General features: G+C 43.0%; 1 protein-coding gene, 3 long non-coding RNA genes, 56 other non-coding genes and 2 pseudogenes across 66 annotated transcripts; 2 read left to right on the plus strand and 60 right to left on the minus strand.

The window, feature by feature from the left end:
- Window positions 1-113,364: 113,364 nt before the first annotated feature.
- Window positions 113,365-132,227, plus strand: LOC104656425. Its single transcript, XR_747122.1, has 3 exons — window positions 113,365-113,514; window positions 117,819-117,986; window positions 130,207-132,227. It is a non-coding gene; the product is annotated as an uncharacterized LOC104656425 (long non-coding RNA).
- A 45,206-nt stretch (window positions 132,228-177,433) lies between these two features.
- Window positions 177,434-280,721, plus strand: UBE3A (ubiquitin protein ligase E3A). Of its 7 annotated transcripts, XM_030930311.1 has the most exons (15): window positions 177,461-177,996; window positions 205,774-205,837; window positions 208,292-208,411; window positions 208,813-208,877; window positions 210,241-210,436; window positions 212,012-212,053; window positions 241,536-241,834; window positions 245,729-246,975; window positions 256,477-256,621; window positions 260,080-260,285; window positions 260,914-261,078; window positions 262,193-262,348; window positions 262,449-262,522; window positions 277,836-277,979; window positions 278,785-280,721. In XM_030930311.1, coding segments are annotated over exons 6-15 (2,559 nt in total). In that variant the 5' UTR covers window positions 177,461-177,996; window positions 205,774-205,837; window positions 208,292-208,411; window positions 208,813-208,877; window positions 210,241-210,436; window positions 212,012-212,051; the 3' UTR covers window positions 278,906-280,721. The 7 variants fall into 7 exon arrangements, with proteins under 7 accessions (XP_010354346.1, XP_030786171.1, XP_030786173.1 ...); XM_010356060.2 differs by having other exon boundaries at window positions 177,495-177,996; window positions 208,813-210,436; XM_010356044.2 differs by lacking the exons at window positions 208,813-208,877; window positions 210,241-210,436 and having other exon boundaries at window positions 177,434-177,996.
- On the minus strand, window positions 279,384-355,820 carry LOC104656432. Its single transcript, XR_747123.2, has 8 exons — window positions 355,641-355,820; window positions 355,212-355,344; window positions 353,777-353,897; window positions 352,507-352,634; window positions 350,527-350,643; window positions 344,951-344,993; window positions 343,467-343,504; window positions 279,384-280,004 (listed from the first exon to the last, which is right to left on the minus strand). It is a non-coding gene; the product is annotated as an uncharacterized LOC104656432 (long non-coding RNA).
- LOC115898079 lies at window positions 332,889-332,952 on the minus strand. Its single transcript, XR_004057832.1, has one exon. It is a non-coding gene; the product is annotated as a small nucleolar RNA SNORD109A (small nucleolar RNA).
- On the minus strand, window positions 343,944-344,010 carry LOC115898077. The gene has a single exon (XR_004057830.1). It is a non-coding gene; the product is annotated as a small nucleolar RNA SNORD109A (small nucleolar RNA).
- On the minus strand, window positions 352,382-352,457 carry LOC115897913 (annotated as a pseudogene).
- LOC115897914 lies at window positions 355,591-355,670 on the minus strand. The gene has a single exon (XR_004057689.1). It is a non-coding gene; the product is annotated as a small nucleolar RNA SNORD115 (small nucleolar RNA).
- A 1,831-nt stretch (window positions 355,821-357,651) lies between the features above and the next one.
- LOC115897912 lies at window positions 357,652-357,732 on the minus strand. The gene has a single exon (XR_004057688.1). It is a non-coding gene; the product is annotated as a small nucleolar RNA SNORD115 (small nucleolar RNA).
- A 12,443-nt stretch (window positions 357,733-370,175) lies between these two features.
- On the minus strand, window positions 370,176-370,257 carry LOC115897903. The gene has a single exon (XR_004057679.1). It is a non-coding gene; the product is annotated as a small nucleolar RNA SNORD115 (small nucleolar RNA).
- Window positions 370,258-371,715: 1,458 nt separating this feature from the next.
- LOC115897857 lies at window positions 371,716-371,797 on the minus strand. The gene has a single exon (XR_004057634.1). It is a non-coding gene; the product is annotated as a small nucleolar RNA SNORD115 (small nucleolar RNA).
- Window positions 371,798-373,559: 1,762 nt separating this feature from the next.
- On the minus strand, window positions 373,560-373,641 carry LOC115897869. The gene has a single exon (XR_004057646.1). It is a non-coding gene; the product is annotated as a small nucleolar RNA SNORD115 (small nucleolar RNA).
- Window positions 373,642-375,415: 1,774 nt separating this feature from the next.
- LOC115897858 lies at window positions 375,416-375,497 on the minus strand. The gene has a single exon (XR_004057635.1). It is a non-coding gene; the product is annotated as a small nucleolar RNA SNORD115 (small nucleolar RNA).
- Window positions 375,498-377,273: 1,776 nt separating this feature from the next.
- LOC115897883 lies at window positions 377,274-377,355 on the minus strand. The gene has a single exon (XR_004057660.1). It is a non-coding gene; the product is annotated as a small nucleolar RNA SNORD115 (small nucleolar RNA).
- Window positions 377,356-379,157: 1,802 nt separating this feature from the next.
- Window positions 379,158-379,239, minus strand: LOC115897859. Its single transcript, XR_004057636.1, has one exon. It is a non-coding gene; the product is annotated as a small nucleolar RNA SNORD115 (small nucleolar RNA).
- Window positions 379,240-381,018: 1,779 nt separating this feature from the next.
- LOC115897874 lies at window positions 381,019-381,100 on the minus strand. The gene has a single exon (XR_004057651.1). It is a non-coding gene; the product is annotated as a small nucleolar RNA SNORD115 (small nucleolar RNA).
- A 1,767-nt stretch (window positions 381,101-382,867) lies between these two features.
- LOC115897882 lies at window positions 382,868-382,949 on the minus strand. The gene has a single exon (XR_004057659.1). It is a non-coding gene; the product is annotated as a small nucleolar RNA SNORD115 (small nucleolar RNA).
- Window positions 382,950-384,730: 1,781 nt separating this feature from the next.
- LOC115897870 lies at window positions 384,731-384,812 on the minus strand. The gene has a single exon (XR_004057647.1). It is a non-coding gene; the product is annotated as a small nucleolar RNA SNORD115 (small nucleolar RNA).
- A 1,795-nt stretch (window positions 384,813-386,607) lies between these two features.
- On the minus strand, window positions 386,608-386,689 carry LOC115897909. The gene has a single exon (XR_004057685.1). It is a non-coding gene; the product is annotated as a small nucleolar RNA SNORD115 (small nucleolar RNA).
- A 1,916-nt stretch (window positions 386,690-388,605) lies between these two features.
- Window positions 388,606-388,685, minus strand: LOC115897901. Its single transcript, XR_004057677.1, has one exon. It is a non-coding gene; the product is annotated as a small nucleolar RNA SNORD115 (small nucleolar RNA).
- Window positions 388,686-389,831: 1,146 nt separating this feature from the next.
- Window positions 389,832-389,913, minus strand: LOC115897905. The gene has a single exon (XR_004057681.1). It is a non-coding gene; the product is annotated as a small nucleolar RNA SNORD115 (small nucleolar RNA).
- Window positions 389,914-391,683: 1,770 nt separating this feature from the next.
- LOC115897880 lies at window positions 391,684-391,765 on the minus strand. The gene has a single exon (XR_004057657.1). It is a non-coding gene; the product is annotated as a small nucleolar RNA SNORD115 (small nucleolar RNA).
- A 1,708-nt stretch (window positions 391,766-393,473) lies between these two features.
- On the minus strand, window positions 393,474-393,555 carry LOC115897891. Its single transcript, XR_004057668.1, has one exon. It is a non-coding gene; the product is annotated as a small nucleolar RNA SNORD115 (small nucleolar RNA).
- A 1,793-nt stretch (window positions 393,556-395,348) lies between these two features.
- On the minus strand, window positions 395,349-395,430 carry LOC115897898. The gene has a single exon (XR_004057674.1). It is a non-coding gene; the product is annotated as a small nucleolar RNA SNORD115 (small nucleolar RNA).
- Window positions 395,431-397,217: 1,787 nt separating this feature from the next.
- Window positions 397,218-397,299, minus strand: LOC115897885. Its single transcript, XR_004057662.1, has one exon. It is a non-coding gene; the product is annotated as a small nucleolar RNA SNORD115 (small nucleolar RNA).
- Window positions 397,300-399,117: 1,818 nt separating this feature from the next.
- LOC115897879 lies at window positions 399,118-399,199 on the minus strand. Its single transcript, XR_004057656.1, has one exon. It is a non-coding gene; the product is annotated as a small nucleolar RNA SNORD115 (small nucleolar RNA).
- A 1,679-nt stretch (window positions 399,200-400,878) lies between these two features.
- Window positions 400,879-400,960, minus strand: LOC115897860. Its single transcript, XR_004057637.1, has one exon. It is a non-coding gene; the product is annotated as a small nucleolar RNA SNORD115 (small nucleolar RNA).
- Window positions 400,961-401,777: 817 nt separating this feature from the next.
- Window positions 401,778-401,859, minus strand: LOC115897904. Its single transcript, XR_004057680.1, has one exon. It is a non-coding gene; the product is annotated as a small nucleolar RNA SNORD115 (small nucleolar RNA).
- A 1,784-nt stretch (window positions 401,860-403,643) lies between these two features.
- On the minus strand, window positions 403,644-403,725 carry LOC115897910. Its single transcript, XR_004057686.1, has one exon. It is a non-coding gene; the product is annotated as a small nucleolar RNA SNORD115 (small nucleolar RNA).
- Window positions 403,726-405,521: 1,796 nt separating this feature from the next.
- On the minus strand, window positions 405,522-405,603 carry LOC115897875. Its single transcript, XR_004057652.1, has one exon. It is a non-coding gene; the product is annotated as a small nucleolar RNA SNORD115 (small nucleolar RNA).
- Window positions 405,604-408,454: 2,851 nt separating this feature from the next.
- On the minus strand, window positions 408,455-408,536 carry LOC115897887. Its single transcript, XR_004057664.1, has one exon. It is a non-coding gene; the product is annotated as a small nucleolar RNA SNORD115 (small nucleolar RNA).
- Window positions 408,537-410,346: 1,810 nt separating this feature from the next.
- On the minus strand, window positions 410,347-410,428 carry LOC115897881. Its single transcript, XR_004057658.1, has one exon. It is a non-coding gene; the product is annotated as a small nucleolar RNA SNORD115 (small nucleolar RNA).
- Window positions 410,429-412,224: 1,796 nt separating this feature from the next.
- Window positions 412,225-412,306, minus strand: LOC115897911. Its single transcript, XR_004057687.1, has one exon. It is a non-coding gene; the product is annotated as a small nucleolar RNA SNORD115 (small nucleolar RNA).
- A 1,787-nt stretch (window positions 412,307-414,093) lies between these two features.
- LOC115897871 lies at window positions 414,094-414,175 on the minus strand. The gene has a single exon (XR_004057648.1). It is a non-coding gene; the product is annotated as a small nucleolar RNA SNORD115 (small nucleolar RNA).
- Window positions 414,176-415,925: 1,750 nt separating this feature from the next.
- Window positions 415,926-416,006, minus strand: LOC115897897. Its single transcript, XR_004057673.1, has one exon. It is a non-coding gene; the product is annotated as a small nucleolar RNA SNORD115 (small nucleolar RNA).
- Window positions 416,007-417,749: 1,743 nt separating this feature from the next.
- LOC115897894 lies at window positions 417,750-417,831 on the minus strand. The gene has a single exon (XR_004057671.1). It is a non-coding gene; the product is annotated as a small nucleolar RNA SNORD115 (small nucleolar RNA).
- A 1,788-nt stretch (window positions 417,832-419,619) lies between these two features.
- Window positions 419,620-419,701, minus strand: LOC115897877. Its single transcript, XR_004057654.1, has one exon. It is a non-coding gene; the product is annotated as a small nucleolar RNA SNORD115 (small nucleolar RNA).
- Window positions 419,702-421,487: 1,786 nt separating this feature from the next.
- On the minus strand, window positions 421,488-421,569 carry LOC115897873. The gene has a single exon (XR_004057650.1). It is a non-coding gene; the product is annotated as a small nucleolar RNA SNORD115 (small nucleolar RNA).
- A 1,046-nt stretch (window positions 421,570-422,615) lies between these two features.
- LOC115897907 lies at window positions 422,616-422,697 on the minus strand. The gene has a single exon (XR_004057683.1). It is a non-coding gene; the product is annotated as a small nucleolar RNA SNORD115 (small nucleolar RNA).
- A 1,799-nt stretch (window positions 422,698-424,496) lies between these two features.
- Window positions 424,497-424,578, minus strand: LOC115897902. Its single transcript, XR_004057678.1, has one exon. It is a non-coding gene; the product is annotated as a small nucleolar RNA SNORD115 (small nucleolar RNA).
- Window positions 424,579-426,349: 1,771 nt separating this feature from the next.
- Window positions 426,350-426,431, minus strand: LOC115897896. Its single transcript, XR_004057672.1, has one exon. It is a non-coding gene; the product is annotated as a small nucleolar RNA SNORD115 (small nucleolar RNA).
- Window positions 426,432-426,550: 119 nt separating this feature from the next.
- Window positions 426,551-440,311, minus strand: LOC115897681. The gene is made up of 6 exons (XR_004057453.1): window positions 440,260-440,311; window positions 439,852-439,897; window positions 438,184-438,459; window positions 437,903-437,947; window positions 436,003-436,046; window positions 426,551-426,623 (listed from the first exon to the last, which is right to left on the minus strand). It is a non-coding gene; the product is annotated as an uncharacterized LOC115897681 (long non-coding RNA).
- On the minus strand, window positions 429,012-429,092 carry LOC115897892. The gene has a single exon (XR_004057669.1). It is a non-coding gene; the product is annotated as a small nucleolar RNA SNORD115 (small nucleolar RNA).
- On the minus strand, window positions 430,929-431,010 carry LOC115897908. The gene has a single exon (XR_004057684.1). It is a non-coding gene; the product is annotated as a small nucleolar RNA SNORD115 (small nucleolar RNA).
- LOC115897863 lies at window positions 432,514-432,595 on the minus strand. Its single transcript, XR_004057640.1, has one exon. It is a non-coding gene; the product is annotated as a small nucleolar RNA SNORD115 (small nucleolar RNA).
- LOC115897861 lies at window positions 434,400-434,481 on the minus strand. The gene has a single exon (XR_004057638.1). It is a non-coding gene; the product is annotated as a small nucleolar RNA SNORD115 (small nucleolar RNA).
- Window positions 436,292-436,372, minus strand: LOC115897889. Its single transcript, XR_004057666.1, has one exon. It is a non-coding gene; the product is annotated as a small nucleolar RNA SNORD115 (small nucleolar RNA).
- Window positions 438,191-438,272, minus strand: LOC115897865. Its single transcript, XR_004057642.1, has one exon. It is a non-coding gene; the product is annotated as a small nucleolar RNA SNORD115 (small nucleolar RNA).
- Window positions 440,113-440,194, minus strand: LOC115897868. Its single transcript, XR_004057645.1, has one exon. It is a non-coding gene; the product is annotated as a small nucleolar RNA SNORD115 (small nucleolar RNA).
- A 1,697-nt stretch (window positions 440,312-442,008) lies between the features above and the next one.
- Window positions 442,009-442,090, minus strand: LOC115897862. Its single transcript, XR_004057639.1, has one exon. It is a non-coding gene; the product is annotated as a small nucleolar RNA SNORD115 (small nucleolar RNA).
- Window positions 442,091-443,886: 1,796 nt separating this feature from the next.
- On the minus strand, window positions 443,887-443,967 carry LOC115897899. The gene has a single exon (XR_004057675.1). It is a non-coding gene; the product is annotated as a small nucleolar RNA SNORD115 (small nucleolar RNA).
- Window positions 443,968-445,783: 1,816 nt separating this feature from the next.
- LOC115897900 lies at window positions 445,784-445,864 on the minus strand. Its single transcript, XR_004057676.1, has one exon. It is a non-coding gene; the product is annotated as a small nucleolar RNA SNORD115 (small nucleolar RNA).
- Window positions 445,865-447,710: 1,846 nt separating this feature from the next.
- On the minus strand, window positions 447,711-447,792 carry LOC115897878. The gene has a single exon (XR_004057655.1). It is a non-coding gene; the product is annotated as a small nucleolar RNA SNORD115 (small nucleolar RNA).
- Window positions 447,793-449,626: 1,834 nt separating this feature from the next.
- LOC115897866 lies at window positions 449,627-449,708 on the minus strand. Its single transcript, XR_004057643.1, has one exon. It is a non-coding gene; the product is annotated as a small nucleolar RNA SNORD115 (small nucleolar RNA).
- A 1,214-nt stretch (window positions 449,709-450,922) lies between these two features.
- Window positions 450,923-451,004, minus strand: LOC115897888. Its single transcript, XR_004057665.1, has one exon. It is a non-coding gene; the product is annotated as a small nucleolar RNA SNORD115 (small nucleolar RNA).
- Window positions 451,005-452,841: 1,837 nt separating this feature from the next.
- LOC115897867 lies at window positions 452,842-452,923 on the minus strand. Its single transcript, XR_004057644.1, has one exon. It is a non-coding gene; the product is annotated as a small nucleolar RNA SNORD115 (small nucleolar RNA).
- Window positions 452,924-454,738: 1,815 nt separating this feature from the next.
- Window positions 454,739-454,820, minus strand: LOC115897876. The gene has a single exon (XR_004057653.1). It is a non-coding gene; the product is annotated as a small nucleolar RNA SNORD115 (small nucleolar RNA).
- Window positions 454,821-456,604: 1,784 nt separating this feature from the next.
- LOC115897890 lies at window positions 456,605-456,686 on the minus strand. Its single transcript, XR_004057667.1, has one exon. It is a non-coding gene; the product is annotated as a small nucleolar RNA SNORD115 (small nucleolar RNA).
- A 1,793-nt stretch (window positions 456,687-458,479) lies between these two features.
- LOC115897886 lies at window positions 458,480-458,561 on the minus strand. The gene has a single exon (XR_004057663.1). It is a non-coding gene; the product is annotated as a small nucleolar RNA SNORD115 (small nucleolar RNA).
- A 1,839-nt stretch (window positions 458,562-460,400) lies between these two features.
- On the minus strand, window positions 460,401-460,482 carry LOC115897872. The gene has a single exon (XR_004057649.1). It is a non-coding gene; the product is annotated as a small nucleolar RNA SNORD115 (small nucleolar RNA).
- A 1,233-nt stretch (window positions 460,483-461,715) lies between these two features.
- LOC115897864 lies at window positions 461,716-461,797 on the minus strand. Its single transcript, XR_004057641.1, has one exon. It is a non-coding gene; the product is annotated as a small nucleolar RNA SNORD115 (small nucleolar RNA).
- Window positions 461,798-463,584: 1,787 nt separating this feature from the next.
- LOC115897893 lies at window positions 463,585-463,666 on the minus strand. The gene has a single exon (XR_004057670.1). It is a non-coding gene; the product is annotated as a small nucleolar RNA SNORD115 (small nucleolar RNA).
- A 9,774-nt stretch (window positions 463,667-473,440) lies between these two features.
- Window positions 473,441-473,499, minus strand: LOC115897915 (annotated as a pseudogene).
- Between the last annotated feature and the right edge of the window lie 28,440 nt (window positions 473,500-501,939).

The following is a 501,939-nucleotide window of genomic DNA, read 5'->3' on the forward strand; positions in this document are numbered from 1 at the left end:
GCTCAGGACAAAGAACCAGAGACCTAGGCCGAACTGCAAACACCACCCCTTAGAGCTACCATTGGCCCTCCCCCTCCTCTGCACACCACACTGTGGGATATTCACACGTATCTATTTTCGTTTCATTTTCCTCCAACAGCTCTACTTTACCAAAGAGGAAACCAAAGCCTGTGAGGTTGAGAACCTGCCACAGTCGCAGAGCCAGGACTTGGAAAAGTGGAGGCTCCATGTCATGTGCCTCTGGTCCCAAAGCCACCCCCACCCCACGCTGTAGTGTCTTCTTGCTCAGCGCTCCATCACTGGGGCCGTGGACACTTGAATAAGAGAGCTTTCCCCAGATGCACCTCCGAGGCTTGGAGCAGAAACACTGGGGGCATGACCAGGTGCGGTGGCTCCCAGCTGTAATCACAGCACTTTGGGAGGCCTACATGGGTGGATCGCCTAAGGTCAGGAGTTTGAGACTAGCCTGGCCAACATGGCGAAACCGTGTCTCTACTACTAAAAAATACAAAAGTTAGCCGGGCATGGTGGCGGGCGCCTATAATCCCAGCTACTCCAGAAGCTGAGGCAAGAGAACTGCTTGAACCCACAAGGCAGAGGTTGCAGTGAGTTGAGACTGCACCACTACACTCCAGCCTGGGTGACAAAACGAGACTCCATAAAAAAAAAAAAAAAAAAAAGCCAGCATTGGGGGCAACTTGAAGAATGAAGTCCTTGGGGCCAGGGCTGGCTCCCAGACACCAGTGGCCACTGGATTCTCAGGACAGGAGAGAACATCAGTCTCCTACAACAGCTGGCTGGAGGGTCGAGGTCTGGGGTGGAGAGAAGCCAGCCAGGAAACAGCAGGAACTCCAGGAACCAAGCATCTTCTGGGTGGTCTCGGGACAGCCTCAAGCCAGCAAAACACTCTCTGGGACCCAGATAGGGAAATGTCTCTCTCACACAGGACATCTGAGTTCAAGGCAGAACCCACAGGGCTAGCATGCCTGTGACTGGGGGTTGCCATGGCTCAGGGTCCCTGGGGAGAGAAGGCAGATGCTGACAGAGTTGGACACGTCTGCTGGCCCTGGCTGGTGCCCACCATGGTGGATCGGCATCCAGGCTTGGGCTGCTTGACCAGGCTTCTAGTGAGGGGAGGAAGCAGGCTGCGGACCAGAGTCAGTGCGATCAATCCAGGCAGGTTCTCACCGGCTTGGGCTATTTCTAAGCGTGAAGTCCAGCAGCATTATGTAGATCCAGTGCTGTGCTACCATCACCAACCTCCATCTCCAGAACACTTCATCTTGCCGATTGAGACTCTGCACCCATTAAACACCAGCTTCCCTTTTCCTCCTCCCCCCAGCCCCTGGCAACCACCATTTTATTTTCTTTCTCTAGGAATTTGAAGACTCTTGGCACCTTATATAAGTGGAATTATACAGTATTTGTGCTTTCGTGACTGGTTCATTTCACTTAGCGTGTCTTTAAGGTTCTTTCATGCTGTGCCGTGTGTCCGATTTCCTTCCATTTTAAGGCTGAATAATATTCCATTATATCCATACACCACATTTTGCTTACCCATTCACTTGTTGATGGATATTTGAGTTGTTACTACCTTTTGGCTGCTAAGAACAATGCTACTATAAACGTGGGAGTGCAGATATCTCTTCAAGATCCTGATTTCAATTCTTTTGGGTATCTACCTAGAAGTGGAATTGCTGAGTCATATAATTATTCTATCTTTCGTTTTTTGAGCAAACTCCACATTGTCTTCATTGTGGCTGCACCATTTTACATTGCCACCAGCAGTGCACGCAAGGGTTTCTATTTTCTTCACATCTTCACCAGCATTTGTTATTTTTGGGGATAGCAGGCATCCAAATAATTATAAATAATATATGTTTTTAAGTCCTTAGATTTCTTAGATTTTTTTTTTTTTTTTTTTTTTTTTTTGCTACAGAATCTTCCTCTGTCACCCAGGCTGTAGTGCAGTGGTGTGATCTCAGCTCACTGCAACCTCCGCCTCCCAGGTTCAAGCGATTCTCCTGCCTTGGCCTCCCCAGTAGCTGGGATTACAGGCACCCGCTGCCATGCCCAGCTAATCTTTTTTATTTTTAGTAGAGACGGGGTTTCTCCATCGTGGCCAGGCTGGTCTTGAACTCCTGACCTCGAGTGATCCACCGGCCTCGGCCTCTCAAAGTGCTGGGATTACAGGCGTGAGCCACCTCAGCCTGCCTAAACCTTTAGATTAAGGGAAGTAGGGAAGTGCTTCCACTTAGGGCCAAAGACCTCAGACAATCAGAGCTTGGGGTGGGCATAGCAGCCTTTTTCCAGGAGCAGCAGGCACAGCTACCTGTGCTCTGAGGCTTACCCATTAGTATCTGCATGTTTGACTCTGTCCCAGGCCAGGAGACCTATGGGGTTAGAGCCCCTGTCACCGTGACCTTTGTGTTCCGAGGGCCTAGCCCAGAGCCTGGCATGCAGCAGCATTCTTAGAAAGGGTGTGTTTCACAGAGTTCTTGATCCCAGGCTTGCGTTCCTAGACACAAGCACTCACCACCCTGAATCAGCGACTTCTGCAAATGCTTTCCCATTCATACGCTGGCTTTCCAGCCAGGGCCGGAAAACTGTTTCTCTTCTCTTGGTATATTGCTTCATGAAATTGACTGTGGATGCCTAACTGAGCCATTTTTCACTCCTGGTGACAAGCTCCATTTCTGCACTAATTCCCACAAGGACACATAAATCCCCTTTTAAGTTGGAATATCTTAAGGCCCCTTAAGCAGGTAGTGAAGGCAGAAATGTGTGCTAAGAAAATTAAACCTACATGGAATGAGCCTTGGAGATCCAGAGAGCATGGCTTAACAGCAAGTGGGGGAAGACGCCTCTCATCAACCCGCATGGCCAGTGGGTATTATTCTGGGCTTTCAGGGACGATTTTCAAATGAAGGCTAAAGAGGCTCAGGGAAATGCCTGGAATAGAGTGTCAGCTCAAACTGGGTCTCATTTCCGCTTGCTATGGTCCTTATGGCCGTGATATCTAAATCCTCTCGTTTCTTTCAGTAAGGAGCTGGTGCTGCTCCCAGCAGGGTCCTGGTCACAAAGCTGGGGTGGAGAGAAGCAGGACAGATGGACCGGCGCTGGGTTGGGGAATCTTCTTCTGATACGAAAGGAAGAACAAGCTTGGTGCAGGGGGGCTGTGAAAAACATGCAGGAAGACTCAGGTCTGCAATCCAAGAGGAGTGCAGGATGATGGGCACGTGTATAACCAGAAGGAGCATCTACAGCAGGTGGGAAGCCAAGAGCTTGGAGCATGGAATGTGCCAACTCAGCAAACTGCAGTGAGAAAGGCTGTGGGATGCACAGAGGGAAAGGGGCAGGGGCCGCTGAGCATTGAGGACAGCGTCAGCCGAGGGTCTCTGGACAGTGCATGGGCAGTGTGTGTGAGCGAGTGTCAGTGTGCGTGCATATATGTGCGAGGGTGTGTGTGAGACCATGTGTGTGTTTGTGAATAGTGTGTCTATGTGTCTATGTGGGTTTATGAGTGTGTATACATGAGTGCATGAATGTGGGTGTGTACATTTGTGCACATGTGACTGTGAATGTACATATGTGTGCATGTGTACGTGACAGTGTCTATATGTGTGAGTGTGCATGTGGGCTTTTGTGAGTGTGTGTAGGGGTGTGTGAATAAGTGTGAGTACATAAATGTGTCTGTGAGTGTGTATGTGCGTGTGAGTGTGCGTATACGTGTGTGAGGATAGCAGGTCCTCAAATAACATCATTTTTAAGATTGTTTTGTTGCAATGTTGATGATTTACAAATCTATTCCTGGCCAGGCCGCCGTGTGGGTTTGCACATTCTCCCCATGTCTGTATGGGTTTCCCCAGGTACTTCGTTCTCTCCCACATCCCAACGCCGTGCAGGTAAAGCAGATCCCCATGTCGCCGTGGTCCCTGTGTGAGTGAGTGTGAGTGTGGGTCTGTGAGTGCTTCCCATGAGGGCATGGAGTCCTAACCAGGGTGAGTTCCCAGTTTGCACCCTGAGCTGCTGGGACAGACTCCTGTCACCCGAGATCCTGACATGGAATAAGTGGGAAAATAATTCATCCTAGTTTTAAGTAATCTTTCTTAAATGCATGTATAGCTCACATGTATTTCAATGTTTAATATTATAAGTGTTTTGGTCTTTATTAAGAAGTTTGGTGATGTTTTTGTGAACAGAAATATGTCATAGAAACTTAAGTCTTGTTTATATCAATTAGCCTACGGTAAAACAGTTTTATTAGACATCATTTCACTGTGAACCTATCGAGGATGTTTAGGGAGGACTTACTGTATGTTTGTGTTAGTGTGAGTGTCTGTTAATAAGTGTGTATGAGTGTGTCTTTGTGTTTGTGTGTGCGTATGCACACACATGTGTACAGGGCACCAGGAGAGTGGTTGAGGCTGGCCTGACTCAAACATCTGGGGCTTGAGGGCTGGTGTCACTTTAGGATAATGTAAGATGCTTCATCTTAGGACAGTTCACACATCTTCATATGCCTCCTTCTCATCATTAGAAAACTGTGTACACAAAAATGACATTTAAATTGTTGGAGCTGGCTGGGCACAGTAGCTCATACGGTAGTAATCCCAGTGCTTTGGGAGGCAGAGGCAGGAGGATCGCTTGAGCTCAGGAGTTTGAGGCTGCAGTGAGTTATGATCTCACCACTGCACTCTAGCCTGAGAGACATAGCAAGCCTCCATTTCTAAATACATAACTGTGGTAGCTCCCTTCAAAGATTCCAAGGACTTCAAAAGGATCCTTGCCTCCCAGTATTCCTGCCCTTAGGTAGTCACTTCTTGTATAGAGTCAGGGCTGGTCTGGGTGGCCCACGCAATATGGCAGAAGTGATGGTGTGTCACGCCCAAGTCTGTTTCATAAAAGGCTCTGTGGCTTCCATCCCTGTTTCTGGAGTCATCGTCTCCAGGGGACCCTGCTGTCATGCTGGGAGCACCCTGGTGAGGCCTGTGGAGAGGCCCACGAGAAAAGGCAGTGAATCTGACCAACACTCAGCAACCCCTGCCAGCACTCCCCGCCCACCATGTGAGTAACCACGTTGGAACTGAATCCTCCAGCCCCAGTCAAGCCTCTGGATGGCTGCAACCCTGATTGACACCTGACTGCAACCTCAAGAGAGACCCCAAGTCATAACCACAGACATTGTGAGACAGCAAATATTTATCACTATTTGAAGCCATTGAGTTTGGGGTCATTTATTATAAAGCAATAGATGACCTATAATAGGACAATGAGTAAAAGAAGGATCTTTGAAAAAATCCTTCTTGCTTAAAAATCCTACTTGTTTTCTCAAGTAGGTTATTAAAAATCATACATGCATATAAAAATGAATGGTTTCAGATACATAACTTTAAAAATGCAATTATATCAGTGTTAATGTTTTCAGGTGATTTATAAAAATCTGCTGACCGAAAAGAAAAATATGAACCATACAAACCATGAAAGGTGACCCTTAGACTGTGGAGCTCACATTCATATTCCCCTTCTAGCTCTTATCCCTCCACAATTCCCAGTGAGGCTCCATCAAAAGGTGGCCGTCCGCGTGGAGGATCAATGGAGCCACCACACAAGGACAAGCAAGAAAGGCACCATGCGACACTTCCGAACGCGAGATTGCCTGGAGATTTCGCAGACGCGCATTTGACTTCAGAGCTGAGGTCTTATTCTAACTCTTGGTTGCTTTCTCCTATCTTTGGCATTGGAGGGTAGGCTGGAGTCCTCTTAAGACCGTGTCTTCCAAAAAATATCCTCATTTGAAACAAAGACCGGGTTGTGACAGACAGATCATTTGTGATGGTAAATTCTTTCCCCACTTTTCTCTCTTTCTGAAAATAATTTTAAAAACAATCCTAGTGATTCTCAGAGGCCATTAGAGTATCTCAGAGAAAGCATGGGCATTTGACTGAGTAGGGTGGACCCTGGGCTGTCCTGAGCCCCAAGGGTGCCTGTGTGGCCGCTATGACAAGGGAGTGACATGTGGGCCCCACTCTGTCAATCATCTCAGGAGGCTATTTCCAGGTAGGGGGTGGGGACTCCCCCGTTACAGAGAGGCCCAAGAATCTCTTCCAAAAAGGAGGCAAAGCAAAGAACTTATCTGAAGGAAGGCTGCATTGAGTCTTTTTCTGGAAAGGTGATCAGCCCTCTATGGTTGGAAGCACCTGAGGGTCAGTGTGACAGTAATGACAAGTTGGACCCAACTGTGAACCAGATCAGGAGAGAGGGCAAAGCTGGCACCCCATGAATCCAGAGGAGGGGTCTTGTGCCATGGGAATGTATCCTGGGGACTTCCAGGAAGTCTTTGAGAGAGGTCGGGTGAGGATAGGGCCAGAAAATTGTGCCTTCACCTTGTGAGTGCTCTGGAACAGCCTGTCCTGGTGTTTGCAGTGCTTGCTCAAAAGAGAGAGCAGAGGGTCAAAACTGTTAGGGCCAGATGGGGCTCTGGTGTCACCAGTGAGAGCGAAACCTTCTCTGATTGAAATGTGCTCCCCCTGCTCCTCGGGGACACAGGAAGGATGGCATCTCTGTCATTTCGTATTTGTTAAGTGGAGCCACCCAGGATACCTGGCCCTCCCTTCAACCAGGATTCGACTGTGCAGGTTCGGTATGGCCTTGGAGCTCACTGCGTCTTCTGATTCTCGACATGAGAGAGGTGTCGCTGTACCTTTGTCCTGACAGTGACCTTTGTCCAAGAATGACCGCACCTCGGTCACTCAATAATTCAGTGCTGATGTGAGAGCTAAGACTGCAACAGAGGAGCTTCCCTGGACAAACGCCCCTGACCGAAGGACAGCAGTCTATCATCTCCCTTGATAACGCCACCTCCTCATTGCCATTTGACTGCAGGGAAGGCCTTGCAATTCAGAAAAGAATTATGACAAGGAACAGAGAGAGGGCGTGGTGTGGCCATGTACATCCTGGCACTACAGGTCCACCCTTTCAACACAGGCTCCAGGCTTCGTGTTGTCTTCCCCCCATGAAGTTCACAGGCCTCATGAAAATCAGGCCCCCAGGTGTCTACAGAACAAATTCGACAAGTTGGTGAAATGACCAGAGGGTATTTATTTGGGGATGGTCTGAGATGAAGAAAAAATATTTTGATCATTGGTTTCAACATTTCTAAAATTAACAACATAACATTTTCCTTCAAAATATCAATAAAACTTCAAAAAGCACTGCAGTTTCCGACCTGTCTGAGAAAGAGTGAGCCCCAGGGAGAGGCACTTGTGAGCCCGCCATTGCCTTGCCGGTGATGAACCCCCCACGGCTAAGCCACAGAAGAAGCGCTCCTGCCAGCAGCCCCTGAACCGCGGTGGCCAATGCAGGCAGGTGTTTTCAGTCGATTCCGTGGAAAAGGAGCTGATTCAAGGATTTGGTGCAAGTCTTGTTTTGGGGAGGTGATCCCAATGAAGACTGCAAGTGGGGGAGGGAAGACAGGCAGCAGGAGGTGTCATCCAGCAAGTAACTGCAGGGACGCCTGGAGCCCAGTTTCCCTGGGGTCCTCTATCCACAATGGAGAACACACCCATAGTTATTCCAACCAAACAGTGAGAAGTAATTTTAAATTATGAGCATACATTCACCATTCATCATTATATTGTGCAATGACGGCAACTATCAACACTTAACTCCTAGGCAGAGTGAAAGAAATCATACCATTTGTATTTTGCACGTCAGAATGTCCGTGTGTTTCTTACCAGAACAATGACTGCGGGAAACTCACTCATCTGATTTTATTTCGCTTCTCCATGGGCACCCATCTCATCATCCCAGTCTCCTGGCGACAACGCCTGGATCCTTCTCCCTGAAAGGAAGGAAGGATGAGAGGGAAAGGCACAGGGGCTGTCCCACTTTGGCTGTCCCACTTTCCCTTTCCCGTCCTGGTGTTGTCAGCTGGAGTGATTGCCTAATTCAGGGGAGTGATATGGGTGGGAAGGGATGTGACAGGGTTGCTTGGCCGGGTCTTCTTTCTGCGTTGGAAGTGAGTTCGGGTGTGATGGAAAGTGTGGGGGCATCCACATCCCCTTTGCTCCGTCACAGCCATGGCACACTGACCTTGGGCTTGCCCTGGCTCTCCGAACTCTCATGCATCACAGGGCCTGCAAACTCCGTGCTCCTGGGGCACCAGGAATGCTCTACAGCAATCAGAGGGCAAGGAAGGGCGTCAGGGACACACGCTGCACCAGTCTCCTCTGCGGACATGCATGCTCCAGTGCCCCGTCGGGCTTCACTTACAAAGCACTAGTCAGAGATAAAACAACAAAGAATTTCAAGACGGTCAATGACAGCAGAGAACACTGAACCAGGCGCAGGGCCCTTCTCAGTGCTGGGCCCGTGTACCTGCACAGGCCTGTACTCCTGCTGCTGGCCCTGGCTGGGGCCACCGAAGCCCCCTCCTCGGTGGGTGGAGAACTGCTTCCCTCATGATGTGCCTGTGATTTTCCCCTCGGGGAAACCAAGGGAAAGCCTCAGGCAGAGAGATGCAGGTGTCCCTGGGGAGTCGCCTTTGCCCATGTGGAGAGGAGGATCCACAAATGTTTCTGCTACAAGGCAGGTTTCATCAGAAGAGGGCTGTACTTGAGGATTTGCTGCACGCTCAGAGCTGCCATTCCCTGCAAAGCAGATCAAAGACAGTAGCATTTTTCCTGTGTGGGTCCCACCAAAGTGAAGATTCCCATGCATTTCCCTCGGCCATCCGCCCCTTGCTGCAGAGCCTTTGCTTTGCCGCCCTTTGTGTACATGCACGATTGCCGCTGGCTGATGCGTGCACTTGCGGAGCCTGCGGCACAAAGCAGAGTTCTGTGTTTGGACCAGGCAGGCTTTCTGGGAGCTCCAGGTTCTGCTGCGTGTCCGGAAAAACACTGGCTACAACTGGAAAAGTATGAATTCCCTGTCATCCTCACAACTGCCCTGGGCCCGGCACTGCCACTCACATAGTCTCAGGAAGTAGGAGAACCTTCAGGCTCTTATAGGCGGGGAGGCAGCCGGCCCCAGCCTGTCAGGCCACAGCCCCATTTCTCCGGGGTCACACTGCTTCAGGGGCTGTGGGTGGTGTTTCTGGGGAGGGATAGCCACACCCACCTGCTGGGAGGAGGCTGCTGCGAGGCCTTGGGAGTCCTGTGGAGGGGAGAAGTGCCGCCAAGGCTCAGCGCTTCTCTGCACACATGAAATGCCTCTTCATCAAGCTTCCAGTGCTTTGTGAAAGGAGCTTGAAAATTACCCAATCATAAGAAAGGAGACAACAGTTCAGATTTACCCAAATCCCTGGGGCTGGTGCATTGATACTTCCGAAGTCAAGTGATGAAAGCATGCTTCAGTTTTCAGTGGGCTTTCTTATTTGATACACTCCTTTTATTAAGACTGTATTAAATGCCTATTATAGGCAAAGAGTTGTCAAACAGCTTCCAAATATTTTGTCAGTCCTAAAGATAAGACCAAAGAGATTTTTGCCCTCATCCTGGTTCTAGCCCTGGCTGGCTTAGTTTCCATCAGAGCAGAGGGTAGGAGGCACAAGGGACTGGTCAAGTCTGGGATTTCAGCACGACTAAGAAAATGTCCAGTGCAGTGGCATCGTGTGTGATCAGATCATTCTTCCTCTGGCTGGGGCTTCAGCGCTGGCTTTCTTGGATGAGTTCATCTGATCCTTGCCCAGAAGCTATGGGACCAAGTGTGCTCTGTGCTGGGCAAGACCAACAATCCTGCCTGTTGTGTTGGCTGCACTGAGACCTCCCACATGCTACAGCAGGCCCTGGCTGCTCATGGAAAATGCAACACGAACCCTGGAAGCAGCCAGCAATGAGTTTTCCACCCAACACAGCCATCCGGGACTCACAGGCGTCATCATTCTGTGTGTGTGTGATGCATTCCTAAGACTGCCTCACACACGTGCTCCAAGCCTTTCAGCAAACATGGTGTTTACTAGGGTGTGGGTCACCTAGGAAAATTAAATTTTATCAATTTATCAAACATTTGTTGAAACTCTGCAGCAAACTGGAAGCACCAGCATATTCTTGAGCAAAAATGTGATGCAGCATTTTTTTTTTCTTTTAAAATGTACAGAATCAAGGCTGGGCCCGGTGGCTCACGCCTGTAATTCCAGGATTTGGGGAGGCCAAGGTGAGCAGGTCACCTGAGGTCAGGAGTTCCAGACCAGCCCAGCCAACATGGTGAAACCCCATCTCTACTAAAAATACAAAAATTAGCCGGGTGTGGTGGCATGTGCCTGTAATCCCAGCTACCCGGGAGGCTGAGGCAGGAGAAGCACTGGAACGTGGGAGACAGAGGCTGCAGTGAGCTGAGATCGCACCACTGCACTCCAGCCTAAATGACACAGCGAGACTCTATCTCAAAAAGTAAAAACAAAAACATACAGAATCGGTAAAAGACAAGACAAGCAAGCCAACCCCTTTTGATTTGCTAACATATGAGGATCCAGAAACAGCCACAAAGACTGACCAAGATACAAAGAATGCAGCTGTCATAGCTGCTTTCCCTAATTCCTCCAATGGAGGGAGTATTTGAATGGATCCTGATGTATCGGTAGGAGTTTTTTCATGTGTGAAAATCTCTCCCAAAGCCTTTTCACTATCTAAATAATTCATTTTCAATAATTCACTGTCTAAAAGTCATAAATATAGATTAAAAACTTTTAAATTATTTTTAGGTCCAGTTTCTTTTGAATTAAATATACAGAAATGAGATTACACCCTAATATTCTGTTTGATGACATATTCTTTTCCAGTGACCATTTTGTGAGCATGATTTCATGTGCACAATTATGTCTACACAATCTTTATTCATAACTGCATATTATTCTGTCATCAGACACCATAATTTATTTGATGAACCCTATATTTGAACATTTCCAGTTGTTTCTAATTTGTCATAAATAAACATACTTGAGTATGTGTCTGTGTGCACTATTATTTATTTATTTATTTTGAGACAGAGTCCCTGTCACCCAGGCTGAAGTACAGTAGCATGATCTTGACTCACTGCAACCTCTGCCCCCCAGGTCCAAATGATTCTCCTGCCTCAGCCTCCTGAGTAGCTGGAATTGCAGGTGCCCACCACCACGTTTGGCTAATTTTTTGTATTTTTAGTAGAGATGGAATTTTGCCATGTTGGCCAGGCTGGTCTCGAACTCCTGACCTCAGGTAATCCACCTGCCTCAGTCTCCCAAAGTGCTGGGATTACAGGAGTGAGCCACCGCACTTGGCAAGTGCACCGTTTTAATCATGACTTTGGGATTCATGCCTAAAACTAGAATGAACAGGATTTACAGGAGAGGAATTGGAGCCACAGCCTCTGTGTGGAGGGAACAGTGGGTGCAAAGGAGCAGATGAGGGCCAGAGAGAACAGAGTTGGTTATGTTCCTAGAATATACTCAGTTTCATTGGAAAGCTGACTCAGCACAGAGAGGAGCTAGAGGTGGTTAGAAAATGTTCTCTGTCCTTATTCCAAGTATTGGAAAGGCTTTGGTGAACTGGGCTGACTACAGAGAGAGTGTAAATGCCTCCAACCTTCTGGGTAAGCAAATTGGCAAAATATATTTAGAGTTGTAATAATGTTTATACCCTCTACCCTAGAAATACACCCTCAGGAATTTATTCTACTACACATTTATTGAAATACCATTTACATTAGGAAAATTTGTAAACAGTTGAAGAATAAAAAACTCCTCTAAATTTCCAAATGAAGGAATGTTATACAGCCAACAGATAATGTTTTGGAATAATAATTTCAAATCTGGCAAAGAGTTCACAATTAGAGTGACCATACATCCGCATTTTCCCGTTAGAGTCCTCCTCTATGCATGTGGCCCTGGTATAATCATGAATGGTGTACTCTTCCAGTTCCTGGTCACTCTGTCCATAATGGGACACTGAACAGGGCAGGCCGTGAGACCAAGTATACTTCGTGTGCTGGATAAACAGGCCGTGGGCCAATATGTCTTTAGCAAGTGGCTTTCTGGGAAACCGGCTCTGATTTGCAGAATTTGCCAATATCCATGGTGTAAATACACCAGCTGTGGCCAATTTCAAGCCACAATGTGAGGTTACTGCCGGCATATTTGAGATGAGATTAGCACAGTCGGCCCTCCCAAGCCAGGCTAAGCTGACTCAGCATATCTCTGAGTAAACTCAACACTGTGTGGGTAAGTAATCCACAAGGACAAGGGTGGTTATCCCGGTTCACACAGATGGAGGTACTTTTATTCTCTTCTCTGTGTTGGAGGAGAGGAAGAGGGAATGCTCCCTTGGGGAGGGAGTCTGACTCCCATTGGGCCGCCATCTCTGAAGAAGGTGATCCCTGTGCACCGGAGGCAGGGCAGATGACCCCGCTGATCCCCAGGGAGGAATGCACTTCTATGCTCCGCCATTCCAGTCGCCAGGTAGGTGCTCCCTAATCCACATGCCATTACCCTCAGGGCAAAAGGATGGCCTTGGATCTCTCTTTGTGCTCCTGTCCCACCAGCCTTTCAAGCTGGACATGGTAAGTAAGAATGTGGAGCGGCGGAACAGGTAAGCTCACTGAAAAACTGCCTAACAGTATCCATAAGAGGAAATGAGGGAGGTCCTAAAAGAAAACAACAGCACGAACATTTAGAGGAGAGGAAAGCTGCTGGAAGCACTGGGCATTCTTGTTCCTGTGCTTGATAGATAAAAATCTCTTTTGTTTTCCAGTTTTCCAAAGTTTTCAAGTAATGCGGACTGTCATTAATGTGTCATTCTTGTCAAGACCATGCTAGGTAGTCTTCCTGCATCGTTGTAATTTTAGTATACATGTTGCTAAAATCGTTAATCTGCATCATTAATGCAGATTAAGAAGAACCCAGTGCCAGTTAGCTATGCCCCGGGGAAGGGACTGATCATGTGTCTGCCTTTGTTGGAAGTCTTCACCGTCCAGAATGCCAGCTCCATCGGCTTTTGCCTCTGAGCCATAATCACAAACTGCATTGCCAGCTGGATCCCCTCCCTAGGCCAAGCTATGAGTGCAAAGATGCCTGGATGGCCACGTGTATTCATGGGGTATCCTTCCGAGTGTGGCCAAAGTCTGGTAGCTCTTATATCTGAAGGTATTTAAACACTTAGTTTACATTTTTATACATTCATTTTCTCAAGAAACATAATTGTCCTTCAGTATCACAGAAGATGGTTTCCAGAACTCCCCATAGATACAAGAATCTGTGGATGCTCAAGTCCCTAAGGTAAAATGGCACTGTTTTTGCATATAATATATGCACATCCTCTCATTTACTTTAAATCATCTCTAGATTACTTATAATACCTAATATAATGTAAATACTATGCAAATAGTTGTTACGCTGTATATCTGAAATTATTTTATTTTATAGTTGTATTGTTATTTTTTCTAATATTTTTGATCTGTAGTTGGTTGAATTCAATGCTGGTTGAGTTTGTAGATGCAGAACCCGTGGATACGAACAGCCAGCTACATTTAAGTAGCTACCAGGCACCAGGCACTGCTCCAGGCATTTGAGTTACGCTGGTGAACAACAACAAAAATAGAGAAAAACCCCTTTCCTCATGAATCTATTTCTCGTGGGGAGAAGACAGATGGTAAATTATACAGTGTGTTGGAGGTGGTCAGTGCTTTGAAAAATGATAGAGCAGAACAAGGGAAATGAGAAGTGTTTTATGGGAAGGAGGAAGTTTGTCTTGGTTTTTAAATCCTTTATCCCCTCATGATTAAAATATCAGCCATGGCTGTAATCATCACTGATAGGGACACCAGGAGCATAAACTAAACATCCTTTTCATACATTTTTCATTAGTCAGTCACATAATTGAGTGAAGTCACGTATTGGTCTAATGAATCTCCAGCACAGAACTTTCCAGGTCCTAAGTCTGTGTTCACACTCCTGTGTGTACAGCAGTGTCTCACTGCTTTGGAAAGCAAATCCTCTCTAATGAACCCAGGAGTGAGGCTGTAACACCCTGGTAGAGCACAGAAACTGAAAAAAACTTCATTAAAAACAATCTAAAACTTCATTAAGAGGAACACAATTTGCCCAGTCAGAGGAGCATTAAAAAAATAAAAATAAGTGGGCTGGGTGTGGTGGTTCACGCCTATAATCCCAGCACTTTGGGAGGCTGAGGCAAGTGGATCACCCAAAGTCAGGAGTTCGAGACTAGCCTGGCTAACATGGTGAAATCTCATCTCTGCTAAAAATACAAAAATTAGCTGGGCGTGGTGGCACACGCCTGTAATTCCATTTACTCAAGAGAAGGAGGCAGGAAAATTGCTTGCACATGAGAGGTGGAGGTTGCAGTGAGCTGAGATCACACCATTGCACTCTAGCCTGGGCGAGAGAGCGAGACTCAGTCTCAAAAAAAAAAAAAAAAAAAAATTAAAAAGAGTGAAGAAAGCCTACAGGACTTAAGAGATACAACTAGGTAAAACAACATGTGCATCATGAGAATCTCCAAAGGAAAAGAGAAAGGGGCAGAAGGTCTATTTAAATAAATAATGGCTGAATACTTCCCAAATCTGGGGAGGAAAATGGACATCCAGATTCATGAAGACTAAAGATTTCCAAAAAGGCTGAATCCATAGAGATCTGCACATAGATATATTATAAGGACAGAAAAAGACTTTCCCTGATAAACAAAAACTAAGGGAATTTGTTACCACTAGAACTACCTTGCAAGAAATGTTAATGGGAACTCTTCAAGTTGAAGAAACAGAGGCTAAGCAATATGAAACTATATTAAACTACAAATCTCACTGGTAAAAGGTAAATAGACAAGCACAGAATATCATGATACAATAATGGTGGCATGTAAATCATCCTAAACCCTAGTATAATAGTCAAAAGACAAAAGTATTAAGAATAACTAAAACCACAAAAATGCATTAATGGATACACAATATAAAAAGAAACTCAGAAAGAAATAATATGAAGTTGGGGAGGAGTAACAGGGTAGGGCTTTCATATAGAATTGAATGTAAGTCTTTATCAGCATAAAATAGACTTTTATAGCTATAAGAAGTTCGATGGAAGCCTCATGGGGTAACTACAAAGAAAAAATTCTATAGAAGATACACAAAAGATAAAGAGAAGAGAGTCAAAGCATATCACGGCAAAAAATTTAAACCACAAAGAAGTAAGGCAAGAGAAGAAGAGAGGCACAAGTAAACTTCAAAACAGAAGACAACACAATGAACAAAATGACAATAGTAAATTATTACCTTTCAATAATCACTGTAAATGTAAACAGATTAAACTCACCAGTCAAAAGATGTAGAGTGACTGAATGGGACAAAAAAACAAACAACAAACAAACAAACAAACAAACAAAAAGAGATCCAGCCATAGATTTAAGGACACATAAACAGAAGTGATGAACGGAAAAATACATTCTACGTGCAAGTGGTTACCCTAAGAGAGCAGAGGTAGCCATACTTAAACAAAATAGTCTTTCAGTCAAATACAGTGATAAGAAATGAAGAAGAACATCACATATTGATAAAAGGATCGATTCGACAGGAATATATAACAATGACAAATATATATGCACCCAGAATTAAAGCACTTAATATCTAAAGCAAATATTGACAGACCTAAAGGGAGAAATAGGCAGTAATATAATCATAGTAGGAGACTGTTTTTGTTTTTTAAGGTCATATTTATTTATTTAAAATTTTTCTTTATTTTTATATTTTTAGATTTTTGTGAATACATAGTTGATGCATATATTTATGGAATATATGAGATGTTTTGGTGAGGGCATGCAATGTAAAATGAGCACATCATAGAATATGGGGTATCCATCCCCTCAAGCATTTATTCTTTGAGTTACAAACAATCCAATTACACTCTTTAAGTTATTTTAACATATACAATTAAGTTATTATCGACTATAGTCACCCTATTGTGCTATCAAATAGAAACTCTTACTCACTTTTTTCATTTTTAGTACCCATTGACCATCCAAACCTCCCCATGCAGACCTCCACTACCCTTTTAAGCCACTGTTAACCATCCTTCATAGTAGGAGACTTTAATACCCACTTTCAATAATAGATATATCATCCAGACAGAAAATCAAGAAGGAAACAGCAGACTTGAACAACACCATAGACCAAGTGGACATAACAGACTTATGCAGAACATTTCACCTGATGGTATCAGAATACACATTCTTTTTAAGTGCACACAGAACATTATCCAGGATGGAATATATGCTAAGTCACTAAGCAAATCTTAACAAATTTGAGAAGATTAAAGTAATTCCAAGTCCCCTTTCTGACCACAGTGGAATAAAACTAGAAATTAGTAACAAAAGGATGTCAGAAAAACTCACAAAAACACAGAAATTCAAAAACATGCTCTTGAACAACCATGGGTTCAGAGAAAACATGAAAAGGGAAATTAAAATGCAAACACACAAGTTAGAACAAAAACACAACGTACCAAAACTTACAGGATACAGCAAAAGCGATACTAAGAGGGAAGTTTAGAGCAATAAATCCCTACATTAAAAAACAAAAAAGTTATCAAGTAAACAACCTCAAGGAGCTAGAAAAAGAAAAACAAACTAAGTGTAAGATTAGAAAATGGAAAGAAATAATACAGATTAGAGGAGAAATAAGTGATATAGACCAAAGAAGCAATAGAAAAAAACTGACAAAACTAAAGTTTGTTTTTCGAAAAGATAAAATTAACAAACTATTAGAATAACTAAGAAGAAAGAGATGAAGCTACATAAAATTAGAAATAAAAGAGGAGACATTACAACCAATGCTACAGAAATGTTAAAAAGTTTATAATGGACTGTTGTGAATAAGTACAAACCAACAAATGGGATAACTTAGAAGAAGTGAATAAATTCCTAGAGACATACAACTACTATGACTGAATCAAGAAGAAATAGAAAACCTGAACAGATCAATAACAAATAAGGAGAATGAGCCAGTAATCAAACACCTCCTAAAGAAAATCCCAGAACCAGATGGTTTCACTGGTAAATTCTACCAAACATTTAAAGAAGAATTAATACCAGTCCTTTTCAAACCCTCCCAAGAAATAATAGGGAACACTTCCAAACTTATTTTATGAGTCCAGCTTTACCCTCATACCAAAGTTAGGCAACACATACCAAAGGAAAAAAATTGAAGTCCAGGATTCCTAATGAATGCAGGTACAAATATCCTCAACAAAATAATAGCAAACCAAATTCAAAAGTACCTTAAAAGAATAAAATGCTAGGGTCAAGTGGGACTTATCCCCGGAATATAAAGGTTGTTCCACATATGCAAATCAATGTGATATACCATATTAACAAAATGAAAGAAAAAACCCACATGATTATCTCAATAGATGCCAAAAGAGCACTTGATATAATCCAACATTGTGTCCACTTATGATTTAAAAACCTCTCAGCAAAATAAGTGTAGAAGAAACTTACTCTGAAACAACAGAGGCGAGATATGAAAAGTTAACAACTAACATCACAATCAAGATCTAATGCAAGTCAAGGATGCCCACTCTCACCACTTGCATTAAACATAGTATTGGAAAACCTAACCAGAGCAATTATGCAAGAAAAATAAATAAAAGGCATGCCATTCTAAAAGAAAGAAGATGTCAATCTTTGCAGATAACATGATCTTATACATAGAAAACCCTAGAGGCATCCACAAAAAATATTAAAATTAATAAACAAATTCAGTAGAGTTTTAGCTTACAAAATCAACATTAAAAAATCAGTTGTATTTCCATATACTAAGAGCAAACTATCCAAAAAGAAAATTAAGAAAACAACCTTATAACAGAGCATATATATGTTATACATAATATATGTTTAACATATATATAACACTTAGGAGTAAACCTAGCCAAGGAAATGAAAGAATTGTATTGAAAACTGTCAATACTGATGAAAGAAATTCATCAGAAGATTGAAATAAGTAGAAAGACATCTCATGTTCATGGATAGAATAATTAATATTGTTAAATTTTTCATACTGCCAAGGCAATCTACAGATTCAATGCAACCCCTAATGAAAGTCTAAAGGTATTTTTACAGAAATAAAAAAAAAAACTAAAATTCTTATGGGACTAGAAAAGATCTCAAATAGCCAAAGCAATATTGAAGAATGAAGCAGGAGGAATCACATTTCCTGATTTCAAAATACATTACAAAGTTACAGTAAACAAAACAGTTTGATACTGCCATAAAAATAGGCATATGGATCAATAGAAAAGAATAAAAAGCCCAGAAATAAACCCAGGTATACATAGCTAATGGATTCTTGATAAGGATGCCAAGAATACACAATGGGGAATGGACAGTCTCTTAAACAAATGGTGTTGGGAAAACTGAATCTCCACTTGCAAAATAATGAAATTGTACCCTTTCTTACATGAAACACAAAAATTAACTCAAAATAGAGTAATGACTTGAACGTAATATCTGAAACCATGCAACTTCTAGAAGAAAACATGATGGAAAAGCCTAAGTGGGCATACAGCAAACTAAAAAATTCCTGTACAGCAAAGGAAACTATCAACAGAGTAAAAAGTCAACTTATAGGATGGAAGAAAATATTTGAGAACCATATATCTGATAAGGGGTTAATTTCCAAAATACATAAAGAGTTCCTAAACTCAATAGCAAAAACAAAAACAAAAAAACAAGCAAACAAAAAACCTGGTTAAAAAATGAACAAAGGATTGGAATAGACATCTCTCCAAAGAGGACATACAAATGATGGACAACAGGTATACAAAAACATACTCAGCTTTACCCATCAGCAGGGAAATGCAAATCAAAACCACAATCAGATATTATCTTGCACCTATTAGGATGGCTACTATAAAAATATTTATAAATATTAGTGAGGTTTGTATACTGCTGATAGTAATGTGAAATGGTATAGCCATTATGAAAAACAGTATGAAAATTTTTCAAAAAATTAACAATTGAACTACCATATGATCCAGCAATCTCACCTCTGGGTATACATCCAAAACAATTGAAGTCAGGATCTTGAAGGGATAGCTGCACTCCCATGTTCACTGCAGCTTTATTCACAATCACCAACATATGGAAGCAATTCAAATGTCTGTTGAAAGATTAACAGATAAAGAAAAATTGGTATATCCATCTGATAGAATATTATCCAGACTTTAAAAAAAGAAGGAAAGCCTACGGTCTGTGACAACATGAATAAACCTGGAAGACATTATGCTAAGTGACAAATCACCAAATTGTATACATTAATTTTTTTTTTTTTTTTTTTTTTTGAGACAGAATCTCGCTCCGTCGCCCAGGCTAGAGTGCAGTGGTGCAATCTCGGCTGACTGCAAGCTCTGCCTCCCAGGTTCATGCCATTCTCCTGCCTCAGCCTCCCGAGTAGCTGGGACGACAGGCACCCGCCCTGTCGGCTAATTTTTTTGCATTTTTAGTAGAGACGGGGTTTCACCGTGTTTGCCAGGATGGTCTCGATCTCCTGACCTCGTGATCCGCCCTCCTCGGCCTCCCAAAGTGCTGGGATTACAGGCGTGAGCCACCGTGCCCAGCCTGTATACATTAATTACGTGTGGTTTCTTGTATGCCAATTATACCTCAATAAAGCTAAAAAAAAAAAAAAAAAGGGGGGGAGAGAGGACACATGGTTGGTATTACACCTGAGGAAGATTGCTTTGAATGTGGTGGGCTGGATAGATTGGGGAGGAGGGGTGCAGGAGATGAGTCTATAGGCCAGGATAGAAAACTGCAGAGAGCAGAAATAGGGTGGGAACCTTGAAAGGATGACTAGGTCAGAGAAGTAGGGGTAGGAAGGGAGAGCAGGGCAGAAAGAATGCACACCATATGGCTTAAAGGTGCAACAGGTTTCTCAAAGAATCGAGATCACGCTTTCATTTAAAAAAATTTTTTTATCCATTCTTATTGACAAGTGACACTCTCCCAGATATATTTTTTTCAGGGTAGAAGTTTATGATAAATTGAAGTAAAATTAACACAAAAGGCCCGACAACAGTCACATGACTGTCTTAGTGTAGGTCCTGTGCAGGTTTGCAGAGACCCAGTCTAGCCCCTACACTAAGGTCTTGCCATGTTGACCAGGTTGGTCTCGAACTCCAGCATTCCTGCCTTGCTTGGCCTCCCAAAGCACTGGGATTATAGGCATGAGGCACTTCACCCAGCCAAAGCTTTTTTTTTTTTTTTTTTCTATTTTTTCAGACAGGGTCTCACTCTGTCACCCAGGCTGGAATGCAATGGCACAATCACAGCTCACTGTAGCCTTGATCTCCTGGGCTCATGCTGTCTTTCCACCTCAGTATCTCCAGTAGCTGGGACTACAAGCGCATATCACCATGCCTGGCTAATTTTTTAAAAAAAACGTTATTTGTAGAGATAGGGATCTCACTTTGTTGCCCAGGCTGGTGTCAAACTCCTGGCCTCAAGCTATCCTCCTGCTTCTGCCTCCCACAGTGCTGGGATTACAGGGATTACAGACATGAGTCACCATGCAGGGCCTTCCTCTCTTGTTTCCAGCAATGGTGGGTGCTGAGTCTTCTGTAGATTTTAATGACATGACTCAGAGTCTCCTTCCACCCAGACTCAAAGGACAAGTTGAGCAAGGCGAGTAGCTCCCCATATTTCCACATTCCAAATTCTCTTTTCCATGCTGAGGTTCAGTACTAAATGTTGGAACTCGCTTATGAGCCTCCCTTCTCTTGCTCAAGTTAGATTTCTTTTCCTGGTGTTCCTTTGTATATCTGCAAAAAAATTCTTCAGGAGGCCAGAGAACAAACCTGGACTTGTCTACCTAGCAAGAAGTTTGTAGCCTAGACTGACTACACAAAAGTAACTTGAATATTAATTTTCTGCCCAAATTTTTAGTATAAAAAATTGAAACACAAAAAAGAGCTGAAAGATTACTACAGTGAAGATCCACATACCCACAATAGTATTCAACATTCCACATTTGTCATATTTACCTCTCGATCTGCCTAATCTATCTGTGTGTGTTTTGTTTTGTTTTGTTTTGAGATGGAGTCTTACTCTGACACCCAGGCTGGAGTGCAGTGGCACAATCTCAGCTCACTGCAACTTTGGCCTCTCAAGTTCATGTAATTCTCCTGCCTCAGCCTCCCAAGTAGCTGAGATTACAGGTGCGTCCCATCACACCCAGCTAATTTTTGTATTTTTAGTAGAGGTAGGTTTCACTATGTTGGCCAGGCTGGCATCCAACTCCTGACCTCAAGTGATCTGCCCACTTTGGCCTCCCTAAGTGCTGGGATTACAAGCGTGAGCCACCGCCCCCAGTCAACTATCCGTGTGTTTGCTGAATCATTAGAAATTGAGTAGCAGATGTTAAGACACTTTACTGCTTCAGCATGTGTTTTCTAGGAAAAAGAGCAGTCTCCTCTGTGACCACAACAGCATAATCACAGTTGTAAAAATTAACCTCCATTTCCTAATATCATCTCATATCCGGTATATATCAACATTTTCCCAGTTGTCTCAGAAATGATTTTGTGGCTCAAATTTTTAAAAACACAGAAAGAACCAAGATTCACAGATTGCATTTGACTGTTGCATGTTCTTAGCCCCTTTTGATGATGATGTTGGAAGAGGCCAGGACAATGTTTCACGAAATGCCCGCATTCTGGATTTGTATGGCAGTGTCATCTGCGGCATCGTTTAATTTGGTGCTCTCTTCCCTGTGTTTTCTGTAAACCAGAAGTCAGACAAAAAGATTCAGTTAGGTTTAGTGTAAACATTTTCATCAAGTGTACTTTAACTTGACTATTTAAAATATTTCCCAAGCTTTGAAAGCATACCAAATCGGACTCGATAGTTCTAGAAATACCGTGAAGTCATGTTGCAACTGTATTGAAGGGCTCTCCTTACTCCTTCATCTTTGTCTGGGTGTCAATACTGAGGTTACTTTACTAAGCCATCCATGAATATCAGCAGTTAACATGTTGCTGATATGCCCTGAAGACGCTTTGGATCAGAATAACCCAGGAGCTTCAGTCCGGCACTTTGGTTCAAGTTCCTTTAGCAATAAATCCTAAGCTGAAAACTTTTTCAGAAACTTCTCTTTCTTTCTACCTTGATGCCTTCTAAGGTTACTTAAAGAAGCACAATCAAAGTCTACTCAAAATTTACCCTTTATTGTGGTGCTGCAATAAGTACTCTAGGCATATAAAAACTAACTTCCTGGTTGGGCTCAATAGCTCACACCTGTACTCCCAGCACTCTGGGAGGCCAAGGCGGGAGGATCATTTGAGCCCAGGAATTCAAAACCAGTCTGGGCAACATAGCAAGACCCCATCTCTACAAAAAACACAAAACAAAAATGAAAACAAACAAAACACAACTAATTATCTGTAAACTATAAAAACCAATGGGGTCCAGAGAGTTTCAGCAGTGGCCTCTTAGGCTGGTTTGTGACAGTGGAAAAAATTATTCAGCAGCTTTTTCAAGGCAATACAGATAAGCTAATGCTTGTACACAAATATAGACCTACTGACAAAAGGAACCCAGTGCCTACAGGAAGGCCCCAAACCCTCCCTTTACAAAGGCTCTGTGCGTTTCCCTTCCAGAGCAAACTCTTGCTCTGTAGGTAGAGCATGGTTTAATGTATATAAGTCCAAATTAGCCACATTTTTATTGTGCTAAGATATATAGAAAACATACAATGTATCATTTTAACCAGTTCAGTGACATTAAGTTCATTCACATCACCACCATCCATCTCTAGAAATCTTCTTGCAAAACTGAAACTCTCATTGATAACTCACCATTCCCCTCTCCCTAGCTCCTGGCAAACACCACTCCACTTTCTGTCTCTGTGAATTTGACTACTCTAGGTACCCCATATACAGCATCTGTCCTTTTGTGACTGGCTTGTTTCACTGAGCATAATAATGTCATCAAAGTTCATCCATGTTGCAGCATGTGACAGAATCTCCTTCATTTTCAAGGCTTAATAATATTCCCTTTTACGGATATACCAGATTTTGCGTATGCATTCATCTATTGATGGACACTTGAGTTGCTTCCCCCCTTTTGGTTTTTGTGAACGCTGCTGCCAAGCAAGGGTGTGCAAATTCCTGTTCAAGTCCCTACTTTGAATTGTTTGGAGTATATACACAGAAGTTGGAATTGCTGGACCATATGGTAATTCTATGTTTAACTTTTTTGGGATAATCATAATTTTTAAGGAAAGTAAATATAAAGTGTGGTGAAATCTCTATAAATAATAAGGAAGAAACCACAAGATCAAGTCGCACATTTCCATGAAGGCCACCTTTTTCTTCAAGTAAATAGACTCTGTGAAGCAGCTCAGTTTCCAAGACTATGATCTCAGTGAAACCCTGTCTAGACCTCGTTGGACCTATGGAAATACTCCCAAAGTGAGCCAGGTCTGCAAGGAATGGTCCAGGCACACAAACAGCAAATTATAAGAACCAATAGAACAGATGATCAAAACATTCATCAAAGCTGCCAAATACAGCAAGGCACAAATTCCAGAAAGAGTTTCTTAATAGAAAAAAAAGTAAATTTTCAACACTGGCCCAGATATGTTATCTCAGGAGGAAATCGCATTGGCCCTGAGGACCCAGAACGCGCCTCTGTGAGTTGTGCCGGCCACCTTCTTAATCAAAGGAACAGGAAACACAGCAAGGCAGGAACTGGGCTGGGCTTTTTGTCCGTTTGTTTGTTTTTAATTCCTTTTTAGGCTTTTATGCCTTTCCAAAGAAGTGCCAGAAGTCTGAGAAGACTTTGATGTTGGCAATAAAATGGAATCTGGAAAAGGAGAATAAACTGAAATTTGAAAGAGGAAGAAGGAGAAGAAGAGATGGAGGAGGGCCTGTGGTGACTGAGGAAGTGAGGACGGTCAGTCGCACGGAGTATATTCCCTTGTCTGGAATCAGTGCAGTCCCACTGCTAGGGGACGCCTCCAAAGTCGCTGCTGGTGGAGCAGGAACCGGGACCAGTGAATAAGCCCACTCAGACCCCTGTCTCTACGAATAGGAGACCAAAGCTGTCCAGAGACGCGGGGCTTTCCCCAGCTCAGAACCTGATCTGAGAATCTGGATTTCAGAAACATTCTCCAGGCTGCGTGCTCTCGGCGGGGCTGGGCAGAGCTGTTTTCTTCATACCATCGTGACAAAGCATGGATTCAAGACTGACAGCAGGAGTCACCCGGCAGGCCCTCGGTGGCTGCAGAGAACGGCCACCACACTAACACCCCCTCAACACCAAGCGGGCTTTCCTCCCAAGGAGAAACCGGGCGGGCACGTCAGCACCGCCTTCCTCTGCTGTTTCCATTTCCATCGCAGGGCCCGGCGGCGACAGCAGCTGGAGCGCTGCGGCGGGAGCAGCGCCTGTTCGCACAGACAGACGGCGCAACTTCAGGGCCGCCTGCGCGCCGCCCGGCCTGACTTACGGAATCCACCGCACAGCTAGATGGGCCCCTGCTTGGATGCAATTAGACAGGCACGATCCTAACGTTCTCACTCTTCCCGACCCCTCGCCGTCCACGCGCGTCAGCCTCGCTAACCGTCACAGTGTGGAAGCTGAGGCCTGGAAGACGCGTTGGAGCATCTGCTGTGCAGCCCGGCGCGCAGGCCTGGTGCAGACAGAAGGGCGGCCCCACCACGGGCTCTTGTCAGTGCTGTTCCCATCGGCCGCCTTCTCCCCTCCGTGCCAGCTTCTGACTGCTGCGCTCAGCCCTCCTGGGAACAGCCCGATCTGCAGAGGTCATCTACCTGATTTTAGGATCTGGAGGTCCAGCATCTCCTGCAATGGGCCTCCGTGTAGAAAATGAGGCGCATCACCGGGCGCGTGATAATTGCATCCACAGTCTGATTTAAACTGTCTTTGGATATTCTAGCACTGAGTGTTATGCCTAGACCGTTTATTCCCCGAAGAAGACCACCAGAGTCCAGAGTCAAAGCCAAGCGGCAAGGATCTTTAATGCAAGTTGGAACTTGGTCCCTCCGTTCTACAACATACAAGAGGGCCTCGAACAATGCGTGCGCTTGCTTTTTATAGCCTAATGTAAACAGGACTTGTAAAGTTGCAGAGGAACGAGGGAATTCTCTAGGTTACAGCATTACAATTGGTTAACATTTTAAGTTTATACATTTAGCAGTTTTCTATTGGTTCCTGCGCTTTCACAAACAGCTGTGTCCTTATCGGGGACTTTCCAGGTGGTGTCTTTCTAAAGTTGAGATATATGGTAGTCTTTGAGTTGAAAGATATATGGTGGGGAGACATATGGTGGGATGTGCTCAGGAAGTTGAGAGATATATAGCAAGCACTGGTAATTAGAACAGAAAAAGAACAAGTCAGGGACTTTCACAACGTCTGGAATCTATAGATAACATAATCGGTTAGGTCCGGGGTCAACTTTTAACTAGGCTCAAGGCGCCGCCTGGGCTGTCTGCCTGTGGATTTCATTTGATCTCTTTCATGAGCTTCTTATCAAACTCAGGCCTGGAAACAGATGGTCTATGGTCCGGTGAGGTGGCTCACGCCTGTAATCCCAACACTTTGGGAGGTCACAGAGGGAGGATTCCTTTAAACTAGAAGTTTAAAACCAGCCTGGGCAACATAGTGAGACTCTGTCTAAAAAAAAAAAAAAAAAAAAAGAAAACAAAAAAAACTTTCCTTTTTTTTTTTTTTCCTCTCATGACGGTTTCGCTTTTATTTCTTACATGGCTGAGTTATAATCCAGCTAGTGTGCAGTGATTTCATACCTTTCAATGTTTGTCACCACAGTGATGCTGCTACAGCCCCACGCTGAGGGCCGACACAATTCTCGGAACAGATTCACCATATTTTGTCTTTATGTAAATAATAAATGCTTTAAAATTGCCTAAAGATACCGTTCTGAGCCATTTCATCCCAATTTCATCCCACCACGAAAATACAGGTTTTTTCCTCTCTAAAAAAAAAAATTAAATACCAAAATAACTACATTTAAATAAATAATGTTACGATGATGACATTAAAAAGCTCAGCATCAGGCTGAGGCCGCGGCCCTCGGCCGGCACACTCGGGAAAGGCGAGCGGTTTCTTCCTGAGGAGCCGGGCGAGGAGGTGCTGGCACCTCCCACTCATTCCCTCACCCCCCTCTCCTCTCCTCTCGTTTTCTGTAGAGGAGTCAGCCTCAGGATTGGGTTCAGTTCTGAAAGATCAGGGAGGTTTCAGGAAACAATGATCTTTGTTTTGTTCCATCATTTGCTCATTCTTTCATCTGTGTATCTGCTAATTCTCTTGCTGCTGTATTGCACTGGAGAAGTGAAGGTCAGGCTCCGGGGACCACACTACTTCTATAACCTTTCCCGTGACTTGGGGTAATGAGATGTGGGTGTGCTGGCTGGAAAGGTGTCTCTGAAAAGATTCATAATCCTTCCCCACAAATCACAGTCCATTCACATTAACTGCTCTGGGGGCATTCTGAGACATACATAATCGTTTTAGCTTCCAAGGTGCTTGGCTTATGCTATGAGAAAGAAAATTATTTTATTCCCAAAGGACAAAAATACTGACATTATATTTTTCTTGGTTCACTATCCGTAAGTCAAAACTGACACTGATCTCCCAAATATGCATGGACGTTTCTTTTTAATTCTTTCCCCAACTGTAAAAGTAACAAATGGTTCTAGTAATGGCAGGCTGGGTAATTCAGACCAATCCTTGCTCTGAGAAGAATGAAAATATCTGGGAGATGTTAAAATATATCATCTTAAAAGCATCAAAGAGCCAATGAGAGGGAAGAATCACAGGACCACACTTTGAAAGAAGACAAGAGCCAGAAAAAATAAGCTGAAGGCTCAAAGCGAATTTTGCCCTGAGGATTTCCTCTATAAACAAAGAAACAGCAGGAAAACTGAAATCAGATTAGAAGAAATGAAAGTCAAATGCTCAGGCCTCCTGAAATGGGGCTACTGGCACACTGTGCTCACATAAAGCTAGGACTCTAAAGGCCAGCGACATGCAGGGAAAGGGTGAAGTGGACATAAACCAACCATGTTGGTACTTGCAACCTGGTTTTGAGTCATCTGTGTGGCACAGGGAGCCTCAGACCTTGAACTTGGATTTGGGCAGTCTTAGCTGACTGGCACACCCAGCTCCTGACCCATAGACTATGGTACATGCACAAGGTATAATGCTATGCTGCTATTAAAAGGAATATTGCCAGGGAGTGAGCTCCGGGATACATTGTAAGGCCATGGTCCTCAACGTTTTTGGTGCCAGGGAGCAGTTTTGTGGAAGACAATTTTTCCATGGACAAGGAGCTGGGCAGGGGATAGTTTCAGGACGCAACTGTCTCACTTCAGGTCAACAGGCATTCATTAGATTCTCATATGAGTGTACAACCTAGATTCCTTGCATGTACAGTTCACAACAGGGTTTGTGCCCCTGTGAGAATCTAATGCGTCTGCTGATCTGACAGGAGGCAGAGCTCAGGCGGCCATGCTCACCCCCTCCCACCTCCTACTCTCAGTTCCTAACAGGCCACGGACCGATACCAGTCTGCAGCCGGGGGTGGCATTGGGGATCCCTGTTGTAAGGTCTAAATCAGACTAGATAGATAGATACATAGACAGATAGATAGATGATAGTTTAGATAGATCTTATTGTTCCTGTTATTCATGATATTTATCTTCTATAAAGCGACCAAGAAAACTGAATTAGTAAATACTGAGCCATTGCTTCTAGGAAAAACGCAGAGATTCTTGTTAGCCTCTGGTCACAACATTATTGTCAACCAACCAATACATAACCTTGTTTTATGTGCATTTCTGTTTAAAAGTGCCTTATTATATATACATTTCTCATAAGTAATTAATCGCATGGTGTTTGAATGATTTCAAGTCAGGGGCTTTGGAGATCACATGTAGTTTATAGATTTGTTTGCCAACATCCTTGTAAAATGAGCCTGTTGTCTCATCAGTCTTCCACATAACCCTTTTCCCATTCAACACATAGCAGATATTTAAAAAATTCTTCTGCAGCTTCCTAATCTGAAGGACCTGCTTCATATACCTCAACAGCAATTTTAACATTTTTCACACCGTATCACCCTCTGAAATGTGCAAGCCAGCCAGCACTAGCTGAGAAGGGGTTACTACTTTCCTGTCCTTGAGTAGCATGAGCCTTTGACTTTTCCGATGCCAATTCCTTTGGCTTCAAATGCACACAATCCTGTCTACTATGCTTTTTTTGAATTCGTTATCATCATCTCATGAAAACATAAATTTAACCACTTTTCTGTCTTTTCCATAGCTTCATCACATCATATAGATGTTACTTTAGCCCATTTCGGGAGTGGTGTCATATATACAAAGCATCAGATTTTCTTCTTCCTTTCCCTTGATGTACTGTATGGTTGATTTATTAGCATTGAACTAATCGTCAACAGCATTATAACTCATACCAGAACAAAGCTTCTCGAACACATGTATTTTCTTTCAGGTATGTCACAGTCTTCTTGCACTATGCTTGGGGGCCATTTTAAACAGTGAAATCACCAACAGGAAAGCACAAAATGCAAAAAATGTGGCACTAATAGACCCACTAAAGGACCCTTTTTGCAATATGAGAGCTAAAATAAGAATGCAGAATGTTGCCTTGTTCCACCTCAGTTGGGATGGGTTGAATGACACATATTTTTTACTGTTTTGTGCCATGAATAACCACCAAAGTGCCACTAGTATTGATTTGGGGGTTGTAAATCAATTTTAATGAGTAAGCAGATTTGCAAATGTGGAATCCACAAGTAATGAGGAGTGATTCTTTCTGATTTGGATGTGGTTTATTCCCACTAAAACTCGTGTAGAAGTTTAACTGCCAGTGTGGCTGTGTTGGGAGGTGAAGCTTTGTGGAAAGTGTTGAGTCATGGGAGCAGATCCCTCATGAACAGTTTGATGCCCCTCTTGAGGTAGTGAGTGAGTTCTCACTCCCATGGGACTGGATTAGTTCTCATGAGAATGAATTACTTCCTGGGAGAGTAGGTTGTTCTAAAGGGAGGTTCCTCCTCATGTTTGAGCCCTCTTTGCACATGTTCACTTCCCCTTTGACCTTCTACCATGTATTGTTCTGGCACAAAAACTCTTACCAGAAGCCCAGCAGATGCCAGCACCATTTCCCCTTGAACTTCCCAGCCTGCAGAGCCATAAAATAAAATGCTTTTCTGTATAAATTATTCAGTCTCAGATATTCTGTTATAGCAACACAAAATAGACTGACATAAAAGTGAAAAAAATAAAGCATAGATTTCTTTCAATTTAGTAGGCTTTATAAATTTAGGTTTGAACCAAACATTTTCTATAATCATAAGACAAAACTAAATAAAAGTAATTTCTAAAAATCAAAATCCAAACGAAGTAAATGAAACACAGACAGGTAGTTGGAAAATTGGGAATTTAGTAGTGCTAACATTCAAGACAGATGCAGTTTTGGGGAAAAGCAAATTAGTGGGGATTTTACATACAGAAAAAGCAGATAGAGAAGTAAGATCAATGAGGTTAAGTAAAACTTCTGTCGTGTTAAATTTGAATTGGAAAAGTCTATATGAATCCATGATGTATATACATCTTTAAGAAAAAACAAAACACATATTTCTACTCCTTTCCACCGAAATGGTACAGAAACAATGACAACCCATTAACCATGAGCACTCCTGCTCCCCAGATTGTGGTCTCTAAATGCCATTTCTCAATAGAAGGACCAGGGCTCATTAGAGAAATGGCTTTTATGGCTCTGGAGCAGGAAATGTATTAGATGAACCCATATCATTAGAAAACAAAGAAGTTATGGGAGACTCTTGAGGTTTTGTCAGAAGGATTCAGGAGTTAACCTAAAGAAACACTTGGTGGACAAGACGGGAAATTGTAGCATTAATAAGGGCAATCATGCTACAGACTAAAACAAAGCAAATGTGTTTATTAATCCATTAATTTATAAAGATAATACAACAACAGCAAAACTCTGGTGTCATTTGGTTGATGCTAGGAAGAGCAATTAATTATTTTGGGATAAAAGGAAAGAATGAAAGTTTTGGTTCTGCCTTTCCTGTACAAACTGTACATAACAGTAACAAAATAATAGCCAGAAAGTTTTTCTTTCTTGAAATATTCCATCCAGGATGTGAAGAAGCAAAATATATACTTAGATTATCATAATTTTGTTAACTACCAGCAAATTGCTGGGTCTAGGCAAGTATCACCAATGGCATCTCTCATCACAATGAGAGAGCTACACAGATGTTTGTGCCTCCTGCTGGAAGTGTACAACTCCACCATGATGTATTTTTGCCAAAATCTAAACCCCTGAGTCTGATCAAGATTATGGATTTAACAACAAATTTATTCTTTAAAAGTAGGGACAGAGGAACATCTAAACTTGAACTGTCCTAATATTAAATAAATTAAATCAGAAATTTAAAAATCATCACATAATGAAAATCTCAGGCACAAATTGAAATTATTCTTTTAATCTTACTTACACAAAGATTGGTGGGAGAGTATATACTTTGAAAATGTTTTAAGTTGATTTTAAGTTGATCACACAACCTTGATTCCAAAGCCTGACAGGAAAATTATATAGGTCAACCTCATTTGAATACACACACACATACTTATACAACATTATAGCAAGGAAAATTCAAAAATATATAAAAAAGACAATACAAGTATATCAATACCAAGTTGAGTTTGTGTCAAGAATGCAAGATTGCTTTAATCAATAGAAAACTAAGAAATATCATTTACCCATTATCATGATCATTTAACAGAAAAATCCCAACAGACATGGGAAAAGCATTTGTTAAAATTCGACATCTATTGATGATTAAAAACCTTTAGAAAATGAGAAACAGAAAAAGCTTAGATAACCTGATAAAAAAGGAATATCCAAAAACCCTACAAAGGTCAGGCATCATGGCTCATGCCTGTAACCCCAGCATCTTGGGAGGCCAAGGGAGGGAGCATTGCTTGAGCCCCGGAGCTCAAGACTAGCCTGGGCAACATGGTGAGACCCTGTCTCTGCCAGAAATTTTAAAAATTAGCTGGGTGTGATGGTGCACACCTGTAGTCTCAGCTACTCAGGAGGCTGACGTGGGAAGATTGCTTGAGCCCAGAAGGTCGAGGCTGCAAGGAGTTGTGATCCTGCCACTGCACTCCAGCCTGGGCAACAGAGTGAGACCCAGTGTCAAACAAAAAAACAAAAGAAAAGAAAAGAGGAAAAAAACACACGCACAGAAAAAACCTGCAACAAATGTTATCTTTATTGGCGATACATTGAAAGTTTTCTATTTGAAATTGTGAATATAATAAGGATGTAAGGGTGCTTTCTATCACCCTCTACTTAACATTTTATTGAAATATATATTAAAAAGTACTAGCCATCTAGAAAAATATACCAAAGGTATAAGAATTAGAAACAAATAAATAAGACATTATAGATATAATATGATTATGTATGGAAAAATAACAGATAAAATATTAGAATTAATCGAGTTCAATAAGATTGTTGTATATTAAGTAAAAATAAAAATCAATTGTATTTCTATTTCCATAAGAAATAATTTTACAATACTTTTTAAAAACTGCCATTAACAGCAAAATCATAAAATAGTAAGTACCTAGTAATAATTTAATAAAATGTGTTTTTAAAATACTATGGGAAAATTTTGAAACTTTATTGAGAGACACTAAAATGATTTAAATAAATAGATACTGTGTTTGTGAGTTTTAAAACAAAATGTTATAAAGATTTCATTTTTTCCTGAACTAATTTATATATTAAATGAAAACGCAATCAAAGTTCCAAAAGGGTGTTTTGTGGACCTTGACAAATTGATTCTAAAATTTATGTCAGTCTGTAAAAAGTCAAAAATTTCCCAGACCCTCTAGAAGAAGAAATACAAGTTGGGCTGATTACAAACTTTTATAAAGTCATTATTGTTAAGATGGTGTGGTGCTGGTACAGACGTGGACAGGCAGGCCAGTGGAATAAACTGCAGAGCCCAGAAACTGATGAGCCTTGTGCAGACTGGCCAGAGAGCTTATCCCTCTCTAGTCTAGAATATTCCATCTTACTCCCAGTATGGGTTCTTGAAAGTGACCATTGGAAGCTATAGAGGCAAAAATGCTCTGTCTCTGTCACTTTACTGATGGTTTAGGTCCTTAAGTGAACCTGAATGATTCTTGGATTACGCCTTTGACACACAGAACTCTCTGTGAAGTGGCCGCACTCTCCCCACCGTCTTCCTCAGCCCCACGCCACCACATGGTCAGCCTGTGATCTTCCAAGTTGGGAGGACAAGATTAATTGCCTACCTCCTATCCATCTTCCCATTTACTTCTTTCCAGCGGTCAGAGCCCACCTCCTACCACAGAGGATAAAAATACCAAATAATTACTTCCACACCCCCGTAGCCAGGGCATGGACATGGATCTAATCCGGGCCCATGGTACCTGAAAGAAGTGTAATGGAAGCATTTCTGCTTTTATACAAAGACACACGCACACGTGCACTCACACACACACACACACACAGCTCCAGTGTCGCCCTTAGACAGCATATTGTTGTGCTTACATTAGGTTGCCTGAAACCTTAACAAGTTGGAGCACTAGAGGATGAAACTAATTGCTGAGACCATATGCCAAAGACAGAGAGAGCCTGAGCCCTTGTTGAAATAAGTTTGCAGGTGAACCAAACCTGGAGCCATCTGCCCCAGAATTCTTGTTATATGAGTTGATGTTCCATTTCAGACTATATTCTTGCAGACCACAGACCACTCTCAAAGGGTTCACTGAAGAGGTTAGTGGTGGGTCTGGTGGCAGAAGTGTGGGTGAGATGAAGGAAACTTGTCAAGGTCGCTGAAACATCCAGGAACTGGCAGCAGCAGCAAGCTATCAATTGCTACACCACATCGGCGAAGATGAGGGAGAGGTGATTCCCGGGGCCTGGTGAGGCTTAACTCACAGGGCATGAGGGATCAGGTCAAGTAACTCTTGAGTTATTTTCAAAACTGCAGCCCAGTGCGGAAAGGGTGGTTGCAACCTCTGCCACCTGGTACCCTCTGAAATCCCGCCAGTGCCTCCCACTGGCTGAATCCAAGAGGGAGCCCAGGTGGTGGTGAGGTCAGCTCCCCAGGACACAGAGAAGTGCAGTGTATGCATGTGGAAGGGCCATCAGAGAACAACCAACACTTGCAACAAACCCCTCTTCATCAAGTCACTTTTACAAAAAACTTGTTACTTTTGACCGAAAGCACCCTGACTGACCTGTTCCCACCTCCATGCTTCTGGAAAGGCTGATCTGATCTCTGCCCGGAAAAAGGCTTCTGCCACTCCTGGAAGGCCCTGCGCCGCTTGTGGGGCTCAGCTCCTCTGTGGGTTCCACGAGTAAACCTGTCCTGCTCCTCTAGGGTCGTCACGCTACTTACTGTGCTTTCAAACTTTTTTTTTTTTTTCTCTGTCATCCAGGCTGGAGTGCAGTGGCGTAATCTCACCTCACTGCAACCTCTGCCTCCCAGGTTTAAGCAGTTCTCCTGCCTCAGTTTCTGGAGTAGCTGGGATTACAGGTGCGCACCACGACACCCAGCTATTTTTTTTGTATTTTTAGTTGAGGTGGGGTTTCACTATGTTGGCCAGGCTGGCCTCGAACTCCTGAACTTGTGATCCACCCACCTCAGCCTCCCAAAGTGCTGGGATTACAGGCATGAGCCACCGTGCCCGGCGCCAAACTTTTTAGTTTGACATGATTATAGACCCACAGGACTTTGCAAGGAGAGTATAGAGGTCTCATGTACCCTTTTACTCAGATTTCCACAATGATTACATCTTTCATAATTATACCATAATACCCAAATCAGAAAACTGACATTGCTACAGTGTGAGTGTATAGCTCTGTCTCTGTCTCTTTTTCCCATGTACAGATTCATGTGATCAACCCAATAACTATTTCATCACCACCAACACTGCAGTGTGCTACACCTAGGTAACTGCACGTATTCTCCTCCCTTCACCATCCTTAACCTTGGAAACTAGTCATCTGTTTTCCAATTCCATAATGTCGTCATTTTGACAAGGTTATATAATGAAATCATATGACATATGACTTTTTGGGATTTTTTTTTTTAATCGTTCAGCAAAATGCTCTTGCGACTCATCAAAGTTCACATATATGCACAGTTCATTCTCTGTATTCCATGGTGTAGACAATGGATGTACCGCAGCTTGTTTCACTTTACCTACTAAGGAACATTCTGGTAGTTTCCAGTTGTTAGCTATTAAAAGCAAAGCTGCCCTGAACGATCATGTACAGTTTTTGTGCAGACACAACCTCTTCTTTCTCTGGGATAAATGCCTCAGAGTGCAATTGCTAAATTGTATGGTAAATGTATGTTTAGTTTTCTTAAAGAAACTCCTAAAATATTTTCTAGAGTGATTGCATCTTCTTACGTTCCTAAGTAGTGATATATGACCGACCCCGTTTCTCCACAACCCCTCCAGCATTTGGTATTGACATTGTTTTTTATTTTAGTTTTCTAATAAACATGTGATGATATCTCATTACTGTCTGCACTTGTGTTTCCCTGCTAGCTAGTGATAGGGAACGTTGTTTCATGTGCTTAACTGCCATGTATATATCCTCTTCAGTGAAATGTCTCTTCATCTCTTTTTCTAATTTTCTAATTGGATTGTTTGTTTTTCTAACAAGAGCTGACTCTTAAGAATTATTTATATATGCTAGATATGATTCTGCTGTTGAATATGCAGCTTGCAAATATTTTCCTCCAGACTATCATTTTCTCTTATCAGAGTCTTCCACAGAGCTCAACTTAAAATTTGATGAAGTCAGATATATTAATTTTTCCTTTTATAAAATGTGCTTTTGGTGTCATGTCTAAAGTTTCAAAGATTTATCTTCTTACAGGTATCTCCTTAAAGTTTTATAGTTTTACGATTTACATTAAATCTGTTCCTTTTTGAGAATTTTTAGATAAGATGTGATAATTCGGTCAAAGTGCCTTTTTTTGCCTATGAAAATCTAATTGTTCTAGGAGCAGGAGAAAAAAATGAAAGAAAGAAAGGATGGGGGAAGAAAGAAAAAAGAAGGAGGGAAGGCAGGAAGGAAGGAAGGAAGGAAGGAAGGAAGGAAGGAAGGAAGGAAGGAAGGAAGGAAGGAAGGAAGGAAGGAAAAACTATCCTTCCATTGAGTTATTTTTGCACCTTTGTTAAAAATGAGTTGGCTCTCCATACATGGGGCTATTTCTGAATTCTCTGTTCTGTTGCAATAATCTGTGTGTCTATCCCATTGCCAATACTACATTGTCTTGATTGATGTTGCTACATAGTAGGTCTTAATATTGGTTAGAGTAATTCCTCTCACTTTACTTACCATTTTCATAATTCTTTAGTCCCTTTGCTTTTAAATATACATTTTAAAATAATTGTGTCTGTATCTACAACCTTGTTAAGATTTGGATAGGAATTGTGTTAAACCTATATATCAATCTGAAAAGAGTCATTTTTACTATGTTGTATTCCCTAATCCATGAACACAAAATATTTCTTCCATTATTTAGATTTTTTATTTCTTTCATCAGTATTTTGTAGTTTTCAACATAGAGGTACTGTACATGTTTTGTTAAATTTACATCAAAGTATTTCATTTTTACCTACTCTGGCTTCTTTCAAGATTTTCTCTTTGTCTTTGGTTTTCTGAGGTTTGAATATGATAGGGTTGGATGTAGGGTTTTTCACATTTATTTTACGTGGTGTTTTCTGAGCTTTTTAGATCTGTGGTTTGGTAGCTATCATTCACTAGGGAAAAATTTGAACATTATTATTTCCAATATTTCTCCTGTTCCATTCCCTTTTCTCCATTACATTTATGCATGTGTTACACCTTTTGCAATTGTCCCGCAGTTCCTGAATATCTTGTTTTCTTTCTTTATATTTCAGTTTTGAATTGGCATATCTTCAAGCTCACTGCTTCTTTCCTCAGTTACGCCCATCCAGGCTATTGATAAGCCCACAGGCATTCTTTATTTTGGTTATAATGTTTTTAATTTCAAGCATTTTCTTTTGATTCTTTCTTAAAATTTCCATCATCCTTCTTTAAATTACCCATCTGAAGTCAAACTCTCTCTGCAGACTGCATGATTCTGTATCTAGAAAACCCAATAGTCTCGGCCTGAAAGCCCCTTAAACTGATAACTTCAGCACAGTTTCAGGATACAAAATCAATGTACAAAAATCACTAGCATTCCTATACACCAAGAACAGCCAAGCCAAGAAGCAAATCAGGAATGCAATCTCATTCACAATTACCACAAAAAGAATAAAATACCAAGGAATACAGCTAACCAGGGAGGTAAAAGATCTCTACAATTTGAGTTAGAAAACACTGCTCAAAGAAACCACAGATGACACAAACAAATGGAAAAACATTCCATGCTCATGAATAGAAAGAATCAGTATCATTAAAATGGCTATACTGCCCAAAGCAATTTACAGATTTACTGCTATACCTATCAAACTACCAATAAAATTCTTCACAGAACTAGAAAAAACTATGTTAAAATTCATATGGAACCAAAAAAGAACCCAAAAAGCCAAGACAATCCTAAGCAAAAGGAGCAAAGCTGAAGGCATCACATTACCTGACTTCAAAATATACTACAGGGCTATAGTAACCAAAACAGCATGGTGCTGGTACAAGAACAAACACATAGACCAATGGAAGAGCATAGAGAGCCCAGAAATAAGACCGCACGTCTACAACCATCTGATCTTCAACAAAGCTGACCAAAAAAGCAACAGGAAAAAGACTCCTTATTTAATAAATGGGGTTAGGATAAGTGACTAGCCATATGCAGAAGATTGAAACTGGACCCCTTTCTTACACCATATATAAAAATTAGCTCCAGATGGATTAAAGACTTAAATGTAAAATCAACAGAGTAAACACACAACCTGAAGAATGGGAGAAAATTTTTGCAAGCTGTGCATCTGACAAAGGTCTAATATACAGCATCTGTAAGGAACTTAACCAAGTTTACAAAAAAAAAAATCAAACAGCCACATTAAAAAGTGGACAAAGGACATGAACAGACACTTTTCAAAAGAAGACATGCAGCCAAGAGGCATGTGAAAAATGCTCAATATCACTAATCATTTGAGAAATACAAATCAAAACCACCATGAGATACCATCTCACACCAGTCAGAAAGGCCATTATTAAAAAGGCAAAAATAACAGATGCTGGCAAGGTTGTGGAGAAAAGAGAGCATTGTTGGTGGGAGTGTAAATTAGTTCAACCATAGTGGAAAGTGGCGATTCCTCAAAGACGTAAAGACAGACATACCATTGAACCCAGCAATCCCACTAGTAAGTATGTACCCAAAGGAATATAAATCATTCTATTATAAAACCACATGGAGGTGTATGTTCATTACAGCACTATTTATAATAGCAAAGACACAGAATCAACCTAAATGCCCATCAATGGTAGACTGGATAAAGAAAATGTGGTACATATATACCATGGAATACTATACAGCCATAAAAAAGAATGAGATCATGTCCTTTTCAGGGACATGGATGGCGCTGGAGGCAATTATCCTTAGCAGACTAACACAGGAACTGCAAACCAAATACCACATGTTCTCACTTACAAATGGGAGCTGAATTATGAGAACTCACGAATACAAAAAGGACAGTAACAGACGCAAAGGTTGGGAAAAGTCTGTGCTTTTAGGGATTAGATGAACAATTCACAAAAGTGTAGCCAGATAGGGGAGAGATGACAGGAGTGGTGCTCATCAACAAACACTGCCCTCGGGGCTTTCAAATTCAAATTTTTAAAGAACCCTAGGTTAGTTAAATATTAATAAAACATGTCTATGGGCTGGATTTGATCTGCAGGTTACCTGTTTGTGGCCTCATGTAAAGACTTTGGATTACAAAATGAGTTATTTGTTCTTTAGGTTGTGGAGAGACCTGAAATGACCTAGCTCAGTGGCTCCCAAGGTATAGTCTGTCAACTCTTGGGAGTCCCCAAGACCCTTTCAAAGTGTCTGTGAAGCCAAAACTATTGCTATAGACATTATTTGCACTTTTCATTGTGTCAACCTTGACAGTGATGGTGTAAACACAATGGTGGATAAAACTGCAGTGACTTAGCACACATCAAAGTGAGGCCAAACTGTGCTAGTAGTCAAGGTACACAGACCTGCCAGAAAACTAAAAAAGTCAGTTTCACTAAAGAAAGGCCTAGTGAATCAGAAAAAAAAAAAGTGTTTAAATTGTTAAATCTCCACTCTTGAGTACACACCCTTATAACTTTCCATGTGATAAGATGGGAAGTACACATTATGCACTGCAGTTACATAATAAAGCAGGATGGTTACTTTGAAGGAAAGGACCTGTGCAATCATTTGAGTTGTGAGCTAAACCACCTGCTTTTTTCATGAAACACAATTTTTACTTGAAAGAGCACCTGACAAATGGTGATTACTTAGGTTTGTGTATTTGGGAGTTGAAGGAGTTTGGGAAATGTCACCCCAAAATATGTCACTTTAGTGTGCTGATTACTTCAAACTGAGGGCACCAGGGGAATGGCAAATGCAGGGAGGGGCTGTCTCTGAACTTCCCTATCTGCCTAGAGACAGATCCTCCAAAAGGAATTCAACTGCCATCTATCTCATCCCCGAGGCATCTCATTGACTGGAGAAGATTGACTCCTATCACAGGAGAGGAGAGGAGAGGTTGATGCCATACACAGGCTTTGTCACAGGCTGTCTTCTCCTCTTCTAACCCCATCTTTTACAAAAGTAATTTACTGTCCCCTAAGTTGCCTACATCTTTCCTTCCCTCTCTCCTAAGAGGAGGGTATGTAAGTTTCTAGATCTCACTGGGTTTGAGGGTATTCACTTTTCTTTGCTATGATGTTCCCATGCACGTAATACATTTGTATACTTTTTCTCATGCGAATCTGCCTGCTATCTGTTGATTTCATAAACTCAATTATCAAATCCTCAGAGGGAGGGTAATGGGAAAATTTTCCCTTCCCTACAGCAGACTTGTCCTGAAAATGAATACAGTAAGCCTGTTACTTTAAGGGAAACAACGAACAGGAATTAGTATTTGTTGCTAATGATTACATTTAAATTTTCAAATGAAAATTAAAATTTTGGAAAACTTGTATCTGCTACCATGAGCTTGATGACTTCCCAATGCTTAATTTTTTTTACAAGATTGGTGGTACCATCAATAAATGCAATTTTTAATATATAATGAAATGTGGAAATATTTGAAAGAGTTGCATTATTCAGTGAACTAATATTTTCCACGTGTCCGGTACATAATTTTACACAATCATGCATGAGGAAAAGATCCATCCAAAATAGAAACTAGATCAATTAATTTTAATGTACAGTTAACAAATTTATTGAAACAGTTTCAGAATCTACATTGCAAAACGTTTAAGAAACTACCACTTGTCTAGTTTGGGAGTAGTATCAAAGTAGCATATTTATAATTACCATAGAAATGTATTAAAACACTCCCTTTCCTCAAATAGTATATGCAACTGGATTTTAGTCAACTTCAACTAAAACAAAATATTTCAGCTGCTTGAATATCTCAAATCAAATAGATATGGTAATCCGTTTGTCTTCTAAGCTAGACATTAGAAAATTTGAAAAATTCAAAATAATGCCACTCTTCACTATTTGTGTTATAGTTATTTTTCATAACCAGGTGTTATTTATTTTAACCTTTAATGGGTTTACTATTGGTATTTGTAAATGACTTAGTAAATATACTTTAAACATTTTTCTGTTTTAATTTGTAGATATGATAAATATCAACAGGTATAACTCACCAGAAAAAGCTCCTGTCATTCTCAATAAGTTTAGAAATATGAAAGGTTCCTAAGACCTACAAGTTAGAACTGCTGGTTTGAAGATGAATGCCATATTTAAAGAGATATTAATCTTAGAATATAGAATGGATTATAGGGGGAAATCTGAAAAGAGCAAGGAGGCTGTTCAAAGTGTCAGAAAAGAGGTACTTGGGTCCAGAGTCTAGTCTGTGTAACTATGGAAATAAAGGAGTGCTGTGGGAGGCAGGGTGGAGGCAAAACTCTCAGCATCAGGAACTGGTGATGGGTGGGGAGAGAGAGAGAAATACAGAATCTAAAAGACCCATATTTTGAGATTGGTTATAACTGCAAGAATGGTAGTATAGGAGCATTAGCTCGGGTATTTTGTGACTGGTAACATTAGCTTAAACATAAAGGAGCAGACAGATTTACTCAATGACAAGCCTGGATGCCGGCAGTCCTAGGGCTGGTTTTGCAGGTCCATAATTTCTCAGGGTCTTTCAGAGTGCCATATACTGACCACATCTCTCTCCTTATTGTCCTGGAGGGAGCCCACTGTTTCAAGCATCTACATCTTTACAGAGAGATAGACATTCAATAAGTGAACAGCACTGGAAAGAGTAAACACATGTATAAACTGTAAAATCTATTCTTTTAAACAAAACAATAAACATATTTCATGAAGTTGACAATTTATGTAGAATAAAATACATGACAACAAAAGCAAAAAAGGAGGGGATGGTAAATGGAGTTAAATTGTTGCATGGTTATCAGACCATTGGGGAAGTGTTAAAATACTAATTTAGAGCAGATCATAATAAGTAAGAGTGCATTCTGTAATTTCTAGTGTAATGATGGAAATATTGATACTAATCTTTTATAACAAAATAACAAAATGATAATAGATGAGATAGAAGTGTATTATGAGATAAAGTGTATTATAACATTTTAAGTATAACAAAATGCTAATGGATAAGATAAAACAGAATATTTTTTAAATACTTGATTAATATAATGGAAGGCAGGAACAGAGGAAAGAGAAAATAAATTTCAGGACAAATAGAAAACAAATAGCAAAATGATAAACAAAAAAACCAGATCAGTTACATAATATTATTAAATATAAATGGACTAAATATACCAATTAAACTACAAAGTGAGTCAGATATTTTAGAAGCCCAAACTATATGTTATTTACAATGAACATATTTCAAATACACACTTATAGATAGAATGAAGTAAAGGGATGAAAAAACATGCAAACACTATCAAAAGAAATCTGGCATGGTGACAGTAATACTAATTAAAATATATTAATTAAAATATGAATAGACTTCAAAGTTAAAGATATTCTGAGAGATCGATGGTAACATTTCATAATGGTAACTAGGTAAATTCAAAAGGAAGTCATAACAACTTTAACTTTGTATGCACTAATATTATAGTTTTAAAATATATGAAACAAAAGTTTACAGAAACTAAAGAGAGAGATGAATCCACATCAGAGTTGATATATTAACTTACCTCTCTCAATACTAATAAACAGACAAAACAAAGGCAGTCAGCCTCTTTCCCCAGCTGTCCCAACCGTTGCCCAGTAGGCTCATGAACAAAGTAGCTATGGTGGCAGGAATGGAGGCTATGCATGGGCTCGGTCACACGGACTTCCATTCACCAAACGTGACCTGGCTACAGCATCTGCTGAGAGCCCAATTTACCAGCCGCAGAAACTAACCCTGAGTCCACAGTATGACATCATTCCCCAGGGAGATCGATCAGTCAACCTGCCTGGTGGTAGGTTGATTACACTTGGGCAGCTTCCATCATGAAAAGGGCAGTGTTTTGTCCTCACTGGAATAGATTTTTACCCTGAAAATGGATTTGCCTTCTCTACACACAATGTTTCTGCCAAAACTATCATCCACGGACTTATAGAATGTCTTATCCACCATCACGGTATTCCACTCAGCATTGCTTCTGGTAATGCCTTGCAGGGCTATGATAAGGTTCTCCAGGAGGCTGTATATGATCTGAATCAGTATTTAATATACGGTGCTGTTTCTATGACAGGTTCACGGGTAGGAATCAAGGGGTAGGTAGAAGTGGGAGTTGTACTATTCCCTATTACTCCTATTGACTCCCCAGGGAAATTTTTGCCTCCTGTTCCTGTGAGCGTATACTCTGTTGGCATAAAGATCTTAGTTCCAAAGGGAAAAAGGCTTCCACTAAGAGACACAAAAATGATTCCAATGAACTAGAAGATGGCTGCCCAGCCACTTTGGAGTCCTCAGGTCTCTGAATGAGTAGGCAAATAAGGGAGTTGCTGTAGTGATTGGGGTGGTTGATTCTCACTACCAAGCAGAAATTGGAGTACTACTCCACAAAGGAGGGAAGGAAGAGTATGTCTAGAATACAGGAAGTTCCTTAGGACATCTCTTAGTGTTACCATGCCCTGTGGTTAAAGTCAATGGAAAACTACACCAACCCAATCCAGGCAGGACTACCAATGGCTCAGACACTTTAGGAATTAAGATTTGGATCACTCTACCCTGTATAAAAACACAACCAGCTGAGGGCAAAGGGAATATAGAATGGTAGTGGAAGAAGGTAGCTATAAGCACCAGCTATGACCACGTGACCAGTTCCAGAAACCAACATTGTAATTGTTATGACTATTTCATCCTTATTTTGTTATGAATATGTTTGTTTGTGTTTGTGTATGTTTAGCAAGTATCTCGTTTCTTCCCTCTCTTATCCTCTTATTTACTTTATATCATAGTAATTAAGTATAGTCAGGTGTTGCTTGATGACTGAGATATGTTCTGAAAAACACATCATTAGGTGATTTAGTGATTTCATTGTTATGCAAATATTGTAGAGTGTACTTACGTAAACTTGGATAGTACATCTACTGCACACCCAGGCTATATGGGACAGTCTACTGCTCCTAGGCTGCAAACCTGTACAGCATATTACTGTACTGAATACTGTAGTCAGCTGTAACACACTTGTCAGTATGAGGATATCTAAATATATCTAAATATAGAAAAGGTAGAGTAAAAATACAGTATTATAATCTTATGGGACCATTGTTGTATATGAGGTTTGTTCTTGACTGTAAGGTCATTATATGGTACATGACTGTATTGGTTTTTTTTTTTTTTTTTGAGACAGAGTCTCGCTCTGTTGCCCAGGCTGGAGTGCAGTGGCGCAATCTCAGCTCACTGCAAGCTCCACCTCCCGGGTTCACACCATTCTCCTGTCTCAGCTGGGACTACAGGCGCCCGCCGCCACGCCCGGCTAATTTTTTTGTATTTTTTTAATAGAGATGAGGTTTCACCATGTTAGCCAGGATGGTCTCGATCTCCTGACCTCGTGATCCACCCACCTCAGCCTCCCAAAGCGCTGGGATTACAGGCGTGAGCCACTGCGCCCGGCCATGACTATATTGTTAACTTTACATTACAGTATTTAAGTTGCAGGCTATCGAGAGGCATAAGCATCACTTAAGGACGTTGCATACTCTTCTGGGGAGGGGGTTAGTGCATTTTTGGTTGTATGCAGTACAATTAGGTGAAAGATGGTTTTGTTATCATCTTTGTTTGGAAATTAAGTATGGTTTAAGGAGATGTGTATAGCTGCCAGGATGACAAGGGCTGGACTTGCACTGGCTAATTTTATAGTCAACTTGGCTGGGCCATAGTGTCCAGATATTTGGTCAAGCATTATTCTGGATGTTTCTCTGAAGGTGTTTTTTGTTGAGATCAACCAAAACTGATACACTAGGGGTAAAGCAGATTACCCCCATAACGTGAGTGGGCCTCATCCTGTCAGCTGAAGGGTCTCCACAGAACAATGAGTGGCCTCTCCTGAGCAAGAAGGAACTCTGCCAGCTGACTGCCTTTGCACTTAGACTGAAATTCTCCCCCAGGTCTCTAGCCTGCCAATCTACCCTGCAGATTTTGGACTTACAAGCTTCCATAATCTTGTAGGCCAATTCCTTAAAAATAAATCTCTCTGTATATACACATCCTGTTGTTTCTGTTTCTCTGGAGAATTCTGATTAATATGCTAGAAAACCTTACTGCAAGAAACGAAAGAAGACCAAAATAAATGAAAAGATGTTCCATGTTTAGAGGTTGAAAAGTTTGTGTTGTTTAGATGTCAACTCCCCCCCATCTTTTGATGAATTCATATATAGCTAAACAGTTTTTTTAAAGAGATGAAATTGAGAAGCTGATTTTAAAATGTATATGAAAAGACAAAAGACCTGAAAGAAACAGAATACTTAATGACGAAGAGCAAAGTTCAAGGATTTCAAGAATTATTTTGAAGCTACAGGAGTTCAGATAGACTGGTATTAGAAGAAGCATGGACAAAGAGAAGAGTGGAACAGAACAGAGGATCCAGAAATAGACCCACATGTGGTTTACCACGAAGGTGCTGCTGCTATTCAGATGGAAACAGATGGCCTTTCTAATAAACAGAGCAACTGGATACCTGTATGGAAAAAAAAAAAAAAAAACACTTTACCCATGTCTTACTCTAAAGGTGAAAATTAGTTTGAGTTGGGTCATATACCTAAATGTGAAAGCTAAAACAATTCTGGAAGGAGATATGAGAGAATGTTTTCATGATCTTGTTTTTCTGAGGTCTTGTTCTGACACCCAGCTTGGAGTGCAGTAGCACAATATTAACTCATTGCAGCTTCAAACTCCTGAACTCAAGACATCTTCCCACCTCAGCCTCCCACCTCAGCCTTCCAAGTAGCAGGGACTACAGGTGCATGCCACCACATTTTTTTATTTTCTGTAGAGATGGGGTCTCACTTTGTTGCTCAGGCTGGCCTCAACCTCCTGGTTGCTCAGGCTGGCTTCAACTTCCTGGCTTCAAGCAATCCTCCCACATTGGCCTCCCAAAGTGTTGGGATTACAGGCATTAAGCCACCATTCTTGGCCTTCATTTTCTTAATGGACTTAGAAGAGCCTTTTTAAAAATTTGTTTTTACAGTTTTTTTTAAAAAAATTCTAAATTGTAATCGACAAGTAATAATTGTATATATTCGTGGAGTATAATGTGAAGTTTGGTGTGGCATGATTAAATCAAGCTAATTAACCTGTCCACCACATCACTTATCATTTTCTGTGGTGAGGCATTGGGAATTTGCTTTTAGCAGTTTTGAAATATACAGTACTTTAACTATATTCACCAATGCTGTGCAATAGATCTCAAAGAGTTTATTCTTCCCATGTAACTGAAACTTTGTACCCTTTAAACAACCTCTACCCATTCCCCTTCCCCCATGCCCCAGCCCCTGCTAACCACCATTTTACTCACCATATCTGTGAGTTCAACATTTTCAGATTACACATATATAAGTCAGATCATGCAGCATTTGTCATCCTGTGCCTGGCTTATTTTGTTGTTTACAGGTTCATTCTTTACTGTGAACTCAGATGTTCGCTGCCCCATTGATCTTGAGAAAAATGAAAGTGTGCCATGCTGCAGGAAAGTTAGGAAGGCCTTGGGGTGAATCTTGACAGGCTCATGTTCACCTGCACATGACTTTGCTTCCCTGCCTCCTAATCTCCAACCCACACCTCATTCTCTTCTCCCTAACCCCTCCCCTCTTCTATGTGCCTCAGGGCACTATAGCCTCATGCCCTTCTACAGGAGCTGGCTTTGATTCATCTAATAGGATTCATGTGATCCCACAGCCTGATCTTGCCCCAGTGGCTGGCCCTTTACCCAAGTCTATGGCATTCCCTGGATGAAAAACTTGCTTCGGAAATGGGCCTATAGCCTGATTTTGGCCAATGTGATGGAAGGGAGGCTGTGGGCGCCTTCTGGGTAGTGCAGCTCCAGACTTTAAGTCTCTGCAAGTACAGAAGCCATTTTGCCATGGTTCAGAGGGCAGAAGGACAGAAAGAGCCAGTCCACGGGGTCATTGTTGAGTCATTGGATGAAACCCACTTTGAAGACTCTACCAGTCAGGATGGGCAAGAAGATGGGGTGATCCTAAACCATGACCTCAGCAAACTCGCAAGTTAGTTTCTCACTCATGGCCAGCCGTGGGCCTGGGTGGGCTCCAGGGCAGTGCTCCCCGAGGGGCGGCCCTGGGTTCCAGGCTGCCCTGTGCACCTTCAAATCAATGTGTGACTCCACGATGACCTGCCATGGGGAGAAAGGTGGAGACTCACACCCTGATGCTTAATGTTCCCCCAAAGTAACACACATCATTTTATTGTTGGTCGTGAAATATGCTTAACTCCAAGGGGTCTCACGTCTGGGAAGGAGATTTTGGAACATGCTAGGAATGCCTATGTAGGAGTGAAGAAGAAACTTCCCTTTGGCCCTGTGAAGACTTGTTGAAAATCAACTGATGAAAGGCAGATTAAGAGAGAAAAAAGACAAACAAATTAATTAATGTGCACAGGGGACAACCACAGAGGGATCACCACTTACTCAGTGCCCTGCGGAAGTTCATTTACCCTTTCCTAGGGGTGGAAGTGATGGGAAATGTAGATGATCTTTTGATGGGCAGGAAATCATTAGGGAGGATGAACGGACCCCAAAGGCAGGAGGCAGATGCTCTGGGACAGTGGAGTCAGAGCTCACGGGAACAAAGGTTGTCTTATTCTGCAAGTAAAGCCCCCCAGATAATCTCTTGGAGCTGCTCTTAGAAGAGGAGATGAAAAGTCCATCTGGGCACAGTGAGGACTCTGAGTCTCTTCTCCAGTGCTTGATGGTCCTGGTTCTTTGATGAGATTCCTAAGGAGGGAGTCTCAAGACAATTGTATTTAAGCTTTCTTAGATAAGGAAATTCCAGAGAAGAGTCCCTCCTGGGCTTCAGGAAGGAATATCAGGGAGAAAAAGAGGTGGGGAAAAGGTCAGAGAGAACCCTTGGTTCTAAGGCCTCATTGTGGAGGCCTTTCGATTGTCAAAGCATTCCGCGTGCCAAAGCGCCATATTTTGGGGAATCATTTCCTGTGCCCCAACACCTATCACTGGATCTTCCTTCCAGACTGTGATTTGGGCCAGCACTCCCCTTCATGGTTGAGGTAGCTAAAATTAGGATTTCTGTGGTTATTTTTAACCAAAAGCATCTGACATTTTAACTGAAGCAATTGTTACCATTTTCATTCAAGGGGTGAGGAGATTATCAATATGCTGGGAGCTCAGCTGGGCATGCATTTCTGGATCCTCACTCAGGGAGAAAAACTCCGACTGTGCGATTGGCAGCAGCTACAAGTCTGCAGGTCACAGTGACAAGTTTCAAATAGAAACCTGGCATCCAAAAATGTACAGCTTTGGCCACGAAAGCATGGGGTTATTCCAAAGTATTCTAAGGCAAGTCTTGCTGGCGCCCACAGGGGCCTATTCTGAGGCATGTTTAAAATAAGAGTCCTGGCAGCAGGCCCCTGAGCTTCAGAAATATAAGCTGGTTCCTCTCATCAGTCACTGACTGTCTCTCTGAATGTTGTCGAATCTGGATGCTCTCAACAGTTCAATTGTTCTTCAAATTATCCTTTGTGCGAGCCAAGGAACTGAACTTTCTAAATAAAGGTTTTAAAGGCATCCTTGCAATGAAGGTAGAATGTCTACTGACTGGGTTGAGCCTCTCTGCTGTCTTCAATGGCATCTGGAACTCAAAAGGCACCTGGAAGCACTGTCCACCTTCCATACGTGCGTGCCAGTGTTCAGGCCCATGCCAGGGTCCCAGGGTCAGGGTCACCAGGCTCTGCCTTCTCCCGGGATAACTGTTGGCTCCACCCAGGACACTATCGGTGCAGTGTTCCTCAGCAAACGTTCAATGGGCAGCATGCAGAAGCCACTTTTGGAATTCCCCCATATGTCTTTTCTTTCCATCTAGCTTCAGAAATATATGTACACAAGTGGAAACCGTGCTTAAAATGAGCTCAATTCTGTGACATGCTCTCTAAAAAGCACAAAATGTAATGAGAATACATTTAGTCCTGGAATTTAGGGCCATAAAAATGACTCTCTCGTCCCTACGAGCTCACCTGCCCCCACACAGGCTGTGCCCCGGCACTCGCCCATGCAGGAGGCGGGTTGGATGCCCTCATCCTCCAGGACACAGATTGGGGATGAGCCTGCAAGCTACTGCTTCCTCCACGGAGCTGACACAGCACTCAGGAACACAAAGGCCACCGCTGGCAGGGCTTCTGTGGGTCGGCCTTGGGCTCACCAATCACATTCATGCCTGATGCCTCGCTGTTCCTTTCCATCGTTACACGTTGGTAGCCCAGCCAGATCAAACCGGGCCATTTCCATGTTAAAACACAGTCCGCCCATCTGTCTTTTGCCTCTGCAGGCTACAGTTCTCGCCCCTGCAGGGACGGCCAGGGCTCCAGCAGGTGATGTCTCTCTCTGGCCTTCCCGACTCCCCTGACCCTACACTTCAATGGACGTCTGTGCAGCCCCTTTCCTAAGCCTCCTCCCCTGATCACAATAGTCTAGTTCATGTCAGAGTTCCTGAGTTAAATGCCACATGAACTGTTCTCTAGCATACCAAGCTTATTTTGTCACTGAATTTTGGTAAGGACTAGCCAGGCTCCTGGAGCCCTTTTCTTAACCAAGCCTTGTCCTTGGCCTGCTGAGCCCAGTTTCAATCCCCACCTTTGACATCTCATCAAATCCCTCTTAGTAATTTTTCATCTATTGATCCCGTCTCCTTGCCTGTTGGCTACAAATACCCAGATGTCATTGCTGTCCTTGGAGTTGAGTTCTGTCTCTCTCCCTTATTGCAACAGTTTTGACCCTTAGTGAAATAAGGAAAATGCAAGCCGTCAAAACAATGAGGCAGAGAACACAAACTGATAAAAGCACCATCCGGGACCTGGCCGTAAGTATACAGAATGGCAAGCGCAGATATTTTCTAACTACAAAATATTCCTAATTCTCTTTTTAAAAATAAAATAAAATAAAGCCGGGAAAATAAAGATTTTTAAAAATTAACCTCCTAATACAGACACACACACACACACACACACACATTAATTTCCAAACCAGGAGTGTAACACTGAAGCGGCATTGTTGTCTGGGGTAAATACCCAAGGTTTGATGCCTCATGCCAAGGAAATCAAAGACATGAACACTCTTGGAGCGGGATTAAGAATGGAAGTTTCATAGGCAAAAGAAAGAGAAAGGAGAATAGCTCTCTCTCTTGTGGGAGAGAGAAAGAGAGAGGAGGCACCTCAGTGGGACTTCCAGCATATGGCAGAATGCACCAGATTTTATAGACAGCCGTAAGAAGTAGTGTCTGATTTACGGAGGGCCCAAAGATTGGTTGGACTGGGTGTGACATGGAGAGGTGAAGCTGGCTGGGCTTCTGGGTCTGGTGGGAACTTGGAGAACTTTTCTGTCTAGCTAAACGATTATAAATGCACCAATCAGCGCTCTGTGTCTAGCTAAAGGTTTGTAAATGCACCAATCAGCACTCTGTAAAATGGACCAATCAGCACTCTGTAAAACGGACCAATCAGCTCTCTGTAAAATGGACCAATCAGCAGGATGTGGTGGGGCCAAACAAGGGAATAAAAGCAGGAACACCTGCCCCGGCAGAGGTAATCCGCTGGGGTCGCCTTCCACGCTGTGGAACGATTGTTCTTTTGCTCTTTGGGATATATCTTGCAGCTGCTGCTGCCTCTTTGGGTCCACACTACCTTTATGAGCTGTAACATCGCTGGGAAGGTCTGCAGCTTCCCTCCTGAAGCTAATGAAACCAGGAATCCACCCGCAGGAGTAATCGACTGCGGACCAGCCGCCTTTGAGAGCTGTAACACTCACCCCGAGGGCCTGAGGCTTCACTCCTGAAGTCAGCGAGACCACGAACCCACCGGAAGGAAGAAACTCTGGACACATCTGAACATCTGAAGGAGCAAGCTGGACTCACCGTCCTTAAGAACTATAACACTCCCCACAGGCGTCCACGGCTTCATTCTTGAAATCAGCAAGACTAAGAACCCACCGGAAGGAACCAATTACGGACACATTTACAGGGCGTGCCAGGAAGCTGGCTGCCCTATCCTAATCTGTTACACAAATGGGGTCTCTGATTGGTCAGCGCCATGTTGCCTGCGCCTTACTGGGCATGTGCTTGACAAGGAGAGGGGAAGATGGAGCTGCCACACTGAATCTGCTTACCCCCCGTGTAGCTTTTTCTATTGGCACAGTTGCCAGCTTTCGCCCACACTAGCTTCCAGCTTGCCTATGTCTGCAACTTGATTTTAGAGGCTGCTCTTTGTTAGAAAAGAAGTTATTTTGGGGCGGCTTTTCATTAAAAGGAAAGCCTTAATCAAGGACTTCCTTACCTCACTATCTGCCTAAATAATTTCTTCTTAACTCCTATATCAACATCAGGGACACTGAGAGCATCACACTCACTTCCGCAACCTCCTTTCCTTTTGAGAATCCCGGGCTACTTGTCCAAGCAGGGATTTCCCAAAGTTCTTGACAAGGGCTTGTTGAGCAGAGGTCAGCACGCCGGTCTCCAAGCTCCTGGAGCCAAGTGGGCTGTCAGCTGCACACACCAGGGCCCAGAGTGTGGAAGGAGAAGCACGGCCAGGAGTGCTGCCTGGCTCTGGGACAACTGGTATCTAAATGTGTGTTTAGACATCACTGAGAACATGATGGAACATCGGCTGAGAAGGTGCCCGCCAATTTGATTTGGGTGATGAATCACTTTTCAGTGTATATTTATTGACACACCTGGGCAGTGCTGGGCACTAATGTAGGCGCTGTAGCATCCACAGTGAGCAAGAAAGTCAATGAATCGTTTAGTAAATAACGAGATGAAACAATGTTAGGTAGTCACGCATTCTCTGCACCGCATGCCACTCTGCACAGAAGACTCTGTTGCTCCGTTTGCAAGGTTCTCACTACTAGGCAACCTTTCGATCTCAGACCCAAAGCCTGTTTTTCAGCAGGTCTTCCCTGGCCGCCTTCTTTAATAAAATGCCATGACTGTCACCACTGGCAGGAAGTATGCAACAGAGCACGGCATAAGCAGACTTACCTTGTTCCAGGAACTCACAGCCAGGCTAAAAAGGGAAAAGCCAGGACCCAGAGGGCTCACATGGCTAAGACGGCCCTTGGCATCGAAAGACACGCAAGCGTTCTTCCTTTTGTTTTGTTGTAAGACTGTTTATTTCTCCATGGAAAACCACCGGAAAGAACTCGCAGGAACTTCTGCAGACACTAGGAGGAGCTTGTGAGCCTTCAGGGCTGCAGGGAAGCCAGTGACTGCTAAGGTGGCCAAGACAAGGTGACGGGCAAGAGAGAAAGTGCCGTGGAGCTGCCAGAGGGGAGCCAGCCCACGCCGCTGCTCCTTAAGCAAAGCCTCTAGTATGTGGGGCTGAAGACAGCCTTGTGGGAGAGGAGGGAGCAGCCCTGACGGTGGAGCGCTGGAGGGGATGGCTTGGCACAGCCACGGCCGTCTTCTGTGTGGGAAGGACTGTGGTGGAGAAAAGGACTCTATCTAGACAGAGGCCATCATCACACCTTCTTGGAGAGAGGCAGGAACGACCACGTAGGAAGTGACCCTCTATGTCTGGAGCACCCAGTGTCTGCAGTGCCCTGGAGAAAAGGTTGTCTATGTCCCAGAGAGATGTCTCAGCCCAAGAGGGCCGGAATACCAGGGATGACCAGGAGGGGCCAGAAGAGCCACTGACAGGGCCTCAGGGAATGAGAGTGTCTCCGCACAGCCCCGGGTGGACGTCTGACCACCTGTGCCCAGAGACCTGGTGCCATGTGAGGCCTCAGAAGCAGGGAGGGGGACTTGAAGTGGAAATGGAGTTTTACAAAAGTAGAGTTGTGAGCTGGATTTGAACTCACGACACCTGTTTATATCTCTTCTCCACTGGATTAAGAGTTCCCGAAGGATAAAACTCCACATATCATATTCCTTGCTGTTTCATCAACACTTATTTCAGAATCTAGTAGGCAGCAGGCAGTCAAAGGATGTTTTTTAATTGAACTGAAACTGAATTCTAAAGTCTTGCCCTTATAGACCATCTAAAAATATTTCAGACCACAGATCCCAGGATTTTTCTTTTCATTCTTGCCATGACCAGTAAATCAACATCCTGGTTGGGACCACGGTTTTTGCAGAGGCTTTGAAGGTTGTTAATGGAGCCACCAGTTGGCCGAAGGACATGAATTTTCCTTGTCCTTCCATAAGGAAGAACTGACCATTGACTTCTGGGATGAACCATCTGTCTCCACTTGCAGAAGAGACAAGGGTTTCCTTGCCTGACACCAGCAGGTACATCGTGCAACAAAACAGTAGTACAATGGCTGCAGAATCCCAAGCAAGGGACAGCAATATCCAAGGGTCTTTTCTTCCCTTTCAACTGCAGAGCAAACCACAAAAATAATATAATGCCTATTGAAGGACAGGGTTACCAAAAAGTCCTCAGATTCAAAGGATTCAAAGAGGTGTCTTTGTTATGTATTTTCCCCTACTTCTTGGCATTTATCACCCAATATTCACATTTTTGTTATACGTCAGCAGTAGCGTAGTGTGTGGGAGCAGCAAGCACAGCACATCAGGGTCCCACATCACACCCCAAATGACAACGAAACGCCATATCAGGTCATCACGCCATGTCCAGAAAAGCCCCAGTGGTTGGGGTGACCGTGGGGCAGGCTGCTGGGGCTGAACACAGATTCCACACTCATGCTGGACCGGGCTCCCTAGTGTCACTAAGTGTCCCTGATGGACTGGTGAGTGCTAGGTGCTCTGACATCTTGTGTCCCACAGCCCCTACTCACACCTTTTCTTCTTCCTTCACCGACCCCTGCTCTCCTTCCCATCCTAAATCCTTACCTCTTGAACCATGCCCTTCCGCTGCTTCACTGCTGTTTTGACCTCAGATACCTACAACTGTTTCCTTTTGTGAAGTTATTTGACCGTTTCTCCACCCTCATTCTTTTCTTCTGCAGTTTTAAACTTGCTTTATTTAATTTTTGATTAGGCTGTATATGCAGAAAGGTCAAAATTGTTAAACAAGTTTCCCTCACAGCTCTGGCCATCACTTCTCCTCCCTCTATGGCCATTACTACTATCAATGCTGTGGGCTAAATTGGGATCTTCCCAAAAAAGACATGTGGAAGTCTCAACTCGTGGAATCTGAAGGTGACCTTATTTGGAGATAGTGTCATTACAGAGGTAATCAAGTTAAAGTGAGGTCTTAGGGAGGCCTTAACTTCTTATCAACTAGTTTGGGTTCTTATACAAAGGGAAAATGTGGACATGGAGACACACAGACACACATACAAGGAAGATTATAGGAAGATGGAGAGAATTGCCTTCTACAGGCCAAGAAGCGAGGCCTCAGAAGGAACCCATCCTGCTGACACCCTGATCTTGGACTTCCAGCCTCCAGACAATGTATTTCTGTTGTTTAAACCACCCAGTTGTGGTACTGTGTTAATGACAGCCCTAGCAACTAATACAACCAGTTTCTTGTGTACTTGTATCACCAGAAGTAGCTATGGATAAACAGGTTTTCCTTTCTTGTGTGTTTGCTCTACTCACATGGTGGTCTACTGTGCACATGTATTTGGCTGTACTTTTTCTCTTCACCAGATCTCAGTGATAATGTCCTATCAGTTCATAGAGACCACTTCATTCTTTTAAATACATGCACAGTCAGCTAGGCGTGGTGGCTCACGCCTGTAATCCCAGCACTTTGCAAAGCTGAGGTGGGCAGATCACCTAAGGTCAGGAGTTTGAGAGCAGCCTGGCCAACATGCCAAAACCCCATCTCTATGAAAAATACAAGAATTAGCTAGGCATGGTAGCAAGTGTAATCCTAGCTACTCGGGAGGCTGAGGCAGGAGAATCGCTTGAATCCAGGAGGCAGAGTTCGCAGTGAGTTGAAATCGTGCCATTGCACTCCAGCCTGAGTGACAGAGAAAGATTCCGCCTCAAAAAATACATACATACATACATATATACATTCATACATGCACAGTCTTCCATTCTATGGGTGTTCCATATCTGCTTAGACCCCAGTGGATGGAAATTTAGATGGTATTCCTAATTTTTTGCTACTGCAGAAATGCTTCAAGGACTAACATTGTACATACATCATTTTACACATGTGCAAATACATCTGCAGGATTAAATCCTCAAAGTGAAATCACCCTATGAAAACGTCGCTAAATTTCTCTCCATACAGTTACAGCAATTTACACTCCTATGAGCACGTAGGTCTCCCACAACACAACATCCTCAACATGGTGCTTAATCAAACTCTGAATGACTGCAGATCTAGCAGTGTAAATTGGTATCTTCTAGTTATTTTGGGTAAAAAAGTATTTCTTTTTCTTTTAACACTCTATTTGTAGGTGTTAATCATTTTTCTATTGATTTATAGTCCTTATTAATCTTAAGAAATATTTGTCTGTGCTATAAATTGTAAATAATTTCCATAGTTGTCATCGATCTTCGAATATTACCTAAAGTAACTTTTTTCCATGCAGATATACTTGAATTTTCCCTTCTCCTTTTGTTCCTTCCTTCTTTCCTTTGTTCCTTCCTTCTCTCCTTCAATAACTGTATAATACAAAACCCAAATACATTACCCAACATGGAATTTTACCCAACAGATTGGTGGTTTCCAGATTTTTTTTTTTTTTTTTTTTTTTAGACAGAGTCTCACTCTCTTGCCCAGGTTGGAGTTCAGTGGCACAATCTCGGCTCACTGCAACCTTTGCCTCCCAGGTTCAAGCAATTCTCCTGCCTCAGCCTCCTGACTAGCTGAGATTACAGGTGTGCACTGCCACGCCCGGCTAAGTTTTGTATTTTTAGTAAAGATGGGGTTTCACCACGTTGGTCAGGCTGGTCTCAAACTCCTGACCTCATGATCTGCTCACCTCGGCTTCCCAAAGTGCTGGAATTACAGCCGTGAGCCATGGTGCTAGGCCGGTTACCAGATTTTTTTAAATTTACAAAGCACTAAATTAAAAGGTGGGGGAGGGTCTTTTTATTTTGCCAGTAATTACCTAATGTTTTAAAATAATTTATTGTCACAATCATTTGATTAAGAAAAAATGTTTTAACTTCAGAAAAAGTAAGAAGGACATAATCTCAGGTTGATTATAGTTTATTTTCTGAAAACAGTACAGTCGTCCCTTGGTATCCTTGGGAGACTAGTTCCAGGAATCCCCCTGGATCCCAAAATCTGTGGATGCTAAAGTCTCTGATATAAAATGGTGTTATATTTGCAGGTAACCTTCACACATCTTCCCATTTCTAGATTACTTATAATACCAAATACAATGAAAATGCAATGTTGATAGTTGTCATACTGTTTTGTTTACGAAATTGAAACCAAAAACCTCTGCACATGTTCAGTACAGATGCATTAAATTTTTGTTTTTTGCTCTGCAGTTAGTTGAATCCAGGAATGCAGAACCCATGGATATGGAGGACTAACTGTACATTGTCCTGCTTTATTTGTTTTGATGGAAGCTGTTGAAAACTTCATTGTTCAGGGACTGGCACGTGGAGACCATTGCTTTGGAGATTTTTTTTTTTAAATAAAAAGATGTAAGCAGCTATTCAGGTCAGATCACTGTTAAAAGGAACAAGGGAGAGGCACGTTTCCTTACTCATGCAAATGCTATCTATTGGAAGTCTGCCGGAATCTCAACACATTACCTGTATACGGTAGGCATGTTGCACACACACCATACAGGATGCTGTACACATGGGTACTAGTCCTGTGTACATCTGTAATACACATCTGGGTGGCAAAACGGTAGCCCTCTCTCTCCCCTGTGTTAGAGTCACATTCTCACCTACACATGGAAAATGCAGTATGCAGCCGCTGGACGGAGCCTTTTCTACAGGCCAAGCAGACTTCCAGCGCTTGAGTGTCTCCTTCTAACACAACAGGATCGGTGTATGCCAGGCGTCATTCTTGGGGTGTGAAGCAGAACCTGCCACTGCTTTTGGAGGCACACACTTCAGGTGGGGCACACACTTCAGGTGAGGCACACACTTCAGGTGAGGCACACACTTCAGGTGAGGCACACACTTCAGGTGGAAGGAGATCTGAAAGGATGTAAGGAAACGGGGTCCAGGGATGACTCGGTGGGAAGGTGCTCTATTCTAAAATCCGCTGCCTTTGAATTGCTTTTCTTTTTTTCTTTCTTTTTTTTTTTTTTTTTTTGTTGTTGTTGAGACGGAGTCTCGCTCTGTCGCCCAGGCTGGAGTGCAGTGGCCGGATCTCAGCTCACTGCAAGCTCCGCCTCCCGGGTTCACGCCATTCTCCTGCCTCAGCCTCCCGAGTGGCTGGGACTACAGACGTTCGCCACCTCGCCCGGCTAGTTTTTTGTATTTTTTAGTAGAGACGGGGTTTCACCGTGTTAGCCAGGATGGTCTCGATCTCCTGACCTCGTGATCCGCCCGTCTCGGCCTCCCAAAGTGCTGGGATTACAGGCTTGAGCCACCGCGCCCGCCGGCTGAATTGCTTTTCAGAGCAGGGCAGTGGTTTTGTTTGTTTGTTTGTTTGTTTGACCGCACTTACCAGCTCATAGGGAGAGGACACAGGAAGAAAGGGAAGAGCAAATTGCTGATAAGGACCAAGGAGATGATCTGAATGGGGTGACTCCTTGGTAGAGGCTGGACACAGCCAGGACAGTAGGGACATGGCCAGTGCCCTTTTGATTCAGGGGTGGGAGCGCGGGCACCAGCAGGGGAGCGGTGGACTTCGTGGGGCAGCCGATGATTTCAGAGCCAGGCAGCTGGAGTCAGGGGCTCAGGCGCTGGAAAGAATCTTGGTGTCACCTTCTCTCGCTGCTCATTTTGCTGAGGAGGCTGAGCACAGGCGGGCACAGGAACAGCCAGAAGGACCCATGCTGGCCAGTCCTCAGTGGAGTCAGACACAGCCCCAGCCTCTAGCTCAGGTCCCACTCCATACTGCTTCCCTTGGGGACCTGCTCGCTCACTCCAGATCCTTCATGATGCTGCTCCTGGCGGAAATGATGTCCTGTGATTAGACCTTCATGCCCAGGCTGTGACTCACACAGCCCTTGCCCAGGTCCCTGAGCCCACACACGTGTGAACAGCCACTGGAGAGAATCCTTGGAAAGATCCTTGTTTTCCAGGAACTTGGAAAGCACTTTCTCAACCTGCTTGTAGTATATCATGGACATGTATCTTGTCCTTACGTTTCCTGACAGGTATTTTATTTTCTTGGCTTTGGCACCTAAATCAGTGGTTCTTAACCCTTTGTCTGCTCTAACCTGTTTGAGGAACTTGATAGAATCCAATAGTCAATAGCAGAAAGTCCCACCTAGTGGGGCAAAGTGGTGGAAAGGCCTTATGTGATTTGCAGACCTATTTCTCGCTCACTGCAATTAAAAATCAGTATTCTGAAGTGTAGTAGAATATGTGTCTTATTCATAAATCACAAATCTGAACAATAATAGGAAATGTGTCTTATTAGTGTGCCCAGGATTTAGCACATAGTACTAGGCACAAAGTAGGTGCTCAGGAAATGTTTGCTGACTCTACTTGAGCGGTAGATGAGCAAAATATTCATTGAGTGAATTGATGGATGAATAGACACGCAATTTTAGACGCAATCCAAGGGCAATCCACCCAGCCTTGTAGTAATCGGGTAGCACCTCTTACCCCAACAGCTGAGGGCTGGGGCAGAGATGTCTGGGGGAAACATGACCCTCTCCCCAAATATCAGTATTTCCAGGTTCTGGCTTCTGGGCCGTCTTTTCCTGCCCATGGCGAGTTGCTTGACTTCTCCAAGACCTGGATGACAGCCCAGGCTAAGAGGTGAGAAGCCTAGAGAAGATGAGAGGCTTCATTATGAAAACAAAATCTTGGGCTGCACCTGTGTGTGCAGCCCCCACACTTGGGCAGCCCAAAACTTCATCAACCAGGAAGGGTTGCAGCTGATCACATCTTGGGTCAGCGTTTGCAGGGTTCTCTGGAGGCTGAGGTCATGGGTGTCTACTGGTCCCTCATCACCACTGTTTCCATGAGTCTCCCTCATTTGAACCCCAGGCCCCACTGCTTCCATAGTTTTCCAGATCTGTCCGTTACCTGCTCTATCCGAAATCTACAGGTGAGGCAAGCCCCAAAGGCCATCACTGGTTTCCTCACCTGCACTGAGCCTCTCCATCCAGGGCAGGATTCCAACATCCTGGAATCCCCAGGCCCACCACTGCCTTTCCATCAGGGACCTCCTGAAGAGGATCTGCCCTGGCAGGGAAAGGTCCTCTCTCCTGGGCTGCCCTGGGCCACAGATCTCCCTCACCTCCGCACACCCATTGTTGGGAATATTTATTTCTAATCCCACTTAAATGCAAGACACTGGCTTTTGAGAAAAACACTGGTTTTATGAATGCCAAGTTTCCTTCCTCACAAGCCTTCTCTTCTTTGCCACCTGGCACATGCCCACACATCTTCTGTGATCTCACACAAACGGCTCTCCCTAGAGAAGTCTTCAATGGCTCCTCCAGACTCACCCACGCCCTCTGTGCATGCTCCTGGGACAACTGGAGGCTGTGATGAGACATTCCAAATGCAGGCCTGCAGCCCCTCGCAGTGTGCATGCCTGACCACGCCATTCATCTCTGTACCCCTGTGTGTGGCCTAGAGCAGGAGGTTCTATGTTAGTGAAGGAGGAACATTTTGTTGCTTTTTACATCCCTGTCAGAATATGTCCCTCCCTCATGAAAAATCAATATGGGAAAGATGTGGCTTCATACAACACATACCTAAAGGTTCTGCAAGTAAAACCAGGAACTATCTGCAGCCTTTCCATGCAATTAGGAGTTAGGAGAAGCTCCTTTTTTGTTGCACACCTGCGGCTGAGGATGAGCGCTGTGGCCACCAACAGACAGGATGGAGATACATGAGGGCTGACCTCGTGGGAGGTGGGCTGGAGCAGCAGGTGATGTCTGTGTCCCAGCCTTTTAGCTACAGACTTTGCAGAAATAAGTGAAGGTCATGCAAATGAAAATATGCTCATAGCTATAGAAATGTTTATAGCTATGATAAGAGGTCTGGCAGGGGCAGTGGGATAAAATCATGAATATGGAAGGAAGACAGCGTAGCCTCCCCTGCAACCTCATGCCTACCTAGTAGCTTCTGGAAGTGACTTTCATCCTAATGCTTACCCCTCCCCCAACAAAGAACAATGTAACTTGTTGTCATTTCTAGTCTTTCATCAGTATGGCAAAAAGAAACTCATGGAAATGCCCTGCTGCATTTTGTTTATCCTGACACAAAAAGCCCTAGGCCTTCACGCATGCTTGCTTTAGACATCTTCTTCCCATTGGTTTTCTTCAATATATACAGAAAGCAATTTTGCTTTAGAAAGTATCTGGACCATTGCCTTGCCTATAATCAAAAATACTAGAATGAGACTTTGGTCTAAGATGAATAATCGTATAATAAGTGTATAAAATAATGATGTAAATGCTTTATTTTTAACACTTTTAAAGGAGCCAAGCAAATGCAGGGAGCCAAAAGCTCCCTGTAGATTACTCATGACACAGCAGCCGGAGGGAATACCTGGACCCTCTGAACACCATTCCTTCCACCTGCACCTGCTGGGAAAGGACGAACTCTCGCTCACTTCCGTAAGACCGGATTTGGCTGAGTGGACAAGAAAGTTGAACAGTATTTTTGAAGATCTATTAGGAAACTATTATTTGAACCCAGACTCACTTACACATAATTGTTTGTATCCAGTTTCTTCATGTAATCCCTTGTTCTCTAAAAACACTCAGGTGGACAAAGGTGGTGACTGGTCATCCACATCCTTCTTCCAGGCTGTTCTTCAGATCTCCTGCACCCCACACAGAGCTGAAGGTCTTTCATCCCATGCCTTTCTGTACCTGATCCTTCCCAGTTCAAAATTCATGTTAATTTAGATAGAAAAGAGTCTGAGTGAGAAAATACGTGAGATTAAAAGAGAGAATTCCATAGGAGGAGGGAATTCATAGGTATAATATTTGCAAAGTCAAGGAATGATGATAATAGCGAGACACAGTATTTACTCTCTGCCAGGCACTTTCTAACACTGTTACTATCCCCTGTCTACAGATGAGCAGACTGAGGCAAAGACAGGCCAAGTCGACTGTTTAAGTGTTTGAGTCAGGAGGTGAAGCCAGGTGGCTGGGTGTCCACATTCAACGCTAACCATTCCCTGCCTCTCTTGGGTAGCAACCTAAAGACCAACAGCCTTAGCAATGCAATGAATGGGACAGGATTTGTGTCTCACCTAGTCGAAATGACAAAGACTGAGAATTTCAGTCCCAGAAGGAATTTTTGAGTCATTTTCAGGTTTTTATGAGAACCCTTCACCCAATAAAATAATACAAAATCATCACTGCATGCTGACTTGTAGCTCCACCAAGATGGAGCGGCCCCGCTCCTTCAGGACCTCCTCTCAAGACTAAAAACCCCCTGATACAAGACAACAAACGCACTTGGGGAGACCGACAGGTGGGAGGAGTAAGGGGCCGCTGCCTAGGAATGTGGGAAACCACATGTGGGGTTGCCTCCCAGTATCCCACAGAGCAGCCATGGAGCCTCCCGCCAGACTGCTGCGGGCACAGACTCAGAAGCCTCGGGCCAGGAGAGCTGGGCTAAGGACAGAAAATCTTTTGGCAATGCCAGCCCTACTCCAGCTGGATGTCAGGGAAAAAAAGTAATAGTAAAAAAATAACCACTCCTATCCATGTGGGTGGGCTGGCAGGGTGCTGATTTTCCACCTGCCCCCTGTGCCACAGAGCAGGTGGTGGCCCGCTGCGGTGGGGTTGAGCAGGTGGTGGCCCACTGCGGTGGGGTTGAGCAGGGAGCTCATGGTGCACCCTCTGCCTGGGGACACAGGTGAGACACACAAGTCTCCCTGCCATGGTAGAGTCAGGGGTCCAGGGTGAGCTGAGCCTCTACTCCCATAACGGAAGTCAGCCCTGCTTCTCACTCCCTGGGGTCAACAGAGCCCAGCAAAGAGCTGAGCTGAGCTCCTGAACCTTGTAGGCAATGAGGTGGAGTGAATTAGTGCCCAGCTTCTACCCAGAAGGGGTCAACAACGAAGGAAGGCTGAACCTTTATCCCTGCAGTGCAAGGAGGCGGTGTGAATTCAGCTTGCTCAGTGTTCACACTGGTACTGGCAGGGCTCAGTGGGAAGATGGACACAGTCACCCACCTGGCCCTTGAGCTACCTCCAGGGGGACTGCCTGCTAAAAAAGGATGATTGGATAGGATGCAGAGGCTCATAGCGTAATACCCACATAGGCTAGGATGGAACCGAAAACCCCACAAAAGCGAAGATCCGGGAGACCGCAGTTTGAATGAGAAAAGGCAACATCAGTGTTTGGAATGTTCTGACAAGAACTTGAAGGCAGACATCATACAAATGTCTCCACACGTGCTTAAAATTCTCTTGAAACAACCTGAAAAAAATAGAAAGATGCAGCAAAGAGATAGAAATTAGTTTTTAAAGACCCAGATGCAGATGACAGAACTGCAAAATAAAATCGCTGAAACGAAAAGCAAACTGGAAACACTTAATAATAGAGTGGAGATACAGAGACTAGAAACAATAACCCGGACAGATCAGGGCATTAACCCAATCTGAATAACAGAAAGAAAATAGACTAAAAAAAAAAAATTAACAGAGGTTCAGGGAACTGTAAGACAATAAAAAGAGCTAAGATTAGGGCTGGGCCTGGTGGCTCACGCCTGTCATCGCAGCACATTGGGAGGCCGAGGCAGGCGGATCACCTGAGGTCAGGAGATCAAGACCAGCCTGATCAACATGGTGAAACCCTGTCTCTACAAAAATACAAAAACATTAGCTGGGCGTGGTGGCGGGCGTCTGTAATCCCAGCTACTTGGGAGACTGGGGCAGGAGGATGGCTTGAGCCCTGGAGGCGGAGGTTGCAGTGAGCTGAGATCACGCTACTGCACTCCAGCCTAGGTGAAAAGGGCATGACTCTATCTCAATAAAAATAAAAATAAGAAATAAAAAGAGCTAAGATTACAATCACTAAAGTTAAAGAAAAAGAGGGAAGAGAGGGTGGAACTGGAAAGCATCGGAAGAAATCATGTCTGAAAATTTCTCAAATTTGGTAAAAAATATAAAGGTGCTGCATGAGTTTCCTGGGCTACCACAAGAAATCACCACAAACCTCTTGTTTGAAAAGAGCAGAAACGTGTTCTCTCACAGTTCTGGAAGCCTGAAGTCAGAAATAAAAAAATCACTGGACCACAATCGAGGTGTCCGCAGGCTCCGAAAGCTCCAGGGAAGACTCCGTGGCTGGCCTCGTCCAGCTGCAGGCTGTTGGTGCTCCAGTTTGTGGCTCCATCACTCCGGTCACTGCCTCCATGGTGACATTGCCTTCTCTTTTCTGTGTTTTCTCTATGTGTCAATTTTTTCTTCTTTTCTTTACAAGGATCCCTGTGATAGTATTTAGGGCCCACCTGAGATAATCTAAGATTACCCCTTTATCTCAAGATTCTTAACTATCGCATCTGGAAGACTCCCCAGCCCCACCCTTTTTTGGCAACAGGGTCTTACTCTGTCACCAGGCTGGAGTGAGTGGTGCTCAATGCAGCCTTGATCTCCCAGGCTCAAATGATCCTCCCGCCTCAGCCCCCCATACACCTGGGACTATCGGTTCACACTACCATGCCTGGCTAATTTTTAAAATTTTTTTATTTTGTAGAAATGGAGTCTCACTATGTTGTCCAGGCTGTTCTCAAATTCCTGGGCTCAAACAATCCTCCCACCTCAGCTTCCCAGTGCTGGGATTACAGGCATGAGCCACCGTGTCTACCCCAAAGACCCCTTTTTTTTCATATAAGGTAATGTCCACAGGCTCCATGGGTATCTTTCTTTGAGGGGAGGACTGCATTTGTCAGCCCACCATGCCTACAGATTCAAGAAGCTTGAATCCCAAATAAAATAAACCCATAGTCCATACCAAGACACAACATAATTAAACTTGTGAAAACTAAAGATAAAAATCTTCAAAGGAGCCAGACAGAAATGACACATTACTTAAAGCAATAAACAATTTGAATTATAATTTATTTCTTGCCCGAAATAAGACCAAATGGAAAAATTTAATATGTAAAAGTCGAAACCATAAAACAGCAGCCCTGCCCTTGTCAGGGGTAGGTTCTGGGGGATATCCAAGCCTCACCTAGTTACCTACCCCTACAAACTCTCACCAAGACTGTTTTATGACTCCTAAGTCCTAGCCAAGGATTTTCACAAAGGTATGCAAAAATGTAAAATTGTAACCGTCTCCTGTTTTTCAAGATCTGGTATTCAAAATTACCTTCATTCATCGTTTAATAGATCAACTATCTCATATTCACAGTCTGATCAAATGACTTAAGCGGTGAATATGGAATTGATAAGAACAGTACATTGGGCAGTGAGCCTCGTGCTTCTCAAACTTTAACGTGGAATCAGCTGAAGCTCTTCTAATTCAGTTCGTCAAGGGGTGTGGGAGGAGCTGAGAGTCAACATTGCTAACAAGCTTCCAGCTGATGTTTGTGTTGTGGGATCTGGGACCGCACATTGAATAGTAAAGACCTGAGCACAAGGCCACTTCTGTACATTTATGATCAGTGTATGCAGGTATTAACGCCAGCAAGAGGACAAGATCTTTGGAATTAGGAAAATCTCGTTTTAAATACATTTTGCCCTTTCCAGATGACGGACCTTAAAAAAGGTATCTACTTCTCTGAGTCTGAGTTTCAACGTACACCCAATGCAGGTATTTTAGTAATTGACTCATGACACTACCTGATTTCAATGCTTATTATAAAATGACCATAAGAATAAACATATCGATCCACGGAACAGAATAAGTCCAAAAATACGAGCACATATATCTTCCACTGATATTTTAACTTTTGAAATAAATATTCACAGAAAGCTGCAAAGGCAGCACACAGGTCTCATGGATCCTTAACCCAGTTTCTCCCCATAGTCACATCTTACATGATTACAGTGCAATAGCAAAACCAGGAATTTAACATTGATACAATGTGAGTGCAGAGCTCTATGTCATTTTAGCACATATGTAGATTTGTGTAGCCACCACCACACTCAGAATACAGAATTATTCCATGACCACAAAGATACCTTTGTGCTAGCCCTCACTACCAATCTGTTTCCCGTCTCTGCAATTTTATAATCTCAAGAATGGTATATAAACAGTATTGTACAGTGTGTGACCTTTTGATATTGGTTGTTTTTCACTTAACATAATGCCCTTGGGACACATCCCAGCCATTGTATCCATAGTTCATTCTGTTTTGTTGCTGAGCAGTATTCCATGGTACGAATTTACTTCGGTTTGTTCAGCCACTCACCTGTAAGGGACGTTCTGGTGTGTCCAGTTTTTGGCTATTTACAAATTATGCTGCCATGAACAATTATGTATATAATTTGTGCAGACATAAGTCTCCATTTCTCTGGGATAAAAGCCCATGGGTGTACACTAAGTGTTGTATACATATTATCATTATTATTATTATTTTTTTGAGATATGGTCTCACTGGAGACTGGAGTGCAGTGGTGCGATATCAGCCCACTGCAAACTCCACTGCACAGATTCAAGCGAGTCTCCTGCTTCAGCCTCCCCAGTAGCTGGAATTGCAGGTGTGTGCCACCACGCCTGGCTAATTTTTGTATTTTTAGTAGAGACGGGGTTTTACCATGTTGGCCACACTGGTCTCGAACTCCTGACCTCAAATGATCCACCCGCCTCAGCCTCCCAAAGTGCTGGGATTATAGGCGTGAGCCACGACGCCCGACAGCTAAGAGTACATTTACCTGTTTAATAAACTGCCAAAATGTTTTCCATCATAGCTGTAGCATTGTGTACATTCCCACCAGTGAGGAATGAGAGATTCGGTTCCTCCTCCACAGCATTTGGTATTGTCATTATTTTTTATTTTAGCTGTTCTAATAGGTGTGTAGTGATATCTTATTGTAGTCTTAATTTGCATTTCCCTAATGGCTAATGACATTGAACATTTTTTAATGTGTTTATTTGCCATCTGCATTTTTTTTTTTTTTTTAGGTGACAGGATCTCTCTGTGTTACCCAGGCTGCAGTGCAGTAGCACCATCATAGCTCACTGCAGCCTGGAGCTCCTGGACTCAAGTATTCCTCCAGCCTCTGCCTTCCAAAGTGCTGGGACTACAGGGACGTGCCGCTATGCCCAGCCATTGACATTGTTACTATGTTATGTCTTCAAATCTCTGAACATGAAATAGCTCTCTATTTCCATCTGGTTTTCATTTCTTCCACTGGCATTTTATAGTTTTCAGCATACAAGTCCTGTAAATGTTTTGCTAGATTTAAAACTATATATTTCTCCATTTTAATTTTGAATTATTGCTAATGGTATTGTATTTTTAAATTTGATTTCCATGTGTCCATTGGTAGTATACAGAAATACATTTGATCACTGCATGTTGATTTTGTAGCCTGTAACTCTATGGAATTCACTTATTAGGTCTAGGAGTTTTTGTGTACTCCAGGAAATGTACTATGTAGATAATATCCACTGCAAATAGGACAGTTTTATTTCTCCCCTTCTAATATGTATGATTTACATTTCCTACCCCTGCCTAATTGGGCGGGCTACATCTTCCAGTTCTGTATGGATCTGCAGTGTTTAGAGTAGAAATCTTTGCCTTGTTCTCAATCTTAGGGATAAAGCATCCAATCTTCAGCATTACATATGATATAGTTGTAAGGTTTTTACAGATGCTTTTTAATAAGTTGAGAAAGTTCCTCTCTATTCAGTATGTTTCTGAGGGTTGTGTCAATAATGGGTTTTAAATTTTGTAAAATGCTTTTTCTGCATCAATTGATATAATCATGTGATTCTTCTTATTAATATGGTTATTTTCAAATATTCACACAGCCTTGCATCACTAAAATAAATTCCTCTTGGTCATGGTATATAGTTGTTTTATATACTATTGCATTGTATTTGCTAACTGTGAAAGGATTTTTGTATGTATATTCATGACAGATATTGGTCTATGGTTTTCTTTTTGCACTGTGTTTGTCTGGTTTTAATAGCAATGTAATACTGGTCTTTTAGTTTGAGTTGATAGATTTCCTGAAAGAGATTGTGTAGAACTGGTATGAAACCATGTGGGCCTACAAATTTCTTTTTGCAGAATTTTAAAATTATGAATTCAATTGCCTTAATAGTGATAAGACTATTCAAATGATCTATTTCATATTGAGTGAGTTGTGGTGCTTTTATACTGTTCATTTTATCTAAATTGTAAAACTTACATATGTAGAGTTGTTTCTAGTATTGCCTTGCAAATCTTTTAATGTCTTCAGAGTTTGAGTTGATATCCCTTGTTTTACTTCTGATATTAGTAATGTGTATCCTCTTTCTGTTTTCCTGTCTTGCTATGTATTTGCAATTTCTTTTTTCTTCTTTCTTCAATCAGCGCCAGAAATGTTTGCAAATTTTCTTGATCTTTTTCGAAGGACCAGTTTTTTGTTTCATTGATTTTTCTCTCATTTTTCTATTTTCAATTTATTATTTTCTGCTGTTATGTTGATCATTTCCTTACTCCTGCTTACTTTGGGCTTAGTTTGCTCTTCTATTTCTGATTTCTTGAGCTGGAAGTTTATTGATTTGAGATTTTCCCTTTGAAAAGGAATGCATTCCGTTCTATAAATTTCCTTCATAATGTTGCTATAGCTGTGTTCTACACATTTGATGCGTTGTGTGTTTATTTTTCATTCAGTTTAATTTGTTTTTTAAATTTCTCTGCTGACTGCCTCTTCAGCCTACAGACTACTAAGGAGTGTGTCATTTGGTTTCTAGGTATTTTAAGATTTTCTTATTATCTCTATTGTTGAATTCTAGTTTCACTCTGTTGTGGTCTGAGAACATACTGTATTTGAAATACATTCTTTTAAATTGTCTGAGGCTTTTTCTCTCATATATCCGTGAAAATGGATGCTTAAAAAGAGTGATTCTGCTGTTGTTGAGTGGAATGTTCTATAAATGTTGGTTAGATTCTATTGGTTTATAGTTTGTTGAGTTCACCTACATCTTTGGTGATTTTCTGTCTAGTTTTTCTATCAGTTGTTGACGAAGTGATGCAGAAGTTTACAAATGTAGGTGGGGATTTGTCCATTTCTCCTCTCAGTTCTATTGCATTTTGCTTCACCTGTTTTTTAGCTCTCTTGTTTGGTACATACACATTTAAGACTTCTGTCTTCCTAGTGGAGTTATCATTTTATCATTATGTAATATTCTTCTCTGTTGTTGGCAATTTTCTTTTTCCTGAAGTCTACTTTATTTGATATTAATATATCTACTCCTAATTTTTTTGATTGATGCTTGCATCAATAAACATTTTTCCATCCTTTTAATTTCAACTTATCTACATTGTTGTATTTGAAGGGAGTTTTTTATAAATGGCATGTATTTGAATTGTTTTTTAGTATAGTCTGCTGATCTGCTTCTTTGAATTGATATGTTTAGACCGTTTACATTTAATGTAATTTTTAATATTTTAAGGCTTAACTCCTGCATTTTTTTGCTTTCAGTATATCCTATTTTCTTTCCTTTCTCTTTTTCATGCCTTTAGTGGCTTTGTTGAACATATTTTAGAACTAAATTTGCTTGTATGCAGTATTTTTGAGTGCATTTCTTTGTATAGTTTTTAAAATGGTTACTCTAAGTATTACATTATATATATGTAACTTATCACCATATACTGGTGGCAACACTTTACCACTTCCCTCCTTTACCACTTTCCCTCCTTTGTCAATTTACCCTTTCCCATTTGTAATATATTTATATGAAATCATTCCCTTATAGATTGAGAACTGCATTAGACATTGTTACAATGTTTTGCTTTAATGATCAAATGTTATTCAGAAAATGTATTTACTCATATTTTTATTTTTTTTTTTATTCTTGGTCGATTTCCTACATTCCTCATTTATCATTTTCCTTCTGTTTTCAAAACTTCTATTAACAACAAATTCTCTTAATTTTTCTTCATATGAGAATGATTTCCCCTTCACTCAGAAGAATATTTCACACAGAAGAATATACAGAATTCTGGACTGACAATTCTTTTGTCTGTGCTAGAAACATGTTGTATCACTTTCCCCTCATCTCCATGGTTTCTGACATGACTTTTGCTGTCATTCTAATTGTTTTTTCCTAAATATAATGCATCATTTCTCTTTGGCTGCTTTCCAATTTTTTTCTTATTTTTTACTTTCTATTGTTTGAAATTATTATGTTTTTTCCCTATACTCATGTCTCTGAAGATTCATTTATTTATATGAAATCTATTTTCTCTCTGTTGTTCAGTTTGGGTATTTCTCTTGTTCTGTTCTCAAGTTCACTGATTCTTTCCCCTCTCCTCTTCATTTTGCTGTTGCAGTATTCCTTGTTCTTTGTATAATATGTACATTTAAAATTGATAGTTAGATATTTTGGTTATTAGGAGACTCTGGATCTTATTTAAACTTTCTGTTTTAACTAGCTTTCTTTGACACTGCTCCAGCAGGGGAAGAAGAAGTTCCAGTGGGTACGTTTTTACTGTCAAGTGGGTAAATGTCCAGGTTTACTGCTTGGCCTCCATTGACACCTGAGGGGGTAGCTCCTCTTTACTGTGGGGTGTTAGTGAGAGTGCCAGCTCCCACCAGGGCTACACTCATATGCCACTGCCTGTGAAGGAGAGTGGCATCTTATCACTGCTCATGTGGCATCCACTAAAGCTATATGTGGTGGCCTTCAATGCCACTGAGCAGTGGTGAAAGTTCTGACTCTCATCCAGGCTTCTTCTGCCACCAGCCCAGCAGGGAGGCAGAGAGTTGCCTTATCAACACGAGCTGAGTGAAGATGGAAGTCCGGGCTCCCTGTGTGGTCTCCACTGACACTGATGAGCGGGGAGGGCTGGCTTCCTGTGGGCCCTGTGTGGTCTCCACTGACATTGATGGGAGGGGAGGGCTGGCTTCCTGTGGGCCCTGTGTGGTCTCCACTGACACTGATGGGAGGGGAGGGCTGGCTTCCTGTGGGCCCCTCTGACAGCACTCTGGTAGGGGAGGAAGGGTTGAGATGCAAGTGTGGAAGCCTGTGCTCTGCATTCTATATTTGCTGGTGGGGGTATGGATGGGGCCTCTACTTTTTTTCTGTCATGTGTGATGAGAGTAGAGTGTCAATTATCCAAAAGTGTTTGGTTTGTCAGGGTTGCCCCTTTCCTAGTCTTGTGGCTAGAGAGAAAACTTTTCTTAGACTTTTGTTGTTGTTGTTCTGTGTCCAGTGGTGTTTCCAGGTTGGCAGCTTTTCCACTTTCCAGTCCGAGGTATCTGAAGTAAAAATAAAACTCATCACCATGTCATTTTCCAAATTTTAAGCTGTACTTATCAGGAGAAATCTAGAAATGTACCCCTACCCCATTATTACAGTCATCAATTGGTTGAGATTGATTGATCAAAGATGCCAAGGTAATGCAATAGGGAAAATATTGATTTTTCTGGTGCTGAAACATAATATCAAAATGAACATAAAAATCAGAATGAACCTTGGCCTTTACTACACTATATACAAAGTTAATTCAAAATGAATCTTAGACCTAAATGTAAGAATTCCAACTATAAAAATTCTTAAAGAAAAACTAAGATATATTTTTTCTATAAATAGAGAGATGGGGTTCCACTGTGTTGCCCAGGCTGGTCTTGAACTCCTGGGTTCAAGTGATTCTCCCACCCTGACCTTCCAAAGTGCTGGGATTATAGGCATGAACCACCACGCCCGTCCTAAGATAATATCTTAGTGACTATGGATTTGGCAAATATTTATTAACTACAATATAAAAGTCCAAGTTATGACAGAAAAAGTTAGTAAATGGAACTTATTCAGAATAACAGTTTTGCTCTTCAAAGATACAGTCACAAAAATGAAAAGGTAAATCAAAAGCTATATCCAACAAAAAATTTGTGTCTAGAATCTATAAAGAACTCTTATAACTTAATTTCAAAAAGACAAGCAACCCAGTTAAAAATGAGGCCAGGTGTGGTGGCTCATGCCTGTAATCACAGCATTCTGGGAGGCCAAGGTGGGCAGATCACACGAGGCCAGGAGTTCAAGACCAGCCTGGGCAACACGATGAAATTCTGTCTCTACTAGAAATATAAAAAGTAGCTGGGATTACAGATGTGCATGGTGGTACACATCTGTAATCCCAGCTACTCAGGAGGATGAGGCATGAGAATCACTTGAACTCGGGAAGCAGAGGTTGCAGTGAGCCAAGATTGCACCACTGCACTCCAGGCTGGGCAACAGAGTGAGACTCTGTCACACATACACAAAAAAGAGCAAAATATTTAAGCAAATACTTCAGTATAAAACATATACAAATGGCTAATGAGCATATGAAAAGATTCTCAACATCATAAGCCATAAGGGAAATGCAAATAAATACCGCAAGGAGGTATCACTATATACCCACTAGAATAGCAAAAACGAAGTTTGCCCATAGCCACGTGTGAGCAAGGATGTGAAGCAACCAGAACTCTCCATATATTGCCAACTGGAATTAAAAATAAAACAATCACTTTGGAAAACATTTTGGCTGCTTCTTAAAAACTTAAATATACACCAACCATAAGACCCGGTAATCCAATTCCTAGGCACTTACCCAAGAGAAACGAAAGACTCACATACAAATATTCATAGCAGCTTATTTGTAATATTCCTCAACTGGAAACAACCCAAATGTCCATCAAGAGCTGAAAGGATAAATACATTTTTATGTATTCATTCAATGGAGTATTACTCAGCAAGAAAAATGATTGAACTGTTGGTGTATGCAACAACATGGGTAAATCTCAAAATAACTATCCCCCCCCCCTTTTTTTTTTTTTTAAGAAAGACCAAGGCTCACGCCTGTAATCCCAGCACATTGGGAGGCTGAGGCAGGCAGCTCGCCTGAGGTCAGGAGTTCAAGACTAGCCTGGCCAACATGGTGAAATCCTGTCTCTACTAAAAATACAAAAATTAGCCTGGTGTGTTGGTGGGTGCCTGTAATCTCAGCTACTCGGGAGGCTGAGGCTAGAACCCAGGAGGTGGAGGTTGCAGTGAGCCGAGATGGCATCATTGCACTCCAGCATGGGTGACAGAGAGAGACTCCATCTAAAAAAAAAGACCAAAGAAGAAGTATGTATTATATGATCCCATTTATGTAAAATTCTTTAAAATACAAACCAATCTATAGTAACCAAAGAAGGTCAGCTTGCCTGGGAACAGGGGGAATTATGAGGGACTGTGAGGAAACTTCTGTGGATGATGGATATAGTTATTATCTTGATTGGGGTGATCATTTCATCAGCCTCATCAAATTGTGTAATTTAAATTTTTGCAGTTGGAATCAGTCAATTATACCTCAATAATACTGGCTGCAAAATAGCTCATGGATTTGTGCTGAGGATTAAATGAGACAACATGCAAAGCAAGTACATAAGTGTGTCATTTGGTTTTTCTTCTCTTCTTCTTCCACCTCCTTCTTCCCCCATCTCTACATTTGAAATTAAGTGACTAAGGTGCAAAGAAGTACGTTTCCTCTCCTTCTGCGTGGAGCTTGACAGAGTGTTCTGAACACCACAGATATTTTCTCAAAGCTGAGCGCAACTGTAGCAGTGAGAGCACATTCATTATGTTGGTTTACAGTCAGAGGCACAGAGTAAGGAAAACATTCCTGCTAGGGCTTTCATTGAAGTTTTTTGTTTGTTTGTTTGTTTGTTTGTTTGTTTGTTTGTTTGTTTGTTTGTTTGTTTTTGAGACACAGTCTTGCTTTGTCGCTCAGGCTGGAGTACAGTGGCGCGATCTCGGCTCACTGTAACTCCAGCCTACCAGGTTCAAGTGTCTCGTGCCTCAGCCTCCCGACTAGCTGGGATTACAGGGATGCACCACCATGCCCAGCTAATTTTGTGTTTCTCGTAGAGGCAGAGTTGCACCATGTTGGCCAGGCTGGTCTCAAACTTCTGACCTCAGGTGATCCACCTTTCTCAGCCTCCCAAAGTGCCAGGATTACAGGCGCGAGCCACCAGCCACTGAGCTCCACCACACTGAAGTATTTTAAAGGACATTCTAGCCCCCATTTTCTCACTGTTGATTCCTTTCTACTGACTTAACTACATTAAGTCCTTGTCTTCATTTTTCTGTTCATTCTACATCTACTCTATTGGGTTCTGTTGGGATTTGTCTTGAAATCCTTTATAATTCCTAATTTCTGGTCTATTTTTCATGTACTCGTCACAAGAGACTTTAAGCAAATTAACACAATTTAAAAATATAGTGTTAATATTTTATTCAAAGACAATAGCGTTTTTGACAATAGCTGTTCATTATTCTCTTTGTCTAACTTCGTCCTTCCCTTCCTCTAGCTCCCCTTTCTTTCCTGGTGAATCATTACATAAACACGTAGACGCACTCTGACAACTGTGGGATATCAGCGTGTGGGTGGAAGGACAGTGACTCACGGCCTATGAATAGTGAGTTCTGAAAAGTCAGATGCATGGTGCACAAGCGGGAGTTTAATCAGCATTACTGGAAAATGATTCAATCTGATTAACTGGACTTACCAGGTAGAGTCAACCATCCACAAACTTTTGTTAATCGCCTGCTTGAGACGAGGCAAGCACTGTCATGCGCTCTTAGGAGATGGAACTCATAAATGCTTGTAGAATCTTAACATGTTCATGTCACCAAGGAGCACGCACATTAAAAAGCCGTTTTCATTCTGTTTTGCACCATCTGACACCTGGACATTATAGCTGAATGGGATTTATTATAGAATTCCTCAGCAGAATCCAGTAGCCCTGTGGATCCTAAACTAAAACGTGTCATCCCATAGAGGCTCTGTGTTGATTTTGCAAGGAATTCCATTAATTTGACAGTGTCCTATATCACAAACCCCTTGGTAAAGCCCGTGTAGGTACGTGACCTGGTTATAATATTTATTGTTTAAATTGTTTACTTAACTAATTAAATTGTTTATGTTACTTTTCTGTAAGAATAACAGGAATATCCAAGATGAGGCTTACTTTAGACCTTAACATTTTTTTTAAAAGACGGATAAAGGCTATTCCATCTGAGCAAATACTTGTGGAGAGTCTTGGGTTTACCTCATTGTAAACAGTCATTCATGAATTCTATATAGATTTCTTTTTCTTTTTTTCTTTTTTCTTTAAGATTTTTTTTTTTTTCTATAGAGACAGGTTCTTGCTTTCTTGCCCAAGCTGCTCTCAAATTCCTCGGCTCAAATAATCCTCCCAGCTTGTCCTCCCAAAGTGCTGTGACTGTAGGCACGAGCCACCTGACCTGGCCTCTATGTATATTTCCGAAGGTGGCCTCAGGTCACCGGTGACAGCATATAATTCAACTGGAATCCCATCCAGATTTTATCTATCCTAATGTAATTGAAAATGTTTTGGCTTAGAGCAGTGTCTTGTTACTTGCAGTAATGATCAAATCCTTTGGCATTTGCTTAAATCATTCAGTGACTGTGTGTGTCAATGTTATGCTCCACACCTGTTGCTCATCTTGATACAAAAGAAATGAGGATTAATTGGACAACTCTGGGAGAGAGACCATAAAAGCAGCCTTTAACCCTTGAAGACAGAGTGGTATCTTCATTTCTGTAGGCACCCGGTCAATATTTGGTGAGGGAATGAATTGGCAAACGTATATGGGCCACAATCACGGCTGTGATTTGCCGCCATGATCCTCCCAGTAACCTGTCTTCATGGTGCTGTCTGGGGTTAGCCATCTTTTGGTCCCATCCCCAGGCACCAAGCAGAGACTGATCTCATTAGCTGTAGCTGCCTATTCTCAGATTCCACATTTCCTTTAAGGCCCATGAATGACAGCAGAAGTTCTAAGGCACAAAAACAGAGAAAGATCAAAGGGAAAATGAAAAGAATAAAAACTCAAAGAAGGACCATGAGGAAGGAGAAAAAGGAAAAGAACAGCAGAGGCAGGGAAAAAGACGGCGACTGAACTAAAGAGACTGGTGGGAAGAAAGGGGAAGACAGGACAGACACTGCTTGGAGGATGAGAAGTTGGCATTTGCCCAGAGGGTGGGAGGATGTGGAAAGTCAGGGAAGAGACTCAGGAGAAACCACAGATGACCAGGGCATTGAGAGCAGCCCACTAGCTCCTGAGCAGACGAGGGTCCCTGGCCAGCTCTGCATTTCAGCCCTCACAATAGAGTAGACAAATGTGTCCTCTTTGCCCTAGATGCCACTTACAGTCTGACCCAAATGAAAGGGAGAAGAGGAATGAGACTCTTTCCTCTTAGGTTCCATTTTACCAAACCTTGGCTCACAGCCCAGATCTTGGAAACAGGCCATCTCTGATCAAGCAATGCAGCCTGCAGATGAAGAACAGATCTGAGCTTGGCTCAACTAAAAGGGCACAAAACAAAGGCAGTAGGAGTCTGCAAAAAACAAAAACAAATCCCATACCCCAAATGCCTATTTCAACTCAGGCATTCAGGAGATGGACTGGCCTGCCTAGAGTTTGCACAATTAGTGGTGAAAGTAGAAAAGGACATTAGGGGTCCTCAATTCTAAGCTGTGTTAAACTTTTTATTTGATCTTTTTGTCTTCATTAAAAAAAAAAAACTAATACACTCTGTCACAAACTCATGAGTGTTTTAAAATCACCATTACCGCTTACCCACTTCATGCAAAAGCTTGGAGCACTTTGAGAGATCATCCTAAGTGTCTATCACCACCAGGCAAAGACCTCATGGAACATGCAATCTAAATTATTCAAGTGCTCAGTAAAGATGATGCAGACACGGTGCTGAAAATCCCATGTGGGCTGATAGTCTCCAACCCTGCATCTTCACACTGCTTCTCCATGGTGGAGAGGAGATTCATTCTTAGAATTAGTTGCCACTGAGTGGGTAAGAGCTATCATGAGACCAAATTCTTGATTAAAGGATGAAAAAGGGGAGAAAAAAATATGCTGAACGTGTGACAAGCATAAGAAATTTTATACCTTATGAAGACTTGAGCCTCCAAGGCAGATTTAGATGCCCAAGTAATTAATCAACATTTGGTTTGTGACTTTATACTGGTGTTTTTGTGCCTTATATTGTCAGTTTTTTATCCAATGTAAGTATGAAATATATGCTTTTCTTGCCATTCTGTTACTCAATTCAAGTCAACTCAGTAAATGTTTATTGACCCTCTTTCCTGTTCAAGACTCTGTTGTGCTGAATTTTTTTTTTTTTTTTTTTTTTTTGAGACTGAGTTTCACTCTTGTCACCCAGGCTGTAGTGTGGTGGCACGATCTCGGCTCACTGCAACCTCTGCCTCCCAGGTTCAACTGATTCTCCTGCCTCAGTCTCCCAAGTAGCTGGGATTACAAGCACCTGCCATCACACCTGGCTGATTTTTGTATTTTTAGGAGAGACAGGGTTTCACCATGTTGGCCAGACTTGTCTCGAACTCCTGACCTCAGGTGATCCACCCTCCTTGGCCTCCCAAAGTTCTGGGATTACAGGTGTGAGCCACCGTGCCCGGCCTGTTGTGCTGATTTTTGTGGGGAATTAGAGATGAATATAAGAGGTTCTCTGCTTTCAGGGTATCGGAATGGCTTATTCTCTTTTCTACTGTAAATTTCTGATGGATCAAAGTAAGAGTTTAATTTAAATGAAGACCAAGAAACAAGATGGTGAAACTTTAAACTTTTCTCTTTTAGTAAGAGACCCTAGAAACTACAGCCCATTCCAACCAACATGATACTTGGTTGTGGTCCCCTGCTGGAGCCCTTCCTCAAGTCTGGGAAGCTGTGACTGGCATTGTGGACCGGTTCACCCAGTAGGAGCTCTCTACTACAGTCTCTCCTGCCCACCACTACTGGGAAAGAGCAGCTTTTCTGGTAGAGGACATGTTCACCTGTTGGAGGGAGCCTAGGGGAAAGCTTTCTTGTTAACAGAGCAGACACTGCTGGTGCCACCCTTTCCCAACTTGGTGCTGCCTGCCACGCAGTTTCAATTCCCAGAGCGTGTCAGTTATCTTGTGGCTATGAGATAAAGACCGATGGAATGACAGAGATACAGACTGAGCCCTGGAGAGGCTCAACCCCAGTCAATAGCTATCAATGTTCATATTCCTCATTTCCTGAGAAAAGGAAATCCTAATTGGTATAAGCAAATTTTTAAAGGCAGTGTTGTGTAATGGTTAATGACAGCGGTTCTTGAACAAGACTTCCCAGATTCAAATGCCAACAGTATCACTTACTAGCTGGGTCTGCTGGAGCAAGTCACTTCATCTACCTCTGCCTTGATTTTCTCATGTGCAAAATGGCCGTCTCTTTGGCTTTGAGGGCTTTCCTGGTACCAAAGTGCCACAGACAACATTGCTCCATTGGAAAAAAACATTTCAATTCACAAACCACCATGGTGTTGTTTTCTTAGCTTCAGAAAAAAGCATCAGTGAGGAGATTTGGGTTTTGCCACATATTTCAGATTAATACACACAAGAAAATGTGAGGTGGCTATGGTCATATTATAGGCATTAAGATCAATATTGGGTACCATGTGTCTATACATGCAGCCAAGGTTTCTTTCACTTTAGTGATTTAAAATGGTAATATTTTAGATATTATTAACATTTCCTCCTTTTTTCCAAAACAATTTTATATTGAAAAATATAATAATGTAAAAGTGTAAGTTATCCCTAAATTTAAGACAGAGGAGGGACAGGGCTTGGCTTCAGTTCACCCTCACTAGAACATTCTTTCATGCATGCCCACTGATCACAAAATCCACACCACCACTTCACTACTAATAGTCCTTTTACTTAAAGAATTCCAGGAACTGGCCTTAGGAGATCCAAAATATGGAGCCAAGGTTGTGGAGTGTTCCAGCACAAGAAGGAATGTTGAACAATTGATTTATTACCTTGTTGCCACCAGTCAGACCACCAGGTGGCCCATTACTCAAGATAACCATCTCAACCAGATATGCTGACCTGTGTACTGTACCCCTCACAGACTGTGCCCAACCCAGCCTACATACCCAATCCCTGATGTCAGTTCCCATCCTTTGAAAAAAAAAAAAAAAAAAAAAAAGCCCTACTGGCTCTTTTCAGAGAGTCAGCCAGATAGTTCTCTCTTTCTTTCTCTCTCTCTCTCATGCTGCCTCCCTCATGCCCCAGCATAAGCTCCAGTGAAGCCTTGTCTGGGAAAACTCTCTGATCTCATGTCAATTTCTGTCGCATTGAGAGCCCAAGAAGGTCGGTAACAACTGATCTATGCAATCTCAATAAAAATCCCAGTGAGCTTTTTAAAGAACATTATTAATGTAATTCTGAAATTTAAATGGAAATGCAAAGAACTAAGAATAGTTAAGACACCCTTAAAAAAGAACAGTGAGGGAGGGTTTTCTCTTCCACATATCATGATCTATTATAAAGCTGTAATAGCTCAGATGGTGGCATGATACTGTTCCCAAGGATAGACAAATAGACTCATGACAAATGGAACAGATAGCCTGGAAACAGACCAATGCATATGTTAACCCTTGATTTTTGAAAAGGTGGTACATCAAACAATGGGGAAAAAATGATATTATTTTATATAGGTAGTGTTGGGTCTATTGTATTATATACCCTTTTGAAAACAGAATTAAAGTTGACCTCCTTACATAAAAAAATCAAGCTCAGGTAGACTGTAGACGTAAATATAAAAGGCAAAAGAACATATTTTCAAGGAGGTAATAAAGGAAAATATTTTCACAGCTTTGAGTGTAGAGAAAGATTTCTTAAATAGGAAACAAAAAGAGCTAATCATAAATAAAAAGATAAATCATTCAAATCACATTCAAATTAAGAATGTCCATTCCTTAAAAGGCACCATTAAGAGAGTGAGAAGGCAAGCCACAGAGAGAGAGATATTTGCAGTTCATGTAACCAACAAAAGACTCAGCTCCAGAGTATCAAAAGCATCCCTAACGAATCCATAAGAAAAGACAGACTACACTATGGAAAAATGAGCAAGTGATCCAGAGATTTCTCAAAAAATGTACTGTCCTAAATGGGCAATAAATTTATGAAAAGGTTCTCAATCTTGTTAGTAGTAATTGGGAAATGCAAATTAAACTACAATAAGAAAGATGGCCAATCACAAGTGTTTGGTGAGGACGTGGAGCACACTGTTGCTGGAGCACAAGTTACTGCCACTTTGTTTTCTGTTTTTCGGGGGCAATGGAGTCTTACTCTTTTCACCCAGGCTGGAGTGCAGTGGTGTGATCTCGGCTCATTGCAACCTCTGTCTTCTGGGTTCAAGTGATTCTCCTGCCTCAGCCTCCCGAGTAGCTGGGATTATAGGTGTGCATCACCAACATGCCCAGTTCACTTTGTATTTTTAGTAGAGACAGAGTTTCACCATGTTGGCCAGACTGGTCTCAAACTCCTGACCTCAAATGATCTGCCCACCCCGGCCTTCCAAAGTGCTGGGATTGCAGGCGTGCACCACCATGCCCAGCTAATGTTTCACCATGTTGGTCAGGCTAGTCTCAAACTCCTGACCTCAAGTGATCTGTCAGCCTCGGCCTCCCAAAATGCTGGGATTACAGGTGTGAGCCACTGCACCTGGCCAGTTACTCTCACTTTGGAAATCATCTGACTGCATTACTGGAGTTGGAAATAAGTATCACTATGCCTAGGGTAACCATATTTTGAGAGTAAATGTAGGCTTTTACCAGATAGGACAACAGGCATAAATTGGGATTGTTCCCAGCAAACTAGGATGTGTGCTCACATCGCTTGTGGTGTATCCTCTTACCCAGCAATGCCACTTCTAGGAACAACAAGACACAGGCCCAAGCAGACCCAGAGCAGCATCCTATGTAAGAGCCCCAAACTGGGAACAATCCAAATGCCTATCCACTTAGAGTGTATACATAAATTGTGGTGTATTCATACAGTAAAACATTAGACAATTAGGAATACACGAGCTAGAGATACGTGAAACAGTATGCTGACTCTCACACAGTACTGAGAAAAATGTGAGATACAAAAAAAGAGCATATTGTATAATTTCGGGCAACATAACATAAACCATACTGCAATAAGTCAGGATAGCATCATGGTAGCAGACAGTCTGATGCCTTCCCTAAAAGATGTCCACACACCAATCCCCAAAATCTATGAACATGTTACTTTTGAGGACAGAGCTTTTATCTGAGGAATGCAAGTCCTTTTAATTATCAGGCTCAGAGAGACCTTAAAATGAGGCAGCAATTGTGTCCTGCTTCCCCCCATGAGCTAGGTGTTCATCTCATGAAACTGCCTGCTGTTGCCACAAGTAGCCATAAATTAACCTAATAATGCCACACCAGACACTATAACGCACAGCCTAAAGCTTAACAATGGACAGCCAATCACTAATCAATGTTATTCCTGTAAACTAATGAGAATTCCTAACAAACAACTTTGTATCAGCCCACTTCCTGCCCCTTTTTTTGCATTAAAAAATTCACTAGTAACTGTGGCTGATCTGAGTGTATATTCAGGGCTACCTGAATTCATGCCCTCAAGCTTGGCCCCAGTGAACTTAATCTTGTATCAGCTTCTTCCTTTCATGCTGGCACCTTATATGGCAAAACGGACTTTGCAGATGTGATTAAGGTTGAAAACTGTGAAATGGAGAGATTATCCTGGACTATCCCAAGGGCCTAGTGTAATCTCAAGAGTCCAGACGTGAAATAGGGAGGCAGGAGAGTCAGAACCAGAGATGTGACAACTGAAGTCATGTCAGAGTGATGCCACGAGAGAAAGACTTGACTGACCATTGCTGGCTCCAAAGACAGAGACGGGGCCATGACCCAAGGAATGTGTGTAGAGTGTGGAAGCTGGAAAAGGCAAGGAAATAGATTATTCCCTATGGCACCAAGAAGGAACGTAGCCCTGCCCACACCTTGGTTGTAAACCCATGGATACCATTTCAGCCTCCTGACCTCCAGAACTGTGAGACTAATTAGTGTGTTAAGGTACTAAATTCATGCTAATTTGTTATAATAGGGTCGGGGAGGAAAATAACTTCCCTCTAAATAGTTCTTAGCTGGGACCCATTGTAACAAAAGACAGACTAACAAGGGAAAAACAAATGACTATATAGCCAACTATATAGCCATGTGTCATGTAACAATAAGGTCACATGCTGAGGAATGCATTATTAGGCGATTTCGTCCTTGTGTGAGCATCATAGAGTGGACTTACACAAGTCTAGATGGTACAGCCTACTTCACCCTAGGCAATATGGTATTGTCAGAGGCATTCGAACCAGAGCGACTCCATCCTGAATGAGGGCTGGAAAAATGAGGCTGGGACTTGCTGGGATGCATTTCCACAAAGTTAGGTATTCCTAGCCTCCAGATGTTTACAGTTAAGGGAACAGATGGATAACATTTACTAAACAGTCCCAGACTTAAGAGTGTCCTGATATCCCAATATCTTGAGAACAGAAGCATTCCTAATTTTGCTTTAAAAATAATAATATTGATTCTTGCAAAATATGGTCATTAAGAAAACCCTTTATCACAAATCCTTATAGCAGAACACATCTCCCCATGATCTTTTTTATTCCTGTATGTTACTATATACAAGCGCTGTACCTAGGGTGGCTGCGTTCCTCCTGTTACTATCAGGAATGCGCTGCTCTTTCTATGGCATAGCCATTCTTCATTCTTTTACTTTCTTTTTTTTTTTTCGAAATGCAGTTTTGCTCTTGTTGCCCAGGCTGGAGTGCAATGGCGCCATCTCAGCTCACTGCAACCTCTGCCTCCAGGGTCCAGGGGATTCTCCTGATTCAGCCTCTCAAGTAGCTGGGATTACAGGCATACATCACCACACCCAGCTAATTTTGTATTTTTAGTAGAGATGGGGTTTTACCATATTGGTCAGGATGATCTCAAACTCCTGACCTCGGGTGATCCACACACCTCGGCCTCCCAAAGTGCTGGGATTACAGGTGTGAGCCACCGCACCTGGCCTGTTCCTTTACTTTCCTAATACACTTGCTTTTGTTTTTCGCCATGGACTCTCGCTGAATTCCTTCTTGTGCGAGATCCAAGAACCCTCTTTTGGGGTCTGGATCGGAACCCTTTCCGGTAATGGTATAGCCCATTGCTCCAAAGACAGAGACTATTTCCAGGAACCCCAGAGCTCCCTCCTTTTGCAAGATGGCTAAATGGGTTTTCTTATTGCTCCCGTAGAAGACGAGAATATGCCACTCCAAAATATGTCTCTTTCGCGTAAGGATTAGTTTGACCTGTACAGCCCGTAAACCTGTACAGAATGTAGGTTAATAAATACTGAGAACTGAAGGCAATCGAAACACAATGGTAAGTATTTGTGGATCTAAACGCAGAACATGTGCAGTAGAAATGTGGTATAAAAGCTCCAGGATAATCTTACGGGGCCGCCATCAGATATGTGGTCCATCGTTGACGGAAATCTAGTTATGCGGCACTGGCCCTGTCAACATAAACACGTCAAATATACATGGGAGATACCTAGGGGAAAATGAGAAATCTCAAAGAGATGCCTTAGTATTTGGTCTTAAATACCATCTGAAGCTAAAAACAGAGAAAGAAGGGTGTGGGGGAGGCCAGTCATGGCGAAGTGCCTCGGAAAAGCACCGTACCCAAGAGTCAGGCTTGCTACACAGATTTCAGCGGCTGCCTCTTCATTGATAAGAGTCTCTTTCTCTTCCTGGTACAGAAAAGGAGACATCCAAACAAATGGAGATTTTCTCTGCAAACATAAATTTCCCCTCACAAAAGGGTCACTTCGACTTTGTTTTCAGAGTTTCTCCTGTGTCTGCAGTTTCACAAAATAACCAGGTCAAACTAATCCTTATGTGAAAGAGACATATTTTGGGGTGGCATATTCTTGTTTTCTACAGGAGAAATAAGAAAACCCATTTAGCCGTCTTTCAAAAGGAGGGAGCTCTGGGGTTCCTGGAAATAGTCTATTTTTGAATCTACGTGATCATCTTACGTGCTCCTTATCTCATAAGGTATATTTATTTTTTGTCTGCTTTTCTATGTGTCATAATGCACATGCACACACGCACACACACACGCATTTAAAAAACCTACTTAACAAGAAAAAAGCACAAGCCACTCAAAGGCACCCACTATATGTTCACTGCCCCCAGGTCTAGTCATAATAGTCGGTCAGGAAGTCGCCAGTTCTACTCATGCTTCAGAATTAAGTGAAAGAAGCGCAAATCTGTCTGACACAAGACAAGCTTTTGGGTGCCTCACTGAAGAAACTCTAGCAAATAACTACAGAATGGGAAGATCTGAAATGCTGTCTTTTCTTTTTTAATTAAACATTCTCTGTAGGAGATGAGGTTAATGGGGTGTCTAGCGCAGTGCCTGGCACATACACCAACACTAACTCCCAATGTTGAATCTGAGAGTTTGAGGATTTCTTTTTTTGCTGTTTGGGGACTCTGTAAGGCAGATAAGAAAAGAAAATAAATACTAAGTCCCCCACTCAACTAAATCGACCCCCTCTTGGCCGAGGGGACCCCAGAGAAAACTTAGAAGCTGAGTTCCTCTCCGTGATGGAACTGGAAGTGGGACACGCCTCAGTGTGCCCTTCCTCAGTAACCTTAAATCAGAATTCTCTCTGAAGAGGAAGCAGAACCCAGCGCTGGAAAACAGGAAGTGGACAACTCATTCCTTTATCGCCTTTAGCCAATCATCTGAGGCCAGGATCAGACTCCCCCTCCCTCTTTAGTCTCAGCATGACAGCCCAGCAGTTTCACAATGCACCCCTTCCTGATAACTGACCACCAGTTCTGGTCTGGTTTTGGCTGAATCTCAGAGGATGCACAGTGAGGGGCTTCATGTCCTCTGCTTCACCTTTTGACATAAGAGGGCCAAAATCTCTACCCTCAGATCATGCCACCACCACCATTTTTTGAACATGAGACCCATGAAAAGGCATGAAGCTCAGCTGCACATGTACACATGTCTCTCCTTTCATAAATATTCATGACTCCTCCAATAGCTTATTGAATATGCATATCAATCCCCCGACTCAGCTCCCTCTACCCTCCCATTCCTGCTCCTTCTACTCTCCCCTCGAAGTGCTTGCGCTCTGTGTGCGCTGGAGGCTACCCTTCCCAGCCTGCAGGATGGCCACCTGTTATGAGAAATAAAGCTCTCCTTTCCAAACGTATGCACCCCAACAAATCTTCAGCTGACACAGGGAATCAGCACTTAGGCCTTACTTTACCAACAAAAGAGGTTTCTTCTTGCACTTCATAGCAAATACAATATTTTGTCTCAACTACTACCTTGATGTTTGAAAACTGTGCTTTGTGAAAATTACTTGATTTAGGCACATTCCATGTAGAAAATGCCAAATTGAAAGGTTCAAAAAGAAGCCATTCTTGTCAATCAGAGAAAGCCATGTAGGAGAAAAGAAACTAGAAAAGGTTATGCCACAGTCATTTGCCCTATTAAAGCAAACTCAAAATACTCAAAACTGAGATTTAAAGTATCAGTGATGCTGGTAATTATAAAAGGGTTTTCTGGCCCACTATATTCTTCCTGTGCATTTATTAAGAAAATTATTCTACAGAAGACCGAGAGTGGGAGCAGGTCGTTTCACTGGTAGTCAAGTATGATAGTTAGTCTTGGGTGTCAGTTTGATTGGATTGAAGGATGCCTAGATGTCTGGTAAAGTATTGTTTCTGGGTGTGTCTGTGAGGCTGCTGCCGGGGGAGATTGACACTTGAGTCAGTGGACTGGGAGAGGAAGACCCTCCCTCAATGTGAGTGGGCACCATCCAATTGGCTGCCAGCGGGGCTAGAAAAAGCAGGCAGAAGAAGGTGGGATAAGCTGGCTCGCTGAGTCTCCTGGCTTTCACCTTTCTCCCGTGCTGGATGCTTCCTTCTGTCCCTCCTGTCCTTGGACCTCAGACTCCAGGCTCTTCAGCCTTTGGACTCTTGGATTACACCAGTGGTCTGCCAGGGGCTCTTGGGCCTTCGGCCACCGACTGAAGGCCGCACTGTCTGCTTCCCTGCTTTTGAGGCTTTTGAACTTGGACTGAGCCACTACTGGCTTTTTTTCTTTCCCAGCTTGCAAGCAGCCAATTCTCCCTAATGAACTCCCTTTCATATATAAATATATTCTATTAGTTCTGTTCCAAGAAGCACCCTAGCTCCACTGAAGGGCCTCACGTGTATCCGCAAAATGACCATGTCAATCCTCCTGCTGCTGCTGTGAGTCAGTTATATGTGGGTGCGAGTGCACAGGTGCAAAGCTTTCCTCACATTTACTACATGCTAAAACAATCAAGAGCAAGCTGAATGAATGTACAATTACTTTTAAAAACAAATAATAGTCAAGTTATAATCATATAAGGTGGGGTGGTGAGAAAAGAAAAATAACTTTTAACTGAGGAATATGAGTTATTTTAAATTGCCAGGCCTAGAGACATGAAAATGAAACCACAGTCACCTCCTACTCCCTGCTTTGAGCTATGTTTTCATCTCCTGAAACCATTTGCTATTGCCACAGGTAGCTATAAATTGACCAAATAGTGGCCAATTTATACCAGACACCGGAAACCACAGCGTAAAGCTTAGCCGTGGATAGCCAATCACTAATCAATGTTATTTCTGTAAATCAATGGGCATTCCTAATGAGCAACTCTGTATCAGCCTACCCCTTGTCCTTTTCTGCCTTTAAAACCTGCTCGTGGTCAGGTGTGCTGGCTTACACCTGTAATCCAAACATTTTGGGAGGCTGAGACAGGCAGATGGCTTAAGCTCAGGAGTTCAAGATTAGGCTGGGAAACATGGCAAAACCTTGTCTCTACAAAAGTAAATAAACAAATAAAACCCACAAAAATTAGCCAGGCGTGGTAACATGTGCCTGAGGTCCCAGCTACTTGGAAGTCTGAGGTGGGAGGATCACCTGAGCCCAGGAAGTTGAGGCTGCAGGAAGTCATGATCGCAACACTGTACTCCAGCCTGGGCAACAGAGTGAGACCTTGTCTCTCTAAATAAATGAGTAACTTTAAAAATAAATACATTGGCCAGGTGCAGTGGCTCATGCCTATAATCCCAGCACTTTGGGAGGCCAAGACGGGTGGATTGCTTGAGCTCAGGAGTTTGAGACTAGCCTGGGCAACATAGCAAAACCTCATCTCTACAAAAAATATAAAAAATTAGCTAGGCCTGGTGGCATGCACCTGTGGGTCCGGCTACTCAGGAAGCTGAGGTGGGAGGATCATTTGAGCCTGGGAGGCGGCAGTTGCAGTGAGCCAAGATTGAGCCACTGCACTCCAGCTTGGGTGACACAGTGAGACTCTGTCTATAAATAAATAAATCTGCTTGTAACAAAGGCCAAATGGAGCTCAGAGCCAGGGTTACATGGGTTTGAGTCTTCTGGGCAGCTGTCTTCACTTCGCTCAAGTAAGCTCTTTTAATTATATTTTGTGCCTCAGCCTCTTTCTTTTAGTTTGACAGGGAAAGAAGAACCTAGTGTTATTTCTATTCCAGTTTCAATTAAGGAAGCTATATATGCCTAATACACAAAAGCTAGAGAAGAGTATATTTGCAAAGAGTCATATTCAAGTTAGGGGATTACAGATGATTGACTTTTATTTTATTGTTCACACCTGCCATAATTATATTACATTGATTTTACAGTTAAGTAAACAAAGAAGACTTATTGCTTTATGAAGGAATTTTGCCATAAGATTCCTTTAATACCAAACACCCCATTTGCAAAATAATTCAATTGCAAACATTTCATTTTTAAAAACAGTATTTGAGTAGTGCACACACTGCATGCAATCGGGTGTGTCTATCCCCTGCCAAGCGTTATGAAGAAAGAAACGAACAGGTGAGATTCTGGTCACTGGATTCTGGGTTGTTGAATTTCAGGGCTTAAGTACCTTGTCTGGGATTTTGGGTAAGACATCTGCTTATCTTGGCGTGGCCTGTTCTATTTTTGGTGTTCAAAAGAGAATTGGGATTGTATCATCTGGGACCTACATATAAAAGAATGTGCTTTTCTTGCCAACAGTGGAGCTGGTGAATTTTCTTTAAAGCACTCTAGTCCTAAAAAAATAAATAAATAAATAAAATAAAAATAAAAATAAAAAAGTTCTCTTTAATATATACTGCATGTTCAGACTAAGCAGTAGGTTTTACAAAAGAGAAGAGGATATTGCAGACTGAAGTCAGCAGACATGCTTTTTAACACAGAGCCAGCTTCTTAAATATATCAACACTGTTTTCTGCAGGGGATGGAGGCAAGAGAAGCTTCCACAGCTCTGTCATGAGGTGCTTCCTGCTCACCCTCTCTATCTAATGGCTTGGCATTGTTTTTTGTGGACAGCGTTGAGGCTAATGGCATGATTACCCTAGGGAAATTAGGGGCATAATGTGGAGGATGGAGAACTAACTGGCCAATATGTGAGCAAAACACCTACTGCCAGCTCTTTCCTAAGAGTGAGAAGCAAGACCACAGATCCAAAAGAACCAAGTTCAGGAATCTCAAGCTCCTTTTAAAAATAAAGACCAAGGAAAACCAGTGGTAGCTTCATGGGCAGCAGCCAACGATTTTACAACTGGAGGATTTCTTTGCTGGAGGAAAATTCAAGTGTGAGCAGAGCACCTGCAGATTGAAAATGATCTTGTGAAAACACAGACTCAGGAGGTGCTCCAGGCATGCATTCCGAAGGAGCCTCCCAGCTGTGCGAGGCACAAACTAGGAGCTCAGAAAACGATCACCACACTCAAGTGCACAAAAATATCAAGAGTATAATGGCGATAGTTTGCTGAGGATGATGGTTTCCAGCTGCATCCATGTTCCTACAAAGGACAGGAACTCATCCTTTTTTATGGCTTCATTGTATTCCATGGTGTATATGTGCCACATTTTCTTAATCCAGTCTGTCACTGATGGACATTTGGGTTGATTTCAAGTCTTTGTTATTGTGAATAGTGCTGTTAATGGGTGCAGCACACCAACATGGCACATGTACACATATGTAACAAATGCACGTTGTGCACATGTACCCTAGAACTTAAAGTATAATAATAAAAAAAAAAAATCAGTGGGGAAGGATGGACCAAATAAATAAATAAATAAATAAGAGTATAATGGCATTGCTTATGGAAAAAAAGTCAAAAAATAAAATACGTTCAATACAGAAAGAGAAGAGGACCTGCAAGAAAGACATTTAAGGTTGACAAGGGCAAAACTGGAGAAGAGCAAGCTGTGAAGAGAGATTAGTGAGAACAGACAGCACGTTTATACTGTGTGCAGCTTTCGTCCTGTGAAAGATGGAAAACATGTGCCATGCGCTCAGGTCATGCCGGCTTCATTATTGCACCCATCTAAGTTGACCATGTACCCAACAATGTACCAGACCTCAGCCACTGGCAAAGTGCTGCTTGTCCAGCAGGAGCTTGGGAAAGGCCAGTGGGACCCCCATGGAAACCCCGAGGGGGAGCCGACAGGCACAAATACCGAGTCTCCAAATACTGTGCACCTGTAGTCACTTCCTAACTTGGCCAGTCCAGGAGCACTCAGAACCCACTGAGGAGGTTTGTCAAGGCTGTCTCTTTAAATTCAACCCCAAGTTCTTCCCAGGAGCCTAGCCTATTTCCACTAAAGGACTGCTGGTTTCTTTTCTTCTAACCCCAGGCCAGCAAGAATCATCTTTTTGCAAAGCAAGAAAAGGTCAGGTGGAGAGGTGCTTATTCCTGCCTTCTCTTTGACTCTTTTCAAAAGAAGGAAACAAATGGGTAAGATGAAATGTGCCCTGGGAGAAAGCAGAAGGTTTATCCATCAAGCTGTTTTGCTCCCTTTGATGGAATAGGTTTCAAATAGCTTCCTAAAATAGGAGTAGGTTGTGCCATATCTGGGTTATAGAGTTCATGTGTTTTAAGGGGCCCATTTAAAAGCCTATAACCACCTGAAAATGTGAGCAGAAAGGAATCTGTTTTTGTCACAAGCACCAGAGACCCCATCATTCTTTGCTTTTCATCCACATTTAACTGGAAGGGTATACATTTATTTCTGAAACTTCAGGGGTGGTACAACCCATGAGGGAGCACCTGCAACACAGATTAGTGGAGAACAGAAAATAAATTGGTATTGTGTGTAGCTTGTTTCCTCTGAAAAATTGAATACATGTACCATACTCTCAGGTCACACCTGCTGGATTATTCCATCCAAGCTGACCGTGAACCCAGCAATGTACCAGACCTTGAGGGGACAGCAGAGATACCCAGAGGCAACAAAGGTGCAATGTACTGGTTTGAAATGAAGACAAGAGCTCAGAGAAAGGATGAGTTGTGTTGGATGGAAGCAGGCATTGAATCTAGCATGATTCTAGCAAGTTCCTAGAAGAACAATGATTCTGTTAACTTCCATGTCCCTGCCTCTGCCAGCCTGTGAAGTTCACCCTATAATGCTGAACCCAAAGAGACCCCCATCTCTACAAAAATTTTTAAAATGAGCCAGGTGTGGTGGCATATGCCTGTAGTCCCAGTTACTTGAGAGGCTGAGGTGGAAGGATCGCTTGAGCCCAGGAGTTCGAGACTGCAGTGAGCTATGATCATGCCACTGCACCCTACCTGGGTGACAGAATGAGACCCTATCTCTAAAAAGAAAAAAAAGTGGGCAAAGGGCATGAATAGATATTTCTCAAAAGAAGATATACAAATGGCCAACAAGCATATGAAAAAAGACTCAACATCACTAATCATCAGAAAAACGCAAATTAAAACCACAATGGGATACCATCTTACACCAGTCAGAATGACTATTATTAAAAAGTGTAAAAACAACAGGCATTGGAGAGGATGTGGAGGAAAGGGAATGCTTACATACTATTGGTGGGAATGTAAATTAGTACAGCTTTATGGAAAACAGTAGGAAGTTTTCTCAAAGAACTAAAAATGGAGCTACCATTTGATCCAGCAATCCCACTACTGGTTATCTAGCCAAAGGGTAAGAAATTATTATATCAAAAAGATGCCTGCATTTGTATGATTATCATGGCATTATTCACAATGGCAAAGTCATGGAATCAACCTAAGTGTCCATCAACAGAGGACTAAATAAAGAAAACTGTGCCATATTTACACCATGGACTACTATGCAGCCATGAAAAAGAGTGAAATTATGTCCTTTGTGGCAACACAGATGGAACTGGAGGCTGTTATCCTAAGTGAAATAACTCAAAAACAGAAAGTGAAATACCGCATATTCTCACTTATAAGTGGGAGCTACAGAATGGGTACACATGGACATACAGAGTGGAATAACAGGCACTGGAGACTCCGAAAGGTGAGAGGGTGGGAGGTGGGGGAGGGTTGAAAATTACCTATTTTGTACAATGTTTACTATTTGGGTAATGGGTACACTAAAAACCCAGACTTCATCATCACACAATATATGAACTTGTACTCCCTAAATATATAAAAATCAAATAAATAAATAAATAAATTTTGGGAAGAGGTGCTGTAGAAGAGAGGCGTCCAACTCCACACCTGGCCTTGCCGCAGGCATAGGAGCTGCCACCTTCCTCCGTCCACCTGAAGTGATTTCTACCGTCTCATTGGTATGTTTTCTTTACCATTCATTTTCTTGGCTTCCTTTCCCTCCTCCTTTCCTGATTTCCAATTCATTGAAATGTTTTCTTTGTTCCCATATTATTCCAACTGGTTTAGAAGTTAAACATTCTGCTTATATTCTTTAAGAACTTATTCTTAAGTGTTCAACATGATTCTTTAACACGGTTGAAATCTGATAGATCACTTTGTTCTGGCCCTATAGCATACGAGACTCTCAGACTCGGATCCTTGTAAATTCTTATCTTCTGTATTTATCGTTTTTTAATCTTTTAGTTTCACTGCCTTTTAAAACTCCACCTAGATCAGTTATCAATGTTATTATTTATAATAAATACTAATTTGGATTTGTCAACATGTTCACGGACTTCTTTCGTCATTGTTTTCTGTATCCCACTCTCTGCTTTTGAATTCGTTTCCACTTTTCCTGATGATCAATCTTTAGTTATATTTTTATATTCAAATGAGGGCCTCGGACTCGTGTTTACACTTTCAGAATCCCTAGGTGTGCCTGAAAAATATCCTCTGTGCTCAGCAGTTCGTTAGCCTCAGCACTTTAAGGTATCATTCCATGTTTCTCTGGAATCTCTGGTTGCTGATCAGCTACAGTGCTTGGAAGACCACCAGCTGCCCGCCTGCTTCCTTTCCTCAGTCTGTCACTTATCACAGTGACTTTTAAGGTTTTCTCATTGTTTTTGAAGTTCAGAAAATTCACTGCAATATAGCTAGGTATGAATTTGTTTTCATGTATTCTGGAGTCAGTGGAGGGACAGTGCAGGTGGAGGGGGTGGAGTCAGTGGAGGGACAGTGATGGAGGAGGGGGTGGAGTCGGTGGAGGGACAGTGATGGAGGAGGGGGTGGGTCGGTGGAGGGACAGTGATGGTGGAGGTGGTGGAGTCGGTGGAGGGACAGTGATGGTGGAGGGGGTGGAGTCGGTGGAGGGACAGTGATGGAGGAGGGGTTGGAGTCGCTGGAGGGACAGTGATGGAGGAGGTGGTGGGGTCGGTGGAGGGACAGTGATGGAGGAGGGGGTGGGGTCGGTGGAGGAACAGTGATGGAGGAGGGGGTGGAGTCGGTGGAGGGACAGTGATGGTGGAGGTGGTGGGGTCGGTGGAGGGACAGTGATGGAGGAGGGGGTGGGGTCGCTGGAGGGACAGTGATGGAGGAGGGGGTGGAGTCGGTGGAGGGACAGTGATGGTGGAGGTGGTGGGGTCGGTGGAGGGACAGTGATGGTGGAGGGGGTGGGGTCGGTGGAGGGACAGTGATGGAGGTGGTGGTGGAGTCGGTGGAGGGACAGTGATGGCGGAGGGGGTGGGGTCGGTGGAGGGACAGTGATGGTGGAGGGGTTGGGGTCGGTGGAGGGACAGTGATGGAGGAGGTGGTGGAGTCGGTGGAGGGACAGTGATGGAGGTGGTGGTGGAGTCGGTGGAGGGACAGTGATGGAGGAGGGGGTGGGGTCGGTGGAGGGACAGTGATGGTGGAGGGGTTGGGGTCGGTGGAGGGACAGTGATGGAGGAGGTGGTGGAGTCGGTGGAGGGACAGTGATGGAGGTGGTGGTGGGGTCGGTGGAGGGACAGTGATGGAGGAGGTGGTGGGGTCGGTGGAGGGACAGTGATGGAGGAGGTGGTGGGGTCGGTGGAGGGACAGTGATGGAGGAGAGGGTGGAATTGGTGGAGGGACAGTGATGGTGAATTCGGTGGGTGGCCAGCAGGGGTAGCGGTGTGGCTTTTGGAGGTGAAACCTGTGAGCCTGTGACAGGGCAGACCCAAGGCCCTCCTCTGCATTCTCTTGCGCCAGAGTATGGAAGTTCACAGAACACAGCCTCCACCGGACGAGCTCCCAGGGAAAACAACTGTGAGCAGAAAACACAAAAGGGAGTTTGCATCCCAAGGCCCAGACTGAAGATCTGAAAGAGACCTTGGACAGAGAGGAGAGAGATCATCTAGAGAAACATCCCAAAAATAATGCATACCATCCGTCTGATGGTTGAAACACACTTAGTTCTGTCCCTCCACCGACTCCACCACCTCCACCTCCACAATGTCCACCTCCACGACCCCTACCACCACCACCACCTCCAGTGCCACCACTTTCCCCAACCTCTCGACCACCAGTACTATCACCTCTACTGTCACCACCATTCAGATATTTCCACTTGTGCGATTGCAAAGAAAACCCGAAATTCAGCAAGTTGTGTGATGCAGGAAACCTCTTCATACCTGTTGGGAAGGGGTGTCACCACCAAGGTGGTGCGAAGTTAGAAGTGGATGGAAATCTGATGACAACAGGGGGAAGGCCACAGTCCGAAGCAGTGACAACAAAAATGTCAGCGAGGCCAGGGGCAAAGCAGGGTGCTCTCTGGGGACTTTTGTTTCAGGGGTGAGGCTCAGGGGTGCAAGGCTGGCAATACTTGATATAATCTCGATTGCATAAAAAGAAAAATGGATGGGCCGGGCGCAGTGGCTCAAGCCTGTCATCCCAGCACTTTGGGAGGCTGAGACGGGCGGATCATGAGGTCGGGAGATCGAGACCGTCCTGGCTAACACGGTGAAACCCCGTCTCTACTAAAAATACAAAAACTAGCCGGGCGAGGTGGCGGCGCCTATAGTCCCAGCTACTCGGGAGGCTGAGGCAGGAGAATGGCGTAAACCCAGGAGGCAGAGCTTGCAGTGAGCTGAGATCCGGCCACTGCACTCCAGCCCGGGCGACAGAGCCAGACTCCGCCTCAAAAAAAAGAAAAATGGATATAGATACATGTTTCCACAAGTTTTTGAAATAGGGCGTTCAAGGGTTATGCTGTTGTCACCGTTTCAGCTAAAGAAAATGGAATAGATGCCAAACGCCCCTATAAGCTACACTGAAATGTAAAGCACAAGGCTAGGTTTACTGAGTGATTTTGAAACCAGTTCTGCCAGCAGGAATCCTCTACCCTTCTCTAAGCCATGAATCATGGCAACAGAAATGTGTAGGCAGTGAAATGTTCAGGCCTAATCAGCATCAGACTTGAGAATCGTGAGCCCAGTAGTCGGTCACCACAGGCAACAGTCAAAACAAAATGTCTCTCTCTCTTAGAAACACACTCGGTGAGGATCATAAACCAGGTGGGTTGGTTTTTCCTTTTTTTGAGAATTGCACAAACTAGTATTGATCAGAATTCTTATATGCGTAGGCTTCTTCCAATCAATACTGCAAATGGGGGTACATGTCTATAGAGAGTTGCATGTTTTATGCATCCCAACTATCAATAATAAATACAAATGTAAATCAATCAGAAGAAAGACAGAAGGATCTTCCGAACCTCTCTATGCAAATGGCCTGCAAAATTGATCAAAGAGTACATGGTCAAAAATGGCAAGAAGCAAGTATGATGAAATGTGACAGGGAGTTAATAAAAACAGGATGTCACTTTCCTGGATTTTGTGATTTTTTTTTTTTTTCAGCTTCTAAACATTTGTAATTTGTTGAGATTTATTTTCTCATTCTAAAAAATATTCTCCAGTGTACTTAATTTTGTGTTTGTAGTCTTCTATTCTCTTGTTAATGAGGATCACAAAAACTGCAGGAGCGTCAGGCTTCCCAAAACTTGGATCCACCTTGCATAAAAACACTATAGCGACATGTGGTATTAAATTATACATCTTCAAATAAAGGAAGGAAGTTACCACTCAAAGGAGGAATACGCTGAGTGAGACCTCGGCCAAAACACTGCCAGCCTTCTGGGCCAATAGGTAGACACTGGCCTTTAGCCTGCAGCAGAAAAAACCTGCATCCCAGGTATTGCTGTGTGGTAGGATACATCTTTCATATTACACAGCCATCAGGGCAGGTGCATGTGGGTTATGTTATTGTTATATTAATTCTTCGCACGCAGCCATGCACACACCATGCTATGGTACAGTTCTACTGAATGTTTTAATTAGAAATGGACAGTTAGCTTATTTTCCTGGAAAATGAGCACTTTTTAAAAAGGAAGACTTTTTAAAAAGGAAGTTACATTTAAATGGATAAAATGATTTAACATATAAAAGGTGGGGGGTACAAAGACATTTTTCAATTTCTCTTCATTTATTAATTTCTCTTAACAAATATTCTTTTCCATATTGCCGCCAGAGCTAGAACCACTTAACAATCTCCTGTATCAATTTTCCATGTGCGCAATGGTGAGCAGACCTGTGACAGTCCTACTTAAAAGGACAAAAGCGATGATGAGTTAGCCCCAACCTAATCAACGAAGGATCGAAACTGAAACTCCAGGGAGCCACGGGAGCCCCCACAGTGAACGCACTTCCTTCTCCATAAAGGCACTCCAGTGCCTTTCCCACATCTAATTCCACAAAGGAAGTACTTTTCGAGCACTTACTCAGTGCCAGGCACTGAGCTGTCAGTAGGTAATCAGGAGTGAGCCAGGAGTGCTCTCCAGCCTCAAGAAGAGCTGGGTCCAGGCAGAAGCAATGGTGCCCCTGAGTCATGGACAGGCAGCTTCTGATAGCGCTGCTTGGCCGAGATGGCGCAGCCCTCACACACGTCATTTGAAAAAGGACTGAATTAAACCAGATTATCTTTAAGGATCCTGTTAAGAGCCAATGGTCTATTACTTTTTCCTAACATAATTTTTGGCTGTATGTTGTCTGTTTAAATAGCTATATATGTATATCACGATTTGTTGGAAAAATATAGCTAGCACATCAAACCAGTGAATTCAAAGGTAGTATATACTCCTTTTTGAAAGAAATTCAACGATTTAAATGAAATACTTCAGGAATAATGGGTGGGCATTGTGTGGCACACAGGCCCAGCAGTCACACAGGTGGGATAGGAATGGCTGAATCATGGGAAATAAAGAAAACTGAAGTTGGCCTGGGTCTACTGGGGTGATTTTTTTTTAAACTTTTAAGTTTACACACAAGAAAATCCACGTTTGGGGGTTCCAGTTCAATGAGTTTCTGAAAGTGCATAGATGATTGTAGCTACCACTGAAGATATTTTTTTAATTCTTTTTTTTTTTTTTTTTGAGATAGAGTTTCGCTCTATTGCCCAAGTTATGGGCTCACTGCAACCTCTGCCTCCCGGGTTCAAGTGATTCTCCTGCCTCAGGCTCCCGAGTAGGTGGGATTACAGGCACCTACCACCACACACAGCTAATTTTTGTAAGAAGAGATGGGGTTTCACCATGTTGGCCAGGCTGGTCTCGAACTCCTGACCTCAAGTGATCTGCCCTCCTCTGCCTCCCAAAATGCTGGGATTACAGGCATGAGCCACCATGCCTGCCAAGATACAGAAAAATTCTAATACCTTAAAGATTCTCCTTGCACTGACCCTCAATATTTAAACCCTCATCTTACCTCTAACTTCTGAAACCACTAATCTATTCTCTATTTCTGTATTTTTCCCTTTCTCAACATCATATAAATAAAATAGTATAGTTTGCAGCATTTTGAAACTGCCTTTTTAGTTAGCATAATGCATTTTAAGATTCATCTGTGTTATTCCAAGTATCAGGAGTTCACTCCTTTTTTATTGGTGAATAATATTCTATTGTCTGGATGTACCACAGTTTGTTCAGTCAGCAACACATTGAAAGACATTTAAATTGCTTCCAGTTTGGGGTGATTACGGATAAGATAGCTACAAATATCCACAAACAAGTTTTTCTATAAACACAACTTTTTATTTCTCTAGGATAAATATCTAGAGGTAGGATTTCTGGAGTCCTAAGTGTATGTTTAACTTAAAACACTTATTGGACTTTATTTTTCAGAGCAGTTTTAGGTTCACAGCAAAAGTGAGCAGAAGGTACAGAGATCCCATAGAGCCCCTGCCTCAACACACACACAGCCTTGCCCATCATCAACATCCCCTACCAGAGCAGCACATTTGTTACAATTGATGAACCTACATTGACATATCACAGTCACCCAAAGTCCATAGTTCACATAAGGGTATATTCTTGATGTTGCATGTGTTTAAATGTTTAAGAAAATTCCAAACTCTTTTCCAGACTATACCATTTTGCATTCTCACCAGCAGGTTACTGTGGTACTGTATCCTCACCCGCACTTGGTGGTGTCAGTATTTTTAATCCAATCTAACAGATACTTGATACCTTATTGTGGTTTCATCTGCAACTCCTAATGACCAATGATTTTGAGCATCTTTTCATGTGTTTTAAAATTTTTTGACTTGTCTTTTTGTTCCAGAATTCTATCCAGGATCCCACATTGTATTGATTTGTTATTTCATCTGTTCTATTGCAGTCTGTAGCAGTTCCTCAGTTCTTTCTGGTTTACCTTAATCATTTGGTTAAGTTGGTGCCTGCTATTTTTTTCCACTATAAAGTTACTATCTTTCCTTTTATAATTGGTAAGTGTATTGAGGGAGATACTTTGAGACTATACAGATCTTCAAAGTTTCTTCTCAATGTATGTGACTAATTGTAGCATTTATTGGTGGATCTTGCATACATTTAATTTTATGGTGTTTGCCTAACAGTGATTCTCTATTTCCCTTCTTCTGTCTACATTAATTATTTGCAAATTCTACTGTGAGGAAGAGCTACCTCTTCTCTCTGATTTATTTATTTGACTATATATAACGGCATGGACTCATGAATATTTATCTTATTCTATGGCTCAGGTCACAAAAAAGAATATTAGTAATTTTTATGAATAAATATTTTATTTATTTTTTCACTATTATTATCAATAGTTTTTGGGGTACAGGTGGTTTTTGGTTACATGGATGAGTTCTTTAGTGGTGAATTCTGAAATTTTAATGCACCTGTCACCTGAGCAGTGTACACTGTACCCAATGTGTTGTCTTTTATGCCTCACCCTCTTCCCTACCTCCTCCCACCTCAGATTCCTACAGTCCATTATATCGCTTTGTATGTTTCTGCATCCTCATAGCTTAGCTCCCACTTATAAGTAAGAACATATGGTATTTGGTTTTCCATTCCTGAGTTGCTTCATTTAGAACAATGACCTCCAGCTCCATCCAAGTTGCTGCAAAAGACATTATTTTGTTCCTTTTTATGGCTGAGTTGTGTTCCATGGTGTATATATACCACATTTTCTTTATCCATTCATTGATCAATGGGCACTTAAATTGGTCCCATATCCCTGCACTTGTGAATTGTTCTGCTATAAGGATACGGTCCCATATCTGCAATTGTCAATTGTTCTGCTTTTTTGACTTTTTAATTGTGGCCATTCTTGAAGGAGTAAGGTGGTATCTCATTGTGGTTTTAATTTGCATTTCCCTAATGATTAGGGCTGCTGAGTATTTCTTCATATGTTCGTTGGCTGTTTGTATGTCTTCTTTTGAGAAATGTCTGTTCATGTCCTTTGCCCACTTTTTGATGCGATTATTTGTTTTTTTCCTGCTGCTTTGCTTGAGTTCCTCCTAGATTCTGGACACTAGTTCTTTGTCAGATGCATAATCTGAATATTTTCTTGGATGACAACACTATACTACACAATACAACAATACAATACTACACTGCATAATACAATAATTACAATACACTACAATACGTCCACACATCACAATATAATAAAAGGAAAATTTAGTAAAAACAAACAATAGAAAGAATTTTCTACTTGGAAATTTAAAAAGCCAGGAGCCAACTTGAAGGAGTCTCCAACTGTCCATACTGGAACAATCTGCACAATTACATAAATAATGATAACACTGGATTTTAACTCATAGAATAAAATAAATAGTCATGAGCACATACTGATGTAAATAAGTAATCAAAGAAGTAGATGGGGAAGAAGAGACCGTTCTTCTTCATAATTGTATTCTAATTAGTAAATGTAGACATAAGGAGGGAAATGAAGAATCCTGAACCTTTTTTCACTAAGTTTTTAAGAAATATTGCTCTATTGTTGCCTTGCCTTGTGCATTGGTTTTGCTGCTGGTCTAACTCTTTCATTTTATAGAATTATTTGTACTTTCACCCTGCAGATTATAAGAATTTCATCTTCATCTTTGAAATCTAATAGTTTTATTAGGAACCGCCTCAGAGTTGATCATTCTTGGTTAATTTCCCAGGTAGCCAGTCAGTCCTTTCAATATGTAGATTCGGGTCTTTTTCTAATTTGGGAAACATTTCTTGGATTATAATTTTAAATATTAGTTCTGCTGTGTTGACATGTTTTTCTTCTTCAGGGACTTCAGTAATAGAAATATTATTCCTTCTTAGCCTATCTTACATTTCCCCTACTTTTTCTCCCACTCTTTCCTTCCTTCCTTCCTTCCTTCCTTCCTTCCTTCCTTCCTTCCTTCTTTCCCTTTCTTTCTTCTTTCTCTCTTTCTTTCTTTCTTTTTCTTTCTTCCTTCCTTCCTTCCCTCCCTCCCTTTCTTTCTTTCTCTCTCTCTTTCTTTCTTCCTTCCTTCCTTCCTTTTTCTTTTCTTTCTTTCTTTTATTTCTTTCTTCCTCTCGCTCTGTCACCCAGGGTGGAGTGCAGTGGCACGATCTCAGCTCACTGCAACCTCCACCTCCTGGGTTCAAGTGATTCTCCCACCTCAGCCTCCTGAGTAGCTAGGATTACATGCTCCAGCCACCATGCTCAGCTAATTTTTGTATTTTCAGTAGAGACAGGGTTTTGTAATGTTGGCCAGGTTGGTCTTGAACTCCTGACCTCAAATGATCCACCCACCTAAGCCTCCCAAAGTGCTGGGATTACAGGTGTGAGCCACTGTGGCTGGCCCTCTTTACATCATTTTCATTCTGCTAGCTGCCTTCCTGCCTTTCTCTGATGCCCCTTTTTAAAATCTGCATTTGACTCTATTCTCCTTTGGGCATTCTGTAATTTAATTTTTATTTATGAGATAATGTTTTCTTTTTCTTCCATTTCCTTCTGAATTCAATCAACTTTTATAAACTTTCTCCTTGTTTATTGTCCATTTCTGTTTCTAGTTTTTGAGTTTCTATTCCAAAGTGTTTTATCATATCCTAAAATACTTGAGTACACACAATTCTGTTTGAAATGTAGATTTACAGTTTTCTTCTTCTTTATGATTATTTTTTGAGGACAGATTTGTGTAAAAGTTCATTTCATGACTTTCTGCAAATCAAGTTCTCTGTGGATTTAATTTTGTTCTTGTTCATTTCAACGATATTGAGGTGTTTTAAATGATTCCTGGTTTAATGGTACCTTTTTCTGTCTAGCAAAGGTCAGATGATTTATAATAGGGTTTGTTTTTGTTTCTTTGCTTCAGTGATGGTGGAGGGTTTGTGGTGCTTCTGTCTGGAAGAACCTAACTCTTCCCTTTACTTCTTTTCCTCATCACTGCCCAACTGCTGGAAGGTGCTTTTTCCTTCTCTTTTTCCTTTACTCTCCCTCCAGACGTTGTGCTTTTGGAAGGCCGTCTCTTAAATCATACATGCTCCATTAAACGGAGTCTATCCCTTTTAATCAAGAGTCTGGTCCATTAAATGGTGGATACGTTGGAACTTCTTTCCTGCAGTCGGCTCTGATCTGTCCAGTTTCTTTTTTATGTATTTTTTGATTTAGGGTGGTTTTAAATCCCCTGGTATCTCTCCACCTCTGGAGCACCCCTTGCCTGCAACCCTCCTTTGTCTTCCTAGCTTACTTTGTCCATCTGATCAAATTCCACATGTTTCCTGATACTAAAATGTAGAGACTGTGGCTGTTTGTTTCTCCTCCAGCAGCTCATGCAGTTTTATGCTGAAAGTTCAGTAGAGGGCTTTTAAAAAGTCTCTTTTGAACTCATTACTAATGCAGGTGGCCTCTAAAATTTCTTGGTTCCAAAACAATAGGCATTCCTTCCATATCTCTACTAGTTCTATCATAAGAAAATTATAACCACCTGAAAATATTGTCCCTTTAGAGCGCACAGAAACATGTGGTGTCATGCTTCTGTGAACTCTAAAGGAACAATGTTTTCTAAAGGGAAAAAGTAAACGAGAAACTACATTGGGTTCTGGAGTGTTCTGTCTCAATAGAAAGTGAAGAAGATTATTTCACCTTCTGTTTTGCCTAGACCTTAAGTTGGAAGAATCACTAAGAATATCAGAGACCATTCATTTGCACAGAAATTTTAAAAATCTTCACTAGACTTTTCTAAGAACTGAGATCCTGGTAGTTTCCTGTCCAATGTCCTAAGTCTCAGCTTATGCAGAGTTGAAAAGACTGAAGTGGGAGAAAAATATTTGTTATGACTGAAAGGTTTTAGTAACATCCTCCAGTCTTTCCTTTGTGGTCCCCTGGCCATAATGCAACATTGAAATGCGATAGAATGAAAGGTAAGTTTTTGCTTCAAACTCATTTCCTACCAAACTTTCTACTTTGAATTGTCATGAACAAGTCCCACCTCTTTATTCATTCCATTTTTAAAAAACACTTAAATCTATACTTCTAAAATAAGATTTAGGACAAAAATAAACTAGGAAGCAACTCAGGAATAGAGAGTTTTAAAAGCTATTACTGGCCCAAGTAGATGGAATTGAATCTTTCACAGTCTGAAAAGCTGTTAGAATCACAGATAATTTCATCAACTTTATCCTGGGAGATGAAGCTGGCAGCTTCCTACCATCCTCTATAGCTATTTTCTGGAACTTCTTGATTTCTTGAAGAACAAGGAGACAAAGAAAGGAAACGTGGTTAAAGACACTGGCATTTTAGACGTAGACCAGAACTCATTGAAATTTGAGGGAAAGTGTGGGTGGAAAGATATATGACATGACCAGCGACTAGAAGAGCTATCTGTGATTGTAAAATTTTTTTGAAAGATGGAAACTAAATTTTATTCCGAAGTCACCATGTTCCAGGCACTGTGTAAGCCTTTACTTGTGAGGCCTTGACTCTTTCCTCCCCCTGAAGAAATAAACTCACAGAAATATCTGGACATATGGAACGGCTGGTGGACCGTTTCCCATGTGTCTATTGAATTTTGGCATTGTTTTCAAGCAGAGGGACCAACTTTCTTTGTTGGGAATGATCCATCCTTTCAAGGGAAGTTTAGCCTTGTAAGGCAGAGATAAGGCAATTGGGTTTATTGTCCAATACAATAAAAATACCTCCAGGCGAAGGTCATGCAAGCTTACTGCCTGATATCAATGTTTTGAGTTCCCTAAGCTACTCTACTGTAACTCCAACACTGAAGGTAGAGTCACTGCCTTGCCCTCCTGTGGTTCCCAGGGGGAAGGGGGGCTTAGAGAACTGAGTAACTCCTGCTGCTGTGGGTCCTGCTGTGTTCTGGCCCAGGAATCACGGGTCTCCTTCCTAGCATTCGTGAAACTGCAGCAGACTAATCTGTTAGTTTGCAACTATGGTAAATTGTTAGACCCCTTAACAATTCTTTACACTAGTATCATTCCCATTTTATTGACAAGAAAACAGAGGCCAACAAAGCCAAACCATGGTGAGGTTAAAAAATGACACCAAAGATTTTTACCTCCAAAGCCACCAAATGCTGCCTCCTCTTAGTAGTGGGATTAAGGGTGATTTTTATTTTCATCTTTACAGTTTTCATTACTGTCTAATTTTGGCAATAAGCATATCACTTTTTTATTAATTTCTGATTTTGAGATCATTGTAAACTCACATGAACTTGTTAAGAAGTAATACTGAGAGATCCTATGTACCATTTCCCCAATGCCCCCCAATGGTAGTAGCATTTTGCAAAGTTACACTACAACCAGTTCATACCCATCAGGATGCCAATTATCAAAACAAACAAAGACAGATGTTGGTGAGGATGTGGAGATATTGGGACATTCGTGCACTGCTAATGAGAATAAAAAATAGTGCTGCTGCTATGAAGAAAAGCATGACAGTTCCTCAAAACTACAGTGCAATATCACAACCAGAATACTGGCATCAATACAGCCAAGATACAGAATATTTCTGCCACCACAAGGTTCCCTCATGGTGACTTTTACCTGCAACCAACACTTTCCCCTCACCTATACCTCTCCTTAACTCCTGGCAAACACTCATGTCGTCTCAATTCCTGTACTTTTTCAAGAATATTATACATATATAACATATGATATGTATCCTTTCGGGATTGGCCTTTCTTGCTCTGCATACTTTTCTGGAGATTCAGCTAGGCTTTTCAGCATAGCAATAGTTTACTCTTTCTTACTGCAGAGTAGCATTCCATGGCAGGGGTGTACCAGTTTGTTGAACCATTCACCTGTTGAAGGACATCTGAGCTGTTTCAGTTTATTTGACTGCTACAAATAACGCTGCTGTAAACATTGGGGCACAGGTTTTTATATAGAACGTGTTTTCATTTCACATGCGTAAATGCTCAGGAGTGTAATTGCTGAGTGTCATGGTAGCTACAGGTTTGGTTTTTGAAGAAACTGCCCAAATGTTTTATTTAGAGGCTGTGCTATTTCACGTCGCCATCAGCAAAACGTAAGCGATCTCTGCATCCCGGCACCCTTCCCAGCATTCAGCACTTTCCTTCTTTCTAACAGCCCTTCTGTTAAGTGTGTGGCAATATTTCACTGTGGTTTTAGTTTGCATTGTCCTAATGGCTAATGATGTTGAATACCTTTCAGAAGCTATTTGCCATTTGAATATACTCCCCGATGAAATGTGTGTCTCCCATTTTCATATCCGAGTCTTGTTGTTTTCTGTTGAGTTCAGAGTTCTTTACGTGTTTTAGATAGGAGTCCTTTGTCAGATATGTGGTTTGAAAATGTTTTCTTCAAGTCTGTAGCTTGTTTTTCCATTTTCTTCACAAAGTATTTTGTAGAAAAGAAAAAGTTTTCAAACTTAATAAAGCTCAGTTTACAAACTTTTTTAAAAATAGATCTTGCTTTTGGTGTCTAGTCTAAGAACTCTTGCCTAGTCTTAGATCGCAAACATTTTCCCCTGTTATAAAAAAAGTTGTATAGATTTGTGTCTATGCTCCATTTTGAATTTGTTTTTAGATAATGTACAAGACTTAGGCTAAGGTTCATTTTTGCCTGTGAATGTTAAATTTAGCCTTTATAATTATTTAATTGTTTTCTAATTGTCTTGTCCAGAGTTAATTCAAGGGAGTCTGAAAAATTAAGAACAATGCTATAAGCAAAAAGTCAAGAATTGGGAGCAAATAGACTGAGATCACATAAAAATAAATAGAGGGGACCAGACGTGGTGGCTCACGTCTGTAATCCCAGCACTATAGGGAGGCCGCCTGAGGTCAGGAGTTTGAGACCAGGCTAACCAACGTGCAGAAACCCAGTCTCTACCAAAAATACAAAATTAGCCGGGCGTGGTGGCACATGCCTGTAATCCCAGCTACTTGGGAGGCTGAGGCAGGAGAATCACTTGAACCTGGGAGGTGGAGGTTGTGGTGAGCTGAGATCTTGCCATTGCACTGCAGCCTGGGCAACAAGAGTGACACTCCATCTCACAAACAAACAAACAAACAAACAAAAGTGCATAGAGGGTAGACCTGTAGAATTACTAGAGATAGTTCTGAGTTTCCCATAAACTCAATGTAAAAACAGAAATTTGAACTGTTATATGATCTTTGTCTCCAACATAATGACAAAATTGTTAATAAGAAGTGGTACAAACATCCTTGGTCTTGAGGATTAAGAAAATGAGAAAAGTCCTCATGAAAAGGACTCTGTACAATGAAGTAAACCACACCTTCATCAACATGCTATAACTAGGGTGGCCTTATGATCTAAAAATCAGCCAAAACTGAGTGTCTTTGAGGGTGAACAAGGCACTATCAATAAAAACGCTGGGACAAAGGCATAAACGCAAACTGTCCCCAGGAAGCTGGGGCTGGATTCACTTTTTAACAGTAACTCCAACATAGGGCTGTTACACATCCTCAACCTCAAAGTAGGCCTCCCTCAAAACCTAAATGCAGCTGGGCATGAGCATTCAGTGGCAGGGGAATGCTGTATGCACCGCGTGCCATTCTCATGCTGGAAATCAATTTCGGAATAGAAAATCAGAGAATATTTTCCTACCTCTGACTCGACGTTCAGCCACTACCTTATAAAACACGTACTTGGGACAAAGTTCTTGTCTGTGCTCAAGGACCCTTTGTCCATTAGCAGGTACCGTTGGTGAAGCCCATTAATTACAATCCCTGAGAGTCAACTCTTCCATTTGGGGTATGACATGAGTCCTTACAAGTCAAAGTGATGTGTTCCCAATTTCTTATCCAATAACTCGCTAAGTCTTACAATGTATAGGGTCTTAATACATTAAATGTGAAGGGTGGACTCAGACAGTGTTGGTGAATTTCAACGAAAAAATATCAAGAGTGACACATCTGAGCTAGTTTCTGAATGCCAGGTCCTCATTCAGAAGGTTGACAGGCAGCAACATCACCTAACCATCCACTCTATTTTAATTATTTCAAGAGATCGCACAGAGCTCTTGACATTAAAGAGTCAACCATGTTCAAGGAAGAAGAGATCACCCCATAAAAACCTTCCAACTTGTGTTACAATCGGATGGCTCTAAGATGGACAAAAAAGGCACACAGAGATCTTCCCTACTCAGGCTCCGGTCAAATCTTGCTCCACTTAATGGAGCATGGCTTCCAACTGCACCTGGAGGTGAGCAAGGGTAGGGGGCAGAGGGGACATGGATAAATGTGGTTGCAGGGAGCGTGGAATTACACCAATGGGTCTTCTAGAGTATTAGGCCCTAGGCCATGTAAAAGAGAAGTTATTCTGACACTTGTTAAAATAGCGAGGAAGACTTCATTTAAGTCTATTGTCAATGGGCGAGAGCTTGAACTCATCGACTCTGCGTACAACAGGGACAGGTGGGGACAATGAGCAGAGGGAAGCAGCAGATGGAAAATTCATACCAGGAACTTAGTTAGGCATCAAGGGTACAGGGACTCTCGTTAAACTGACAACAGGCTTTCTTGTCAGCACTGGGCTAGGCAGATCAAAGACAGGACCAAGGATAAGGTTCAGTCGAAAAAATAAATAAATAAAAGTGGGGGTGGGGCGTGCTCAGAGGAGCCTCACCAAAGTTTGGTGAGGGTTAAGGTCCTTGCTCATCTTAAGCAAGTATTCAAACAATTCAAAAGTACTACTGAGACAGTATTTTTCCCATTGACTGGCAGGTCGTGGATGGCTCTCCACCCTCCTGCATGACCTTACAGGCAGAACATGTAACCTGTAGCAAACCAGTGACTCCCATCACCCTCCCCACTCACAGGCAAACTGCCCTATCCAGGCCATCCTCAGGCACAACTCCCTCCCCATGCTCAGCGCCATCTCCCAGGCCCTGCTCCTGAAGTTTCCCCGTGTCACAGTGCACACATGTGCTGTCCCAGGTCAGCCGGACATCACAGCTCCCTTATGTCACCCCAAGGCAGCTTCTGGCCAGGTCTCCCTGCTTTTTCAGCAGATTCACCTCCCCTGAGGGTTTTTTTGTTATTGTTTTTTGAGTTTTTTGTTTTTTAGAAAGTCTTTCTCTGTGGAGAGAGGCAAAACTAAGAAATGTCTAGTTAAGTCCTATGCCCATATTTTAACCAGATGATTTGTTTTCTTGCTATTGAGTCTTAGGAGTTGCTTAGATATTTTGGAAATTAACTGCTTGTCAGGTATATGGTTTGCAAATATTTTCTCCTATTCTGCAGGTTGCCTTTACACTCTGTTGTCTCCCTTGCTGTGCAGAAGATTTTCAGTTTGATATACCTAATTACAAGGAGCCATGTCTTGGTCCTGTGTCTCCTAGGTCGGGTCTCCCACACGTGTTTCACGCTCTGGCTTCCTTTCTCCATTGCTAACAAACAAGAGGCTAGGCCAGTTACTCATCCTTCCAGGATCCCAGGCATGGAGGGAGAGCAACAATACTGTGAGGATGACGGCAGGCTTGGAGTATGAGGAGGAAGGTGTGACAGGGCATACTGGTTTCTCCCTACAAATCTTTTCCTCATATAAAGTCCTTAAGAAAAACTACCATTTGTACTCAAAAGAAAGAACCACTCGCCCCCTAAGCACTCTTCACTTTCCCATCCTATAAGATGTATCAGAGCTAATGCATCACGTGAAGAAAAGAAATCTAACGAGCTTCCCGGGCATTCACTGCACCAAAGTCACCATCATGACTGTCTCCTGCCGGAGCAGGGCAGAGCCGTCCACAAGAGGCAGAAAAACATGTGCAGGCCCTGAGCTCCAGCACTGTGATGGCACGTGGGGACAGCTTCAGTGAGGGAGGGGAGCAGAGCCCTTGGTCCCCTCAGATCACACAGGAGGCAAACGGGGTGCATGAGGGGAGCGCACAAGGAGGACGCTGGCTAGAGTACCCAGTCGATCTGGACTCCACACTTTCCAAGACAGGTTTCATCCACTCTTACAGGAACAAAGATGCATTTTGACAACATGCTAGCATTAATAAGATAATAAGCACCCGGTGGTGTCCCTTGATTGTTCAACAAGAAGCTCACAGAATAGACTCCAAACTCAGACCCTGAGCTTGGACAAAGGTGGGAATCTGAAGGTGGACTGCAAGTCAACTTCCTCTATTGTCATCTAAAGCGCTGAATAAAATATTTACTGCAGACATCTGATTCCAATTTAATTATCTTTTCCAACAAAGGCAGCTTGGGTTTGACAGGCAACAGGAAAGGCAAGTTAATCGCGGGCATCTGCTGATTAGCATACTCTTCCCACAATTACCTCGCGGCTGCCATTCGCAGCTGTGCCCGCCTCACAGGCGCGGCAACAAGGGCTCAGGAGAGGACTCAGCTCCAGAGTGGGAGCAGCGAGAATGGCCCACTCCACTCTCATCTTAAAGTCCATAGCAATGCGTAGGTGCCCACATACCTCTGTCTGGCAACAGTCCTCCAAGAGAAGGCTGCTCCCATGTGCCAGTGTAGCCAGAGGGTGAGAACTTGTCTTCATCTCCACCCTATTTGCAGTACCCTAGGAACCAAAGAAAGCCAGTAGCACCAGCCACCTCTGCGCTACGTATGATCTTTCGCTTAGAAATAGATCACCCCGGCCGGGGCGGTGGCTCAAGCCTGTAATCTCAGCACTTTGGGAGGCCGAGACGGGCGGATCACGAGGTCAGGAGATAGACACCATCCTGGCTAACACGGTGAAACCCCGTCTCTACTAAAAAATACAAAAAACCAGCCGGGCGAGGTGGCGGGCGCCTGTAGTCCCAGCTACTCGGGAGGCTGAGGCAGGAGAATGGCGTGAACCCAGGAGGCAGAGCTTGCAGTGAGCTGAGATCTGGCCACTACACTCCAGCCTGGGCGACAGAGCGAGACTCCGTCTCAAAAAAAAAAAAAAGAAAGAAATAGATCACCCCACAGCTCTTCAACCCTCTTCTTGCTAGATCTTTTGGTGAAAACACACACACACACACACACACACACACACACACACACACCCCACCCTCCCACCTTGGGCCTTTGCTTACACTGTGCTCCTGAAGCCACTTTCTTCTCACATGCAAATGTCTGCTTCTACCTACCCACCAATGCCAATTCAAGCAGGTCCTCCATGATCTCTGGCTTTCATCCTGCAAGCTAGAAGTAATCTGTCAGTCTTACAAACTCCATCCCCTTGGCGACTCTTCTTTCTTCTCCTACAATCACTTTCTGATGTGCATGTTTAATTGTCGGTTGTGGAGTGTGTTTCCAAAGATTTCCACAATGATATCTCCAATCCCCCAGGCTCTTTCGCAATGGCCTTGACGCTCCCTCCACAAGAGGCAGAGGTGTTTGTTTCCTCTCCCCTTGAATCGGACCTGACCTTGTGATTGCTTTCACCAATCAAGGCAGCACAAGTGATGTCCTTACATTTCCAGGTTTGGAAATTAAGAGAGAATGCAGCTTCTGCTTGTATGCTCTGGGAGAAGTCAGCTGCTATGTAAGAAGGCCAATACCTAAGACCACCATACTGTAAGAAAGCCCATGTTGGTCACACGGGGCGGCCACATGGAGACTGAAATGCCGGATCAGCCCCTGTGTACCAGCCACCCAGCAGAAGCACCAGGTACATGAGTAAAATGATCCATCTTGGACATTCCAGTGCAGGCACATACTACTTGGAGTGAAGATCAGTGGTTCTCACCAAGCACTGCCCAAAGGGCAGAATCATGAGCAAATAAATGATTGCTATTGTATTAAGCTGCTGAGTTTGGGAGTGGCTTGCAATGCAGCCAGGGATAGCCAAAGTATTTGCCTTGATTAGCTAAGAGTGTGGACGGTCTTGGGTGTCAGCTGGCCAGGGTCAACGTCCTGGATCAGCCACTTACTAGCACTGAGACCTCGAGTAAGGGCCCAGATAAACACAATAGCAGTGTGTTGTTTGATTTCTTCGTTCAGCCAGTGTGTTTCAGAGCCTTCTCTGGTCCTGGGCTGTGCGCAATAGTTTGCATTTGACACAGATGAATATTACCACTCAAGATCCCAGACTTCTCCCACAATCTTAGGGTTCCTGGGCAGAACCCAACCCTCTTCATGAATCACGCTGCCTTTTAAGAGCAATGACAATAGTTTGCCGTGACTTAGGGAAATAAAAGTATTTTATCATCTTATAAGTTCAGTTTAAAGGCAGAGTGTACTTGTCAAAGGAAAAGCATATCTCATTTTCCTTAATAAGTAATCAGTTTAGACTGATTAAATTATGATATGTCCATACAATTGTTGAAAAATAATGAGGAATTACCTATATACAAATACAGGAAGATCTCCCAAAATACACTTTTTTTTTTTTTTTTTTTTTTTTTGAGACGGAGTCTCGCTCTGTCTCCCGGGCTGGAGTGCAGTGGCTGGATCTCAGTGCTCCGCCTCCCGGGTTTACGCCATTCTCCTGCCTCAGCCTCCCGAGTAGCTGGGACTACAAGCGCCCGCCACCTCGCCCGGCTAGTTTTTTGTATTTTTTTTTTAGTAGAGACGGAGTTTCACCGGGTTAGCCAGGATGGTCTCGATCTCCTGACCTCGTGATCCGCCCGTCTCGGCCTCCCAAAGTGCTGGGATTACAGGCTTCCAAAATACACTTTTAAGTGAACAAAAAATGAACTGTGTGGTGTGAGTAAATGATCCAGTTTGTATAAAAATAAGGAGCTATAAGTATATTTGTGTTCATCATAATTGAAAGAAGAGTACACAGAAACAGAGGACTGACCTTTGGGAATCAGGAGTGGAGGGCGCACTGAATTTCAGACTTTGCCATATACTATTTGGCTTCTTTGTTCTGCCGTGACTGTGTTTTACTTTCATAATTTTTTTTTGAGACGGAGTCTCGCTCTGTCGCCCAGGCTGGAGTGCAGTGGCCGGATCTCAGCTCACTGCAAGCTCCGCCTCCCGGGTTCACGCCATTCTCCTGCCTCAGCCTCCCAAGCAGCTGGGACTACAGGCGCCGCCACCACGCCCGGCTAGTTTTTTGTATTTTTTAGTAGAGACGGGGTTTCACCGTGTTAGCCAGGATGGTCTCGTACTTTCATAATTTTAAAAACTATTTTTAAAAAATCCCACCACCTTCATAACATCGCCCCAGTAATACCTGTGTGGGACAAAAATGTCTTCTGCTCCTTATTCTGAAATTTGAATTTGGTTAGTTCAAAGTGGAATTTGGTTATTTGGAGTTTGGTTCAGGAGGAGATGGCTGTTTTCTGTATTTGTTTCCTGTGATTGCTCTACAAACTACCACACAGTGGTGCCTTACAACACCAAAGTCTATTCTTCAAAGTTCTGGAGGCCAGAAGTATACAATCAACTTCGCTGGGCTGAAACCAAGGTGTCTACAGGCCATACTCCCTCCAGAGGGAAGAATCCAGGCCTTGGCTCTTCCAGCGGCTGGCAGCTTTGGCAATTGTGGCTCTTGGCTGCACCATGATTTGCAAAGGCTGAACCTTTGCAAATCTCTGTATCTTAGTGCGTTTGAGCTGCTATAAAAAAATAACACAGACTGAGCAGCTAATAAACAACAGAAATTTATTTCTCACAGTTCTGGAGGCTGGGAAATCTTAGATCAAAAACGCCAGTAGATTCCGTCTCTGGTGAGGGCCTGTTTCCTCGTTCATAGATGGTCATCCTCACATGGTGGAAGGGGCAAGGGAGCTCTCTGGGACCTCTTGAAAAAGGCACTAGTCCCATTCATGAGGACCCTGCCTCATAACCTAATCACTTCCCACTTCCCTCAAGCCCCACCTCCTAAAACCATCACATTAGGGTTAAGTTTCAATATGTGAACGTGTGTGTGTTGGGGAGGGCAGGGGGGCACAAACATTCAGTCTGTAACACTCTGCCTCTACTTTACATCACCTTCTCCTCTTCTGTACGTAGTTAAATATCTGTTTCTTTCTTATAGGGATACATGTGATTGCCTTTAGGGTCTACCAGGTAATGCAGCATGATCTCCCCATCTCAAGACCCTTGACTTAATCACATCTGTGAAGAGCCTTTTTCCAAATCAAGTAGCATGCACAGGTTCCAGGGATTGGGACAGAAACGTCTTTGTGGGGGGAGGTGGTATTTGTCTACCTACCGTAGGAGGTGGTATTTGTCTACCTACCATATCTTCTATTTGGACCAGAATACAGGACCAAATGCATGCATGAAGTCATTCATGAATTCCACAGATATTTAAGTGCCTGTTCTATGCAGAAACTGCAAAAGCCCAACCCCTGAGTTTTGAAAAGAGCTTGATCATCCTAGCAGGGACTGAGCACAAGCGAACCATTGCAAATTGGCCCCCTCCCACACACTTCCTAAAAGGAGGTAGCATCCAGCTCTAGAGGGGCCAGGGAAGGGATGTCTGACTGCCACAGACAGGCTCCCCAGCCCTTCCTAGCACAACAGAAGGTGGGGAAGCCGAGGAAGGCACAATAGCTCATCTGGGCTTTCCCGGGGCTGTTCACTCACTTCCAGTCTAGTGAGAGTTTATGTACTCAGTCTGCTTTTAAAGGGCGCCAGTAATACCCCAGCCTCCCTTCACAGGGTTGCTGAACCTACCTGCTCCATCCTGCAATGCTGGCTGATGCCAAGGACTTTGGTCTAAAAGTCACAAGTACTCAGGGCTGACATCCTCATCCTGCTTTCATTTCATCTGAAAAATCATTGCACAAGCCAGCACTTTTTTGTGGGGCTAAAAAAAGATATATATATATATACACATACATATAAATGCAAGCTCTGAAAGGGGTCTTTATTATCTGTGTAGCGACAGTTTGCTATAAATAAAATCACTCTGTTTTGCTATTTTACGGTTAATAGCTCAACATTCTCACAACAACATTGGCCTTGTTGGCATCCTGGTTCCTTGTCTGCAGTGAGCCTGAATGATTCCACAACCTTTCTCTGAATGTGAATTAAGTGCACAGGGTTTTAAACAAAAGAAATTTTGCCTCTTACCACACATTCATATGCAAAGTAATCAGAGCTGCAGCATTCGTGCCCATGAATTTCTCATCTCTGGTCGAATATCTGATCTTCATTTTCGTCAATTATGCCAAATTAGTAGGATTTATTCTGGGATTGTATTGTTTGCAGTCTGGTCCTATGACCCCAGGCCTCTCCTGACACCTGCCCAATGTGAAAAGCACATAATTGGTGTTAACATGTCTCATTACTAAGGGCGTGCCCCCACTGGGCTTGACATGCATCAGACAGACACACAATCTGAATATAGAATGGGTCATTTTTTCCCATTCTATAGTTGAGCAAACTAAGGCACAGCTCTAGTTAGGAGTTTGTCAAGATCCGACAGTGAGTCAGTGGAAAATGAAGGAGAATGTGTTTTGGAAATGGCTGTGGCTGCTTTAAACTTCCAGCCACATTTCCCTCCCTCCCTCATAGGATTCAAAAAGTGAACCTTATCAAGAACAAGACCTTCCACGTTGGATAACAAGTGGCTTTCCCAGAGACTGGAAGGGGTGAGCAAGTATGATGGGCAGCTGATGGATGGACAGATGTTTGAGAGTCCCGAGTAATGATGATGAAATCCTAGGATAGGTGGAGGGGTGCAGGCTGAAGGCTCCGGTCACGAATTTCCATGTTGTGAAGGCAGAGAAGGTGCAAAGTCAGTGGAAACTTGCATGCTTAAGAGTACATCACACCAGGGAGAGATTTCTAGTTCTCTTCTTTTCTGGATGTTACTTACTGATGTATGCAATTTAATAAAATGAGCTGGCTTCTTAAGACACAAACCTTGACTGCTACACCCTGGCCCTTCTCTCTCCCCTCCCTATTGTCATTTCCACTTCTAGGTCAGTGGCTCCTGAATAGCTTCCAGCCTTGCCAGTCATGCCGTGGCCCACATCAGTTTCAACAACATGGATCAGACTAGAAACATCTTTCTGTGCAAGCCAACCTTCCTGCCCAGGTTTTCCATTTCCCTCAGTGGCAGCACCATTGTTACCCCACATGTTCATGAGATTCAAGTCACTCTCTCCTCTGCATATATGCAGCATCCATATGTCCCGGAGTTTCTGCAAACAGCCCTGCTTTCAAACCTTCTGTTTTAGTGTCTGACTATGTGTCAATGCTTGTATCTTGATTTTGGACTGAGAAGACAAAAAGACATAGTGACTATACCTGTCAATAAGCTGGCACGGCGGTCTTGTCTTCCTTCCTTATGCCTCCCAATCTGAATTTATTTCCAGTTACCAGTGCAGGAGTTCCTGTTCTCACAACTGGATTTTGTAATAACATCAGCCCCCTCCATTTCGCTTTTCATGAGTCCATCAGATAGATCCTGCAAACATAATTGCCCTTTATTCTCTCAGCAAAAGAACCCCAAAACACAAAAAGCAAAACAAAAAAAAACCCAAAAATCCACCGTACCTTTCCCCTCCCAACCAGATGAATTCACCCTCGTTATCTCGGGGCTTCCTTCTCTAAAGCCTTCCATCTGCTGCAGCCCCCACAGACCTTTACCTCCCTGAAACAATATGACACTCAGTTTTAGTTTTAGAACTTAACTTCCAACATTCTAAGCTGCTTTATTATTTGTCATCTCTCAAAAGAGATTTTAAGACCCCTAAAGAAGCACAGCTCTTTAGCTGTTTTTGGACACCTTTCGTCATGGGAAGCTGATTTCGGGCAAATTGTAAGTATTCAACAATTATCTTTTAAATGAGATGGGATTGGATAGCTTAGTATGTGAAATGAGTGTCTCTCATAAACCAGTTCCCTTTACATGTACAGCTATTTAAACAATATCATTATTTCCCAGAACAAAAATGACCACATGATAAATAAGGCTTTATAAAAAAACATGGACAAGGTTGTCTTGCTTTAGAATAAAGGTGGGGAAAAAAAAACAAAAAAAAACACACTTTGGGGGCTGTTTGCATTTTATATGTAAACAGTGACATCTGCTGGTGAACACGCACAGCACTGACACGGCACCTTGAAGTGGATTCAGGGTTCAGAAGCACGAATTTCATTCATTCATTTCATCACCGTCGTCTCAGAGACACCCAAAGGCCCCTTGTAAGACCCCAGAATCGGGTCATGTCCGCATACTCGATGATGATGGATGTGTTATTCTGGGAAATCATGTAATTTAATTAAGACAGTGCATCGATAATTAAAATGATTCTCCCTTTATCGGTTTCATTAGCCCAGTTTTAACTTTTAATAGTCTTCCCTTATGATACATTTTCCCCTTGGAAGATTCCTGCCTGGCTTCCCTAGGGGAAGTGCTTAAAAGCATCAATCTCATCATAGTTCAGCAATCAGGAGATAATTTTGTTCCCTAATTCTGTTTTTCCAGCATGTTTGTAAACTATGCCATCAGGGATAAAAGTGTTTGAAGCTGAAGCTGGGGCTGCCATCCAAATGTGGAAAGCGTGCCAGAGGACTATCTTTCCCAGCCCCGCTGCATCCTGCACGCCACAGAGACGAAGCTCAGCTCCGGGATCAGGTAAATATCAAGAGCCACGCAGCAGCATGCCTTCCATTCACAGCAGAACAACGGGTGGTTTTCTTAGCCAACCTGGCTGCACGGGAGAAAGCCAAGCAACACCATTGATTTAAGCCCCAGGGAAAACCAAAAATCTCTGGCCACCTCAGGTTGTAAATCTGGCATCAGATGTTAGAACCTTGTATGAAAACAGAGACTACTAGGTTTTGCTGTCACTTGAAAGGAATAGCCCAGAGAAAAGCCTGACTCTAAAGAAGTGCTGTCCCAGGCTCAGGACCCCACAGCAACTACATGCCTGGGCCGGGAACTGCGGGGAAGGCAGCCCAGAATGGTCACATCTCACTCTGCAGCCCCCTCAACGGACAAGGACACCTCCTGTCAGGTTCCGAGTTCTAGTCATTCTTCCTTGTCTCTGAGAGCTGTCCCTCTTTTCATACCATTTCCACGGCCACCCCTGGTTCAGCCTCAGGTGCCTCGGAGGACTCCCTGGCCAGGCCCCATGGGCACACTCTACACACATGATTGAACAAGACCTCTAAACAAGACCGCAAAGCAGGCCCGTTTCCTTCAGGTGACTGACGTGGGAACTCAGGCTGAGAGCGACAGACCAAGCAGACACCGCTAAAAAGCTGAGCCAGGACTCCAGCCAGGATCTGCCTGACTTTAAGTAACATGCGTTTCCCACTAAACCCGTGTCATGGCTTTCCCCAGCTCTCAAAGCTTCAATGACCCCACTGCCTACTGAATTCAGTCCCAGGGGCTGAGCCCTCCGTGCCCTGCCCTGCCCTACTCTTCAGCCTTGCCCAGCTCTTCCCCTCCACGAACATCCCTAAGTCCTCCCCACACTCGAGACTCCCCAGGAGTGTCCCTTTGCTCATCTGCAGTGTCCTTTCTACCAGCCCATCTGCCCTTTCGAAGTCTTGCTCACTCACCAATACTTCTGTGACCCCCCGGCAGAGAGAGCAAATTCTCTGCTAAACCCTTACACTTCCACCGCACTTACCTCAGAGTTCTTTACACAGAGGGTCTCCCCCTGCTAGACTGAGCCACCTTGCAGGAAGAGCCTGTGCCTGGATTTTCACATCTTTGTATGTCCTTCCATCCTTAGCAAAGGCACCTGGAATTTAATCAAAATCACCAAATATGTGTTGGACGGATGAATAGGTGGACAGATTTTAAATAAATAAAGTATTTATCTAGGCTGTTACCTCTCAGGATGCAGGAAAACGTATTTGATTTATAGACATATAGTGTTGTTGGTGATGGCTATTGACTGAACGTTTGCAATCCCTCGAAATTCATGTTCAAATCCTCATCCTCCATGTGATGGTTTTAGAAGGTGGGCCTTTGGGGAGGTGATTAAGTCATCAGGGTGCAGATCTCATGAATGGGATGAGTGCCCTTGTGACAGGGACTCAGAGAGCTCTCTGGCTGCCTTTCCGCCTCGTGAGGATGCAATGACAAGGCAACCACCCGCAGCCAGAAGAGGGCCCTCACCGGAACCCAAGCCAGCTGGCCCCTGATCGTGGCCTTCCAGCCTCCAGAACTGTGGGAAGTGGATGTCTGCTGTTTGTGAGCCCCCCAGTCTACAGTGTTCTGTTACAGCCGCCCGAGCTGACTACCACAGTGATATTACCAATGATGGCAAAACACCAAACAGTACATGGTGATCACTCAGAGTTCCTTCGTTGCCAGATATAGAGACGACTTTTCAAATTCCAGCTATAATCCTCCCAAACCTCAACTGAGGAAATGAATCATTATCACCAACTGCAAAACTCGCTGTTACCCTGCAGCAATGAGAAAGAGGGCCTTTCTCCTGTAGACCTTCCCCTAGGTGGGCCTGGGCACACTTCCTTTCCTCCCAGCCTCCTGGGGCCTTCTAAACTGCCTCTCCACTGACAGAACTAGCAGCAGACGAGCCTGGGGAGGCTCCCCTAACCTCTTGTAAGGAGAAATTATTTTTCATTTCCTTGAAGGTTTGAGCCCAGGCAGGCTGGCCGTACTCCGTCCCCACACAGCAATCCCAGCACACCTCACCTAGGAGACAGGGTGGGGCAGAGAGAGATGGGGGCTGCTGGGGCAGGAGGGCTGGCCCAGCCCCAGCAGGATCACTGCCCTGGAGAACACACACACCGCAGAGCCCCAGCCCCACTCCCAGGATCCATCCTGACCCTGTCCAGTGAAGACTCAACCAAGACTTCATCCTCAGAGAAGAAATCGTAAAGGAATTCCTTGACATGCTCCCCTTCTCTAATCTGGTATTAACAAATGGCATGATGGACTAAATGAAGAGAGGAGGAAAGGGAGAAGTAAATAAACTCCAGGTTTTGTGGACGTCAAATTTTAAGAAAGCAAATGAGAACTGAGTTCAATAATGACCCCGGTCATTCTTTAGCAAGGCAGGAGGAAGAGTGAAATAGCCTGGATCTTCAAACATCCCCAATTCAAGGGACAAAATTCCATCGTGCACTCCCTAACCAGTGAATTCAGCTATGGGCATTGTAGTCGTATCAGTCACAGGGTTGAAGGCTCTTGCTGTCAGAAGAGCTTGGCTGTGTGTGTGTGTGTGTGTGTGTGTGTGTGTGTGTGTGTGTGTTTCTCCTGGACAATATGAAGTGTGTTCTGCCTGGTTCAGCTTCTTCACCTGTTTCCCATCTCAGAGAAGAGGTAGTTTCTCCAAGACTGGTCCTTGGAATTTTGTGATGCAGAATCAGCAAAAGGGCAGAGAAAGCTGAGACTGAGGGCTAAAGGAGGAGGGGAGGACTAAGAAAAAACCTGAACAGGAGTGGAGAGAGAAAACAGTCCCTCCGCAGAGAAAGAGTAGGAGGGGTGAGGAGCGAGGATGCTGACAATCACAGCCCAAGAAAAGTAGAAAAATAGGAACCAAGCAGTGGGGGAAAAGGGAGTCAGGTCAAATGGGTTTCCCATGATCTGTAGATTGGTTCTTCTCTGTGCTTTTCAGTTAAATCAGACTGGCATTTCCTCTTAAATTTGTATTTGCTATTAGGTCTGCTGTTCTTTGAATATGACTCTTTAGAGAGATGGAGCCGCGTGGGTCTTCAGCTCATAAGATTTTCTCAGTCCTAGTCCTGTCCTTTTGTCTTACAGCTGAGGAAATGCCAGCTCAGAGACATAAAATCACTGGCCTCAGTATGCACCACAATTTACAGCTGAACTTTGATTCCTCTGCCTGTTAGTCCAATGTAGATTCCACTACCCCATGCTAAAAATATACTTGTTCCTAAACATGCTCCCAGCCACATCCGTCCCCACCTTGACATGCCTCCTTATGCTGTAAGTCTTCCTGGAAAGCTAAACAACCTCACACTCTTCAGTAAAGAGCATTTACATGTCTGAAGAGAAAGTACCCCACCACGACAGAAAACGTTCCCAAAATGAACTCAGTTCTGGGGCTGGAAGCTGGGATGCATGCAGGTAGATCAAAGGCAGAACCTTACCTTGAGGAGACACTTGGTGAAGTTAGAAGGGACAGATACTGGGCTTTAAAGGGCCACGTGTCTGAGCAGGACTCACATTCCATCCAACAGATGGCAGTAGCCACATAGTTTTTTAAATAAGCACATAGAAGTCCAATGTTCAGAAGAAAACAGAATCAGTGAAATGAGATGTAAAATCTTTCTGTCCTCACCAAAAACCAAGTTACCACTCCTATTGAATTAACATGAAACTCAAACAACAACAACAGAACCCATCTACGCAAACACTGGTAGATGCAATCAATTAACAGCCCACTAACGACATGCTACTGATTACAAATTATAACTAGCAATTGCTTTGTGTCTTGTTGTTATTAGCAAGATGAAAGAGGATTAATAATTGCTCTAGTATGTTGGGTTTAACTAACTTAAGTGAGTGGTGGAATATGCTTTCCGTTTTCCACATACCAACACGCTTGAAGGAAAAAATAATGGAACCTCTTGGTTGCTAACAATCGTTTAACCCCCACCTCATTCTTAGAATTCTTCACACTTCTGAACATGACTTCTATTCTAGTTTTCAAATTGAGAAAGCACCTATATTAAAAAGCAGTGGTTCTCTCCCCATTTGGGATTACACTTAAATGTATAAGGTAGAGAGAAGTCTAACAGAGACGATAATCAATGTCAGTTGTAATTGTATTCTGCTGTCAAATACATAGTAAAATATGAGCTTCTTTTTGTGGGACTGCATTAAAAATACATTTCTTGAGCTCCTTTTCTTGCTCATTCTATTTTTATTCCCCGTTTTTTCCTTGGCTCTTCCTATCCATGATTTTCTGCATATCTAATATCATCACGCAGAGGAAAAAGCACTGCCTGCACCTGTCCACCAGCAAGGGGACATTGCTTTGCATAAACAGACAGAGGGGCAGGCACCTCAGGGGACTCGCAGAAGTGCCTGGATATTTTGAAGTACTTGAGGAAAACACAATTATGCCTGTCAAACACCTCAGGAACTGCTAGCTCCAGGTAAATCGGTTTTAACATTAGGTTGCTAAATTTCCTTCCATGATGTCATATCTTTGCAAAGCTTGGTTTTTGGTGACTGCTGTGATAGCTGTGGGGGAAAAGGTGATATGTCCTATCCGCTTCCAAGGTTTTATATATTGCTAGTGCCCAACTGATGCACCTACATACTATTAGTAAGTATTGTGGTTATTTAATAATACAATAAAATATGATTTACTTCTTTCAATGTGTACATACTATTTTTTACCCAGCTACTAAGTTGTTAGGACATAAATACTTATTAAGGTAGTTGGACCCAACAAGGTCATAAACATAATTATGAGGTATTTCTTGTGGCCTCAGGGCCCTGTGAATAAGATTACTAAGACATTAGGGTGCTGTGAACTGAAAATGTTTAGGAACCGCTGAACTAAACCATTCACAGGGGTGAGCTGGTTTATTCCTCTCAAACATCTTACAGTCATTTCAAGGCTGGGCATGATCACTCACAACTGTAATCCCAGCACTTAGGGAAACTGAGGTGAGAGGATTGCTTGAGGCCAGGAGTTCGAGACCAGCCTGAGAAATGTTGTGAGACCACAGTCTCCACACACAAAAAGTAAAAATCAGCTGGATGTGATGGTGCACGCCTGTAGTCCTAGCTACTTGGGGAGCTGAGGCAGGAAGATTGCTTGAGCTGAGGAGGTTGAGGCTGCAATGAGCCATGAGATTGCACCACTGTACTCTAGCCTGGGCCACAGAGTGAGACCCTACCTCAAAAAGTTAATTAATTAATTAAAAATCATTTCAAAGTATGAACCATGAATGTAAATAACTGATATAAAAATCTGCAAAGAATGAATCAGAAATAAAAGAAAAGAGCTTGGGTTTAAATCTTGCCTGCCCCACCAACTGGGTGAGTTCAGGTGACCTGACTGAAACTCGGTTTTCCTCTCCTTTGTGTAGGTTAGTGGAGATAAGGTCTTAGCACCTAAGATCCTTCCTGGTACTTGCAAATGCACAGTAAGTGGTAGCAATTATGATTTCTAAATCAGACATGACCCATACAAGCATTTCCTTCCTGGAGAGGAGGGGTCTTAATCTGGGGAGTCCAGTGCAAAATAAAAATATGAGGATCTTTGTTCCAAAACTAATAAGAATTTCAAGATGGTGTCAGCAGAGCTGAGCAGCTGTGGGAGCCTACGTGAAGTTGCTCCCGCTCTTGCCAATTTTCTCAGGGCTTTCCAGCTCAAATGAGTCTTTCCTCCTGCACCGAATCTTCATACTCTTATCACCTGTGCCAAATAATTACTCACCGACTATTATCCTGGTCCCCAGTCAACTGTAGCAATATGTAATATCATCATATTCACCACTAGCGGCAGGGTGACATTCTCTTTCCCAAGTGGATTGTGTCCGTCTGTTTGTGTTCCTATGGAGGAATGCCTAATGGCTGGGTCATTGATAAAGAGAAGAGGTTTACCTGGCTCACAGTTCTGCAGGATGTACAGGAAGAGTGATGCCAGCATCTGATTCTGATGAGGGCCTCAGGAAGCTTCCATTTGTGGCAGAAGGGAAAAGGGAGCAGGCACATCACATGGCAAGAGCGGGAGCAAGAGAGAGAGAAGGGGCAGGTCCCCTCAGACTCTTTTAAACAACCGGATTGTGCATGAACTAACTGAGCAATAACTCACTTATCACCAGGAGGATGGTATTAAACCGTTCATGAGGGATTTGCCCCCATGATGCAATCACTTCCCACCTGGGCCCACCTACTACATCAGGAATCACATTTCAACATGAGACTGCAAAGAACATCCAAACCACATTACAGATGATCGCATCCTTGTGGGCAAGAGACTGTAAAGAGTGCTGACTCCTTTTCTACCCCACAGCCTCCAGGCACTGCTGGCACATATTAGATGCTCAACAAATACCTGTTGGCTAAATAATTGATGGGAGGGTGATATGGCTGTGTAGTTGTTAGCACCTTACTACCATATTCTCCAGGTTGTAAAGGCTGTGAGTGGCAGACTGAAAGCACGCCAGGTAATCTCTGTAGCGGGCATACTAAAGAAACTAAGAGGCCATCACACGAGTGGGTGTGTTCACCCTCTGTGTGTGTGTGTATTTCATTTTCCTTTATTTATGGTTTCTGATATTGATACACTTTATTTTTGGAAGAGGTTTAGGTTCACAGTAAAGTGAAGCAGAAAGTACAGAGAGTTCCTATATACCCTCTGTCCCCACACATGCACAGACTCCCCAACTACCAACATTCCCCATCAGGATGGTACATTTGTTACTACTGTTGAAATGGTATTGACACATCATCACCCAAAGTCCATAGTTTACATTAAGATTCACTCTTGGTGTTTAATACGGGTTTTGATAGGTGTATAATGACACATATCTACCATTATAATATCAGACAGAATAGTTTCATTGCCCTGAAAATCCTCTGTCCTCTACCTGTTCATCTCTCTCTCCCCCAAATCCCTAGCATTAACTTTTACCATCTCCCTAGTTTATCCTTTTCCAGAATGTCACATACTTGGAATCATACATATAAAGGCTTTCGAATTGGCTTCTTTCACTTAGCAATATGCGTTTAAGTTTCCTGCATATCTTTTCATAGGTTGATAGCTCATTTATTTTTAGTGCTAAATAATATCCCACTGTATGAATGTCCCACGGTTCATTTATCCGTTCACCTATTGAAGGACATCTTGGTTGCTTCCAAGTGTTGGCAATTATGAATGAAGCTGCAGGATTTTGTGTGGACGTCAGTTTTCATCTCCTTTGGATGAACGTCAAAGAACACAACTACAAAGAATACAACTGCTGGTAAGGGTATGTTTATTGTTTAAAGGACTGGCCAAACTGTCTTCCAAAGTGGCTGTACCATTTTGCATTGTCACCCATCGTGAACGAGAGTCCCTGTTGTTCCCCATCCTCACTAGCATTTGATGGTGTCAGAGCTGTGGAATTCAGCCCTTCTAATGTATGCAGTGATATCTCATTGTTTTTTAATCTGCATTTCCCTGATGGCATCTTGTGGAGCATCTTTTCATAGGCTTAATTGACATCTGTATCTCTTCTTTGGTAAAGTATCTGTTAAGGTCTTTGGCCCATTGTTTAATCCAGTAGTTTATTTTTTTTCTTAGCCTAGCTACAGAGGCTTATCAATTTTATTGATCTTTTCAAAGAACCAGCTTATAATTTTGTCGATTTTCTCTACTGATTTTGTTTCCAATTTTATTGATTTCTACTGTAATTTTGTTATTTCTTATCTTCTGCTTACTTTGGATTTAATTTGTTCTTCTTTTGCTAGTTTCCTAAAGTGGACTGTGAACTTCATAGGAGCTTCTCAGTTGCCCCCAGTCCCTTAGGTAGGACAGGATGGTTACAGGTAACTGGAGTTGGGTATTTCCCCTTCCCCTGGGTAAGTTACGTTCTGATAAAAACCCAGCATTTAGGCTCTAATAAAATAGTTTCTCCTGAGGGTAGGCCTTGTAATAAGAAGGATGCTCTGGCATATTTCCAAGTAGTTGCTTTTCTCCTCCCCTTGAGAGAAGCATAAGGGAATTTTTCTCTGATCTTTGCTTTGAGAATCTGGGAGAGTGCCTGCAGTTATACCTCATAGAAGTATAAGAGCCCTTCTATACCTGGGTCTTCCTGGAATTTTTAACTCCCATCTTTTCCACACTCAACCTCTGACAATGTGTCAGTTACAGTTCAGCTTTTCCCACGCTGGCGCTGGTGCCCATGGAGGTTTCTGCTCTAGAGTTTCTGCTGTTTAGAGCAGATTCATTGTATCCACATGTCTGTCTCTCCAATTTTGGGGACAGCAGCTTACCCTGTGTCCTCACTTTTCTGATAGCTCTAAGAAGAACTGTTGATTTTTCAGTGTGTCAGTTTTTTGAATTGTTATTAGGATACAGTGACAGCTTCAAAGCTCCTTTTGCACTGAAGTGAAAACTGGAAGTCCTGTGTTCTCTTTTAAACACTGGCACACTCTAATAAAAACAATTTAATGACAGTTGACCCCGTTCACAAATTTCCACTGCCTCAAATTGCCCTATATGTGTGGGAGTAGTCTTCAGACAGCCCAGTCCACACATAGGACGGGCATTGACCAAACTTCAGCAACTCGGAAACTCTACCCTAAGAATTGGGCCAGACAGAGTCAATCTTCCCCAGTAGATCATCTTCCACCTCCTTGTGAAGATCAAAAAACAGACATTAATCTCCAGATAGAAAAAAAAAATGAATCAGAAAGAAAAGAGATGCAAGACAGAGAGCAAGGATGAGTTTTTTGCTCCTGGGTAGAGTCACAAGCCTGGTCTCTAGCCGAGCATCCTTTTAATAGACTCCTCTTTTCCACTTAGCTTCCCCAAGAAAATGTCTCTTTCTGTTTGCCATCAATAAGTCACTCAGTGCGAGTGACTCTGTCCATAAACTCTAGTGGGGATGAACACCACATTTCCATATCTCCTGAGCTCCTGGAAAGTAATCTGTCACCAAGGTGGCGCCAAGGTCCAGAATTTTACCTAGAGCCCAGTCAACAAGGAAGAGCCCGTTGCCAAGGCCAGGGAAGCCAGAGTAGCCACATCTCAGCACTCCAGAGAGCACAAATTGTGGTAAAGTCAATGAGAGTGGTATCCTCAGATTTTTCCAACTAAGGATTCAGCATGAAATAAACTATGCCCAGGAATAAGCTAAAAGACTGTTTCCTGGGAGAGAAAACCAGATCTGGAAGGAAACAAGAAAGTACCACCCAGCTAGGAGAGGATACACGTCAAAAACAGCCCTGAGGGTAAGGGACTACATATGCCTTTCTTTTGGCTGTGTCTGCAAAGAGGACAGATGTGTCATAGAAGACTACAGCCAAGAAGAGAACTGCAAGGAATAACAAGGAGTCTAAGGAATCTTGGGATTCAAGAGAGGTCCAGGAAACTACAAAAAGGCTATAGAGTGGAATCTCTTAGTCTCACAAAAGTCTAGGCTCTGTCTGCTCTGTTTCTCCTCCCAGATCAGACAGCTTCAGCCAAGAAAGCGATAGAGGAGGAGGTCAGAACAACATCCTAGTGATGCCACCATGCAGCGTGTTGGATTTGGTCACCTTCAACTCAACCGCAAAGTGGCAGGACATTTAATTTAAATATTCATTTGTGCTTAGTCATCTTATGGTATTCCCTTTCTGTTTCAGGAGGCAGAGGGGCTCTTAATCATCAAAAATTTTCCTGGTTGGCAGACAGAAACTACTGAAAGATTCTTCCAGTTTTCATGACCCACATAGTCATTGAAGGGGTCATTCTTGTTATCTGGGTGGAGGCAGAGGCTGAGAGGAAAGATCATGTATTAGTACTTCATTCCTTTTTAAATACCAAATAATATTCCACTGTATGACTATACCTCATTTTGTTTATCCATACATCACTTGATGGATATTTGAGTTGTTTCCATAAATCATGATGCTTTTTACATTGATACGCAAGTTTTGTGTGGATATTTTTATTTTTCATTTTTCTGGTGTACATACATGAGAGTAGAATTGATGGATCATATGAAAACTCTATAATTAACATCTGAGCTACTGCCAAACTGTTCTCTCCACCATTTAAAATCATGCCAGCAATATATGAGGATTCCAATTCCTCCACATCCTTGCCAATACTTATTAATGTTTACTTTCTAAATTTCAGCCAACCTAGTGGGCAGTTTGCTCATTGAAAATTTGATTTGCATTTCCCTAATGAAAAATGAATAATAACATTGAAAATCATTTAATATGTTTATTGGTAATCATGTATCTTCAAAATGTATAGACAAAACTTTTCCGCATTAAAAAATATGGGTTGTCTATTAGTTGAGCTATAAGAGTTCTTTATATATTCTTGACACAAGCCCTTTATCAGACATATCATTTCAAATATTTTCTCCTATTCTGCAGGAGAATCACATCACTTTCTTGATGGTATCCCTGGAAGCACAAAATACGATATTTTGAGAAAGTCCTATTTAGTTTCTTTGGTTGCTTGTGCTTTTTGGTGTCATACCTAAAAAATCACTGCCTAACTTAAGGTCATAAATATTTACTTCTCTATTTCTTCTCAGTTTTATAATTTTAGCTCTTACATTTATGTCTATGATCAATTTTGAATTAGGTTTTGTATATGGCATGTTGTACAGGTTAAACTTTTATTTTTTGCCATGGACATCCAGTTTTCCCAACACCATTTGTTGGAAAGACTTTTATTTTACCCACTAAATTTTCTTGGCATCATGATTAAAAATCATTTGATCATAAAAATGAAGATTTATTTTTAGATGATCAATTCTGTCCCATTGATTCATATGTCTGTCTTTATGAGAATGCCATGCTGTCTTGATTACCATAGTTTTGTAGAACATTTTGAAACTGGAAAGTGTAAGTTCTCCAAATTTGTTCTTCTTTTTCAAGATTATTTTGGGTCTTCTGGCTCTCTTGTATTTCCTTATGACTTTAGGATAAGCTTGTCAATTTCTGTCCAAAAGAGGTAGCTAGGATTTTGATGGAGACTACATTGAACCTACAAATCAATTTGGGAAATATTGCTGTCTTAGCAATGTTAAGTCTTTCAATCTGTGAACATGGAGTGCTTCTTCATCTATTTAAGTTTGTCTTAATTCCTTTCAATGACAATTTTTAGTTTGCAGTGTACAAGTCTCAAACTTGTATACTTCTTTAAATTTATCCTAAATTATTTCATCTTTTTAATTCTATTAGAATAGAATTGTTTTTCTTAATTTCATTTTCATATTGGTCATAAAATGCCTAGAAATACAATTGATTGTTGTATATTGTCCCGGTATCCTGCAAAGTAGGAGAACTTGTTTACTAGTTCTAATAGCTTTTAAAAGATATTATTTCTAGCATTTTCATATCATCTAGAATAGAAATAGTTTTACTTCTTTCTGTCTACTCTGAAAGCATTTTATTTCTCTTTCTTGCTTGATTGCCCAGGCTAGAATTTCCAGTACAATGTTGAATAGAAATGGTGAGAGTAAACATCCTTGTTTTGTTCATGATCTTATATGAAAAGTATTCTGTCTTTCACCACTAAGTATGATATTACTTGTGAGTTTTTCATAGGCTTCTTTATTTGGAAGAGGAATTTGTGTCCTCTTTGTTGAGTGTTTTTTTAAAGAAAGGCTGTCGGATTTTGTCCAATGTTTTTTCTGTGTCTATTCAAATTATCATGTGATTTTTGTTCTTTATTTTATTAACATGGTGTATTAAGTTGATTGATTTTTTAATGTTAAGCCAACATTTATCCTGGGGAAATTCCCATGTGGTCATGGTCATTCTTATTCTTTTTATATATTCTGGATGTGAATTGCTAGTATTTTATTCAGAATTTTTGTGTCAATATTCACAATGGATATCAGTCTGTAGTTTTCTTATGCTGTCTTTGTCTGGTTTTAGTACTGGGGGTAATATTGTCCTTATAGGCTAAGTGGGTAAGTTCCTTCCCACTTTGAAAGAGTTGGGGGGATGGGTATTCTATTTTTTGAAAGAGTATGTAGGAGATGAGTATTCATTTTTGCATAATTGGTAGAATTTGCCATAATTGGTAGAAGAAGCCACATGGGCCTAGAATTTCCTTTGTGAGAAGTTTTCAAATTATTAACTCAATATCTGTACTTTTTAATAGATCTATTTACATTTTCTATTTCTTCCTGAGTCAATTTTAGCACTTGGCATCCTTATAGGACTTTGTCCATTTTATCCAGGTTATCTAATTTGTCAGCACACAGTTGTTTTGTTTTGTTTTGTTTTGTTTTCGAGATGGAGTTCCGCTCTTGTTGCCCAGGCTGGAGTGTAATGGCACGATCTCAGCTCACCACAACCTCCGCCTCCCAGGTTCAAGCAATTCTCCTGCCTCAGTCTCCTGAGTAGCTGGAATTACAGGCATGTGCCACCACACTCAACTAATTTTGTATTTTTAGTAGAGACAGGGTTTCTCCATGTTGGTCAGGCTGGTCTCAAACTCCCAACCTCAGATGATCCACCTCCCAAAGTGCTGGGATTACAGACATGAGCCACTGCACCAGGCCTGGCATAGTTTTTATAGTTTCCCTTATAATCTTTTTATTTCTGTGAGATTGGTTTTGATTTTAAGACTTGAGTCTTCTCTTTATTTTTCCTGCATAGTCTACCTAATGCTTTATATACTTAATGGTCAATTAGGTCTATTTGTATCACAGTGTTGTTAAAATGTTCTATTTCCTTAATATTCAGCCTATTTGTTCTATCTACTATTGAAAGTGAGATAGATATTGAAGTTTCCAATCATTGCTGAACTGTCTATTTCTCCCTTCTGTCAGTTTGCTTCCTGTATTTTAAAATTTGTGTTGTTAGGTACAGATATGTTTATTATTATTGTGTTTCCCAGCGGGATCACTACCACTTTGTCACTATCCTTTATGATTAGTAACAAGTTTTGTCTTAAAAACTATTTTTCTTGATATTGGTATAGACACTTCAGCTCTATTTTGACTACTACTTGCATCGTATTCCTTTGTCCATCATTTTACTTTTAATGTATTTGGTTTTCTAATCTAAACTGCATCTCTTATAGACAGAATAGAATTGTATAATATTATTTATTCTGCCGGTCTCTGTCTTTTGCCTGAAGTATTAATTAATCATTTATATTTGATGTAGTTACTGACAAGGTAAGATTTATGTCTGCCATCTTTCTACTTGTTTTCCACATGCTTTATGTGGTTTCTGTCCCTGTACATGCCCATTAACATCTTCTTACAGTAATACATATTTCTAGTGTACAACTTTAATTTCTTTGTTGTTCATTTTACTATGTATTTTTGAGGTATTTTTGAGTGATTAATAACATAATAACCATATCATTCATATTAAACTAACTTAATTTTAATGGTGTTCAAAAGCTTCATTTAAATATAGCTCCTTTCTCCTTTAATTGTGCATCATGGAAACAATATACATTATAAGCTTATCAACAAAGTTTTATAATTATTGCTATATGGAGTTGTCTTTTAAATCGGAAAGTAAAGTGTTACAAACTCATGTTGATTCAAGTTACTAATAAATATCACTTAATTTCAGCCTGCAACACTTCCTTTAGTGTTTCTTGGGGGGCAGGTCCACTACCACAGAACTTTCTCAGTTTCGATTTTTGGGTTTTTTTTTTTTGAGACAGAGTCTTGCTCTGTTGCCCAGGTGGGAGTGCAGTGGTGTGATCTCAGGTCACTGCAACTTCTGCCCTGCAGGTTCAAGTGATTCTCCTGCCTCAGCCTCCCTAGTAGCTGGGACTACAGGTGCCTGCCACCACACCCAGTTAACTTTTAGTAGAGATGGGGTTTCATCATGTCGGCCAGGCTGGTCTCGAACTCCTGACCTCAAGTGATCCTCCCACCTCAGCCTTCTGAAGTGCTAGGATTACAGGCATGAGGCACCACACCCACCCGGCCTCAGTTTTTTAAAATCTACAGTTGCTTTAATTTATCCTTCATACATAAAGGATAGTTTTGCTGGATATAGAATTCTTGATTGACATTCTTTTTCTTTTGGCACTTTGAATACGTCATGAGAATCATGGCATTCTCATCTCTATGATTTTTTAATGGAAAGCTAGCTATTAATCTTATTATAGACCACTTGCATGTAATGAGTCATTTTTCTCTGTCTTCAGGATTCTTTATTTGTCTTTTAACAGTTTTGCCTATTATATGTGTAAGTGTAGATTTCTTTCAGTTTATCTAATTTGATATTCTTGGATATGAACATAAATGCTTCCATCAAAATTGGGATGTTTTGGGCATTGTTTTCCTCAAGCATTCCTTCTCCTCCTTTTTCTCACCTCTCTCATTCCTGGACTACCTTTATGGGTACGTTGGTATGCTTGAAGGTGTCCCATAGGTATTTGTGACTCTTAATTTTTCTTCATTATTTTATATTTCTGTTTCCCAGGCTGGAAAATCTGAATTGACCTATTTTCAAATTCATTGATTCTTTCTTCTGTAACCTTAAATTTTCTGTTGAAATCCTCTAAGAAATTTTACATTTCATTATGATAGTTTTATTTATTTATTTTTAATTTAATTTTTTTTTTTTGAGACAGAGTCTTGCTCTGTCATCCAGGCTGGAGTGCAATGGTGTGATTTCGGCTCACGGCAACCTCTGCCTCCCAGCTTCAAGCAATTCTCCTGCCTCGGCCTGCCGAGTAGGTGGCATTATAGACACCCGACACCATGCCTGGCTAATTTTTTGTATTTTTAGTAGAGATGGGGTTTCACCATGTTGGCCAGGCTGGTCTCGAACTCCTAATCTCAGGTAATCCACCTGCCTTGGCCTCCTAAAGTTCTGGGATTACAGGCATCAGCCCCTGCACCCGGCCTTATTATGATAGTTTTAGCTCTACAGTTGCCATTTGATTCTTTTATTATTCTCCAGATGGAAATTAAGAGAAATAAACTGAAAAATGGAAAATCTGGGGTGAAGTTTAACGTGGAAGGGCTCTCACAATGACCTCACAGTTTTTATTCTCCGGCTTGGCCAAAATGTAAATGGAAGTGGATGTGTCAGCCTCTTCACTCCATTCTCTGGCCAACTGTCCCTTTTTTAGTCCTGAAGGGGAAGACTCATTTCCTTCCTCAGCTTACTTCTTCCTGTCTGTGAGTCTGTTTCCTTTGAAAATGGTAAACTTTTTGTTAGCAAATGCTAAATGTTAGCAAAAGTGTTTCTTTCCCACACTTGAATCTTCAGTGCCTAGGCCACTGCCCAGTAAACACTAGCTGCTCAACAAATTTTTATTAAATAAAATGCATTAAAATTTTACCACCAGAATAGTAGGTTGACAATCCCTATAAATCTACCTTTCCATCAGAGCAATAAACACAGTAGCCAACATTGTCAAAATCAGTTATTTAAGAGATCTTGAAATTAACCAAATGTTTACAGTAATCTGAGGAGAGTTTGTTCCAGAAAAACTGCAGAGAGTGGGAAAGAACAGAGGGTTCATGGCATTGTAACATAATTTAGCCCCATATCCCTCTGTCTAGCTATACAATAGGCTTGAAAACTATCTGGAGAATAATGCAATTCTTAAAAAGTCTACAGTATGTCTTGATTAGAACAGCAGAAAAAGACCAATATGTACAGATGAAAAAACTATTCTGTCGCTAGATTTAGGGACACTGAGACGTGAAGAATAAAAATAGGTGATAGGAGGCAGAAAATCAAGCTACAAAGAGAAAAAAGACAATAGGCTGGATGCTACAGGTGTTTCCTTAATAGAAAAGGGTGCTTAGGGACAGCCATGGATGGATAATTGGTTTCAGGGGTTTAACTAGCCACAGGTCTCTGTATTTACATGATTCAGGGGGTGTATGAGTCATTCTAATTTCATTTTAAAGGGATTTCACTTTCACCAATTCAATATTGTAAAAATACACAGATTCCTTCCTCACGATTTGACAGAAAGTATTTCTGCATCTTTATTAAATGACCAGAAGATCTTTTCCTCAGTAATAAATTGTATTAAGAGCATTGGAGAAAGTATCAAGGCCACCTTAATCTGAGAAACATTATCCGGCAATAACACAAGTGCTGTGATATTACCTAAATGTCCTCAGCAGAAACTCAATTTCCTTCCTCTAGGAGGTATTCAGTTTCCTTGCTTGTGGCCTTGTTCACACCCAGAGGCTGTATTATGGTCTGGTTCAAGTTAAGCTGATTTCATTACTGGCCTATGGAGATCTCAATACAAGGCTATAAGATGGAGACAGAAATTTACAGAAGAATGACAAATAAATGCAAAATCTATGAACAAATAATTTGGAGTTAAGCACAAAGCCACCAAGTCAATAATCCTTAGTGTTAGAATCCATCCTGGAGGTGCAGACAGAAAGGAAGATTTTCTCTGGCAATTGAAAATGTCCAGATCCCCACGATTCTCTTAATGGTAAACACTCTATATCACAAATGTCCTCACAGACCACCCAGGTACTCTGGGTGACTTTGACAGATGCTGTCAAACTAAACTGTGGTTTCTCATTTCCCTAGAGTAAAGCCCCAACTGTTAACATGTAACAAGAGGATACAAGCTGAATTACTAAAATGTTTAATGAATGCAATTTTTAAGATATGTGGTTTTATACATTTCTGGTACTCTCCAGAGCCAACAAAATTTGCCTCTTCATTTTCTCCTTTAAGCAAAATTCACTGCAGGATAGGCTAGGTGATGCTGTGGTGACAAACAACTCCCCAAATCTCTGCAATTCACATACAAAGTTTCCTGCTCACGCACATAATATGCCCTCCAAGATCTGCAGGGATTCTGCTTACTTTGAGCTGTCTCCATTCTTACTCTGGGACTCTGAGATGTGGGTTGATGGAACAGCTACCGTCTGAAACATTGTCAGTGATGATGACACAGGAAAGAGTGTGGAGCGAAGGTTCTCCTGGCTCTCAAAGCTTTCACCTATAAGTGATACTCTTTCCTGCTTGCATTTCATTACCCATATGAGATATATGGATAAGCCAAATTGGAGGCCTTGGGTGTTGGAGAGCAATAGCACAGCCAGCCCAGCACACACACCCTGTTACACATTCTATTCTGTGCTTCACGCTGGAGCTACAGCTGTGCAACTACAGCCAGACTTGGTCTTACCTCCATAGGTCTACAGTCTAGGGAAAACACAAACAAGGGACCCCTCAGTGCTGAGATTCCCCGCCTGCCTGGTGGGTGGGCAGAGCCAGCAGAAGGATGCCACTATGACAAGTCGCCCAGCCCAGGAAACCTCTTCATACCCACTGGCCTGAGATTCCCATCCTATTCCAAGAGACACTTGATAGCCCAGCCTGGGAGAACCTGTTCCATTCCTCAAGCAGCACCAGCAGGGAGTGGGATTCCCAGCCCTCACAGATAAACAAACACCAAAATCTCTGAAATATAACTGATTTAGAACCGCAGCCCACAAAAGTAATCCAGGACCTGAGTGCTGAACCTAAACAGAGTGACTGCCTGCTAAAATTAAAAAAAAAAAATTAATAGAATCCAGAGTTTCTTCATATAATAGACAAAATGTTCCGGATACAATAAAATATCACCCATTTTGCCAAAAACCAAGAAAATCACAATTTGGATAAGAAAAGACAGTCAACAGTCAGTGACATCAACACTGAGATGAATAAGATTTGGAATTATCTGATGAAGATTTTAAAACAGTTGCAATAAAAATGCTTCAACAATCAATTATAAACTCAGTTAAACAAATAAAAACAATTTTAAAAATCTCAGCAAAGAAACAAGTTACACAAAAGAACCAAATGGAAATTAGAGAACTAAGAAATATAATAACAGAAACTTAAAAAAACAACTTCTTAGATGGGTTTATTTGTGGAATGGAGATAACAGAGGATAGAATCACTGAACTTGAGGATATAATTTGCCTAATTTGAGTAACCAATCTAAACAATCAGAAAATATCCTTAATAAATATTAAGGATATTCTCAGGGACCTGTGGCACTGTAAAACAGATCTAACATTTCTGTCATCAGAGTCTCAGATGAAGAGAAGAAAAGAGAGTAAGGCTGAAAGAAGGAGTAGACTGAAAACTTCCCAAGTGTGACAACACACACAAACCTATGGATTTGAGAATCTGAGTGAATCCCAAATATGATAAGCCCCAGGAAATCCATACCAAAGACAAAGAAAAAACATTTTGAAAGAAACTAGAGAAAAATGACAAATCACCCGTAGGGGAAGAATGATTGAAATGACAGTAGATTTCTCATCTGAAACAGTGGAACCCAGAAGGAAATGGCACAACATTTTTCAAGTATTTGAAGTGAAAAGAAAATTCAACCACAAATTTTATGTCTGGGAACACTATCCTTCAGGAATGGAGAGAAAATAAAGACATTCTCAAATGAAAGAAAAATTTGTGCCTAGCAGACCTATCCTTAAAGATTGGATAATTTATCAAACAGCAAGGAACTGATAAGAGGGAATCCTGAAGCATCAGAACAGAAGAAGAAACAACAGAAATGAAAATATGGAAGCCGGGCACGGTGGCACATGCCTGTAGTCTCAGCTACTCATGAGGCTGAGGCAGGTCAAGGCTGCGGTGAGCTATGATTGCACCACTGGACTCCAGCCTGGGTGACAGAACAAGACTGTCTCTAAAAAAATTTTTTTTTTTAAGAAATAAAAATATGAGTACATGCAAAAGACTATCCTTCTTATGGTTTTTCTAAATCACATTTGATGATTGAAACACCATAAAATACTCAAGCCGGCCAGGCATGGTGGCTCATGCCTATAATCCCAGCATTTTGGGAGGCCAAGGTGGGAGGATCACTTGAGCCCATGAGTTCCAGACCAATGGGGACAACATGGCAAGATCTTTGTTCCCACTAAAAACAAGCTATACAAAGAAATACATTCAAAACACAAAGACACTAACAATGTATCAAGGTAGAATCCAAAACAATTATTCAAATAACCTAAGGAAGGTAAGAAAATAAACAGAGGAACAAGAACCAGAGAAATCAAACAGAAAACAAATAATTAGAAAGGTAGACTTAAGCATCAACATATAAATACTTATCCATATCAGTAATTTAAACACAGCAATAAAAAGACAGAGGTTGGCAGATACAGGCAGACTGAAAGGATGAATGATTAAACAAAGTGGTTCATCCATACCATGAAATACTACTCAGGAATGAAAAGGAACAAATTATTGATATGCACAATGACTTAATGGATCCCAGGACAATTAGGCTAAGTGAAAAAAAAAAATCCCAAATATTTCATACTGTATGTTCCCATTTCCATTTCATTTTTCGAAATAAAACTTTAGAACTGGAGAACAGTGGTTACCAGAGGTTGAAGGCCGGGGTGGCAATGGGGAATGGTATGGGGGAGGTGGATGTGGGTGCAATAGGGTAACACAAGCAATTCTAGTGGTGATGAAAATCTCAGTATTTTGATTGTGGTGGTGGAAACACAACCCTACACGTGATAAAACTGTGTGGAACTAAACACCGTATGCACTCACACACATGCTCACATGAGTAATAAACAAAACTGGGGAAATCTGAAATTGATGGGGAGTTGTATTAATGTCAATATCTTGGTTGTGATATTACATTATAAATTTGCAAAATATTACCATTACAGAAAACTGGGAAAGTGAATATGGGATCTCTCTATATTATTTCTTCTTTATTTTATTTTGTTTTGAGACAGGGCCTCACTCTACCCAGGATGGAGTGCAGTTGCACGATCACAGCTCACTGCAGCCTCAGTCTCCTGGGCTCAAGTGATTCTCCTGCCTCAGCTTCCTGAGTAGCTGGGATTATGCACACGTGCCACTAATTCAGCTAATTTTTTTTTTTTTTTTAACTTTTTATGGAGCCAGGGTCTTGCTATGTTGCCCAGGATGGTCTTGAACCCCTGGGCTCAGGGATCCTTTTGCCTTGGCCTCCCAAAATGCTGAGATTACAGGCATGACCTATTGTGGCTTGCCTGTATTATTTCTTATAATTGCACATGAATCTGGAATTAGATCGATGCAAATTTCAATTAAAAATAATTTGCTTCCTGACTTTTTAATGATCGCCATTCTAACTGGCGTGAGACGGTGTCCCATTGTGGTTTTGGTTTGCATTTCTCTAATGACCAGTGATGATGAGCTTTTTCTCATATGTTTGTTGGCCGCATAAATGTCTTCTTTTGAGAAGTGTCAATTCCTGTCCTTCACCCACTTTTTGATGGGGTTGATTTTTTCTTGTAAATTTAAGTTCCTTATAGATTCTGGATATTAGCCCTTTGTCAGATGAGTAGATTGCAAACATTTTCTCCCGTTCTGTAGGTTGCCTGTTCACTCTGATGGTAGTTTCTTTTGCTGTGCAGAAGCTCTTTAGTTTAATTAGATCCCATTTGTCAATTTTGGCTTTTGCTGCCATTGCTTTTGGTGTTTCAGTCTTTTAGTCATGAAGTCTTTGCCCATGCCTATGTCCTGAATGGTATTGCCTAGGTTTTCTTCTAGGGTTTTTATGGTTTTAGGTCTTACATTTAAGTCTTTCTTTTTTTTTTTTTTTTCCTTTTGTTTTTGAGATGGAGTTTCACTCTTGTTGCCCATACTAGAGTGAAATGGTGCGATCTTGGCTCACCGCAACCTCCGCCTCCCGGATTCAAGCAATTCTCCTGCCTCAGCCTCTCGAGTAGCTGGGATTACAGGCATGTGCCACCATGCCTGGCTAAGTTTGTATTTTTAGTAGAAACGGGGTTTCTCCATGTTGGTCAGGCTGGTCTCGAACTCCCAACCTCAGGTGATCTGCCTGCCTTGGCCTCCCGAAGCGCTGGGATTACAGCTGTGAGCCACCACGCCTGGCCACATTTAAGTCTTAAATTCATCTTGAGTTAATTTTTATATAAGGCGTAAGGAAGGATGAAGCTGGAAACCATCATTCTCAGCAGACTAACACAGGAACAGAAAACACTGCATGTTCTCACTCATAAGTGGGAGTTGAACAATGAGAACACATGGACACGGCGAGGGGAACATCACACACCAGGGCCTGTCGCGGGGGTGGGGGGCTAGGGGAGGGATAACATTAGGAGAAATACCTAATGCAGATGTCAGGCTGATGGGTGCAGCAAACCACCATGGCACATGTATATCTATGTAACAAATCTGCACGTTCTGCACACGTATCCCAGAACTTAAAGTATAATTTAAAAAAAATAGTCATTTGCATGTTTAGAGTTTTAAAACATGAGCACACACTCATCTACACATACAGAGTGCAGCCTGCAATCTTCTTTCTTTATTGAAACAGTAATTTCCTTAGGGAATTCACTGCCCCTCACATTGTCCCTGCCCTCTCCCCTCTGGCATCTGTGAAATGTTTGGACAAAGAGAGGCACTGCAGAAAGCACACCTGGACGCGTGCCTCTGCCCCCGCTTTTGTCTTCAGCTCTGATTACCGCTGCTCAGGCTCTGGCTCTGAGTCGGCGGCGGCGTGAGCTGGCTCATCAGGAGTGTGAACACCGCAGCCCTGACTAAGCCCAAATTTGGCAAGCCAAGAGAAAAAGAAAGAACAGAAAAAGGAAAGCCAAAACTGCAGGGAGGCAGGATTGAGGAAGAAGGATCTGCACGCGGCAAACGGAGCTGCTCTCACGGGTCCTTAAAGGCCACTGGCCCTTCCCCTGGCAGCAGGAAGCAGCAGAAGGAAGAACACAGCGCCTTCAGCCACATCTTTGTGATTAATTATAATCTTCATCTTAACCCGCAGGCTGCAGGGGCGTATGTGCCTTTCAGGACACACAAAAGGCACAGCTCTTCCCCTGCTGCTACTTAAATTCTCCAGAAGACTAAACAGATTAGACCAGTGACTTGGTGTGTGTGTGTGTGTGTGTGTAAATATATATATACATACATATATCTACACACACATATCTATACATACACACATATATATATATATATATAAACACTGGTGCAAGATCGTATCATCATTAGGGGAGTACTGTTATTAATCACCTGTATACATTTGGTAGTTTATCAGCATTGACAGACATTAAGGGTATGATTTAGTCAATCTGTACTCCATAATTAGGGGAGCAGCCTCTCTGTGGGGTAGACATTGATATAAGACAAGGGAGACCTGGGCATGGGTAAGGGAAACCACCACCAGGAGTATGAGCATCTCTGTGACCACTTGGGCAACCTCTCCTGCTCACCTGCCAGCAAGCAAATATGAAGGAGAGGCGCCTCACTGCCCCTTGAAGTGGTGCATCTCCCTCTAAGGGAAGAGAGGTATTCAGCTCAGCTCAGAGTCTGCTGTCCCTAAAATCTTCCCTCATCTCCTGGCTTTTCCTCCCCTTTCCACCATCACTTTCCCCTCTGCCCAGGCTGGACCCCATGGTCATGACTGTAAACCACTAGGCTCCCTGGGAGCCTTAGAATTGTTGCTTTCCAACCCAATTATTTTCTGCATTTTCTTGTCCAAGGATTTCTGAAGAAAGTCACAAATCTGTGTTATTTGGATTCCCAAAATTCATGCTAACTATAATTTGGCCCCAAATGACTGCACAGTGCTCAACTTTGTTCATCTTTTCTTGACTTTCCTGTGTATTGTCTAATGGGAGCGCCCCTTCAAGCCCACAGGGACATCTCTGCCCCTTCCGTTTTTATCAAATTACCATCCTCTCAGTTTTGTAAAACAGTCAAGAACAGCCAAGGAAAGGCTTCTCCACTTTCTCTTCTCTCCATCTTATCTCAGGCCTTCATATCTTCCCCCTTCTCCTCTCTTGCTGCTTTCCTTTGCAGTCCAACCCTCACTTGGCGGACTTGGTGGGTCATCCACTGTCCCCCAGCATTATCAGCGTCTCCCTTTCTCCCACATTTCCCTTTCCATCTACCACCCCACCCCCCACCCCTATATGGCCTCCGCCCCTCCCACCCCCTGACTCCCTAGCCCTTGGTGGACAGTTTTCACCTCCATTGCTCTACTGAGCAACTCGCCCCAGCGTCTCTCAGCACCAGGTCAAAGCCATTTTCTGGTTTGGCTGCCTTACCTTCTACCGCACTTGTCACTGTGCCCATCTGCTTCGAAGAACTCTCTCTGGCCTTGTTTCTTGGGCACTTGCCTGGTTTGCAAACTTTTCTGATGATTTCAGCTCCATCTCCTCTATTATTTTATTTCTTCCTGCAGACTGTAATTCATGAGATCTCTGGGAGCTTCTAATCTCACTGATTTCTCCTTCTCTGTTTGAATGTCCTTAGCAAACTCATCCACTCACAGGACTTCGGGGACTACTCTGGGCCTGGCTCCTGAGTCCCCTTCTCAGACTCTGGCCCCTGCTTCTGCTCTGGTCTTTTGTTTGGGGGGGTTGCCAGTCATTATCATGTGGAAATGGAAGTCCTTAGTGCCCGTGTGTGAACTCACCATCTTTCACCCAAACCTGCTCTTCTCTGTGAATCTCGTTTACATGCCCATTACCAAAGCTGGAAGCTTCAGCACACCCTTCCCTGTGTGTCCTCAGAGGTAGCCCTGGGTCTTCATCGGTCCAACCCTGGCGTCTGGGACAAGGCCTGATACAGATTAGTAGATGCTCAGTACATTTACGAACAGCTCCTTTGCCCTCCCCCTCCTCATTTGATCAGCTACGAAGTCTGAGCATGGAGAGCTACCCATTACCAATAATGCATGTGAACTGTACGAAGGACCCCGATAAGTTGGCAGTGATGCTGGAAATTGCAAAGGGTAGCAAAGACGTACTCAAGAGCTGACCTGTGTGAACCTGGAGCCCCTTTATCTGCTCAGCATTGCAGAATGATGTGTGTAAAGCACATCCCAGGAAGTGCATAAGAAGCAGTATTATAGTGATTTTTCATATTTATTTTGTATCCATCTCTACTAAACTAATTCTGGACAAGTGACCCTCATGGATTTACTAGCCTTGCCATTTAGCAATAGTGGTCATTTACTTTCTTTCTTTGCCATAATTATATTTCTTATGTCTATTTCACTTCTGTTACATTCTAAGACATTCTTAAATAATACAAGAAACAACCAAATGTCCAGACTGTCACTCAGAGTGTCTCATCTGCTGAGAAAGCTTCTTAAAGGGACTAAGAGCTTGTTGACGTTTCCATTGTGGGGTTGTGCATGTTTTTTAGGTATCTGGGCAGGCACCAGCTTTAGTGGGGGGAAAAAAAGGCTTTGTAAGGGCTCTGTTCAAAATGCCAGTTAACTCCCATCACCATTTAACAGCAATTAGAAACACTAACAGTGTATCCTGCATACACTATTACCCAGTTAGATATTTTTATTGCTAGCAGATTCATGTCCCCAAAGAAGGAAAGGAAATGAGGCTTAGATGGGAACATGATGGGCACTGTGCTCAGGAACCAGGCTGTGTGCACAGTGATGCTGAGAGGCAAAGCTCCTGAAATCTTCTTTCCTAAGGGGGACCTGAATGCCTCAATGCTACACAGGAAGTGGAGGATTTAGTTCTCTCTGTATTTCATTTACTCTGCAAAGACAGAAAACAAAAAGGCTCTAGCAATTTATTGAAATTATCCTGTAATCACAAGGTTAACACCAGCAGTACCATTTTTCTGTACAAAGGAAGAAACTAGGCTTTTGGTTTTATTTTCAGTGAAATCATTAAAACGCAACATTTCCCAAGGCCTTTCTACCAATGGGATCAGCCACAGTGATGTGAAGTGCCGGGTGTCTGGCTTTGTTCATCAGAGAACTGAGAACACTCAGGGCAAATATTGAGTCACAGATTTTCTGCAGAGTCATCGCTTGCCATGGTCTCTCACCCAGGCAGCTCTGCATTCAGGTGCAGAAGCTGGAAATTAGGGAGTCATTAGTTGGCCTCCGCCAAAACAGCATCATTGGTTCCCTTTTTCTCCAAGTAAAGCATCTACTGTGTTTCAGGAACTGGGTTTGGTACAGTGACGAACTACACAAGTAAGGCCACTAGCCTTTCAAACTCAGAATCTAGTGAGGGGAAGTATCGATACATATGTTAAAACATATATAAATTAGGAAATGCACTCTGAAGGAAAACAACAGGAGCTGTAAGAAAGAATGATAGCTGCTTTAAATCACGTGTGCAGGCAAGGCCTCTTTCTGATATGGATGCTGTGACACCAAGAACATGACATAGTCCCTTGTGAGGAGGAAGCCTGCGGTGGGAGGCACAGGCTCCAGACAGCTGCAGTGCAAAGGCCTGAGGCAGGAAACAGCTCTGCACATCAGGAAGCGATAAGGAAACCGGGACCCTAAGGCAGCAGACAGCGAGGAGCGGGACAGGGCTGCACATGACCAGGGGGCAGGAACGGGGCTCTGCAGGCTTTGTTGAAGGGTCTGGATTGGAGCTGACTGGTGAGTTTTGTTTGCTTGGAGGATAATAACAGAACACGTGGAGTAGTGGGGACAAACACTGGACTGCAGAGAACTGAGGAGTAATGTGGGGAAATAGGCAAGTATGGGTTTATTTCTTCGGGAGAAATCAGCTAGAAAGGAATGCAGAGAAGAGGTGTTGAGAGAGGATTCTGTTTTCAGTGGGGAAGTGAGCATGCTTACAGAGTAAGGAATGACTCAATAAAAACAAATGAATATGGCGAGGATGGTTACTCTCCATGGAGCAGGGAGTATTTCTCAAGGAAGGCCCACCAAATCCTGTGGGAAGTTCTCCTGGGGGGCTAAAGACAAAAGTCCCTGGGCAACACCCAGCATCAGAACAGACAGGGGGAAAGGCCCAGAAATTCTCATTTTTCACAATGTCCTTAGCGTAAAAGCTGGGTGCCACTGTGGTAGTCTGAGTAGGCCAGCTTCCAACAAAGGAAGGACACTCAATCCTTTGAGACTGGAAGACAATGAGGGCAGAAGAAGTACAAGAAATGGCAAATCTGTCCGTGTAGATGAGAGCAGAGAAAAGCTCACCCCAGAGGGCAAAGAGCCCACTCTCCCAGGCCTGGAGGAGCAACACAAAAACACCCCTCTGCCTCTTAGCACCTTCTGGCCGTTATGCTGAATGCCAGACACACCTGATTCTCCCGGGCCCTTCTAAGTGTGTTAATTTGATTGACAGCTGACCATCCTCTCAAGTGGGTTATAGTAGCCCTTCCCCCAGGTCAGTGGCACCTGAAACGGATGCCAGAAACACTGGAACAGAAGAAAACTGAAATTGGGCAGGTGCATGGACTCTCTTCCCTTGTCTGGGCCCTGCTTGGGATATACACAACAGACTCTTGGCCACAGACTGATTCCAATTTAACCAACTGGCGAAGAGCCTATTGATACGGGCTTAGGATTGGTTAGGATTTTCTTAGGACTTGGACAGGCTTGAGTGAAAAATGAATGCTCTTAGTTTCAGAAGCTGAAAGGAGCTATGGAAAGAAAGAATGAATATTTTCCCATTATTTCTTTAAACATTTTCTCCTAGTTTTTGTGTATCATTAATGATTTTCTGTTGAGTAGCAAAATATGGAAAAATTATATCTGACTTGGTGCTGTCATGATACATTATATTTATTATTTAAATTTTTCAGAAATATTTTATAAAGAACCAAAACCAAAATAATTTTATTATAGCCCTTTTGCTTGATGAGCTTATGATAAAGCACTCCTTTTCCTAGTTTTTCTTCCCAACACTAAAATTCAGCATTTAAAAATAATCAGAGAAGGCCGGGCACAGTGACTCATGCCTATAATCCCAGCACTTTGGGAGGCCAAGGTGGGCGGATCACCTGAGGTCAGGAGTTTGAGACTAGCCCGGCCAATATGGTGAAACCCTGTCTGTACTAAAAATGCAAAAATTAGCCGGGTGTGCTGGCGGGCACCTGTAATCCCAGCTACTCGGGAGGCTGAGGCAGGAGAATCGCTTGAACCCAGAAGGTGGAGGTTGCAGTGAGCCAAGATCGTGCCATTGCACTCCAGCCTGGGGGACAAGAGCTAAACTCTGTCTCAAAAAAAAAAAAAAAAAAAAAAAAAATCAGAGAATGAATAAATACTTCAAAATGAAGAGTAGCTTGTTTTCCTGCTACCTCAAATTAATGGTGTAAAATACATGCACTTAGGATTTGTCTTGCAGTGAATTTTGTCAGGGTCTAAGGAATTACTCCTCAGTGAAGAGTTCATGGGCTGGTGCACCATGCAAACATATGTCAGTCATGTGGGAAACACTGAACAGCCAATACAAATGCATTTTATCACAGCATCTTGATTACAGGTGACAGAATGGTTGCAAGCATTCTGAGTCCGACACAGTTGGGTTTGAACTTTTTTTTTTATGGTTACAATTGTGCTCCTGGAAACTACAAGCGTCATGAAATGGAGAGATGAACAAAGTAATTGGGGAATTCAGAGTAAGGTTTTCTTGTTTTTGTTTTTGTTTCTGTTTTTTTGAGACGGGGTTTCACTCTTATCACCCAGGTGGGAGTGAGACACTTTTTAGGATCACTGCAACCTCCGCCTTCTGGGTTCAAGCGATTCTCCTGCCTTAGCCTCCCGAGTAGCTGGGATTACAGGCATGGGCCATCACGCCCAGCTAATTTTTGTATTTTTAGTAGAGACAGGGTTTCGTCATGTTGGCCAGGCTGGTCTTGAACTCCTGACCTCAGGTGATCCACCTGCCTTGGCCTCCCAAAGTGCTGGGATTACAGGCATGAGCCACCGTGCCCAGCCCCGAGTAAGTTTTAAAAGCCACAGATAACAGACATGTATTTCAAAGAAAATGTAAGTTTATTTCTTTCTACTTCCTTAGCAGGATCATTTACAAATATTTTCCAAGGTGCAATTTTGTAATCATAGAGGCACACTGAATTGTTTGCTAAAGTCTCACTTCTCCACAGAGAAGAAACAATATCAATTCATGTGTTTTGCTGACACAGGTACTATTTGATATAAAAAGAACACATTTTCAACTGAGAGTACTTCCACTTAAAATCATTTATCATTGGAAGTTCGGGTGAAAATGTATTTCTTTTTTTGGTAAAATAAGACAAAAAAATTACATGGATCTAGAGCTGCCTATAGTAGTCACTAGCCACATGCAGCTATTTAAATTTAAATTACTTAAAATAAAGATCAAATTAAAAATTCAGTTCCTCAGTCTCACTCCCCACATTTTAAGTGCCCAGTACACAGACACAGAATACTTCCACCCACTCAGACAACTCTGCCAGACAGTGCTGCTCTAGACACAGGGGATGTGACCTCATGGCTTCACCCAGGTCTGTTACCTGGGACACTGGAATTGAATCACATTGTACAGCCTCTATCCAGTAGTCCTCAATCCTGGATGCACAATAGAGCCACCTAGGGAGATTTTAAAGGGCAGATTCTTAGGACGCACCCCTAGGGATTCTGACTTAAATTGGTCTGGGATGTGGTTCAGGCATATGCATCTCTTAAAGCTCACAGATAATTCTAATATGCTGCTCTAGACTCAGGCAAAATTTGTATATAGTGAAATCAAGTTCAGAGAGAATATTCAGAGCAGCTGTAAGGAGGAAAGATTATCAAAAGGTTATACCAAAATTGAGAATTAAACTACTAGATAGAAAATCGTCAAAGACATAGAAGAACCAAACAACACAGGACCTACTAGAACCTAATAGATGCCTAAGAACATTCCAATCAATAACAGCAGAATACTCTTTTTTTTTTAATTCAAGTACACCTATGAAACGTTCACCAAGTGCCTCCTATGAGACTTGCAAACACTCCTTGATCCAAGGACTTCTCAGGGCTCTTAAATGACCAGCTCTGCGTTACTAACAGTCTAAGGTGGCATTGGGTGCTACCATTCGCACGATCCTCTGTCAACAGTGCCCTTTATCCCTGGAGCCATCCAAGAGAGCACCCTGGGGGAACACTACAGATCCTTCCAGAGGCCCCACAACAGGCCCCTTACAGCACCAAGGCTGTCCTCATACCCAGTACGGGGGCGACGCCCTCTGAGGAAGCAACAGGGTGGTGTCAGGCCCATGAGAAAGGACTTTCATTGATTAAATGGTAAATCACTTTTTAAATAGCAGCTACATTTCAACTATGTATCATAACAATAAACACTGAAATGGGATAGATAGGTTTTTAAAAATGTACTCCCTTTATTCCTGTCTTCATTCCAGAAATAGTGTAATGGCAAATTTACACTCGTCACATTTGTCTGAAAATAGCACTCTCTCAGTACATAGGAACTTTGTCAGCAGGGGGTCCTCATGCTGATTTTGACATTGACGTTAGCATCTGTCCTGAAGGAAGTAGAAGAGAAACCTCATCAGTCCGTGGCCGTACAAGGAGGACGCCGGCCCCCTCAGAGTGCTCACCAAATCCGTGTGTATCACGTTAAATTTGGTGGGTCCGCATTCAAGTTGGGTTTCACCAGTCATGTTTGGAAGTTTTTATTCATGAGGTCCAATGTTTACGTCCATCAATTTTCATTTCACTTTTTGCAGGAGCTACAGCAGATGACGGTGGTTGTGTCTCTCACAGGGAGGTGTGGCTCCCTGACGCTCATGGCCATCAAAGTCCCGTAGGGGCCGGCAGGCGTATGTCAGTCAGCACATCCACCACCTTCCTTCATGGGGACCCTAGCAGTCTCCAGCTGCTTTGCATACTCTGGTGCTTATCAGAACCATAAAACCAACCAAAAACTGTGCCAAGCTTTGGGCTGCATTCCAATGGTTGCAGAAGTTCTTACTTGCTTATAAATGCATCTTCTTTCTGTTTCCTAGCAACATAACCTCGCACTGAGCCTCCATCAGCCTGTGATCACAAAATGAGGCCACCCTTCTTGGTTTGACATCAAGCCATCCCTTACCTGGGTCTTCAGGTTCAGCTTCCACCATCCAGACAAACCAATCACATACCTGCCTGCCCAAAAGAAGCCCTACTCCTCTCACTCCACTCCTGTCCATTATGTGACAACACCAGCCATGCCCAGCCTGCAGTCTTAGGATTCTCCTGGGTGCTTGGTGCTGCCAGAGGTGAGGACAGTGGGCTGCTCCTACTTAATGCCACCTTCAGTCTCATGGCTCCCACGAGATGACTCTGCACTAGAGTCATCTAGTCTTTCTTTGATAGTTTTGTCAACTTCTGACCTCTCTTCTCTACCAAGTCTTTCATAAAAAGTAGCTCTGTTCATTTCCTGCCTCATTCTAACTGTGGAAACTCAAATCCAGTCTCTGCCCCCTTGACTCAAAAAAATTAACCTCAATGACAGAATAAAAACTTTTATGCATAGCAACAGATGCAAACACACACTCGGGGCTCAATGGCTTGGGGACATGTTAGAGAAACATGGGGATTATTTCCCTTCACAACTTCCGGGCTCCAATTCACCAGATAAAATCACCCTTTTATAAACAAACAAACAAAAAAGACATTATTTTATTATAAAAATAGTTTGTGTTCATTCTAGAAGAAAGGTATAAAGAAGGAAATACACATTACTTGGCTTCCACTTCCCAGAGATAAATACAATTTATGCTTTTGTGTTCCTTTCATATACAAACAAAATTAGACTCACACTATGTCCCTGGCCATTTCACCTTGAGCATTTTCGTGCTGGTCTTCAGCACTTTAAACATTTTTCTCCCATTAAGAGGGTAAAATGTGCTCACACTTGCACTGAGCAGCTTATGCCATCTTTATTGGAGAGCTAGGATTGGGAAAGTGGTTGCTCTGGTATTGTATCTCATGAAAACTCAGCAAGTCCCTGGCACAGAGAACATGCTCAATAGATATTAGCTACTGTATTAGCCCGTTTTCACACTGCTGATAGAGACATACCTGAGACTGGGTAATTTACAAAGAAAAAGAGGTTTGATGGACTCACAGTTCCACGTGGCTGGGGAGGCCTCACAATCACAGCAGAAGGTGAAAGGCACATCTTACATGGCAGCAGGCAAGAGAGAAAAATGAGAACCAAGTGAAAGGGGTTTCCCCTTATGAAACCATTAGCTTTCATGAGACTTACTCATTACCAGGTGAACAGTTTGGGGGAAAACCACTCCCATGATTCAATTATCCCCCACCAGGTCCCTCGCACAACACGTGGGAATTATGGAAGCTACAATTCAAGATGAGATTTGGGTGGGAACACAGCCAAACCATATCAGCTACCATTATTCAGCCAATACATTGACCTGAGATCTACGAGACAGTCTAAAGAGTAGTTAAACCTTAGTATTTGGGGAGTATCCATGAAAATCTCTGTCCTAGCACTAGTTAGTTATCATCTCATTTTTTTAACCCTCTGAGTAGTCTTCTCCCACCATATAAATGAGATCTCTCAAGATCATCACCTGCTTCTCTCCAGGCCAGCCAGGTGTGGGTTCCTCGGATGCTCAGCCAGGGCGCATGGTGCTTATCTGACTTGTTTTCTGTGCTAAAGTTTCTTTTGGTGACAATGATACTGCCTCGAATGAGGATGAGTACGGTTTGTACAACAGAGGCTGCCTAGGCTCACAGGCTGCAATAAATACTAAGGTTAGTCAATGGAATGAGGAGGCAATCTTAGAATAAACCTATGCTCTCTACCTTGGAGGATATGTAAATGGGCTAAATTATACATCTGAAAGTCTTGCACACATTTGAAATCAGATTCACTCTTGAGCACACAGATCCTTCACAAGCTGGCTTCCTGATTAACTTCTCCAGTTTCATCACCTGCTAGGAACCCACCTCCAGCCAATACCCTCTCACCTTTCCACGCCTTTTCATATGCTGCTCCATCTGCCTGGAGTCTCCCTGCCCACCCACTTCCCCCAATCCCACCCCCAACAACCACTCCTGCTTTGGAACTGGCATCCAATTCTCATTGCCCCAGGAAGCCTTCCTACACCCTCCTGCTCCCCTGACTTCTGTCTCCTCTTTGCTCTCCCTGTGCACAGGCTACCTTCACAGCATGCTGGATTTTTATTATATTTGAGCACATTTTCTGTAGACTGCCTCCTCCTGAAAGATGAGAATGGTTCTTTTAAATTTTGTATTCCCAGCATCTAAAAGAGTGTCTAGTACATAGAAAAGGACCAATACTTGTTGAATGTGTGAATATGCACACACAGTATTTTCTCCATATTGGTGGAATAGATCTTGAAGAATTGTGGCATGTATTACTTTTATAATTTTAAAACAAAATTTTAATTAAAGTGTCTAATGTAACCATTTAAAATATTTATTTTTATTTTAAATAAAATGACTATAATCTATAAACTATAATTATTTGTGACATGTGCAGAGTTCATCCCTCAGTTGGATGATTGCCTTAAGTTTCGTGGCATTTTTTGCACTTAGGGTTCAAAAATCTATTTTTCTAGAAACAAGCATATAAAAAATAGTACAACTAACCATCACCACATGGCAATCCAAGCACATCCCCCATAAATCTACCCTTTCTAACCTCAAATTTTCCCAATAGTCCTCACTGAAGACAAAGAAGTTTGTTCCAAAGGCCTTTTTATTTTCTGGAAACATGCCTTTCTGACTTCCTGTTCTGACCACTATCACCTGTTCGAGTCATATCCTGCATAGTTCTTTTCAGAAATATAAGAAGGTGTGTGTTGGTGAAGTTTCTGTGTACTCAGGTAGACATAAAACTTAGCTAACTGTTCTCTTCAAGTTTCTGAAAAAAAAAAAAAAAATCTTTAATTAAATCAATACCTTCTTCAAACATGCTCTAATAGTCTCTTCTGCTGACTCAAGGACAAAGACCAGGATGACTTTCAAATGGCTTCTAGTGATAGAGAACCCCAATGGCTCTGCTCTACAGGGGCTGACATTGACAGGGGTGACTTTTTATGGTGAGGTTCTCAGGCAAGGCTGACTCTGCCAAGCTTGTCACTAGAATGTCCCTCTTGGGGCAGTGATGCATTCCAGAGCAACCTGGCCTCGCGGGTTCTATTCTCTGGATCTATCAGTTCCAAGCATTATTTGACATAGTTGTTGATTTAGACGACAACATATACTCTGTGCTGACCCAGACCTTTGCAAGTCACGTGACACTATCTCATTCAATCAACAGAAAACTAAAGAATGGTTTTCTGTTTCTTGCAGCTCCGTTACAGATTTTGTATGTTGTTCTTAATACATCTCTAACCTCTTGACCTCTTATTTTAAAATTCTTCGGCCGGGCGCCGTGGCTCACGCCTGTAATCCCAGCACTTTGGGAGGCCGAACCTGGCTAACACAGTGAAACCCCATCTGTATTAAAAATACAATAAAACAAGCCGGGTGTGGTGGCAGGCACATGTAGTCCCGGATACTCGGGAGGCTGAGGCAGGAGAATGGCGTGAACCCGGGAGGCGGAGCTCGCACCACTGCCCTCCAGCCTGGGTGGCAGAGAGAGACTCCGTCTCCAAAAAAAAAAAAAAAAAAAAAAATGATTCAGTGGCCCTGTTTGCTGTTGTTTCTTCCCCAACAGGAAAAAGTATAATCCACCAATAAAAGACACCATGGCCAGGCCAGAAGTAACAGCTCAGAGAATGTGCCCACAGACACACCCTTCCTGCAGGCTGGTCCTGTCTGCTCCACACTGCGTCTAATGGAATTATTTGGGGATTATTTCTAAGGGTGGAAGGGACATTAGACACCCCGCATTCTCTCCTGGTCTCTGTGTCAGTGGTTGGCAGTGTTCCTTGGCAGAAGATCAAGGAAATGTGTCATGTTCTTAGTAAGCTAAGCTAACTGGTTGATGTCAGGGTTTATTCCCTGGGCACCACTTTCAGTCACATGCCAGATGCAATGACCTCACTTACTACTCCCTAAAATATATGCTGAGGATTCAGATTTGATTCTACACAACGGTCAAATCCAATTCAAGTGAAACACCACGGAATACGAAACATCCCTGAGACTTAGCTGTCAATCTGAACTTTTTCAAGTAATATTTGATACAATCGAATTTGGGCACAAAAAAATAATTGGGACAATCCTTTGAGCTTTATGGATGTCTTCAAGGCCTTTTCAATTGGCACTGCCCTCAAATTTTACATTATAAAAATGACATGCTTGATTTCTTTTTTCTCCCTATTGGGGTATTCAGGATTGGATACAACATTTAGGCCATATTATACTTGCCTTCCAGCACTAACACCCCAATCATTTTCTTCCTCCCAATTCTCCACCAGGAAGCATGTCCACACACATGCCAGGGCCACCTGCACAGCACTCCTCTCCTGCCTGAGCTCACAACCTTATCACAGATGCTCCCACCTCCCTCAGGCAGTCCGAAAATAATAATTCACAGTTCATAATCACACAAGCTCCATGGATGCCATCTTCACGAGGCTGCGCAAACACAGAGCAGGAGGAAACACAAAGCCCGAGGCGGTGATCTGTGTGCTGGCCGGGCAGGGCCCGCCAAGATGGCGGCCTCATGCTCTCAAAACTTGTGACATGCTCTCTGACTCTCTCCTTTCTGTCCAGCTGTCCCGTCAGTCACCCACAGTGGCAGTTCTGTCCAAATGCCCTCTGCATTTCTTCTCTCCAACTGCATAGCTCCTTACCTGATTCGGAACCACATCGCTTTGCTCCAGTAACATTCCCTGAGTGGCTTTGACTCCAGGCTCTCCTTTGAACCTGCAATGAGTGCTTCTGCTTTCCTCATACCCTGCTCTATCAAAAATTAGGGCTCTTTCTTTCTTTCTCTTTCTTTCTTTCTTTCTTTCTTTCTTTCTTTCTTTCTTTCTTTCTTTCTTTCTTTCTTTCTTTCTTTCTTTCTTTCTTTTAAAGACAGAGTCTCATTCTCTAGGCAGGCTGGAGTGCAGTGGCGCAACCTCTGCTCACTGCAACCTCCGCCTCCTGGGTTCAAGCAACTCTCCTGCCTCAGCCTCCTGAGTAGCTGGGACTACAGGCGCCCGCCACCATGCCAAACTAATTTTTGTATTTTTAATAGAGACGGGGTTTCACTATGTTGGCCAGGATAGTCTCTATCTCTTGACCTCAGGTGATATGTCTGCCTTGGCCTCCCAAAGTGCTGGGTTACAGGCGTGAGCCACTGTGCCCGGCCAAGTCAGGGTTTCTTAATTCCACTGTTTAACTATACATTCCTCTGCTTAGACCAAGTCCACCCCAATCTGATCCAATGACTGAACCTTGTATCTTTCCTGCTTTGCAGGATGCACCTCTGTTCCATCAGCCCAGCCACCTCACCACTGATCAGCCATCATTTCAGTTTGTACTCAGTATCTGATGTGGACTGCATAGCCCTCATCCTTCCTTGAACCATACGTGTATGAAACTCCATTCAGCTCTGGGAACAACTGTGTCTCTGAGAAAAAAAGTCCGCAGTGACCACTCAGCAGTTTGCCCTTAAGTCAGCCTTGCTGTTCATCCAAGTCTTATCTTTCATTCCTGCCCTGTCCTTGCTCAGCTCTTCCCTGCTTTCGATACTGAGGCTCTGCTTTCTGCTTCAATTTGGATAGCTGTATCCTTCTCCAGCCCTCCCCTAGCATTTTGGTTTCATGTTTTTCCCATGCTAGTCCCACTTCTAGCCCTTCAAGTATTTGGAGAGCTGCCATTTGAGGCAACCAGCAAGGCAGGACCAAGTTGTGCTCCGTGCCGGCTCCTTGAGCCATGAACCTCCACCCTCAGCATGTTGACAGCACCCTTGGATCACCTGCCCAGGTCCTTGAGCTTCTCTGTCCTCTAAATCCTGACCATGCCCTGTTCTGGCACTTGCAGGGGCTATACCCTTTCCCTAGGATGAGCTGTCCTTTCTTCATCCATACCCCAATTGCAACTAGACTTCAATGATGAGTCAGATCTTCTCCCAAATGCTACTTTCCTACAATCTCTACTCAAGCTCCCAGAGAGCTCCTTCTCCTCATAACTGTGGCACCTGTAGTCTGTACAGACTTATTTAACATTTTGCTTATTTATTCTAAAAGGCAGTATTTGTTATACACATACTTGACATGAGTCACTGTGTAAGGCACCAAGGGGGAAAAAGGCCAATACCATCCTCCACCATGAGAAAGCATCATCCTGTGGGAGAGAATGTGGTCCAGGATAACAGAGGAATGATAAGCTAAGAGAAGTGTGCCTCAGGCCAGCCTTCCTGAGCTGAGCCTGCATCTGCACCAAAAGAAGAACTTGGGCCAGCAGAGTCTGCTCCACGTGCCACACCACTGCTATAGCCACTGTACTAAAAACTTTCTCAAAACTCTATTTGGGCACTCCAAAGTCTAACTTCTTTATTTTTAAGGCCTTTTCCTGTTGGCTCCAGCCTACACTCCAGCCTCATACCCACACTTTGCCCTCACATATCCTACATCTCTGACCCGTGGAACCCCAGGACTCCCCAGACACACTCAGCACTGTGTGATTCTGGACCTTTGCACATGCTTTGCATACGGCAGAATTTCTGGATCATCTTCAAGACCTAAATTAAATATCCCTTTCTTGTGAAAACTCACCAAATACTCCTGCAGAACTATTTACTCCTTACCATCCCAACAAGACCTATATCCACTCTCAGTCAAGTAAGTACTACCACTTACCTGTGAACATATTCCTCTACCATTGAACTGTGAGCTCTTTGGGGACCAAGCATATGTGCTTATCTGTGGTGCCTACCACAGTTCCTTATCACAGTCGATGGTGCTTAATGGACTAGGCTTCACCAGAGAGGAATTGGACCTGGAAATTTTATATGCCCACTCTACCTGTGGCCAGTGTTTCTGGTATCCCTAGAGCTGTTCAGTGAAAAACATGGTCTCATTTTGAAATAAGCATGGGAACAGCACTTAACTACAGTTCCAAACTTGGAGAACTGTAACACATAAGAACACGTTAAAAGCTCTAGAAATTCTCATCTAAAGAAAACTACCTATATATAACTAAATGTCACCTACATTTATTTAATCATCTCACACCCAGTGCCTAGTAACACCCTGCAGACCACACTTTGGGAACCCCTGGGACAGAGACTGTGAAGTGGCCTGGCTTTGGATGATTGAGGACAAGGTTCCAGGTCTGGAGGGTCACACGTGAAGCAGGGGCCATAGTCCCAGCAGCTGTCCACATGTAGAGGTCAAGATCAGTCCTCCAAGGCAGGCAAACAGGGTCATGGCGAAGCTTGAAGCAGGCATTTATGCAGCTGCTCGGGCAGGTGCACAAGGTAGCAGTCTTAGCTGCTAACCTGTGGTGCTGGCAGAGAATTTCAGGCTCTGAGAGAACTGCCAAGAGTAGCTGTGCCCCAGTTCCTGAAGTGGGTTAGAAGATGAGAATTAGTCACCAGAACATGGCAAGAACCCAGGTACTGAACCTGGGGCACAAAGTCAAAGGGAAACTGCAACAAGGTCCCATCGAGGCACGCAAGGCGTTGGAGGAGTCTGGGCTCTGAGCCAGAGAGAATTTTGGCTAGGCACCTAGGAGGCCAAGCAGGTTGTTACCGTCTGAGCACAAGCACACATCCTCAGGTGGGTCAGTGAAGAATCCCTCCTGAGCAAGTGGTCATTTGGCTACAGCCCAAGATGGATCGAAAAAAGCCAAAACAAAGAGTGAAAGAGTAGGCTGGGGCCATTTCATGGATGCTTGGATTTTCTTCTGTCCACATGACTTGAGGGGAGAGGAGCTGTATTTGCAGAGGGTGCAAAAAGGCTTGGGACACAAGAGACAGTGACCCTGCACACAACAAGCTGACAGTGGGTTGTCTTTGATTAGGCAATAAGAAGGGGGAAATGGGAAGTCTAGGAGAGAGAACTGACAGAATCTGGCAACTGATTCAATGTAGAATCGAGATTTTTAAACTAGGAGGATGTCAGAAGTGTTACTGTGGAAAGGGAGACCATTTAACTTAGGCATCAGAGGACCAGTCTCAGCCAGTAAAAACTGTGTGACGTTGGAAAAATCAGGCCTTGCTTCTTTAGATCTCAGTTTCTTCATCTGTAAAAATGGGGCTAATAATGCTATGCATCTGACAGAGATGCCGTGAGGGTCCAAAATGTAAAGCTCTTGGCACTGTCCCTGGCACATGATAAACCCCTGCTGCTGAGAGTTTAAAACAATTTGTTGACCAAAACATCTCCATCAAAAGAAGAACCTGATTAGGGACTTTAAAAAGTGATGCATCTGAGTTTAGACATTTTTAGTAGAGGTAGTGGCTCTATGGAGCACACATCTGGAAATACCGACCTGGCACGTCGGGGAGAGACTAGAGGAAAGCTACAGGCTGGGAAATGATCTTCATCAATGTAATTGCCACAGCCTTGAAAAAAAATGCAATCCCCATAGCAGAGACAACTGACAAAAGAAGAAAGACAGAAATCCAACAGCAAACCACAGTGAATGTCTAAATTTCAGAGTGACAAAAGACACTAGCGACCAGGGAGGATCTCTGTGGTTAACACAGGATCAGCACAGGATCAAAGTACTTGAAGAGTTGAGATGCTGCCTGAAAAATGAGAAGCTTTTAAGAATATTATAGGATGGACTGAGTTCTAAGAAGATCAAGACTGAGAGAGTGTAATTAGGGCTTTCCTATTAAGATGTTACTAGCAAGCTTTGGAAAAGCATTCTCAGAAAAGTGGCAGAAAACTAAAAGATGAAGAACAGGCATTTGGCAGAGAACCAAAGGCTTTGGCTAGTGTCTAATCTTGAGAAGAGTCTAATACTGAAGGACAGGAAAAAAGAAGATGGAATAGTAACTCAAGAAGGTAAAAGATCAAATTCCACCCAGCAACTTCTGCTTATATCTTATTGGTTGAAACCATGTCATGTGGCTACCCCTAGTTGCAAGGGAGGCTGGGAAATATTTTTTTTTAATTTGGCACAACATGGCCATAATTAATGTTGGAGTTCTGATGGAAGAAAGACAGTGAAAATGACTGGGGAATTAGTATGCAAGTATGTTTCATTGTAGAAATAAGTATGTGCTATAATTACATTTCAATCTTTGAAGGGACAATGTCATAAATCTTGTGCCTCTCAAAACAGAGAACTATTCTAACACCAGGAAAATAGATACAAATGTCTTGCATTCTATCAGTTGCCCCAGGTATGCTCCATTTTAGATGAATTCATAATTGTAGTATAGTCTTCTACAGTATTTATGTTCCTGAAATTTTTCATTGTCTTGTTTTTTTTCTTATTGAGAAAAGACTTCTAATAATTTCTAACATTTTCCTCATTCCACTTATTGCTTAGTCAATCCATTTTTTCTTGACGATATTCTTCCTAGAGCTCACTAACATCCTAATGTGACCTCATAATTTCTTCCTTCCTCCTTCCCTCCCTCCCTTTCTTTCTCCTTTCCTTCCTTTGTTATTCTCTCTCTCTCTCCCCCTCTCATTCTCTTTTCTCCTATTCTGAAGGACCTGAGGCCACAGAGCTGAGTTAATGACAAAATTTACATATATTGATTTATTAGTTGGCGATTTTTAATAACACTCACCTACGAACTCATCACCTGAACAAAAGCCAGAACCTTTACAAAGTTCATACACATATCCATCTGAACCCCTTTCATCCAAATCTGTTATCCAACACCCCATGGAAGGTAACCAGCAATCTGAATTCCCTGTGCATCATTCCCAACTATTCCATTTAATATATTTTCATCACATCTCAACATATTGTTATGCAAAAAATACACTGTCTTTATTTGGGCTTTCTGAGGAAACCTGAGACAAGGATTTAAATGAAAGTAGCCCATTTGGGAAGTAATAATGCCAGTAGAGAAGTGGACAGGGGATACAGGACAGGAACTACAGCTAATAAAGGGTATTCAATTATTCCAGCTATCCCAGTGGATGAATGAGGGCTCAAGATCCCATGGAAAGCACTGAGAAATGGTGCAAACACCTTGTCTCAGAATTAGTCTATCCAGAGAGAGGGCAGCAGAGTTATTTTTGCACTAACTCCAAGAAATCACAGGTTGCGGGATGTTCCTAGACAGTGTTAATTCTTTAGTATTCCTGGCCTGCTTTTGGGTAAAATGGTATTTCAGTGAGACCTCATTTTGCATTTTCTCACTAATAATATTCACGTATTTAATATCACATATTTATTGCTCCCATGTGCTTTTCTTCTTAAAAGTATTTTCATGTTGTCTACATTTCCCCTTGAGCTGTGTTTTCCTCGTTGATATGTAGGAGCTATTTAATACCAATTATTTTTTGATTATGTACATGGCAAATATCTCCCAGTTTATTTCTTAACTTTCAGGTCCTTTAGGGGTATTTTGATGAACAAGTTCTTTATTTTACTTTAGCCTACATTATCAATACTTCATTTTATAGTCAACAATTCTGTGTCTTGTTTAAGTTACTTCTCCAAGTTATAAAATACTGACCTATATTTTTTCATATGGGTTTCAAAGTTTTGTTTTTCAAAGTCTTTAATTTAAATGAAGTTTATTTTGTAATTAGGTGAGGTAGGGATACACCTTCAACTTCTTCCACTTGGAGAAGCATTGTTTTCAGTTCCATCTTTCAGCTCCTTTCTCTACTGATAATATGCCACCTTTTTCTTATTCTCAGTGTCAACCATGTGGGAATCTATTTCTGGGCTCCCTGTGTATTTCCGTTGATCGGTGAGGTGAACTAATACCACTACTGTCTTAATTACTCTAGGTTCATGGTAAATCCCAATAACTAGCAAGGGAAGTGTCCTTCCCTGAAGAAATGTTTTGACTATTGCAGCCCTTAACTCTTCTATCTAGGATTATCACATGCTATGAAAAACACTGCTGAGGTTTTGATTGGAATTATTTTCAATTTATAGATCAATTTGGAAAGAACTGAGATATTATTCTATTAAAATTCCTATTCAAGGCCAGATGAGCTCTCTATTTACTTGAGCCTTCTTCAATATCTCATAATAGAGCTTCAACATTTTCCTTGTAGAGCTAATCAGATTTGCTGTATAACAACCTCAGTGACTTACAAAGTAAGTATTTATTACTAGATACTTAAAGTTATCTGATACTATTATAAAGAGTATTTTCTCTTTACATTTTCTAGTTGTTTGCTGCTGGTGTATAGAAATGCAGCTAACATTTGTATATTCATCTTATTATTTCAAATAATGTCTGTAGATTATTTTAGACTGATTATGTAAATGACCGTACCATCTCCAAATATCAGTCATACCTCACGTAACAATGGGGTTGCTTTCTGAGAAACGCATTGTTAGGTGATTTTTGTCGTTGTGTGAACATCATAGAGTGTGCTTACATAAACCTGGGTGGTAGAGTCTACTACACACCCAGGCTATATGGTGTAGCCTATTGCTGCTAGGCTACAAATATGTACAGCATGTTACTGCACTGAATACTGTAAGCAACTGTAATACAATAGTAATTGTGTATGTAAATACATCTAAACATAGAAAAGGCACAGTAAAAATACAGTAGAAAAGATTTAAAAACTGCCACACCTGTATAGAGCACTCACCGTGAATGGAGCTTGTAGGACTGGAAGTTGCTCGTGGGTGACTGAGTGGTGAGTGAATGTGAAGGTGTAGGACATTACTGTATACTATTGTAAACTTTATAAACACTGTGTACTTTGGCTACACTAAATTGATCTTTAAGATATTTTTCTTTCTTCAATGATAAACCTTAGCTTCCTGTAACTTTTTTACTTTATGAACTTTCAAATTATTAAACACGTTTTACTCTTGTAATAATACTGAGCTTAAAACACATTGTACAACTGTACAAAAATATTTTACTTATTTATTGCCTTGTTCTATAAGCTTTTTTCTATCTTTAATTTGTTTAAAATGTTTTTACTTTTTAAAATTCTTTGTTAAAAACGAAGACATAAATACACACATTACCTTGGCCCACACAGGGTCAGCATCATCAATATCACTCTCTTCTACCTCCGCATCTTGTCCCACTGGCAGGTTTTCAGGGGCAATAACATGCATGGAGCCGTCATCTCCTATGCTAACAATGCCTTCATCTGAATACTTCCTGAAGGACCTGCCTGAAGCTGTTTTACAGTTAACGTGTTTTTATAAGGAGAAAGAGTATAGTCTAAAGTAATAATTAAAAGTATAGTATAGAAAGTACATAACCCAGTAACATGGTAATTTATTATGAAGTATTATGATCTGTATACCACTGTATATGCTATATTTTTAAAAGGTTGGCAACACAGTAGGTTTGTTTACACCAGCATCACCACAAACGCATGAGAAATATGTTGTGCTACAACTTTACCATGGCTGCGCCATAATTAGAGGATAGAGATTTTTCAGCTTCATTATAATCTTATGGGACTACAGTTTTATACGCAGTCTATCATCGACCGAAAAGTCACTATGTGATTATGTGGTGCATGACTTTAATGACAATCTTCTTCCTCCTCTTAGTCCTTATACTTGTAATTACTTTTTCTTGTCTTGTTGCACTGGTAAGGCTGCCAATGCAATGTTGACTAGAAGTGGTTATAATGAGTATCCTTATTTCTTTTGTGATTATAAAGATATGCTTTTAATATCCCTATTCAGAATATTGCCTTTTAGATTTTTAAATAAACACATTCTATCAAGTTAAGAAATTTGCTACTTTTTTTTTTTTTTTTTTTTTTTTGAGGCGGAGTCTCGCTCTGTCGCCCAGGCTGGAGTGCAGTGGCCAGATCTCAGCTCACTGCAAGCTCCGCCTCCCGGGTTCACGCCATTCTCCTGCCTCAGCCTCCCGAGTAGCTGGGACTACAGGCGCCCGCCACCTCGCCCGGCTAGTTTTTTGTATCTTTTAGTAGAGACGGGGTTTCACCTTGTTAGCCAGGATGGTCTCGATCTCCTGACCTCGTGATCCGCCCGTCTCGGCCTCCCAAAGTGCTGGGATTACAGGCTTGAGCCACCGCACCCGGCCAGAAATTTGCTACTTTTAAATAAAAAAAAAAATACATATATATGTTAAATTTAATCTAATACTTTTTCTGGTATAGATTAAGATGATTATATGGCTTCCTCCTCCCCTCTTTTCATTTTTTTAGGAGATGGAGTTTTGCTCTGTCACCCAGACTGAAGTGCAGTGGTGTGATTATAGCTCACTCCAGCCTCGAACTCTTGGGCTCAAGTGATCTTCCCACCTCAGCCTCCTGAGTAGTTGGGACCACAAGTACACGCTATCATGCCCAGCTTTTTCCCCCTTTCATGTTAGTGCAGTGAACTATATTTATAGATTTAATATTAAACCATCACATATCTGAAATAAACTCAAATTGATCATAGCATATCACCTTTGGTATACTTTGTGAGATTTGAGCTGCTTGTATTTATTTAGGATTATTGCATCTATATCAGTGAGTAAAGTGAGCTGATACTTTTTTTATAATAATGTCTTTGCCACCTGTAAAACTAAGCTGTAAAACCATTTGATTCTAATTTTTTTGTGTGAATGTGTTAACCATTGCTTCAATCTCTTTAATTATGATAGTCTATTTTTTAAAACATTTCTGGGCTGGGCACGGTGGCTCAAACCTGTAATCCCAGCACTTTGGGAGGCCGAGACGGGCGGATCACGAGGTCAGGAGATCGAGACCATCCTGGCTAACACGGTGAAACCTTGTCTCTATTAAAAAAAAAAACAAAAAACTAGCCGGCGAGGTGAGCTGAGATCCAGCCACTGCACTCCAGCCTGGGCGACAGAGCCAGACTCCGTCTCAAAAAAAAAAAAAAAAAAAAAAAATCTGTTATGATTTTTATATTTTTTCAGAAGTGTTTTTAATTTACATGCATATTCCAACTATGAGGAATTTACAAAATTGAGGCCTTGTAGTTTTTAAGTTTTATACAAAATGAGTTTTGTGGGTTTTATCAGTTGTTTTTAAAGCTTTCCGTATATTATGAATAGCTTCCCTGGTCTTCTTCAACACTGCAAATAGTTTCACATTATGAAGAAATAAATTTAACATCCAATCATTTGGGAGCTAGACATTTCACCTCTTTACAACGGATTTTAATACCTTGAGTACCAGGAGAAGCCCCAGTGATAAACACATTGTATCTATTCTTCTATAGTTTCATATGCATTATGCTTTTGAAATTTTTCTTTCAACTTAACTGTTTAACTTGTTATTCTGCATTTTTGAATCACCAGTTTAAAGTATTTTGAAGCTATTTTGTTAAGTACATACATGTTTAAAACAGAGATATCAACTTGGTGTGTTGAATGACCTTTTATCTCTAATAACATGTAAAAGAATAGGACTTAAGACCATAAGCACTAATAGGGTTGGAAGGGATCACTACATAATGAGAAAAGGTTGGTGTTTGACATATCTTTTTCCATCCTTATAGTTTCAACTTTTGTATGTTCATATTTTTTTGGCTGTAGGTTTCCTTCATTTACATATATTGACAGTACTAATGTATTTGGACCTGGTTAGTGGATAACGGATCTGCCCAGATTCTTGTGGATCCTTTTCAGACATTTTTGCTCAGCCCCTGAGCAAAACACACTGTCAGTGTGTTTTTTATTTCTGACAGCAATCACTTGCCACTGTTTAAAATAACTGTCTCAGTCTCCTAGTCCCCCAGACCCTCTGGAGGTCCCCAGGAAGCCTTCATCAGTGAATGGTGGGGGTGAGAACACGGAAGCCATACACAAACACTCCAGAGTTGCTCTTCCAGGTCACCCGGAAGCCACCACTGCATGTTCATGAGGTGCCTTGCTTTGCCTCATTCCTGTCCACGTTCTGTTTCACCCACTCCATTACCAGTTTCCCCTGGGAGCATTTCTTTCGTAAAACATTTATACAAGTATTCTCATCTTACAGTGTGCTTTTGGGGAATCTCAAGACCCACTTTTACAATCTTGGTTTACTATTTTAGTTCTTTTCCATTTTCTCCATCATTTAATTTGTCTTGCTTTTTTGCGGGGGGGACGGGGGATATTGACATCTACGTCTCTTTCACTCCCAAGAAATAAAGAATCTTAGTACACTTTCAAACAACTCCAACTCCTCACTCTTTATGTTGGTAATGTTGGTTTAAAATTCAGAGTTATATAAATACATTTTTGTCTTTTTCTTTAATCTTGCTTTTTAGAGAAAGCAATAAATTTTACCAAAGAATGAAAAACCCAGTTCCTTCATCTATGTCCTGCAGTGTCTCCGGGATTTTTTCTCTTCACTTATATAAATATTTCACCCCTAAATATTCCCAAGTCAGATCTCCGTGTGGCAAACTTCCTGAGGCCTTCTATGCCTGAGAATATCGTATCATGTCTCTGAATTTGAATGACAATTTGTCTGGATATAAAATTCTAGATTCTAAGTTACCAGTGTGTTGAAAATCCTACTTTGTTGTCTTTTGCACCGAGTTGATAGCAAAGGAGATCTAATATCGATGCGATTCTTGGGCTTGTGATTCGTTTTGTCTCTGAAGCCTTCACATTTTTCTTTGCCTTTGTTATTAAGTCATATTACAAAGAGTCTGGTTGTGTTTTCCTTCTCTCGTCTCTTGGACACTCTCCATGAGTTCTTTGAAACAGAAGTCTTTCATCTTTATTCAATCTGGGAAAACTTATCTCCATTATTTCTTCAACTACTTCTTTATCTCCATTTATATTTTGTTTTTGAGATACCTGTTATCTGAGTACTACCACCTCTATTCCACTCCGTATCTTTTTGGTTTTGTATACAATATTTTTTCTGTCTTTTCCCTTCGCGGAGATTTTTTCCATTTGTCTTCTAATTAATTAATTCAATCCTCTGACACATCCATTCTGCCACTCATCCAATGACAGTATTCTTTAAGTATTGTTTTTGATACCTCATATTCTGCTTAGTTCGTTTTAGTTTACTTGTTCTTGTTTAATGTTACTAATTTTGTCCCTTATCTCATTTAGTATATTTATTGGCCTAATTTAACTTCTTTGTCCTCTTAACGTTTTTGTGTTGGACAGAATCTAAAATCAAGCATGTTACTTTCAGTTTTGAAACAGCCCCTCAAATGATTTATTTCTGTGTAAGTGCATGACCTTTGACGCTTCGGAGAATCCGCCGGGCTCCGTGGAAGGTAAGAGCCCCAGCTTGCCTGAACCCTAGAGCGGGAGGTGAACATGCCCAGAGAGGAGGCCCTGAACGCTACAAATGACAATCACTGCCCACAATCAGAGAGCTTTATCCCTGTCCCCAGCAAGAAGCATAATTGGTTTTCTTGTAGTCTTTCTACAGATGTTTGTCTTTCTTTTCCCTACCGTAGTTGTAATCCTTGCTTCTCCTTCCCGCCATTGTTTATTGATAGCTCTGCCACAGTGTGGTCCAAAGAACATCTGCATTAAAGTCTCCTTTGGGTGCTTATTAAAAATGCAATTTCCTGGTCTGCTTCAAGCCTATTAATTCAAGCTCTCTAAGCGGAGCCAGGGAAACTGAATGTTAACAAACTATCCAGGAGAGTCACCCAGGTATTAACAATTCAAAATTGTTGTTAGTCCTTTCTGTTATTTTTGCCCTTTAGCAGCCTTATTAAGGGAGTTGGAGAACGCCTAAAGTAGGACTAAACTTAAACTGTACGACTTCAACGAGATTTTAATGTATGATTGATATCATTGGTTTATGCTATGCCTAGACCCCATTAATACAAATCAACAGGGATGAGTCTAGTGTACTTCTTCCAAGGGTCCAAATGACTTCAATTATCTTAAATTTAAAAAAAAAATTTGAAAGCCCACTAATCCTCATCACGTGCCCTCTTAGCAAACACGTATTGATAGAAAAATACGGAAAGTCCCTCTTCACACGTGCCCACTTCCCCTTTGACCTTTGTCATGTGTGAAACAGCACAAAAGTTCTCACTAAAAGCTGAGCAGATATCAGTGCCTTGCTTCCTGTACAGACTGCAGAATCTTGAGTTAAATAGACCTCTTTTCTCTATAAATTACCCAGCCTCAGGTATTTGTAGCAACACAAAATGGACTCAGATAGAAAGTGTGGATTATTTTGTGCTGATGACTCACACTTTCTAGTGAAAGAATATGACCAATCAAATGCTATCAAAGGTTGTAACACTGAACCGCAATAAGGAAGCTTAGAGTACCTAGGAAGCTGTTTCTGTGGCAGAAGAGTCCTTTGTTCATGATCCAGAAAGCAGCAGCTTATATTCATTTCAAGAATTTTTCCAGCAGCATTATTCATTATATTCAAAAATAGGAGAAAACTGAAATGCCCATCAGCGGTAGAAAGAATACATTATAGTATATTAGCATTATATAGCAGTGAGAATAAACTCACTGTAGCTCCATGCTACCAAATGGATACATCTCAAAAACATAATTTTGAATGAAAGAAGGTGGACACAAAAGAATACATGCTATATGACTCCTTTTACATAATGTTCAAAGAAACAAGGAAAACTCAACTATAGTGTTTAGGAATTCAAACTTAGATGGCAAAACTATAAAGAAATGTAGGGAATTGATTTTCATAAACGTCTCCTCTAGGGAAAACAGAGGATTACGTCAAGCTCATCCATCACTCCATACTGGCCCTTCCTCGCCAGTGATCTCACCTGTTTATTCCAGCAAAGGAGCTGGAGAAACTGTGCTTGTGCTACATCAACAGTTCTCAGTGAATGTCTTGTTGACTGGGAAAGCCATGTGGGTCCTACTTTTCTTTCTTTCATTTCGTAAAGCCATGTCTGACGAGCATGAAGGAGTCCTCCATTTCTTAAGTAACTGAGCACAGGTTTGATGTCAGCAATTAAAGATCTGCCAGGCCTTGCTTATCATGCCTCACCTCTGTTGCCACAGGTGTCCCAGGGATTGATTGAATGTGACTATGAGTAGCTGTCCATGCACATCATTTAGTGTCACTTCTAGGACTTGGGGGTTTCTCACTTAAAGTCCTCTTCCATATCATTTATTTACATATTCAGTAAATAATCATGAACATCTACCTTATGCCAGGCAGTGTTCTGGGTGCTAAATGTATAGTAGCAGAAAAGAAAAAGTTTATGTTTTCATAGAACTTTCAATTCAGTATATGAGATGGAAAGAAAGGTGGACTGTGCCTGTAGTCCCAGCTACCCAGGAGGCTGAAGTGAGAGGACTGCTTGAGCTCAGGAATTTGAGACCAGCCTGGACAACATAGTGAGACCCTGTCTCTATTAAAGTTTTTTTAAATTACTGATATAATTTAAGGTAGTGGAGAGTACTAGAAAAAATGTACCGGGGAAAAAAATAGAAGCAAAAGCACATGGGGGAAATACTACTTTGATATGTAGAGGCCAGGAAAAGCTTCTCTGAAGAGGTAAACACAAACTTGAAGGATATACCATCACAGAGAGATGAACGTTTTCCATAATTTCCTTGCATATACTATGGTGTGACTTCATGTTTTCACCCACGTCTGTTAGGCTGCTCAGATAAACTGCTTTTTTTGGTCTTTTTTTAACCAGATCTAAAGACCATGTACATTCTTCATAGTTCCTGAATTAAGTATTACCCAAACCATAGCTCATGGGCCACCTACCTGTTAACTTAAAGTCTATGTATGCCTTCACTCTACAACGGCAGGCTTGAGTAGCTGGGACAGAGACCACACGACCCAGAAAGCCTAAAACGTTTATTCTCTGGCCCTCTACAGCAACAGTCCCCAAACTTTTTGGCACCAGGGACTGGTTTCCTAGAAGACAATTTTTCCACCTCCTGGGGGTGAGGGACGGCTTCAGGACGATTCAAGCCCATTACACTTACTGTGCACTTTATTTCTATTATTACATTGTAACATATAATGAAATAATTATAGAGCTCACCATAATGTAGAATCAGTGGGAGCCCTGAGCTTGTTTTCCTGAAACTAGATGGTTCCATCTGGGGGTGATGGGAGACAGTGACAGATCATTAGGCATTAGATTCTCATGAGTGTGCAACCTAGATCCCTTGCATGTGCAGTTCACAATAGGGTTCGTGTTCCTATGAGAATGTCATGCTGCCACTGATCTGACAGGAGGCGGAGCTCAGTAATGTGAGTGACAGGGAGCAGCTGTAAATACAGATGAAGCTTCCTTCACTTGCCTGCCCTCACCTCCTGCTGTGCGGCAATTTCCAACAGGCCATGACTGGGGTTGGGGACCCCTGCTTTACAGGAAATAATGTGCTGATCCCTGGTTTAGATAACTGATTTTCAAATTTCATTCTATATAAAACCATTAGTTTTCTTCTAAGCACTTCTTCAGCTGCATTTAACTGGTTTTAATGTGATATACTGCATTATCATTTGATTCAAACTATTTTCTAGGATTCGAAGATTCGCTGTAACTTATCCTTTTACCAATGGGTTATTTAGAAGTGTGCTGCTTAATTGCTAAGCTATTGGAGATTCGTCTACTTACCTTTCTGTTCTTGATTTTCAGTTTAAATTCACTGTGATGTGGTCAGAGAACACAGCCTAAATGCTATCAATCATTTGAAAAAATTTTAGCACTTAAATTAGGAGCCAGCATACAATATACTTTGGCAACTGTTCCCTGTGTAAATAAAAAGAAAATCTGATCTGGAACTGTTAACTGCGGTATTTTACATAGTCAACTTGATTACTTTATGCATCACGTTCAAATATTTTATATTCCTGTTGATTCTTTGACTGCTGTTCAAATACTGAGGTGTGTGTGAAAATCTCCAACTATTATTATATGATTTTGATGTTTCCTCATCTAATTCTGTTACATTTTGAAATATAAATTTTGAAGCTATTAGGTGCATATAGGTGAAATATTACAGAATATTTTATGATTTTTCTTTGTTTAATTGGCAGTTTTATTATTACAAAATGTTCTTGTGTTCTTCTAGTGATTTTTCTTTTTTTCTTTTTTTTTTTTTGAGACGGAGTCTTGCTCTGTCGCCCAGGCTGGAGTGCAGTGGCCGGATCTCAGCTCACTGCAAGCTCCGCCTCCCGGGTTTGCGCCATTCTCCCGCCTCAGCCTCCCGAGTAGCTGGGACTACAGGCGCCTGCCACCTCACCCGGCTAGTTTTTGTATTTTTAGTAGAGACGGGGTTTCACTGTGTTAGCCAGGATGGTCTCGATCTCCTGACCTCGTGATCCGCCCATCTCGGCCTCCCAAAGTGCTGGGATTACAGGCTTGAGCCACCGCGCCCGGCCCTAGTGATTTTTCTTGCTTTAAAGTCTATTAACCTGATATTACATAATAATCAACTTTCTTATAGCTATTGTTTGCATGTTGTAACTTCTTCTATCCTTTTACTCTCCATTTCACTGTGTTCTCATATTTAAACTGCCTTTCTTATCAACAGCACATAGTTGAGTCTTGTTTTTGTATCCAGTGCGACAATCTGTCTTTAATTGAAATATTTAGTTATACATATACAATATAACAATAAAATAGATGGATTTATATCTGCAGTCTTGCTATTTATTTTCTATTAACTCCATCTATTTTTATTTCATATTTTTTATCTTCTGCCTTCTTTTGAATAATCAGCTTTTTTGCTATTCTATTATTCTCTTCTATTAGCTATTCTGGAATATTTTAATAATTAGCTAGAGATTCAATACAAACTCCTCATGTACTACAGTCTACCTTAAGCTAGTTGTTTTTGCCACCTCCTGAGGGTGCAAGAACCTTACAACACATGTAATCAATTCACTGTCCTCAGTCTTTGCGCTATTGCTGGCATGTATTTTTACTTCTGCGTGTTATGTATTTCAAATACATCGTAATTATTTTTAACAGTTATTTGTTTATATTTTTCAGATATATTTATCCAATCCAGTGCTCTTTATTTCTCTTTCTTGCAGTTTTATGCTTTCATCTGGGATAACTTTCTTTCAGCCTGAAAAGTCTATTTTAAAATGTTTTCTAGAAAAAATCTGCTGACCATGACTATTTTCAACTTTTTTTGTCTAAAACATTTCTATTTTAAATTTATTTATGAAGAATATTTTATCTGAGTATAAAATGTCAGGTTGGCTGCTTTTTCTCTTTCATGTTTCAGAGATGCCATTCGATTTTCTCCTGGCACCAGTAATTTCTGATAAAAAGTCAGCTGTTAGGTTTTATTGTTGGTCCTGTAAAGGTTAGGTGTCTCATTTCTCTGACTATCTTTAGGGTTGTCTCCTTATCTTTGGTTTTCAGCAGTCTGACTGTGGTGTGCTTCAGTGAGGCTTTCTTTTACTCTCCTTAAGATTCACCAGTCTTCAGTCTGTGAGTTGATAGCATTCAACAAAAGAAAAGAACAGCAGCTACCATTGAAATCTCCACCTGATTAGACTTAGATAATCCACACTGTCATTCTCTAATATCCATCTGATGTTTGCACAAGCCAAACAAACAAGTTAAGTGGGAGAGGTAGTAGAACTCAACACCCCTATATCTTCCCAATTTTTGGTGGTGGCACCAAACCACTAATATTCCCCTTGAAGCATGGTCTTGCTTTTGGTTTATTTTTTTCGAATAGAGGACTAGGTTCATAGGTTTATATCATGAGAGCCCCTCATTCCATGGGTCAGTGGAACAATCGAGGATCTTGTCAGATAACAAGTACGTCTATTACAACTCACATTCAGGATCCGGAGAATTAACAGGATGGCTCATGGACTTACTGGACCCATTGAGAAATGATGTCAACTGATGTTCACAAGCCCTTATCAGGCTTGAAGGACCAAAGTGTCTTTATGGCTGCCAGGAACTACTACATGTTAGCTCAGTGGCAGCGTCCCCAAATCCCTGAAGGGCCTGGATATTTCCTTTCCCTAGGTGAACAGTCATTCTGTCAAATGACCACATAGCTCCTTCAGGAGGGCTGGAAGGAGAACAGACAGCATGAACTTGGTGGGTTATCCTCAACCATACCCAGCCTCTCCTTCATTCACATGACTCTGTGTCTATCAGCTGACTGAGGGTTGGGATTTGGCAAGGGCTGTGAATCTCCATTGAGGTGGTTTAAGTCAAACTCTGGTTTACTCAGAACTAGAATTGTACTCATCAAAAAGGACACAGTAAACTGCTTACCTATTTCAGTCCTTGGGACTTCATGACTGATTCGCCTCTGTCAAAGATCCCTATAGGCCGAACTATGCAGATTTCTACTCTAGCTCTTTTGTGCAAGATTTCACCTCCTAAGTTAGACTGGCCTTCTTAATGACTTGAACCGCAATCTCTTAAATCAAAATCTTTCCTTCAAAATCCTCTTTAGTCCAGCTGACTACAAAAGATCATTTAACTCTTTGGTCACCGTGTGCCATGGACCACTGTCCCACTGTCAGCACTACTTAGATACTTACTGTTTTCAAATCCACTTCAGACACTAGTCCCAGATTTCTATTTCTTTAAGGATCTTTTGGCAACAATTCTGTATCAATAATACTTCTTGGTTGGAGACAACAGAATCCATAGTAACTAGTCTAGGCAGGCATGTCAGATGATCCTAGATGACCCTTATGCTCAAGTGTTTGCCAGAAGGACACAGAGGACTCAGAAAAGCTGTTATACTCACAGTTATAGTTTATTACAGCAAATGGATACAGATTAAAATCAGCAAAGGGAAAAGGTACATGGGATGAAATCCAGGAGAAATTAGATCCAAGCTTCCAGATATCTTCTCTGCTGGAGTCACATGGAGATACACTTAATCATCTCTGCAATACTGTGTAACACACATGAAGTAGCTTCCTGTTTGGCAATACTTCATAAGTTTTGCCATTATTTGAAGATAACCCTCACCTTGGTGTCCAGGGTTTTCACAGGTATTACTGGTCAGTCACATAGGCATATAGTACCTGTGTGACTTCTATTCCAGCCACCACTGCAAACCTCTCCTCTCCCTGCTGGCTCCTAAGCCAAAAACAGGCATTTACCATAAATCACTTTGTTAGGATGAACTTATCTGGTCAAACTGATACAGCATGACCCACAGCCTCAGGTATATATAACTCTCTTATCAGGCAGGCTATTTCAGGGTCTCAGAGGTTAGTCAGGGGCTAGTCAAGGACCAATCCTGAAGGCAGGCCTTTTTTTTTTTTAGACAGAGTCTCGCTCTGTCACCCAGGCTGGAGTGCAGTGGCGCGATCACGGTCCACTGCAAGCTCTGCCTCCCGGGTTCACGCCATTCTCCTGCCTCAGCCTCCCGAGTAGCTGGGACTACAGGCACCCGCCACTACACCTGGATAATATTTTGTATTTTTAGTAGAGACGGGGTTTCACCGTGTTAGCCAGGATGGTCTCGATCTCCTGACCTCGTGATCCGCCCGCCTCGGCCTCCCAAAGTGCTGGGATTACAGGCGTGAGCCAAAGCAGGCCTTTTTTTGGAACCTACAGGGTTTGACCAATCCAGCACTGCTGAGTTAACCCTTTCCTATGCAGCAAGAAAATATTTATTTTAAAAAAAAATTGGAAACATCATAGTTTAATCACAAGGGATGAAAAGACAGCCTTTAGGTTTTATTTCTGAGAACATTTCCCAGAACCATATCATAAAACTGGCCTGCTAAGGAAGACGTTGTCTCTGATAACCCAGAACAAGGTTAAATTGCTTGTGGTTTACGGTTTTATATATGAGAATGCCCTGGTTCTTATGGAAAACATGCTGAGATAAAGCGTGACAAAGTCTGTAACTTATGACAAACGGGGCCATAGCTGGAGACAACAGATGAATGGAGAGATAGAACAAATATGGCCAGATACAAACCACCAGGACATCTAGCTAAAGAAAATATGGGTATTGATTATACTATTCTCTAAACTTTTCTTTAGGTTTAAAAAACGACCAAGAAATACGGAAGTACAAACAACTATGGCATGTTTCATATGAGAAGTATTTGACATAAAAGAGAAATTGGGAGGTTGGGTGTGGGGCTCATGCCTGTAATCTTAGCACTTTAGGAGGCTGAAGTGAGGGAATCACTTGAGCCCAGGAGTTCAAGACCAGTGTGGGTAACATAGGGAACCCTAATCTCTACTTAAATATAGATATAAAATAAATGGGGGGAAAAAAAAGAGAGAGAGAAATAGGAGAAAAGCTACTGAGAGCTAGATAGTAGGTTTAGTAGGTTTGAAAGGCCTGAAGAAGTTCTGACAAAAGGACTTCTAGATGTGAGGAAATTACAATCAGGTAATAAAATATAATACTGTTGACACTTGGCACCCATAGTGAGAAATACCACAGAAACAAGGAAAAAAAGGAACATATGATTGCCTTTGGGTGTCAACCTTTTGGCTTATTCACAAATGGACCAAAGCAGAGTTTGTTGTAAGTCACTTAAAAAAAGAAATGGCTTCCAGGCCTGCAAGATATAATGGAAGCCTGACATTTCTAAAGAAAAGGGCTAGTCATCTGTGAAAACACTGGATAGAATCAGACTAGGAAATGCTGGCTCTAACTTCCTAGGGGATATTTGCCCAAAAGCTTCAAATACTCTCATTCCCCTGTCAATGATACTTCACAGAAGTTGAATGTATCAGGTACCAACTGTCCAGTTCCTTCAATTCCTGTTCAGTCACTTCCCTTTGTCTAGTTTTCAAGCTTCCTAAGAACCTTCTGCTATGTGCGGACCCTGTGTGTCCTCTTACAGGGAAAAAGTGCTCTGGTCACATGCATACCAGTCCTTTCCAGCATTCCAGTCCCTGTGATGGGTACTTTTCAATTTAAATCAATAAAGCGGCATTCTGATTTTATAATTTCATCTCTTGAGTTTGTTAAAGGTGAGTTTGATTGGTGGGCTGTCTTAAATTGGCTTCTAAGCCTGCAATCATGAGGGCCAGACCTGAACTGTAGTCAGCTCACCAAGTTTGGCTCATTTGTTCATTTGTTTGTGTGGCAAACGCAATTGGGGACTGGTACCCTGGATCTTCCTACTGTATTGTACGCCAGTCCTAGTGTCAATTGCCAGCACCTGCATTTCTTGCTTAGGGCTCTCTCTGACCAGCTGGAGCTGCTGTGTCTCAACCACGGCAAGCCAGCCAGATGACGATAACATTATACACTCACAGGATAATTGTGAAGTGTGTGTTCTACACTGACTCCCAGAGTTCAACAGAAGTAAACTCCAGTTGCCCAAAGTGGACACTTGATTGATAATACACCCTTTTTTTTTGCTTCCTCCCTTCCCTAACTCACTTACTTCCTTACCAGTGTTTCTAGGGATCACCTCCCAAATAAATTACTTGCACTCAAATCATTGCCTCGAGATCTGTTTCCGGGAGAAACACAAACTAAGACAACTTCATCCATTCATTCATCATTTATTGAGCTTAATCAATTATTAATAAGTCCTTAAGGCACAAAATAAGTCCTTAGCAACATGTTATTTCTTTTCTCATCACAATATTATCCCCTTTACAAATGAAGAAATTGAGGTTGAAATAAATAAAGTAGCTGGCTCAGTATCACATAATTAGGACAGAGTGACAGAAAGGATTGATGCAGATGAAGATGGCTGGGACTCCCAGATGATCAGTCTTGAATGGAACAGTATAAAAAAGGAGTTTTCTGCTGGGGCAATAATTTGAGAATACTATAAGATTGCTACGAAGCAATGAAAAAAGGGATTACTGAATGACTGAGGAAACATTTCAATAAAATATATTTTTGAAATTTTTGTTTTCTAGGAAAGCAACATGCTACAATAAGAGCGCACACAAACACATGCACACACATACACCTGTGGGTTTAAATCCTAGCACTACTAGTTTTTAGGTGTAAGACATGGGCAAGTTGCTTACTTTCTCTAAGCTCAATTTTCGAATCCATAAAGTGTATAATATTCAAGATTGTTGTATGAATTAATGAGATTTATTTTAACAACTGGCACCTAATGAGTTGCACAAATTTAATTTGCAGAAATGTACTGTCCTTTCCGGAACTTTGTGGTAGGTACTGAAATACGGATGCAATCAGTACTTACCAGTAACCTAAAAAAAGAAGCAATATAAAATATTTATGTCATAAACGATATCTATATGACTATCTTTAAAAATATTGGTCTTTCCATATGGAGTATGCTAATTTAATGTTACAAAATAAAGGTAAAACCAACAATTTTAATAAGTTAAGCTTTAAGTACAAAATTTTGTTGGAAGCAATGCCAAAGAGTCCACATAGTAACATTTATCATTTTGATAACAAAATTTTGTGTTCTGTATGTGGGCCTCAAGCAGTACTAAAACAAAATAGTGTATCAATTATAAATGATACTCACGATTCTTCCCAATCAGATTTTTTTTGAGTTGAGAGATTCTGAACAAAAACAGTAAGTGTAGAATGTCTGTACCATCTTTAATACTAAGATTTAATTTAATCAATGCATTTCCTTAGATTTAAAAATCATTTTGTTAGAGTACGTGTGAGAATCAGTATATGTATTTAAAATGGAATTAGAGATATGGATTGTAGTGTGAATGACTTCAAATAACTCAAATGATGCACATGTCAGAAGGAAACATTTCTAAGGCTGCTTCATTGATTCAAGTGGAACTGTTTTATTCAGAACAGCTCAGATTAGCAGCAGCAGCAGCTGGTGTTCAATGAAATGCTTCCCTTTTCCACCTACTCTCCAGCTGGGTTAAGACAGGCACAAAGAGATTGGGATGACCAAGGTCAAAGCATGATTTGATAGACTTCCAGGTTTTTGCTCCATTAACTTCTTGTGTAGTCTTGCCTATAGAGGCAATGAATGAAATTGGTGGTTGAAAAAGTCATAGCTTTGGAAGGACTTCATAGATCATCTTGTTCAATATCTTAATTTTATACCTCATATACCAAGGTTCTAATTAAAATACTTTATCGTTGCGTATTTAGTGGAAGTGACAAGAAGTTAAGATTTCTTACATTTATTTCATTTGCCTGATTTTTCTGTTCCCACTGAATTGTATAAGCAGGCACCACTGCACCTTGTATCTCTACTTGACATAGCTGAGAAATGAAACATTCAAAGATACACTACTTTATTACATGTCAGCTCAGTAAAGGGGTCTCCTATTAGACATGCTGGTCTCAGTTCTTAACTTTTATGCTCACAAAGCCTGATTCACTCATTCAAACCTTTTTTGAGGAGTTACCGGGTTTTAGCCATTGAGATAGATACTGAGGACACAAGAAGTCAAGGGTGCTCTCCTCTCTCAAGGAGCTTAAGGGAAGACAGAAGTGCTAAGCACACACATCGAGTGTGTAGAAGGCACACAGAGGCATAAGCAATGACCCTGCTTGAGTAGATCTGAAAGGCTTCTCAGAGGAGGAGCTTGAACTTATCCAAAAGGTAGAATAAACTACATGCAAAAGAGCTCCAAATGACTCTCAAGTGTAAGTCACACTGCCTATGCAATATATTCATGTGGGAAGTGGGAGATGGGGCTGGAATGGAGGCAGGGACCACATCCAACGGGCCCTGTTTTTGGAGTTTAGACATTATTCAGAAGGCCATGGTGAGCCACTGATAGAGTTAAGAAAGGCAGCAAGGTGATAATACATGTTTCTTAAGAAAACATACTGTGATGAGGACACTTGGCAGGAAAGTAGCATAATATGAACCAGCACTCTATGAATGTTGGGGTTAAAACAGTGAATGAGGTAATATGATCTTATCCTTCTGGAACTTACAGTCTAGTGCAGAAACACTACGGGTCTAAACACTAAGGGTCTAAATTAAGGTAGTAGTGGAAATACACAGAAAGAAATGGATGTTATGATAATGATGATAATGTTGCTTATTGCCATTCACTGAACACCTCCCGTGAGTCAGGCACTAAACACTTCACATGCACTATCTGTGTCCATTCTCCACACAGTAGCTAGAGTTTCCCTATAGATCTTATCATAACTCTCGCAAACCCTTCCAGAGGCTTCCCACCTCCTTCAGCACAAATACCTAAGTTCTTAGGGAAAGCTACAAAGTCCTCCAGGCTATGACCCACTGTGACTTCTCTGAGCCCACCTTCAACTCCTCCTTTCTCTCCCTAGCCACAGTGCCTTGCTAGCTGTTCCTAGATGACTCCAGGCACTTTTCTGCTCCAGGGCCCTCTCTGTCTAGAGGGTTCTTCCCTTTATATTCCCACAGTTCATTCCTCACTTCTGTCAAGCCTCTGATTAAACAAATTCTTTTCAATAAGACCTTCCCTGGCCACTCGGCACGACAGAACTCCTGTAGCATTCCCTATTCCCTTTGCCTTGCTTTATATTTCTCCTTAACATATCATATTCTGACATAATACATATGTGTTGGTTTTCTTCCTCCATGGATCACAAATTCCATGAGGGTAGACTGTTTTTGTTCATTGCTGTATTCTCAGCACTGAGAACAGTGCCGGCACATATCCATTCAATAAATATGTACTGAATGGATGAATGAAGGATTATAATGGTCCTATGAGGATGGTACTATTATTTTTTTCCCACTTTCCCAAAGAGGAAAGATATCAATTGAAGTTCTCAAGGTTAGATTTCTGGTAACTAGAAGAACTGGGATTTGCATGGGGGCGGTGGGGGGGAGCCTGTGTTGAGTTGTACTATGAGCCCAGCGTTATTGTAAGAGCGTTATGTATATTAACACTTAATCCCTACAACTCCATTTTATAGATGAGGAAACTAAATCAGAAAGGGGTTTACAATCTTGCCTGGAATCTCTGCACTTGCAAGTTGGGAGCCTGTGATCTCAGCCACTTTGCTTCACTAATTCTAAGGCCTATTCTTTGGAGAGGTACAACTTTGTCTCTTAATTGCCAGGAGAGTGAAGGAGGAAGAAATCTAGGATTACTACCATTATTATTATTGGGGACCGCCATAGATGGTAGAGTCACCAATCAAGTCAAAGAATGTAGGATGAGTTGGTTTCATTCTTCTCTAACTCTAGACTTCCACATCCAACTGCCTCCTGATATCTTTGCTTGGATATTAAGACACAAGCTCAGCTGCAGTTAAAGGGATTTAGAATAACCATGGTAGATCATAGAAGTTAGTTGTCTTACATCAGAGTTGACCTGGTTCACAGGACTTGCTCAATGAAGTCCTCAGGGCCCCACCTTGTTGCTCTGCAATCCCTAGAATGTTTCCCAGTGTCTTAGTCTGTTTATGCTGCTATAACAAAATACCTGAGACTGGGAAATTTGTAAGGAACAGAAATGTACTTTTTCACAGGTCTAAAGGCTGGAAGTACAAGATCAAGACCCCCAGCAGGTTCAGTGTCTGGTGAGAGCTGCTGTTTCCAAGGTGGGACCTTATTGCTATATTCTCTGGAGGGATGAATGCTGTGTCCTCGTGTGGCTAAAGGGATGGAGGGCAAAAGAAGGCCTAAGCTAGTTCCCTCCAGTCCTTTCACAAGGGTACTAATCCATCCATGAGGCAGCGCCCTCATGATTTAATCAGCTAATATCATCACAACGGGGATTAAGTTTCAACATGAATTTTGAAGGGGACACCATCACTCAAACCACAGCATCTTCCAACATAGTTTACTACTCCAACTATTTAATACATACATTCATCAGAAAAGGACAAAAGAGAGGGCAAGTGACACCCAACTCCTTTTAGAAAATGATCTGGAAGTTGCATACATCATTTCTTCTCACATCCTACTGGCCAGAACTTAAGAGATATGTCCACACTTACGGTGTATTATAGGCAACCATGTGTCTGGCTAGATGTTCTATTATCATGAATGAAGAGGAGAATGCGTAAGAGTCAGCTAGCAAGCAGTTTGTACAAGATACCCAACAGGTATCTCAAATTTAACATTACCAAAACTAAATTCCTGCTTGTTCTCCCAAAACCTGCTTCTTTGCACTGTTATCGCAACTCAGTCCATGGTGGAAAACAGAACAAACTCAGGGGTTTGATGTTAAACATGCTGAGCTTGAGGTGCCTGTAGAACACCCAGTACAGGTTTCCAATAAGAGGTTGAAGATTCTGTGTCTGGTGCTTCTGACTGAGGTCTGTGTTCAAGATTCAGGCTTGATTCCTGAGCAAAATAAGTGACAGAAGAGTATATGTAAATGGTACTGTTCAAAGATTATAACATGGTAGCAAAGAGAACCAAGGATGGGGAGGGAAGATTCTGCACAGGAGACCTGAGAAAGAGCGGCCGAAGACACGGCAGAAGAGCAGAGAACGTAAGGTGACAGAACCAAGAGGGCAGTTTCCAGGAGGCAGTGGTTAGCAGTGTGGAAGGCTGCAGAGAGGTCAAATGTTGTGAAAATTGAGAAGCAACCTTTCAATTTGGCCATTAGGCCATAGTGACATTGACACAAGCAATGTATACAGTAAAATGGAGGGAGCTGCTAAATTTCTGTAGCTGAAGAGGAATCTGGAAGGTAATAGCAATCCAAGTACAGACAGTTTTTCTAAATAGAAGGAACAAAGTAGAGGGAGAATTTATGAACAGGAGAGGGAAGGATTAAGGGAGTAAGAGTCTTGAGTCAATCTCTCTTCCCTCAAGATATAAAAACTACCTGTAGAAAGAAGGATGGCTTCTATCTTAAGACTTGAGGTCAGAAAGAATGCAAATTTAGACAGGTCTGTAGGGATAAGGGTGGGGGGGTATATATGAGTTCGTGCCTGCTGTGTGCAATACTAAACAATGATACATACACCACAACCACCACCACTACTACTAAGCACTAACGTTTATTGAGCACTTTATATGCCAGAAGAGTGTTCTTCATGGAGCTAAGCTTGCTTAACAGTATTTCTTAAATAATGGAAGCTATTCATATATTGAAAGCTTAGCGTTTTTCAAAGGTTGAGTGTGTAACATTTGGATGTGGCCTAAAAATAGCAACAGTGACTTCTATCCCAGCATATCTGAATTTTGTCTCTTCCACACTCTTGACTTACTTCTGATCCTGGGGCATGCTGAGCAGTAAAAAAAGTTGTTTTTGCATTTTGATTCATCTGCTATGACTGGCATCAATAAGAAATCTTCAGCAATAAAACAGCTCTGTCAAAAAACAACTTCAGCAGCAATTCAGGGCAAAATGTTTCCTTTGAAAAAAAAGTTTGTTGGCCCGATGCAGTGGCTCACGCCTATAATCCCAGCACTTTGGGAGGCTGAGGCAGGCGGATCACGAGGTCAGGAGATTGAGACCATTCTGGCTAACACGGTGAAACCCCATCTCTACTAAAAATACAAAAAATTAGCCTGGCCTGGTGGTGGGTGCTTGCAGTCCCAGCTACTAGGGAGGCTGAGGCAGGAGAATGGCGTGAACCCGGGAGGCGGAGCTTGCAATGAGCCGAGATTGCACCACTGCACTCCAGCGTGGGTGACAGAGCGAGACTCCGTCTCAAAAAAATAATAATAATAAAATAGAAAGTTTGTATTAGCAGACACATATTAGTAGGTATCCCCCATGATCAATGAAGTGTTGGGTTACTCTGAAAAAGTGTCCAATCTTACAGGTGTGACTTCCTCTTGAACCACAAGTTCTTGAGGGCAGGGATAGAGACTGTTCATCTTTTATTGTTTCCCAAGGTCTGGAACATAAATAGTAGTTCAAGTAGTCCAACGTATGACACACAAATAGTTCTGGGTAAACATTAGCTCAAAGTTTGCTCAAGGCATTGATGCAGATGTTTATAAAATTAAATTGTTCTTTTTACTGTACACTTGAAATGAGAAAATTATTAGAAACCACTGGGTCTCATTTTGACAAGAAAAGTCTGAAGAAATCACTGTTCACTTAGTAGATACAAAGTTGTTTTTCTGGGAAAAACACACCTGGAAAAAAAAAAAAGTGGGTCTGATATGGGAGAATTTTTTTTTTCCATATAAACAGATATACAGGGAAGTGGAACACTACTAGTATCTTAAGGATTCCTGAAAATATTTATGTTGATAAGTTTGATCAGCAAACATTTCTAAATTTGAAAATGGATAAAGCAAAAAGCACAGTGAGGTACTGAAAGAAGTCTAATACTAATGTCACACATAAGAATACATATTTAAAATTAATGAACTAAAAGGGATATAGGTAATTACTCCAGATTCCTAGGAAGAATTAAGATCCTCCTTGATCTCAGTAAAGCAATGAATAGTCATTCTGACATCTAGCTAAAAGCAGACTTATTTCCCTTCGGTCTTTAATCTTTTTGGAACTCAAGGATTTCTGCCACACTTTGATACACCAGGCCATTATAAAATTACACCTCATTTATTGACAATTTCTACTTAAAAGGAAGAATACCTAAAAGTATCTCCATATGCTATAGTAGAAATGGTATGCTTTAATTAGTCTAACAATAAAGTCCTTAAAGATTTGCATTCTTTGTTGCCTATTTTGAAAACTTGCAAAGATAAATTTTTATAAAGATCATGATTTTTTTTTTTTGGGACGGAGTCTTGCTCTGTGGTTCAGGCTGGTGTGCAGTGGTGTGATCTGGGCTCACTGCAAGTTCCGCCTCCCGGGTTCACGCCATTCTCCTGCCTCAGCCTCCCAAGTAGCTGGGACTACAGGCGCCGTCACCACACCCGGCTAATCTTTTTGTATTTTTAGTAGAGACGGGGTTTCAGGGGTTTCACCGTGTTAGCCAGGATGGTCTCGACCTCCTGACCTCGTGATCTGCCTGCCTCGGCCTCCCAAATCTGGGATTAAGATTATGTTTCTTACTAGTCCTTTCCATGAAATATAACAGCAAATAGTTTCCAAATGAGAGGAAATGAAAAGTGAATAACGAGCTGAGTTAAAACATCTTAAAACAGAATATGGCTTAATACTATCATTTATCATCAGTTGTCCTAGAATAACTTAAATTCTTCTAGCTTATTGTTGTTTTTTCGATAGTTGATTATAGTTGTGAGGCAGGATACACACACACACCCACACTATAACAAAGATTTTTGGAGACTGACAGTTAAAAAATAGTGTTGGCTGAGCACTGTGGCTCATGCCTGTAGTCCCAGAACTTTGGGAGGCTGAGGTGGGAGGATCACTTGAGGCCAGGAGCTTGACATGGCAAGACTCCATCTCCAAGTTTAAAAACAAAAATAAATTAAAAAAAGATACATTGCTATGTATGACTGTTGATATAAAAAATCTGAATACTAGACATGGCGACTCACATGGTACTTCAAGGGCTTATCAACAAAGTTGCTAGTTGTAACACTATGAATTGTTAATGATACTGTTTTGGCTTTGCTAGCAAGTGTTGTAAAGCTATATATACACATACATACATACATACACACACACACACACCTTTTAAAATAAAATGGTGATCCTGGTACTAACTATGACTTTAAATGGATTTAATTTTAATTTTAATGGCTTGAACTAGGTTCATCTGTCATAGGGATCAAAATTAGCCTCTATCCCAGCTGGGGTCAACCAGGGAGCCACTTTTCTTAACTGACAACCTACTGAACGTCAACAACTGCAGGAGACGGGACTTTACCTTCGTCTCCGGTAAACTAGTTGACACATCCCATGTTGGCAAGAGGCCTAAGTAGATGACCTTGGTCCTCTAAAATCTGGCCTGCACTCCCGGGGCACCCCTGCAACACCTATAAAGACAGCTCCAGATAGAAAAGGGTTGGGGTGGAAAAGCTAATAACGGCAGGCACCTGCCCCGCCTCGGGGCTGGGGGCTATTCCTGCGGTTTCAGCTGACTTTCGGAGCCATTCGTCTCCCAACAAAGTCGGAGGCGTTCCTGGGCTGGGTACAACAAGGGGCTCTGCCACCCTCCTGGGGGGGTGCCCAGAGGGCTTCCGGATGTACCAGGTTTATTCTTTCGGGTCACAGATAGCACAAACTAAAAGGAGGGATTACCCTTTCTGTCCAGTCGCAAGATGGCGACCGACCCTGGTGGGACTCCGAGGGGCCGCGGGCCACCTCCTCTTCCCAATGGCCCGCGCGCCGGCGGCGACGGCAAGCGGGAGGGAGGCGGAGCCGGCGAGGGAAGGAGGGGCGGAGCGCGGCGCCCTCCCGCGCGTCTTGGCCCCGCCCCACGTCCCCGCGTCCCGGCCTGGAGCCCTCGCCCGGCCGGGCGGCGCGCGCTGCCTGCCGGGATACTCGGCCCGCCCAGCCAGTCCTCCCGTCTTGCGCCGCGGCCGCGAGATCGGTGTTTCTCCCAAGATGGTGGCGCTGGGCTCGGGGTGACTACAGGAGACGACAGGGCCTTTTCCCTTCGCCAGGACCCGACACACCAGGCTTCGCTCGCTCGCGCACCCCTCTGCCGCGTAGCCATCCGCCAGCCCGGGCGCCCGCCATCTGCCGCCTACTTACGCTTCACCTCTGCCGACCCGGCGCGCTCGGCTGCGGGCGGCGGCGCCTCCTTCGGCTCCTCCTCGGAATAGCTCGCGGCCTGTAGCCCCTGGCAGGAGGGCCCCGCAGCCCCCCGGTGTGGACAGGCAGCGGCGACTGGCGACGAACGCCGGAATTTCGGCGGCTCCGGCGCCCCCTTTCCCGGCCTCGTTTTCCGGATAAGGAAGCGCGGGTCCCGCATGAGCCCCGGCGGTGGCGGCAGCGAAAGGGAACGAGGCGGTGGCGGGCGGAGGCGGCGGGCGAGGGCGACGACGACCAGTGAGGCGGCCGCCGCAGCCCAGGCGCGGGGGCGACGACAGGTCAGTGTTGCCGCGGCCTGCGCCAGGCGGCGCTGGCTCCCCTCCGTCACTCGGCCGGCCTTCGGGGCCCGCTGTGGCGAGGTCGGCATCCTCCTTCCCCGCCCCCCGCCGCCGAGGCGAGTGTTTGGGGGCGCGTGGTCCGGAGGGGCTGGTGCCAGAAGTAGGCCCCTGGTGGCCGCGGCTGCTGCAGTCTTAACTGTCAGTCCTGGCGGAGCGCCGGCGGGAGGGTTTTGTCGCCCGAGGGGACGCGAGCGGGCCCGGGGCGGGGCTGGACGTGCGAGGCGTCGAGGTTTGGGCCTCTTCGGAGAGAGGCTCGTGGAGCCAGCCGGGGCCCCAGACTGGGAAGGGCAGGCCCTTTCCTTCAAAGGGGAGCTCTTTCTCGGCGTTTTCGAGGTTTTGGGCTCTCTTGGGGAAGACATATTTAGCCGTGTGCTTGGTGGGTTGGGGTTTTGGGGGTGGATTGATGGGAAGGGAGGGCGGAGGAAGTGGTATGTCAAGCCCAAGGGTTGTGCGCACAGATTACTCATGTGTTGCCGTCCACCAGGATTTCTGAAGTTGAACGTGAGTTATTGGCTTTGCCAGAGACTGCTGTGTTATATGCAGACCTGCATGCAAGCAGTTGGCCTTTTTTTTTTTTTTCTCCCCTTTTCACTGTAGAAAATGAAAAGGATGCTTTGCTCATCTTAGTGGTAAAGGCTTTTGTTGGTAAAGGTAAAATTGAATGTACCAAATGCCTTAGTCCGTGAAATTTTAAAAATAATTTTAATACACTGGTGAAGCTTGGCAAGCTTGAAAGAGAATTTAGCGTCTAAATTTTTTTAATGACTTTTTATGGATGTGCTAAATTAGTAACAGTACAAAATCTGAGATTATTAAGAGGGTGCTGTTGCAAATGTAAACTAACAGCATATGGGGTTTGCAGTGCATAGTTAACCTCAATCATGAAGGAATATGGATATGACCCGTCATTTTGGATCATTTCACTGCCTGCAATGTTGAGAGAAGCAGCAAATTATTGCAGAGTTTTTTGGGAGACGACTTAAAGTTTAAGAAATACAACTGTTGGAAGTTACCTGTCAGAGACACAAAGATACCCAATCAGTCTTGTGGAATAAATTGGACAAGTGGGGTAAAGTGTTTGTCTTACACTTCTGATCCATAAGTACTCTTACTTAAGAGGTGATTTGGTAAATCATGTGAAATTTAGAATTTAGGAGAGATAAGAAAGTTTTGTCTTGGTATGTATAGTGGAAATAGCTTTGAAATTAGATCCTGTTTTTAAATCTAAGCTACTTACCACATTTTTAGTGAAATGAATACAATATTAATGATGTGACTGATAAGCCCTAAGGATGACCAGAAACCCTTTTAAGAAACGCTAATAGTCTGGACCAGAAATGAAAGGAAATAGCTTCAAGAAATAATTTGCAGTGTTTGTGTATTTATGATATACACAGGAGAAATGCAAGAACAGAATATGAAGGGGTACCTCATAATCTTTACAAAATTAGAATGTCAACTATGCAAGTCTTACTGTGTCAATATTTATTAACCTGCATTAGTTTGCTAAGTAGTATGCTCACCATCCTCTGGACATTGCCCCTGTCCCTGAGGAGCTTAACTTTATACAGAGATACAAAATACTGTGTTTTGATTTCCTTTCAGAGGATTTATAAGCTACTTATGTTTTTATCTGTCCTAAATTCTGCCCTTTTTTTTTCATGGCTGAAAAAATAACTTCCTAAGAAAGACACATACTAGTCACAGGTGTGGGGAAAAAGTGTTCTTATCCCACTTGTCCAGTCCATTTAACAGTATTTATTGGGTACCTACAGTGTCTTTGACATGTAACGTGTAATCAGTTGTATTTCTTAAACTTCAGATCATTTCTATTTCAATCACCTCCTTCTCCCCTCCAAAAACATTTACTGTGTAAACTGTGATAATGCACTGTTTCTCTCGGTGTCAGTCAGTGGAATGATCCAGATTTATAGGTCATAGCAAAGTTTTTCATCCCAAGCTCTTAAAATGATGTTTCCAAATGTCCATTTTCTTAAATGACTGCTAATGTTCTCCAATCATGTTACACATATTTTGTTTAGACCTATAATTCTATAGGTCTAAATGTAGAAACATTACATTATGTACATATGCAGCTGCTGAAAGAAAGTTTTCTGATTTTTAGATCAGGGTGAAGACAAACTTTTAGAAGTGATCTTGCAGTAAAATACTGGATGAAGCTTTAGGTGCTCTTTTTATGCTGGCTCAGTACAAAAGTTTTTTTTCACTGGTTTTGAGTTTTCCCCTCACTGCCAAATGTAAGGACAAAATGTAGTAACAAGACATCTTGGTATGTATAGTGGTAATGTCTTTGGATTTCGACCCTGCTTTTAATTCTGACCTTATTAATCTTGGTAAGCCACAGTTTTGTCATCTGTAAAATGGATTGGTGAGACTTCCCCAGAGTCGTGAGGCTTAGAGTATGTAAAACGCCAAACACGCAGGCGCTCAGTAGGTGCTAACCTTAGAGATCTTCCTGTCCAGTTTTTCTGAGTGGTCCGGAGGCACTTTGTGTATAATGGACAACAGCGTGTTATCCTTTATATTGTTTATTTCTTTTCTCATTAGCTATGCACTCTTTAAGGCCAGAATTCCTAGTGTTTACCAGAGAATGTGTTACTAGATGTCTTAGTCTGTTCTGGCTACTATTACAAAACACCACAGACAGGGTGGCTTATAAACAACAGAAGTTTATTTCTCACCGTTCTGGGGGCTGAGAAGTCCAAGATCAAGGTACTGACAAATTTGACTTCTTAGTGAGGGCCCTCTTCCCTTGTTCACAGACAGCTAGCTGTCTTTTCACTGTAACCTCATGTAGAGGAAGAGTAGAGGGGGCTCTATAGGGCCTCTTTTATAGAGGCATTAATTCCATTAATGAGGGCAAAGCCTCCCAAAGGCCCCACCTGTTAATACTATCACGTTGGTGGTTAGGCTTTCAACATGAATTTTGGGGGACACATTCAGACCACAGCACTAGAGCAGTCATGAATTGGTTATTGGTAAATCAGTAAATGATCAACTAACATTGATTAGGCTCCTCCTGTGGCTTCTATGAGCTGAGCTAGGTACAGGCGCCACAAAGACAAGAAAGATGTCTGTCTTTTTGAATGCTTATATTTGAGTGACTTTCTCACATTCATGTGTGTGTGTTTGTGTAAAACCCCATCACATAATGGAACTTCATTCTCCCATGCCCTTCCAATCTAAGAGCAGTTCTATGAACTCAATACCTCCTACCCACCAGCTGCTCCTCTGAAAATTTACTTTTCTACTCATTTGAAAAAGTTCAACCCTCTAGCACATGCATTATTACTTCATGCCTTGGTCCCAGCCCACCACCCCAGTATCTGGCACGTAGTGTATTAGTATTTGTGTGTGTTTGTGTGTGTGTGTGTATGTATATAGAATTTAAAATTTTTGGCCAGGTGCGGTGGCTCACGCCCATAATCCCAACACTTTGGGAGGCTGAGGTGGGCGGATCACGAGGTTAGGAAATCGAGACCATCCTAGCTAACACGGTGAAACCCCGTCTCTACTAAAAATACAAAAATTAGCCAGGTGTGGTGGCGGGCACTTGTAGTCCCAGCTACTCGGGAGGCTGAGGCAGGAGAATGGCGTAAACCCTGGAGGCAGAGTTTGCAGTGAGCCGAGATCTGGCCACTGCACTCCAGCCTGGGAGACAGAGTGAGACTCTGTCTCAAAAAAAATAAAAATTAAAAAAAAAAAAAAAAAAAGAATTTGAAACTTTTACTTCAAATACTCTAATTTGGGGCGGCATGATTATCATTCTGTCTTCTGGCAATACATTGATAGATGCTACCTGAGTAGGATTGTCTATGAGGTCAGCTGCTCCAGTCATTTTATACGTGAGGAAATTGGAGTGCAAAGCTTTAAAATGATTTTCTGAAAGACACCCAGGTGTCAGGACCAGAACTAGAACCCAAGTCTCTAGTTCAGGACTCTGCACACATTGGCACATGTTCTGTCCTACCTTTTGGGATGAATAGTTACACTTGCTTTGTGATTACTCACCCACCTTTTTGGAGCTACACGAGTGTTTTGTACACTATTAATAGAAGGCAGTCTTCGCAAAATGCCATCTACAGATCTGTTATTTCTTCTAATAAAGGAAATGATGTAAAATCACCTTAAATAGAAATAGTGTTAATTCTAGAAACATACTCCATAGTCCAAACATGAAATGTTTGGAATACTTAAAGATGCTATATACATAAGTCCTTTTTAGAAAGATAATATTAAAAATTTATGTTTTATAGAGATGAGGGTCTCACTGTGTTGCCCAGGCTGGTCTTGAACTCCTAGGCTTTTACCTCAGCTTCACAGTGTGTTGGGATTATAGGCATGAGTCACAACACCTGACCAAGTTTCTTTTTTTTTTTTTTTAATGAAATGACTTATTAATACACAGCTTCTTTGCCAGCTTTTGTTTTCATTTGCTCTCAAAAATGTTGGTTAGTGCTTTGATCTGAGTTATCTGTAACAGGTAAATGCCATTATGGATAATAATTCAAAAAGAAGCTTACTAATTATTAGGCCTATCTGAGAGTGAAATAAAGTTAGCATTTTCTTTTTTTTTTTTTTTTTTTTTTTTTTGAGATGGAGTCTCGCTGTTTTGCCGGGGCTGGAGTGCAGTGGCCGGATCTCAGCTCACTGCAAGCTCTGCCTCCCGGGTTCACACCATTCTCCTGCCTCAGCCTCCCGAGTAGCTGGGACTACAGGTGCCCGCCACCTTGCCCGGCTAGTTTTTTGTATTTTTTAGTAGAGACGGGGTTTCACCGTGTTAGCCAGGATGGTCTCGATCTCCTGACCTCGTGATCCACCCGTCTCGGCCTCCCAAAGCATTTTCTTTTTGTTTAATTTTATTGATTTGTTTAGAGACAGGGTCTTGCTCTGTTGCCCAAGTTGGAGTGCAGTGGTGCTATCATAACTCATTGCAGTCTCAGGCCTGAGTGATCCTCCCATCTCACCCTCCTGAGTAGGTGAGATTAGCATATGCCACCATGCCTGGCTAATTTTTTTGTTTTTTGTGGAGATGGGGTCTTGCCATGTTCAAGTTGGTTTCAAACTCCTGTCCTCAAGCCCCTTGGCCTCCCAAAGTGCTAGGATTAAAGGTGTGAGCTACCATGCCCAGCTGAGCATTTTAAAAAAGTACTGGTCTTTGTACATGAGTTGTTACTATTTGATTCTAAGCCTTATGACTGATATCCCTAAAATTATTTATAAAATTTTAAGCATGTCAGAGTCATTGAAATGGAGGAAGAGATTGGTCTTGAGGTTGTTTTAACTATAGCTTCCTAATGGTCATGAGCAGGTTATTTAGCTTTTGAAGCGTTTGTTCCTTCTTCTGTCAAATGAAGGTGATAGTTGCTTTGTTTTAAAAGAGTATGCTTTTCAAATGTGATCATTCTTGAAAATGTAGATTAAGAAGCTTTTTAGAGGCCAAGCACGGTGGCTTACACCTGTCATCCCAGCACTTTGGGAAGCCGAGGCAGGCGGATCACGAGGTCAGGAGATCTAGATCATCCTGGCCAACATGGTGAAATCCCATCTCTACTAAAATACACACACACACAAATTAGTGGGTCGTGGTGGCGCATGCCTGTAGTCCCAGCTACTCAGGAGGCTGAGGGAGGGGAAACGCTTGAACCCAGGAGGCGGAGGTTGCAGTGAGCCAAGATCATACCCACTGCCTGGTGACAGAACGAGACTCCCTCTCAAAAAAAAAAAAAAAAAAAAAAAAAAAAACTTTTTAGAAACATTGTATTGGGAAATTTTTAGTGTGTGAATTCATTCTGAATATGTGAACTGAATTTGACATGGACAATAGATCTAAATAGTTTGTGGTACGTTATTCAGTGTATTAATCAAAAGTCAAATCTCTTGTAATTTGCTGTATCAGACCTGTTGTGTTAATCTGATCTATGGCAAGTGAATCATAAGATTGACCTGAAAGGAAAAGATTTTTAGGGGACATAGAATCATATTGGATAAGATTATTCCTATAGTTCATTTTCAGGAAATCTGAACAGGAATCTCGTGTAAGGAATCACATGATTATAGAAGACAGTCTGATGTAAGACTTTATTTATTAAGGTCTGCATCTGTGCTTCAAGTAAGAGCATAGAGGTAGTATATGAGCCCTGAACACTCATACAGGTAGGATAAAATTTTTCTTAAAGCTGTTGGCTGGATAGTGTAGAGTCTAAAGCTGTGACTCTTTAACAGTTCATTGTGTTCCAGAAGTTCGTCTGTACCCCTCAGGATCAGTTGAGGTTAGTCTAGCACAGACTTTAGTTATAAAAACCAAACATGAGAAATTTTTTGACCTATCTCTTCATAGCATGCAGGCTTGGTAGCTCTTTTCTAGTTCTGGATGTGTGCCTGTTGTATATACTCTCAGCAATTCAGGATGTTCCTTTTCATATTTAAGACAAGCACTCGTGCACACAAATTACACAGCTGTGGGCTGAATGAAGATGCTACCATTGCTGTACTTCTACACAGATTCTTTTCCTGTAATGACTTCTGTCTCATATCAGAAGGGATGGCTTCTCCATTTCAAGCTTCTGTTCATAGTTTGTCTTAGAATTGCCTTTGTGTACTGTAGCCAACACCCCAACTCATATATTTTTATAATCTCTGTGATGCAGAATAAATTCTGAATCTTTCCACCTCCAAATTAAATATACAAATACTGAAAATAAAATACCATGTATTCACTATGGACATATGTCACATTTTGTCACTTTCTTGCACTCTTGTTCCCTCTCTAAAGCTCGTTCGTGTTAAACTCATGTTCTTTATTCTCTTCTCAGATGATTCCTTTAGCACTGCACGTAACAGTACAGGAATTTCTTCCTTTCGTACTTCCAACAAATACTTTTCTGTCTCTTAACAGATGTGAATCATAATGCTGTTCTTTAGAAAGCAAAGGATGAAGTGCACAGCAGTGTTTTCTATATAAAGCTAATGGGTCATAAGGGGAAATAGGGGTTATTTCCAGCTTGTTTATTGTCTTAATACATTTTTCCTCAGAATTCTATTTATTGTGCCTCTGTGGTTATATGCACCAATATTAATAACCTTACAATGTGCCATAAATAAGGATATTTATATTATCTTTGTTAAATATTTTAAGTTTTTGTTTTGGGAATGGAAAAAATCTTTTGTGCACCTATTGTATGTGATATGAAATCTTATTTCACACAACGATTAATTGGGTAACGTTTTTCTTTCCTAGTTTTCTGAAGTCAGCGGTCATGTTGTGTGTTGGTGATTGAAAATATGCTCTTTAGGCTGGGCGCTTTGGCTCACGCCTGTGATCCCAGCACTTTGGGAGGCCAAGGCGTGCCAATCACCTGAGGTCGGGAGTTCGAGACCAGCCTGGCCAACATGGTGAAACCCTGTCTCTCCTAAAAATACAAAAATTAGCTAGGCGTGGTGGCATACATCTGTAATCCCAGCTACTCGGGAGGCTGAGGCACGAGAATCGCTTGAACCTGAGAGGCAGAGGTTACAGTGAGCCGAGATCATGCCATTGCACTCCAGCCTGGGCAGGCGAGACTTCATCTCAAAAAAGAAAAGAAAATATGCTATTTAAGATCATCCAAATTCAGTTTCTAAGAAGTATAAAGTTTTCCTAATTACTTAAGCTACTTCATTCTCATTCCCTTTTTTAACACATTTTGCCATCTCTGTAACATGTTGAACATGTTTAAAGAACAGAGTGGGAGAATAGGAAGTTACGTGAATAAAGTTTGGTGACTAAGGTAGAAATACATCCTGCTTAACAGAATGGGAATATTTCTGAAAAGCTGACTATAGTATCGAAGAACACTTAAGTGTAGTGTATTAGAAGAACTGAGCTAATTTTGATCTTTTGTACACATAAAGCAAAATTTATGCATTTCAAATCATGTATATTTCTTTAAATGTATTTCTCGGTGTACTATATTTCAAATATTGTAAAAATGAAAAGATCTTGTGGTCTTATTTAACTCAGTATGGGATAAGTCCTCCCCACCTTCCCATTCTTATTTCCTCTTTTAGGCTGAATGAAAGGTGGGGGAGTGAATTTAAAAATAGATGGATCTCAACTGGAGAATAGGTTAGTCACGTCTCAACTGATGTTAAATAATTTCTTAAATCCTGGATTGAAGATTATAAGAGAACAGTAAATGTTTGCTCTCAGTTCATTTTTTTATTTGTTTTGTTTTTTCATGTACAGTTTTAGGCATTTGTAACTGCTGGAGGAATGAAGTACTTTCTACTTCTTCCAGGCCTGCTTTTAGATATCTGCTGTGGGGACAGTCCTCTACACTCAGAACTTAAAGTAATTTTAAATAGTGATAGGCAGAACTAGGGGTCAGTTTTACTGCCTATGCCTGTGCTAAATTTGACATGGCATTCCTAGGAGGGGAGGGGGAGTGAGGGCGGTGCACACGTTGTCCATATTGCTAGTCAGTGCCAGATTTCTGTCTTAAATGGTCAAGCTCTAATTCTCCAAAGTGCTGTTCCAGATAACCTAGTATCTGTCCAAAATTGCCCTGCTACAAGAGTATATATATTATATTATATATGTATTTTATATGTGTGTATGTGTATTATATGCATAATATATATATACATGTATTTATTTTATTTTTTCCTGAGATGGAGTCTCATGCTGTCACCCAGGCTGGAGTGCAGTGGTGCGATCTCGTCTCACTGCAGCCTCCGCCTCCTGGGTTCAAGCGATTCTCCTGCCTCAGCCTCCTGAGTAGCAGGGACTACAGGCGTGTGCCACCATGCCCAGCTAATTTTTGTATTTTTAGTAGATAGAGGGTTTTACCATGTTGGCCAGGCTGGTTTCAAATTCCTAACATCACGTGATCCTGCCCGCCTCGACCTCTGAAAGTACTGGGATTAAAGGCATGAGCCACCACCCCAACCCTATTACATTCTTACTAAAAAGTTTGATGGTTTTGTTTTGTTTGGTTTGGTTTGTAGAGATGAAGTTTCACTCTACTACCCAGCCTGGTCTTGACTCCTGGGCTCAAGGGATCCTCCTGCCTTGGCCTCCCAAAGTGCTAGAATTATAGACATGAACCACTGCATACAGCCTGTATCATATTTTTATTCTGACATCTTTTCTAATTTTTTTTTAGTGAAGTAGGGAGGTTTATATTAGATGATCTTCCAAGGTAAATATCAGCTTGGACATTATATGCTAATATGTCTTTTGTTTTTAAAATAAGTGTATATGTTTTAATTGTAAAGTTTTTAAAACATCCAGAAAACAACATAGCAAATGCCCATTTATCCACCAGCTATAAATGTAAATTATGTCCATTTTTATCTCTTGGGGGAAAGGATGCAGTTACATAATCACTTTTAACAACCCCAACTGTTCAAGTCCTGTTACCCCTCTCTACACAAAGTAACAACTGTCTTGAGATTCTTAAGTGTATTTCACATCCTTGTTTTATACTTTTACTATACATGTGTACATGTATCTATAAGTGATATGTGGTGTTGGTTTTTGTATTGAATTTTTACAGATATGTATAGCACTGTCTTTGAATAGCTTGATTTTGTTAAACTCAGTATCAACTTTTTGAGGTGTATATGTTGATGCATGTAGATGTAGTTTATTCACTTTCACTGTTATCTGGCACTTCATTTTATGCATAGATAAAATGTATGTATCCCACTATTGATGGATATTTTGAGTTATTTTCTTTTTGCTATTATAAATAATGCTGCAGTGTTTATTTTTACATGAGTGTATGTGCAGGTGTTTTGGGAAGAACCGTAGAAGTGAAATTGCTGGTTACTAGGTATTGGTAAATTCTTTTATTAAATGGATATGCCAGTGTATAGTTTGTCAGCATTATGTGGGCATTTCTAGCATCCTCACCTTATACTGTTTATCGAATTCTGAGTTGCATTTATCTCAAATGAAATGAGGTAATTTATTTATTCCTGTATTTGATAGTTCTGTGAGAACAGTAAATGTTTATCGTCTATCATTCTTTTTTTCATGCCCACATTCAGTTATTTGTAAGTGCTGAATAAGTATTCGTCTACAGATTGATAAGGATCAGTTCCTTTTTCCCCCAACTAGAAATGTTACTCCAGTTGATAATAACAGCTCAAAAGGAAATGTAAGGCAGAAGTGAGAGAATTACTTGAGGCCACAAATTGGAGACCAGCCTGGGCAACGAAGTGAGACCTTATCCCTATGAAAAATAAAATTAGCCCAGCTCGGGAGCCTGAGGTGGGGGGTGGGGATTGCTTGAACCCTGGAGTTCCAGGCTGCAGTGAACTAGTATCACGCCGCTGCACTCCAGCCTCAGTGACAGAGACCCTGTCCCTTAAAAAAAAAAAAAATTATAACCAGGCTAGGCCACATTGAAGTATTTTGTAAGACATTAATAGAAGACTAAAAGTTCTCGTATGTTTACTATTTATGTTAAGTACGTATGGTTTTTAGAACAACAGTTTTCTATCAAGTGTGGTCTAGTTCACTTAGAATTAGATGGGGTCGATTTTTTGAAAAGCATTTTGAAGTTAAATTAGAAGCTAATGTTTTTTTGTTACTAAATCAGATTTCGTTTTATGAGTTTATATGCTACATTTATTTGATAGGCAGATGAATGTAACAGATTAAACTTGAAATTATGTAGCTATGATTCCTTCAAGGAAAAGCCTACCTACCTTTAGTTCTTTTAGTATATTGCATTATAAGTCTTTTGTGTGTGCATATATAGCAGGCATAAATTGGCATAATTCTAGGTTTAATTTTAGGCTAGGCACTATGGAAGTTTGAACTCTAATTATAGTGTAAAAATAACCCAGAGGAGAATTTCAGAATAATAAATCATTGGGACTATATGGTGCAGATGTCTCTTTTCATATTGTAGAATTGTTGACCAGTAGGAATGTTTTATGATTAAAAGCCAGGAAATTAAAGTAATTCTGATGATTTGGTATTTCTAAAGATTTTCATAGATGACAGTTGAGAACTACTCTAAGATGAGATTCTTCCGTTGCTGGTAAGTCATGTAATAAAACACTTAAGTAAATGTATTTTAATGGGGAATAACATTTTAATATTGGCACATCGTGAGTCTACCTTCTGTAATTAGTAGGTAAATAAGAAATAAGCATGCCTTAATTAAAAAAAAAAAATTTAAAGAACGCAAGGGAGGGGAGAGCCAAGGTGCACATTAGAAGGAGGTTATAGTACTCTTCCAGTGCACAGTGGATGTGTTGTGATACCACAGTTCTATGTATGTATGACTGTAATAGCCCAGATTTACCAGCATGGGCTCAGTTTTAAATATTGGGTTAGTCCCATAAATCAAAACAAGTTCCTAGGAATTCTAATGTTTTTACATTTCCAGAAGAGAGTCTCTTGTATTTTGTGGTTGTTGCCCCACCATCCCTCAAATACTGGTGTGTAGAATCTATTTTTGAGAATGAGGAAATATAGAAAAGAAAAATAAAAAGCTATTTTTTTTTAAGTATAAGAAGAAATGAAATGTTTCTCTTCCCTTCATAGCCAGTTCTAAAACTTAACAGTTGTTAAATGTGTTTAAATGTAGGGGGAAAGAAATGCTTGGAAGGAAATTACCAATCAAATATAAAATGTAAGATAGCTGTAAGGGTACTAATATACATACAGCTTTTTTCCTTTTGGGGAGGCGGTGTTTTAAAAAAAAATCATACCAAACATATTCTCTGACTTTCAAAACTATTAATAGCTTTATTGAGATAATTCACATACTATGAAATTCACCCTTTTAAAGTTTTTAGTATATTCACAGTTGTGCAGCCATCACCACTATCGAATTTTAGAACATTTTCATCATCCCCAAAAGAAATCCTAACCTGTTAGCAGCCATTCCCCATTCTTCCCTTTCCTGGCCCCTGGCAACAACTAATCTGCTTTGTCTCTATGAATTTATTTATTCTGGACATTTCATATAAATGGGAATCATACACTATGTGTCCTTTTGTGTGCAGGTTCTTTTATTTACCATGATATTTTCAAGGTATATTCATGTTGTGACATGAATACTGTTGCAAAGAACATTTATCTGCAAGATTTTGTGTGAACATATATATTCCGTTCTCTTGGCTATATATCTAGGAGTGAAACTGCTGGATTCCTAGGGTAACTCTGTGTTTAACATGTTGAGGAGTTGCCAAACTCTTTTCCAAAGTGGCTGCCCTCATTTTGCAGTTGCACCAGCAGTATATGAGGGTTCTGATTTCTCTACTTTCTTTTAACCCACCTGTCCTTTTTATTTTAGCCATTCTTGTGTGTGTAGGATCTTTGTGGCTTTCATGTCCGTTTCCTTGACAGCTTGCGGTGATGAACATCATTGCATATGCCGATTGGCCATCTTCGAAGAACTATTTCTTTTGCCATTTTAAACTTTTGTTATTGTTGGCTTGTACGAGTTTTTGAAATATATTCTGTGTACAAGTCCCTCATCAGATATGTGATTTTCAAATAGTTTCCCCCATTTTATGGATTGTCTTTTCATTTTCCTTTGAAGCACACAGTTTTTAATTTTGGTGAAGTCCATTTTTTTCTTTTGTTGCTTGTTCTTTTGGTGGTGGTATCTAAGAAACCATTGCCTAATCCAAGATCGTAAAGATTTATACCTCTTCTCGTCTAAGAGTTTTACGGTTGTATCTCTTATATTTAGAACTATTATCTGTTCTGAGTTAACTTTTACGTAAGGTGTGAGGGGGAGATCCAATTGTATTCTTTCACAAGTGGCAATTCAGTTGTCCCAGCACCATTTGTTGAAAAGTCTATTCTTTCCGCATTGAATTATCTTGGCGTCATTGTGAAAATTTAATTGACAAAATCTAATAATTTATTTCTGGACTCTGAGTTATATAGTCCATTGACATGTATGTCTGTTTTTTTGGTAACACACACTCTTGATTACTGTAGCTTTGTAGTAAGTCTTGAAATCAGGAAATGTGAGTATTCTAACTTACTCTTTTTCAAAATTGTTTTGGGTCTCTGGGTTTCTCAAATTTCCATAGAATTTTAGGGTTAGCTTGCAAGAAATGAAACTGGGATTTTGATAGGACCTGGATTTGTGTTGAATCTGTAGGTCTATTTGGGAAGTTTTGCTACCTTAATACTGTCTTCTCGTTCATGAGCATGGGATATCTTTCCAGTTATTAAGGTGTTCTTTAATTTCTTTCATGTTTTGTAGTTTTCAGTATACAGGTCTTGTACTTCTTTTATTACTTTAAAAATTTGTTTCTAAGAATGTTATGTTTTGATGGTATTGCAAATTGAATTTTTAAAAATTTCATGTTAATTCCTTGTGTACAGATTTTTGTGTACTAAAACTTGTGTTTCATGTAACTTATTTTTTTTCTCTTAACTGTGTTATAAGAATCTTTCAAATGGTTGGCTACATACACATCCATCTGATTGACTTAGTAAACATTTCTTGAATTCCTACTGTGTAGTGGGCATTTTTTTCTAGGCGCTGGTGGAGACAGCAGTGTATAAAACCCACTCAATCCTTTGCTTTCATGGTACTTTAATGCTAAAAAGAGAGATCATAAAGATAGTTAAAATATATGTTACATAGTGCTAAGGAGAAAAAACAAATAAGGGAAGTGTTTGTAGGTGAAAGGGTGATGGGAAATTTTAGATAGGGTAGGTAGAGAAAACTTCACTGAAATGGTAACTTGGGTGAAGAACTGAAGGAGAGGAGAGTGCTAGTCATGTGGATATTTGGGGGAAGAGCATTTCAGCCAAAGGGTGTAGTGAATAGGGAAACCCCAAAGTGAGAGTGCCTGATGTGTTGGAAGAACTCGAGGTGTGGCCAGTGTAACTTTAGAAAAGTAAATGATGGGAAATAAAGAGACAGATAATGGAGGGTACAGATATTTTGATCATAATAAGGTGTTTGATTTTTACCATTAAGTGAGATGGGAAGCTCTTGGAAGTCTTTGAGCAGAGTAGTGAAAAAGTATGACTTATGTTTAGCAAGATCACTCTCATTGCTGTGTTGAGTGTAGACTGAAAAGGGGGACAAGGGCAGAAACAGACCAATTGGTAGACCATTAGTACAGATTAAGAGATGACTGAAACAGAGTGGTCAAAGTGAGGGTGATGAGAAGTGGTTGAATTCTTGATATATGTTGAAATAGAGTCCATAGGATGTAGTAGACCAGATGAAAGTGGGAAATAAAGGGAGAAGTAAAAGATAATGCCAAAGTTTTTTGACCAGAGCAGCAGAGAGAATGGAGTTGAATAATTCTTATAAATTATTGCATTAAATCTGTGCATCTTGTCACATGCCCACTTAACTACAGGTAATTTTACCATATAAGCTTTTGGGGGGAAAAGAAGAAAAACAAAAAAGATAGGAAGGAAAAGCATGTTTTAAAATGTAATAAATTAGGCCTTAATGAAAAATTGTCCTTGAGAAACCTGAGATGGAATACTCGAAAGCTGATGTGTTCTCTCAGTCTTTAGAACTGAACTAGGAGTTAACTCTTGAGAGTTCATGATAGGTTATGAAACCCTTTGCCTGTTGTGGAAATTAGGTTGTTTTCAATATTTGCTTTTGCAAATGATGATACCTGTTATTTTTTCTGTAAGGTAGATTTCTACAAATAAGATATTTTAGACCGTGTCAATCTAAAAATTTGATAGATTCTGCCAGTTACCTTTTAAAAAATAATTTTAGCAAGTTTCATTCCTTAGAATATATTAGGGACTGCTCGTTTACCTTGTTTTGATTTATGTATATATAAAATCTGTTTAAATCTTCATAAATAGCTTGGGCAATTGTCTGGTTTTTTGGTCCATTTCTATTGTGTTGTTTTTTAAATTTGTAAGCATTCTTTATTTATCATTTAATTCTTTATTATATTTTGCAAATATTATCTCATTACTTACCTTTAATTTTATAGTATCTAGTCATGTGAAATTTTAAAGTTTTTATGTAGGCAGATCTGTCCATCTTTTATAGCTTCTGGGTTTCAGCATGCTAACAAAGATGATATAAATATGATCTCATATACATATTACAAAAACTTTTTAGAGATAGGCTGTCACTCTGTCACCCAGGCTGGAGCAACCATAGCTCCCTGCAACCTCAAACTCTTGGGCTCAAGTGATCCTCCTGCCTCAGCTTCCCCAGTAGCTAAGATTACAGGCATGTGCCACTACAGCTAGTCGGGTTTTTTTGGTTTGTTAGTTTGTTTTTTTGTAGAAAACGTATCTCACTGTGTTGCCCAGACTGGTCTTGAACTTCTGGCCTCAAGCTATCCTCCCACATCAGCCTCCCAAAGTGCTGGGATTACAAGCATGAGCTACTATACCTGGCCAATCTCTTGTATTTTCCTCTGATACTTTTATGATTTCATTGACTTTATAAAGTTAGATCTGAACATTCAGCATATTTTTGGATATGGTATGATATGGTTTAGATCTGGATTACATTTGTCATATGGTTTGGGAATTGTATCTACCTTTTATTTTCTTCCACTCGGGTAGCTGACTGTCTTGTAAGGCATCCTGTCTCCACTGAAAATGCCGCCTTCTTCTGTATTAAGTTCTCACAAACTTTGAAAAACATCAAGTTTATTGAGGTATAATTGATACATAGTGAAATGCACCCATTTTAACTCTACAGTTTTATTGATTTTGATAAATATATACACTATCACTGCTACTACAGTCAAACTTTAGAACAATTGAATTACCTCCAAAAAGTTCCTTCCTGTCTGTAGTCATTTCTCTCTCTTGGCCCCAGGCAACCACTGATCTGTTTATTAGTTTTGCCTACTCTAGAATTACATATCCATGGAATCAAGTAACATATACTCTTCCATGTCTGGTTTCTTTCACTTGGCATGTTTTTGAGATTCATCCAATTTGTGTTTATCACAGATTTTTTGTTCGTTTGTTTTGTATTTTTAAATACAATATGAGTATACCACAGTTTGTTCATTCATTTTCTGGTGAACATTTAGATTGTTTTCAGTTTAGGCTGTTGTGAATAAAGGTACTGTTTTGTGTGCATGTCTTTGTGTGAACATATGTTTTCATTTTTCTAGGGTAAATACCTTAAATTGGAATTACTGGGTCACATGGTAAGTTTATGTTTAAATGTATAAGGAACTGCCAAACTGTTTTCCAGATGATTATACTACTTTACATTCCCATCAGCAGTGTATGAGAGTTCCAGTTCTCCAAATGTCAGCATTTGATGTTCTCAGTCTTTAATTGCACACATTCTGAGAGGTGTGTAATGGTATCCCATTGCAGTGTTTTTTGTTTTTTTTTTTAATGGTAGTAAAATACACATATCAAATTTACCATTTTAACTGTTTCTAAGTGTACAGTTCAGTGACATAAAGTACATTCACATTATTGTGCAACCACCACCACTGTCCATCTCTGAAACTTTTTCATCCTCTCAGTCTGAAACTCTATCCATTAAACAGTAACTCTTCATTGCCTACTCTCGCCATCCACCCGTAATCACTGTTCTACTTTTTATGTGAATTTGACTCTTCCAGGTACTTCATTTAAGTAGAATCATATGATTTTTGTCCTTTTGTGTCTGGCACATTTCGTTTAATAGTAATAATGTCCTTGTGTTAGGCCATTCTTGCGTTGCCTTAAAGGAATATCTGAGACTGGGTAATTTAAAAAGAAAAGAAGTTTATTTGGCTCCTGGTGCTGCAGGCTGTACAAGCATGGCACCACCATCTGCTCAGCTTCTGGGGAGCCCTCATGGTGAGTTCACTCATGGTGGAAGGCAGAGGAGGAGCAGCCATGTCATATGGCGAGAGCAGGAGCAAGAGAGAGGGTGGGGAAGTGGCACACCCTTTTTAAACAACCACATCTCAGGAGAACTCACTCTCTATCCCAAGAACAGCACCAAGCTATGAGGGATTGCGCCTGTGACCCAGTTACCTCCCACCAGACCCCACCCCCAACATTGGGGATTATATTTTTAGCATGAGATCTGTACAGGACAAATATTCAAACGATATCAGTCCTGAAAGTTCATTCATATTGTAGCATGTATCCAAATTTGATTCTTTAAAGTTGAGCAATATTTCATTGTTTGCATATATCACTTTTTGGTTTATTTATTTATTTGTCAGTGGACATTTGGGCTGTTTGTACCTTTTAACTATGTGAATGATGCTGCTATGAACATTGGTATATAAATATCTGTTTGAGTCCCTTCTTTTAATTCTTTTGGTTATGTACTTAGGAGTGGAATTGCTGGGCCATGTGGTAATTGTATGTGTACTTTTTTTAGAGACTGCCGTACTGTTTTCCACAGTGACTACTGCACCATTTTACATTCCCACCACCAGTGAATAAGGGTTCCAATTTCTCTACATCTTTTCTAAAACTTGGTAGTTTCTGCTTTTCTTTTTTTTTTTTTTTTTTTTTTATTATACTTTAAGTTCTAGGGTACATGTGCATAACGTGCAGGTTTGTTACATATGTATACTTATGCCATGTTGGTGTGCTGCACCCATCAACTCGTCAGCACCCATCAATTCATCATTTATATCATGTATAACTCCCCAGTGCAATCCCTCCCTCCTCCCCCCTCCCCATGATAGGCCCCAGTGTGTGATGTTCCCCTTCCCGAGTCCATGTGATCTCATTGTTCAGTTCCCACCTATGAGTGAGAACATGCGGTGTTTGGTTTTCTCTTCTTGTGATAGTTTGCTAAGAATGATGGTTTCCAGCTGCATCCATGTCCCTACAAAGGACGCAAACTCATCCTTTTTTATGGCTGCATAGTATTCCATGGTGTATATGTGCCACATTTTCTTAATCCAGTCTGTCACAGATGGACATTTGGGTTGATTCCAAGTCTTTGCTATTGTGAATAGTGCCGCAATAAACATACGTGTGCATGTGTCTTTGTAGTAGACTAATTTATAATCCTTTGGGTATATACCCAGTAATGGGATGGCTGGGTCATATGGTACATCTAGTTCTAGATCCTTGAGGAATTGCCATACTGTTTTCCATAATGGTTGAACTAGTTTACAATCCCACCAACAGTGTAAAAGTGTTCCTATTTCTCCACATCCTCTCCAACACCTGTTGTTTCCTGACTTCTTAATGATTGCCATTCTAACTGGTGTGAGATGGTATCTCATTGTGGTTTTGATTTGCATTTCTCTGATGGCGAGTGATGATGAGCATTTTTTCATGTGTCTGTTGGCTGTATGAATGTCTTCTTTTGAGAAATGTCTGTTCATATCCTTTGCCCACTTTTTGATGGGGTTGTTTGTTTTTTTCTTGTATATTTGTTTGAGTTCTTTGTAGATTCTGGATATTAGCCCTTTGTCAGATGAGTAGGTTGCAAGATGGATTAGAGACTTAAATGTTAGACCTAATACCATAAAAACCCTAGAAGAAAATCTAGGTAGTACCATTCAGGACATAGGCATGGGCAAGGACTTCATGTCTAAAACACCAAAAGCAACGGCAGCAAAAGCCAAAATTGACAAATGGGATCTAATTAAACTAAAGAGCTTTTGCACAGCAAAAGAAACTACCATCAGAGTGAACAGGCAACCTACAGAATGGGAGAAAATTTTTTTTTTTTTTTTGAGACGAAGCCTCTGTCGCCCAGGCTGGAGTGCAGCAGCATGATCTCGGCTCACTGCAAGCTCCGCCTCCTGGGTTCACGCCATTCTCCTGCCTCAGCCTCCTGAGTAGCTGGGACTACAGGCGCCCGCTGCCATGCCTGGCTAATTTTTTTGTATTTTTGTAATAGAGACGAGGTTTCACCGTGTTAGCCAGGATGGTCTCGATCTCCTGACCTCATGATGCACGTGCCTCGGCCTCCCAAAGTGCTGGGATTACAGGCATGAGCCACTACCTCGTAGTTTCTGTTTTTTTATTTAAAATAATTGCCATTCTAATGGGTGTAAAAAGTCATGGTTTTAATTTACATTTTCTTCATGACTGCCATTTAGAAGTTTTCTTCTTTGTGTGTCTGTTCAAATATTTTCACATTCTTTTCAGAACGTGTGTTCTTTGTCAGATAGATACATGTATTTCTTCTCTATCTTTACTAATTTTCTGTCCACTTACTAATTACCAAGAGAGGAATGTTGAAATCTTCAACTATAATTTTGAGTTTATCTTCCTTCTGTTCTGTTCATTTTTGCTTCATATGCTTTGAAGCAAAATCTTGAAAGCTGTGTCATTAGGTGTGTTCACATTTAGGACTGTTAGGTCTCGTTGATTAATTGATGTCTTTATCATTATGAAATGTCTCTGTTTATCGCCAGTAATGTTCCCTATCTAAAGTCTACTTTGGTATTAGTGTATCCATTCCTTTCTTATGATTAATTTTTGCACATTATATCATTTTGCTGTGTTTTTATTTTCAACTTATTGGTCATTTAATGTCTTTCTTTTAGATAGCGTATAGTTGCATCTTGCTTACAGATTGATTTTTTACGATCTTTGCTTTTTAATTTGATTAAGTCTGTTTACATTTATTGCAGTTGGCCATATAGTTGTGTTTAAGACACTGTTTGTTTTCTATTTGTCTCATCTTTTCTTCCTTTTCTGCCTTCTTTTCGGTTAATGGAGCATTTTTGGAATTTTGTTTTGTCTCCATTATTAGCTTGTCCCTCTGTTTTTTTCCCCCAGTGACACATCTAGGATTAACAATATTCACCTTTAACTTACCTCAGTCTACCTTCAGAAATATTATTCCTCTTAATGTATAATGTAAGAACTTTAGAATAGTATACATCCATTTACTCTCCCTCATTCGTTTTGGTATTGTGACCTTAACATTTTACTTCTGTATGTGTTACGGATTCCACAGTAGCATTTGAAACTATTTCTTTCAAAAGCCAGTTGTCTTACAAAGAAGCTTAAAAACTAAGAATAACATTCCTTTATATTTACCCTCTTATTTACCATTTTTATTTCTTTTCCTTTGTGGAGATTCCTTTTTGTAGATCCAAGTTTCTTGGTGTTATTTTCCTTCTACTTGAAAAAATTTCTTAAACATTTCTAAAGTGTAGGTCTACTGGCTACAAAATCTTTCAGCTTTTATTTGTATGGAAATGTCTTTATTTCACTCTTCAACATTTTATTGTACAAGTTTTCATACCACAGAGACTTTAAAATAATTGTAGAATATAATTTCACAACTAACATTTTGTTATATTTGTTTTTGTCTTCTATCTTGTCCATCTATCCATCCTCTCTTCAAGTGTCTCTTTTTATGCTTTTCAAAGTAAGTTGCAGATGTTAGTATACCACACCCTTAACTTCAGCATGTATATTAACTAAAACTTAGTAGTTTAGTGTTTTTAACTAGAATTTACTATGCTGTTCCAGTTATTTATTGCTGTGTAATACATTGCCCCAAACTTAGTGCCTTAAATATCAGCAACTATTTATTTTGCTCGTGAATCTCTCATTTGATCAGGGATTGGCAAGGAGAGCTTGTCTTTGGCAATACATTGTAACAACTGTTTACATAGCATTTACATTGTATTTGGTATTATAAGTAATCTAGAGATGGTTTCACATATTTGAAGATGCATGTAGGTTATATGCAAATACTATGCCATTTTATATAAGGGATTCGAAGCATTCTTGGATTTTGGGATCCATGGGAGTCCTGGAACCAGTCCTCTGTAGATAGTTGAGGTACGACTGTAGTCTTTGGATTGAAAGAGTCACTAATTTCACTCAGATTCAAAGAGAAGGGCCATAGACTCCACCACCTGATGAAAAAATAACAGTGTTACATTGTTAAGAGCATGTAGAATGGCTTCTGTTGTGACCATCTTTGGAAAATACAGTTGACTACATATACCATTTCATGAGCTGTGACAAATGCATACACCTTTGCCAGAAAGTTTTATCAGGGTACAGAACCTGCACCTCTTTCCAGTTATTCCTTCCCCCCACACCACCCCTAGAACCTAACATTGTTCAGATTGTTTTCATCTTAGTTTAGCTTGCTTAGAACTTTATGTAAGTAGAGTCATACAATAGTTATGTGTTGTAAAAAGTTTCTTTTTGCTCAGCATAATGTTTTTGAGATTCATCCATACTGTTGAATGTCTCAGTGGTTTGTGACTTCATCTATTAAGGGACACCTGGGCTGTTTTCAGTTCCTAGCTATTATAAATAAAGGTACAATGAACAGTTGTGTGAAAAACAGTCTCTGTGTGGACATATATGTTTCTTTTCTCTTGGTTAAATAGTTGATGTGTTTTTCTTTCAGCATTTGTTTTTGATGAGAAGTCTGGTTATACAATCATGTGCCACATAATGACATTTCAGTCAACAAGAGATCATAGTTGACAATAGTCATTTAAGATTATACCACCATATTTTCACTGTACCTTTTCTAGGTTTAGATATATACTTACACTGTGTTACAGTTGCTTACAGTATTCAGTGCAGTAACATGCTGTACAGGTTTATAACCTAGGAGCACCCAGGCTATACCATATTACCTAGTTCTGTAGTAAGCTATACCATCTAATCTAGATTTGTGTAAGTACATTCTGTGATGTTTGCACAATGACAGAATCACTAATGATGCCACCTAATGATACATTTCTCAGAATGTATCTGTGCTGTTAAGTGATGCATAATGCTAATTATCTTTTTTTCTTATACTAAGTCTTCTTTCCCTGGCTGCTAAGATTTTTTCTTGTCACTTTTTGTTTTTGACGATCACCATGCTAAGAGTTGTTGTTGTTTTTTTTTTAATCTGTGTATTTATGGTTTTCCTTAAATTTGGAAGATTGTTGCCATTATTTCTTCTATATATATGTATTTTTTACCACCTCTACTCCTCTTTCATCATTTCCTCCTTTTCTGGGACTCCAGTTACACATATGTTAGACTGGTATTATCCACAGGTCATTGACATCATATTCATTATTTTTCAGTCTTCTTATTTCCCTGTGCTTCAGTTTGCTTTGTCTTCTATTTTACTGTTTTTTCTCCTGCCTTGTTAAAGAATTTCAGATATTTTGCTTTATATTTCAAGAAATTCCATTTGATTCATTTTCATCTTCATGTATTTTTTGAATTCTTGAGCATATTTGTAATAACTGTTTGAAAATCAGGTTACCTATTGATTTCATGATTTTTTTCACTCTGAATTTGTTGGTTTTTTCTCTTGATTATGGGTTGTATTTTCCTAGTTTATTTTTATTTTTACATACTTAATGATTTTTTAAGATTGGATACTGGACATTGTAATATTTTGTTGTTGGGTGACTAGATTTTGTTTTCTTTTAGAGTGTTTTGTTTTGTCGCCAGCTAAACAACTTGCTGGTCAGTTTTATTCCTTCAGGGCTACGTTGGAGTTTGTCTAGAGAAGGCTTTGCTTTAATGGTAGTAGCTCTTACCTAAGGCATGATCCCTCCGAGTCTTTACTAAATGCTCCCAGTGTCACCGTGTTCTCTTCACTCAGGGTAGAGGGAATTTTAGGGGTCTCCCAGTCCTTTCTAAGCACTGGGAATATTTCAGCTCACTGCCCCTCTTTCCCTAGCTTCCACTTACCTTAATCGTGTACAGTTAGTACTCAGCAGTAGACTCTCACATGGCAGATTCCTGAAGCCATTTCTCTGCCTTCTCAGACAAGCACCCCTCTTGTCTGGCACTTGTCATACATTTTACCCACTTCGGCTTCCTCAGCTCTGATCTCTTGATTCTGACCTCACTGAAACTGCTGTCTTCTCCTTGGGTTTCCCCTCCATTGACTGCAGGTTGGAAATTACCTCCAGGCAGACATCCAAGCAGTGGATGGCTCACCTTTGTTTTTGTCCGTTCATGTATTACAGTCCTGTGCTGCCTGTTATCCAAGGTCTGAAAGTTCTTGTTTGAGAAGGAGCAACTGTCAGATACTTTCGGATCTTTCTCTGAAATTAGCTGTCTGTTGTGTTTACCTCTTTGTCTGATGCTGATACCATATCAGGTATTTTTTCTTAGAATCTTTTGAATATACAGAAGAGTGCACTTCCAAATGTTTAGCTTGCTTTGCTTTCGCACACTAGGCACACGTGTTTAGCTAGCGTTCAGATCAAGAAGCAACGTCAGCAGCTCCTGTGTGCTCACTTGTACTCTGTGTCATCCTCCCTTTTCTTCCATGTGTAGCCGCTGTGCTGACTTCTCATAGCATAGATTAGATTTGCCTGTTTTCGTCCTTTAACTAGAATCAAGCACATTTACTTGTGTCTGACTTCTTTTAATGTGTTTGTGAGATTTATCCACACTGTTGGTTGTAGTAATTGTTTATGATAGTCGCTGTATAGTATTCCATTTTAAGAATATGCCACAGTTTAATCTGCTATTGATGGACATTTAATCATTTTTGGTTTGGGACTGTTAAGAATATTGCTGCTGCTCTAAACATTTCAGTGATTGTCTTCTCGTGAATATGTGTACTTAATTCTGTTTGATGTATACTTAAGAGGGAAATTTTTAAGTCATAGGGTATGCATATATTTAGTGTATACTCCGTTTTTTGAAGGTGTTGTGCTGATTTTAATTATACCATTTAAGTTAATATGTTTTAATATGTGGTAGAGAAAGGGACATTATTAGAAACAATTGTTTTGGTTATTCTTACATATTTAGTCCTTGAAATAAAATGTTTCTTAAATTGGCATTTACTTATATTTGTGTTGCTTTGGGAAGAAATGATATCTTTGTTCATCTATGAGTCACATTTGGAACTAGCTCAAAGGCCATGGGTCCTGATTCCTTTTTTTTTTTTTTTTTTCTTGTAGAGGGGAGGTATGGTGTCAAGAAAACATAGTCACCATTATTATGAAAATTAAAATATGGAAGAGATGATCCCTACATCAATCAGCTTACAACTAGAGGCACTGACAAATGTATACAGATAGCTGTAATGTAAGGTATAACATAATAAATATAAGGAGACATTAATTATTTTATGGTATTAAGAATGTATAATAAGACACGAAGGAGATGGTGATTATGTATAAGAGTTTAGACAACCCTGTGAGATACAGTGTTTAGAATGAGGCCAGTTTTTAACATGGCACGATAGGTGGGTGGGGGATAGAGGTTAGTAATGGATAGAGAACCATTTCTGAGTGAAGTCTCCTCAGAAGCAAAAGCATTGAAGTCAGAAACACGGATATCCAGTGTATTATAGCCAGTGGTCAAATGATGGGGCTAGATCTGGTACCTGGTGATGATGTCATGTAGTGGGCAGTAGTGCTGGGATGGCTGGGGTCAGGCAGGGGCCTCAAATAAAATGTGAAGGAGTTAGAAATTTATTCGGTTGGCATGAGAAAGTGTTAAAGCTTTTGAATATAGAACGATATGTCTAACTTTGAGTTTTTAGGAAAATAATTCTAGTGGCAAAATTGAGGATAAAGGCAAAAGGGAAACCAGATGTGAAATAATGGGGCACTGTAGTAGGACAGTATTGGTAAGTTTGGGGAAAAAAGGAGTAAGAGATATTTTTAAGGAAATTTATAGGGTTTGAGTGTAAATTAGAAGGCAGGTACAAGGGAATGAACGTGGTCTTTAGAATCAGACAAATTAGAGTTTAAATCTTAACCTGCATTTAAAGGACTGAAAGCAAGTCCCCTAAGAGAAAAAATTTCTCTTTTGTAAGATGCTTATTCTATGAACATTTACAAGCACTGGAAGTATAAAAGCAAATGATACACATATTCTCTTGAAGTCTGGTCTAGTCTGGAAGAAGAGGCTGCACTGGCAGGTTTTGACCAAATTGTGTAGAGTCTCATCTGATACGATTGGGAGCTTTGGCTTTATTCTGGAAACAACTAAAAGCCATCAAAAAAGACCGGGGAATAGTGTGGGAATGTAGAAATGTGGGGGAGTTTCTAAGGATGAATTGGTAGCAATTAGTAAACAATTTGATATACTGGGAAAGAGAGAGACTCTTTAGAATATGACTGAGAATCTTCCAATTTGAGCAGCTGGTCTGATAGTGCTACCATCATTACCTCACAGGATTTTTCTTACTGTGTCTTGTAAATCTTGCTTGTCCCTCATAAAGAATGGTTTTCCTTTTCTTCAGACTAAGGACTTTTTATTACAATACACAACTTGCCCCCTGTATTTCTCCATCACAACCCTTAACTGTGCATTGCAATTGCATAATTCATTGTGGTTTTTATTTGTGCCCATTTCTTTCACCACATGAGGACAAGAAATTATGTCTCATTTTTCTACCACTGCATCTTCATCCACCTAGTAGGCACTCAAAATCTAGTAGACAATTTTCGAATTAATGATTATGAAGAATTTGAAGGCTGAACAAGTATCAATCTACACAGTGGTCAGGGCAAATAAAAATGAGGGGAAGAACGTAATGAATGGCACCAAATTTTTCAATTCATAGCTGGGACAGTGAGATTAGGCAGAGTGAGTTCTTTGGGAAAATAATTTGAGTTTGATTTTAGATACATTGAATGTAGATGCTAATTAGACATCCATATGAATGTGTACCGTTGGTAATATGTAGTTGCAGGCATACCATGCCAGAGATAAGGGCTTCAAGATACAGAGTTAGGGGTTCGTAAGCATAGAGGTGCTATGGGAATGGATGACATTGCGCAGAAAATTGGTTTAGGTTAAGAAAAATGGCTGTTGACCGAAACTTGGAGAGAGGCCATGTATGAGAGGTAGGAAGATGAACTAGCAGAAGACCTTGTTGCCTTTAGAGAGATGGAAGAAAATGAATGGATACTACATTAGGGAAGCCAGAGGAGATGAGGAGTCATTAGCAGTCTTAAAAGCTAGAAAAATTAAGTAGGATTAAGGGGCCAAAGCACTGGGAGAATATACAGAAATGATGGAAACTTTTGTAAGAAAAATTTCAGTAGGTAGGAAAATAGCAGCTGAGCTAATGGTTTTCACGTCTTTTTGGCAGTGAAAGGAAAGAGGATAAAGAAATGGTGCTCCGAGGAGCTAATGGAGTTGAGGGAATTATGTTGCAAGTATTATTTGAAAGCAGTGTTTAAAACTTTTTAAGTCTTAACTGCAGAATGGACTGAAATGAGGAGAGCCTAAAGCAGGAAGACTTAGGAAAGTTGTTGGAGTAGCCCTTTAGTTGTGAAATGTGTAAACGGATGAAACTTAGACAGTTTTAATAAGTAACATTTTCCATAAATATAAGACACCATAAACATGGTGCAAAGGAGAACAGAAGTGTTGGGTGTTATGATAAAAAGTGATAGAGAAAAAAACAGATTGTGAAATTAAGTTTTGAAACAGCTTTAGAAGGAGGTGAAGGAGAAATAGAAATGAATAAAATGAAAATTTTAGGGAGATAGATGTAGATCAACATAGGTATGTCTTATTAGACTATACTTATTTATAAGATTATTAGACTGAGCCCTCTGTTGAAGAGATAAAGTAAGAGAACTATGTCTGGTATTAGGATTCTTATGGTTAAATTGGCAAGTGAGTGTGCCTAATATTTGTAGTGCTTACAGTTTTTGTTATTCTGTATTTTTATAGATTTGGTGTGTTTCCGCTATGATTATGTGTTCCTAACTCGTAATTTGGAAGGGAGGGCTTCTTCAAATGAGATGTGTGTCATGTGAAGTATATGTTAAAATGCAAATTCATTTCTGTGTTCTTGGGTGGGTGTGAAAAAAATTAAAAAAAAATAATAATTCATGAACCCCTCCTTCATGCACTGAATGAGAATCTTTGCGGGTAGAGCCCAAGTAGTTGCATTTTTAGATTTCCCCAGGTAATTTTGTTATAGGCTGAAGTTTGAAACTCAGTCTCTAAAACCTGAAAATTTGGTTAATTTTACTTCAAAATGTTGATATGCGGTGTATTCATTTTCTACCATCAACTTCTAGGACACTGGATAGGTTTCTTAATCTTTGAGATTTGGTTTCTTTATATGTCATGCAGTACATTAAAGGACTTTATTTCTGTTCCATTGAGGAACGTTCTGATTGTATACAAACAAGTTAAGCATTTACAGTGATACTTTAGGGGCTTGCTATAAGCGTCAGGATTTTTTTTTTTTTTAAGAGTTAAGTTTTGATATATATTAAGTGGTTGATTTAATAAATTATAATTATCGTGGTATATTGAAGTCCTGTTTTGTGCCAGGTAGGCATTATACTATAATTTTTTAATGCATCTTTTCTACTACTATAACCTGACATTGGAGACTCAAGGGTCAGAGGGTCGACCCAAGGCTGCTACTCTAGAAAGTGGTAGATAGATGCCCAGATTTGTACCTAACATAGCCGATGCTTAGCATATAGAATTTAATTAAAAACAAAATTGCTATAGGTATTTGAAGGGATTAGGGGGATATAGTCAAATAGTTTTCGTATGTATTTAGCCCTTTTGGAGGGAGGATAGAGTAAAGAAATAGAAGGCAGTAAGCTTTGTGGATGAATATGGGAAATATGGCTTTGCCTACTGAAAGCACTCAGGCCACAGGGCCTGCCTACCTATGCTTTCCTCATCCTGGCAGCCTCTATAGAGTAATTTGTTTCTTGATATGTATTTGGATGTTCGTAATTATTATAGAAAATAAATTTGCTTTCATGATGAAATTTAGTACCTTTTTTTTTTTTTTTGAAAGTTTATCCAGTTGTTTATATAAAAAGAATTGAGTGAGGTGTTTTATATTTTAGGTTAAAAATCTGTAAGAGCCTGATTTTAGAATTCACCAGCTCCTCAGAAGTTTGGCGAAATATGGTATGTTTTTGTTTTATTTTTTGGAATTCGTATTGCATGTGTATCTTAATGTCATAATAATGACAGATATGTTCAGCAAATTTGGGCCCCTGCCATTTTTAAAGCATTGTGTCAGGTGCTCACTAACTACACTTCCAAGACTGTATGAGGGACCCAGGTAGGGTGCTGAAAACATTTACAATTGCTATGAAGGTAAAATAATACACATAAAAAGATTGAGAGGGCAGGTTTGGATTTTAGGCTATGAGTATTAATAGCTTGTCTGTTTGTTGTTGTTGTTGCTGCTGCTGCTGTTTTTTAGACAGAGTCTTGCTCTGTTGCCCAGGCTGGAGTGCAGTGGCACCTTCTCGGCTCACTGCAACTTCCATCTCCTGGGCTCAAGTGATTCTCATGCCTCGGCCTGCCGGGTAGTTGGGATTACAGGTGCATGCCACCACACCTGACTAATTTTTGTATTTTTAATAGGAATGGGGTTTCACCGTGTTGGCCAGGCTGGTCTCGAACTCCTGGCCTCAAGTGATTCACCCGCCTCGGCATCCCAAAGTGCTGGGATTACAGGTGTTAGCCATCATACCCGACCATTTGTGAGCACATTATATGTCAGGCACTGTTCTGAGATACTTAGGTGTTAGCTTGTGCATCCATGACAGCTCTCTGGAATAGGTACTATTATCCTAATTCTACGTCTAAGGAAACTGAGACTCGGAGAGATTAAGTAACTTGCCCAAGATTTCTCAGCTAGTGAATGACCAAACAGAGACGTAAATCCAGCCTGGGCTTGGAGCCTTTTGAGCACTGTATCTCATAAAAGAGGGGACTGGAAGAGAGGACTTGACTCAGTAGTTTTCATAATACATATAGCTCTTTCATTACATTGAGATCAATTAGTCAATTAAAAGGTATTTTAACTTTATTATTTTTATGTTTACAAGATGGAAAGTTAGACTTGTTTGAATCTTCTAATTCCACATACCATTAGTCTCTTGAGAACACAAGGGAAAGCTGTATCATGACCACATTGTTTATTTTAGGGAAGGTGGTGTTTCCCATATGACCTCAGCAATGTCTAGGTTCTTATTAGAAAATGTATGGTTAGGATAGGAATATCTGGGAGATTGCGTTATTTCTTACACATACTATAAATCCCATTTATTGGAATCCCCTGCAATTATTTTGTTATATTCAGGCCAATCCTCACCTAATCTGGATTTTGAAGCCCTGCGTTCATAACTGCATAGGTATGGGCTCAGACATTCATGTTTTAACCCTTGGTATTCGCAGATACCTTGCTGTTTTATATTGAGTTCTGAATCCACATGGTAACCACCTTCTGCGCTTGACTGTTGTTGCTTTGAGGATGTTAACTATGAAATGTTTCTTCCTCCTAATTTCCTCACCTTTCTGTAGTTGACACCTCAGATTTGGCCTGGATAGGGGAATCGTGAGGGGAAAGAACTAGTTGTACAAAATGATCATTTGATACTGGAATATTTCAGATGTATGATATCTTTGCCAGAACTACAGTGTGAGTAAAGAGGCCTGCTAAATTTGAACTGTGACAATCAGAAAAGTTCAGCTAAGGCCATGTAAGGGGTTAAAAAGATACTTGGTTGAGGGAGGAGGATATGCTTTCATCTTTTGCCATACTTTTTCATGAAATTAAATCTTAGTAGATTTATGGCCAAGAAAGAGTAGAACATATTTTCATGCAGTACTTAAGGGGTTTTGACTGATGTTAAATGACTCTACTTAAGTATAGAGTTAGTAGGACTAGACTTTGTGTTTATGTGTGTGTGTGTGTTTATGTGTATGTATGTGACTATTCCATTAAGCATTTGCCTACTTGGTGACTGATTTCTCTATCAGCTTAAGAATCTTTTGAGTAAATTAGTCCCCACTTAAACTTGCCATATTTGAAAGATCTCAATCTATGTTATAATCTTTACTCATTACATATACTTAAATCTTGAAACCCAGTATAGCAAAACTAAGCCAAAACAAACAAACGAAAAAATCCATCCCTTGATAGGAAGTCAGTATATCTGGGTTTTAATCATTCCTTCAACACTAGTTCCAAAATCTTGGGCAAGTCAGTTAATCACTCGGAGGCTGCTTTATTTTTTTGTTTGTTTGTTTAAAAAAATTCTTACTATATTATCTGTCTCGATTAGGTAAAGCAAAAGTTATAAGACTCAAAGTATTATTGACCAAAATGCTTCATAAAGTGTAACATTACATAAAAGTACAAGATATTATTACATTTTCTCAAATGAAGAGATCATTTAAGGAAAACAAAATGCTGGAAAATAGTCCTTAAAAACTTTTCTATAATAATTACTCTTCTGATGAATTTTGCATTGACACCTGATTTGAAGCTTTGAAAATTATTTTTTGAGCAATGAATTGGGTTCATATATTACAGTGTTCTAACCAAAGGTTTGTTTAATTTATTAGAGTTATTAAGCCTACGCTCAGATCAAGGTAGCAGCTAGACTGGTGTGACAACCTGTTTTTAATCAGTGACTCAAAGCTGTGATCACCCTGATGTCACCGAATGGCCACAGCTTGTAAAAGGTAATTTTGAATTATTTTACAGCCTTTAAAAGGCTGTCATTGTAAAGTGACATACATACTGTAGAAATGAAGACAATGTATAGTTGGCAGGAATATTGCTAAGAATAGTGGGCCTGAGAGTTGACCTGCTTCATTTAATCTCCTTAAAATATTTTAGTGTCTTTTTTCTTACTAAAAATATCAGTAGCCACTATCAAAGACCTATCTGTATGGATAAACAGGAAAGTATTTCTCAAAAAACTTCAGAGTTTTAAACATTTTACTATAAACCTCATAGAAAACATGAAAAATTTCTTAATATGTATTTTAAAGTATGCCTTTTATGTGGTGAACGTTTTAACTAAACATTTCTCTAGAAGTTTTTATGACATTAATAAAACTAGTATACTTTTCTCTCCTAGAGAGTTACAGTGGAGGTAAAAGGAGTGGCTTGCAGGATGGAGAAGCTGCACCAGTGTTATTGGAAGTGAGCCACCATTTGAATTTGCTAGCTCATGCTGCAGTATTCAGATTAGTGGGCGTTTTGTGATCATATTTTCTGCGATTCAAATCAAGACCTAAAATTGAGACTCTTCTAAGATTTACTTTTTATTATCTAATGTTACTTGGTTATTGTTTCACTTTTAAAATTTCTTTTCTGACTTGTTATTCTGACACACTTTAGGATAACCTAAGTCAATAGTTTAATACAAAAATTTCCCTTTGGTTATATGTTTTGAATTAGATTATATGTTCTGCATTTACAAGCACATACAGGATTCTTACTTCCAGCAACTTGGCAGTAAAAGAATAAGTAGACTCTTTAGGAGCCAAAGTCAAGCTTGGGAACTATTACTAGGTGGTATGTATTTCATAGTTTATGTTTGTTTGTTTCCAAGACAAGGTCTCACTCCGTTGCCCATGCTGGAGTGCAGTGGCATGATCACAGCTCACTGCAGCTTTGACTTCCTGGGCTCAAGTGACCCTCCCACCTCAGCCTCCCAAGTAGCTGGGACTAAAGGCGCCCACCACCACACCTGGCTAAGAGACGAGGTTTCATCGTGTTGCCCAGGCTGATCTTGAACTCCTGAGCTCAAGTGATCCTTATGCCTTGACCTCCCAAAGTGCTGAGATTACAGACATGAACCTCCACACCTAGCATATTTCATAGTTTTGAGAGTTTGAATTCTAACCTTGGGATTTTTTTGGTAACTTATTTAGACTATTCTAGAAATATACTGTTATTAGGATGAGTAGAAATTTATTCAGACAAATTATTAATATTCACTGCAAGAAAAATGTCTGCTAGTTCTGTATATATTCATTTTTCTCTTGATTATAAAACAATTTGCAATTTGAATAGAACAACTTTGCTATGTTTAATAGACCCAGGACAGATTTATTTTAAGGTAATAATCTTTCAGTCCTTGTCCTTCTTCTGTACTGGATTGGTTTACTTAGTTTGTCTTATCAATGGTTTTTAATAGCCTACTTTAATATATGTAAAAAGTAGTAATTAATATATTATAGTTTGGTGACATTTTGATGCCAAAGTTCACATGTTCTCTTGCTTAGGAAACAGAAATTGGGAAGACAGATATAGTTATCATTTGATAATGTATTTAAATTCTATCCCATTTCAGGATCTCAAAACTTTGTAACAGTTACATATTGTACTTCTAAGGCTTAGATTTGTTTTCCTTCTTGTGTCTTACCTTTTTGCAGTAATATTTTTATTTTCCTATCATCATGTCCTCATTTTTCCCCCCTCTTCTTCTCTTTCCCTGTTAATTTTGAAAGTTTTGCTGCCTACGTGTTTGAAAGCTTCTAATCTGCCTCTCTTCCCTCAGTGCCAGCAGGTTTATTTTTTGTTTTGCAAGCCAGCTCTGCCTCCTTACAGTATGACATCTGATGCTGGAGGGTCGCACTTTCAAAAATGAGTCAGCTGGTACATGGGGTTATCATCAATTTTTAGCTCTTCTGTCTGGGAGATACAAGTTTGGAAGTAATCTTGGGGTACTTACCCACAAGGCTGGTGGAGACCAGGTGTGTCACATAGGTGATTTGCTTGCTCCCTGGGGGAGAGGGTGGAGTGAAATTTTTGCATTTGTGTCACTGCCAAGTCACTGCCACCTCCAGCATGCCCCAGTTTTTAGTTCTTACGTAATTTTGTGCAAAATTGAAAATTTAAATACATTGCAAAGAAGATCTAAAATAAATATTTGAGCTGCTGGAGACTTTTTTTTTTTTCTTTTCCGTTCTTGTCCTTGGAATCTGAATGAATTGCAGTGAGGGTAATTTTGAGAGTCTGATAAAGAAGTGAAGGTTTTTTTTTTGTTTTGTTTTGTTTTTAAGCTAAGAAATTTATCAAACAGGTGTGTGTGTGTGTGTGTGTGACCCTGATTTTAAGGTTCTTGTTAGAGTTGCTTAAAGTTGGAAGCCTAAAGTCAGTGAGAAGTTCACAAATCAGAACTTTGTAATGCCAATTAGAAAATTTAGCTTTTGACCTCAAAAAACATTTTATCTAGTTTGGGAATTTCTGAGTGTTAGAAATCCGTATTATATTGACTTGCCTTACATCATTCATTGTTGCTGATGCTGTTTGTAAAAGTGAATAGGGTAACAGGAACTTATTTTTAACCTCATGTTAGAGATAGGGAAATACTGATTCATGTCTCGTGAAATGAAAATGAAAGGCTTTTTAGTGACTTAGAATTTTAAATATTTCTACATAAGAGAGCAGTGGTATATTTAGAAATAACAAAGTAACTGGCAACTATTTAAAACGGAAGTTAATTCACAGCTATCCAGTGCAAAACTTTACCTCAGGTGATACACTTTTGACAGGTAATACATACAGTAAGTGTATTTTTAGGGAAACAATTCCATTTTTGAACCAAGATAATCATCATTTGGATGTTATATCTGATTTAAGTGTCTTTAAACTTACCAAGGTATTGGATTTTAGTTTGAATTGTCTAGAGTAGTGGTAGCAGTTGGCACATTTGTTCTTAAGGGCCAGAAAATAAATATTTTAGGCTTTGTGGGCCATGTGGTTTCTGCCACGAGTCCTCAGCTCTGTCCTTTTAGCGTGAAAGCAGCCATAGATGATACCTAAATGAATGAGTATGGCTGCATCCCAATAAAACTTCATTTACAAAACTACATGGCTGGCCTAGGCTTTAGTCGGTCTGCCTAGGGAGTAGTTTACTGAACCACTAATCTAAAGGTTAATACTGCAAGTGAATACCAGTGAGTACCTTTGTTAATGTGGATAACCAAGACTTGGCTATAGGAAGTTTTATAGTTGTGTGTTTTATTACACGTATTTGACTTTGTGAATTATGGCTTATAATGGCTTGTCTGTTGGTATCTATGTATAGCGTTTACAGTTTCCTTTAAAAAAGATGCATTGAGTTTTTTGATAGTCCAACCGTTAAAATAAATGTGTTGTATGGCCACCTGATCTGACCACTTTCTTTCATGTTTACGTCTTTATTTTTAAAACTGTTTTATTTAGTGCTGAAATCTTGTTTACGAATTTGTCTTCCTAAGTAATATGTCTACCTTTTTTTGGAGTATGGAATATTTTGCTAACTGTTTCTCAATTGCGTTTTACAGATCAGGAGAACCTCAGTCTGACGACATTGAAGCTAGCCGAATGTAAGTGTAACTTGGTTGAGACTGTGATATCTTACTTTGAGTTGCCCTAGACTGCTTTAAATTACGTCACATTATTTGTAAATAATTTCTGGTTAAGCGAAAGGAATCCTTTAGCAGTAAATTGGGACATAGGAACATTCCTACTTTTCTTCCTACCAGATAACCCTAAACCTTGGTAACAGTTTACTAGATTTCTACTACTAGATAGATAATTGCACACGCCTGAACTCTTAGTCTTTCTGCTTCCCTGGTAGCAGTTGTAAGGAAATAGGGAAATTGAGGAAAGAGTTAAGTTTAACAATCTCAACGCCTACCATGTTTAAGGCGTCAGTACTATGTTACAGATACAGAGATGCACAATAATTAGTTTTCACCCTACAGAAATTTATATTATACTCAGAGTGAAAGATGCGGAAGCAAATAATTTCAGTCAATGAGGTGGAATGGTATCCAGAATACAATAGTAACATAAAGGAGTACTGGAGTGAGTACCCAGGTATGCAGCAGGAATCCAGTATAGATGGCAGGGAGGTAAGAGTGGCCAGGGCTTAGTTCAGTCTTGAAATGTGACTGGGAATCAGGCAGGTAGAAGCATGACCGGCTTATTCTAGGCAGAAGTATGAGCCAAAGTTAAGAAGCAGCATAGGGAGTAGGGGACAATAGGCAGTTGAGGACTTACAGATCATAAGCTAGCTGAGAGGTAGAAAAATGAAGAAGATAAGATGTGATAGAAAGGTATTTGGGAGTCAGCAAAGAAATTGCTCAGTAGGTAGATAGTAGTAAGTTTGTCAAACGTGTATTTTTAATAACCTTGCCGCAGAGAAAGGACTGAAGAGAAACGTGTGGTGGTAAGGTAGTTCAGTCAGTGAGAACCTTAACAATGACAGTGGTATAATAGGAATTCAAGATAAATTTTTCTGGATTTAAAAAACATTGAGAACATGAAGTAAGACTTTAGTGAATTTATTGTAAAGACTAAAGATGTTTCAGATAATAGAGGTAGTAATTATCAAAGCAAAGTTTTTCAAAGTAGTAAGGATTAGAATGAAAAATACAGGTGTATCTCTCATACAGGTAATATAAAAGAAAGAAAAATGCAGATGTAGTGATTGACCTTGAATAAGAGGAAAGATGCCCATCTAATGAAATTAGAAGAAGGAAGTTAAGATGGATGTGTGATATTAATTGTAATTGGGGGTGAGGTTGGAAAAATCAAGATATTCTTACTGAAAATATTGTAACCCTGTTTAAATGCTGGTGTATGTTGTGAACCTGCAAGAAATGACTATAAAATGTATTTCTCAAATTTATGTGACTCAGCCATGTGACTTGTCATTTAAGTTTTAAAAAATTGTTGTAAAATACACATAATGTAAAATTTTCCATTTCACCATTTTTAAGTATTTGGCTCAGTGGTATTAAGTATATTAATATTGTTGCACAGTCACCGTCAGAACTATTTTGCAGAACTGAAACTCTGTACCCGTTAAACAATAATTCCTCATTTCCTTATCTTCACAGCCTCTGACAACCATTATTCTACTTTGTGTCTAATTTTGACTGCTCTAAGTACCATCATATAGTTTTTGTGCAAATCATACAGTTTTTGCCCTTTTATGATTGACTTATTTTACTTCGCAGTGTCCTCAAGTTTCATCTATGGTTAGCATGTTTCAAAATTTGCTTCCTTTTTCAGGCTGAGTAATGTTTCATTGTATGTATACACCACATTTTGCTTATCCGTTTACCTGTTGATGAGCACTCAGCTTGCTTCCATGTTTTAGCTATTACAGATAACGTTGATATGAACAGGAGTGTACAAATATCTTTTTGAGACCCTGCTTTGAATTGTTTTGCATACATACCCAGAAGTGGAGTTGTTGGATCATATGGTAATTTTATTTTTAAAATTTTGAGAAACTGCCATACTCTTTTCCAGAGCAATTGTAGCTTTGCATTTCTACCACTAGTGCACAAGGGGTCCAGTTTCTCGACATCCTTGCCATCACATATTTGTGTGTGTGTACTTTAATAGTAGTCATTCTAGTGGGTGTAAGGTAGTATCTTACTGTAGGTTAGTGACCATGAAACTTTTTATGAAGTATTTTTTAATAATATTTTGTGGAATAAAGGGTTTGTTTAGAGGTTTTGAGAAGACTGAAAACTTAGGAAGCTACTGAGGGGAATGGGTGAAGAAGTGGATCAAAAGTTATTGAGAGTCTTGGCTGGCTACCAGAAATCAGAAACCATATCAGATTGGAAGAATCTCATTCTACTGAGTGGCTAATTAAGATTAAAGACCTTATCACACTTGAAATTTCAAGACTTTTCTCCAATAGTCAGAAGATTTTGCATGGTATTTTAGGGTTGGATATTAGCAGAGCTGATGAAACAGAATCACTAGTGGCATGTGCATAAGATGTTAATATTGGAGTATTTGAATTCATATGCTGTTGATGATGGCCATGATTGGGAAGGTTGGGATGCAAGACTAAAGTGTTGAGTTGTTTTAAGAAAAGCCTGAGGTCTCGATAACAGCAAGATGGCAGACTGGCATTTTGCAGCACCCATCTCATTGTGGAACCATCAATTTGAACGACTGTCCACACACAAAAATATAAGAGCTGAGAAACCAGATGAGAGATTACCTGAATGTGCCACACAAATAAGAAAAGACACATTGAAAAGGGTAAGAAGGACAGTTTTACATTACTTGCATCACACCTCCCTCAGTCCCTGACAGCCCATCATGGAGAGAGATACTGTCCACCTGGAGGAAAGAGGGGAAGTGTACACCAGACTTAGACCCTAACATTGAGCTTGCCCCAGTAAAACTCAGTGCTAGGCAGGCCCCTATGGTCCCAGACTTCAAGTCAATACCCATAAACCAAGACTACAGGCCCACCCCAGCACCAGGCTGGATCCCATAGCCCTAGACTCCAAGCCTGTCTAGTGCTAGGCTGGTCCCTGTAGCCCTGCCCTCTAGATCGGCCCCTGTGGCCTCACATCCCTGCAGAACAAGGGTTCATACCCAGTACTTGGACAGCCCCTTGTGATCCAAATTCTAGGCCAACACCCACCTACCCAGCCTTCACACTGGTCCTTGCAGACCCAGGGTTCAGGCTCACTCTGGTAGACCAGGATGCCAGGCCAGCACCTGTGTACCAAGGCTACAGGACCTGTCCTGCTGACCCAGACTCCAGGCCAGCCCCTGTGGACTCAGGCTGCATGATCTCTGGACAGGCCGACTGGTGAAGGACTTTACCTGATAAAGTCACTCTGCAAAGACTGGAACAAGTCTCAGCTTCTTCAAATGTGCAGGTGCCAACACATGACTATAAGGATCAAGAACAGGGAAATATGACACCAGTCAAAGGAACACAGTAAGGCACCTGAACCAACCATAAATAAATGGAGATAGATGAACTGCCTGACAAAGAATTCAACAGATAAATGCAGATAAACAATTCAACAAAATCAGGAAAACAATCAAAATGAGAAATTTCAAGATTGAAATTATTTTGTAAAAAATGAATTCTGAAGCTGAAAATGCAATAAATTGAATGAAAAATGCAAAAGAGCATTAAAAGTAGAATTGAGCAAACAGACAAAAGAATCTGAACTTAAAAGACAGGTTATTTGGCTAGACTAAGGAAAAAGATGACTCAGGATCAAAAAAATTAAGAGTTGCGTTTTTTGATGATAAAAGCAACAAGTCTTTAGCTAGACTAAGAAAAAAAGAGATGACTCAAGTTAAATCAGAAATGAAAGAGGACCCATTGCAGCTGATACCAGAGAAGTACAAGAAATAAAAGGATCATAAGAGACTGAACAATTATATGCCAACAAATTGATTACCATAGAAGAAACGGATAAATTCCTAGACTTGCCCAGGCTTAGTCATGAAATTCAAAATTTGAACAGTCCAGTGACAAGGATTGTATCAGTTATAATCCTTCCTATATAATCCTTCCTATATAAACTTCCCACCAAAGGAAGCCCAAGACTTGGTGACATTACAGCTGAATTCTAGCAGACGTTTAAAGAAGAACTAGTACAAATTGTTCTCAAAATTTTATGAGAAATTTGAGAAGAGGGAATACTTTCAAACTCATTTTGGGAGATGAACATTACCTGGATACCAAAGCCAAACAAGAACTCTCCAGGATAAGAAAATTACAGACCTGTATTCTTAATTTAGATGCAGAAATTCTGAAGAAAATAATAACTAAATTCAACAGTGTATTAAAAGGATGATTTACTGTGATCACATGGGATTTACCTCAAGGGTACAAGGATTATCCAACAGACCCGAATCCGTAAAATGTGGTACACCACATTAGGAGAACAAAGGCCAAAACCGTATGATCATCTCAATAGATAATTGAGAAAAAGCATTTGACAGAATTCAGCGTTCTCTTGTGCTAAAAACTCTCACAAATTAAATATAGAAGGAATATACCTCTATAAAATAAAGGCCATATTGACAAATCCACTGCTAGCGTTATACTGAATGTTGAAAAGTTGAAAGCTTTTCTTTTGAGGTTAGGAAGAAAACGAGAATGCCATTTTTATTCAACACAGTACTGGAAGTGCTTGCGAGAGCAATTGGGCAAGAGAAAGAAAAGGCATCCCAGTAGGAAAGGAAGACTTTGTTGCACCTGTTTGAAGATGACATGATCTTGTATATAAAAAACCCTAAAGACTCCACCAGAGAACTATCAGAACTGATAAACAAATTCAGTAAATTTGTAAGATACAAAATCAAGATACAAAAATCAGTAGAATTTCTGTACATTAATCACAAATTATCCAAAAGAGAAATCAAGAAGACAATTCCATTTATAATAGGTACCAAAAACAAAACATGCAGTGGCTCCCAGTGTCGGTGGTTCTACATTTGCAAATTGAATCCACATTTGGATGAAAATGTTTGAGAAAAAAATACAACAATAAAAAATACTGTTTTCTTATACAATAAGAAAACTACAGTATAGCAACTATTTACGTAGCATTTATGTTGTATTAGGTACTAAGTAATGATTTAAAGCATACAAGAGGATGTGTATAGGTTGTATGCAAATACTATACCATTTTATATAATGGACTTGAGCATCCATGGATTTTGGTATCTATGGGAGATCCTGGAACCAGTATCCAGCAGATACCGAGGGATAATTGTACTTAGAAATAACTTTAACCAAATAGTTGAAAACTATGTAGCATTGATTAAAGAAATAGAAGAAGATACAAATAAATAGAAAGTTATCTTGTGTTTATGGATTGGAAGAATTAATATTGTAAAATGTTTCTATTATCCAAAGCAATCTACAGTTTTAATGCAATCCTTATCAAAATTCCAATGTTAAATTTCACAGAACTAGAAAACAGTGCTAAAATTTATATGGAACCACATAAGATCCTAAATAGCCAAAGCTATCATGAGTAAAAAGAACAAAGCTGGAGACATCACACTATCTGATTTCAAAATACAGTACAAAGCTACAGTAATTACAACAGCATGGTAGTCACATAGAAGTAGACACGCAGGCTGGGCACAGTTGCTCACACATGTATCCCAGCACTCGGGGAGGCTGAGGCAGAAGGATTATTTGAAACCAGGAGTTTGAGAGCAGCCTGGGCAACATAGTGAGACCCTGTCTCTACAAAAAAAAAAAAAAAAATGTTAAAGCCGGACATGGTGCTGTGTATCCGTAGTCCTAGCTACCTGAGAGGCTGAAGGAGGAGGATTGCTAGAGCTCAGGAGCTCAAGGTTACAGTGAACTGTGATTGCATCACTGCACTGCAGCCTGGATGACAGAGTAAGATCCTGTCTTTTAAAAACAAGACAAAAGAAACAAACAGACACATCGACCCATAGAACAGAATGGAGAGCATAGAAATAAATTCGCGAACTGTCAGTTGATTTTGGACAAGGTGCAAGGAACACAGGGAAAGGGAAGTCTGTTCAATAGGCGATGTTGGGAAAACGGAATATCTACATGCAGGAGAATGAAATCAGACCTGTATGTCACATCATATACCAAATTAAAGTTAAAATGGATTAAGGTCTTAAAAGTAAGACCTGAAACTGTAGAACTACCAGAATATAGGAGAAATGTACATGACATTGGTGTGGACAGTGATTTTTTTGGATATGACCCCAAATCACAGGCAACAAAAATAAAAGATGAATGAGATCACATCAAACTAAAAAGCTTCCGCATGGCAAAAAGAAAAAATCTACAGAATGAAAAAACAGCTCACAGAATGGAAGATAGTATTTGCAAACCATATATCTGTTAAGGGATTAATATGCAAAATATATAAGGAACTCAGACATCTCAATTAGTAAGCACCTCAGTTAAGAAATGGACAAAGGACTTGAATAGACATTTCTCAAAATAAGACATTCAAATGGCCATTAGAATGGCTGTTAAAAGTATGATGAGGATTTGGAGACGAGGTATCTTGCACATGGTAGGTATGTAAATAAGTACAGCATTTATGGAAAGTAGCATGAAGTTTGCTTAGAAATTAAAAAATAGAACTACCATATGATTCAGCAGTCACACTTGGATGTGTATATATATATCAAAGAATGAAATCAGTGCTGAAGAGATCTGTACTCCCATGTTCCTTTCAGTATTGTTTGCAATACCCATGATACAGCATCAGCCTAAGTGTTCATGGATAAAGAAAATGTGGTATATATACACAGTGGAATACACTTCAGCCATAAAAAGGAGGAAATGCTGTCATCTGTGACAGCAGGGATGAACCTGGAGGGCATTGTGTAAAGTAAGCCAGCCACAGAAAGGCAAATACTACATCTCTCTTAAATGTGGAATCTTAACTCAGAGATGTAAAATGGTGGTTACCAGGGGCTGGGGGTAGATGGACTGGGTTGCAGAGATGTTGGTCAGAGGACACAAAATTTCAATTAGGAGGAATTTGTTCAAGGTATCCGTTGTACGACATGGAAACTAGTTAGTAACAGTGTATTCTTGGAAATCACTAAGAGTAGATTTTAAATGTTCTACTGTAAAATGTAAGTATATGAGGTATTGCATGTATTAATTAGCTTGATCTAGCCATTCCACAATGTATACATATTTTGGAACATCATGTATATACAATAAGTACGTATCTTTTTTTTTTTTTTTTTTTTTTTTTGAGATGGAGTCTTGCTTTGTCACCCAGGCTGCAGTGTAGTAGCACGCATGATCTTGGCTCACTGCATCCTCTGCCTCCCAAATATGTATCATTTTTATTTGTCACCAAACCTGGTGTCGTGATAGGTGAAAGGGGATATGAGTATGAGTGAGACTGTTATAAAGATAGCTGAGATGATCATTATCAGAGGTTTTAATATGTCTAACAAAGACAAAGGAGTGATTTGCTGAAATGAGGAGGTGAAGATATCTCAAATTTAGAAAGGCAGATATTTTGGGGGCCTAGAGTATTGGGATAGAACCATGTACAGAGACATTGAAGTCACTTTGCTGATGATGTAACTGGGGGCAAAGTGGAGGCTTAAATATGTGGGTTTAGTTGACCAGAACAGAGAGAAAGAGAAGGCATTCAGTTAAATGACGTGAGTTTCAAATTACAAGTTTTTTGTTGTTGTTGTTTGCTTTTAATACAGGGAATTTTTTTGTTTATTTTTAATACAGAGAATTAGAAGAATAATGGTGGACTTGGGTTTTAGGAGTCACATAAAAGGGTTGCATGATAGGCCGTGCCTTTAGGGAAGAGCCAGGCTTTCGTGAAAGCTAAGAAGTTGAGGGGCCATTATGTAAAGTAGTTGAAGATGGGGGACAGCCTGTGGGTCTTCAGAAAGACTCTGGGTTTCTAGAGATCTTTCTGGAAGAGGTTAGGAGGATGAGTCAAGTTTAGAATGGAAGAGGATAGATGAAGCTTGCATTTGGTAGTAAAAACCAAGGATGAATGTGTGAGGCATGATAATTTGTCACAAGTTTCCAGGTGACACTCTGGCATTCAGTCCTTGTTGAATTAAGCAAGCTGTCTTACGGTTTTACTTGGCTGTGTTAAAGTAGAGTAACAGGAAATTAGACCTCCCATAATGTCTCAGTAGAGCCGTTTAAGTTTCTAGCCATAATTGGTATGAGAATATAGCTCTAAACCTTCAAGGCTGTTACCATTTCTCACATTCCTGTATCTAGAGACTATAGCCAGGCAGCACTTTCAGTGACGTGAGTAGGTCCGGGTTTGTTCAATTACTTTTGTACCAACCTAATACCTTAATAGTATTTGTCCTAATTTACAGAATAGATAATGAAGGATTCTTGGTTTTACCTGAGAACTAACTGTCCATTAATGGCAACATCCCACATTTGCTGAAGCATGATTTTTTTTGTGTACTTTGACATGCATTTGATATTTTAATTTAACTAAGGAATACCTTGAATGCATCTTAAATAATAATTTATGTACACTTAAAAGAACACTCCTGTTTGTTTTTAGGAATTCTTAGTGTTGCCCATTTCCTAGGATGTAGAAGAGCATAATAAAAAAAAATCAATACTCCTAAGCAAACATTTTTAACAACTGGACACCATTTTGTGGTTAAGCCTTGAAACAGAACGAATGCAATAACCCAGATCTTCTCATTTATTTGTATGTTTATTTTACCTGGATTTACTTTAGTTTTTTGTTTTGTTTGCTTGTTGTTTGAGACAGTGTCTTGCTCTGTCATAAGTGACAGAGCTGGAGTGCAGTGGCGTGATCAGAGCTCACTACAACTTTGAATTCCTGGGCTCAAGTGATCCTCGTGCCTCAGCCTCCTGAGTAGCTGGGACTACAGGCACATGCTGCCATACCAGGCTAAAACATTACCTTTTTTTTTTTTTTTTTTCCCCTGTATAGACAGGGTCTCACTTTGTTGCCCAGGCTGGTCTTGAAGTCTTGGCCCCAAAGTAATCCTCCTGCCTTGGCCTCACAAAGTGCTGGGATTACATACGTGAGCCACCGTGCCTGGCCATGGATTTTGTTTAAATTTATAAAAACCATGTTGTGGGATCTCTTTGTATGTATTAATTTAGACCCCTTAATTTTCTTGATGATTTCATATCAGTTTCTCAGTAACTTCAGGGTTTTTTTTTTTTTTTTTTTTTTTTGAGATGGAGTTTGACCGTATTGGACAGGCTGGTCTCAAACTCCTGACCTCGTGATCTGCCTGCCTCGGCCTTCCAGAGCGCTGGGATTACTGGCGTGAGCCGCTGCACCCTACCAGATTGGATTTTTTATGTTTGGTATTTACTCTTTACCTGTAACACTAAGGCTGTGTTTTCAGATGTATAACTATAAATGGAGCAGGGGTAAATACAGCAAGTGATTTATGGTTCAGTAAAGCAAGTTAGTTTTAATAAATGTTCAGTTTACTGTAAATGTCAGAAATGCCCCCGGACCCAGTCCTGGGGACGTTTTTATTCTTTCTCTCTAGGTTAGAACTTTTAATCTATGCTTTGACAACTCTCCTGTCTCCATCACCAACTCTTGCCCTCTGAACTGTAGACTCATTTATCCAACAGTTAAGTCTCATTCTCAAACTTAACATGTCCTAAGTGGAGCTCCTGATTTTCATCCTCCCAAACCTACGTCTCTCATAATGTTTTGTCGTCTCAGTCAGTAACAGCTCTTTTTCCCTCCTGTGCAACCAAAAGCCTTGGAAGCATCTTTTAATTTCTCTATGTCACATACTCAAATTATTGGTAAATCTTGTTGGCTACACCTTCAAAATACCCATACCTCATGTTTTTTTAAACCATTATACTTCTGTTTACCCTATTTAAAGGCATCATCTTTTGGCAAAAGAAAGAAATTGTTTCCCAGGAGTCTTGCACTTTACAGTGTATTCTCTAGTAGCAGCCAGAATGATGTTTTTAAAATCTGAGTTAAACCATGTTATTTATTATGCTCAGAACTTTTCAGAGGCTTCCCATCTTAAAAGTAAAATCTGGAGATTTACATGGCCCTGTATGAACTGGCTTCCTTTCACTTCTGTGATCTCTCTACCTAACTTGCTCATCTCTGTCTACAGTGACTGTATCCTTGTCATCTTAAGTCTCATAACTATTGTCAGTGACCCTGCGACCGTTCTCTGTGATAATCCATGTGGCTTCCTTGCTCACTTGATTCAGAGAGAGCTCTCTGCTCAAATGATGCTTTTCCTGACCAGCTGCATCAAAGAATGATCAGGTTCAATCTTCTGCATTCCCCTTACCTTGCGGCATTTTTCTTCGTGGGATTTAATGTCATTTGACTTCTTGCATATTGATTTCTTTGTTGTTTTGCTTCTTTACCACTAGAATGGAAGCCTAATGACAGTGCCTGGCATACAGTAGGTAGTCAGTAAGTACTTCCTACATGAAAGAATGAAGCTAGTAAATTTATGCAAAGTGTTTGTTTCTGCCTTTTTAATTCTCTTGCAGAAATGTAGGAAGAATTTTTTAGGATCAGTTTATGTATATATATAAACTAATAAGTATGTACCCAGCCCGTAGGATGTGGCTAATAACACCTATCATCTTTTTGAAGCATTTAACATGTAGCAAGTCATTGTGCTGCGTAATCCACATGATTATCTCAAATTTGATAGGAGAGTTGAGCCTTTTAATCAGAGTAGACCATGGAAATAGAGCTTGGATGCTTTTATTTCCTATATGACTTCTAACTTCGGTGTACTTACACATCTGAGCATTTATGGGACAAGTAACTTTTTGAAATATTTTCTGAAGTAAATCTCTTTAATCAAATAAGTGGTTCTCGTATTTTCAGAATCCTCTCCTATAGGTTCTGATATCATATTCTTGGTCTCCAGATTGAGAAGGTCCTTTTGTATGCTTCCAATATGCTGAAGAAACCAGGAGGTATTCTGACATCTATTTCCCTACAAGGTCAAATAATTAGAGGAAGGTAGGTTTAATTGACACTGTTATCTAGACAGTATCAGAAGAGAAATTGAAAAATCTCCATTGAGGCTCTGTAATTTGCTAGGTTCTGAGGATACAACAGTAAATAAGTTATTGGGTCATATGCCTCAGCCTCCCATTTAATTAATAGGCAGTTATAACATATAATAGTGAGAATAGGTACTGGTTGCTATGAGACTACAGAGGAAGAATACCTAATCATCTTAAAAGTGATATATAAGCTGAAACCTTGAGGATGATTGGGAATAACTAAGAATCATGTGTTCTGGGCAGGAAGAATAACACCTGTAATCAGAGAAGACAGCAGAGCAAGTCCACTGAGTAGTAAGAAGTTCCGTATTGCTGTAATGTAGAGTTAGCTGATGGGAGGTGTGGAAAAAAATGCATTTGGATGTAGAAAACCAGGACCACGTTAAGGCCCTTTGCTTTCTTCTGACAGACGCAGGAGCCCATGAAAGGCATCAGGTGTGGGGGTGACACGAGTCAAAGTCTGCCCTGCTTTTCTGCCACATGAAGCATCATATAAATCTATATCTTCTGTTTCAAATGTAAGGAAACATACTTTTAGTTCACAGTAGGGATAGTTGAATGGATGAACTGCTTCTGGCTGAATCTTCTCAAAGTCGAATGAGCAAAACATGGCTATGTTATGAGATTATCTAAGGAAAGATTTTTGTAATCATGTGAATTTTGAATGTATTTATGTGTTAATAATTCCCAAGAGATTTTTGGACACATTAATGAGCATAGTTTACCTTTAATACATAGAACTTCTTGTCAGCTACAAATGAGGATCAAAGCCAAAAGAGATTAATGAAAATAAAAGGGATACTATTTCCCCAAATTAGCAGAACTTTTTGATTCACCAGTTCTTTGTTTTTAACTACTGTCTGCCTCTTAAGATAATTGAATATTCAGTGACATAATATAAATAAATTACTACATGCGGATGAACGCTTGTTTTTATTAACATCTCAGCTTGTAGCATATCTTATTGCCCATACCAGAAACCCTACCCATTATGTCTAGCTCTTCCAGCTTATTTACCTCTTACAAATTACTTATTTTAAATACTTCCTGGGTCAATTTCATCTTTTTTTTTTCTTGCTGCTACTACATTCTTTGTCCGGACTATTACAGTAGTCATCACCTAACTGGATTGCTTGCCTCCAGTTTTGCCCACTTTGGTTTCAGTTATTGGAAAGGCAAATTTTATCAGCCACTTAGCTGCTTAAAACCCTTCAGTGACTCCTTGTGTTTTAGTTCTTATCTAGTGGTTTATGAGTATAGTGGGTTACGAATCTTCTGGAAGACTGCATGTGCACTCCTGAAGTGTGCATGTGTTTTTATGAGGAGAAGGTCTTTAGCTTTTATTAGATTACTCCTCTTTTGGCTAAAAAAAGAATTACTTATCATGGCTAGTGAGGTCTTCCATGATCTGGCTTCTCCCTGCCTCTCCGTTTTCATATTTTTGAAACTTTTCTTGAACTTTAGGCTCTTGAAGTGCTTGGAATTGTCTTATAATACCATGTTCTCATGTCCCTGTGCTTTTACTCATTTTCCTCTATCTGAAACATTCTTCCCACCCTTAGTGTCATCAGCTCCTAGTCATCTTTTGTGATTCACCTCTGCTAAGTTGCCTCTCTTTGTATTGCTATTCCTCTGTAGTCATCTCTGTCATATTGAAATCATGTGACTTTCTCTTTCTTTAAACATTGTAATTCCTGGAAGAGCCCATTTTATGTAGCCTGACAAGCAGAATTTATACTGAAGTAGACATTTGGAAGTCATTTAGTTATTGCTCAATCCTTGAAAGAAGATGAAACTGTCCAAAGGGAAATTTAAAAGAGAAAGTATCTAATAGCTGATCCCTGGAGAATACAAATGTCTCTAGATTTGGAAGCGAAATCTCTGAAAAACAGCCAGAGAGAAGGGAGGAAACCAAGAAATAGTGTCTTAGACCCAAAAGTCAATAATTTCCAAAAGGTCTATATTTCTTTGGAAGGCCAAGTAAAATAAGTAGTGAAAAGTGATGACCTGTCTAGAGCAGATTCTTCATTTCCAGTTACAGAAGCTAGGTTATAGGTGCAGTAAGCTCCGGACATGTTCTTCTCCCACACAGTATGTTTTTCGTGTTCTCCACTGCTGCTTTCAACTATTCCTGTTACTCTCTCAGCATAAAAATCCCTGCTCCTTTGAAGCTTATGCCTTCTGGTTGTGTCATCCTCTATCTGCCTTTAGTGAGCTCTCAGTTTCTTCTCGGTGTTTGAAGACTGATACCTGAACTTAAACTCTTCTTCACTCTTGCCCAAATCTGCTGCCATCTTTATTTATCTGATTAACCCCTCACTCCCTAGCAACTCAAATTCCCATCTGTTTTATCTACAGTAATGTTCACCTCTGCATCACTGCTGCTTCCCATGTCTACAGGCATGCCAACTCAAACTGTTTTACCCCAAAACCTTTAGTGAAAACCCCTTATCTCAGGTTGCAGTCTTTGAATGCTTTCCTACTATCTTAAACTTGTTTTCTTTCTTTGCGCCTTTTCTTCCTTCTCTTTGAGACTTGTCCTACGGCTCCTCTACTGTCTTCCAGCTACAGTTCCCTCTTGTTCCTGACATGGACTGCTCAGACCCAGGAGATGGATAAGTAGTAGTATTTCACGTGTCATTTTTTCTCTGGGGAGCAGTAGTCATAAAATAATTGATTAGGATAAAACAGGTTTTCATCAGTTTATATAAGAGGGAAAGAAAAAAATGGGGTAGATTTGGAAAAATTGTCAAAAACAACAAACTGGACGACGATATTAATGATTTGAAGTGTATAGTACGATTGTGGTTAACTGTGTGCACATTGTTGTGCAGCAGATCTCTAGAACTTTTTCATCATGTAAAACAAACTACATTCATTGAACAACTCTTCTTTTCCCCCTTCTTCCTATTCCTTGGCAAATACCATTCTACTTTTTGCCTCTAAAATTTGACTATTTTAGTTACTTCATATAAGTGGAATCATTATGTATTTGTCTTTTGTTGACTGGACTATTTCACATAGCATAATGTCCTCAAGGTTCATTTGTGTTGTAGCATATTGCAGGATTTCTTTCTTTTTGTTTTTTTAGGCTGAATAACATTTTGTTATATATGTATACCACATTTTCTTTAACCATTTGTTGATGGATGTTTAGGTTGCTTCCACTTCTTGAATATTGTAGTGTTGAAATAAACATGGGTGTACAAATATTTTTTTGAGAACCTGTTTTTAACACATTTGGGAGTATACCCAGGTGTTGGATTACTGGATCGTATGTATTCTATTTAAAAATTTTTTTTTTTTTTTTTTTTTTTTTTTTTTTTTTACAGGAGTTCTAGGTTCACAGAATTGAGAGGAAGGTACAGAGATTTCCCCTGTACCTCCTTCCACACATGTATAGATTCTCTCATAGTCAGTGCCCATCTCCCATCAGAGTGGTACATGTCTTTCTGATGAGCCTATATTGATATATCATAATTACCCAAAGTCCGTAGTTTATATTAGGGATCGTTCTTAGTGCTGTACGTTCTGTGGCATTAAACAAAGTATAATGACATGTATCCACCATTATAGTATCATACAGAATGTTTTCACTGCCCCAAAATCCTCTGTGTTCTGCCCATTTATCTTTCCTTCCCTCCCACTCCTTGCACCAGTGCTTTTACTGTGTCTGTAGCTTTACCTTTTCCAGCATATTATATACTTGTAATCATGCAGTATATAGCCTTTTCATCATGACTACTTTTACTTACTAATATGGATTAAAGTTTCTTCCATGTCTTCATAGGTACCTCTCTTTTTCCATTTTCTGGACATATCACAGTTTGTGAATGAATATTCACCTAATGAAGGACATTGTTGTGGTTGCTTCCACATTTTGCTAATTATGAATAAAACTGCTGTAAATACCGGTGTGCAGGTTTTTGTATGGACTTAGGTTTTCAGTGACTTTGTGTGAATACCAGGGAGTGCATTTGCTGGATCTTATGGCAAAAGTGTTTAGTTTTGTAGGAAATGTCCAAACTGTCTTCTAATATGACTCTATCCTTTTACATTTTTCACCAGCAATGAGCGAGTGTTTCTGTTGCTCTACATCTTCACCAGTATTTAGTGTTATCACTGTTCTGAATTTTGGCCATTCTGATAGGTGTGTATCTTATAATTTTGATTTATGTTTCTCTGATGTCGTATGATGTGTGAGGCATCTTTTCATGTGCTGAATTGACATCTGCATATCTTTGGTGAGGTGTCTGTTCAGGTTGTTCTAATTGGGTTGTTTGTTTTCTTGTGGAATTTTAATAGTTCCTTACACTATATCTGTCTCTCTGTCTGTCTGTCTGTCTGTCTATCTATTGAGACGGAGCCTTGCTCTGTCACCCAGGCTGCAGTGTAGTGGCGCAATCTCGGCTCACTGCAACCTCTGCCATCTGGGTTCAAGTGATTCTCCTGCCTCAGCCTCCCAAATAGCTGGGATTATAGGCGTGCACTCCCACACCTGGTTAATTTTTGTATTTTTAGTTGAGACGGGTTTTCACTATGTTAGCCAGGCTGGTCTCGACCTCCTGACCTCAGGTGATCCACCCACCTTGGCCTCCCAAAGTGCTGCGATGTAAGCCACCACGCCCAACCTCCTTACACATTTTAGTTAATAGTTCTTTATCAGATGTGTCTTTCACAGATATTTCCTCCCTATCTGTGGCTTGTCTTTTCATACTCTTGACATTGTCTTTTGCAAAAGACACAACAATTTTTAAGAAACAAGTAGACAATTTTAATGAAGTCTAGCTTATCAATTCTTTTTTTCATGGTTGGTACCTTTGTTGCCGTATCTAAAAAGTCATCACCAAACCCAAGATCTAGATTTTCTCCTATGTTATCCTCTAGAAGTTTTATAGTTTTGAGTTTTGCCTTTAATTCTCTGGCTTATTTTTGAGTTTATTGTGAAGGGTGTAAGACCTGTGTCGAGACTTTTTTTTTTTTTTTTTTGCACGTGGATGTTCAGTTATAACCACTGTTTATTGAAAAGGACTATTTTCTTCTGTTGTATTGCCTTTGCCTCTTTGTCAAATACTGCCATTGCTCCTTTGACTATGTGGGTCCATTTCTGGGCTCTCTATTCTATTTCGTTGATCTATTTTGTCAGTTCTTTTGTCAGTAGCACGCCATCTTCACAACTGGAGCTTTACAGTAAATCTTGAAGTCAGTAGTGTCCATCTGACTTTTTCTGTCAATATTGAGTTGGCTCTTCTGGGTCATGGAATAGCTCTTCCTTATTTAGTTCTTTGATTTCTTTCATCAGAGTTCTAAAAAATTTTTCCTCATATTGTTAGATCTGTACTTAAGTATTTCATTTCGGGACACACTAATGTAAAATGGTATTGTGTTTTTAATTTCAAATTCAACTTACTTGTTGCTGGTTTACCGGAAAGCTATTAACTTTTTTATATGAGCCTTGCATCCTGCAGCTTTGCTATTAATCACTTATTAGTTCCAGGAGGTTTTTGTTGTTTTTCTTTTTTTCAAATTCCTGTATCTGTTCTACACATACAGTCATTTCATCTACAAACAAAGGCATTTTTTTTGTTGTTGTTCCCAGTTAGTATACCCTTTATTTCCTTTTCTTGTCTTACTGTATTAGCTAGGACTTCCAGTATGAAGTGGTGAGGTGAGGATATTCCTGTCTTGTTCCTGATCTTAGTGAGAAAGTTTCTAGTTTCTCATCATTAAGGATGATGTTAGCTGTATGTTTTTTGTAAACGTTCTTTTATCAAGTTGAAGGTGTTCCCTCTATTCCTAGTTTACTAGTTTCTATCATGAGTGGGTTTTAAATTTTGTCATATACTTCTCTCCATCTGTTGGTATGGTCATGTGATTTTTTTTTTCTTTAGTCTGTTGATATGGTGAATTGCATTAATTGATTTTCCAATATTGAACCAGTCTTGCATACCTGGGATAAATCCTACTTTGTGCTGGTGGAGAAATTTGTTGTTTTTAGTTTGCTAATACTTGTTTACGATTTTTGCATCTTTGTTCATGACAAATATTGGTCTGTAGTTTTCTGATAATGTCTTTGTCTGGTTTGGGTATTAGAGTAATGCTGACCGACTTCATACAATGAGATAGGAGCATCCCCTTTGTTTCTGTCTTCTGAAAGAGATTGTAGAGAATTGGTGTGGTTTCTTCCTTAAATGTTTAGTAGAATTCATCAGAGAATCCATCTGGGTCTGATGCCTTCTCTTTTAGAACATTATTAATTACATATTTAATTTCTATAGTATATGCTTTTTAATCAAGATTATTTCTACTTAGAGTTCTAATAGATTGTGTCTTTTAAGGAATTGTTTCATTTCGTCTAGGTTACCAAATTTGTGGCCATAAAGTTGTTCATAATATCCCTTGATTATCCTTTTAATGCCCATGAGATCTGTAATGATGTGTACTCTTTTCATTCTGATATTATTTTGTCCTTTGTTTCTTTTTCTTAGTTAGCCTGACTAGAGGCTTATTGATTTTATTGATCTTTTCAGAGAACCAGTTTTTGATTTCTTTGATTTTTCTCTTGTTTTCAATTTCATTGATTTCTGCTCTAATTTTTATTACTTCTGTTTGGATTTAATTTGCTTCTTCTAGTTTCATAAGGTGGTAGCTCAGATAATTGATTTTTAGATCATTCTTTTCTTTCTTTTTTTTTTTTTGTTTTTGTTTTTTTTTTGAGATGGAGTCTCGCTTTGTCGCCCAGGCTGAAGTGCAGTGGCACGATCTCGGCTCACTGCAAGCTCTGCCTCCCAGGTTCACACCATTCTCCTGCCTCAGCCTCCCGAGTAGCTGGGACTATAGGCGCCCGCCACCACGCCCGGCTGATTTTTTTTTGTAATTTTAGTAGAGACGGGGTTTCAGTGTGTTAGCTAGGATGGTCTTGAACTCCAGACCTCGTGATCCGCCCACCTCAGCCCTCCACCCACCTCAGCCCTCCACCCACCTCAGCCCCCCAGAGTGGTGGGATTACAGGCGTGAGCCACCACGCCTGGCCTAGATCATTCTTTTCTAATAAATGCATCAGTGTTGTATGTTTCTTTCTAAGTACTGCTTTCACTGTATCCCGCAAATTTGGATAAGTTGTGTTTTCATGATATTTTCACTTTATAATGGCATTAGTGGGACACAACCCAGTAAGTAAGTTTAGGAGCGTCTGTATGCGTAAGCACAATTGTTGACATTATTTTGAACAAATTCTTATTTGTTAGATAATTAAGTATAAGAAAAATAAAAGGTTTTATTTTACTTTCAGTGTTTCCTTCTTTTGATGCTCTGTATATATAGATTTCAGTTTAACTTTTGAGTAATAATCTCACAAGGTAGTGTGCTAGGTTTATGAATTTTTTCTCTCAACACTATAAATATTTCACCCCACTCTTTTTCTTGTAGGAAGTCACATGTATTTTTTCTTTTTTTTCTTTTTTTCCTCTACGGGTAAAGTGATTTTTTCCCCTCTGGCTTACTTCAGATTTTTTTCTTATCCTTGAATTTCTGTGGTTAACAACGTTTTATGCCCAGATGTAGTTTTTTGGCACATATTTTCAAGCTCAGAGATTCTTCATCCATGCCCAGCCTACTAATAAGCCCATCAAAGGCATTCTTCATTTCTCTTACAGTGTTCTGTTTTTTGTTTTTGTTTTTGTATTGTCTCTAGCATTTCCTTTTGGTTCTTTCTTAGGATTTTCATCTCTCCTTTTTCTTTTTTAACATGTTGTTTACTCAATTTGTTAGGGCCCTTAGCATATTAATCATGGTTGTTTTAGATTCCCAGTTTGATAATTCCAAATCCCTGCTATATTTGGTCCTGATGCTTGTTTTTTACCTTTTATTATGCCCTGTAATTTTTTTCTTGATAGCTTGGACACGATGTACTAGATAAAAGGAACTGTTGTAAATGAGCCTTTAGTAATGTGGTTGTAAGGTGTAGGAAGAGGAGAAGAGTTCTGTAGTCTTATGATTAGGTCAGTCTTTTAGTGAGCTTATGCCTCTGGACTGTGAACTTCACAAGTGTTTCTCAGTCCCACCCCCTCCCCCCATTCCCTTAGATAGAACAAGATAGCTATAATGGCGTGGAGTTGGGTTATTTCTCTTCCCCCACATCATTTTGGCTTTGCTACAACACCAGCAGGTCAGGCTCTGGTTAGTTTCTCCTGAGGACAAACCTTGTTAAGACCAGAATACTCTGGTGTACTTGAAAATCGTTTCTCTTTGCCTCCCCTGCTGAGGGTTGAGAATTTTTCTCCTGTATTTACTGTGAGAAGCTGGTCAATTGCCTGGATGTAAAACTTAGAAAATTATAGGGGTCCCCCTGTAATTGGGTAACTGTGGAGTTTTTAGCTTTTGGAGTTGTCCACACTGAGCCTTCATCAGTTTGTCCATTACACTTCAGGATTTCCTACCCCGTGGAGGTTGCTGCTTGTGTTTTTCATCTCAGATAAATGGTGATGCTATGTGTTCACCTGTCCTTCGCTCTCACAGGCAGTCATTTGCTCTGTGACCTGACTTATCCTATCTCAGATTTGATTGTTTTTCAGTTTGTCATTTTTTACTTGTTGTTAGAATGGAGTGGTGACTTCCAAGCTCTTTATATGTGGAACTGGAGGTAGTTCTATTTTAAATTTTTTGAGGGACCTTCATGTTGTTTTCATAGTGCCTGGCATCATTTTACATTTTCACCAGTGGTGCATAAGGGTTCCAGTTTCTCCATATCTTCACCAACACTTATTTTCTGTTTTTTTTTTTTATGGTGGTCATCCTAATGGTTTCAGATGGTATGTCATTACAGTTTAGATTCTCATTTCCGTACTGATCAGTGATGTTGAGCATCTTTTCATGGGCTTATTGGCCATTTGTATACATTCTTTGGAAAAATGACTATTCAAGTCTTTTGTCCACTTTTTAATTAGATTTTTTGTTGTTGAATTGTAGGAGTTATTTGTATATTCTGAATATTAACCAAATAACAAATACATGGGTATGGAAATATTTTCTCCTGTTTTGTAGGTTGCCATTTTACTTTGTTTACTGTTTGCTTTGCACAAATTTTTGAGTTTATGTATCCCCGGTTTGTCTATTTTTGCTTTGGTTGCTTGTGGTTTTGGTGATCTATTCAAGAAATCATTGCCAAGTCCAATGTCATGAAGCTTTTTCTCTATGTTTTCTTGTAGCAGTTTTATAGTTTGATGTTTTAAGTTTAGGTCTGTAATCCATCTTGAGCTTATTTTTGCATATGGTGTAAGATAAGGCTCCAACTTCATTCTTTTGCATGTTAGATTCCAGATTTCCCAACACAGTTTGTTGAAGAACCTCTTTTCCCTATTTCTGTGTTCTCTCTTCTGCTCAGTTGGTCTGTATATCTGTCTTTATGCCAGCACCATAGTGTTTTGATTACTATAGCTTTGCAATATCTTTAGAAATCAGGAAATGGGAGGCCTCTAGCTTTGTTTTTTGTCCAGATTGTTATGGCTATTCAGAGTCCTTCAAGATTGCATAATAATTTTAAGATTTTTTTTTTCTATTTCTGTAGAAAATGCCATTGGGATTTTGATAGGGATCTGCAGATTGCTTTCAGTAGTATTGCCATCTTAACAATACTAAATCTTCCAATTCATAAACTTGGATGTCTTTCCATTTATTTATATTATCTTCAATTTCTTTCAGCGTTGTTGTATAATTTGTTTTTTTTTTTTTTTTGGAGAGGGGAGGGACAGAGTCTCACTCTGTCACCAGGCTGGAGTGGAGTGGAGTGATCTCGGCTCACTGCAACCTCTGCCTCCCAGATTCAAGTGATACTCCTGCCTCAGCCTCCCGAGTTGCTGGGATTATAGGCGTGTGCCACCAAGCCCGGCTAATTTATTTTGTATTTTTAGTAGAGACAGGATTTCACCATGTTGGTCAGGATGGTCTCAATTTCTTGACCTCGTGATCCGCCCACCTTGGCCTCCCAAACTGTTGGGATTACAGGCGTGAGTCACTGCGCCCGGCCTATGTTGTATAATTTTCAATGTACGTGTCTTTCGTTTTCTTGTTGAAAATATTCCCTAAGTATTTTACTCTTTGATTTCATTTTAAATGGATTTTAAAAATTAATTCCCTTTTTGGATTCTTCATTTTTAGTATTTAGAAATGCAACTCTTTTCTTAATGTTGGTTTTTATATCCTGTAACTTTATTATTATATCCTGTAACTTTATTTTTATATCCTGTATCCTTTATTCTAACAGTTTTTTTTCTTTTTGGTGGGCTAGAGTTTTCAACGTATAAGATCATGTCATTTGAGGCGGTGGCTCAACGCCTGTAATCCCAGCACTTTGGGAGGCTGAGGCGGGCGGATCACAAGGTCAGGAGATCGAGACCACGGTGAAACCCCGTCTCTACTAAAAATACAAAAAATTAGCTGGGCGCGGTGGCGGGCGCCTGTAGTCCCAGCTACTAGGGAGGCTGAGGCAGGAGAATGGCGTGAACCCAGGAGGCGGAGCTTGCAATGAGTCGAGATCGCGCCACTGTACTCCAGCCTGGTGGACAGAGTGAGACTCCGTCTCAAAAAAAAAAAAAAAAAAAAAGATCATGTCATTTGCTAACGGAAGTAATTTTACTTCTTACTTTTCTCATTTAATACCTTTTATTTCTTTTTCTTACCCAATTGCTGCTGACTCTGGCAGGGCTTCTGATAGTATGTTGAATAGAAGTGGTGAATGTGTGCATTCTTGTTCCGTTTGTGATCTTAGAGGGAAAACTTTCGGTTTTTCATCATTGAATAACATTAGCTGTGGTCTTTCTATATATGGCCTTCATTATTTTGAAGTAATTTCCATATCTTTCTAGCAAATTGAGTGTTTTTTGTTTTTGTTTTTGTTTTTGAGACAGAATCTTGCTCTTGTCACCCAGGCTGGAGTGCAATGATGCGATCTCAGCTCACTGCCAGCTCTGCCTCCTGGGTTCAAGTGATTCTCCTGCCTCAGTCTCCCGAGTAGCTGAGATTGCAGGTGCCCACCACCACACGTAGCTAGTTTTTGTATTTTTAGTAGGGACGGGGTTTCACTGTGTGGCCAGGCTGGTCTCACACTCCTGACGTCGGGTGATCTGCCCACCTTGCCCTCCTAAAGTACTGGGATTACAGGCATGAGCCACCATATCTGGCCTTTTTTTAAATCACAAAAGGATGTTCTTTTTAATGCATTGTTGAATTCTGTTTCTTGGTATTTTGTTGATTTTTTTTGCATCCGTATTTATTAGGGATTCTTTTTTCTTGTAGTAAATTTGTCTGATTTTGATATCTAAGTAATGCTTACTTAACATTACTATGATTATCAAAATCATAAAGTGATTTTGAAAGTGTTCTGGGCCAGGCGCGGTGGCTCAAGCCTGTAGTCCCAGCACTTCGGGAGGCCGAGAGGGGCGGGAGAATGGCGTGAACCCGGGAGGCAGAGCTTGCAGTGAGCTGAGATCCGGCCACTGCACTCCAGCCTGGGTGACAGAGCGAGACTCCGTCTCAAAAAATAAAAAAAAAAGAAAGTGTTCTGTCCTCGTTAGTTTTTTCAAAGAATCATGTTTGGTCGAGTTTTCAGTGAAGCCCTGGTATTGTTGGACAGTTACTGGTTGAATCTCTGATAATTATAGGTCCATTCAGAAGTTGTATGTATTTGTGACTCAGTCTTGGTGGCTGTGATGTGTCTCCATTCTCAGGGGCTATCAGATTTGTCGGGGCATAGCTGTTCATACCGGCCTTTTACGGCCCTGGTTGCTTCTGTGGCAGCGGTTGCTGTATCTCCTTTTCTAATTTCCAATTTTTGCTATTTGTGCCTATTCTCTTCACTTCTTAGTCTAAGAATTTGCCAGTTTTGTTGATCTTTTCAGTGAAACAGCCACTCCTAATTTTGTTGATTTTTTTCTATTGCAAAAATTTTCTATTTTTCTCTGTTTTGTTTATTTTAACTGTAATTTGTTATTTCCTTTTTTTTTTTTTTTTGGTAAGTTTGAGTCTAATTTGTTCTTCATTTCCTAGTTCTATAAGATGTAAAGTTAATTTGTTGATTTGAGGTTTTTCTTCCTGTGAAATATACGTTAAAACAGATTTTCATTTTACAGATGAATTATGTAAATATTTAGTTGTATAATTTTACTTTTTTAAATCATATATCAAGCATTCTTGACATTGAGACTATAAAAATGAATAAAACAGTTCTTAAAGGTTAACCTATATTTCAAACACTTGAAAATACTAATTTGTTTGTATTTATTTTTTTCATGAAAATCGTCTTGTTCTATATTTAATAGGTTTTTGCTTGGTTCATGGTTCTAAAGAGTTCACAACTGTAGGTTTAGTCTTGAAATAATCTAAATTCATTTCATCCCATTGTAACAGACCCTACATCGTACTGAATATAGCTGTGTCACAGATGTCTCTTACAATCTATTTCTACAAGGCCTAGAACTATTTGGGATACCATTGCTTACTCTTACAAATTTGTACATTAAAAATAACTTTGAGACGGAATGGAGTTTTGTAACATCCCAGAAAGAATTTAAAGAGGCTCCACTTACGAGAAATTACTAAGCAGTGGTTCTTAGCTTTATAGACTAATTACATAAGCCTTGAGTTCTTTCTATTTTATATCTGCTTTTTAGACTTCTCACATGTTCATTCTGCTGTACCTTCTGTAAATATAAAGGTCACTCTACTTATAGTCATGTTTTCCTTTTAATCTTTCCCTTTTTATTTTTTATTCTTTGCTTTACTCACCATCAGTTTTTATATTGCATCTAACAGTTCATATTTCTCGTTTGTCATTTCTGATTCTAATTGTAATTCTAATCTTATTTGTTCAGTGTTCACTGTCACATCTTCACTTTCTGGCAGCTGTTTCTATGGCCTCATCTTCTTAGTGCTTGTATTCATTGCTTATATTCCAATTGTCTTGTACATTCATTTTTTTAGTGAACTAAGCCAGACACAGAAAGACAAATATCACATGTTCTCACTGATATGTGGGAACTAAAAAATGTTGAACACAGATTTTATAGCTGACACACATATGCCTGTCACCTAGATTCTGCCATTAATATTTACACTGCTTTATCTTATAACCATCCTTGTATCATCAGTCCATCTTAATTTTTATGCCTTTCGAAGTTAATTGCTAACATCAGTACACAGCCCTCTAGGTGAAACCGTTTTTAAACTGATTGCTGTCAAGTTGTCTAAGGTAAACTGACCTTCCAAATATGACTTATTCCATAGGACTTCTGTTTGTAGCACTGTCCCACTAATTCAGTCATAGAAATAAATAATTGGAAAGTATTGTCTGTTTGAAATGGATAAGTATTTTCATGTGTCTAACTTTACAGGACTTTTACTAGAAGGTCTCGCTTGGCCTTCATTGCTGACTAAATAAGAAAAGTTTGTTTTATTTTAAAAATCAACACATTATAACATACTTTTTTGAGTAAAAAGAAAAGTAAATGTAATGTGAAGAAATTATGGCAAGTAAGCTATAGTTCCTCTTCCAGGAATTTTGATTATGAGCAGCTGATAAGGTGTTGCTAAAGGGACCTCATCAGGGAAATTCCTTTCTTTCCTTCTTTTTCTTTTGCATCCTCTCCTTTTCCTCTCTTTTTCCCTCTTTCCCTCTTCTCCTCTTGTCTTTAATAATACTTGGGGAAAGGTACACCTTTTATTTTATTTGCTGAGGGGAAAGAGAGAGTTAAGAGACCAAATGATTAGACGGCAGGGTCACTGGAGGGCAGAGATAAATAACATCCTAAATTAAGGGTTGGCAAACATTTTCTTTAAAAGGCAGGTGGTATTTGTTTTAGGTTTTGCAGGCCTAGAGTACTCAACTCTGCCATTGTAGTATGAAAAACAGCCATAAACTATATAGTATATTGTATTAGTCCATTTTCACGCTGCTGATAAAGACATACCTGAGACTGGGGGGAAAAAAGAGGTTTAATTGGACTTACAGTTCCACATGGCTGGGAAGGCTTCAGAATCATGGCGAAGGTGAAAGGCACTTCTTGCATGGCACTGACAAGAGAAAATGAGGAGGATGCAAAAGCGGAAACCCCCAATAAAACCATCAGATCTCGTGAGACTTACTACCACAAGAACAGCATGTGGGAAACTGCCCCCATGATTCAAGTTATCTCCCACCCGATCACTCCCACAACACATGAGAATTAAGGGAGTACAATTCAAGATGAGATTTGGGTGAGGACATAGAGCCAAAGCATATCATATATAGTATATTTATAAATGAATGAACTTGGGTATGTTCCGGTACACTTGATGGACACTGAAACTTGAATTTCATATAATTTTCACATCACAAAATACTCTTTTTTAAACTTTTTCCGGCCATTTAAAAATGTACAATATTCTTAGCTTAGAGACATACAAAAACAGGTGATGAACTCGGTTTGACTCATGAGCTATGATTTGGTGAACCATATGGTACAAGGATTAACCTTGCACAGGAACTATACCAAAAAGTCGTTATTAGTGTATACTTTTCCAACATAGAGGCCCCTTTATGTGCTCTAAATTTTGTATACCTTTTACATACCCTAAATTAGATAGTAATACAGATGAGGTCAGATAAATTAAGGTGTCATTGGAGTGAGGAAAAAAGAAGAATGCTTAATGTAGTTGATTCCACCATTAACATGGAGGTTCTGACCTGGCTTCCTTTAGTCCTGTCTCGTCAGTGTAGCTGCTGTTTGTTAACTTGGCACAGAAAGGCAAATCAAATACAGGGGTCTACTTTCATATCCTCCTCTTAATAGTTATTAAAAGCTCAAGTTTAGTAGCTGAGTTCAGATCTCTTATTAGATGTATGACGTATTGATGTAATTTCTCTGAGCATCAGCAGAATGAAGGTTTATAGTGCTAACTCATACACTAGTGAGGGTGATAACAATTACAACAGTAATAGTACTGGCTAACACTTTCATTTGCTTAGTATGTGCCAGGCAGTGTTCTAAGCACTTCGTATATATTAACACATTTAATTTTCTCACAATTGATAATGTGAAGAATAATAATACTCTTATCATGGTAATGCGCGTAGATACTACCACTTAAATTATGAGGAAACTGACGTACAGAAAGGTCAGGTAACTCATTCAGGGTCACATAGTTAATTAAGAGGTAGAGCCATCATGTGAACTTGGACATCTGGCCTCAGAATGCGAGCTCTTAACTGTTAAGGTTCATTCCCTTCTAACGTGGGAATGTCTATAAAATGCATAGCACATAGGTCCTCAAAAAATTAGAGATAAATTAACTTTTCAGAATATAGTGGTTCCATTTCCTCAAGAAACTTGGTCTACCTTTGTGGTACCAGATATATGCATAAATGTGAGGTTCACATTATGATTCTTCAGATTTTTTTCCCAGTTGCACATTAGTTATGAGATTTTTTTCCATAGAATTCTTCAGTATTACTCATGTTAAAAAATAATTGTTTGGAAATGAATCACCTTCTGCAAAACAGTATAGTCAAAATGACTTAGACTCTGAAGCTGAAAGACTCCTGGATTCCTATTCTTGTCTTGGTTGTGTACTTTCTTTGAGATCTTGGTTTGGTGATTTGACTCCAGTTCTATTTCTCTCTTTGGCTGTGGACTGAAGATAATCCTCAGTGTCGTGATGCTCAAATGAGATAACCTATGTCAAAGTGCCTGCAGTGTGTGTAATATGTTATCAGGCATCCAGCAAATACTCGTTTCTTGCTCACCTCCCTATGACATAAAATAACTTTAAAATTAGAACTGAAGGGACTCATAAAGCTGGGAAAACTGAGGCCCAGACAATTATTTCCCTAGGATCCTACAGCTACTTAGGGACAGAAGGATGACACTTACTGCAGGTCTTCTGATTTTTCAGTCTCATTCTGTTTGTGCTGATCACTCTCCTCCTATGTAGTATGTAAAGAAGTACTATGTGTCTGACAGGTTTTGGGGAGGTTATTTTAGTATAAAAGCTCACATTAAAAATATCTATCTTAGTATTTTGACTTTTATAATTTTTTTAAAAATCAGAGACAATTTAGTAAATCTTGGGGCCATTCAAATCATGTATATGAAGTTTTAAAACTGCTATTGTTCTCCCCTTATAGTTATTAATTTTTAATATGCAAGTAGCATCCTTATTATGGAAAGAATAAATAAGAAATCAAAAGATGGAAGAAGTTTCAAAACTCATTTAATCACATCATCCAGAGAAAATGCTCTTAATGCTTTGAAATAACAATGGGTTCATCCTACACCTGCTACTTTGTAACTGACTTTTGTCAGTCAGTGATATATCAGGAAGACTAGGCAGTTCCTTGTCAAATTCAAATCTTGATAGTTTTTATTTTATTGTGTGACCTATTAGTTCATTTAAGTAATCTTTTATTAAACATGTTGATTTTATTCAGATATGGAAACTGCATTTTTGTAAAATTGTCAAATTGTTTTCCACAAGTAGGATCTCATTCATATGGTATTCATGTTTTTAAGACTTCCGATACATATTCACTATTTTCCTCTAGAAAGGAAATACCTGTTTACATTTTCACCGGGGAAGTCACTGTAGTTTGGGAGAACGTGACATTATCTCCCTTTCTTTACTGAAGACTAACAATGTATGTTTTAAATTTTCTGGATTCTCCATTCCCCTTTTGTTTTTACATGTTTTCACTTTCATATTTTGCATAGTGATAAATCTGTGGTAACAGTTTTTAATTTTCAGGTTGGGTTGTTTATAGCTTCATAGATAAAATGTCTTTAAGTCATGTTTATGCAATTTTTACGTGTGCTTTGTGAGTTTTCTTTTTTCTCTTTTTTTTTTTTTTTTTTTACGTGTGCTTTGTGAGTTTTCTTTTTTCTCTGCATGCAGTGAGTGGTAAATTTGCATGGAACATTTGAAAAAATATAAGCACCAGAATGAATTGAATCTGTGTGAATTATCACTTTTTGTCACCTACCTGGATAGTTTAGACAGTCAAAGTCCTTCTTTTGAGACAAAATTTGTCTCTTCACTTACTTGCTGTCTTGTTACTGAGTTTCTCATGATTAGCAAGATGTAAATTCTCTGCCATTGGTCATTTAGTCCTACATGTTAGTAAGATAATTCTGTGAATGTTTTGAAAATTAGATGAATTATTTTTCTTATAATTTTGATTCTTTGCAGTTTTTATTTCCATACTTGTGAATTTGGGACCAAAAGGAATAGCTATGACTTACGTTTCTTTGGATCCAGTGGTTTATTCTACTGAAATTATGGTGTTCTCATCATCAGTTAGTAGAAGCATAGACTCTTTAGTGTTGAATATAGAGATAATGTCATCTAACTTCTTACTTGATCACATCCTCCCTCAGTTTTGGTAGCTCTCTCGGAACAGCTAAAATAGGACATTAATCTGTGTACTTTAAGTTCACAGAGTAAAAGGAATATAAGATTTTGCATGATGGAACTTAAAACATTCCATCTTGTGATATGGAACTAAGGAGGAGGTTTAGTGATAAGTTTTAGATTTAAGATTGTATACTTTGGAGCCTCTTTTTCTTTTTTATTTTCCTTTTTTGTCTTTTTTTTTTTTTTTTTTTTTGAGACAAAGTCTAGCTCTTGCCCAGGCTGGAGTGCAGTGGTACAATTTCGGCTTATGGCAGCCTTGACTTTCAGACTCAAGTGAACCTCTCACCTCAGCCTCCCAAGTAGCTGGGACTACAGTGCACGCCACCACACCTGGCTAATTTTTTAAAAAATCACACGTTGTAGAGAGTAGCCTCACTATGTTGCCCAAGCTGGTGTTGACCTCCTGGGCTCAAGTAGTCTGCCTGCCTCAGCCTCCCACAGTTATGGGATTGATTACAGTCATGATCTACCTCACTCAGGCTGCAGCCACTTTCTTTCAGTGTAACACTAGCTTTGGGTATTCCACTTACAAATTTATTTTTAAGTCTCTCATGTGGTTGATAATTGGGAAAAATAGTTTTTATTCCAGATAGATATTCTGTGTTAACTGTAAGTCAAATGTTTACAAACTGTTAAAAATGAAATAGTGATTATGTAAAGGAAAACTGGATTTTCCTAATACTAATTTTTAAAATGATAGAATCCTAAAATTCTTAGCTGTAAACCTGGTGATTTTTCAGCTGTTGTACTAAACAACTTAAGCACATATACCATCAGACGAGCCCCCCTCCCCCCTTTTAAACCAAAGGAATGTATCCTCTGTTAATGCAGTCAGTAAGCATTGACATTCTTTATCATAATATCCTAGAAAATATTTATTAGCTCTTTCAGTAGTCAGGGGTTGTTGGTAAATAGTGCATCTCCATTTTCTACTTGTCATCTTCGTACACAGGTTAATCACTTCAGTGCTTGACTAACTTTTGCCTTGATGATCTGTTGAGCTTTGTACATGACAGCTATACTAATCACTGTGCTTATTGTTTGACTGTTTGGTACAGGAAGCGAGCAGCTGCAAAGCATCTAATAGAACGCTACTACCACCAGTTAACTGAGGGCTGTGGAAATGAAGCCTGCACGAATGAGTTTTGTGCTTCCTGTCCAACTTTTCTTCGTATGGATAATAATGCAGCAGCTATTAAAGCCCTCGAGCTTTATAAGATTAATGCAAAACTCTGTGATCCTCATCCCTCCAAGAAAGGAGCAAGCTCAGCTTACCTTGAGAACTCGAAAGGTGCCCCCAACAACTCCTGCTCTGAGATAAAAATGAACAAGAAAGGCACTAGAATTGATTTTAAAGGTAAGATGTTTTATTTTTAATCGAGAATTGTTGGCTGAAAACCATGTGGGAGATTTAAATGTATGAGTTTTTATTTGTTTTTTCTTATGTGACATTAAGACATTTTGATACCGTAGAACCAATATTTTGTTTTGGTAAAGGACAGGAATAATAACTACATTTTACAGGTTTAATCGTTGCTAATTAGAAGCAGATCATATGCCAAAAGTTCATTTGTTAATAGATTGATTTGAACTTTTTAAAATTCTTAGGAAAAAATTATTAATTGATAGTTAATCTCCAAAACTAGGCCACAACATCTATTTAAGAAGTAGGAAGAGGAAGCAGTGGGTTTTTTCCATTTTTGAAGGCAAGACAAAATTTTATGATAGTTATGTGAGAATTCTACATTTCCTTCAAATATATGCTTCTCACTCTCCTCCCAGACATTTGGTACAGTCATGCTGCCAAGGGTCATGACCTACCAAAGACAATCTTCACTCAGGTCTTTTGTTTTTTAAATGGTCCTGTGTCCAGAATTCAGGATTCGATTACCTTGTCGCTAATACTAAAACTCCAAGTTATTTTCCTCAGTGAATGTAATAAGTAACAAGGTAATCGAATTTTTGAATGATTGCCAGGGCTTAGCGCCCCGCACCCCCACCCCCATACACACCCAGAGGCAATTGTATTTTAAGAGAGAAAGCTTTTTGTTTATGACATATAAGTGACAGAATTTTAGAGGCATTTGCCTCTAAAACTTTCAGTAACATCATCTGAATCAAGTTTGAAAGAATTAGTGAAGTGGCATTGTGTTATAACCTCTACTGTTTCCACAATAAAATTATTTTCGTCACTTTACACAACTTTGTTGCTTCAGAGCGTATAGTTCTGTTTCATGAATTAGCTCACACACTATGGAAAAAATAGGTAAATGTCTATATATATAGTGTGTCAGTATAATGTGGAAGCTGCATTGACTTTATTGTACACAGTTCTCCAGTAAGTGTGCACCACAGAGTACCAGTAACTGAATGCAGAGTGCTGGCACAGTGGAATGCGGCCAGCTGGGGGGATGTGATACATGAGGAACGTACTCATCTGCTCTTTTGGCCACATGCTCCATCTTAGAGATGCTTATTGTGTGGCTTTATGCCCCCACCTCTTTTTGCTCAAGTCTGCATTAGTTAGCAGTTTTGACCTTTCCTTTTTCCTGCTTTCTAATCTGCTACTGTTACTATTCCCTGTTCTTTACTGGTTTTTTTTGTTTTTGTTTTTGCAGTGTTCTACAGTTACTATCGTATATCAGAAATTAGAAATGCTTTCTCTGCACTAGTACTCTTATTTTGATTATTAATTATGTTTATTAACACTAATCACAAAGTTGCGTCTTAAGTAGTCTGCACCAAACTCTGTTTTTGTGTAAAAGGTTTTTAAGTGCAAAATTTAAAAGATTGAGTATTTTCAGGGACACATTTATCACAAGAAATCTTACAAAAAATGTCTTATTTAATATATTCTCAGTAGAACACCTCTATCAGTAAACCAAATTTTATGAATGTTCATATCTAATTACAGTGTTTTTTGACTAATTTTTATCTATATACCTGAAAAATTCAGTTTAACGTATTAAACACTACAGGCCAGGCATGGTGGCTCATGCCTGTAATCCCAGCACTTTGGGAGGCCAAGGCGGGCGAATCACGAGGTCAAGAGATCGAGACCAGCCCAGTCAACATGGTGAAACCCCGTGTCTACAAAAATACAAAAAAATTAGCTGGCTGTGGTGGTGTGCACCTGTAGTCCCAGCTTCTCGGGAGGCTGAGGTGGGATAATCGCTTGAATCCAGGAGGCAGAGGTTGCAGTGAGCCGAGATCGTGCCACTCCAGTCCAGCCTGGCGACAGAGCGAGACTCCGTCTCAAACAACAACAACAAAAAACACTACATGGAAAAAGTATAGGTACATTCTATATAGGATTAGTAGACTGTCAGAATCATTTGAAGATGTTCCGAAAGCATGACGTATCAACAAAGGACATGTGAGTCTAGAATGGCGGTCCCTAGGACAGGCTGTATTACTGCATGCAAAGCAAGTCTTTGTTAAGCTTATGACTTGCTCAGGAAGCAAAGTGTTTTATGTCTTAATAGGATAGTAGTATTTTCTGTTACATTTTAGGAAATTAGATAGGGGTTTTGCATTGTCTTGTAAGAAGGTATTATAAAAATTTTCAATGAAAATAATGAGAAATAGACTTCCAGTGGTTTTACGCTTTTGGGGAAAAGGTTACTGATGTTTAGCAAAAGATGCTTATATATTCTTTTTTTTTTTTTTTGAGATGGAGTCTCGCTCTGTCGCCCAGGCTGGAGTGCAGTGGCCGGATCTCAGCTCACTGCAAGCTCCGCCTCCCGGGTTTACGCCAATCTCCTGCCTCAGCCTCCCCAGTAGCTGGGACTACAGGCGCCCGCCACCTCGCCCGGCTAGTTTTTTGTATTTTTTTTTAGTAGAGACGGGGGTTTCACCATGTTAGCCAGGATGGTCTCGATCTCCTGACCTTGTGATTCGCCCGTCTCGGCCTCCCAAAGTGCTGGGATTACAAGCTTGAGCCACCGCGCCCGGCCCGATGCTTATATATTCTTAATAGAACAAACCTGAGAATTAGTTCTTAAAGTATTAAGGCCCGTAAAAGAAACTGCAAGTGTTGACGCTCTTGTAGCTGGGACACAGATCAGATCCTTAGTATGATAAAATTTGGTATTTTTGTGGTTCAATTTTTGGAGACCATTCAATGATCCCTTACATTTTATATTGTCTTTCATTGTGAAACAGATATATTATAGCAGGGGTGGGAGTCATCAAAAATTCTACATGTTGTACAGTACATGTATAAGGGTATGTTTGGCACAATGGAGGTAGGATTGTGTGCCTCTAAAATTAACCTCTTAAGTAGTTAATCTGATGACGATAAGTATGTCACTTTATTGATGAAAGGGGAGAATTAAGACTATTCTCAGTATTATGTTGGTCAGTACACAAAATATATCATTTGTTTTTACCTGTAAAATAAAATATCTTTCATCCTATTAGCCAGAAGAGGGAAAGCATTGGCCTAAAAATAACACTTATCTCAAAAAGTTGGGAAATGTGGTCCAACTCTGTGCCCAGGAAAAGAGTATGAAATAGATTTTGATGACTACATAGTTTCTGCACTGCTTGGCAGCTCATAAGTTGCCTTCTTCGCACTGTTTTTTTTCATTGCTCAAAAACTATTTTCTGTCACTCTATGAGACTTAGTCTAACCTGGATCCTGGCTGCAGAAAGCAGTTTCTGCTTAAGACCTGATGAGAAATGGTATATTCTTCTCAATCACTCACAGAATGACTACCCTGGAACAAACTAGGAAGACCCAAAATGAACCAGTTTTCTTTTAATACATACATAGATGCTGAAGGAACCTTTCTTAGGACTTTGCCTTCTCAGTCTTTTGGGAACAGAGTACTGAAACAAGAAAACTCCCAGAAGACTAGTAGTATTTCTGTTCTGCAGTGAGGTTTTAAGAGCTGTATTATGATTAATCAGTATATGACACATTGGTTCATATTTATAAATAAGCTATACATTAATAGATACCTTGATTATAAAGAAAGTTTAAACTCTCCTGATCTCTAAGAGTTATGCATTGTTGAAAGAATGTAAAAGCATGGGTGAGGTCATTGGTGTAGGTAGTTCATTGAAAAAAATAGGTAAGCATTGAATTTTGTTTGCTGAATCTAAGTATTAGATACTTTTAGAGTTGTATATCATAAATGATGTTGAGACTACAGTGTTTGGCTGTTTTACTTTTAGAACTTTTTGCAACAGGGTAAACATGCATATTATGAAAATAAATGTTCTCTTTTTTCCTCTGATTTTCTAGATGTGACTTACTTAACAGAAGAGAAGGTATATGAAATTCTTGAATTATGTAGAGAAAGAGAGGATTATTCCCCTTTAATTCGTGTTATTGGAAGAGTTTTTTCTAGTGCTGAGGCGTTGGTACAGAGCTTCCGGAAAGTTAAACAACACACCAAGGAAGAACTGAAATCTCTTCAAGCAAAAGATGAAGACAAGGATGAAGATGAAAAGGAAAAAGCTGCATGTTCTGCTGCTGCTATGGAAGAAGACTCAGAAGCATCTTCCTCAAGGATAGGTGATAGCTCACAGGGAGACAACAATTTGCAAAAAGTAGGCCCTGATGATGTGTCTGTGGATATTGATGCCATTAGAAGGGTCTACACCAGATTGCTGTCTAATGAAAAAATTGAAACTGCCTTTCTCAATGCACTTGTATATTTGTCACCTAACGTGGAATGTGACTTGACGTATCACAATGTATACTCTCGAGATCCTAATTATCTGAATTTGTTCATTATCGTAATGGAGAATAGAAATCTCCACAGTCCTGAATATCTGGAAATGGCTTTGCCATTATTTTGCAAAGCAATGAGCAAGCTACCCCTTGCAGCCCAAGGAAAACTGATCAGACTGTGGTCTAAATACAATGCAGACCAGATTCGGAGAATGATGGAGACATTTCAGCAACTTATTACTTACAAAGTCATAAGCAATGAATTTAACAGTCGAAATCTAGTGAATGATGATGATGCCATTGTTGCTGCTTCGAAGTGCTTGAAAATGGTTTACTATGCAAATGTAGTGGGAGGGGAAGTGGACACAAATCACAATGAAGAAGATGATGAAGAGCCCATCCCTGAATCCAGTGAGCTGACTCTTCAGGAGCTTTTGGGAGAAGAAAGAAGAAACAAGAAAGGTCCTCGAGTGGACCCCCTGGAAACTGAACTTGGTGTTAAAACCCTGGATTGTCGAAAACCACTTATCCCTTTTGAAGAGTTTATTAATGAACCACTGAATGAGGTTCTAGAAATGGATAAAGATTATACTTTTTTCAAAGTAGAAACAGAGAACAAATTCTCTTTTATGACATGTCCCTTTATATTAAATGCTGTCACAAAGAATTTGGGATTATATTATGACAATAGAATTCGCATGTACAGTGAACGAAGAATCACTGTTCTCTACAGCTTAGTTCAAGGACAGCAGTTGAATCCATATTTGAGACTCAAAGTTAGACGTGACCATATCATAGATGATGCACTTGTCCGGGTAAGTTGGGCTGCTAGATTAAAAACCGAATAATGGGGATATCATGATACAGTTCAGTGAATTAATTTTAAAAGTGACTGAAAAAAATGATACCATATAGCACAGGAACACATGGACATTTCTGATCTTAGATCTAAGTGTTATACTTTTGTTGTTCCTGTCCAAGTTTATAGATGTTTTCTACAAAGTGTCGGTTGTATTATATAATGCTCTCTCTATCTTTGAAAAAGAGTGGATTTTCTAAATCTGGAATACTGGATCCAAAGTTTCTTTCATTCAGAAGAGAATAGAGTGTTGGGCAAAGACCAGAACAAGAGAAATGTGGAGATACCCAGTAATAAGTGTGGATGTGAAGTCTTGAACTGGAAGAAATGGTACAGTAAAACTATACCATAAAATTATAGGTAGTGTCCAAAAAATTCCATCATGTAAAATTCAGAGTTGCTTTATTGTGAACTTGATGAAGTGACCATGGCAGACCAGTGCCTGTTACTAGTAAGAGTTGAGTCCTGCTGGGCCACTTAGAATATCCCTGTATGGACGGCACTGCCTGGCTGTGGTAGTTTCTTCCCACTTAAAAATTCATAGAGACAACTCTGGGTCTTGGAACTTCTGGAAAACAGCAGCTATTCCAAAAATTTGGGGATTAGTGGTGGTGCCTGTAACATCAAGTCCAGGGAGATCAAGCAGGGAAATACTGGAAACTCAGGTACTCGTCTTAACTTCCTGGTTTTCCAGATGAGGTTGCCATTTGTTGCTTTTCTTTTCTCCACAAAAGATTATTTTTAGTGTATCTATTTAAGAATGTAAGAGTGGCCAGAAGACAGAAACCAATTGTCAGTCACATTTTACCAGAATTTACATTTGTCACAGGTGTATTGTCGCAGAGTTTTATTGTATTTCTAGTATTAGGTATCCCTGTCATTGCTGCTTTTTTATCATCTTCAAGTAAAATTTAATGTCACCCAAAATTAAGGTAGTTAATAATACTATAGTATACTAGTAGAGAAAGTTGTCTGACACAACTAGGAAATGTGATTTTTACTTTAAAATGTATTTTAGTTTTAGAATGTCTAAATTTTAGTTTTAGAATTGTCTAAATTTGAGAATTCATAAAACTATAGTGCAGTGGAAAAAGTTATTTGACATCTCAGAAATTAAAAATTGCAGAGATTTTCTGTGTTTTTTTCTTTGTTACTATTTTTGTTTTTAATGCCAGATATGTTTATAGTGTTGGAGAAAGATTCTGCATTATTTAAGCAACTCGGGTGGTTTTCTAGCAGAGACAAAAGGGGGCTTTAACTGCCTGAAGTCATTATTATTGCTTGCTTTCTGGTACCCTTTTCATTTCACTTACATAGTTTTGAGACACATGAATAATGAATACACTTAACGACTGATCATAAGGCAGCCAGCACCTTGCTTTACATAGTTTAGCAGAATGATAGGGTATTTTATAAGAATGTGAGTGATGTTTTATGAAAGGTATGTTGAGGTCTGTCTATGACTATCCATTGTTAGAGCAGAACTGCAAATGCCAAAGCTGCATACTTTATGTTTGGCTTCTTGAGGTGAGATCCCTTCTGCTGTCTTCATCAAAAGCTATGTCTAGCCTTTAAAAGCAATGAAATTACACTGTAAGATTCATTCCAGGGTTCAAAAAATTGTCTACCTTCCTTATCTGTCTTTTGCTCAGAAGTCTACTCAGTCTTATTTTCCTCAATCCCCCCGTTTTTTTCTCTGGTAAAGCAAGGCTAACAAACAGCAAAAGTTTAAGTACTTGGTGTATACTTTATTCTATTTTTTAAATTATATTCTAGAATTTTAAGGAAACCACTTTTAAAGCTTTCTCATGTGTTAGTATAAAATTAACTGTGAGCTCTTTAATTATGGTAACTTTTTTTTTTTTTTTTAGCAAGTTCTGCTTAATTATATCAAAACTAGATAATACGGTGTGGCCTATTATAAATCAGGATTCACTAGATAGTATATGTACTTGAATATTGCCAGCCCACAAAAGCAGTTCACTTCAGAAATCATGTGTGTTAGGCAGTTTAATAAACTGTGAAAATAGAAAGAGATGATGCTCACTGAGAAGCTTCTTAGGGACTCTGAATGCTCCCACTAAGCAGATTTTACTCTTAACTTTCTTTCTCCCTTGCTTTCTCTTCTTCCTTTCCTTTTTTTTGTTGTTGTTTTTTTTTTCTTTTTTTAAATAACAGAATGTGAAAACACTGGAAAAACCAGCATCAAAATAGGTCTTAGAAGTAAAATTGATAACCTGCGTAATTTTTTGAACTAAGTATTCACAGCAGGTGATGATTATGATAAAGCCACATATTTTAGTAACACATAATAGAAGGTCTGTGGTAGAAAGTGGTTTAAGATTATTCTCTCATATGAAAGCTCAAAAGTAGTGATGAGTTTTTCCAGACCTTATTTCCCAAGGATCTCTGCTTTTTAAGCCTCATTCTTATATATCACAGTGAACAAACTATTGGCCACTTTTTTATGACTTGCTAATTTTGGAACTGTATAGCAGCATTGGATAGAAAAGAAGAAATGAGAAACTTTGTGGTAAGCTTAATATTGATAAATAAAATTATGGGATCTTAGGCTTTAAGAGCTAAAAGAAGAGTTCACTCCTTAGTTTAGAAATCAAGCCCAGAAAATAGTGACTTCGTATATGAGACTCTTGTATGTTTTCTGTTGAGGAGTGGTAACTTGAATTAATAATTATGGATTTTTTTTAAAAAGAAAAATATATTCATTGCTTTTGTATATTGTGATATTCAGACCAGACTAGCAGCTTTTTTCCTGAGGTTTTTAGAGAAATTGTCTTTGATGACAAGAGAAGAATTCATGTTTATAGTATTTTAATCTCTGATTGTAGGAAATGCTATAATTTTATTACTGCTAAGACAGAAAACTACCAACAGTTCATTGTAAGATGCCGTCATTTGTATGGTATAATCTGATTTCACAGATAATGTGAAAAAAGAACAGTGAATTTTAGAATCAGTAGAATATAAATTGTCTCTTCACAAACACCTTAGAACTGCTTAAGAACACCCCCACCCTACCCCTGTTTAGCTTACTGCCATAGTTCCCCTAGGACTTACTTTCAGTATTTTTTTTGTTATTGTTCCCTAGAAAACAGTACAGTGACAAACATGAGCTTAGACTTCACCTTTCATTGAATGAAGACACTCCTAATGTGATGAGGTTTTTACGTATTTACCCATTTGTGTGTTCTTTTACAAGTAGATAATTTCTCATTTTTCTTAGATGAAGCACTTCCAAGGATAGTATGTATTAAGATTTTTTAAATTACTTCTTAAACGAGAAGATAGAGGTTATAAGTTTATGGAAGAACATAGTATTGCCATCATGAGGTCTCCCAAACTGCCTTCACATCTGAATGGGAAAATTGTTCTTAAAAAAAAAAAAAAAAAATCCAGGGCCCTATCCTTTAAGAGGTTTAGATTAGAAGCTGTATTGTAGAGCCTACGAATCTGTACTTCTGGTAATACTCCACAGATATTTTGATAAAGCCAGACTCCAATATTTGGGAAGATGGCTTTTGGTACATCTTGGGTTGGGGTGTGTGTGCATGTATGTTTATGTATGTATGTATGTGAGCATACATAGAGAAAGGAAGGCCATTTTGATATACAAGAATGTTTATGTCTTTCGGAAACTCAGATTTTTAAGAGGATCATGGGGGCAGCAAGCTTGGAATAGAGGATGATGGTGGTGTGAAACTTGGTTCCAATTAGTCAGGGAGTTCTAGAATTTCACATAAATACCTAAAAACCAAAAGGAATGGCTGAGATGTGGAATTGAATAGGGAAGTTCAAAAATAAGAATTAGCACAAATAAAGGTGATTGGCACAAATAAAAAGCCCCACTACCAGGAGGTTCTGCAAAATCCCCTCTGAAAGTCACTGGCCCTTTTTATCTGGTTTCTAATAGCCCAGTCTAACCCAGCTTCCAGCATTTTCAGCTCCCAGCTTCCAGCATTGGTGAACACTCTTATTATTGAAAAACGAACTTAATTCTTTTATTTATTCATTGACTCACAGATCTTTAAAAATAAGATTATTCTGTGCTGCTCTAGGTATATTTAATTTTATCTTACACATACACTATATTGTGGTTAACATGTAATTTCCATTGTTCTTTCTTGTGATTTATTCTAATTGAAATAAAAATGAAACCAAGAAATATTCTTAGTTTATGCCCTCAAAGTAATTTCTCAGAAACTGAATGAGAGAATGAAGCCTATATATACATAGATCCTCAGCATTATATAATAATTTAAGACAATGAAACATCAAACTTTTTTTTTTTTTTTTTTTTTTTTTGAGACGGAGTCTCGCTCTGCCGCCCAGGCTGGAGTGCAGTGGCCGGATCTCAGCTCACTGCAAGCTCCGCCTCCCGGGTTCATGCCATTCTCCTGTCTCAGCCTCCCGAGTAGCTGGGACTACAGGCGCCTGCCACCACAACCAGCTAATTTTTTGTATTTTTTTAGTAGAGATGGGGTTTCACCGTATTAGCCAGGATGGTCTCGATCTCCTGACCTCGTGATCTGCCCATCTCGGCCTCCCAAAGTGCTGGGATTACAGGCTTGAGCCACCGCGCCCGGCCAGAAACATCAAATTTCTTAATATTACATGTGAAGAAAATGAAATCTAAAATAGATTCTAGCCTACATAAATTAATGGCAGAATTGGAGGTAGAAGTCAGGATTCCAGGTCTCATGGACATACGTGATTATGTGATTTGGTATTACCCAAGCATTTAAACTACATTTGAGATGTAACAGACTTTTCTTCATGTGTTTATAGTGAACATGAAAAAATTAATCTGGATAACCTAGAAATCTCAGGCAATAGTTTAAGCCTCAAGTTGACTGGAGTAGTTGAAGCTAGCCTTTCTTAGAAATCCCAGGCATTCTTAAGTGTTAGAGGTCTCTTATCTGAGTATTGCTTCTACTTAAATATTCATGCTATTAAATATTGTTTTTAAAAAATTATGAATAGGTTTGATGTAATAGCTCGGAAAACTATAAGATTTTAAGTGAGGAGGTTTTCCTTTTGATTCCTGTAAGTCTAGTAATACCATATTTTGATATTAAGATGTCATCCTGCTAGGTATTCTGCAAATACTTTGATATCAGGTCAGATTTTTTTAAAAAATGAACTCCCTAGGATTTCATCATCATGGCCAATTAAAAAGTTCAGAAATTAAAAATCATTTTATCCAGCAACTGATGAAGTCAAGAGTCCTAAAGAAGAGGAAGTTACGCAATGAAGAGGTAGATATGATTATATCTAGGATATTTTTATTTTTCCCCAGTAATCTCTGTCTCTTGCTAGTCTCCATATTAAATAAATACAACATATGCTGTACTTTTAAAAATACCTAAAAATTCACATCTGTGTCCCAAATAAATTCAGGCATGAATGCACATTCTACTTTTTAGAATGTTTTGACATAGTCTTCCAAATTTCAGATATTCTAATGCATTTAAAACAACTTCTGACTTACAGTTTTATGGTGAGGTTTGTGTTTAAACAACAACAACATACAGTTTTAAATAACATAACTTAGGGAAAGAATACACCTTTACAGTTTATTTGTTAAATCTTTTTTTTTTTTTTTTTTTTGAGACGGAGTCTGGCTCTGTCACCCAGGCTGGAGTGCAGCAGCACGATCTCTGCTCACTGCAAGCTCCACCTCCCGGGTTCACGCCATTCTCCTGCCTCAGCCTCCCGAGTAGCTGGGACTACAGGCGCCGCCACCTCGCCCGGCTAGTTTTTTTGTATTTTTAGTAGAGACGGGGTTTCACTGTGTTAGCCAGGATGGTCTCGATCTCCTGACCTCGTGATCCACCCGCCTCGGCCTCCCAAAGTGCTGGGATTACAGGCGTGAGCCACTGCGCCCGGCCATATCTTTTTTAAATTGAACAATGGATGGAGGTTATTTTTAAGAAAAAGAATTATCAGTACAGCTATTTATGTAATAATGGCCTTTATCAAAATGGTTATTGCTAAATTTTATGTGTTAATTTAAAATAAAATAGTTTTAAAGGCTATTTATGTATTCTGTTTTTACTATTTTATTTTTTGAGACGGGGTCTTAACTCTGTCATCCAGGCTGGAGTACAGTGGCGCGATCTCCGCTGACTGCAGCCTTGACCCTCCCACCTCAGCCTCCCGAGTAGCTGGGATGACAGGCGCACGCCACCACTCCCCACTAATTTTTTTTTTATTTTTTTTTTTGAGTTTTTTTGTAGAAACAAGGTTTCGTCATGTTGCCCAGGCTGGTCTCAAACTGCTGGGCTCAAGCAGTCTGCCTGCCTTGGTCTCCCAAAGTTGTGGGATTACAGGTGTGAGCCACGGCACCCAGCCTTTATTCTTAAGTGGCACAGTATTTTATGAAGTCACTTATGTATACCAGAATGGTAATCTAAAATAGGTAATAACAAAATTTTTGTCTACAGAATTCAGTTACCAACTACTTTTCAAATTACTCTTTTTACATATTCATATTTGAACACATTCTGACTCTGAAAAATGTATTTGTTGTAAAAAATGGAAAAATACGGAAAAGAATAAGGAAAATAAAAATCACTCATAATCCTAAAAGCAAAAATTATTGGTCATCATTGAAGAGAGTTTTAGAACCAATAAAGTAACAGCAACAACAGCTAGTACTTTTAAACACTAAATTTATGCAGGGAATCTAAGCAGTTCATACATTATTGCTATATTATTATGCTTATTTTACAGATGAAATAGGTAAAGTTGTATGTTTACATTTACAATAGGACATATTGCATTGCATTACATTCTTTTGGCACCAAGGTGGGGAGCATAGAATAGAGATCAGTGGAAGTGGACAGGCATGTAATATCTTATGGATAATAAAGATAAATTTGCTTCAGTTGTCATTTGACATGTCTTAGGTAGAGCTGAGACTAGGTAGAACACAGGGCCTCTCAATCCTGTAGAAATTCACCACCACGTCCTTTGAAAGGTTTTACATTGATAAGGAGGAGTCAGCTCTCATCTATGAATGTTAGTGGGGAAAAGCTATAGAATGCATAGTCTAAATACCAGATAATCTTTTTTTTTTTCCACTTTGGAATACATTATATTTGATAAAAGCAAGTATACCTTTGGATGTAAAGGTAAATATAAACACACCTAGCCCGTTGGGAACTGGCATAAGGAAACTCAGAATGGATTACATGGCAATATGGAATGCTGGCCTGGTCCCACATTTGAGCTAAGATGTTAATTCTAATTTTAGTCTCCTCAGAATTCTATATACTCCATAGCATGAAACAGGTTTCCAACTGGAACTATGTTTTTTTCCCCAAGGTTATTTTCACATCTAGATTTGTTTGACTCTAGATCTTGGAACTAGTCTGTATCAAGTTCCTTTGGGGATACAAAACTGCAAATCTTTTGTTCAAAGAGCAAAATTGTTTTAAAAGGTAACACTCTTTCTCATATATTCGTAATAAGCCTTCACAACTTACAGTATGTTGAGGAAACTGAGGCTTAATTGAATCGCTTGCTAAAGTTTAAAGGTTAAAAGTTATGGTAAGTGAGAGTTGGGAGTAGTAAGGTGTATTCTGACTGACTCTTGATCTTTCCACAACAAGTCTCAAACTGTGTGGCCTAAAAATGATTTTGTAAATATTAGAGATCGGTGTTGAACAAGAGCAGACATTATTTTAATCTAAAGACTGAATTCACAGAATGGGACCCTAAAGTTGAAGATACCCAGAAGATAATTTCAGCTAGTTTTGTCAAACTCTTTGACTGCAATCCCTAGTATTTTACATAGCATCCCAGTACATGTGTATCCGTCTGACATCTAATTGAAGCAAAAGTTTCACAAAACAGTAGGTGTCCATTACTTTGTGGAATGCATTCTGATTTTCCCATTGCTGATTGCAAACCACTAAATGGATTAGACTACCCACTAATGAGTTGCAGGTGACAAATTTGAAAAAAACAATGCTCTAGGGCAACCTGACCTGATGCGTTAATTTATGAGATTTTATTTTTTATAGACAGACTAGATTGTCCAAATGAGTGTTATTACCTTAACTACTATTGCGCTGTATTACAGTTGTTTCAATGATTATTGCATTTTTCAAAACCATTTTTAAAACTCTGTTTGGAATAGTTGGAATAACCTGAACACATTTGATATCCTGTTTTGGTAAATTTTCATCTCCAAGATTAAAATTTTTTAACCAGCCAACAGATGTTTGAAGGCAAGTTAGGAGATATGATGGATACTGGATACAGTTTCCATCCATGTACTAGATACAGTATCCATCCGTGTACTGGATACAGTCATACTGTTAGTAAATTTTAGATACATAAAATAAAATGCAGTATAAACTTAATATTGGAATCTGGTGTTGATTTTGTGATTAATCTCAATGAGGTTAATTACTGCATATTCATAATTCTGTAGGTACACAAGAATATTTGGTAAAAGATTTATAGTTGAGAAAATGCTAGACACTAAAGTTTGATAACTTACAATTTAAGAGTAAGGGCTGGGTGTGGTGGCTCACGCCTGTAATCCCAGCACTTTGGGAGGCCAAGGTGGAAGGATCATGAGGTCAGGAGTTCGAGACCAGCCTGACCAACATGGTGAAACCCCCGTCTCCACTAAAAATAAAATATGTAGTCGGGCGTAGTGGCACCTGCCTGTAATCCCAGCTACTCAGGAGGCTGAGGCAGGAGAATCACTTGAACCCAGGAGGCGGAGGTTGCAGTGAGCTGAGATCGCGCCACTGCACTCCAGCCTGGGTGACAGAGTGAGACTTCATCCCCCCCCCCCCAAAAAAAAGAAAAAAGTAAGGACATGAGTAAGGTTAGGTCTCACCTGCTTTTAAGGAAATGTGAATATAAGATGGGTTCTAACCCATTAAAAGGTGGTAATTTGTACTAAGTCCTATTGTGAGAGATCATAAACTGCTTTACTATTCAATGTACTTTTCTTAATTGAAATATTTTACTGATGACTTAGTAGATATTAAGACTTAACTCTTGAGTTTCTATTCTAATAAAAATAAAGGACTACTAATGAACAATTTTGAGGTCAGACCTCTACTCCATTGTTTTTGCTGAAAGTATTTAGCTGCTTTTCCATGTCCTAACTGTGTAGTCCAGACTTGTTAACACACAAGTAATAAAATCTTAATTAACTGTATGTTAATTTTGTAATAAATCAGTAAAGTTCGTAAGCTTTTTACTATGCTGGTATCTTTTGTGTCTTTTTCATTATCATTAAGACTGAATCTTTGTCTTCACTGGCTTTTTATCAGTTTGCTTTCTGTTTCCATTGACATACAAAAAGTCAAAAATTTGTATTTGTTTCCTAATCCTACTCGTTGTTTTTATTTTGCCTTTTTCTTGATACTAGCAGTCATCTTCTTTTCATGTTTGTCTTTTCAATCACTAGCTAGAGATGATCGCTATGGAAAATCCTGCAGACTTGAAGAAGCAGTTGTATGTGGAATTTGAAGGAGAACAAGGAGTTGATGAAGGAGGTGTTTCCAAAGAATTTTTTCAGCTGGTTGTGGAGGAAATCTTCAATCCAGATATTGGTAAATACTTTAATAATGTGATTATGGTGTCATATTGTCTTTTTGAGTTAGTTATTTGTTTATCTTAGTTGATAAACATTCTCAGCTATGACGAGCAGCAAAAGGAAGGATTTGGTATGGATTCCCTAGACTCACACATCATGACTGAATTTGTAGGTTTTAGGGACTGATTTGTATCGCTAATTTATTCAAATTCTTCTGTTTCTTAGAAGGAATATTCTAATGAAGGAAATTATCTCTTTGGTAAATTGAATCGAAAGCACTTTAGAATGGTACATTGGAACAGTTGGAGGGATTTCTTTGCTTTTTGTTGTCTAAAACCATCATCAGACTCACGGTTTTCCTGACCTGTGAACTTCAAAGAACAATGGTTTGAAAAGTGTTGAGAGACTGTCTCACAAGTATGTCATGCTCAAAGTTAGGAAACACTAGCTGATATCACATAAAGGTTTATTTGCTATAGGATTTATTGGGGCTTAATATAGGTAATGTTTCCCCCAAACTTTTTGAACTCCAGAACTCTTTTTCTGCCCTACCAGAAGAGTTGTTGTTGAACACAGTTTGGGAAAGGCTGATGGGATATGGACATTTGAAAGTGAAGGATCGGAATTTTAGTTTTTGCCCTTTTGTGATAAAGTAGAACAGGGAAAAGATGCAGTCTTTTAGGTAGTCTACTTAACTGCATAATTCTGAACTGGTTCAGTTTCTACTGTAAATACAACCACTTAGTAACTGAACTTTCTTACATTTAAAATTGAGTACGTGACAATTATAGGAAAAGGTTTCCACTGAAGGTACCATCAGAATTGTGAGGAGTATGCATAGAATAATGTATGTCATTTCCCTTCAGCTTTGAGATTTGAGCTGTTACAGCCTGTTGATGCTAATTGAGTTGACCTTTCTGTTACTGTTCTTAGTCACACACACCCCCGCCCTTATCTATAGTCTAGCTAGTGTTTTATTAATAACTAAAAAGCTATGCCATTTGTATGTAGTTTGTTCTAAGTAAATCAAAGATACATAAGACCGTGCCCTTTTTGAGATACAAAATTACAAACTTCATAAGGTTCTTAAATTTGGTAAACCTTAACTCTGGCTTTTGATGTATCTAGAAATGTTAAACCTTAGCTATAAAGCATACTGCATTATATGCAGAAATACTTGTAAGAAAAAACATAGATTAAGCAGTTCCAGTAAGGTAACTGAAGTGATGGCAGTAGAAGTATCAAAAAGCAATATTTTACAGGAGGTTGTGGTGCTTTTCTCCCTGGAACATGAGAAAATGTGCCTAAAATGGAACTTCAAAGTTATATTCTGATTAACTTATAGCTTATAACTCTTGGTTCCAAGGAAGGGCATTTGTGACATTTTATCAAAGTCATTAATTTTTTAGACACACCATTGCCAACTTGAACAAATTTATTAATTGTAATTACTTGTCAGCTGTTCTTGATCCTGTTAATACCATATTTATAACTGAAAGCATTTCCATGGATATTGTAACTTGGCCTGTAAAAAATGTTTAGATAGAAACCATGAAACTCAAATATGAATTGTTTAATTTTCAAACCATTTTGCATTCAGAAAATGTCCTAGGCTTAATTCATACGTCTAGTGATCCGGGAAACATGTTAAAGCTCCGTATTTTTAAACTTAAAGTGATAACAACATTTTCAAAGATTTTAAAATTCTTAGAAACTGTCGTGAAAATACTTACATACTGTATAATTTGATTTCTGATTTCTAAGCTCCACTTTTCTATTGGAAATCACATATTTTTTTCAGACTTAATTCTTAAGATGTTTTCATTGTTTCACAGCAGAAACTAAACATTTAGTAAAACGAAAAAATTCTAAATTCAATTAAAATTATTTTTCCTTAGTCGTTTAAAAGGGAAGAAATCCATTTTTAGTAGTACTCATTCAGATAAAACCAAATATTCCAATTTTTCTTTTTTTAAGTCTTATTTTTTGGTGGAGGGAGGCAGGATCTGGCTCTGATGCCCAGGCTGGAGTGTAGTGGCTCTATCTCGGCTCGCTGCAACCTCCACCTCCCAGGCTCAAGACTCAAACCATCCTCATGCATCAACCTCTCAGGTAGTGGAGACTACGGGCGCATGCTACCACACCCAGCTTATTTTTGTGTTTTTATAGAGATGGGGTTTCGCCATCTTGCCCAGGCTGATCTTAAACTCCTGAGCTCAAGTGATCTGCCTGCCTTAATATCCCCAAAGTGCTGGGATTACAGGTGTGAACTACCACACCCGGCCCCAATTTTCCAATGAGTGATATAAAAAAGGCCTCTACGCAGACGCCTGTAGTCCCAACTACTCCGGAGGCTGAGGCTGGAGAATGGCATGAACCCGGGAGGTGGAGCTTGCAATAAGCCGAGTTCGCACCACTGCACTCCAACCTGGGCGACAGAGTAAGACTCTGTCTCAAAAAAAAAAAATGGCCTCAATGCTTGAGGATTGCATAGTGAAGACTGTGTGAAATTGAAAGACTACTAAACTACTTTTCTTTTACATATTAGCCCATAATTAATGTGTATTAAATAGCTTTGTTTATCTAAGTTCATCGGATTTATCCAAGTTTATGTATTTCAGATCATTTGATTTTATTAGTAAAATGCTAGAAAAATTTCATGGCACCATTGTCTGATTTTGAAAAAACAAACCTTACCTTACTGTGATTAAAAATTGTTTTTTAGGCCAGGCGTGGTGGCTCACGCCTGTAATCCCAGCACTTTGGGAGGCTGAGGCGGGCAGATCACGAGGTCAAGAGATGGAGACCATCCTGGCAAACATGGTGAAACCCCTTCTCTACTAAAAATAAAAAATTAGCTGGGCGTGGTGACGCACGCCTGTAGTCTCGGCTACTCAGGAGGCTGAGGCAGGAGAATCTCTTGAACCTAGGAGGCGGAGGTTGCAGTAAGCTGAAATCGTGCCACTCCAGTCCAGCTGGGCGACATAGCAAGATTCCATCTCAAGAAAAAAAATAAATTGTTTTCAAAAATAGTACGTGTAGTACAAATATAAGTAATTATATTTTTATAAATGAAACACTTTCAAAATATAGCCATTTTTTGGTTTTTTTATGTTTATTTTTCAGCTATGGGTGGATAAAGTATGAATATAACTTTTCTTATGTTACAGTAGAAAATTAGAAAGCTTGAATTTAATGAACGTGTTTTCCTACCCGATGCCACCAAATTACTTACTACTTTATTCCTTTGGCTTCATAAAATTACTTATCACTATTCACCCCAATTTATAATAGTTAGATATATGTGGACATTGTTTTCTCAAGTGCTAATATAATAGAAATCAATGTTGCATGCCTAGTTACATATATTTTAAATGTTTTATATGCATAATTATTTTAAATTTACATTTGTGTTATTCATCATTCCTTAATAAAATACAAAAGTAATGTATTTTTAAAAATCATTTCTTACAGGTATGTTCACATACGATGAATCTACAAAATTGTTTTGGTTTAATCCGTCTTCTTTTGAAACTGAGGGTCAGTTTACTCTGATTGGCATAGTACTGGGTCTGGCTATTTACAATAACTGTATACTGGATGTACATTTTCCCATGGTTGTCTACAGAAAGCTAATGGGGAAAAAAGGAACTTTTCGTGACTTGGGAGACTCTCACCCAGTAAGTTGTCATTTTTTAATTCAGTCTCTTAAATTTTATTTAAATGCGAAAATACAATTTAATTTGTATCAAAATTGTAAAGTTTTTGTTTAGAATCTTTGTTGATATTTTTATCAGTAAGATAAAAATGTTTTAATCTGACCGAAGTACCACAAAACTTAAAAACTCAAAGGGGGACATTTTTATATATTGCTGTCAGCACAAAGCTGTTTAAAGATTGATTCCATAGAGAAGTGTTTCTAAACGTTTTGTTTGTGTTTTAGTGAAATCTTAAGAGATAGGTAAAATCAGAGCAGCCCTGGCTAAGGGTCTTGGTTGCTACAATGAGTGTGCCTGCTGCCACCCCCACCCCCACCTTGAGAACCACAGAATTTCTCATAGAGCACAGTGTGAAATCTGTTGCTAAATTGGTGGTATGGGGTTTCTCAGCAGAGAATGGAACATCACAGTGACTGACAGTCTTTCTTTTATAGGTTGGAAACTATTTGGGGGACTGGAAGGATACTGTCTACACTTCTTATAATTTTTATTGATAAGATTTTTGTTGTCTTCTAAGAAGAGTGATATAAATTATTTGTTGTATTTTGTAGTTCTATGGTGGCCTCAATTTACCATTTCTGGTTGCTAGGTTCTGTATCAGAGTTTAAAAGATTTATTGGAGTATGAAGGGAATGTGGAAGACGACATGATGATCACTTTCCAGATATCACAGACAGATCTTTTTGGTAACCCAATGATGTATGATCTAAAGGAAAATGGTGATAAAATTCCAATTACAAATGAAAACAGGAAGGTAATAAATGTTTTTATGTCATGTTTTGTCTCTTCATTAACAATTTCAAAGCATGTATGCTTATAATTTTTAAAGAAGTATCTAATACAGTCTGTACAAAACACACACACACACACACACATCAAGTAACCAAGTTTATGTAAATGCTAGAGTCCAGTTTTCTAAATCTTGAATATAAGTTGGTATGAAAGCACACAGTCGGGCACTAAAGCCTCTGTTAGAGAGAGGACATGAAACAGGAGATAGTTAATAGCTAAGTGTGGTTGTAGGATAAAGCAAGAAGCAGGGTGTTTCCTGTATTAAGCTGTAAGCAGGAACCTCATGATTACGGTCTTTATCACAGAACAAATAAAAATTACATTTAATTTACACATGTATATCCTGTTTGTGATATAAATACATTTCTGAAAAGTATTCTTTACATTAGATGTGGGTTTCTGTTGACTAAAATGTGTTCATCTGGAATGGGAATAACCCAGAACATAACAAGGACAAAATTACGACAAATATATAGTATACCTTTAAGAAACATACTTATATTGATACAATTTTTTGATTAAATATTATGCACACTAAGGGTACAAAGCACATTTTCCTTTTATGATTTGATACAGTAGTTTATGTGTCAGTCAGTAGTTCCACATTTTTGCTGAACTGGATACAGTAGGCAGCTTACCAAATATTCTGTGGTAGAAAACATGGGACTTCCTAGTTTGCTTAAATCAAATACATTATACTCTCTTAAAACGGTGGCATTTATAAATAGATGGGTACATGGTTTAAATGTGTCTGTCTGCATACCTAGTTGAGAGAACCTAAAGAATTTTCTGTGTCTCCAGCATTTATATTCAGTTCTGTTTAATACATTATCAAAATTGACATTTATATGTATGACAGTTTTATGTATATGGCCTTTTCATAGTTTAATATTGGCCATAACAGAGAATTGTGAAATTGTAAGAAGTAGTTTACTTTGTAGGTGTACAATTGAATTTTTAAGAATATTCTTGAATGTTTTTTTCTTGGAAAAATTAAAAAGCTATGCAGCCCAATAACTTGTGTTTTGTTTGCATAGCATATTATAAGAAGTTCTTGTGATTAATGTTTTCTACAGGAATTTGTCAATCTTTATTCTGACTACATTCTCAATAAATCAGTAGAAAAACAGTTCAAGGCTTTTCGGAGAGGTTTTCATATGGTGACCAATGAATCTCCCTTAAAGTACTTATTCAGACCAGAAGAAATTGAATTGCTTATATGTGGAAGCCGGGTAAGAAAGCAGGTGTCTGCAGAAAGTCATGTATCAATTTATTGTTTGTAATGATACAGTAGTATAGCAGATACTAAGACATATTTTCTTAAATTTGCAGAATCTAGATTTCCAAGCATTAGAAGAAACTACAGAATATGATGGTGGCTATACCAGGGACTCTGTTCTGATTAGGTGAGGTGCTTAATTCTTCAAAGGAAGATTTGATTCACCAAAGGGGTGTGTGATTTTGCTTCAGACCTTTATCTCTAGGCACTAATTCCCAAATAAGCAAACTCACAAATTGTTATCTATATACTTAGATTTGTGTTTGTAATATAATCACCGTTTTCCAGAGCTAATCTTGATTGATTTCATGAATGAAGTGTTGTTATATATAAGTCTCATATGTTCTCCTGCATTTGGGGTATGGATTATCTAGTATTTCTCACTGGCTAAGAGTGTGCTTACTGCTGGTTAGAAGATAATTCAAATAAGGCTACCACTTCTGCATATTTTTCGTTTCTCTTGAACTCTGCATTTGTGAACTACATGGCTACCCAGGACCAAGCACCTTTTGAGTGAAATGGTACAGTCTTTTATTTAATTCTTAAGATAATATGTCCAGATACATAGTAACATTTCCATTTTACACCTTAAGAAACTGAGCCCCAAATTCTCACAGAAAGATGTAGAGGCTCCCAATTCTATCTGCTTTTAAGCAAATGCCCTTACTACTGTACTGTCTACTTCTGTGTACTATGCCATCCAATTCTGAAAGACATAGGCTTCCCCATCCCCTACTGAGACTGGTTCAAGAGACAAAAATACCCTTTTGGCAGCCACTGATGGATTGCAGTGGGAAGGCATGCAAACAGGTACCTTCCTGGAAGTTGTCTCCCAAGGCTATTGCTCGAAGACTCAAGTATATAAACGCTAGAGTGAATATCAACTCCAGCAGTAAATGTTATTTTTATATTACAGTTGACCCTTGAACGATGCAGCTGTGAACTTCATGGGTCCCCTAACATGCAGATTTTTTTTCTCAACTAAGGGCCGATCCCTTATTGGTGGGACTCAGAACCTGCGTATACAGAGGGCTGACTTTCATACACACCAGTTCCGCAGGGCCAACTGCAGAACTTGAGTGTGCATGGATTTTGGTATACACAAGCGGTCCGGGAACCAATCCCCGTCACGTATACCAAGAGATGGCTGTATGTTACGTTATATTCATTTGTTCTGTTATTTTATAAGGTTCTTCATTGTAGTTTGTGGGAATTCACCACTATTTCTTCTTTTTGGTGCACCTTTGGTCATTTCTGGCAGCAGTGGTGAATGTATTTACTCTTAGCAACCTCAGAATGCTGCTACCTATTCAGAGTTTCAAAGGTGATTCATTAAAGGGCACAAGGAGTATAACAGCAATATCTCTGTAATATGATTGATCATAGATACAATTTCTAAATTGTATATTATAATACAGTCATATCTTGATGCATCTCTGAGAATAGTTGAACATATCTTGTGCTACTCTTTATAGAGAAATTATCTTTGAAATTAAAGTCTTAATTTTATTTCTAGCTTTTTATAACAACATAATCCCTACTTGGTGTGTATCTTAAGATCATTTTTAAATATATGATTTGAAGGGCAAGCTAGTGTTATGTGAAAAATGACAGATAAAGTAGCTTCCAACTCATCATCAGAGTTGATGATATTCTAAACCTTTTCTAACTAAATTCAGCTTCTTAATTTTCTCAATATAAATATGAAAATATTAATTCATTAAATAGTCTACAAGTATTCAGTAGTTGAAGACTTAAAATAGTGCTTGTAATAACAGGAGAAAAAGGAAAATACAGGTATATCTCACTTTATTGCACTTTGCAGATACTGAGTTATTTTGGTGGCAACCCTGCATCAAGCAGGTCTGCCAGCACCATTTTTCCAAGAAAATGTGCTCACTTCATTAGCATTTTTAGCAATGATTTTAAATTAAGATAATGTACTTATTTTTAGGCAATGCTATTACACACTTGACTACAGTTGAGTGTAAACATAACTTCCATAAGCACTGGGAAACAAAAAAATTTGTGTGACTCACTTTACTGCCATAATCACTTTATTTGCCATGGTCTAAAACTGAACTGGCAGTATCTCTGGGGTATGCCTGTATAGATATTTTGGTTGATATTATTGTATGCAGAATTCATAAAAATAACAGCGAGGCTGCTTAATATATTTCAACTAAAAATTGCCAGCACAATTAATATGTAAACCACTAGAAATAAGATTTTGTTAATTTTTTTTTTTTTTTTTTTTTTGAAACAGTCTTGCTCAGTCATTCAAGCTGGAATACAGTTTGGTGTGGTCTCAGCTCATTGCAACCTCCGCTTCCCGGGTTCAGGTGATTCTCCTGCCTCAGTCTCCTGAGTAGCTAGGGTTACAGATGCACACCACTACGCCTGGCTAATGTTTGTATTTTTGGTAGAGATAGGGTTTTGCCATGTTGGCCAGGCTGGTCTCAAACTCCTGACCTCAGGTGATCCGCCTGCCTTGGCCTCCCACAGTGCTGGGATTACAGGCGTGAGCCACCGTGCCTAGCAAAATCAACTCTGAATCTGAATCAAACCTTTGCAACAAAAATTACCAATCCAAAAAACGTGCAGTCCCTGCCCCTAAGTTTGAAAAAGTGTCAAGGAGGGACATTTGGAAAGATGTCTCTAAGCAGTCAACAAGAAATGAAATCAGGGAGAGCTCTTTCAGCAACTGAAAAATACATGCAAAAAAGCCTGAGGCGGACAGATCACCTGAAGCCAGGAGGTTGAGATTAGCGTGGCCAACATGGTGACACCCCGTCTCTACTAAATATACAAAAATTAGCTGGGTGTGGTGGCAGCCACCTGTAATCCCAGCTCCTCGGGAGGCTGAGGCAGGAGAATCTCTTGAACCTAGGAGGTGGAGGTTGCAGTGAGCCTAGATCACGCCACTGCACTCCAGCCTGGGTAACAGAGTGAGACTCTGTCTCAAAAAAAAACGAAAAACAGATTCAGAGTTTATTTCCTTCCCAAATACTTCATAGATGTTGGTTTATAGGAATAACTTAAAGTCTCACTTGCCTTCTGTCTTTTCTAGTGATTTTTATCATGGATTCTGATTGCCTAGATCTGCTAATTCATTAAGGGCTGCAAAATTGTGATATTTGAATTCTTTATTCCTCCTTCCTTTATTACCTGTAATACTTCTTAAGAAAAACACTTTCTCATCAACTCTATGACTACCCTAAATTACAGATCCACATATAGGACCTGTATACATGTATATAAATATGTACATATCAGATACAATAATGCTTAATTCTTTCCCATTATTTACTAATTTTCAAAATAATGTGATTCCCTAACTGCTCTCTAAATGTTAATCAATGTGGTGGTAATAATGGTGGTGTCGATGTTGTGTGGGGTAAAATTTTAATACAGTGAAATACCCAGGGCTTAACTGGGTTAGTTTTTAAAAATTACGTTTATGTAACCATATTTCAGTCAAGGTATAGACTATGTCCATTAACACAGAGTTCCCATGTTTTCCCTTCAAGTGAATCTCCGTCCCCCATTAGAACAGACAATAACTGTCCTAATTGCTGTCACTGTACATTACTTTTGTCTGCTCTAGAATTTCTTATGAGTGGAATCTTATATACTTGTACTGCATCGAGACTCTTTAGATTCATCCATGTTATTGCATTGATTTATAGTGCCTTTAAAAAAATTATGGAGTACTGTTGCATTATATGAATAAGCAAAATGTGTTTTTTTTACCTGTTGGTAGACAGTTGGATTGTTTCCACTTTGGAACTATTGTGAATAAAGCTGTCTAGTCTTATTGTGGAAATGTTTTATTTCTCCTGGGCAAACATGTAGGAGTGGAGTTTCCAAAGCATATAGTAGGTACATATTTAACTAAAAGTGTCTTTTCCTCATTTTTAATATTGGATTTTTGTATTTCTATTGACTATAGATATTTTCTTAAAATATAGCAGTATGCCTTATCTTTAGTTTTGCTTTTTTTTGGTTTCAGTTATCTTTGGTCAGCAGTGGTCCAAAAATATTAAGTAGAAAATTCCATGAATAATGCAGACTTTTTGATGTGTGTTTGTGTGTTGGTAGGTGCGGGGTGGGGAGGGAGGGTTGGTTGGTTGGTTGGTTTTTTTTTTTTTTTTTTTTTTTAAGACACAAAGTCTCTATCATCCAGGCTGGAGTGCAGTAGCATGACTACAGGTTATTATAAACTGAAGCTCATGGGCTCATGCAATCTTCTTACCTCAGCCTTCTGAGTAGCTGGTACTACAGTTGTGCAGCTAATTTTTAGTTTTTTTGTTTTGTTTTGTTTTGTTTTGTTTGTTTTTGTAGAAACAGGGTCTCACTGTGTTGCCCAGGCTGGTTTCAAACCCCTGGACTCTAGCAATCCTTCCACCTCAGCCTTCCAAAGTGCTGGGATTACAGGTGTGAGCCACTGCGCCCAGCCAACAACTCTTAAGTTTTAAAATACATGCTATTCTGAGTAACATGGTGAAATCTCCCACCTTTCCACCCAGGGCATGAATTATCCTTTTTCCAGTATATCCATGTTGTCTAGACTACCCACCACTTTGAGTCTGTTGGTCAGATCAACTGTTGCAGTATCGCATGCTTGTGTTCAAGTAACCCTTATTTTACTTAATAATGGCCCTGAAGCACAAGAGCAGTGATGTTGGAAATTCGAATATGCCAAAGAGAAGCTGGGGAAAGTGCTTCCTTCAAGGAAAGAATTTAAAAGTCATATGTTGAGGTTGCTAAAATCTATGGTAAAAATGAGTATTTTATCTATGAAATTGTGAAGAAGGAAAAATAAATCATGCATGGTATATACAGGGTTTTTGCAATTTCAGACATCTACTGGAGGTCTTGGAACGTATTTCCCATGGGTAAGTGGGGAATACCGTATGTTCTATATAAAAGGCCCATTTCTGATACGTACTTTATGATTATTTTCTCCAAGTCTGTGGCTTCCTCTTTCATTTTCTTAAGTGTATTCTGGTGAGCAGAAATTATTAATTTTTGAAGTCTAATTGATTTTTTCTTTTATGGTTTTTTGTCCTTTTATATCTTTGCCTAGCCCAAAGCCACAAATACCTTATTTTTTCTTCTAATAGTATAATATAGGTTTAAATTTTATGTGTAAATCTGTGATCCACCACCAATAAATTTTTGTGATGCTGTTAGATAGTGGATGCCATTCATTTTCTAAATAGTTTTATTTATTTGTTCCAGTACCATTTGTTAAAGAGACTTTTCTTTCCCCATTGAATTGCTTTTGCACCTTTGTTGAAAATCAGTCTATGTATGAGCCTTGTTTCTGGAATCTCCATTCTGTTCTATTAATTTGTTTGGTCCTTTTGCCAAAACGACACTGTTATAGTTACTGCAGTTTCAAATCAGATGCTGTGAGTCCCACAACTTTTTCATTAGGTTGCTTTGACTCTTATTTGCATATAAATATTAGAATCAGTTAATTGTTACAAACAAAAAAAAGGGCAAAGCCTGCAGAGATTTTGATTTGGGTTGCTTTGATCGGGGTATTTGGAGAGAATTCACATTGTAACAATATATTCTTCCAATCCTTGAACACCGTACCTCTCTCCATTTATTTAAATGTTTGTCAGTTTATCTCAGCACTGTTTTATAAAGTTTTTAAATGTTGAAATCATGTACTCTTTGGTTAGGAATACATTTAAAATATGTTTCTAATGCTGTTGGTGGTGTTTTTAAATACTGCTTTTCACTTGTTTTTTACTACTATATTGAAATAAAATTGATTTTTATATATTGACCTTGTATCCTATAACCTTTTTAAATTGATGTATTCTAGTAGTTACTTAGTAGATTTCATAGGGTTTTCTGGTAAACAGCCATGTCATCCACAAATCAAGACAGGTTTCTTTCTTTCCAATCTTTATGTGATTTGTTACTCTTCCTCTGTTGCATTGGCTAGAACCTTCGGTAGAAGGTATTCTTTCTTTATTCCTCATTTTATTGAGAGAGACTATAATATTTACCATGAACTGTGATGTTAGTTGTAAACAAAAAGTTTGTATTTCTCTGGGATTAAATACCAGGAGTCCATTTGGTTTTTTACTATTGAGTTTTAAGGGTTCTTTGTGTATTTTCTAGGTATGTTCTTCCTTCATTGAATTGTTTTCTTCACATATGTTAAAAATCAGTTGAGAATCTGTAGATAGGTCTGTTTCTGAGGTTTATCTCTTTATCTCTGTCACAGGGTTTTGTTGCATTTATTTTGAGGCTCTGTCATTTGGTTCGTACCCACTTAGAATTACTATGTCTTGGTGATTGATCCTTTATCATATAAGATTTTTCTGTTTTGCAGTTTTCTTTGCTCTGAATCTGATAGGAATGTAACCATTTCTGTTTAAATGTTTGCATGATCTGTCTTTTACTATCATTTTACTTTCATCCTGTGTTGCTGAATTTGAAATGAATCTCTTGTAAACAGCAGATAGTTGTCATTTTAATAAAAACTGTTGGCCAGGCGCGGTGGCTCAAGCCTGTAATCCCAGCACTTTGGGAGGCCGAGATGGGCGGATCACGAGGTCAGGAGATCGAGACCATCCTGGCTAACACGGTGAAATCCCGTCTCTACTAAAAAATACAAAAACTAGCTGGGCGAGGTGGCGGCGCCTGTGGTCCCAGCTACTCGGGAGGCTGAGGCAGGAGAATGGCGGGAACCCGGGAGGCGGAGCTTGCAGTGAGCCGAGATCGCACCACTGCACTGCAGCCCGGGCAACAGAGAAGACTCCGCCTCAAAAAAAAAAAACTGTTAGTCTCTGCCTTTTAATTTGTTTATTTAGACCATTTCTATTTAAGGTAATTATTGATATATTAGGGTGAAGTCTGCCATTTTATTGTTTGTTTTCTGTTTCTGTCTTCTGTTTGTGGTTATTTATTTATTTATTGCGTTCCATGATTACTTGAATATTTTTTAAGATTTTCCCTTGATTTATTTGGTGTTTGGGTTTTGTTTTGTTTGTTCGTTTGTTTATTGTTTTGTTTTGTTTTGAGACGGAGTCTCGCTGTGTTGTCCAGGCTGGAGTGCAGTGGAGTGCAGTGGCACAATCTTGGCTCACTACAACATCGGCCTCCCAGGTTCAAGCAATCCTCCTGCCTCAGCCTCCTGGGTAGCTGGGACTAGAGGCACATACCACCATGCCTGGCTAATTTTTGTATTTTTATTAGAGATGAGGTTTCACCATATTGGCCAGGCTGGTCTCGAACTCTTGAACTTGTGATCTGTCTGCCACAGCCTCCCAAAGTGCTGGAATTACAGACATGAGCCACCGTGCCAGGCCTTTTATGTGTTTTTTATAGTTTTCATGGTCATTGTGGGCATCACATTATAGATAATGTGACTTATCACCATTCACTGCCATCAGTACCATCCCTTGGAATGAGATGTGGAAACCTTAATTTCAGTTACGTCTCTTTTCCGACTTTTAAGTAGTATTGTTTTGAGGATTAATGCTGTTAACAGTTTTTGTCTCAGTTATCCGATATGACTTATGGAACTTATGAAGGGAGTGATGCTCTGTTGTATGCACCCATGTTTCTGCTATTTCCATTATTTTTCCAAGATTCCATCTTTTATTACTTCCATTAGCCAGTCTTCAAAGGCACGTCTGCTAGTGAGAAATTCTTTTTGTTTTTCTCTTTCTGAAGATGACTTTATTTTCCCTTTATTCCCGAAGAATAGTTTTATTTATGTTGTTTGGGGTTCGCTCAGCTTCTTGAAGCTGTAAGTTTGTGTCTTTTGCCAAACATGGAAAATTTCCAACCATTATTTCTTCAGGTGTTCTTTCAGCGTCACTCTTGTCTCCATTCTAGGCCTCTAATGATACAAATGTTGAGTCATTTGTTATTGTTCCCCCATGTACCTGAGGTATGGTTCATTTTTCAGTCTATTTTCTCTCTTTTGTTCAGATTTCTGTCCTTTGTCATCTTCACTCTACTGTTGAGCCCATCTAATGATTATTTTTCTCCTATTTTATTTTTTAGGTCTATAATTTCCATTTGCTTTTTTTTCCTTGTAACTTCTGTTTCTTTGCTGAGATTTTCTATTGTTTCATTTTTGAAACAGTAGAACTTGTAATTGCTTGTCAAATCATTTCTATGATGGCAGCATTAAGATCCTTGTCAGATAATTTCAACATCTTACTCATCCCAGTGTTGGCGTTGATTTTCTTTCCTTCATGTGATTTTCCTGGTTCTTGGTATGACAGATAAGTTTTGGATTGTGTCTCGGACATTTTAGTTATTATATCAGGAGACTCTGTACTTGTAAAAAATTTTAACTTCAGTAGTAACCTGTTGAGGTTTAGCACGTAGGTACTAGCATGTATTTGTGGGCTGTGCTTCCAGTGACCATTTTTCAGAGCCTTTGTGGTGCTGTTTTGGTTTGTTGCTTTTATCTCAGTCCACTGCGGCTCGCACTGGTTCCAGTAGTGCTGCTTGAGGGGGCTTCTCCAGGCTGAGCTGCGCAGAGTGTGTTTGGGTGAGGGAAGAGCACCCCCACTAGATTTCGTGGGCCGGAGAGTGCTTCCTGAGCCTCGTGCCTATTGTGGCAGGCTCCCGCTTGCTGGTGTTCCTGGCAGTGCTGCTGACCACACTGTGTCCCTGGGCTGTGGAACACTTCCGGGAAAGGTGAACACTCCCAGGACCAATTACAGCAGAATTCCTCCTGCCAGTACACAGCGTCACTGTGTCTCTGGACCATCTAGGAGAGTCTCAGGCATGGCTTTACTTCTTTTGGATGTTAAGATTTTGCCTTCAGTTTCTAGTAGTACTGTCCTGTTGTATTCACCTTTATGTTTCTTCTAGTTTAGTTTTAGTTTCTTTGTATTTGATGTGATTTTTTTCCTTGCATTTCTAATTACTCCTTAGTTGTGTCATGGCTTTCTTTTCTTCAGTTACCCTCATTCGAAATTTCCCATTTCTAATGATCTGTTATTTTTAAAATTCTTTTTAGCTCAGTTTGAAATTTGTTTACAGTTTTCATGTTTTATTTGCATATTGTTTGGTTTACTTTCATTTTCTGTAGGGACACCATTCTCACGTATATGCACATACTCTTTCTCTAATAATTATACTGTTTCACTCTGTTCTGTTGGTTATGTATTTATTTTTCTTTTTTTTTGTGAGGGAAATGAGTGTCTCATACTTGCACGAGGGAGAGATGGGCCAGGATAACTTTTCTTGCTTTTTAGGGACAGGGAGAAGTCTGTGTGTGTTTTTTTTTTTTTTTTTTTTTTTTTTTTTTGAGACGGAGTCTGGCTCTGTCGCCCAAGCTGGAGTGCAGTGGCCGGATCCCAGCTCACTGCAAGCTCCGCCTCCCGGGTTCACGCCATTCTCCTGCCTCAGCCTCCCGAGTAGCTGGGACTACAGGCGCCCGCCACCTCGCCCGGCTAGTTTTTTGTACTTTTTAGTAGAGACGGGGTTTCACCGTGTTAGCCAGGATGGTCTCGATCTCCTGACCTTGTGATCTGCCCGCCTCGGCCTCCCAAAGTGCTGGGATTACAGGCTTGAGCCACCGCGCCCAGCCAGAAGTCTGTGTTTTTGTAAAATGGTCAAAAATATGCCCTTGTGCTTTCTGAAACTACCTTCTTTACTCCTCTACCCCACACACATATTTGAACTTTTTTTGGTCTTTATTATCTTTGATCTGGTCCATTTGGAAGTTATTCCCACAAGTTTTTCCTTGGTACAAGGTTTGTTTTCGCAGGAGGATTTGGTATTCGGGAATTTTTTTTTTTTTTTTTTTTTTTTTTTTTTTTTTTTTTGAGACGGAGTCTGGCTCTGTCGCCCAGGCTGGAGTGCAGTGGCCAGATCTCAGCTCACTGCAAGCTCCGCCTCCCAGGTTTACGCCATTCTCCTGCCTCAGCCTCCCGAGTAGCTGGGACTACAGGCGTCCGCCACCTTGCCCGGCTAGTTTTTTGTATTTTTTTAAGTAGAGACGGGGTTTCACCGTGTTAGCCAGGGTGGTCTCGATCTCCTGACCTCGTGATCCGCCCGTCTCGGCCTCCCACAGTGCTGGGATTACAGGCTTGAGCCACCGCGCCCGGCCGGTATTCGGGAATTTTAAGGTCCCAGAGCTTACTGCATCATGATCCCTTTGGAATCATCTGCAAATTAGATCCTGTAGAGCTTTTTAAAACTTTTAGCCCTGTTTTCAGATTGGCCTGTGCTTTCCAGTGGGTTGGCAGTGTTGAGGTTTTCCCTGTTCACAGGGCTGTAAGAAACCCAGTCAGTTACCTTCCATCTGCTTCCTTACTAACCAGTCTTGTACTTGTCAGAGCTTTGTTTTGTCCACTTATATGCAATGGTTCATGGTTTTGTTGTAGATAATGTCTCTGGGTCTTTGGTTTTCTCAGTTTGCTCTTTTTGTAGGGGAGATTGGGAGGGAATAAAACCCAAAAAATAAATAAATAAATAATAACTGTGTCACTGCTATCATCATCTTTCCAGAACGTGCCATCTGCCCTTCACCTGATTTTCGTATTTATCAGTATCATTACCTTAATCTGTTATCTCATTGGGATTGCAAAATGGCTGTTTAGGGGGAAAAAAAATTCCATCTGCTTGTCCTACATATATACCTGGCATTGTTTTTTCTCATGGGTGCCATTCGATTACCTTGAAAAACAGTTCTACTGAAAAGGCATGCTAAAATAGATTTAAGGTTTTTAGAGTAAGGAGTTAATATAATAACTTTAATAGTGACAATTTAATTTTGTTTTTTGGTTGGTTTTGCTGCCTTTTTGAATATTAAGAACTCATGAATGTTTCTGTATTTAATACATTTCACAGTCATTACTCTAAATGATACTCAAATTGCTTAGCCTTCGTGTGCTTTTAAAATGACTCTATTAGATTTTGAAATTTCTAGCTAATCTCGAACATTCATTCTCAGGCCTGGAATAAGTTATTTTTCCAATAAATTGTTGGAGAATGGCATTTAGAAGTCAGATTTTAGATGCAAAGTATGGCCTTTGGTTTGAATGTTACTACTTGTAGGCCTTATCAGGATAGAACTAGGAAAATAATCTTTCTAGTGTATCCTGAGAATCATCCTACATCATTGCAGAGGTGTTTTCCATTTTGTTTTATATGACTGAATACTGCTACTTTGTGGGGATGCAGCATAGCTTCTCAATATTTATAGGCATCGAGGTTATTTTTAACCTTTTGCTATTAGTACTAATGTCACAGTGAATCCTCTTATGTTCATGCATTATTCCTTACATATGTAAGGTATCATTAAGATAAATTGTTAGAAGTGGGATTGTTGCATCAAATGGTAGATGCATATATAATTTTGCTAGATACTGCCAAATTCTCCTTCACAGAAAAGTAACATTTTGCATTCCCACCAGCAGTTTACAACAGTATCTCTTTTCTTAAAACTTTCCAAACATAATGTGTTGTTAAATGTGGATGTTTAATCTGCCAATTGAGAAATGGTATTTTACTATACTTACAATTTTTGAGTTTACCTCAGTTATGAATGATGATGGACATTTTTTCTTGTACTTAAGAGCTGTTTATAGTTTTATATGGCCTTTTGTTCATTTTGCTGCTCAGTTGGTTGTTTTCTTCATTTTTAGAAACTTCGTATGTTAAGGAGATTAGTCCTTTAACGCTAGTAAATTTGCAAATATTTTTTCCCAGTTTGCCATTTGTCTTTTAACCTTGCTTATAGGATTTTTGCCAAGTGAAAGCTTTTATGTTTATGTAGTCAGCTATTAATCTTTTTCGTTATTATGCTTCGATACGCATTTCTTTAGTTAGGTTTATTTTATTCATTTTGTTTTTTAATTTTCTAGACTCTATCCTCAGTAGAAATTTTAGTCATATTGTTTCTTCTTTGGTCACCTTATAATAAAATTAGCCTTTATTTCCAAAGTTACTTTGCATATTTCTTAAGTATTTTTTAGTATTCTTATTTCTATTTAAGATGTGCTCATTTCTCTCTGAATTTGTATTTCTCATCATTGGTGGTCTGTCTTGTCTGCTGCTACATTCTCCCTTTGTGTTGGAATGCGGTGTTACAGGTTTCCTGTTGTTTATGACTGAATTTTTCTGGTGTACTTTTGTCTACCGGAAAGTTTTGCTTCTCATTTGCCAGACTCTTTCCATAATAACTTTATTTGGACTTAGGAATTCTGTTTTTCTTGTTTATGTTTCTATAATAGATGTTACTTTTTTCTGGACATGTTATTACTAGACCTCAGAGTGGAGCAGAGAGGAATTTGTGTGGCTTTAGGGGTCTTGGCTGAAGGCATCCCTCTTCTGTTGCTTTAGTAAGGGCAGAATCACCACTTTCTGATTTTTCAGCTCCATCCACTTAATGAAGATTCTTTCTCATTAGCTGCTTCCACCCCTTTACAGCCACTTAAGGGACACTTCTGCTTTCCAAGGTACCCCTCTTCCTTTCATGCATGGTGCCTTCCTGAGCCTGCCATTGCTGGACCCAAGTACTTTTCTGTAGTCCTTCCTTTAACCAACCCGTTGCCAGTGCTCTAACCTGCCCTCAGTAGTGCTCTGTTGAGGGGCGGGTGCAGTCTGGCCTTAGGTGATCCCTAATCAGTATGATTCTGCACAAGCCACTCTTCGATGTAGCTCCTGCTGGACCCTGCTCATTTCCCCACTTCTATGGTATTTGGAGTTTATTGCTCTGTCTCCTAGTTTTACTCTAGACCTAAGTCATAGGGGTTTTATTTATTTCTCCCCTTTTTGATCTGGATAGATTTTTAGAGATGTTAGTAGGATGTGATCAATACAGCCACCACTTTTTTGTGGAAACCTAGAAGCTTCTTCATTTTTTCTTCAGCTTTCTAAATAAATGCATTCTTATTTAATTCAACGTGTTACTGTAACACACGTAACACTTATAGGAAGAGACAAATTTTGTTCCCTAATTGTTTTCATTGTATAAAATTTTTAAAGGTTTCATTTAAAAGAAAGACCAAAGCAGCAGCTCCGTAATGATATAGCCAGACTGGTCATTGTGACCACTGCTCATCTGCCGCTTCCTGCAGGGTCTGTCTCTCCTCTTCGGTGGTGCTCTTTGATCTGCCTCCTTAGGTGTGGCTGGTTCAGTTAAGCTTCAGAGCCCCACTGCAGTGTGAGGAGGCTTTATCACCACCCGCTGCAGGGCAGCTTTTCTGCTGTGTTGGAGGGCTCTGTGCTCCAGCAGACTTGTTTTCTCTTGCCAGCCTCCCCAAAAGGAATGTCATGAACTGGGGTCTGATTCCTCTCCTCCTCAACTGAGAGATGCTCCTGCTAGTTTCATGTCCCGTTGTCTGTGGTTGTGTGTTTCTTGTTTGTTTTCTCTGGCTGACTGGTAGATGCGTAGAGGGGCAGGGAAGGGACGTGGCAAGAGATTGGAGAAAGCCAAGAATTCTAATAAAACCTTTAATTTATTTCAGATAAATGGTGTTGCAGCAACAAAATGCCAGCATTTTGGTAATAAAAATAGTATGTTGGAATATTAGAATATCAAAAACTAGAAAATTGTAATTACTGATTTGGGATGTGTGATGTTCTCTGCTAACATTCTGGAAAGAATTTTGTTGTTGTTGTTGTTGTTGAGATGGAGTGGTGCTCTTGTTTCCCAGGCTAGAGTGCGATGGTGTGATCTCAGCTCATTGCCGCCTCCACCTCCTGTGTTCAAGCGATTCTCCTGCCTCGGCCTCCCAAGTAGCTGAGGTTACAGGCATCCGCCACCACACCCGGCTAATTTTTGTATTTTAGTAGAGATAGGGTTTCAACATGTTGGTCAGGCTGATCTCAAACCCCTGACCTCAGGTGATCCACCCACCTTAGCCTCCCAAAGTGCTGGGATTACAGGCGTGAGCCACCACACCAGGCACTGGAAAGAACTTTCTGAATAAATATTAAAATGCATTTTATATAAGCGACTAAAAATACTTTTTAAAAAAAATGTTTTAATCTTAACATTATTTAGCTGTGGACCAGGCGTGGTGGCTGATGCCTGCAATCCCAGCACTTTGGGAGGCCAAGGTGGGCAGATCATGAGGTCAGGAGATCGAGACCATCCTGGCTAACACGGTGAAACCACACCTCTACTAAAAGTACAAAAAAATTAGCCAGGTGTGGTAGTGGGCACCTGTAGTCCCAGCTACTTGGGAGGCTGAGGTAGGAGAATGGTCTGAACCCAGGAGGCGGAGCTTGCATGAGCTGAGATCGTACCGCTGCACTCCAGCCTGGGTGACAGAGCGAGACTCTGTCTCAAAAAAAAAAAAAAAAAAAATTATTTAACTGTGAACTAGTGTATATGTTTTATAGATGCCTGATTATTCAAACAAACTTCATGATTGCACTTTATGAGCTTGTATTTCGTTTTTTAGAACTCTAACGTAAGTGTCATTAAAACATAGCTTTTATTACATAGATTTTAGGAATGCCAGAGGATAAATCATTCTCTTAAAATAACTGCATGTGGCAGAAATGTCAGAATAATTCTCCTCCTCCATACACAGCACGTATTACTTGTTAAAAGTATTCTAGTTCAGGCCGGGTGCGGTGGCTCACGCCTGTAATCCCAGCACTTTGGGAGGCCGAGGCAGGCGGATCACAAGGTCAGGAGATCGAGACCATGGTGAAACCCCGTCTCTACTAAAAATACAAAAAATTAGCCGGGCGCAGTGGCGGGCGCCTGTAGTCCCAGCTACTCGGGAGGCTGAGGCAGGAGAATGGCGGGAACCCGGGAGGCGGAGCTTGCAGTGAGCTGAGATGGCGCCACTGCACTCCAACCTGGGCGACAGAGCGAGACTCCGCCTCAAAAAAAAAAAAAAAAAGTATTCTAGTTCATATAAAAATTGAACTTTTGTATTACTGCTATTAGGTATGTATGTAGTTGTTTGCATTTGGGGCCAGTTGGTTGGGGCAGGGGGTCTTTTTTTTCTTTTGTCCTTAATCTGTATCGCTTTTCCCCCCCAAAGTTGAGTTAAAGGATGAGTAGACAAGGAGAATAATGGAGAAAGGATAAATAAAATATATACCCAAAGGCACCTGGAGTTAATTTTTCCCAATATTCCTTTCAGTCTTTTTCAATTCATAGGATTTTGTCTTTTGTTTGTTACTGACTACATAATGTGGTTATACCATAGTCATTTCCTGTTATTACACACTTGGGTTTTCTTAATTTTTTACTATTGTAGTACTAATATTTTACTATATTGTAATTAAATTTTTATGTATTCAGAACTGTTTAAGATAAATTTGCTTGGAAATTATTAAATCACCAGAAGTGATATTATCCTGATAATTAACTTCTAAGTTGTCTCTTAATATTTTAAATGCAAATCATAAGCTTATATTAGTACCAGTCATAATGAATGCCTAACTGAAACCAGTATTGTATTTTTTCTCATTAGGGAGTTCTGGGAAATCGTTCATTCATTTACAGATGAACAGAAAAGACTCTTCTTGCAGTTTACAACGGGCACAGACAGAGCACCTGTGGGAGGACTAGGAAAATTAAAGATGATTATAGCCAAAAATGGCCCAGACACAGAAAGGTAATTATTAAGTGGTGACTCTATACCTACTGAAAACCTTGCATTCCTCGTCACACACATATGAACTGTCTTTATAGTTTCTAAGCACCTTTGTGATTTTATGTACAAATCCTCAAATCATATTAGACAATTGAGAAAATATTTTGCTGTCATTGTGTGAGGAAACTTTTAAGGAATTGCCCTAGTTAAAAATTATTATGGGACTCACATTGGTTTGGAATTTTTCAAATTAGTATGATTCATTTACTTTTTTGATTCCCAGCTTGTTAGTTGAAAGCCATGTTACATGATAATCTATTTAGAATGGTTACATTGAGGCTTGGAAGATTATCATTCGATTATGCTAGAATCCTGTTATCAAATCATTTTCATAGTCATATTGCCAGCAGTATTTCTAATAAGCATTTAAGAGCACACAGTTTGAAATCTTGTAAACCAGGTTTGAATATTTTCTCCACCTTAGAGGAAGTTACTTCTCAGTGGCCTAACCTCTGAAGTGCATTTACTGATGTCCTCTCTGTGGTTTTGTTGTGGAAAGATTTAGTGAAACGAACTGTAATAATTAAATACCTAAAACAGTATCTGGTATGTAGTAAAAACTCGATAAGTATCTTATCATCATTGTTACTAGCTTTGAGTAATTTATAGGATAAAGACAAACTGATTCTTGGTAGTTACACAACAAAAAGTTTATGATTTGCATTAATGTATAGTTTGCATTGCAAACCATCTCAACTATATACAATTCTAAGTGTATTTCCCATGACTTATTATTTTCCTGTTTTTTCCCCTTTTCTCTATTTAGGTTACCTACATCTCATACTTGCTTTAATGTGCTTTTACTTCCGGAATATTCAAGCAAAGAAAAACTTAAAGAGAGATTGTTGAAGGCCATCACGTATGCCAAAGGATTTGGCATGCTGTAAAACAAAACAAAATAAAACAAAAAAAAGGAGGAAAAAAAAAAGAAAAAATTTTAAAAATTTTAAAAATATAACAAGAGGGATAAATGTTTGGTGGTGATAGTGTCCCAGTACAAAAAGGCTGTAAGATAGTGAACCACAGTAGTCACCTCTGTCTGTGCCTCCCTTCTTTATTGGGGACATGTGGGCTGGAACAGCAGATTTCAGCTACATATATGAACAAATCCTTTATTATTATTATAATTATTTTTTTGTGTGAAAGTGTTACATATTCTTTCACTTGTATGTACAGAGAGGTTTTTCTGAATATTTATTTTAAGGGTTAAATCACTTTTGCTTGTGTTTATTACTGCTTGAGGTTGAGCCTTTTGAGTATTTAAAAAATATATACCAACAGAACTACTCTCCCAAGGAAAATATTGCCACCATTTGTAGACCATGTAACCTTCAAGTATGTGCTACTTTTTTGTCCCTGTATCTAACTCAAATCAGGAACTGTTTTTTTTTTTTTTAATGATTTGCTTTTGAAACTTGAAGTCTTTGAAACAGTGTGATGCAATTACTGCTGTTCTAGCCCCCAAAGAGTTTTCTGTGCAAAATCTTGAGAATCAATAAAGATGGAAGGGAGAAATTGGAATGTTTTAACTGCAGCCCTCAGAACTTTAGTAACAGCACAACAAATTAAAAAACAACTCATGCCACAGTATGTTGTCTTCATGTGTCTTGCAATGAACTGTTTCAGTAGCCAATCCTCTTTCTTAGTATATGAAAGGACAGGGATTTTTGTTCTTGTTGTTCTTGTTATTTTAAGTTTACTGGGGAAAGTGCATTTGGCCAAATGAAATGGTAGTCAAGCCTATTGCAACAAAGTTAGGAAGTTTGTTGTTTATTATAAACAAAAAGCATGTGAAAGTGCACTTAAGATAGAGTTTTTATTAATTACTTATTACCTAGATTTTAAATAGACAATCCAAAGTCTCCCCTTCGTGTTGCCATCATCTTGTTGAATCAGCCATTTTATCGAGGCACGTGATCAGTGTTGCAACATAATGAAAAAGATGGCTACTGTGCCTTGTGTTACTTAATCATACAGTAAGCTGACCTGGAAATGAATGAAACTATTACTCCTAAGAATTACATTGTATAGCCCCACAGGTTAAATTTAATTCAAAACATGTTAAACATTACTTTCATGTACTATGGAAAAGTACAAGTAGGTTTACATTACTGGATTTTCAGAAGTAAGTAGTTTCCCCTTTCCTAGTCTTCTGTGTATGTGATGTTAATTTCTTTTATTGCATTATAAAATAAAAGGATTATGTATTTTTAACTAAGGTGAGACATTGATATATCCTTTTGCTACAAGCTATAGCTAACGTGCTGAGCTTGTGCCTTGGTGATTGTTTTAACTGATTACTGTAGATCAACCTGATGATTTGTTTGAAATTGGCAGGAAAAATGCAGCTTTCAAATCATTGGGGGGAGAAAAAGGATGTCTTTCAGGATTATTTTAATTTTTTTCATAATTGAGACAGAACTGTTATGTACCATAATGCTAAATAAAACTGTGGCACTTTTCACCATAATTTAGTGGAAAAAGAAGACAATGCTTTCCATATTGTGATAAGGTAACATGGGGTTTTTCTGGGCCAGCCTTTAGAACACTGTTAAGGTACATACGCTACCTTGATGAAAGGGACCTTCGTGCAACTGTAGTCATCTTAAAGGCTTCTCATCCACTGTGCTTCTTAATGTGTAATTAAAGTGAGGAGAAATTAAATACTCTGAGGGCGTTTTATATAATAAATTCGTGAAGAAATGTGTGCGCTTCAGTTCTCAAGTTTTATTATTACGGTACTGAAGTTCTACAATTGTAATAATGTATCCATATGACAAGTTTTAAAGTGATAATTGAAATAGGTTATCAGATATAGAATTCACATCAAGTAGACTTCTAACAGAGTCAAAATGAACCTACCCTTAAAATTTTAGAGGGAAAAAAATCATCAGTTGCACAGACAAGCTGCTCTAGCGTGCTTAATTACGCTAGGCATGTTGTCACTCCCCTTACTTTTGCTGCATGGAATGTCCCTGACCAATAAGGAAGAGGAAAACACAGAAATTTTGACGATAGTGGATGCTTCCTCTACCCCAAATGTTATGTTATAAAAGTACTTTTTTGCCTAGGTACTCTATTATCTAGTTTGGTTTTCTTTGAATTAGACCTCAATCTCCAGGAAGCTCTGGAGGGAAAAAAAGGAACCATAAACTAAAGTAACTGGTTTTCCAAATAAATGCTAACTTTTTTTAACTTTCATTATAGAACATTTCAAACATAAAACATGAAAACAGCCTGCAGCCAAACTTTTCTGGACCTTGGCAGCGCCAGCAAATGAGCTGGTCATCCTAACCTACGTTTCCTGAGATAACTACTTTTGGGGATGCTTGCTTGTATAGGGAGATCCATATCAAAAAGAAACTTGAAAATGAGGCTTCAAACAGAACTTGCTGATGTTATTCATCCCTCCTCGGTACAGATACTCTGCTAGAACAGATGGTTGTAATGGGGCAGCATCACTCCCTGTTCCCATTAAAAACATGACCCTTCTGAGATTCCAGGCCCCTTTGAGGAATTTTTCTCAAGAATTCCATACAAACTGTCAGAGAAAGAAATGTCGTCCCAAGACCAGTCCCTGTGTACTCTTGATCCCTTTACCTGCTTACCGCAATTTTTTCTGACTTTCCACCAGTGTCTGTCTAAGGGCCATCTGTACCCCTCCCACACTTCCATGGGCCACTATATAATCCAAAACACACCTTCCATTTGCTCCCTCATTTGGTTGCCTCCTTTTACCTCAACAGTGTTAGTGTGTAAAGAATTGCCTGGGGAAGGTAGAGGGTTTTACAAGTACAGAGTCCCAAGTCTTTTTCTCCCCTCCCTGTTAGTGGGTTGGCATTGGTTAACAGCCACTGCAAGATTTTGATGCAGGTGTGGGGTAGGTATCACTGTGAAAGGCTACTAATCCATGACAGTTTCACTGAAGGTACAGTCTTCAAGGATCCTTATAACCTCCTCATTGCCAAAATCAGTAACACTTATCTATAACCTTGACTGTACCCTAACTTGAGCTGTTGCTTCTCTGGCTGCTTATTTTTCTTTCCCAATTTACCCAGATTTTGGATGGATACTCCTCCAATTCTGCTTAAAGTCCTTACCTGTTCTTGCCCAGTCCTCTCTGGTCAACCTCAGGCATTCCCAAAGATTCTTCCCCAATTCTGTATCTTCTACTCAGACCTCTGTCTCCAGGATTTCTTTCTGCTACCTCAAAGTCAGTAGGCCTAAAAACAAAATTCTTCATCTTGCATCTCTATCAACCATTCTTTGTTTCTTTTTACGAAATGTAACCTTCACCCTGATCATCAAATCTCTCATTCCTCAATTGTCACAGGTTGTCAGTTCTTTCCCCGTAAACCCCTTCCGTCATTCCTCCCCTATTTATACTGCCCTTACAGGTCCTGATCCTCTGACTCACCTGGACATTCTTAGCAGCTGCCTAATTTAATTCCCTGGCTCTGATCTCCCTCTTCCAATCCTTTTCATTGTGCAAGAACACCATCTTGCTAATTTTAATATTCTCTGCGTTCAGTGCCTCCACAAATCACCCCCTCACTGACCTTTCCAATTTGGCCGTGGGTTACACACTTTTCTCCCTGCATTCCTACCCAGCATCTTGTCATTTCTCAAATACTCTTCATGACCAGATTTTTAAAGTACCTCATCCATGAAGACTTCATCAGCCCCCAAAGTGCCTCCAGTGCTTCCATGGTAGCACGGCATGGTGGGGTACGGTACGTTTCGTAGTTGAACAGTGAGGAGTCACTGGAATTCTTATGGAATGTCTTAGGGTCTGCTCTTGATACCCCTTCCACATTTCAGTTCAGGATTTTTTTTTTTTTTCTTTTAATAACCTTTGCCTGGAGTGTAAGTAAATTCATGATGGCTATTGTCCCTTTTAAAAAAAAAAAAAAACCATTTTGCCTTTCACATGTTATTGCCTCCATTTTTCTGTTACCTTGTCAGTGTTGCCACCTAAATGATTGAAAATGACCCAGCATGCAGTAGAATGTAGTGAAGCTTCCTATTTCATCCATTTTTTCATAAGTGCATTGGTATCTATATATCCATCTGCCCAAGCACCAGTTGTTGAAAAGACTATTATTTCCCCATGAATGGTCCTGGGACCCTTGTCAAAGAACAGTTGACCATAAATGTAAGACTTTTTGGATTCTCAGTCTTAACTCTGTTGTCATATATGTCTATCCTTATACTACACTGCACTGTCTTGATTGCTGTAGCTTTGTACTAAGTTTGGATTTGGGATGTGCAAGTCCGCCAATTTTTTTTTCCCCAAAATCATTTTGTTTATTTTCAGTCCCTTGCATTTCATACGAATTTTAGGATCATTGTGTCAATTCCTGCAAAACAGCTGGGATCCTGATAAGGATTTCGTTGAATTGGTAGATAAATTTGAGAAATCACTGCTGTTTTAATGGTGTTAGGTTTTCTGTTCCGTGACTGTGGGATGTCTTTGCATTTGCTTAGGTCTTTCGTTTATTTCAGTGATGTTTTATAGATTTCAGTGTACAAGTTTCGACGTCTTTAATTTTTTTCTAAGTATTTCATTGATGCCACTTTATATGATTATTTTCTAATTTTTATTTTTGTATTCATCACTGGTCTTAGTAATAAAATTGATTTTTATATGTTGATCTTGTATATTGTAGCTTTTCTAAAATTCTATTTTTTTTTTTTTTTTTGGTCACTAGTATTTTTTGCTTATGAGATCATGCATCTGTGAACAGAAATACTTTTACTTCTTCCTTTCCAGTCTAGATTCTTATTATTTCATTTTCTTGTCTTAGTGTACTGGCTAGCACCTCCAGTACAGTACTGGATAGAAGTGACAAGAGCAGACATCTTTTTCTTGTTCCTGATTTTAGGGGGAAAGCATTCAGTCTTTCAGCATTGAGTATGATGTTAGCTGTGGGTTTGCATCAAGTTGAGGAAATTCTTTTATTAAACCTAGTTTACTGAGTGTTTTTTAATCAAAAAAAAAAAAAGGAGGGGCTATGGATTTTGTCAAACGCTTCTTCTGTATCAAGATTGTCATGTTGTTTTGTCCTTTATTCTGTTAATATGTTGTATTAATGGACTTTTGTATATTGAATTAACCTTGCATTCCTGGGATAATCTCAGTTGTCCATGCTACATAAACCTTGTTCTATGCTGCTAGATTTGGTTTGCTAGTATTTTGTTTAGAATGTTTGCATGTATATTCATAAGGAATATTGGTCTGTAGTTTTCATATTATGTATCTGTCTGGTTTGGGGATGAGAGTCATACAGCTCTCAGAATGAATTGGGGGCTTTCCCTGTTCCTAAACCTACTGAGGTATTTTTTAAGTGAACTACTTGGAGACCTTCAGCTGTGATCTTTAGATGCTAGGAGACACAGGGATGGTACCTGACTCTGAAAAGGGTCTCAGGGTAAGACGTGTCTGAAGTGGCCTGTGGCAACTAACTAAAGAGTACTCCCACCAATAATGGAGTCAAGATGTATGTTTCCCAGGGGCCACACTGGTCACTGAAAAGAGATGGACTATGAGCCATCTGGAAAAGTACCCTGCACAAGTGGGCTGCCTGCCTGGAGCCAGGCACCCTGCAGCTGAGTGCCATATAATGTTGAAGCTGTTGAAGGAGGAGAGGTTGGAAGCTGCCAGCTTAGAGAATCTCAGCGGTGGTTCCCAGCAGTGTGTATTCCAGGAAAGAGTCATTCCCCACCCTGGCTCAAAGTAATAATTAACAGTGACTGGGTAAGGCAGGATCTTTTCTTCTAATTCCCTCCCCTCCAGAAAGGGCAGCAGCAGCTTTCGAATGGGAAAGAAGGTGGAGGGAGGAAAAGAAAAACCGATTTCCCCACACTGCTGTCTTTAAGCTTCCCACTCAAAGGCCTCAGTAAGAGGCAGAATTGTTCTCAATTAAGAGAGTTTGGCGACTTGATGTTTCAAAGGTGTGAGCTTTTTAATACCCTAGAAAAACTGATGATTTTTTCTAGGTATTTTTAATACCCTAGAAAAATTGTTGATTACCAAAAAGGGACCAGAAAAGCTACACAGCCTGAGATTTCATCCCCAGAAAAATGAATCCAGAGAGCAGACTTACAGAAAGAAAAAAAAAAAGTGTTCTGCCCCTGCCTCTCCCACACACAAAGTGAGAAAGAGAGTCTTCATCATTTGGCAGATTAGACCTGGGGAAAGACTCGGGACATTTAGGATGATGATATTTATGATGAGGAAGATTTCTATGGGAAACTTAATTTTTAAGTTGTCTCTAATCCTATTCCAACTGAAGTTTGAATTTTTTTCCTTTCATTAACATTTACTGAGCAAATACCTATTGAATGTTTGCCATTTTGCAGGGTGCCATGGATTTCAGGCTGATTGAGAGCTGCTTTGTTGAATCAAGGAGTCTACTACAGGGAGACAGTCTAGTTAGAGCAGGCATAAGTACAAACCACTAAGGATAAAAGAAGTATGTGCAAGTACAATGTGGGCAGAGAATTCAGATCCAAAAATACTGCAGATAGGTGATGAAGGTCAAGCCGAATCTTGACAGACAGGATAGGTGTATGTGAGGCAGATAGGCGGAAGCTCTTGAGTATGTCTGAGTGTCAGGCTCTAAGGGATCAAGATGAGATTGGGATAATGAGGGCCTTACAGACCATACCAAGGACTTTGGACTTTATTTTGCAGACGTTAAGAAGCAAAGACATAATCAGTTTTACATGTTATGTTTTTTACAAACTGAAAGAGCACAAGTGTACATGTGGTCTTTGCAGTTAAGTTATTGCTGTAATTTTTAAAAGGCAGACAATCTGAGGATAGAAGGGAGGCCAGAGTCCAAGAAATGCTAGGGACTCGGTGATTGATTCAGTGCCCATGCATGGGAGAGTTAAGAGTCAAAGACAGCTCCCCCATTTCAGGTTTTGAGAGCTGAGTGGACAGTGTTGCTGTTGGGTCTACAGAGAAGAAGAGTGGGTTTTGAAAGGAAAATTATTAATAGTACAATTGAATGATGTTTTAGTTGTGTCTGAGGGATATCCAGGGAGAGCTGTCCTGAGGCAGTTAAAAATACGGGTCTAGAGAAAAATGTACACGGAAGATAAAAATGTATGACTCCAGCACATAGACCATAGCTGAACCCGTGGCCAGGAAAATTATCCTGGAAAAGGCAGAGAGGAGAGAAGGACAAGGATGGGATCCATGGAAATGCTAGCATTTGAGAGTTACACAAGGAACCCACAGCAGAGGCATATGAGAAAAAGCAGGTTGGTTTGTCTGCTCCAGCAGACAGACACCAAGCCCCATGAGGGCAGAGACTTTGTCTTCGTGGCTGTACCTCCAGTGCACAGAGCAGACTGTCCATGTGCTTTGTGGATCCATGCAGTTACTGGGGTGTCTCAGAAACTTTGCATCCTCCTCCCTACTGTATCTGCATAACCCTGGCCAAGCCTCCCTTTTCCCAATGTCAACTCTCACTGTAACTTTTAAGGAGGGCATATATCTACTTACTGTCATCACCATAAAGATAAAATCAGCCAAGTGAAAATATTTTGAAACTTTGGAAATATATAAACTCCAAAATCATCAGTTACATCAATTACATACATTACATAATGATGTAATGACTCTGGCATCCTAAAGATCCCATCACTCTGCCTCACACTGGGGTCTTGCCTACTTCTCCGTTCCAAAAGGGGACAGTAGTGGTATCAAATCTGTTTCTTGAGGCAAATGAAGTACCTTGCTCCAAAATAATCACCCACAGCAGGCAGGTAACCTCCAAGTGCTTCAAGCTGAGATTGAGCAGGAGGATCCCAGCTCGTCACAACTGGGTGGTAAATAATATACTTGGGCCCAAATGGAAGGAAATGCATTACCCTACGATGCATTTCAGAAGTTACCCCAATATGCTTGCATCCAGGCCCTAAATCCAGCAAAAAAAAAAATGCCATGCCATTCACCTTCAACATGCGTTAATGGAACTGAGATATATTTCAGATTTAAATTGTGTTCCCCAAAGTATTCATTATTCCATAGTGCCTATTACAATCTGCATTTTTATGTTTACTTCATGACTGCCTAATTCCCTCCTTAAATGTTAAGCTTCATGACAGTAGGAGCGTATCTGTTTTATTTGCTCCACTGCCCCGTACACACATACTTGTTGAATGAATGTTTGAATGCCCCTGTGATTGCAAAGTCCAAGGGCCTGATTTGTCAACCAGACTTCCACATTTCTACAGAAATGGCCAGTAAAAGGTAGTATAAGAATGGTTCCTGCATGTGAGAATGATCTTGGATGGAGCTGTTCTGGCCTTCAGCTGCTCCTCACACTCTCCTGCCACTGTGCAGGGACAGCGCAACCCCCATGTTGCTTTCTTGAGTGGAGCTCATTTCAGAAAAGCAGTAAAAGGAGAACCCACTTGTTTGCTTTATGTTCCTAAGAAGGTGTTGAGTAAATCAATCATGTTATCCAAAGTGACTTTAATTTTATGAAGGCTCCTTTGTTTCTCTTGCACTCCTTTCTACCCATCTCTACTCCCACCTCCACCCCCACCCTCAAATCATGCTATAATTTCCATTCACTTAAGGGTGGCTTTTATCTCATCACAACCATCTGTGTGCTTTAAATAGCTTCTGCGTAACCAAAGTGGAAGTAGTCGTGTAGAAGAGCACATGGCCACTCCAGGGAACATGAGAAGCCTCTGCCTGAAGGTGGGCCTCCCTTCTGTCATCTGATCTCACACATGGCACTGCAAACCTGCAGTTATTTAGCCATGTGCTTTGTGACATTGATTTCACTTTCTTGGGTTATTCTTTTTTTTTTTTTTTTTTTTTTTTTTTGCAACGGAGTGTCACTCTGGCCCAGGCTGGAGTGCAGTGGCCGGATCTCAGCTCACTACAAGCTCCGCCTCCCGGGTTCACGCCATTCTCCTGCCTCAGCCTCCCGAGTAGCTGGGACTACAGGCGTCCGTCACCTCGCCCAGCTAGATTTTTGTATTTTTTTAGTAGAGACGGGGTTTCACCGTGTTCGCCAGGATGGTCTCGATCTCCTGACTCGTGATCCGCCCGTCTCGGCCTCCCAAAGTGCTGGGATTACAGGCTTGAGCCACCGTGCCCGTCTTTAGGGAACTTAAATATTTAAGAAACAAATATTACTCAAAAGAGAGCTGTACCATTATTATATTCATTTTAAGTGAAAAACTGCCGCCTCCCATATATATTTATCTCATGACCACCTAATTGATAAAAATATGTTAACTGTTGTCTTACATTGCCTCAGGGAAAAAGTCTGGGTGTTGACTGGAGGGACTGCAGGATAGCCAGCCATTCGATACCTGCTTTTGTGACAAGCTAAAGCAATTGGATTTTGGTGGCTTAGGGGTAAAAATGGCCTGACAGATCATCTTGCCCAGCCCTCAGGATACAGAGGAGAAAACTTGGGTCTCAAGCTGTGAAGCGCTTTGCTCAAGAGCACTGGCTATTTCACATATGTAACAAGCTCCTACTTCATGCTCATTTCACAGTAGCGTGTCACTTTCAGGTCAGCTTCCTTCAGTGGACATTGTCTTCGCTTAATTAAATGTCAGGAGGTCCCCCCAAGAAGGCTTGACTCAAGGAAGCAGGAGGGAGGGCAGACCCTCCCAGTTCTCTCATTGACTAACTTTCATTTGTTGGATTGTTTTTACTGATAAAAGATCAGAAATTAGAGCCAGGTTCCTGTTCCTGTTCCCTACCCAAGCCTCTGAAGAAGCAAATTAGTGAATGTTCCCCAAATTCTTTTACTTTCTAGTATGCAGTAAGCAGTACTGCCAAAAAGTTTCCCAGAGTCATGTTCCTCTTAGATATCTTTCCTTGAAAACTGTTGTTTGGCATGGAGATCCAAGCTGGTGTGGAAAGTTCCAGATGCCCTGGTCCCAGCCTCAGCTGCCCTGATTTTGCTGCCTGTTCTCACTGCTTGTCTCCATGTTTCCATTTGAAGTCCTGCGGTGCTACTGTGCCCTGAGTTCACTTTCTTACTGTTGAATCCTGCCTTGCTTGCCATGTTTTATAGATGAGGAAAGCATTTTCTACCAGAGCTCAGGAGCAGCCTTGAGGTCAGGGGTAAGGTTTCTCATTGGTAAGTATTCAGTAGTTGCTGAATGACAATTGGGTGGAAAGGGAAGGGGTGCCTTTCTTAGAAAAAATGTCTGTTATTTGTGGTAATGAAATTGCTTCCAATTGATTTTCTGATCTCTTTGAGAACTATTTACTGCCCTCTTCCTGCATCATGCATTCTGATTTCTGGGGCATTCAGTGCTCCCTCCCTTCCTTTATTCAAGGGGCTCTTGGAAAAGAAATCTTTGAAGAGAAAATGTGTGGGCAGTGGGAGACTTCTGATTCTCTACACCAAATACTCAGCCCTTTCATTCATGAGAAACCCCCGCTTTAGGATGGCGTGGATCTGAGTCAGCAGGCCTGGGTTCATTTGTATATACTCCAGATTGTGGAGGTTGTTCCTGGGTCTTGGCCTTTTATTTTGAGGGTGCTCCACACTTCTGTCTCCATAGACTATGTAATTAAGAAGCTTGCCTTTCGATTTCCTGCCAATGGCTGGATCTTGAGGATCACTGTACAACGCTTGTGTGCCCCACTGGAGAAGTCTGTCATGGCACCTTTCCCCTCCCATAGTAGTGGAATGCTGTCCACAGAAAGCTTCTCTTCACTGTTCAGAGACTCTAAAGAGAAAACCTGCGCTGACTTGCTCTGCCTACTGGGACCTCCTTATATTCACCATTGCCCTCACACCCTTTTCCTTGGAGTCTGTCTTTAGGGTCGCCCTGGGAGCTGCCTGGGCCTCCACCTTCTTAAGCAGGCCACTCCTGAGAGCTGGGTAGAGACTGTCTTTGTCCAGACTGTCTGAAGAGCATCTTGCTGTTAACCTTCCTCTCCTGTTCTTGACTACTGCCTTCACTGCTGCCTCGCTCTCATCTACCAGGGTGGTATTATAAAGTATGTCCTTGAAGGTGAGCTGTTTGACCAGCTCCTTGTTGCCTAGCAACCTAGGAAATTGTCAGAACAATCGGGCTTGCATCAGCTCTGACCTTTGGAGCTTTGACTGGCATTATTTATAAAAGGCTTTCTGCTCTGTTAGTCGAGCATTGGCTTCATATTTCTCCATGGACTCCAGAAAACTGGGTTTCTTTTTCGCAAGTTCTCTTGTTTCCCGTTGAAGAACAGAATTGAGTAGGACTTCTCTATTTCCTTGAGTTTTATGCTCTCTCCAAATACGGTGTAGCACTTGCTTCCCTAGTTGCCAACGCTGGCCGACCAGCTCTGGCAGTTGGCTCTGCTTGTGGTTCTTCCCTGAGATGCTCAGTTGGGCCTGGGAATCTTCCATTTCTCTGCCCACCAGGGGACCTGGCAGTCAGTGTTCTGTCAAAGACCTGTGAGGGTGCTTAGTGAACTGTGGGCACTGTGACCACAGGGTTCTATTCCCGGTCCAGTGTTTGTTTTTAAGAACTCTGTAGGTTGACAGGACATGCTGTCTGGTGGCCAAGTGCTTCTCCCAAGAGTATGGGTCCTGGGAGACATGTTTCCTGGCCTGCTTACTGCAGGCCTAGCTTCCACCTAAGAGCTATCTGCTTCCCAAGGGGATGTCTACCGTGTCTCTGTGTGATAGGAGTGGAATAGTAGGGGCAGGACTGAAAGGTCTGTATGTTTGCTTTTCAGTCAGGTACAGGTGTTGGAGGTTTCTTAAATGTGATTTCTTTTGATCTCCCTGGCAGGCAGGGATGGGAAAGTTTTTAGTAAGGTTATTAACAGAGATAAAGGGTTTAGAGTTAACATTTAATAGGGGAATTTTTCTAAAGGATGGTTGAAAATGATGCATTATATAGTTTTATTGTATGAACTTTTCAAGGATGAAATTAGTCAATCTGTAGAAATTGGGCTGCCTCTGTTATTGTGATATATTAGACTGTATTGAATGATGAGACTTCCCAAAGGTTTAAAACAAACAAACAAAAAAGGAGGCAGAAGAGGAGAATGAGGATATAAATGAGGACTCTCTCGCTGGGGACACATCAGCTGTTAGCAGTCTGTCTCTGTGTACTGAGCTCAAGAACTGTGACTTTGGTTGGATGTTAGACCTTTTCTAACCAGCTTCAGACATGGTAATCTTCACATAAGCTGCTGCATTTGTTCTACCAGAAATTTAGTCTGTTGTGTGACTCCAGCCACTTTGCAACTCAAGATTGTTACTTGTTCAGGTTTCTTTCTTTAAATAGCTAACCATCTAACAACTACTATCTATATGATGGTTAGCCATACAGTATATACATCATCCATATCCTTTCCTCTTCTACTGTCTCACTCCTATTTTCCAGTCCATCATCATTTCTCCTCAAGATCAACAGACCCCAACCTCTTTTACGTAAACACTGTATTCCTGAAGTAGTCCTGCCCTTTCCTTCTGCCTACCAAGCCTCAAAGACTTCTTTTCCGTGCATCTAGACTCTGCCTGGTTGTTCTCCTTCCTTCAGAGTTATTTCTTTGTCAAACGCTACTATGCATAAAAACACAAAGCTTTGATAATTCCTTCTGTCCCAAGGGAGCCTTATGCTTGGCTGACATTTTGGGTAAAGGTGGTATTTTTATTAGTAAAATTAAATGGTACAGAAGTGAATTCTAAAATTAGTTACATAAATCTAAGAGAGTTTTCATGAATTCAGGTTGCCCCAAAGATTTAGACCATACTTCTTCCATGGAATAACTGCCATGCAGTTTGAATGGTTGACCTCAAAATTATCCCCAGCCCTAGAAGTGCAGTAGGTATATTAGTCTAAGGCAGTCAGGGTAATGCTATCATCCCTGCCACAAATTGGCTTGGAATGGGGATAACCAAAAGCACTTTGGGCCTGTGAGATTTGACAAGAGTGTTTACTGTGAGCCTGGGGAAAGAACATGCCTGCTCCCATGTGAGAGTATGAAGAAACACTGTGCCTAAGCAAGGAATCATGTGGCTCCAGTTTTTACTGTCAGCCTTTCTACCACCAAGGAGACCAGCCTTGAGATGATGCAGATGCATGGACAGCTGTGTGGAGGATAGAAGAATCCCGTTTTTAAACCACATGGCTGAGCTATTTCATTAAGTCACCCCAAAAGTCTTCAGCTAACAGTATCTTAACTGGTGAACTCCTGTGACTGATACAGGAAAATTTTACTTCTTAACCAACTATGATAAGTCCTTTGTGCAGGAAGGAGGTTTTGTGGAAATGATGTTGACTCACTGCACACTGTACAGGAGGGTGTCTCTTTGACACCACCAACCTTAAATAGTAGGAAAGCCATCAGAGTGGGTTGGGTGGTTGGGTTGCTTTATTGCAACTAACAAAGGGTCAGTTGTGCAGTTGTTCACTATCTTTCACTTCCCCTCAGAACTGTATCTCCTAGCCCATGGCCCTATAGGTCAAAAATGCCAGTTTGTTGTACGGTCAGCAGAGCCCAGTACTATGCTTTAAAACATTCAGGGATAATCATAAAATATTGAACAGATGCTGCCTGTAAACAACCACTGCAGCCAAGAACAGTCTGCACCTGAAACACTGCCTGCAACTATAAATATGCCCATATGCTTGAACAATTTTAGAGTTGTAAAAATCTTGTTTTTATAAGCAATGAGTTTCATCCCTTATTATATGAGGATTAACTTTGCAATGATGTACTGATGTTAACCGAGAAAAGGATCAAAAAGGCCTTGGTTGTGGTGAAACCCAGCAAAATGTGGGTCTGCAACAAGTTCCAGATGAATATCCAACAGCACTGTCCCAGTTTGATTAAGGTGATGACACCCCTACCATGGCCACAGGACCAGGCCATTTGATTTTCCCTAGGGTCATAGGAGTGTTAGCCCAGGTGATCAGCTCAACACCCCTGAGATCCATGAGGTATATACTTTGAAATTTCAATTCCATGACTACTGACTGCATCTCAATCCTATGTTAATACTTTCTTGAATAATATTCTGTTGACCTAGTTATCCACTTTGGAAACTTCAAAGACATCGTCTTCAGCTCTTTGTTTCTGACTCCCTATCCAGTTCTCCAGTTCTGTATACACCATCCCAGAAATGGTCCTCCCATCCAGTTAATCTCTGACACAGACTAATAAGCCTTTCTACAGCTTCAGTATATTCTCTGCTTCTGGAACCTAGGATGTAGGTGCTACAGTGATACTATCTTTGACATTCCATCTCCCTGGAGAATTTGGAAGTGGGGAAATAACATTCCTCTTAACAAAGCAAGATTACCAGTCCTGTAACCTGAGCCAAGGCACGGACCCTTCTGTGAAGGCCTATATCCAACCAGCCACAGGAACCTCTACAGAGAGACTGCAAAAGGCCAGCCCTGGAGGAGCCAATGGCCAGGAGAACATAGGCATAAAGCCTACTAAGGATGTAGCTCATCATCCCTGGGAGTGGATCCCTATAAGGAATAGGCACTTCGGGCACATACGGCCCAGTGACACCAGCCACTAGGATCTTCTGACTCTCTCCTTTATAATGTGAGTTCATTTGTTTATTGTGTGTTTAATGTGAATTCAGCCTCCCTAAAGGCTGAGAACTTCCTTTGGCTCAGTCTTCACTTCATTCAGCCTCTGACTTCCAACTGATGCACCAAGCCAATGTGCAAGAAAAGTTAATAAATAAAAGTAAGATTTATTACAGAGCCAACTGAGCACGCATATATATATGGAGGAGTCCCTGTGTCACTGGAACATTGTAGCCTTTCTCTATAACAGTCCCAGGCTAGGCAGTTCTTTGTAGGCCCAAGGGAATTGCTGCATAAGTAAGGCATGGTCTTTCTTGACTACACATCTTGTATACAAGGTATTAAGGCCCTTGGCCACCTGACTTTGGCCCATTTTTTCAATCTCAGCTCTACCCTAAATTCCCCACATAGGTCATTGATTCGCCAATGAGGTTATTCTCCTGATCTCTGTGTGGGTGCTTATACATAATGGAATTGTGTGTTTTTCTCCTGTTTAAAGTTTGGAACATCATGTTAGCCACCATTTTATTCTCTTCGCTTTCAGCATATTGCACTCACATACTCTATGTGGAATCAGTGCTACCCATTAGACCCAAGGCTCCTCAGTGGGAAATGGTGTCAGATCTCACAGAGAGCAGCTTCATGGAGCTCTAGGTTCTTCAGGCTTCCTTCACAGCCTAAGCTCCATATTTAAATCCAGCATTCAACCCTAATCACTGCTGTTCACTAGCATCTGCTACATATTCTTGCTGACTGTGCTTTCTCTTGAAAGATACAAAAGATACAAGATGCTTGAAGCTTCCCTCCAACAAGTGAGAATTCACTGAAGCTCAGAGGCAGCAGGAGCTCCCATCTGCTCTGAAATTGTGGAAAGTAGGAAAGGTGTCCAGAGGTTATGTGGCCCAAGTGATGACATCTCTGAAGCACAGATGGGCTAAGAGTCACCTGTATCCAATACTCAAGTAACACCTGTCAAGTTGTGGAAAGTTACTTTGGGACATGCCAAAGTTACACGGAGAGCTAGAGCTAGAACTCAGACCTGGGAAACCAGACTTCAGTCTCTGAACTGCACTGGGTTCTCTGCTCAGAACCTTATTGGGGAGAGAACTGACAAAAGGCAAGGCTAAGGAGTGCTCTTTGTGGATGCAGCAGGAGGAGAAACACCCTTCCAATGAGGGGTCTACACAGAGTTCAAATATCCCCTTTATTCACACTGAACACGAGTATGGTTTTCCTCTTTTGCCCTCTGCACAGGTGGCATAGAAGGCAGCACCTGATCCTTCAGGTCTGGGGGAGGAGTCCCCAGAGAATTCATAGACCTTTTAAACCCTTCACATCAAACTGACATCTGCTTATGTAGCTCAGCTAAATGTGTTAGTCATTTGTCAGTCTGTCATCTAACTCTATTATCAAACACATCTTCCCAAAAACAAGAAGGGGAAGGGAAAAAGGAGTCTAGGAAAGGACCACACTTTCTACCACTCCTGTAAACAGTGAGCTTTACTCTGCAATACACCAAATGGAGGGAGAGAGGCTATGAGATGGGCACAGTAAAGAGCCACCTAAGGGAAGTGGACAGAACTCCAGAAGACTTCCTAAGGAGGCATTTATTCTTTATGATTCTTTGAAATGTTTTTTTTTAAATCATCTTTGACTTTTGCTCTAAAAGTATCACAAGTAAGACTCATCTGTGAAACTAAGCACATCCTATAGTCAAACTATGAAATCTTGTACACACATTAGTGGGGCACTGTGACACCACTGATTTCCTTAAACTGAGCTCCTTTCAAGGTGTTTTGACCTAACTGGCCTTTGGGTCAGATACAGCTTTTACATACTTTTGGTAGGTAACTACCAGTTCCTATTTGTCAGGGAAAGTGGGTAGGAGTTAGCTATTCCCCATAACCTTGATAGCAGCTTATAAAGAGCCAGTGTCAAATCAATTTGTGCCACATGCATTATTTTTAAAGCATTTCTTAGAAAGCACACACAGGAGTGTTCATGCAAGAGGTACTGTAAGCCCTTTGCTTTCAGGGCTTACAGCCTCTCAACTTAAATTGAAGGTTTATTACACAAGTTATTTGCAACAGTGACCAGCATTAGGCTCTGCTGTGTTAACTACTGGCATCAGTCAAAACATGTTCTCACCTCATTGCTGTATATGTTTATATGTTTAGGGGTCAAGCCCTGTGTGTCCTTTCTGAGGGCCATGTTAAAGGCCTCCTCAGATTCCTGTACCCTATTCTTGCAAGGTGGAGAGGTTCTCTAGAAGTATTTTAGCCAGGATACATATATTGAATGCCCTCAACTTCACCAGTGCAAGCCAGTTTCTAACATATAAATTAGCAAGCCACTGATTTTACCAATAAAAAACCCATTTCTAACATTTACTATGGAATTAGCAAACTTCCTGGTGTACATTGGATATCGAAGCTCCAGAAACAGACTCAGAAGAAATAGAGAAATGACAAGTAATTTAGACTGATCCTCTTAAAAGAAGTTCAACAAAGTACAAGAAAATATGGACAGAAAAATGGAATTTGGAAAACAACATATGAACAGAATGAGAAGTTTAACAAAGAAATATAAACAAAAACTAGAAATTCTAAAGATAAAGGATGCAGTAACTGAACTGAAAATCTCAGTAGAACACTTCAACAGCAGACTTGATCAAGCAGAAGAATCAGTGAGCTCAAAGGTAAGACATTTGAAATTATCCAATGAGAAACAAAAAAGAATGCCTGTAAGAATTATAGGACACATCAAGCTAGCTAACTTTTGCATAATAGGAGGTCCTTAAGGAGAAAAGAAAGAAAAACGCCTAGAAAGCATATTTAAGGAAGGAATAGCGGAAAAATTCCGAAATCTGAGAAAAGATGACAAAATTCAGGAACAGGAAGCTGAGATCACCAAATTCAACCCAAAGAGTTCACCAAGACACGTCACAACCAAATTATCAAAAATCAAAGACACAGAATACTGAAAGCAGCAAAGATAAGAAACATATCGCATTCAAGGTAGCCCCAATACAGATTCAGTGGCTTTATCAGCAAAAAATCTTACAGGCCAGTGAGAGTGGGATATTCAAAGTGCTGAAAGAAACAAAACTGTTAAATAAGAATACTTTACTTGGCAAAGGGAGAAATAAACACTTTTCCAGATAAACAATGCCTAAGGGAGTTTGTCACCACTAGGCCTGCTCTACTGAAATTACTAAAAGGGAGTTCTTTAGGCTTAAATAAAAGACTGCTAGTTAATGAAAAACATAAAAGTAAAAAACTAAATGGTATAAGTAATTCATAGAATTCTCTACTATTGTAAAAGTGGCATGTAAAGCAATGTTATTTGTATTAGGTTTAAAAGATGAAACTTAAAAACAACTGTAGCTACAATAAATTGTCAAGAGATACAAATTTTAAAAAACAAATGTAAACTTTGACATCAAAATCATAAAAGGTGGGGGGTTGTGAAAGCACAGAGTTTTTGTATGCAACTAAAGGCAAGTTTTTATCAGCTTAAAGTAGCCTGTTATAAGGATAAAATGTTTTAAGTTAGCCTTATGGCAAATACAATGGTAGTTGCATAGACTGTAAAAAAAAAAAAAGAATTCAAAGCACACCACCACAGAAAACCACCAAACCACAAAGGAAGGTAGCAGTAGGGAAAAAAGAAACAAGGGAGCTACAAAACAATCAGAAAACAAATTACAAAATGACACTAGCAATTTCTTACCAATAGTTACCTTGAATGTAAATGGATTAGATTCTCCAAGAAAAAAAGACATAGAATGACAGAACGGATTTTTTTTTTTTTTTTAAATCACAACCACATACTACCTAGAAGAGACTCTTTTTTCTTTTCTTTTTCTTTCTTTCTTTTTTTTTTTTTTTTCTTTTTGAGACGGAGTTTTGCTCTTGTTGCCCAGGCTGGAGTGCAATGGCACGATCTCGGCTCACTGCAACCTCCACCTCCTGGGTTCAAGCAATTCTCCTGCCTCAGCCTCCTGAGTAATTGGGATTACAAGCACCCACAACCACACCCAGCTAATTTTGTACTTTTAGTAGACATGGGTTTTCTCCATGTTGGTCAGGCTGGTCTGGAACTCCTGATCTCTGGTGATCCCACCCGCCTTGACCTCCCAAAGTGCTGGGATTATAGGCGTGAGCCACTGTGCCCGGCAAGAGATTCACTTTTCTACTAAACATACACATAGACTGAAAGTGAAGGGATGGAAAAAGATATTCTACATAAATGGAAATTGAGAGCAGAGGTAGCTATACTTCTATCAGACAAAATAGACTTTAAGTCAATACTATAAAAAGAAATGAAGTTTATTATATAATGATAAGGGATTCATTCACCAAGAAGACATAACAATTGTAAAAATATATGCACCCAACATTGACACACCTGAATACATAAAGCAATTGTTAAATGATCTGAAGAGGGAGATAGGCTGCAATACTATAATAGGGGACCTCAATACTCTACTTTTCACAGTGGGCAGATTGATCCCCTAGACAGAAAATCAATATTAAGAAACAATGGGCTTCAATTACACTTTAGACCAAATGGACCTAACAGGCATATACGAAACATTCCATCCAGAAGCAGTAGAATACATTTTGTTCTCAAATGCACATGGAACATTCTCCAGGATATATTGTATGTTAGTCCACAAAACTAATCTTAAGTTTAAGAGGACAGAAATCATATCAAGTCCCTTTTCTGATTACAATGGCATGAGACTAGAAATCAAGAACAAGAATAAATTCTGGTGGAAAATACAGCAATATGTGGAAATTAAACAACATGCTCCCAAACAACTAATAGTTCACAGAAGAAATCAAAAAGTAAATAAAAAATTACCTTGAGACAAATGAAAATGGAAACAAAATTTACGTGATGCAGCAAAATCAGTCCTAATGGAAATTTACAGCAATACACACCTACATCAACAAAGAAGGATCACAATCTTACTTTTCACCTAAAGGAACTAAAAAAAGAACAGACTAAGCCCAAAAGTTAGCATAAAGAAGTAAATAACAAAGATCACAGTTGAAATAAAGACTAGAAAAAAATGAACAAATCTAAAAGTTGTGCTTTTTTTTGGCGGGGGGGGGCGGGGAAGATAAAAACAAATTCTTACCTAGACTAGTGATAAAAGAGAGTACTCAAATAAGATCAGAAGTGAAAGAGGAGACATTTACAACTGATATCACCAAAATACAAAGGATTATAAGAAACTGCTATGAAATTATGCACTATCAAATTGGATGACCTAAAGAAATGAATAAATTCCTAGACATATACAACCTACAAAGAGTGAATCACGAAGAAACAAGATCTGAATAAGCCAATAACAAGAAAAGAGATTGAGCCAGTAATGAAAAACATCCCACCAAAGGAAAGCCCAAGATTAGGCAGCTTCACTACTGAATTTTACCAGACATTTATAGAACTAATAGAAATTCTCAAACTTTTCCAAAACAATGAAGTAGAGGGAATACTTCTAAACTCATTTTACAAGAGTAGTGTTACACTGTTATTAAAGCCAGACAAAGACACTTCAAGGACAGAAACTTACCAAGTAATATCCCTGATGAACATGGATGCAAAAATCCTCAACAAAATATTACCAAACTGGATTCACGAACACAAAGAATGATTCACCATGATGAAGTGGGATTTATCCTTAGGATGCAAGGATGGTTCAACATATGCACACCAATAAATGTGATACACCACATAACAAAATGAAGGGTGTGAATCAGATCATATGATCACCTCAATGGAGGCAGAAAAAGCATTTGACAAAATTCAACCTGGTCTCGTGGTAAAAAACAGATTAGCTATGGAGGCCATGTATGACCCTCATGACTTTTTGACATAGTACTAGAAGTCCTAACCAGAGCAGTTAGACAAGAGAAAGAAATAAAAGGCATCCTAATAGGAAAGGAAGAAGTTAAATCATCTGTAATTACTGATGACATAACCATATACAGAAAACTGTAATGTCTCCACCAGAACAAAACTAAAACCTGGTAGAACTGATACACAAATTCTGTAAAGTTGCATAATACAAAATCATCTTACAGAAATCAGTAGTGTTTCCAGCTACTATTGATGAGCTATGTGAAAAGGAAATTAGGAAAATCTCACAATAGCAACAACTATTAAATACTGAGGTGTAAATTTAAGGAGGTAAAAGATCTGCATACTGAAAACTATAAAACACTCATAAAAGAAATGAAAGAAAACAAATAAATGGAAAGATATCCCATGTTCATGTATTAGAAGAATATTAGGAAGATGTTTATACAACCCAAGGCAATCTACAGATGTAATGCAAACTCTTTGAAATGCCAATGTCATTTTTTTCAAAAATGTAAAAAACAATTTTTAAATTCATATGGACCCACAAAAAGACCATATATAGCCAAAACAACTTTGAGCAAAAAGAACAAAGCTGAATATATCACACTCCTTGACTTAAAAACATAAAGTAATTATAATTAAACAGCATGGTGCTGGCATAAAAACAGACATCAACCAATAGAATAGAATAGAAAATCCAAAAATAAAGTCATACATTTATAGTCAACTGATTTTTGACAGAAGCGCCAAGAGCCCGCAATGGGGAAAGGACAGGGTCTTCAATAAATGGTATTGGGAAACTGGATCTCCACATGCAGAAGAATTAAATTAGACCCTTACTTACACCATATAAATGGTATTGGGGAAACTGGATCTCCACATGCAGAAGAATTAAATTAGACCCTTACTTACACCATATAAATGGTATTGGGGAAACTGGATCTCCACATGCAGAAGAATTAAATTAGACCCTTACTTACACCATATAAATGGTATTGGGGAAACTGGATCTCCACATGCAGAAGAATTAAATTAGACCCTTACTTACACCATATAAATGGTATTGGGAAACTGGATCTCCACATGCAGAAGAATTAAATTAGACCCTTACTTACACCATATAAATGGTATTGGGGAAACTGGATCTCCACATGCAGAAGAATTAAATTAGACCCTTACTTACACCATATAAATGGTATTGGGAAACTGGATCTCCACATGCAGAAGAATTAAATTAGACCCTTACTTACACCATATAAATGGTATTGGGAAACTGGATCTCCACATGCAGAAGAATTAAATTAGACCCTTACTTACACCATATAAATGGTATTGGGAAAACTGGATCTCCACATGCAGAAGAATTAAATTAGACCCTTACTTACACCATATAAATGGTATTGGGAAAACTGGATCTCCACATGCAGAAGAATTAAATTAGACCCTTACTTACACCATATAAATGGTATTGGGAAAACTGGATCTCCACATGCAGAAGAATTAAATTAGACCCTTACTTACACCATATAAATGGTATTGGGAAAACTGGATCTCCACATGCAGAAGAATTAAATTAGACCCTTACTTACACCATATAAATGGTATTGGGAAACTGGATCTCCACATGCAGAAGAATTAAATTAGACCCTTACTTACACCATATAAATGGTATTGGGAAAACTGGATCTCCACATGCAGAAGAATTAAATTAGACCCTTACTTACACCATATAAATGGTATTGGGAAAACTGGATCTCCACATGCAGAAGAATTAAATTAGACCCTTACTTACACCATATAAATGGTATTGGGAAAACTGGATCTCCACATGCAGAAGAATTAAATTAGACCCTTACTTACACCATATAAATGGTATTGGGAAAACTGGATCTCCACATGCAGAAGAATTAAATTAGACCCTTACTTACACCATATAAATGGTATTGGGGAAACTGGATCTCCACATGCAGAAGAATTAAATTAGACCCTTACTTACACCATATAAATGGTATTGGGAAACTGGATCTCCACATGCAGAAGAATTAAATTAGACCCTTACTTACACCATATAAATGGTATTGGGAAACTGGATCTCCACATGCAGAAGAATTAAATTAGACCCTTACTTACACCATATAAATGGTATTGGGGAAACTGGATCTCCACATGCAGAAGAATTAAATTAGACCCTTACTTACACCATATAAATGGTATTGGGGAAACTGGATCTCCACATGCAGAAGAATTAAATTAGACCCTTACTTACACCATATAAATGGTATTGGGAAACTGGATCTCCACATGCAGAAGAATTAAATTAGACCCTTACTTACACCATATAAATGGTATTGGGAAACTGGATCTCCACATGCAGAAGAATTAAATTAGACCCTTACTTACACCATATAAATGGTATTGGGGAAACTGGATCTCCACATGCAGAAGAATTAAATTAGACCCTTACTTACACCATATAAATGGTATTGGGGAAACTGGATCTCCACATGCAGAAGAATTAAATTAGACCCTTACTTACACCATATAAATGGTATTGGGAAACTGGATCTCCACATGCAGAAGAATTAAATTAGACCCTTACTTACACCATATAAATGGTATTGGGGAAACTGGATCTCCACATGCAGAAGAATTAAATTAGACCCTTACTTACACCATATAAATGGTATTGGGAAACTGGATCTCCACATGCAGAAGAATTAAATTAGACCCTTACTTACACCATATAAATGGTATTGGGAAAACTGGATCTCCACATGCAGAAGAATTAAATTAGACCCTTACTTACACCATATAAATGGTATTGGGAAACTGGATCTCCACATGCAGAAGAATTAAATTAGACCCTTACTTACACCATATAAATGGTATTGGGAAAACTGGATCTCCACATGCAGAAGAATTAAATTAGACCCTTACTTACACCATATAAATGGTATTGGGAAACTGGATCTCCACATGCAGAAGAATTAAATTAGACCCTTACTTACACCATATAAATGGTATTGGGAAAACTGGATCTCCACATGCAGAAGAATTAAATTAGACCCTTACTTACACCATATAAATGGTATTGGGAAAACTGGATCTCCACATGCAGAAGAATTAAATTAGACCCTTACTTACACCATATAAATGGTATTGGGAAACTGGATCTCCACATGCAGAAGAATTAAATTAGACCCTTACTTACACCATATAAATGGTATTGGGAAACTGGATCTCCACATGCAGAAGAATTAAATTAGACCCTTACTTACACCATATAAATGGTATTGGGAAAACTGGATCTCCACATGCAGAAGAATTAAATTAGACCCTTACTTACACCATATAAATGGTATTGGGAAAACTGGATCTCCACATGCAGAAGAATTAAATTAGACCCTTACTTACACCATATAAATGGTATTGGGAAAACTGGATCTCCACATGCAGAAGAATTAAATTAGACCCTTACTTACACCATATAAATGGTATTGGGAAAACTGGATCTCCACATGCAGAAGAATTAAATTAGACCCTTACTTACACCATATAAATGGTATTGGGAAAACTGGATCTCCACATGCAGAAGAATTAAATTAGACCCTTACTTACACCATATAAATGGTATTGGGAAAACTGGATCTCCACATGCAGAAGAATTAAATTAGACCCTTACTTACACCATATAAATGGTATTGGGAAAACTGGATCTCCACATGCAGAAGAATTAAATTAGACCCTTACTTACACCATATAAATGGTATTGGGAAAACTGGATCTCCACATGCAGAAGAATTAAATTAGACCCTTACTTACACCATATAAATGGTATTGGGAAAACTGGATCTCCACATGCAGAAGAATTAAATTAGACCCTTACTTACACCATATAAATGGTATTGGGAAAACTGGATCTCCACATGCAGAAGAATTAAATTAGACCCTTACTTACACCATATAAATGGTATTGGGAAACTGGATCTCCACATGCAGAAGAATTAAATTAGACCCTTACTTACACCATATAAATGGTATTGGGGAAACTGGATCTCCACATGCAGAAGAATTAAATTAGACCCTTACTTACACCATATAAATGGTATTGGGAAAACTGGATCTCCACATGCAGAAGAATTAAATTAGACCCTTACTTACACCATATAAATGGTATTGGGAAACTGGATCTCCACATGCAGAAGAATTAAATTAGACCCTTACTTACACCATATAAATGGTATTGGGAAACTGGATCTCCACATGCAGAAGAATTAAATTAGACCCTTACTTACACCATATAAATGGTATTGGGAAAACTGGATCTCCACATGCAGAAGAATTAAATTAGACCCTTACTTACACCATATAAATGGTATTGGGAAACTGGATCTCCACATGCAGAAGAATTAAATTAGACCCTTACTTACACCATATAAATGGTATTGGGAAAACTGGATCTCCACATGCAGAAGAATTAAATTAGACCCTTACTTACACCATATAAATGGTATTGGGAAACTGGATCTCCACATGCAGAAGAATTAAATTAGACCCTTACTTACACCATATAAATGGTATTGGGAAACTGGATCTCCACATGCAGAAGAATTAAATTAGACCCTTACTTACACCATATAAATGGTATTGGGAAAACTGGATCTCCACATGCAGAAGAATTAAATTAGACCCTTACTTACACCATATAAATGGTATTGGGAAAACTGGATCTCCACATGCAGAAGAATTAAATTAGACCCTTACTTACACCATATAAATGGTATTGGGAAAACTGGATCTCCACATGCAGAAGAATTAAATTAGACCCTTACTTACACCATATAAATGGTATTGGGAAAACTGGATCTCCACATGCAGAAGAATTAAATTAGACCCTTACTTACACCATATAAATGGTATTGGGAAAACTGGATCTCCACATGCAGAAGAATTAAATTAGACCCTTACTTACACCATATAAATGGTATTGGGAAAACTGGATCTCCACATGCAGAAGAATTAAATTAGACCCTTACTTACACCATATAAATGGTATTGGGAAAACTGGATCTCCACATGCAGAAGAATTAAATTAGACCCTTACTTACACCATATAAATGGTATTGGGAAAACTGGATCTCCACATGCAGAAGAATTAAATTAGACCCTTACTTACACCATATAAATGGTATTGGGAAAACTGGATCTCCACATGCAGAAGAATTAAATTAGACCCTTACTTACACCATATAAATGGTATTGGGAAAACTGGATCTCCACATGCAGAAGAATTAAATTAGACCCTTACTTACACCATATAAATGGTATTGGGAAAACTGGATCTCCACATGCAGAAGAATTAAATTAGACCCTTACTTACACCATATAAATGGTATTGGGAAAACTGGATCTCCACATGCAGAAGAATTAAATTAGACCCTTACTTACACCATATAAATGGTATTGGGAAAACTGGATCTCCACATGCAGAAGAATTAAATTAGACCCTTACTTACACCATATAAATGGTATTGGGAAACTGGATCTCCACATGCAGAAGAATTAAATTAGACCCTTACTTACACCATATAAATGGTATTGGGAAAACTGGATCTCCACATGCAGAAGAATTAAATTAGACCCTTACTTACACCATATAAATGGTATTGGGAAAACTGGATCTCCACATGCAGAAGAATTAAATTAGACCCTTACTTACACCATATAAATGGTATTGGGAAAACTGGATCTCCACATGCAGAAGAATTAAATTAGACCCTTACTTACACCATATAAATGGTATTGGGAAACTGGATCTCCACATGCAGAAGAATTAAATTAGACCCTTACTTACACCATATAAATGGTATTGGGAAAACTGGATCTCCACATGCAGAAGAATTAAATTAGACCCTTACTTACACCATATAAATGGTATTGGGAAAACTGGATCTCCACATGCAGAAGAATTAAATTAGACCCTTACTTACACCATATAAATGGTATTGGGAAAACTGGATCTCCACATGCAGAAGAATTAAATTAGACCCTTACTTACACCATATAAATGGTATTGGGAAAACTGGATCTCCACATGCAGAAGAATTAAATTAGACCCTTACTTACACCATATAAATGGTATTGGGAAAACTGGATCTCCACATGCAGAAGAATTAAATTAGACCCTTACTTACACCATATAAATGGTATTGGGAAAACTGGATCTCCACATGCAGAAGAATTAAATTAGACCCTTACTTACACCATATAAATGGTATTGGGAAAACTGGATCTCCACATGCAGAAGAATTAAATTAGACCCTTACTTACACCATATAAATGGTATTGGGAAAACTGGATCTCCACATGCAGAAGAATTAAATTAGACCCTTACTTACACCATATAAATGGTATTGGGAAAACTGGATCTCCACATGCAGAAGAATTAAATTAGACCCTTACTTACACCATATAAATGGTATTGGGAAACTGGATCTCCACATGCAGAAGAATTAAATTAGACCCTTACTTACACCATATAAATGGTATTGGGAAAACTGGATCTCCACATGCAGAAGAATTAAATTAGACCCTTACTTACACCATATAAATGGTATTGGGAAACTGGATCTCCACATGCAGAAGAATTAAATTAGACCCTTACTTACACCATATAAATGGTATTGGGAAACTGGATCTCCACATGCAGAAGAATTAAATTAGACCCTTACTTACACCATATAAATGGTATTGGGAAAACTGGATCTCCACATGCAGAAGAATTAAATTAGACCCTTACTTACACCATATAAATGGTATTGGGAAAACTGGATCTCCACATGCAGAAGAATTAAATTAGACCCTTACTTACACCATATAAATGGTATTGGGAAAACTGGATCTCCACATGCAGAAGAATTAAATTAGACCCTTACTTACACCATATAAATGGTATTGGGAAAACTGGATCTCCACATGCAGAAGAATTAAATTAGACCCTTACTTACACCATATAAATGGTATTGGGAAACTGGATCTCCACATGCAGAAGAATTAAATTAGACCCTTACTTACACCATATAAATGGTATTGGGAAAACTGGATCTCCACATGCAGAAGAATTAAATTAGACCCTTACTTACACCATATAAATGGTATTGGGAAAACTGGATCTCCACATGCAGAAGAATTAAATTAGACCCTTACTTACACCATATAAATGGTATTGGGAAAACTGGATCTCCACATGCAGAAGAATTAAATTAGACCCTTACTTACACCATATAAATGGTATTGGGAAAACTGGATCTCCACATGCAGAAGAATTAAATTAGACCCTTACTTACACCATATAAATGGTATTGGGAAAACTGGATCTCCACATGCAGAAGAATTAAATTAGACCCTTACTTACACCATATAAATGGTATTGGGAAAACTGGATCTCCACATGCAGAAGAATTAAATTAGACCCTTACTTACACCATATAAATGGTATTGGGAAAACTGGATCTCCACATGCAGAAGAATTAAATTAGACCCTTACTTACACCATATAAATGGTATTGGGAAAACTGGATCTCCACATGCAGAAGAATTAAATTAGACCCTTACTTACACCATATAAATGGTATTGGGAAAACTGGATCTCCACATGCAGAAGAATTAAATTAGACCCTTACTTACACCATATAAATGGTATTGGGAAAACTGGATCTCCACATGCAGAAGAATTAAATTAGACCCTTACTTACACCATATAAATGGTATTGGGAAACTGGATCTCCACATGCAGAAGAATTAAATTAGACCCTTACTTACACCATATAAATGGTATTGGGAAAACTGGATCTCCACATGCAGAAGAATTAAATTAGACCCTTACTTACACCATATAAATGGTATTGGGAAAACTGGATCTCCACATGCAGAAGAATTAAATTAGACCCTTACTTACACCATATAAATGGTATTGGGAAAACTGGATCTCCACATGCAGAAGAATTAAATTAGACCCTTACTTACACCATATAAATGGTATTGGGAAAACTGGATCTCCACATGCAGAAGAATTAAATTAGACCCTTACTTACACCATATAAATGGTATTGGGAAAACTGGATCTCCACATGCAGAAGAATTAAATTAGACCCTTACTTACACCATATAAATGGTATTGGGAAAACTGGATCTCCACATGCAGAAGAATTAAATTAGACCCTTACTTACACCATATAAATGGTATTGGGAAAACTGGATCTCCACATGCAGAAGAATTAAATTAGACCCTTACTTACACCATATAAATGGTATTGGGAAAACTGGATCTCCACATGCAGAAGAATTAAATTAGACCCTTACTTACACCATATAAATGGTATTGGGAAAACTGGATCTCCACATGCAGAAGAATTAAATTAGACCCTTACTTACACCATATAAATGGTATTGGGAAAACTGGATCTCCACATGCAGAAGAATTAAATTAGACCCTTACTTACACCATATAAATGGTATTGGGAAAACTGGATCTCCACATGCAGAAGAATTAAATTAGACCCTTACTTACACCATATAAATGGTATTGGGAAAACTGGATCTCCACATGCAGAAGAATTAAATTAGACCCTTACTTACACCATATAAATGGTATTGGGAAACTGGATCTCCACATGCAGAAGAATTAAATTAGACCCTTACTTACACCATATAAATGGTATTGGGAAAACTGGATCTCCACATGCAGAAGAATTAAATTAGACCCTTACTTACACCATATAAATGGTATTGGGAAAACTGGATCTCCACATGCAGAAGAATTAAATTAGACCCTTACTTACACCATATAAATGGTATTGGGAAAACTGGATCTCCACATGCAGAAGAATTAAATTAGACCCTTACTTACACCATATAAAAAACTCAAAATAGATTCAAAACAACATATAAGAACTAAAACTGTACACCTACTGAAGGAAACGTAGGGGGAAACCTCCACAACACTGGTCTTGGGAATGATTTTTTTGGATGTGACTGCAAAAGCAGGGCAAAAATAGAGAAATGAGGTGGCATCAAAATAAAAGACCTGCACAGCAATGGAAACAACAGAGTGAAGAGAGAACTCAAAGAAAAAATGTAAATGATACGTCTGGAAACGGGTAAATATCCAAAATACATAAGGAAATCAAACCACGGAAGAGCAAGAAAACCACCTGATTTTGAAATGGGCAAAGGAATGAAGAGACCTTTCTCAAAAGACATTCAAATGATAATAGGTACATTAAAAAAAAATGCTCACACTAATTATTAGAGAAATGCAAATCAAAACCACAGTGAGATGTCACTTCACATCCATTATATAATGGCTTTTATCAAAAAGATGAAAGATAACGAGTGTTGGGGAGGATGTACAGAAAAGCGAACTCATGCATTGTTAGTGGGAATGTAAATTAATACAGCCGTTAGGAAAAACAGTATGGAGGTTTCTCAAAAAAAATAGAACAGCCATATGATCCAGTAATCTCACTTCTGAGTATTATCCAAAAGAACACAAATCAATATGTTGAAGGGATATCCTCATTCCCATATTTATTGAAGCATTACAGCAGCCAAGACATTGAAATAATCTAAGTGCCCATCAACAGATAAATGGATAAAGAAAATGTGATACATACACACAATGGAGCACTAGTCAGCCTTTAAAGGAGGGTAAAACCTGTTGTTTGAGACAACACGTATGAATCTGGAGGACATTATGCTGAGTGAAATAAGCCAGGCACAGAAAGACAAATATTGCGTGATCTCACCTATATGTGGAATCTTAAAAAAGTAGAATTCATGGAAGTAGACAGTAAGTTACTAGAGGCTATGGGGCATGGTGGTAAAGGAGGAAATTGGGAGTTGTTGATCCAAGTGTACAAAGTTTTATTCTCTTCCAGTGGAGAAAACAGGACCAAGGCAGGTCCCAACGCTTAATCCCAGGAGTTCCAGACCAGCCTGTGCAACATAGTGAGACCCCATCTCTACTTTAAATAAAAATAATGTAAAAAATTTTAAACCCCTAATGAACATTAATTAATGTTCAAGTTTTGGTGTGGAAAAGGTTTTATTTCTCTTGACTATATACCTAGGTGAATAATTGCTATGTCATATGGTAACTACGTTTAGCCTTTTGAGAAACTGCCAGACTGCTTTCCAAATTGCCCTGACCATTTTACATTCCCATCATCAGTGTGTGCGGATTCTGATTTCTCCATATCTTTACCACCATTTGTTTTTATCCGCATTTTTTATCAAGTAAGACTTCAATGGAACTTCTAGAGATTACAATGGCAATACCTGAGATGAGGAATCCACTGCATGGGATTAACAGCAGATTAAACATTGCTAAGAAAATATTAATGTACTTGAAGATGTACAAATACAGATTATCCAAATGATAAAAGATTTTCCAGAGATTTTCAAAAGAGACGTGGAACAACTTCAATCAGACTAATATAGGTGGAAATTGGAGATCCCTAAGGAAAGGGAAAGCAGGGGTGGCAGAAAAAAGTATTTGAGGAAATAATAGCCAAATAATTTCAAATTTGTTTTTAAAAACTATAAACTCACAGAGTTAAGATTGATGAGCTAAAAGTGTATAAGAAAAATAGACAAATGAACTAATCAAATTGCTCAAAATAGTCATAAAAGAAATCATACATAGATTTCAGACAGAAGCAAAATATAGCAGGTGGAAATACGGATCTACACAAAGAGATGAATTGAGTTTATGTGTGTGCAATGGCCTAAATGCCAGAGAGGAAAAATGGAAATGCACTATTGTAAGGGCCATGTACTATACATAAAGGGGTATATCACTTGGAGCTAGACTGTGATAAACTTGTATACGATAAACCCTAAAGCAACCACTGAATTAAAACAGAATTATAAGGCTGGGTGTGGTGGCTCTCACCTGTAATCCCAGCACTTTGGGAGGCTGAGGTGGGTGGATCACCTGAGGTCAGGAATTTGAGACCTGCCCTAGCCAACATGGTGAAACGCTGTTTCTACTAAAAATACAAAAATTAGCCAGGCGCGGTGGCCCATGACTGTAATCCCAGCTACTCGGGAGGCTGAGGCAGGACAATCACTTAAACCTGGGAGGCAGAGGTTTCAGTGAACCAAGATCGTGCCATTGCACTCCCGCGTGGGCTACAAGAGCAAAATTCCGTCTGAAATTAAAATATGATGTATATTATATATAGTTAATAACCTAACAAGGAGATAAAATGGAATCATATAAAATACTTTTTATGGGTTGAGTTCGGTCCCCGCCAAAGGATATATTGAGGTTCTAACTCTTAGTACCTATAAATGTGATCTTATTTGGAAAAAGAATTTTTCAGATGTAACCTATTCAAGATGAGATTAGGCCTAATCTATGCTGGGCCCCAATTCAGCAATTAATGTTCTTATAAGAAGAACAGACAGACAAAGGGAGAAGATGGTTATGTTATGACAGAGGCAGAGATTAGAGGGATGCATCTACAAGGAACGGAATGCCAAGAATTGCTGGAAAATGCTAGAAACTAGAACAGGCAGGAAAGAATTCTTCCTTACAGGTTTCAGAGAGAATATGGCCCTGATGACACTTTGGTTTCAGATGACTAGCCTCCAAACTGAAACAATACATTTCTGTTGTTTTAAGCCATCCAGTTTATGTCACTTTCCTACAGCAACTCTAGAAAACTAATACAATGCTCAATCTCAAGCAAAAAAAAAAGGGGGGGGAGGGGAAATGGGATAAACAGAAACCAAATAGCAAGATGACAGACTTCAATTTAGCTGTAATAATAATCATATTTACACAAATCGTATAAAAATGACATTTAAAAGGCAGAGAATGTCAGATTGGATTTTGAGAAACCAATTATACTTAAAAGAAATGCACTTTAAATATAAAGACAATAGGTTAAAAGTAAAAGAATGGAAACAGATATACCCTGCAAACATGAATCAAAGAAAGCAGGAATGACTATATTAATACCAGCAAAGCATGCTTCAGCGCAAAGAACATTAGCAAGGGCAAAGAAGTTTACTTCAGGCTGGGCGCGGTGGCTCACGCCTGTAATCCCAACACTTTGGGAGTCCGAGGTGGGTGGATCAAGAGTTCAGGAGTTCAAGACCAGCCATACCAAGACGGTGAAACCCCATCTCTACTAAAAATACAAAAAAATTAGCCGGGCATGGTGGCAGGCACCTGTAACCCTAGCTACTCAGGAGGCTGAGGCAAAGAATTGCTTGAACCACCAGGAGGCGGAGGTTACATTGAGCCGAGATTGCGCCACTGCACTCCAGCCTGGGCGACAGAGAAAGACTCCATCTCAAAAAACAAACAAACAAAAAAGTTAACTTCATAATGATAAAGAGGTTAATTTAAGAATAGGACACAACCATCTTGTTTATATACCTAATAACAGACCCTCAAAATGAAGCAAAACCTGATGGAACAGATTTTATTGATACACCTGTTTTAGTCATTGGTAGAATAAATGTACAGAAAATCAGCAAGACTATAGAAAACTTGAGCAACATTATTAACCACCTTAAGTAACATTTATAGAATAGCCCAGGTAACAACATCAGAATACACATTCTTTCTGAGTATACATGAAACATTTACCAAGACCACATTCTGGGCCATAAAACAAACTCAAGTATCAGTATATTTAAAACTGACTACAGAGTTATGAATCAGCAAAATGGTGGAAATTCCAACCTTTATTCTGCTAGGAAGCATCAGGAAAGAACAAAAAACCGGCTAAAGTAATCTTGTGTGAGCTCTGGAAAACTGAAAAGCCTACAGCAACCAAGCAAATGCCCAATGAAGAAAAACCCGCGTTCAAAATGGTAGAAAATTGTATGGCATTTTCACTTGCACTTGTCCTGCCACTCCCATGGCACCATGAGATCTTGGTTTGTAGAAGGTGGGAAACCGGTTTCCAATTCTCTCCCTTCAACCAGAGGAGCAGAACAGACCTTATTTGAAATGTTCTAACCGTCAAGGGGCTGCGTGAAGGAATGACCTCTCTCACCTAACGGGGATCTCAGATGGGGAAAAGTGGCAGCTACGGGTGGTGAAAGCTGCAGTGGTACCACAGACCCACAGATGCCTGGGGCAAGTGACTATGGGTGGAGATACACAATGGACCACCTAAGACCTCAAGGAGAAACTGGGTTGAGACTATTCAGGAAATTAAAGCATTCAAAAGTAGCTGTTTAGGCTGGGTGCTGTGGCTCAAGCCTGTAATCCTCCTGAGGTCAGGCGTTCGAGACCAGCCTGGCCAACACGGCAAAACCCCGTCTCTACTAAAAATACAAAAATTAGCCAGATTTGGTGGCACACATCTGTATAGGAGAATCGCTTGAACCTGGGAGGTGGAGGATGCAGTGAGCCGAGATGACTGCACTCCAGCCTGGGTGACAGAGCGGGACCCCGTCTCAAAAAAAAAAAAAAGCTGTTTATATAGGGAAATTGAGAACGTTTCACACAGGCATAGGAAACATGTATATTCAGAAAATACCTGAGAAGACCTTCAACTTTTGACTCAGCTGCTCCCTAAGCTTAGATTTAGTTAATCAGTGAAAGTATACCGTGGCATAAAGACTCGCTGTGGAAACTGGGAAGTTGGCTCTATTTTCAAATGCTCAGTTTTCAACCCAAAATTAGAAAGTATGCAAAGAAACAGGAAAACATGGCCCACGGAAAAGAAGAACATAAACTGGCAGAAAATATCTCCACAGAAGCACAGAAATAGAACTTGGATAAAGACTTTAAAAAGGTCTTAAATATGTTCAAAGAGCTAAAGGAAAACAGAAAAAAGCTAATGGAAATCAGACAAATTGTGTGTGATAAAATGAGAATATCAACAAAGAGAAATTATAAAGAGGAACCTAATAAAAATACTTAACTTGAAAAATACAAAAATGGAATTAAAAATGTTACAAGGGAGGATTCAACAGCAGATTTGAGCTGGAAGAAGAAAGAATCAGCAAACTTGAATACAGGACACTTGAAGCTATTGAGTCTCAGGACTAGAAATAAAAGACTGGAAAAAAGTGAACAGAGTCTAGGGGACTGGCGCCACACCATCAAAAGAACCAATATAGGCAAAATGGAAGTCCCCAAAGAAGAGAGATTGTTTGAAGAAATAACGGCTGAAAACTACTCAAATGTCGTGAAATACATGGATATACCAATCTAAGAAGATCAAGAAACTCTAGGATATATCCAAAAAGACCCACAATGAGACACATTATATTTAAACGATCAAAAACCAAAGTCATAGAATCTTGAAAACAGCAAGAGAGAAGCCACTCATGTACATGAGATCTTCAATAAGATTAGAAGCTGAATTTTGTTCATAGAAACAGTGGAAGTCTGAAGAAAGTGGGATCATATATTTAAAAGAGCTGAAAGGGCAAAAATGAACAAAAACCTATCAACAGAGAATTGTAGACACAGAAAACGTTACTTCAAACAGGAGCTAGAAATTAAGACATCCTTAAATAAAAACTCAGAGATCTCATTACCGCTAGACCTGCCCTACCAGAAATGCTAAAGGGAGTTCTTTAGGTTGGAATTAAAGGACACAAGACAGTAACTCAAACCCATATAAAGATGTAAAGAACATTGGTAAAGGTAAGCACACAGACAAATATAAAAACCAGTATTATTTTAATTTTGGTGTGTTGACTTTTTTGTTTTCTACAGGATTTTAAAAACAAATACATAAAAAATTTATAAATCCATGTTAATATGTAAACTATGTACAAAGATGTAATTTGTGACATCAGTAACAAATTAGATGGGGCAGAGCTGCATAGGAATAGAGTTTTTGTATGCAATTGAACTTAAATTGGCATCAGTTCGAATTACATTGTAAGGATAAGAGATGAGAAAGAATGAAATCATATGTAAATCCAAAAGCAGTCAACAATAAGTGAGGAATACATTGGCATTTAAGTCTGAGGGCAAAAAGTTCTAGAAATCCTACAAAAGATAACAGCACAATTTCCAGTTTCTCTTACAGCTCAGGTCAATGATTTAGTGTCATATGTGTCAATTAGAAATCACATGAAAGAAAGAAAAATCCTAAGGATATCAGATTTGTCTGGTGGTTTTATTTTATATAAATGTATATAATTTTCACATTGATTCTCTTTTAACTACTGAGTTCTACTATACTTTCCTCTGCTTATAACTTTTATCTATTTAATTTACACTTGCTTATACTTCCAGGCTGTTGTACAATCCTAATGCTTTCATTTTTTTCTTTTTCTCAAAGATCATTCTCAACAATTAAAGGGCTCAGAAAACATCCTTTTTGTCATCTTTTCCATAATCTCACAGAGAAAGAGGTGGAGGTGGAAGGATTGGAATTGAGCTAATAATTCCTGAATGCTTATATTGTTCTAGATATCTCATTTACATTATTATTTAACCTTTCTAAAATCCCTGAATGGGAGAGATTTTAAACAATAAAATTGTAATAACTTTAAAAGTTGATACATTGTCCTCGTGGTAACCACAAAGAAAATATACAAAAAGAAACGAGAAGGGGATGAAAGTGTGACACAAAAGGATAAACTAAACACAAAGGCAATATTGAAGGAAATGAAGAGAAAAAAGTTATAAGACACACATAAAACTTTAACAAAACACTGAAAGTATCTCATGATCAGTGATGACTTTAAATGCAAATGGATTAAACTCCCCAGTCAAAAGGCAGAGATAAGCAAAATGGATTTTTTTTAAATGACATAATTTATGCTGTCTATAAGACACTCACTTTAGATCTAAAGACACAAACAGGTTGAAAATGAAAGGATGGAAAATATGTATTATGTAAATGTAACCAAAAGTGAGCTGGGGTGGAGTGTAAGGGAATCGAAGATCAGAAAAGATAGCCTTTCTGTAAAAAGAAAAAAAAACTGTTAGAAGACAGTAAGAAGTTTATTTCATGTTTATGAAACTGGTCAATTTGCCAAGAAGATACAACAATTGTAAACACTTATGCAGCAAACAGAGCTGGGACTTGAAAGGAAAAACGGAGAGTTCTACAATAATAGTTAGAGACTTTACGACTCCACTTTTAATAATGGATAGAATAGTAAGACAGAAAATCAATAAGGAACAGAAAACTTCAACACTATAGATGAATTGGACTTAACAGATGTATAGAGAATATTTCACCTAATAGCACCAGAACAGTATTCGCAATCGCACTTGGAACATTCTCCAACATAGATCCTCTGTTAGGCCACGACACAAAACTTAATACATGTTAATAGACTGCAATTATACAAAATATCTTCTGTGATCACAATGGAATAAAACTAGATATCAATAACAGAAGGAAAACTGGGAAATCCACAATACGTAAAAAATTAAATAAATTTAAATAGCCAATGGGTCAAGAAAGAAATTAGAAGAGAAATTAGAAAATACCCCAAGACAAACAAAAACTCAACGTATCAAAATTTATGGCAGGTAAGTGAACACCAGAAGGAAAATGTATAGTTCTAAATGCTTTCATTTAAAAAATGTCTCAACCTAAATTTCCACCTTAAAAATTAAAAAAAAAAAAAAAAATTAAAGGGCAGCAGAAGGAAGAAAATAGTAAAGATTTGTGTGGAAATAATATAAAGAACAGAAAAAGAATAGAGAAAATTAATAAATCAAAAGTTGGTTCTTCCAAAAGATCAACAAAATTGGCAAACATTTAGCTAGATGAGCTAAGAAAAAAGATTCAATGAAACAAAAAATGGAAACTGGGATATTACCAATTTTGCAGAAATACAAATGATTATTTAGAGAACTATGAACAATTGTATGCCAACTAATTGGATAACTTAGATGAAGTGGTCAGATTCCTAAATACACACAACCTACCAAGACTGAATTATAAAAATCTGTATAGATATATAACTTGTAAAGCGACTGAAAGCATAATCAAAACCACCTACTGGAGAAAAGCCTGGGACCAGTTGGTTCACTGGTAAATTCTACCAAAAATTTAGAAAACAGTTAACACTAGTCTTTCTCAAACTTTTCCAGATAATTGAAGAAGAGGAAATACTTTGAATTTATTCATTGAGGCCAGCATTGTCCCAAAACTAAAGCAAGGCTAAGATACTATAAGAAAGAAGATTATAGACCAATGTTTCTTATGAATATTGAAATAACATGCAAAACAAAATGAATCTAGGTACAGACCTCACAACCTCACAAAAGTTAACTTAAAATGTGTCATACACCAAATATAAAATGCAAAACTATACAATTCCTAGAGAAAAGCTAGGTGACCTCAAGTATGGTGATAACGTTTTAGATGTAACACCAGAGTCACATGAGATAAGTAATTAACAAATTGGATTTTATTAAAATTAAAAACTGCTCTGAGAAAGACAAGATAACCACAGACTGATAAAAATACTTGCCAAAGTATTTTGCTGGTTACTAGGGCCAGAGAATCCAACACAGACCTTCTTCTGAAAGAACTGTGGTTTGGGTATGGACTTGTCTTATGGCTGCCTGGCTGTGCAAGGTCTTGTCTTTGTTCCCTCAGGGTCAGAGCAGTCCCAGGTCTGGGGCGGCTTCCCAGGTGGCTTCCCAGGTGGCTTGTGGTGAAAGCATTTAAAGGTAAAAGTTTTTGCCACAGCAGCCTGGGGCAAAGGACGTCAGTTCAGATGAACAATAAACAGACTGAAAAGGTCGGAAAAGGAGATACATGAGGGAATAAGGACTTTTAAATTTATTAAAACTCTTGCATCTACTGGGAAATGAAGAAGATCATGTGCATACCCAGGGTAGGATTCATGGTCCAAAAAGATCTGAGATGATGTTAAGCTTTCACCTATAAGATCTGAGATGAGGTTAAGCTTTCACCTATAGCTGGCCTTCAGTCAGTACACAAGCAGGTAGTGAAAGTTAAGAGAGTTGTAAATGGCCTGACTAGGCATTGAATGAGGGCCCAAACAGAGCCAATCAGCAGACATTATTATTTTATTTATTTATTTATTTATTTATTTGAGACAGAGTTTTGCTCTTGTTGCCCAGGCTCGAGTGCAATGGCGCGATCTCGGCTCACTGCAACCTCTGCCTCCTGGGTTCAAGCAATTCTCCTACCTCAGCCTCTCGAGTAGCTGGGATTACGGGTGTGCGCCACCACACCCAGCTAATTTTGTATTTTTAGTAGAGAGAGGGTTTCTCCATGTTGGCCAGGCTGGTCCTGAACTCCCGACCTTAGGTGATCAGCCCGCCTTGGCTTCCCAAAGTGCTGGGATTACAGGCCTGAACCAGCGCGCCCGGCCGACATTGTTTTTTAAAATCTCCCTCTTCCTTTTTTCCTCTCTTTTTCTGTTTTTCTTTTCTTTTTCTCTTATTGACTCTAGGCACTTGAGGAAACTTTCAAAACACTAGCTGACTATGAAATTAACAGGACACAGAATTCAATGGACCCACATGATCAAGAACAGACTTTTCAAAATACTTTAGAAAAAATCACTAACGAGCAAACAACAGCAACATGCAACAAGCAGAAACAAAACCTAAGGAGGGAGGAGAGTTATTTCTAAAATAGCCACGTTGTTATAATACTCAAAATGTCCAATTTTCTAGAAAAAAAAAATGAGGCCTGTTCACAGGAAAAAAAAAAAAGAAATTAATAGAAAATCTCTATGCAAAAGCTCAGGCAATAGACTTGGTACACAAATACTTAAATCAGCTGCCTCAAATATGCTCAAAGACTTTAAAAAATACAGACAAATAAGTAAAGAAAACCAGGAGAAAAATATCTTTCCAAATAGAGAATATCTATAAAGAGACAGATATTATAAAAAGTAACCAAAAAGAAATTTTGAAGCTGAAAAGTTCAATAAGAAAATGAAAACTTCACTATATAGGTTCAAGCAGATTTGAGCAGCAGAAGAAAAAATAGTAAACTTAAAGATAGGTCAGTTAACATTACTCCATCTCAGGGAGAGAAAAGGAAAAGAGTGAAGAAAATTAGCAGACCCTCAAAAAACCTGTGTACACAGTGGGGTTTACCCCAAGAATGTAAAGGTGGATCAACATATGAAAATCATATAATATACCACATTAATCGAATGAAAAGAAAAGAAGACCACATAATAATCTCAATTATGAAGAGCATAAAGTCATAAAATCTAACACCATTTTATAATAAAAACACTCAACCGATTAGAAATAACAGAGTACATCCTTAATATATGAAAAGGCATCTAAGAAAACCCCACAGCTAACACTGTGCTTAATGGTGAAAGACCAAAAGCTATACCCCTAAGGTCAGAAAGAAGACAAGGAGAGTTGTGAACAACTTCTTTCATACTTTATACTGAAAATTTTAGCTACAGCAATTAGGTAAGAAAAAGAAATAAAGGTATCCATATCAGAGATCAAGAAGTAAAATTATCCACAGAGCAAGATATATAGACAACTCTAAAGAAAAAGAAAAAACCTACTAGAGCTAATAAATAAATGTTGCTAATAATAAATTATCAGCAAAGTTGCAGATAATTCAATAAAAGCACAATAATCAGTTGTATTTCTATACACCTACAACAAGCAATGTAAAAGAGAAATCAATAAAATAATTCCATTTAAACAGCATCAGAAAGGATAAAATGCCTAGGAATAAATTTAACCAAGGAGTTACAAGTGTCATATACTAAATGTTGCTGAAAGAAAAGAACAAAGATACGAATGGCAATACCCATGTTCATGGGTTGGAATACAATATTGTTAAGATGGCAATACTACCCAAAGGGATCTGTAGATTCAATATAACTCCTATGAAAATCTCAACTACCATTTTTTTTAAAATGAAAAGTCAATTCTGAAATCCATATGGAATTGCAAAGACCCCAAATAGTCAAAACAGTCTAGCAAATGAAAGTCACACTTGGAGGATACATACTTCCTGATTTCAAAATTTATGATAAAGCTATAGTAATGAAAATATTGCAGTGCTGGCATAAAAATAGGCATATTCATGGAACAAGATCTAAAGTCCAAAATAATCCCATACATCTATGATCAACTGATTTCTGACGAGGGTCGCAGATCATTCCCCATGGAAAGGAAGGATCTCTTCAACAAATTGTGCTGCAGCAACTGAATATGCAGTTGAAATATGAAATTGAAATATGAATTTTCAATTCAATGCAAAAATTGAATTTGGACCCCTACCTCAGAGCATACACACAAATTAATGGAAATTAGATCAATAATCTACATGTATAGATGCAAACTATAAAATTCTCCAAAGATAATGAGAAAAACCTCATGACACTTTTTTTGTTTTGCAAAAGCACCACCAACAAAAACAACAAAAGCAGATAAATTGGATTTATCAAAATTGAAACCTTTGTGCATAATGGACTATCACAAAAGTGAAAAGGTAACCTACAGAATGGGATAAAATACTTATAAATCATATCTGATAAGAGTATACGGTATTAACTCATAAGTCGACAAGACAACTCAGTTTTTAAAATGGGCAAGGCACTTGAATAGACATTTCTCTAAAGAACACAAATAGCTAACAAGTATATTATAAGATGCTCAACATCGTTAGTCATTAGGGAAAAGCAAACCAAAAACACAATGAGATACCATTGCATATCCACTAGGACGACTATAATCGTAAAAATATAAAATAATAAATATTGGTAAGGATGTGGAGATATTGGAACTCTCATCTATTGCTGGTGGGATTTAAAATGACAGAGCCACTATGGAAAAACTTTGGCAGCTATTCAATAAACTAAACATAGAATTATTATTACGACCTATGGATCAACTTTTAGGTATACAACAAGAAGAACTGAGTTATTCAGATAAAACTAAGACATACTACAATGTGGTTGAATATCAAAACACAGTATGCTAAGTGAACAAAGCCAAAAATAAAGGTCACTTATTGTATAATTCAGTTTATACAAAATATCCGTAATACGTAAATTCATAGAGATAGAAAAGTAGGTTTGTGGTTGCCTGTGGCAGGGAGAAGGAATGGGAATTAACTGCTTAATGAGTATAAAGTTTCCTTTTTGGGATGATGAAAACATTTAGTAATCAGAGTTAATATTGCATAACATGTGTATTACTAAATGTCACTGTACTGTACACCTTAAAATGATAAATTTTATGTGAATTTTACCTCAATATATAGAAGATTGGCAAACGAAATTTTTAAAACGATGATTCAATAGTATGTTCTCTGTGAAAACTCACTTCGAATTCAATGGCACAGGTAGGTTGAGATTAAAAGAATGGAAAAGATGTATCATGCAAACAATTTTTTAAAAAGAATAGGTATATTAATATAATACAAAGTAGATTTAAGAGTAAATAAAAATACCACAAAGATAGGCTCTATATAATCATAAAATAATCAAGCCACCAGGAAGGCACAATTATTCCACTTGTGTATGCACCAAGCAACAGAGCCTCAAATATGTGATGCAAAAACTGATAGAACTGATAGGAGAAATAGACAAATCCACAATCATAGTTGGAGACTTCAGTTTCGTCTCTCAGAATTTCATATAGCTAATGAAATTAGCTATTTTTTTTTTTTTTTTTTTTTTTTGAGATGGAGTCTCACTCTGTCGCCCAGGCTGGAATGCAGTGGTGTGATCTCGGCTCACTACAACCTCCACCTCCCGGGTTCAAGTGATTCTCCTGCGTCAGCCTCCTGAGTAGCTGGGATTACAGGTGCCTGCCACCACGCCCGGCTAATTTTTGTATTCTTAGTAGAGACAGGGTTTCACCATGTTGATCAGGCTGCTCTCAAACTCCTGACCTTGTGATCCACCCACCTAGGTCTCCTAAAGTGCTGAGATTACAGGCATGAGCCACTGTGCCCAGCCTCAACTGCTGTATTTTTTAAAGCCCTTTTTAGTGGTTGCCTTAGTATTACAATTAAATTAACAATTTAAAATAATCTAGCTTGAATGGATACTGATTAAATAGTTTACAAAAACTTTGCTCCAACATAAGTCAGTTCCCTCACCCTTAATTTATGATTGTCTTAAAAATTACATACTTTTTCTAGCTTCATTGAAGTATGATTAACAAATCAAAATTGTATACACTTAAGATGTACACTATTATGTTTTGATATTCATTATACATCATGAAATGATCACTATAATCAAGATAATTAACATATCACATCCTTCAGATAGTTCTATTTTTGTGTGTGTATTTGAGAATAGTGGTATTTACTCTTTTAACAAATTTCAAGTATACAAAATATTATTATTAACTATAGTAATGCTGTTGTACACTAGATCTCTAGAACTTGCACATTTTATAACTGAAAGTTTGTACCTTTTGACCAACATCTCCCCATTCTCTGACCCTCCAGTTCCTGGAAACCACCATTCTCCTCTCTGTTTTTATGAGTTTAACTTTTAAAGGATTTTAAAGGTTGGATTTCCTTCTTTGTGAACGCTAAATAGATTCCACTGTGTCTATATACCAGGTTGTCTTTATCTAATTATCTACTGATGAACACTTAGGTTGATTCCATATCGAGGCTATTGTGAATAATGCTGAAATAAATATGAGTGTGCAAATACCTATTCAAGACAGTCATTTTAATTCATTTGGATATATATTCAATAGTGAAATTGCTGGATCATATAGTAGTTCTGTTTTTAATTTTTTGAGGAACCTCCATGCTGTTTTCCATAATGGCTATTCCAGTTTAAATTCACACCAACAGTGTAAAAGGGCCTTCTTTTCCCTTTTCTCTACATTCCCCCAGCTTGTTTTCTTTTGAGTTTTTGATAATAGCCATCCTAATAGTTGCAGGTGGTATTTCATTGTTTGATTTGCATTTCCCTGATGATTAGTGATGTCAAGCATTTTTTCATATGCCTGTCACCTATTTGTAAGTCTTCTTTGAAAAAAATGTCTATTCAGGTTCTTCACCTATTTTAAAATTGGATTATTTGTTTATTTCTGTTGAATTTTATATATTCCTTATATATTTTTGGATATTAACCCTTTATCAGATATGTGGTTTGCAAACATTTTCTCCCATTTCATAAACTGCCTTTTAATTCTGATGATTGATTGTTTCCTTTGCTGTGCAGAAACTTTTTAGTTTGTTAGGGTCCCACTTGTTGCCTGTGCTTCTGGTGTCATATCAAAAAGATCATTGCCAAGATCAATGTCAATGAGTTTTCCCCTAAAGATTTTGTGGTTTCAGGTATTATATTTAAGTCTTTATCAATTTTGATTTGATTTGTGTGTATGGTGTAAGATAAGGGTGTAATTTCATTCTTTTGCATCTGGATATTCAGTCTTCCCAGTGCCATTTATTGTAGAGACTATACTTTCCCCATTGTGTACTCTTGGCTGTTTTGTTGAATGTTAGTTGACTCTATAGATGTGAGTTTATTTCTGGGCTCTCTATTCTGTTCCATTGGTCTTTCTGTTTTTATGCCATGCTGTTTTGATTAATAAACTTTGAAGTTAGGTGGTGTGATGTCTCCAGCCTTCTATTCTTGCTCAAAACTGCTTCATTGAGTCTTTTGCAGTTCCACGCAAACTTTAGGACTGTGTTTTCTATTTCTGTGAAAAATGTCATTGGAATTTTAGTAGGAATTGCACTTAATCTGTAGGTTGCTTTGAGTAGCATGAACATTTTAACAGTATTAATTCATCTGATGAACATAGGCTATCTTTCCATTTATTTCCATTTATTTTCAGTTTCTTTGGTATTCTTTAGTTTTTTTTATGATACCACAAATAGGATTGTTTTCTTAATTTTTTGGATAACTTGTTTTTGGTGTTTAGAAATGCAACTGATTATTGTACATTGATTTTGTATCCTGCAACTTTAGTGAATTCTTCTTTTAAGCTCTAACTAAAACAGCGTTTTGGTGGAGTCTTTAGTGGTTTCTCATATAAGATCTTGTCATCTACAGAGACAATTTAACTTCGTTCTTTCCAACTTGGGTGCCTTTTTTCTTCCCTAATTGGTCTGGCTAGAATTTCAACTACTATGTTAAATATAAGTGGTGAGAATGGGCATCCTTGTTTTTGTTCTGATCTTAGAGTCAAAGCTTTTTACTTTTCACCATTGAGTATATTACCTCCGGGTTTGTCATATGTGGCTTTTATTGTGTTGAGGCACATTCTTTCTATATCTGATTTATTGAGAGTTTTTAGTCCTGAAAGGATGCTGAATATTGTCAAATGCTTTTCTAAATCTAATGAGATGATCATAAGATTTTTATCCTTCATCCTGTTAAAATAGTGTAACATTTGTTGATTTGATTATATTGAACCATCCTGCATCCCAGGCATGAATCTCACTTGATCATGATGTATGCCATTATAATGTGTTGCTGAATTAGGTTTGCTAGTATTTTGCTGAACATTTTTGCATCTATATTTATCAGGGTTTTTGGCCTGTAATTTTCCTTTCTCAAAGTGTTCTTTTTAAATCTTTGATATCAAGGTAAAACTGGCCTCTTATAATGAATTTGAAAGTGTTTTCTCTTCTTCAATTTTTTTGGAAGAGTTTAAGAAAGAGTGGTATTAATTCTTTTTTAAATGGTTGGTAGTCTTCACCAGTGAAGTCATCTGATCCTGAGCTTTTCTTTTTGTGAGATTTTTGAATATTGATTCAATTCCCTTACTCATTATTGATCTGTTCAGATATTCCACTTCTTCATGATTCAGTTTTTGTCGGTTGTATGTTTCTAGGGATTTACCCACTGCAAGTTAACTAATTTGTTGGCATATAGTTTTCTCTTAATTTGTATTGCCTGTGGTATCAGTTGTAATATCTCCTCTTTCATTTTTTATTTTGAGTCTTCTCTTTTTTAGTCTAGCTAAAAGTTTGTTGATTTAATTTTTTTTAAAAGCTGTAAGTTTTGTTAATATTCTCTATTGTTTTTCTGGTCTATGTTTCATTTCTTTCTGTCTGAGTTTTATTTCCTTCCCTTTGATAACATGGGGCTTGTTTTTTTCCTTCCTTGTAGTTCCTTGAGGTGTAATGTTGTTTATTTAAAATCTTTTTAAAAATGTGTTTATTAACATAAGCTTACCTCATAGAACTGCTTTTGCTGTGTCCTGTATGTTTTGGTATGTTTGTTTCTACTTTGCTGTCACAAAATTATTTTGATTTTTTTCTTTGACCCATTGGTTGTTCAGGAATATGTTAATTCTATATATTTGTAAATTTCCAGTTTTCCTCTTATTATTGATTTCTAGTGTTATACTATTGTGGTGAAAAATAATTGATAGTATTTCAGCTTTATTAAATTTTGTAATATTATTTTGTGATCTAACATATAAACTATCCTGGAGAATGTTCTATGTGTGCTTGAGAAGAATGTGAATTCTGTCACTGTTGGATGAAACGTTCACTATATGTCTGTTAGATCTGTTTGTTCTAAAGTGAAGTTTAAGTTAAATGTTCCCTTATTGATTTTATGTCTGGATTATCTATTCATTTTTGAAAGAGAGGTACTGAAGTTCACTACTATTACTGTATTGCTATATATTTCTCCTTTTATATGTATTAATATTTGCCTTATATATTTAGGTGCTTCAACGTTGGGTGAATAAACATTTACAATTGTTATGTCTTCTTGAAAAATTAACTGCTTCACCATTTTGACCTTAGCCTTTTGATATAGTTTTTAACTTAAAATCTTTTCTGTATGCCATATGTATAGATGTCTCTGCTCTCTTTTGGTTTCTATCTGCATGCAATATCTTTTTCTATTTTTTTTCATTTCAGCCTGTATGTGTCCTTAAAGTGAAGTAAATCTCTTGTAGGCAGCACATAGTTGGGTCTGGGTGTGTGTCTGTGTGCGCATGTGTGGTGTTTGTTGTTGTCGTTGTTTCTAAAATCCATTTCTCCATTCTGTTTTTTTGTTTGGAAAATTTAATCCGTTTACATTTCAAGTGAGTATGGACAGGTAAGGACTTACTATTTTCATTATGTTAAATTTTTTCTTGCTCTTTTTACTTACTTTGTTCCTCCCTTGCTGTCTTTCTTTGTAATTTGATGATTTTCTGTAGTGTTATGTTTTGATTCCTTTCTCTTTTTCTTTTGTATATCTACTAGAGGTTTTTGCTTTATAGTTACCATGACACTTACATAAAACATCTTATAGGTATAACAATTTATTTTAAGCTGATAACAAATTAAATTTGATTACATATGAAAACTACACTTTTACTTCCCTACCCTTGCATGCTATGTTTTTAATGTTCTAATTTACATCTTTTTATACTGTAGTATGCATTGACAAGCTATTGCAGCTATGGTTTTTTTTTTTTTAATACTTTTGTCTTTTAACCTTCATAGTACAGTAAAATTATTTATACACCATCATTATAGTATCAAAGTGTTCTAAATTTGACTTTGTACTTTCCTTTACCAGTGAGGTTTATCATTTCATATTACTAACTAGTGCCATATCATTTCAGCTTGAAGAACTCCCCTTAGTATGTCTTGTAAGGCAGGTCTAGTGGTGATGAACTGCCTCAGCTTTTGTTTGTCTAGGAAAGTTCTTATCTCTCCTTCATTTCTGAGGAACAGATTTGCCACGTAAAGCATTGGTTGGCATTTTTTTCCTTGCAGCAATTGAATAGTTCATCCCACTCTCTCCCATTTTGTAAGGTTTCTACTGAGAAATCTGTTGATAGCCTTAAAAGGGTTCCCTGTATGTGATGAGTCTCTTTTCTTTCAGTACTTTCAAATTTCTTTTTTAAAAACATTATAAATTTTCCAATAACACTTACTGAAATTATATGTAAATAATAATCACAACGTAAGAATCCTGTCTCCCTCTTAGTGATTGGTGGTTGCATTGGTTTATTCGTTGTCTTGATTTTGCTTTTGACAGTTTGATTATAAAGTATTTTGGTGAAGTCTTTTTGGAATGTATCCTGTATGGGGATCTTTGAGCTTCATATACCTGGATGCTCATTTCTTTTCCTAGATTTGGAGAGTTTTCAGCCATTATTTCTTAAGTTTTCTGCCCTTTTCTCTCTTCTCCTTTATGACTCCAATAATCCTTATATTAGTTCTCTTGATGATGTTTTATACATCCTGTAGGCTTTATTTCTTTTCATTCTTTTTTTTTTAATCCTCTGATGAATACTTTCAAATAGCCAGTCTTCAGGTTCACAGATTTTTTTCTTCTGCTTGATCAACTTTGCTGTTGTATACCCTCCTTCATATCATGCATTGTATTCTTTAGCTCCATAATTTCTGAGTTTTCTTTTAAGATAATTTTTCTCCTTTTTGAATTTCTAGTTTTGTTCATGAATTGTTTTCCTGATTTCACAGAGTAGTCTATTGGTGTTCCTTTTAGTTTGCTGAGCTTCCTTAATATAATTGTTTTGAATTTGTTATAAACCAATTTGAACATCTCCATTTTTGGGGAGTTGGTTATTGGAAAATGATAGTGTTCTTCTGGTGGTGTCATTTTTCTTTTTCATGTTTCTTGAATTACTGTACTGCTGCCTTTGCATTTAAAGAAACAGTCACCCTCTCTGGTCTTCACTGACTGGCCTTAGGAGAGAAACATTTTCATCAGTTAGTCAGGCTAGGGATTTTGAGGTTCTCTTAGACATTGTCTATGGATGAACCTGCTCCACACATCTTGTTCCCTCAAGGGGGCAAATTCTTAAGGTTGTATGCCTTCTGCATTAGTCCATTCTCACACTGCTATAAAGAACTACCTAAGACTGGATAGTTTATGAAGAAAAGAAGTTTCATTGGCTTGCAGTTCAGTTCTGCAGCCTGCACAGGAAGCATGGTTGGGAGGCCTCAGGAAACTTAAAATCATGGCAGAAGGCAAAGGAGTAGCAAGCACGTCTTACCAAGGTGGAGTGAAAGAGAGTGAAGGGGGACACGCTACACACTTTCAAACACCTGGATCTCATGAGAACTTTATCACAAGAACAGCAAGAGGGAAGTCCACCCCCATGATTCAGTCACCTCCCACCAGGCCCCTCCTCTGACACATGGGAATTACGATTTGACATGAGATTTGGGTGGGGACACACAGCCAAACCATATCACCTTCTCTAGGTTGCATAAAGGCAGGCCAGGTGCTGAAGTCTCATTTTTTATAGGGTGGTGTCCTGAAATTCTCATGTTTGTGAGCTTTCTTCCAGTTCTGCAGAGTGGAGCCAGCTGTCAACAGTGCTTGCAAGCCATCTGCAGATTCTCGCTGCTTTTCACAGGAGTGTGCTTGGGGAGCCAAAGAGTGGGGGAGGCATTTGGAGCATTTGGGGTTTTGTTGACAAGATGAGAGTGATGCATCCCAAGTGGCTTACAGGTGGGCTCCTGATGGAGTCCGTGAAGCAACTGGTAGGATCTATGGCAGTTTCAAGTGTGGGTTGCTGTGAGTTCTCATCTTTCTTTCCTGCTTTTACCCTCTCCCCACCACTCCACCTTGCTGATCACCTCAGTATTCTGGCTGAGATGAAAATAAAGTGGATCTCTTGGGCAGGGGCCTGTATGTCTTGAGAAACTGGATACTCACTTATTATACTCTTGTTTTCCCCTGTGGAAGAAATAATGGGCTCTTGTTACTGAGCTGTGCCACTTTTTGGGGAGGGTGATGCAGGTAAAGTGAAACTGTTTATACCCTTTCCAATGAATCTATTCTTAGATTTTTTTACTCCACTGGTGTGCTGAACTTTTACTGTCAACTCCTGAACTCCCACAAGGTACTCTTGCTCATGAATGGTTGTCAAAATTGACACTTATATGGGAAAACAATTACAGAAAACTCCTATTCTGACATTTTGGTGCTATTACCCAAAATTACGTCTTTATATAATACCATCAACACAAATTTATAATTGAGATTATGTTTTCAATCAAATAGGAAAAAGACAAATGTTACAAACAAAATGAATATATACTTTGTTTTAAACTTACACATGTAGTTTTACTGGTTCTCTTTATTTCTTCTCGTGGATGTGATTTCCTTTCCAGTACCTTTCTATTTCAGAGTGAAGGAGTTCCTTTAGCATTTCTATTAGGACAAGTCTTCTAGAGAAAATTTCTCTGAGATTTTGTTTAGGAATGTCTTCATTTCTTCTTTTTGAACAATTGTTTTGTTGAATCTAGAATTATTGGCTGAAAGTTTTTATTTCATTACTTTGTTTATGTACATTGTCTTTTTAGCCTGCATGGTTTATGGTAAGGAGTCAATTGTCAGACTTATTGAGGATGGTGTGTACGTTATGAATAATTTTTTTTCTTACTATCTTCAAGAATTCTCTCCTTATGTTTGTCTTTTGACATGTTGACTGTGATGTGGCTAGGTGATTATCTCTTTGAGATTATCTTACTTGGATTTTATTGGTCATCTCGGGTATATAAATTCACGTTTTTCATAAAATTTGGGAAGTTATCTTTCCTTCTCCTTTTTTCATCCTTCTAGGGCTCCAGTTTATGCATCCACTGGTATGAGAGACGCTGTTCTACGGTTCTTTGTTACTCAGTTTTCTTCATTTTTTCCCACCTCTGTTGCTCAGACTGGGTAATCTCAATTGACATATCTTCAAGTTCACTGATTCTTTCTTCTGCCTGCTCAGATCTGCGAAGAGAGGCCCTCGTTTCAACTGTCTAATTTTTTTGCTTTATATTTTTTCATGTTGTCTTTTCTTATAATTTCTCTCTTTATTGATAGTCTATATTTGGTAAGACAGTACTTTTATACCTTTAACCCTTTTGACACGTTTTCCTTTAGTTCTATGCACGTATTTTTAATAGCTGGTTCAATGTCTGTGTCTACTAAGATCAACATCTGGTCTTCCTTAAGGATAATTTCATTGACTTCATCTTATCCTATTTGTGCCATATTTTTCTGTTTCTTTGCATGTCTTGTACTTTTTTGTGGAACACTAGACATATTATGTATTATGTGGCGACTCTTCAAATTATATTCTCCCCTTTCCCAGAGTTTATTTTGGTTGCTGTTTTGTTTTTCACATGATTATCCCGGACTAATTCTGTAAAGTTTCTATGCCCTGTAGTAGGTGGATACTGAAGTCTCTGCTCAGTTAGGTTAGTGCACAGGTAATGACTAGAAAGAGATTTCCTTTAATGCTTCTAACTAACATGCCTCTCACCCTTCACTAAGGTGCTGTGTGTGTGTGTATGTGTGTGTGCGTGTTATGGTTCCCATTCAGCACTTAGGTAGTTCACAACTCTTCCTTAACTTGTCCAGAGCATAAAAGGAAAGCCAGAGGTAAACAATTACATGCATGTGGCTTTCTTTTTTTATTCTTTTTTTCTTTTTTGAGACAGAGCCTTGCTCTGTTGCCCAGGCTGGAGGGCAGTGGCACGATCTCGGCTCACTGTAACCTCCGCCTCCCGGGTTCCAGGGATTCTCCTGCCTCAGCCTCCTGAGTAGCTGGGGTTACAGATGCGTGCCACCACACCTGGCTAATTTTTGTATTTTTAGTAGAGACGGGGTTTCACCACATTGGTCAGGCTGGCCTCAAACTCCTGACCTCATGATCTGCATGCCTCGGCCTCCCAAAGTGCTGGGACTACAGGTGTGAGCCACCGCGCCCAGCCTGCACGTGGCTTTCTAGATACAAAGGAATATGTCAGAGCTTTTTGAAACAGCCTCTAGACATCTCATTCCCAAGATATTAGTTTTCAGTTTTTGATCAGCTTCTTGTTTATCCCAACTGTTACCAACACTGCAGGCAGTTGTCATAGTCAACAGTTGCCATGGATTCTTTTTGACCCATACCTTGAAATTGAGATTTTCTTACTTAGTGAGCACTGAGTCAGTCCAAATGAATATAAATCATATAGATTGGGCTTTAGAGGTCAAATAGTGATAATTACATGGGGATGGAACTTTTTGGGAAATTTCCAAACCTTTCTTCTCCAGTGGTTGCTATCCTGCTAATTTTTAAGACTACTACAGTACTAGGGAGAAAAGCATGGGAAGGAGGCATATTAAAATGCCACAAAGCTGGCTGTTCTTACTGATTCAGCCATTTTTCTTGAATAAATGTTCTTTGGAATTTTGTAAGCCTTTGGTTAATTTTCAAAGTTTTGGAAAATTAATTTCGACTATTTCTGTCAAGGTTCTTATTGGTTTTATGGAGGAGTAGATTTTTGGAGGCTCTTACTCTGACTTTCCAGAAGTGATTTTCCTACATTGGTTATCTTTATATATAAAACCAACCTTAAATTCCTTGGGTAACCCTCACTTGGTCATAAAGTATTTCTACATTTCATCTGCTAAAATTTTGATTAGATTTCTTTGCATTTATGTTCATGAGGAATAATGTATATTCTTCTTTTTAAATTTCTGTGTCTTTTTTTCTTACCTGGGTATTGCTGTCCAAATGGAGTAAGTTGGGAAATATTCCCTTCCTCTAAATGTTCTGGAATCTTGTAGAGGATTGGCTTTTTTTTTTTTTTTTTTCATTTCATATGAAGCTATATGTGCCTGAAGTTTTCTCTGTTGGAAGACTTTTAACTGCAAATTCAATTTACTTGATATAGGGCTATACAGGTTATTTACTTCTTCACTGAGTTTTTGTAGTTTGTATCTTTCAAGGAATTTTTCCATTTCATTTAAGTTATTGAAAAATGTTGGGCCGGGCGCGGTGGCTCAAGCCTGTAATCCCAGCACTTTGGGAGGCCAAGACGGGCGGATCACGAGGTCAGGAGATCGAGACCATCCTGGCTAACCTGGTGAAACCCCGTCTCTACTAAAAAATACAAAAAAAAAAAAAAAAACTAGCTGGGCGAGGTGGCGGGCGCCTGTAGTCCCAGCTACTCGGGAGGCTGAGGCAGGAGAATGGCATAAACCCGGGAGGCGGAGCTTGCAGTGAGCGAAACTCCGTCTCAAAAAAAAAAAAAAAAAGAAAAAAAGAAAAATGTTGGCATACATTTTTTTTTCTTGATATAGGGTCTTGCTTTGTCACCCAGGCTGGAGGGCAGTGGTGCAAACATGGCTCACTACAGCCTCAACATTTTGGGCTCAAGTGATCCTCTCTTCTCAGCCTCCCAAGTGACTGGGATTACAGGCATGCAATACCACACCCAGCTAATTTTTGTACTTTTTGTGTAGACAAGGTTTCAACATGTTGCCCAGACTGGTCTCAAATGCCTGAGCTCTAGCAATCCTCCCACCTCGGCCTGCCAAAGTGCTGGGATTACAGGGGTAAGCCACCATGCCTGGCTGACATGCCCCTTTTAAATAATTTTTCCTTATTATCATTTTAGTATTCATAGAATCTGTAATGATTTACCCTCTTACATTTTCAAATATTGGTATTTGTGTTTTGACTTTTTTTCTTAAATTGGTCTGGTTACAAGTTTATCAGTATGTTCTCACTGGGCTACTTTTTAATTTTCTCAAATTTTCTCTGTGTTTTGTTGTTTTATATTTCATTGATTTCTGCTCTTACCTTTATTAATGCTTTTATTTTACTTAACTCTGTGTTAATTTGTTCTTTTCTAAGTTTCTTAAGGTAAACTACAAATTTACTGATTTAAAACCTTTTTTCTTTTCTAATATGGGCATTTCAGTGCTATAAATTTCTCCCTATATCCTGTTTTATCAGTATCCCATACAGTTTTAGATTGTATATTTTTATTTTTATTCAGTCAAAAGACTTCAGTTTTCCTTTTCTTGTGTTTTTTTTTAAACCAATAAATAGGTCAGAAATGCTAATTTAAATTTCCAAACATTGAGAGATTTAGGAGAGTAAGAGATATTCCTCTTACTCTAATTCGATACCATTGTGGAATTAAATTAACATGGTTTACATGAATTTAATTCTTTAAATGTGTTAAGACTTATTTTATGGCCCCTCCCATCAAATGAAGATTTTTAAAGGAATAGGGCTCTGCTTATTTTTATTTCCGGACATACTGTTACTTATTATAGCCATTCTGTCTGCCAAAAACATGCAGGAAAAAAGCACACAAATCAATTGGAAAAAAATACATAAATATTAACTATAATGAGACCCCACAATTTGGTCCCAGTGTAATTGTGTAATGTCCAAGTTTCCTATATTCTCTTACAACTTTCCCAACATTATTAACACTAATAATTCACTTTATAGTGACCTGATCATTTAAAAAAATTATTCTAGATGTTCCTATATTCCATTTTTTACTCAAGCACTGTACACAATCAACAACAAATAGTTCAAAATAAATGAAACACCAGACCCCTCCCTTACTGTAAAACCCTAAGGTGAAGTCTGCGTAAGAAAGCTATTACGATAGTGCCATTTTCTGAGAGAAAAGAAAGGCATGTACATAGGGGCTATGTGAGATAATTCAGGAGGTCATCATATTGAACCAATTCTAAAAGTCCTCTCTTTCTATTAAGGAACATTCAACTAGACTAGTTGAAATCTGAAAACAATCTTTCAGAATCCTGAGATAACTATAGTCATCATTGATCTTGGTAAGGCAGCTCCTGACAAATTAGCGCTTCTATAACTGGGTTATTTTCCAATAGAGTTGTTATTTGCATTAAGAATTCTGTATACACTTCAGCTTTACTATTGGCAATATGTCAACCTTATAAACTTCAGCACAGTCACTTCTCCTGAAGGGGACAGCACAGTTTGGGAGATGGCACTGTTGACATATATAAAAATTAGAATGGAACAAGTAATGCTGCATGAATCGATTTTCAATATTTATCACTTTGATTATCGGAGCAAAAAGGGATCAACACTAAAACAACACCTACTATAAACCCGCTTTCAACTTTGTCTCTCTTTACTCTCCTAAGCAATGTTTATCCATATTTGAAAAATAATATTACTGCCAAATGCTCATCTGTTGATTGCATTACTACATACAATCCTATATTTTGACTCTATCAAGGTTTCCCTGCCATGTGTGTGTTTTCAGTTTTCCCTTAGATGTGTTTATCCAAACCAAGGGCATCATTAACATAAGCTTACACTTCAGTCTCTATCTCATCATGCCAACTTTGCTGCAGTTTCTTAATCTGATTTTAATTTTCAGGAAGTAAATAAATAATGGATTTACCACACATATAGGCTAGCCAAAAAAAAATGACATTGGATTTGTCTTCACACAAACTGTATTCTTTGAAACTACTGACATAAGATAATCATGAAATATTGTGTACACAGGGATTTGAGCCTGCTATGTCTGTCTTCTGGGAATGCTTGATCTGTGGGCTCATTCCAGAACTGGGGGAGCCATGTTTTCAGCATGATTCTAACCACAGTCAGAGTGCATTGGAAACCTGATGCTCTTGCTTCCCTGTCAAATTCACACACACACACACCACACACACACACACACACACACACACCGCACACACACACCACACACACACCACACACACACACACACACCACACACACACACACCACACACACACACACCACACACACACACCACACACACACACCACACACACACACACCACACACACACACACACCACACACACACACACACCACACACACACACACCACACACACACACCACACACACACATACCACACACACACACCACACACACACACACACACACACACACACACACACACACACACACCACACACACACACACACACACACACACACACACACACACACACACACACACACACACACACACACACACACACCACACACACACACCACACACACACACACACACACACACACACACACACACACACCACACACACACATACACACACACACACACACACACCTGGGCTCTCATCTAAAGAAGCCATACAACGTTTATAGGGTGGTTGGTTCAAAATAAAAGCATGTATTTCAGTATCTATTGGACTTTTCAGTGAGATAATCATGTCCATGTTTTATAACCCTTTCAGCACACTTCTGTAAAGCTAGTGAACATCATACAAGATAAAATTCTTTGTGTTCTATATAATTGAGTGACTACTTCAACCTGACACCTTCACTTATGGCTTTTACATATTTCTGATTTGTTCATTCTCAAGAATACATTGCCAGCACTAAGGACAAAGATATGGCTTTAAAAATACCAAATATGAATCTGTTCAAATTATCTGGAAGGAAACACACATAATACCAAAATCTTAAAAATTCCTGTTACAATGTTAAAATTGAGAAGAGTATTTTAGAGAACTGTCCTGATACATTTCTCTAACTTTATAGTGTGAATGGTATCCTGGTTAATTTCTTCATGTTAACATGACTTTATCAATCTTATCAATTTTGTCTTCTCACTGTCATCTTTGCATTGCCTATCACAAGTTATTAATTTATGATGTATTAATTTATGAATATATACATAATTATTATAAATAAAACTGAAACCTGTATAATTATCCACGCAATGGCTCTTTCAAAACTTCTGAATTTTAGTCTTCAAATTTTTTTTGCAATTAGGAATGTTTAAGTGATTGGAAATAAAAGACTATCCTGGTATGACTGTCAGTGATAAATGCTATAGTTATGGCATACATTTTGTAAAAGGACTGCCAATTTTCATTGTATTAACTATAACCTATTTTAACCTATTTTAATAATGTTAAACATATTTATCACTTAAGAATCCACATGAAAAAACCTGGATCCTGAGCAAGATGGCCGAACAGGAACAGCTCCAGCCTCCAGATCCCAGTGCGAGCAACACAGAAGATGGGTGATTTCTGCATGTTCAACTGAGGTACCGGGTACATCTCACTGGGGAGTGCTGGACAATCGGTGCTGGTCAGCCAGTGCAGCCCAACCAGCGAGAGCTGAAGCAGGGCAAGGCAATGCCTCACCTGGGAAGTGCAAGGGGGAAAGGAATCCCTTTTCCTAGCCAAGGGAAACTGAGACACATAACACCTGGAAAATCGGGTAACTCCCACCCTAATACTGAGCTTTACCAAGGGTCTTAGCAAACGGCACACCAGAAGATTATATCCCACACCTGGCCTGGAGGGTCCCACACCCACAGAGCCTCCCTCATTGCAAGCACAGCAGTCTGAGATCTAACTGCAAGGCGGCAGCGAGGCTGGGGTAGGGGCACCCACCATTGCTGAGGCTTAAGTAGGTAAACAAAGCTGCCGGGAAGCTTGAACTGGGTGGAGCCCACCACAGCTCAAGGAGGCCTGCCTGCCTCTGTAGACTCCACCTCTGGGGATAGGGCATAGCTAAACAAAAAGCAGCAGAAACCTCTGCAGATGTAAATGACCCTGTCTGACAGCTTTGAAGAGAGTAGCGGGTCTCCCAGCACGGAGGTTGAGATCTGAGAACAGACCGACTGCATGCTCAAGTGGGTCCCTGACCCTTGAGTAACCTAACTGGGAGACATCCCCCACTAGGTGCAGACCTACATCTCACACGTCACATGGCTGGGAACACCTCTGAGACGAAGTTTCCAGAGCAAGAATCAGACAGCAACACTTGCTGTTCAGCAATATTCCATCTTCTGTAGACTCCGCTGCTGATACCCAGGCAAACAGGGTCTGGAGTAGACCTCAAGCAAACTCCAACAGACCTACAGCTGAGGGTCCTGACTGTTAGAAGGAAAACTAACAAACAGAAAGGACACCCACACCAAAACCCCATCAGTACGTCACCATCATCAAAGACCAAAGGCAGATAAAACCACAAAGATGGGGGAAAAGCAGGGCAGAAAAGCTGGAAATTCAAAAAATCAGAGCACATCTCCCCCTCCAGAGGAACGCAGCTCATCACCAGCAACGGATCAAAGCTGGACAGAGAATGACTTTGATGAGTTGAGAGAAGAAGGCTTCGGTCGATCAAACTTCTCAGAGCTAAAGGAGGAACTATGTACCCAGTGCAAAGAAACAAAAAATCTTGAAAAAAGAATAGAAGAATGGAAAACTAGAATAATCAATGCAGAGAAGGCCATAAATGAACTGATAGAGATGAAAACCATGACACGAGAATTACGAGACAAATGCACAAGCTTCAGTAACCAACGCGATCAACTGGAAGAAAGAGTATCAATGATTGAAGATCAAATGAATGAAATGAAGCAATGAGAAGCGCAGAGAAAAAAGAGGAAAAAGAAATGAACAAAGCCTCCAAGAATATGGGACTATGTGAAAAGACCAAATCTACGTCTGATTGGTGTACCTGAAAGTGAGGGGGAGAACGGAACCAAGTTGGAAAACACTCTTCAGGATATCATCCAGGAGAACTTCCCCAACCTAGTAAGGCAGGCCAACATTCAAATTCAGGAAATACAGAGAATGCCACAAACATACTCCTGAAGAAGAGCAACTCCAAGACACATAACTGTCAGATTCACCAAAGTTGAAATGAAGGAAAAAATGTTAAGGGCAGCCAGAGAGAAAGGTCAGGTTACCCACAAAGGGAAGCCCATCAGACTAACAGCAGATCTCTCGGCAGAAACTCTACAAGCCAGAAGTGAATGGGGGCCAATATTCAACATTCTTAAAGAAAAGAATTTTCACCCAGAATTTCATATCCAGCCAAACTAAGTTTCATAAGTGAAGGATAAATAAAATCCTTTACAGACAAGCAAATGCTTAGAGGTTTTGTCACCACCAGGCCTGCCCTACAAGAGACCCTGAAGGAAGCACTAAACATGGAAAGGAACAACAGGTAGCAGCCATTGCAAAAACATGCCAAAATGTAAAGACCATCAATGCTAGGAAGAAACTGCATCAACTAACGAGCAAAATAAGCAGTTAATATCACAATGACAGGATCAAGTTCACACATAACAATATTAACCTTAAATGTTAATATTGTTAACATTAAACGGTCCAATTAAAAGACACAGACTGGCAAATTGGATAAAGAGTCAAGACCCATCTGTTTGCTGTATTCAGGAGACCCATCTCACATGCAGAGACACACATAGGCTCAAAATAAAGGGATGGAGGAAGATCTACCAAGCAAATGGAAACAAAAAAGAGCAGGGGTTGCAATACTAGTCTCTGATAAAACAGACTTTAAACCATCAAAGACCAAAAGAGACAAAGAAGGCCATTACATAATGGTAAGGGGATCAATTCAACAGGAAGAGCTAACTATCCTAAATATATATGCACCTAATGCATGAGCACCCAGATTCATACAGCAAGTCCTTAGAGACTTACAAAGAGACTTAGACTCCCATACAATAATAATGGGAGACTTCAACACCCCACCGTCAACATTAGACAGATCAACGAGACAGAACGTTAACAAGGATATCCAGGAATTGAACTCAGCTCTGCACCAAGCAGACCTAATAGACATCTACAGAACTCTCCACCGCAAATCAACAGAATATACATTCTTCTCAGCACCACATCACACTTATTCCAAAACTGACCAGATAGTTGGAAGTAAAGCACTCCTCAGCAAATGTTAAAAAACAGAAATTATAACAAACTGTCTCTCAGACCACAGTGCAATCAAACTAGAACTCAGGACTAAGAAACTCAATCAAGACTGCTCAACTACCTGGAAACTGAGCAACCTGCTCCTGAATGACTACTGGATCCATAACGAAATGAAGGCAGAAATAAAGATGTTCTTTGAAACCAATGAGAACAAAGATACAACATACCAGAATCTCTGGGATGCATTTAAAGCAGTGTGTAGAGGGAAATTTATAGCACTAAATGCCCACAAGAGAAAGCAGGAAAGATCTAAAATTGACACCCTAACATCACAATTAAAGAACTGGAGAAGCAAGAGCAAACACATTCAAAAGCTAGCAGAAGGCAAGAAATAACTAAGATCAGAGCAGAACTGAAGGAGATAGAGACACAAAAAACCCTTCAAAAAATCAATGAATCCAGGTGCTGGTTTTGTGAAAAGATTAACAAAATTGATAGACCACTAGCAAGACTAATAAAGAAGAAAAGAGAGAAGAATAAAATAGACGCAATAAAAAATGATAAAGGGGCTATCACCACTGATCCCACAGAAATGCAGACTACCGTCAGAGAATACTATAAACACCTCTACACAAATAAACTAGAAAACCTAGAAGAAATGGATAATTTCCTGGACACTTACACTCTCTGAAGACTAAACCAGGAAGAAGTTGAATCCCTGAATAGACCAATAACAGGCTCTGAAATTGAGGCAATAATTAATAGCCTACTAACCAAAAAAAGTCCAGGACCAGATGGATTCACAGCCGAATTCTACCAGAGGTACAAGGAGGAGCTGGTACCATTCCTTCTGAAACTATTCCAATCAATAGAAAAAGAGGGAATCCTCCCTAACTCATTTTATGAGGCCAACATCATCCTGATACCAAAACCTGGCAGAGACACAACAAAAAAAGAGAATTTTAGACCAATATTCCTGATGAACATCGATGCAAAAATCCTCAATAAAATACTGGCAAACCGAATCCAGCAGCACACCCAAAAGCTTATTCACCATGATCAAGTGGGCTTCATCCCTGGGATGCAAGGCTGGTTCAACATATGCAAATCAATAAATGTAATCCAGTATATAAACAGAACCAAAGACAAAAACCACATGATTATCTCCATAGATGCAGAAAAGGCCTTTGACAAAATTCAATAGCCCTTCATGCTAAACACTCTCAATAAATTCTGTATTGATGGAATGTATCTCAAAATAATAAGAGCTGTTTATGACAAACCCACAGTCAATATCATACTGAATGGGCAAAAACTGGAAGCATTCCCTTTGAAAACTGGCACAAGACAGGGATGCCCTCTCTCACCACTCCTATTCAACATAGTGTTGGAAGTTCTGGCCTGAGCAATCAGGCAAGAGAAAGAAATAAAGGGTGTTCAGTTAGGAAAAGAAGAAGTCAAATTGTCCCTGTTTGCAGATGACATGATTGTATATTTAGAAAACCCCATCATTTCAGCCCAAAATCTCCTTAAGCTGATAAGCAATTTCAGCAAAGTCTCAGGATACAAAATCAATGTGCAAAAATCACAAGCATTCTTATACACCAGTAACAGACAAGCAGAGAGCCAAATCATGAATGAACTGCCATTCACAATAGCTTCAAAGAGAATAAAATACCTAGGAATCCAACTTACAAGGGATGTAAAGGACCTCTTCAAGGAGAACTACAAACCACTGCTCAGTGAAATAAAAGAGGACACAAACAAATGGAAGAACATTCCATGCTCATGGATAGGAAGAATCAATATCATGAAAATGGCCATACTGCCCAAGGTAATGTATAGATTCAATACCATCCCCATCAAGCTACCAATGACTTTCTTCACTGAATTGGAAAAAACTACTTTAAAGTTCATATGGAACCAAAAAAGAGCCCGCATTGCCAAGACAATCCTAAGTCAAAAGAACAAAGCTGGAGGCATCACGCTACCTGACTTCAGACTATACTACAAGGCTACAGTAACCAAAACAGCATGGTACTGGTACCAAAACAGAGATATAGACCAATGGAACAGAACAGAGCCCTCAGAAATAATACCACACATCTACAGCCATCTGATCTTTGACAAACCTGACAAAAACAAGAAATGGGGAAAGGATTCCCCATTTAATAAATGGTGCTGGGAAAATTGGCTAGCCATAAGTAGAAAGCTGAAACTGGATCCTTTCCTTACTCTTTATACGAAAATTAATTCAAGATTGATTAGAGACTTAAATGTTAGACCTAATACCATAAAAACCCTAGAAGAAAACCTAGGTAATACCATTCAGGACATAGGCATGGGCAAGGATTTCATTTCTAAAACACCAAAAGCAATGGCAACAAAAGCCAAAATTGACAAATGGGATCTAATTAAAGACCTTCTGCACAGCAAAAGAAACTACCATCAGAGTGAACAGGCAACCTACAAAATGGGAGAAAACTTTTGCAATCTACTCACCTGACAAAGGGCTGATATCCAGAACCTACAAAGAAAAACAAATTTACAAGAAAAAAACAAACAACCCCATCAAAAATTGGGCAAAGGATATGAACAGACATTTCTCCAAAGAAGACATTCATGCAGCCAACAGACACATGAAAAAAATGCTCATCATCACTGGCCATCAGAGAAATCCAAATCAAAACCACAATGAGATACCATCTCACACCAGTTAGAATGGCGATCATTAAAAAGTCAGGAAACAACAGGTGCTAGAGAGGATGTGGAGAAATAGCAACACTTTTACACTGTTGGTGGGATTGTAAACTAGTTCAACCATTGTGGAAGACAGTATGGCGATTCCTCAAGGATCTAGAACTAGAAATACCATATGATCCAGCCATCTCATTACTGGGTATATACCCAAAGGATTATAAATCATGCTGCTATAAAGACACATGCACACGTATGTTTATTGCGGCACTATTCACAACAGCAAAGACTTGGAATCAACCCAAATGTCCATCAGTGACAGACTGGATTAAGAAAATGTGGCACATATACACCATGGAATACTACGCAGCCATAAAAAAGGATGAGTTCATGTCCTTTGTAGGGACATAGATGCAGCTGGAAACCATCATTCTCAGCAAACTATCGCAAGAACAGAAAACCAAATACTGCATGTTCTCACTCATAGGTGGGAACTGAACAATGAGATCACTTGGACACAGGAAGGGGAACATCACACACCGGGGCCTATTGTGGGGAGGGGAGTGGGGAGGGATGGCATTGAGAGTTATACCTGATGTAAATGACGAGTTGATGGGTGCTGACGAGTTGATGGGTGCAGCACACCAACATGGCACATGTTATACATATGTAACAAACCTGCACATTGTGCACATGTACCCTAGAACTTAAAGTATAATAATAAAAAATAATTTTTAAACCTTCAAAGTCTTAAACTAAAAAAAAAACTACATTAAATAAAATATATTTTGTTTAAATAATAAAATATATTTTATGTTGTATAAATACATATCTGTTGTATAAATATAAATATATATGTTGTATAAATTATATGTTGTGTGTATATATACAACGTAGATAACTTTACCTTTACATTCTAATACATTACTGAAATAATGATAACCTAAATATTTCATGATTTGACTATATCTCATTAAAGAAACCACATGGACCTAATTTTCAAGGATTACTCATTCTAGGAATGCTCTACAGAAACAGAGGCATAAGTGCATAAAAACTGGCATATTCTGATGATAAATATCTGGATATCTTGCAGTAGCAAAATGTTCATAACCATTATTCTGAAAACAAGAAATAGCTAAGGAAAATGTGGCGTCCTTCACATTCACTGAAAACACTGACACATCTATAGTTTTTGACATAGAGATCTCAAGACCTATAGGACCTCAGGAGATTGTACAACATATATTACTATCAAAATGTCAAATCTACATGTCAAATCAAATGTCAAAGCTCATTTACAATAAAATTAATTGGTTATGATCAATACATCTTATATAGAAAGATTAATGATTGATAGATAATTGTATTCACATAAAAAGTTTTTCCCTAATATAGGGCAGATGATTAAACATATTTCCTCTGGAAAGCATGGGGAAAAGGTTAAAAATACATGTCATAAATAATTTTATATTCTTCTATATTGCTAAGCTTTCTTAAAATGAAGCAGTAATTTATGGCTGGAGCTCTTTGATCTTAAACTAAAAAAGGGAAAATTAGGGAAGCAGGATTAAAAGTTGAAACACATTTTAGCTTTAGTGTGTCGAGAGCTCAAAAGCTGAAAAGCACTTAAATTGATCAGTTGTGTATTGACTAAGTAATCTCAAAGGAAATCCTTAAGCAAGTAGTTCACCGTTCTGACTTTTGGCTTTATACTTTACCCAACTTCATCAACATTTCCCCAAATTCTCGACTGTACAATGCATGTGGGCCTCTATTAAGATCTATTAAGATCTATCTTCTTTGCATGTGTTGTGGAAATAATCATACTAAACCTTAATAACTATATTTGCTTGTATATTCAATTATGTAGCACATAGAATAGAAAAGCATGAAGGTATCCCATTAATTCCCTCTCTGCAGAACAAGAGACATGTTCAAGTGGTCTGTGAAAGAAAGTATAAAGAATCGAGCACCAAAATACATGAGTGCGTAGGGACAATACTGCAATCTTTAAGACTTGAGGTTGCTCAGCATGTTTTTATAACAGAGAAAAAAGTGTAAGAGAATTTAAGAATATGCATAGAAAAAACACAAATGTGTTAAAATAAAAATACTTGAGTAATTACTCACGACACGATTTGCTAAAAAGGCCTGTGCTAAAGAGAGAACGTACTTGAACTATTATGAGGGCATCGATCAATAAGCACCATGTAATACACAATCTACTTGAGACGTTTTTATGTATTAACCAATATTTTGACTAGTTTGATGAGTTTTTTTTAACTTTCTATTGAAGAATAATATACATGTAGAAAAGTGCATCCACTAAAATTGTAAAGCTCAATGTATTTGCATGATGCAAACACACCAAGTACTCAACACACAGATCAAGAAATAAAAATTACATGCATTCTAGAAACCACCCAGGTGTCTTATATCTATGATTATCTCAGGCATGCCATCAAGAGAAGAAAATTTCCTATATAACTTACCTTGCTGCAACAACGAGAAAAAGACTAATTCAAGTCAATACTTAATAATTCAATTAGAAGCAGAAATATAATGTAGTATGACCACAAAGATCTTGAACCATGGAGTCTCTATTCTGAAACCCCAATAATTAAACAGATGAGGAAACTCTGTTAATATTTTGGTACACCTGGATTTCACTACAATAAATTTTGATCCAATATGAAATTGCCAAAAATTCTCTTAAATTCTACATTTTTCCATAAAAGCAGAAGATAGTTAAAATTAAAACAGAAATTATAGATTCAATAGTGTAGGTGACATGGTGAGGGTCTCAATGAGGAAAAGGACATATCATCAAAATGTCCTTCAATAAGCTTCACAACAACCTAAAGACCTAGCAAAGAGCACATGACATACGAATTTCAAAAGATAATGGTTTAGCTACTCACCCCTCTTCTCTGAAGTGGAGGATCAGACTCCAGGCCTTCTATCTCAGCAAAACATGAAAGAGAAAAAAAAGCAAACATAATCTTAGAAAATACTCCACAGTAAAAATAACAAAGCACGAAACGTGGTTCCATTGTCATTATTTAATAAAGGTATGCCATATTTCCTTCTTTCAGCATAACACTAATGAGATTTGCAGACATATCACAGTTGCTTGACCCTTAATTCAATCTTCTAAAGGTTTTCATTTGTTACTTAAGAACATATTTCCTATATGTAAGTATCTATCTACAATTAAAGCAAGTCTTGGGTCAGTAAGCATACTAAAGAGCATACTGAGTCATAAGACAGGATGCTAATGCCCTCTCAGGAGAGACAGAAAAGGCATGTTCACAGGGGTACTCTGTTGTCACTGAGGGGTCCCCAAATAGAGCCAGGCTCTGAGAGTCTTATTTGTCCTATTGGAGGGCTGCACATCTGGACCTCAGATTGACATCTGGAATGAGTCCCTCAGCATCCTCAGACAATTATTCTCATCATCGATCCAAACAAGCGCCCTCCCAACAAATAAGCATTTCCACAGCCAGGCTTATTTTGTGCATGGTTATCTAATGTATCATCAGTGAGAACAGTAAATGTACAGTAGACATTTGTTTAGTATCTGAATGATGGAACCCTCACATACATAGCATGAAAAAACATATGACTGAATTGTTCCAATAAAACTAGATTAAAATCTGGCCAGGCACAGTGGCTCACGCCTGTAATCCCAAGACTTTGAGAGGCCAAGGCGGGTGGTCACGAGGTCAGGAGTTCAAGACCAGCCTGGCCAAGATGGTGAAACCCCGTCTCTACTGAAAATACAAAAATTAGCTGGGTGTGGTGGCACGCACCTGTAATCCCAGCTACTCAGGAGGCTGAGGCAGGAGAACTGCTTGAACCCAGGAGGCGGAGGTTGCAGCAAGCTAAAATCATGCCACTGCACTCTAGCCTGGGCAACGGAGCGAGACTATGTCTCAAAAGAAAAAAAAAATCTATTGGGGAATTTTATAAAAACTCTTTAATCAACTAAAAGTTTAAGGAGTAAGTGAGGTAGCAGAATAAATATATGGTATTATTACGGTACTAATATGTATAGAAACATCTATGTTATGAATATGCTAGATAAAGATTCAAAAAAACAATAGTTAGAACATGTGAATTTCACTATGAGATTATTTTCACTCAACATGAAGCATGAAAAAAGGAAATAGATCAGTGATTCTCCACCATTGTTTAGGTCATTTCAAAAAGAGATTTAAACAAAGAGAAGAAACAGTAATGAGGAATCCTTGAGCAAGGTAGGGACACCCCTGGGGAAACATATCTACCAAAACAATAATCTCCTTTAAGCCTCTGAAATAATGAACTCGCAGTCCTTGACGTTCTGAAATCATTGCCCACAGAACACATAAAGAATTTCAAAACTACCAAACTGGCTGCTCACCTCTTTTCCCTGAAGTTTCCTTGAAGTTGTTTGAGCTTTTAACCTGCAGCAAAATATCACATAGAAAATAAATCAGATCAGAGAATGCTCCAAATTAATAAAAAATAAAGCACAAGATTGGTTCCATTATAATTTCTTATCATACAGGCATCTCAGCACTCTAGTCCTTGCTACAAACATCAGCATTGTTTGATCTCATCACCTTTGTCATTTCATTTATAAATTTCTTTCCTCCTTGAATTCTTTACTCTGAAAATAGCCAATTTCCTCTCTACCAAGCTATCTAAGCGACACAGCAGTCGTATCTTGAATGGGAAATGCTAAAGTTGTAGTCTACCAATAAAGGTTTTATGAAAATACACTGTGATGTGAAAAATGAAAGACACAAGATAGTGGTATTGTGAGGTAACTGAAGAGTTCACCAACTGGGCCTGCTCTGAATGTGTTATTCATCCTGTTGCAACAGAAGAGATGGCCATTCATTGAGCCACACCTCAGCATCTCAGATACTTGTGCTTATCCTTGATTCAGACAAGTCTACTACCAATAAGTAAACACTCCTCACACCACACTGAGGCTCCTAACAATGTATCTTCTACATTCAGCTTATAGCAGAAAACAGCACAGGCGGATGTCTGACTTGACTTTAGTGAAACTGGTTTTCATGACAACTCCAGAAGCTTCTCAGAACCCTTTGGTCTAAGCAAAATGTGAAGTGATATTGCAGTGGGATGGCTGTCAATGCTGATATATTTACTTCATATGATAAAAATAAAATGTCAGGAGTTAACTATGAAGATTATATCATTTAAAAGGTTATTGACAGCAGCATACAACATGAAATTCCTTCCATGTGACAGGCGTATATTCCCTATCCAGGGTAGAAGACTAATATACAAATGTCACTAACATTGCGACGAAGTAGAAATAAGACAACTAAACACAGGAGGAGGAAAGAAAAAGAGGAAAACCAAAAGCACTCATGAGGACCCTCCCATGTACCCAGCATGCACTGTTCAGCCACATATACCCACCCACCCTCCTGAAGGCCCAGCACAGACAGCATTGTGTTTAAATCCCTGATCTACCATAAAGCTCATGTTGCACGAGCAGTAGGGGAGTGTTAAAGAACGTCCCCCAAACTCTTAAATCAGAAGTAAAAGATTAACTAGGAAAACACAGAACCAACAGAATGAAGAGAGGTACAAAAGTAAAAAACTCACCTAAGTATGAATAAATAAATAAATAGGCAAGCAAAGACTACACCGTGACCAAAGAGCACAGTAAATATAAAGAAAATACAAACACAATAAATATCAGTCATAGCTACACACACACACACACACGTGAGGGGACTCCACACACCTACCAGAAGAAAAATATTTTCAGCAGGCTCACAAAATAAAACGTAATATGTTTTCTATGAGAGATGCATCTAAAACAAATGGATTCTACAAAAATAAACGGATGGGTGAAAGTATATCAGGCACATGAAAACAAAAAGAGATCAGGAATAGTGATTCTTATATCACACAATGTATTCAAGTCCCACAATGTTAACCAAGGCAAAGAAGGACACATTTTTTATGCTAAAAGATATAATACACATGAAGATTTGACCCTTATGGAGACTTATATACCAAATAACATAATAACCACCTTTATGAATAAAAAACTACATGAGATGTATGAGATGTAAGGAGACAAGACATAGAAGATCCTATAATAGAAAACGATAATACACCATTATCAGAAAAAGACAGATCAACTGGGCAAAAATAGCAACATAAAAATAGGGTAGATTTTATGGCTATGTATTAAACTTGACTGATAATAGAAGATATGTATTGTTCTTAAGTGCCCAAGGCATAGTCACAAAAAATTGATTATATATTAGGTTGGAAAGAAAAATTAGTAACTCAAGAAATATTAAAAACATCACAATGCAAGAAAATAGACTTTATTAGCAATAACATAAAGGCTCTTTCACCAAGAAATTTTAAAAATATCCTATTAACTACTGAGTAAAAGGAAAAATATGAACAGAAAATACATGTTTAAATAATATGTAAATACATATTTTTATACATATGTCTTTGTATGCAGATATGTATTTACATATTATTTAAAAATATACAACAAATGAGAATCTGTAATATGCATTTAAAGGCAGTTCTAGAGGAAAATTCATTGCACTGAACATTTTTGTTATTTTTAAAAATGAAAAAGTAGGTGAATGAAAGAATTCAATTTTCATCTTAAAACACTAAAAAAGAGCAAAAGTGAAAGTATAAGAAAGAAAGAAGGATCAAAGCAGAAATTAATGAAGATAATATGTTAAAAACCATAGATGTAATTAATAATTGAGAAGTCTGTGGTTTTAAAAAATATTAACTACATAGGCACTCTACTAGCTAACTTTATCAAAAAAGGGAGAAAATACATATACACAAAATAATGCTTCATGAGCACTTGAACATAATGTGCATTCTGCTATTGCTGGGTGTCGTCGTCTACATACGCCAGGGGAGTCAAGTTGGTTAATAGTGTTCTTACATCCACCTTTACTGATTATCTTATCCCTGTTCAATCACAGTACTGAGAAAGCACTGAAATTTCAAACTGTAATTGGGAATGGTCAAATGTTTCATTTCATTTCAAAAGCCTATATTGGAAACGTAACCCTCAATGCAACAGTGTTTAATGAGGCAACATTTAAAAGGTGATTAGGCTGTGAGAGCTCTGCCCTCATCAATGGATTAATGCTGTTATTTCAGGAGTGTGTTCCTATAAAAGAAGATATTTGTCTCATCCACACCCTCTCTTTGCCCTTCTATCATAGGATGACACAGCTAGAAGGCCCTCACCATATACCAGCCCCTTGATCTTTCCAGCCTTCCGAAATGTGAGCCAACAAATTTCCACTCATTACAAATACCCAGTCTGCAGCATTCTGTTACATCAGAGCAAAAGGGACTGACACAGAAAACTGGTAACATAAAGGCAGTATCTTTTGTATCTAGATATCCAGTTGTCCTAGCAACATTTGTTGAAAAAACTGTTCTTCCCATCACAGAGAGGACAATGTCCAGATAACATGCCTTCTTGGGGTGCAGGAATCATACGGTTCAAAAGCTAGCGTAGGAATCCAGGATGCTAATGCCCCTATTTCAATATGAGGGAAGTTTAGGTCTCACGCTGTGTGAATCAAAAGCATTGTTCAAATCTTGTTGACTAAAAGTAATTGGTCAAGTAAACAGCAATATCCATAGTGATCTGGGAAGACACCATTCAGCAGAACTCAAGAAGGGGCAGATCAACTTGGTATTTTTCAGGATTTGAGTCTCTGATAAGGATGAAATGAGATAGAACACTTCGCCACTGATTTTAAAGATTTTAGAAAGGTTAGAAATCTTTTGTAAACCAGCACAGTGATCAAATACATCATAGAAAAAAAGCTGGATTTTATTCGGGGGCAAAGGGATATTAAACCTGGAGATTTTATACAGCCTGGGAATCTCTGCTTTTTAATTTAATTTACTCTATTCACATGTAATTTTATTATTGACATAGTTGAGTTTATGATGTCATTCTTCTTCTTCTCCTCTATGTCTCAGGTGTTTTTGTTTCTCTTTTCCTCTTTACTTCTTTCTTTTTCATTAAGTAATTATTTTATAATTTAGCATTTAAACTTCCTTAATAATTTTTTTCACTATATTTTTTGAATTTTTTCAGTGGTTGCTCTAGGGTTTACTGCATATACCTTAACTCACCCAAATAAGTTTCTAATTTACACTAGATTAATTTCAGTCATAGACATAAATGTTACACCTGTATAGGTCTATTTCCCTTTTTGCCATCTTTTGTGGTATTATTATACATATTACATTTACTGATGCTATAAGCCAAGCAAGACATTGTAATAAATATTAATCTACCATCTGTACTCATTTCCTTAGTCCTGTATTGCTTTGCATCCACCTATCTTCTTTGGAAAATATATTACACTTTTATATGTAATAGACTCCAAAATACATTATATACATATTATTTTATAGCATTTATTTTAAAATCACTTAAGAGAACAATTACATTTCTACTGTCTTTTATATTTATATAATTACCTTTACAAGCATTTTGCTTCTTTATGTTGATTTGAAAAACTACCTAGGGTCACTTGCTTTCGGCTTGAAGAACTTCAAGTATTTAGAGAACTTTTTAAGGGGGCTTTGACAGCAGTATACTCTCCAACTTTTTTTTTTAATTGAGGAAGTCTTTATTTTGTTTTCATTTTTGAAAGACAGCTTTGCCAGGTACAGAATTCTTAGATGACAGTTTTTTTTCCTTTGAGCATTTTTAATATGTTATCACTTTGTCTCTGGCCTCCATTGCTTTTGCTGAAGTCAGCTGTTCATCTTCCTGGGGTTCCCTTGTAAGGAACAAATCATTTTTCTCACACTGTTTTCAAGACTTTCTTCTTGTTTTTGACTTTCAGAAATCTTACTGTGATGTTTCCATTTGTCAGTCTTTGCATTTATTCATTGGAATTCATTGAGCTTCTTGGATATGTAGGTTATTGTTTTTCCACAAATATGGGAAGTTTTCAGCCATTGTTTCCTTCAGTATTTTTTCTGATCCTTTGTATCTCCCCTGTCTCTCTGGTACTCCCATATGTGTATGCTGGTATGCTTAATGATGTTCCACATTCTCTGAGACTCTCTTTGTTTTTCTTTATTCTTTATGCTCTCTGTTCTTTTGAACATAATCTCTATTGTTCTATCTTCAAGTTTACTTCTTGTTTCTTCTGCCAGTTCAAATCCACTATTGAGCCCTCTAATAAACTTTTAAATTTTAGTTATTGTACTTTTCAACTCCAGAATTTTCATTTGGTTCTTTTTACTAATTTCTATCTTTTTATTGGTATTCACTATTTTGTGTGACATACCTTCCTTTACTTCTTTTTTTTTTTTTGAGACAGAATCTCACTTTGTCACCCATGCTGGAGTGCAGTGGTGTGATCTCAGCTCACTGCAGCCACTGCCTCCTGTGTTCAAGTGATTCTTGTGCCTCAGCCTGCTGAGTAGCTGGGACTACAAGCGTAAGCAACCATGTCCAGCTAATTTTTCTATTTTTAGTAGAGACAGGGTCTCGCCATGTTGGCCAGGCAGGTCTGGAACTTCAGCCAGTGAACAGTGCTGCTATGAACATTCATGTACATGTGTTCATTTGAACATTTGTATTCAATTCTTTTGAGTGTGTACCTAGGGCTAGTATTGTTGGGTTATATGGTAATTTTATGTATAACTTTTTAAGGAACTGCCAAAATGTTTTCCACTAAATCAGGAGGAAAAAATTGATAAGTGGTCTTCTAGAAGCTAATAGAAAGAGGTGAGAGAAACTGTATCCCAAATGTATTTCTTTAGCTTAAGCTCAAACTAGAATACCCCAGAAAAGATAAGGGCCAGTCAGTCTAGTTTTCATGTCATCTCATGTCATCAAGACAACATAAGGTCTTATTGTTGAAACAAGCCATGGAACCCCACAATCATATATTCACTTTGCCTGAAAACACCTACCAGAATGGCATCCTTAAATCCTGGTTGAAAGTTCACAGGAGACCAAACAGATATCTGGGTGTGTCAGCTATGCTGGTGTCAACAAGCCAAAGAGTAGTCTTCCTCAATCATCCTTATCTAAGGGGAGGAGGAGAAGACAGTAGACCAAGATGACAAATATTACTTTCTGCATGTATGGCTTATGCATGCTATTTCTTAATGAAGAGATATGATTAGTACTGGAAAAAATGATCCATTAGATAGGCTATGGGCCATTTATTCATCAAACAGAATAAAGACTAAGTATACAGGTCTCTTGACTTTGGAGAATATCTCAGGTAGTTTAATGCGGAAATAAGACCTTCAGTTGATCACCCTTGTTTACATATTCAAGGAAGCCATATCGATAACAATTGGCATTATAATGTTGCTTGCACTCCATCATATAATGATCATACTGGAGCCAGGTGAAACTCAAATTTTAGAAAACACTAGCCGGGCGCGGTGGCGGGCACCTGTAGTCCCAGCTACTCGGGAGGCTGAGGCAGGAGAATGGCGTAAACCCGGGAGGCGGAACTTGCAGTGAGCTGAGATCCGGCCACTGCACTCCAGTCTGGGCAACAGAGCGAGACTCCGCCTCAAAAAATAAAAAAAAATAAAAAATAAAAAAAAGAAAACAGACATCATACTACTCATAATTGTATTTAATTTAATGAATGATGGGACATGTATATATCAGAATTAGAACATGTACCCATAATGCCATAGTCTTTATGTTGTGAGTCATCACCAATAAACCACAAACATTGTAAAAACATAGCAACCTGACATATATAAATTAGAAGTTAATATGTTAACTTCTATATTTAGACCAAATGAGTATCACATCTACAGATGACACCAATAATGACAACACTTGTCAACATTGTATCAATGCAATTTTAGTAAAAAAGAAAGTTTCCCTCTTGCAGATCCTGTCAAGTATGCTAGTCACTCATTGAGAAGAATGCATAATGATAATCATGTTGCCTGAAGGAATGGCCCTGACTGTCATTCAGATAAGTGTCTATAAAGGTCTTATTTACCATTGGCATTATTCACAGCACACACTTACATCATAACGAAAATGAAGCCAGACGTACTTGGGAGAGAAAAGTCAGGCACCAGGTTGCTCATCAGTTTATCCAATTTCAAGTTTCATGGGCAAACACGTATTATTGAAACTCACATTTTTACCCCAACTGCAAGGACCCTTCAGTCATAAAGATTCATCTATGATCAAAACATATCCTAGCTCTGTTAAAATACTATACTAACATTGCAGAAAACTTTGTCTGTATATTTAGACCACAGTAATTGCAGTGCATTGAGCAAACTTCCAATGTATCATATTTCTCAACCTGAAAACAAACAATCGTAGGGAAAAAGTAAGGAATTTCTCATGAAGATTGCATTGCATGTGTCAGTCAATCATTGAGAAGAAAACCCTATCATGATACTCATGTTGTCTGAATGAATAAATCTAATTATTATAGAGCTCAGTCTTCCCTAGTTCAATTACCTATTTGGAATTTTTCAGTCAGCAAAGGCAGCCTCTCACCTCCACTCAATAGAATAATGCCAGTAGGACTTACCAAATCTTCCAATGAGAGAAAAAGAACAAGGGTCTGAGTGCCAAATATCCAAGAAAATTAGGAATTATAGGAAACTTAACACTTAAAGAATCAGAATTTATAGTTTACTTAGAAGCACACAGATAGAAGTGTGCAAAACAAGTTTCACAGAAAGATTCCATTGCCGGAATCCCAAAATAAAATCCCCAATAGAAGGAAACTAAGAAATCCAAACTTCTTGTCTCACAATTGTTACCTAGGCTGGGCCTCAGCATAATCCATCTGAGCTTAATTTTTACATCACCATTTCTCTTCAAGATAACATCTCATCACTGACACAGCCCATGGCACTCATATGCATATGCACACTTAGATCAAATATGCTCACCAGAGATGGTTTCCGTAACACTGGTGGTAAAGTGGACTGGATGCCACATTTTCAGTGCCAGGCAGTTGAGTGGTGTCAGTTTCTCCCTGAACAACAGAGTAAAGGGTTTTCTTCCTCCACAGTCTTTTCTGTAAAAGACAAGAGCAGGCTACAGTCAAAGGGTGGGATTACATCTCTTATATGTGCATGACTCCTAATCACTGTTCCTAATTTCTACAAGACTGAGATGTGTGATACTCCAAATATGACCCGTTACTTAAGCTGTGGTAGGCCATTGATTCCCTGGGTACAGTAAGGGCCGAGCACATAGGTATCATGTCTTTTGACAACCTGGTAAGAAATGATTTCCCTGCAGAAATAAAAACTTCTTATCCTCTTCATATCAGTAACAATTGGCATCATACATAGTGTATGCCTTTCTTTATACTGAATCTAATGACACCTGAGTGAGACTCAGGATAAGGAAATGAGATTTCAGACTACCTGTATTGTATTCAATTTCAATCAAGGGTAACTTACAGCTGAATATCAAGCCATTCCCTAAAATTGTCAAAAGTCTTTCAGTTGTGAGTAGTGCCTCAATGATCCACAAACATCATAACACCATACACAGCAACCCAAAAAATAAAATAATAGAAATGGATTGTCTGTTTGTACAATCACTAAAGAGTTGATTGCAATGAATTACTAAATGTCTCATCTTTAAATCAAAGTATGCTCAGGCAAATAAAAAAGAAGTTTTAATGAGGACCCCATTAGATCAGTCGCTCATCGGAAAGAATAGATCACTGCTCACTAATTTTGTATGAACAGGTAAATGTAATCATTTTGAAGGCCAATGTTCAATATTCAAATGGTCCACTTGGAATTTTTTAATTATGAAAGACAGAACTCATCTATATAATCCATGTAATGACATACCTCTTGCTGGATCAACATTCTGTAGCACACCATGAGGAAAAAATCAACCAAGATATTCTCTCTTATAATGTATGAGTATTAAGAATAAAGACAAGACAAAAGAATTTTAAAAGTTCCTTTAGCAGTAGATAGAGGCAAATGATGCAAGATTCCCCAAAGGGTTTCTTCCTACCAAGCTCAAAATGGAAGACCCCATACCCCCCAAATCTAATGACTTCTCACACCTTCTTGTAAGGATTAGCACTACTTTCGAGCCTTCGCTTAATCCTATTGAGCGTGATTTTTACATTATTATGTCCCCTGAAGATACTCTTTATTCATATATTTACGTTGTCTTGTAAGCACTTACCAGAATAGCATCCTTAAACAACGGTTGCAGGAACACAGGATGAGTTAAATTCACTGCAGCATGCCTGTGTGGTAGCACTTGCCTCTGTGGCAACACCAGAGGGTGCTCTTCTCTCCTTTATCTACAGGCATAGGAACGGGACCATAGTTCAAAATCAGACATAAATTGTTCCTGTGTGTATGGCTTACACAGGCTATTTCTTAGTGGAGAGATATGGCCCATACTACCACAAAAAGACATATTACTAAGGCTCTAGACAATTGACTTATCAACATCATAAGGACAAGGTATGCCAGGTTTTTGACACTGAGTAATCTGCAATATTATCATATATCATACTACAGAGATGGTAAACAGGACCGAACATATTCCAACAGTATTTTAATACAATTTCAGTAAAAAGTGAACATTTTTGGAAAGAATTCCATCAAGTAGGCCAGTCACTCATTGAAAATAAAAACCCACAGTGAGACCCATGACTCTGAATTTGTGAACCCAGTCGTTTCAAAGTCCATATTAGGAATAAGTGTCACCATTTCTAACATGTGTTTTCATTATTCTGAAAATAGTGGGGTCACATGTGTGAAGGGAAAATAAAAACTTGGGACCCCAATTTCCTACACCAAAAGAAAAAAAAACTAAGCTGAAAGCTGAGTCATGCAAGAATTTCCTTTTGTTCTTAAGCAGATAGCTACAGATTAAAGGTTGAAGATCTCCATAGGTAGCTACTCTATGTTCACCTTATCTTATGTACAGTGATGATTTACTGAGCGTGAGATGAATACATTATTGACTATTCCGCTACCTGCTCCTTTTGTCTTGGAACATACGGATTATCATACCCTCCCTTTTCCCCCTCCAGCCCACTTTCCCCTTTAAACACTGAAGCCCTCAAAATCATCTTTGGAGAAAGACATAGACCCCAGACGGTTTCTGTGATTTGGGGTTTATTTCTTCTGAGCGTGTCCTTAACCTTGTCAAAATAACTTCTAAATCTCAGATACTTTTTGGTTTACACATGATAGGAACTGAAATTTGGGTATGAATTTGGTGATCAAATTACTAAATTTTTAAGTTTCATAGGCAAAGTACATACTGATTCTCACATTCTCCTCTCCACTACCGTGGTCTCCTCCATTACCGTGGTCTCCTCCATTACCGTGGTCTCCTCCATTACCGTGGTCTCCTCCATTACCGTGGTCTCACAGTTACAGCAAGTTCATCAGTAACTCAAAACAGTGAAACACTGTTAGAGCCCCACAAGAATAATATAGAAAAACATTTTGTCTAGCCAAAGGTATATTAAATACTGGACTAGGTAACAGTGAATTTAAAAAATCTTCAATATTGAATTGTATGAAGTTCAAATAAAAAGTAAAGATTTTGTCGTGAGGATTATATCATAAAGGAAAACTCATATTGAAATTCAGATTACCTGAAAGTGTTAAACTAATTCCCTTAGGTGGGAGTCTTCCGTAGCTCAATGTTCTATGTAGAATATACATGTCAATAAAGGAAGCTACTGATCTTTTACAATAGAATGGCACATCTCTTGGCAGCATGTCTTACTGAAACACACAATAAGAGAAAAAGCCAAAGAATGAGACCCGAATATAGCATAGTATTAGACATTACAGATCACTGAAACAAAGCTTATAGGCTGAGAATTTTTTGTCCATTTATAGGTATACTGACACAGTTGGGCAAACAAGTTACCCATAAAGATTTTGTTATTTCAAGTTCAAAAGAGAATTCCCCTTGAAGGAAAATAGCCGTCACTATTATCTGTTCCAGCACTGTCATCTAGGCAGGCTGAACCTCAGCATAATCCTATTGAGTGTAATTTTAAGTCATTATTTCTCACCAAGACATTAGAAGGTTTCGTTATTGATGAAAGACATGGTACTCCCCATGCACACTTGAGAAGGCTTCCCGAAGCTCTGATGCTAGGATGCATTGGTGTCAAGAGCATTTTCATTACAGGACACCTGGGTGCTGTCCACTGTCCCAGTCGCAACGGGCCAAAGAGTGCTCTTCTTCCATATCATCAACTAAGGGGCAGATGTAGAGCAAATGTCAAAGGGAGAACTACATCTCACCTGTGTATATGAGTCATGCATGGTTTCTGTTAATTGAGCAATATTGACAATACTAAAAAAAGACCTATTATAAAGGTTTTAGTCCACTGGTTCACAAAATATAATAAGGACGAATCATACAGGTCTCTTGGCTTTGGAGAAGCAATTCAGTGGTTTTATGCAGAAACAAGAACATCCCATTGATAATCGCTTTATATATTCAAGGAAGCTGTATCAGTAACAATTGGCATGGTTTATTGTATATGAACTTTCATAAAACACAGACACTCTGGAAGCCACATGAATCTCAGCATCTAGAAATCAGTTATCAGGGCACATGGAGTTGTATGCATTTATATGCATCTTGGCCAAAATGCCCAGTTTTCATATTGTGAACCCTCATCAAATGTTCCACAAACATCACAAAATGGAATAACATAAATATTATAATAGGTAGAGGTGAAGGCCAGGCACGGGGGCTCAAGCCTGTAATCCCAGCACTTTGGGAGGCCGAGGTGGGCAGATCACGAGGTCAGGAGTTCAAAAACAGCCTGACCAACATGGTGAAACCCCATCTCTACTAAAAATACCAAAAAATTGGCCAGGAATGGTAGCACTTGCCTGTAATCCTAGCTACTCAGGAGGCTGAGGCAGGAGAATTGCTTGAACCCATGAGGCAGAGGTTGCAATGAGCTGAGATCATGCCACTACACTCCAGCCTGGGCAACAGAATGAGACTCCATCTCAAAAAAATAATAATAGGTAGAGGTGGATCTATGTCTACTCTTACATGTAGATGAAAAGAATATTACATTGTCTCATCATTATCTCAGTAAAATTTCAATAAAAAGACATGTTTTAATCACAAGGAAGCCATAAAGAATGTCAAGTCACTTACTGAGGAGTAGAATGTACATTGGGAACTGGGACACATGTTGCCGCTTTGGTGAACCTACTCATCTCAAAGGCCCTTTCAGGACCAACTGGAAGCATTCACAGCCTGTATTTTCATTATACTGAAAATGATGAAGTCACATGATATTTGGGGTTTATATTCAGATACTAGTTTGCCCATCAATTTATTCAGTTCTCTGTTTCATGGGCAAAGCAAATTACTGATGTTACATATTTGTATCCACTGGCATGATTTTTCTGTTACGAAAAGTTTACCAGTGAGTAAACTGGCCATACCATTATAATATCTTAAAGTTTTTAAGGTAAAATAAGAAAAAAATGGGTGTAGTTGTATATATGTACCCAAGTGAACATTGTATGTTAGATTGGGCATTATTAATCAGGTGAAACAGAAAATAAAATGTTCTCAACTTTCAATCCCATCAAATGCAGGTAAAAAGTAAAGATTCTGTCATAGCATCATATCAGATAGGTCAGTCACTCTCTGAGAATAAATCCATACTGAGATTCAGATTTTTTAAATAAGTAAACATAATAGCCTTAAGAGTGAATCATCACTAGCGGTCTATCTTGAATGTATGTGTGATGAAAGCAGTCACTCTGCTTTGATTAATGGGATGATGCATCTCTTGCAACACTGAAAGATACAATGAAAGATATAATGAGAGAAGAAAAACCAAGGAATGAGTTCCAGATGTCTCATACTATTAAGAATTATAAATAATGGAAAGAATGCTTAAAGGATGAAAATGTGTTGTTTACCCAGAAATGCATACACAGGGCAAGTTTGCCACAATGGTGTCGTTTTCTCAAGTTCCAAAATTATTCACCTAAAAGAAACAACGATTTCTAACTTCTTGTCTCAGGTTTTTCACTTATGTTAGGTCTCCACATAATCCTATTGAACATAATTTTTATGTCATCTTCCCTGTCGAAGACAATATAACATCTCAATATTGACCCAAGCCAGGGGGTTAATCTATGGAGTCATCTCCCCACAAAGGCAGAATCGTAGATATTAGCATGCTTATCAGAGATAGATTAATGTTCTACGGTGGATTGGAGTTGCTACATATTCAGTGCTGGACACCTGGATGGTATAAATTGCCCTGGGTGCAGCAGGCCAAGTGGTGCTCTTCCTTCGCTCTCATCTAAGAAGAGAGGAGTAGGCCAGGTGTCAAAAAGGAAAACATTGTTTCCCATAGTTATATGGCTCACGCACAGTTTTCCTTAGTGGAGCAAAATAGTCAGTACCCCAGAAATAGCCCATTATGTAGTCTATAGACCACAGATTCACCAAACACAAGAAGGACAACATATACAGGTTTCTTGACTTTGGAGAATCACTGGTGTGGTGTCATGCAGAACTGGGATGATGCCACTGCTGATCCCTGCTCTAGGTAATTGAGATGGCCATATCAGAAACAATCGCCATGGTCACTTGCCAATTCACACTGATAACATGAAACTTCTAAAGCCACATAAAAGAGCCTCCAGAAATCAGATATCAGGCTGCTCAGAATTGTATTCATCTTTTATCATTGCTTTTACTTACTTACTTTGAATTTAATTTTAATTTTCCCCCTAACTTCCCAATGGGAAAGATTATTTATTTAGATCTTTGTTCTTTTTAATATACATTCAGTGGTATAAATTTCCCAGTAGGCATTGCCTTTGTTGCATTCCTAAATTTTTGATAAGTTGTGCTTTCAATTCCATTTAGTTTGAAATATTTTAAAAATTTATCTTGAGATTTCTGTGACCTTCAGTTGTTTTGGAGTCTGTTGTTTAACCTCCAAGTATTTTCATGTTTTTCAGCTATCTTTTTTTTAGTGATTTTCTTTTTTTTACTTTCATTTCCTGGTAGTCTGAGAACACACTTCGTATGATTTCTAATCTTTTAAATTTGCTGAGGTGCATTTTCTAGCCCAGAATGTGGTCTATTCTGCTGAATGTTCCGTGTGTGTGAGAAAATGTGTCATCTGCTGTCACTGGGTAAAGTGTTCCATAGATGTCAGTTACATATCGTTGATTGAATCAAGTTTTTGATCATGGTTGATCATGTTATGCCCGTACTGATTTTCTGCTTGCTGAACCTGTCCATTTCTGATTGAGGGATGTCAATGCCTCCAACTCTAAGAGTGAATTTATCTGTTTCTCTTTGCAGTTCTATCAGATTTAGCTTCATGTACTGTAATGCTCTGTTGTTCAGTGTGTACACATTAAGGATTGTTATGTCTTCTCAGAAAACTGATCCCTTTGTCATTAAGGAATGCCCCTTTTGATCTCTGATAATATTCCTTGTTCTAAAGTCAGTTGTGTCTGAAATTAATATGGCTATTTCACTTTATTTTGATTAATGTTACCATGGGATATCTTTCTCCATTCCTTTACTATGAAAATATTTGTGCCTTTATAAAATGGATTTCCTTATTTTTTCTGTAGAGATGAGGTCTCATTCTGTCAACCAGGCTAGAGTGCAGTGGTGTGATCATAGCTCACTGTAGTCCCAAAATCCTGGGCTCAGGTGACACTCCACCTCGGCCTCCTAAGGACCACAGGTGCACACCACCATGACCAGCTATTTAAAATGCATTTCTCACAGACAACATATAGTTGGGTCTTGTTTTTAATCCACTGACAATCTCTGTCTTTTAAGTGCTGTTTAAAGTGATTATTGATATACTTAGATTAATATATTCAGTATTTGTTATTGTTTTCTATTTATCAGCCTTGCAATTTGTTATTTTTTTTGGTCTTCCACACTTTTTCTCCTCTCCCTGGTTTTAATTGAGCATTGTATAAGATTCTGCTTTTCCATAAAAAATATTAGCCAGGCATGGTGGCACATGCCTATAATCCCAGCTATTCAGGAGGCTGAGGCAGGAGAATCGCTTGAACCCAGGAGGCGGAGGTTGTGGTGAGCTGAAATTGTGCCATTGCACTCCAGCCTGGGCAACAAGACTGAAACAACATCTCAAAAAAAAAAAAAAAAAAAAAAAAAAAAAAGGATTCTGCTTTTCCTTTTTTTTTTTTTTTTGGTAGAGATGGGCTCTTATTTTGTCGCCAGGCTGGACTTGAACTCCGAGGCTCAAGTGATCCTCATGCCTTGGCCTCCCAAAGTGCTGAGATTACACACATGAGTCACCACATCTGGCCTGATTCTGCTTTTTCTTCTATTAGTATATTGATTATACTGCTTTTTTCAAAATCATTTTTAGTGGCTGTGCTGGATATTGCACTATACATTTACAACTAATCCAAGTCCTTTTTCAAATTACACTGTCCTACTTCATGGGTTAGTCCAATTAAGAGTATTTTCTCTCCCTCATGACTTTTACATATATATTTATTTATTTATTTATTTATTTATATGTGTGTGTATATATATATTTATATATGTATATATATTTTAAATACTTTAAGTTCTAGGGAACATGTGCACAATGTGCAGGTTTGTTGCATATGTATACATGAGCCATGTTGGTGTGCTGCACCCATTAACTAGTCATTTACATTAGGTATGTCTCATAATGCTATCCTTCCCCACTTCCACTACCCTACAACAGGTCCTGGTGTGTGATGTTCCCCTTCCTGTGTCCAAGTGTTCTCATTGTTCAATTCCCACCTATGAGTGAGAACGTGCAGTGTTTGGTTTTCTGTCCTTGCGACAGTTTGCTCAGAATGATGGTTTCCAGCTTCATCCATGTCCCTACAAAGGACATGAACTCATCCTTGCTTATGGCTGCATAGTATTCCATGGTGTATATGTGCCACATTTTCTTAATCCAGTCTATCATTGATGGACATCTGAGTTGGTTCCAAGTCTTTGCTATTGTGAATAGTGCCGCAATAAACATACGTGTGCATGTCTTTATAGCAGCATGATTTATAATCCTTTGGGTATATACCCAGTAACGGGATAGCTAGGTCAAATGGTATTTCTAGTTCTAGATCCTTGAGGAATTGCCATACTGTCTTCCCAATGGTTGAACTGGTTTACAGTCCCACCAACAGTGTAAAAGTGTTCCTATTTCTCCACATCCTCTCCAGCACCTGTTGTTTCCTGACTTTTTAATGATCACCATTCTAACTGGTGTGAGATGGTATCTCATTGTGGTTTTGATTTGCATTTCTCTGATGGCCAGTGATGATAAGCATTTTTTTCATGTGTCTGTTGGCTGCATAAATGTCTTCCTTTGAGAAATGTCTGTTCATATCCTTTGCCTACTTTTTGATGGTATTGTTTGATTTTTTTCTTGTAAATTTGTTTAAATTATTTGTAGATTCTGGATATTAGCCCTTTGTCAGATGGGTAGATTGTAAAAATTTTCTCCCATTCTGTAGGTCGCCTGTTCATTCTGATGGTAGTTTCTTTTGCTGTGCAGAAGTTCTTTAGTTTAATTAGATCCTATCTGTTTATTTTGGCTTTTGGTGCCATTGCTTTTGGTGTTTAAGTCATAAAGTCCGTGCCCATGCCTATGTCCTGAATGGTATTGCCTAGGTTTTCTTCCAGGGTTTTTATGGTTTTAGGTCTAACATTTAAGTCTTTACTCCATCTTGAATTAATTTTTGTATAAGGTGTAAGGAAGGGATCCAGTTTCAGCTTTCTACATATGGCTAGCCAGTTTTCCCAGCACCATTTGTTAAATAGGGAATCCTCTCCCCATTGCTTGTTTTTGTCAGGTTTGCCAAAGATCAGATGATTTTAGATGTGTGGTATTATTTCTGAGGGCTCTGTTCTGTTCCATTGGTCTATATCTCTGTTTTGGTATCAGTACCATGCTGTTTTGGTTACTGTAGCCTTGTAGTATAGTTTGAAGTATGGTAGCATGATGCCTCCTGCTTTGTTCTTTTGGCTTAGGATTGTCTTGGCAATGCAGGCTCTTTTTTGGTTCCATATGAACTTTAAAGTAGTTTTTCCCATTCTGTGAAGAAAGTCATTGGTAGCTTGATGGGGATGGCATTAAATCTATAAATTACTTTGGGCAGTATGGCCATTTTCACAATATTGATTCTTCCTATCCATGAGCATGGAATGTTCTTCCATTTGTTTGTGTCCTTTTTTATTTCACTGAGCAGTGGTTTGTAATTCTCCTTGAAGAGGTCCTTTACATCCCTTGTAAGTTGAATTCCTAGATATTTTATTCTCTTTGAAGCAACTGTGAATGGGAGTTTACTCATGATTTGGCTCTCTGTTTGTCTGTTATTTGTGTATAGGAATGCTTGTGATTTTTGCACATTGATTTTGTATCCTGAGACTTTGCTGAAGTTGCTTATCAGCTTAAGGAGATTTTGGGCTGAGACTATGGGGTTTTCTAAATATACAACCATGTCATCTGCAAACAGGGACAATTTGACTTCCTCTTTTCCTAATTGAATACCCTTTATTTCTTTCTCTTGCCTGATTGCCCAGGCCAGAACTTCCAACACTATGTTGAATAGGAGTGGTGAGAGAGGGCATCCCTGTCTTGTGCCAGTTTTCAAAGGGAATGCTTCCAGTTTTTGCCCATTCAGTATGATATTGACTGTGGGTTTGTCATAAATAGGTCTTATTATTTTGAGATATGTCCCTTCAGTACCTAGTTTATTGAGAGTTTTTAGCATGAAGTGCTGTTGAATTTTGTCGAAGGCCTTTTCTGTATCTATTGAGATAATCATGTGGTTTCTGTCTTTGGTTCTGTTTACATGATGGATTACATTTATTGATTTGTGTATGTTGAACCAATCTTGCATCCCAGGGATGAAGCCAACTTGATTGTGGTGGATAAGCTTTTTGATGCGCTGCTGGATTCAGTTTGCCAGTATTTTATTGAGGATTTTTGCATCGATGTTCATCAGGAATATTGGTCTAAAATTCTTTTTGTTGTGTCTCTGCCAGGCTTTGGTATCAGGATGATGCTGGCCTCATAAAATGAGTTATGGAGGATTCCCTCTTTTTCTATTGATTTGAATAGTTTCAGAAGGAATGGTACCAGCTCCTCTTTGTACCTCTGGTAGAATTTGGCTGTGAATCTGTCCAGTCCTGGACTTTTTTTGGTTGGTAGGCTATTAATCATTGCCTCAATTTCAGAGCCTGTTATTGGTCTATTTAGGGATTCAACTTCTTCCTGGTGTAGTCTTGGGAGGGTGTATGAGTCCAGGAATTTATCCATTTCTTCTAGATTTTCTAGTTTATTTGCATAGAGGTGTTTATAGCATTCTCTGATGGTAGTTTGTATTTCTGTGGGATTGGCGGTGATATCCCCTTTATCATTTTTTATTGCGTCTATTTGATTCTTCTCTATTTTCTTCTTTATTAGTCTTGCTAGCAGTCTATCAATTTTGTTAATCTTTTCAAAAAACCAGCTCCTGGATTCATTGATTTTTGAAGGCTTTTTTTTTGTGTCTCTATCTCCTTCAGTTCTGCTCTGATCTTAGTTATTTCTTGCCTTCTGCTAGCTTTTGAATATGTTTGCTCTTGCTTCTCTAGTTCTTTTAATTGTGATGTTACGGTGTCAGTTTTAGATCTTTCCTGCTTTCTCCTGTGGGCATTTAGTGCTTTAAATGTGTCCCAGAGATTCTGGTATGTTGTGTCTTTGTTCTCATTGGTTTCAAAGAGCATCTTTATATCTGCCTTCACTTCATTATGTACCTAGTAGTCACTCAGGAGCAGGTTGTTCAGTTTCCATGTAGTTGAGCGGTTTTGAGTTAATTTCTTTCTTTCCTTTTTTTTTTTTTCTTTTTGAGATGGAGTCTTGCTCTGTTGCCCAGGCTGGAGTGCAGTGGCACCATCTTGGCTCACTGTAAGCTCTGCCTCCATTCTCCTGCCTCAACCTCCTGAGTAGCTGGGACTACAGGCATCCACCACCACGCCTGGCTAATTTTTTGTATTTTTAGTAGAGACAGGGTTTCGTTGTGTTAGCCAGGATGGTCTCGATCTCCTGACCTCGTGATCCACCCACCTTGGCCTCCCAAAGTGCTGGGATTACAGATGTGAGCCACCATGCCCAGCCTGAGTCAGTTTCTTAATGCTGAGTACTAATTTGATTGCACTGTGGTCTGAGAGACAGCTTGTTATAATTTCTGTTCTTTTACATTTGCTGAGGAGTGCTTTACTTCCAACCATGTGGTCAATTTTGGAATAAGTGTGATGTTGTGCTGAGAAGAATGTGTATTCTGTTGATTTGGGGTGGAGAGTTCTGTAGATGTCTATTAGGTCTGCTTGGTGCAGAGCTGAGTTCAATTCCTGGATATCCTTGTTAACTTTCTGTCTCATTGATCTGTCTAATGGGGTGTTAAAGTCTCCCATTATTATTGTGTGGGAGTCTAAGTCTCTTTGTAGGTCTCTAAGGACTTGCTATATGAATCTGGGTGCTACTGTATTGGGTGCATATATATTTAGGATAGTTAGTTCTTCCTGTTGAATTGATCCCTTTACCATTATGTAATAGCCTTCTTTGTCTCTTTTGATCTTTGTTGGTTTAAAGTAAGTTTTTATCAGAGGCTAGGATTGCAACCCCTGCTTTTTTTTGTTTTCCGTTTGTTTGGTAGATCTTCCTCCATCCCTTTATTTTGAGCCTATGTGTGTCTCTGCATGTGAGATGGTCTCCTGAATACAGCAAACAGATGGGTCTGACTCTTCATCCGATTTGCCAGTCTGTGTCTTTTAATTGGAGCATTTAGTCCATTTACATTTAAGGTTAATATTGTTATGTGTGAATCTGATCCTGTCATTATGATGTTAGCTGGTATTTTTCTCGTTAGTTGATGTAGTTTCTTCCTAGCATCGATGGTCTTTACAATTTGGCATGTTTTTGCAGTGTCTGGTGCCAGTTGTTCCTTTCCATGTTTAGTGCTTCCTTCAGGAGCTGTTGTAAGGCAGGCCTGGTGGTGACAAAATTTCTAAGCATTTGCTTGTCTGTAAAGGATTTTATTTCTCCTTCACTTATGAAGCTTAGTTTGGCTGGATGTGAAATTCTGGGCTCAAGTCATTGTTGTGTCAAATATTTCTTTCCCTTTATCTCCTTATTCTTCTGACATTCTCACTATGCATCTTTACACTTTTTGAAATGCTTCCAGAGTTCTTGGATATTCTTTACTTTCTCATTCTTTTTTCCCTCTGCATTGCAATTTGGAAATTTGTATTTACATTTCTTTCCCTTTACATTTCTTCAAGGGAACAAACTTCTCCTACAACACAAGCAGAGCATTGATGAGCACAAAAAAAGGCACTTATTGTAAATTCTATACGCTGTAAATTCTACAAACTGCTGTTGACATCAAGCCTTTTCTAATGATTCTATCTTTTCTTTAAGAATGTTGAATATTGGCCCCCACTCTCTTCTGGCTTGTAGAGTTTCTGCTGAGACACCCGCTGTTAGTCTGATGGGCTTCCCTTTGTGGGTAACCTGACCTTTCTCTCTGGCTGCCCTTAACATTTTTTCCTTCATTTCAACTTTGGTGAATCTGACAGTTATGTGTCTTGGAGTTGCTCTTCTTCAGGAATATCTTTGTGGCATTCTCTGTATTTCCTGAATTTGAATGTTGGCCTGCCTTGCTAGGTTGGGGGAGTTCTCCTGGATAATATCCTGCAGAGTGTTTTCCAACTTGGTTCCATTCTCCCCATCACTTTCAGGTACACCAATTAGACGTAGACTTGGTCTTTTCACAAAGTCTCATATTTCTTGGAGGTTTCGTTCGTTTCTTTTTACTCTTTTTTCTCTAAATTTCTCTTCTCCCTTCATTTCATTCACTTGATCTTCAATCACTGATAGCCTTTCTTCCCTTTGATTGAATCGGCTACTGAAGCTTGTGCATTTGTCACATAGTTCTCGTGCCATGGTTTTCAGCTCCATCAGCTCATTTAAGGTCTTCTCTATGCTGTTTATTCTAGTTAGCCATTCGTCTATTTTTTTTTCAAGGTTTTTAGCTTCTTTGTGATGGATTCGAACATCCTCCTTTAGCTCAGAGAAGTTTATTATTACTGATCGTCTGAAGCCTATTTCTGTCAGCTTGTCAATGTCATTCTCCATCCAGCTTTGTTCCACTGCTGGCAAGGAGCTGCATTCCTTTGGAGGAGAAGAGGTGCTCTGATTTTTAGAATTTTCAGTCTTTCTGCTCTGGTTTCTCCCCATCTTTGTGTTTTTGTCTACCTTTGGTGTTTGATGATGGTGATGTACAGATGGGGTTTTGGTATGGATGTCCTTTCTGTTTGTTATTTTTCCTTCTACCAGTCAGGGCCCTTGGTTGCAGGTCTGTTGAAGTTTGCTGGAGGTCCACTCCAGACCCTGTTTGCCTGGGTATCACCATTGGAGGCTGCAGAACAGTAAATATTGCAGAACGGCAAATGTTGCTGCCTGATCCTTCTTCTAGAAGCTTCATCTCAGAGGGGCAGCTGGCTGTATGAGGTGTCAGTCGGACCCTACTGAGAGGTGTCTCCCAGTTAGGCTACTCGGAGGTCAGGGACCCACTTGAGGAGGCAGTCTGTCCATTCTCAGATCTCAAACTCCGTGCTGGGAGAACCACTACTCTCTTGAAATCTGTCAGACAGGGACATTTAAGTCTGCAGAAGTTTCGGTTTCGGTTGCCTTTTGTTCAGCTATGCCCTGCCCACAGAAGTGGAGTCTACAGAGGCAGGCAGGCCTCCTCGACCTATGGTGGGCTCCACCCAGTTCGAGTTTCCCGGCCGCTTTGTTTACCTACTCAAGCCTCAGCAATGCTGGACGCCACTCCTCCAGCCTGACTGCCACCTTGCAGTTCGATCTCAGACTGCTGTGCTAGCAGTGAGGCTTCGTGGGCATGGGACCCTCCGAGCCAGGTGCAGGATATAATCTCCTGGTGTGCCGTCTGCTAAGACCATTGGAAAAGCACAGTATTAGGGTGGGAGCGTCCCAATTTTCCAGGTACCATCTGTCACAGCTTCCTTTGGCTAGGAAAGGGAATTCCCTGACCTCTTGCACTTCCCAGGTGAGGCGATGCCCCATCCTGCTTCAGCTCACATGGCGTGGGCTGCACCCACTGTCCAACAAACCCCAGTGAGATGAACCTGGTACCTCAGTTGGAAATGCAGAAATCACCCATCTTCTGTGTCACTCATGCTGGGAGCTGTAGACTGGAGCTGTTCCTATTCAGCCATCTTGGAACCAGATGACTTATAATATTGCTGTCATTCATTTCACTTATCTATAACCTATAATCACCAAATATAATCCTGTTATTATTTTGAACAAATTGTTGAAAGATCAATTATGAATCAAAAATATATATATTTAATTTTTTCTTCATATATTTCTTCTATGCTTTTCATCTTTATGTAAATTAGATTTTCTGACCTATGTCATTTTTATCCTTTCTGAAGAATTTCTTTTTATGTTTATTAAAAGATTGGTGTAGTGGCAAGAAGTTCTCTCAATTTTTGTTGGTCTCAGAGAGTATTTCTCCTTTTGAAGAATAATTTTGATGAACAGAAAATTCAAAGTTGGTAGATTTTTTTGTTTTTTACTTTTAACATTAAGTATTTCACCCTGACTCATGTCTTGCTTTCATGGATTCTGAAGATAATTTCAAAGCAATATTTATTCTTGCTGCTCCATAGGTAAGATGGTTTTCTTCCTATTGCTCCTATCAAAATTTTCCCTTCATCTATGATTTTCTGGACTTTAAATATGAAATGCAAAGGTGTCGATTTGTAAAATATTTTTATTCTGCGTAATGTTCTCTGAGCTTCCTGAACATGTGGGTTTCTGTCCACCATTAATTTTAGAAATTGCTCAAATCATTGTTGTGTCAAATATTTCTTTCCCTTTATCTCCTTATTCTTCTGACATTCTCACTATGCATCTTTACACTTTTTGAAATGCTTCCAGAGTTCTTGGATATTCTTTACTTTCTCATTCTTTTTTCCCTCTGCATCGCAATTTGGAAATTTGTATTTACATTTCTTCCAGGGAACTAACTTCTCCTACAACACAAGCAGAGCATTGATGAGCACAGAAAAAGGCACTTATTGTAAATTCTATAGGCTGTAAACTCTACAGACTGCTGTTGACATCAAGCCTTTTCTAATGATTCTATCCTAGAGTTTCCTTCTCCTGACTTACATTACTTACCTGTTATTCCTTGTTACCTACTTTCTACCTTAGAGCACTCAGCATGTAACTCATGTTGTATTAAGCCTATCATGTGATTACTGCAACATTTCAGCCAATACCAATCTAATTCTTTAGCTAGATCTTCCACTTCAGAAAGTGTTTAAATTTCTAAGCATTGCAATTTGTATTGATGGCAAAACATGATATAAGGAGAAACACAAATGAGACAATCCATTATCAAAAGATTTCATATTTTTATGAAAAACCATCAATATGATAAAGTCATATCGATGAATTTCTGTGGTTATATCAAAATAAATGTCTTCTGCTGTGCTTGTCTACTTTCTCATCTTTAGATTTCCATACAATCTTTTTCAATAAAATAGGCAGTGCATTCGACTGTAGTCCCCAGTTTGTTTTTTAAAAAAAAAAAAACAACTGGATAAATTATATGCAATCATATAATGTACAGAAAAAAACCATCTTTCTGAAAAACTACAATGAGACTGTCTATTCCAACTAAAACACTATCAAATTAGGAAGTAAATAAAAATGAAAAATACCACTACCCAGAAAACATTTGCTGCTGCCTTTATGAAAGTAAAACACACAAAGGGAAAAGAATACACAAAGAGAACACACAAAAAGCACTGAAGAAAATGAACTACAAAGAGCTGCCACAACACCCATCACATAACCTCTCCTCAAGACAAAATAAGGTTCTCATCATCGACCCAACCAAGGGCAACCCCCACCCCAAGCATGCCTCCAGCAGAACCTGGATGTGCTCACCACAGCTCAGTGCAGGAGACCAGGGTGCCAGGGAGGATCCGAGTTTCAGCACACCAGGGGATGAGCACCAGGCTGGCAGACACTGGCCTGGGGCTTGTGGGGACTCAACACAAGTCTTCCTCAAGGATCACCATCTGGAGGGACAGGAGGAGGACATGTGTCCAACCAGGGCCTCACATATCAGTGCAGGGAGGGTGGGTAGGGGATACCCATGTGATGGGGATCCATGCAGAACATTGACCCAACATGGACACAGGGCACCATTGGCCCTCCCAACCACCAAACCCTAGAAAGACAGAGCAAGTGGGTCACTGGGCTGGGGCAAGATGTCTGGGCTGCACCCTACTGCAGGCCCTGAGAGCACCTCCAATGCCCGAACTGGCTCCCCAGAACAACCCCAGGGCCACACCAGGACCATGGGGCATAGGCCACTGCAACCAACCTGCTCCTGGCCAACCAAGGAGTCTTGGCCAATCAGGAATCACATGATGTCCTCCTTTTCTTGGGCTCAAGATCCCACCACCCTGGAGGTGACCCCATGACTCAGAAGCAGCCTGTGTGGCAAATTTCCAGGACAGGTCCCTGAACAGCTGGCCTTCCCACCGCAGGAGGCCACCCTTCCCACCACTGGACCTAAAGGAAGGGATGACCCCAGTGGGACACGAGCTGTCCCCTTGGCCCAAAGAAGGGCCGGCCTGTAGCACCACCAGGCACCAGGCAAGCTCAGCTTTGACTCAACCTCACTGAAACAGCACCTCCACCAACAGGCTCAAGGAGGTGCCACTAAGATGGCGATTACTCAACAGGGTCGGTCCCATTCAGGGCCATGGGTGGGGCGCATTCCTTGAATCTCCACCGCCTGACTATGTGGGCCCAATCACTGACCACTCTTCAGGGAGGGAGAACTCTAGTGTGAGCCCCAGGGAGCCCCAGAGCTTCTGTGTCCCCCATGATGTGCCTGGGCAGTCCTCAAGGCCTGACCAGCCCACAGAATTTCAGCTGGGAGCTGCTCTATGTTGGGCTGAAGGAACCCTTTCCTGCCTGGACCACCATCACCCTGCAGGGCTTCAGGAAATGCATGCTTCTAGGGTCAGATCCCCAAGGAAGCAACCCTACTGGAGAAATGTTCCCTCCCCAGTGGGAAATAGGTTGGCACCCTGAGAAAACCCTAGTGGCCTAAAGGCTGACCCTCAATGGCCCAACGCTGCCTCATTCATGGCCTATGACCCCAACAGGATACACTCACCTATGCCACTTAAGGCCCTGGGCCCCACCTGGGCAGAAGAGCTCATGAAAGACACGGGGGAGAACACGGGCTCAGGAAGGAGCCACCAACATGCCCCATCCCTGGGGAAACACAGCCCGGACACCAAGCCCACACAGTGAGCCTGGGCTGCCTCATGGAGGGGCACAGAGACATGGCTGGGTCCCCTTGAGATGCCCTTGAGGGCCTCAAGTTCTTCAGCACCAAATACAGTGACTAGTGGCCCTGCCAGGGATCTTGGTATCCCAGCATCCTCTTCCAAAATTCTCCTCTAGGCTGGGCCTCAGCGTAATCCTACTGAGCACGATTTTTAAGTCATCACCTTTTTTCAGGACAATATAAGGTTCTCATCATCGACCCAACCCAGGGGACCAACAACCTCGCACATGATTCCAGCAGACCCCGGATGTGCTCACTACAACTCAGTGCAGGAGACCAGGGTGCCAGGAAGGGCCTGAACCTCAGTGCTGGGCACCGGGCTGATGGCCACAGCCCCAGGAACAGGCCCAACACAAGTCTTTCTCCTGTCTCACCATCTGAGAGAGAAGGACATCTGTCCAAAATGACTGCCATGTGGGGAAGGAGGTAGGGCGTGCCAACTGATGCTTGCTTGTCCTCCATGAATACATTGTGTACACAGGTGCCCTCTCCAAGCACACACTGGAAATCACAACCTGAGTCACATGCTTTCCTTGGTGGGTCACCACCCGTATTCCGCATATCTCCCACACACAGAGCCAGCCACACTTGAACAATTGGGAGCCACATGGTGCCCTCTCCATTGCTTGGGCCCAAAACTCCACCACCATGGAGGTGACATAATGGATTCCAAGCAGCCTGAGAAACAAAATCCTGGAACAGATCCCTCGACAGTGGGCCGTCCCTTCTCAGGGGGCCACCTTTCCTGACACTTGATCTCAGAGATAGGGTGATCCCCAGCAGGATGCAGGCTGCCCCTTGGACCAAGGCCACGAATCGCAGGGCTGACCTGTGGCACAACCAGATACGGGCAAGGCGGAGGCCTTGACTCAACCCCAGGAAAACAACGCCACCTCCCACCAGGCTCCAGGAGACCCACTGGGATGGCCCATTGCTCAATAGGAATGGTCACATTCCAAGCAATGGGTGGGGCATGACCATTTTATGTCCAAGACCCAACCCTAACAGTCCATTCACACACCACACTCGGGGGACTGGGAGCTCCCATGTGACCCCCGTGGCACCCAGAGCCCCTCTGGACCCCCTTGTGTTCAGGCAGTCCTTGAGAACTGACCGAGTCTCAGCTAGAAGCTGCTTTGCCTAGGGCTGACAGAACCCTTTCCTGCCTGGACCACCGTCACCCCTGCAGGGCTTCAGGTAGCCTCCTAGGGTCTAATTCCCAAAAAAGCCACCCTCCTGGAGAACCCATCTCTCCAGGTGGGAATTCAGGTCGGCTGCCTGAGAAAACCCTTCTGGCTCAAAGGCTGAACCTCAGCAAACCCACATGGCCTGGCTAATGGTCCATGACCCCCGCAGGATTCACTCACCTATGCCAGTCAATTCCAGGGGGCCCGTCTGGGAGGAAAAGTTCACTGAAAGACACAAGGGAGGAATGGGGGCTCAGGAAGGAGCCACCAATGTTCTCTGGCCCCAGAGAACTGCAGCACCAACACCAAGCCTACAGAGGTAGCCCGGGTTGCCTCAAGGAAGAGCACAGAGACAGGGTTGGGCCTCCTTCCAGATGCCCTTCAGGACCTCCAGGTCTCCAGCCCAAAATACAGTGGACCTGTTGGAGATCTTGAGATCCCAGTGTCCTCTTCCAACATTCTCACCTAGGCTGGGCCTCAGCGTAATCCTATTGAGCATGATTTTTAAGTCATCACCTCTCTTCAGGACAATATAAGGTTCTCATCATTGACCCAACCAAGGGCATTGACCCACGCATGCATCCAGCGGAACCTGGATGTGCTCACCACAGCTCAGTGCAGGAGACCAGGGTGCCAGGGAAGGTCTGAGCTTCAACACACCAGGGGATGAGCACCAGGCTGACGGACACTGGCCTGGGGCCTGTGGGGGCCCAACACAAGTCTTCCTCCAGGTTCACCATCTGGGGTGACAGGAGAAGGACAAGTGTCCAACCAAGGCCTCACATATCAGTGTGAGGCAGGTGGGTAGGGGATGCCCATGTGATGGAATCCATGCAGAATACTGACCCATCATGGACACGGGGGAACACTGGCCCTCCCGGCCACCAAATCCTGGAAAGACACGGAAGTGGGTCACTGGGCTGGGGCATGATGCCTGGGCTGTGCCCTACTGCAGGCCCCAAGAGCACCTCCACTGCTCGGGCTGGCTTCCCCAAACAACCCCAGGGCTGCACTGGGACCCTGGGGCATGAGTCAGGGCAACCAACCTGCTCATGGCCAACCAACGAGTCTGGCCCTAACACCAGGAGTCAATGAAGACCTGGCAGTCACAGAGCCTGCCTTGGGCATGGTGGGTACCCATCCTGGTGCCCTCTCCGAGCACACACCAGAAATCAAAGCCTGGGGGCCTCCAGGGCCACATGTTTTCTCTGGTGGGTCCTCATCTTGCCCTACACCTCCCACACACAGAGCCAGGCTACACTGGGCCAATTAGAAACCACATGGTGTCCTCTCCTTTCCTTGGGATCAAGATCCTGCCACCCTGGAGGTGACCCCGTGGCTCAGAAGTAGCCTGTGGGGCAAATTCCCAGAACAGGTCCCTGTACAGCAGGACTTCCCACCTCAGGAGGACACCCTTCTCGCCACTGAATCTCAAGGAAGAGGAGACCCCAGCGGGACATGAGCTGCCCCCTTGGCCCAAAGACCACAGTCCCCAGGGCTGCCTGCAGCACCAGCAAGAGCTCAGCCTTGATCCAACTGCATTGAAACAGTGCCTCTCCCTACCAGGCTCAAGGAGGTACTACTAAGGTGGCCCATCACTCAATAGGGTCGGTCTGATCAGGGCCATGGATGGGGTGCAGTGATGAATCTCCAGGGCCTATCAGCATGGGCTCAATCAACCACCACTGTCTGGGGAGGAAGAACTCCAGCGTGACCCCCAGGCTGCCCCAGAGCCACAATTGCCCCTTTCATGTGTCCTGGGCAGTCCTTGAGCCCTGACCTGCCCACCAAGTTTCAGCTGGGAGCTGCTCTATATTGGGTTGAAGGAAACTTTTCTGCCTGGACCACCATCACCTCTGCAGGGCTTCAGGAAATGCGTGCTCCTAGGGTCAGATTCCCAAGGAAGTGACTCTACTGAAGAAACGTTCAGCCCCCGGTGGTACCCTGAGAAAACCCTAGGGGTCGGAAGGCTGACTGTCAATGGCCCCAAGCTTCCTCATTCATGGCTCATGATCCTAACAGGATACACTCACCTATGCCGCTTAAGGCCATGGGTCCACCTGGGCAGAAGAGCTCACTGAAAGACATGGGGGAGAACACGGGGTCAGGAAGTAGCCGCCAACATGCCCCATCCCTGGGGAACCAGAGCTCAGACACCAAGCCCACAGAGGGAGGCTGGGTTGCCTCACACGGGGGCACAGAGACAGGGCTGGGCACCCTGATACCCTTCAGGGCCTCAAGTTCTCCAGCCCAAAATACAGTGGTGCTGCCAGAAATCTTGCGATCCCAGCGTCTTCCAAAATTTTCATCTAGGCTGGGCCTCAGCGTAATCCTATTGAGCATGATTTTTAAGTCATCACCTCTCTTCAGAACAATATAAGGTTCTCATCATCGACCCAACTCAGGGGACCAACCACCTCATGCATGTATCCAGCGGGACCCAGATATGCTCACCACAGCTCAGTGCAGGAGACCAGAGTGCCAGGAAGGGCCTGAGCTTCAGCTTATCAGGGGCTGGGCAACAGGCTGATGACCACTGGCCCAGGAACAGGAGGCCCAATGCAAGTCTTCCTCTGATCTCACCACCTGGGAGAGAGCTGGAGGACATGTGTCCAAAATGATCTCCACGTGGGGAAGTAGGTAGGGCATGCCAGCTCACACCTGCTCATCCTCCAAGGAACATGTGATGAAATCCATGTGAAATACTGACTTGTCACCGACACGGGGCACCCTTGGGCCTGCTTGCCAAGAATCCTGGAAGGACAGGGCAGGTAGGTCACTGGGCTCAGGCAAAACGCCCAGGCTTTGCCATACTGCAGGCTTTGAGAGCCCCTCCACTGCCCAAGACGGCTCTGTTGCATGACCCCAGGGCTTCCCTGGGACCACTGGGCACGGGCCAGGGCCATTCGCCAGGTCATGGCCAACCAAGAAGGCTGGCCCAGATGCCAATGCCTGGCAGTCACATAGCCTGGGCATGGGGGGCGTGTGTACAGGTGGCCTCTCCAAGCACGCACTGGAAATCACATCTTGACTCACATGCAAATTTGGTGGGTCACCACCCATACTCCGCATGTCTCCCACACACAGAGTCAGCCATACTTGAACAATCGGGAGCCACATGGTGCCCTCTCCATTGCTTGGGACCAAAACTCCACCACCCTGGAGGTGACACAATGGATTTCAAGCAGCCTGAGCAACAAAATCCTGGAACAGGTCCCTCGACAGCAGGCCGTCCCTTCTCAGGAAGCCACCCTTACTGTGTCAGAGATAGGGTGATCCCCAGTGCCATGAGGGCTGCCCCTTGACCCAAAGCGCACGAGTCCCAGGGCTGACCTGCAGCACAACCACATATTGGCCAGAGCTCTGCCTTGACCCAACCCCAGGAAAACAACGCTGCCTCCCACCAGGCTCCAGGAGACACATTGGGATGGCCCATTGCTCAATAGGGACGGTCGCATTCAGGGCCAAGGGTGGGGCGCGATCCTTGTATCTCCAAGACTCAACCCTAAGGGTCCATTCATACACCACACTCCGGGGACTGAGAGCTCCCATGTGACCCCCTTGGCACCCAGAGCCCCTCTGGACCCCCTCGTGTTCAGGCAGTCCTTGAGAACTGACCCGAGCACTGAGTCTCAGCTAGGAGCTGCCTTGCCTGGGGCTGACAGAACCCTTTCCTGCCTGGACCACCGTCACCCCTGCAGGGCTTCAGGTATCCTTCTTGGGTCTAATTCCCAAAAAAGCCACCCTCCTGGAGAACCCATCTTTCCCAGGTGGGAATTCACGTTGGCTGCCTGAGAAAACCCTTCTGGCTCAAAGGCTGAACCTCAGCAAACCCACATGGCCTGGCTAATGGCCCATGACCCCCGCAGGATTCACTCACCTATGCCAGTCAATTCCAGGGGGCCCGTCTGGGAGGAAAAGTTCACTGAAAGACACAAGGGAGGAATGGGGGCTCAGGAAGGAGCCACCAATGTTCTCTGGCCCCAGAGAACTGCAGCACCAACACCAAGCCTACAGAGGTAGCCCGGGTTGCCTCAAGGAAGAGCACAGAGACAGGGTTGGGCCTCCTTCCAGATGCCCTTCAGGACCTCCAGGTCTCCAGCCCAAAATACAGTGGACCTGTTGGAGATCTTGAGATCCCAGTGTCCTCTTCCAACATTCTCACCTAGGCTGGGCCTCAGCGTAATCCTATTGAGCATGATTTTTAAGTCATCACCTCTCTTCAGGACAATATAAGGTTCTCATCATTGACCCAACCAAGGGCATTGACCCACGCATGCATCCAGCGGAACCTGGATGTGCTCACCACAGCTCAATGCAGGAGACCAGGGTGCCAGGGAGGGTCTGAGCTTCAACACACCAGGGGATGAACACCAGGCTGACGGACACTGGCCTGAGGCCTGTTGGGGCCCAACAGAAGTCTTCTTCCAGGCTCACTATCTGGGGTGACAGCAGAAGGAAACATGTCCACCCAGGGCCTCACATATCAGTGTGGGTAGTTGGGTAGGGGATGCCCATGTGATGGAATCCATGCAGAATACTGACCCAATATGGACACAGGGTAACATTGGCCCTCCTGGCCACCAAGCCCTGGAAAGACAGGGAATGTAGGTCACTGGGCTGGGGCAAGATGCCTGGGCTGTGCCTTACTGCAGGCCCCAAGAGCACCTCCACTGCTCTGACTAGCTCCCCTGAACAACCCTAGGGCAGCACTGGGACCATGGGGCATGGGTCAGGGCCACCAACTTGCTCAGGGCCAACCAAGGAGTCTGGCACTGACACCAGGAGCCAATGCAGACCTGGCAGTCCCAGAGCCTGCCCTGGGCATGGTGGGTGCCCACCTTGGTGCCTTCTCCAAGCACACACCAGAAATCAAAGCCTGGGGGCCTCCAGGCCCACGTGCTTTCTCTGGTGGGTCTTCATCTTGCCCTACACCTCCCACACACAGAGCCAGGCCACACTGGGCCAATCAGAAACCACGTGGTGTCCTCTCCTTTCCTTGGGATCAAGACCCTGCCACCCTGGAGGTGACCCCGTGGCTCAGAAGTAGCCTGTGGGGCAAATTCCCAGAACAGATCCCTGGACGGCAGGACTTCCCACCTCAGGAGGACACCCTTCCTGCCACTGAATCTCAAGGAAGGGGTGACCCCAGAGGGATGTGAGTTGCCCCCTTGGCCCAAAGACAACCTCCAGGGCCGCCTGCAGCACCACCAGGCAACAGCCAGAGCTCAGCCTTGATCCAACTGCATTGAAACAGTGCCTCCCCCTACCAGGCTCAAGGAGGTACCACTAAGATGGCCCATTACTCAACAGGGTCGGTTCCATTCAGGGTCATGGATAGGGGGCAGTCCTGAATCTCCAGGGCCTGTCTGTGTGGGCCCAATCACCCACTACTGTCCAGGGAGGGAGAACTCCAGTGTAACCGCCAGGCTGCCCTAGAGCCCCTGTTGCCCCCCTCATGTGGCCTGGGCAGTCCTGGAGCCCTGACCAGCCCACTGAGTTTCAGCTGGGAGCTGCTCTATGTTGGGCTGAAGGAACCCTTTCTGCCTGGACCACCATCACCCTGCAGGGCTTCAGGAAATGTGTGCTCCTATGGTCAGATTTCTAAGAAAGTGATCCTACTGGAGAAATGTTCCCTCCCCGGTAGTACTCTGAGAAAACCCTAGTGGCCTGAAGGCTGACCCTCAATGTCCCCAGGCTTCCTCATTCATGGCCCATGACCCCAACAGGATATACACACCTATGTCGCTTAAGGCCATGGGCCCCACCTGGGCAGAAGAGCTCACTGAAAGACAAGGGGGAGAACACGTGATCAGGAAGGAGCCGCCAACATGCCCCATCCCCGGGCAACCTGAGCCCAGACACCAAGCCCACACAGGGAGCCTGGGCTGCCTCCCAGAGGGGCACAGAGACAGGGCTGGGCATCGCTGAGATGACCTTCAGGGCCTCAAGTTCTACATCCCAAAATATAGTGGCCCTGCCGGGGATCTTGGGATCCCAGCGTCCTCTTCCAAAATTCTCACCTAGGTTGGGCCTCAGCGTAATCCTATTGAGCATGATTTTTAAGTCATCACCTCTCTTCAGGACAATGTAAGGTTCTCATCGTCGACCCAACCCAGAGGACCAACCACCTCACACATGATTCCAGCAGAACCTGGATGTGCTCACCACAGCTCAGTGCAGGAGACCAGGGCACCAGGAAGGGCCTGAGCTTCAGCACATCGGGGGGCTGGGCAACAGACTGATGGCCACTGGCCCAGGAACAAGAGGCCCAATGCAAGTCTTCCTCCGGTCTCACCGCCTGGGAGAGAGCTGGAGGACATGTGTCCAAAATGACCTCTCCATGGGGAAGGAGGTAGGGCATGCCAGCTCACACTTGCTCATCTTCCATGGATACATGTGATGAGATTCATGTGAAATACTGACTTGTCACCGACACGGGGCACCCTTGGCCCTGCTTGCCAATGAACCCAGGAAGGACGGGGCAGGTAGTTCACTGGGTTCAGGCTAAATGCCCAGGCTGTGCCATACCGCAGGCTTTGAGAGCACCTCTATAGCCCAAGAGGGCTCTGCTGCATGACCCCAGGGCATCCCTGGGACCACTGGGCACGGGCCAGCGCCATTAGCCAGGTCATGGCCAACCAAGAAGGCTGGCCCAGATGCCATGCACCACTGCAGACCTGGCAGTCACATAGTCTACCCCTGGGTATGGGAGGCGTGCATACTGGCACCCTCTCAAATGGCACATTGGAAATCACAGCCTGAGTCACATGCTTTCTTTGGTGGGTCACCATCTGTATTCCGCGTATCTCCCACACACAGAGCCAGCCCCACACTTGAACAATTGGGAGTCACATGGTGCCCTCTCCATTGCTTGGGCCCAAAACTCTACCACCCTGGAGGTGACACAATGGATTTCAAGCAGCCTGAGTAACAAAATCCTGGGACAGGTCCCTTGACAGCTGGCTTTCCAATCTCAGGGGGTCACCCTTCCTGACACTTGATCTCAGAGACAGGGTGATCCGCAGCAGGATGCGGGCTGTCCCTTGACCCAAAGCCCACGAGTCCCAGGGCTGACCTGCAGCACAACCTGGTATGGGTCAGAGCTCCGCCTTGACCCAACCCCAGGAAAACAATGCTCCTCCTACCAGGCTCCAGGAGACACATTGGGATGGTATATTGCTCAATAGGGATGGTCGCATTCCAGGCAATGGGTGGGGCATGACCCTTTTATGCTCAAGACCCAACCATAAGGGTCCATTCACACACCACACTCCAGGGACTGAGAGCTCCCATGTGACCCCCTTGGCACCCAGAGCCCCTCTGGACCCCCTCGTGTTCAGGCAGTCCTTGAGAACTGACCTGAGCACTGAGTCTCAGCTAGGAGCTGCCTTGCCTGGGGCTGACAGAACCCTTTCCTGCCTGGACCACCGTCACCCCCGCAGGGCTTCAGGTATCCTCCTTGGGTCTAATTCCCAAAAAAGCCACACTCCTGGAGAACCCATCTCTCTCAGGTGGGAATTCAGGTCGGCTGCCTGAGAAAACCCTTGTGGCCCAAAGGCTGAACCTCGGCGACCCCACATGGCCTGGCTAATGGCCCATGACCCCAGCGGGATGCACTCACCTATGCCAGTCAATGCCAGGGGGCCCGTCTGGGAGGAAAAGCTCACTGAAAGACACAAGGGAGGAATGGGGGCTCAGAAGGAGCCACCAATGTTCCCTGCCCTAGGGAACTGCAGCACCAACACCAAGCCTGCAGACGTAGCCTGGGTTGCCTCAAGGAAGAGCACAGAGACAGGGTTGGGCCCCCTTCCAGATGCCCTTCAGGGCCTCCAGGTCTCCAGCCAAAAATACAGTGGCCTTGTGGGAGATCTCAGGATCCCAGTGTCCTCTTCCAACATTTTCACCGAGGTTGGGCCTCAGCGTAATCCTATTGAGCATGATTTTTAAGTCATCACCTCTCTTCAGGACAATATAAGGTTCTCATCATTGACCCAACCAAGGGCAAGCCCCTCCCCACGCATGCATCCAGCGGAACCTGGATGTGCTCACCACAGCTCAATGCAGGAGACCAGGGTGCCAGGGAGGGTCTGAGCTTTAAGGCACCGGGGGGATGAGCACCAGGCTGACGGACACTGGCCTGGGGCCTGTGGGGGCCCAACACAACTCTTCTTCCAGGCTCACCATCTGGGGTGACAGCAGAAGGACATGTGTCCAACCAGGGTGTCACGTATCAGTGTGGGGAAGGTGGGTAGGGGATGCCCATGTGATGGAATCCGTGCAGAACACTGACCCATCATGGAAATGGGGCACCATTGGCCCTCCTGGCCACCAAACCCTGGAAAGACAGGGAATATAGGTCACTGGGCTGGGGCAAGACCCCTGGGCAGTGCCCTACTACAGGCCCCAAGAGCACCTCCACTGCTCGGGCCAGCTCCCCCAAACAACCCCAGGGCCGCACTGGGACCACGGGGCATGGGTCAGAGCAACCAACCTGTGCATGGCCAACCAAGGAGTCTGACCCTGACACCAGGAGCCAATGCAGACCTGGCAGTCGCAGAGCCTGCCCTGGGCATGGTGGGTACCCACCCTGGTGCCCTCTCCAAGCACACACCAGAAATCAAAGCTTGGGGGCCTCCAGACCCACGTGCTTTCTCTGGTGGGTCTTCATCTTGCCCTACACCTCCCACACACAGAGCCAGGCCACACTGGGCCAATTAGAAACCACATGGTGTCCTCTCCTTTCCTTGGGATCAAGACCATACCACCCTGTAGGTGACCCCGTGGCTCAGAAGCAACCTGTGGGGCAAATTCCCAGAACAGGTCCCTGTACAGCAGGACTTCCCACCTCAGGAGGACACCCTTCCTGCCAGTGAATCTCAAGGAAGGGGAGACCCCAGGGGGATGTGAGCTGCCCCCTTGGCCCAAAGACCACAACCTTCAGGGCTGCCTGCAGCACCAACAGGCACCAGCCAGAGCTCAGCCTTGACACAACTGCATTGAAACAGTGCCTCCCCCTACCAGGCTCAAGGAGGTACCACTAAGATGGCCCATTACTCAACAGGGTTGGTCCCACTCAGGGCCACGGATAGGGTGCAGTCCTGAATCTCTGGGGGCCTGTCTACATGCGCCCAATCACCCACCACTGTCCAGGGAGGGAGAACTCCAGCATGAACCCCAGGCTGCCCCAGAGCCTGTATTGCTCCCCTCATGTGGCCTGGGCAGTCCTCGAGGCCTGACCAGCCTCTTGAGTTTCAGCTGGGAGGTGCTCTGTGTTGGGCTGAAGGAAGTCTTTCTGCCTGGACCTCCACCACCTCTGCAGGGCTTTAGGAAATGCGTGCTCCTAGGATCAGATTCGCAAGGAAGCGACGCTACTGGAAAAAAGTTCCCTCTCCGGTGGCACCCTGAGAAAACCCTAGTGGCCCGAAGGCTGACCCTCAATGGCCCCATGCTGCCTCATTCAGGGACCATGACCCCAACAGGATACACTCACCTATGCTGCTTAAGGCCATGGACCCCACCTGGGCAGAAGAGCTCACTGAAAGACATGGGGGAGAACGGCGGCTCAAGAAGTAGCCCCCAATATGCCCCATCCCCAGGGAACCAGACACCAAGCTCACGCAGCTAGACTGGGCTGCCTTACAGAGGGGTGCAGAGACACAATGGGGCCCCCTGAGTTGCCCTTCAGGGCCTCGAGTTCTCCAGCCCAAAATATAGTGGCCCTGCCAGGGATCTCGGGATCCCAGTGTCTTCCTCCAAAATTCTCACCTAGGCTGGGCCTCAGCGTAATCCTATTGAGCATGATTTTTAAGTCATCACCTCTCTTCAGGACAATATAAAGTTCTCATCATCGACCCAACCCAGGGGACCAACCACCTCACACATGATTCCAGTGGGACCCGGATGTGCTCACCACAGCTCAGTGCAGGAGACCAGGGCACCAGGAAGGACCTGAGCTTCAGCGCATCAGGGACTGGGCACCAGGCTAATGGCCACTGGCCCAGGAACAGCAGGTCCAATGCAAGTCTTCCTCCGGTCTCACCATCTGGGAGAGAGGTGGAGGACATGAGTCCAAAATGACCCCATGTGGGAAGGAGGTAGCGGGGGTCAGTTCTCACTTGTTCATCCTCCACGGACACATGTGATGAGATCCATGTGAGAAATGGACTTGTCACCAACATGGGGCACCCTTGTCCTTCCCTGTCACCAAACCCAGGAAGGACAAGGCAGGCAGGTCACTGGGCTCGGGCCAAATGCCCAGACTGCGCTATACTGCAGGCCCTGAGAGCACCTCCACCCTCCAAGAGGGCTCCCCTGCATGACCCCAGGGCATGGGCCAGGGCCATTAGCCAGGTCATGGCCAACCAAGAAGGCTGGCCCAGATGCCACGTGCCACTGCAGTCCTGGCAGTCATGCAGTCTGCCCCTGGGTGTGGTGGGCTCACATCAAGATGTCCTCTACAACATGCACTGGAAATCACAGCTTGGGGCTGCAGGGCCATGTGCTTTCTCAGGTGAGTCACCATCCATGCTCTGCACACCTCCCACCACAGAGCTAGGCTACACTTGGCCAACTCAGAGTGACATGGTGCCCTCTCCTTTGCTTGGGCCCAAGACCCTGTCACCCTGGAGGTGATGCCATGGCTCAGAAGAAGCCTGAGCAACAAAATCCTGGGACAGGTCCCTCAACAATGGGGCTTCCCACCTCAGGAGGCCACCCTCCAGGACATTTGACCTCGGAGATAGGGTGACGCCCAGCAGGATGCGGTTGTCCCTTGGCCCAAAGCCCACGAGTCCCAAGGTTGACCTGCAGTACGACCAGGTACCACCCAGAGCTCCACCTTGACCCAATCCCAGGGAGACAACGCCACCCCACACCAGGCTCCAGGAGACCCACTGGGATGCCCCATTGCTCAAAAGGGATGGTTGCATTCAGGGTCATGGGTGGGGTGCGATCCTTGAATCTCCGCAACCCAACCCCATCACACACCACACTCCAGGGACCAAGAGATCCCCTATTACCCCAGTGGCAGCCCATAGCCCCTCTGGCTTCCTTCATGTGGCCTGGGCAGTCCTGAGACCTTACTGGAGTACCAAGTCTCAACTGGGCGCTGTCCTGCATTGGGCAGAAGGAACCCTTTCCTGCCTGGACCACCATCACCCCTGTAGGGCTTCAAGGAAGCAGTCCTCCTTGGGTTAGATTCCCAAAAAAGCCACCCTCCAAGAGAAGCTTTCCCTCCCAGGTGGAAATTCAGGTCTGCTCCCTGAGAAAACCCTTGTGGACCAAAGGCTGAACCTTGGGGACCCCACACAGTCTGGCTCCTGACCAATGATCCCAGCAGGATCCACTCACCTATGCCAGTCAATGCCAAGGGGTCCTCCTCAGTGGAAGGGCTCACTGAAAGACACAAGGCAAGAATAGAGGCTCAGGAAGGAGCCACCAACATTCCCCACACCAGGGAACCAGAGCACCACCAACCCCACACGGGGACCCTGAGCTGCCTCATGGAGGAGCACAGAGATAGGTTGCGCCACCTCCAGATGCCCTTCAGAGCCTCCAGGTCTCCAGCCCAAAATGCAGTGGCCCGAATCTCATAATCCTCTTCCAAAATTCTCACCTAGGCTGGGCCTCAGCGTAATCCTACTGAGCATGATTTTTAAGTCATCACCTCTCTTCAGGACAATTTAAGGTTCTCATCATTGACCCAACACAGAAAACCCCTACCCGCACAAACATCCAGTGGAACCCGGATGTGCTCACCACAGCTCAGTGCAGGAGACCGGGTGCCAGGAAGGGCTGGAGTTTCAAGGCACTGGGGCTAAGCACCTGGCTGATGGACACTAGCCCAGGAAAAGTGGGCCCAATTGAAGTCTTCCTCCAGTCTCATCATCTAGGGAAACACGTGACCACCCTCCATGCAGAGAAGGGGGTGGCTGGTGCCAGCTCATGCTTGCTTGTCCTCCATGGACACGTGATGAGATCCATGCAAAATACTGACTCATCACCGATGCAGGGCACCCTTGGTTCTCCCTGTCACCAAACCTGGGAAGGATAAGGCAGGCAGGTCACTGGGCTTGAGCAAAACACCCAGGCTGTGCCATACTGTAGGACCCGAGGGCACCTCCACTGCCCAAAACGGCTCCCCTGCATTAACTCAGAACTGCCCTGACCACTGGGCAAAAGCACAGGCCACCAGCCAGGTCACAGCCAACCAAGGAGGCTGGCGCATATGCCAGGCGTCACTGCAGACCCTGCAGTGGCATAGCCTGCTCCTGGGCATGGTGGGTGCACATATAGGCACCCTCTCCAAGCCTACACCAGAAATCACCTCCTGGGACTTCAGGGCCACTTGCTTTCTCTGGTGGGTCCCCATCCATACTCCACACACCTTCCAGACACAGAGCCAGCCACACATGGCCAATTGGGAGCCACATGGTGCCCCCTCCTTTGCTTAGTCCCAAGATCCCACCACCCTGGAGGTGACACCATGGCTCCTAAGCAGCCTGAGGAACAATTCCCAGTCTAGGTGCCTCGACAGTGGGCCTTCCCACCTCAGGAGGCCACCCTTCATGACCCCCAGCAAGATGTGGGCTGCCTCTTGGCCCAAAGCCCATGAGTCCCAGGGCTGACCTGCAGCACCACCAGGTACCAGCCAGAGCTCCACCTTGACCCAACCCCAGGAAAACAACGACGACCCCCACCAGGCTCCAGGAGACCCACTGGGATGACCCACTGCTCAACAGGGATGGTCATTCAGGGCCATGAGTCAGGTGCGATCCTTGAATCTCTGCAACCCAACCCAATGGGCCCATTCACATACCACACTCCGGGGGCCAAGAGCTCCCCTTTTACCCCCGTGGTTCCCTGTAGCCCCTCTGACCTCTTTCATGTGGCCTGGAAAGTCCTTGAGGCCTTACCAGAGCACCAATTCTCAAGGGGGGCACTGCCCTGCATTGGGCCCTGAGTTGGGCAGAAGGAACCCTTTCCCGCCCGGACTACCATCACCCCTGTAGGGCTTCAGGGAAGGCATCCTCCTTGGGTCTGATTCCCAAAAAAGCTGCCCTCCTGGAGAACCCATCTCTCCCAGGTGGGAGTTCAGGTCAGGTCCCTGAGAAAACCCTTGTGGCCCAAAGGCTGAACCTCAGTGACCCACACCGACTGTCTAATAGCCCATGACCCCAGCAGGATGCACTCACCTATGTCGGTCAATGCCAGGGGGACCACCTGGGTGGAAAAGCTCACTGAAAACACAAAGGGAGAACGAGGGCTCAGGAAGGAGCTGCCAACCTGCCCTGTCCCTGGGGAACCAGAGCACCAACACCAAGCCCACACAGAGAGCCTGGGCTGCCTCACAGAGGAGCACAGAGACAGGGTTGGGCCCCCTTCCAGATGCCCTTCAGGGCCTCCAGGTCTCCAACCCAAAATACAGTGACCCTGCCGGGGATCTCAGGATCCCAGCGTCCTCTTCCAAAATTCTCACCTAGGCTGGGCCTCAGCGTAATCCTATTGAGCATGATTTTTAAGTCATCACCTCTCTTCAGGACAATGTAAGGTTCTCATCATTGACCCAACTCAGGGCAGCCCCCTCCCTGCGCATGCATCCAGCAGGACCTGGATGGGCTCACCACAGCTCAGTGCTGGACACCAAGTTGCCAAGAAAGGTCCAAGCTTCAGGGCACTGGGAGCTGAGCACCTGGCTGACGGATATTGGTCTGGGGCCTGTGGGCCCAACACAAGTCTTTCTCCAGGGTCACCATCTGTAGGGACAGGAAGAGGACATGTGTCCAACCAGGGCCTCACGTATCAATGCAGGGAAGATGGGTAGGGGATACCCTTGTGATGGGATCCATGCAGAACACTGATCCATTTTGGATGTGGGGCACACTTGGCCCTCCCTGTCACCAAACCCTGAAAAGACAGGGCAAGTGGGTTTCTGGGCTTGGGCAAGACGCCTGGGCTGCGCCCTACTGCAGGCCTTGAGAGCACCTCCACTGCCCACGCTGGCTCCCCCGAACAACCCCAGGGCCGCACCAGGACCACAGGGCATGGGCTAGGGCAACCAACCTGCTCATGGCCAACCAAGGAGGGTGGTCTTCATGCCAGGACCCACTCCAGACCTGGCAGTCACCGAGCCTGCCCCGGGCATGGTAGGGCTGCCCTGGTGCCCACTGCAAGCATGCACAGGAAATCAAAGCCTGGGGGCCTCTGGGGCCACATGCTTTCTCTGATGGGTCCCCATCCATGCCTTGCCCACCTCCCACACACACAGCCGGGCGACACTCGGCCAATCGGAAACCACATGGTGTCCTCTCCTTTCCTTGGACTCAAGATCCTGCCACCCTGGAGGTGACTCCATGGCTCAGAAGCAGCCTGGGTGGCAAATTCCCAGGACAGGTCCCTGGACAGCAGGTCTTCCACCACAGGAGAACACCCTTCCGGCCACTGAATCGCAAGGAAGGGATGACCCCAGTGGGATATGACTGCCCCCTTGGCCCAAAGTCCATGTGGGTACCAGGGTTGGCCTGCAGCACCACCAGGCACCAGCCAGAGTTCAGCTTTGACCCAAGTGCATTGAAACAGCAGCCCCCCTGCAAAAGGCTCAAGGAAGCGCCACTAAAATGGTCCATTGCTCAACAGGGTTGGTCCCATTCAGGGCCGTGGGTGGGGCGCATTCCTTGAATCTCCGCAGCCTGACTGCGTGAGCCCTATCAGCCACCCCTCTTGGAGGAAGAACTCCAGTGTGACCTCCAGGGCACCCCAAAGCCCCAGTGGCCCCCATCATGTGGCCTGGGCAGTCCTCGAGCCTGACCTGCCCACCGAGTTTCAGCTGGGAACTGCCCTGCATTGGGCTAAAGGAACCCTTTCCTGTCTGGACCACCATCACCTCTGCAGGGCTTCAGGAAATGCATGCTCCTAGGGTCAGATTCCCAAGGAAGCGATTCTTCTGGAGAAACTATCCCTCCCGGTGGGTAATCGGTTGGCTCCCTGAGAAAACCCTAGTGGTCCGAACGCTGACTCTAGATGACCCCATGCTGCCTCATTCATGGCCCATGATCCCAACAGGATGCACCGACCTATGCCGCTCAAAGCCAGGGGCCCCACCTGGATGGAAGAGCTCACTGAAAGACACAGGGAAGAAGGAGGGCTCAGGAAGGGGCCGTCAAATTGCCCCGCCCCTGGGGAAGCAGAGCACAGTTACCAAGCCCGTAAGGGGAGCATGGGCTGCCTCACGGAGGAGCACAGAGACAGGATCGGCGCCCCCAAGATGCCCTTCAGGTCTTCAAGTTCTCCAACCCAAAATAAGTGTAGCCCTGCCAGGGATCTCAGGATTCCAGCCTCATCTTCCAAAATTCTCACCTAGGTTGAGCTTCAGCATAATACTATGGAGCATGATTTTTAAGTCATCACCTTTCTTCAGGACAATATAAGGTTCTCATCATCGGCCCAACCCAGGGCATCCCCCTCCCTTCACATGCAAACAGCGGAACGCAGATATGCTCACCCCAGCTCAGTGCAGGAGCCAAGGGTGCCAGGAAGAGCCTGAGCTTCACCACACTTGGAGCTGGGAACCAGGCTGACTGACTCTGGCGCAGGAACAGTGGGCCCAATGCAAGTCTTCTTCCGGTCTCACCACCTACGGGGACAGGAGGAGGATATGTGTCCAAAATGATCTCCATGTGGGGAAGGCCGTGGGGGGTGGGGGTCCACATTTGCTTGCCCTCCAAGGACAAACATGATGAGATCCATGTGAATTACTTAGTCGTCACGGATGCAGGGTAACCTTGGCCCTCCCTGACACCAAACCCTGGAGAAACAGGGCAAGCAGGTGACTGGGCTCAGGCAAAATGCCCACAGGCTGTGCTCTACTGCAGGCCCCAACAGCACCTCCACTGCCCAAGATAGCTCCCCCACATGACCCTAGGGCCGCCCTGGCACCACTGGCCACAGGCCAAGGCCACCAGCCAGCTCACAGCCAACCAAGGTGGCTGGCCCAGATGCCACACGTGGCTTAGGCTGCAGACCTGGCTATCGCATAGTCTGCCCCTGGCTGACCCAGATGCCACATGGGGCTCAGGCTGCAGACCTGGCTATCGCAGTCTGCCCCTGGCTGACCCAGATGCCACATGGGGCTCAGGCTGCAGACCTGGCCCCTGGGCATGGTGAGCACAAATCAAGACACCCTCTCTAAGTGTCACTGGAAATCACAGCCTGGGACGCAGGGCCACGTGCTTCCTCCGGTGGGTCACCATCCATGCTCTGCACACCTCTGGCACACAGAGTTAGGCCATATGTGGCCAATCCAGAACGACATGGTGCCCTCTGCCATGCTTGGACCCAAGACCCTTCCACTGTGGATGTGATGCCATGGCTCAGGAGCAGCCTGAGCAACACAATCCTGGGACAGATCCCCCGACAGTAGGCCTTCTCACCTCGGGGGCCACCCTTCACGACACTTGACCTCGGAGATAGGGTGATCCCCAGCAGGAGGCGGGCTGTCCCTTGGCCCAAAGCCCACACGTCCCAGGGCTGATCTGCAGCACCACCAGGTACCAGCCAGAGTTCTACCTAGACCCAACCCCAGGGAAACAATGCCACCCCCCCACCCACTGAGATGCCCATTGCTCAACAGGAAAGGTCACATTCAGGGCCATGGGTGGCGCGCAATCCTTGAATCTACACAACCCAATCCCATGGGCCCATTCAGGCACCACACTCCAAGGACCAAGAACTCTCCTGCTACCCCTGTGGCACCCTGTAGCCCCTCTGGCCCACCTCATATGGCCTGGGCAGTTCTGGAGGCCTTACTGGATCACTGCATTTCAGCTGGGTGCTGCCCTGCATTGGACAGAAGGAACCCTTTCCTGCCTGGACCATCATCATCCCTGCAGAGCTTCAGGGAAGGGGTCCTCCTTGGGTCTGGTTCCAGAAAAAGTTGCCCTCCAGGAGAACCCTTCCCTCCCAGGTGGAAATTCAGGTCTGCTCCCTGAGAAAACCCTTGTGGTTCAAAGGTTAAACCTTGGGGACCCTACACGGTCTGGCTCATGACCAATGTCCCCAGCAGGATCCACTCACCTATGCCAGTCAATACCAGGGGTACCTCCTGGGTGGCAGAGCTCACTGAAAGACACAAGGTGAGAACAGGAGCTTAGGAAGGAGCCACCAACGTTCCTCATGCCAGGGAACTGGAGCACCAACACCAATCCCACACAGGGAGCCTGCGCTGCGTCACGAAGGAGTGCAGAGACAGGTTGGGCCACCTCCAGATGCCCTTCAGAGCCTCCAGGTCTCCTGCCCAAAATACAGTGGCCTTGTTGGGGACCTCAGGATCCCATAATCCTCTTCCAAAATTCTCACCTAGGTTGGGCCTCAGCGTAATCCTATTGAGCATGATTTTTAAGTCATCACCTCTTCAGGACAATATAAAGTTCTCATCATTGACCCAACCCAGGGAACCCCCTCCTTGCAAAAAACATCCAGTGGAACCCAGATGTGCTCAGCACTCCTGCTGAGTGCAGGAGACTAGGGTGCCAGGATAGGCTGGATCTTCAGTGCACTGGGGGCTGACACCTGGCTGATGGACACTGGCCCATGAAAAGCGGGCCCAATGGAAGTCTTCCTCCAGTCTTACCATCTAGGGGCACAGGTGGAGGACATGTGACCACCCTCCATTGGGAGAATGGGGTGAGTGCCAGCTCACGCTTGCCCCCCCTCCATGGACACATGTGATGAGATCCATGTGAAATACTGACTTGTCACCAATGTAGGGCACCCTTGGCCCTCCCTGCCACCAAACCCAGGAAGGATAAGTCAGGCAGTTCACTGGGCTCAGGCAAAATGCCCAGGCTGTGCCATACTGCAGGCCCCAAGAGCACTTTCACTGCCCAAAACAGCTCTCCTGCATGACCCCAGGGCAGCCCTGAGAACACTGGGCATAGGCATGGGCCACCAGTCAAGTCACAGCCAACCAAGGTGGCTGGCCCTGATACCACGTGGCACTGCAGACCTGCAGTGGCAAAGCCTGCCCCCAGGCGTGGTGGGGGCAAGTACAGGTACCCTCTCCAAGCTGCACCAGAAATCACATTCTGGGCAGAAGGAACCCTTTCCTGCCTGGAACACTGTCACCCCCAAGTAGGACCCAAGGAGGGAAGGTGTCCTCCTTGGGTCTGATTCCCACAAAAGCCACCCTCCTGAAGAAGCCATCTCTCCCAGGTGGCAAATCAGGTTGGCTGCCTGAGACAACCCTTGTGACTCAAAGGCTGAACCTTGGGGACCCCACACGGCCTGGCTCATGGCCCATAATCCCAGAAGGATCCACTCACCTATGTCCGTCAATGCCAGGGAGCCCACCTGTTCGGAAGAGCTCACTGAAAGACACAAGGGGAGAAAGGGGGCTCAGGGAATAGCCACCCACGTTTCCTGCCCCCAGGGAAGTGGAGCACCAACACCAATTCCGAATATGGAGCATGGGCTGCCTCAGGGAGGAGCACAGATGCCCTTCAGGATCTCCAGGTCTCCAGCCCAAAATACAGTGGCCCTGTTGGGGACCTCAGGATCTCAGTGTCCTCTTTCAAAATTCTCACCTAGGCTGGGCCTCTGCGTAATCCTGTTGAGCATGATTTTTAAGTCATCACCTCTCTTCAAGATAATACAAGGTTCTCATCATTGACCCAACCCAGGGCACTCTGCCTCCCCACACATGCATCTAGTGGGACCTGGATATGGTCACCACAGCTCAGTGCAGGAGACCAGGGTACCAGGAAGGGTCGGAGCTTCAGCGCACCGTGGGGTGAGCACCTGGCTGATGTACCCTGGCCTGGGGCCTGTGGGCCCAACACAAGTCTTCCTCCAGGCTCACCATCTAGAGGGACAGGAGGACATGTGTCAAATCAGGGCCTCACTTATCAGTGCGGGGAAGGAGCTAAGTGATACTCATGTGATGGGATCCATGCTGAACACTGACCCAACATGGATATGGGGCACCCTTGGCCCTCCCTGCCACCAAACCCTGGAAAGACAGGGCAAGTGGGTCACCTGACTCAGGCAAGATACCTGGGATGCACCCTACTGCGTGCTGCAAGAGCACCTCCATGCCAGCACCGGTTCTCCCGCTCAACCCCATGGCCATACCAGGGACATGGGGCATGGAACAGGGCCACCAACCAGCTCCTGGCCAACCAAGGAGGGTGGTCCAGATGCCAAAAGCTGCTGCAACCTGGCAGTCCCAGAGCCTGTACCTGGGCATGGTGGGTGCCAGACCTGGTGCCCTCTCCAAGCCTGGGGACCTCCAGGGTCACGTGCTTTCACTGGTGGGTCGCAATCCATGCCCTGCACAACTCCAACACACAGAGCTGGGCCACACTCAGCCAATCAGGAACCACACAGTGTCCTCTCCTTTCCGTGTGCTCAAGACCCCACCACCCTAGAGGGGACCCCATGGCTGAGAAGCAGACTGGGCGGCAAATTCCCAGGACAGGTCTCTTGACAGCAGGCCTTTCCACCTCAGGAGGCCCCCCTTCCTGCCACTGGACCTCAAGGAAGGGTTGTCCCCAGCAGGACGGAAGCTTCCCCCTTGGCCCAAAGCCCACAAGTCCCAGGGCCAGCCTGTAGCACCACTGGGTGCCAGCTAGAGCTCAGACTTGACCCAACCTCACTGAAAGACTGCCGTCCCCTACCAGGCTCAAGGAGGTGCCACTAAGATGGCCCATTGCTCAACGGGGTTGGTCCCATTCAAGGCCATGGGTGTGGAGCATTCCTTGAATCTCTGCAGCCTGACCGTGTGGGCCCAGTCACTCACCCCTCTCCAGGGAGAAAGAACTCCAGTGTGACCTCCAGGGTGCACTGCATCCCCTGTGCCCCACCTCCCCATGTGCCCTGGGCAGTACTCCAGGCCTGACCTGGCCACCGAGTTTCAACTGGGAGCTGCCCTACAATGAGCTGAAGGACCCCCTTCCTGCCTGGACCACTGTCACCCCTGCAGGGCTTCAGGAAAGGCATAGGTCAGATTCCAAAGGAGGCAGCCTTCCTGGAGAAACCATTCCTCCCTGGTGGGGAGTAAGTTGGCAGCCTGAGAAAACCCTAGTGGCCTGAAGGCTGAATGTCGTGGACCCCATGCTGCATCACTCATGGCTCATGACCAAAACAGGATGTACTCAGCTATGCCGCTCAAGGCTGGGGGAACCACTTGGACAGAGGAGCTCACTGAAAGACACGGGAAAATGGGGGCTCAGGAAGGAGGCTCCAGCGTGCCTTGTCCCTGGAGACCCGGAGCCTGGATACCAAGCCAGTACAGGGAGGCTGGACTGCCTCATGGAGGAGCACAGAGATACAGTTGGGTCCACGAGATGCCCTTCAGGGCCTCCAGGTCACCAGCCCAAAACACAGGAGCCCTGCAGGGGGCTTTGGGATCCCAGAGTCCTCTTCCAAAATTCTCACCTAGGCTGGGCCTCAGCGTAATCCTATTGAGCATGATTTTTAAGTCATCACCTCTTTTCAGAACATTATAAGGTTCTCATCATTGACCCAACCTAGGACAACCCCTCCCCACGCTTGCATTCAGCAGGACCAGGATATGCTCACCATAGCTCAGTGCAGGAGACCAGGGTGCCAGGAAAGGCCTGAGCTTCAGTGCACCTGGGGCTGGAACTGGCTGACAGACACTGGCCCAGAGCCATTGGGCCCAACGCAAGTCTTCCTCCATGCTCACCATCTGGGGGGACAGGAGGGGGACATATGTCAACAGAGGGCCTCACATCTCATGTAGAAGGCATAAGAGATACACACGTAAAGGATTCCATGTGGAACACTGACCCATCACGGATGCAGGGCACCCATGGCCCTCCCCTTCCCCATACTCTGAAAAAACAGGGCAGCCTGCCTTCCCTGTGACCACTATGCATGAGCCACGGCCACCAACCCGCTCCCAGCCAACCAAGGAGGGTAGCCGGAAGCTACGCACTGTTGCAAACCTGGCAGTCACATAGCCTGCCCCTGGACGTGGTGGGCACCCACCAAGGTGCCCTCTCCAAGTGTGCACTGAAAATCACAGCCTGGGGACCTGGGCCATGAGCTTTCAGTGGTGGGACCCCATCCACATCCCACACACCTCCCAAACACAGACCTGGGCCACACTTGGCCAATCAAGGGCCGCATGGTATCTTCTCTTTTCCTTGGTCCCAAGACCCCATCACCCTGGAAGTGACCCCATGGCTCAGAAGAAGGTGGGGTGGCAAATTCCCAGTACAGGACCTCAGACAGTGGGCCTTCCCACCTCAGAATGTCACTGTTACTGTCGCTCAAATTCGGAGAACAGGTTACCCCCAATGTGATGCAAGCTTCCCCCTCAGCCCAAAGCCCACAGAACCCTCCCAGGGCTGGACTGCAGCACCACCAGGCACCAGCCATTTCTCAGCCTTGACCCAACCCCATTGAAACTGCACCACACCCCACCAGGCTCAATACGTGCCACTGGGATGGCCAGTTGCTCAACAGGGTCGGCCCCATTCAGGGTCACAGGTGGGATGAGATCCTTGAACCTCTGTGACTCGACCCTGTCACCACACCCCTGAAACAAGTCTGGGGACTGAGAGCTCATACGTAACACTTGTGGCACCCCAGAGCCCCCCTCATGTGGCACTTCTGGTCCCCCTCATGTGGCCTGGGCAGTCCTCAAGACCTGACCCACACACCAAGTCTCAGCTGGGCGATGTCCTGCATGGGGCTGAAGGAACCCTTTGCTATCTGGACCATCGTCACCCCTGCAGGGCTTCAGGGAAGGCATCCTCCTCGGGTAAGATTCCCAAGGAAGCTGCCCTCCTGGAGAAACCATGCCTCCCTGGGGGGAATTAGGGTCGGCTCCCTGAGGAAACCCTCATGGCCCGAAGTCTGACCCTTGGCAACCCCAAGCAGACTGGCTCATGGACCATGACACCAGCAGGATCCACTCACCTATATTGGTCATTGCAAGGAGGACCCCCTTGGCAGAAGAGCTCACTGAAAGACACAAGGGGAGAACCGGGGCTTAGGGAGGAGCCACCCACATGCCCCACCCCCAAGGAACAACACCACCAAGCCCGCACAGGGAGCCTGGGCTGCTACACAGAGGAGCACAGAGAAAGATCTGGGCCACCTCCAGATGCCCTTCAGGGCCTCCAGGTCTCCAACCCAAAATACAGTGGCCCTGCCAGAAATCTCAGGATCCCAACATCCCTTTCCAAATTTCTCACTTAGGGTGGGCCTTAGCGTAATCCTATTGAGCATGATTTTTAAGTCATCACCTCTCTTCAGGACAATATAAGGTTCTCATCATTGACCCAACCCAGGGCACCCCCCTTCCTGCTTATGCATCCAGTGGAACCCGGATGTGCTCACCATAGCTCAGTGCAGGAGACCAGGGCACCAGGAAGGGCCTGAGCCTCAGCGCACCGAAGGTTGAACACCTGACTGAGGGACACTGGCCCAGGAAAAGCGAGCCCAACAGAAGTCTCACCATCTAGGGGAACACGTGGAGGACATGTGACCACCTCCATGTGGAGAAGGGGGTGGCGGGTGCCAGTTCATGTTTGCTCCTGCTCCATGGACACATATGATGATATTCATGAAAAATACTGACTCGTCACCTATGCAGGGAACCCTTGGCCCTCCCTACCACCGAACCCGGCAAGGGCAAGGCAGGCAGGTCACTGGGCTCAGGCAAAACGCTTAGGCTATGCTGGACTGCAGGACCCGAGAGCACCTCCACTGGCCAAATCAGCTTCCTCACAGCACCCCAGAGCTGCCCTGGGAACACTGGGCACAGGCCCAGGCCACCGGCCGGGTCATAGCCAACCAAGGAGGCTGGTCCAGATGCCATGCGCCACTGCAGACCTGACAGTGGCATAGCCTACCCCTGAGCCTGGTAGGTGGGTGTACAGGCACCCTCTCCAAGCGTGCACTGGAAATCAGAGCCTGGGGCTGCAGGGCCACTTGCTTTTTCTGGTGGGTCCCCATTCATACTCCTCATACTTCCCAGACACAGAGCCAGTCACACATGGCCTAACTGCAGCGACATGGTGCCCTCTCCTTTGCTTGGTCCCAAGACCCTGCCACCCTGGAAGTGACACCATGGCTCCCAAGCAGCCTGAGCAACTAATTCCCAGTACAAGTGCCTTAATAGTGGCTGTTCCCAACTCAGGAGGCCACCCTTCACGACACTTGACCATAGAGAAAGGGTGGCCCCCAGCTGGATGTGGGATGCCCCTTGGCCCAAAGCCCATGAGTCCCAGGGCTGACCTGCAGCACCATGAGGTACTGGCCAGAGCCCTGCCTTGACCCAACCCCAGGAAAACCATGCCACCTCCCACAAGGCTCCAGGAGACTCTCTGGGATGACCCATTGATCAACAGGGACGGTTGCATTCAGGGCCATGGTGTGGTGCAATCCTTAAATCTCTGAGACCCAACCGAATGGGCCAATTCATGCACCACACTCTGGGGACTAAGAGCTCCCCTGTTACCTCTGTGGCACCTCGTAGCCCCTCTGGCCCCCCTCATGTGGCCTGGGCAGTTCTGGAGGCCTTACTGGAGCACTGAGTCTCAGCTGGGTGCTGCCCTGCATTAAGCAGAAGGAAGTTTCCTGCCTGGACCACCATCACCCTGGCAGGGCTTCAGGGAAGGTGTCTTCCTTGGGTCCAATTCCCAAAAAATGTCGCCCTCCAGGAGAATCCTTCCCTCCCAGGTGGAAATTCAAGTCTGCTCCCTGAAAAAACTGTTGCTCAAAGGCTGAATCTCAGGGACCTCACATGGTCTGGCTCATGACCCGTGACCCCAGTAGGATCCACTCACCTATGCCAGTCAATGCCAGGGGGACCTCCTGGGTGGAAGATCTGAAAGGCACAAGGTGAGAACAGGGGCTCAGGAGGGAGCCACCAATGTTCCCTGCCCCCAGGGAACCAGAGCACCAACACCAACTCCTCACAGGGAGCCTGGGCTGCCTCACAGAGGAGCGCAGAGACAGGTTGGGCCACCTCCAGATGCCCTTCAGAGCCTCCAGGTCTCCAGTTCAACATACAATGGTCCTGCAAGGGACCTCGGGATCCCAGCATCCTCTTGCAAAATTCTCACCTAGGTTGGGCCTCAGCATAATCCTATTGAGCATGATTTTTAAATCATCATCTCTCTTCAGGGCAATATCAGGTTCTCATCATTGACCCAACCCAGGGAACACCCTCCCCCCACAAACATCCAGTGCAACCCAGATGTGCTCACCACAGCTCAGTGCAGGAGACCAGGGTGCCAAGAAGGGCCAGTGTTTCAGCGCACCAGGAGATGAGCACCTGGTTGACATTGGCCTGGGGCCTGTGGGTCAACACAAGTCTTCCTCCAGGCTCACCATCTGGAGGGACAGGAGGAGGAAATGTGTCTAACCAGGGCCTCACAATCAATGTGGAGAAAGGGCTAAGGGATACTCATGTGATGGGATTCATGCTGAACACTGACCCACATGGACACTGGGCACCCTTGGCCCTCCCTGCCACCAAACCCTGGAAAGACAGGGCAAGCGTGTCACCTGGCTCAGGCAAGATGTCTGGGCTGCACCCTACTGCGGGCCCCAAGAACACCTCCACTGCCTGGGCCTGTTCCCACACACAACCCCAGGGCCATACCAGGGACACGGGGCAGAGGACAGGGCCACCAACCAGCTCCTGGCCAACCAAGTATGCTGGCCCAGAGGCCAAGAGCCACTGCAGACCTGGCAGTCCAAGAGATTGCACCTAGGCATGGTGGGCGCTAGCCCCGGTGCCCTCTCCAAGCCTAGCAGCCTCCAGGGTCACATGTTTTCTATGGTGGGTCCCCATCCATGCCCTGCCCAACTCTGACACACAGAGCCGGGTCACACTCAGCCCATCAGGAACCACATGGTGTATTCTCCTTTTCTTGGGCTCAAGACCCTGCCACCCTGAGGTGACCCCCACGACTCAGAAGCAGCCTGGGCAGCAAATTCCCAGAACAGGTCACTCAACAGCAGGTCTTACCACCTCACAAGGACACCCTTTTCACCATTGGACCTCAAGGAAGGCTTGTCCCCAGCAGGATCAGAGCTGCTCCCTTGGCCCAAAGCCCACAAGTCCCAGGGCCTGCAGCACCACCAGGTGCCAGCCAGAGCTCAGCCTTGACCCAACCTCATTGAAACAGTGCCATTTCCCACCAGGCTCAAGGAGGTGCCACTAAGATGGCCCATTGCTCGATAGGGTTGGGTCCCATTCAAGACTATGGGTGTGGAACATTCCTTGAATCTCCACAGCCTGACCATGTGGACCCAGTCACTCACCCCTCTCCAGGGAGGGAGAACTCCAGTGTGACTTCCAGGGCACACTACATCCCCTGTTCCTGCCCTCCTCCCCATGTGCCCTGGGCAGTACTCCAGGCCTGACCTGGCCACCAAGTTTCAGCTGGGAGCTGCCCTACATTGGGTTGAAGGAACCCCTTCCTGCCTGGACCACTGTCACCCCTGCAGGGCTTCAGGAAAGATGTGCTCCTTGGGTCAGATTCCAAAGGAAGCAGCCCTCCTGGAGAAACCATCCCTCCCTCGTGGGGAGTAGGTTGGCAGCCTAAGAAAACCCTAGTGGCCCGAAGGCTGAATGTCGGGGACCCCATGCTGCATCACTCATGGCGCATGACCAAAACAGGATGTACTCATGATGTACTCACCTATGCTACTCAAGGCCAGGGGGGACCACTTGGACAGAGGAGCTCACTGAAAGACACAAGGGAGAGTGGGGGCTCAGGAAGGAGGCTCCAACATGCCCTGTCACCGGAGACCCGGAGCCCGGACACCAAGCCAGCACAGGGAGCCTGGGCTGCCTCACAGAGGAGTACAGAGACAGGGTTGGGTCCACCAGATGCCCTTTAGGGCATCAAGGTCTCCATCTCAAAATATATTTGCTCTGTCAGGGACCTCAGAATCCCAGTGCCCTCTTCCAAATTTCTCACCTAGGCTGGGCCTCAGTGTAATCCTATTGAGCATGATTTTTAAGTCATCACCTCTCTTCAGAACAATATAAGGTTCTCATCACTGACCCAACCCAGGGCACCATCCTGCCCCCAGCGCACGTATCTAGCAGGACCCAGATGGGCTTACCACAGCTCAGTGCAGAAGCCAAGGGCTCCAGGAAGGTCCTCAGCTTCAGCGCACTAGGGGCTGGGTGCCTGGCTGACTGACATTGGCCCAGGGATAGTGGGCCCAACACAAGTTTTCCTCCGGGGTCACCATCTGGGGAGACAGGAGGAAGATGTGTCAAAACTGACCTCCATGTTGGGAAGGGGGTTGGGGGTGCCAGCTCACCCTTGCTCGTCCTCCATGGACACATGTGGTGAGTTCAATGTGAAATACTGACTCGTTAAGTACGCAGTGCACTGTTGGCCCTCCCTTCCACCGAACCCAGAGAGGACAGGGCAGGTAGGTCACTGGGTTTCAGCAAAACACCCAGGCTGCATCATACTGCAGGCCCTGAGAGCACCTCCACTGTCCAAAACAGCTCCCCTGCATGACCCCAGGGCTGTACTGGGACTGTTGGGCACAGACCCAGGCCACCAGCCAGGTCACGGCCAACCAAGGAGGCTGGCTCAGATGTCACACCCTGCTGCAAACCTGGTAGTTGCATAGCCTGCCACTGGGCATGAAGGGCACGCATCCAGGCACCCTCTCCAAGTGTGCAACAGAAATCACAGCCTGGTGCTGCAGGGCCATGTGCTTCCTCTGGTGGGTCCCCATCCATACTCTGTAAACTCCCACACATAGAGACAGCCACATGGCCAATCAGGAGCTACATGGTGCCCTCTGCTTTGCTTGGGCCCAAGACCCTGCCACCCTGGATATGACCCCAAAGCTTAGAAGAAGCTTGAGCAACAAATTCCCGGGACACGTCCCTCAACAGCAGGCCTTCCCACCTCAGGAGGCCACCTTTCCAGACACTTGACATTGGAAAAAGGGTGACCACCAATGGGATGCAGGTGCCCCCTTGGTCCAATGCCCATGAGTCCCAAGGCTGACCTGCAGAAGCCACCAGGTGCTGGCCAGAGCTCTGCCTTGACCCAACCCAAGGGAAACAATACCACCTCCCACCTCCACCAAGCTCCAGGAGACCCACTGGGATGGCCCATTGCTCAACAGGGACTGTCCTATTCAGGGCCATGGTGGTGCATGATCCTTTAATCTCCACGACCCAACCCAAGAGGCCCATTTGTGCGTGACACACCAAATACCGAGAGCTCCTATGTGACCCCCGTGGTACCCAGAGCTCCTCTGTCCCCCTCATGTGGCCTGGGAAATCCTCGAGGCCTGACCCGAGCATCGACTCTCAGCTATGAGCTGCCCTGTGTGGGGTGGAAGGAACCCTTTCCTGCCTGGACCACCATCACACCTGCAGGGCTTCAGGGAAGGTGTCCCCCTTGGATCCGATTCCCAAAATAGCGGCCCTCCTGGAGAACCTATGCCTCCCCAGTGGTAATTCAGGTCGGTTCCCTGAGAAAACCCTCGTGGCCGGAAGGGGGACCCTTGGTGACCCCACGTGGCCTGGTTCATGGCCCATGACCCCAGCAGGATCCACTCACCTATGCCTGTCAATGCCAGGGAGCCCACCTGGGCAGAAGAGCTCACTGAAAGACACAGGGAGAACCAGAGCTCAGTAAAGAGCCAACAACGTTCCCTGGCCCAGGGAACTGGAGCACCAACACCAAGCCCACAAAAGGAGCCTGGGCTGCCTCACAGAGGAGCACAGAGACAGGTTGGGTCACCTCCAGATGCCCATCAGAGCCTTGAGGTCTCCAGCCCAAAACACAGGGTCCCTGCAGGGGACTTTGGGATCCCAGTGTCCTCTTCCAAAATTCTCACCTAGGCTGGGCCTCAGCGTAATCCTATTGAGCATGATTTTTAAGTCATCACCTTTCTTCAGAACAATGTAAGGTTCTCATCATTGACCCAACCCAAGGCACCCCACTCCCTGCACATGCATCCAGCAGGACCATGATATGCTCACCACAGTTCAGTGCAGGAGACCAGGGCACCAGGAAAGGCCTGAGCTTCACTGCACCGGGGGCTGGGAACCTGTCTGACAGACACTGGCCCAGGGTCATTGGGCCCAATGCAAGTCTTCCTCTGGGCTCACCATCTGGGAGTACAGGAGGAGGATATGTGTCCAAATAGGTCCTCACATCTCCATAAGGAGAGGGGTAAGAGATACCCACGTAATGGGTTCCATATAGAACACTGACCCATCACGGATGCAAGGCACCCTTGGCCCTCCCCTGCCCTGTGACCACTGGGCATGGGCCACAGCCACCAACCAGCTCCCAGCCCACCAAGGAGGGTAGCTCGGAAGCTACGCACCATTGCAAACCTGGCAGTCACATAGCCTGCCCCTGGACGTGGTGGGCACGTGCTAAGGCACCCTCTCCAAGCGTGCACTGAAAATCACAGCCTGGGGACCTGGGCCACATGCTTTCACTGGTGGGACCCCATCCACATCCCACACACCTCCCCAACAGACCTGGGCCACACCTGGCCAATCAAGGGCCACATGGTATCTTTTCCTTTCCTTGGGCCCAAGACCCCACAACCCTGGAGGTGACCACATGTCTCAGAAGAAGCCAGGGCAGCAAATTCCCAGTATAGGACCCTAGACAGTGGGCCTTCCCACCTCAGAATGCCACTGTTAACCATTACACTGTTAACCATTCCACAAACTCGGAGAATGGGTTACCACCAGTGGGATGTGGGCTACCCACTTAGCGCAAAGCCCATGGGTCCCAGGGCTGGCGAGCAGCAGCACCAAGTGTCATACAGATCTCAGCATGGGCTCAACCCTATTGAAACTGCACCCCACCCCACCAGGCTCAATACGTGCCACTGGGATGGCCTGTTGCTCAACAGTGTTGGCCCCATTCAGGGTCACAGGTGGGATGAGATCCTTGAAAGTCAACAACCCGATCCCATTACCACCCCCATGAAACAAGTCTGGGGACTGAGAGCTCCTGCATGACACCCATGGCACCCTAGAGCCCTTGTGGCTCCCCTCATGTGGCCTGGGCAGTCCTCAAGGCCTGACCCACACATCAAGTCTCAACTGGGTGATGTCCTGCATGGGGCTGAAGGAACCCTTTGCCATCTGGACCATCGTCACCCCTGCAGAGCTTCAGGGAAGGCATCCTCCTCGGGTAAGATTCCCAAGGAAGCTGCCCTCCTGGAGAAACCATCCCTCCCTGGTGGGAATTCAGGTCAATTCCCTGAGGAAACCCTCGGGGCCTGAAGTCTGACCCCTGGCGAACCCATGCGGCCTGGCTCATGGCCCATGACGCCAGTAGGATCCACTCACCTATGTTGGTCAATGCCAGGAGGTCTCCTCTTGGCAGAAGAGCTCACTGAAAGAAACAAGGGGAGAACAGGGGCTCAGGGAGGAGACACTGACGTGTCCCATCGCTGGGGAACAGGAAGGCCAACACCAAGCCCGCACAGGGAGCCTGGGCTGCCTCATGGAGGAGCACAGAGAAAGAGTTGGGCCACCTCCAGATGCCCTTCAGGGCCTCCATCCAAACCAAAACACAGTGGCCCTGCTGGAAATCTCGGGATCCCAGCATCTTCTTCCAAAATTCTCACCTAGGTTGGGCCTCAGCGTAATCCTATTGAGCATGATTTTTAAGTCATCACCTCTCTTCAGGACAATATAAGGTTCTCATCATTGACCCAACCAAGAGAACGCCCTCCCTGCACAAACATCCAGTGGAACCCGGATGTGCTCACCACAGCTCAGTGCAGGAGACCAAGGCGTCAGGAAGAGCTGGAGCTTCAGTGCACCGGGGGCTGAGCACCTGGGTGACAGACACTGGCTCAGGAAAAGCAGGCCCAGTGGAAGTCTTCCTCAATTCTCATCATCTGGGGGCACAGGTGGACATGTGACCACTCTCCATGTGGAAAAGGGGGTGTTGGGTACCAGCTCATGCTTGCTTTCCCTCCATGGACACGTGTGATGGGATCCATGCAAAATACTGACTCATCACTGACCAGGGCACCCTTGGGCCTCCATGCCACCAAACTCAGGAAGGACAAGGCAGGCAGGTCACTGGGCTCAGGCAAAACGCCCAGATTGTGCTGTATTTCAGGCCTGGAGAGCACCTCCACTGCTCAAAACAGCTTCCCTGTATGACGCCAGGGCTGCCCTGGGACCACTGGGCACAGGCCTGGGCCACCAGCCAGGTCATGGCCAACCAGGGAGGCTAGTCAATGCCAGGGTACCCACCTGGGTGGAAAAGCTCACTGAAAGACACAAAGGGAGAACGGGGGCTCGGGAAAGAGTCACCAACCTGTTCCGTCCCTGGGGTACCAGAGTACCAGCACCAAGCCCGGACAGGGAGCCTGGGGACCTTCATGCAGGATCACAGAGGCAGGGTTGGGCCCCTACCAGATGCCCTTTCAGGGACTCCAGGTCTCCAGCCCAAAATACAGTGTGGCTCTGCCAAGGACCTCAGAATCCTATCGCCCTCTTCCAACATTCTCACCTAGGCTGGGCCTCAGCGTAATCCTATTGAGCATGATTTTTAAGTCATCACCTCTCTTCAGAAGAATATAAGGTTCTCATCACCAACCCAACTCAGGGCACCCCCCTCCCCACACATGCATCCAGCGGGACCCAGTTGTGCTCACCACAGCCCAGTGCAAGAGACCAGGGAACCAGGAAGGGTTGGAGTTTCGGTGCACTGGGAGCCGAGCACCTGGCTGATGGACACTGGCCCCGGGGCCTTCGGGCCCAACTCAAGTCTTTCTCTAGGGTCACCATCTGTAGGGAAAGGAGGAGGACATGTGTCCAACCAGGGCCTCATGTATCAATGCAGGGAAGGTGGTTAGGGGATACCCTTGTGATGGGATCCTTACAGAACACTGACCCAACACGGACGTGGAGTGAGCACCCTTGGCCCTCCCTGCCACCAAACCCTGGAAAGACAGGGCAAGCGGGTTACTGGGCTCGGGCGAGAGGTCTGGGCTGTGCCCTACTGCAGGCCCCAAGAGCACCTCCACTGCCCGGGCCGGATCCCCCGAGCAACCCCAGGGTCGCACTGGGACCAGGGCAACCAACCTGCTCAAGGTTAGTTGAGTCAAGGAGGCTGGTCCTGATGCCAAGAGCCACTCAGACCTGGCAGTCACAGAGCCTGCCCCAGGCATGGTAGGGCCACCCTGGTGCCCACTCCAAGCACGCACCAGAAATCAAAGTCCAGGGGCTTCCAGGGCCACATGCTTTCTCTGATGAGCCCCATCCATGCCCTGCACACCTCCCACACACAGAGCCGGGCCACACTCAGCCGATCAGGAACCACATGGTCCTCTCCTTTCTGTGGGCTCAAGACCCTGCCACCCTATAGGTGACTCCATGGCTCAGAAGCAGCCTAGGTGGCAAATTCCCAAGACAGGTCCCCTTGACAGCAGGTCTTCCCACCTCAGGAGGCCACTCTTCCCACCACTGGACCTCAAGGAAGGGATTACCCCAGTGGGACAGGAGCTGCCCCCTGGGCCTAAAGCCCATGAGCCCCAGGGCCTGGCCGCAGCACCACCAGGCAACAGCTCAGTCTTGACCCAACTGCATTGAAACAGCGCCACCCCCAACAGGCTCAAGGACGCACCACTAAAATGGCCCATTGCTCAACAGGGTTGGTCCCATTCAGGGCCGTGGGTGGGGCGCATTCTGTGAATCTCCGCAGCCTGACTGGGTGAGCCCTATCACCCACCCCTCTTGGAGGAAGAACTCCAGCATGACCCACAGGGCACCCCAGAGCCCCTGTGGCCTCCATCATGTGGCCTGGGCAGTCCTCGAGGCCTAACCTGCCCACCGAGTTTCAGCTGGGAGCTGCTCTGTTGGGCTGAAGGAACCCTTTCCTGTCTGGACCACCGTCACCCTGCAGGGCTTCAGGAAATGCGTGCTCCTAGGGTCAAATTCCCAAGGAAGCGATCCTCCTGGAGGAACCATCCCTCCAGGTGGGTATTTGGTTGGCTCCCTGAGAAAACCCTAGTTGGCCCAAAGGCTGATTCTCGATGACCCCATGCTGCCTCACTCATGGCCCATGACCCCAACAGGATGCACTGACCTATGCCGCTCAAAGCCAGGAGCCTCACCTGGGCAGAAGAGCTCACTGAAAGACACAGGGAAGAAGGAGGGCTCAGGAAGGGGCCGTCAAATTGCCCTGTCCCCGGGGAAGTGGAGCACGGACACCAAGCCTTCAAGGGGAGCCTGGGCTCCCTTTGAAGCCCAGGAGCACACAGAGAGCCCTGGGCCCCCACAAGATGCCCTTCACGTTCTCAAGTTCTCCAGTGCAAAATAAGTGTGGCCTTGCTAGAGATCTTTGGATCCCCGCATCGTCTTCCCTAATTCTTACCTATCCTGGGCTTCAGTGTAATCCTATTGAGCATGATTTTTAATTCATCACCTTTCTTCAGAACAATATAAGGTTCTCATCATCAGCCTAACCCAGGGCACACCCCTCCCTGCGCATGCTTCTAGCAGGACCCCGATGTGCTCACCCCGGCTCAGTGCAGGAGCTGAGCATGCCAGCAAAAGCCCAAGCTTCAGCGCACTTGGAGCTGGGCACCTGGCTGACTGACATTGGCCCAAGAACAGTGGGCCCAATGCAAGTCTTTCTTCGGTTTCACCATCTGGGGGACAGCAGGATAGTATGTGTCCAAACTGACCTCCATGTGGGGAAGGCAGTAGGGGGTAGGAGCTCACATTTGCTCGCCCTCCATGGACACATGCGATGAGATCCATGTGAAGTACTGACTCATCACCAACGCAGGGCACCCTTAGCCCTCCCTGCCACCAAACCCTGGAGGAACAGGGCAGGCAAGTCACTAGGCTCAGGCAAAATGCACGGGTTGTGTCATACTGCAGGCCCCGAATCCATCTCCACTGCCAAAGATGGCTCCCCACACGACCCCAGGGCCTCCCTGGCACAAGTGGGCATGTGCCAGGGCCATGAGGCAGCTCATGGCCAACCAAGGTGGCTGGCCCAGATGCCACACACCACTGCAGACCTGGCTATCACATAGTCTGCCCCTGGGCGTGTTGGGCACGCATCAAGATGCCATCTCCAAGTGTGCATGGAAACCACAACCTAGAGCTGCAGGGTCACATGCTTTCTCTGGTGGGTCACCATCCATGCTCTCTCCACCTCACACACACAGAGCTAGGCCACACTTGCCCAATCCAGAGCAACATGGTGCCCTCTCCTTTGCTTGTTCCCAAGACCCCATCACCCTGGAGGTGACGCCATGGCTTAGAAGCAGCCTGAGCAGAAAATCCTAGGATAGGTTCCTTGACAGCAAGCTTTCCCACTTCAGGAGGCCACCCATCACGACACTTGACCTCGGAGATAGGATGACCCCCGGGTAATGCAGGTTGTCCCTTGGCCAAAAGCCCATGAGTCCCAGGGCTGACCTGCAGCACTACCAGGTGCCGGCCAGAGCTCCACCTTAACCCACTCACAGGGAAACAACTCTGCCCCCCATCAGCCTCCAGGAGACCCACTGAGATGGCCCATTGCTAAACAGGGACAGTCTCATTCAGGGCCATAGGTGGGACACAATCCTTGAATCTCCACAACTCAACACCATGGGTCCATTCACGCACCACACTCTGGGGACCAAGAGCCCTCCATTATCCCCGTGGCGCTCCGTAGCCCCTCTGGCCCCCCTCATGTAGCCTGGGCAGTCCTCAAGACCCTACCACAGCACCAAGTCTCAACTGGGCACCGTCCTGCTTTGGGCAGAAGGAACCCTTTCCTGCCTGGACCACCATCACCCCTTCAGGACTTCAGAGAAAGTGTCCTCCTTGGGTCTGGTTCCAGAAAGGCTGCCTTCCAGGAGAATACTTCCATTTCAGGTGGAAATTCAGATCTGCTCTCTGAGAAAACCCTTGTGGCCCAAAGGCTGATCCTTGGGGACCCCACATGGTCTGGCTCATGATCCATAACACCAGCAGGATCCACTCACCTATGTCAGTCAACGCCAAGTGGCCCTCCTAGGTGAAAGAGCTCACTGAAAGACAAAGGCGAGAACAGGGACTCAGGAAGGAGCCACCAACATTCCCTGCCCCCAGGGAATGGGAGCGCTGACACCGAGCCCACACAGGGAACCTAGAGCACAGAGGTAGGTTGGACCACCTCCAGACACCCTTCAGAGCCTCCAGGTCTCCAGTCCAAATACACTGGCCCTGTTGGGAACCTTGGGATCCCAGCATCCTCTTCCAAAATTCTCCCCTAGGTTGGGCCTCAGCGTAATCCTATTGAGCATGGTTTTTAAGTCATCACCTCTCTTCAGGACAATATAAGGTTCTCATCATTGACCCAACCCAGAGAACCCCCTCCCCACACAAACATCCAGTGGAACCCGGATGTGCTCACCACAGCTCAGTGCAGGAGACCAGGGCACCAGGAAGGGCTGCAGCTTCAGTGCACTGAGGGCTAAGCACCTGGCTGATGGACACTGGCCCAGGAAAAGCGAGCCCAACAGAAGCCTCACCATCTGGGGGAACAGGTGGAGGACACTCCCTCCATGTGGAGAAGGGAGTGTTGGGTGCCAGCTCATGCTTGCTCCCCCTCCATGGACACATGTGACGAGATCCATGCAAAATACTGACTCATCACCTTCGCAGGTGTCTCTTCCTGCCACCGAAGCCATGAAGGACGAGGCAGGTAGGTCACTGGGCTCAGGCAAAATGCCCTGGATATGCGGGACTGCAGGACCTGAGAGCACTTCCGCTGGCCAAAACGGCTCCTCCGCATGACCCCGGGGCTGCCCTGGGACCACTGGGCACAGGTCCGGGCCGCCAGCCAGGTCACAGCCAACCAAGGAGGCTGGCCCACATGCCATGCGCCACTGCAGACCTGACAGTGGCATAGCCTGCCCCTGGGCATGCGGGGCATGCGTACAGGCACCCTCTCCATGCAGGCACCAGAAAAGACAGACTGGGGCCTCAGGACCACTTGTTTTCTCTGGTGGGTCCCCATCCATACTCCACATACCTCCCAGACGCAGAGCCAGTCACACATAGCCAATCCGGAGACTCATGGTGCCCTCCCCTTTGCTTGGTCCCAAGACCTCGCCACCCTGGAGGTGATACCATGACTCCCATGCAGCCTGAGTAACAAATTCCCAGTACAGGTGCCTCAGTAGTGGGCCTTCCCAACTCAGGAGGCCATCTTTCACACTTGGGTAGCCCCCGGCGGGATGTTGGCTGCCCCTTGGCCCAAAGCCCATGAGTCCCAGGGCTGACCTGCAACACCACCAGGTGCCAGCCAGAGCCAACCTTGACCCAACCGCAGGGAAACAACCCACCCCCACCAGGCTCCAGGAGACCCACTGGGATGGCCCGTTGCTCAACAGGGATGGTCGCATTCAGGCCATGGGTAGGGTGGGATCCTTGAATCTCTGCTACCCAACCCCATGGGCCCATTCACACACCATACTCCAGGGACCAAGAGCTCCCTTGTTACAGCATGGCACCCCGTAGCTCCTCTGGTCCCCCTTATGTGGCCCTGTTCTCATCATTGACCCAACCTAGGGAACCCCCTCCCTGCACAAACAACCAGTGGAACCCAGATGTGCTCACCACAGCACAGTGCCGGAGAGCAGGGTGCCAGGAATGGTCAGAGTTTTAGCCCACTGGGGGCTGAGCACCTGGCTGACAGACACTGGCCCTCAGCCTGCATGTCCAACACAAGTCTTCCTCCAGGCTCACCATCTGGAGAGACAGGAGGAGGACATGTGCCCAACCAGGGCCTCACACATCAATGCAGGGAAGGGGTTAAGGGAAACTCATGTGATGGGATCTATACTGAACACTGACCCAATACAGATACTGGGTACCCTTGGCCCTCCCTGTCATGAAACCCTGGAAAGACAGGACAAGCATGTCACCTGGCTTGGGCAAGGTGCCTGGGCTGCACTCTACTGCAGGCCCCAAGAGCACCTCCATTGCTCAGGCCGGTTCCCACACATGACCCCACAGCCATACTGGGGACACAGGGCACAGGACAGGGCCGTCAACCAACTCCTGGCCAACCTAGGTGGTTGGCCCAGATGTCAACAGCCACTGCAGATCTGGCTCTCCCAGAGCCAGCACCTGAGCGGGGTGGGCACGAGCCCTGGTGCCCTCTCTGAGCCTAGGGACCACATGCTTTCTCTCGTGGGTACCCATCCATGCCCTGCCCAACTCCGCCACACAGAGCCCAGTCACACTCAGGCAATCAGGAACCAAATGGTGTCATCTCCTTTCCTTGGGCTCAAGACCTTGCCACCCTGAGGTGACCACTGCTCCCTTGACCCAAAGCCCCCAAGTCTCAGAGCCAGCCTGCAGCACCACTGAGTGCCAGCCAGAGCTCAGCCTTGACCCAACCTCATTGAAACAGTGCCATTTCCCACCAGGCTCAAGGAGGTACCACTAAGATGGCCCATTGCTCAACAGAGTTGGTCCCATTCAAGGCCGTGGGTGTGGAGCATTCCTTGAATCTCCACAGCCTGACCATGTGGACCCAGTCACTCACCCCACTCCAGGGAGAGAGAACTCCAGTGTGACCTCCAGGGTGCACTGCATCCCCTGTGCCCCACCTCCCCATGTGCCTTGGGCAGTACTCCAGGCCTGACCTGGCCACCAAGTTTCAGCTGGGAGCTGCCCTACATTGGGCTGAAGGACCCCCTTCCTGCCTGGACCACTGTCACCCCTGCAGGGCTTCAGGAAAGATGTGCTCCTTGGGTCAGATTCCAAAGGAAGCAGCCCTCCTGGAGAAACCATCCCTCCCTCGTGGGGAGTAGGTTGGCAGCCTGAGAAAAACCTAGTGGCCTGAAGGCTGAATGTCGTGGACCCCATGCTGCATCACTCATGGCCCGTGACCAAAACAGGATGTACTCACCTATGCCGCTCAAGGCTGGGGGGACCACTTGGACAGAGGAGCTCACTGAAAGACACAAGGGAGAGTGGGGGCTCAGGAAGGAGCCTCCAATGTGCCCCGCCCCCGGGAACCTGGAGCCCAGATACCAAGCCAGTGCAGGGAGCCTGGGCTGTCTCACGGAGGAGCGCAGAGACAGGGTTGGGTCCACCAGATGCCATTTAGGGCCTCAAGGTCTCCAGCCCAAAATACATTTGCTCTGTCAGGGACCTCAGAATCCCAGTGCCCTCTTCCAAAATTCTCACCTAGGCTGGGCCTCAGTGTAATCCTATTGAGCATGATTTTTAAGTCATCACCTCTCTTCAGAACAATTTAAAGTTCTCATCATTGACCCAACCCAGGGTATCCCCTCCTTGCGCATGTATCCAGCAGGACCCAGATGGGCTGACCACAGCTCAGTGCAGAAGCCAAGAGTACCAGGAAGGGCCCAAGCTTCAGCACACTTGGGGTGGGTACCTGGCTGACTGACATTGGCCCAGGGATAGTGGGCCCAACACAAGTTTTCCTCCGGGGTCACCATCTGGGGAGACAGGAGGAAGATGTGTCAAAACTGACCTCCATGTTGGGAAGGGGGTTGGGGGTGCCAGCTCACCCTTGCTCGTCCTCCATGGACACATGTGGTGAGTTCAATGTGAAATACTGACTCGTTAAGTACGCAGTGCACTGTTGGCCCTCCCTTCCACCGAACCCAGAGAGGACAGGGCAGGTAGGTCACTGGGTTTCAGCAAAACACCCAGGCTGCATCATACTGCAGGCCCTGAGAGCACCTCCACTGTCCAAAACAGCTCCCCTGCATGACCCCAGGGCTGTACTGGGACTGTTGGGCACAGACCCAGGCCACCAGCCAGGTCACGGCCAACCAAGGAGGCTGGCTCAGATGTCACACCCTGCTGCAAACCTGGTAGTTGCATAGCCTGCCACTGGGCATGAAGGGCACGCATCCAGGCACCCTCTCCAAGTGTGCAACAGAAATCACAGCCTGGTGCTGCAGGGCCATGTGCTTCCTCTGGTGGGTCCCCATCCATACTCTGCAAACTCCCACACATAGAGACAGCCACATGGCCAATCAGGAGCCACATGGTGCCCTCTGCTTTGCTTGGGCCCAAGACCCCGCCACCCCAGATGTGACCCCAAAGCTCAGAAGAAGCTTGAGTGACAAATTCCTGGGACACGGCCCTCGACAGCAGGCCTTCCCACCTCAAGAGGCCACCCTTCCAGACCCTTGACGTTGGAAAAAGGGTGACCCCCGCACTGGGATGCAGGCTCCCCCTTGGCCCAACGCCCATGAGTCCCAGTGCTGACCTGCAGCACCATCAGGTGCTGGTCAGAACTCCGCTTTCACCCAACCCCAGGGAAAAAACACCACCCCCCAACCAGGCTCCAGGAGACCCACTGGGATGGCCCATTGCTCAACAGGGACCGTCCCATTCAGGGCCATGGTGGGTGAGATCCTTGAATCTCCATAACCAAACCCAAGAGGCCCATTTGTGCACCACATGCCAGGCACCGAGAGCTCCCATGTGACCCCTGTGGCGCCCCAGAGGCTCTCAGTCCCCCTCACGTGGCCTGGGCAATCCTTGAGGTCTGACCCAAGCACCGAGTCTCAGCTAGGAGCTGCCCTGTGTGGGGCTGAAAAAAGCCCTTTCCTGCCTGGACCACCATCATCCCTGCAGGGCTTCAGGGAAAGTGTCCCCCTTGGGTCTGATTCCCCAAAACGCCACCCTCCTGGAGAACCTATGCCTCCCCGGTGGGAACTCAGGTTGGCTTCCTGAGAAAAAACCCTTATGGCCATACACGGACCCTCGGGGACTCATGTGGCCTGGCTCATGACCCATGACCCCAGCAGGATCCACTCACCTATGCCGGTCAATGCCAGGGGGCCTGCCTGGGCAGAAGAGCTCACTGAAAGACACAGGGGAGAACAGAGGCTCAGGGAGGAGCCACCAATGTTTCCTGGCCCAGGGAACCGGAGTGCCACAGCAAGCCCACAGTGGGAGCCTGGGCTGCCTCATAGAGGAGAGCAGAGACAGGTTGAACCACCTCCAGATGCCCTTCAGAGCCTTGAAGTCTCCAGCCTAAAATACAAGGGCCCTGCCGGGGACTTTGTGATCCCAGTGTCCTCTTCCAAAATTCTCACCTAGGCTGGGCCTCAGCGTAATCCTATTGAGCATGATTTTTAAGTCATCACCTCTCTTCAGAACGTTATAAGGTTCTCATCATTGACCCAACCTAGGACAACCCCTCCCCGCACTTGCATCCAGCAGGACCAGGATATGCTCACCACAGCTCAGTGCAGGAGACCAGGGCACCAGGAGAGGCCTGAGCTTCAGTGTACCTGGGACTGGGAACTAGTTGACAGACACTGGTCCAGGGCCATTGGGCCCAATGCAAGTCTTCCTCCAGGCTCACCATCTGGGGGGACAGGAGAAGGACATGTGTCCAAATAGGGCCTCACATCTCCATGTGGAGAAGGGGATAAGGGATATCCCTGTAATGGGTTCCATGTGGAACACTGACTCGTCGTGGATGCAGGGCACCCTTGGCCCTCCCCATCACCAAACCCTGAAAAAACAGGGCAGGCTGGTCACTGGGTTCGGGCCAGACACCTGGGCTGCACCCTACTTCTGGTCGGGAGAACACCTCCACTGGCCCCACCAGCTCCCCTGCATGATCCCAGGGTTGCCCTGTGACCACTGGGCATGGGCCACGGCCACCAGCCCGCTCCGGGCCAACCAAGGAGGGTAGACTGGAAGCTATGCACCATTGCAAACCTGGCAGTCACATAGCCTGCCCCTGGGCATGGTGGGCACCCACTGAGGAGCCCTCCCCAAGTGTGCACTGAAAATCACAGCCTGGGGACCCAGGCCACGTGCTTTCACTGGTGGGACCCCATCCATAACCCATACACCTCCCAAACAGAGAGCCGGGCCACACTCGGTCAATCAAGGACCACATGGTATTTTCTCTTTTCCTTGGGCCCAAGATCCTGCAAACCTGGAGGTGACCCCATGGCTCAGAAGCCGGGGTGGCAAATTCCCGGTACAAGACCCTAGACAGTGGACCTTCCCACCTCAGAATGCCACTGTTACCGCCACTCAAACGTGAAGAACAGGTGACCCCCATGGGATACAGGCTGCCCCCTCAGCCCAAAGCCCATGGGTCACAGGACTGGCCTGAAGCACCACCAGGAGCCAGCCAGATCTCAACCGTGACCAACCCCATTGAAACTGTACCACCCCTGACCAGGCTCAGTATGTGCCACTGGGATGGCCCATTGTTCAACAGGATCGGCCCCATTCAGGGCCACAGGTGGGATGAGATCCTTGAACCTCTGTGGCTCGACCCGGTCACCACCGCCCAGGAACAGGCCCGGGAACCAAGAGCTCCCATGTGATACCCGTGGCAACCCGGAGTCCTTCTGGCCCCCCTCATGTGACCTGGGCAGTCCTCAAGACCTGATCCGCACACCAAGTCTCAACTGGGTGATGTCCTGCATGGGGCTGAAGGAACCCTTTGCTATCTGGACCATCATCACCCCTGCAGGGCTTCAGGGAAGGCATCCTCCTCGGGTAAGATTCCCAAGGAAGCTGCCCTCCTGGAGAAACTATGCCTCCCTGGTGGGAATTAGGGTCGGCTCCCTAAGGAAACCCTCATGGCCCAAAGTCTGACCCTCAGCAACCCCAAGCAGACTGGCTCATGGACCATGACACCAGCAGGATCCACTCACCTATGTTGGTTAATGCCAGGAGGCCACCCCTTGGCAGAAGAGTTCACTGAAAGACACAAGGGGAGAAGAACCAGGGCTCAGGGAGGAACCAGCCATGTGCCATGTCCCTGGGGAACAGAAGAGCCAACACCAAGCCCGCACAGGGGGCCTGGGCTGCCTCACGGAGGAGCGCAGAGACAGAGTCGGGCCTCCTTCAGATGCCCTTCAGGGCCTCCAGGGCTCCAGCCCAAAATACAGTGGCCCTGCCAGAAATCTTGGGATCCCAGCATCCTCTTCCAAATTTCTCACCTAGGTTGGGCCTCAGCGTAATCATTGAGCATGGTAATTTTAAGTCATCACCTCTCTTCAACACGATATAGGGTTCTCATCATTGACCCAACCCAGGGCACCCCCCTTCCCCACACATGCATCCAGCAGGACCCAGATGTGCTCACCACAGGTCAGTGCAGGAGACCAGGGCACCAGGAAGGGCCTGAGCTTCAGCGAACCAGGGGCTGAGCACCTGGCTGATGGATGCTTGCCAGGGTCCATTGGTCCTGATGTAAGTCTTCCTTCAGGCTCACCATCTGAATGGACAGGAGGAGGACATGTGTCTGAACAGGGCCTCACACCTCCAGGTGGGGAACGGGGTAAGGGATACCCATGTGATGGGATCCATGTGGAACACTGACCTGTCATGGATACAGGGCACCCTCGGCCCTTCCCATCATCAAACCCTGAAAAAACAGGGCAGGTGGATCACTGGGCTTGGGCAAGATCTCTGGTCTTCATGCTATTGCAGACCTTGAGGGTACCTCCAGTGCGCCCTCTGGCTTCTCCTTTGCACCAGCCAGGTCTACCCCAGGACCACTGAGCATGGGACAGGGTCACCGACATGCTCACGGCCAACCGAGGAGGCTGGCCCAGAAGCCATCTGCTGCTGTGGACATGGAAGTGGCATAGCCTGTCCCTGGGCGTGGTGGGCACCTGCCCAGGTGCTCTCTCCAAGTCACACCTGAAATTGCAGCCTGGAGTCCCAGGGCCATGTGCTTTCTCTGGTGGGTCCCCATCAATGCCCCACACGTGTCCCAAACACAGAGCCAGGCCACCCTTGGCCAATCCTGGGCCACATGGTGTCCTTTCCTTTCCTTAGGCCCAAAACCCTGCCTCCCTGGACATGACCCCATGGCACAGAAAAAGCCTGGGCAGCAAATTCCTGGGACAGGACCATCAACAGCATGCCTTCCCACCACACATTCCACTCTTCCAGCCACTCACTCATGGGGAAGGGGTGACCTCTAGCAGGACACAGGCTGTCGACTTGGCCTAAAGCCCATTAGTCCCAGGTCTGGCCCACAGCCCCACCAGGCACTGGCCAGAGCTCAGCCTTGACCCAAACCCAGGGAAATAGCACTGCTCCCAACCAAGCTCAAAGAGGCGCCATGGGATGGTCCATAGCTCAACCGTCCCATTTTGAGCCATGGTTGGGGTGTAATCCTTGAATCTCCATGGCCCAACCCCATGGGCTCATTCAAGCACCCCTGTCTGGGGAAAGAGAGCTCTTGCATGGCCTCCGTGGTGCCCCGGAGGCCCTGTGGCCCCTGTTATGTGGCCTGGGCAGTCCTCGAGGCCAACACACGCACCGAGTCTCAGCTAGGAGCTCCTCTGCACGGGGATGAAGGACCTGCCTGGACCACTGCCATCCCTGCAGGGCTTCAGGAAAGCAACGTCTTGGGTACAATTCCCAAGGAAGCCGCCCTCCTGGAGAAACTGTCCCTCCCCAGTGGAAATACAGGTTGGTTCCCTGAGGAAACCCTCCTGTCCTAAAGACTGACCCTCGGTGACCCCATGCGGCCTGACTCATGGCCCATGACGGCAGCAGGATGCACTCACCTATGCTAGTCAAAGCCAAGGGACCCTTCTGAGCTGAAGAGTTCACTGAAAGACACAAGGTGAGAATGAGGACTCAGGGAACAGCCACCAATGTGCCCTGCCCTCAGGAAACAGGTGTGCTGACAGCAAGTCCACACAGGGAGCCTGCTGTGCTTCATGGAGGAGCGCAGAGACAGGGCTGGGTCTCCACGAGAGGCCCTTGAGGGCCTCCAGGTCTCCAGCCCAAAATACAGTGACCCTGTCAGGGACCTCGTGATTCCCAGTGTCCACTTCCAAAATTGTCACCTAGGCTGGGCCTCAGCGTAATCCTATTGAGCATGATTTTTAAGTCATCACCTCTCTTCAGGACAATATAAGGTTATCATCATTGACCCAACCCAGTGCACCCCGCTCCCCATGCATACATCCAGAAGAACCTGGATGGGCTCACCAGCTCCATGAAGGAGACCAGGGCACCAGGAAGGGCCCAAGCTTTGTGCAACAGGACTTGGGCACCTGGCTGATAGCCTCTGGCCTGGGCACAGCAGGCCGAATGCAAGTCTTCCTCCGGGCTCACCATCTGGGGAGACGACAGGAGGGCCCATGTGATGGGATTCATGTGAAATACTGACCTGCCATGGACATAAGGTACCCTTGGGCCTCCCTGCCACCTAAGCCTGGAAGGATAGGGCAGGGAGGTCACTGGGCTCGGGCAAGACACCTGGGCTATGCCTACTGCATGCCTCAAGATAACCTCCACTGCCCACACCGGCTGCTCCACATGACCTCAGGGCTGCACAGAGACCACTGGACACGGGATACGGCCACCAACCAGCTCACGGCCAACAAAGGAGGCTGGTCCTGATACCAGGCACTGCTGCAGACCTGGTAGTTGCATAGCCTGCCCTTGGGCATGGTGGATACCCCACCAGGTGCTCTCTCCAAGTGTGCATTGGAAATCGCAGCCTGGGGCCCCACAGGCCCATGCTTTCTTTGGTGGGTCCCCATCCATGCCCTACACACCTCCCAAACTCAGAGCCAGGCCATACTCGACCAATCGGGGGCCACATGGTGTCTTCTCTGCTCCTTGGGCCCAAGACTCCACCACCTGGAGGTGACGCCATGGCTTAGAAGCAGCCTGGGCAGCAAACTCCTGGGACAGGTCCCACCACAGCAGGCCTTCCCACCTAAGGAGGCCACGTATCCTGACACTGGAACTCAGGAAAGATGTGACCCCCAGCAGAACTCGAGCTGCTGACCTGGCCCAAAGCCCACAAGTCCCTGGGCCAGCCTGCAGTACCATCAGCTGCTGGCCAGAGCTCAAGATTGACCCATCCCCACTGAAACAGTGACACATCCCCACCAGGTTCAATGTGGAGCCACTGGGATGGCTCATTGCTTAACAGCATCAGTCCCATTCAGGGCCATGGGTGGGAGCGATGCTTGAAACACCGTGGCCTGACGCTGTGGGCCTGATCACTCAGTCACCACCCCCACCACAAGCCTGAAGACCGAGAGCTCCTGCATGACCCCTGTGGTGCCTCACAGCCTGTGTGGCACCCCGCATGTGGCCTGGGCAGTTCTTGAGGCCTGACCCATGCACGGAATCTCATCTGGGAGCTGTCTGCCCTGCAGGAGCTGTAAAAACCCTTTGCTGCTTGAAACTTCATCACTTCTGCAGGTCTTCAGAGAAAATGTCCTCCATGGATCCGATTAGAAAGAAAGTGGCCCTCTGGGAGAACCCAACCTTCCCCAGTGGGGATTCCCCCACTCCCTGAGGAAACCCTCCTGTCCCGAAGGCTGACCTGGCATCCCCACGCAGCCTGGCTCATGGCCCATGACACCAGCAGGTTCCACTCGCCTATGCTGGTCAAGGCCAGGGGGCCACCTGGGCAGAAGATGTCACTGAAAGACACAAGGGAGAAGGGGGACTCAGGGAGGAGCCGCCAACCTGCCCCGCCCCTGGGGAATGGGGCGCTGACACCAAACTCCGTGAGCCTGGGCTGCCTCACGGAGGAGTGCAGAGACAGGGCTGGGGGCTGCCAAGATGCCCTTCAGGACCTTGAGGTCTCCAACCCAAAATACAGTGGCCCTGCCAGGGACCTCAGGATCCCAGTGTCCTCTTCCAAAATTCTCCCCTAGGTTGGGCCTCAGCGTAATCCTATTGAGCATGATTTTTAAGTCATCACCTCTCTTCAGACAATGTAAGGTTCTCATCATCGACCCAACCGAGGGCACCCCCCTCCCATGCATGCATCCAGTGGGACCCAGACGGGCTCACCACAGCTCAGGGAAGGAGACCAGGGCTCCAGGAAGGGCCTGAGCTTCAGCACATCAGGAGCTGGGCACCTGGTTGACAGACATTGGCCCGGGTCCATTGGGCCCAATGCAAGTCTTCCTCTGAGCTCACCATCTAGGACAGCAGGAGGACACGTGTCCAAATAGGGCCTCATACCTCCATGTGGGGAAGGTGGGTAGGGGATATCCATGTGATAGGATCTGTGCAGGGTACTGATGTGTCACGAAGACGGACACAGACCACCCTTGGCCCTCCCAGCCACCCAACCCTGGAAGGACAAGGTAGGCGGGTCACTGGTCTCATGCAAAAAGTCCAGGCTGCACCCTACTGCAGGTCCTGAGAGCACCTCCACTGCCCTGCTGGCTGCCCTGCACAATGCCAGGTCCGCCCTGAGACCACTGGGCACAGGCCAGGGCCACCAACCAGCACATGGCCAACCAGGAGGTTGGCCTGGATGCCACACACTGCTGCAGACTTGGCAGTCGAGAGCCTGCCCCTGCCCCTCTCCAAGCATACACTGGAAATCACAGCCTGGGGCTCCAGGGCTATGTACTTTCTCTGATGGGTCCCCATCCATGCCCTGCATACCTCCCAAATACAGAGTCAGGCCACACTCAACCAATCCAGGGACACATGGTGTGCTCCCCTTTCCTTGGGCCCAAGAGGCTGCCACCCTGGAGGTGACCCCATGGCTCTGAAGCAGCCTGGGTGGCAAATTCCCAGGACAGGTTGCTCAACAGCGGGACTTCCCACCTTAGGAAGCCACCACTCCAGCCATTCAACCTCCGGGAAGGGGTGACCCCAAGCATGACCCAAGCTGTCCCCACGGCCCAAAGGCCATGAGTTCCAGGGCCAGCCTGCAGCACCACAGGTACTGGCCAGAGCTCAGCCTTGACCTAGCCCCAGGGAAACAGCACCACCCACCACCAGACTCAAGGAGGCGCCACTGGGATGGCCCATTGCTCAACAGGGTCAGTCTCATTCAGGGTCATGGGTGTCCTTGAAACTGCATGGCATGATCCCCATGGCCTGATTGCCTGCCCCTCTCCCCAGAACCCCCGTAGTGCCCCAGAACCTCTGTAGCCACCTCATGTGTCCTGGGCAGTCCTCGAGGCCTGACTGACACACCGAGTCTCAGATGGGAGCTGCCCTGCATGGGGTTGAATGAACTCTTTCCTGCCTGGACCACCATCACCCCTGCTGGGCTTCAGGATAGGCATCCTTCTTGGGTACGATTCCCAAGGAAGTGGCCCTTCTGGAGAACTCATCCCCGGTGGGAATTCAGGTCCACACTTTTAGGAAATTCTCGTGACCCGAAGGCAGATGCATGGTGACCCCACTCTGCCTCGCTCATGACCCATGACCCAAGCAGGATCCACTCACCTATGCCAGTCAATGCCAGGGGTGCCATCTGGGCAGAAGAGCTCACTGGAAGACACAGGGGAGAACAGGGGCTCAGGAAGGAGCCGCCCACATGCCCTGTCCAGGAACCAGAGCACCAACACCAAGCCCACACAGGGAGCCAGGGCTGCCTCACGGAGGAGCGCAGAGACAGGGCTGGATCCCCTCAAGATGCCCTTCAGGGCCTTGAGGTCTCTAGTCCAAAATACGGTAGCCCTGCCTGTGACCTTGGGATCCCAGCATCCTCTTCCAAAATTCTCACCTAGGCTGGGCCTCATTGTAATCCTATTGAGCATGATTTTTAAGTCATCACCCCTCTTCAGGACAATGTAAAGTTCTCATCATTGACCCAACCCAGGGCACCCCCCTCCCCACTCATGCATCCAGCAGGACTCGGATGTGCTCACCACAGCTCAGTGCAGGAGACCAGGGCACCAGGAAGGTCCTGAGCTTCAGCACACCAGGGGCTGGGGATCTGGCTGACGGACACTGGCCCAGAGCCAGGGGGTCTTCCTCTGGGCTCACCATCTGGTGAGATAGGTGGAGGACGGGTCCAAACAGGGCCTCACCCTCCCTGCTACTGAACCCTGGAAGGACATGGGACCCTCCCTGCTACTGAACCCTGGAAGGACATGGGACCCTCCCTGCTACTGAACCCTGGAAGGACAGGGCAGGAGGTTCACTGCGCTCAAGCAAGAACACCTGGGCTGTGCCCTACTGCAGGCCCTAAGAGCACCTCCACTGCCCATGCCGGCTCCCCGAACAACCCCAGGGCCACACCAGGACCCCTCGGCACAGGCCAGGGCTATCAATCAGCTCATAAGCAATCTAGGAGGCTAGCCCGGATGCCACGAACTGCTGCAGACCTGGTAGTCACATAGTCTGCACCGGGGCATGGAGAGTGCCCCCTCAGACACCCTCTATAAGCATGCTAGAAATCGCGTCCTGGGGCCTCAGGGCCATGTGCCTTCTCTGGTGGGTCCCCATGTATGCACCACATACCCCCCAAACATTTTCCCCACTCTCGGCCATTCAGGGGACACATGATGTCCTCTCCTTTCTTTGGGCTCAAGATCCCGCCTCCCTGGAGGTAAACCCATGGCTCAGAAGCAACCTGGACAGCAATTTGCTGGGACAGGACCCTCAACAGTGACCTTCCACCACAGGATGCCTGCCACCCTTCCGGCCACTCCACCTCTGGGTAGGATGACCTCCAGCAGCAGGCAGGCTGCACCCTTGGCCCAAAGCCCACAATTTCCAGGGCCAACCACCAGGTGCAGGGGTTGGGTCAAGGCCAGAGCTCAGCCTTGACCCAACCCCATTGAAGCCACGCTGCCCACACCAGGCTTAAGGAAGCACTACTGGGATGACCCATTGCTCAACAGGGTTGGTCCCATCAGGGCCATGGGTGGGGCCTGACCCTTGAATCTTCACAGCCTGACTCCATAAACTTGATCACTCACACCCTGCTGCCATCCCACCACCCCCAGCAAGCCTCAAGGATGGAGAGTTCCTGCTTAACACCCGTGGCCTCCGGAGATCCTATGGATCCCCTCATGTTGCCTGGGAGTCCTCAAGCCCTGACCCGTGCACTGAGTCTCAGCTAGGAGCTGCACTGCATTGGTTTGAAGGAACCCTTTCCTGCCTGGACCACTGTCACCCCTGCACAGCTTCAGGGAAGGAGTCCTTCTTGGGACCAGTTTCTATGGAAGACGCCCTCCTGGAGAAACCAGCCCTCCCCAGTGGGGATTCAGGTCAGCTCCCTGAGGAAACCTACATGGTCTAAAGGGTGACCTTCGGCAACCCTATGCACCGTGGCTCATGGACCATGATGCCAGCAGGACGTACTCACCTATGCCCCTCAAGGCCAGGGGGACCACCTGGGCAGAAGAGCTCACTGAAAGACACAGGGGAGAACAGGTACTCAGGGAGAAGCCGCCAATATGCCCCATCCACGGGGAGCAGGAGGGCCGACACCAAGCCTGCACAGGGAAAGTGGGTTGCCTCATGGACAGGAGCAGAGACAGATTTGGGCACCCCCGAGATGCCCAGGGCCTCAGTGACTCCAGCCCAAAATATAGTGGCCTGGCTGGGGATCTCAGGATCCCACCATACTCTTCCAAAATTCTCACCTAGGTTGGGCCTCAGCGTAATCCTATTGAGCATGATTTTTAAGTCATCACCTCTCTTCAGGACAGTATAAGGTTCTCATCATCGACCCAACCCAGGGCATCCCCTTCCCGCACATGCATCCAGCAGGACCTGGAAAGGCTCACCAAGCTCAGTGCAGGAGACCAGAGCACCAGGAAGGGCCTGAGCTTCAACACACCAAGGGCTGTACACCTGGCTGACAGACACTGACATGGGGCCAGTGGTCCCAATACAAGTCGTCCTCCAGGGCCACCATCTGGGGGACAGGAGGAGGACATATGTCCAACCAGGGGCTCATGCCTCCACGCAGGGAAGAGGGTGGAGGGGTGCCGGTTCACGCATGCTCTCCCTCCGTGGGCCCATTTGATGGGATCCACAGGAAACACTGATGTGTCACAGACACAGAGGACCCTTGGCCCTCCCTGCCAGGGAACCCTGTGAGGACATGGCAGGCAGGTCACTGGGCTCAGGCAAGACACCCAGGCTGCACCCTACTGCAGGCCACCAGAGCACCTCCACTGCCCACACTGGCTATCCCACATGACCCCAGGGCTGCACCCAAACCCTGGGAAAGGACCAGGGCCACCAACAGCTCATGGCCAACCAAGTAGACTGGCCCAGATGCCACGTGCTGCTGCTGACCTGATAGTTGCACAGTCTGCCCCTGGGAATGGAGGGGGTCCAGGACCGTCTCCAAGGGTGCACTAAGAAATTGCAGCCTTGGGCCTGAGGGCCACGTGTTTTCTCTGGTGGGTCCCTATCCATGCCCCATACAACACCTCCCACATGCAGAGCAGGGCCACACTCGGCCAGTTGAGGGAAACATGGTATCCTCTCCTTTCCATGGGCCCAAGACCCTGCCAACCCTGGAGGCGACCCCATGGCTCAGAAGCAGACTGGATAGCAAATTTCCAGGACAGTTCCTTCCACAGCTGGCCTTCCCACCTCAGGAGGATACCCTTCCTGCCACTCGCCCACAAGGAAGGGGTGAATCCCCAGCGGGACACAGGCTGCACCCTGGGCCCAGTGCCCATGAATTTCAGGGCTGGACTGCACCACCAACAGGCACTGGCCAGAGCTAGTATTGACCCAACCTCAGGAAAACAGCGCCACCCCATACTTGGTTCAAAGAGGCACCCCTGGGATGCCCCATTGCTTAACAGGGTTGGTTCCCTTCAGGGCCATGGATGTGGTATGCCAAATCGCATACTACTCTCCGGGTTCAGAGAGACCCCGCGAGGCCCCTGTGGTGCCCTGGAGCCCTTGTGACCCCCCTCAAGGGGCCTGGCCATCCTAGGGGCCTAACCCAAGCACTGAGTCTTGGCTGGGCGCTGCCCCGCGTGGGGCTGAGGGAACCCTTTCTTGCCTGGACAACTGTCACCCCTGCAGGGCTTCAGAGAAGGCATCCTACTTGGATCAGATTCACAAGGAAGCTGCCCTCTGGGAGAACCCATCCCAGGTGGGGGTTCAGGTCGGCTCCTGAGGAAACCCTCATGGCTCAAATGCTGACCCTCGGCAATCCTATGGCCTGGCTCATGGCCCATGACCCAAGCAGAAGCCACTCACCTATGCTGGTCAATGCCAGGGAGTCTGCTGGGTGAAAGAGCTCACTGAAAGACACAGGGGAGAACAGGGGCTCAGGAAGGAGCAGCCAAAATGCCCCACCTCCAGGAAAGCAGAGCGCTGACACCAAGCCCACACAGGGAGCTTGGGCTGCCTCACGGGGGAGAGAAGACAGAGTTGGGCCCCCAACGAGGTGCCCTTCAGGGCTTCCAGGTCTCCAGCCCAAAATACAGTGACCCTGCCAGGGATCTCATTGATTCCCAGTGTCCTCTTCCAACATTGTCACCTAGGGTGGGCCTCAGCGTAATCCTATTGAGCATGATTTTTATGTCATCACCTTTCTTCAGGACAATATAAGGTTCTCATCATTGACCCAACCCAGGGCACATTCCTCCCCACGCATGCATCCAGTGGGACCTGGATGTTCTCACCATAGCTCAGTGCAGGAGACCAGGGCATCAGGAAGGGCATGAGTTTTAGCACACTGGGGTCTGGCATCTGGCTGATGGACACTGGCTTGGGGCCAGGGGACCCAGGAAGAGTCTTCCTCCAGGTTCACTATCTGCAGGGACAGGGGTCAGGTGTCCAAACAGGGCCTCACATCTCCATGTGGGAAAGGGAGCAAGGGGTGCCTGCTCACACATGCTGTCCCTCCATGGACCCATGTGATGGGATCCATGTGAAACATTGACGGTAATGGACCCAGGGAACCCTTGGCTCTCCCTGCCACTGAACCCTAGAAGCCTGACCCCATGGGCCTGATTGCCCACCTCTCTCCGGGGATGGAGAGCCCCCCACACAATCCCCATGGCACCCTGGAGCCCCTGTTGTCCTGCTCATGTGGCCTGGGCAGTCCTCAAGGTCAGACCTCATGTCAGCAGGGAGCTGCCCCGCATGAGATTGAAGGAACCCTTTCCAGCCTGGACCACCATCACCCCTGCAGGGCTTCAGCAAAGGTGTCCTCCTGGTGTCAGATTCCCCAGGAAGCCACTGTTCTGGAGGACCAACCCATCCCTCCATGGTGGGGATTCAGGTCGGCTCCCTGAGGAAACCCTCCTGTCCCAAAGGCTGACCCTCAGTGACCCCATGTGTGTGCCTCATGGCCCATGAACCCAGCAGGATCCACTCACCTATGCTGGTCAATGCCAGGGGACCCATCTGAGCAGAAGAGCTCACTGAAAGAATCAAGGGGAGAATAAGGATTCACGAAGGAGCCACCAACCTGACCCGCCCCCAGAAAACCAGAGTGCCAACACCAAGCCCGCACAGAGATCCTGGGCTGCCTCACAGAGGAGTATAGGGACAGGGTTAGGCACCCCCCAGATAGCCTTCAGGGCCTCCAGGTCTCCAGCCAAAAATACAGGGGCCCTCCTGGGGACCTCAGGAGCCTAGCATCCTCTTCCAAAATTCTAACCTAGGCTGGGCCTCAGCATAATCCTTTTGAGCATGATTTTTAAGTCATTACCTCTCTTCAGGACAATATAAGGTTCTCATCACCGACCTAACCCATGGCACCTCCCTCCTCACCGCTGCATCCAGCAGTACCCGAATGGGCTCACCAAGTTCAGTGCAGGAGACTAGGGCACCAGGAAGGGCCTGAGCTTCAGTACACCAGGGGCTGGACACTGGGCTGACGGACACTGGCCCAGGGCCATTGGGCCCAAAACAATTCTTCCTCTGGGGTCACAATCTGGGAGAACAAGAGTAGGACAGTTGTCCAAACACAACCTCACTCCTCCATGTGAGCAGAAAGTGGGGTGTGGCAGTTCAAGCACACTCGCCCTCCATGGACCCACGTGATGGGATGCATGCGGAACACTGGCCCATCACGGACACAGGGCACCCAGTGCTCTTAGCCACAGAACCCTGGAAGGACAGGGCAGGTGGGACCCTGCTGGCTCCCCCACACAACCCCAGGGTCACGCCAGGACTACTAGGCACAGGCCAGGGCCACCAACCAGTTCACGGCAAACCAAGGAGGCTGGCCTGCATGTCAGATGCCACTGCAGACCTGGCAGTCACATAGCCTATCCCTGTGCATGGTGGGCACCCACCCAGATGCCCTTTCCCAGCACATACTGGAAATAGCAACCTGGGGTCCCAGGGCCACATGGTTTCTCTGGTGGGTCCGCATCCATGCCCCACACACCTCCTGAACACAGAGCAGGGCTACAATCAGCTAACCAGGGGACACACAGCATCTTCTCCTATCCTTGGGCCCAAGATCCGCTACCCTGGAGGTGACCCCATGACTCAGAAGCAGCATGGGCCGCATATTCCAAGGACAAGACTCTTGACAGCAGGCCTTCCAACCTCCAAGCAACCATTCCCGACACTTGCCCACTAGGGAAGGGGGGATTTCCAGCCACGGGGAAGGGGGGACTTCCAGCCACAGGGAAGGGGGGACTTCCAGGGGGAGCAGGCTGACACCTTGGCCCAAAGCCGATGAGTCCATGGCCAGACCTCAGCACCACCAGGCGCCGGCCGGAGCTCAGTCTTGACCCAAACCTAGGGAAACAGCACCGCCCCCCTCAAGGCTCGACGAGGCTCATTACTCAACAGGGTCTGTCCCATTCATGGCCATGCATTGGGCACAATCCTTAAATCTCTACAGCTCGACTCCATGGGCCCTATTACCCACCTTTCTGCATGAATGGAGAGCTCCTGTGTGACTCCCATGGTGTCCCAGAGCCCCTATTGGCCCCTCAGGTGGCCTGGGCAGTCCTCGAGGCCAGACTCGAACACCTAGACTCATCTGGGAGCTACTATGTGTAAGACTGAAGGAACCCTCTCCTGCCTGGACCACTGTCATCCCTGCAGGGCTCCAGGGAAGGCAACCCCCTTGGGTCTGATTTCCCAGGAAGCCACCCTCCTGGAGGACCAACCCATCCCTCCCCGGTGGGGATTCAGGTTCACTCCCTGAGGAAACCCTGCTGTCCCAAAGGCTGACCCTCAATGACCCCACCTGGCCTGGCCCGTGGCCCATGATGGCAGCAGGATCCACTCACCTATGCCGGTAAATGCCAGGGTGCCCTGCCTGGGTTGAAGACCTCACTGAAACACACAGGTGGAGAAGTGGGGCTCAAGGAGGAGCTTCCACGTGCCCCACCCCAGGGAACTGGACCACCAACAGCAAGCCCACACAGGGAGCCTGGGCTGCCTCACGGAGGAGTGCAGAGACAGGGTTGGGCCCCCCAGATGCCCTTCAGGGCCTCCAGGGCTCCAGCCCAAAACTAATAAATAAAGTCCCCTACCGGGGACTTCGGGATCCCAGCATCCTCTTCCAAATTCTCACCTAGCGTGAGCCTCAGCGTAATCCTATTGAGCATGAATTTTAAGTCATCACCTCTTTTCAGGATAATATAAGGTTCTCATCATCGACCCAAACCAGGGCACCCTCCTCTCCATGCATGCATCCAGCGGGACCCAGATGTGCTTACCATAGCTCTGTAGGAAACCAGGATGACAGGTAGGTCCCAAGCTTCAGCACACCAGGGTGGGCACCTGGCTGATGGCCACTGGCCTGGGTCCATTGGGCCCAACGCAAGTCTTCCTCCAGGCTCACCATTTGGGGGGACAGGAAGAGGACATGTGTCCAAACAAGGCCTCATCCTTCCATGTGGGGAAGGGGTAAGGTATACCCATGTGATGGGGTCCATGAGGAACACTGACCTATCATGTACATGGGGAGCCCTTGGCCCTCCCCATCACCAAACCCTGAGAAAACAGGGTAGGTAGGTCTGGGCTCAGGTAAGATGCCCAGACTGCACCCTACTGACGGCCTTGATAGCATCTCCACTGCCCAAGCTGTCTGCCCCACACAATCCCAGAGCCACTCCGGGAACACAGGGCACGGGGAACCAACCAACTCATGGCCAGCCAAGGAGAGTGGCCCAGAAGCTATGTGCCACTGTGGACGTGGAAGATGCATAGCCTGCCCCAGGGTGTGCTGGGCACCTGCCTAGGTGCTATTTGCAAGCCCACCTGAAATCAAAGCCTGGAGTCCAAGGGCCACATGCTTTCTCTGGCGGGTCCCCATCCATGTCCTGTAAATGTCCTAAACAGAGTCAGGCCATGCTCAGGCAACCATGGGCTACATAGTGTCCTCTCTTTCCTTAGCCCCAAGACCCCACCACCCTGGAGGTGACCCCATGGCTCAGAAGGCAAATTCCCAGGACAGGACCATCGACAGTGGGTCTTCTGACCTCAGGATCCACTCTTCCAGTCACTCACCAACAGGCAAGGGGTGATCTCTAGCAGGACCAGGCTGCCGAATGGACCAAAGCCCAGAAGAACCTGGGCTGGCCTGCAGCATCACCAGATGCTGGCCAGAGCTCAGCCTTGACCCAAACCCAGGGAAACAGCACCGCCCCACACCAGGCTCAAAGAGGCGCCATTGAGATGGCCCATTACTCAACACGGTCGGTCTCAGTTAGGGCCGCGGTTGGGATGCAATCCTTGAATCTCTGTGGCCTGAACCCACGGGCCCAGTCGAGCACCTCTCCAGCGAAAGAGAGCTCTCGTGTGACCCCTGGGGCACCCCAGAGCCCCTGTGACACCTGTCATGTGGCCTGGGCCATCCTTGAGGCCAGACCTGCATACCAAGTCTCAACTGGGAACTGCCCCACATGGGAATAAGGGGACCCTTTCCTGCCTAGACCACTGTCATCCCTGTAAGGCTTCAGGAAAGGCATTGTCTTGGGTCTGATTCCCAAGGAAGCCGGCCTCCTGGAGAAACCGCCCTCCCCAGTAGGGATTCAGTCGGCTCCATGAGGAAACCCTTCTTTCCCAAGGGCTGACCCTCAGTGACACCACGCAGCCTGGCTCATGGCCCACGATGTCAGCAGAATGCACTCACCTATGTGCATCAATGTCAGGGGACTCACCTGGGCTGAAGAGCTCACTGAAATACAGAAGACACAAGAAGAGAACAGGGGCTCAGGAAGGACCCAGCAAGGTGCCCTACCTCAGGGTACCGGAGAGCCAACACCAAGCCCACAGAGGGAGCCTGGGCTACCTCATGTAGAAACGCAGAGACAGGGTAGAGCTCCCCCAAGATGCTGTTCAGGGCCTGGATTTCTCCAGTCCAAAATACAGAGCCCCTGACAGGGACCTAGAAATCCCAGCATCCTCTTCCAAAATTCTCACCTAGGCTGGGCCTCAGCGTAATCCTATTGAGCATGATTTTTAAGTCATCACCTCTCTTTAGAACAATATAAGGCCCTCATCATTGACCCAACCCAGGGCACCAACCCCCCAACCCATGCATGCATCCATTGGGACCCAGATGGACTCACCAGAGCTCTGTGCAGGATACCAGGGCACCAGGAAGGGCCAGAGCTTCAGCTTATCAGGGGCTGAGCACCCGGCTGAGGGACACTGTGTCAGGGCCAGCAGGTCCAATGCAATTCTTCCTCCAGGGTCACCATCTGGAGGGGTGAGGGACAGGTGTCCAAACAGGGCTTCATGCCTCCATAGGGGAAAGTGGGCAGGGGGTGCTAGCTCGCACATGCTCTCCCTCCATGGACTCATGAGATGAGATCCATGTAAAACAGTGACGGTCATGCACGTGAGGAACCCTTGGCCCTCCCTGCCACTGAACCCTGAAAGAACAGGGCAGATAGATCATGGGATTCCAGTAAGACGCCTCGGCTGCACCCTACTGTAGGACCCTGGAGCACCTCCACTGCCCACGCCAGCTCCCCCCCACAACTCTGGGCCTCAATGGGACCACTGGGCAGGGCCAGGGCCACCAACCAGCTCACGGCAAACCAAGAAGGCTGGCCTGGATGCCATGCACCACTGCAGACCTGGCAGTCACATAGCCTGCTCCTGGGCATGGAATGCACACATTCATGCACCCTCCATAAGCTCACACCAGAAATACCATCCTGGGGCCCCAGGGCCACGTGCCTTCTCTAGTGGGTCCCCATTCATGCACCTCACACCTCCCAAACACAGAGCTGGGCCACGCTCTGCCAATCAGGGGCCACATAATGTCCTTTCCTTTCCTTTGGCTCAAGACCCCATCACCCTGGAGGTGACCCCATGACTCAGAAGCAGCCTTGGCAGCAAATTGCTGGGACAGGACCCTTCACAGTGGCCCTTCCACCACAGGATGCCACCCTTCTGGCCACTCCACTATGGGGAGGGCTGAACTCCAATGGGACCCGGGCTGCACCCTTGGCCCAAAGCCCACGATTCCCAGGGCCAACCATGAGGTGACAGCCAGAGCTCAGTCTTGACCTAACCCCACTGAGGCTGCGCCACCCCCACCAGGCTCAAGGTGCCACCACCGGGATGTCCCATTCCTCCATTGCTCAACAGGGTCGGTCCCATTCAGGGCCATAGGTCATTCCTGACCCCTGAATGTTCAGGGTCTGACTCCGTAAGCCGGATCAGCCACACACTGTCCCCCTTCAAGCCTCGGGGACAGAGAGCTCCCATATAAGACTCCTGGCCCCGGAGACCCTGGGAATGCCCTCATGTGGCCTGGGCAGTCCTCCAGGACTGACCTGTGCACCAAGTCTCAGCTAGGATCTGCACTGCATTGGGTTGAAGGAACCCTCTCCTGCCTGAACCTTTGTTACTCCTGCAGGGTTTCAGGGAAGACATCCTTCTTGGGACTGATTTCAAAGGAAATCTCCCACCTGGAGAAACCATCCATCCCTGGTGGGGATTCAGGTCAGCTCCTTGAGGAAACCCTCATGACCTGAAGCGTGACACTCTGGGACCCCACCCCGGCCTGGCTCATGGCCCATGACCCCAATAGGATCCATTCACCTGAGGCCCCGCCACCATGGAGGTGACCCCATAGCTCAGAAGCAGCCTGGACAGCAAATTTCTGAGACAGGACCTTCCACAGCAGGTCTTCCCACCTCAGGAGGACACTCTTCCTGTCACTTGCTCACAAGGAAGGGGTGACCCCGAAGGGACATGGGCTATCCCCTTGTCCCGAAGCCCACCAATCCCAGGGCGGGACTGCACCACCATCAGATGCTGGCCAAAGCTAGTCTCCACTCACCCTGAGGAAACAGTGCCGACCTGCACTTGGCTCACAGAGGCACCACTGGGATGGCCGATTGCTTAATAGGGTCAGTCCCATTCAGGGTCATGGGTTTGGTGCAATCCTTGAAAATCCACAGCCCAACCCCATGGGCCAAATCACACACACCTCTCCAAGGTCAGAGAGCCTGTGCATGAACCCCTTGGTGCCCCAGAGCCCTTGTGTCCCCCTTCATGTGGCCTGGCCATCCTAGAGGCCAGACCTGAGGACCAAGTCTCAGCGGGACACTGCCCTGCATGAGGTGGAGGAAACCCTTTAATGCCTGGACCACCACAACCCCTGCAGGGCTTCAGGGAATGTATCCTCCTGGGGTCTGATTCCTAAGGAAGCTGCCCTCCTAGAGAACCAATCCCAAGTGGGCATTCAGGAAGGCTCCTAAGGAAACCCTTGCAGCTGAAGACTGATGCTCGGAAACCCCACACAGCCTGGCTCATGGGCCATGACCCCAGCAGGATCCACTCACCTATGTCGGTCAATGCAAGGGGGTCTGCTGGGCAGAAGAGCTCACTGAAAGACACAGGGGAAAATGGGGGCTCAGGAAGGAGCCACCAAAGTGCTCCACCCCTGGGTAACAGCAGCGCTGACACCAAGCCCACGTAGTGAGCCTGGGCTGCCTCATGGAGGAATGCAGAGACAGGGGTGGGCACCCTCTAGATGCCCTCAGAGCCTCCAGGTCTCTAGCCCAAAATATAGTGGACCTCACAGGGAACTCATGTTTCCCAGCATCCTCTTCCAAATTCTCACCCAGGCTGGGCCTCAGCGTAATCCTATTGAGCATGATTTTTATGTCATCACCTCTCTTCAGACAATATAAGGTTCTCATCATCGACCCAACCCAGGGCACCCCCTCCCCATCAATGCATCCCGTGGGACCCGGATGTGCTCACCACAGCTCAATGCAGGAGACGAGGGCATCAGGAAGGGCCCCATCTTCAGTGTACTGGGGCTGGGCACTTGACTGACAGACGCTGGCCCTGGGCCATTGGGTCCAATGCAAGTCTTTCTCAAGGTTCAACGTCTGGGGAAACAGGAGTAGGACATGTGTCCAAACACAACCTCATCCCTCCATGGAGGCAGAAGGTGGGGTGTGGCGGCTCAGGGATGCTTGCCCTCCATGGACCTATGTGATGGGTTCCATGTGGAACACTGGCCCATTGAAGACACAGGGCACCCTGTGCTCTCTCAGCCACCAATCCTTGAAGGAACAGGGCAGGCGGGTCACTGGGGTCGGGCAAGAAGCCCCAGCTGTGCCCTACTGCAGAGCCCATGAGCACTTCCACTGCCCATGCTGGCTCCACCGCATGACCCCAGCATCATGCCAGGTCTACTGGGCACAGACCAGGGCCACCAAACAGCTCATCGCCAACCAAGGAGGCTGGCCCAGATGCCAGATGCCACTGCAAAGCTGGCAGTCACATATCCTGCCCCTGTGCACTGTGGGAACCCATCCAGGTGCCCTATCACAGCACGTACTAGTCCTGTACATGCCTGGGGTCCCAGGGCCACATGCTTTCTCTGGTGGGTCCCCATTCATGCCCCCCACACCTCCTAACACAGAGCAGGGCCACACTTGGCTATTCGGGGGACACATGGTGACTTCTTTCCTTGGGCACAAGACTCACCATCCTGGAGGTGACCCCACGGCTCAGAAGCAGCATGGGTGGCATATTCCAGGGACAAGACCCTTGATAGCAGGCCTTCCACCTCAGGAGGCCACCCTTCCAGACACTTGTCCACAGGAAAGGGGTGAATTCCAGCCAAGGAGAGAACCTCAGCAATACGTGGGCTGACCCCTTGGCCTAAACCTAACGAGTCCATGGTCAGACTGCAGCAACACCAGGTGCCAGCCTGAGCTCAGCCTTGACCCAAACCTAGGGAAATAGCACCGCCCCCTCCAGGCTCAAAGAGGTGCCACAAGTTGGCATATTGCTCAACTGGCCCATCCCATTCAGGGCAATAAGTCATATGCGATCCTTGAATATCTGCAGCTCAACTCCATGGGCCCTAGCCCACCTTTCTCCACAGATGGAGAGCTCCTGTGGACCCCATGGCATCCTGGAGGCCCTGTGGACCCCCTCATGTGGCCTACACAGTCCTCAAGGTCACAACAGCACACGAAGACTCAGCTGGGAGCTGCCCTGTGTGAGACTGAAGGAACCCTCTCTTGCCTAGACGACTGTCATCCCCATAGGACTCCAGGGAAGGCATACCCCTTGGGTTCGATTCCTCAGGAAGCCACTCTCCTAGAGGATCAACCCTTCCATCCCTGGTGGGCATTCAAGTCTGCTCCCTAAGGAAACTCTCCTGTCCTGAAGGCTGACCCTCAGCGACTCCACGCGGCCTGACCCATGGCCCATAACACCAGCAGGATCCACTGACCTATGCCACTCAATGCCAGGGTGCCCTGCCTGGGTGGAAGAGCTCACTGAAAGACACAAATGGAGAAGGGGGGCTCAGGGAGGAGCTGCCCTCATGCCCCACCCCAGGAAACTGGACCACCAACAGCAAGCCCCCTCAGGGAGCCTGGGCTGCCTCACGGAGGAGTGCAGAGACAGGGTTGGGCCCTCCAGATGCCCTTCAGGCCCTCCAGGTCTCCAGCCCAAAATATAGGGGCCCTAATGGGGACTTTGGGATTCCAGCGTCTTCTTCCAAAATTCTCACCTAGGCTGGGCTTCAGGGTAATCTTATTGAGCATCATTTTTAAGTCATCACCCCTCTTCAGGACAATATAAGGTTCTCATCATCGACCCAACCCAGGACACCCTCCTTCCTGCACAGGCATCCGGTGGGACCCGGATATCGTCACCACAGGTCAGTGCAGGAGACCAGGTCACTAGGAAGTTCCCAAGCTTCAGCACACCAGGGGCCGGGCACCTGGCTTTGGGATACTGGCCGAAAGACACTGAGCCCAACACAAGTCTTCCTCTGGGCTCACCACCTGGAGGGACAGGAGGAGGACATGTGTCCAAACGGGGCCTCATGCCTCCATGCAGCAAAGGGGTGAGGGTTACTCACGTGATGGGATCCACGCAGAACACAGACCTATCACGGAAGTGGGCCACCCTTGGCAAACCACACTTGAAATCGAAGCCTGGAGTCCCAGGGCCACAGGCTTTCTCTGGCGAGTCCCCATCCATGGCCCACACAGGTCCCCAAAACAGAGTCAGGCCACTTTCGGCCAACACTGGGCCACATGGTATCCTCTCTTTCCTTAGGCTCAAGACTTTGCCACCCTGGAAGTGACCCCATGGTTCAGAAGAGGCCTGGGTGGCAAATTCCCAGGACAGGACCATCGACAGCAGGTCTTCCTACCTCAGGATCCACTCTTTCAGCCACTCACCGACATGCAAAGTGTGACCTCCAGGAGGATGTGGGCTGCCGACTTAGACCAAAGCCCACAAGTTCAAGGGCCAGCCTGCAGCATTGCCAGGCAGTGGACAGAGCTCAGTCTTGACCCAAACCCAGGGAAACAGCACCAACCCCAACAAGCTCAAAGAGGCACCATTGAGATGGCCCATTACTCAACACAGTCGGTTGCATTTAGGGCCATGGTTGGGATGCAGTCCTCGAATCTCTGCAGCCTGACCCCACGGGCCCGTTCGAGCACTTCTCCAGGGAAAGAGAGCTTTTGTGTGACCCCTGTGGCACCCCAGAGCCCCTGTGGCCCCCTTCATGTGGCCTGGGCCAGACCCACACACCAAGTCTCAGCTGGGAGCTGCCCTGCATGGGACTGAGGGGACTCTTTCCTGCCTGGACCACTGTCACCCCTGTAAGGCATCAGGGAAGGCATTGTCTTGGTTCTAATTCTCAAGGAAGCCAGCCTCTTGCAGAAACCATCTCTCTCCAGTGGGGATTCATGTTGGCTCCCTAAGGAAAGTCTTCTTTCCCAAGGGCTGACCCTCAGTGACACCATGTGGCCTGGCTCATGGCCCATGATGCCAGCAGAATGTACTCACCTATGTGCGTCAATATCAGCGGGCCCACCTGGGCTGAAGAGCTCACTGAAATACAGAAGACACAGGAAGAGAATAGGGGCTCAGGAAGGACCCAGCAAGGTGCCCTACCCCGGGGAACCGGAGAGCCAACACCAAGCCCACAGAGGGAGCCTGGGCTACCTCATGTAGAAATGCAGAGACAGGGTAGAGCTCCCCCAAGATGCTGTTCAAGGCCTGGATTTCTCCAGTCCAAAATACAGAGCCCCTGACAGGGACCTAGAAATCCCAGCATCCTCTTCCAAAATTCTCACTTAGGCTGGGCCTCAGCGTAATCCTATTGAGCATGATTTTTAAGTCATCACCTCTCTTCAGAACAATATAAGGTTCTCATCATTGACCCAACCCAGGGCACCACCACCCCCCAACCCATGCATGCATCCACTGGGACCCAGATGTGCTCACCACAGCTTTGTGCAGGAGACCAGGGCGCCAGGAAGGGCCTGAGCTTCAGCTCACCAGGGGCTGAGCACCTGACTGAGGGACACTGTTTCAGGGCCAGCGGGCCCCATGCAATTCTTCCTCCAGGGTCACCATCTGGAGGGGTGGGGGACAGTTGTCCAAACACAGTCTCACGCCTCCATGCAGGAAAGTGGGCAGGGCATGCTGGCTCACAGATGGTCTCCCTCCCTGGACTCAATACATGGGATTCATGTAAAACATTGATGGTTATGCACGCCCCTCCCTGCCCCTGAACCCTGGAAGGAAAGGGTAGGCGGGTCATGGGATTCCAGCAAGACGCCCAGGCTGCACACTACTGTAGGACCCTGGAGCACCTCCCCTGCCCACACCAGCTCCCGCACATGACTTGGCCACACTTGGACCACTGGGCAAGGCCAGGGCCACCAACCAGCTCATGGCAAACCAAGGAGGTTGGCCTGGATGCCATGTGCAGCTGCAGAACTGGCAGGCACATAGCCTGCCCCTGGGTGTGGAAGGCACCAGTCCAGGCACCCTCTATAAGCCTACACCAGAAATCGCATCCTGGAGCCCCAGGGCCACATGCCTACTCTGGTGGGTCCCCATTCATGCATCGTGTGCCTCCCAAACAGAGCCAGGCCACACTCAGCCAATCAAGAGACACATGGTATCTTCTCCTTTCCTTTGGCTCAAGACTCCACCACCCTGTAGGTGACCCCACGTCTCAGAAGCAGCTTGGGCAGCAAATTGCCAGCACAGGTCCCTTAACAGTGGACCTTCCACCACAGGATGCCACCCTTCCGGCCACTCCACTTTGTGGAGGGGTGACCTCCAATGGGATGCAGGTTGCACCCTTGGCCCATGATTCCCAGGGCCAACCACCAGGTGCCGGCCAGAGCTCACCCTTGACCCAACCCCAGTGAGGCTGCACCACCCCCACCAGCCTCAAGGAGGCACCAGTGGAATGGCCCATTGCTCAACAGGGTCTGCCCCATTCTGGGCCCAGGGTATGGCCCGACCCTTGAGTCTTCAAGGCCTGACTCCGTAAGCCCGATCACCCACACCCAACCCCCTGCAAGCCTCGGGGAGGAAGAGCTCCTGTATAAGACTCTTGGCCCCAGAGACCCCGTGGATGCCCTCATGTGGCCTGGGCAGTCCTCCAGGCCTGACCTGTGCACCAAGTCTCAGCTAGGATCTGCACTGTGTTGGGTTGAAGGAACCTTCTCCTGCGTGAACCTCTGTTACTCCTGCAGGGTTTCAGGGAAGGCATCTTTCTTGGGATCGATGTCCAAGGAAGCCACCCTCCTGGAGAAACTATCTGTCCCTGGTGGGGATTTAGGTCGGCTCCCTGAGGAAACCCTCGTGGCCTGAAGGGTGACCCTCAGTGGACCCCCATGGCCTGGCTCATGGGCCATGACCCCAGCAGGATCCACTCACCTATGCCGCTCAAGGCCAGGGGCCCACCTGGGCAGAACAGTTCACTGAAAGACACAAGGGAGAATGGGGGCTCAGGGAGGAGCCACCAACCTGCCCCAGCCCCTGGGAACCAGAGTGCCAACACCAAGCCCGCATGAGGAGCCTGGGCTGCCACACAGAGGAGCACAGAGATAGGGTTGGGCACCCCCAAGGTCCTCTTCAGGGTCTCGAGGACTCCAGCCCAAAATACAATGGCCCTGCCAGGGGACCTTGGGATCCCAGCATCCTCTTTCAACATTCTCACCTAGGCTGGGCCTCAGCGTAATCCTATTGAGCATGATTTTTAAGTCATCACCTCTCTTCAGGACAATATAAGGTTCTCATCATTGACCCAACTCAGGGCACCACCTCCCCACACATGCATCCAGCGGGACCTGGATGTGCTCACCACAGCTCAGTGCAGGAGACCAGGGCGACAGGAAAGGTCTGAGCTTCAGCACACCAAGGGCTGGGTACCTGACTGACGACCACTCGCCCTGGGGCAGCAGGCCCAACAAAAGTTTTCCTCTGGTCTCACCATCTAGGGGACAGGAGGTGGACCTGTGTCCAAATGGAACCTCACGCCTACACGCGCGAAGGGGGTGGGGGATGCCAGCTCACGACTGCTCTCCCACCACTGACCCATGTTATGGGATCCATGTGAAACACTGATGTGTCATGGATGCAGGGGAACCTTGGCCCTCCCCACGACTGAACCCTGGAAGGACAGGGCAGGTGGGTCACGGGACTCGGGCAAGATGCCCTAGCTACGCCCAATTGCAGGCACCTTGAGCACCTCCACTGCCCACGCTAGCTGCCTCTCACAATTCCAGGGCTGTATTGGCCCCTGGGGTGCAGGCCAGGGCCACCTACCCTCTCAAAGCCAGCCAAGGAGGTTGGCCCGGATGCCATGAACTGCTGTCTGGCAGTCGCACAGCCTGCCCCTGTGTGTGGAGGGCGAGCACCCAGGCCCTGCTCCACACCACACCGGAAATCGCAGCCTGGGGCCCCAGGGCCTCGTGTGTTCTCTGGTGGGTCCCCATCCATGGCCACACAACACCTCCCACCCACAGAGCGGGGCCACACTCAGTCAATCAGGGGACACCTGGTGTCTTCTCCTTTACTTGGACCCAAGATCCCGTCCCTCTAGAGGTGACCCCATGGCTCAGATGCAGCCTGGACCACAGATTTCCAGGACAGGTCCTTCCACAGCAGGTCTCCCCACCTCAGGAGGACAGCCTTCCTGTCACTGCCCACAAGGAAGGGGTGACCCCCAGTGGGACGTGGACTGTACCCTTGGCCCAAAGCCCACAATTCCAGGGCCGGAATGCAGCACCCTCAGGTGCCAGCTAGAGCTAGTCTTGACACACCCTTAGGGAAACAGTGCCGCCCTACACTTGGCTCAAAGAGGCACCACTGGGATGGCCCATAGCTTAATAGGGTCGGTCCCACTCAGGGCCATGGGTTTGGGGAGATCCTTGCAAATCTGAAGCCCAACCCCATGGGCAGAATCGCACACAACTCTCCAAGGTCAGAGAGCCCCTGCAAGACCCCCTCGGCACCCCAGAGCCCTTGTGGCCACCCGCATGTGGCCTGGTCATCCTAGAGGCCTGACCTGAGCCTGAGTCTTAGCGGGGCACTGCCCCACATGGGGCTGAGGAAACCCTTTACTGTCTGGACCACTGCAACCCCTGCAGGGCTTCAGGGAAGGCATCCTCCTTGGGTCTGATTCCCAAGGAAGCCGCCCGCCTGGAGAACCCATTCCAAGTGAGGATTCAGGACAGCTCCTGAGAAAAATCTTGCGGCCAAAGGCTGATGCTCAGCAACCCCATGCAGCCTGGCTTATGGGCCATGACCCCAGCAGGATCCACTCACCGATGCTGGTCAATGCCAGGGGGTCTGCTGGGCAGAAGAGCTCACTGAAAGACACAGGGGAGAATGGGGGTTCAGGAAGGAGCCACCAAAGTACCCCGCCCCCAGGTAAGGGGAGGACCGACACCAAACCCACATAGTGAGCCTGGGCTGCCCCACGGAGGAGCGCAGAGACAGGGTTGGGCACCCTCCAGATGCCCTCAGAGCCTCCAGGTCTCCAGCCCAAAATACAGTGGTCCTGCCGGGGAACTCGTAATTCCCAGCATCCTCTTCCAAAATTCTCACCCAGGCTGGGCCTCAGCGTAATCCTATTGAGCATGATTTTTAAGTCATCACCTCTCTTCAGACAATATAAGGTTCTCATCATTGACCCAACCCAGGGCACCCCCTCCCCACACACGCATCCAGTGGGACCCTAACTTGTGCTCACCAAGTTCAATGCAGGAGACCAGGGCCCAGGAGGGTGCAAGCTTCAGCTCACCAGGGGCTGAGCACCTGGCTGATGGCCACTGGCCTGGGGCTAGCAGGCGCAACGCAAGTCTTCCTCTCTGGTCACCATCTGGAGGGACAGGGGACAGGTATCCAAACAGGGCCTTACGCCTCCATGCGGGAAAGCAGGGAGTGGGGGCTGGTTCACACATGCTCTCCCTCCATGGACCCATGTGATGGCATCCATATGAGATAATGATGGTCATAGACCCAGGGAATGCTTGGTCCTCTCTGCCACTGAACGCTTGAAGTACAAGGTAGGCAGGTCACAGGGCTTGGGTAAGACGCCCAGGCTGTGTCGTACAGCAGGCCCCTGGAGCACCTCCACCGCTCATAGCGGCTCCACTGCACGACTCTAGACCACAACAGAAACCCAGGGCAGGGTCCAAGGCTGCCAACCAGCTCACAGCCAACCAAGGAGGCTGGCCTGGAAGCCAGGCGCTGCTGCCAACCTGGCAGTCCCACAGCCTGCCCCTGTGTGCGGAGAATGCCTGCCCAGGATCCCTCTCCAAGCACACACCAGAAATCGCAGCCTGGGTCCAGGGCCACGTGCTTTGTCTGCTGGGTCCTCATCCATACCCCAGATACCTGCCAAACACAGAGCTGGGCCACACTCAGCCAATCAGGAGCCACATGGTACCCTCTCCTTTCCTTGGACCCAAGACCCCGCCACCCTGGAAGTGACCCCATGGCTGAGAAGCAGCCTGGGCAACAAATTCCCGGGACGGGTCCCTCATGAGGGTGCCTTCCAACCGTGGGATGCGACCCTTCTAGTCACTCACCTCGAAGAAGGGGTGACCCCCAGCAGCAGGTGTGCTGCACCCTTGACCCAAAGCCCATGAGTCCCAGGGCCAGCCTGCAGCACCACAAAGCACCAGCCACGGCTCAGCCTTGACCCAACCAGTTGAAGCTGAACCGCCACCCACCAGGCTCAAGAAGGAGCTACTGGTGTGGCCCATTGCTCAACAGGGTCATTTGCATACAGGGCCATGAGTGGGGCACGATCCTTGAATCTCCACAGCCCCACCCCATGGGCCCGATCGCCCATCCATTTCCAGGGACAGCGAGCCCCCGAGTGATCCCCGTGGCACCCCAGAGCCTCTGCTGTCCCGCTCATTGGTCCCGGGCAGTCCTCGAGGACAGACTCGCAAACCGAGTGTCAGCTTGGAGCTGCCCTGCATGAGACTGAAGGAACCGTTTCCAGACTGGACCACCATCACCCCTGCAGGGCTTCAGGGAAGGCATCGTATTGGGTCTGATTCCCCAGGAAGCTGCTTTCCTAGAGGACAAACCCATCTCTCCACAGTGGAAATTCAGGTCGACTCCCTGAGGAAACCCTCCTGCCTGAAGGCTAATACTTGGTGACCCCAAGCAGCCTGGCGCATGGCCCACGACCCCAGCAGGATCCACTCACCTATGCTGGTCAATGCCAGGGTGCCTGCCTGGGTGGAAGAGCTCACTAAAAGACACAGGGGAGAATGGCGGTCATGGAGGAGCCGCCCACGTGCCTCGCTCCTGGGGAACAGGAGGGCTATCACCAAGCCCACACAGGGAGCCAGGACTGCCTCATGGAGGAGTACAGAGACAGGGTTGGGCCCCCCAGATGCCCTTCAGGGCTTCCAGGTCTCCAGCCCAAAATACAATGGCTCTGCCAGGGAACCTCCGGATCCCAGTGTCCTCTTCCAAAACCCTCACCTAGACTGGGCCTCAGCGTAATCCTATTGAGCATGATTTTTAAGTCATCACCTCTCTTCAGGACAATATAAGGTTCTCATCATCGACCCAACTCAGCACACCACCTCCCAGTGCATGCATCCAGCAGGACCCGGATGTGCTCACCACAGCTCAGTGCAGGACACCAGGGTGCCAGGAAGTGTTCAATGTTCAGTGCACCAGGGGCTGGACACCTAGCTGACGGACACTGGCCTGGGGCCATTGGGCCCAATTCAAGTCTTCCTCCAGCCTCAACATCTGGGGAAACAGGAGTAGGACAGGCATCCAAACACAACCTCACGCCTCCATGGAGGCAGAAGGTGGGGTGTGGCGGCTCAGGGATGCTTGCCTTCCATGGACCCATGTGATGGGATCCATGCAGACGACTGGCTCATCTCAGACACAGGGCACCCAATGCTCTCTCAACACTGAACTCTGGAAGGACAGGGCAGGCGGGTCACTGGGCTTGGGCAAGAAGACCCGGTTGTGTCCTACTACAGGTCCCATGAGCACCTCCACTGCCCATGCCGGCTCCCCTGCACGACCCCAGGATCATGCCAGAACTACTGGGCACAGACCAGGGCCATCAACCAGCTCACAGCCAACCAAGGAGGCTGGCCCGGATGCCAGGTGCCACTGCAAAGCTGGCAGTCACATAGCCTGCCAGTATGGGCACCCATCCAGGCGCCATTGTGCATTGTGGGCACCCACCCAGGCACCCTATCCCAGCATGAAATGGAAATCACAACCTGGGGTCCCAGGGCCACATGCTTTCTCTGGTGGGTGCTCATCCATGCCCCACACAACTCCTAAACACAGAGCAGGGCCACACTCGGCTAATTGGGGGACACATGGTGACTTCTCCTTTCCTTGGGTCCATGACCCATTACCCTGGAGGGGACCCCATGGCTCAGAAGCAGCATGGGCAGCATATTCCAGAGGTAAGACCCTTGACAGCAGGCCTTCCACCTCAGGAGGCCACCCTTCCTGACTCTTGCCAACGGGGAAGGGGTGATTTCCAGCCACAGGGAAGGGGAGACCCCAAGCAGGACGTGACGCGTCCTTGGCCTAAACCTGACGAGTCCATGGCTGGACTGTAGCACCACCAGGCACTGGCGAGAGCTCAGCCTTGACCCAAACCTAGGGAAATAGCACCGCCCCATCCAGGCCCAAACAGGTACCATGAGATGGCACATAGATCAGCAGGGTCGGTCCCATTCAGGGCAGTAAGTCCTGTGCGATCCTTAAATCTCTGCAGCTCAACTCCATGAGCCCTATGCCCACCTTTCTCCAGGGATGGGGAGCTAATGTATGACCCCATTGTGTCCCGAAGTCCTTGCGGCCTCCCTCATGTGGCCTGGTCAGTCCTCAAGGCCAAACCAGTGCACCGAGACTCAGCTGGGAGCTGCCCTGCTTGAGACTGAAGGAACCCTTTCCTGCCTTGACCACCGTCATCCCTGTAGGGCTGCAGGGAAGGCATCCTCCTTGGGTCCAATTCCCAAAAAGTCAGCCCTCTTGGAGGACCAATCCACCCCTCCCTGGTGCAGATTCAGGTCGGTTGCCTGTGGAAACCCTCCTGTCTCAAAGGCTGACCCTTGGTGACCCCACGCTGCCTGACTGATGACCCATGACCCCAGCAGGACAACTCACCTATGCTGATCAGTGCCTGGGGGCTGCACCTGGGTGGAAGAGCTCACTGAAAGACACAAGGGAGAATGGGGGTTGACAGAACCAGAGCACCGACACCAAGCCCACACAGGGAGCCTGGGCTGCCTCACAGAGGAGCACAGAGAAGGGGTCGGATCCCCACAAGATTCCACTCAGGGCCTCAAGGTCTCCAGCCCAAAATACACTGGCCATTCCGGGGAACTCCAGATCCCAGCATCTTCTTCCAAAATTCTCACCAAGGCTGGGCCTCAGCGTAATCCTATTGAGCATGATTTTTAAGTCATCATCTCTCTTCAGGACAATATAAGGTTCTCATCATCGACCCAACCCAGGGCACCGCCCCCCAACCGCCCGCCACCCATGCATCCAGTGGGGTGCAGATGGGCTCACCGCAGCTCAGTGCAGCAGACCAGGGTGCCAGGAAGGGCCTGAGCTTCAACTCACCAGGGGCTGAGCACCTGGCTGAGAGACACTGGTCCAGAGCCAGCAGGCCCAATGCAAGTCTTCCTCTGGGGACACCATCTGGAGGGGTGGGGGACAGGTGTCCAAACAGAGCCTCATGTCTCCATGCAGGAAAGTGGGCAGGGTGGGGCTGGCTCACCCATGCTCTCCCTCCATGGACTCATGAGATGAGATTCATGTAAAACCGTGATGGTCAGGAACGCAAGGAACCCTTGGCCACTAAACCCTGGAAGGACAGGGCAGGCGGGTCACAGGGTCGGAGCAAAACGCCCAGGCTGCACCCTACTGCAGGACCCTGGAGCACCTCCACTGCCCATGCAAAATCCCCTGCTCGACTCTGGGCTGCACCAGGACCACTGGGCAGGGCCACGGCCAGCAACCAGCTCACAACAAACCAAGGAGGCTGGCCTGGATGCCACATGCCACTGCAGACCTGGCAGTTACATGGCCTGCCCCTGGGCATGAAATGAACCCATCCAGGCACTCTCTATAAGCTCACATCAGAAATTGCACCCTGGGGGGGCCCCAGGGCCACGTGCCTTCTCTGGGGGGTCCCCATTCATGCACCGCACACCTCCCAAACACAGAGCTGAGCCACGCTCGGCCAATCAGAGGCCACGTGATGTCCTCTCCTTTCCTTCGGCTCAAGACCCCGCCACCCTGGAGGTGACCCCATGGCTCAGAAGTAGCCTGGGCAACAAATTGCCGGGACAGGACCCTTCACAGTGGGCCTTCCACCACAGGATGCCACCCCTCCCGCTACTCCACTTCAGGTAGCGGTGACCTCCAATGGGACTCGGCTGCACCCTTGGCCCAAAGCCCACGATTCCCAGGGCCAACCACCAGGTGCTGGCCAGAGCTCAGTCTTGACCCAACCCCAGTGAGGCCACACCACCCCCACCAGGCTCAAGGAGGCACCATGGGGATGGCCCATTGCTCCACAGGTCAGTCCTATCAGGGCCATGGGTTGGGCCCAGTCCTTGAATCTTCACGGCCTGACTCCATAAGCTCGATCACCCACACCCTACCCCGCTGCAAGCCTCAGGGACAGAGAGCTCCTGCATAACACCTGTGGCCCCCGGAGACCCAGTGGAACCCATCATGTGGCATTGGAAGTGCTCCAGACCTGACCCGTGCCCCAAGTCTCAGGAGCTGCACTGCATTGGGTTGAAGGAACCCTCTCCTGCCTGGACCTCGGTTACCCCTGCAGGGTTTCAGGGAAGGTGTCCTTCTGGGATCAGTTTCCAAGGAAGCCACCCTCCTGGAGAAACCAGCCATCCCTGGTGGGGATTCAGGTCAGCTCCCTAAGGAAACCCTCGTGGCCTGAAGGGTGACCCTCAGCAATCCCCCGTGGCCTGGCTCATGGCCCATGACCCCAGCAAGATCCACTCACCTATGCTGCTCAAGGCCAGGGGCTCACCTGGGCGGAAGAGCTCACTGAAAGAGGAGAACAAGGGCTCAGGGAGGAGCCTCCAATGTGCCCTGCCCCCAGGGAACCAGAGTGCCAACACCAAGCCTGCACAAGGAGCCTGGGCTGCCACACAGAGGAGAGCAGAGACAGGGTTGGGCATCCCGGAGGTGTCCTTCAGGTCCTCAAGGACTCCAGCCCAAAATACAATGGCCCTGCCAGGGGACCTTGGGATCCCAGCATCCTCTTCCAAAATTCTCACCTAGGCTGGGCCTCAGCGTAATCCTATTGAGCATGATTTTTAAGTCATCATCTCTCTTCAGGACAATATAAGGTTCTCATCATTGACCCAACTCAGGGCACCACCTCCCCACACATGCATCCAGCGGGACCCGGATGTGCTCACCACAGCTCAGTGCAGGAGACCAGGGCGACAGGAAAGGTCTGAGCTTCAGTGCACCAAGGGCTGAGCACCTGACTGATGACTACTTGCCACGGGACAGCGGGCCCAACGAAAGTTTTCCTCTGATCTCACCATCTGGGGGACAGGATGTGTACATGTGTCCAAATGGAACCTCACGCCTCCACATGGGAAGGGGGTGGGGGGTGCCAGCTCATGATTGCTCTCCCACCATGGACCCATGTGATGGGATCCATGTGAAACACTGACATGTCATGGACGTGGTGGTACCTTGGCCCTCCCCACCACCAAACCCTGGAAGGACAGGACAGGCAGGTCACTGGGCTCAGGCAAGACACCCTGGCCATCTGCAGGCACCTTGAGAACTCCACTGCCCACTCCAGTTGCCTCGCATGACCCCAGGGCTGTACTGGCCCCCTGGGTGTGGGCCAGGGCCACCTACCATCTCACAGCCAACCAAGGAGGCTGCCCTGGATGCCATGCACCTCTGCCCATCTGGCAGTTGCATAGTCTGCCCCTGTGTGTGGAGGCCGAGCACCCAGGCCCCACTCCACACCACACCAGAAATTGCAGCCTGGGGACTCAGGGCCTCGTGTGTTCTCTCATACATCCGCATCCATGCCTCACACAACACCTCCCATACACAGAGCGGGGCCACACTCAGCCAATCGGGGAATGCATGGTGTCTTCTTCTCCTTTCCTTGACCCCACCACCCTGTAGGTGACCCCGTAGCTCAGAAGCAGCCTGGACAGGTCCTTCCACAGCAGGCCTTCCCACCTCAGGAGGACACCCTTCCCGCCACTCGCCCACAAGGAAGGTATGACCCCCAGTGGGACATGGGCTGTATGCTTGGCCCAAAGCCCATGAGTCCCAGGGCCAGACTGCAGTACCATCATGGGGTCACTGGAGCTAGTCTTGACCTAACCTCATGGAAACAGCACCACCCCACACTTGGCTCAAAGATGCACCACTGGGATGGCCCATAGCTTAATAGGGTCACTCCCATTCAGGGCCATGGGTTTAGAGAGATCCTTGAAAATCTGAAGCCTGACCCCGTGGGCCAAATCACACACACACACACCTCTCCAAGGTCGGAGAGCCCCTGCAAGAACCCCTTGGTACCCCAGAGCCCTTGTGGTCCCCCTCACGTGGCCTGGCCATCCTAGAGGCCTGACGTGAGCACTGAGTCTCAGCCGGGTGCTGCCCTGCATGGGGTTGAGGAAACCCTTTACTGCCTGGACGATCGCAACCCCTGGAGGGCTTCAGGGAAGGTATCCTCCTTGGGTCCAATTCCTAAGAAAGCTGCCTTCCTGGAGAACACGTCCCAGGTGGGGATTCACTTCAGCTCCTAAGGAAACCCTTGTGGCCAAAGGATGACCCTTGGAGACCCCACATAGCCTGGCTCATGGGCCATGACCCCATCAGGATCTACTCACCTATGCTGGTCAATGCCAGGGAGTCTGCTGGGCACAAGAGCTCACTGAAAGACACAGGGGAGAATGGGGGCTCAGGAAGGAGCCGCCAAAGGGCCCCGCACCTGGGTAACAGGAGTGCTGACACCAAGCTCACATAGTAAGCCTGGGCTGCCTCACGGAGGAGTGCAGAGACAGGGTTGGGCACCCTCCAGATGCCCTCAGAGCCTCCAGGTCTGCAGCCCAAAATATAGTGGACCTCACAGGGAACTCATGTTTCCCAGCATCCTCTTCCAAAATTCTCCCCTAGGCTGGGCCTCAGCGTAATCCTATTGAGCATGATTTTTAAGTCATCACCTCTCTTCAGACAATATCAGGTTCTCATCATCGACCCAACCCAGGGCACCCCCTCCCCACACACATATCCAGCAGGACCAAGATGTGCTCACCAAGCTCAATGCAGGAGACCAGGTCCCAGGAAGGCCTGAGCTTCAGCTCAACAGGGGTTGTGCAACTGGCTCACGGCCACTGGCCTGGGGCCAGCAGGCACAATGCAAGTCTTCCTCTGGGGTCACCATCTGGAGGGACAGGGGATAGGTGTCCAAACAGGGCTGCACGCCTCTGTTCGGGAAAGGGAGGAAGGGGTGCTGGCTTACACATGCTCTCCCTCCATGGACCCATGTGATGGGATCTATATGAAATAATGACAGGCATGGACCCAGGGAACTCTTGGCCCTCTCCGCCACCAAACCCTCAAAGGACAGGGTAGGCGAGTCACTGGGTTCAGGCAAGATGCCCAGGCTGTGCCATACAGCAGCCCCTGTGGCACCTCCACTGCCCATGCTAGCTCCACTACACAACTCTGGACCACAAGAGAACCCCTGAGCAGGGTCCAAGGTCATCAACCGGCTTACGGCCAACTAACGAGGCTGGCCCGGATGCCAGGCACTGCTGTCGACCTGGCAGTCCCACAGCCTGCCCCTGTACAGGGAGGACACCCGCTCAGGCTCCCTCTCCAAGCATGCACCAGCAATCGCAGCCTGGGGTCAAATGCCACGTGCTTTCTCTGGTGGGCCCTCACGCACACCCCAGACCCCCTGTCAAACACAGAGCTGGGCCACACTTGGCCAATCAGGAGCTACATGGTGGCCTCTCCTTTCCTTGGGCCCAAGACCCCACCATCCTGGAGGTGACCCCATGGCTCAGGAACAGCCTGGGCAACAAATTCCCGGGACAGGTCCCTCATAAGGGGGGCTTCCAACCTCAGGACGTGACCCTTCCCACCACTGACCTCGAAGAAGGGGTGACCCCCAGCAGCAGGCGGGCTGCACCCTTGACCCAAAGCCCATGAGTCCCAGGGCCAGCCTGCAGCACGACAAAGCACCAGCCATGGCTCAGCCTTGACCCAACCAGCTGAAGCCAAGTTGTCACCCACCAGGCTCATGGAGGTGCCACTGGGGTGGCCCATTGCTCAACAGGGTCATTTGCATTTAGTGCCATGAGTGGGGCGTGATTCTTGAATCTCCACAACCTGACCCCATGGGCCTGATCGCCCACCCCTCTCTGGGGAGGGAGAGTCCCCGTGTGATCCCTGTGCCATCCCAGAGCCTCTGCTGTCCCACTCATTTGTCTTGGGCAGTCTTCGAGGAAAGACTCGCACACCAAGTGTCACCTGGGAGCTGCCCTGCATGAGACTGAGGAACCCTTTCCAGACTGGACCACTGTCACCCCTGCAAGGCTTCAGGAAGGCATCGTATTGGGTCTGATTCCCCAGGAAGCCACCCTCCTGGAGGACAAACCCATCTCTCCACAGTGGAAATTCAGGTCGACTCCCTGAGGAAACCCTCCTGCCTGAAGGCTAATACTTGGTGACCCCACGCAGCCTGACTCATCACCCATGATGCCACCAGGATCCACTCACCTATGCTGGTCACTGCCAGGGGGTCTGCTGGGCAGAAGAGCTCACTGAAAGACACAGGGGAGAATGGGGGCTCAGGAAGGAGCCGCCAAAGTACCCTGCCCCCAGGTAAGGGGAGGACCGACACCAAGCCCACAGAGTGAGCCTGGGCTGCCCCACGGAGGAGCGCAGAGACAGGGTTGGGCACCCTCCAGATGCCCTCAGAGCCTCCAGGTCTGCAGCTCAAAATACAGTGGTCCTGCCGGGGAACTCGTAATTCCCAGCATCCTCTTCCAAAATTCTCACCCAGGCTGGGCCTCAGCGTAATCCTATTGAGCATGATTTTTAAGTCATCACCTCTCTTCAGACAATATCAGGTTCTCATCATCGACCCAACCCAGGGCAACCCCCTCCCCGCACAGGCATCACAGGAACCCAGATGGGCTCACCACAGCTCAGCGCAGGAGACCAGGGCACCAGAAGGGTCTGAGCTTCAGTGCACCAGGGGCTGGGCACCTGGCTAATGGACACTGGCCTGGGGCAAGGAGGCCCAAAGCAATTCTTCCTCGGGGCTCACCATCTGAGGGGACAGGTGGAAGACATGGGTTCAAACGGCCTTACCACTCCGCACAGGGAAGTGTGCAGGGGGTGCCAGCTCACCCATCCTTGCCCTCCATGGACCCATGTGATGGGATCCGTGGGGAACATGGACTCATCATGAACGCAGGGGACCCTTGACCCTCCCCATCGCCGAACACTGCAAGGACAGGGCAGGTGGGTCACTGTGCTCAGACCAGAACCCCCAGGCCGCACCCTACCATGGGCCACATCCTATGGCAGGCCCGGAAAGCACTTCCCCTGCCAACACCAGTTCCCCCACATGACCCCAGGGCCTCACCAGGACCACTGGGCATGGGTCAGGGCCAACCAGCTCATGGCAAACCAAGGAGGCTGGCCTGGATGCCATGTGCCACTGCAGACCTGGCACTCACACAGCCTGTCCCTGGGCATGGAATGCACCCATCCAGGTGACCTCTACAAGCTCACACAGGAAATCACATCCTGGGTCCCTAGGGCCATGTGCCTTCTCTGGTGGGTCCCCATTCATGCACCACACACCTCCCAAACACAGAGCCAGGCCACACTCAGCCAATCAGGGCACACATGATGTCCTCTCCTTTCTTTCGGCTCAAAAACACGCCACCCTGGCGGTGACCCCGTGTCTCAGAAGCATCCTGGGCAGCAAATTGCCAGGACAGGACCCTTTACAGTGGGACTTCCCCAACACGATCCCACCCTTCTGGCCACTCCACTTCAATGAGGGATGACCTTTAGAGGGATGCGGGCTGCACCCTTGGCCCAAAGCCCACGATTCCCAGGGCCAGTCTCCAGCACCACGAGGTGAATGCGAGAGCTCAGCCTTGACCCAACCCCACTGAGGCCACACCGCCCCAACCAGGCTCAAGGAGGCACTGCTGGGATGGCCAATTGCTCAACAGGGTCGGTCCATTTTGGGCCATGGGTTGGGACCAATCCTTGAATCTTCACAGCCTGACTCCATAAGCCTGATCATCCTCACCCTACCCCTCCACAAGCCTCGGGCACCAAGAGCTCCTGCATAACACCTGTGGCCCCCGGAGATACTGCAGACCCCCTCATGTGGCCTGGGAAGTCCTTCAGGCCTGACTCGTGCAATGAGTCTCAGCTAGGACATGTACCGCATTGGGTTGAAGGAACCCTTTCCTGCCTAGACCGCCATCATTTCTGCATAGCTCCAGGGGATGCGTCCTTCTAGGGACAGATTTTCAAGGAAGCTGCCCTCCTAGAGAAACCATCCATCCCTGGTGGTTTCAGGTTGGGTCCCTGAGGAATCCCTCTTGGCCTGAAGGGTGACCCTCAGTGACTCAAAGCTGCCTGGCTCATGGCCCATGGCCCCAGCAGGATCCACTTACCTATCCCGCTCAAGGCCAGGGGCTCGTGTGGACAGAAGAGTTCACTGAAAGACATGCAGGAGAACCGGGGATCAGGAAGGAGCCTCCAATATGCACCACCCCTGGGGAACTGAAGGGTCAACGCCAAGCCCACACAGGGAGCCGGGGCTGCCTCAAGGACGAGCGCAGAGACAGGGTTGGGCATCCCCGAGTTGCCCTTCAGGACCTCCAGGTCTCCAGTCCAAAATACTGTGGCCCTGCTGGGACCAAGGGATCCCAGAGTCCTCTTCCAAAATTCTCACCCAGGCTGGGCCTCAGCGTAATCCTGTTGAGCATGATTTTTAAGTCATCACCTCTCTTCAGGACAATATAAGGTTCTCATCATCGACCCAACCCGGGGCACCCCCCTCCCCACACACGCATCCAGTGGGACCCAGATGTGCTCACCACAGCTCAGTGCAGGAGACCAGGGCGCCAGGAAGGGCCTGAGCTTCAGTGCACCAAGGTTGGGCATCTGGATGATGACCACCGGCCTGGGGCCAGTGACCCAAAGGCAAGTCTTCCTCTGGGGTCACCACCTGAGGGGACAGGAGGAGGACATGTGTCTAACCAGGGGCTTAGGTCTCCAGACAGGGAAGGGGGTGGAGGGTGCCAGCTCACGCTTGCTCTCTCTCTGTGGACCCATGTGATGAGATCCATGTGAAACACTGATGTGTCTCAGACGTGGGGGACCCTTTGCCCCCCAGCCACTGAACCATGGAAGGACAGGGCCAACAGGTTCCTGGGCTTGGGCAAGACACCCGGGCTGTGCCCTACTGCAGGCCTCTCAAGCACCTCCCTTGCCCATGCTGGCTTCCCTCATGACTCCGGGCGGTACCGGGACCCCTGGGCAGGGGTCAGGGACACCAGCCAGCTCACAGTGAACCAAGGACGCTGGCCTGGATGCCATGCGCCACTGCCAACCTGGAAGTTGCACAGCCTGCCCTGTGCATGGAGGGCAAGCACCCAGGCCTCTCCTCAAGGTGCACTGGAAATCGCAGCCTAGGGCTCCAGGGCCACGAGCTTTCTCTGGTGGGTCCCAATCCATGCCCCACACAACACCTCCCACACACAGAGTGGGGCCACACTCAGCCAATCAGGAGACATACGGTGTCTTCTTCTTTCCTTGGGCCCAAGACCCTGCCACCCTGGAGATGACCTCATGGCTCAGAAGCAGCCTGGAGTGCAAATTTCCAGGAAAGTTCCTTCCACAGCAGGCTTTCCCACCTTGGGAGGATACCCTTCCCATCACTCACCCACAAGGAAGGGGTGACCCCCCAGCAGGACACAGGCTGCACCCTTGGCCCAAAGCCCACGAGTCCCATGGCTAGATTGCACCACCATCAGCGACTGGCCGGAGCTAGTCTTGACCCTACCTCAGAGAAACAGCGCCACCCCCACATGGCTCAAAGGGGTGCTACTCGGAGGGCCCATTGCTTAACAGGGTCGGTCCCACTGAGGGTCATGGGTTTGGTGCAATTCTTGAATCTCCATGGCCTGACCCAACGGGCCAAATTGCCCACCCTTCTCTGGGGTTGGAAAGCTCCCGTGAGATGCCCATGGTGCCCCAGAGCCCTTGTGGCCCCCGTCATGTGGCCTGGCCATCCTAGAGGCCTGACCTGAGCACCAAGTCTGAGCTGGGCACTGCCTAGCTCCACTGCCCTGCGTGGGGCTGAGGAAACCCTTTCCTGCGTGGACCACTGCCACCCCTGCAGAGCTTCAGAGAAGGCCTCTGCCTTGTGTCCAATTCCCAAGGAAGCCTCCCTCCTGGAGAACACATCCCCAGTTAGGATTCAGATCGGCTCCTGAGGAAACCCAGGTGGCCTGAGGGCTGACCCTCGGGGACCCCATGCTGCTTGGCTCATGGCCCATGACACCAGCAGTATCCACTCACCTATGCCAGTCAATCCCAGGGGTATCTGCTGGTGGGAAGAGCTCACTGAGAGACACCGAGGAGAATCTGACTCAGGAAGGAGCCGCCAATGTGTCCCACCCCCGGGGAAGCTGAGTGCGGACACCAACCCCACACAGGAAGCCTGGTGTGTCCAACGAAGGAGCACAGACAGGGTTGGGTACCCCTCCATGAGATGCCCTTCAAGGCCTCCAGGTCTCCAGCCTAAAATACAGTGGTCCTGCCGAGGACCTTGTGATTCCCAGTGTCCTCTTTCAAAATTCTCACCTAAGTTGGGCCTCAGCGTAATCCTATTGAGCATGATTTTTAAGTCATCACCTCTCTTCAGGACAATATAAGGTTCTCATCATCGACCCAACCCAGGACACCCCCATCCCCACTCACACATCCAGAGGGACCTGGATGGGCTCACTATACCTCAGTGCCAGAGACCAGGATGACAGGACGGACCTAAGCTTTAGCTCACGGGAGGCTGAGCACGTGGTTGACAGACACTGGTCCAGGGCCAAAGGGCTCAACGCAGTTCTTCCTCTGTGCTCACCATCTGGAGGGACAGGGGAAAGGTGTCCAAATAGGGCCTTAAGATTCCATGCAGGAAAGCGGGGAGGGGCTGCTGGCTACACATGCTCTACCTCCATGGACTCATGCGATGGGACCCATGTGAAATAGGGACAGTCATGGACCCAGGGAACCCTTATACCTCCCCACCACTGAACCCTGGAAGGACAGGACAGCCAAGTAACTAGGCTCAAGCAAGATGCCCAGGCTGTGCCCTACTGCAGGCCCCTGGAGCACCTCCACTGTCCAAGCTGGCTTCCCTGCACTTCCTGGGCTGCATTGTGACCCCTGGCAAACCAAGGAGGCTTGCTCTGAAGCTAGGTGCCACTCTAGACCTGGCAGACGCACAGCCTGCCCCTGCACGGGGAGGGTGCACAGACTCCCTTTCCAAGCACACACTGAAAATCACAGCCTGGGGCCACCCTCATGTGGCCTGGGCAGTCCTCAAGGCCAGACCCTAGCACCGAGTCTCGGCTGGGAGCTGCCCTGCATGGGACTAATGGAACCCTTTCCTGCCTGGACCAATGTCACTCCTGCAGCGCTTCAGGGAAGGTGTCCTCCTTGGGTCAGATTCCCAAGGCAGCGGCCCTCCTGGAGAACTAATCCCTCCCCAGTGGGGATTCAGGTTGGCTCCCTGAGGAATCCCTCCCGTCCTGAAGGCTGATCCTCAATGACACCATGTGGCCTGGTCCACGGCCCATGAGCCCAGCAGGGTTCACTCACCTATGCCGCTCGAGGCCAGGGGTCCTCCTGGGTGAAAGAGTTCACTGAAAGACACAAGGGGAGAAAAGGGGCTCAGGGATGAGCCACCCACATGCACCACCCAGGGGAATCTGAGTACTGACACGAAGCTTACACAGAGAGCCTGGACTGCCTCACGGAGGAATGTAGAGACAGGTTTGGGCCCCATCTAGGTGCCCTTCAAGGACTCCAGGTCTCCAGCCCAAAATACAGTGGCCCTGTTGGGGACCTAGGGATCCCAGCATCCTCTTCCAAAATTCTCACCTAGGCTGGGCCTCAGCGTAATCCTATTGAGCATGATTTTTAAGTCATCACCTCTCTTCAGGACAATATAAGGCTTTCATCATCGACCCAACCCAGGGCACCCCCCTCCCTGCTTAGGCATCCAGTGGCACCCAGATGGGCTCACCAAAGCTCAATGCAGGAGACCAAGGTGACAGGAAGGGCCCAAGCTACAGTGCAATAGGGCCTAGGCACCTGGCTGAGGGACACTGGCCCGGGGACAGTGCGTCCAACACGAGTCCTCCTCTGGGGTCATCATCTCGAAGAACAGAAAGAGGACAGGTGTCCAAACACAACCTCACCCCTCCATGCGGGCAGAAGGTGGGGTGTGCCAGCTCAGGGATGCTCACCTTCCATGGACCATGTGATGAGATCCATGTGGAATATTGGCCCGTCACAGACGCAGGGCACCCGATGCTCTCTCCACCACTGAACCCTGAAACGACAGGACAGGCAGGTCACTGGGCTCAGGATACAAGCCAGGGCTGCACCCTACTGCAGGCCACACAAACACCTCCACTACACATGCCAGCTCCCCTGCATGACACCAGGGTCACCCCAGGACTACCGGGCACAGGCCAGGGCCACCAACCAGTTCATGGTCAACCAAGGAGGCTGGCCTGGATGCCTGAGGCTGCTGCAGAGCTGGCAGTCGCATAGCCAGTCCCTGTGCATGGTGGGCACCCACCCACGTGCTGTATCCAAGCATGTACTGGAAATCACAACCTGGGGTCCCAGGGCCACATGCTTTCTCTGGTGGGTCTCCATCCATGCCCCTCACACCTCACAAACACACAGCCTGGCCACACTGGACTAATCAGGGAGAACGGTGTCTTCTCCTTTCCTCGGACCCAAGACCCTACCACACTGGTGACTCCATGGCTCAGAAGCAGCATGGGCAGCACATTTCCAGGACCAGACCCTCAACAGTGGGCCTTCCCACTTCAGGAGGCCACCCTTCCTGACACTAGCCCACTGGGAAGGGATAACTTCCAGCCACAGGGAAGGGGTGACTTCCAGCGGGATGCAGGCTGCACCCTTGGCCCAAAGCCCACGAGTCCAAGGGCTGGACTGCAGCACCACCAGGTGCCAGCCAGAGCTCAGCCTTGACGTAATCCCAGTGAAACAGCACCGACCCCCTTCAGGCTTGAAGAGGCCCATGGGAAGGCCCATTCCTTAACTGGGGGGGCCCATTCAGCGCCATGTGTCAGGTGCGATCCTTGAATCTCAACAGCTCAACTCCATGGGCCCGATCACCCACCTTTGTCCAGGGACAGAGAGCACCTGTGGGATCCCTATGGCACCCCAGAGCTCCTGTGGCCCCCCTCATACGGCCAGGACAGTCCTCGAGTCCAGACGCGAGCACTGAGACTCAGCTGGGAGCTGCCCTGGGTGGAACTGAAGGAACCCTTTCCTGCCTGGACCACTGTCACCCATGCAGGGCTTCAGGGAAGGCATCCTCCTTGGTTCCTGTTCCCCAGGAAGCCACCCTCCTGGAGAACCCATCTCTTCCCAGTGGGGATTCAGGTTGGCTCCCTGCGGAAACCCTTGTTTCCTGAAGGCTGACCCTTGGCAACCCCTCACGGCCTGGCTCAAGGCCCATGACACCAGCCACTCACCTATGCCAGTCAATGCCAGGGGGCCCTCCTATGTGGAAGAGCTCACTGAAAGACACAAGGGGAGAACGGGGCTCAGAAAGGAGCTTCCCATGTGCCTCAACCTGGGGAACTGGAGGGCCGACACAAAGCCCGCACAGGGAGCCCAGGCTGCCTCATGGAGGAGCGCAGAGACAGGGTCGGGCACCCCAAAGATGCCCTTCACATCCTCCAGGTCTCCAGCCAAAAATATAGGGGCTCTCCTGGGGACCTCGGGATCCCAGCATCCTCTTCCAAAACTCTCACCTAGACTGGGCCTCAGCGTAATCCTATTGAGCATGATTTTTAAGTCATCACCTCTCTTCAGGACAATATAAGGTTCTCATCATCGACCCAACCCAGGGCAACTCCCTCCCCGCACATGCATCCAGCAGGATCCAGATGTGCTCACCACAGCTCAATGCAGGAAACCAGGATGCCAGGAAGGGCCTGATCTTCAGTGCAGCAGAGGCTGGGCACCTGGCTGTCGGACGCTGACCTGGGGCCATTGGGCCCAGTGCAAAGTCTTCCTCCGGGCTCAACATCTGGGGAAACAGTAGGACAGGTGTGCAAACACAACTTCACCCCTCCATGGGGGCAGAAGGTGGGGTGTGTCAGCTGAGGGCATGCTCATCCTCCATGGACCCATGTGATGGATGCATGCGGAACACTGGCCCATCACGGACTCAGGGCACCCAATGCTCTCTCAGCCACCGAACCCTGGAAAGACAGGGCAGGCGGGTCACTGGGCTCGGGCAAGAGGTCCCGGTTGTGTCCCACTGCAGGTCCCATGAGCACCTCCATTGCCCATGCTGGCTCCCCTACAGGACCCCAGGGTCATACCAGATGTACTGGGCACAGGCCAGGGCTACCATTCAGCTCACAGCCAACCAAGGAGGCTGGCCCGGGTGCCAGATGCTGCTGCAGACCTGCAAGTCACATAGCCTATCCCTGTGCACTGTGGGCACCCACCCAAGCGCCCTATCCCAGCATGAACTGGAAATCACAACCTGGGGTCCCAGGGCCACATGCTTTCTCTGGTGGGTCCCCATCCATGACCCACACACCTACTAAACAGAGCAGGGCCACACTCAGCTAATCGGGGACACATGGTGACTTCTCCTTTCCTTGGGCCCAAGACCTGCTACCCTGGAAGTGACCCCACGGCTCAGAAGCGGCATAGGCGGCATATTCTAGGGACAAGACCCTTGACAGCAGGCCTTCCACCTCAGGAGGCCACCCTTCCAGACACTTGCCAATGGGGAAGTAGTGACTTCCAGCCACAGGAAAGGGGAGACCCCCAGCACAGGGGATCCTTTAGACACACAGCTGACCCCTTGGCCTAAAACTAACGAGTCCATGACTGGACTGCAGCACCACCAGGCACCGGCCAGAGCTCAGCCTTGACCCAAACCTAGGGAAACAGCACCGCCCCCTTCAGGCTCAAAGAGGCGCCCTGGGATGGCACATTGCACAACAGGGTTGGTCCCATTCAGGGCAATAATTTGTATGCAATTCTTGAATCTGCAGCTTGAATCCATGGGCCCTATGCCCACCTTTCTCCGGGGATGGAGAGATCCTGTGTGACCCCACGGCATCCTGAAGCTCCTGTGGCCCCCCTCATGTGGCCTGGTCAGTGGTCAAGGCCAGACCAATGCACTGAGACTCAGCTGGGAGCTCCCCTACGTGAGACTGAAGGAACCCTTTCCTGCCTGGACCGCCGTCATCCCCACAGGGCTGCAGGGAAGGCATCCTCCTTGGGTCTGATTCCCAGAAAAGCAGCCCTCTTGGAGGACCAACCCACCCCTCCATGGTGCGGATTCAGGTTGGCTGCCTGTGGAAACTCTCCTGTCTCAAAGGCTGACCCTCGGTGACCCCTCGCTGCTGATGACCCATGACCCCAGCAGGACCACTCACCTATGCCAGTCAATGCCTGGGGGCCCCACCTAGCCAGACGAGCTCACTGAAAGACACAAGGGAGAATGGGGGTTCAGGGAACCGGAGCCCAAGCCCACACAGGGAACCTGGGGTGCCTCAAGGAGGAGCGCAGAGACAGGGTTGGGCCCCCCAGAGATGCCGTTCAGAGCCTCAAGGTCTTCTGCCTAAAATACAGCGGCCATGCCAGGGAGCTCGGGATCCCAGCATCCTCTTCCAAAATTCTCACCTAGGCTGGGCCTCAGCGTAATCCTATTGAGCATGATTTTTAAGTCATCACCTCTCTTCAGGACAATTTAAAGTTCTCATCATTGACCCAGCCCAGTACACCCCCTCCTTGCACATGTATCCAGAGGGACCCAGATGTGCTCACCACAGCTCAGTGCAGGAGACCAGGGTGCCAGGAAGGGCCTGAGCTTCAGCTCACCAGGGGATGAGCACCTGGCTGAGAGACACTGGCCTGGGGCCAGCAGACCCAACGCACGTCTTCCTCTGGGGTCACCATCTGGAGGGGTGGGGGACAGGTGTAGAGACACGGCCTCACACTTCCATGCACAAAAGTGGGCAGGGGGTGCTGGCTAACACACGCTCTCCCTCCATGGACTCAAGAGATGGGATCCCTATAAGCAGTGACGGTCAAGAACGCGGGGAACCCTTGGCCCTCCTTACCACAGAAACCTGAAAGGACAGGGCAGGCAGGTCACAGGATTTGAGCAAGATGCCCAGGATGCACCCTATTGCAGGCTCCTGGAACACTTCCGCTGCCCACACCAGCTCCCCTGCATGACTGTGCCACAACGGGACCACTGGGCAGGGCCGGGACCACCGACCAGCTCACAGCAAACCAAGTAGGCTGACCTGAATGCCACGTGCCACGGCAGACACCCTCTACAAGCTCACACCAGAAATTGTATCCTGGAGCCCCAGGGCCACATGCCTTCTCTGATGGGTCCCCATTCATGCACCGCATACCTCCAAATGCAGAGCCGGGCCATGCTCAATCAATCAGGGACACATGATGTCCTCGCCTTTCCTTCGGCTCAAGACCCCGCCACCCTGGAGGTGATCCCATGACTTAGAAGCAGCCTCAGCAGCAAATTGCTGGCACAGGACCCTGGACAGTGTGCTTTCCACCACAGGTTGCCATCCTTCTGGCCACTCCACTTCGGGGAGGGATGACCTTTAGCTGGACGCAGGCTGCACCCTTGGCCCAAAGCCCACGATTCCCAGGGCCAGCATGCAGCACCACCAGGTGAAGGCCAGAGCTCAGTCTTGACCCAAACCCACTGAGGCCACACCGCCCCCACCAGGCTCAAGGAGGCACCACGGGGATGGCCCATTGCTCCACAGGTCAGTCCCATCAGGGCCATGGGTTGGGCCGGATCCTTGAATCTTCACGGACTGACGCCATAAGCCCGATCACCCACACCCTGCCCCTTTGCAAGCCTCGGGGACGGAGAGCTCCCGCATAACACTCGTTGCCCCCAGAGACCCTGTGGACCCCCCTCATGTGGCCTGGAAAGCCCTCCAAGCCTGACTTGTGCACTGAGTCTCAGCTAGGACATGCACTGCATTGAGTTGAAGGAACCCTCTCCTGCTTGGACCTCTGTCATCTCTGCACGGCTTCAGGGAAGGCATCCTTCTTGGGACCATTTTCTAAGGAAGCTGTCCTCCTGGAGAAATCATCCATCCCTGGTGGGTTTCAGATGGGCTCCCTGAGGAATCCCTCGTGGCCTGAAGGGTGACCCTCAGTGATCCAAAGCGACCTGGCTCATGGTCCATGACCCCAGCAGGATCCACTTACCTATCCCACTTAAGGCCAGGGGTCGCCCTGGGCAGAAGAGCTCACTAAAAGACACAGACACAGGGGAGAACAGGGGCTCAGGAAGGAGGAGCCTCCAGTGTGCCTCAACCCCAGGGAACTAGAGGGCCGACACCAAGGCCGCACAGGGAGCCTGGGCTGCCTCACAGAGGAGCGCAGAGATAGGGTTGGGCACCCCAAGATGAACTTCAGGGACTCCAGGTCTCCAGCCCAAAAATACAGCGGCCTTGCCAGAGACCTTGGCATCTCAGCATCCTCTTCCAAAATTCTCACCTAGGCCGGGCCTCAGCATAATCCTATTAAGCATGATTTTTAAGTCATCACCTCTCTTCAGGACAATATAAGGTTCTCATCATCGACCCAACCCAGGGCACCCTCCTCCCCACACATGCATCCAGCTGGACCCAGATGTGCTCACCACAGCTCAGGGCAGGAGACCAGGGCACCAGGAAGGGCTTGAGCTTAAGTGCACCAAGGGCTGGACACTTGGCTGATGGACACTGGTCTGGGGCCAGTGGTCCCAAAGCAAGTCTTCCTTTGCAGTCACCATCGAGGGGGACAGGAGGACATGTGTCCAACCAGGGGCTCAGGCCTCCACACGGGGAAGGGGGTGGGGGGTGCCAGCTCACACATGCTCTCTCTCTCTGTGGACCCATGTGATGGGATCCATGGGAAACACTGATGTGTCATGGATGGGGGGACCCCTGCCCTCCCAGCCACTGAACCATGGAAGGACAGGGCAGGTGGGTTCCTGGGTTCAGGCAAGACGCCTGGGCTGTGCCCTACTGCAGGCCCCTCGAGCACCTCCATTGCCCACACCAGCTCCCCTGCACAACCCCAGGTAGCACCTGGACCCCTGGGCAGGGGCCATGGACACCAACCAGCTCACGGTGAACCAAGGACACTGGCCCGGACACCACATGCTGCTGCCTACCTGGCAGTTGCACAGCCTGCCCTGTGCATGGAGGGCACCCACCCTCCTTTCCTCAAGGTCCACTGGAAATTGCAGCCTGGGGCTCCAGGGCCACAAGCTTTCTCTAGTGGGTCCCAATCCATGCCCCATACAATACCTCCCACACACAGAGTGGGGCCACTGGGAGACATATGGTGTCTTCTCCTTTCTTTGGGCCTAAGACCCCGACCCCTGGAGTTGTCCTAATGGCTGAGAAGCAGACTGGACCTTTCCAGGAAAGGTCCTTCCACTGTGGATCTTCCCACCTCAGGAGGCCACCATTACCGCCACTTGCCCACAAGGAAGGGGTGACCCCCAGTGGGATACGGGCTACAGCCTTGGCCCAAAGCCCATGAGTCCCAGAGACAGACTGGACCACCATCAGGCACTGGCCACAGCTAGTCTTGACCCAACCTCAGAGAAACAGCACCGCCCCTCACATGGCTCAAAGAGGTGCCACTGGGAGGGTCCACTGCTTATAGGGTCGGTCCCATTGAGGGTCATGGGTTTGCTGCAATCCATGAATCTCCGTGGCCCGACCCCACGGACTGAATCGCCCACCCTTCTCCGGGGTTGGAGAGCCCTCATGAGATGTCCGTGGTGCCTTGGAGCCCTTGTTGCCCCCCTCATGTGTCCTGGACATCTTAGAGGCCTGACCCGAGCACCAAGTCTGAGCTGGGCACTGCTCTGCGTGGGACTGAGAAAACCCTTTCCTGCCTGAACCACTGCCACCCCGCAGAGCTTCAGAGAAGGCCTCTGCCTTGTGTCCAATTCCCAAGGAAGCCTCCCTGCTGGAGGACACATCCCCAGTGGATTCAGGTCAGTTCCTGAGGAAACCCAGGTGGCCTGAGGGCTGACCCTCGGGGACTGCCCACGGCTTGGCTCATGGCGCATGACACCAGCAGTATCCACTCACCTATGCTGGTCAATCCTAGGGGTCTGCTGGGCGGAAGAGCTCACTGAAAGACACCAAGGATAATGGGGCTTAGGAAGGAGCCACCAACGTGTCCCACCCCCAGTGAAGCTGAGTACAGACACCAAGCTCACACACGAAACCTGGTGTGCCTAATGGAGGAGCACAGACAGGGCTGGGCTCCTGCATGAGATGCCCTTTAGGGCCTCGAGGTCTCCAGCCTAAAATACAGTGGCCCTGCCAGGGACCTCAGGATTCTAGTGTCCTCTTCCAAAATTCTCACCTAGGCTGGGCCTCAGCGTAATCCTATTGAGCATGATTTTTAAGTCATCACCTCTCTTCAGAACAACATAAAGTTCTCATCATCGACCCAACCCAGGGCACCTCCTCTCTGCTTAGGCATCCAATGGCACCTGGATGGGCTCACCCAAGCTCAATGCAGGAGACGAAGGTGACAGGAAGGGCCCGAGCTTCGGTGCAACAGGGGTTAGGCACCTGGCTGAGGGACACTGGCCCGGGGACAGTGGGCCCAACACAAGTCCTCATCTGGGGTCACCATCTCGAGGAACAGGAAGAGGACAAGTGTCCAAACACAACCTCACCCCTCCATGCGGGCAGAAGGTGGGGTGTGCCAGCTCAGGGATGCTCGCCTTCCATGGACCATGTGATGAGATCCATGTGGAATACTGGCCCGTCACAGACGCAGGGCACCCGATGCTCTCTCCGCCACTGAACCCTGAAATGACAGGACAGGCAGGTCACTGGGCTCAGGATACAAGCCAGGGCTGCACCCTACTGCAGGCCACACAAACACCTCCACTACACATGCCAGCTCCCCTGCATGACACCAGGGTCACCCCAGGACTACCGGGCACAGGCCAGGGCCACCAACCAGTTCATGGTCAACCAAGGAGGCTGGCCTGGATGCCTGAGGCTGCTGCAGAGCTGGCAGTCACATAGCCAGTCCCTGTGCATGGTGGGCACCCACCCACGTGCTGTATCCAAGCATGTACTGGAAATCACAACCTGGGGTCCCAGGGCCATGTGCTTTCTCTGGTGAGTCTCCATCCATGCCCTCACACCTCGCAAACACACAGCCTGGCCACACTGGACTAATCAGGGAGAACGGTGTCTTCTCCTTTCCTCAGGCCCAGGACCCCACCACACTGGAGGTGTCTTCATGGTTCAGAAGTAGCATGGGCAGCAAATTGCCAGGACCAGACCCTCAATAGCGGGCCTTCCCACTTCAGGATGCCACCCTTCCCGACACTAGCCTACTGGGAAGGGATAACTTCCAGCCACAGGGAAGCGGTGACTTTCAGTGGGATGCGGGATGCCCCCTCGGCCCAAAGCCCATGAGTCCAAGGGCTGGACTGCAGCACCACCAGGCACCGGCCAGAGCTCAGCCTTGATCTAACCCCAGTGAAACAGCACCGCCCCCTTCAGGCTCGAAGAGGCCCATGGGTTGGCCCATTGCTCAACAGGGTGAGTTCCATTCAGGGCCATGTGTCAGGTGTGATCCTTGAATCTCCACAGCTCAACTCCATGAGTCTGATCACCCACCTTTACCTTTCTCCAGGGACACAGAGCTCCTGTGTGACCCCCAAGGCACCCCAGAACCCCTGTAGTCCCCACATACAGTCAGGACAGTCCAGATGCAAGCCCCGAGACTCAGCTGGGAGCTGCCCTGGGTAGAACTGAAGGAACCCTTTTCTGCCTGGACCACCATCACCCCTGCAGGGCTTCAGGGAAGGCATCCTCCTTGGTTCCTGTTCCCCAGGAAGCCACCCTCCTGGAGAACCCAACTCTTCCCAGTGGGGATTCAGGTTAGCTCCCTGAGGAAACCCTTCTTTCCCGAAGGCTGACCCTTGGCAACCCCTCGCGGCCTGGCCCATGGCCCATGATGCCAGTTGGATCCACTCACCTATGCCAGTCAATGCCAGGGGGCCCTCCTGGGTGGAAGAGCTCACTGAAAGACACAAAGGGAGCATGGGGCTCAGGGAGCTGCCACCAATGTGTCCCACCCCAGGGAACCACAGTGCCAACAGCAAGCCTGCACAGGGAGCCTGGGCTGCCTCACAGAGGAGCGTAGAGACAGGGTCGGGCCCCCCAGGTGCCTTTCAGGGTCGCCAGATCTCCATCCCAAAATATAGTAGCTCTGCCAGGGATCTCAGGATCCCAGTATCCTCTTCCAACATTCTCACCTAGGCTGGGCCTCAGCGTAATCCTGTTGAGCATGATTTTTAAGTCATCACCTCTCTTCAGGACAATATAAGGTTCTCATCATTGACCCAACCCAGGGCACGCCCCTCCCCACACATGCATCCAGCAGGACCCAGATGGGCTCACCACAGCTCAGTGCAAGAGACCAGAGAGCCAGGAAGGGCCCAAACTTCAGTGCGCCAGGGGCTGGGCACCTGGCTGACAGACACTGGCCCTGGGCCATTGGACCCAATGCAAGTCCTCCTTCAGGGTCACCATCTGAGGGACAGGGGAAAGTGTCTGAACAGAACCTCATGCCTTCATGCGGGAAAGGAGGCAGGGGGTGCTAGCTCACACGTGCTGTCCCTCCATGGACCCAGGTGATGGGATCCATGTGAAAGAGTATTGGTCATGGACGTGGGGGACCCTTGGTCTTCCCTGCCACTGAACCCTGGAAAACAGGGCAGGCTGGTCACTGGGCTTGGGCAAGATGCCCAGGCTGTGCCCTACTGCAGGCCCCTGGAGCACCTCCACTCCCCATGGTGGCTCCCCTGCAATTCCAGGGCTGCACTATGACCCCTGGGTGGGGCCAAGGCCACTATCCAGCTCAGGCCCACCAAGGAGGCTGGCCCTGAAGGCAGGCACTGCTGCAGACCTGGCAGACGCACAGCCTGCCCCTGCACGGGGAGGGGGCCTACCCAGGCTCCCTCTCCAAGCACACACTGGAAATAGCAGCCTGGGACCCAGCCTCATGTGGCCTGGGCAGTCCTCAAGGCCAGACCCTAGCACCCAGTCTCGGCTGGGAGCTGCCCTGCATGGGACTAATGGAACCCTTTCCTGCCTGGACCAATGTCACTCCTGCAGCGCTTCAGGGAAGGTGTCCTCCTTGGGTCAGATTCCCAAGGCAGCGGCCCTCCTGGAGAACTAATCCCTCCCCAGTGGGGATTCAGGTTAGCTCCCTGAGGAATCCCTCCCGTCCTGAAGGCTGACCCTCAGTGACCCCATGTGGCCTGGTCCACGGCCCATGAGCCCAGCAGGATCCACTCACCCATGCCGCTCAAGGCCAGGGGTCCTCCTGGGTGGAAGAGCTCACTGAAAGACACAAGGGAGAACGGAACTTCAGGGATGAGTCACCCACATGCCCCGCCTCAGGGAACCAGAGCATTGACACCAAGCCCGCACAGGGAAACTGGGCTCCCTCACAGACGAGCGCAGAGACAGGGTTGGGGCCCCTGCAGATACCCTTTAGGACCTCCAGGTCTCCAGCCCCAAATCCCTCCTGCCAGGGATCCCAGTGTCCTCTTCCAAAATTCTCACCTAGGCTGGGCCTCAGCGTAATCCTATTGAGCATGATTTTTAAGTCATCACCTCTCTTCAGAACAATATAAGGTTCTCATCATTGACCCAACCCAGGGCACCCCCCTCCCGACACAAACATCCAGTGGGACCTGGATGTGCTCACCACAGCTCAGTGCAGGAGACCAGAGTGCAAGGGTGGGCCGAGCTTCAGCGCACTGGGGACTGGGCACCTGGTTGATGGACATTGGCCCGGGGACAGTGGACCCAAGGCAAGTCTTCCTCCAGGCTCACCGTCTGGGGGACAGGAGGACATGCGTCCAAACATGGCCTCACGCCTCCATAGGGGGATGGTGGTGGGGGGTGCTGGCTCATGCATGCTCTCCCTCCGTGGACCCACGTGATGGGAACACTGACCCATTACGGACACATGGGACCCTTGGCCCTCCCCATCACCGCACCCTAGGACAGGGCAGGTGGGTTACCGAGCTCGCACAAGACACCTGGGCTGTGCTCTATTGCAGGCCCCACAAGCACCTCCACTACCCACATCAGCTCCCCCGCAGGACCCCTGGGCCACTCCGAGACCGCTGGGCACAGACCAGGGCAACCAACCTGCTCATGGCCAACCAAGGAGGCTGACCTGGAAAACACATGCCACTGCAGACCTGGTAGTTGCAGAGCCTGTGCCTGGGAGTGGAGGGCACCCACCCAGCGTTCTCTCCAAGTGTGCATGGGAAATCGCAACCTGGGGCCCCGGGCCACATGTGTTCTCCGACGGGTCCCCATCCATGCCCTACACACCTCCCAAACACAGAGCCGAGCCACATTCGGCCAATCGGGGAACACATGGTATCTTCTCCTTTCCTCAGGCTCAAGACCCCACCATCCTGGAGGTGAGTCTGTGGATCAGAAGAAGCCTGGGAGGCAAATTTCCAGGACAGGACCCTTGACAGTGGGCCTTCCCACCTAAGGATGCCACCTTTCCACTAGTTGCCCACGGGGAAGGGGTGGCCCCCAGCAGGATGCAGGCTGGCCCTTTTGCCCAAAGCCAGTGAGTCCCAGGGCCAGCCTGCAGCACTACCAAGCACCAGCCAGAGCTCAGCCTTGACCCAACCCCCTTGAAGCTGCATTGCCCCCCACTAGGCTCAGAGGCACCACTGGGATGGCCCATTGCTCAAAGGCTCAGTCCCATTCAGGGTCATAGTTGGGGCCCACTCCTTGAATCTCCAAAGGCCTGACCCCATGGGCTTGATTGCTCACCCCTCTCTGGGGAAGGAGAGATCCTGTGTGACCCCTGTGGTGCCCTGGAGCTCCTATGGACACCCTCATGTGGCCTGGGCAGTCCTCAAGGCCAGACCTGCACACTGAGTCTCAGCTGGGCACTGCCCTTTGCTGCCTGGACCACCATCACCGCTGCAAGGCTTTAGAGAAGATATCCCCCTTGGGTCAGATTCCCAAGGAAGCCGCCCTCCTGGAGAACCCAGCCCTCCTCAGTGGGGATTCAGGTCAGGTCGATTCCCTAAGGAAACCCTCCTGTCCCAAAGGCTGACCCTTGGTGACTCCACCAGCCTGGCTCATGGCCCATGACCCCAGCAGGATCCACTCACCTATGCCAGTCAATGCCAGGGCCATGCCTGGGTGGAAGAGCTCACTGAAAGACACAGGGGAGAATGCAGGTCAGGGAGGAGCCATCCACATGCCCTGCCCCTAGGGAACCAGAGCCCCAGTATATGCCCACACAGGGAGCCTGGACTGCCTCATGGAGGAGCTCAGAGCCAGGCTTGGGCTCCCTCCAGATGCCCTTCAGGGCCTCTAAGTGTGTAGCCCAAAATACAGTGGCTCTGTCAGGGGCCTCTGGATCCCAGTGTCCTCTTCCAAAATTCTCACCTAGACTGGGCCTCAGCGTAATCCTATTGAGCATGATTTTTAAGTCATCACCTCTCTTCAAGAAAATATAAGGTTCTTATCACCGACCCAACCCAGGGCACAACCCTCCCCGCGCATGAATCCATCAGGACCTGGATGGGCTCACCACAGCTCAGTGCAGGAGGCCAGGGCACGGGGAAGGGCCTGAGCTTCAGCGCACCAGGGGCTGGCACCTGGTTGACGGACACTGGCCCAGGGCCATTGGGCTCAACGCAAGTCTTCCTCTGAGGTCACCATCTGGGGGGACAGGAGTAGGACAGGTGTCCAAGCAGAACCTCATGAAGGCAGTAGGGTGCGCCGGCTCAGGTATGCTCTTTCTCCACAGACCCACTTGCTGGAAACACTGACCCATCACGGACGCGGGACACCCTTGGCCCTCCCTGCCACCCAACCCTGGAAGGACAGGGCAGGCGGGTCACTGGGCTCGCACAAGATGCAGAGGGTGTGCCCTACTGCAGGCCCCCGGGAGCACTTCCGCTGCCCAAGCCGGCTCCCTCGGCGAGACCCCCGGGCCACTCCAGGACCACGCGGCACAGGCTAAGGCCACCAACCAGGTCATGACCAACCAGAGAGGCTGGCCCAGAAACCACTCGCAGCTGCAGACCTGGCAGTCACATAGCCTGCCCCTGGGCATGGTGGGCGCCCTCCCAGGCATCCTCTCCAAGCGCGCACGGGAAATCGCAGCCTTGGCCTGGGCGCCACGTGATTTTTGCGGTAGGTCCCCATCCACGCCCCACACTACTGTTGAACTGGTCTAATTCGGACGTCAGCATTTATTTTTCGAGCGTGTTTGTGAATATTTTATTGTCTTGCATCTTTTTACTTTTGAATTGCTTGAAATTGTACAATATATATATATATATATATATATATGGATTCATATTCTGTAATTTATTTTTGGTACGTATCTTCATTTGTATACAACTACTTATATGTTTTCGAATGTAAGATGTGTTTTCTTTTTTGTCAGTTTTTCTATTTGTATTAACATTGTCAAAATTAACCTTGAATTCTCCCAGTGTTTTTGACCATTTTATGCCTTTTCCTCATCTTACCCATTCTATGTAGTTTTTAAAAATAATTTTTCGAAGACTTTTTCATGGGTGTGCAATACAAGCAATACAAGCATGATTTCTCATACTGGGACCTTAAGGTTTTTATACACCCTTGCCTTGTTTGGCATATACTAGACCATGCCACTTTTTTACATATTCTTTCTATATTTATGGTTGCCTTTCAGCAGGATTTTGCATGGGCTATTTGTGAGGTATTCTAAAATTACATACTTTTTTATTGTTACACTTTATATTCTAGGGTACATGGCCACAACATGCAGGTTTGTTACCTATGTATACATGTGTCATGTGTCATGTTGGTGTGCTGCACCCATTAACTCATCACTTACATTAGTTATATCTCCTAATGCTATCCCTCCCCTCTCCCCCGACCCCACAGCAGGCCCTGGTGTGTGATGTTCTCATTCCTGTGTCCAAGTGTTCTCATTGTTCACTTCCCACCTATGAGTGAGAACATGCGGTGTTTGGTTTTCTGTTCTTGTAATAGTTTGCTGAGAATGATGGTTTCCAGCTGCATCCATGTCCCTACAAAGGACATGAACTCATCCTTTTTTATGGCTGCATAGTATTCCATGGTGTATGTGCCACACTTTCTTAATCCAGTCTTTCATTGATGGACATTTGGGTTGGTTCCAAGTCTTTGCTATTGTGAATAGTGCTGCAATAAACACTGCAATAAACATACGTGTGCATGTGTCTTTATAGCAGCATGATTTATAACCCAGTAATGGGATGGCTGGGTCAAATGGTATTTCTAGTTCAATACCATTCAGGACATACACATGGGCAAGAACTTCATGTCTACAACATCAAAAGCAATGGCAACAAAAGCCAAAATTGACAAACAGGATCTAATTAAACTAAAGAGCTTCTGCACAGCAAAAGAAACTACCAACAGAGTGAACAGGCAACCTACAGAATGGGAGAAAATTTTTGCAATCTACTCATCTGACAAAGGGCTAATATCCAGAACCTACAAAGAACTCAAACAAATTTACAAGAAAAAAAAAACCCATCAAAAAGTGGGTAAAGGATATGAACGGACACTTCTCAAAGGAAGACATTTATGCAGCCAACACACACATGAAAAAATGCTCATCATCACTGGCCATCAGAGAAATGCAAATTAAAACCACAATGAGATACCATCTCACACCAGTTAGAATGTCAATCATTAAAAAGTCAGGAAACAACAGGTGCTGGAGAGGATGTGGAGAAATAGGAACCCTTTTATACTGTTGGTGGGACTGTAAACTAGTTCACCCATCGTGGAAGACAGTGTGGCGATTCCTCAAGGATCTAAAATTATATACCTTAATAGAAAGCAATCCCAGTATCTAGAATGCAGTTATGAGCTCACTCTGTATTGTCATTTCCCTACATTTTCGATGTGTTTTTTGCTGTCACTCTCATTAGACTGACAACGAGGAGTTCACATGTTTTCACACACATGAAATTCATGTGTTCATCAACATAATCAATTCTGGGTTTAGCTGGAATTGAATTGCCTCAGTCTCATATTCCAATTTTGTTGGTAGGATCCTTAATTTTCTTTTTCTTTTTCTTATTTTATTTTTTTTCTGAGACAGAGTCTCGCTCTGTCACCAGGCCAGAGTGCAGTGGCACGATCTCGGCTCACTGCAGCCTCTGCCCCCCCAGTTCAAGTGATTCTTCTGCCTCAGCCTCCCAAGTAGCGGGGATTACAGGTGTGTGCCACCATATCCAGCTGATTTTTTTTTGTATTTTTAGTAGATATGGGGTTTCACCATGTTGGCTAGGATGGTCTCAATCTCTTGACCTCGTGATCCAGCCACCTCAGCTTCCCAAAGTGCTGGGATTACAGGTGTAATTAACTTTACACCTTAACTTTCAAACTTTTGATCCTTAACTTTCAAAATTATTTCAGAAACCCTAAATCTGTTACACTCAGAGTCCCATTTATATTACGGAGATGTTGGTCTTGTCTTGTAGAGAGACCTTACTTTCTGTATTCAATTGTTAATGATATCAACATCAGGTAGTAATATTCTGTGATAGGACAGCATCAAGTGGAGCTGTCACTCCATAAGAACATCTCATGTCAATATCCAGGTTGACCACATCACTATACTTGACCTCCTTGGTAGTGAATATTTCCTAGTTCAGTGGGCTATTTGAAACTGTCATACCACTAATGCATATTTGAACAGATTGTTTAGATTTTGATTCTATCATGTTTGCATCTTTCTGCAAATTGTCCAAAGCACTAAGTTTATCAGTAATTGTATCTATATCAGAAGAGTTTACAATTGTAGTCCTAATTTTTATTCCCCCTAATACTATATTTAATAATCTCTGGCCAGGTATGGTGGCTCACAAACCCAGTGCTTCAGAAGGCTGAGGCAGCAGGATAATTTGAGGCCAGAAGTTTGAAACCAGCCTGAGCAAGACCCTGACGAAAGAAAGAAAGAAAGAAGAAAGAAAGAAAGAAAGAAAGAAAGAAAGAAAGAAAGAAAGAAAGAAAGAAAGAAAAGAAAGAAAGAAAGGAAGAAAGGAAAGAAAGGAAAGAAAGGAAAGAAAGGAAAGAAAGGAAAGAAAGGAAAGAAAGGAAAGAAAGGAAAGAAAGGAAAGAAAGGAAAGAAAGGAAAGAAAGGAAAGAAAGGAAAGAAAGAAAGGAAAGAAAGGAAAGAAAGGAAAGAAAGGAAAGAAAGGAAAGAAAGGAAAGAAAGGAAAGAAAGGAAAGAAAGGAAAGAAAGAAGAAAGAAAGAAAGAAAGAAAGAAAGAAAGAAAGAAAGAAAGAAAGAAAGAATAAGGCAGGCATGGTGGCATGTCCCTATAGTCCCAGCTACTCAGGAAGCTGAGACAGGAGAATCCCTTGAGTCCAGGAGTTACAGGCAATACAGAGCTGTGATTGTGCTACTGCACTCCAGTGTAGGCAACAAAGCCAGACCCCATCTATTAAGAAAAGAAATCTATTTTAGTTTGATCATAGCGCCATTTTAGTCCTTGTGTAAAACATTTCATAGTGGTAAAGCCTACCATGTACAAGTAGAATTCCATTTACTCACATTAGCTATTGTAATATTAAATGATACAGACCATTTAATTATCCTTGAGTTCATAAGTATGGGGACTGGAGACTGCCAGGTTCTAGACAGGGTAAGCTCATTTTTAGGGGATGATATGTTTTGGGGGTTTTGAAGAAACTAACCTTCATCATTTGGGCTGGGATATTTCCTCCCCATCTGTGCATCTATTTAAGCTTTATTAAATTGGATCCCCATGGCTATTTAAGACATAGAGTTGGGCCAGGCCAGGCATGGTGGCTCACACCTGTAATCCTAACACTTCGGGAGTCTGAGGTGGGTGGATCACCTGAGGTTGGGAGTTCGAGACCATCCTGACTAACATGGAGAAACCCCGTCTCTATGAAAAACACAAAATTAGCCAGGCATGGTGGTGCATGCCTGTAATCCCAGCTACTTGGGAGACTGAGGCAGGAGAATCACTTGAACCTGGGAGGTGGAGGTTGCGGTGAGCCAAGATAGCACCATTGCACTCTAGCCTGGGCAACAAGAGTTTTCTGCTCAAAAGCAAACAAACAAGAAAAGATACAGAGTTGTTAGAGCTTTGTGATAACCTTCAGGGACTTTCAATTTGAATATAATTATGTTCAATTAGTTAAATATTTCTTCTCATCAGTATCTTCAATAACACAAAGGGTGATGATATTTAAGATTTTTTTTCAGTAATATTGGCTAATCAGTGGGAAGATGTGAAATTTTTCATTTCTTCTAAATTTAAATCATCCAGTTGGTGAGTTTGAAGTATTATGACAAAGAAAGGGGTTCATTGAGTCCTCATCTCATATTCAGGACAATTTTTAATTACCACAAAATTCCTTGAGGTTGAGATACTAAAGCTTTATGCTCAATTGATATAAACTAAGTATCAAAATTGTAATGCTCAAAATAATTAAGAACAAAACAGTCGATCTCTCCTGCTGTCAGATAAGTTTTTCTCTTCTGCTTCCACATTATTCAGGGTTACTATCTAGAGAATTTATCCTTAAGGCCCATTCAGTGGTGGATATTGGTCTCACATGTGAAGCACGTATCCACTTGGGTTTCTCCTTCATCTTGATAGCACTATGAATCCTCAGCCACACTTGATAGGGTGCTGTCCAGTGTGATCATAGTCTGTCATCAGAACACTTTGATACAGACTGAGCCTCCTGTTCAATATCAATGACACATTCCCGGGGGGGCTTTTTCAGCATCTGGCCACATGTTGGCAAGGTGAGCCCCAGGGAAACCCACAAACTCTTTAAGTATCATGTATGGTCATGAGGGTTTTCCATTGTATCAGAGAATGGGTTAGGCTTAAGCCCAAGACTCGTAGATCTTCCAAACTCAAAGGGAGAAATGTTATGCTTGCTAGAGGGATTTAATCTTATTTTAAATGAAACGGATGGTAAAGTTTTACATACTTTAGCTAAATAATTCTTTAGGGCACGTGGTTCATTCATTCCACTTGTTCAGAAGACTGGGGATAACAGGTAGGCAAGTTATTGGTATTTGTAGAGCATTACAAAGCTCCCAAATTCCCATACACATAGAATGACTTCCCCTACTGGATTGCAGATATTCAGGAATTCCAGCGGCTGAGATGATATGATTCAGTAAGAGCTTGATCGCTGAGCATCTGCTTTAGCCTATCCAGACACCAATACACAACACTGGTAAGAATACTGAATATCTTCTAAAGGTGGAAGTTCTATGAAGTTCTTGTGCCAGGAGATCCTAGGTAACATTGGCCTCAGCAGGCTTTCTTGACTTATCTTAGGTAAGTAAAGAATTTTTCTGACAAACAGCATATCTTCATATTATTTCCTGAATTACATGATCTTATTACAGAGATTTCAAGTTGTCAGTATATTCCTTTTGCTTGAATGAACTTGTTGGTGGTATGAAAAAGCCACTCAATCATATAACAATTGGAATAAAGGAAAGATTTCATTATATAATTCTCATTTTCCTGTGGTGTTCATCTTAGTTCTCCTTCACTCCTAATTTTCTAATTCTTACAGAGTTGGCTATTTCTGAAATTATGAATAGGAGGTTTTCGATAGAAGTGATAGGGGTTTGATTTCCCCAGTTTAAAGGTCTGCAAATTAATTTCTTTTTAAAGAGTTAATCTTGTTTTCCAGTGTGAGCTTTACAATCAGTTACATAAATCTGTTAGAGAAGTTTGAATGACTCTATTAAATCGGAAATTAGTTTCTCATGTAACATTTTAGTTCCTATTGATATTAAGCATCTATTCTTCCAACGTTGGCTGGTCACATAACAGACCACAGACATATAGTTAATATCAGGATAGGTATATGCTTTACCACTGGTGGCTAATTTAACAGCTGGTATAATAACTACAATTCTGCCACTTGGGCTGATTTTATGTTTTGAAAAACAGAAGGCTCTATGCTTCAAGAGGGTTGATTACCATAGAAGATGCTTTTATATTCCCTTGTGGGTCTTTCACACCGAATATATTGATGAATATTCAGTCAGCATTGGGAATAGGAATATTAGATAAACCAGACCATGCTCCAGTGTCATCCTCAATGACTCCGAGACAGTCATGTTCAACTTACTCTGTCAAGATCTGGCCACAGAGTAGCTGTCAAAAGGTTACACCTGCCTAGAATAGCATTAGGATTAGACGGGAAGACTTGTTCTTAGCTCATTTGACAGCACACTGACAAGTACGGTGTCTTATGAACTTGTAAAATAGCAGTAACGACATGAAGTACTTGTAAGTAAGTTACATTTCCCAGAGACAAGGACTGAATCAGCCTTTTCAATCAGGGGAGTGGTTGCCACTCTACTTTGTAAATATCATGGCATTTCCAGAGAAACAAAATACAAGAACCCAGGAAAGTAAGCAATGTGCCTATAATCAAGGCCTAATTTTGGAGTAACCCTTAATCTCAAGACAGAAAAGGTAGAACCGCTTTTTAAACAAGGTTAAAAAAGTAATACAAGTGAAGAAATAGCCGCCATTTTAAGGGCATAAAAGACTTCTTCAGCCTTATTTTGACTTCAATAAAAAGTTCTAGTGATGTTTCATGTAACATCTCAGTGAGAGGCTTAGCCTTTTCATAAAAGGCAGAGATCCACAACTAATCCTCAAAATCAGTGAAGTTTTTTTTTTTTTTTTTTAGTATGTAGTTTCATTTGTATATTAGGCTGACTTCAGGATGCAACCACCTTCCATCTGCCAAGAACACAGATTCCAAATATTTTACTTCGGTTCGATAATATTGCAACTTAGCTAGCAAGGTTTTATGTCCTGGGAGTCTAAGAAATTTAGTAAAGCTAAAATGTCTTCTTTACTAGCATGTAAGGTATTAGCAGCTATCAATAATAATTAGCATGGAATCCTAATGTCAGGAAAATTCTTTACATTTTCTTATAAATGCCCAGAGAATACAGTAGGTGACTCTCTGAATTCCAGGAAGATCCACTGCCACAAATATTGAAAGCCTCCCGCTCCACAGGTAAACTCAAACAGGAACCTCAACTCCCCAGCTAAACGTGGAGAACAAAACATTGAACATAAATCCATGACAGAAAAATACTTAGATAACTCAGGAACAGATATTAAGATAGTAGCAAGATTGGGACTTACAAGTGTCAGAGGAATCACAACTTGTTTCTCTAAGATCATGCGTAAATCTATAAACAGTTTGACCTTCCCTGTCAAGTTTTCCTAACTTTCTCACAGGCAATATGGAAGCATCATGTAGTGAATGTGCCTTTTTTTCTATGCCATATTTTATTAAATTTTCTAATTACATTGTATTTGAGATAAAAATAGAGAAAATGTTCTATACATGGCCAAGGTTTTTCTCTTTTGTAAGTTAACAAAATGGTATTGATCCCTTTTATTCAATCATTATCATTTTTTCCTAGGACTCATAGATACGGGTTTAGTTTCTGTAACTTGGGGGTGCTTCTCCAGCACTGAGTGAGACTCCCACTCTCTCACAGCCATCTTTTGTTTCAGAAAAGCCCACACTTAGCCATGCAGATACCTTGCATCCCAGTTCCAAAAGCACTCTCTTCAGAGTACAGAAGATCATAGCCCTTGGTTTACACAGCAGGCCCTTTCCTAAAAGATTACTGGGAATATTAGGAGACAAGGCATATTTTCCTTAGAGAAGGCCTATTTGCATGAAAACCTCAGAGGAGAAAGAATAGGTAGGAGATAGTCCAGAAATACTTATATCTTGGATGTTTTCCTACTTTAGGATAAAACAGAAAAGGTCTGTAGAAACTGTGGAATACGTTACTCCAGTCTCCAGTGGAAAGGGTAGAGAAAGATTAAAAGATGGGAAAAAGAAACAGACACGTAAGTTTATCCTATTCCCAGCTCTGTTTCCTCATTATATCAATTTTGCCCATGCTTTTCTCCATTTGCCAACTATTTTCTGATTTTATAGAGTAGGGAAGACCTCCTCAAGGAGGCTGTAAAGCTTGTCAGGTTTTATCCCTTGCGTCTTTCTCAATCTTATCCAAGATTCCTTTTTCTAATGTGTTGACTTTTTACAAGAGTGATGTATTAACTTCCCATTAGCTTGTGCCCTCTTATTTATTGGTGGCCCAAAGAAGTGTTTGTTACTTTGTGAATAATTGTAACTGGGCAGCTAACACTGCAGTCTTAAGGGTTTTTTTTTTTTTTTCCTTTTCTTTCTCCATATTTTCTCAAAGTTGAGTTACCGCTACCAATATTTGAGAAATTATCTGTTCTTGCCAGCTACCCACTTTTTCTCTTAGTTGTATTTGAATTCCTGGCAACAAAAGTGCCAGAAAAATGGAGAGGACCAAGGATCTATTCTAATCTGTCCGCGAATTTATACCTGTTAGTTTAGAAAATATTTCAGTGAACTATGGTAAAAATCAATGGAGAAGTCACCCAGCTTGTGAGTACAGCATTGAGCTTCTCCCAGTTCACATTCTGTGAAAGTTTTCAAGGGCTGCTATGAGCAGTCCTTCATGTTGGATTCCCAAGGCACTGAATAGCCCACCTGTCAGGGGAGGTGGAGAACTGGACTCCAAGTTCGTAGCCCTCCTTCATGAGGGGGCTCCCAAGTGGTCTTTATTGTGTCTGTCCCATTAGTCAATCAAAGTCAAATGGAGGCAACACTCCATTCAACAATCCAGTGTGCATCCCCAGTGCGCAGGGCCGTAGATTGAAAACATACTGCAGAGTGCCTTGGGATATATTTGTGGATATCCTCAGAGCACTGAAAAATAACTCTTAAGATAGTTAATTTTGGCTGGAAAAAAAGGCATATGGATTATTAGTATTTTGGGTCCTCCAAGCAGTCCTGGATAAGTTCTAACAAGCATTTGAGTTGCTGAAATTCCAAAAGGCTAGAGCTGATATTCTTCATGTTGAGATGAAAAATAAGTTGATTTGAGATGATACCAACAAATCACAAGATTTCTCAACTTTCAATCAAAGCAAAGCTCAGGTATAAAATTAAGTTCTTCAAGTCCCTATTTTTGCCATTTAGTAGTCTGACTCCATTTTTTGTTACTTTTATTCCAAATTACTAGGACAACATTCACTAATCTGATGCTTTTATTCTATTACAGTCTCTTATCTAAATTCTCAGACTGCTTGTTCTTTCTCTTAATAAATTCTGTTTCCATAGCTGTGTTTTGCATAGCCTAGGTCACCCCCACATCTCCTCCCAAGAATGGGTCTCAGCATAATACTTATGAGCATAATTTTTATGTCATCAAACCTCCTTAAGACCCAAGCCAGGCCGGGCGCGGTGGCTCAAGCCTGTAATCCCAGCACTTTGGGAGGCCGAGACGGGCGGATCACGAGGTCAGGAGATCGAGACCATCCTGGCTAACACGGTGAAACGCCGTCTCTACTAAAAACTACAAAAAACTAGCAGGGCGAGGTGGCGGGCGCCTGTAGTCCCAGCTACCCGGGAGGCTGAGGCGGGAGAATGACGTGAACCTGGGAGGCGGAGCTTGCAGTGAGCTGAGATCCGGCCACAGCACTCCAGCCTGGGTGACAGAGCGAGACTCCATCTCAAAAAAAAAAAAAAAAAAAAAAAAAAAAAAAAAAAAAATATATATATATATATATATATATATATATAAAATATATATTTTTAAAATTTATATATATTTTTAAAATAATTTATATATATATATATATATATATTTGGTCCTAAAAATTACAACCAGGGTTGGTATCCTTAACCCCTTCTGTGAAAGTACATTGGAGTTCATACAGATTCAATGTGGCTTTTCATGTGTTCCTGATGTAAGAGGCCAGAGAGTCTTCTTCCTCTGGTGTTATTTATCTAAGGACAGGACTAGGGCAGTAGATGAGAACTGTATCTCATGGGTGTTATTCCTAAAAAAGTAAACTAGATATCAGGAAGCTCCTAATTTTATTGAATTTTATATCTATGGGCAAACAAACAAGTATCTGGATCTCAATCCCCTCTGGGTACAACTGCCAGGTTCCTTGAATATTCATTGTCCATCAATGATCTACAAACGTCATAACGCACTGCAAACCTGAAATACTATAATAGGGATGAATTTGTCTACTTGCATGCTTAGATACAAATAAATATTGCACTGTAGAAATTATACCGATGAATTACAAAATTTTTTCAACTTTCAGTCAAGGCAAGCTCAGGTAAAAGGTGAAAATCTTACAAGAATCCCTTCACATACATAACTCATGAAGAAGACCCCATAATGATATTCATATTGTCTGAAAGAATGAATCTAAATTCCTTAGAAACAAGTCTTCCCTAGAACCAAGGTCTATTTGAACTTTCTCAGTTACCAAAGGCAAATTTCATTCATGTAATATTGTATATCATGCCAACCAGATTTACTTCAATACAGTAAAATCACAGGAAAAAAATGAGGTGTAATTTCTAAAAATTATGACAATGAACCACTAAAATCAGGTTAACATAAAATAAGGGATTGCTCAGTTGGAAGGAAATAGATGGATGAAAATAAGTTTCCCACAAGGGACTGATTATCTGAAGCCCACAAATAGAATTTCTATTTTAATGGTGCTAAGACTATGTGAATCTAGATAATATGACATCATAGAGATGATACCAATAATCACAAGAGTTCTCATCTTTCAATCAAAGGAAAGCTCAAGTGTAAAATTAAGTTCTTCTCATAAGGATCTTATCATCTATGTGGATCGCACATGGAGAAGAATTAGTCACAATAGTATCTGTGTTCCTTGAGAGAATATGTGCATATTTTAAGGTTTACTTATCGTTCAACTCCTCATGGGCACTTTGTTTTCAATTTTTGCTATTAGATATGGCACCATATCTAATATATACATATTTTGGCCTGAGGGTATGTTGCCTCCATTCAACTTCAGTGAATACTAAGAGAATTCTAAAAACACGTAGACTTTTAAATTTTATACAGATGATCCTTGATTTATGAAGGTGTTACCTCCTAATAAACCCACTATGTTAAAAACACTGTAAATCAAAAATGCTTTTAGTACACCCAATGTACTGAACATCACAGCTTTGCCTAGCCTACCTTAATGTGCTCAGAACACTTACATTAGCCTACAGTGGGTCAAAATGATGGCAACACAGTACACGATGAAGTACTGGTGTTTACCTTCCTAACTGCATGATTGCTAGAGCTATGGCTCGCTGCCGCTGCCTAGCCTCACTAGAGTGTCATACAGCCAGCGGCTAGGGCAGGAAATGAAAAATCAAAATCCAAGGTATGGTTTCTACTGAATACATATCACTTTCACAACATCACAAAGTGGAAAAATGTAAATCAAACCATTATAAATTGGGGACTGTCTAGAGATACCGGAAGATGTTTATCTGACTGTTGTCTGAACTATTTTTCTCATGGCTAACGACCTTGAACACCTTTTCATAAGCTTATTGGCCATTTAGATATCCTCTTTTGTGAAGTACTCATTTAAGTGTTTTCTAACTTTTTGACATGTAAATGTTGTATCTTTTATATGATGCTTCTTCATGGATTATATACTTTGAGAAATAAAAGTTTTAATTTGGATGCAAACTAATTCATCAATGTTTTCCTTTGTGCTTAGTGTTATTGGTATTTTTCACTTTCCCCCATATTATGATGACATTCTCCTATGTTATGTCATGCTCAAGAAGCTTTACTGTTTTGTCTAACATGAATAGACCAGCATTACACCTAGAAATGATTTATTTGTATGGTTTGAAAAGGACTTCACTTTTTTTTACGTATTGATATCCAGCACTATTGAACAAACCATTCTTTCCTCATCATGCAGGAGTGGCACTTTTATCATAAATCACGTAATCATATCTCTGTTCATCTGCTTGTGGAATCTCTATTTTGTTCCATTAGGCTAGTTTTCTGTCTTTTGTTGGTAACTGTAACCTTGTGATAGTGGGCCTTAAATTTTGGCCCTGTAACTCATGCAAAATTGTCCATCTTCATCAAGACTATCTTGGCTCTTCTTGACTCTTTGTATCATATACAATTCTTGAAATTAGATTGAACATTTTTAAAAAAGGCATTCAGCTTTAGAATGCTCTTGCACTGGGATCTTTGAGTGAATTTGGGGGAGAATTAACATGAATAGTATATGTAATTGAATTTGCCACTCTGAATATATTATATCTCTCCATTTGCAAGGTATTATTTGCTTCCTTTCCATAACGTTTCATAATATTTTGTGTGATTTTTTTCCTATGGTATTGATGTTTCTGATGTTCCCAAAAATGTTATCTTTTAAAAACTTCATTTTTCATTTGTCATTTTACATAGAAATACATTTAATTTTAGTTATCTGCTTTTTAACCCAGCAATCTTGCTCAATTCACTTCCTAATTTTAATTGATCACATTCAGACTTGTTTCTTGTCTGTAAATAATGAAATGTATACCTTTTCATTTCCAATCCTTATTCTATGACTGTACTCCCCTAGTTAGGACATCCAGTGTAGTAACGAATAGAAATGATGAGAAAAAAAAATCACTATTTTATTCCCAATCTCATAAAAAAGCTTTTTCTATCTCCACTGTCAATAATTTTACAATTAATTTATTTTGTAAATACCCTTTATCTCATTAAATTTTGTTTCAATTTTTAGTTCCTAAATTCCTAGTTCCAATAAAGAGACTTATAAAGAATAGTTTTTATATATTATCAAATGCTTTTTCTCTTTTGATATGATCATATAACTTTCTTCTCTCTTAAGTTACCATAGTGAATTACATTGAGTGATTTTTAATTCATTTTAATTCAATTACATTGAGTGATTTTTAATTCCTTTTTGAAGTAAACATTTTGTAATAGTTTAAGATTTTTTAAAAAGTGAAGCTGAAACAGAGTTCCCAAATACCCTACACCCAGTTTCCCCTCCTGTTAACATCTTGCATTAATATGGCACATTTGTCACACTCAATGAACCAATATTGATAGATTAGTATTAACTAAAGCCCATTTTATTCAGATTTCCATAGTTTTACATCATGTACTATTACTCTTCCAGGATCCCATAAAGGATGACATATTCCATTTACTTGTCTTGTCTATTTAGGGTCTTCTTGGCTGTCACACTTTCTCAAGCTTTCCTTTTTGATGACCTTCACAGTTTTGAGCAAAACTAGTCAAGTATTTTGTAGAGTATATCTCACGTGGGACTTGTTTGATGATTTTTCTCATGATGATACTGATCTTACGGGTTTTTGGAAGGAAGACTGTAGAGGTAAAGTGCAATTCTTATCACATCATATCAAAGGTATATACTATCAACATGATTTATCACTACCGATGGTAACCTTGATTACCATGCAGAGACAGTGCTTGTCGGATTTCTTCCCTGCACAGTTACTCTTCCCTTCTGTCCCCCATTTCCACCCTGTACTCTTTGAAAGAAAGTCACCACTGTACCTAGTAACTTTCTTCCCACACTTGACGAGTAAGGAGTTCAACCTCCTTAAGGGCAAACGTATCTATAAAAACTATATGAAATTATGCTTCACAAAAGATCTATGTTCTCCCCAATTTATTTATTCATTTGATTTGCATCAATATGGATTCATGGATATTTTATACTTTGGGTTGTAATCTAACATTATGCTATTTATTTTTTAAAAATTTGTTCCAGATTTGACCACTGGAAGCTCTTTTGGTTGGTTCCTGAGTCCCTTTGACATATTTTCACCAATGTGAGGTTATTCTTTTAGTACCTCCTTACTCTCTGTCACCATAAGATGCTCCAGACTCATCTTGTACATTTCCTACCCAGTCCTATTATCCGCCGTTTCTACAAGGATCCCTGATTTGTTCTATTGGAGAATGGTATTAAAACCTAAGGGCTGGGTTCTAGGTGCGCCCATTGTTACTAGAGTGTCATTGCTTCTAGACATTCTCAGTTGACAAATGGTGTGTACAATAACTATGTAAATACATGCACCTATATTTCTATGTGTAGCCATCTGTCTGTATATTAAACATAAGTTTACACTGTTTCCAACTCTAATCCATTACAAATCATTCTTTTCTTCTTGCCTGTAACCTTTCATTCCAACAACAAGAAATGTATACCATCTACTTAATTGTTCAATTCCAATATATGTATCATGATTTAGAATTTCTAACTCATAAACCTACAGAAAACAACTTTATCAAATAGAGTGCAGTGCTCATGTACAGTCACTTTGCCTCTAGTCTTACAGATTCCACTCATTTTCAAAGTTACTTAAATCATTACTTTTCCTCCCCAACCTTATTCGTAAGCTTGTTTAATCCATTTGTAAAACAGCTGGACTCTTTTGTCAGACACTATATCCCCAAACTCCTAAATGATTTTTTAAAATTTGTGTACATTAAGGTTCATTTGTGTTTATGTGGACATAAGTTTTCAGATTAGTTGGGTAAATACCAAGGAGCATAGTGGCTAGATATATGGCAGGACTATGTTTAGCTTTCTAAGAAACGGCCAAACTGTCTTCAAAAGTGGCTGTGCTATTTTGCATTCCCACCACCAATGAATGTTGCTTGCCTTTTCAACAGAAGTTGGCATGATCAGGCTTTGGATGAATTTTAGCCATTCTATTATATGTGAATACATGTGTCATGCATACTGTGTGTGGTGCATGTGTACATGTACGTGAGTGCATGTGTAGTGGTATTTTATTTCTCTCCAGTGACAGAAAATGTTAAGCATCTTTACATAAGTGTATTTATCATTTGTATTTTTTGTTTGTTTTTTGGTGTGGTGCCTGTTCAGATCTTTTGCCTATTTTTTAATTGGGTCATTTGTTTTCTTATTGCTGAGTTTTAAGAGTTCTCGATATGGTTGACTGGAATACCTTTATTAGATATGTGTTTTGAAAATATTTCCCCCCAATCTGTGGTTTATCTTTTAATTAATTTAAGTGCCTTTTTCCAAACAGAACTTATATTTTAAAAGCTTACCGTTTTTTTTCCCATCATGGTCTGTGTCTTTGGTGTTCCCCACCACAAAACCCAAGATCACATACATTTTCTCTTTTCTTTTAGAATTATTGTTTTGCATTTCATATTCAGTTCTATGATCTAATTTTTGTGAAACATCTAAAACCTATGTCTAGGTTCACTTTTTTTGCATATAGACATCCCCTTGTTGCAGCACCATTAATTGAAAAGACTCTTCTTTTATGCATCAGATTGTCTTTGCTCCCTGACACAGGTCAGCTAATTATATTTGTTTCTGTCTATTTCTGAGCTCTCTATTCTGAACTATTAACTTATGTATCTGTATCTGTTCTTTTGCCAGTACCACAAAGTCTTGATTACTGCAGCTTCTAGTAAAAGTCTTAAAATCAGGTAGTATGACTCCTCTTTGCGCTTCTTCAGGGTTGTGTTGGTTATTCTTTGTCAGTATCTACAAAATAGCCTGCTGGGATTTTGAATAGAATTGCATTGAGTCTATAAAGTTAGGAAGAACTGACATTTTTATAATATTGAGTCTTCCATCTATGGATACAGAATATATCTTTTAATTTATTTTTATCTTCTTTGATTTCTTTTCTCAAAGTTTTTTAGTTTTCTACATACAGACATATAGATCCTGAACCTCTTTTTTTTTTTAGGTTTATATGTAAGGGTTTTGTTTGCTTTTATTATGGTGCTATTATAGTTTTTTTCTAGTTTCAATAGACTATTACTGGTTTATAGGTAAGCAATTGGTTTTTGTACATCAACCTTATGTCCTTTAACTTTGCTATACTCACTTATTAGCTCCAGATTTTTCTTTTGTGGATTCTTTGGGATTTTCTCCATGTCATCCTTGAGTAAAGACAGTTTTATTTCTTCCATCACAAACTGTATGCCTCATTCACTTTTCTTGTCTTGTTGCACTAGCTAAGACTTCCAGTATGATGTTGCATGGAATTGGAGGACATCCTCTCCTTGTTCCTGAAATTAACATATAATCTCTTACATTTAAGTATGATATTAGCTGTGGGGCTTTTTGTAGAATTTTTTCATCAAGTTGAGGAAATTTCCTTGTATTCCTAGATTGCTGAGATTTTAAAAATCATGAATATTCAATTTTGTGAAATGCTTTTACTACATCTACTGATATAATAATAAAATGTTTCTTCTGTAGGCTATTGATGTGGTATATTACATTGGCTGAATTTTGAATGTTGAAACAGGCTTGCATCCCTGGAATAAATCCCATAATGTACATAATGGTACTCATTTTTCTATACACTGTTGAATTCAATTTGATAATGTTTTGTCGAGGAGTTTTATGTCAATCTTCATGAGAGATATTGGTCTGTAGTTTTTCTTTCTGGTAATGTTTTTATCTGGTTATTATGTTAGGGTAATGATGGCTTGATGTAATGAGTTGGGAAGTCTTCCCTCTGTTTCTATTTTCTGGAAGTAATGGTGGAGAACTGGTATTGTATCTTCCTTAAATGTTTTGTAAAAATCACTAGTAAAACTCTCTGGGCATGGTGCTATTTTGGGGGAAGGTTATTAATTATTAATTCAATTTCATTAATAGATATATTGCTATTCAGGTTACCTATTTTTCCTTTTGGGAGTTGTGGTAGTTTATCTTTTCAAAGTATTGGTCCATTTCATTTATCAAATTTGGGGGCATGGAGTTGTTCTTAGTATTCTGTTATCCTTTTCATGTCCATGGGATCAATACTGACGTCCCCCTCCTTTACTCCTGATATTGGTCATTTGTCTTTTTTCTTTTCTTTGCTTAGCCAGACTAGAAGTTTAGCAATGTTACTGATCTTTTAAACAAATCAACTTTTGGTTTTCTTGGTTTTCCCTACTGTTTTCCTGTTTTACATTTCATTGATCTTTATTCTTTTATTATTTCTTTTCTTCTGTTTGCTTAAGGTTCAACTGTTCTGTATTTTTCTAAAGTGGAAGCTCAGATTGATTATTGATCTTTTTCTTCTTAAAAAACTATTAATGCTAAAAGTTTCCTTGCAAGCACTGCTTTAGCTGCATCCCACAAATTGTAACCAGTATTGTCCAGTTGGAATTAGTTCAAAATAATTTTTTTCTCCAATGACTTGTTCTTTGATGTGTCTGTTATATAGAAATGTGTTTTTCAGTTTCCAAATATTTGGAGATTTCCCAGCTATGTCTTTATTGGTTTCTAGTTTTATTACATTGTGACCTGAGTACTTAGTATGATTTATAATGTTTTAAATTTGTTTTATGGCACATAGTATGATCTATTTTCATGAGTATTTCATGTAAGCTTCAGAACAACGTATATTCATGTATATTCTTCTGTTGTTGGAGTACTCTGTAAGCATCAAACAAGTTAATTGATAATGCTGTTCAGGTTATCAATATTCTTATTTATGTCTATGCCAGAAGGATGTTGAAACCTCTGACTATAATAGTGGATTTATCTATTTCTTTTTTCAGTTTTACCAACTTTTACTTCATGTATATCTTGACACTGTTAATAGGTGCATACACGTTTAGATATTCTTGTAGAACTGGCCCTTTCTCACTATGTACTGCCACTTTTCATGCCTGGTAACCTTCCTTGTTCTGAATTCTGCTATGTCTGAAATTCAATATAGCTACTCCGGCTGTCTTTTGATTACTGTAAGCATGTTATATCTTTCTCCATCCCTTTACTTTTAGAGTATCCAAATCTTTAATTTTTTTATTATTATCATTTTCAAATCTTTAAAGTAGGTTTCTTGTAGCCATTTAGTTGGGTCTTGTCTTAGTCCATTCTGACAGTTTCTGTTTTTCAATGTAGATGATTCACATCTGAAGTGATTATTTACACAGTTGGATCAATATATTCCATGTTTGCAACTGCTTTCTAGTCATTGCATTACTATTTCTTTGAGACCTCTATTTTACTGTGTTCTCTACTTTTACTTGATCATGTTACATGATTCCATTGTATCTCCTTTCTTAGCATATCAATTATCTTTTCTTATTTAACTGGTTGCGCTAGAACTTACAATATACATTTTTGTTTGTTTTGAGACAGGGGTCTTGCTGTATCACCCAGGCTGGAATGCAGGGGTGCGATCTCGGCTCACTGCAACCTCTGCCTCCCAGGCTCAAGCAATTCTCCCACCTCAGCCGCCCAAGTAGCTGGAGCTACAGATGTGTGCCACCACACCTGGCTAATTTTTGTATTCTTACTTGAGACGGGGTTTTGCTATGTCACCCTGGCTACAATGTACATTTTTAACTAATCTAAACCCACCTTCAAATTACACCATGCCACTTCACGCTTAGTGCAGGTGCCTTAGAGGATTTCCATTTTTTTCCTATCTCTGGTGGCATTGCTGCCATTCTCTCCACATATCCATATGCCATAATTGACTACCACATTATTACTTTAGGATTTTTTTTTTTCCTGATGAGAAGACCAGGATGTTTTATCTACCTTCTTTAAAGATTTTTTCTGTTTGTCTTTCTGCAGGTTGAATATGATATTTGTAGGTTTTATTGTTTTTGTTTTGTTTTGTTGTTTTGTTTTTGTTTTTGTTTTTTGCATTTTTACTGTTTTGTGTTCTCTGAGCTTTCTGGGCCTGTGGTTTGGTGTCTGTTATTAATTTTGAAAGGTTCTTGGCCATTTTTTCTTCAAACATATATTATGCTCTATACTGCATTCTGTTAGTATCCCAATTACAGCTACGTTGCACCTTTAAAAATTGCTCCGCAGTTCTTGGATGTTCTGTCGCATTTTCTTCATTCTTTTCTTTTTCTGTGTTTGCATTTTAGTTTGTAAAATTTCTATTGACCTATCTTCAAGATCACTGAATCTTTCCTTGGCTGTGCTGAATCTACTTATAAGCCTGTTGAAGGCATTCTTCATTTATGTTATAGTGTTTTTTATTTCCAGCATTTCCTCTTGGTTCTTTTGTTTCCATCTGCTTATATCATCTATTTTTGCATGTGTCTAAGAGTCCTTAACATATCAATCATAGTTATTTTAAATCCCTATTGTTAATTCCAACGTCTTTGTTCTGAGTCTGGTTCTGCTAACTGCTTTCTCTCTTCTGTTTTTTCTTGTCGTAGGATATGCATTGTAATTTTTTGTTGAATTGTATCTGGTAGTAAGTACTGAGGTAAACGGGGCTTTAGAGCACTATTTACAGTAATCTGATGAGGAATTGGGCTTTGTTTAATGTTTGCTGTTACTAGAGGCACCAGAAATGCCAAATCCCTCTAGGGTCTTTGGTTTCTGCTCTTGACTTCGGACTTCCCTAAGTACACCTCGGAGAGAACTGGTGTTCTCTTTCAACTGTAATCCACTATTACACTGAACACTGCTGGTGGGGTGGTAAGACGCACGGGAGAGTGTTCGACAATCTTTTGAATAAGTCTCTGTGTGCCTGTGTCTTGGTGTTATAACCATCACAAATATTCCTTCAGTAGCAGAACCTCTCCCTCAGCTCCACCTGACCTCTCTACTCTTTTCTCTGGTTCTTGTGTTTCCCATCTATTTCCTTGAAGCACTGACCTCTACTGACAATTGTGGGTTTTTTATTTCCTGATTGGTAAAACAGGAAAGCTAGAGAAAGCTGGAATGAAAGGAATGCCCTTCCCCTTATCCCTTTAGGAGAATAGGGTAAAATATTCAGGTAAAATATTTCCCCTGGAGGTTAGGTCTTTGTTATGAAGAACGCTCTGGGTGTATTTCACAATGATTACTCTTCTCCCCCTTTCTGAAGCAGGAGGGGATCTTTCTTAAACCTTTACCATGAGAAATTGTTGAGGTTCCTGGAGGTAGAACCCACAAAAATGTGGGGGTCCCCAGGAGTTTCTTCCTTTCACTCTAGTCCACATTCAGCCCAGCTATTCATCTAAATTGCTATTTAAATGTTCCTATCAATTTGTGGCTCCAGTGGTTTCTGTTCCAGCCAAGCAAATTTCAGCTGTGTATCAATTGGTGTCCCCAGATTTTGGGGTGGCAACTTTCCCTGATGCCTCAGTTCTCTGATGGGTTCAATTAAATAATTGATTCTTTTTTCAGTTTGTTCTGCTTTATCTTGTTATAAGGACAGTAATTATAACATACAAGTTCTTCACATATCAGAGCTGAAACCAGAAGTGAATGCTTTTTTGAATGTTTAAAAACAAAAACCTTCATTTCTCAAGTAAACCTCAAATGACTGTAATGCAGTGACCTTTTAAAAAATATATTTCGGCTGGGTGCAGTGGTTCATGCCTATAATCCCAGCACTTTGAGGGGCTGGGGCAGGTGGATCACCTGAGGTCGGGAGTTCAAGACTGGCCTTACCAACATGGAAAAATCCTGTCTCTACTAAAAATACAAAAATTAAACAGGCATGGTGGTGCGTGCCTGTAATCCCAGCTACAAGCAGGGCTGAGGCAGGAGGATCACTTGAACCTGGGAGGTGGAGGTTGTAGTGAGCAGAGACCGTACCACTGCACTCCAACCTGGGCAACAGAGTGAGATTCCGTCTCAAAAAATAAATAAATAAATAAATAAATTCACATAATTCGTTTTACTATTATTGTGTTTAGGCTACTTGGATCTATATTCCTAGTAGCCATGTTCTGTAAATTCCATTTTTTACAGTTCATTGTCATGTTTAGTTACTAGAAGTCAGCTGTCCTGAGAAAATGAAAATTATATATTTTTCCCTTAAATATTTGTAAAAATTTGCTAGTGAAACATTTCAGCATGGAGCACTATTGTTTGGGAATATTTTAATTATGGGTTCAGTGTCTTTAAAGCTATATTTTATATTTCTTTTTGTGTCTTTTTCATTAGCTGTGTTTTTAAGGGATTTTATAATTTAATCAATATTTTTTAAATGATTGGTAAAAGTTACTCTTCAAGTGTTCTTAAAATTTTAAATAAAGAAAAAATTGCAATCACCTACAAAGGCACATACAGTACCTAGATTACCATATATAGTGTTCTGTGTTCAGACTTATGGTCTGTGCTTTGGTCATGAGAATGAAAAATATCACCCTTGCTTAAAGGCATCATCACATGTACAAAAGAAGCTGAAAATCCTATTCTCCCCTAAAGAAAAGGATATCCTCACCCCATACTCAGGAAGCTGCAAAATTGGTCAAAATGAGTTTTCAGTTAAATGTCGACATCAGCAAGCACTGCTTGAACTGGTCTGCTCGCTAATCCTTCCAATCATTTCTACTTGGCTTTGATCAAATCAACCCCATCTGACCAACTCCATTTGCTTCCATCTAACCCAGCTATACTGCTTATTATAAATTTAACCTAAATGCCACCCTTCCTCAAAATTTTATATAATTTTGTCTTTCTCTTTGAGGAGCAAGAAGTTGAAATTTCTTTTTTTTTTTTTTTTTTTTTTGAGACGGAGTCTTGCTCTGCCACCCAGGCTGGAGTGCAGTGGCCGGATCTCAGCTCACTGCAAGTTCCGCCTCCCGGGTTCACGCCATTCTCCTGCCTCAGCCTCCCGAGTAGCTGGGACTACAGGTGCCCGCCACGTCGCCCGGCTAGTTTTTTGTATTTTTTAGTAGAGACGGGGTTTCACTGTGTTAGCCAGGATGGTCTCGATCTCCTGACCTCGTGATCCGCCCGTCTCGGCCTCCCAAAGTGCTGGGATTACAGGCTTGAGCCACCGCGCCCGGCCTAGAAGTTGAAATTTCTCTTGCAGTTTCTCCCTTGCCAGAGCAATTCTTTTGAAGTGTAAAGTTTTACTTCAAAGAATTGGAAGCCAATTTAGCTCTTTCTTTTCAGGTTTAAGACAGTTTTTATTTCCTTCAAAGTCAGAGAATTGGTACTGGGGCAGTAAAAGACACAGACAAAAATCTCTAGTCAGCATGTTTACATTCTAGTGCAAGGAGATGGACAATCATTTAAAATATTAAGTAAGATTTTATATGAAATGATCAGTGTTGAAAATAGTGAAAAGGGGTAAAGAGCAATGCTTTGGTGATATTGATACTTAGAGAAGTGTCCCAGATTCGCCTAGTTGACAACTGATGATGGCCGAAGAGTAAGCAGAGAGAGAGAGATGGTGGGAAAAGGCTTGGGGCCAAGACAGAATCTGGTGCAGAAGCTGGCCCAGAGGTTCCAGAACAGCAAGTAGTAGCTAAGAGGTAAGAGGTGACAGAAAGTGGGCTTGACCAGGTCCAGTTTTGTGGGCCATTCTACGGATGTTTATCATAAACAACATGTAAACTACTGAAGGATCTGCACAGAGGGGAACTGTTAACTGACACTGTGAGAAACCAAATCATGTCTACTCTCATGACTAATTGTCTCCAATTTAAATTTTCCACTATTTTCACTGGCATAACTTTACTATTCCAGTAAATTCTTGCTCAGAAAAATAAAAGTTGTGAATAATGTTTATTATTACAAGAACTTCCTTAGAAACTTATTAACTCATCAACAGAAAACATCAATGGCTTATATTCCAAGATCTTCTGAATCCCTCACCTCCAAATCTTTGCTGTGACCACCAACAGTAAACTCTTTTATCATAATCCTTACCAAATCCTAATCAAGCCCTGGCATTTAAAGAGCAATTTTAAATGAGTCTTTAAAGTCTCATAAATATTCTAACATTGTCCTTCCTTGTCCAAAATGTTATTAATATCTATCTATCAGGGGATTGCTTTCTCTTACCACATTAAGAATAAACTCAGCTTTGCCTTGTCAAAATATTCTTCAGGTTGTATTTCTAGGAATTCAGTATTGAACAATCTTGGAGATCTCACCAAGATCCATAAAGACTGAGACCTCTTTGCAGCCTAGGCACAAGAACCTTAATTCAGAACCTTAATTCAGTGTCCTCCTCAGATATCCTTTTAGCTTCCTGGTCAGGACTATCTCTTAGTGCAACACTACATTAAGTAAATCAAATTGGACTGAGCCCCAATATACTTTCATTGCACTCTCAGTATACTGAGATTATTTCGTCTCCTGAGTAAGGAACTCTTTTCAGAAACACTTTGATCAGACTTGAAAAAAATTTCTTTTTGGTGAAACTGCCTTATTACGAGTGGTGCCACTCTTCGCCTTTGTCCTTGCCCTTCATGTGTGTATATATAAGGAACATGTATAGGGAAGAGAGTGACAGAGACCCAGGTGAGTGCGTCCCTCAAGACAGCCCCAGGGATGGAGAAGTTTGTAAGATTCCTTCTCAGCCTGCTGTCCTTTGGGGAAATTTTTCCCTAGGTCCTTATCAAAACCTATGACAATTCTCCTCAATCTTGTCTTGACCGTTCGTCTGGTTCTAAGAATAATCCCCTCTTAAAATCTTAGGTACCCCCAAGAAACTGCAAATTCTTTCAGTTGTAAAGTTAGACAATGTGGAAATTAGACTGAGAGACCCAACGGGTCATAAGCAACATTTTTTTCAGAGTTTTACCACATTTTCATGGGTATGCCTCCAGTCTCATTCTATTTCCAAACACCCTCTGGACTTCTTCTTCCATATATTTATAATATAACCCACATTCACATACTTATTTAAATGGCATAATTTCAACAGAGATGATTTACAATTATAGCAGCCACTTGGGGGAAGTTTTTATATGAACAAAATTATTTAAGAGGTGCATTAAAATAAAAATAGATCAAAATTCCAAACATCCAATAGTCTACATTTTTAATTAATCTGAGAAATTCAAAATTGCTTTCTTATGAAATTTCTTAGCCAGGGCAAAAGAAAAAAAAAACTCTCTCTCTGTTTTAGATACCAACAAATCATAACTCAAACGAAATAGACTTTATCCTATTCTTCTTCTCTCCCCCATCTCTCCCTCTGAACAATTTTTCTTCTCGTTCAGACAGCCAGAAAACCCCAAAGCTCAATGACCTCTTCATGTTAAACTACCCTCACAACAGGGAAACATCTGTGGTTGATTTTAAGCCATTTAACTCTGAGATGAGAGACCCTGTCAAAGGCTCTTCAAAGCACAGACAGAACAGAGGAAAACTTGCAGAGGATTATAAAACGTCTTTAGGAAGTTAGAATGCAGGGCTCCTAGATCTATACCAAGGAATTCATATTTTAGTGATAACCACAGATGCAAAAAAGTACATGAAAAAGGCAAAATGGGTCAGTCTCAGTGGTAACATAAAAGACCACAGGAAACCAAAGAGTTTCAAATTTTACAGGAAAAAAAGAATTTTAGAAAAACTGAAGATATTGGACAAGGTCTTTTGGAGGCTACCCATAAAGTCTTCCCTGTGAAAACAGATTGTTTTATAATCCAGTCCTGCAAGCAAAGAAAGGATGTGTCCACTGGAGAAAGCAAAGATAGGCTCTTTAATATCTTTAGGAAGGACTCAGTAGACCTTGAAGCAGATATGAGCCCATACGCATCTTTACTCATTTTGTAGAAATGAACTGAAGCCAAACAACCAGGATTTAATGTGTAAAAAAAAAAAAAAAAAAAAAAAAAAAAAAAAAAAAAAACTACAATGAGCAGTATTATTCCCATTATCAGATCTCTAGCGCTTCACTAAACATTTTGAAACGATTTTATTTAAAAAAAATCAAAGTAGAGATAAAATTACATCCTCCTATCCCAGATATTAAACTCAGAATAAGGAAGTCTCTTGATAAAGACACCTGTAAGCAGTAAGGAAATTGGAAAACACTTGTTTTGCATTAGCCCAGAATCAAAGGGGCAAAACATGAAATAAGTGATAAATCAAGGTGCTTCCAGTGGGTCTCAAGCACAAAACCTTTCATCTTTCAAGTCAAAAAGAAAACTTTCTCTAAATATTAAATAACAACTCTGAAAATTTTTTAACTGATATGGGTGCTAAATAGCATCAGCCTTAATCATTATTACACAACCTCTTCATTGAAAATAAACTACTCACATGGTAGGTCTCTGCAATAATTATCAAATATTCCTCATGTTCCAGCCCATTACAGTCACCCTTGGACTTTAACTAAATTACATTCTTTCTTTCTCTGTAATACCACATTCACTCACCTGATAGGTAGGAAGTTACTGTGTGGGTGGAATTGTAAATTAAATGCTATCTGGATTGTCTAGACCTTGAGTCTCTGACTCCCCCACTCATAAAGAAGCCGTAGATAATCTGGACATTGATTCACAACTACTATTGAATCTAAATCAAGCCAAAATTGAAGATCTCAAGGAAGTGCTCCACATTCTTATGGATGAACCGGGTTAGGGCTCAGGTTTATCCACCTAAACTGCTACCCAACTTGCACAATTTCTTCTAAAACCAAAAGGTTAAAAAGGACTAATGGCCTAAAATAATAGCTAAAAGCTTTGTACCAGCCCTTATAATTCTTTTACCTCCCATGCTCAAAAACACAGTGGCAGAGATAGCAGATTTGTTCAGGACCTCAGAACCATAAATAGAATCGTTCTCCGTTTCTTTATTGTACCCCACCCAAATACCATCTTATTTTCAATGAGTCCTTGAGGCTGCATATCTTACAGTGGCAGATTTGTGCTCTACTTTTTGTTATAGTCCCTTTGTATTAAAATAGTCTGTACTTGTTGGTACACCCCTAGGCAAAATCAACAGTATACTTGAACTATACCCCCTAGATTTCCTTAGATACCTTCCTACTTTTCACAAGGATTTCAAGGACCCTATATTTCTCTGTGACTCCTCTCTCATCAATAGATAATATGAATGACCAGTGACTGTGTTCCCCAGACAAAGCAAGCTCTAAGACTTATTCTACCTACCTACTTCGTTTTAGCTCAGAAAGGTCATACAGTTTCCAAAGGGAAGTTAGAATTTTGTCTAAGTTCATTACCTATGATGTGATTTATCCCAAAAAGATGAATCCTTTATGCCTGATAGATTACAAGCTATTCAAAACTTTTCAGGCTAGTAGTTAAGAGATTATTAAGAGGATTCCTGGGTTTCCTTGGATACTTATTGCAGAACATTCCTAAATTTTCCAAAATCGCCCATCTCTCTGACTTACTCACATGATGGGTAGCCAAAACGGATCCCTAAGAACCTAATCACGAAGAGATTTTTGTGAGTTAAAATTAGCCATCCAATGACCTCCCACTTTAGGCCTACCCAATTCTCACAGAACTCTCTACCAGTTTGTATATGAGTGCTGGGCACAAGCTCTTGATGTTCTAAATGCATTTCACGGGAATCCTCAGGGGTCAGCTCATTGAAGTCTGTATCTTCACCCAGCGCCAATGGCCACAGCAGCTAAATTACTGGAAGCCACTGCTGGCTTGGTTTAGGTTAGGGTCTCCTTATGAGTTTCATAGTCCCTCATGCTGGATAACCTTTACTGAAAATATACAATATTGAAAACACATATTTTTCAGCATAGAGGCTTAAAATTCTATGAAACATTACTTCACATTAGCACCTTACATCTTTATTACTTATGGCAATACTTTCAAAATCGCTACTATCTTTTTCCATTACCTTGACAGACTGGATTAAGAAAATGTGGCACATATACATGATGGAATACTATGCAGCCATGAAAAAGGATGAGTTTGTGTCCTTTGTAGGGACATGGATGCAGCTGGAAACCATCATTCTCAGCAAACTATCGCAAGAACAGAAAACCAAACACCGCATGTTCTCACTCATAGGTGGGAACTGAACAATGAGATCACTTGGACTCGGGAAGGGGAACATCACACACCGGGGCCTATTATGGGGAGGGGGGAGGGGGGAGGGATTGCACTGGGAGTTATACCTGATGTAAATGATGAGTTGATGGGTGCAGCACACCAACATGGCACAAGTATACATATGTAACAAACCTGCACATTATGCACATGTACCCTAGAACTTAAAGTGTAATAATTAAAAAGAAAAAACTGTGTACTGTCTAATCTTTGTTCACAAACTATGCCCTAAATAGATCAGAAATCTTTTTAAAAATCCATATTTCATCTTGTTCTTTGATGTGCTATACTTTAAGACTGAGACAAAAGAATATCAGATAGCATATGATGTGACATACTTCACCCTTATAATATAATCACTACCAGAGGGAAAATCTGCCAGATGACAGAACTCATTTCGCTCCACAGATCTGGTCCGTTTGAGCGAGATAGGAGAGTGCTGGTGGCAGATCCGCTTTGTGTGTAGTTCTTGGTTTTGTTTGTGAACAAGCAGGGTTATCGATCTCAGCAGGAGCCTCTACTAAAAATGGTCAGCAAATAACAGAATTTTTGAGTATTCCGAAGCTTGCTGAAGATGTGGCTATTATAAAAATAAACACTAATACAAAAGGGGATACCAGGAAGCCCCGGTATCCCCTTCACTAAGATCCTGGTCCTTATAATCAAACCTTCTGACAGGTTCAAACAGGTTCTTATAGAATGTCAACAATTGGTTCCACAGTTGGCAAACAGTTACTAAGATAAATCTGCAGGTAAATTGCAAGAGGAAAATCTCTCACACTCTAGGATAGATGCTTAGTAGTGCCAGAGGACCTTAAATGGGAAGTTTCAAAAATTTAATATGCAATTACCTACCTAGGCAAAGAAAAATTGGCTACTGCACTCAACCAACATTGATGGAGAAATTTTACTAAGATTATTGAGGGTGCATGTGGTGTCTTATTACCAGTATAATCTTGGTAAAAACGCAAAGATGGGGCATGAACAAGAATCTCAGGGCCCCTTTGAACACTTAGATTTTGTAAGTGCCTTCTGCAGTGGGTTTTGAGTATGTACGGTAATTGTTTGCTTATTTGGAGGATAGACTGAAGCCTTGTTTGGAGATTTCCAGCTCTGCCAGAGCAAAATTTGACATGGTTTTGTGTTCCCAGACTCTCTCTCTAGTCCAAGTATAAACTATCTCCATTTTACTGAGATAATGAAGAGCTTTGTCCAGCTCTGCCAGTCCACACAGTAATGCTGCTAAATGTTAAGCTCGAATTAGCAACGCTATCAGAGACTCTCAAACTCACATGGCCTAATGTTTGCTTTAATGACAATGAGCTCAACTTCTGGGGTTCATCAAGTCTTCCCTTTTGAGTTAGCAACAGGCCAACCCATGAGTTTAGGAATATCTCCTCTGCTTCTAGACTCTACATCATTGGAAGTGATCACAGCCAAATATTGCAGGTAACTCAAGCAATTTGTCCAGTCTTACCCTAAGAGGTAAACAAGCAGCTTTTCCTATACTAAATGACCCTCACATGATCTAAATTCAGAGACTTGGTCTCAGGTAACTCCAGGAGAGAGAGCTGAAAAAGAAAGCCCTCAAACCCAGATGGAAAGGACCCTATCAGATACTGTTAATGACTCATCCAGAGGTAAAATTCCAGGGAGTTGATACTGAGAGTGATGTCTTCCAATCAAAGAGGCATAAACCATCTTAAATCATTACCGGAGACCTCAAGCTGAGAAATCTTGAGACCTGGAGACCTCAAGCTGAGAATTCATTAGAAGAAAGATGGTCTTTGGAAGGAGATGGCTGCTACACAGGATTTTTAGTCCAAGTGGATGACTGCAGGAAATGTAGACAGTTTCCACTCAAGATCCATAGGACAATACCACAGACTGTCATGTTTTAATCTGCATTCTTCTGTTGTTTATTTTCTTGCCTATCTGGCTTAAAGCTACATTTAATTATGTTGCTTATAAGGCATAGCTACAATTAAATCACTCCTCAGTATGAGTGCAATACCTAGTTATAATTTATGTATGCAGTGGTTAAATCATATAGTCAAATTGTCATTAGGTTTGCGCATATTTTCCTTGATGAGCCACTCAGTTTCTTGATTCCAGTTCCTTGTAATGAATCAGTAACTGGGACTCAACTTGTATATGATATGTTAGAAAATAAGGTTCCAAAACAATACTGGAGAACTTTTTGTGGAAGTCAGCTTTTGTAAATGAACTTGCAGAGGAACAGAACATGAAAAAGAACCAGAGAACAGAGTGTCTATTTGGAGGTGGCTTTCACAGATCCTATAAGACACATGACTTTTCTTTCACCCGAGATCTATTAATGATATCAGTACTATGAAATTTATTGCCAGGTACTAACCTATTCTTGATGAGTGATACAAAAAATTACAACACTATTTGACAATCTCATAAGGATATTTTGGCTTTAAATAGATCATTGACAGATCTGGAAAGACTGGTATTGGATGAAGGAGACAAAGGTCTGCTGGCTACTGTCTGCAAACTGGACAGTTTATTTCAGTGGTGAACTAACGTCTGCCTTCATTGTAGTCCCCGACATCACCCAGGGTCCATTTTGACCCATTAGTTTCTTCGCTTAGAAAAAGATGTCTTCAGATAACTTTATTCCAAAAGGAGAAAAACCAGGCCTTGAGGCAAGAACCCAAACGGTAACCGCACGGGGAATTCTGGGTTGCTTTCTTCTCTCTTTAAGCCTCTTCAATTCATGCTTTTCGAAAGGATCGGGAGGCCTGAAGCTGACTCCATGCTATTGTACAGCAAACAGCAGGCAAGTTAGAGAACGCCTCATCTTGACTCAGAGGTTCATGAAATTGTTCAGAATAATTTTATAAGGAAAAAATGTGTTGTTTTGGGGGAAGAATGTTGAAGTTCCATCCCTGCCATCTCTCTGGCATCTTTAATATCCCAGATAAGGACAAGAAAGCAATCAAAGACATAATAAAATTAGGTCATTTGGCTAACAGTCCCATATCTGGTCTTGTGGGCTCATCACAGTGTGGATGGTCTAGATTTTCTTGGTAAAAGCTGTATGTTCCTGGCTCCTCACTCAGTAGCTGACAACAAACTCTGACCACAATCCTCTTAGTATTTTTCCACGTTGATACCTTCAAGTGTGGATCTCCAGAATCGTAAGCACAGTTGCTTATCCACGGACCCATGAAATGACACAACTTACATCATCTACCCACATGGCTTCCTGTCTTCATTGGGGATTTTATTATTTTGACTTCATTGATATAAGTGTAGATGTTCTGAGACTCTTGCCCAGGAAGATTAAAGTTGCAAATATTTGGCCGAGTGTGGTGGCTCATGCCTGTAATCCCAGCACTTTGGGAGGCCGAGGCGGGCGGATCACGAGGTCAGGAGATCGAGACCATCCTGGCTAACACAGTAAAACCCCATCTCTACTAAAAATACAAAAAATTAGCCGGGCACAGTGGGGGGTGCCTGTAGTCCCAGCTGCTCAGGAGGTTGAGGCAGGAGAATGGCGTGAACCCGGGAGGCGGAGCTTGCAGTGAGCCAAGATCGCACCACTGCACTCCAGCCTGGGCAACAGAGTGAGACTTCGTCTCAAAAAAAAAAAAAAAAAAAAAAAAGTTTCAAGTATTTTTGTTCATTCTGGGAACTTCCTTGAAGACCATCAACTCATCAACAGAAGGCATCATAGCACAGTTTATGCCTTAACACTGTAGAATCCCTCATCTCAAAATCGTAACGCTCAATCTTAAACTGCTGTCATGACCCTCACCCAATCCTAATCAAGCTCCCATACGGAAAGACCCATCTAAAATGAAACTTCAAGATCCCAGATATCCTGATTTTGTTCCCCACACCCCTAATATGCTGCTGAGACACTGCGAAGATGGGCTTCCCCTTAGTGTAGCAAGAATATATTTGGTTTTAACAACACACTTCTTAGGAGATATCTGTTTATTTTTTGGGAGCCAGCATGTAATATGTGTAACATAAGCCATGTTTTTTAAATATATGTTTTCTCACAGAGTTGTAAGTAACATTTATTGAATACATTTAATGTGTCACTGTGCTAAATAAAACTTTTTCCAACAATCTCTCTTCATTTTGGTAATGGCTAGTACATTCCATCTCCTCTCACTACAGAGACAACTAGGAAAACATGGCAAATGGGAATTTGAACCCGGGCAATCTATGGCAACATTAGTTTCCTTTAATGAGTATGTACTTGTACATACAAATATATTCTATTTTCATTATTACAGGGACCCCTACTACCATCCTCACAGCTACTTCCCCGAAGCCTAGAACAGTTCTGTCTCATACTACATGCTCCACATTTTTAGAGTGAACAGATGAACTAAAAACATATTCCATGCTGGTACACAAAATGGTATCCTAGAACATGGTCTTTGAATCCAGAAGTTGAGAGTCAGAATAATATATATGTACTACTTACTAATTATTTGCCTTGGTTTTCTCATTTTTGAAATAGGGGAAATAATATCTACTTGTAGGTTTTGTGTAAAGATTATATAGAATGATATAAAGCAACAACCACAGAAGCTAGAACACACTTGGTGCTACAAAAACAGCATCTATTATGATTTTTATATTGTTTTCACTCCAGCATTTTTTTCTTCCCTGCATATGATTTCACAAAGTGGCCTATTCTCTTTAACATTTTAACTTGTCCCTGATTATTTAATAACATAAAGGTTCTTCTGTATTTTAATTTTTAAATTTTGAGATTTCTTAGTGTTTGGAGACTACACACAGAAGTAGACTGTAACCATTTAATGCCTAACACATCTCAGCAAGGAACAGGGACTAAAGGGGATAGAAAAAGCAGGTAGAGTGTGTGAGAAACCAAGCTTGTGTTTTTACTGTCATGAGGATTCCACTCAGAGGCTGTAGAATTAAGCAGCTCTGCCACTAGGTCAATATATGTCATGAGGTACCTTTCATGATCTCTTAATGTTGGAGTTGTTCCTCCATTAAATGGGCCTAAGTCTATGGAAGTGTACCTACATAGATGTATATGAGAATGATGACTCATACAGTGTGAAGTGTGTTGCTGGGAGACAGCAAGACCACAATAAAGGATAACAATGGGATAGGATTATCACATTTACTTCTGTGCCCGTCACTCAGTATAGAACATAAATCAGCCCTGAATAGGGAAGGGGTTGTGTCAATTTAAGCACATACAGTATTGCATAATCTTCATTTATGATGTTAAAAAAATAGATCCATTATGACTTCAAAAGTTAAATGTCATGGTTTCAGCTGTCTCTCTTTCATGGAGGTCATAACTACAAGAAACATCACACAGCAGGTAGGGAACAAATCCCTTTGCCCATTTATTCAGTCATTCACAATTTTGGTGACTTACTCAATAGAGGCACATTGCTGTGACATCTTCTCTACATCAGGTATTGACCACCACCCTCTCTCTGGCTGCTTTCATGGAACTCAGCATGGTGCTGACAGACAGTATGAGGCTGGCAATGCCTCTTTGCCCTCTGGATCATATTTACCTGTGTCTACGATACTCACCTCCTCAAAGAGGAGGTATAACCTACCAGATACCAAAATCCTTGTATGTTCTAATCCCTTATATAAGATGTAGTGCAGTATTTGCATATAACCTACATGCATCCTCCTATATACTTTAATCTCTAGATTACTTATAATATCTAATGCAGTGTCAATGCTATGCTAAATAGTTGTTATACTGCATTGTTTAGAGAATAATGACAAGAAAAAAGTGTGTGCCTGTTCAGTACAGATGCAACCATATTTTTAAAGAATATTTTCGATCCATGATTGGAGAATCCACAAATGTGAAATGCATCGATACAGAGTGTCAACTGTACATACATATATATATACACACACACAAACACACATACATACATATACGTGGCTGACTGTATATGTAATCTATATTATTACCCATTCCTTCAATCATTTGATAAACCATTCCAAATGCTAAAATCGCATTTACTGAGCACATACCATGATCAGAAAATACAGGAAGACCTGACATCAGGATATGAAAGACAATCTCAAAGAGCTCATAGTTTATCAAGGATGAAGAAAACAGTGACAGTAATTAAAATGAAAATGACAACTGGATGAAATTACAGACCAGTTCCAAATCTGACAATGCAATTTCTTTCTGAAGTCTTATGTAAAAGATAACTTTTCTCAATTTTTTTTCCTCAATTTACACCTTTAACCTTGTTAGTGATGAATCTGACATTTCTCCACACCAGAGCAGAGGAGGACCAGTGTAGGGCATGTTGAAGAGCGTTCCCTGTGGTCTTTGCCATGGCTAGCTATGGCTAGCCTCTACGCTATGGCTCCCTCTATAGGATCTTTAGGAGATGACAGAAGACACCCAGCACTGCCATTTTTAATTGCAGTTAAATATAACATGCAGTTGGTACTATTTTACCTGTGGCCCACCCAGGACATAGTAACTGCTTCTTCAAGTTGAGAGTTGCTAATACTGCATTTTTATGCCTGAAGCTCATATTTTGAAAATCTGTACTCTAACTACAATTAGAGAAACAGATGGCCCCAATGTTTTCCTTCAAGTGGTACTATTTTGAGACATCAGGATTGAACTTTTTCACTTGTGGTACAGCCTAATAGCCTTCTTATGTATCAGATAGGTAGTTACTTTGTCAAATTTGTTCCTTTATTTTACAGCTATTAGGAGAAAGGCTAATTTAATTTTACACATCCAATTCTACAACAGCATGAAAACAGCATTGGTAAGGTAGAGGACAGGCAGGTAGGGTGGGTGTGGGGGCTCACACACAACTCAGTGGAAAGAAACCAAAAGTAAAAGAAACAATAATTTATATGCCTAACATTCTTTAGTTCCTCTTCTAGTCCCTCCAAGGAAGTTCTACCATATGCCCACATTCCACGTGGACCAAGGCAGGCATTCCACTGGGGAGCTGACAATTATTTTGAGATTATACCAAAGTAGTGCATTAACATAGCCTTTTGGATATCATGGCCTGGAGTCTTAGACTAAGTCTTCACCAAAAAAGATAATGATGTATACGGGTGTGGCAGCTATTCATGATGGTGCTGCTACGAAGAATTAACGACCATATCCCACTGCCCTTCTGAAAGCAGAGAATAGCTCACGACTTTGTGGAGGCACCTTTTCTGCCTATAACACGTAAGGAGTCTGAAGGTCAGGGGGTAATGAAACAAAAAAATCTGCAATAGCCATATTCTTCCAAGCCAGAGTAAGATGAGAGAAGCCATTACCAGTGCCTCCAGGCACACACTAATTTCCTGAAAGGAGGGCACACACCACAGGCCCTTAAAGATAGTTCATTTAGGAGGTGATCACCTCCAGAAGGAAGTCTGAGGCCAAGAAAGCCTTTTGCAGCCTGAGGTCAAGAAAAAAAATATTTTCTTCTCTAAACATGAAGTCACAACTTAGGTACATTAGAAATGGTGCCTGATAATGTTTCATATCCCAAGAAGTTCCCTCAATCAAATTGCCTGTAAGTCTGGTGCTTCAAAGGAATTGTATATGCAGATTGGAAACCTAAAGCCTAACCAATAAAACAGCAATTCTCTGAGGCTCTGATAAAAGCCTAAGTCATAACGGTCCACAAAAAAGGGGCTTTCTATCACTGCTACAGCTTCTAAGACCCCTAGAAAACAGAGCGCTTCCATAAGCAAAGCAGGAGCAGCTGGATAAACCAACCAATGAACTCATTCCTTGAGGGAGGGCTTGCTGCTGCCCACCAGGTGCCAATGTTTATTCTGGGTATGTGGAATTGTTTGACAGTGTGAGCTGGTGGTATAAATGTTAATTTACATCTATGAGAATAAAGACTTGTGTTAGAGTACTTGGCACCCTAGTGGTGGTGGCAGCACTTACTCTTTATGTAAGTGTACTTTACTTTGACACTTTTTACAAGTGTCTGGCCTGGCTATGTTTGCAACCAACTCCCTTTCCCTGACTCCCAGGGAATATTTCATTCCAGACCATGAGGTCCTAGGGGAGCTGATAATCATAGTGAGGGAGAAGGAAAGGAAAAATTACTTGAGTAAACAGCTGAAACTAGTCCTCGGAGAAGCTGCCTGCCTGAAAAAAATCACAGCTACAGGCAAAAATAGAGCGGCCTGGGAAAATCTCAAGACTACAGCTGCACAGATAAGCCACAGATAAGCCACAGATAAGCAGGCAGGCAAAGTCTGGCATGGAAGCCCTTTATTCTTTGTATGATTAACAAGCTCCCAGGAAAAAGTTTCCTTCCCTTTTCAGATATGTACATGGTGGGCTCCCTGGGAGCCTGCACAGGGAGGAGGGGGCTTACCTAAAACACACCCTCAGTTATGCAAACAAAAATAAGCGGGCGCTTTGTGCTTGCCTAGAGACACACCCACAGCTGCATAGGATAAGGGGAGTTGCACAGACAGCTTTACTGATAAGAGAAGTTACTCAAAGTGCTACAGAGATGAGAGGAGTTTCTTATAAAAGCTTTTGAATGACTGTAAAAATGGCAATCCACTTGGACTCCCCTCGCTACTGCAGAGAGCTTTCTTCTTTTCTTACTAAATTTTGGCTCCAACCAACCTCACCTTTTGTGTCCATGCTCCTTAATTTTCTTGGCTGTGAGACCAGGAGCTTAGATAACACCTTGGACAACGAGACCAGTGACCCTGACCTGTTTCATTAGGGTACACTGCTTACATTGGGGATACGACCAGACCCAGCCTGAGTTATGCCCAGGTCAGTGAATGTCTTAGTGACTCCAGCCTTGTCCATCTCTTCACCCACTGACTTTTACATGGATAAGGAGGGAAGAAGGACACATCTTACCAAGATTGCAAGGCGGTAATAATTGCATCTAGGGCTTCAAATGGCCCCTTTGCAAATTCACATGAAGAAAAAGTGACTGCAGATTTAAGTCAAAAAAGAAATGGAGAACTAAGAGAAAAGGGATCAATGGGTCTTTAAATTCTGGACTACTGGACTCCATTAAGCCTGAGCCAGACCCAACATGGTTATTAATCTTTTTTTCTTCCTTTAAGGCACTCTGTGTTGTATATATTATACTTGAGAGAGATGACTGATCACAACAATTTATGGAGAAAGGCAAAGAAGGGCTAAATGATACCAAAATTAAGGAAATACATTATTTCAGGGGCGCTTCTGGAATAATTCTTCTTGAGAACATAATACCGCCAATGGAAAGAAGAGATAAAGAACAGTGTGAACATGTTACAATGAAACAAGAGGTGACAACCGAATTCTCTTTGATATGTCATTGTTGAACATATGGTACTTATGGATGGAAACAATATAATCATGTAATAAACACAATAATTTGACTGTAACTTGTATATATTTTAAAATTTAATTGTGCAAATGCAATATGTGATCATGGTTTAAAACTTCAGATTATCAACAAAGTGAAGGTAGGGTATGAATAGCATCAACGTATAACGGTTAATCACACAGTTCTGTAGCAAGGTATACCTGGGTGCAAATATTGCCTTAATCAGATATTATAATGACAACCATTATTGCTGCTGTTCTCAGCATCTAATCACTGTAGCCTTATGTTCCAAACCTTTTGAAACTGGTTTTTCTATATAACCTTTTCTTAATACTCAAAAGAGCAATTTGAGGGAGGCATTATGAGTATCATTATATGAGCACATACATAAAATGTTACATATGTGTTATATATCAAATTAGTAACATTATAACACATTTAGCATGGGGTAATTAGAAACTTTTTTTTTTTTTTGAGGCAGAGTCTCGCTGCAATGCCCAGGCTGGAGTGCAATGGTGCAATCTCAGCTCACTGCAACCTCCACCTCCTGGGTTCAAGCGATTCTCCCATCTCAGCCTCCCAAGTAGCTGGGACAACAGGTGTGCACCACCATACCTGGCTAACTTTTGTATTTTTAATAGAGACAGGGTTTCACCATATTGGCCAGGCTGGTCTCGAACTCCTGACCTCAAGTGATCCACCCACCTCAGCCTCCTGAAGAGCTGGGATTGCAGGCGTGAGCCACCAAGCCCAGCCAAAACATTTTTTAAATACTAAGCTTACAAATATTTCAGCACAAAATCTTCCTACCACTTTTCAGTATGCACTCAATAAATAAAAACATTTATTATCATAATGGTTATTACATGAATCAGAAAATTTGTAGATCTGTTATTTTCTTCTTTCAAACAGGATGCCTCTATGAAGTTGATCAAATAAAAAATGTTGATTTCATCATATAAGATTTGTAAGTAACCTAAACTTATCAAAACACCCTGCAATATCTCTTCTAAATGATTGGTAAATATCATAGCATCAATCTTCGTAAAGCAAAAATTGCACAAAATGTTAAATTTAAAGAAAACTACAGAGACTTTAAAATACTTTACCCATCATTTGATCAATTAAGGCAATGAAAAACAAGAGTGCCGTTAAACTAATTTATCATATGACTATGTTTAGGTCTACCATTTTGCCATCTGTTTTCTATAAAGTTTACTTTGTTCTTTTCTTCATTCTTTCCTGTATTCTTTTTAGATTAATCAAGTATTTTTACTATTACATTTTAATTCTGCTATTGCTTTTTTAGCTATATTTCTCTGTACTTTGCAGTGACTGTTCTATGGTTATAATATGCATCTTTAAATGATCACAGTCCTTTCAGAGTTAGTACAGTACCACCTAATGTTGCAGTGAGCCGAGATCATGCCACTGCACTTCGGTCTGGGTGACAGATTGAGGTTCCCTCTCAAATATATATATATATATATAATATATTTTTTTTTACTTCATGAGAAGTGTACAATACTAACTCAAAGCAGGCTGTCATAAATTAAGAGTACATATTATAACCCATACAAAATACCCAGAGGTGGAGCCAAAATATAAAGAGAAGTTAATATAGGATACTACAAATATTCAATTAACCCAAAACAATGAAGCAAAGCAGCATGAGAGGAACGAACTAGAGGAGACAACTGGAAAAACAATAGGTAAATACTAGGCATGAGTCCAGTCACGT

The sequence above is a fragment of the Rhinopithecus roxellana genome, chromosome 5, assembly GCF_007565055.1.
Source record: "Rhinopithecus roxellana isolate Shanxi Qingling chromosome 5, ASM756505v1, whole genome shotgun sequence".
Taxonomy (NCBI): Eukaryota; Metazoa; Chordata; class Mammalia; order Primates; family Cercopithecidae; genus Rhinopithecus; species Rhinopithecus roxellana.

What these genes read in the sequence shown, in the direction of transcription:
- UBE3A (XM_010356044.2), top strand. Translation starts at nt 208,392, where the DNA reads ATGGCCACAGCTTGTAAAAG. An exon ending in ATGGCCACAGCTTGTAAAAG is followed by an intron (nt 208,412 to 212,011) that starts GTAATTTTGAAT and finishes TGCGTTTTACAG; the next exon opens with ATCAGGAGAACCTCAGTCTG. An exon ending in AGGGACTCTGTTCTGATTAG is followed by an intron (nt 262,523 to 277,835) that starts GTGAGGTGCTTA and finishes TTTTCTCATTAG; the next exon opens with GGAGTTCTGGGAAATCGTTC.